The 576716-nt window shown below is 37.2% G+C and overlaps 1 protein-coding gene across 1 annotated transcript; it reads right to left on the reverse strand.

Moving 5' to 3' along the window:
• Positions 1–218603: 218603 nt before the first annotated feature.
• Positions 218604–481094, reverse strand: CNTNAP4 (contactin associated protein family member 4). Its single transcript, XM_070935657.1, has 24 exons — positions 481010–481094; positions 416741–416851; positions 392537–392730; positions 300415–300562; positions 293270–293473; positions 292958–293142; positions 291000–291143; positions 288747–289008; positions 285080–285229; positions 282600–282771; positions 277799–277905; positions 275074–275193; positions 270682–270879; positions 263290–263446; positions 257704–257831; positions 255228–255398; positions 248554–248772; positions 235663–235902; positions 234153–234377; positions 232513–232646; positions 230654–230741; positions 222702–222923; positions 222241–222312; positions 218604–218797 (listed from the first exon to the last, which is right to left on the reverse strand). The coding sequence occupies exons 1-24, from the start codon at positions 481092–481094 to the stop codon at positions 218604–218606; spliced, it is 3930 nt and encodes a 1309-aa protein (XP_070791758.1).
• Positions 481095–576716: the final 95622 nt, after the last annotated feature.

A 576716-nucleotide genomic window follows, 5' to 3' on the forward strand; every position in this document is an offset into this window, starting at 1 on the left:
GAAGAATGAGAAACTCAGAATAACTCTAATTTTGCTAAGTAGGTCTGGAGAACAGCCTTGTCAAGCATTCAAAAGTCTGTTATATTACCCTACTAGCAAAACAATTGTTCCCAGGTAGTTCTTTCTAGAGGTAGTCTGATTTAAAAGGCATGATTGAATCCTGTCCTGTATCACAGGTCAATCTCCCATTTCAAGTTGATCTCTCCTGCTATATGCCTCTAGACTTGTAGATTACTAAAGTATCATTTAAGGTTGCAATGAAATCTATTGAAGAATCCATAATTACATTTATTAGATTTTTATCCTACCTTTTTTATTTTCATAAATAACTGAAGGCGACGGACATAAATAGCAATAGTACTTAGACTTACATACTGCTTCACAGTGCTTTATAGCCCTCTCTAAGCAGTTTACAGAGTCAGCATATTGCTCCCAGGAATCTGGGTCCTCATTTTGCCAACCTCAGAAGGATGGGAGGCTAAGTCAATCTTGAGCAATCAGGAACAGTCCTGGCAGTGGGCAGAGTTAGTCTGCAATACTGCATTCTAACCACTGTGCCACCACACCTCTAATAATATGTCCTATTTTCTCCAGAAAAGCAATCCTGTGAAATAGATTGAACTGAAGAGAGAGTGACTAGCCCAAGATCACCAGCCAAATTCCATGCCTACGGCAGTACTATAACTTATATTCTCCTGGTTTTTGGCCTGGTGCTTTAATCACTAGACCAAACTGGTTCTATATTCTAACTGGCCCATCTTTACCCACCAATGAAAAGTAAATAAATACGTTTTTTTTAATTGAAAAGTTTTACAAAAAACAAAAAATTTCCTTTCTCCCCCATATTCCCCCCACCCTTTCCCTCCTCTCATCCCACCCTCCCCCCCAGACTTCCCAGAGCAAAATACAAGGTGTTTCATTTAACAATCATAAACTAGATTAACTTACTTATCCTACTAACTCCCCCCTGAAACCTTAACTCCACTATAAATAACAAAATACTTCTAATACTTAACATTCATTCATAAGCTATTTGATATTTTCTTGTTTGATACTTATTTTGAATATAGTCAATCCATCTTCTCCATTCCGATACATATCTTTCTTGTGTATAGTCCTTCAAGTACGCTGAGATTTTCGCCATTTCTGCCAAGTTCGTTACTTTCAATATCCACTCTTCAATAGTAGGCAAAGAATCCTTTTTCCAATAATGTGCTACCAACAGCCTAGCTGCTGATATTAGATTCAAAATCAATTTAGTCTCTGATACTGTACAGTCCAAGTTATACCCAATAGGAACAATTGAGGAGTAAATTTCAACCTTCTTTTTAAAATATTCTGCATCACCCACCAAATTTTTATCCAAAATGCCTTGATTTTCTTACAGGTCCACCATATATGATAATAGGTTGCATCATTACATTCACATCTCCAACATTTAGCTTGCAAATTAGAATACATACATGATCATTTTTTAGGATCTAAGTGCCATCTATAAAACATTTTATAAAAATTCTCTCTCAAATGTTGTGCTTACATAAATTTAACATTTCTGACCCAAATTTTTTCCCACGTTTCCATCATCACTGGTTCCTGAAAGTTTTGTGCCCATTTTATCATACAATCCTTAACCAATTCTGTTTCTGAATCTATTTCCAATAATGCATTATACAGCCTTTTAATATGCATCTGACTTTGATCTCTAATCTGTTTCACCAAATTTTCCTCATTCTGCATAACACCAAATTTTTGATCTTACCTCCATCTAGCTTGAAGCTGACCATACTGAAACCAATAAATACATTTTTAAGATACTGACATGAAAGAATTTTAATGTTCCTATGAAAAAAAGAATTATTTATGTTTTGGATTTTAAAAAATGCCAAAAATCTGATTGGACGTAAGAAGCATGTCTCTTAATTGGCTACCCTTGTGCTCTAGAATGTTCCACAAATGACAGGCCACAAATCAGTTAACTTTTAAAAGATACCCAGCTTTTTTTTCCATGTGTTTGGATCTAATTTAGTGGAGTCTCCTTTTGGTTACCGTTTAATTATCCATTTGGTCATCATTTTGGAATGTATGTATTGGGGTATTCTTTTTTTATGCTTATATTTCTTTTCCTTTTTATTGTTTAGTTTTGCTGTATCCCACCCAACATCACATTGTTTAAGTTCAATGACCCTATAAATTCATGAAATAAAGAAATAAATATTTGGTTTCTGAATGTTTTGTGACCAGGCTAGGTAACATCTTCAGCAGAGTTTAGGAGATGTCAGTGTCAATGTTCCTGTGTTTATAAGGTTTTCGTGTGGTCAGTCGAAGAACACTGACATCCCCTAAACTCCACTGAAGACATTACCTAGCCTGGTAATGAAATGTTTGGAAACCAATCCACAGGCTCAGAGAACAAACCTTCACATACACATACATACACAAGCACACACACACCTGTGTATGTATGGAGATAGATAGGTAGATAGATACACAGATTTTTTTTGAAAAAAAAATATAAACATCTGTGCTTCTATTTATGAGTCTTAAATTAAATTGAAATCTCAACACAAATTATGTATTGATGATTTGCTGAGTATAGATTAGAGAAACAGCTATAAAATGCAATTTCAGTTGATAAAACTTGATGATTAAAACTTCCATTAAAGCTTTAGAGCTAGATTAACACTATTAAACTTATTATTATATGAAGACTAAAGTATATTAGATCAGTTAACGATAATGTTTATGGCAGGTTAAACCCCTTTGAATATTTTTGGCCAAACGAAGGTTACCCTATGATGATGATCAGGGTTTTCTACCAGATTTTCAAGTATATAATTAGGTTTGGTTTTAACATCTGTATTCTTTTGGCTGAGACCTTTTATGAATATTCCCCCCTTTGGGCCTATTTGGAGAGTGAGTGTTTAACAACTCTGAAGTCTTGGCAGGTATATTAAACATGGGTCTTTGTTTCCAACATTGAAAGCTGCCAGGCAGATGAGTTCATTAATACATAAATTAAATAATACATAAATTATTTCATTTTGATCTTGAATCAAATGTTAAATTGACAGCATGGAATGAATTAAATTTGAAAAGAGCAGGAAAAAATATTTTATGGGAATACTTGAGTTAAACAAGGGATTCAGTTGATAAATCAGTTGGTTCCCAATGGTTGTTTTGGAGATTTTGAGAGGTTCTTTGTTGAACATATGATCTTGAACATTACTTGCCTCCATTACTTGCCAACATTCAACATTACTTGCCAACATTCACTTGGAAATATTACAGTTAAAATATGTGCTCATTAAATTGCATAGCCTGGATGCCCTAACAGACTGCAGGCACCTTCCTTAAGAGATGAAGTGCTATCATGGAAACCAGGAATTCAATTTTATTCAGAATTGTAAAAAAAATGAAATGAAAGTTAGCATTAATTACATTTCTGAATGGTGGAATAAATAATTGAAGATGCATATTTAGAAAAACAATGGTGTTAACAAAGGTGTTAAACGTAAGATATGTTTCTTATGATTTAAAAAGGAAATCAATTCAACAGAAAGTGCAATTTCAAAGAAAAAGGTAAGAAGAAGAAAAAAGAAAAATATAAATATTTATGTGTGGATTTGGCATTGTAATAAATTGAAAATTCTTTTTTTCCCCTGTTAATTCATGTGTTATTTTTCTTCTCTTTTTCCTTTGGTCAATTTATTTTTATTTTTCTTATCATCTATCCATCTATCATCTATCTATCTATCTATCTATCTATCTATCTATCTATCTATCTATCATCTATCTGTCTATCTATCTATCTATCTATCTATCTATCTATCTATCATCTATGTATCTATCTATCTATCTATCTATCTATCTATCTATCTATCTATTATCATCTATCTATCTATCTCAATTATAATTTCAAAGAAATAGAAAAAGAAATAATGCTAATACAAATAGATTTAAAAGAATATATAAAATAAAATTAAAAATAGAAACAATATAAGTAGCAAAATACATTGAACAACCAACAAACCAACATTCTAATGCACTATTAATTACTTAAAATATTATAGACATTTCATACCCAATTTGTAATCAAGACATATAATTCTAGAATCCAAATTTGGACTGCAGCACAATTCTACATATAAATTATAGTCCAGAAATGATTTTCAAATAAGATTAAATTGTACAACGACTAAGTTTTTTTATATGAAGTGATTCTGGACATCAAAATATATTCTCATCATTTAATTAATATTTTTCTATATGAGGGACCAGAGATCTTATCCAATAAAAAGCATATAAAATCCTTGTAGTTATTATTATATAAAATGCCAGTTCAGTGTATTTTGAAGAAATGTGTGGTGAAGCTTAATAAAAAATATCTCAGTTTGAAATGGAATTATGACTTTCAAAATGTGTTCCTTACTATGAATAATTAATTTCCAATATTGTTTAATTTTGCAACATTGCCATCACATGTAGCAGAAAGAGTCCATCTGTTCATTGCATTTCCAGCATTTCACGGAAAGGGAGTTACTAATTTTAGCAATCACAAGTGGAGTAATGTACCAGCAATAAAACATATCAGTTCTCTCTAAGTATGATGCCTGGGGTAAATTTAATATTCTTTTCAATTGAAATCCCCACTCTTCCATCTTTAAAACTGTATTTAGATTTTGCATCCATTTAAGAATGCAGTCTTTGACATGTTCAAGCTCTGAGTCATATTTTATTAATAGATTATAAATTGTGCCCAGTAAATATGCAATATTATGAGATCTTGAAATTCAACAAATTTCTCCATATTTTTTCTTGTTAGCATAATTTTCTTGTCAGTATACTACTTTAGAACCAAATGAGTGGGGAAGAATACTGTACAGCAAAGAGTTTAAAGATCTTGTTAATAATAAAAATATTATATTCTAAACAGATTCTTGTGTTTCCATTAAGCAAATTTCTTAGTGCTTTCTTAATTATAAAGGTAGACATGAATAGAATAGAATAGAATAGAATAGAACAGAATAGAATAGAATAGAATAGAATAGAATAGAATAGAATAGAATAGAATAGTTGGAAGGGACCTTGGAGGTCTTCTAGTCCAACCCCCTGCTTAGGCAGGAAACCCTACACCACTTCAGACAAATGGCTATCCAACATCTGCTTAAAAACTTCCAGTGTTGGAGCATTCACAACTTCTGGAGGCAAGTTGTTCCACTTATTAATTGTTCTAACTGTCAGGAAATTTCTCCTTAGTTCTAAGTTGCTTCTCTCCTTGATTAGTTTCCACCCATTTCTTCTTGTTCTACCCTCAGGTGCATTGGAGAATAGCTTGACTCCCTCTTCTTTGTGGCAACCCCTGAGATATTGGAACACTGCCATTATGTCACCCCTAGTCCTTCTTTTCATAAGACTAGACATATCCAGTTCCAACAACAGTTCTTTATATGTTTTATCCCCGAGTCCCCTAATCATCTTTGTTGCTCTTCTCTCCATTCTTTTTAGAGTCTCAACATCTTTTTTACATCATGGCGACCAAAATTGGATGCAGTATTCCAAGTGTGGCCTTACCAAGGCATTATGAAGTGGTATTAACACTTCACATTATCTTGATTCTATCCCTTTGTTTATGCAGCCAAGAACTGTGTTTGCTTTTTTGGCAGCTGTCACACACTGCAGGCTCATATTTAAATGATTGTCCACTAGGACTCCAAGATCCCTCTCATAGTCACCACTATTGAGCAAGGTACCACATATAATGTACCTGTGCATTTTGTTTTTCTTGCCTAAATATAGAGCCTTACTTTTTTCACCATTGAATTTCATTTTGTTAGATAGCACCCAATGTTCAAGTCTGTCAAGATCCTTCTTTATCTTAAGCCTATCTTCCGGAATGTTGGCTATTCCTGCTAGCTTGGTGTTGTCTGCAAATTTGATGAGTTCCCCATCTATCCCCTCGTCCAAATCATTGATGAATATGTTGAACACTACTGGGCCTAAAACAGAACCCTGGGGTACCCCACTGCATACCTCCATCCATGTAGATGCGTGTATATATATATGTACACAGAGCTGAGGTGGCGCAGTGGTTAGAGTGCAGTACTGCAGCTACTTCAGCTGACTGCTAGTTCAGCAGATCAGCAGATCAAATCTCACCAGCTCAAGGTTGACCCAGCCTTCCATCCTTCTGAGGTGGGTAAAATAAGGACCCAGATTGTTGGGGGCAATATGCTATCTAGTATACGGTCTTTGGTGTAAGCTGCCCAGAGCCCTCGGTGAGTGGGTGGCATAGAAATATGAATAAGAAAGAAAGAGAGAGAGAGAGAGAGAGAGAGAGAGAGAGAGAGAGGGAGGGAGGGAGGGAGGGAGGGAGGGAGGGAGAGAGAGAGAGAGAGAAAGAAAGAAAGGAAGAAAGGAAGTATATATATATACATATATGTATGTAGGTATATATGAGTGTGTGTGTGTGTGTGTGTGTGTGTGTGTGTGTGTGTACACATACATCCATACACACAGTGTGTATGTACGTATGTATGTATCAGGGTTCGGTTCTACTTACCTTTACTACCATGGGATTGCGCGTGTATGCTTGCTTCGCTTGGGCATGCGCCTTGCTTGTGCGCACGAGCCTTGCTTCTGCGCATGCACAGATTGCTTCTGGTGACATCAGGGTCAGTGGGCGGAGCCTCCCGCCAGTTTTACTACTGGTTCTATAGAATCTTCTATAGAAATCTTCTATAGTAATCTTCTAAAATACAGAATAAAATTTGGAACCTTAAATAATTTTAATTCAACTAATTGACTGCTGATGTCTGATACATACTTCTTTGGCAAGAGGCAAAATAGCCATTTTTCAAGGAAAATATTCCATCTTACAGTTTAAACTTGACATTTACACTTCATATTAATTCTGACTTCTTCGTTTGGATGAACTCCAAGAGGAAATGGCTGGGCAGAAAATTGGTTACATTCTTCTCACACTATCATTTATACATAAAATATTTCCACAGAGCAATATATGAGACAAGAATAGTCAGCAAATTCTGACATTGGGGTTTTTTAGATCATTAAAATAAACACCAACAAAGATCTGGCCATATGTTTCTCTTTGGAATATTTATGTTTTCTCTGTATGAGAACATTATCTCTACTTACAAGGTTGCAATGTCCAGCAATGAATGGAGAAGGAGACATTCCTAGAGGGGTCTTGCTAAGCCAATAGGACCTGAGTAGTTGCTACCCATATTATACCCAGACTGGTCTCTGAGGTGCTCTAGACTGTCTTCCTAAGAAGTTCTTTATCAGGAGAACAACTGAAACAATTGAAGGCTCTTCTAGGAAACTTCAACAGGAGCTGGAAGTCAGGTAGAGCCATAGCAGGAAACCATAATGTGATGCCATTAGGGAAGGGCAATCTTTGGGGGAACCTCTTTCCCTGAATTATTTACTTTCTAGATAGGTTAGTATTATAGATATTTAAAACAGAGATTTCACTATGAAAAATATTGCACTGAATCAATTGGTAATCAGCCATTGAATTTCAGTGATGCAGTATTTAGAGCCTCTTAAAAAAGAGTCAAAGTGGCATGCGGCCCATGGATTCTCTACCCTTCCATAAATTAACATGGCTATTATTATTTATTTATTTTTTTGGAACCTGTACATGTTCAGTTTTGTTGAAATCTTATTAGCTGGGCAGATAGTAACCAAATACCTTTTATATGTCCAAACTGTTTTTATAAACATTTTAGAAGGTTAAGAGATTTATAGGCCTAGGTATAATAATAGACACCCAAATGTAGCTTTTCAAATGTCAGTTTACATATTTAATAACTATTATAACTATAAATGGCAACAGACCATGTTAAGAGCAATAAACATGCCCTGAATGCCATAAACACAAATTGCACAAAATGTTAACAACTTCTTTGTCCATCAGGGTTAGTCAACTATGTAAGGAAACAACACAATAGAAGTGAACCATATTTCTTGTGGACACAGCAACTTTATGCATTATCACCTTACAAGGTCATTTTCATTCAAGTAATTCATGGATTATAGCCTTCTGTAAGAAATGCTGGCTATATTTGTCTCACTATCATTTTAAGCACATAATAAACTATGTTAATACTAGTCAAAACACATAAATAAAAATTCTGTTTTCATTGATCTAGTAGTGCTATAGCTTATTGGAGATTCATTAAATATTTTGCTTCTTATGCTTTAGAGACAGGCTATTAATATCACTCATGGAATACATTTCATTAATCCACTTTTATGGGGGGAAAGCCCCTGATGATTAACATATAATTCCTGGAAATCACATTCATACATGTTTACAATAGTCTTTGGCTAAAAGTACTCAATTATTTATCTTAAGATATTTTGATTTCCAACTTGAGCTTTCTAGAATTGTTGCCTAACTTGACAGAACTTTAATTAATTAAAAAGAGAAAATACATACAATAAGTATTAATAATATAAGGTGAATTTATTATTTTTTTTAATGTACATTGACACATACACGGATACTTTAAGTATAAGCATCTTGGTCTTTGATACATGAATTTTCTGCCCCATACTTCTTGTTGCCTCATATTATATATCTCATATTTTCTGCTAGTAAATTGAACTATTCTTTATTAATTTATCCATAAGCACACTAAAAATATCATACAGAAGCAAAAAAAAATTCCTTAATTTACTGTTTGTTCAGTGTTTTATAAGTATTTCTTTCATACGCATAGGTTCTTTACTCCATTATACTTATTGCATTCAGCAGTCAATCTTCAATTCCCTATTTGTGCAAAGCACCCATAATTTTAAGCCTACTTTTTCATGCATTTTCTAAAATACATCAAATTTACAATAAGATTTCTTTCATTGGTTCATACATTTCTCTTTTCTCTTTTACTGAAGAATAAAAATCTGTTGGAAAACATGTTGATCCCAGTCGTTGTCCTCTGGACATAAAACCCTTCTAAATTTTACTCATGGATACTCTTAATAACCCCATTTCACATATCTTTTCAGGCACTTTTAACAAATTAGTGTCTGCATTCGATTGTCAGATTCCAAGTAATGTACCTATCATAATCAGAACTCCAAGGCAATCAAAGAATAGGTTTATTCAGATACATCATCTTGGCACAAGTCAGTACTGGTGGAAAGCCAGTACTGAAGGTTCCCGTGCTTTCCACCACATTAAAAGTAAAATTTTCTTATTTTCTCAAAACAACAAATCATATTGTCCAATCGGGATACTGGCTGGTTGCTTGGTGACTTCTCTCCTCCTCCTCTGCCTATCAGCCATTGGAATGTCTTTGACTCATAAGAGAGCTATGTTGTTTTGGCTGCAAAATTCCATCTATCTCTACTCTCCCCTTTCAACTCCAAACTGTGTCAACCTGAAGCCATGTGAGAATAAACCCCGATAGAAACAAATGCCCCAACAAGATGGGACGAACCACAGCCAGGTCAGCTTCAGGCTTGACATGTTTATTTTCCTTTTTATAAAGGCACATTTCCCATATTTTAATTTTTGTTCCGTTATCTATATCTGAAGAGGTGGGGTGGAAAAGGGACAGTTTCTCCTTCTCCTCCTCTACTCTGGACTGGCATAAAGTGGGCTGAACTACTTTCAGAATCTAAATTGGCTTTCAAACCAATTAGATGATCCTTACATAGTCCTATTATTTAGTTGTTTTCATCAGTATTTCTGGATCTATAGGATGAGAATATTTCCCAATTCTCATCCATGTGTTGGTCCACAGGAACATTTATGCTAGTTTGAGATTGGCCTGAAATTATAATATCTGTCCATTAAGGAACAATATATTTTTTTTCCCACTACAGAAAAAATACCAAGAAATATAGCAATGAGACTTCTCTCCCCCCCCTCCTCAATTTCTCAGTGATTCAGATCCTGGAACAGTTCAGAGGAACAAGAAGGCTTAAAAGGATTATAATGAAACATTAATGAGGTTGTGTGACAAGAAGAATAATGTATTTTAATTTCTCTTCCATATAATTCTTTTGTTAAAAAAAAGCATTGTTCATAATGTTTCACTGTTTAAAATATGTAAACTACACTTTATTTATAGTTTCTTGTTGTTTTTTAATTTCCTCCAAAAAGATCTTCAAGGATTTTTAAAAATATAACAAAGTTCATAAGCCTTTTCCCCATTTTTCATCCTTTGATATAACAGAAGCTTAATGGTTTTTATGATAGAAAACTTTTAAAATCCATTTGTACCCGATCGTTTGCTAATCAATTAATTTCTCACGTACTTTATGAGAAAGACATGAGAAATGTGTTCCAATTATTGAATTTTCTTTTGTTAATAGTTGGTGGTTTTGCTAAGAATAAATTACTTTTTGAAAAGTAGATGTGATTTGGTGGAGGGGGAAATAACTTCCACAATATCAAAGTATGAAATGTAAACTCATTTAATAACATGCTTCAGCTGTTCTGTTTCCATTCTAGAGTGGAATTATTCTTGTAAAATTTGTTTTGCTCAAATTTTAATAATGTATATAATGTGATGCAATATGCCTATATTTTCCAAAAACTGATATCATGCATAGACTACAATGAACAGTGTTATTTGCACATATTTGATCCTTTTTTCTATAGAACCAAAGGAACTTTAAACATTTTTCCTAGATGACTAGACCCTTAGGGGCATGTAACTATGTACATTTGCATCTTGAAAGTTCTTGCTGATGAGGTTGTAGTTGTACCTCACCTTTGTACAAATGGAATTTAAGCAGGCATTTACTTGCTTTTTGGCACATACAGTAGATGAAATTAGAAACACCAGATGTTTTGTCTTAATCAGGGTGTGGTCAATTTTTAGATGCATCCTAATGCTAGGATATAGCTACTAAAATAATAAAGCACTTTCCAATTTCACATCTGCTTTGTTTAAGATACCAAACATTTCTGTATCAAACTCCAAAGTTGAGAAGGCATTTTCAAGAGGCTCTTTTTCTATAAAGTATGCAACTCAAAAACTTTGTTTAAAGAGTTGATTTAAAAGCAATTCTAAAAGGAAGGTAATATGATATTGATTGTTTTTTTAAAAATCAATTCATACACTGGGTAAGAAATGCTATGCCTACAAATTGTTTAAACTTTCTTGAAAGAGGAATATTGCCAACATTACTATGAAAACTGAATAATGTTTGAACTACAAAGTGTATGTGAAATAGCGTCTTGGCACTGTACGAAACTCTGATTTGTATACTGCCCAACTATTATTTGTTTAAACATGGTTTACTAAATAAATTACAGTTGCCTGCATTCATTAAACAAATTTAGCCACAGGTTAAATTATTTAATTATGGTAGCTGGGTTCATAAAATATGCTGAGTAAACCCAATAGTCATTGTTTTGTCCAGTTATGGGATGCATTTACTAAACACTTGGATTAACAATTATCATTTTACTTTCTCCCTCTTAACAATTAGCTTGTGCATACATTTCACTTCTACTTTCCTTTCTTTTATCCCTAATGAAATGCTGGCTTCTTCAAGATTGCTAAAAGAGACTGCCCCTATTCTTTGTGATCTTTCGAGAAAAATCAAACACAGTGATTTTAGCAAAGTGGGAATGTTTAATTTATTGGGATGAGCAGATTTCCATGTTGTACATCAGGGGTGTCAAACTCGATTTCATTGAGGGCCGCATCAGGGTTGTGTTTGACGTTGAAGGGCTGGGGGTGGGTGTGACTGGGTGGGTGTGGCCAGGGTGGGCATGGTCAGCTCGACATCACTCATTGTGGCTCTGTTTTCAGCCTGTTGCAGATGGCCTCCTGCAATCCTCTGCCAGTGAAAATGGAGCTCAGGGAGGCTATGTGTGTGTGGGTTTTTTTTCTGGCAGTGGGCTACAGGAGGCCATCACAGCTGAAAATAGAGCCTGGCAGGGTCGTGTGCGGCCCCCCTGGGTTCTGTTTTTGCTGGAGGAGACACCATGGGCTGGTCCTTCACTGTTTCCAGGGTGGCCCTGCAGGCCAGATCTAAGCACCCCACAGGCTGGATCCGGCCCACAGGCCTTGAGTTTGACACCCCTGTTTTACATCATGGATACAATTCTAACCTGTAGATACTTAATTCCCCATCATTTTTGTCCTACCTTTTCATTAAAAAAAATGAGGAAAAAAAATCAAACCACACATTAACATGGTCAAAGCTCCAAGACAGTTGAGAAGTTCCCAGGAAGAGCTGCATGCAGGCATGCATAGACCATCTGGATGATAAATTAATTGAAGATTTCACTGGGCTCATTTAGAGGCCCTCAAAGGGGCTCCCCCAGTAAGCAGACATTCAAAGCTTTTTGTTCTTCAATATGTTCTGGGATTCTGGATATGAATTCTCATCACTCTTCCCATGTAATTAAGAGCTTCACAGACCTTCTTCACCTTGCTGAATGTCTACTTTCACCTTCTACCTTTATGTTTTTCATGCAATTCTGGTCTCTTTTCCTGAGCAGAAATGTGCAACTATCTTACAAATCCTCTGAAACAACAATTTCTTCGTGAAATATTCCCTATTCACTAGTTTGGTTTTTGAACTAGATCTCAACACCTAATGCTCCCCTTTCTCCTTTTAAAGCTGTCCTTTTTCACTTTCATTCTAGACTTTTATAATAGCTATATTCAAAATTTATTATTATATTTCTTTATATTGCATACACATTATCAAGGTTTAGCAACCTTTTCAATTCATATATTTGAGAGGAATGGAAGTAAACCATAGATTTTCCATGGCAAAATGGTTTAGTCTATGTCATACATATAGGGTAGAATGGGATGTGATGATATTTCCCTCCCCCTCTTTCCCATTGGCTTTTCCTAGTGGTGCTGGAAAGGGGCGTTGGTCCTACCTGATACGTACCTTCTCGTTGGGTGGAGACAGCAGCCAGGAATGGGTGATTCTCGCCTGTTCAGTTTGAAGGACTGAGACTGTTGCAAAAGTTAAGCTCCTCCCTTGTTGCTAGGGATCTCCAGTTTTTACGAAGATGAACAACAGCCTCGACGTCTCGAGAGAAGAAAGAAAAGTTAGAAAGAAGACCAGACAGTCCAAGGGTGGGGCTAGCTGCTGTCTCCACCCAACGAGAAGGTGCTTATCAGGTAGGACCAATGTCCCTTCTCCATTGTGGGAGACAGCAGCCAGGAATGGGACATACCAAAGCTTCGTGTCCCAACTACAGGCGGGCCCCAGTCTGGTTCTATGTGTCTAGATCATAATGAACCTGCTGTAGAACCCTGCAGCCAAATGCCGCCTCCGCCGATGCAAACTGGTCCAGTTTATAGTGCCTCACAAAGGATGAAGAAGACGTCCAAGTCGCCGCCCTGCAGATTTCATTCAAGGATGCCTGCATGGCCCAGGTCGCAGAAGTAGCTGTACTGCACATGGAATGTGCCATCAGATGGGAAGGCCGTGGCAAGGAATGCAGTTTGTACTCCTTGGCGATCGCCTGTTGAATCCATCTGCCAATGGTGGAGGAAGAGACCTTGGCACCTAAAGACACTGGAATAAAAGAAACAAACAAGGACTCTGTCCTGTGGATGGCCGCAGTCCTCTTGAGATAAATTCAAAGGGCCCTCTGTATGTCCAACATATGCCAGCGTTGTTCTAAAGGGTATGCTGGATGCGGGCAAAATTTGGAAGGACCAGGTCCTGCATGCGATGGAAAGTCGTATTGACCTTTGGCAGAAAGGTGGGGTCCATACGAAGGACCACGTGGTCAGAATGAAAAATGCAAAGGTCACTACGTACAGAAAGGGCGGCAATTTCTGAAATCCTCCTGGCAGAGGTAATTGCCACCAAAAAGGCGACCTTTCATGACAGCAGCCGGAGGCTGGCAGTCTTTAAGGGCTCATAAAGGGCTCCCATAAGGGAGTTCAAAACAATGGTTAGATCCCAAGAGGAATATCTGTGCACTACGGGGAGACATAAGTTAGTGCCCCCCCGTAGGAACCTATGTATGAGAGGGTGCTGAGACAAGGAGGTAAGGGATCCACAAGTGAGGACCATAGAGATAGCCGTCACCTGTCTCCGTAGAGTATTGGGCGAAAATCCCCTCTCAAGCCCATCCTGGAGGAAAATCGGACATGAACAATTGAGGCCTGAAGGACAGAAACCCCCATATGGTCACACCAAGCACAAAAGGCCCTCCAACTGGCCGAATAAATGCGGTCCATGGATGGCCTCTGGGACACTTGGATAGTCCAGTTAACCCTGGAGGGAATGTTGTCCTTACTCAAAGTGCACCGCTCAAGTGCCAGGCGGTCAGTTGTAGCCACTGAAGGTCCGGGTGGAGCAATGCCCCTGGTTGAGCAAATTCACAGGCTGAGGGACCTTCTGGGGGGGGGAGGCGCAGACAACGCTTTGAGATTGGCAAACCAAGACCACCAGGGCCAGTGAGGTGCTCTGCACTCTCCTCCAGTATCTTCTGTACCACTCATGGAATGAGTGGCAATGGGGGAAAGGCATAAAGAAGCCCTTTCGGCCAATGACAGTGAAGAAAGTCCACTCAAAAAGTCCATCAAAGATCACAGATGTTGCTCCACCCATAGACCCAGTCTGGAAGCCTGGCCCTTGGATCTGGTGCCCTCCTGGTGGTTTATGTGGGCCTTTGCAGCCACATTGTCAGTGAGCACCAACACATGTTGGTCCGTCACCAGTTGGCTGAAGTGTCTGAGGGCCAAATAGACCACACACAGTTCTAGCCAATTGATGTTCCTGCATTGATTGTGGGCTGACCACAATCCCTGACCGACCTGCATCTGAAGATGGGCCTCCCAACTGGAAAGGCTGGTGTCCATCGTCAATACGAGACGGTGAAGCTCGTGGAAGAGCCGCCCTTTGGAAATGGCTGGAGACCTCCACCAGATTAGGGACTGTCTGAAGGGGGAACCCGGACCCTGGCTTGGGAATTGCCTTTGCCTGCCTTCTGAAAGGGCAAGAGAAACCATTGAAGGTCCCTCGCATGAAGGCGAGCCCATGGGGTAATGTGGATGGCCGAAACCATCTTACCCAGTAAGGTAGACAGTAAGGCCAGGGGAACCTTAAACTCCTTCTGAACTTTGACTACAAGTGCTTTAAGGCTAACCTGTCACTCCTGTGAAAGATAGACCTGACCCTCTAGGGAATCTATCACTGCCCCCAAATGCAGAATACATGTCGACAGGACCATTTGACTCCTTGCTATATTAATAGAAAAGCCGTGCTGTTGAAGACAATGTATAGTTACTTGGAGATCCTCTAAGGAACGCTGTTCAGAAGAGGACTGAATTAAAATGTCATCCAAGTAACATTGGACCCGGACAGGGATGGCTCGAAGATGAGCCACCAAGACAGCTAGTACCTTAGTAAAGGCACGGGGAGCAAAAGACAACCCAAATGATAAAGCACTGTACTGATAATGAGTACCGGCATAATAAAACCGCAAATATTTGCGATGTGGGGAAAAGATGGGGATATGTAAATAAGCCTCAGTGAAGTCAATTGAAGTGAGGAAGTTGCCCTTTCTGATGCCAGCCAAGATAGATTGAAGGGACTGCATTTTAAACCGTTTATAAACCACATAACGGTTTAGTCTTTTAAGGTCCAGAATAGGTCTCCACCCACCCGAGGATTTGGGGACCAGAAAGAGCAGGGAATAAAACCCTTGACCCAACTGATCCCCTGGCACCTTCTCGATGGCCTGAATATCCAGTAGGTGTTTCACGGCCAAATCCATGAAGGCCTTTTTGTGCCTGTCTTTAGAGACAGGGCAGCGAGTGAAGAAACTCGGAGGGGTACAGAAAAATTCCAGGGATAGACCAGATCTTACCGTATCCCTGACCCAAGAGTCTTGACATGAGAATATCCCATCGGTCAGTGAATAGAGCTAACCTGCCACCGATGGGCCGTCAGACATGCAGTTATCGTTGGCGGCGGAAAGGATGGCTTCCTCCCCCTCGAAAGGGCCGCTTGCCAGGGTGAGTTCTACCTCTGTACGGCCTGTCTTGGGTCCCCTGCTGTCTAGGTATGAAGGACCCCTGAGAAAGAGAAGTTCCAACACCCCAGTCGAATCCCCTCACAGGAGGCCTGCGGAAAAAGGGAGAGAATCAAGAATCAGATTGTCATAGTGAAGAAGGCAATATCTTGTGTTTGTCTTTCAACTCTATGAGGAATGGGTCCAAAGAAGGGCCAAACAAATTGCCCCCCGTAAAGGGGGAAGACGCCAGGCGCCACTTATGGCAGGCATCTGCCTGCCAACGTCAAAGCCAAACAAGTCGGCGAGCCACCACCGTTGAAGCCAGCGACTTTGAAGCGAAACAGGCAGAGTTCAGGGTGGCATCTGCAGAAAACTGGACTTCTGCAATGATTTTATTTAGATCTTGCTGCAGTCTGGAGTTCTCTGGGGGCAATTTGCCTTGAGGCTGACTCAACCTGAGCAATGTCGCTCTGTTGAAGAAGGAGGCTGTGGTGGCAGATTTAATTGCCCAAGCAGCTCCTAAATGAGCCCGTTGAAGAGTCTGATTGGAACAGCATTCCTCAGGGTGAAGACCCTCATCAGGTTCGCCCAAGATGGCAGTGTGAGGTAGTAATGCTGCAATAGGGGCATCAATCGTGGGAATCTGGAGCAAGGAAGCCATGTCGGGAGCTACATTAAAGAAACACTTGTCCAGGGAAGAAGGAGCCGGGGCAGATCCAGGTGATGTCCACTGACGCTGAATAACATCTAGGACAGTGGGTCTCAACCTTCCTAATGCCGTGACTCTTTAATACAGTTCCTCATGTTGTAGTGACCCCCAACCATAAAATTATTCCTAAAACCATTGAAAATATGTGTTTTCCAATGGTCTTAGGCGACCCCTGTGAAAGGGTTGTTCGACCCCCAAAGGGGTCCTGACCCACAGGTTGAGAACCACTGGTCTAGGAAGAGTGGAGGAGCTGGAATAGAATTGACAGGTTTAGTTGGCTCAGAGAAAAGAGGATTAAATGACTTTTGGGGTGTAGAAGTACCCACTCCAGTAGCTGGTGGGCTTAGTTGCACCGCTTGAGACGCTTTAAAGAGTAAGGACTTAAATACAGCCAGCGGGAAAAGGCCGGTAAAGGCCGGTTGTTCCGGCTCGAGACCCTCATCCTCAGATAGATCCGGTTCCGGGTGGTCAAACTCGTCAAGGTTAGCCAGGCGAGATTCGTGTGAGAGGGGTGACAACACCGATTCCATGCAGATAAGCTGATCATCCTGGATATCTTGTGCAGGGGATGTAGAATCCCTAGATCTCTCGTAAGGATCTTCACCCGGTTGTAGGTATCCAGCTTCAAACAACATCTGTAGAGCCCTGGAAAAAAATCTGTTGGAGATGATCAGGTAGCAAACCTTCCCTACACTGTAAGCTCAGGTTACATACCTTCCACAAATTTCAGGCTCCAGACTAGAAATTTGCACATTATTGCATTAATTGATTAACTGATTATTGTTTTTGTGACGTTCTAACTTAGGGAAAAGAGAGCCAGTTTGGTGTCATCAGGCTAGAAATCAGGAGACTGTGAACTATAGTCCTGCCTTAGGCACAAAGCTAGCCCCAGAAAGGAGAGAATGTTTTAAAAAACACAACAACCTGAAAAACCTTGCCAAGAAAACTGTACTAGTCAAAGGCACTAGTTCAGGCAGTTGCCATAAGTCAAAAATTTATTTGAAGACACAAATATGTAATATCTATCTAATATCACCCATTTAAAGATAGATTTAAAAAAAAATAAGACACTTGCAACCTGTTTGTTGAGGAAGGTAGTGCACAAATCACCATCAGCAAAGTTAAGAAGGCATAAAAATGCTTCAGTGCAACTAAAGAAAAATAATGTACTTCTGATAATTGGAAGATGGCCTACAGAATCTCTGATGGTCAAAGAAAAAATTGAAGTAAATTAGAATTTACTTCATTAGAAGTAAATTACTTTAAATTCCTTTGCCTTTCAGAAGGTGAAAAAGGAAAATCCAGAATTCACAAAGCTTGATCCATTGATTTACAGAGGCAGTGTGGTGTCTTCTCTATCATCAATGGGAATATCATCGGAATCTGCACTCTTATACTTTCCTTACAGCTTTCTTAACAGGAAAGAAAACTTCCTTAAAAGCCAGGAAAAATAGTTTTGCACATTTGCAGTCAATGTAGCTTGGTAGATAGAATGTGAAACATAAAAGAGGGAAAAAAAAAACATAATATGGTGACACAGTCCTGCTTAATCAGAGATGCCTTGAAGAGTGTCAACCAAGTGAGGGCACAATTTTCTATCTGTAACAATTTTCATTACTTTCATTGTCACAGCAGGTGGGAGGACATGCAGTTTTGTGTACATTCAGCAGCAGCTTATCAGTTGGGCATGGTTACACTTATAATGGAATTCATCTAGAGAACATCAGGGCTGCAATCTAGATCAGAAAGTCTAGAAACATCCCAGAAACATACAGTGGCAAGCCAGTTCCACCTCAGTACCAAGAAAATTATATGGACATGTCCAGTGGTGGGATTCAAGTAATTTAACAACTGGTTCTCTGACCTAATGATTTCTTCCAACAACCAGTTTGCCAAATAGCTCAGAAAGTTAACAACCGGTACTGCAAAACATTTTGTAAGTTATTATTTATCTAAAGAATGACCAGTATGTCTAAAGATGTTCTGCCTATAAGGAGTGCTATACAGCTGTCTATAATGGTAAATTGTGAGAAAATACTCTGCAGTCCAATTAAGCGGTTCAGCAAGTGAAGTTGCATTAGTGAACATAAAACGTTTAAATCAATAATTTGGCCAGGCGCTTAATGGGAAGCAATCTTTAAACATTGCCACAGTTTACTGATCTATGTTAATTATGTGTAGAATCAGATGCTGAACTGAAAATTTAAATACCACTTACTATTTTAAGGCTAAATAACTTTAGATTATTCTACAGTACATGTCTGAGATAGCTAGGGATGGCATGAGGCTCTTTTGTAATATCTCATAACTCATTTGATATTAGTTGCAAGCTTTTTTGAACTTTTGAAGGAAACTTAATCTGAGAATTTCCAGACATGCACTGGTAGCAACATATTCTTTACCTCCATATGTAAGTCTGTTTCACCTGGGCATCTCTTGTCAGTAAGCTCTTTGGAAAATAAATACCTCCCCATTGTTAGACACAGCTTTACACTTGGTGGTTGTTGTTAACTCAACTCTTGTTATTCCTACTTCTATTGAAATTACTAGCAACAGACACTACATGAAGATATCTCATGGCTATTTGCTTCTCAGTAATATTTAATAAGTAATATTTTGGATAAGATGGATTACCTCCTTTCCCTGTAAATCCTAGGAAGATCAGCCCTAGCTTGTTCTACTTTGGTTCTTACCTCTCCCTTCAATCTTAAATGTTTTTTACAGTTACATCCTTAGGGGAATTCTGCATCAGTAATGAAAACTTATCCAGGTTTTTCTGATTACATAGAGCTAGCAATATTGGAAAACTAAACTGCTGCAAAGTGAGCATTTCTTGTTCTACATTTTGAAACTTTGCTAGTCCACAGAGTTTGTAGTGAGTTTGTTTCCCCACTGAAGGAATCTTCTAACTCACTGTTACCTCCCTGCTCAAGGACTTCATCCATTCTGATAATCCTTTGTGGGGGGTGGAAGTGTATTGAGGGACTCACAAGTTAACCACTTCTTTTTTGTTTTTACTGAGACCATGCAAATGTACATAATGGAGATAGGAGAGTAATATTATCAATATTAGTAGCCTCTTCTGCAGAGTAGAGGAGGGATTTTCATTTTTTTTCCTTTCATTTTTTTCTTTTGCTGCCACTAGGGTTGGGAAAATCATTATTGGCTTTGTGCATCCATCTCTGCAAGATTCATATCTATAGAGATGATTGAAAATCAGGTTCAAACAAATGCTGAGGAAGTGTGAGAGGGCTGTCAAACTCATGGCCCTTGGGCTGGATGCGTCGTGCACTGGCCACGCCCATGCCTGATTTAGTGAACGGGGAAAAAGTTGTGATATGTCATGTGATGCTGCCATGACGATGCGAGTTTTGACACCCCTGCTTTAAAGGCATAATGTCAACCAGCAAAAAATTACCCTTTCATAGTTCTTCAGTATAATGCAGAAAGGTTGAGCCTATTTTACGTTTCTGCATCAGCTGTGAAAGTCTCAAGCAGCTTAATTACAATCTGAAATGTTAGTATCTAGAATTTTCTAAATTCTACATGTCCGCAACTTGTACTGATACATGAGGCCAATGCATTTAACTTTATATTTAAAAAATTAGGATTGGTGTTCGCATCTGTAAATTCTATATACCGCCCTGGATTCCAAAGATATGAAACAAAATAAGAAAGTATAAAGCAATCTAAACCATGAAAGGGATGGAGCTGAACAATTCATTCATAAATGTTTTCAAATTGTGTTGGTTTGAGAAAAAGTAATAGAAAGGAAGGTATGATTTGGATATTTTTCATACTTGAGCCCAGGTCTTGTATAACTGTTATTTATTAGCCCAAATGAGTCCATCTTGGAGAAGAATAGCTTTATATCCTATAATCAAAGTTAGTTTCTTTTGTTCTTTTCTGGCAGTACTTGCTACCCATAGTATTTACTGTACACAGGACCTTCTGTTAATTCACAAATACAAATTTCTAATTGCACCCGACTCCAAGGTCCATTTATCTGGTAGGGGCACATTCTAAACCCATTGGAATTAATGGAGAGGTTCCTATTCATTATAGAAGAGCTGGAATTTATATCAAACTTGTGCTGGGATTTTTTTTTTTATCTTGCACCATAAATAGTTGTTGAAGAAGTCTCACTATATTTACCTAATTGAATACAGGAGTGGGAATTGGGTTAGAATGTTTGAAACAGTGTACAATTTAATTTGTGTTTAAGAATGTGGTAAAGATAAGCTCACTCAAATTACAGCTTTGCCCATTGTGGAGGAGTTAGCACATTGAATATGGGAGATTTTAAGCACTTTGGAGATTTGCAATAGGGTGTCATTGTACTTGAGATGGAAGGTTATAAGCACTTGGGAGTTTTATAGCAAACAACTCAAATAGCAATCTCATTAGTGGTCACTGGATGGAGATTTCAGAAACTACTGATAGATGCAGTAGGTTCGGAATATGTTACGTATCAGTAGGCTGCAGGCAAAACCCAACAAAGATATTACAGAGTAAAGCAGAAAACATCCACAGGAATGTTCTTACTAGAGATTCAACAAAACCAAGAAGAAGCTGCTAACCACTGAATCATTAACTGTCCACCCATTTTCTAAGAACATGCTGCTTTTAACACAAATCTGGAATTATTTTTTTCCCCAGATGGTACAGTTTGGTCCCTGCCACCAAAATGTCTTTCACACTGTTGTTATTGGACTCGGAGGCACCTTAAACTGTATAGGAGATCTTACACTGGCCATTAAGCACTGAACCTATTGTAATGGATTAATAGCAGAGCTCAAAGTTTCCTGCAGTCTATCTCACTCCTACACACATGAACTGGATATACCATGTTGGACCACTTTCATGCTTAAGCATACATTTTACCATGAGCATTAGGCTGTTCCTGGTGTCAAGGACTTGGGTTCTGCAGTACAGAATTTTGATACTAATATTTGTCTGATTCTCTGTTTCCCCAAATATGAAAGGGAAAATCGAATGCTTTTGAATGGCATGTTCAATGTAAGATGCCCATATTCTCAGTTCAAACTGATTATCAAGTGTAAATTTGTCTTGGCTTCAATTTACCAAGATATTTTAAATGAAAGAATCCGTGGATTTTTCTATCTTTGCCTACATTGCTGTCTCTAATCTCTTTCCTTTCTTTCATATTTTTTTTTCTTTCAGAAGGAATAGAGTGCTGCAATTCAAATCAATATCTGCTCTTTGCCCTTTAGGGAAAAAAAAGAAAGCTCTTTAATGAAAATCCTCTTACATTAAGGATAGAGACTCTAAACAGTTCTGCAGATTTCTGTTTTTTAAATCAAAGAAAGAGGGGGGAAAATCTCAAAGATGTAATCTATATATAGACTTTGCAGAGCTACTGTTTTTCAAAACAACATAATAAAATTGTCTGCTATCTAACCCCCTTCCCCCAAAAACCTATATTTTTCATAATGCACCAAAAAAGAGGGGGGGGGATTAACAATATATTTGACATCAGCTGTCAGTAATTCAAAGTGATTCTCTGAGCTGAATATTCTTCCTTGGATGTTGCCAATTGAGAAACCAAAGCAAAGGAAAAGGACTTTGTGTTGAATTATTCATTGAAAAAATAAAAGCTCTTCCTTCAATATAATAATATGTGGAAAATATAGAACTACCCTGGGTCTCCATTTCACTGAATGCAACCTTCATTGGCTAAATAATGTAATCTAACAGTATAGTATTTTAGAACATGTTTAATGCTTCTTATAATACACATAGAGACATTCTATTCTAGGCAAAGTCTCAACAGCCTTGTAGTGTTTAATTTATGGCTTCTAATTATGCATGATGTCACATTGCACTTTGTATAGAAAGATAAAGGTCAAATCCCAAAGATGGCTAAAGTTGGACTCCCGGCCCTATCTTTTTTTTTTTTTTAATTTCCTTTGCTTCATATTTTATTGACCACCAATGCTGAAATGAGCAACATTAAAAACATTCCAGCGACAATAGAAAAAGTGAGAGAGTGGCGGCAAATGAAAATATGGGGAAGATGGGCTGGGAAGGAAGAGAAATGTTAGGAAAAGGAGAGGAGAAAGAGAAATGATAGAAAGATAAACAGCATGGAGAGAAAATGTGATAACTGGAAAAATGGTAACACATAATGTGGGGATTGTTGAGGAGGGGGATGGGAGAGAAGAGTTTGTGTGTGTGTGTGTGTGTGTGTGTGTGTGTGTGTGTGTGAAATAAGTATTTGGATAATAATATCACACCAATCTATTTGCAACCTGAAGACAGAATAGAATAATAGAGTTGGAAGGGATCTTGGAGGTCTTCTAGACCAACCCCCTGCTTAGGCAGGAAACCTACACCATTTCAGACAAATGGTTATCCAACTTCTTCTTAAAAACTTCCAGTGTTGGAGCATTCACAACTTCTGGAGGCAAGTTGTTCCACTGATTAATTGTTCTAACTGTCAGGAAATTTTTCCTTGGTTCTAGGTTGCTTCTCTTCTTGATTACTTTCCACTCATTGCTTCTTGTCCTGCCTTCAGGTGCTTTGGAGAATAGCTTGACTCCCTCTTCTTGGTGGCAACCCCTGAGATATTGGAACACTGCTATCACATCTCCCCTAGTCCTTCTTCTCATTAAACTAGATATACCCAGTTCCTTCAACCGTTCTTCATATGTTTTAGCTATTAATATCAAGACTATTGATATTGTGCTTCTTCTGTCCAGATGGAACAGGTATTCAACTAGACAATTCTCTATTGATGCAGGTAGACAGAAAAATAATGGAAGTTGGGGAACAGAATTAGTATGCTCATTGTGTTTCAACTGATCAAGGACAGACTAGATGGCTGTTTATAACAAAGATAGTGAAAAGGGTTAAATTATCCTTTTGAGTCTAAAATTCCTAACTACTAATATTTTTGTAAGAATTTCAAGGACACAAACAGGGTTTTAACTAATAGTAGGAAATCAGGAAAACAGACTGATATTTGAAATCTGGAAAGCACTGCTGATTTTATTCTCTGAGAAGCAGCTGGAGTTGGAGGTCCACATATATCTGTTCTTTTCACTTTTATTAATAAAAGTGGCCTTGCACCTGAAATTTGGCATCAAGCTGTACTTTCCCCTACTCATTAACTGAGATGTACATCTGAATCTTCTAATTATAGGTGAAGAGCCTGCTGTCTCTCATTGGAAAATTATAGACCTTACTTTTGATATTAAGTATATGTTTTCTTTTAGCACCTCTGGAGTAAAAATATTGTTTCTGCCAAAAAGCAGCTATTTATAGCAGTTGTAGATCTTAAATCAGCCTTTCACCTGAAGCTTAGATAGAAATGATACGGTAAATTAAGAATAAATGATTGTTTTATCCATTAAAAAAAATTGTACTCTGAAACATCCATGCAAATTTGAAGTCTTAACAAATTCTAACAAAAATCTAACAAATTCTCTTACATCATCTAGCAGAATTAGAGGTATTTTAGTTTTTCAATTTTTACTGTTTACCTCAGACATTTAAATCTCAGGATTCATCCATTGGAACCTGGAGCTAATGATATCCTCTTTTATGTTGAAAAACATTTATTTCATTTGTCGCATCAAAGTTCTTCTAATTGTGATGGGGATAAGATTTATCAATCTGTTGTAAATTGTTCAATGTATATTTGTAACCAAATATACCAAAGGTATCATCATAGGATATAAGCTGTTCCAAGTAAAGTTGCCTTTTGCAAATGGCTGATGGTAATTTTGTCAGTGCTGATGGTGTTCAAATGGTGCTGAAATTGCATCTCAGGCACCTATCACTGTTGGTACTATCTTTCTTTCTTTTGCCACAGTTGTTGTACTTCTATTTGTATTTTGTATGCAGGTCTTTGTATTTTGTGATTTTCTCCAGTTCTTTCTCTTCTATTCTGCTTCCTCCAGACAGTGCCACAATCCACAATCCAGATTATTATTATTTTTTTTTTGGCATTTCTTAGCAACAATTGTTGTTGTTAGAGCCATGATGGAGAAATGCTTAGAATGCAGTACTGCAGGCTAATTCTGCTTACTTCCAGCAGCCAATAGTTTGGCAGTTTGAGTCTCACCAGCTCAAGATTGACTCAGCCTTCCATCCTTCCAAGGTTTTTATTTATTTTTATTTATTTTATTTATTTATCAAATATGTATAAGATAACAGATATAAATATAAACATGATTATGAATACAGGAAATAGATACTAATAAATGGGCACAGTAGGACAGGGATTGTAGGCACCTTGGTGCGCTTATGCCCGCCCCTTACAGACCTCTTAGGAATGGGGTGAGGTCAACAGTAGACAGTCTAAGGTTAAAGTTATGGGGGTTTGGGAATGAAAACACAGAGTCAGGTAGTGCATTCCAGGCATTGACCACTCTGTTGCTGAAGTCGTATTTTCTGCAATCGAGTTTGGAGCTGTTTACCTTAAGTTTGTATCTATTGTGTGCTTGTGTATTGTTGCGGTTGATAAAATAAAGATTGGTAAAATAAGGACCAAGATTGTTGGGGGCCATATGCTGACTCTTTAAAACCACTTAGAGAGGACTGTAAAGCACTGTGAAGTGGTATATAAGTCTAAGTGCTATTGCTATTGTTGTTGTTAATTTGACAGAGCAGCAACTTTTATTTTTCCTTCTTGTTTTTTTTAAAACTTGTATTAGTCCTCTTTTGAATTGTAATGTTAAGTAAAATTGTAATAAATAGAGAGAGAGCAGACTTGGGATGAAACAAAAGTTTTCTTTAGTTTCTAGATTCTATAATGTGGGAAGGAGTTTTCTTTTTAATATTTTTTTTTTAAATTATCACATTTTCAATAGAGTAGACTGTTTAAAAACCAGAAGCTTTTCTCCTGGTTTTTAGGAGGAGGATTATGTGATCATATAACAATCATATGGTCAGTCTCAGAAGTGCTAGAGAAAAAGCCTCAACATTTAAAACAATTTACTGCTGCTGCATACAAAACTTTTTTTAAAAGACATTTTTTAAAAAAATATTTTTTGGATGACTTATGTTTCGATTCAATGCTGCAATTTTTAAAAAGTCAATGTATTCTTTCCTTAGCCCTTATTAAACCAGATTTTATAGATTTTAATCCAAGGTTTGAAAATAAATTAATTAAAAAAAAACAATTTGGTCCGCATCTTTGGAATTAAATGGAAACTTCTATTCAGAAGGAAAAAAACAGGGATTTGTGTCTTGCACTGAATCTTTGTCTTTGTTTAATGGTCCCCCTTGTAGTTATTCATTATATACATATTTCAATCAATGTGTATATTTATATAGAGAGATTAGGGTGTCTAGTTCAACAATGACCTAGTTTGATGAGGTAGATTGTTCTGTATTAATGAAGCATGGCACCAGGTGACACTATACTGTATAGCTTAACTGACCTCCTGACTTGACAGTCAGATCAGAATGACCTGGCTCTATCAGCCTAGTGCTCTGTAATAGAGTCTGACTAGACTTTCTGGGGGCACATCGATCAAAGCCTTGTCAAAGGAAAGTGCCCTTGAAGCTCTGCACATTTTTAATAGAGAGATCCTGATAAGTTATAAAAGGCATACCTTTGGCTAGGACAGTATTAAATCAGGACATCTGGCCACTGTCAAAGATAGATTTTTTTTAAAAGACCATTTCATAAGCAATTGAAATGACATGGATTGAATGGAACAGTGGTAACTCAGCTGACCCTTGTGAATTTTTTTGGCAAATGACGGTACTTTTTGGTTGATGAAATTGGCATTCACTTGCAGTGAACTCTTGCTTTGTTAAATTGCTAACCTCATTACAAAATTGAGTACCTCCCCCCTTGCATTTTGGTAGCAATATAATGTGCCACGCAGTGCGTACCCCATTAGAAGATCTGAAAGACCAAGTACCTTGAAGAAGGTACCTTTGATGAAGTACCTTTGATAAGATATCACACTAAGAATCAGCACCAACCTAATGGCACATAATCAATTATTAACATGGAAACTGTATGTCAACACCGTTTCTAAGATAAATGCCAGTTTTCAGAGAAACTCACTGGGTGAATGGATGCAGCTTTTTCAATGAGCACTGAATCAGTCTTCTTCCTTGCTGTTAGGCTGTGTCAATAAATATACCATACACATTACAGTTTCTGAGTGAAGGCCTGATTATTTTAGGACTTCTGACAATGGCAGACTGACAACAACTCTGAAAAGTGGATCCAATGACTGCAATGGAATGAAGGGCCTGTTATGGCTAGATCAGATTTGGAAGATGATGAGCATTATCAGCCTGGGGAGATTCAGGTTACCTAGCAATCAGAAGCCTTAGAAATTAAAAAAGGTGGAGCTAACACCTTCCCTAAATGTAAGAGATTACCACATGGAGAGGAAGGCTGAACAAAGGTATTCAGTAAGACTATTGGCCAGAAAGAACCCAACCCAATCAAAGGAACAAATCTGGGTCATGCTACCTGCACACTTCACGGATCAGTTGGTGATAGCTCTCTGTTAGTTTGCTATCAGGTTCCTCAACTTATTAACTGCTTGCTTGTTCACTCAAACCTTTGAATCAGGACAGAATGAAGCCATTGAGTAGACTGCTTCATTAATAATTTCTTTCCAGACAAGGAGGGAAATTGAGGCTGTGCACTAGTATTCTAGTTAGTCTCAGTAGGAGACTAGAGATAGCCGTCTTCTGGTGGACTTAAAACTCTGAGAGACAAAGAAATAACCATCTTGCTCAAACCATGGTTGATGCCTTTGAACACTAAGTTGACATACTTTGTTTTCTATTCATTTTTGGAAAGTGGTTGTTAACTGCTTTGCAGCTATCAGGAACCTTTGGACTGACGTGCTTTGGAGCACTGAATGAGTTTCCTTCAATTGTTACCAAAATTAAAAAAAAATCAGCTTTAAAGGAACAAATGCTTTAATATTTTCCAAAGAAAAAAAATATTCCATAACTCAGTGAACCCAAACATAGCCTCACATATTTAGAGAACTGGACTGATCACACCTGTTCATCATCTTTCTGCTTATTTTGATTAAGACAGAGATGCAAGCTTCTAAAATTAAATCACTAGATTTATTGTAAATGTCTATGGAGATTCTCAGTCATCCAGGTCATGGTTGTCCCAAAGATGGTTTTTCAAGAGGCAACTGGACTTTCTGGTTTTTCTTTGAGGCATTTTGCTTCTCACCCAAGAAGCTTCTTCAGCTCTGACTGGTTGGTGGGGAATGGTAGGATTTATTTATTTATTTTTATTTGTTTTAATTTATATACCGCCCATCTCCAACAGGACTCAGGGCAGTGAACAGCCAGAATAAAACAGAACATACAAAATTTAAAAACAGTTTAAAAAATAATTAAATATTTTTGGCCACAATTTAAAACAACCCAATTAAAATCAATTCAATTTAACCGAAACAGTGGGATCAAGCCAGCTCGGCTAGGTGAAATAAATAAGTTTTCAGGGCCCGATGAAAAGTCTGGAGGTCTGGTATTGTGCGTATCTCTGGGGGGAGGTTGTTCCAGAGGGTGGGCCCTGCCACAGAGAAGGCTCTCCCCCTGGGGGTCGCCAGCCGACATTGTCTGGTGGACGGCACCCTGAGGAGGCCCTCTTTGTGTGAGCGTACTGGCCGGTGGGAGGCTATTGTGGCAGAAGGTGGTCTCGTAGATACCCTGGCCCTAAGCCATGGAGCGCTTTAAAGGTGGTCACCAACACCTTGAAGCGCACCCGGAAGACCACTGGGAGCCAGTGCAGCTCGTGCAGGAGAGGTGTCACATGGGAGTGCCCCATCGCTCCCATAATCCCCCACGCGGCCGCATTCTGGACCAGCTGGAGCCTCCGGGTGCATATTATATTCCTTGCAGACAACTGATCATTTGCATTTTTTTTAGCAAGTCATTAAGGTCACCTGGAGGTTTATCTGTTTCATCAGAGTCACCTGAGTGGTGCAAATGGGTGTGGGAGCCTTTTTCATAAATGCATGGCACAACATAGGAGAACAAACCCATCAGGACTTAAGATTCAGCAGTCCATCTGCATTTAAAAGACAAAGGCCATTCTTTTGAAGACAGCAAAGTCCACATTTTGGACAGAGAGGATTTCTGGTTTGAAAGAGGGGTCAAAGAATCCATCTATGTCAAAATTGAACAGTCCTCTCTCAACAGAGGGGAGGGATATGACACCATCTATCTCCAGTCTACAACACAATCCTTTCAACAGTTCCAAAAAAGGCTCACACACCCATTTGCATCACTCAGGTGACTCTGATGAAATAGATAAACCTCTGGGTGACCTTACTGACTTGCTAAAACAATGCAAATGATCACCTGTCTACAAGGAGCATAAATCCTTTCATTCCATCACCATACAGTGAAGAAGATTCTTGAATGAGAAGCAAACATCTTCAAAGAAATACCAGAAAGTCCAGTTGCCTCTTGAAAAAGCACCTTTAGATTTATTATAAATGGTTGAATTTGGCTAGCTTTATATGAACACATTGTCACTGAAATAATCCTATTGATCACTTATGACCACAGATCTGTTAAAAGCTATGATTTCAAATCATAGTACTAGACTACAACAAATGTGGGGTTTTTTTTTAATGCAGGGATCAATAAAGGTAGAGTATGGTCCCATGTTGATGAAATGATTGATCAAAATGATTTTTTAAAACAAAAAAGCTAGGGAAAGTGTCCCATTGAGCCCATTATATTGCTTATCTCAAAATCAGAAAAAAACCCAATTGTACTTCTAATGCTTAGTGTAAAATATTACCATGTTATAATCTGATTATTACAAATTATGTCTGTAATAGTAGGTTTCATAGAATGCTTTTAACAGCATGGAGAACATGATGCTATAATTATCTAATCTTAAATTTTATACTAAAGTTGCACATAAGTATAGGGAGGAGAAATAACCTTACTGAAACATTCTTTTGAAAAACATTCATTTTTCCAGTGTTTGTATTTTGAGTGTCATTAGTTTTAGAAAGGTTTAACGCTCTGTGGAAATGGAGACCTAACCTTTGAGTGTTGACAAAGTGCAACAGAGCCAAGGAATCTGATTATGACCACACATCAGAAGAGGCCTCATATTTATTGCCATCTTCATTAATACACCATTGCTCCATGAGTCTCTAAAACAAATGGTATTTTGCTTTATTGCAAATAATGTCAGCTTTCAGTCTCAGTGCAGGAAGTGACATAAATCAAATTAAAGAATGTCAGCTAGACAGGCATCTCTGCCAAAGCCTGGTATGCCCTCCACTCCATGAAAATGACACAGGTCATAGGGGAGGAGGACAAAAAAAGATGCATGTCAGCTGATCCTTTAAAAGCAAAAGGTACTAATCTGACTTGTTGCACCTTGTTGAATTAGGTGTCAGTGAGAGCCAAGACATTTTGAAAGCTTCATTTTAGAAGTCACAGGGTGTTTCTTTTAGATGAGGCTGGCATTTACATTGTTTAACATAAGGCATTATCCTGGTTACAGGCAAAATTAGATTAATTGTAATGCAAGAGCAAACTGGATCAAATGCCAACTTGTCAGTTTCTCACAATTTGTAGCGAGTGTTTTAGCATGCGTGGGTGAGGGAGACTATACATATGCTTTGCAATGATTCTGGCTTGGTCCATGAAAAATAAAGCATTTCTTCTACTTTAGCACAAGCACTGCCTTTAAAAAAAGGTTGCTGTGAAGTAATAGTGGCTATCTGGTGCCTTGGCAGAGCAGAAATGATGGCGTCCTTAAGCCTCATGAACAGTGGGCTAATTGACGATGAACTTCTACAGCACCATATAAATAACTACCGGCCTCAGCAACTTTTTCTAACCTTTTCATAAGAGATAAAGTATTACTGATGTAAGACAGTATCTTAGGAGTGATTAAAATGCCCTTACCTGCAGTCTTATGGAATGGGACCAAATTAAAATCCTTTCTCAGACATTGCTACTGTGTTGGATAATTTAGAAGCAATTATTATCTCTTTCACACCAGCAACCTTTGTTGGATATTCTGAGAAATGAAATGGAGGAAATATCTATGTATATTATCTTATACATAGATAATATACATAGATAACATACTATTAACTAGAGTTACTCTAGTACTGAGATGGAAGACATACAAATTTATTTGTTCTGTTCCCCCAGCATTTGTTACTCTGGCAGGACAGGGTTAATTTCTTTCTGTTTAGTTAGTTTATATATAAGTTTGGCAATTCTGACCTTGTTGGCCAAAGTGGGTGCAGCATGTTCCCTTCATAAGGAAGCGTTCAGGGATTATTACTTACCTCCCCTTTTCTGTCTCATCACTTCTTGTTACAAGTATTGATGGGAAAGAGAAGGGAAGTGAGACAATTCCAGTCTCCATCTTCCATTTAGAGAAGCCATTCACAGTTTTTCAGCTGCAATCTTAACCGATCTGGAGGTATCGTAGGTGAGCAGTGTATCCCTATCCCTATACTTTAGGCCAGAGCTGTCAAACTCCCAGCTCGCGGGCTGGATGCATCATGTGCAGGCCATGCCCCCACCCTGTTCAGCAAAGGGGAAAAAGTCATGTGATACCACCGTGGCAACATGAATTTGACACCCCTGCTTTAGGCAGATTAGGCCCTGGGGGTTGAAGGGACAGTTATATTTTTGCCTAGTCAGAAAGTAGGCCATGTGATAGCTAGGAGTACATGGTCCCTTTTGTGGAGCATGGCTACTAGTTGTTATTTGTGTTGTAATCATATACTGTTGCTTACTTTTTACAGTTTTACCAGATCTTAAAGCGTTGAATAAAAGTTTACATGGTGAAATACTGTTTCCTTTATTGAATGGCAAGAAAAGTGAAGTCCCTGGATAACTTTCCATAGATCCACAGAGCAGGGGTAAAATGTTCCCGGTTTGGACTGGATCGTCCGATCCGGTAGCAATGGTGGCGGGTGGTTCGGAGAACTGGTAGCAAAAATCCCTGCAATCCCCCCATGCCCAGCTGAGCCGTGCGATCATCAGAGGCTTTTTTTTCTTTTTTTTACTTTTAAAAGCATTTTTTCTACAATCTCTTTGGCTGAAAAAATGCTTTCAAAAGTAAAAAAAAAAAAAGCCTCTGATGATCACGCAGCTCAGATGGGATTGTCAGAAGCTTTTAAAAGCATTTTTTTCCGCAACCTCTTCAGCTGTAGACGTGGTAGAAAAAAATGTTTTTAAAAGTTAAAAAAAAAGTTGGCCATGCCCACCCAGTCACATTACCGCCCCCCCCACCAAGCCACACCCACAGAACCAGTAGTAATAAATTTTACATTTCACCACTGCCACAAAGTTAAGGAGCTAGTCCAGGACATTAATAATAATAATTTAATAGTAATAGTAATAATACAGACAGATTCTCATTTGGAACATAACATGCCAGATATCACGGTTGTTGAGGGCGGAAGCATACAGTTTATTGATATTGCTGTACCAGGAGATGCCAGAGTCAAAGAAAAAGAACTGTGAAAAATCATGAAATATCACAACCTAGCCATCAAAACTACATGGCTATGGATGAAACATGTCACAGTGATTCCCATTGTCGTCGGGGCACTTGGTACCATGTCCAAGAATTTTATAAAACACATCAAGAAATTGCAGCTTCCTGCAATAATACCAGTGGAACTGCAAAAAACTGAGCTACTCAGAACATCATATATTTTAAGAAGATATTTGGTTAATACCTAGGATGCTGGCAGCAACCTGTATCAACCATTAGCATCAGTCACTTGTATTTGTGACACATTTTTACATGTTCAGTTGACTGAGTTTCATGTTTAATGAATAAAAGAGATTATAATATAGAAAATGGTGTTTCAATATCATACCTGTTTGTTTATGTATCCATGTATAATAATTCTAGGTCGTGCTCTTTATTTTTTCTTGAGTCCTGATTGATTTAGCAGTTTGTCTTTTAAGTATTTTGTTATTACTGAGATATTAAGCCAATATCCTCCAGCTCATATCACTCTACCCAGCTATTTTCAAGCTATTTAGAAATATGACAGCTGATGATTAACATCAGATTCATGGTGATCAAATATCCAACAATGGAAGTGCTCACTGGAAGAAAGTTATATCAAAAACAATTTCTTACTATGGTGAATATGGCATGAGATGGATGAGTAAGGAATAATGTGATAAATGCAAAGATGACCACATACCTGTAATATTGGTTCCAGGATTAATTTAGAGATGAAAACAATTTCTTCCATTTAGGAGTGAAAAGAAAATGATAGCTCAGTGCTTTAGCAGAATACAAATATAAGGTTAACTGTCCCTTTATTATAAGAAAAAGTAATAAAAATTTAGAAGTGGGTAGGAGAACAGAGTTATCTGCTGAATGTAAAAACAACAACAATGAAAACAGAGAGAAACATCATAGGAAAAACTAAAAAGAAGCACTAATTTCTATTATAACTAACTAAATCATCATTCTGTAAACAAGCACAAACTGGCTTTGTTGAGATGTTTATCTGTTTAAAAGGAAAGAACCAATATGCTAAAGCAGGGCGCCCCAACCAGTCCATGGCCCATTGGGAACTGGGCAGCACAAGCGGTAGATGAGTGTGCAAAGCTCCATTTGTGCAAGCAGCCAATACATACATGAAACCATCTCCCCCACCCCTGGATGCCACTGCTGCAACTGGCAGGCTGCAGAGATAAAAATTGGGGATCACTGTGCTAAAATATCCATTAATGCAATGTTACTGTGAAATGAACTTTAATAAAGTATAATCTACTGGACCTTGAAGTAAGTGAGTGTAGTCCTTCAAGGCAGAGCAGACCAGGAAACCAAAGTCATGCTAATACTACTTTTATTATAAGGTTACAATAACATAATTTTCTATAATCAGAAGAAATGTGCTTTTCTCGTCTCTCTCTTTATTTTTGTGAGAACTAGAGAGGGTCTTAACTCGATTTGGATTTCTTCCAGCTGCCTATTGTCTTATTGTACTTCTTCCTCATGTTCTTATAGTTATTCCTTTTGCCATTACATGAGAAACGGAATATCATAATCTCTTGTTACTATGGTGTCTATGAACAAAGCTGGGGAAAAAACCCTAATAAGTTGGCAGTGTCAGAACTTTAAATTTATGACTTTGAGATGGTGCCACATCCAAAATAAACCTAGAAGAGACTATGGCCTTTCATCAAATTATTCATCAAAGGAGTTAAAATAATTTATCTGATGAGGGAATCCTCACTCCAGTAACCACTGGCACACACAGAAGGATCACAGGAGAAACAGAACAATAAAAACTGCATTGTGCCATTGTGACACACGTCCCACTCCTTTTATATGTACATTGTGACTCCAGGCATGTCCAAAAGAATTGCAGCTTGCAGTAAAAGAAGTGCAATCAAACTTGTCATTTGAAAGGTTTCTGAAGAGATCACGCTGATGACAGTAATCTACTGATTCAAATTTAGAAAATATTCTATCTTTTGTCTCAAAAGGTATGGCCTTCCTTGTGTATGCCTATTTTCAGTTCCACCACCTAAAGATGACTTGTGCGGAATTTGAATCAATGTCCACCCACCCTCCTAATTACTGTAAGAACAGCTACTCAGGCACTGAAGTATATAATTACTAACTTTGACATTAAAATGGACTTAGTGCTCCTTTTCCCACTAAAACCACTTCATTCTTCCTTTAAGGGATTAAACAGAGATAGTGTATTTCTCAAGGCAAGTATTAACATTTAACAATTTATGTTCCTTCTTTCATCTTTAACCATTAACATTTTAAAAAGTGACCGAAGTATTCCACTGTGCTTATTATGAGCAGCACGAAGATGATTGTTACTTCTCATCTGCAGTCCTGAAATAGACTGTAGAGTGCTATCCACTAATCTGCAAAATAAATCTGTAAATACCGTATATCCTGCAAAGCAATTATTCTTCTTTTGTGCCTAGCAGAAGAAATAAGGTAGACTTTGTGGCTTGCAAAAAAAAAAAAAAATCTTCATGGTACGAATAAATCTATAATTTTAATAAATTCATGGGATTCCTCTCTTAACATTTCACTAAGTTTGTAATGCACGGGAATTGGAATGCAACAATATCTAATTTTGGAAGTGTGCACAAGGAAAACATGTATATAAAAACAATTTTAGTATATTAAGATCCTAATATTGTCCCTCCATATATATTGCTACATATATGTATTCCAAAGTTACTCAAACTGGAAAATTAATACGAATACTTGACAATAAGTAAGCATAATGATATAGTTCCAGATTCAAAAATTGAATCCTTCCTCATAGATTGGATATTGCATTTTCTGTAACGCAGAAAAATACATTAAAAAAATTACTCAGTGCTTTGATAAAATATAAGTTCAGAGCTGGCTAAATGGTTTCCAAACTCATGCTCCAGAATTAGAAATTCTTAATTTTAGAGAATCTGAACAGTGAACTAGCAACTGTTTGAGTAATGCAATTCAAAAATAAGTATATCTTTTAAAAATCTCTACTCAAATAACCTGTCCTCATCTTAGAACATTTTGATCTGTAATAACTCCCTGGACTGTCAAACTGTTTTCTTTAAAATTTGTTAGGTATGTAATGTTTCTGGGGCTATATTATAAATTGACATTGAATTTAAGGCTCAACATCTCCTGTTGCATAGTGCTGCCATAGCTGTTGCAATATTTTTTTAGGATCAGACTCAATAATATTAGTAAGAGTTAACAGTTTAAATAGAGTTCCTTTTATTTACAATAGGCATTCTATATTCACTGAATATTCACAGATAGAAGCAAAGAAAAGGGTGTAGGTAGCTCCTTATATATACAATGGGTGGAGCTATAAGTGGGAGTGGTGAATTATGAATACATTAAGTAGTGAAGAATAAGTTAACCCCTGATACCCCATTTATGTACTATTTACACATTAGAGAATAAGGCATTTACATCTGACAAATCCCCCTCTAAATGCCGATTCGTTATACAACACCAATTACACTCAGATTCAGGACAATACAAGACATACAATTTAGAAGTTAAATATTTGTGCTGCTTAGAAGGTAAGGGCTTTGTCAATATGTCAGCTAATTGTTCTGAAGTATCACAATGCACTGCTTTAATAAATCCATCCTGAGATAATTGTCTCACATGTTTAAATTTTATATCTATATGTCTGGACCTTTGTCCAATGGCATCAGATCTAGATATTTCAATGGCTGCTTTATTGTCTTCATGCATAACAAAAGGCAAAGTAGGTTTTTTCCAAACATCTGAAATTAAATCATTAAACCATACAAGGTTATTTCCAGCTTTGGATAAACAAACATATTCCGCTTCCGTCGTTGAAGTGGCCACTAGTTCTTGTTTACCAGTGTACCAGTAAACTGGACAGTTGTTTAAGAGAAAAATATAACCAGATGTACTTTTTCTGCATGAGGTGTCTCCAGCCCAGTCCGCATCTGCGTAACATACAAGCTTTGGTTCTTTATTATCATTAGGTTCTAATATTAAGCAAAAGTCTAGTGTACTTTTCAGATATCTTAAAATTCTTTTAACAGCTTCCCAGTGATACATTGTTGGTTTGCTGACATGTCTGGATAATAAATTGAGTGGTAAGGCGATATCTGGTCTAGTCCAATTAGATATATAAAGAAGTGAACCTATGATTGACCTATAAAATGTGTTGTCCTTGAATTCAGGGGAAGATTCATCAGTATTTCTAAGAAAATCAGTTTGCATAGGAGTATCACAAGGTTTGGCATTATTTAAATTGCATTTATTTAAAAGTTCTATGATCTTATCTCTCTGAGTGAGTTTGAATCCCCTTCTAGTTTTATTAATTTGGACACCAAGATATTTGTTCACTTTGCCTAGAGATTTCAACGAGAAATGTTCATTTAGCTTATTTACAAAAGTTTCTCTTCTCTCTTTATGCTTTCCTATATATAAAATGTCATCTACATAAATCAATACAAATTCAATGTAGTCATCACCCTTTTTGACAAAGAAACAGTTATCAGCAGTGGTAGCGTTGAAGTCCATGGTTTTAAGTACTTTTACTAAACAATCATACCATCGTTTACCAGATTGTTTTAACCCGTATAAACTCTTGTTCAACAGCCAAATTTCATTTTTGTTTGTGTATTGACTGTGAGGTGCTCTTACGTATATTTCCTTATCTAGTTTTGCGTGTAGATACGCAGTCTGTATGTCATATTGAAATACATCAAGATTGAGTGCTGATGCTACCACTAGAGCTGTTTTTACACTTTCTGTTCTTACTGTGGGGGAATACGTGTCAGTATAGTCCTCCGGATATTTCTGTGCATAACCTTGTGCAACTAGTCTAGCTTTGTATAGAGTATTGCCTCCTTCTAAGTTCTTAATTTTATATATCCACCTGGTACCAATAATTGTTTTATCTTTAGGTGCAATTGCAGGTGTAAATACATTTAATCCTTGTAAACTTTCCATCTCTTTCTTCATAGCTAATTCCCATTTTTCTTTTTCTTCACGAGGGAGTTTTAACACTTCCTCATATGTATTAGGTGTTATTGGCTCACCATCCATATGCATTATGTAATCCTTGTATTTATTTGGCATTTGATTTCTGTTGTTCCTAATGATTCTTTCAGGTTTACTATTGTTATCATGCAAATATCTTGCTTCCTTTTTTGTTAGTGTGTCTGTCTTTATTTTGTGTTGGCTATTTGTCCAAGTTTTGGTTTTGTTTTTATATTTGTTGATATTTTGTTTTTCTATGGTCCCTTTCTCATGAGATTCTGTATCTTTGTACTTATTTGGAAATATTTCATTAAGATGTAATTTAGACCAGTTGGCCTGTTCATGGAACACAGCTGTTCTGGAAACTATAAATTTGTTATTATTATCAATGAATCTGTACCCTTTAGTGCCAGTCTCATATCCCATAAATCTGAGTCTTCTGGATACGTTTTCCCCTTTTCTTCTCAACTGCTTAGGTATGTGTACGTCCGCAGTGACTCCAAATATGTGCATGTGTGCTAATTTTGGTTTCCTATTATACATTACTTCATATGGTGTCTTATTTACAATACTGGACCAGGTTCTATTTTGTGTGTAATTTGAATAATGTAAGGCTTCTGACCAGAATTGTTTGCTTAAGCCAGCATCTTCCAGTGTGCATCTAATCATGGTTTGTAATGTGGAATTCTTTCTCTCTGCAATCCTGTTCTGGAACGCAGAAAATGGACTAGATGTGTAATGTAGCATTCCTCTATCTTTTAACCATTGGGAGAATTCCTTAGACATGAATTCACATCCCCTATCTGTCATAATTTGTTTTATTCTGATATTGTGTTGTGTTTCTATGCGTTTGTAAAATTCCTTAAATTTTTGAAAGGTTTCATCTTTGTGTTTTAATGTATAAACAAACCCATAGCGGCTATAATCGTCTACTATTGTCAGGAAGTAACGTTTTCTATAAGTGATTGATGGAGTTAATGGGCCAACTAAGTCCATGTGTACTAAATCAAAAATTTTGTTAGTTGATCTAGTAGATTTTCTTGGCCTGGGACTAGTTTTTAGTTTTGTAGATTTACATACTGAGCATTCCAAATAGTTTTCACAATTTTTTATTTTGACACCTTCTGCGTGTTCAGTCATTTTTTGTACTACAGGAAAACTGGCATGTCCTAACTTCCTATGTAAGATGTGAGCACACTCATCATGAATTGGCTTACCTATTTTTGGTTTTTTTTCATTGTGTGCATCTACGTGATCATGAGATATTTTACATTCATCATTGTCACTGTTGCTAATATTTTCATCATCTACTTCAATACAATCTTCCATATTTGAATCAATGTTATGCAACCATTTTTCTTTTGTTATCAGATAAGGTAGGCCTCCTTTAATCATCACAGTGCCTATATTTATTTTATTCTTCTCCAAAGTCGCTTTTCTCTTTGAAAAAACTATATTAATGTCAAAATCTCTACTTAGTTTTATGGCACTTAGTATGTTATGAGGTATTTCAGGTATTAACAATACCCCCTCTATTTTTCCTAGACCAGGTAGGGTTACATTCCCTCTACCTAATACTTGAACCTTTTCTTGGTTAGCTACCTTTATTACAAATTTATCTTCTGTAAAAGAAGACAATATATTTTTGTTATTAGTGGTGTGATTAGTTGCTCCAGAATCAATAAGCCAATTATTGTTCTCATTTTGCAGTATTTTAGTGTTGTCTTGTTTATTTAATCCATTCAGTGAACCAGATTTTCTATCCTTAGAATTATCTCTGCCCCCTCTATTCTCTTTGTAATTTGGTGGGCTTCTATATCTATGTCTATCTATTGAAGACTGTCTATAATTGTATTTGTTTCTATATTCTGACCTATGTCTTTCCTTTGAAATTTTGGGACAATCTCTTCTATTGTGTTCCCTGGATCCACAATTGTGACATTTAAATGTTTCATTATATTTTTCTTGGAAAGCTACTTTCCTATATGGTTTGTGTTCTGTGTGATTGCTAGAACGATTCCTTCTTGAATTGTCTTCTGCTATCAATTTATTGGATAGACTTTCTATGGATAAATATCCTAGATTGATGGTGTCTAAATGTGACATAAAACTGTCCCATGATGGATCAAGTGAGTTGATAATAACACTTTTCATTGTTTGGTCTGAAATCACCTCCCCCCTCAAATGCAGCTCAGCTCTTATTTTGTTTAAGGATATTAAATGCTCACTTATGGAAACCCCTGGTTTTACCCTAGATGAAAAGAAATCCTTAGACATTCTTGTGGTGGTAGCTACACTGTCGCTGTGAAACAAATTAAACATGCATTGGATAATTTCTGAAACAGTCAGATTTGGCTTGATGCTATGATACATTGCAGGAGACACACTAGATATTATTAAGAAAAATGCTCTATGGTGTAAACAATCTATTTTTAAAGTCCAAGGTCTTTTTGGGGGACTAGTAATAAAAAACAGTAAGTTTTCCTTCATAAAGACAACCTGGAGCTGTTGATACCATTCTTGCAAATTAATGCCATCAACCCTTAGCTTTGGGAAGTCATTGGGTAAATTTCCGACATTATTTTGTCCATTACTTACAACCTGAGGTAGTCCGTGGTCTCGCAAGTGTAGAAAATTGCAAAATGGCATGGGGATGCTCGCAACGAGTCTGCATGGTCTTCTCGCCAGTTCATGTCTTCCCGGACCGTCTGCGTAGTTTTGCGCATGCGCGTTGTCCATTTCTTCTTTGGAGTCATCGTGGAAGGTTCTCTCCATTGCGGCTCGCTCGTTCTGTTCCTCTTCAGACGAGTCAGTCTCTGGTTCGATTTTGGGAGTCCTGATGACGGCGGCTGCTCTTCTTTTTCTTTTGGGGGCGTTGGCGCTTGTTTCGGTCTGTGGTGTAGGGCGGTATCGGCAAGGCTCTCTGGGTTCGGGCGTCAGCGCTCTCGAAGTCAGGATGGGAGCGGGCAGGTCTTGAGGCATCGGCTTGCTCGTTCGTTTCTTCGGTAGTTCTTTGGTAATTTTTAGTTTTGGTCCAAATGCAGCAAAAAGCATTTTCATTGCTGATTTTATTTGGGAGTTCGTTGAATCATCTTCACTTTCTGATTCTGATTCTTCTGAGAGGTTTGAATCTTCTTTTTCATTTTCGTTGTCTGGTAACGTTTTTCGCGCCAGAAATTTTGAATTGAGCATTTTGATTGGCTCTGCTTCGCTCACCTTGGAGGCCTGTTGAAACCAAGATGGCTGCCATTCAAAATTTCGCGCGGGATCACCGTTTTTCTTCTTCGTAATGACTTTCTCTGCAGTCATATCACTCACTATTTTTGGGTCTTTAGACTTCTCATTAGTGATGTTTTTCTCTCTCGCTGCTCCGCTGTTCTTCAGCATATCTTGGAGTTTCGCGATGAGGCTTTCATCATTCTTCTGGCTCTTTAATAGTTTTAATATCTCTGACCTGAGTTCGTTATTCTCTATTTCGATTTCCTCCTGGTCATCATTTTCATCTATTATTTCTTCGTCTTCAGTGGTGTATTCTTCTGATTCTCTCGAAATTGCGTTTGTGGATTCGTTGATTATTTCTTGTTCTGTTTCCATTTCTTTGCTGTAGGCCCTGGTGTTGGGCCTATCTTTCTTAGACATTTTTAAGTTTTTATTGAGTCAATTAACCATCCTCTGCTACCAGCTTGTTGCAATATTTTTTTAGGATCAGACTCAATAATATTAGTAAGAGTTAACAGTTTAAATAGAGTTCCTTTTATTTACAATAGGCATTCTATATTCACTGAATATTCACAGATAGAAGCAAAGAAAAGGGTGTAGGTAGCTCCTTATATATACAATGGGTGGAGCTATTAGTGGGAGTGGTGAATTATGAATACATTAAGTAGTGAAGAATAAGTTAACCCCTGATACCCCATTTATGTACTATTTACACATTAGAGAATAAGGCATTTACATCTGACAATAGCAATATTAAGAACAGCAGGAACTTTCATACACTAGGAGATATTCCCTTACTTATATCTGAAATCTGTCACAAAAGGCAACCTCCTTATAACACTTGTGAGTAAGCCTCAGGAGGAAAAGAAATATTATATGTGCTTGGGGAGGACTTTCTCCTTTGTTTTGCGTTCTCTTTCTGTTTTGAAGAACTTGGCAAGGTTAATAGGAACTAATTATGATTTGTGACTTTGAATTTGTTCTTTCAGTTTCTAGTCAATTTGGCACATTTAGTCCTCACCTCCCCACTGCTATATACTGCAAGGTGAGAAGGATGATCTTCCATTCAGTGAAAGAACCATTTTAACTGGCAACCCTGGAAAATGTACCTTCATTGTTCCTTTAGAATAGGCATTCAGTAGAACTATTGATTTTGTATAGTCTTGAGTGGTTGGAAAAACTAAATTAGGAGGTATTTTTACTACACAAAAGTTTCCTGTTGTGCGGCCTTCTCTATTGCCACTATACACAGCAGCCCCAGGTAAATCAGTGGCACAACCCTGAAGATTGATCTATTGGAATAATCATAAAGGACTTATTTTAACACCTCTAATAATATTAACTCTTCTTAGGGAAAGTTTCATTAGAACGATTGTGTAATAATATTTCAATAGCATGCCTTAGTGTACATAGTACTTACAATCAGTCAAAAGCAAAGGTTTCATGAACTAAATTCATGTATTTATTTATTATCTCAATTTATAAAATTCCCCATTTCACAAACTGTGGCTTGGGAGAGCAAACAGAGGAAGACAACAATACAAGGAAATAAGCATAAGGAATGTATCCTAATAGTAATATTAGGAACATTACTGCCACCACACCGGGCCCAAAAAACAATCTAACCCTAACCTTTTATGATAATACTGATCTGATATAATCTGACGGCTCATTCTTTTTCCCCAAAGTCTTATAAAGAAGGGGACTAATCTTAACATTCATACCACTAATTAATTACAGATTTCAAGAATGTTCCAGAGAAAAGTTGGCATCATATAGTGTTCATAAAAAGATTTGGCTAAAGATTTTCATAATTTGCACAGAGATATAAGAACATTAGACTTTCACTGTATTGATCAATAAATCAATTTTAAACACAATAACATTTTAATTTTTTTTCTGGATTTCCAACTAATTGGAAATTCCAGATCTGAATTAGAGAAGATGCTAAGCCTCAATCCACAGCTTCTCTGCAGTTCTGCCTCTATTTTTAAAAAGAACAGTCTTTTTTTCTGAGTTGATGTAATGTGGACTGAGGATGCTGTAAACTACACAAGGGGATATATGCATTCTGCTGCCAGGAAAATAATATTCACAGCCAGTAAGAAATCCATTAAAAACAAAATTGCTAGAATTGCTAATGCTGATCAAAGTGTTTAACTGACCTTGATCCTTAAAGACTTCCATCCCTTCTCTCTCCTCTTGATAGTCAAACCCAACTGTTAATAAGAATTTCTAGGGGGCCTATGAAGAGAGAAGGAATGTTGATTGTTTCTTCCAAGCCAATGATATTAAGTGACAGTGTGATAATGAGCGGGCTGATGAGGATTCGGTTTATGAATATTTTTTGTTTATATGTTTTAATATTATGTGGAGGAATTGAAATTTGTCTAATAACCATGGAAAGAAGAAGGAAGGAAGGGAGGAAGGAAGGAGGGAGGGAGGGAGGGAGGGAGGGAGGGAGGGAAGGAAGGAAGGAAGGAAGGAAGGAAGGAAGGAAGGAAGGAAGGAAGGAAGGAAGGAAGGAAGGAAGACAGAAAATCTATTACAAATTACAGAGACTCTGACAAATTAAATATAACAATTCCTATTTATAAGTCAAAATGACTTCTATTTAAACCTTTCAGCTTCAAAGCTACAACACAGATTCGAAAGAGAAAAATTCAACTTCTATTTCCTACATCACATACTGAATATTGTCTTAACTGTAACCAGTGGGGATGGTTAGTTTAATTGTACAAATATCTTTTCATCAGTCAGGATCCCATCTTATGCTTGGAACAGCTCCAATTGCTCAAGGCAATATCATATCACTGCAACTGATGCCAGGCTAATGCCAGGCTTCCAGCTGGTCAATGCTTATACATCCATTTGAAGAAAACAACAATTTGTCTGGACAAATATTACATGGCTGCAGTCTAGACTAGACCAATACTAACATTTTAAAATAAGCAGAACAGAGAAAGGTCTTAGAAAGTAGATTAGATTGATAGAGTCAGAAATTTATAATCTTAAAATACAGAAGACTATTCTATGTGCTTATCCAGGGACTTCTAATACTGTATAACAAGTTTTTCTATATTTCTGATTACTTATTCCACAGTGGTTAATTAATTTTTTTAAAAAAATTCTCTGCACTCTATTTGTTCCCATATGTAACTTTGCTGAGAAAAGTATGATATGAAAATGAAAGTGCAATCATATTACCTAATTTAATATCAGTGGAAAAAGGGCAGGAGTTGGCATTATTTTTATTATGAGACTATAATAAATGTGCCATCTAGAATATCATGATGTCCTTCCTTCCTTCCTTCATACCAGATAGAGTAAGATAGAGTAGATATACCTGCTTTTTAACTCTTCATTCTCTCTTTTTCTCTGTTTTTCTGCAGGCACCCACAACTTGCCACAATGATGGTAAAATTACAGATTATGCTGATAGCAGTGGTGAAATCCAAAAATTTTTTACTAACGGTTCTGTGGGCGTGGTGTGGCTTGGTGAGCATGCTTTGGTGGGCATGGCAGGAAAAGGATACTGCAAAATCTTCATTCCCATTCCACTCCAGGGGAAGGATACTGCAAAATCTCCATTCCCACCCCACTCTGGGGCCAGCCAGAGGTGGTATTTACCAGTTCTCCAAACTACTCAAAATTTCCGCTAACGGTTCTTCAGAACCTGTCAGACCCTGCTGGATTTCACCCCTGGTTCATAGGCTTTCTCTTACAGTTATGTTGCAATTTCTTATCCAAGTAAATAGAGGAATTTACAAGCACAGTGTTGTGATGCACATTTTGTTACTTGTTTCCCCATGGATATTTGCATACTTTAGTTTTAATTGTCTTAATGCTCCCTTGTGTCCTCAAGTACATTTTTTTATGTCACCATCATTGTCTCACAGCAAAAATGCAGAGAATATAAACAGCTGTCATGTTTGAGCAAGTGTAGGAAAGGAAAAGGCCAAATTAACATCATAGAAAGGGAAATACCTAGAAAGATAACACTGGATTGTAACACAAAGGAAATAGAAGTTATGAAATCAAACTTAAGTGATTGTCAACTGTAGTGGTTTCCATTTGTTTATTTATAACAAAGATAATAGTTATAGCTGTGTTGCATCTCTGGGAAGCTTCATTGAAAATTATACCTCAGTGGCACAAATGTTACCAACAATCAATAAAGAAAAGTTTCTCAATAACAGCATATAAATGTAATATATTATTATATACACAACAATATGAAACCATAACTGCCAATTCTATAACTGGTATTAATTTTTATATGCATCAAATATTCGGGGGTATAGTATATTTGCAGATGAAAGCAGTGTTATTCCAGACAATCACAAAATATAAAATAGCATGATGAGAAAGAAAGAAGAAAAAAAGGAAGGAAGGAAGGAAGGAAGGAAGGAAGGAAGGAAGGAAGGGAAAGAAAGAAAGAAAGAAAGAAAGAAAGAAAGAAAGAAAGAAAGAAAGAAAGAAAGAAAGAAAGAAAGAAAGAAAGAAAGAAAAAAGAAAGAAAGGATAATATCTATAGTAATAGGCTTCTCGGGTGCAATTACAAAACGTGGAGTACTACTTGAATACCACTTGACTTGATCATCAGTCAATTGAAAAACACAGCTTTACTTGGAACAGCTTACATTCTGTGACAAAACCTTTTAAATTATTAAACAACATCTGCCTTCTCACACCCTGGGAAGGACTCAATAGGTAGATAAAACTACCAAATCTAGTCTAAATATCTGGCTGACTGTGTAACCAACCATAATAGTAATAAGCATTAGTTTTTTCCCCAAGTCAAAGAGAGCATTGAGGTTGATAGCAAATAGAAGAGCTTCTCTTTCCAAGTTCTATCGGACGTATATATGTGCAATTATAAGTTGCCTTCTTACACAATGCCATTTTGCTGTATTTTCCATAGACTAGACAGTCAGTTAGCTAACATAGGCTTGCTGAAGTTGTTCAAATTGTTTCTTTCTTTTTTTTTTTTTTTACTTCAACAACAGAATTTACTTCGGTCTTTTTCGAGATACATCTCTGATGTATTTCACTTTACATTCAAATAGTTCTCAAAGCCAGATTGTTCAAATTGTTTCTTTATAATACACATGACAGTAAAACCTTTTTTCAGTTCTGTTTCGGTTCTTTCATTTGTGCACGTCTATGTGTGTAATTCTTTACTTACTTGGGGTTCCTTAAGGGGAAAAAAAAACAAACCTCTCCCTATTTTAAATATTTAAATTGTCAGAAATTAAAAACAATGGCCACCTTCATTTATCATCTTGAAACACATTATATTAACTGATTTTATTATCTCAAAATGCTGGAGGTGTATCATTCTGAATATATTTTCTCCCATTTTGGCACAATCAAGTGCTAGGTAAGCATTTGTTGGCAAGCAGCAAGCATTTCAAGGCTTTAAAATGGAAAGCAGAATGCAACATTTCCATCCTACAGAAAGGAATGCTTATAGGTCAAACATCTGCAACAGCTTTTGTTCTGATATTATATCACATTCAGAATGTACTGATGTGAGTTTTGTTCTGTTAGGCAACAGCAAAAAAAAAAAAGTGCTTATTTCTCCTCCTGCCTCAGCATATTTTTGTGACAGATTTTTTTCCTCCTCTCCTCAAACAGTCTTTATCTCTGAGTACAGTCCTCCTGATATGATGGCTCAGTAACATTTGTAACATCCCTGCTGAGCATTACATGTATCACAACTTCCAAGAATGAAATTAGAAAACACTTGAGCTCTGAACATCAGGTTGGAGAGAAACACAGGGTACCATTCTCCCCCATCCCCATCATATTCTATGGAGATAGACATGATATTGTAGCCAAATCAGCAACTGCCAGATGGCAGATTCTCATTTCAGTTAAACATGGATGACTTAATGAATATAAAAGGTATGATTTGAAGCCCAATTTTTAATTTAATCTCCCATATCAGAAGCTTTAAGGCCAAACAATGGAGTTTTGCAACAACACAAGAGAACATCATGCTGCAGCAATTTCTTTTCCTAGAACTTAACACTGTGCCTTGTGGCAACAATGTGAAGTTAGAGAAATAAACACAACAGAAGACTGGATTGAGACAACAAGTAGTCTTACTTTATATTACTTAGTATAATATTTTATCTTGCTTTGAAAAAATATTGCATATATGTTTATGTCTATCTACCTGTCTATCGGTCCATCCATCCATCCATCCATCCATATCCACCACCCCTCTCTCTTTCTTTCTCTCCCTCCCCATCTATTTGTCTGTCTGTCTGTCTGTCTGTCTGTCTGTCTGTCTGTCTGTCTGTCTGTCTAGCTAGCTAGCTAGCTAGCTAACTATCATCTAACTATCTATCAGCAAATGCTTTTAGATAGGTTTTGGTATATATTCCTTCTTCTCCAAGAAATTCTGCCTGCTGTAATTTGGTGCAGAATGTTGGAGTAGAATCCTTTGGGAATTACTCCAAAGGAGTTTCTGAGAAGAGTGGAGGATCAGAGAGAAGAAAGAGACAGAAGAGGCAGCTGTAACTGAATAACAAAAACCACTATGTCTTCCCAAAGACACTAAAGAATTGTAACCTAGCCTTCTGCTCTCAGAGAACATTTGTCAAATGCAGTAGAACTAGTGACTGACAAGGAGCAGGCAAGCAAAAGTAATTCTGATCACTAATAGAAATATTTATTCAATCACTTCTTTTCCTTCCTCCAGTTCTTTTCTTATTAATATATTTCTCCCATTCTGTTACACTATTCCTGATTTTAAAGAAAGAGTTTAGTAAACCACAGCCCCAAGCATTCATCTTTCTCTCAGCAATTTTTATGGAAGTGAAATGACTGGGTGTAAAAAAAGGCCAAAATGCTGTTATCTCAATTCCCATAGTTTTCTTCTTCTATAGTCAGAAGGATTGTGCAAGTTATGAGGAAACCATGGATAATAGCTGAATAAAGATGGTATTTCAAAAGTCCTTCTCAATTGGGGGTCTTTATAAATTCTAGTAAAGAAAAAGAACAAAACTTTTCCTCAGAAAACTTCCAATTGGCTATACCTCAAGTTCCACATTCTTTTCCCCAAAGTTATATCAATACTGGCAATAGTGGTAGTTATCATCAGCAGTGGTGACAGCTACTAATGTTGCTACAAAAAAGTTGTGTGGGTGCTAATACACCTACCCTTTCCTACTTGGAAACACAGATTTTTGCCAGATATTCAGAGGCCAAGCTCTCAGGGAAAATAGCTTTTCTTAAGATTTCAGGTATACGGAGTACGGCCATTCATTTCCTTCCATTTCTGCAATCAGCAAGTAAGTTCTTGTGTGGGAGTGAAGCTATTTTTCTTCAGTATCTTTGAATGGCCTACTCTACAATGTTTATATACTTTAGAGCAGAGAAAAATAGTGGCCCTGTGAAAGAATTCATTTTAATCCTGGGATGACGGCAGGTCAAAACAACCAAGATGGCTGTTACATACGTAAATAGCAAGTGAAGCCAGGGATGTAGTCTTCACTCAGGTCTGGGTTTAGCTGGACATTTGCATGCCCACCACTGATTGGTGGATTCAAACAGGGCCTGCCACTGACTGGTGGATTCAAATGGAGGGAAATGTAAAGCGTTGTCAGTGGCTGAATCGGTGGGACTGCTCACTTTAAAAGGGAGTGCTGCTGGCTCAGCCTTAGCAGAAGTCACTTACTTAAATAAAGAGCTGAAGTTACTGTCTGTCCTCCTGCCTCTTCATTGTCTCCCACGATCTAACACTGGCGACAAAGGTGGAATCGAAGAGGACGAAGGACTCAGGCTGAACAGAAGGAGCAACACGTGGCATCTACCATTATCCAGCAGCTGAAACACTGCATCAATTTCAGGATGACATCTTATGCTCCACCAGCTCCATTCAATCTGGCTAAGGAAACATGGAAGAAATACATGCTTCAATTCCATTGTTTCCTGGAAGCCAATGACCTGCTAGGACTCTCAGACAACTGAAAAAGGGCACTTTTCCTGAGCTACTGTGGACCCAAAGTCTTCGTCAGCTGTTTCATAACCAGATGACCTGCAGACCGTACCGTGGCCGACATTGCAAGAAGCACTCTAGGCTCACTACGCTCCTGTACCCTCTGCGATGGTTTACAAGCATGAGTTTTACCATCAGAACCAAGAAGACGGTGAGACCATCAATCAATATGTTGCAGCCCTAAGGAAGACTGTGATGCGCTGTGAATTCAGCAACATAGAGGTAGCCATGATGGATGGATAGATTAGTTTTTGGAATCAGAGACCTGCAATTGCAAAGGCGATTACTATCCAGGCCAAACCTCACATTCAAAATTGCTTTAGAAGAAGCGCGGGCAGCTGAAGCCACAGAGCAAATGGCAGCGGCAATCCAGAAGACGGGAAGTACCAATGGGCAGCCGAAAACTACCAGTGTGAACCAGGAGCACTGGGAAATTGATGACTCTACTTATGATGACAAGGTGGACAATTTTCTTAGCAGCTTACAATTACCAGTTAATGGACGTTGGTCTTACTTGATACGTCCGTTCTCCGTGAGGAAGAAACAGCAGTCAGATATGGGAGATGACTCTTCTGTGCTGCAAATGACCGAGTCTGCTCAAATTTACATATCTCCGCCCTCTGCTGGATAACCCCAGTGTTTCGTCAAGGACGCTGATGCAGACTGGCATGTCTTCCTGGAATGAGAAAAAAATAATACACCAACCCCCCCCCCCCCCACAAGGGGACAGGGCCTCCGAAAGAGTGGGGCTGACTGCGGCTTCTTCCTCATAGAGAACGGACGTATCAGGTAAGACCAACGTCCATTCTTCTCATTGGAAGAAATAACAGTCAGATATGGGACATACCAAAGCTTCATGTCCGTCGGGAGGGAATAAACGTGGTCCTGGACACCTAAGTCGTATGAATGGCCTGAAAAACTTGACGGCTGAATGCCGCATCTGCGGAGGCAAAGGCGTCGGCTCTGTAGTGCCGGATAAACAGGGAGAGGCGAGTCCAGGTGGCCGCTCGGCAGATTTCATCCAATGAAGCTTGTAGCCCATGCAGCAGAAGTTGCAGCGCTCCTCGTTGAATGGGCAGTAATGTTCCATGGCACCAGTAATGATTGGCGTTGATATGCAGTAGAAATAGTGGCCCAAATCCAATGCCCCAGCATAGGGCCCGTAGTCTTGACTCCGATGGATTCCAGCTGGTATGAGACAAACAAGGCTTCTGATTTGCGAAAGAGAGCTGTACGAGCGAGGTAGAACTTGAGCGCCCGTCGTACGTCTAGAGTGTGCCAGGCCCGTTGGAGACGGTGAGATGGAGAGGGGCAGAAGTTGGGAAGGACCAGCTACTGCGCCTGATGGAAGAGGGAGTTAACCTTCGGGACGAAGGCAGGATCCAAACGAAGTACGACCTTGTCCTTGTGAAAAACACACAGGTCTCGATGAGTGGATAAGGCAGCGAACTCCGAAATATGTCGAACCGACATGATAGCCACCAAAAACGCCGTTTTGAACGAAAGAAAACGAAGAGAAGTGAGGCGCAGCGGCTCGAACGGGGCAACCGTGAGAGCCAAGAGAACCTTGTTGAGGCCTACGTGGGATAACGATGTACAGTTGGGGGATGCAAATTGGAAGCGCCCCATAAAAAATGACGGATAACAGGGTGCCGAGAAAGAGAGGAATCCGAACCGCAGGTCAACACCGAAGAGATGGCGGTGACTTGACGTCGAAGGTATTGGGAGCCAATCCGGCCTCCAAGCCATCCTGAAGGAAACATAGTACATCCACAATGGAGGCCGACAGAGGGGAGATGTTCGAGCGACGGCACCAGGTGACAAAGGAGGCCCAAGTCGAATTGTAAATACGATTGGTGGAATCTCAACGAGCTGCTTGGATGGTGATGATAACCGAGGTGGGAACGTTGGCCCTCAGCAACAAGCCCCGCTCAACCGCCAAACGGTCCAGTCGTATCACATCGGGTCTGGATGTTGTAGGACCCCCTGGATGAGAACTAGACGATCGTCCGGGATGCTCCACAGGCGCGATACAGATAGGGACACCAAGTCCGTGAACCAGTGCCTCCACGGCCAACGATTACTTCCTCCCGTTCCTCCAGAACTTTCCGGAGGACCCTAGGTATCAACGGAAAAGGAGGGAAAGCATATAGAATCCCTGGAGGCCAGGCAGAACGGAGAGCATCTGTGGCTTCCACCCCAGGATCCCTATAACAAGAGAAATACCTCGGGACCTGGTGGTTGGTAGCCGAGGCGAAAAGGTCCATGGACGGAAGACCGAATCGATTCGTGATGTCGAGAAACAGGTGGTCCGGAATGTTCCACTCCAAGTGATGCAGCTGATGTCTGCTGAGCGCTTCCGCCTGGGAGTTGGCCACTCCCAAAATGTGATCTGTGCGGATGGAGTGTAAATGAGTCTCAGCTCAGAAACCGAGGAGGAAAGCCTCATCCATAAGAGCCCTTGAACGTGTGCCCCCCATCCAATTAACATGGGCCTTAGCTGTCACATTGTCCGTGCGGACTAGGACATCACAATTGGCGATTGAGTCCTGAAAACAGAGGAGAGCCAGGCGAATGGCCCGTAATTCAAGGATGTTGATACTAAGGTACTGTTCGGAGAAAGACCACTGACCTTTTGGCCAGGTGATGGGCCCGATGGGCCCCCCAGCCCGAAAGACTGGCATCGGTGGTGATAGTTAGTCTTACTGGCTCCTGGAAGGGGCTGGGCCTGGCTATCGCTGGGGAGATCCACCACTGGAGGGAGTTGACTAGAGCCATGGAAAAGCCATGGTGCTGGAGCACCTGAATGGTAGTGACCAAATCCTGATGGGCCACCTGGAGGGAAGACGACTGACGTATGAGGATGTCATCTAAATAAAATTGAATACAAATGGGCAAGGCCCAGATATGGGCAACTAGAGCAGCCATAATCTTAGTAAAGACCCGAGGGGCTGAAGAAAGCCTGAAGGGAAGAGCTGCGTATTGGTAGTGGCCCCCATGGTAGTCAAAACGAAGGTACTGACAGAAAGAGGGATGGATGGGGACATGGAGGTAAGCCTCTGTTAAATCAATCAATGAAAGGTAATCCCCAGGCCTAAGGGTCTCCAGAATAGATTGGAGGGTATGCATCTTGAACTGGCGATAAATTATATACTGGTTCAAGGCCTTGAGATCCAAAATAGGCCTCCCCCCCCCCGAGGCTTTGCGGACTAAGAAAAGGCGGGAATAAAACCCTTGGCCCCACTGTTCTGGGGGGACCCTCTGAACAGCCTTGATGGCTATGAGATGGTTAATAGCCTGAGAAACTAGGGTACGTTTGAGTTTATCCCTGGACATAGGGCATGAAAGGAAAACCAAAGGTGGGGAAGAACAAAACTCTAAGGAAAGACCATATTGGACAGTTTGGAGGACCCACAAATCCGAAATGGAGGCTCGCCAGTGATCGGCAAAAAGGGCGAGATGTCCCCCTATAGGAGCGGAGGAGGCCGACTCACTTGGTTCTACGGAAAGACTTACCCCTGCCACCTCGAAAGGAACGTTTCGTGGGAAACCTGTTGCCTTGCCTGACCTGGGTATCTTGCTGCTGGGTCCGGGACTGAAAGGACCGCTGATAGCGCGACGGATAGAAGTTGGCTTCCGAAAAATGAAAGGACTGCAGGCGACTGTAAGGGAAGAAACGAGAATCAGAGCACCTGGAAACAGAAGGTAAGATCTTGCGACGATCTCTAGTCTCCACCAACAGAGGTTCCAATGGTGGGCCAAATAAAGAATCAGCAGAATAGGGCGAAGCAGCCAACTGCCATTTGCTCCTGGCATCCGCCTGCCACTGGTGGAGCCAGAGAAGACGTCTGGAAGTGACAGTTGACCCGATAGTCTTGGCCACAAAACGAGCAGAGTTCAATGTGGCATCCGCCGAATATTCTAAAGAGGCTGAAATTTTAGTTCAAGTCTTGATGCGTGCGAGAGTCCGACGGGGGCAACCAATCTTGAAGCTGCTTGATCCAGAGAAGAGCCGCTCGGTTGAAGAAGGATGCCGACGTGGCCATGCGAATGGCCCAGGCAGCCAACAGGTGAGCTTTAATCAAAGTTTTTTCAGCTCGCTTGTCCTCCGGTCGGAGGTATTCCTCCGGGGAACCCGTCACATGAGAAGAAGAGGCCAAGGCAGCGACGGGCCCATCCACAGGAGGAACCTGCAAAATGTTAGAAAGAGCAGGAGCCAACTGGTAAAGGTACTTGTCTAGTCCATTAGGAGCTGGACCCGTTCCAGACAGAGCCCATTGCCGCTGCACAATGTCGGTGAAGAGTTTAGGAGCTGGAATCAGGTCTGGTTCCACCGCAGGTTCGATGAACAACAAGGAAGCCAGGTCAGAAGCACCCAATTGTACATCACCAGAAGCTGTTGAAGCGCCCAGGCGAGTCACTGCCAGGGCCTTGTGCAGCAAGGAGCAAAACAGCTGAGGGAGAAACAGCCCAATAAATGCTGGTTGATCTGGGCTTAAGCCCTCGTCATCAGAGAGCGCTAAATCCCTGGACTCCTCCTCTTCCTCCTCAGAGACCGATCCCTTGTCATACTGATCTGGAGCATAGTACTCATCCAACCTGCCCTCTGTAGACTGTAGTTGGGCCGGAGCATACTGTTGGGGTTGAAGAAAACCCTGTTGAAGGCCCTGAGCTAACCCTTGCTGGATAGCCCTTGCAATGATGGCTTCCAAGGAGGATGAAGGCTGAGGAGGCGAAGTTGACTGAAGACTTGTCTGGGAGGTTTGGGGCCAAGGTTCAGGGCCTTGAGAGTCTACACCAGACGAGTTGGAGTCAATAGTTTCTGGCAGGGTTTGAAACAGAGGTTCAGAACCCGGAGGAGGAGGGGGACCCTGGGGAGAATGATGATTGGGAGAGAGATCCCTTCCTTGCTGAGGATCCACCTCCATAGAAAGAGAGGAGGCTGAAGGAGTTGTCAAAATGGCCGCTGGATGTTGGGCCTTGAGGACCGCCTTCTCTAGTGCCTTATGCCTCTGAAGTTCCTCCCTGGAGGGCTTGGGGGGAACAGAGGGGGCTTTCTTAGATGGCCATTTAGAAGGTGGTGGCATAGTAGAGGGGCCCTCCCTAGGGTCACTGGTATGCCTGCGCCTCCCTCCTTTAGCAGTAAGGCCCCCATGGGAATGCCTCGTGGCATCTGCCATCTTGTAGTGGCCACTGACAGCGCGGAGAAGCAACGCAGTAAAATTTGAGACCTGAGGTAAGACTTAGCTTTAAGGTAGAGTGAAATCAGTCATTGAAGGGCGAATTTGCTCAGCGCCACTGGTAGGAAGCAATAGCCAAAGCAACCAGGGGTGGAAACGTCCTTTCATGAGCTGCTAGCCACAGGCAGTAAAATGCGGCAGAAAAGCGCCACAATCTTCTCCGCTTTCGGCGTGAACAACACTGCTTGGCAAAAACCTTTAAATCGCAGTGACAAGCACTCCCAAAACCAAGGGAGGCTGAGGGGCCGTAGTAGATGTAATAAGCCACCCCTTTAAGGAAGCTGCCAGCTGGCAGTCCTACACCACTCCGCAGCCTTCGACGAGCTCGGGTAAGAACCCTACACACCGGAATCCACAAAAAAATGTCATCAAAAACAGTCCAGAGATCAATTAAACCAGAAATCAGTCCAGAAAAAATTCACCAAAAAGGTTAAAAAGGCAAAGGAAAGAATCAGCCTAGGAAGACATGACTGTCGAGCAAAAACTGGGGTTATCCACTAGAGGGTGGAGATATGTAAATTTGAGCAGACTCAGTCATTTGCAGCACAGAAGAGTCATCTCCCATATCTGACTGCTGTTTCTTCCAATGAGGAGAATACATCGACTGGGCAAGGACATCGGACATGTAGACGCCCTCAGCCAGTGCCCCCTTCCAGACCTCGTTGAAGACCCAGCACCACTAGCACCCGTTCTACTCATCGAGGACTCCACAGACATCCCGCTGACAGCAACAGACATAGCGGGTTAGTCAACTAAAGACAGAATCCTGTCAAGGGTTTTGAATTAGGTGTTGAGAGGTTGGCCAGAGGAACCATGGGGAGAGGAATATAAATCATTTGTAAATAAGAAATGGGAATTGTCGGTACAGAAGGGGTGCCTATTGTGGGGAGACAGGGTGGTAATTCCACAAAAACTAAGGGAACAGGTGTAGCAGCACTGCATGTGGGTCACCCCAGGATAGTACGCATGAAGGCTCTGGCTAGGCGTTACGTGTGGTGGCCCAACATGGATAGGGATATTATGGAGTGGGTGGCAAAGTGCACCTCCTGTCAGGAATCTAAACCAGCGCCACCCCGGGCACCCGTAAGAGAGTGGGGCAAACCAATGGGACCCATGGTCAAGATTGCACATAGATCTAGCGGGACCAGTCCAAGGCCAACATTCTTGATCATTGTAGATGCATACTCGAAATGGTTAGAAGTCAATTTGATGCCCAGCATAATGGCTGAGGCAGTAATTAGGGTGTTGAGGAAGGTATTTTCCACTCACGGGTTACCCGATGTCTTGGTATCAGATAATGGGGCACAATCCACCGCCAGACAATTCAAAGTGTTTTTAGCTGAACAGGGCATACAGCATGCATTGGTCACACCATATTCACCGGCCAGTAATGGGCAGGTCGAACGAATGGTTAGAGTGACCAAAGAAACACTAGCAAGAATGGGCCCTGGGGATTGGCAAACCAAAATAGACAAATTCTTATTAATGCAACATATAACTCCTAGCACGACCGCGAATAGGAGTCCAGCTGAGCTACTCATGGGAAAAAAGCTAAGATCCCCATTAGACCGACTGCACCCCAATTAGAGCACAGACACCTCCATCGATTCTACCAGTAACGTCAGGAGTTTCCAGGTAGGGGATCTTGTATATGCTCACAATTATGCAGGGACCCCTGCCTGGTTAAAGGCAAAAATAATTAACATTACGGGTCCCAAGTCATACCAGGTAGAACTAGAGGATGGAAAAATTTGGAGAAGGCACATAGACCAACTCCAGGGACGAATAGGGAAATCAAGCCTAAGACAGTTCGAAAATAATCAGTCCCAAACCGAACGTGAAAAAACCATAGGAATAGACAGTGCCCTGCCCCAAGCAGGATACAAAACAAACATAGATTGTGGCCTACTTTACCCAGACACAGGAGACCTACTCTCAAGCCCAAGGGAAACCGCACACCCACCTGTAGGGCCAAGCAGCCAGCAACGAGACTCTGGGGAAGTAAGCCAGGCTGGGTCTGCCACACCCACTGAAATTCTCCAGGAAGTTCCATACCAGGGATTGGGAGCAGCAGCAGGCCTGACTACCCAGGCCACTGACGCTAATTTGAATGAACCGCACAGGTCAGGTAGGAACCATCAACGCCCCGCCTACTTAAGTGACTATGTGTTGTAGACCCCGATGATTGGGTAAGACTATTCCAGAGGGGAGGAGTGTTACATAGAAAAATAGCAAGTGAAGCCAGGGATGTAGTCTTCACTCAGGTCTGGGTTTAACTGGACATTTGCATGCCCACCACTGATTGGTGGATTCAAATGGAGGGAAATGTAAAGCATTGTCAGTGGCTGAATTGGTGGGACTGCTCCCTTTAAAAGGGAGTGCTGCCAGCTTAGCCTTAGCAGAAGTCACTTACTTAAATAAAGAGCTGAATCTTTTCCCTCTTTTTAATTACACAAATTTTAATTGGTTTTTTAAATGATTGGAGTTTTAATATGTTTGGGCCAAATTTGTTTAATTCGATTTTACTTTGTTTTTAAATTTTGTATCTATGTATTTTTACTGTTTGGCTGTTCACCACCCTGAGTCCTTCTGGAGTAGGGCAGTATATAAATTAAATAAATAATAATAATAAAAAGTTACTGTCTGTCCTCCTGCCTCTTCATTGCCTCCCACGATCTAACACTGGCAGCTACAATAGTGTGATCAAAGCTCCACTGTTTTTTTTAACGTGCATCACACATTAAAGGGTGGAGTTTTGCTTGCACTCTTGTAGCTGCTATCCTGATTTTTTTTAAAAAAAAAAAAAACCCCAAAGTCTGCAGGCATGTCTGATTTTTAGTAAAGAGATTTGCAACATGGAGGCAATTTTATTCTCTTTACTCAAATGAAAAAGAAAAGAGAAAATATTAGAAGTGGCCAAGTGATATTCTGGCATGGTTTACCAAAATTGGGCAAGCCACCCAGTCACCTTGCATGGGCGGCATAAAAGTTTAATAATAAATAAAAACTATTTCGAAGACAGTGCTGCAAACTTCCTTCAGATTGCTTTTAGAGTTTTTAACTTTTTAAGGTGTTTAGGGAGCAGTACAGAAAAGGCAAGCAGAACTCCTGAAGTTTGGCTAGTGCTGCTAGAGAAATGTTTTGCCAAGGGAAGCAGACCTTCACACTAGAAATGTAGTCTTGTTTCTTCAAGAAGCAGCTGTGAGGGCGTGTTTTGCTGCAAACATCTCAAAGTGAAACACCCCTTTCAAGATTTGCACAGCACTAAAAATTAATATTCCAAACGAGGAAACGATTATGAAGCCTAGCAATATAGCCAAACTTTCCCAAAGGGGATATATGATTTAGTAACAATTTTAAATAATGTAGGCTACATTTTAAGAATAGTTAACCACATGAAAACTAAGAAAATAAAACTTTCTTGTTTGAAACTTTCCGTTTCAGAAATTGCCCCTCAAACCACCTCTAACAGTCTAACTAGTTTCCAAATTCAATTTTCTGAAGTCAATAGAAGAGCAAACAGGACTACAGTTCACCACACATCTGTAGTGATTTGTGGCCTTTTTAATATACATCTGGCCTGATTATTCTGCATCTAACTCACATCATTATACCATCTGGCATGACTGATATGTACTTACAGAGCAAGATGAGTGGAATTAGGTACTAAAAATAATAGATTGTATATCCAATCCGTATTCTGCCACCATTTTTAGAATATTCATAGGAAATTTATGTCTATGGATGTGTGCAGATGGTAGCTTTTCTGTACAAAAATAGCATCCAACGAAATGGGTGCCATAAAATAAAAAATGGTACCACTATTAACTTTTGCTCCACAGCTGGGAGGCATATTCTTGCATAAGATAACAATGATTATTAGGAGAATGAAATTATATTGTTTTTGCTGATTATGTATATTGGGTATATTCTAATTTAAACATCTGTAATTTTTAAAAAGTCATTAAAGTTCCTTGTTTTTTTAAAAATAAATAAGACCCATATTCTGAAGGAAGGTATTTGGTTTTCATTGCTGCAAAGTAGTGGTTATTCAGACCTTTGCAGGCCATATATAGTAGTCCTGTATATACATGGAATAGGCCTTACATACTTGAGGGATACTTGCCTGTCTCCCACTCCCAATTCAGTCTGGTAGGGGGTGTTCACTCAAGATTCCTTCAGTTAAACAATGTCACCTATTAGGACTTCAGTAGTGCACTTTCTATGAAGCAGCACCTGCCCTCTGGAATACTTACTAAACAGCTCTGTTGGGCTAACAGCACCCTGACCTTCCGAGGAATATAGCTAGGGTCAAAGAGAGAACAGGTTTATTTTTCATACACAGGCAATTTGGTTTTGCTGCATACTTTTTCTTTTTTGCATAACAGTACAAACATGTCCCTGTGCTCATGTGCCTGTAGCTTTTATATTGAAATAAATAAATTAGCTTAAATGAATAAGTTATTTTTGATTGAAGACAGACTCTTACAAAAACTGATAAGAGAATTTTGGAAACTTTTTTTGTGCAATGTGAGTTTTATAACTTTTGGGTGGATAGCGATTTCCACAAACAGTTTCTTCTGCTTTTAAGTACAGAAACTAATGGCACTCCTTAGTTTTCCAAGATTTCCCCCCCCCCACCTGTCTCTCTCCTCTCTCTCTTTTTTTAACCTCAGAATTCAAAGTGAGGGGAAAGGGAGTTATCACTTTGTTATACTTCAAAGCCAACAGTCTGTTGCTTTCTTGTTTGCTCTCAAAATAACACACAACTAGCTGGTGCTCCATATCTATAGCAGTCAAATCCTGCACTGGTAAGCAGCTTTGAAATATTTCAGTCTCCAATAAACTACACACAATTCCTCCTTTATTTGATTTTTCTCTGCTGCTTCAGTACACATGCATTCCAACTGAGCTTGACATATATAGAAAAAGGAGCAGTGCTTTTTTTTTTTTTAATGTTCCTTCTCTTATGGCCAGTAGGTCATTCAACACCAATCTTGGTTCTGCCTCCTGTGATTTGGAAGTCAGGAATTAAATCACTTCCTAAGGACAGGAATGAAGATCCCTCTGTGACTCTTTAGCAGCCCAGGTGTGGAAACAAACAGAATGTTGTCTCTAAAGAGATTGTGTGACCTCATTCTTTTAAAATAGGAAAAGGTCAGAAAGGTTGGCAAGGAGATAACTAAAATTGCAATAGCAAACAATTCCAAGAGGGAACATGGAAGGAAGAAATCCATGTACAAAAACCATCCACAAAATGGATGGTTGAATGGATGAAATCCATCCACAAAAACCATAGCAATGATCTTTTTAAAGACTGCTATCAGGAATGGAAAAATAGGTAGGTCAACCAAGAAGAATTACAGAAAATTACAGAGAAGGTTTAAGCTTCTAATGTGGCTAATGTGCTAAGCAATGAAGGGTGATCAGAGGGTTTTTTTTTGGGGGGGGGGCAGCCTAAATGAAAAGATATTTCCAGGACACACAGAAGCCTGCACCTAGCACTTCTTTGCACTTCCTTAACATAAAAATATCTTTTCCTGAAATTGTTTTGCAGGTATGGAGGGCAACACAGATTCTTTAAGGAATTGCAGACTCTGAATTCCCATTTCCCTTTCAATTCCTTTGAATGCTAGACATGAACAGCTAAAAGAAACAAACAAAAAGATTTTTTAAATGTCAGATTAGAAAGAAAATGGCTGACAGAGCCAATCCCTAGAGATGAGATCTGCCTCCACCCTCCTTGCTTTCCAGAAGGGCCTTACAACCTGGTTCTGCTGATTGGCCTGGGGCCTGGCTTGGTGTGTGTCATTCTGGAGGTGGTTATTGGATTAAAGAGATGATCTCATTTTATCATCACTGTATACTCCAGCTATTTTAGCTATTTCTTTGTTAATTTTAGATTGTTATATTTATTATTTTATTCTTTTGATCTTTTACAGTATTTATTGGCTTGCAAACCACTTAGAGTCACATGACAGAAAAATGGGAAACATATAAATATAATAAATAAATAAAACGAATAGTTTGCCCACTTTTAATGACAATGTTGAAATACTGATGAATCCATGAAAAAGACACCACAGCTCAGGATCCTAGTCTGGTTTAGCCTATGTCACAGGTATCTGCAGATTGAGAAGGTTACACTTCATTTTACAGTTGACAGAGAGCTTGTCATAGAATATTTGTGTACCTTAAATGAGATCAGATATCCAGGAATACATGTCAAAAACTTTGGTCACATAATTTTTTTAGTAAATTATGGAAATCTGTCTTGATTGAGACAAAACTTTTGTCAAACATTACATGACAATTTGATTAGCAAGCTGGTTATTAACTGGTTGAATAACATGGCAGTTAAGTGGCTCTGCCTTTAAAACTACATACAAATTCTCAACAATGATTCTTCATTGAGCATCATCTGTATGGAAGTTCAAAAGTCAAAAAGGCAGATGAAAGCATACAAGCAAAATCCTCTTTTATATGTGCTGCACATATCAAACATATAAAAGGACTTGCACAATTGCTTAATCAAGTCTGCTATCTCAATTTTTTTTAGTTACTCACAGATGCCTCTGTTCCTCATCAAACTAGGAACTGGGAAAGAGGTTGGACTAGCTGATCTGCATCCTTTCAACCCTTCTATTTTATGAGTTCTCAAGTGCTAAAGATCTTGAAAGATGCTTCATAAATAGAAACCATAAAATGTATTAAAGGAATTCTGTCCTTCACAGGGAATAATTTACCATGAATGCCATTTCCTATTCCAACATGATCCTTAGAGGAGGCTACTCTACTCATTCTTCAATATAGATCTCAACTCATTGATAAAATCTGAGCCACTTCCACCTTCTTTAAATCCCACCAGAGATAGGAACATCACTGAATCCTGGTCTCCGCAAAGATATACCGTATCTTGATATTTTTCCGCAGTGAGTTTTCATGAAAACACAATGCCTTCCATGTGAGTGGGAACCACATTTATTTCTTTTTCAAATCCACATACAAAAGTACTATCTCAACAGGCCTACTGTAAAATGCTCTTTGTCATCTGATCAAAGGTTTTCTATAAACTCTATCAGCAGGGAATTGTGTTTTAATCAAGTACGTCTTGCATGCAGAGGAACTTGTCAAAGTCTGTGTCTTTGTGTGTGCACATACAAAACTATTTTAAAATTCCTTTTGTTCAATTCCATTTGTTCAGCTACTGCAGGTAATGATTGACAGCCCCAAAACTTCATGTGGACTGTTTATTGAGTCTGATAGTTATTCTGCAATTCAATTGCAGTAATCATGTCAATAATGTTTTCAACACAAAATACAATTTGTGGCAGCAAGTAAAGATACATTTGAATTGGAATAGTATAAAGATTTATTTAAAAAGTTTTTTGCTTGCCTCTTACTGCTCCTCAGATTGCTTTCTGAAATAGCTGTGTGCCGTGAGGTTCTCAGCTGAGTAAAATGATCTTCAATGTGTTTGTTTTATATAACAACAAGGTAAGGGAAATAGGTATCACTGCATTTACTCATACTTTAGCAATAAGACCAATGATGTTAAATTAAGGTGCAGATAATTCCAAAATTTGCTTCCTCAATGTAAAAAAAAAAAGAGTAAAGATAAAGGTTTCCCTGTCCAGTCATATCTGACACTAGGGGGCACTGCTGATCTTGGTTTCCTAACCAAGGGAGTGTGATCATGTGCCCAGCATAACTACCCAAGACACATGGAGCTGAGACACATAGAACACCATTACCTTCCCCTCAAAGTGGTACCTATTTATCTACTTGCATTTGCATGTTTAAAACTGCTAGATGGGCAGGAACTGAAGCAAGAATGGGAACTCACCAGGGGCGGGATTCAAAACCCATCGCTACCAGTTCAGTCATGGTGTGCACACTCGTGCGCACATACAACACTTCTGCACATGCATAGAAGCTTCTGCGTATGTTCAGAAGCATCTGGGTGGGTGGGTGGAGCCTCCTGCCACCACCATTACTGGTACCCCGGATCCGGGGCAAACCAGTAGCAATCCACCACTGGAACTCACCCCATCACATAGTACTTGTGTCTTGAACAGCCAATGTTCCAGTCAACAAGCTCAGTGTCTTAACTGCTAGGCCACCATGTCCCCCCCTCCCCCCAAAAGAAAAAAACCCAGTTATTTTAAGCTAAGCCCAACATCCTCTCTTAATTTGCTCTGCATTTCTTGCACCAATAATTTCCATCTGTGTTTACTTTTGTACACTCTTATAGACTTTCCAAGAAGAGTAAAACTTAAGCTGCTTAAACTGTCCCTAGAGATATGACCTCTGAGGAATCCTATAGGCATCAGCTATGTTAAGAAGTAGAGCTGTGAGATAAAACCCAATTGAAAATGGATATTAGGAGACTGGCAAGTACAACTGATCTGCGAAAGTTGACTCAAAGGAGTGGAGTAGAAGTCTTCTAAGCCTTCATTATTTTATTTCTTCCCTCTTTTCAAGAGGCCATCTAGAGCATCCATCTTCCGTTTCCCCTTTTTATGTAGTACAGTAGCTTTATGCTGGTTTAAGTGTAAAACTCAGAGAGCATTTTTAATATTTTCCCTGGCTTTTGATCCAAGTTATTTTATTTATTTAATCTATATACTGCCCAGACTCTCAGCAACTTTGGGCAGTTTACAATTGATTTAAACATGAAAAAACTGCAATAAAAATAGGAACAAAAAAGTATAGAGATGGCAGAATAACAAATTAGGCGGAAATGAAAGAGAACAACCTAGGTTAAAAGAAGACTTCTGAAAAATAATTTGACAGAGTCCCTATCAGGGTCCAATCAACTGGAAAGTATCAAGGAAGAAAAAAAAAACCCTGTACTGATTGCAGTAAACTCTCTTTAATGCTACTTTGTAAATTCAGAATCTTGGTAATAATAAAAGGAATTTTTCACCTTTATTTACAGTGAATTAAGTTAGAGGATGAACTGTTCCCATCAAAGAGAGTAACCTGAACTTTACAAGTAAAGATATGAATGTAGACACTAGCAAATGCTTAGATGGGACTTTGTCTCTCAGACATACTAAGAAACATTGCAAGTCTCAGCAGTATGGACTATTATTTGTATTATCATGTGTGTTGTGAGGAAAAATGCTCATTGAAAATAAAACCAAAGCATTTGGAGATAAAAACAATGAAGCATAGTGTCCTTTTTTGAAGATACTCACATTGAGTTAAAGACCATCCTACTACTATATTAAAAGCCATACCACATGATGCATTTCCATACATGCACAGTCCTCTGAGATCACCTAATGCTACCACATTAGGATCAGGTTATTTGTGGCACTGCTTTTCCCTTAATTACATCTATCCTAATTACATCTACCCACCCCATTAGTAGCATGTTCCAGGTCCCATCTGCTATGGAGCACCATCTGGCAAGGCCCAGAAAAAGATCTGTTTCTGTCATGGGACCTGTCCTTTTTAAAGATTATCTCCCCAGAGATTAGATTGGCTCTAACTCTACTGGCTTTTCACAATGCCTTAAAAAATTGGTTTTGCTACTAGACCTGAAGAACTGGATGTGTGATGGAGCCTGTATAGTGGCTATGTGGATTGTGGTTGGCAGTTCTTGTATACCTTGCCTATAATTGTGTTGTGTATGATATACAACATGTGTGTGTGAACAAAATATGCAAAAACCTTATAATCAGACATACAATATTTTTGTATTTTTATTTGCTTTTATATAGTTTCAATTGTTGTGAGTTGCCCAGAGTCATATATTTAAGATGGGCAGCAATATAAGTTTCAATAAATAAATATTCACCTCTCTATATAATGGAGATACATCCTCATTTTATAGAGTGGGTATAAAATGTCTGGCTATATCGACAGTGTGTATAAAATATTCCTGCTGCGCACTTAGTCCAGAATGGGACTGCAAAGCCACCTCCATGTCCACAAATGAATTACACAACAGTGTATCATCTTTGAAACTGAAGGACTACCATATAGCAAATTCATTCTCTATCTCTCCCCCACCTTTCTTTCTCCCTCCCCCCCATACTCTTAAGCTTGTATCAAAATATGCATCCTCAAAAGTAAAGAGTAAAGTAGCAATAGTGTTTAGCTATTTGCAGGGATCCTTTTAAACAAGTTAATAAAAAAGTTGTAATTCTTTTTGATTTCTTTTTTTTTTAATATTATAGCTATGCAATAATGAGTAAGTCTCCACAATGAAACTGAATATGAGAATCTACTAAAGATCCGCCTTTGTGTAATTGCTTTGGGAAGAAGAAAAAAGAAAATAAGTAATTAAAATCTTCGGGTGCTAGCCTCCCATCTGGTTACTTGGCATTCAGATTTTAATGGTTTTCTCTTTCTCAGTGTTGTGAGTAGCCCTGAACTTCTCATCAGGTGCTCATTCATTAATTAATAATGGGTATGATTCATTCTAACACCAACATGAACTTTCCTTGTTCATTCAGACTACCAAATCTACCATCTGTTGCTAGAAAGTAATGTTTCAGAATTTTTCAGATGCTAAGTGTATGCTTGGTAAAAACAACACCAACAAAGATGAAAATTTAGTGGAAACTGATATTGATGGACCAGGGAGAAATCCAAAAAATAGCAACGAGGCTACTATTGAAGCAAAATATGAGTTCTTAAATAACATTTTTAAAAGTAAGATTCTTTCCTAAAACAATTCAACTAGGTTGAACATGAGCATTTACTAGGAATATCCATGGAAAGGCAAAATGATATAACTGTTACACAGCTGGTCCTCGGTGACATGCATATACAGACCTTGGTTATTTGAAAATATGTTGATGTCAGAATTTTTCTTTTTTTTTTTTTATTGAAAAAGTTTTCAAATACAAGTTTTTCCCCCTTTCCCCCCCCCTTCCCTAACCCCCCCCTCACCACCCATCCCCCCCGTGACTTCTTCTTCACAACAATAAGCTAATTCATAATTAATTACATAATATTTTACCATGCCCTTACTCACTCCTCAAAGTACTGACCCTTAGCATAATATTCTTATAACTCCGCTTTTCTCCGCTTTTCGCAATAATCTACCCTTTTTCTCCTCCCCCAAACTTATAAAATATTATTATTATTACAACAACATAACCTTTAATCTTTTATATATATTAATATAACATTTCAAAGCAGCCTTCTCCAAATTTAACATTTATTCAGTTCTATCCAATTCTTCCACTCCCCAAAATATATGACTTAAAAATCCTTTTTCTTAAACTAATCAATCACTAAACTAGCCTATTTCAACCCAGTTTCCTGCACGATTACCATACACTACAATTCTAAATATAATCCACTGCCCACTCTGATAAAATATACATATGTCTATATATACATTCCATTTTATAAAAAGAGAAAAGACAATAACTTTAAATTTATAATTCATAAATTTATAAATCCATTTAGTATCTTCTTTGATGTCTTTCCACTAGATTGTTAAATCCATCATCCATAATAGGGTAACATAGCATCCTGGTGCAACAGTTTATTCAAAATCTTCAGTCATCTTCTGCCCCCATCAATAATGAATATCCTCATGTATATATAAAAGTAAAAACAACCACCCGAGTGACATTATAATTATATTCCATATAGTTGTAATTGTGGTTTTCATCAGGATTATAAATTCCCAACATCTTAGTGGGTAACAGCCAGATCTTCTGCATGCCCCAGCATAACTCTCTTGCCTTGTAACTCAAAATAGTTATAATATATTTATCGGTAAAAGAAATCCAAAATAGATAGTTCAAATCCAACAATGTAAGGCTCTTTCCACATCCCAAAATCACGGCATTACAGAGATCTGCCACTTTCCTCAAGATAGTATTAAACGATAATTCGCCTCCAATATCTTTTCACATATTCATTTATTTTTTAAAATCCCTGGCTTCACTGTTGCTTGGTTTAGAAACTACTATTTCTACGAGATCTGTTTCTTTTCTTTTTCTTTTGCGGGTTGCATTTCCATCCAGATTTCCTTCCTACAAGTTGTATATCAGCTGATCGGTTGTCATTCTGCTTTATAAATTGATCTTGTTGGTTTTGTTTTATTATCTCATATGTCTTTTCCATCACTTGTATATCAACTAGTTGATTTACGCACTTGTCTGTAACTTGATAATTCATCACATTAGAATCAGATGACACTGCTCTCAAATTTGTAGACAGTCCAGCTGGGGTATCCAAGAAGTCCGAAGACAGTTTATCTACCACAGCCTCTGTAATTTGATGTTTTCCCTTTATTTCCAGCTCCTTTTGCTTGTCCTGTGTTATGCCTAAAGATGTTAAATTTATTTTTAAAATTTTTTGATAAAATTCTTCCGCTTTTTCGACAGTATTCAGCTGGTATCTTACTCCTTGGTATCTCAATATTAAACCAACTGGGACGTCCCACCTAAATAAAATATTCCTTTTTTTTAACTCATTCACTAGGAAACCAAATTTCTTCCTCTCCATTAACATCTCGGGTGGGAGTTCCTTAAAAATCCAAATCTTTCTTCCACGAAGTTGCAAAGTAGAATTATAAGAATTCTGCACGATATTATTTCTAATTTCTTTGTCTGTAAAATAAATCACCACATCTCTAGGCAATTGCCTTTGTTTTGCCAACCAGGAGTTTATTCTATAAATTCTGTCAATCCTGCAAAACACTTCATCAGGTTGAACCTTTAAAATCCCAGCCAGAATTTCAGAAGATATCTTCCTTAAATCATCTCTGTCATTTTCCTGCAGACCTCTCAGTCTAATTGCATATTCTGTAAAATTGTGTTGGATCATTAAAACTTCTCTTTCAATCCTCTGTTGTACAATTTCTTCATTACCAGTCTTTTGATCAGCCTCCATTTTAAGTTTGTCTTCTGAACTATTATCCTGAATGTTTGCCAAATCCTTTTTAATTTTTTGGATCTTGTCATCCAAATTTTCCTCAGTTTCTTTCATTTTAGACTCTGATAATTTAGTATTTGCTTCCAACTGAATCACAAAGTCTGCTAAGCCATTAGCTGTTTTTAAAATCTTTCGATCCAAAAAGCCACACTTAGATTTCACCAATTCACCAATTTCTTTGATTTCCAACTTAAATTTTTCAAGTTGCTGATTCACAATCTCATCCCTTCTTACAATCTCATCAAGAAGAAATTCTATTATATTAAAGTCAGGTTTCTGAGACTGGAGAGTTAAAACTTGTTGATGTAATTTATTAATGGGGGAATCCCCCCCACTGCCTGTTTGTCTAGCTTTATAAGTCTCAGTGCCATTTTTCCACGCAGACAAAATTTACTGGAAAAGAGAAAAAAAAACTTTTTTCCAACCAAGATCAATATCAGATCCCCAAGGGAAAAAAAAAGGAAAAAAAAAAACAGAAGTGAGAGTGAGGTTTTGCCCTCAGTTACAGCCAAAAGTATTCATTCCGCTACTTTGTAATTGAAAACGGAAGGAGTTTCCCTTTCAGCCTCTCTTCAAGCCGCAGCAGCAATCGCCATTTTAAAAAACTTTTTTCCCTTCACTTCACTTCTTAGGCAAAATAAAATAAAAAGAATACTTGCGCTTCAGGATCAGAGGTCCAGCTCATATCTTCTTTAATTGATTTATTTGACAGATTTGCAGGCTTGCTTTTGCCCCCTAGCTCTGCGTGTAGCAGAGATTTCCCAGAGCCCGGAGCATCGGCTGGGGATACGGGGAGTCTCTTCCGCTCCCTCCCAAAAGTAAACAAAAAACTTTTGGGATTAGGCAGAGGACTCTACCCACCCCAGCCGGCTCTATCTCCGTTTCCTAATGGAAACGGAGTTTTTTCGAGCTGCCATTCCGCTGAAAAAGGCGGCTCTTACAGGCAGTGGGTTCGACGATCCCGAAGGAGCGTCCAGCGGGGACAAGCAGCAAACCGGAAGTCCGATGTCAGAATTTTTCAACTTAGAGAGACACTAATTCGGAACAACCATGTGTTTTTGTGGCAGTAATTGATGGGCCTTAATATATCATTATTCTCACAGTCTTATTTCTCTTTTCTTATATTAACCCTTTCTTTAAAACAGATCTATGTCTAGTAGAATGAAGACTTCTCTGACATCTCAATATTGTATCACATTAGGTTTATACAAACCTTCACAGTATGGCAAGTATTGAAGGACACACAGAGCTTCTGCCAGACAATGGAAACTTTCAAAGGAAACTTTCTCATATAAAAGAGAATACTTGTAGCTCAGGGTTGAACTGTGCTGCTCTCTAAACTTGGTTGTTTTTGCAGATGTTTTGTTACCAAACTAGGTAACATCATCAGTGAAATCAGCCATTGATATTGTTACCTAGTTAGGTAAAGAAATGTCTGCAAGAAAACAACGAAGCTCGGAGAGCAACAAGGACCCCACAAACCTTCTCCTCTTTTTCTCCACCACCATGTCCTTATGGGACCTTTTCCTCAAGTGTAATGCCAATGTTCATTTTTGGTCATGATGAAATAGAAATCAATCTTTCATTCTTGGTAGAGCAGCAAGCACATTGACATCCTGTTGATAGGTTGGTTGGATTATAAATGTCCTCATCGGTGATCACTAAGTGTAAGTGCTGATAGCACTTTTGTAAGTCTGAACTGAGAAGCCTTTTGTGTACTCATCTCTCAGTGGGGTGATGACTCAGCAGCCCTCAACCCACTCTGGAAAGATGCAGTAAACGGACGTTTTTAGCCAGCCAGAAAAAGAACATTTTCAAATCTCTTATCTCCAGTTAAAGTGACTCAAGGGACATCTACACATCCATTCTGTGCTTTTTTTTCTCTTTAGCCCTTACTGAAATGTCTTTAAAAAAAAAAAAAAAGCCTGCTCTGAAGTTTTCTCTTTCTGAAAAGTCTTTACTTATTCCAGGAAAGCATTTTGAGCCTTCTGAAGTTAGGTCTTTTTAACAGACTAGGCCCACCAGCAGAACCAGGAAATCAGCTGAAATTTAGGTATCTCCACTGAGCTGGACTTATATTACAGCCTTGTGGATTTATTGCCCATACTGCAACCTCTCCAATATGTTGAATCTTTAGATCATTTCAAGTCTAAAGTTCAGAAGTATTGTGAAATATATTAAGTGTGTGTGTGTGTGTGTGTGTGTGTGTGTGTGTGTGTGTGTGTGTATCAGTGTTCCCTCAAGTATGTGGTTAAGGAAATACCAGATGACCTACCAGTAGACATTTGGAAGCTGGAGGAACTTAATGGCAAAACAGCCAACTGGCTAACAAATTTCTTCAGTGCTATTGTCGCTACGTGCCTACCAACTGGGCCACAAGCATCACAGTGCCTCTTCAAGAATAAAGGTGATCCAGCAGATTGTTCAAACTATGAACAAATTTGCCTCCTATTGTACGCAATGAAAATGTATGAGCAGGGCATTGACTAACATCTACATGACACTGTAAAATTCAATACCAGTCAAGGCAACTTTGTCAAAGGCTCTAATACTACTGACACCATTTTTGCAGTTGACATGCATATGCAAAAACACTGAAAAAGGAGAAGCCGTTAACATTTAGCTTCCCTCGATCTTGAAAAAGCTTTTCACTGTGTTCTGCATCAGTTAATTTGATACGTGTTCCGTGACTAAGCAACTCATAACAAGGGTCCAAATGCTATACAAATACCAGCACTTGTGTGAGATGTGACAGCTTTCCTGTGAACGTTGGTGTTCATCAAGATTCAGCATTATCACCTTTGCTGTTCATTCTTGTCATGGATACTATTATTGTTCTGCCCCAGCTACGGACCCCAAAGAACACAGCACACACAAAGTTTGTACAAAACTTAATTTACTAAAATAACTCAGTCTTTTTCAAAACAAAGGCTGTTAATAAACTTCCTTAACAGCCTACAAGAAACCAAAGATAAAGTAATCACAATGTTACTAAGGTTGGCCGAAAGCCCAGAAGCAATTTGCAGAGAATCCAGACGCGAAGTAGATTGAACTAAAGTTGTTCCCTACAAATTGCTTCAGTCGGCGTTCTTCCTTAAATAGGCTAAGGGAGTGGCCAATTAGCCCCAAGCCTTACTCTCAAGGAGACGTCTTCCTGAGAAGCCACTCCTGCCTTTTGGCCGCTCTGCGCACCAGTGCATCGAGAAGAGGTTCCTCCTCTTCATCCTCTTCACTTAAAGGAGTTTCTAGAGTTTCTGCATTGGATGGAATTCATTTAATGTTTGATCTATGAAATGTGTAAACATTGCACCTCGGATCAAGATTGTGATTGTACATTGTCTTTTTAAAAAATTAGAAAATTCAATAAAGTATTTAAAAAAAAAAAAGAAATAAAATTATTATTATTATTATTATTATTATTATTATTATTATTATTATTAAAGTTTTCGGTTTTTTCTTCATCCTATTTGATTTGAATTGGTTTCACATATGGATGTAATCTTGTGGGGTTTTTTAAAAATATTGAATAGCAAACTGACTTTTGCACTTGATTCATCTTTATCAAGAGATTCTTTAAATGTTATTCATAACACCAGTGATATTGTCAGCAAATCTTAAATGGTTGATGTTTCTTCTACTTTCTATTTTTCTACTTTCTATTTTTAGTCCAGCATTTATTATGTCAAATTTTGCATATGATTTAAATAATTAAGGGTCAATATTTAACTATGGTGTAGTTAAAAAAAAAAGATGTCAGAACCACAGATTCTTGTTCTGCTTTGAAAATATTTTGCCAAAGGGTTTCTGTTGTTGTTGTTGTTGTTGTTGTTGTAAAATGTATGGTTCCCTGATCTATTTTATTTTCCCCTTGCCTTCTTTCTATTTTGCAAGAATCTAGCTAGATAGTAAGTAATTACAATAAATTGTATGACTTGGCACCAAAATACTTCCTCAATCTGAATTAAGGTACTCAATGTGATCATCCCAAGAGGAATTACTGATCAGAGGTGGTATTCAGCTGGTTTGCACCGATTTGTGCGAACCGGTAGCGGAAATTTGGTCTGGGTCACCGAACCAGTAGCAACCGCTGGCTGGCCACACCCCTGAACTGGTCGCTTGGTTGCCACTCACTGGCCCTCCCCACTTGCTGCCCGCTTGCCCCACCCGCCTACAGCTCTCTTGCGCTGCCCTCCCACCCTCCTGCTCAGTGCTCACTCGCCTTACCCATCTCAGCCCTATTTATATTGCCTTCGCTTCACTAGTCTACGCACCTTGCCAGTAGCCTTCATGCCTCGCCCATTCTGCTCAGATCACCAAAGGTAAGTAAGCATGCTGCCCGCTCGCTCTTCGCCTTGGGTCAGGGGCCGGGGTCCCAGGGATGCACCATTCCCTGAGGCCCTGGAGTTGCTGCCCACCTTGGCTGGGTCAGGGAATACACCACTCCCTGGCTCCAGCCTTGCCCCGGAGCCACCGCCTGCTCGCCATCTGCTCTCCCTTCACCAGTCGCATGCGTCACCCCATTTCCCTTCCTTCAATGGCCCTGGCCGTAGCCCTGCTTCTTCCCCCACCACTGCCTCTTTCTTCAGGCTGCTTACTTTCCTCCCATGGCAGCTGGTCTGGACTCCAGAAGACATGCTGACCTCCGGTAGTTTTCAGCGGCCTCCAGCCAGCTGCCGCTGTTGGGAAGTGACTGGCAAAGAGGCGGCAGCTGGGAGCTTCTTGCAGTTACATCAAAAAAGAGAGTTTGCTTTTTTGATGTAACTTCAAGAAGCCTCCAGGCTGCCACCTCTTTGCCAGCCACTTCCCGGCAGCGGCAGCTGGCTGGAGGCTGCCAAAAAGTACCGGAGGTCAGCTTGCCTTCCAGAGTCTGGACCAGCCGCCATTGGGAGAAGGTAAGCAGCCTGAAGAAAGATTAGGCCAGGCCTGGGCAGAAAATAGGTAGATAGGTAGAAATTCACATTTTTTTCCTACCTTTTTCTGTGAGCATGGCTTGGTGGGGGGGTCATGTGACTGAGGGGGTCATGAGGCATGAGTGATGTCAAGTTGGCCATGCCCACTTAGCACATGATACCTGCCCCACCTAGCCACATCCACAGAACTGGTAGGAAAAAAAATTGAATCCCACCACTGCTACTGATGATACCCATCATTTTTGAAAGAGCTATACCTAACAACTCTTCAGGTATGCCAGGTCAAGAAACCAAGGCATAACCGATTTTCCAGGAATATTTTTATTATTATAAAATAGAATAACAGAAAGCTGAAAGCCCTTCAGTCTCTGTTCAAGAAGGGGCTATTTTGAAAGGGGTCTCCACCCCCCCTTTATTGTTCACTCTTTCTCAGAATCATACAATCTCTACTGCAGGCCCCTTGCTTATTTCTTCAGTATCTCTAAGATCAACTCTGAATTTCTTTACAATACCATGAAAACACATACAATTTTTGTGCTTACTCTTTGGAATATTCTCTTCATACTCAAAATGTTGGTGTTCATGAAATGATTGACAATGGAGTTGTGCTTGAAAGCCTGTTGTGATTTATGATGTCCAAGAAGTTTGTAACTATAACTGTCTTTTAATGAGTTTGTGGGAGTTTTTAGGGTTTTTTTTAAAATGTGTGCCATGGGTGTTTTATTTTTCTTTCATTTTTGTGAAACGTTGACAGTTTTGATATTACAGTGAAGAAAAAATGGAATCTATTATTTACTTAGTTAAAGCAGGAAACAAATAGCTGACCACAAATACTTGCTAGGAGAATGTGCTTGTGCAAAAAGAGAAAATGAAGAAGTTAAGAATTATGCTTATATGGAATGTATAAAAAGAACTGTATGAAAAGAATGAGCGGTAATACACAGAAAAGGAGAAATAAGACTTCCATCTTTCCCCTTGATGGTGTCTGTTTTTTCATCTATCCTTTTTCTACTTTGCCTCCTGAACAGACCAGCCAAATAACTCCTGCTTTCCTTTAACAACATCAAACAAATTCTTCAATCTGCAGAGAGGAAGCACTGTCCACAATTCGTTGTCACAGTTATAAGCTTGTATCTAAGCAATAACATAAATATATATATATATCTTTTGGGGAATTTCCATATCTTTTCCATTATCCATCAGAAGTCAGCAATTCTAAGAGTCCCTCTGCCTTTTTTTAAAAAAATCAAGCTTCTACTGTACATCTAGCAGTTCTAGGTATATATACTGTCAAAATCTGAATTGGACTTAATCTTCAATCTTCTTTTCATTCAGGAAATTAAAAGTCCCAAGCTAGATAATATATTAAATTGAACAGTTTCCCAAGAGTTCATTCATCTTCTTTTCATATTGTGCCTAAAACAACAATTAGCTATTAGTTCTCTAATAATGATGAAGGAATAAAAATCCATTCTTAGTTCACTGTATTAGTAAGGCAATGTTCCAACTTGGAAGACTTTGTACAGATCTTCTTCAATCTGTTAAAAAAAAATCTCGTAACTGTTTATTTCACAATGTCTTCGAATATGCTAATCCTTTACACACATTTTCTCCTAATTAATATAGTTGCTAACATAAATTGCTAGAATCCTCCCTTTCTAATTGGCAGTTCTTGGCTTTTGTTCATTGCTATCTATATTTCCTCAGTACAAAGGGTTTTAAATCATACTTTTCTTCTGTATAAACTTAACTATCATTATAGTTAGATAATTTTGGATAATTCCTTTCATTTTCTTGCAGAATTTTATCATGTATATCTAAACTTAATGTTTTGATTCCTGTGTGCATGTGGTTTTAAAATCCAATGAAAATCCCACAGCTTTTCTTTGGCAAATTTTCTTGTAGTCTGAAGCATAAGGCTTATCTTAATCCATCTCTGAACACTCTTCATATCTAGGAGATGAGTTTTATAATGTGGACAATATTCGAGAATACATATTCATATATCTGAAACCTGATCAAGGCACTATTAATTAATCATGCAGCTTGCTCATGATTGAAAATAAAGACGTGGCCTGGCATGTGAGGTTTTTAAAGAGGTCAAAAAGTTTAGATATACATCATCCTCAATTGCAGCTAGACAATGTTTAAACACATGGAGAATTAACAAAGCTTTTTGTGCTCTGCCATGTTTGCTGAAACTAATAAAAGTTTATCCATAGCCACTTTTACCATAACCTGCTGCAATCTGTTATCAAAGTAACAAAGTGAGAATTGATAAATCAAGTTAGAAGCATTACTTTATTTGTACTTTATTTCTATGGTAAAGCATTACTTTTGCAATTTGCCACAAGGCACTTTTCTGATAATTAAAAGCTTGGTACATAAACTTCAGAGGCACAACAGATTTGCAGTGGGCTACAAAGGTATTTTTTCCTTGGTGCTTCAGAAGAAAAGACCACACGCCTATAAATTAACACACAGTTGGCAATCATTTGTCTCTATTTCTTTTTTCAAATGGTTTTTGAATGTGTCAAGTGTTAATTACTTGATTAAAAAGATCAACAGGAGATGGTAGCATTTATTTTGTAACAACAGTTACAAAATACCATCACTGTCTTTTATATGGGCTACAGCAACACATTTATTAGAAATTATGTTACTGCATTTATTTTGCATAAAAAGATAGTTTATTAGTCTATTTGAAACCTCAGGCAAGAATGTTAAAGCATTTTTATGTGGAATGTCCATCTCCTAAATAATATTGATATTTGGTCCCTCTTAAATATGATGCTAGCAACTAGAACACTACAAAAACATTTGTAGTAGATTTTATTATATTTTACCAGGCAACATTACTGGAAAAGGAGAGACAGGTTAAGTAACTTATTGGCTTTTAGATTTAAGCAATAATATTATGGCTTCTATTTGTGATATGTATGAGAAAGCATATATTGAATGAGATCAAACTACATCTTTTTAAATCTATATATCACTGCAATTCTTCTGTTTGTCTGTTTTTAACCTTCTGTGAAAAGGCCCCCCCTCCCCAGAATAAAATATTCTACAGAAGATTAAAAGAGGCAGAATAAAATATTTCCCCTAAAGGAGAAGAGGAGAAAAAAATCTCCTTAACAAAGGCAGAAAGCAGATCAGTCTTTCTCCCATAGTAAAACAACTTCAAGCCAAAGCATGAAGAGGCTAGGCTTTATGAATGGATATTTTATATCCATTCATAAAGCCAGGCCATTCTATTCATAAACAAAAGGCAGCCAGCATTTCCAAATAAGCAGCAGCTGAAACTGACAAGATTAGCTCAGACAAACAAAACACCTAGGATTTGCATTTCCCCCTTTGCTTGTAGAGTCAGTCATGACCCTTACATGACCCCATAGAAATCTGGCAACAGCCATTAAAATATTAAAGGACATGTTCTTGCACAGGAATAGGCATCTCAATCACAAAGACCCCAAAATTGTATAAAAGCCCATCTACTCAACCCCAATTTGTCAGCCACTCCAGAAACAAGCTGTTGTCACTGTTGTTTCTGACTACAAAATAAATGGAGACCTCCTTTCCAGCTGCAACTTGCCCTCTAATTCATGTCTCCTGCATTCTTCTCCCTTGGAATAAGGACCAGACCACATTTTACTTCCAACAAGTCAATTGGAGAAAATAGTGCATCATAAAGCAATAACTAGTGAATTATCATATCTTAAATGGGCTAACTTAAAGGATGTGACCTAAATCCAGGACTAATTTCTCTTGTGGAATTAAAATTTGGCAAAGTTGTAGCTACTTCAGTTCTGCCATGCTGCAGAATAGCCACAGTCAGCTGCAGAGAAGTGATCGTCCTTTTTCAATGCTCCCTGCCAGCTTCCCATGAAGAAAGTCAATGGGAAAGCTGGTAGGAAGTCAAAAGTCACTCCCATTCCCTCTCCCACTGCTTTTTAAAATCTGCTTGTGGTAATTCTGTTTCTCTGTTTAGGTAGGGAAATATCTTTGAAACAATGACCCCATGGATCATGTTTTTTTAATACATATAATGGTATTTCAAGTTATATTGGTTCTTATCTGTTATCTGCAGATAGTGAGACAGATGCTTTCAACCCAACTCAGCTATCACAAGATAAAATTAGTAATTTTTCTTCCTTTTAAAGAAATTATGACACTGATGCTTCTTCAAGCAGACTCCTTCCTTTTAATTCCTTACACATATATTTCAGACCTTCCTAAGTAAGATAAGAACTTTACTATCTGTCCCAATTGTTGACCTTTTTTTGACAAAGGTGAATGCTACAATTTTAATAGTTATTGTGAATGTAACATCAAGATTGATTGGTATTTTTAGTGGCCATCCTGTTTTTATTCCTTCTTTTTGTTTTAAGGGAATATATAAGATATTAAACAGCTCTCCCTCAAGATTTTCACTACAGAAACTACAGCGGACCATTGGGAAAGATTGAGTTTTACACATATTTAGGTTTATGATTATGTTTTATTTTAGCTGTAGTCATTGGCTAAAATAAGGAGTGCAGAATTCTGCTCTTTAACCTGAAAGCTATTATATCACACCATTACAATCCTAGCAATTATTGAGTGTGTTATTTGCTTGTAGATCAGTTTCAATATTTACCCTGAAAGCCACAAAGTGTGTATGTGATACATTGCAAATCTGTTATTTGACAATTAATCCATAAATTACTGTGACCTTAAGTCTGACCTTTTCTCTCACTAATATCATTGCAAAGTACTGTGTTTCCATTTTGCCAATTGTTAACCCTAAACAGGTACAGAAGAACATCTTAAAAAATACCAGGTCAATAAAAATAAAATAAAGTTAATTATTGTTGCCTGTCCTAATGTCACAAAACATATACCACGAGCTGTGTCATAAACTCATCTAAAGGTACCTAAAAATTACCTAAAAGTATATCAAATAACAAAACAAATCCAATAATGATAGCCAGTTAGTATTATATGAGAAGGAATCATAAGAATCCCAGAAGGGAACTTCAAAGAAACGATGAACAATTATTCATTGTCATTCATTGGATCATTTCTAAGAACAAATCAAAATATTCAAGACATGTTGACACCATCTTTCTATGGTATCTCCAGGTCAAGGTGTAGTCAACTGTAAAGTTATGGAAAGTTGCAACAAGTACTGAACATGTAGTTGTTTTTTGGTAGAGGTTTTATGAAAATTAAAGAAAATAATTGGGAATGGGATAAATGCTTATTTTAGAATCTATCACATCTGTCTTTCTGTCCATCCATTCTTCTCAAAACATAAACATTTATAACAGTACGTTCCCCCATAAGAATATGGATATCGTCCTATAAAAAAGTGACCTTAATTTTACTAGTTAAATCTAATCCAACAATTTTTTTGCTCCAATTTATTTTCCCCAGTTTAGAGCTATGAAAATATCCTGGAAAACTTTTTTTTTCTCCTTGGAAATGACTTCAGCCCTAGACTGGCAGCTGAAACAATTATAGCTTCTTCATATCTTACCATATTATTCAAGGTATCTCCACCTCACTGAGCCTTCTTTTTAATTTCAGAATCTGCTTTCTTTTTAACAAATTATCCATTTAACATTCCGATATGGTTTTGACAATTATTAATAAATCATTCATAGAAAATAAAGTGTTCTGTATATATTTTTTAAATTAATAAAAACCAGGTTTAATACTGAATATTGGACAGAGTTCCTTTAAGTATAGCAGGAAACTTCACCATTGAAATTGCACCTTTCTGTGACTGTGGTAGTATTACATAAATGAGTGTTTTATCTCAAATATTGACTGCCCACACATTTTAGGAACTAAGTGTTATTGCTAAGACTTATATACTGACCCATAGTGCTTGACAGAACTCTGAGCAGTTTACAATGTCACATATGGCCCCCAACAATCTGGGTTCTCATCTTACTGACTTCAGAAGGATGGTAAGGTGAGTCAACCTTGAACCCATCAGGAACTACATTTTAAAACAGGATTTCTGAAAAAAGAGGAAGATATCCAGGATAATAATACCTACTTTTGCATTAATAAATTGATGCTCCAAAGCAGACAGTGTTACATATTGTGAAACAGTGTCCTTTGAGACCATTTCAGGAAAACCCCAGAGACTTTCTGTATGCAACTCCGTCGTGTTGTCCCAAAGGTGCTTTTTTCAGGAAGCAACTGGACTTTCTTGTTTTTTCTTTGAAGACGTTTTGCTTCTCATCCAAGAAGCTTCTTCAGCTTCTTGAATGAGAAGCTCATAAAGACCTATGAAAAGAGAATAATATATATATTATTCTCTTTTTGTAGGTCTTTATGTGTATTTTTCTCTCAGCCAAGTTTTTCCTACGTAAATCAAGATCTTTATACAGCCATAGTTCAGTGAAATCTCATTCACTAGTTTCAAGGCTTTAACAGACATCAAACCAGCATTTTGCTGTCTGTTGTGAGACTTAAGGGAGACTAAGATAGATCTATTTCTGATTAGTTTGTCTTCTTCAGTTAGCCACACCCTCATCTCATGTCTCCTCCCTGTAAAGGTCAAATATTTATTTTATTCTCTTTTCATAGGTCTTTATGTGTATTTTTCTCTCAGCCAAGTTTTTCCTACGTAAATCAAGATCTTTATACAGCCATAGTTCAGTGAAATCTCATTCACTAGTTTCAAGGCTTTAACAGACATCAAACCAGCATTTTGCTGTCTGTTGTGAGACTTAAGGGAGACTAAGATAGATCTATTTCTGATTAGTTTGTCTTCTTCAGTTAGCCACACCCTCATCTCATGTCTCCTCCCTGTAAAGGTCAAATATTTATTTTATTCTCTTTTCGTAGGTCTTTATGTGTATTTTTCTCTCAGCCAAGTTTTTCCTACGTAAATCAAGATCTTTATACAGCCATAGTTCAGTGAAATCTCATTCACTAGTTTCAAGGCTTTAACAGACATCAAACCAGCATTTTGCTGTCTGTTGTGAGACTTAAGGGAGGCTAAGATAGATCTATTTCTGATTAGTTTGTCTTCTTCAGTTAGCCACACCCTCATCTCCTGTCTCCTCCCTGTAAAGGTCAAATATTTATTTTATTCTCTTTTCGTAAGTCTTTATGTGTATTTTTCTCTCAGCCAGGTTTTTCCTACATAAATCAAGATCTTTATACAGCCATTTATTTTAGGTTTGTTTTCAGGTAGGTAGATATGAGATTTAAGTGTTCCTGATTTTGATAGACAATAGTGATTGAAATATTTCCTAGGTTAGAATGTTGAGAACTAACTCCTAGATATGTGTCCTGAATAATAAATCCTGTTAATTTTTTTTTTTTTTTTTAGTTATGTGTTACATCGCATATGTAGTGTGCAGTTCATTTTAATTTTACTTTACTGAACAGGAATCAGGAGGTATAGATTGTACACCCCATGTGTAAGGGCACGAAATATTCTCTTTTTTCCCCCACTCTCCTTTATCATCTTTGGCCTCTGTGGTAATTATACCCAGGAAAATAATTGTTAATGTGGTTGTTGTGTAAAGGGAAAACTTGGGATAAGAAAAAAAAAACAAAAAAACAAAACAGTTCACCAGCATCTTGTAATTCTATATAGCATTTTATATTTCTTCTCTGGATTTGGCTCTTTTCTTACTTGAAGTATAATAAATATTCCCAGATATATCTGCAGAGTACAGCAGCTAATTTGTATGAATTCTAATTCCACGAAAAATTGAATATGCTTCATTGCTGGCTGCACATCTACCACTTTTGCTTATTATCATAAGTTCCAAATCAAAAAGCAATTTTGAATACTTATAATAATAACATGCCTTTTTTGCCTGGAGGCATTAATTAAAACAATCTAGACAGTGCCGACACAAAGGAAGATGGAGGAGAGGGAGGAAAAGGAAAAGAAACTCAGATTCCATTCTTTAAATGCCCAAATAACTTTTTCATGGCCCGAAAGGAGAACAAGAGAAGTGAAATAATATCTATTATGCAGCCAAAGTCAAGTAGCACTCAATTATGAAGATATTTTGGAAAACAATAATCAGTCAGAGAGAATGGTAGATGTTCTCTTTGCAGACATGATAAATCTGGACATAGAAAGGAATCTGTCATCAAAAGGAGTTATGATAATTACCCTAAGATCTCAATATAGAATACTGAAACATTCAGTGGGGATAAAGAAAGTGAGTAATACATCCTCTATAATAGCTTGACAATTTTTTTCTGCTGCATCGTACTTTTAAAAAAATGCAAGTATAAACATTTGCTGATATTTTCCCCCATTCTGTATTATGTTCATTATTGTCTCTTGTTTTTCAGGTACAGGTCCAACTTGTTGAACTTGTTGAAATTTTGATGACACAATAGATGTAAAGAGCCTTGGTGGCGCAGCGGACTAAAGTGCTGTTAAGTAGCACTTAGCTGCCAGCTGCCTGCAATTACTGCAAGTTCAAATCTCACCAAGCTCAAGGTTGACTCAGCCTTCCATCCTTCCGAGGTAGGTAAAATGAGGACCCGGATTGTGGGGGCAATAAGCTGACTTTGTATAAAAAGAACATCGCTTGGGGGGGGGCGGGCGAAAGCCCTACTAAGAGGGTATATACAAAAGTATGAAGGCTATTGCTTAATGCATTGTAAGCCGCCCTGAGTCTCCGGAGAAGAGCGGCATATAAATCGAACCAATAAATAAATATCATATCATATCATATCATATCATATCATATCATATCATATCATATCAGAAGGTATCAAACTTTCCTTTCCAGGTCTGGATATAACATGTCATCACAGATGATGCTTGGAGTGGATGTGGGGTATTTCATAGCTTTGTGATGAGATGAATGCTAGCAGAGATAAAGTTGAGCTTCTTTCTTTTCCAGAGAGATAGCAAGCAAGCCAGTCAGCAGAGGCCCTTGGCCCTTAGCTTGGTCTTTCAAGAGCTTTCTGGGATGACATTGGAACCCTTGCAGCAATTTGTTGTCCTATGTTCATTCCAGACTATGAACAAACATTGAGAATGTCTCATGCTGAATTTTCCCCATCCTTATACCTTCCCAGTTCTTCTTCCCTTTCATCTCATGCTGAATTGTCTCCATCTTTATACCTTCTCAATTGTGCTTCTCTTTCATCCTATTTTCCAAAGCACCAAAAGGCAAGACCAGAAACAACAGATGGAAATGGATCAAAGAGAAATTCAACCTAGAGCTAAGGAGCAATTTCCTGACAGTGAGAACAATCAACCCGTGAAAACTTTTGCCTTCAGAAGTTATGGGTGCTCCATCACTGGAGGCTTTTAAGAAGAGACTGGACAGGCACTTGTCTGAAATGGTAAAGGGTTTCCTGCTTGAGCAGTGGGTTGGACCACCAACATCCCTTCCAACTCTGTTATTCCGTTCTGTTAGCCTCCCTTTTACTAACTTCCTCATTCTCCATTGCTTTCTCTCCACAATTTCTTTCTTCTACCATCCTTAATCCTGATTTTTTTTTGTTCTTTCTTTTCTTTACTGCACCCCTTCCTTTTCCCTAGGTCCAATGATCCTACCCAGATCATTTTCTTTCCCAAAAAGCTCTTTATTGTTTTGATGAAAGTTCTGATTATTTTTTTTCAATAAAGAAAGTTCCCTTCTTCTTTCTGCCTTGCTGTTTCCCTTTTTCAAAAGCAAAGCAATGCTGTGGGTTTGTTTGCTTATTTTAAAGCTAATCTTAAATCATCAAGACCTACTATTGGTGTAAAAACTATGCATATGAGCACAAAGATCCTTTGATATTTACTCTCCTTGTGTCTCCTTGGTTTTTTTTTAAAGCATTTTTCTAGCTCTGTTGCCAAAATCTCTTACTTCATTTCATACTACCAAGAGTCTAATGTCAAAGCTCTATTTATTAAAAAAGCAAATTTGGGTAATTTAATGCCTTTTCCCTTCTCTATTTTTCTTAATTCATGCATTAAATGAGGGATAGAGCACCAAGCATTGTTAAGGTGAGACAAAGAGTCCCCTGAAATATGAAATATGATTAATACCTGCAGGGATTTTTTTTTTCTTTTGAGACAAATCCCTGGGGAAAAACCTAGAGATTTAGGATTGGAATCATAAAGAAAATAGATCCACTACTGTGCGCTTATATATTCCTTCCAAACTTATCCTCAGCAATTTTTACCAGACTTGATTAGTGCCTTTTAATTGCTTTTTAAAAGCGATTGCAAATTGTTTGCTATTATTTCCGCTTTGTAACAATGGGAATGCAAGGTAAAATATAATAAACAATTGCATTGCATCTTTTTTATTTGAATTTATTAGTCTATTCAGGAGAATTGTCTAGTAGGCCAATTTCTAACTCTCTATCCTCATCCTCTGTATTTTGTACTCACCTTGTAAATTCAATGGAGCTTCAGGGCCTGTTCTGTGTTATTTCAGATTTGTTCCATCATTTCAAGGGGAAAAAAAAGAATCTTGCAACAATGAAGTCATTTTGTTTCCAGTAGTTCCATTTTGCTCAGTATGTACTTAAAGACATACTTCATTATGGATGTGACTAATTAATTTCAGCATCCGCAGCAACATTCTGAAGATTATGCAGTTTTACAGCAATTGATTGCAGCTAAAGTATGCAGCTTGTCAAAACTTCATTTCACACTTCATCATATGCTGAGCTTTTCTACTCAGCCTATTCATTTTCAAAGAACAGAACACCACATTCTTCCACTAAAGGTATATTTTCAGCATGAATGGTGTTTCTTGCCCATATCACTTTTAGGATTATCCTTCTGAAAGGACCCAACTTAAAAACAACCTGGAGCTGAAGTTTGGAAAATCTTTTTTTCCTTAAGTGTCTGAGAAATGAAATAATGAATAAAATCATTTCCATGTTGTTTTCAGCAAGGCTCATGAGAAATATTTTGGGATAACTGAATTGTATCTTTAAAATATCTTGCTTAGGTACAAGAAACCTATTTATCTGCCTTTTTATTTCCACAACTTGATTACTCAGTGGAGATTCTGCATTTGCAACACAAGTATCACAATGAAGTGCAAAGAATCATCAGTGTCCATCTAACTTCAGTGAAGAGAGCACGCCAAAATGATACCATTTCTGGAATAATAAATTATGGGGTGGTGTCTCTGGAAGGTCGTAAAATAAATTCTATTTTAAAATTTTAAAGGTCATAAATCATGAAGAACTGAGGTGGATTTGCACCCAGTCAGTATTAAAATACATGGGTTATATTCTCTGATTTTTGGATGGAAATGGAAATATGTGTCTTTAAACAACCTATGCTAGTTGTGCAATTGCCTTTTTAGGATTGAAAGTTAAGGATACCTGGGTAGCTCTCATTATTTTGCTAAACTGGGATTATTTTGGACCAGCAAAATCTTATATGTTCCAACTTTTCAAATTCAGAATTATTTCTTCTTTGGCTAGTGTCATAAACCTAGACAGGTGCAAACTTAACAATTAATCAAGCAGGCATTAAACAACAAATTCCCTGTCCAAACTCATCAGCTCTGAGGACTTTGATATTTGAGAATTAATTATGTGGATGATCAGTTGCTGATCTTATGTTAGATAAATTGCCCAAAACAGATTATGAGTACTACTGGACAAAATTCTAAGGATATTGGGTTCATTTCAGCCAAGATAGCTCCTATCAGTATGGCAAGTATACATTTATCATGCCAAAAGTCTATGTCTATCTGATGTTATGAATTATATCAGAATACATTTGCTTTTCAGTCTGAATAATATTTATTTGAATATTTGTTTATTTGGGAAAGGACTGACAATTTAATTGGATGAGTATGTCCTTTTAATGAAAGTAACATTCAGCAGTCACCCAAATGAGCTAGTGTTACTTCTGATTATCTTCTTTATATCATAAATGAAAAGCTCCTGGTCCTTATCTTGATTATAAGACATCCCAAGTGGAAGAAAAATAAACAAGACTTGGTTCTAATAAGTAGTCTGGTAGGCAAGGAATGAGAAGAAGCTTAAATATAGGCAAAAACATATATATACTGTATATGGTTCTTCCCAGTGGTGAAATGTAAAATTTGTTACTACCGGTTCTGTGGGCGTGGCTTGGCGTGGCTTGGTGGTGGTGGGGTAATGTGACTGAGTGGGCATGGCCAACTTTTTTTTTTTTTTTACTTTTAAAAGCATTTTTTCTACAACCTCTTCGGCAAGAGGTTGTAGAAAAAATGCTTTTAAAAGCCTCTGACGATCCCAGCTGAGACCCGCGATCATCAGAGGCTTTTTTTTTTTTACTTTTAAAAGCATTTTTTCGGCCAAAGAGGTTGTAGAAAAAAATGCTTTTAAAAATTAAAAAAAAAAAACCTCTGATGATTGCACCGCTCAACTGGGCATGGGGGGCCCAGGGATTTTTGCTACCGGTTCTCTGAACCACCCGCCGCCATTGCTACTGGATCGGGCGATCTGATCTGAACCAGTTCTTCCATTTTCCTGGTTCTTCCATTTTCCTAATCTTTTTAAGCTTTTCACAGACAACCCAATAAACAATGCCACTTTGATTTATTTAGTAAATGTATGCGTATGCCCGTCTTATATGACTTTAAAACTTATACTTGCCCAGCATCTTAGTTTAATGGCAACTAATCCTCCATATACACGATCCCAATGCTACTATCATCACCCCAAATATAAATGCTTCTTCCCCTCAAAACAGAATTTCGTGCAGTTTTTCTTAAGGTCATTAAAAAGAAAATCACCATTATTGCTCTGCTATTAAGCTTTTTGTGTTGTCTGATGCCCATAGAAATTCATCAGAATTTTCAGTTAGCTATATATCTAGTTCTTTGACACACAGTTAGAAAATGTTTTGACAAGAAGGTGGTATACTGTTTGAACATCCAGCAATATATATATTTTTTTGATAGGATAGTTTGCACCATGCAGCTGGATACAGTCTCTTGGGTAATTTACTTTTCTCATCACTACATACTTCTCAAAAGTTTCTTTCATCAGCAAGCAATGAAGAAGAGTAATAGGTTCATTGCCACTGCAAACATGCTATTACAAAAGATTAGTGGCTGAATTCTGGAAGAGTTGAATTAGACATTTTACATTAAAGTACATAAACACAGACCAGTCATTTATCTTTAAATCATATCCATTATTATTTAGAATTCACAAAGATACCAATTAGAAAATTGATAGACATAAAGCACATTCTTCAAAGGAGCTTTCTGGAATCAGCAAAAAAGGGATGTTTAAAGTGTTTAATAGTTATTTGAATTATTCACAGTGATTAATGTGATACAATTGAACTGGAAATTGCAATAAAATGGCCCATGATCCAGAATTAAATGAAGCCCTAAATTTTGCTGATATCAGTAGCATAGATTGCATTACTGTTCTTCTGCATTAATTAGATTTAAAGTATGTTCATAAATAATAATTAACTTAAAAGGGAGACTTTTAGAATTAATGCAATTAAAACTCAAATTGTTAGCCAATCATAACATTATGCTTTTAAGAAAGTTGAAAGGTTATGAATATGTTGTAGCCTATAAATATCATGCAACAATTCTCATCCCAAAAGCAACTGACATAAGCAATTTCTGTACTATCTACATGAGAAAAAATTACCAGCCATTGCATTTTATTGCCATGAAAATTTCTTGCCTTTGTGTCATTCATATATTACCACATGTAACCAAATTAACTATTTGCTTTTGGAACAGTAATAATTTTTACCCTGCCTTTTCTTCTTGATGATATCTGATCTTGAAATTAACTCTCAAGGTTACTTGAGGGCAGTGGTGAAATCCAATTTTTTTTACTACCGGTTATGTGGGCGTGGCTTGGTGGCCATGGTGTGGCTTGGTGGGCATGTCAGTGGAAGGATACTGCAAAATCTCCATTCCCATCCCACTCCAGGGAAGGATATTGCAAAATCTCTATTCCCACCCCACTCTGGGGCCAGCCAGAGGTGGTATTTGCCAGGTCTCCAAACTACTCAAAATTTCCACTGCTGGTTCTCCGAACTGCTCAAAATTTCCGCTACTGGTTCTCCAGAACCTGTCAGAACTTGCTGGATTTCACCCCTGCTTGAGGGTGACATGAGTTCAATCTTTATTTTTCACAGCATACAACAAATTTGACATAAAAGCCTTTGTAGAACTAGGACACGGATATGAATTTAAAACATTTCAACTTATTTATCAATAAAGGGACATGATTGTCTATAGCCTTTAGCTGTAGTTTTGGGGGAAAAAACCAATCTGATTTGGAAATTCCAAATCATAGAAAATTAATTGATGATACATGTGCAAAATACATAGACATCTTTTTGCCATAATTTCCAGGTTTCCTTTTAGTACCCAGAACCTTCTAGAATTTTACCTATCAACCCAAGTTCATATCTCTCATATATATTTGGTAAAAGAGCTCTTTCAATACCTTTATTTTGGAATTTATTGTGCTCAGTTTAGTTCATAAATTTTGGAACAACTAAAATTTCCTTCCAAGTAGCCTACATCTTACCAAGTAATTACTGGTATTTGTAACCTTGAAAGCGACTTTACTGATTTTTGAGAACAGTACCAACTATATATTTTTTGTCATCCTATGTATATTTGATGTGCCATGGACATTTACAGTTTTATTTTCTTCATGCTATTTAGAGGCTGCCCAACTCTTGATGACTCTGGTAGCTTGAAATATAAAAAGTAAGAACAATAAAACAAATCCCATCCAACAGGGACTCAGCTATCAACCTATCCCAAAGCCTAGAAGAATAGTCAACTTTCTGAATGTCATCAAGATCCAAATCTCTTGGGGGAAACTCATTCAGGAGGGCAAAGACCACAGCAGAGGAGGAATGTTTCCTTAGATCCAATAGATGACTTTGTTTAATTGTCTACCCTGCCCCATCTCACTGGATACTGAAATAACATGAAGGGCTTTATAGATAATAGCCAGTATCTTGAATTGCACTTTGAAGAAAAAAGAAACAAGTAGTCCATGCAGTTATGGTGTGGTGGGATCATACAGGAATAATAAGGCATGCCAGTCATTGTCTGTCTCAGTGGTGGGTTGCCCCCGGTTCAAACCGGTTCTATAGAACTGATAGTAAAACTGATGGGAGGCTCTGCCCACTGACCCCGACATCATCAAAATGCTTCTGTGCATGTGCAGAAGAGCACACGTGTGCATGAGCAAAGCCAGCGTGCGCGCGCAGCCCCATTGCAAACTGGTAGTAAAGCTAAGTAGAACCCACCCCTGGTCTGGGTCCCTGCAGTCAGGCTCAGGTGATCTTCAATGATAACTGTGATATCTAAGGCATGATATTTTGTCTGAAGAGCCTCCTGCTCAAGAAAGAAGGCCTAACTAGCATACCAGATGTACCTGTGCAAAGATTTTATTGGCCACAATTATTACTTACCCTCTGCTATTTGAGTAGGACTTGTCAGTTCAAGATAACCCCCAGTTAACTGTCATTGGTGGTCGTTCATTTTGTAAAGCATATTCTGACTGTTGTCTGGCTATAAAATGCTGTAGGGTACTTTGAAAGCTTGGAAAAAGTTAAGATGGTAAGAAATATACGACAGTAAAACATGCCATTTTAATTTTCTTAAACTTCTAAGGATGCCTGATGAAGTGTTTCAAAAGTTATGAGAAAAACCTAGCAATAACTGAAATAACAGAAGTTATGAGTTACTGTTATGAGTTAAAGTCTAGGTAAAAGATGGGAAGTAAATACCGGTAGCTAGCTCACTGTGAGTAATGAATTACCAGATCTCTTAGACATCAGAATAAGGATCGGTGGTGTTTAGTGAACAAGTCAGAAAATATTGTAATGATTCTCATTTTGCTATATTGCTATATCTATATTGGCTACTGCATTTTCACCCTGACTCTTGTTTCTGGGTAGAGTTAATTGTTTGAGGAAAGAAAAGAAGAGAACAGAAAACATTAATTATTTGCCTTTTTCCGGGCAGCCCCTGTTTTTGGAACTTTCTTCTGTATCTCCCTTGCCTTCTCTAAAACACTTGAATACCCAGCACTGAGTTAGGGTGAACGAGATGAAAGAATTTAATGAGGATGTTGGAAGTTTAATTTTGATGTTTGGTTTTTAATGTTTGTAATTTTAATAGATTTATGTTATGTTGTTTTTACTGATGTTGTTTTAATTATTGATCGGGAGACTCCCAGGGTCTCTTCATGAAAGAGGGCAGCTATATAAATGTTTTAAATAAATAATTTTAAAATATTATTTATGGTGAGCTTTTTCACTGTAAAAGTTAAGAGAATCCTTCCCTTCTGAAAACAGCAAACTTTGTATTTGTAGTTGTTCCAAGTATCAATTTATGAGTCACATTCTTTTTTGCAAGCTGTCATAAAATCAGAATCATAGTTATCCATTAAATCCAATAAGGGTTTACTTAATAATAGACAGATATTAGGTTTCAATGGAAGCTTTTTCTCTTACAAAAATATGAAAGATATAGAGCCCATTCCTAGTAAAATAACTGGCCAAAACAGTAGTCTTAGTACATAGAGCTCTGTCATTAATATTATGGAGTTTTTGTAATACAATATCACATAGAATGCAATGTTTTTCATCCACTGCCTATATTTGCATTCCTAAAACATAGATTTACAATTTTTGTATCCATTACTTAGCATGTATGGTAGTCAAGAAGTTACAATGACTAAAAGACAAATGTGGTACTTTTCATGACCTATACATTCTAAAGTTTCCCTGTACAACTAACATTTCATTCCAATTCTAACTATGCACTTCTCCTGACATATACATACTTAATGGTGCTGCCTGAAACAATTTGCTTTGCCCTCTGCATGCGTGATTTTCTTGTAGCAATTATGCTCCTAGAACCTCACATTCTATTAGTTTAATTCAGTTGCTACCAAGTATATGCATGCCTGAACCAACATTTATATCCTGGCTTTACATGAGAATTAAGAATAACTGCCTTATACCAAATATGCAATCTATCAGTAGAAAACCATTCCTTTCTAGAATGAAATGGGAAAATAATGGCTTGCATTAATGTAGTCATTCAGAAAAAGAAAAGAATGGAAAGTGTCCCAAGGCACATTGCAGCCGTTCAAAAAAATAGCAGTTTACTGTGATACATATTAAAGTTGCTATCCTTCATTTCAATACATTTGTTTTTAATTCCTCCTTCATTTTGTTTAGCTGTTATAGATTATTGTCTTAAACGATGCCTGCAGCTTTTCACCACAACAACATGATAAAAGTACTATTTCATGTCACTAATGAAGATATTGACATCTTTCAATAAAGCAAGAAATGTAGTCACTTTGGCTTCATCCCAGAGAGTCTCATAAAATCTACTAAGTAATCCTGAATATCAGGTCCTACATATGCTTTTCTGACAAAAAATGGTGAATAGCATATATTTGGGAGAACTGGGTTGCATCCATCCATCCATCCATCCATCCATCAGCGTATGGCATACAGAGTCTGGGAAATCTACAAATTCTATTCACAATGCAGTCCTGACAGCCTAAATTGCTAGTTCATTTTGTTTGGTTCTTGCTTGCCTGTCCTTGGTGCACCGCAGCAGCAGAACTAGCTTACATCAGCTGATTCTGTCCAAAAACCTGGTGATCAAAGCCTCAATGAACCTCTATGGAGTCCTACAAACAAAATCTTCATCTAGCTAACATTCAGGGGCATCCAAAGGAGGAAATCAAAAAGTCAGGATGGTAGCCATAACCCTGTGATTGACATTCTGCTTCTTTTTATAGATGTTGTATATCATGGCTGTCAAATCTAATTGTGTCACGTGATGTCATGTGATGTATCATGACTTTTTTGCCTTTGCGGAGCTGGGGTGCATGCATCCGGATGATGCATCTGGTCCATGGACCACCAGTTTCACACCCCTGTTGTATATGCAAAATAAGAGAAAAGGAGTAGGCCTTTGTTCATAGAGATGCAGACACCATTTTGACTTGTTTTTTTAATCTCACTGAGGATGCCTTTTCTAAGACTAGTGCAAATACTGTCATGTTTTTCTTACTTTAAACAGCCTTTGCTAATTTAAATAGTGGCTGTATAAAGGTGTATTTCAACCTATAAAGACCAGAAACATCTGTCTGGAAGGGGTGAGCCATTTTACCTCTCTCACAGTTTTTAAAATTTACTTTTTTGGGATGTTTGTGTCTTCAAGTCAATGTTTACCTCTGGCAACCTCCTGCAGTTTTTAGAATATATTATTAATGCTGTTTAATGTAATTTAATTAGCGGCATGTTACATTAGTTTAAATGTGGGAACTCATTAAGCCTGCAAAAGATACTGGACTGCAATATATATTGTCCTATTTCACCTTCACAATATTTTTAATAGAAGTTCATAGTTCCATTAAAGTTGCTTTGCATAACAAAGTTGCATGAACAGATGAACAATAATCTGATTCAGTATAAAATAACACCCTGTGTTCTGCTTGTTTTGTAAAAAACGTATAATCTGCAATATATATTCAGTCTATAAACCCTTTGTTCAAGATCTGTGAAAACTGTTGTAATGATTGATTGACGATACAATGTTCTGCTGGCACTTAAAATCTGAATGATCCAGAATAAGGAAGATTTGATAAAGCACATGGGAATAGTAACTTCAAGTTCAGTATATTTGACTGGAGATACATGCAACTATCATCTTAGATGTGACATACTTCAGAAAACCAGCTCATAATGGGATTTAGCAAAGATTCATCAGTAAATAAATTTGTAAAGTACTTTCTAATTAACTACAAAGCACATCCATGAACACCAAGTAGCAGTTAAAAGCTATTCTGAATTGCACAAAACAAGGACAGAATTCATTTACAGTTTCAACTGAGAAACCTTGAGCAGCCTAGAACCAAGCCAAGTCCCAAAACACCAGAGAATTATTGAAAGTCTGTCACTCTGATAAACAGCTGTCGGTAGGCACATACAGATAAACAACATCTACATGCCATTCAAAAGAGACACTCAAAAAAGCCAAAATGGAAATAAAAAGACCAAAACACTTCCACCAAAACCCAGATAGGCAGATATTAACATCAAGATTGATACTACACCAACAATCAATAAGTAAGCAATAATCCAATCAAGAAACAAAGATAAACAATTAAACAGTAAACAACAGTCCAATCAAGAAACCACTGAGAACACTCCCATCAACACTGACAGAGCAAGCCACAAGTATATAAATACATCTACAATCAAACCTCACTCCCTTCTAGTTCTGATGATGTTACCTAGTTTGGTAATGAAATGTCTGCAAGAAAACAGCCAAGCTCAAAGAGCACCAAGGATTTTCGTATTGGCAAACTGATGTTTAGCACACAACTTTCTATACAAAGTTATATCATAAAGTTTGGAAAGGCAGGAAAACAAGCTCAGAAGGCACCAAGAACCCCACAATATGTTTTAATTGTTAAATTATGCTCTATATTATCTTTCTAGTAGAGCAGATAGAATACAATTAATATTGCAATTTGTGATGTGAGCATGAGTCACTAATCATATATTACAGCCTGTCAAGAATCAAATAGCTTCTTTTTCCCAATGTTGAGTTCCTATCAAATAACAAAAATATTTCATTTTTCATGAATTCCTATGAATTCCTATGTATGTACAGATTTATGGTTCACAGATATGCATGGGATTTTCCCCATACTATTCAAAATATTTTATATTAGCCTGCTTATTCTACATTATAATAAATATTACATTCCATTTGAAGTAATAAAGCAAAATATAATATCCCAAATATTTGAAAATATATGTTGAAATTGATTTGGTTACCTCATCAATTATCTAACCTGTTAATATTGAGATATTTCTTCAAAATGTAGTCCCATATTTTATTGTCCAATTCAGCTAACATCTAGCCATCTATTCTTGCTATAGTTTTATTGGAAGTTAAAACCCACTCCTCTCCTAGAAAAATGAAATATTTTAGGATATACTAAAAATGCAGAATATTTCCCCTAAAAGAGAAGTAGGAACTCAGAGAAGCAGAAACTCATTCCCGCCACCTTTGTGAATGGAAATTAAGGCTTCAACATCCCATCTGCAACACAAAGGACCCATATAGCAACAGAAACTCATCACATGGCACCTGGGAAAATTACACCAGCCAGCAAGGCTAGCTAAGACCCCCCACCCCCTGGGAGTTTGACAACCAATCAGGATACTCTTCCTGTGCCCCAGGAAGTTCAAAACCCAGAGACGGCATAAAACCCAGGAACTCTCAGCATCTTGCCCCTTTTCTGTTCAGGAACTCAAGCCATGTGATTCCTGTCTACCATTAAACCATCTTTCCAAGCAGTCTCCATGTTTCCAGTGTCTTTTTCCCCACTTGGAACTGAACCCAGATGGACATTTCTTCCAACAGTTTCTTTCTAGTACTGACTATTGCTAAAATTAGTAACAAAAACAATATCCCGAAAGCATTCTCTTCCTAATATTGAACTATGAAGAAGAGAAAAAAAAATAAACTTTTCTCTCTATTTTACAAACTCATAATATAAAAATATTGCTTTTCTAAATGAAACATTAATCAAGAACAATATGCTTTGCAAGCATACATGGCCTTGACCAAACATCATGCACTAAAAATCCTTATTAGGGAAAAATCTCATTACCTGAATGTTTAATTCATAAAATGTAAGAAGATGCACAATGTTGCTGTTCAGTTGGAATAAATCTTAGGTACAAGCCATAGAAAAATAATTTAGATCAGGTGAATTACCATTAAAACCTCATTATCTCCAAGATTCCAGTGAAATAGGTATTTTTACAATGGAAAGAAGTTAGTCAAAAGATCTTTTGTTTCTCCCTGCTTTAATATATAGAGATTTTGTCAATTAAACATACCTAGATCTGTACTATATACCAAAATTTTTAAGGCTATTGTAATTGCAAGATCAATAATTCCAAATATATAAGGCATTCAATATTTTTTTATTATGGTCACTGACCAGAATTGCATATAAAACCACTTTAAAATAAAAATAAAAACAAAACAAAATAAAATATTAAAATTTGTGGTGGATTCATCAGGGGATATTCAAAGTCTGCTTAAATGACTATGGAGATTTTCAGGTCATGTTTGTCTCAAAGGTGCTTTTTTTTTTTTTTTTTCCAAAAGGCAACTAGATTATATATTTTTCTTGAGGAAGATTTTTTTTTTCTTGAAGAAAATGTTTCACTTCCAAGAAGCTTCACTTGGCAGAGCTGCTAAGGTCAATTGGAGATTTGTCTCTGAAGAAAGTCTACATTCTGGATAGAGAGAACCATTAATTTGAAAGAGGGGTAAAAGAGTCCATCTACAGTATGTTAAAATTGAGCAAGGGGCGACATAAGACACAATCTATCCCCTGGCTACAATGCAGTCCTTTCAGCAGTTCCAAGAAGATACCACACCCATTTGCACTCTGATTTAGGTGACCCTGTGGGCACAGATAAACCCCCAAGTGGCCTCAATAGCTCTCAGAGAGAGTTCTAATGACTGCAAAAGAAATATGATCTTTCCATCCCTCTATCCTGTCAGAACTGATGAAAGAGCTTTCTCTTGAAAGAGAAGCAAAACTTCTTTTTTCCTTAAGAAAATAACACAGTCCAGTTGCCTTTTGAAAAAAGCACCTTTGAAACAAAGTCTGCCTAATTTTACAGCAAATAAAAAAAAAATGCACCTCAAAAACACATAATATCTTATACATGCTATCATATTACATAATGTCAATCACTATACTTTCCTTTTGTTCAAGATAGTATAAAATTTAGAAAACACCTGTATGCTATAATGGAGAGAAGAAGGATATATGCCATTATTCATATATACAAATTGGTGCAGGGGTTATTTATAACCAATGATTTTTTTTTTTATTTTGCACTATAGCAGGATGAAATTTATAGGAAAATTAAAATCAAATTAAAAGTAAAAAATCTGTTAAAATAAAAGGTGTCTATTTTCAAAAAAAAAAAATAACACTGAGGATTTTCTACTACATTCTCTTAAATTATGACATTAAAAAGTGTCTATGGTTCGGATAAAATGATTTTAAGACATTATGTACACAAATTTGTGGACAATCTGAATAGTAGACTGAGGAATATTCCTGCAACATTTAAGCAAATAGATGGATGTTTTTTTTTTTTTGTCAAAACAGAGGCATCTAACTGAATGTGATGTAGCTGACTGCCTGGATTTGAAAGTAAGTGAAGTTGTGTAAGAGATTGTGTAACTTACCTTTCACTTCAAACAAATGCAGTTCTTAAACCAGTCAAATAGATAAAACATAAAACGTCTTAATACTTCTGTGGATGAGATATGGGGAACAGTTAGAGGATCAAATGAGAAAAATCTCTATCAAGTTATCTCTTTGCTCTATCCTCCCCCCTCCCAACTGCTGAGATCTACAAAAGATGGTAACAGCATCAGTCTATCTTGAGGGTAGACTTGCCATACTTTGAATATAAAATTTCTCTGTCCCACCAAGATATGAAAAAAACATAAGGTCCTCTCCCATCTCCATTTTTTTGGAGGGAGGAACAGCAGCGTTCTTCAACTATATATATATATTGAATGTCAAATTTCAGGGAGCATTTTTGGTTATGGATAGGACCAAATAACTCCCTCCCCTCTGGCTAGGTAAAAAATTATCTTGAATTTACTTTATTTATTTATCATATTTAAAAAACAACCATCCCCTTTGCAGAGGAACTTTGGGAACTATATAATAAAGCATTAGCACTGATGGTGTTACCTAGTTAGGGTAATGAAATGTCTGCAAGAAAACAAGCAAGCTCAGAGAGCACCAAGGACTCCTCACTATATTATAAAAATTGTTTCCATTCTACCCAGTTCTGGATATGTGAGTCATGCCAAACTGGTATACAACCCTACTAAGTATTTGCAAACCGGATGTCATTTATTTGCCTAATGAAAAAATTACCTCATAAAGCAACTGTTAAAACAAAGTTGTTTGAAATTGGGAGGAGCTAAATTAGGCCTTCAGATCCATCCTCCATTCAATGTACAATCCAAACTGGATTCCTGTTCTGTAATTGTTCAAACTCTACTTGAAGATATCCAATAAGGGGATATTTTCTACTTCCCTAGATATTTGGCTCTATTATCAAAATGCTCCTAATGTTAGGAAGTCTCCTCCCCCCCTTAAACAATTACATTTTGCCCCTGAGAAGCTCATCAATCTGTCTCTTGCTGTGTTTTCAGGCATTAAGATCAATAGAACAATCCCAGACATGTGCACTTAAAATAAGTCTCATCAAATTCCATGAGGTTTACCTTCAAGATAAGTGCACACAACCTTAATTTGCTATTAAAAGTTGCTTTAGGGACAAAATGTTTGGTAATATGTGTGATAAAACCAATCAACCATGAAAACAAATCAAATATCCTTTAGTTATTTAACCACATAATTGTCTTAAATATGTTCCTCCTGTTTAAAGGTTTTTGACATGGACATGAAGTAAGCCTCAAGGTAAAGAACCATGCTATTAAATAAGATTTTTGTTTTTGTTATTCTTTGCTATCTTAGCTTAGTGTACAGGAAACAGTATCTGACTGGCTCTTTTTTTAAAAAAAAAAATTAGGATTATCGAAGACTAAGGATAAACCTTGCAATTTACTCATGGAAATGTTCTTGTCCTGTGCTCATGCTGATGTAATTCTAAATAGTTTTAAAAAGTCCTTTACAAACTGAGATACTTTGGCAACAGACTGAAGGCCACTGCGTTAAACACTTCATTAAACACTTCCCCTCCTTCTGTGTCCTTCTAATTTTTTGGTGCAAGAAAGAATGAACCAATGGCCAGTTACTTCCCTACCTGTGTATGCATTTTCTTGGATAGATACATTTTAATATGTATGCAGGACTACGGGGTTTTTTTTTCACATACCACTTACTGATACGTATAAATTCACTTATACATAATACACACACACACACACACACACACACACACACACACACACATTTGGTTCATAGAGACTCAGGTTAAATTCAATTTACATACACGTAGTCCTCACTTAATGACTACTTGTTCGGTGACTGTTCAAACTTGTGGTTTGAACAACTGGTTCTTATGATCACTCATCAAAGTTCCAGTTGTTGTAGCATCCCCACAGTTATGTGATTGTGATCCTGGTGCTTACTGCCTGGCTTGCGATTATGATGTCACAATATCCTTCAGTCAGATTTTTACCATTTCCAAATTTCCAAATTGTTAGCTTCTGACAAGCAAAGTCAATGGGGAAGCTGGCAGGACATTGCAACGGTGACCCTGTGACCTCTTTGCTTAACAACTGTTGGTGATTTGCTTAACAATGGCAACTAGGAATGCTGGAATTGCTGTTGCTAAATAGTGCAGTCACATGATATTACTCTATATGCCTATGTCACTTAGTAATGGCCATTCCATTCCCAAATTCAAAGCATCAACATAGGCATATAAGAGGCTTTCAAAACAAAGCTTGATTCCATTGTAGTATCTTCTAAAGTTACTTTTACCTGTAACAGCTCAATAGTGCTTTGTAAATAGAAATTGTCAGCTTAAAATCCAGCAGAAAGATATCTTTAATTAGATTTCCCCCACCTCCCTCTTCTTATTTTTTTTCTTTTCCAGTCATTTCCTATTTCTCCAGTTCAAGAGCTCGGGATGAAACATCTTTACCCCAAGTGACTGGAAAAATGAAGAAACCACACCTACCAATCACAAGAAAAAAGTAATAAGGTCCGGGAGTGGGGAGATAAATAATTAAATAAATAGTGTTTAGGCTTGGAACCAGCCACCTTCTATTCTCAATGCAAGAGCTATCCCCATGGTCCTATTACAGAATATAATAGCATGTTATATTCTAGTAAAAGGCAGCTTTAAGGGGATTTAGAAAGCAGGAGAAACACTCAGTTGAAGTGTTCTCCTTTCTCTGCAAAGAACTTAATTAACTGCTGGGGTTAGCTTGCAACAAACTGAAGTGCACAATCTGAAACAGACAGAAACACTCGAGACAACATTAGAGGGAAAAGGGTACTTTGGAAGTGGAAGTGAAAAGCAGTCCTTCCAGTTACTTTGAAAGTGAGGGAGGGATTAATAGAGGGTGAAGTTGTCCATCATTAATCTCTAGAAACAATTGCTTGTCTGTTCTGGACAACAGGACAATTCAGATGAGATACTGAATCAGAAGGAAGAATATGAACAATTATAATCTCCAGCTGCAGGGAATCCTTTTATTAAGAGGTATAACCAGGGGTGGACTTCAGATCCTTTAGCAACAGGTTTGCTGCCCTGTTGGTGGGTGAGTGTGGTCATGGTCGGCGTGGCCTAGTCGGCTGCCTGCACCATGGTGGTGGGGGCTTTTTCAGAGGCTTTCCTCAAGCCTCCAGAAGGGCGAAAATAGCTTCCCCCAGGGTTCGGGAGCCCTCCGGAGGCTGGAAACAGGCCCATTTTGGAACTTCCAGAACCTCAGGTAGGTCTGTTTTTGGCCGTCCCAGACCTCTGTACAGCCCCTGCACTTACCTGGATTGATGAATGGGCTGTGTGGAGACTCCTGGGAGGGGCAGGGTGGGGTGGGTGTGGCCAGCCACGGGTGACATTTGTGGGTTCACCAAACCCTGGAGATCCTTGGCTAGAGGATCGCTCAAACCCTGCTGAACCCCCAGGAGCCCACCCCTGGGTATAACTTCTCATCATTTTTTCTGTAATGGGTTAGGCAAAGGAATACTTTTTTTCAAGATGAAAACATTTAAATGTTTAATACATTTATGAAGTGAACAAGTTCTCCACCTTCTCTGCTGCAACAGATTTCCTTTCTGCACAATAACGATGTTAGTTGCTTACAGTAGGTTAATGATATCACACAATTCTTCAGGGACTTTTAAAACTCTTTAAGACCTTATACAGGCACCTTTCAGAACAACTTTCTCAGTTGTCACCAAAAAAAAAAAAAATGCACTATTGCACTTTTATAACCACAGCAAACAGAACTGGTAGGTTTTAGGCAGCAGGTCTACAATGTTTCAGACCTGTTATTTGAAATATTTAACATTAGTGATGTTTGGTATGAAATGTTTCTCATGGTATGAGATGCATTTTTCTCGGCTGCTGTGCATTTTAATTTTTGCATTGTTGTAATGGTTTTGTTTTGAATTTTGTTCACTGCCCAGAGTCACTTGTTGAATAGAAGGAAAGAAAAGAAAAGAAATAGTAGAAAAAGAACCTGTCAAGTGAAAAATATCCTGCAACTGAGATTTATAAATAAATTATAGAAAACCTGAATTTCATATATATTTTTTTAAAAAATAATCTCTTAAAGCTTTAAAGTGCAACTTTTGACAATGTCATACTGAATGGCCAAAGAGGCTGAGTCTTGAGAAAGTCTTGAACAGTTTTAAAACTGAGCCAACCTTTTTATGAGTGCTATCTTCCTTGCTAATGTTTTCATGCAGGTTTTTGTTTTTGTTTTAGCTCGCTTGAAAACTTTTGGCAAGCTACTGACAGAAACAAAATATTTATTATATTTATTTACATATATTTATATAATATTTATATAATATTTTGTAACTATATATATAGTTACATATATTTATATATAGTATATAAATATTTAATTTATTGAACATTAAGCATAACATTAGCTACTCTCTTTTTTCCCCCCTCTTTCATCCTGCTCAATTTTTGGTCTGGTTCATCTTCCTATTTTCAGCATGACTCCAAGACACCACCAAATAAACAGTCTTGTCTTCCCACCTCTTCCCTTGCTATGCACTTTATAAAAAAACAAAACAAAAAAAGATTTTCTTGTTTTCTTATTGTGAATGCTGCAGTTACTGAAAAATGACAAATCCAATAGTGTGATATAACAAATTGGGAAAATGATGACAGAATTCCTACTTTGTGGCTATGAAAATCTGGATGGCAACTAGCTCATAGATAAACTCTAGTATTTTGCTGTAATTTCTCCAGATTTTTTTTTTAGTCCAGCTATGGAAGTCCTAAAGATAAATGAATGCCTCTGTTATATTGCTGAATAAGAATAATGATAATAAAATATACTGCTGGCTTATCAAATGCAGAGCACAATGTATCCTCCCAACACCCCAGTCCCCCTTCCTTAATATAATAGTATTTTTGCATGCTCAGTAGGACTCAGGTTCTGGGTGCTTCTTTTCAGCAAATTTCAATGTTGAGCCATGATACATATCAGAATACAGACATAACAAGAAGAAATTATATTCACCTTCCCCACATAAAGCTGTAGGCCCAATTAGTTCATCACTGGGCCAAAGAAATAATTTGATAGCCCATAAAAACCTTATCATGCAATGTGGTCACATTAAAAATGTGAGCTGAATATATATCCCTTCCACCTTCCAAAAGAGATAAATATGTTAATACCATGATAGTGAACCTATGACACACATGCCACAGGTGGCACGCGGATCCATATCTGTGGGCACACAAGCTTGCCCTAGCTCAGCTCCAGAGCGCATGCATGTGCTGGCCAGCTGATTTTTGGGCCTTCCTGTCCCACCGGAAGTTGGGAAACGGGCTGTTTCCGGCCTCTGGAAGGGCTCTGGGGGGAGGGGAAGGCCATTTTCACCCTCCCTAGGCTCCAAGAAAGCCTCTGGAGCCTGGGGAGGGTGAAAAACGGGCCTTCCGTCCCACCAGAAGTCAGGAAACCATTTCCGGCCTCCAGAGGATCTCTGGGGGATGTGGAAGGCACAGGCCTATCAGGCCCACCATGCCATCATGTACCAAAAGCATGTGGAGCAAGGGGGGGTCATGCGCATGTGCACGGATGGTGTGGCACATTGAATTATGGGTGTGGGCACACACATGCATGACCCCCCTGCGCTCCCACTTTTGGCATGTGACGGCAAAAAGGTTATCTATCACTGTGTTAGTACCTGGGAGCAAGATGTTTTCTATTTGAGAAATTGTTGATTCTTGGTAATTTCCTGACCATTGCCTGTTTCCTAAGGCTGAGAGAGAGTGACTGGCTCGGTCAAACAGTGCAATAAAACATCTGTTAAAGTTTCGACTTCCCCTGCATCGAAGGATAAAAGAATATTAGGGTTTATTGAGAGTGAATGTGAATATTAAGGCAAGGTGATACTTCTCACTTCCTGAGAATTGTTAAAACAGTTAGATATCTGATCCAATGGAAAGTTGCAAAAATCCACCAGGTAAAATAATAATTTTTAGTTTAGGGAATCCAATTAGTAGCCACAATTAAATATTCTTTATCTAAAAGCTTGGCTTCTTCCAAAAGTGGAGATAATAAGCATTGGGGTAAAAATCTATATTAAGCGTGTTGGAAAGATAATTGTCTAAGAAAGTAAGAGATGATAATCCTACTGTGAAGAAATTTAGTTTAAACCACTACATGATCAATAGAAGTCAAAATCTTGCTTCAACCTTGATCAGTTCCGCTTTCACTTGCTATAATGCATTGGATACAAAGGGAAACATTACCTGCAGGAATTTTAATTGGATTATTTCCAATTTAATAAAACCATTGTAAGAATAGACCAGAGAAATGTACAGGAGTTGATCTATCTTTAACCTCAAAAACTGTGATGCCACTTGGATATGTTACCCTTATTCTGGAAAAATTGGGAATAGTTCATACATTTCTTTGTGCAATGTCCATAACACTAACGTTTTGGGTCCCACCAATATTTTGTTGCATGGAAAGTCATTCCTAAATTATTGTCATGCTCGAATTAAAACTATCTTACCTAGTTGCCATTTATAATTCAAAGTCCTTCAGGCTCTTTTCATTCCTACAAGTGTTTAGATGCACTGTGTCATAGCCATAGAGTAGGGCAAGGTTTTTAGTGATATCTTATGTTGGGTTAGTTCTTGCACAATTCTTACTGCATTTTTCTTGTCTCAAAATGGCAGACAATGGAACTTATTTCCAGCATTTGTGGTTAGAGGATATTTGAGATTTTTTTTTAAAAAAAAGCAGTTTTCAAAAGGGAGCAATTCAGTCATTTAAAAAATTAAAACCAAAGAATCTGGATAACATTATTACTAAGTAGTGACAGATACCTACAAAAAAGTATTGTCACAAAATATATGCCTTTGAGTCAATTTGACTCCTGGCAACTTCTTACAAGTCCTTGTAATTCTCTTGGCAAGATTTTTCAGAAGTCGCTTGCTATTCCCTGTTTCTTAGGGTTGAGTTGGAGTGACTGGCTCAAGGTCATCCAGCTGGCTTCATCATTAATGCAGGACTAGAATTCACAGTCTCCCAGTTTCTAGACTGGTATCTTAATCGCTACACCAAACTAGCTCTTTACAGAATGAAGCTGTGCATATTTTTAAATCCCTAATTATAACGGTTGCTGCTGACACAATCCATATATGCAGAAAGGATGGTGTTAGATATCTCTGTGGTACTTTCTTTTTGGTGTGAGCAGCAAAGTGTGATTAGACTGCTTCTGAATACAAATCTTCAAATGCTCACTGTAGTTTTTGAAAATAAGTGAGTTCAAAAGTCTCCTTGTATTTATTATCTTCTCCCTCAGTAGAATTGATTGCTTGTGGCTTAATGTTACTTATTTCATATGTTTCTTAACATTTACCTTGAATGTAAAACTACATTCTTAATGGTATCTTTTTCCTTTATGTTCCATTTGCATTACAAATTTCCCCTAGGAAATAAATGTTCTGTTACTAAACAGCTGCCCATAACTCAGTGTTTCTCAATGTAGGCAAATTTAAGAAAGGTATTTCAATTCCCAGAATTCCCCAGCCAGCATGAATTATGGCACTTGAAGTACACTTGAAGTACACACACCTTAAAGCTACCAAATTCTGTTTCAGGTCTTGATTTGAAGTTTTGATTCAATTATAATTCAGGGACGTGGTGGCCCCACGTCGAGCTTGTCGATCAAAAGGTCGGCAGTTCAGTGGTTCAAGTCCCTAGTGCCACGTAACAGGGTGAGCTCCCGTTACTTGTCCCAGCTTCTGCCAACCTAGCAGTTCAAAAGCACATAAAAAAATCCAAGTAGAAAAATAGGGACCACCTTTGGTGGGAAGGTAATAGCGTTCCATGCGCCTTTGGCATTTAGTCATGCCAGCCACATGACCACGGAGACGTCTTCGGACAGCACTGGCTCTTCGGCTTTGAAACGGAGATGAGCACCTCCCCCTAGAGTCAGGAACGACTAGCACATATGTGCGAGGGGAACCTTTACCTTTACATTCAGTGAAATCAGGAACAATTCACTGAAACCAATCCTTTAAATCCTTATGTAGGCTGTTATTATTACAATACGTTTTTTGCCCTTTTTAGGTCCAACCTGTTGTTCATGTCTCTTTTTCCCTACCTTATTCTATTTTGTCAGGCCCAAAACCAAGAAAGACAGATGGCAATTCTTCCAAGCTGAGTTCTATAGACAAAATATTTCCAGAAGGAGCACTCTATTACCTACAGCTACAAAATAGTCTTGATCTATTAGGGAGGGGCTGTCTTCACCCTCTTTCTCTGACACATAATATCTGTATTAGGTTGCCTTTTACTCCTTTGATATGCAACTTCTCCCTCGGGGGAATCCATCTCCTCACTAAACATCTATGGAAATTCTTAGTCATCCAGGTTGTCCCAAAGAGGCCACTGGACTTTCTGTTTTTTCTTTGAAGAAGTTTTGTTTCCTCACCATCCAGTCACTGGAACACTGGAAGTTTTTAAGAAGATGTTGGATAACCATTTGTCTGAAGTGGTGTAGGGTTTCCTGCCTAAGCGAGGGTTGGACTAGAAGACCTCCAAGGTCCCTTCCAACTCTGTTATTCTATTCAGAGAATAGAATAACAGAAGCTGACGAAGCTTCTTGGATGAAAAGCTAAATGTCTTAAAGAAAAACCAGAAAGTCCAGTTGCCTCTTGAAAAAACACCTTTGTGTGACACCTCCTCACTACATGCCATCTCAGTTTTGTCACTTTTGCCTGTTAATCATTTTTTAAAAATGTTTCCTATCATTTTTCTAGATAAACTGAATGGTATTTTTGTGTTTGTGGATATAGGGAATAATGGGAAATGAAGTCTTGGTAGTACAGTGGTCTAAGGCACCCTGTTATTAAGACCAGCTGCCTGCAATTACTGCCGGTTCAAATGTTGCCAAGGCTCAAGGTTGACTCAGCCTTCCATCCTTTCTAAGGTAGGTAAATTGAGGACCCAGTTGTGGGGGCAATAAGCTGACTTTGTATAAATATACAAAAGAATGAAGGCTATTGCTTAGCTCATTGTAAGCCGCTCTGAGTCTCCGGAGAAGGGTGGCATATAAATCAAATTAAAAAAAAAAAAAGTCCACACATCTTAATGCCACTAAGCTTGAGAAACTGCTCTAAATAATTCAAAGCCCGGGGGGCAGGGGTGGGTTCTACTTACCTTTACTACTGGTTCGCAACTGGATCACGTGTGTGCTTTGCTTCTGCACATGTGCAGAAGCTTCTGTGCATGCACAGATTGCCGATGATGACATCCGGGGTGGTGGGCGGGGCCTCCTGCCAGTTTTACTACTGGTTCTTGTGAACCGGTCCGAACCAAGGGCAACCCCACACTGCAGGGGGGTGTCTATGGAAATTGTCATTTATCCAGGTTATGATTGATCCAAAGGAGCTTTAATAACTGGAAAAGAAGTTCTGAATTTCTTCAATTCAGAATTGAAGAAGCTTCTTGGATGATAAGTGAAATATTTTCAAAGAAAAAACCCAAGAAAGTCCAATTGCTTCTTGGAAAAGCACCTTTGGGTCAGGATTTGGGACAAGCTATTTTTGTGCTACTTTGTCCCACAGTATTCCTTTAAGGCAGAATTTTGCAATATTATTGGGTTACAACCACCCATCAGTCCTAGCTAAGCATGTCCAATTATGAGCGATGAATTGAGTCATAATTCAGTGACAGCTGGTTCTTAAGGTAGCAGTGAAATCTAGAGAAGAGCAAATCTGAGAATTGGAAAATCACAGAATAGATAGAAACAGCTCAGATAAGATTGGACGGACCTGGAGAGGGGAGCAAATAGACTGTTACATAGATTAGGAAAGAAAATAAATTAATATTGTTTCTCTAGCAGATGCTAATTTTTTTTTCCTTATGGCTTCCTAAATTTCTTTAATAAATCTTGTAGACATATGTTCTTGGATATCTTTGCCTATGTTTTTCTACTTATGCCTGTTGGGTGAAACCTGACAGCAGCAACATATGGAAGGCCACTTATTTTCCATTCTTTGTCCAATATCTAATGGCCCAAGACAGAGCTGACATATTTGGGCTACAAAAGTCTAGATTACCACTAGATGGCTGAAAAGTCCAGGTATTTTCTGAATCTCTTGGCTGCTAGTCTCTGGTCATTGGTAGTTTTGCAATCCAGTTATGAGAGCTGTAGCTCAGCACTACAGAACAGAACTGTAAAATCACTTAGAAAATCATAATCAGGCAATTTGTGGAAAGCACTTGCCTTCGAGCCCTCTTACATCATCTCTCAGCCACAAATCAGTGCTTGGTTTGTTTCAATGCTCAACATTTTCCTTGCGGCATTCAACTAAAAATAAATATAGTTCTTAGAATCCATTTATTCATACTCATGTTCTTTAAGGAGACCATTAACTAGGTTACATTTTCAAAGCAAGCCTTCCGTGTATCTCAAAGGCAGATTCCACAAAGTTCCTATTGAACAATACCTTTGCTTTGTTGCAAGAGAGAACATTAACTGTTACATCTTGCATTCTCCTTAGGCAATAAGATTAAAAAAATCAGGGCTACATTATTGAAAAATGTATGGGCTCTGACTCTGAACGTCTTATCTTCTTGCAGATAAAATCTTCCATGAAAACTATATAGGGGTCATTTTTACCATGATGTCTTTTAAATTTAGGGAAAAAATGTACCTGCTAGATCTTTTAGCCATTGCCTAAATTATAGATTTAGGACTCCATTAATGTTATTTGCAGAATTTATTATACCGTTTCTGTAGTGATAGTTACACATTTGAGCTAGATCCAATTTTAGAAGACACTGTTCCAAGCTCTTTTATGATCTTAAGTTACAACACTAACTTTATATGGTAGGCACAATGGTTTTCCCACCCAATGACCCAGAAATTGTGAGTGTTTTATTGACAACAAAATGATCACCATTACAATGAAACCATAGCAGTCATATTTTATTCACCCTCCCCAATATGCACACAATGCCCCCTGGCTTTAAGACCAAATGCTTAGTGATCAATTAAATGCAGTGCTGGCACTTAACTTTCTGTTCAAACCAGAAAACTCTCTTTTTTTCCCACAGGTTATGAACAAACTATTTGGGTTTATATGATATTATGGTTATAAAAGCTATCATTTTCAAACAGTAAATAGCAGCTTTATATTTGGCTCCAAGTCACAGAATATACATAAACAAAATTTGGCTATCATTGCAGGAAGAAGCCATAAGCCTCAGTTCTAGATTTGCTTAGATCTCAGCTTATTCCAGGAACACATTCTGTGTGGCTACTCTCATTAAATTCTCTATTAATAAGGCTACATTCCAATTTGTGCTTAGTTGGCAACACGTACAGATTGCCTGAACTTAACATAGATTGGAGGAAAATGCAATGTAAGCAAAAAAATAAATAAAATCATACGAATGTAATAGCAATCAGACTACACATTAAAAATGACCAAGGCATTTTCATCCTTAAGAAGAAACAAAAGCCTCCAAGCATTTTTATTTCTTGTTTGCATAAAACCTTAGAACCAATAGAGGTGAAGGAAAATGCTGATGTCTGTTATTTTCAGGGCTAGATAGCTTATATGATGGACTGAACACCAAATTCTACCCAATTTAAGCACGGTATGGGGCACACCTGGTACTTTCCTTAGGATACACTACATCTCAGCAAAAGATGCTAAAAATAACCCATAGTTGACTGGTCCTTGAGAGTGACAGAAATAGCAGGCAGCCATTTGTAACGCATAATGTTAGGGAAATATATAATTTTCATGTATATAAGCTCCATTGCTTACAATGTAAGCTCCATTGCTTATAATCATTTATTAACTTGCATGGATCATTTGATTTCCAGTTTTGTTTTGTTTTTTGACACCTTAAGAGTAGCTCATTCTCCTCCCTGTTTCTGAACAATTCTACTTTCTGAGTTGTCTTTTGTCCTGTTGCATTATATGTGTTTGGGACAAAACTGGAAGGAGTGATAACTTGCCTTAAGCAACAGATTCATTTGGCCACATAGATCTCTTTCATTGTAGATACCTGGACATATTGTTTGCTTTTCATAAAATTCATAATGCTATAGAAGTGGAATGTATTCAACTTTTCAGAATGTATCATAACTTTGTAGTATTTTAGAAGAAAGGAGAGGGAGAGAAGGACCCATTTCATTTTAGAATGATTTATCAACCTGCTAATTTTTTTTTTTTTTTGGATTGAAACCATTTTAGTTGTTTTGCTTTTTAGATCTTTCAGTAAATTTCAGAAGCTTTGAGAATGGAATCCTGCATTTACCATCCAATTCTGGATTAGGAGACACTAATTTTAATGGAACCAGTCAAACTTGTCCATTCTGTTCCTCAAAGTCTTTAAAACAAACCCCCAATTGGGATTTTGCAATGCAGTGTCACTCCATATGTTGGATATTTAACTCTGTTCCCTCCATAACAATTAGAGGGAAGATCATTAGAATTAAAACTCTAGCCTGGACTTTATAATGAACTGGAAGTAGGCAAATCAATTGGGTGCATTCAGACAAACAGAAATGCTATAATTTAGCTGATCGAGATTCAGCTCCCAGAGAGCTCAAGATATTTTTGGAAAACGTATTATTTCTTCTAAAGAATCAGGTTTTCAGGATGGAGGAGCTAATGGATATGATTAAAATTGCTTCTGCAGATGGTTGTTTGGTCTTAGCCACCAGAGCATTGCCAACCTCTATCTAGACAGCTGCACATAGAATGCCCTGCAGTCATATTTGCAAAGCCTTAAAAATAGAGAATTAGAAATGGGAAACGCCAAAGACAATTTTTTTTTAAAAAAAATTGATTTCTAAACAAAGCAAAACTCAAGAGAGTATCATTCGATACATTTAATGGTTATTTAAGAAGTTTAGCTGACTTTTTTTTTAAGCAAAAAAAGCATTTTATAATTTGGATGCCTTTTGAGTAATATTAACCAGGCTGTAGATGGGTTTATTTCAGATCAGGTTTTCTTTTACTAGGGCAATGTGGTGGCTCAGGGATTAAGATGCTCAGTTTATCAATTGGAAAGCTGGCAGTCTAAATTCGAGAGCTGAGTGCCATGCAATGGGGTGAATTCCTGTCCTCGCCCCAGTTCCTGCCCACCTAACAGTTTGAAAGAATGCCAATATGAGTAGATAAATAGATACCACTTCAGTGAGAAGGTAACAGGGTTTTGTGATGTCATGCTGGCCAAAGAAATGTCTTCAGACAGCACTGGCTCAATGGCCATGAAACAGAGATGAGCACTAGAGTGGCAATGACTAGACGAATAAAATTCGTGGAGGACCTGGACTCCTTTACTGTTCTGACCCAGCTCCCAAACCCTCTGTAGTTAAATCAATTATTCATTTATTAGGAGCACCAGCAGCCCTGACAAAATGTTTCTCTCTCTTTCTCATAGCAGGCTAATAAGTCTGTCTGGCAGGGAGATGAATAGTTGTCTGCAACACCTATTCATCTCCTCCCCCTGCTTTTTATTCCTAGAGCTAGGATGGGGCTTTGCTAGCAGCAGTGGCTCTTCTGTCCCAAGGATTGGCCCATAGACTTCCACTGCTCTCCTCTCTTCTGCCCTCTGCACATCAGCGCATCAGGTACTGGACCCAGCTGTTCCTCCTCTTCCTCATCAGCCACCTCCAGTCCTGAGGTCTGTTGATTCTTCATCTGAAGAATGATGAATGACCCAGGCTCCGCCTCTGTCTCTATCTCTGACAGCTCCATTTCCTCTTCTCTCTCGGAGCTCTTAGGTTGCCTTGATGCTGGCCCTGACTCTCACACCACCTCCTCATCTGATTCAGCTGCTGGAGGGGCTGGCGGCCAAGAGGCCACAACATTTACCTTTTTATTAACTAATGAAAAATATCTGCATCTCTATGTGTCTGACAATCATTATTTTCTTCTGTTTATATTTATCACAATTGAGCCTATGTCTTAATTGATGCTGTTTTGCTTTTGTCCAAATATTGTCCAACTTTGGTGGAGGAACAAAAAAAAAAAGCCCTTCAAGTAAATAGCGTTAAAGTGAATAAATAGAAATGTTTATTCTATTAGAAGGTAAAAAGGAATAAACAATAAACTGCAGAAGTTATTTATTTCTGCAATACTTAGTTTACAACAAAATTTATATACAGGTAATCCTCAACTCACAACCTTTCATTTAGTAATTATTTGAAGTTACAACAGCACTGAAAAAAGTGGCTTATAATCATTTTTCACACTTATGATTGTTGCAACATCCCCACAGTCATGAGATCAAAATTCAGATGCTTGCAACTGATTCATATTTATGACAGTTGCAGTGTCCCGGGGTCATATGATTCCCTTTTGTGACCTTCTGACAAGCAAAGTCAATGGGGAAACAGGTTCATTTTACAACAGTGTTACTAACTTAATAACTATAGTAATTCACTTAGCAACTGTGGCAAGAAAGGTTGTAAAATGGGGCAAAACTCACTTAACTGTCTTGTTTAACAACAGAAATTTTGGGGTCAATTGTGGTCATAAGTCAAAGATTACCTGCATCGCTGATGACAACATAGGGTTAACTTAACTATACGTTACTATAGACACCTATACTGTCAATGGTTCACCTGAACTACCTTTACTTAAAGAAATAACAGATTTTCCATGTGTGTATTTGAAGCTCTCCTGGAATTCTAATGATTTCATTTATCACAGATTGCTGAAAATTGATAAGATCCTTCTTAATAATTTGGGATCCCTACAATATTGGGTGTCTCTCCTTGGTGGGAATATTTCTTGGCAATATTGAATTCATTCAAATTTAAAACATGTAATTTAAGATAGGATTTTGACAGGTAGATTTGATTATTTTTTTACTTGATTGAAAAGTGAACTGGATATATTTGTGTGGCTGTTTCTGTTTTATCATTTTTCTCTCTGGGGACATTCTTTATATTGGACTGCAGTTCCACCTACTCTAACTTTTGTGAAATAATGATGAGTATTTTTTGATCTGTGTGGATAAGATTCCAATACATCAAATTGCTATTCTTCTGTTTGCCTGTCAACCCTGTGATATACAACTTTAAGATTAACTTATGCCCAAACTGCATTAGGTGAAAAATGGTTTGCCTTATATGAATTTGGCTGCTCTCTTACATTGTTTTGAACACTATTCCATAAGCTTGACAGACTTGTTAGCAGTCCAAACCTATTTTTTTTTTAAAAAAAAAATTGCAGTGACTATACTTCTACAGTAATAAGTCACATTGTAACCCAATATGGTATTTTTCCCCCCCAAAAAAACACCCAGATCTGCTCCTTTTGATTAATGAATCATAGCTGAACCAGAATGGGAATGCATTTTGGGCTATACTCATCCATTTTTAACTGAGGGTTCTTATTAATCAACTAGCACATTAATACCTAGAGTTAATTATCTGCATCTTCCTAGTTGTTGGAAACCATTTCTTTCTTTTATTTTTTTTTTATTAATAACACAGTAAATGCCATTTAACAATTCATATGCAGAAGTTACAATTAGAACAATTTAAACTTGCTAAAAAAGATGGATGTCATTCTGTAAGGCTGCACTAGAATTAATAACAAAGATTGAGTTTTGAATACTTAACATATCTCTGCCATGTTTAAAATGAGGCAACATAGAGAGCTGACTGCATGGAATAGTGGCTATATATAAACAGCCTTTCTAAGATTCCTAAAAGCCCAGGGACAGAATATACATTTGATACACAGAATTACAGTTTTCTTCATTATCTCTTCCATCAAAATAGGTTAGGTCTTCCACTGTAACTTATCCATTGAAGTTATCAGTCCAACAACCCAAAACTCAGGGTCACAAATGTGAGATGTGTATAAACCAAATAAACGAATAAATAAGTAAATGAGCAAACAAAAATGAAATGAAAAATGATTTCCTAATTCTTTTATTGTTAGGCATGGCAGTTTCTTGGAGAGTGATGAGGCATTCTTCATTAAGGAATCTGTCAAAACACAGAAGAATAAGTAAGGAGGTAATTTGTTTTTAGGTAGCATTAAATTTTGTTTTGGTGTGTGAAAGGAAATTTGAAGAATTAATTACTGAACCCCCTCCTAACTCTGTATTTTCTGAGAATGAATGCTTTTGATACACATACAACATTGCAAGTAAAGATTAATTATCAAAACTCAGTAAGACTTAACGTCTCCAAAAATTCTGTTCCAAGTTTTGGTTCTTGATTTGAAGTTTTAGGTCAATTATAATTCAGTGAAATCAGGAATGATTCCTTGAAATCACCCATTTTAAATATTATGTAGATTGTTGCTCTTACAGTAATTTTTTGTGACCTTTTTAATATCCAGCCTGTTGTTCATGTCCCTTTTTCTCTAATTTTGTATTTTGTTTTATCTTGTTTCGCCTATTAATAGTCTTGGTGTTTTTAATTTTTTTTTTTTTTTTAGTGTCTGCTAGTTACAATTTTGCTAGCTGAGCTGAATGATGCGTGCATGTGTATAGATTTGCTCTGATGTGGATATAGGGATTTAACTGGGAGTATACCAGGTGAAAGTAAAAATGGAAATTAGCTATAATAATTTTCCTAAAGATGTCAAAAAGGGAAAAACACATTTGATGTTGAACAAAAAAAAGCTCAAGTGGAGGCTAGCTCCCCATCAACAAGATCGAGCTTGAGGACAATTTTGTCTGTCTGTCTGTCTGTCTGTCTGTCTGTCTGTCTGTCTGTCTGTCTGTCTTAGACTGTCCATCTTTAAGCAGTTTACAATCAATAAAAACAGCAAGATAAAAATATTACAACATTACAACAATAAATGTTAACACTAAAATTGAATTTAAAATGACAGGAAAAAAGAGAGAAGGATGTACAGGGGAGGAGATGGGGTCCACTAACCACGTCCAAAATGATACATCCCTAGGCCAATGTAATCCATACTGGGTCTCTTAAAATGATAGATGGATTCACATTATGTTGGGGCAAACAGGAAATGCACGTCAGTCTGAATCAAAGAAATAGAACAACAAAATAATAAAGTTGGAAAGGACTTTTGAGATCTTTTAGTCCAAACCCCTGCTCAAGCAGGAAACCCTACACCACTTCAGACAAATGGTTGTCCAATCTCTTCTTAAAAACTTCCAGTGCTGGAGCATTCACAACTTCTGGAGGCAAGTTGTTCCACTGATTAATTGTTCTAACTGTCAGGAAATTTTTAGTTCTAAGTTGCTTCTCTTCTTGATTAGTTTCCATCCATTGCTTCTTGTTCAGATACTTTGGAAAATAGGTTGACTCCCTCTTCTTTGTGGCAGCCCCTTAGATATTGGAACACTGCTATCATGTCATCCCTAGTCCTTCTTTTCATTAATCTAAACATACCCAATTCCTGCAACTGTTATTCATATGTTTTAGCTTCCAGTCCCCTTATCATCTTTGTTGCTTTTCTCTGCACTGTTTCTAGAGGTTTCAATATCTTTTTTTTTTAATATTCTGGACAAAATCAGGTGTTTACCAGAACATGGAAACCTATAGAACAAACAAGAGGTTCTGACTATTTATACAATCTTCAAACTATATACAATGACTATTAGGTTGAAACATTTATGTGAATGTTGGCATGTTTTGTTCAATTGTTTTTAAGATATTCAGCTATGAAAATCCTCAGTAAAATTTCTTATTTAAAGAATTGATATGAATAATGTTGGTAAAGTAATAGCAAAGATAACACTTTGAGAATACAACAGACTAAGTAATACTTCTTTAGGCTTAAAAATGGAAAGACTAATCCAAATTACCATCTTGATTAGTTGCTCTGCATACAGATTGTCAAGTATCAGGTGGACCAAAAAAAGCTTTGTCTTTAACAAAGATTTTCTCTTCTACAAAGTGTGCTTTTCCCCCCCTCTTGTCTATAACATTTTGCTGATGTTCTACAGAAAATATTATTTAAAAGCTCTTCTGTTATTTTAGATGTACTTATGCAAGGAAACTTTTGCCAGATCCTTACTATATTGGATTCGGTCTGCTTTTTCAAAAAAAAAAAAAAGTTTCACTAACAATGACAATGAAACATGTAGCTCTATTAAAATGCTTATATTTCACAGTTTTGATGAAGTTTGAATTATGCCTTTGAATCAGCCTTAACTCTGAAGAATGCTTGGACAAGTTCCTGAAGCTTTTTTGACAAGATGTTTGGAAATGGCTTGCCTTTGTCTTGTTCTTAACAGTAAGAGAGAATGACTGGTCCATAGTAGTCCAGTTGGTTTCATGGTTAAGCAAGGACTAAAGTTATACTCTCCTGGTTTCTAGCTTAATATTTTAGCCACTACACCAAACCAGCAAGCATATAATTTAGTTTTTGCTTGCTTGCTTGCTTACTTATTTACTTATTTAGCATGATAGCACCAGCTAGAAAAACAAGAAAAGTCAGTCATCCCTGGCTATCTCAATTTTTCTCCCAAAACATTAATAAATAACTACTGCTTATAAAAAGTCATAAAGAAATTATTTCTAAAGACCTTGGAAGGTATATTGAACTTCAAAGTTTCATCGAGGTTCAAAATTAAGTTTTACCAATGAAACCAGGAAATAAATTATTCATGAAATACCATAAACATGAATAATTCAAGAAGTGTCTTTAATTAGGTGCTTTAAAAAGTCAGCAACAGTGTATCAGGACTTTAATGATTGAAGATCAGATCTGATGTTGAAAACAAAGAACTTTTGCTGGCAATCAAATTACCTGGTAATTATTACCAAAGTTATTGCTATTGAACCACCATCAATACTGTTTATGCCTCAGACACATTTTGCATTATGATGAATTGTACATATGAAATACCACAGAAGTAGAATTGCAACAATGAGATTTTTAATGACAATACAGTGGCATTTGTAAACTATATTATTAGATTGGAGGGAGGAGGGAGAGAAAAGATCTATGAATATTTTCATTACAGTGAAAAGCCATGCTACATATCATTCCAGAATATCCATTCTTTGTTCCTACTGCTGCTTTCGTTCACAGTTTTTCTTTCTTAAAAAACTTCAGATAAGTTTTTTTTTCCTATCCTATTTTTAGCGCATATTTAGTTCTATTTTTCTTTATCAATTTATAAAGAATACTTCAAGATATATATTTATTAAGGCATCAGGCTAGAAAGCAAGAGACCATGAATTCAAGTCCCGCCTTAGCTATGAAAGCCAGCTGCTTGACTTCAGGCCAATCACTCTCTCTCAGCCCATCTCACCTCATAGAGTTGCTGCTGTGGGGAAAATAGGAAGAGGAAGTAATATTAAATATATTCATCACCTTGAATTATTTATAAAAGTGGTAAAGGTGGAATATAAACAAATAAAAACATTCATAAAGTGATAAAAACAACATATTCTTTACTTCAGTTTAAGAAAACTGAATTGCAAAATTTAATAAATCCCCACTCAGTCTTTCTTTACTGATCTTATATTCATGTGGGGTACCTTTCTCAGTAAGAAGTATGACATTGCAAATAAATCCCCTAAAATACCAGCCTATACCTGTATGCTTGCATGTCCTTCAGGGGTATCTGCACAAAGTTTTAAAAAATGCTCAGATGGTAGCCACAACTCTGCATTTAATGCCAACTCCCTTTTTACGTTAATTATGTGATATGTATATAAAGGGGATGAGGTTTCAATTGTGGCTGCCATTTGACTTTTTTTTTTTTTTACTTTTGCTCTGATTTCTTTCCAAAGATGGCAAGAGAATATAATATGCACCATAAAATATTTTCTATGCCCCTCTTTTTGCTTCCCAGCCACCTAGTTGGAACCTTAGAGCAAAGAGTTAAATGTGGTGTAGGGTTTCCTGCCTAAGCAGAGGGTTAGACTAGAAGACCTCCAAGCTCCTTTTCAAACCCTGTTATTCTGTTTTCAAATAATGCAATCATAGTACATTATGATTGAAAGGTTTTAATCCCTTCTCTTAAAGAGATTAAAACCACAGCCACTGCTGTTGAAGAATTACTCTATCCCAGCCAAACAACAAAAATGTATTCCACCAAAGAGTAGCCAGGCCATCCTTAAACTTTCCCTCTGAATAAGAATTGTGCTGAATGTAATCCAGGGCAAAAACTAGCTGCAAAAGAGGATTTGATCTGACAGATGCTACAGGCAGATTCATTTGTCAGGTGCAGTCAGAACAGTAGGCATAGTCAGCCTTGTTAATATGGTAAGTGCACTATGAACATTAATTGTTTTATAAATATTTTAAGTATAGCAGAGTCTGCTTACCCCACTATAACATAGTAATGTTATTTGACAACTCCTGAAGCTCTCAAGCTAATTGTTCGGTTTCTGGATTCTGACCATCTGTTAGCCTGGTAGATGTGCCATCTTTTTGCCATTGCTTAGTGTAAGAGCGGATCATCTGTGGAAGGCTTATGATAGAACTTAAGAACAGCCCATCTGGATCTGGAACAAGGCTCATCTTAGCTCAGCATTTTGTTTCTCCCATAGACAGCGATATGCCTCTGGAGTAATCACAAGCAAGAGATGGAGATATACCTCTCCCGGCATTGTTAATCTAAAACTGGAGGTGTACTGCCTCAAGCTGAAAGAAACAATGAAGCTTCAAGTTTAATTGCCCTTGATATATCTGACTTCCATGAAATTGTCCGATCCCCATTACCATATCTTGCATTAATGAATTTCATAGGTTAACCATCCATTGTGCAAAGAATTTGTTAGTTCTTTTGTTCCTTCTAGGTCCACAACTTTGACACAAAAAATTTCCCTGTTCTCGTGATATTAAAAGTTGGAGTTACACATTTAAATGGGTCAGCTGCGGATTCAGGAGAGACAAAAGGAAATATTTTTCTGCATAGTATGTAAGGAGTTCTTAAGAGCCCATCTCACGAAAAGAAGAACCAGACCCTGTGCTCCCAAGCTACAGAAAGCCATGGAGATGACCTTGAAGGGAATACAGAAAAAAGGACAGAAGCATTCCTTTCTTTATCATTGACTATTCTTTGTCAATGTATATATCACCATCACTATTATTTTGTGTGTTTCTCTCTTTATTTATTTATTTATTTTGTTATTAATTAAAAATATTATAAAGGAAGACATTTCCCTGACTCAATAGGAAGTAAGGGGGCTTGTTTTGCAAATAAGCATTCATTTTTCTCTAGCAATTTCCTGATCTGGTCTACATCAAGCAGCTGACACAGTCCAAAGCAAAGATGTTGAGTCACACATGGTTCCTGTGCTGTATCAGCAGACTCACCGAGTGCCCATACTGCACGCTCGTGCATGCTCAAACAGAAAGGTGCACTTGCGCGCAAACTTACACATGCATGGACATGCACAAACATCTGCATGCATAGGCAGGCACATGTGCATGCATAGGCATGTGCGCATGCGCAGCCAAGACCTGAAGACCAGGTGGGAGGCAAGGCATCCCAACACCCGCAGTGCGGCAAGAGATAAGATCTTTTTCTTTCATGCGCTTCTGTTTCATTGTTTGCAGGGAAACAGAAGCTCACAAAAGAAACGCCACAGAGATTTGACCTGGGGTGGCAGTGCAAGCGCATGCAGAGAGGGCTCTGTGTGCCACCTTTGGCACACGTACCATAGGTTCGCCATCACGGGACTAGAAGAACTTTTTCTAGTCTGTCACCTTTTGTGAATATCACTATCTGAGCTTCAAAAGATAGCGAAGCACAGACGTGTTTGGCAATGCAAAAGGATAGCAAGAGCAACTAAGGTTACTCAGGAGTAACTTACTGAAAAAAAAAGCTAAAGCTGGTTAGAGCCAGCTGCTGGTATTTAAAGTACAAATACTTTAGTGCTATTCTGTGGAGTCCTCTGTGACTTAGTGAAGTCCTTGTTGTAAAACATACAGGCCTTCCGCAGAATTTGATTTGATTTGGCTTTGGACTCTCATTGGTCTCTTCCTTTAGAAGTTGTCTTCTCGGTGCCTCTGTGTATGTTTGTGAAGCTTGGATTAAATTTACTATCTGAGATAAGCCTGACAAATTTACTATAACCTTAAACCAGATAAGCATAGTTGCTCCTGAGGCTAGAACATTATAAGGAGGATAAGTCTGTCATTGGGTATTGATCATTGTAGCTGTATTAAATCACAGCATTCACAGCCAGTATACCCCCAATTAAAAGAGTCTGCAAAGAGAGGATTTTTGCCTTCCTTCATCCGTTTATGGATTTTATGATTAGAATAAACTCAATATTTTTTTTTAACTAGGGTAGACAAATATTTTAAATAAAATAAACAGCATCTGTTGGAAGCAAGATCTTAGAATAAATATCAGTTTGCACCAGGGCAAAAGGGACTTCTTATTGTATAATGTTTGCTCAGGAATACCAATAGCACTTAGTACTTGGACTTATATATCGCGTCTAAGTAGTTTACAGAGTCAGCATATTGCCCCAACAGTCTGAGTTCTCATTTTACTGCCCTTGGAAGGTTTAGGTTTAGGTTTAGGTTTTAGGTTTTATTTGATTTATATACCGCCCTACTCCCGAAGGACTCAGGGCAGTGAAAAGCCACAAGATAAAACACATAAATACAAAATTTAAAAGCAAAATAAAACCGAATAAAACAATTTGGCCCAAGACAGATTTAAAACACCCCAATAATTAAGAACAGATTTAAAATTTACATTTTAAAAGGGAAAAAGGGAAAGTTAGGCCAGGCCAACCTGATGGAATAAAAAGGTCTTGAGAGTGCGGCAGAAGGTGCGCAGATCCGGAATCCTCTGTATCTCCGGGGGGAGCTCATTCCAGATAGTAGGTGCCCCCACAGAGAAGGCTCTCCCCCTGGGGGCCGCCAGTCGACATTGTTTGGCCGGCGGCACCCGGAGGAGCCCCTGTCTATGAGAGTGTACCGGCCGGTGGGAGGCTACTGGTGGCAGCAGGCGGTCCCGTAGATAACCAGGTCCTAAGCCATGGAGCGCTCTAAAGGTGGTAACCAAAACCTTGAAGCGCACACGGAAGACCACCGGGAGCCAGTGCAGCTCACGCAGGAGAGGTGTTGCATGGGAATGCCATGTCGCTCCCATAACCACCCATGCGGCCGCACTCTGCGCCAGTTGGAGCCTCCGGGTGCTCCTCAAGGGGAGCCCCATGTAGAGAGTGTTACAGTAGTCCAGGTGGTAAGTGATGAGGGCATGAGTGACCGTGCGTAAGGAGTCCTGATCCAGAAAGGGATAGCATGGCTCATGAATTAATTAGGGCATCTTTCGGAAACCTCACATGCAACTGGCGAATCAGATGAACCTGATGAAAAATCCTCCCGGTCACGGCCATCAAGTGCTCTTCTAAAGACAGCCCTGAATCCAGGAGGACGCCCAAGTTGCGTGCCCTCTCCATGGGGGCCAGCGATTGACCCCCAATAGTCAGTGATGGCACCAACTGACTATATCGGGACGTCGGAAACCATAGCCACTCTGTCGTGGATGGGTTGAGCCTGAGCCTGTTTCTCCCCATCCAGATCCGCACGGCCTCCAGGCACCAGGACATCACTTCAAGGGCATCGTTGGGGTGGTCTGGAAGGATGGAAACCTGAGTCAACTTTGAGTCGATGAGGATCAAATTCCTGACAGTGAGCTGACTTAGCCTGCAATACTGCATTCTAACCACTGCACCATCATGGCTCCCATCATTTTGAAATATGAATTTTATGGGTCCATATCATTTAGGCTTGATGAGATGAACATTTGTGTACATATCATCATTTAATGCATATTCCTGGGTGCAAAATATGAAGCAGGTAACCTTTCTGAATATCGGACAAGGTAAATGCCTATGAGACATGTTTTAAAATGCCTGCCAAAGGTTCTGAGAAAAGTATAGTTTGTCAAGTAAAATTTTATTGGAAGATTTTACTGCACAGCACACTTTCTGATACTGCCTTCAATTTATTATCTGTCATTGAACCAAAGACTGGCATTTAGTAACATGCAAGGCCTTATACATCCCTTCCTTTATGGAAAGAGCACTCTATTCAATGTCCTTTTTTTATTACTGAAGTGTTCCAATGAGTCTGTCAATGGATTATTAGATATGGGGGCTTTTTGTATTTTGAGTATAATTTAGAAGTGCTCTGGATCTTTTATGACCACAATACATCTTGGTTTCTTTTTAAAGAAATCCAGCCCAGTTCAGGTTTGGATCAACCTGAAAAAAGGTTGTTACTGCTGAAAGACTTCCATGCATTAAAGGTAAGATAACTCTTGTAACAACAGCATCCTTTGCTTCTGCTTTCATGGAACCTGGATAAAAGTCAGAGCCCATAAATATATAACAGTGACAGGTGAGGAACCTACCCCATTCAGAGTAATTGCCAATTGTTATGGGAAAAAAAAGGTTCCAATTGTTATTTCTTGTTTCTTAATTGTGACACATGATGGCTCAGCAATGAAAGATGCTAAGCTTGTCAGCTGACAGTCTGGGGTTCGAGATCCAAGATTCATGTAACGGGATAAGCTCCCATTCCTTACATTCCTTACAATTCGCAGCTTTCATCATATAAACCAGACTTATTCAATGTGGGACTATTTTGTGATAGATTCCAGATTTGTTTACCAGTACAATAGAGACAGAGAGAGAGAGAGGGGTGGGGGTAGAGGGAGGGAGGGAGGGAGGGAGGGAGGGAGGGAGGGAGGGAGAGAGAGAGAGTGGGGGAGAACAGATGTGAGTAAAAATCAAAGCACAAATTATCCCAACCATCCTTCTTCTGTCTAAGGAGTATTGCATTCTGAGCCTCTTTTTCTTGCTATTCAGTCCTTCCTCCCTTGCTTTTCTCATTCATTACTTTGTGGGAACCCAGCTGATCAGAACTCAATGTTTATTTGTCTGGTGCTGTTCGCTTTCTTTTAAGAAATTGATCTATATGACAAGAACAAGATGAGGTTTAGTAATACTGGTGTTCAGTTGGGCAGAACCTCTCAACTTATGGATGGTACCAAGCTATTTATAACTATGAAAGAAGAAGGCATTTCAGCTACCTGCACTGAATGGATTGTAGAAGAGGAAACTCTCCCTTCAAAATTATAGCAATGCATCAAAGACTTTTGAGTGAATAATGGACACTTTCTGAGTAAACAAACTTAGTAGCTATATTTTACCTGCCGACCTGCTGGCTTTCTGGTTTGCTACCTGCTGCTGTTATGTATTTAATGTAGGCCTGCACACTGACCCACTGAGCTAAAGGCAGCCCACACCTGTGACTTTATGAAATTTCTGGTTTTGCTGCTTGCTTCAGACTACAAAAGCAGAAGTGCTACCATTCAACTAGCACAGCACAATAAATCCTGATTGAAAAATGCTACATTGGGCAGGTTATATAGGTTATATTAGAGTGGAGAACCACCTAAATAACCAAAGTATAACTGATGAAACATTCAGTCCTTATCTAGATCCACAAGCTATCACAAACATAAATGCTTATTAACATTCATTGATATTTGATTAAGTACCCTAGGGCAGTGTTGGTGAACTTTTTCGGCACTGAGTGCTGAAACGGGAGTGTGTGTGCGAGGAGGAGCTCCAGAAACCGGAAGAGCAGATCCCTGACGCGCATGCATGCACTGGGAAGCTGAGCTTCTGGTTTCCGGCATGCACATGTGCACCGGTCACCTCGTCTTCCAGTTTCTGCATGCCACTTCTGGCACACATGCCATAGATTCACCATCACGGCCCTAGGGTTACAGATTGTGATTAACATATGCCAGTTATCTGTCAACTAGGGAGTACATAAATAAACTACCTTAATTCAATAAAATTTAAATCCCATCTATGTAAATAAGTTGAAGTTCAGTGTACAAAAACAAATCAAAAAGCTTTGCTGGGTAAATCAATGGCATATCTGGTCTGGAACTCTGTATCATAAAGGGATCAAATAGATATACTTCGGAAGTTCACACATAGGGACAGGAGAACATCTGGGTAAACATAAACAATTATAGAATAGAATTACATTTGACATTTGGATAACAATATGCACATCCAAAAATAGCTAAAACTCCAAAGCATGATTTAAAAAAACAAAAACTGTTGTAATATTTTACACTTAGTGGAGTTAGTCAGTTGAATGTTGCGGTGGCCTAGAGATGGAGCTCTCACCTCATAATCAGGAGGCTGTGAGTTTGATCCTAGGTAGAGGAAGATATTTCTTTCTCTGGGCACACTGAGGATATATCTGCTGAATAAAACTTCACATTGGTGACAGGAAGGGCATTTGACTAGTAAACACTCAGCTCCATTCAATTGTCCAGACTCCACCTTGCAAAGGATTATGGGGTCATTAAAAGAGGATGATGAATGGAGTTAATCAGTTTCCTACATGGACTTGATTCTATATAGAAATATTAAATAGACATATCTATATAAATATTAAATATAAATACTAAATATGGAGAATATTTAAATTACATTGGACAATAAAGATTTTGCTTCCTGAACATTCTTGGGTGTATATAATAGATTTTTGGCTATGAAAATAGCCTGTAATTTAATTTATCACATACCATTTTATAGAAATCTTCTATTTTTACACAATGGCAGTATATACCTTTCATCATTTGTATGAAAGAAGGATACATAAACATGGGACTGTTGTGAAGCATATCCAGTACACCAAATATAACTGGAATATCTGTTGAGATCTAAAAGTAGTGACTCCATTGCTTGGAATACTGTTTGGATATATCATTACCAAGTACTGATCTTACCTATGCAAATGGGAAAACTATGTAAGAGAACCACATTAAATTAAAAAGAAATGGACACTCTGAAAGAATTTGGTTCCAGGAAAGAAAAACGTGGCACATGAATCACTTGTTGACCCAATATATATTTTTGACTCCACTTTACATAAAACTCAGACTCATGAAAAAAATTGTTAAAAGTGATGACCAAGGAAGGTGAAGGTTTATATTATCTGAGACAGATGTTTCCAAGATTAAGGAAAGCATTTTTGTTCATAGATCAGATACATCATCAATGACAAGCGGTTGAAAGATCTGTTAGTGGGGCCAGAGAAAATCACTTGGAAAGCATTCAAGGATGTCATTGAATTTTTTCTTGGCAACTAAGGAGCACCAAATTACATTCAGCTGGTTGATAATTCTTAGAGAAAAAAGACCATGAAGTGAAACATGTCATTGAAGATTTATTTTCAACATTCACACTTGGACTTCTTTCCCAAAAATCTAAGGGCAATCATTGATGAAAATGGTGAACGGTTTCACCAAGACATTGCTACAATGTAAAAACAGTATCAGGACAACTGGAATCCATCAATGCTGGCTGAGTATCATTGGACATTGGAGCGAGATGTATTGGATACTAAGTACAAATGAAAATGAGCAGCAAAACACTTTTGGCAATGTCAAACTCACGCAGTGTGTCCGAAAACATTATGCAATAGTCATTAAAAGTTAATTTCATATTTCTCAGGATTCCTAAGTGATACAGTTCTTCTGAAATTATATTTGTGTTCAGTTTGAAAGGGTCTATCATAATCACCAAAAGTTTTTCAGGAAGCAAAACTTTTCCAGAAATTTGTTGTCCAATGTTACCACTTTAGATATACTTTAGATATAGTTATTAGGCAATGTATTAGGTTTAAAGGAAAATGTAAAACAAATTAGTATAATTTATTGTAATATTTTAGATGTTAATATTCCACAACAGATACTTATGTTTGGTCTTCTTTATCTTAATCATTGCAATATGTTGTTTAAGAGAAAAGATGAAATCAGTAAACTTATAACATTAATAGTGGCTGGGAGGAAATGCACATATTTCTTAAACCTGTAGTTAAGATATCACTGTGAAAGGTTTTTATTTTTGTTTTAACTGTTCTATATGTTTCTTACGATCTCTTACCTGGCTCATTGATAATTTACAAATATCTTTGCTTGCCTATTTAAAGTAAAAGTCAATACAGTATCTCACACCTCGGTAATCTTAAGTGCTAAATCTTTTCTACTTCTTGTAGCAATTATTATCCTGGAATTATCATTTTTCTTACATTAATATTTGAAAATTTGGAAATTATAGTCAATATATGACCTTTGTTTTGACAAACTAGTTTCTTGTGGTCGGTTAAGAGCTGGCCTAGAAATCAGAAGATGTATCAGTTCAAGTACAGCTTTAAGCATAAAAAAAAACCCTGATTTTGGTGGAGTCACTATCTCTCTTAGCCCAACCCACTTCATGGGGCTGTTATGGGAAGATAGAAGGAAGAAGGAGCATCAGGTATGCTCATCACCTTGACTTGATCACAAAGTAATAAGGGTGGGATAAAAATCTAATAAATAACCCATCTACATGTCTACAAACTGCAACATTTCACGTTGTTGTTGTTGTTAGTTGTGAAGTCGTGTCTGACCCATCGCAACCCCATGGACAATGTTCCTCCAGGCCTTTCTGTCCTCTACCATCCCCTGGAATCCATTTAAGATCACGCCTACTGCTTTAGTGACTCCATCCAGCCATCTCATTCTCTGTCGTTCCCTTCTTCTTTTGCCCTCAATCTTTCCAAGCATTAGGCTCTTCTCCAGTGACTCCTTCCTTCTCATTAGGTGGCCAAAATATTTGAGTTTCATCTTCAGGATCTGGCCTTCTAAAGAGCAGTCAGGGTTGATCTCCTCTAGGACTGACTTGTTTGTTCACCTTGCAACATTCTCACAGATACTGATAAACAGTTTATTTACACTTGTTCCCTTCAAAGTGGGATGCAGGGTCAAAACATTAGAGTAGAAATCAGTGTGACTGGCATTCATACTTTTCAAAAGCTAAGTGGCGTTGCAAAGTGTTCTTTGCAAAGTGTTCTCTTTCCAGACACAGGGATCCTTAAATCTATGGCTCCTTCTGTACTGCTTTATCAATAGCAAAGTAATTCTTTATCCAAGTTCAAATATACATCTTCAGTCTCCACACTCCTATATAGTCAACCTCTGGCAAAATTCTTTGCTTTTAACAACAGGAAACCAGTGACTCCCTAAAATTTGCTAGATTTAATAGAATGATCATTGGAACTGTTCCACCAGAGTCATATTGCAATTTACTATTAAGTTTGTTTTTGTTGATGTATTACCATATACTATAAATAAATAAATTCAATAATGCTTTGTTTTATTATTGCAATTATTATAGCAATAGCACTTAGACTTGTATACCGCTTCACAATGCTTTACAGTCCTGCCTAAATGATTTATATAGTCAGCATATTGCCTCCAATGATCTGCATCCTCATTTTACCGACCTCAGAAGGATGAAAGACTGAGTCAACTTTGAGCCGATGAGAATCGAACTCCTGGCAGTTGGCAGAATTAGCCTGCAATACTACATTCTAACTGGTGTGCCACCATGGCTCTTTTTATAGTTTTTAGAGATGTATTTGTACCTGGTGCTTTATTTCATCCTGAAAAATAATCCTGTTAAATGTCAATACAAACACTAACACAGTCAGTCGATGTGCTGATTTCTGAGAGAGGATTCATGTAACTAAAATTGCATAACTATATTCAGACATAATCTTGAAACTAGGTGTGCTGATTCTCTTTTTGAATTACATAGGAGAGCAAGCTAGTAAAATTATTAGACTCTATCTCAAAGCAAATTATTTTGATCTGTCTTCCTCATTGTACTTGTAATTAAGATTTCTAATAGGGGTTCTTTGTACAGATTAAATGTTACATTATTTCCTGCAGAAATCTCATCTTTAAATTAATGATGTTGTTTGTAGGCAACTGAAAGCAGTTATCTCCTGTTGAGCTAGAAATATTAAGATGCACATATCCTGCATTTCATTATGAATTATTAACACTTCTTAGACTCAAACACAGGTCAGCAGAAGTTTACACATTTTGTCTATTTTCTTACTGATTAAGTGCTGTATGTGCTGTGATTGAATTGTAAAAGAATGGAATATAATAAAACACATTGATTAAAAATATTCTATGCAAGATGTTTTTCCTGGCAATAAACTGCTTATTGAATTATGGAAATGGAAATTGAAAGCTCAAAAAACCAAATAACTGTTATAAAACTTATGGAGTAATAAAATGATACATATATAGATACTACTCAGGATCATTTGTCTTTTCTAGTAGGGTTGGACATGTTAGTATTCTAACATATCAGCAGAAAGCATGTCACAGATTTTATTATTTTTTTCGTTCTTTCTTTTTTCTTTCTTTCTTTTATTAGATTTATATACCGCCCTACTCCCGAAGGACTCATGAGGTGAACAGGCACAAAATAAAATACATAAATACAAAAGTTAAAAGATATAATTAAAACCAGATTAAATAATTTAGCCCAAGACAATTAAAAAATCCCAATAATTTAAAACAAATTAAAATTTTGATGTAAAAGAATTTTAAAACAGGGGAGAAAATTAGGCCAGGCCGGCTTGCTGGAATAGAAGAATCTTAAGAGCACAGCGGAAAGAGCGTAGATCCGGGATCCTCCGTATCTCTGGGGGGAGCTCGTTCCAGATAGTGGGTGCCCCCACAGAGAAGGCCCTCCCCCTGGGGGACACCAGTCGACATTGTTTAGCTGACGGCACCAGGAGGAGCCCCTCTCTATGAGAGCGTACCGGCCGGTGGGAGGCTGCTTGTGGTAGTAGGCGGTCCCGTAAATAACCAGGTCCTAAGCCATGGAGTGCTCTAAAGGTGGTACCCAGAACCTTGAAGCGCACCCGGAAGACCACCGAGAGCCAGTGCAGCTCGCGCAGGAGAGGTGTCACATGGGAGTGCCATGTTGCTCCCATAACCACCCGCGCGGCCGCACTCTGCACCAGTTGGAGCCTCCGGGTGCTCCTCAAGGGAGCCTCATGTAGAGAGCTTTGCAGTAGTCCAGGCTACTTTTAAATAATAGTGGCATATTTTGTGGCTATGTTGAGACTGAAATGAATTAAAAGGATAGTTTTAACCAAAAGGAATTTTCTTTTTAAAACTAAAAGTGCAGGATTATGATTTTATGAGATTATCAAAAAAGAGCAAAATCCCTCCGGGTTTTGTAGTTTTTATCCCACTACATCTGACATTTACTATAATTTTCTACATTTTCTATAATCATACATAGGCACTGACAGTGATTTTAACTTTAAATGTGGTTTAATCCTCAAAATTTAGTTCCTAAGGTCTACTTCCTTATTGTTTCTAAGGCTGGAACACTGGAAAAATTAAGCTTATAACAGCTTAATTATAAGCTTAAAAAAATTATCTTATAACAATATATAGGTGTATTAATATACATTAAAATATGCCATGACTTTTAGAAAGCTTTGAATCCAGGGGGGGGGCAGAAGAGGAAGAGAAAGAAGAAGAATTAAAAACTGATAAATTGGTGGAGTGATTCAATTGTTCACTTTTGATAAAGGCAACCGTTGTTTCCAATTTTCATATTAACTTTTACTAACTTTCACACAAACAGAGTTCTTCATATGTTTCCGAATCTTGTAATGCAGTTGTACAACTAAAATGCGCACGAATGTGTACATAAGATAGAAAGCAAATGTATGATGCATTGTGGAGGAAACCACTGGAAAAGAGATTATGCAGCTTCATTTAGCCCCTCAAGTCCTGTTCAGAATACCTGACCAATGTCTGCTAGTATCACAGACAAGCAAATGACCTACAGAAAGTAACATAAATTCTATCTGGGATATTAGAGAACCTTCCTCTTCTCTGAACGTGGTGACAACGAAAGCTTTACTGTGCTCTAAACTACAGCAATAGAAATTCAAGGTCACAAAAAGCACATTTGTGGCAAGGCAGTGAACTTCCTTTGTGCCTGTAAACCAAACATCCAATTTCACTGCAAACTTTGCACAAAAGAATATTTGGTTATACTCGAGGGTAGACCATTTGAAATAACAGATTAAAATATTAATGCAAAATAGCCACGATAATATAATTCAAACAACAAAAATCAGAACAGCGATACTGGATATGTTCCCCCCCCCAACTTTTGAAAAGCATTACAAGTACTGTAGTTCTCGAGTCACAACAGTTTGTTTAGGGATCTTTCAAAGTTACAACGGCACTGAAAAAAGTGATTTATGTCCATTTTTCATACTTATGACCATTGCAGCATCCTCATGGTCACGTTACATTAGGACGCTTGGCAACTGGTTCATATTTATGATGGTTGCAGATCATATGATCACCTTTTACAACCTCCTGACAAGCAAAGTCAATGGGGCAGCCAGATTCCCTTAACAACCATGTTACTAAAGATGCTTTTTTTTTTTCTCCAGGAGGCGACTGGACTTTCTTTCTTAGCTATACAATTTGGGATGAACACCCTTTGAATGGTGTGGGAGTAGGAATGGATTTCCAGAGAAAAAAATTGCAGACTACAAGGACCAGGAGCACTACTCAGGTCACCTTGAGGACACAGATAAACCTCCAAGTGGTCTCAATGACTCTCTAAAAAGAATGAAAATGACTAGCTGTCTGCAAGGAATAAAGATCCTTCCATTCCCCACTGTCCTGTCAGAGCTGAAGAAGCTTCTTGGATGAGAAGCGAAACGTCTTCAAAGAAAAAACAAGAAAGTCCAGTTGCCTCCTGAAAAACAAAAAAAGCACTTTTGGGACAACCATGACCTGGATGACTGAGAATCTCTACAGATTTGAATCATGTTATTAATTTAACAACTGTAGTGATTCACTTATCAAATGTAGCAAGAAAAGTCGAAAGATGGGGCAAAGTTCACTTAACAAATTTCTCACTTAGCAACATAAATTCTGGGCTCAATTATGGTCATAAATTGAGGATTACCTATAATTACTATGGACTGCGGAATCTTGTTTCTCCAATCTTCATGTTTCCTTACTACACTGCTACAAATTTTCATTTGTTGTAAATATATGACAATCTTTACAAATACAGTTACTAAATTACTCATACTAGATAATCAGCAGTTCTCAGAATACCTCTCTTGAAATCAACTGCTATTCATCGTTCAAGCTGAGTATATATTTTTAGCACTTTGTTCCCTTCCTTATATTTTCTTGTGGTTGGACTCTCTTGGCAAACTCTTGTTTGTTCTCCCAGCTCACTCGTTAATTTGGCTATCATTTTGTTGAATTTTGCTGTCATGAAATCTACATGGGAAATCCAGCCATCTTGCAGTCTTTCCATGGGGCTCATGATATTTATTATCCCATCAACTCACAACAACTCTCAAATGATTAGAGAGTTAGAATGAATGTAGAAAATGCCTTTGATCTATTATAATTTTAAGCACAGATTTATTTCATATTTAACTTCTTTGATTCACCATGTTTATTATATGGGAATAAGAATTTATTTTTTTATTTATTCTTTTATTGCTTTTAAAATTATGAAAAACAAAAAAGAACCACAAAGATAAATGTATGCATTGTCAAAGAAAAGGAAAAACACACATAGAAAATGTGAAAACTGAAAAAATACAACAAAAAAGTGTAATATATCATTTTAGCTGTAAATAGTTGCAATTCTATATAGTCATTTAATGCAATTATTCAAGTACATAAACATGCATTTATATGATTATCATATTTTAGATACTGTATTTTCTATAAGTGAGCCCCAAATTTCATTATTTTTGCCCATACAAAGTTTGCATGCAATCCACTCATAGATGGCAAGTGAAATCAGGTTTTTAATTCATTGAGTGACATGGGCCTTTTCAAAGCTGCAATATCGGGTTTTTGGCCATAATAAGAACCCATTGATGTTGTCTGGTTGTTAAATTACAAACTAAGTATGTAGTTAAAAAAGAAAGAAAGAAAGAAAGAAAGAAAGAAAGAAAGAAAGAAAGAAAGGGGAATTAATAAAATTTTATTAACATAAGGAATTTAAATCTCTCTCAACCACTTCCATTCAGTAGTATTTCTATGGCATTGAATACTTGCCCTTCAACAGAAGACCTATAAAAGTTGTGATCTTAACAACTAAATCCAATGCAAATGGTACAAATAGGTTTCATAAATCTTCCATTTTTGCTACTCGATTCTCCTTGTAGAAACTTGGTCAATCTCTTTGATGGTTGTAATAAATATCCAATTGACTGATTTGGCATAGTTGACCACAAGGTGTGGAAGCTTTCTCCAGAGATAGGAAGAATGGTCTGATTTATTACGCTGCTGTTATTAATAGCTGCATAGTCTAAGCGTTCCATTTTATCAAACCAACTTGCAATTGATTATATATTACCTTTCTATTCTGTACTTTCTGCAATGCATTCAAACATGCCATTTCTCCATAAGAAGATATGGAGATAGGTTGGATCAATGAATGAAACCAATCAATTTTGTAATCTATTTTTATTGGCCTTTACGTTAATTGTAGTAGAAAATATGAGTTCAGGAGTAAAACAATCCAAAGCAGGGAGACTCCATGTTTTATGAATGCATGTATATGCGTGTGTTGTGGCCAGCAAATTTTCAGCACACATCATCTGAAGAACCATCTCTTGCTGGTCACATCTACCCAACCCACCATCTCCTAGGGCTGTGATGGTGAACCTATGGCACCCGTGCCACAGGTGGCACACAGAGCCATGTCACCTGGCACGCCAGCCCAGCTCTGGCCAGCTGATTTTCGTGCCTTCTGGGCCCACCAGAAGTAGGGAAACAGGCTGTTTTCTGCCTCTGGAGGACATCCAAGAGGGTGGGGAAGGCTGTTTTCGCCCTCCCCAGATGCATAGAGAGGATCTGGAGCCAGGTGAGAAAGAAAAACGGGAGGAGGGTCACGCACGCATGCTCAGGCTGGGGCGTATAGAATTATGGGTGTGGGCACACGCAGGTGCGAACCCCCCACCCCACCCCCTTTCTGCACACAATGGCAAAAAGGTTAGCCATCACTGCCTTAGGGAGATCCATCTGGTTGGACCCAGAACAAGGGCCTTCTCCATGGTGGCTCCTTTTCATTCCCCCAGAGATTAGAATGGCACGTACTCTAGCACTCTTCAGGGAGGCGCTAAAAACTTGGTTCTGCCAGCAGGCCTGGGGAACGCAGAGAGGGATGGAGCCCATTAAATGGCTTGTGTGATGTGTTGTCGCCGGGGCAGGGGATGGGGGCTATTTTATTATATTATATTATATTATATTATATTATATTATATTATATTATATTATATTATATTATATTATATTATATTATATTATTAATTTATTATATGATTCTCTCTTTTATTAGTTTTATTGTTTTTATATGATGTTTTTATATTCTTGTAAGCCACCTTGAGTCGCCATGAGTGAATAGGCAGCAATATAAATCTCCTAAATAACATAAAATAAATAAATAAATCTCCACCTCATAGAAATACAAGAGTAGGGCCTGAAGAGCTGGGAGGGAGAAGAGCTATTACGAAACATCTACAGTTTTTTAAGCAGAAGTTACAATGTCCTTGGATGTCATCTAAGAAAGTCACACTCTCCTCTTTTGGCTATGAAAAAGAGAAGAACAATTATAAATTCCTTAAAGAATCCCAGATCAAAAAAATTGGGAAGAAATTTGACCCATTTATTTTAACATGCCAAATGGAACAGTTATCCTCTATAGCAGAGTTCCCAATCTTTCCCCATTGCCGGTCCGGAGTGGGGGAGAGGGGAAAGAGGGGATAATGTTGTGAGAAGGCAGGCGCATCTGCGGATTAATGCGTGCTCGAGTGCCCGCATCATTTGTGGCAACACTCGCATGAGAGGGGCTGCAAGTGCCTGAAACGAGGCTTGTCAGTCCCAATTGTGGTCAGTAAGTGAGGACTACCAGTACAAACTAACTACTCCATTATTCTTATGGTTTTAGCCAAATTGTAACTTCTTCTGCAGCACTTTAAAAACAGGAGGTAAGTTTTCGTAGCCTCAAAAAAGAGTAAGTCAAGGTCCTTGATATCTCTGTTAATTTCAGGCACTCTCATGCATGTGCACTTGCATACATTAAAGAAAGATATGAGAAGATAAACAAGAACAAAAATGCATCTCAATCAACAATTCTGCCCAGATGCCAGTATATGTTTCACTTTATTGGAAAGAATGTGCAGTAGCTTGATTTTACAGCTTATTTTCATTGCCTCCATTTGTTTCCTTAGGATAATACCAAAGTTGTTTTTTTTTTTAAAGTATGTCTCAAAGTTGCAGTGAAGAACCTTGAAAACCCTGTCATACTTTTGAAAGCAGGAAAAATCCAGAGGCCTTTTGTTTAATGAAGGGCATTGCATCTGAATTAACATTTCAAAGAGCAGCACAGAATCAAGTGTAGGCTGCATTTTTAAAGTATCATTTATCTTTAAGATCTTCTGTTTACTACTTTTTAGTAAAGCTTCTCTTTGGAGTTACTTTTTTCTTAGCCACAATAGTTTCCTCTTCCATTAATGTGAGATAATATGTCTTTTCATCTGCTGTTCGTAATCTGCTCTTTTTTCAAAAGGAAGCTCACAAATAATTCCAAGAGATGATTTAACCTAAAAGCATTTAATGGTTAGATATTTGTTTGCCAGTTTTAGTAAAGCATGTTATAAATCTTTTTTTTAAAAAAAAAAAATTGAAAATTATTAAAAAGTACAGAAAAAATAGCAATATGGATAGAATTGCAGAGAATAATATAATACATATAGAGTTTTAAAGCATCAATTTTCGCCTAGAAATAGTACAAACCTCCATTAAACCAAATCATCAAAAAAAGAAAAGATTATCCAGAAGAAAGGATTCTTAACTGCCATGAAATATTCCTATAAATATTTACCCACAAGTCACACTAAGATTATTAATTTACATTCTTCTTAAGATTTTTTTTTTTTTGCAGCCAAGCATACCACCGGTCCCAACTCATATATAGCCCCGATTATTGTCTATCTCGCAAAAGTCCTCTAAGATTGTCTGCCTCTGCACAGTCCATGATCTTTACAGTTAACGTAGCCTCCGATGGGGTATTTTTGGATTTTCATTCTTGCACAAACGAGATCCTGGCTGCAATGATAATGTGGAGAGTGAGATACCAATTAGATTTGTTTAAGTTCTCTGGTTTCATGCCTAGTAAAAACGTTTCCGGATTCAATTTTATCCTACATCCTATGATTTCTAAAATCCATTTTTGAATTCTGGTCCAATATTCTCTTGCTCGGGGACAGGTCCACCAGATATGAAAATAGGTTCCCATAGCAGAATATTATAAATCTTGATAAGTAAACTTTGCACTAAATGTTAAATTAACATGCTCCACAATTTTTTCTTATTTTATTTTATTTATTTTATTTTTATTTGATTTATATGCCGCCCTTCTCCGGAGACTCAGGTTGGCTTACAATGCGCTAAGCAATAGCCTTCATCCTTTTGTATATTTATACAAGTTCAGCTTATTGCCCCCACAACTGGGTCCTCAATTTACCTACCTTAGAAAGGATGGAAGGCTGAGTCAGCCTTGAGCCTGGTGAGATTGATTGAATGAATGAATCTGTTTAGTGTCATTATCTGGTCATGAATCAATTTTGCAGTAAAGCAATTTTTAAGCACCCTGTCACTAAATTATACAAGATTCTTTTCCCCATTTACTGATTTTGTTTTTTAAAAAAACAGCACTCAATGTCTATGGATCCATTCCATCATTTCTAAAATTTTGCTCTTATATTGAGGATAGTAGATTACTAAATTTTCTTTTGATTAGAACAATTACTGAATCTTTCAACATAAAATGCATGAGTAGAAGGGAGCCACTTTGGTACAGAGGTTAAGGCACCAGGCTAAAAAACTGAGTGACTGTGAATTTCAATCCCACCTTAGGCACGAAACCAACTGGATGACCTTGGGCTAGATTACAGATTAACAAAGTTGGAAGGGACCTTGTAGGTCATCTAGTCCAAACCCCTGCCCAAGCAAGATCCTACACCATTTTTGACCGCAATCCAGTTTCTTCTTGAAAGCTTCCAGTGATGAAGCTCCCACAACTTCTGAAGACAAATTGTTCCATTGGTTGATTGTTCTCACTGTCAAAAAATGTTTCCTTATTTCCAGGTTGAATCTCTCCTTGTTCAGTTTCCATCCATTATTCCTTGTCTGGCCTACAGGTGCTTTAGAAAATAGCTTGACCTCTTCCTCTCTGTGGCAGCCCCTCAAATATTGGAAGACTGCTATCAGGTGTCCCCTGGTCCTTCTTTTCACTAGACTCTCTTAGCTCTAGGCCAATCACTTCCAAAAACCTTGCCAAGAAAACAGCAAAGATTTGTCCAGGCTGTCACCAGAACATGTCAACACTGACATGAAGCCACAATATATGTACTGCACACGGACAGAAGATTCTAAAGCTTCTGTTTCACGTTTGTGGTAGTTCCATGGACCATATCACACCCAAGCTGTCAAGGAATATCCTGATTTATATCTTTGTGTGAATTCAATATTGCAGCTGCCTTCTCCATTTCACAGAAGTGACTGGCTAAATTGGACAAGCCATCGGCGTTGCTGGGCAACAATCCGCCACTGTAGAAAAATTACATTATTTCTATTAATGGAAAACTTCTCTCTCGTTAATTTTGCTTTATTGTAAAAACTTCACACAATGCTAATTAAAAGAATACCTCATAACAGTAGTTGACTCTTATCTACTCAGCCCAGGATATTACATGTACTTAGTGGTATTAGCTAAATAGAAAAGATAGCTGGGAATTGGGAATTATGACTTGTATCCTTTGTCCTATTGTAGGCTTCCAGTGCCAAAAATTATAGCCAAATGCAGCTGTGTTCCGATTTTACTACAGTTGCCAATACAGCATTTCACAATTTTAGACAATATAGTGTAGTTGTGGAGGCTCTACAGTAAAATTCGCTTAGTCCCAAGCTTTCAGCATATCAATTTGTGACAATGTCATTCACTTTCTATTTGCCTGTAAGGGAAAATAACAAACCTTTCCTTTAGTTTATGTATACAAATAAAGGAGGTAAATAGAATACAATAATATTCCTATTTTCCATCACTGAGATCTATCTTCCTCTTATTGGGAGCTTGGATTGAAAACTATTTTAGTTTAGCCTGAGGGCTTGTATTAAGCTAGAATGCCTTTTTTCTTACCTCTCTTAATAAGTGGTCTCACAAAATTATTTGCTCTACAAAGCAGACCTATTTTTTAAAAAGCAGACAAAGTCAACATATTACTTTATTTCAGCACATTGGAAAAGTTGAGTAGTTCCTAAGGCTCAGGCAGTTATTATTGAAATTATTAATAATTAATGGTACATCAAAATAAAATAAATTCTTACAAAATGAGTTGGAATATTTTGGTGACATGTGTCAGCTCCATTGTTATTTCTTTTACTTCAGGGGAAAGAGAGAAAAAGAGAGATGAATAAAAGTAAGAGATAAACAAAATAAAGATATTGTGCAGATCACACGAAGGGTGCATACTGAGAAGTGACTGGCAAGAGCGTATGAATACACCAGCATATCAGAAGGTCATAGCTGCTTTGAGGTTTCATGGAACATTTTGCAATATTGTGAGCCAATATGGTGGCTCACAATTCTGAACCATTAAATGACCATATAAAGCAATAAATACAAATAAAGGTTTTCCTTCACTCCAACAACGTACCACAATCTATGCTGCATAGCAATGGCAATAATGTTCCCCAAAGGCAAATTTTGCAGAAAACTTTTGGGATATGATCAGAAAGCTTACTTCAGAGATTGGTAATGTCTGGTAACCACTAATATTTTCTATTTGGATAAACTTCTACATGGAAGGAGAACTTTCAATAAGTTATTCACAATTTCCACCCATTATCTAACCATTTGTGCTATACTTCCAGTCTCCCAAAATCTGCTCCACTACTTCCCTTCATCTTATTTTTTTTAAAATAATCAAATTCCGTGGTCTGATCAGTGGCAACTAAAGTGGCATTTAGGAAAACATTTTCTATAAACTACCAAACTGCATTTTCAGGGACCCTGCTCAGTATGACACATCATCAGAGAAGAGAAAGCGAGACAGAGAAATAACTGGAATGTATTTTTAAATAATTACCTAAAATGTCCTTGTGACTGTATATCACCATATTGTTTCTCTATAGATACTTTTAAGATGTAATTTGGCATGAGATGGATTTATTGTATGATCTCATCTAACAGTTCAAATCCATCCTTCCTTCCTTCCTTCCTTCCTTCCTTCCTTCCTTCCTTCCTTCCTTCCTTCCTTCCTTCCTTCCTCTTGATTTGATCTGAGTTTGCCCAGCTGATTTGTGGCCAGAGTTCTATTGTGCTTATCTTATGTGTAATATAAAACTATGATTAGCTACTAAAAATTAGAAGAGAATTGGCAGGAAGAAGAAAGAAAGATGAGAAGAATTTAAACAAAGGATTTATTCTTGTAGTTCAAGCCGTGATTGACAACAGTCCTACTCTTATGTTCTGTATGTATGATGATGATAATTAATGAAATTGTTGCAAATTTTGATAATCCTAAATAGAATTTGGGCTATTGTTATTATAATGTCAGTGCTAATTAAACATTTCATTTAAGAGATCAGGACCCAGTTTTTCTGACTGGCAACAGATTCCTTTCCTAGCCACTAAAACTAATACAAGTAAATATTATATTTGGCACTGATATTTATAATGTTTATGATTTAATCAGGACTTCTATTTAAACAGATTTGAAACATCAGTGTAACACAGTTTTCAAACGTGGTTAATTAAACAACAGAACAAACTTAAATAGAATTTATATTAGTAACCCTTTAATGCCCACTTTGAATTAAGACAAGAAATACGAGTTGGCTCAGAAATGTGCAAATCTTGATTTCATTACTTGCTTCCCATCAGGATTCCAGTCTTTAATGCAGCATACTTCTATACCAATTTTGTATCATTATTAATTAAAAAGGAAGTGGTAAAACTGATCACTGAACTGAATAATTTTCATTATTTAATTTGTTTTGTGCTGATGCAGTCCTGATTTCCGGTGACTTCAAGGACAATTTTATTGGCAAAATTTTCAGAAATGGTTTGTCAGTGTTTTATTCTAGAAAGTTTTCAGACTCCTCAGTTTAGGACTGAATGACTAGCCACTGGCTTTCATGCCTGGCAACTTTTTTAAAAACTGTATACTCAGTTAGTTAGTTTACTTTATTGATTAGTCCATAGGCCATATCAAAGTGCAGAGTTCCAAACACAAATTATTACTAAAATCTGATAAAAACCATTTAAAATAGAATTGGAATAAAATACAAGTAAAATGAAATTGGAATAAAATACAATTTAAAATGAAATTGGAATAAAATACAATAATTTGGATAAATAAAATATGATAAAATTGTATTTCAGTGTCACCACTACAGTCTACCCCAATCAGTCCCACATATGCTGATCTCAACTGAATCATTTTGCTCAAGTACTATGTTGTATTAAATATTGTTTTCAAATTCTGGCTGCAAATATGGCTGCAAGTTATTTTCAGTGGTGGATTGCTCCTGGTTCAGTTCGGTTCAATAGAACCGGTAGTAAAACCGGCAGGAGATTCCAACCACCCAGCACAACATCATCATGGATGATCTGCACATGCGCAGAAGCTCCCATTGCAAACCAGTATAAAGATAAGTAGAATCCACCCCTAGTTGTTTTGATATGGATTCCGAATGGATCATTCGTTTAGTATATAGACCAAGGTACAGTGGTGGGTTCCTCCCGGTTTGGTCTGGTTCGGCTGAGCCGGTAGCGGTGACGATATGATGTCACCAAACCGGTTCTCCCCCACCCTCCCTCCCACCCATGTTATTCTTACCTTTTATTTGGTCCCACCCTCAATCTATTGCTGCCTCCTGAGTCCCAGATGATGACTAGAGGGAAAAAAACTGTTTAACTCTTGCCGCGGGGCTTCAAAGGGCCATCCTACAGCTGATCAGTGTTAAAAGCAAACAAATGTGTTGGGTCGTAAGTGCGAGGACTGGTCGTAAGTGTGAGGACCTTCCAGAAATGACTCTGACCAGCTAGCCACGCCCACCTAGTCACATGACCTCCAAGCCACACACACAAAATAAGCCACGCCCACAGAACCGGTAGTAAAAAAATGTAGAACCCACCCCTGCCAAGGTACCTGTCTCTCATCCTCTTATAAAGGCAACAATCAAATAGAATGTGAGCCAGGTGGTCTACCTCTGCTGTTCTGCAATGCAGAGATGTCCATTATAGGGTACATAATGGAATCTCCCATATCTGACCATTGTGTCAAGCTGTTCAAATCTTGCTTGTGTAAATATCTCCCTAAGATGTTTTGGCAGGTGTAACTTTAAATAGGTGTTCTATTTGAAAAGTATGTTTGTATTTGCTCAGCCATTTCAAATTACCAACCTTACTAAGGATAGCGATATCATTTTATGCTTCTGTATCAGAGGTGGGTTCCAGGAGGTTCTGACCAGTTCTGGAGAACCGGTAGCAGAAATTTTATTTCCTAGTTGATTGGGAGGAAATGGGGATTTTTGCAGTAACCTTCCCCTGGAGTGGGGAGGGAATAGAAATTTTACAGTATCCTTCCCCTGCCATGCCCACCAAGCCACATCTACAAAGCCATGCCATGTCCACAGAACTGGTAATAAAAATTTTTTGAAACCCACCACTGTTCTGTATCCTTGATTCTTTGGGTAGCTTTTTTTTTTTTTTTGCTTGTTCCCCTGTTGTGCAAGAGGTATACTCAGAGTAATTTCCTCACCTTGTGGTTGAAATATCTGACAGGTCTACACTCACTTATTGCCAAGCACTTTAACAACATACTGCAAGGAGATGCAGACCAAATGAAGAATAGAAAAGAGAAAAAGTATTAGATAGCCAGTGCATTTTAAAAAAACACCTAACAGGCATTGCAGATAACAGCAATGGCTAAGACCAGAAAAGTTGAAGAAAGAAACAGAGGAACTAAGTTTGGCTGCATAAGAACAGGCCGTAAGAAATAAGGTATACAAATCCAGAAATGAGAAGACAGCAGCAGACAGAAAATGCCATCCTGCAAAGAAATGGAGAAACAGTGGACCACTTCATTGTTGCTGCAAAAATATGGTCCCACAGACTACAGACAACAAGATGATAAAGTAGCAACAATTGTGCATTTGAAATCACATTTGCCTATAAGCAAGAACTGGGGGAAACACAAAATATACAAAGTAATAGAAAATGAAGAAGCGCTTTGGGACTTTAGAATTCAAACAACCAAGCACCAGTCACATAATATCCCAGACTTAACAATTGTTGGTAAGAAATACAAAAATAAAAAGTTTGGATAGTGTACTTTGCAGTATTCAGAGACAGCAAAATAGGAGAGAAAGTATTGCAGAAAATCACAACATTCAAAACTCTATAAATAGAATGACTGTAGCAAAAGACAGCAAAGATAGTGCCAATTGAATGCAATCCCAAAATAACTGGACACCATTTGAACACTGATGGCATTGACAGAATCACCACCAGTCGATTGCAAAAGGCAGCTTTACTTGGAACAGCTTACATCCTGAGATGATACCTTTAACAGCAACAAACAGTAACGTCTGCTTATCCCAGGTCTTTGGGAAGGACTTGACAGGTACATAAAAATGCCAAATCCAAGCTAAACATCTGACTGTACAACCAATCATAATTTGCCTATATCACTTGGAAACCTATAATTTATATTTTGCTTGTTTTATGATTGGAATTACTTTGATTGTGGTTGCTTGATAAATGAATTTCCTTGCCTAACATAATTTCAGACTCATAAAGAAATAACTAAAGAGTGGGAATGGCAGCTTTCTTATTCCAAGAATATTTTACTTCTGAAAATACTTTTCTCTATTTTATGAGTTTCATGAGTTATTGTTTTCGTCTTCAAAGATGTGTACATGGTGTTTATAATTATGGTAATATAAAGTAAAAAAAAAAACCATTGTGAATCTACAAAGTGTGTCATTTCAAACTAAATTTATTTTGAACTCTCAGAGCTATTATTTATGAAGCTCAAAGCTCATATTTAAACTTACAGTTTGGTGCTTTGTTTTTGAATTGTTGTATTTCTCTCTATACTCACTGAATATATTTTAAATATATTCTTTGAAGCTATGCTCAAGAGCCACAGGGGTCTAAGAATTCAGATTGTGCACATTTTGTATAAATCTGCTCCTCAATGGTAATCGCTGCTGCCATGTTTTTATTCCAGCCTTCATTGTTGTTTCACCTTTTTTTCTTTTTTAAAAAAGTAGGTTCTGAATCAACTGCACTGTTAATTCACAGATCTGCACTTGGAAATAAGTGCATTGTTCTCACTGAGATTTATCTCTCAAAAGGCATAGGATTAGGCATGGTTTCTGTTCATCTTTCAAAATGGTTAGGGAATTTGATATCTTCCTTGATAAATCTTGCATTCAGAATTTACATGTTACAGCATCCTGAAAGAAAGCTGCTAAAGTTATTTAGCTAATAATTCAAGTGTTATATGCAATTTCAGGTTTGCCATAACTTCAGTTTTTATTCAGTTAACATTCAACTAAAATATTGCTCTTCACTTTTTAATCTTTGGAGGGAAGAGCACGAATATATTATTTTCATTATTTGAGATGTAGATGAGACATTACATTGGAGCAGCTTCATTTAAAAAAAATACACGTGGCATTTTCCAAAACCATTACAATTTAAAGTTGTTGTCCCTCTTTGGCATTCATTCAGTGTAAAATGATAAGAAATGCACGTTCTTCTTAAACATATATTATTCCCTTTACCTGGGAATATGCAGTGAGCATTTGTGTCGGTATATTATTTATTTATTTATTTATTTATTTTATTTTATTTTATTTCTATACCGCCCTACTCCCGAAGGACTCAGGGCGGTGCACAGCCAAACAATAAAACACATCCATACAAAATTTAAAAGTAGAATAAAATCAAATTAAATAATTTTGGCTCCGACAAATTTAAAAACCCGAACTATTTAAAACCAATTTTAAAATTGAATGTATAAAATACTAAAAGATATTTAAAAATTAAAAATCTTTTATGAAAGAGGGAGAAAATTAGGCCAGGCCCGCCTGGTGAAATAATAAGGTCTTTAAAGCACGGCGGAAGGTGCGCAGATCCGGGATCCTCCGTATCTCTGGGGGGAGCTTGTTCCAGATAGTAGGTGCCCCCACAGAGAAGGCTCTCCCCCCATAGAGAGGGGCTCCTCCAGGTGCCATCGGCCAAACAATCGGCATTGTTTGGCCGATGGCACCTGGAGGAGCCCCTCTCTATGGGAGCGTACCGGCTGGTGGGAGGCTATTGGTGGTAGTAGGCAGTCCCGCAAGTACCCAGGTCCTAAGCCATGAAGCGCTCTAAAGGTGGTAACCAAAACCTTGAAGTGCACCCGGAAGACCACCGGGAGCCAGTGCAGCTCGCGCAGGAGAGGTGTTATATGGGAACGCCATGTCGCTCCCATTACCACCCGTGCGGCCACACTCTGCGCCAGTTGGAGCCTCTGGGTGCTCCTCAAGGGGAGCCCCATGTAGAGAGCGTTGCAATAGTCCAGGCGGGAGGTGACAAGGGCATGAGTGACCATGCGTAACGAGTCCTGATCCAGAAAGGGACGCAACTGGCGAATCAGGCGAACCTGATGAAAAATCCTCCCGGTCACGGCCATTAAGTGCTCTTCTAAAGACAGCCGTGAATCCAGGAGGACGCCCAAGTTGTGCACCCTCTCTGTGGAGGCCAATGATTCGCCCCCAATAGTCAGTGATGGCACCAACTGACTATATCGGGACATCGGAAACCACAGCCACTCGGTCTTGGATGGGTTGATCCTGAGCCTATTCCTCCCCATCCAGATCCGCACGGCCTCCAGGCATTGGGACATCACTTCAAGGGCATCGTTGGGGTGGTCTGGGGTGGAGATGTACAGCTGGGTGTCGTCAGTGTACTGGTGGTACTTCACCCCAAAACCACGGATGATCTCGCCCTGCGGCTTCACATAAATGTTGAACAGGAGGGGCGAAAGGACCAACCCTTGGGGCACCCCACATATGAGGGGCCTCGGGGTTGACCTCTGCCCCCTGTCAACACAGACTGCGACCGGTCAGAGAGAAAGGAGGAGAACCACCGCAACACAGTGTCTCCCACCCCTAACTCTTCCAACCGGTGCAGCATGATACCATGGTCGATGGTATCAAAAGCCACTGAGAGATCTAACAGGACCAGGACAGAGGAGCATCCCCTGTCCCGAGCCCTCCAGAGATCATCTACCAACGCAACCAATGCCGTTTCCGTGCTGTACCCGGGCCTGAAGCCCGACTGGAATGGATCTAGATACGTCATTTCATCCAGGTGCTGGAGGAGCTGTTGCGCGACCACACTCTCAACACCCTTCGCCACGAAGCGAAGGTTGGAGACCGGACAATAATTTTCCAACATTGCCAGGCCCGGGGAAGGCTTCTTGAGGAGAGGCCTCACCACTGCCTCTTTCAAGGCGGCGGGAAAGTCACCCTCACCCAGCGAAGCATTTATAATCCCCTGGAGCCAGCCTTGTGTCACTTCCTGGGAAGCCAGTACTAACCAGGAAGGACACAGGTCCAATAAACAAGTGGTCGCGTTCAGTCTACCCAGAATCCTGTCCACGTCCTCAGGGGTCACAGGATCAAACTCATCCCAGATAACATTCTCAAGACCTGCCCCTGTCTCTCCCCCTGAGACTACCCAGTCGGAGTCCAAATCTTCCCGAATCTGAGTATATCAGATCCTCCATGGATACAAACAATTTTCTCATTCCCTATTTCCCATTCTGTTGATAATTTATATCCAACATATAAAGTCCATTGTGGTCCCATCACAAGATTTAGTAAAGAACCAGAAGGATTTTTAATACTGAGGAATGTAGGGATAAGATGGGTTCTTTAAATACTGTAAATCATATAGAGGAAAAAGTCTACAATAAATGGAAAATTAAGCAAGATGCAAACAAGAATATTCATGAGCATGTTGATTGTTTTAAAACTGCTATAAATATTTCTAAATGGAACAATGGTACAATTGTGGATTGCATCTTTAGAAGGTAGTATAAGAAACCAAGAATTTAATATAATCAAACCATGTTATGAAAAATGGGTAGGTGAATGTGTGGGCTGAATCGATAGAAGATGGAATGTTTAATATACCCAAGTAAAAGGACACGAAGAAATGTGGTAGGTACAATTCTTTGTCATGCGTTTAACTTCTTAAAGTTTTTGAAGTGTGTTTTGAAGGACTTACTTTTACAAGTGGTTGGATTCCCTTAGCCTCGAAGTTTGACATTTCTGCAGGTGGGAGAGAGGCTACAGGTAAAAATCCTTGAACAAGAGTTAGAGACATGGTACCAAGTTTTAAGACAGAGATTGTATGTTATACAATAAACCTTTCAGCTGCCATTATTATAAAGATTTTGTGGAAATTATAAAAATATATAATTGCTATGCTTTGTCCATCCCTTCCGTTTCTGCTTGCCAACATCTTAGTAATTGCCAATTTAGTTAGATCTTTTCATAACTTAATACTATGGGCTCTCCTCATATCACCAAAGGCAGTGAACTTGTCTTTTATGTTATTTTATGACTCTTCTAGATTTCTAATTTTAGCCGGCATCACACAGTGTTTCATCATTAGAGTTTCTGTTGTGGATATTTTGAAATCATTTACAGATCAACATTTTCAGTTCCATTTAATTGATCCTGGTAAATAAGTGTCATATTAATGCTCACTTCCAAAACAGCAGTAATGGATCTTTGGAGCTCAATAGGATTTAAAAAGGGAAATATACAGCAAGTAATTATTGTAGATTAAAATGTAGCAGTTCTTTTGTTCAACATTTCTAGGGTTTTGTAAATGGGTTATATTGCCAATAGCCTCCCTTCTATTCTAGATGAAAGGTAAACTAAATTCAAACTAGGTTTATATTTGAGTGGCAGATCACCAAGGAATAACCAGGGCTATAGACTAAGCTATAGAAAATAAATAAATTAAAAAAAAAAAAAACATCCTGGAAATAGACAATGGGGAAAAAATTCTACATCATTGTCAAAATCTATATTGACATGTCTCTAAAATCACTAAGGTTTTATTTGGAATATCTTTGGTTTTGCAGACTTCAAGTTCTGTACAAAACTCACTATGCCTTTTTGCCCCATGGTAAACTGGAGTTCTAGGCATGCTTTTTTCTCATTTGTTACAAATTTTAGAAAACAGTTTGAGTTATCTTATATTTGAAGAGTCCTGATTGTTGGACCAAAATATATAATTTAAATGTGTTCTTTTGTGATCTTCACCCATCTCTCAATTAAGAAGATATCCTCTTACCATTCTCTCCCCCAGTGGTGAAATCCATTTTTTTTTAAACTACCGGTTCTGTGGGCGTGGTTTGATGGGTGTGGTGTGGCTTGGTGGGCGTTGCTTGGTGGGCATGGCAGGGGAAGGATATTGCAAAATCTCCATTTCCACCCCACTCCAGGGGAAGGATATTGCAAAATCTCCATTCCCTGCCCACTCTGGGGCCAGCCAGAGGTGGTATTTGCCAGTTCTCCAAGCTACTCAAAATTTCCGCTACCGGTTCTCTGAACTGCTCAAAATTTCTGCTACTGGTTCTCCAAAACCTGTCAGAATCTACTGGATTTCACCCCGCTCTCCCCCCCCTCGAAAAAAAGAAAGAAGGAAGGGAAAATATTAGCAGAATGTATAATAATGAAATTCATAAAATTTGGCATAAAATACACATAGCACTTCATTTATTTAATTTTGAGTACATGTATGTGTCAGGTTTCGGTGCTATCTTGAATAAACTTCATTCTCAAGTGCAAACTGTCTAATGAATCATTTTTATTTTAAGAATAGCAATATCCGACATTTCTGATTCAAATTGCAGCCAAACTGGCCCCTCCTTCCAACCCCCTCCTCTTCCGCTCTCCAACCCCAATGTCCCATTGGCCATCATGCAGATCCATCTCTACATCCCCGCACATTCTTTTCACAGGAATGTAGCCCCCATCCTCGTCTCCCAGGAAACACTATCTGTAACATACAAAAACTAGGTAAAAGTTCATCTCAGCAATAAATCAAGCTTCTGCTTCATCTTGTTATGTCAGCGCTGGAAGAGAGCCTAATTTGGAACGCTGACAGTATGTTTATGAAATTTAATTAATTTATTTTTGTCCCTAAAGAGGTGACACTTTCAGAGTTGTGACATCATACAAGCATACTTTGGGGAAGTATTGGGGAATATCAAATAGGAAGAAAGTTAGGTATTTTTTATTTCTGCAGCATGAAAATGGTGCAAATACAAATTTCTGATATATTTCACCAGTTTGGGACCAAGCTCATTTTCATTTGAAGTGCTGATAAAATCCATTTCTATTTGAACCACGGGGAAAAGGAAAAATATCTTTTAATTCTGTTTGGATTAATATTATGACTACAAATTATCCATAAAAATGTCACAGGTATATTTTAAAATTGGATCAAGGGAAAAATAAATCAATTAAATTAGGGAGCCTCTGGGAAATTATTACTTTTTCCCTCTCAGGGATCCATAAGTAAAAATGTCTTTCTGTTCCTTTTTATTTGATTAGTGTATTTTGTCCAGTTCAGCTTTAGTCAACAATTTTTCTCTAACATGACAATTGAATTTATTTCAGTAGGGAAAATATCTGCCCTTAATGGTTCCTCAGCCATTCTAAATACTGAGTTGGTATTACCTATGTTTCCCTGAAAATAAGACCAGGTCTTATATTAATTTTTGCTCCAAAAAATGCATTAGGACTTATTTTCTGGTTAGGACTTATTTACAGGGAAATATGGTACTAGATGCATCCGCCTGATTGACAATCTTAACTGGGGCTTATTTTTGGGGTAGGGTTTAAATTACAAGCATCCTGAAAATCATGCTAGGGCCTATTTTCCAGTTGGGTCTTATTTTGGGGAAAACAGGGTAGATGGTTTATCCTGAGTCCTATACACTCCAATATGTTCATTAATGACTTGAATGAAGATAGGTAGAGATACGAGATGAATAGAAGGTATGCATTTAAAAAACTGAAATTTCCTGCAAAGTGTTCCAATCTGTTATTGTAGGTCTAGCTTGAGAAATACAAATAATGATAGTTCGTGCGAGTCAATCCTATTGCCTATTCCACATTTTTCTTTTAAAAAGGAAACACCCTACCCCCAATTTTCAATCATCTATAATTAATTATATTCCATTTACATAGATCTGACATTACAGTAAAATCACACTCTATGATACTGTCTTTAAAAGGCAAACAGTAAGTCGAGTTACAAAAGGGTATGTTGTTTTCTATCTTTTTAAAATGTGTGAATATCATGCATGTATAAAAATAGCATGGTTTAGCGATACCATTAAAAGTTAAAGAAAGCATTTAAAAAAGTTTACTTGTTAAATATACAAGTGGAGTACTTAGTTTCAAATCAGAAGATTTATAAGTGTAGGTAAAAGTTTGCAGGTATTTTCTATTTACTGGAACAACTCAGGTTAAAAAAAGGATCATGATTTATCTTACATTATGGGGAAAGTAATGGGTAATGGGGAAAACTTTTTATTACTAGGGAAGCAAACTTGATTAAATTATACTGCTGCTTTTCCCTCTTTGACTACTATAATATTAGCTTAATTGCTAAACTAAAGTAACTTCTCCCATAAACTATTACTTTTGCTAAGGTATTTTATCACTACACTATACTTAATTTGTTTCAGTGATATTTATTAATGATCAGTTCTGATTATTTCTCCCACAACTAGAGGTTAAAGATAGGACTAGTTTACTCAAGTGGATCCACAGTGTGTTATTTAATCTCTCTGACAATTTGTATGCATCCATTCATGTGATTATTTGCTTTCTGGAAAACTGATTGACAGTCTTGGAAACCACAAGAAGGAGGAAACACTTAGGGACACAATTACAGAGGAGATAATTCATCATGTGGAGAAAACTGTGAAGGGAATATTGACTGCATTGCACCCTAATTGCTGTGCAGAATTAAGCTTCTATAAAAATTGCTTTTTCAACAAAGCCAAGAATAATGTATATATATATATATATACAATAAGTCATGAATGTTCCCAGGTTTATAATGAATAGAAGATGACCCAAGCATCCCTCATTTTTGCAGAAAGTTCATTCCTAAGAAATGAAAAGAAATATCCACCGAGTGGATATTTTGTTATTTTCAGGCAGGTTATTTTAAGTGTGGTTTTTTTTTTTTAATGTAATTTAGGAATGAATAACAGGTCCTTATGAACATTCAGTAGGTTAAAAATATTGCTTGGTTGGACTGGGCAGCACTGCAGCCATAAGCTTTGCATTTAATATTTTAATTTTTAACACTGTATATCTAACTTGTGTAAGAGAAGAAAGGCAGAGGTGGAGTTAAGTAACTTATTTTAAATTTTTAAATTTTAAATTCGTCTTTTTATAGGGGTATGGGTAAGGCATTTTAAATTGGGGAGCCATTTTAGATTTAATTCTGTTTTAAACGTATTTTAATTGTTTATATTGTATGTTTTTTAACTTTGGCTGTGCACCGCCCCGAGTCCTTCGGGAGAGGGGGCGGTATAAAAATCTAATAAATAAATAAATAAATAAATAAACCTAGAGTTGTTACATACCTACAAATGGTAGAACACCAGCCCCTCTTAATTCTGTTGCCCCTTTCTACCACCAATTTAGCATTGAACATTAGATGACTAGACTCTTATGGGCTTGAGCAATAAATCTTCTTGACTGTAACTTAATGTATAGTACTGATTCTTTGTACTGACAGGTTGATTATTTCTGGACTCTGGAACATAGCAAGGTATAAGATGGTTAATACTTAGACCAGAAGACTATAACCTAGACTAGGCTATAAACTGAACTAGGAAGTTGGGGGGAAAAGAGACCTGTACGAATTGAAAGTCAACTCAGTGGAAACGATACTTTGTAGGCATGCTACATATATTTCAGTGAACACATGTAATTCCTCTATGTACTCCTGCTGCATATACATTCATTTCACTTCAATTGACAATCTCAAAAAAAAAACCCCACCGCTATTTATAATAAAACTTAAGCATCATATATGGAATCATTCCAAACCCTCAAATCAGTGGCGGGTTTCAAAATTTTTTACTCCCAGTTCTGTGGGTGTAGCTTGGTGGGCATGGAATGGCTTGGTGGGCATGGCTTGGTAGGAGTGGCAGGGAAGGATACTGTAAAATCTCCATTCCCACCCCACTCCAGGGGAAGGATACTGTAAAATCCCTATTTCCTCCTGATCAGCTGTGACTTGGGAGGCAGAGAATAGATGGGGGCGGGACCAGTCAGAATTTTTACTACTGGTTCTTCAAACTACTCAAAATTTCTGCTACCGGTTCTCCAGAACTGGTCAGAACCTGCTGAAACCCACCTCTGCCTCAAATGTCTGATTGAATATATGATATATGCCATATATGTGTTCTCAAACACTGGCATGAAAGCTAGAACTGCAGTGATGTTTCCTAGGTGTTAGCTTCATATGATTATGATCTGAGAAAAAATATTGTTGCTTTTTGTGGCAACTAAAATGTGTTGCTTTTAAAAGGCACTCCTCTTAAGACATATGAATATTATAACTTTGAATCTATAAATTTTCTTAGTACACAGTCATAACTTTTCACCAAGCTTTGCTCAATTATGAGGTTTACATCATCACCATTGCTATCTATAAATTGGATTGTTTATTATATTGTACAATGTATATATGTTTTAATTTCAAGGCCCATTACATAGGACAAGAAAAATGTAATTAGACTGATAGAATCTCTTGGCTTTAGATGCGGGAGTTTTTAACAAAAGGATAAGAAATAAATCTTCTGAGAGCTGTGTAAATGATGTGAAATGGAACTTGTGAAAGGTCATTTAGACTGAAAACATCTACTATCAAACCTTCATAACAATGACCACTTAACCTTTTCATTTAGATTATTTACTTCGTTCATAAAAATCTGCTTTCTACAAAAAAATCCAAAGCTCTAATGACCCTAAAAAGCTACAGCATACCTAGAGAGCTTGGTATAGTGGGTTTGGCATTCATGCAGAGATTATAATATCTTGGTCTACTTTTATTTTATTCAACATTGAAGAATACACTTTATCATGTACATATGTTCTTGAATAGGGAAGTATATGAGAAGTCCTTGATCCTGCAATTCACTCTCAGTAAGAGAGAAACGCTTTGTAGGCAATGACCAGACTGAGACTGAGGGAGGAGTCAAATGCATTGTAAATCACAAATCCCTGTGCACATGCAAGAGATCTAAGTCCAGCCCACTTTGAATTACTTCCTTTCTTCCACTCATTTCCCTTGACTGTTAGTTGGTCAGATTCTTGTAGTAAACTGAAGCTTGCAATAAACCATTTGAACTGCCTGAATCTACTGATTTCCCTGGCACTTGAAATCCTCATGAAGAACATCATGGATTATTTTTATTTTCTACCAGACATCTAACTATTGTTATTTATAAGCATAATAGTATAATAGAATGCTGATAAATCAGTTTCCTATTGGTGTGAGAGAGAGAGAGTGCGTGCGTGTGTGTGTGTGTATGTGTGTGTGTGTGTGTGTATGTGTGTATACAACTTACAACTTAAAAGTTTGGGTCCCAATATTTAGCAGCCTCTTAGTAATTGATCAGGCCTTTAGGTTGCACAAAGGCTCCCATTTTTTTCATCCTGTATGTCAGTCCTCTCATCTTATTGAAGTTTAGATATGCACCTTCTCCTTAAGTTTGTTCTAAAAGTCATATCTCTGAATATCCCAGGTAAAGCCTCCAGTGCTTCTCGAAAACCAGTCTCTAGCCACAAACTGATTGTCTCACTTGAATGGTACCGATAATTACTTCAAGTTTGTAGATAGTCAGTTGGTGGCTCTGGTGGATATACTCAGCCACAGCAGCTGTAGCATTTGTGAAAAAAATAACACTCTATCTAAAATTATCAATGCCAGTCCTGTTGCCTGGATTGATTCCAGCATGTCATCACATGCCAACAATGTCCTCTGCCATTCAGATCCATCTAACACTCCAGTCCAAAGTTGTGCAAATCTTCCCAGCCCAATCAACTTCCACACATGTACTTCACTATTCTTCCACTTTATTTCATTCTCCAACAAGATAATATACTAAAGTTGCTGCTCTTTCACACTTACCATCCAATTCCATCAATTTACTTCCAACAAATTTTGCATATATTGGGGGATAATTGCCCATTTTTTTTCTTTAAAAATATTTATTTACTTTAATTATTAAAGATAAATGCAGTGGGTAAAGCATCAGACTTAAAACCGAGAGTGTGTGATTTCTATAACTGCCATGGGGACAAAGCCAGCTTGGTGATCCCAGGCCAGTCATTTTCTCTGAGCCCAAGAAAAGAGGTAATGGCAAACCACTTCTGAAAAATCCTCTCAAGAAAATTGCAGGGACTTGTCCAGGCAGCCTCCGAGAATCTGACATGATTGAATGGAAGAGGAAAAAAACATTCTAAATTATTTTCTATGGGGAGGCTTTTTGGAAAATAGGGAACCTTAAACATATATTTACTGGAAATAAAGAGTATACTCAAGTCTAGCTTTTTGAAGCATGCAGTTTCCTAGTTGCCTCTTGTTTTAGAGTCTTTTAATTAAAAACAAATTAAAAGTAAGCCAGGGAAACTGGTTGATGCCCAGGGTGGTATCTGTCAGCTTCTGATGCCCAGAGTCACATATGTTTCCTATTCTTGAGCTAAACTCATGAAAATGTTCTGTCTTTAATAAAGTCTTTTACTAGGTAATGAAAATGAAATTAACACTGATTGCCAGAAAGAAGCAAAAATGTTTAACATTTAAAGAGAAAGTAGTTTTTCACATAATGCAAACTGCCAAGAGTGGCAAAGGCAAAAAGCTGTCACCAATAATAAATTATGGTATTGGGGAGCAGAGAACAAGATTTGCATTTTTTTTCCCTATGAAATCAAGAATATTCCTGTTTTATATTGGTGTGTTGTCTTCATCAATTAGGTCCTTCATCCATCATCCTTCAGGTACTGTATAACTGTTGGTAATATGGTATGATTATAAAACAGATCCCTGTACGTCCCTGGAAGGGTTCCAAACAAAACTCTGGGGGACGTTTGTCATAGTAGGACGGTAGAGATGATGTAAGTATAAAATAAGTATTTAAGAAATTAGTGTACAGTCCTAATTTGCCACACTGCTGAACTCTGTAAAACATCAAAAGGGTAATCCAATTTGATTGAATTTCAATGAATAGCTTTTTAGACTGAATCTTCAAACTGAAAGTTCAGAATGATTAGAGGCATCATTTCCAATCAGGAATCTTTGAATTGCTTCTGAGAGTGTCCAATGAGATTCAAAGATTTAATATTTTTCTTTTTTATTCCCCCCCAAGACTCAAAACTTTGATTCATCTTTTCTTTTATGTATTGACAGTCCTGAGGATGGACTGTCCGATACTGACATAAGTAATTGAATATTTTTATCAGGTCTGCAAATTCTGCCTCATATTAGTGGCTGAAGGACATATTGTTGCTGTTTATGTCTCATTGTTCTTCTGGAATTTGATTAGATCGGTTCTTTTGGAGAGAGGGAGAGGGAGAGGGAGGGAGGAGAGGGAGAGGGGGAAGGAGGAGAGAGAAGGAGGGAAGGAGGAGAAAGGGAGGAGAGAGAGAGAGGGAGGGTGGAGAGAGAGAGAGGGAGGGAGGGAGGGAGGGAGGAGAAGAGAGCAAGAGAGCACACCATAGATTTTTGCAAGCAAAGATCTGGTTTTGTTTGAGATATGTGTTCTACCTACCTATAGGTATCAGGAACTAATTGGCTGGTTTGGTAAATTAGCTGTTTCACTTGAAAGCACGCAGGTACATTTTTTCCCTGTCATGATTGATACACGGGCTGCAAATGACCAAAGAAAATGATGCAAAACTGTACAAAAGCAAAATAATAAAATGATACATTGAAGAGATTAATTATTAGGTTATACAGAATATCAGCTTGCTTCCTGTCCTATATCTTCATTACTGCTTGGAACAGGAGTAATTCAATTGATACATTATGGTAAATTAAGAAAAGTTGTGAGCACTAAGGAGGTCCAGGATATAAATCAAGGAATTTTGGAAACTATTAAATGTGTGCTTAATTAAAACAACAACAAATATCCATATGAAAAGACTGTATGGCAGGGGTGAAATCCAGCAGGTTCTGACAGGTTCTGGAGAATGGTAGCAGAAATTTTAAGCAGTTCGGAGAACCAGCAAATACCACCTCTGGCTAGCCCCAGAGTGGGGTGGGAATGGAGATTTTGCAATATCCTTCCCCCAGGAATGGGGAGGGAATGGGGATTTTGCAGTATCCTTTCCCAGCCACGCCCACCAAGCCATGCCCACAGAACCGGTAATAAAAAAAATTGAATTTCACCACTGCTGTATGGGGAATACGGAAGCAATCTAAAACAACAAGTATAAGGAGCAACTACTGCAATGATCAGTCTAAGTAGGAGCCTGCCAGGCTAATGGTAGTTATACTTCAGGTGGTTGGAGAGTAGACCAACCATTTGGGAAAAAAATCATTTTGAGAAAGTTGGTATTGATTAGTAGCTCCTCTAAAATAAATGGAATTGATAGTGTTATAAATTAATGAATCAATAGCTTTATGATCTTTTTCAGATCATCTGAGAATTTTACTTGCTGATTGGATGGGAAACTGTTTTAGAGAAAAGGTTTTTTATTTTTTTTTTATTTTTTTATTTATTTCACCAAGCATATATTTAATAACAGATACAAGTGTAAATACATGAAATGGATTCAAATAAAAGGAAACATTAGGACAGGGACAGTAGGCACGCTGGTGCATTTAAGCACTTAAGATAAACTATTTTCAGTGTTGTAAAACTACTTTGAGTAATTTCTAGTTCAGTTTACATTCAGCACACTTCCACTCAGTCCCTTCAGGGGTGTCAAACTGGCGGCCCGCACGCCAATGCATCATGCACATGCCACGCCCACCCCAGCTCCACAAAGGGAAAAAACATCAAGATACATTACATGACAACAACATGATGCGGCGAGTTTGACACCCGTGCTTTATCTGGATCAATACTAACCATACACGCCACAGTTCACCACAGCCCCCCTTTCCAAAAGATGTTTATTTAGTAAATATTAGCAAACATCAAAGCCACTTATCTGGCAAAATGAGACAAAAAGAAGGCAAAAGCAGCTGTGCCCACATATAAACAACAGGCAACAATATCTATATATCTACCTATATTCAAAAGCACAGAATGTCCCAGAGCCACCATAAACGTTACTATGCATTAAAAAGGAGGTTGGCCTTTATTTATTTATGCCCGCTTGAACCCTTTTATCTACATTGAAATCACAGAGCGGTAATGAAAAATAGGCTCCCACATGAAAGACACAATTTGGTGAATGGATGTAGACAATACTAAAGGAAAATTAATAAGCCTGGGTAAAGCAAAATAGGTTTTCTTTGGCAAAGCAGGTTGGGTTGTATTGGAACTGCCTGACTCATTTCTGTGAGGCTGTCCAATTTGGCTTAGTAAGAGGATTTGAATAAACTCCAATTACTTTGAACCTGTATTGTGGGACAAAGTCTCTTTCAGTTTCTTATCAGTTTGGGCTGAAATACTTCCAGACTGGATAGCTTAGGATTTTTGCAGCATTTGCCAAAACCACCCCATCTAGAAGTTTCCCTCCACCTTCTTCTGCAATATTGTCAGAAAGTCAACTGTGGAAATGATAAGGATATTTTAGTAATGTCTTTATAACTTTATTTCACAAGCAAAATGGGTTTCCTTCGTAATTACTTTGTATTTCCTTACTTATATAATCAATAAAGTATAAATTCTGGTTGAACCACTGTGTGGGGTCCCTTCCCAGCCTTATGGGAAGACCCCTCTTTGTTTGATCGAATAAATGTGACACTCAGAGAAAATTGGAATTCTGCCTCTTTGTCCATGCCAGGTCTGACCTAAAAAGTATGCAAGACTGTCAGAATATTCATGAACTGGTAACAAGGTCAGCCAATGAATAGCATAGCAAATAAGTCAGCCAATGAGGACTGTCTGGAAACTGAAACTGGAAGGAACCTGGGTGTGGCTCTGTATTAAGCTCTGAGCTCTGAAGCTGCAAACTAATCTGCTGAAATGAAACAGAAAACTGTTCTCTCCTCTGCCTGGGTTTTTGGCTGTAACTCTCTACCACGTTGGAAGAATCTACTGTTGGTCTTGCATGTGTTATTATGTATATAAGGAGAAGTTAATGAATCCTGCTGAATCAGTTATCTGTGCGTGCTTTCTGGATGTGATTTCTGCAACAAACTCTGACAAGACGACTTATCAACAGTTATTAGTAGGAAGGTGGATATGTGTTCAAAAATTTTTCCACTCCCAGTGCCATAACAATTCTCCAAAGAGAGTCAATAACGTATACTGAGGGGTGAGAAATAGGGTAGCAGGTGGTGCCAAAGCAAATGCTATGGTTTTTGTCCTATTCTTGGCAATGCTGAAGAATTCCATAGTCTGATATTGCAAAACTTCTTCATTGCATTCTGTCTCTTGCAAAACTTCCTCATCAAACCGAGAAAGCTCAGTGGCTCGACCTATATGGCACAGGAGAGAGCTGAGTCACCATCCATGCTGTTGACACCCATCTATGTAGGATCTTGAGGCTTTGCACCTCTTTGAATGGGCTACAGTATTCTCTGAAATCTGTGATGGAGTCTGGAAGAGCCTTCAGGTCAGTGGTGGGTTGCTCCCAGTTTGGTCTGGTTCTTGCGAACCAATAGTAATGGTGGCGGGAGGCTCTGCCCAGCCACCCGGACGTCATCATGGATGACGTACACACTCCCGTTGCGAACAGGTAGCAAAGGTAAGTGGAACCCACCCTTGCCTCAGGTTATACAGAAAGAAAAGCTTTCTTTTGTGGATCATGTTCTGAGAAAGAAAGCTGAAGGAGCTCTAAAGGACAAATAAAAATAACTTGGTGATTTGACTTCATCTTAGAAGTGAGGGAGGCACTGTTGCTATGTATAGCATCTTCTCTTTCTAAGCGTTGAACAGCCCTACGACATATTCTTTAATTTGCAGCTTCGGTAGTATGATTCAACACCACATATTGTAACACATCTCACAAGAATATGTTCAGGCCGAAAGGGAAGGAAAGTTTTACTGCACGTATCAGCAGTGAGAAAGTTAATCTGCTTTATAGTGCTACTTTAAAGAGGGTGAGTAATTTCCCCTATAAACTAAAAGATCATAAAAGTGGACACTTCTTTCTTTTCCTCCATCTGTGCTTAGTTCAACTATTAGGTGAACGGTACTCTGCCCTAAACCATAATTCAACTTCACCTGTTTAATGAAATAATTATAGCTTCCTTTATCCGTTCTAGGATAGTTGTTGTCCTTTGGGACAACTATGACCTGGATGACTGAGAATCTCCATAGACAACCAAAATCATTGCAATTCATTGTGCCTATCTTTGGATGAATGTCCTCTTCGTTTGCAAGGCCTGACCTCATGAATTGTTAGTGCCAAGAGACCATGATCCTTTCATTTCGTTAATAAGGCTCTCACATGTTTTACTGCTTCTAACATCACTCTTTCCTCTTAAAAAATGCAAGGTGTTTAGCAAGTCTTGAAACTTTTTTTGTTTTTGTGAGGGACAGCCTTTTCTTCAATAGGCCATTAAATATGCTATCCATAGTTCACCTTTAGGCAAATGAACGTGACACTGGAACAGCTTTTGAAATGTTAAACAATCAAGATTACAAAAGTCCCTGGTTTCCTAGGAACAGGTGATTTATCTTCCAGTTGCATATCCAGGAAGCCACTACTACTTCATAAATTATGAACGGAGTTCTTAATTTGTGATGAATGTTTCTGTCCTTGAAAACTGCTTGTCTCAGACCACCAAACAAGTAATTTCAATCCTTATGAGAATTATCCAGCTAATAAATTCAAGAAGCAGGAGAACATATTCGGATTTTGAAATTATAAGCAAAGTCAGCACATTGTAAAGGCAATCTAGTATATCACTATTGAGATTGCCTGTTTCCTTCAAAGAACATATTTGGGAACAAATAACATCTTTGGGGTAAGATCTACTTTGAGAGAACATCCCAGAGCAAAAAAAGGTGAAGACCTCCTGCCCATTGGCATTAGTGGTTGTGGCAAGGCAAACATGTCACCTCTTCAGAGATGGGTTTCAGCAGGTTCTGACCAGTTCTGGAGAACCGGTAGCAGAAATTTTGAGTAGTTTGGAGAACCGGTAAATACCACCTCTGACTGGCCCCACCCCCATCTATTCTTGGCCTCCTGAGTCCCAGCTGATCAGGAGGAAATGGAGATTTTACAGTATCCTTCCCCTGCCATGCCCACCAAGCCACACCCACAGAACTGGTAGTAAAATTTTTTGAAACCCACCACTGCACCTCTTAAATAGATGACTTGAGAACTTGGGTCAGACATTGTATGGAGTAACTAAGTAATTATGGTATTTGTGTGATGATGCCATCCACATATGTATTGCTATTTTGACATAACTGCAGTTTATTACGGATATTCTTGTCTCCCCTTGCTCAGATGATCTGGATCAAACTCTCCTCTTTTTTTAAAATAAGAAAGACAGATTTACATCTGGTACTGAGTTCCATTTTAATAGTCACTGCATCTGAATTGCTGTAAATCATGGGAAGCCAAATCAAAAATGCTCTGTATTCCCATCATTTTTTAAAGCCCCTTTCCTGATCAGGAGTCTACAATCCCATTACAAATTAAAGAAAAAGGTCTGTTGTGTTTGTTTGCAAACTGTTTTGCTATTTAAGTGAGTAAAAACTCTTTGAACAAGGAACTGAAAAGTTATGAATAACACTTCTGCGAAATAAAAACATAGACTCAAGAGCAATTATTTTAAAAGCCCCACCCTTTTTTTTTCAAAATAGAAGCTGTAGATTTGGTGGTCCAGTTACAATTGTTACAATTATTTCTATTTTTTTAAATTAAGAATGGAACGTAATATAATTGATTATTCAAAGTAGCCATAAATGGTTCTTTGAAATCCTTCACTATTCTGCACAGATCTACTGTATGTCCAACATTCCATTTGTATCCCCACTTCCCTGTGATTTGCATAGCTTTTTACCCATTCTTGAAAAGTCTTCTCTGCTGTTACTCCTAAAAATATGTCGAAAAGCACTTTTTGTAGCGTTTTCTTTGGAATGGTAGGTATAGGGCAGTGATGGCAAACCTTTTCAGCACCAAGTGCCGAAAAGGGAGCATTTCGCATGTGCATGCTCATCAGGGCTGCAACCAGGAATAAGAGCTGCCCAGAGGGCATGCGCATGCCAGATAAAGTACTTCCAGTTTCCGGTGCGCGCATGCAGGCTGGCAAACAAGTCTTCCGGTTACTGCGGTGCATGCACATGCACCAATCAGCTTTCCGGTGCACATGCTCAAAGGCCAGCTGATTGTCACATGCACATGTGTGCCAGAAATCCAGAAGAGGAATGGGCAACGCCATGCATGCCAGGTGAAATGGCTCCGCGTGCCACTTTGGGTACGTGTGCCATAGGTTTGCCATCACGGGTATATGGTTTTCTATAGGGTTTTCTATTCTATTTAGAATGGGAGATATAGGGTAGTTGTAGGGTTTTCTATTGCAAGCAGACACAACAGATCTTTTTCTTTAATCTGTAATGGGATTGTGAATTCCTGATCAGGAAAGGATCTTTAAAAAAATGATGGGAATACAGAGCATTTTCGATTTGGCTTCCCATGATTTACAGCAATTCAGATGCAGTGACTATTAAAATGGAACTCAGTACCAGATGTAAATCTGTCCTTATTTTAAAAAAGAGGAGAGTTTGATCCAAATCATCTGAGCAAGTGGGGACAAGAACATCCGTAATAAACTGCAGTTGTGTCAAAATAGCAATATGTATGTGGATGGTATCATCACACAAATACTGCAATTACTTAGTTACTCCATACAATGTCTGACCCAGGTTCTCAAGTCATGTATTTAAGAGGTGACTAATCCTTCTTGCTGGATACTCAGCATTTTCCCTTCTTTCCCATAGCCAGATTAATGTTCCCAAGGGAACATTAATCCCAAGGGAACATGTTCACCCAAGAGCCAGCAATAGAAGAATATAGAATTATGCTCAAGACAAAATTCTTTGACATCAAGGTCATTAAAACTAGCCGAGGTGGCGCAGTGGTTAGAGTGCAGTACTGCAGCTACTTCAGCTGACTGCTAGTTCAGCAGATCAGCGGATCGAATCTCACCGGCTCAAGGTTGACTCAGACTTCCATCCTTCCGAAGTGGGTAAAATGAGGACCCAGATTGTTGGGAGCAATATGCTATTTAGTATACTGTCTTTGGTGTAAGCCGCCCAAGTCCTCGGAGAGTGGGTGGCATAGAAATATGACTAATAAATAAATAACTGATACTAAAAACAGAAACTTTATTTTAGGAAATTATCGGGAGGGGAAAAAATGACACATTTACTTGCTTGTAGGCTGCTGTGCATATCTAAAAGGAAGGCCTGAGCTAATAAAATGGTTTATTCCTCTTTGCTGCCAGACTCTCCCTTCTTGCTGTGCTCTCAGTTTTTCTCCAGAGCACAAGGAGACCCATTTTTGGAAAGTTAGAGAAATTCACAGAGATTTAATCTTCATCCAGATTTTGCAGCCTCAATAAGGTAACCTGGGAGGAGACATGCCTGCTTCAGATAAATGGGTTTAAATAATCTGAATAGGCTCATACACCTTATCCCAGAATTGAGATGGATATGGGTCCTTCAATATTAAGCCATAGTATTAAGCCATAAGTATTAAGTGCCAGATTTCTCTGAAAGTATACCATTCCTCAAAAAGAGTACAAAGATTGACCTCTTAATATTATTTACTGCCTGATGCATAAACTCCTACAGTTCTAAAAACAAAAACTGGTCCCTCATCTTTCCACAGACTATTCCTATTACCTTATAATAACACATATAGCTTCATTGTGGCTGTCCTCATTTATTTAAGAATAACATGTTATAAAGGCTGTAGATGCATGATTTAAACAGAGATGAATGAATCATTGTCTGCTAGGCTATCTTTGCCAAGGGTAAAAGCATAATGAAAACTGTTGTGAATCGAACCTTGCAAATGGATATTTTAGAATTATTGATTTGTCACTATGCAATAAACTCTTCGATGAAGGTGTTTTTTTTTTTTTAAAAAAAAAACAATTTGGTTTTCTGTAGCACATATGCTATTTGTAATTCCCATTTCATGTCTAAGTGCGTACAAAATCAAGATGTCCAGCTGAGTTATTCTAGGAACATCAGCTGAGAAAGGTCAATTTACAGAACTTCTCCTCAAGGTGAAATGAAACTGTGTTTTATATAGCTTTTAAAATACATAAATAAATAAGTGGGGAGCTGCAGATCAAGTGTCATTTAATCCTTTCTTTTGATATCATCTTGTCCAAAAACACTCAGATGGATAAGAGAAATTAGAAGGAAGAAGAGAGTGAGCCCAATCCCCAAGGGTCCTAAAGGGAGAATATGATAAATACAAATAAAGTGTTCACCAACCAGAAAGTTCAATTTTAATCCCATTTGGGTGATTTCATAAGCAAAACTACTTCAGTCCAGAGCACTTAAAAGATCAATTAATTCAGTGTGCTAACAGTATCTCATTTTGGAAAACTGAAATTCCATGTTGTTGTTGCTGCTGCTGCTGCTGCTGCTGCTGCTGCTGCTGTTGTTGTTGTTGTTGTTGTTGTTGTTGTTGTTGTTGTTGTTGTTATTATTATTATTATTATTTTTAAAAATCACATAAATTAGGATGGCAGTTCTTATCTGTCTTTATCAGGGCTCAAAATCTCAGGAGGTTCAGACCTGGCTAGTCCTTAGTTGGGACTCCACCAAGAAATATGAGGTGTATAGACTAGGGTATGAATGTTGCAACAAAAAGAAAAGCAAAAATGTCAAATTACTTTTACACTGTTGTCAATAAAATTGCAGCAATGTATCCATAGAAACCCAAATGATGTGGTTTGAGGTTTATATCACATCTAATTAGAAATAGATAGAATTTATTTAATGTGATATTGGATAAATGTGAGAGCCCGGTAGACTATATGAGGGAATAATTTCACAGAGGTAGGGAGGTTTGTGTAAACTGAGTCTATGTATTTTCTTTTAATGATACATATGGGAACATGGTTTCCCCTTCTGTTGAGAGGGAGTCAATCATATTTTAGATAGGGACATTTGGGGTTAATGTCTTTGAATAATATTGACTGGTTTTGTTCCTGGGTTGGGGTTGTTTGTTTTTAGTCTAGAAAAGAGGCTCAGTTATCCTTTTGTGTTTGTACAGAGACAACCTGTTAAGAAAAAAAAGGCAACTATCCTGGAATTAAATATCAGAAAAGAACCACACACAAACAAACACACAAATAGATTAATGCAGCTATTTTTGCATCTCGAAAGATTGGGCAAGACAAAAATGATGTGTTTTCTTTTCTTTTGTGTGTGTGTGTGCGTGTCTGTTTTTTTCTTGGCAATTGGTAAAATAAGATAGTAAAGATTCCCTTTAAGTAAGTACCTGTAAAATTTGAAAACTATAAATGCAGCAGTTAGAAAATGATAATGAAGGAAAACAGCTTTGGGAATTGGTTTTGTTTTCTGCTTGATTGATTGCAGTGGAGTTACAGCTCCAACAGTGTTGCCTAGTTCCTTACTGAAAGTGTGTCATAGTGGTTGCTTCAAATTGCTTGTTGGTACAAGTTAGATTGGCAACAAATTAGGAAATTAGATGGCACTGTCTTCTAAACAGACAGATTCAGGCAATGGATGAGAACATTGGCTGTCTAATGACCTTTGAGAAGATTCTGTTTTTCTAGCCAGAAACTTTATAAGGTCATAGGCTTTGTTTCGGATCCAAATAACTGTTGGCATTTTACATTAGCCAGGAGCAGTTCAGAATTGTTTTTGTTGCCTAGGAAATTATTCCCATTGGTCCCCATTAATATAAGTCAGATTTGTTCAGGGTGCTGTTCTGAACTATCAGAATAAACAAATATCAGTTAGTGAATTTACAGTACTCCATTAATAAAGAGGTGTAAAACTCGTGTCATGTGACGTATCATGACTTTTTCCCCCTTTGCTAAACCGGACATGGGCGTGGCCAGCGTGTGATGCATCCGGCTCACGGGCCGTGTGTTTGACAGCCCTGCATAAATAAGTTCACCTGCACCATTCACAGATAAACCCACATGTTTAGTGTATTTAATGCATCACAGTGGCCTTGTATTCATTACCCACATTTATCAATCTATTGTCATTTATACAGTTCAGAGCAGGGGTGTCCAGTTTTGGTAAATTTAAGACTTATGGACTTCAACTTCCATGGCTGATTGGGAAATTCTGGGAGTTGAAGTCCATAGGTCTTAAAGTTGCCAAGTCTGGATACCCTGGTTTAGCATAACTAGGGTAGGTTCTACTTACCTTTATTACCGGTTTGCAGCAGGGCCATGTGCACACTCTTCTGCGCATGCACAGAAGCATTTTGATGACATCAGGGTCGGTGGGCGGAGCCTCCCACTGGTTTTACTACCAGTTCTATAGAACCAGTGCGAACCGGGGGCAAACCACCACTGAGCATAACCATTTTCCTCTTTCCCCTTCCCTTTTTGAGAAGCTATAGATTTGGAGAGTATGACCTGTGAAGTAAGCAGTTTTATTTCATTGGAGTTAAACTAATAGGATCCTTTTTTTTCTGATAAAATATACATGAGATAAATATATGTCTTAAACTTGTTTTCAGTTTTATATTCCCACAGACATTGACTTCAATGAGGCATGCAGTTGGGAACAGAATGCGATCATATATTATTTAGTTGGGCAGTGTCATGCTAATGAATCAAGAAAATTGGGTTGGAAGTTCAGTCTTTAAACAAATTTGAAGAGTAAATAAATAAGTTGTGTATGGTTAGGAATTATTTTAAACTTGAGTCAAGCTTTCTGGTGATTCCTAAGTCAGTCAACACTCTTCAGCACTGTTTCTATTCAATGTCAAATGTGAACATTTCAAGAAAAGATCAAACAAAGCACATAGCAATTTTATCAACTATAGGGAAAATCAAGTGTAATACCCTTAAGTTTCTCATTTTTTAAAAAAAATGCAACAAAAACCTGCAAGGAAATTTATACATCTTTTCATGTGTGTTTCTCCTAAAGTGTACAATCTTCCATGTATTCTTTTCTTTTCTATTCATAAGAATAGAAATTCTTATCAGAAATTCCTGATTTTTTGCAGGAATTTTCCCTAGTGGATGTGACAGTCCTTTGGGTTCAAAAAAACCCCCCCACTTCAACTCTGGACACAAGGATGGATCTGCAGTATCTGTCTAGAAGTGCAGAGTCATACACAATGGAAGCACTGAAAATCCAATGTTATTGTAGGTGTTATTCTGTGACCCCACTCATTTTTTCCATCAGTTTTTGGTGGCGCTTGACTTCAATTAATAATAAATAAATAAATAATAAATAACTTTGTCATTGTACGTGTATACACAGTATACCCATAGAATGAAATTCACTTAACACCAGATCCAACACACATAACAATCCCCAAACACATTTCCACCCACCACAATTCCCCACCCCTAAACCACCCAAGCATCCACACCCAGTAAAGATTCATATCATGGATTTTTGTAGTCTCTTCATTCCTAAATTTGAAAGCAAAATTTACAAAATTCAGAAAAATTTAGAATGGTAAATGCATATTTATTTTTTAGATTTTTTTTAATCCCATAGTGACATACCTAATATTCCTTCCTAATAATTTTCCCACAACAACAACCTTTGGAGGTGGATTGGGATGAGAGAAAGTGACTGTCCCAAAGTCACTCATCTGTCTAAGGTAGTACTAGAACTCACCGTCTCTTGGTTTCTAGGCCAGGACCTTAACTATTAGACCAAACTGAATAAAAGATTTGGTAGGTTGGATTTGTCTCTGTTCCTCCATTGCTTCCTTCAGTATACTTAATTGGTATGGTTGACTCTGATAAGATTAAAATACCAATGAATGTTAAGATTATCTTGGGTTACTGGTATATTGCTGTGATTTCATTTCCTACTATGATACTAGTGTAAATATGCAATGCCTGTTGTTGTATGATGCTTGGTATGCATTTATTTTAATAATTTTAAGATAGATAGAACCCAGCTTATACCCAATCAATAATTTACTCATTTGTTTATTTATTTATTAAATTTATGTGCCACCCATCTCATAAGATATGACTCTGGCTGCCTTACAAACATTAAAACTAGTACACAATAAAACAATTGTTGTCTTAACAATTTAATAATATCCAAGGATGGGTTTCTACAGCCTTAGCCCCAACATCTCATCCTCCAAGTAACCATGTCTGTCATTAGAAAACAAATATTGGCAGGGGTTGAGGAATTTTGAAATAAATGGCATGCACCAGAGCTTCCCAGTGATGAACCACTATGCAAAATGGGGGTTCCAAGCCCTGTGGAAGGCTTCAAATTTCTTTATGGTTTTTACTCACAGATTTCATGTCGTGGATATAGATCACAGCAGGGGTGAAATGTAAAATTTGTTACTACCAGTTCTGTGGGCGTGGCTTGGTGGGGAGGTAATGTGACTGGATGGGCGTGGCCAACTTTTTTTAAAAAAAAACTTTACAAAGCATTTTTTCTACAACCTCTTCGGCCAAAGAGGTTGCAAAAAAATGCTTTGAAAAGCCTCTCTGCTGATCAGGCAACTCAGCTGGATCATCAGAGAGGCTTTTGAAAAAAATGCTTTGAAAACCTCTGACGATCCCAGCTGAACTGCACAATCATCAGAGGCTTTTTTTTTGTACTTTTAAAAGCATTTTTTCTGCGGAAGAGGTTGTAGAAAAAAATGCTTTTAAAAGTAAAAAAAAAAAGCCTCTGATGATCGTGCGGCTCAGCTGGGCATGGGAGGGGGGAACAGGGATTTTTGCTACCGGTTCTCCGAACCACCCGCCGACATCACTACCGGAGCGAGTGATCCGGTCTGAACCGGGAGCATTTCACTCCTGGATCACAGGAGTCATCCACACATCAGGTATATGGTGGAATAGTACATGATCAAAAGATTTTAATTATATTTTTTGACAATTGGGATATTGAAAAATGCAACATGAATTGTACTTGCTTTTCAGAAATGTTGTTAATATTAATGTGTTCATGGTTTCTAAACAAACTCATTAAGTAATCTTCATAGAGATTAAATGAAATCCTCTAATTGCTAGGAATTAAGATAGACTGCTTATCAGAAAAAAACATATGAAGAACAAATATGTTGGTAAACCTGCAGAATAAACCTCAAAGCATCTGGAGAAATCCAAAATAGTTGAATCTCTGGGTATGAATGAATGTACGAATGAAGCTATTTTTGAAAGGTCCTCTTTATGATGGCTGGTGATCTTCATCACTGCAGCTACTCAAGTCTTTATCAAGGTGTGCAAGAAGTCTCTATGGTGAACTTTGCTATATTCAGTAAGTGTGATGCATTTCCAGAAGTGAGTTATGTCTTCAAAATAGATCATTTCATTTATTTATCACGATTGCCTGTGAATCATAAACTAGCTTCCTTTCCAAGTTCTCTTTTCCCAGAGCAAATATTTTTCCTTGAACAATCATTTTATTTTACAACCATGTCTCCTGCCTTCTCATCTTTCAATTAAATTCCAGAGGTAGACCTTCAAGAACTCTTTACACTGAGCTTTAATAGTGTTGCTAGTCTCATTGCTAATGGAGAGGTGTGAGGGTTGCCTTTGAAAAATTCAGAAAAACAGTCCATGCAATTTTTCTGTTTATAAATACATTCTGACTATATAAAATTGGTTTCTGTGTCTATGGGTTCTGTTATATACATTTAGAATGCATACTATTAACTACAAACCTGCCCCATTCTCTCCTATTCATTTCCATTTTCCATTTTTGAGCTGGTCATTTTCCCCCCTAACCCAGAGCATATTTGGGGGAAAACCAAGGGCCACAGTAAGACCACACAATAAACTAGGAGGGGTTTTCCAAACAGGTTATGTGATAATAAATTTCTAAGTTCTTCTTAGCTGTCTTGCGAGATAGGATGAAGCAATGCTGTCCAGGGAAGGGCCAAATAAGAGTGGGCATAACCCACAGCTGGATAATGGGTGGAACAAGAAGGGACCCTACCTAGTTTTTCAAGCTGCAGAGGAAATGGCAGGAGAATTGTAAGTTTGAAGGCAGGAAAATTGTAAGTCTGAAATTGTAAATTTCAGACTTGTAAGTTTGATGCTAGCCTTCCTGGGTAGACCAGACAGAAAACCCATCCAGATAACCTTGTTCAACTTTATTATAAAGCTACATTAACAGAATCTTGTTCTGTGCAAGGGTTAATTACACACCAGCTTGTTCTAGGGGAATGCAACCCTGTCCAGACTAAAAAAATGGTAAGTCACCAGACCCTGGGGGGAGTGCAAAACCCCACACCATCTTGCCAGGATTAGGGATGAGCTGATGTTTCTCCCCATCCAGACCCTTACATCCTCCAAGTACTTGGACAGCATAACAGCACCACCTGTGTGGCCAAAGGTAAATATGTAAATCAACATAAAGATGATACAATATATCATGTTGTTGGGTGACCTTACCCAGAAGTTTCATGTAGATGTAAAAGAGGAGAGGGAAGATATTTCAGGGCCTAGGACTTGGTCATTCCTTGCCGAAAAACAGACTGTTTTAAAACAATGGTTACTCCTAGAACTTTGATATTGTCCCAAGTGTCTGAGAATTTGTCTGAAAACTTTAAGCAGGGGAGAGCAAGTAATTTGTAGGTAACCTTTTTTTTGTTAACAACAACCAGACTGTCTCAAAAAATTGAAAGCTTTGAGGGTCTACAGAATTCTTCATCAAACAACATATTAACCACAGAAGAAGGTGGGAAGATAAGGAAAACATCCCCAATTTTTCAGCCAACAGGACTATCTTGAGATGGAAGTTGTGAGTTGAATGAATAGTTCCTCTAGTTGTAGATGTTAGATTATATTTTACATTCAGATCCAATGGGTGGCCTCTATTTTTCCAATGTTCCTTCTTTTGTCATTTGCTAAATCACATTAAAGAAAACATGTTGACATGTTTCTAATAAATATCACATCTGGACTGCAAGTATATAGATCATCATTAGTTGCAGCAAACAGATTCAGGAAACCAACTGCCAGCCAAAGGTTATCCAAATTTTTGCTGTCCAAATCTCAGTGTTCATAGATTTCTGGAACAAAGCATGTCAAATTCCAGAGGCGTGTGAAAATAGAAAGTAATTAGCATAAATATTTCCACTTGAGCAGTTCCCTGAATTATATTATTCCCCAATGAGCTGTAAACAATAATTAGCTATCTAGGTATGTGGTTTTACAAAGTTTCTCGAAGTGTTACTATTAGACCTAAAATAAGTTACCTGTATCTGTTCATAGTGAAACAGTTTTGTTTTGCTTTTTAAATGGGAAACTGAGAGACAAAGAGAGAAGTAATGTATAGAATATGAAAATAGTTGATAAAATGTGGGTTTCTTAAATTTCTATTGTGGCAATGTAGTGATTGCATTGCAACTTAATAAGAGGTCGAAAATGAAGTAATCTACTTTCAGTAACTGTGCTGGGGGCTATTTTGTAATAAAAGTATCTGCACCTTGACACCATTTTCCATTGGGTTTATTTATTGAAGGCCTGTAATTAAGCTATGCTGACTACAGAGAGCAGTCTCTGGGTCAAGGTGGAGGTTAATAGAAAGATGTTAATATGATACCTATGTGCCCCAGTAGGTACTTGAATAAAAATAGGAATTAGTTTTCCATTTCTTTTGGCATTCTCAGTTTTCTAACAGTGAGGACCAAAATCCAAAGCACTGACATATTTGAAAGTCAATGATGCACAAAATCTTTACCTAAATTAAATACATTTAGCCTGCTTTTATTACGAGAAATATGGGAAGGGGACACTGTAGAATGTTTTGCAACAGGTGTATGGAAAAAACATGTTCCTCAATCACATTTTTTAAAATCTCTGCTAAAAGGAAGGTTGGAAATGGAGAGGCTGAATTTAGCTGATTGATTTTAATTAATCAGTGAGTATCTTAACTTGCATGTTCTGGTTCTATTTTGAATGTTAATATTATGGAAGCCATCTTGTTTTTTTAAAACAAGAAATGAGGCTTTGACATTGGTAAATATCAACTAATAATAGGAAGAAGTAGGAGGGAAAAAAGAGAAGGAAGAAGCACTTGACTCCCAATTCTTGACTCACAACTTCATCTCTGGCCAGTTCCTGTATGAATGGCTCCTAAGTGGCAAGTAATTCAGGTCCCTTACACTGCTATGCATCATTTTATTTCTTTTCATTATTTTGCTCTGGGAGAGATGCCCATAAATACCAATAACCTTGTTAACATCTCTCTTGGGATTCACCAAGCCTTTTGGCCTACCTGGATTTATTTTTTACCATTTTAATTAGAAGAAGAAGAATTGGATAATAATTAGATTCTTTAAATTAAAAGACCGATAGTAATTAAGCAGAAAATAAAAATGATGGATGCAGGCAATCCTCTGTTTTGTGTGGAAGTATTGCATTTTCCACCTACAAATAAGAAAAGAAAAAAAAAAGAAAGGAATTAAAACTAATCAGGATTGAAGAGAACTGTATATATAACTACAGATAGTGTTTTAGAGCAACTTTGCCAGTTGGGTAAGAAAATGTATTTTTTTTTTTTTTGGAATGGCCCCAAAAAAGATTTTAGCCGTACCATTTTCTGAGAATGTCTACAGCATATTTTCAGAATTCAGAAGGAGCTCACCAGCTCCCAAAATTTATAGACATACATTTACATAGTGTTGTGAAGATTGATATATTCAGCCACAAATTGATCATGTTGCAAGTATTATCATAACTCAGAGTGTATAATGACACACATCTATAATGAAGTGAGATTTTAACTTTAATATTCCATGGTGTTTTTTTTAAAAAAAAAATTTATAAAGAATGTTGATATTTCAGAAAGATAGAAAATATTACAGTCTTATGTTAGATAAGTGGGCCTTACTAATCTAGGGATAGAATTTCTTGATAGGTGTAATTTCAACCAAAGCATTCCCTGATCACAATTCAGTTGATTAACCACTATGTCACAGAGCTATAAATAAATTTACTGGGAAATTCTGTATTTATTGTGATCGCTCTTAAATGTAGTGATGTATGAACTCTATTTGGCTCAAATTTTAATTGAATCACAAATTGCTAATGTCATAGCTGAATGCTTTAAAACATCTCTGAGATTTGCTGATGACTTTGCAAGATTTCATGTGTTCATATCTTCAGAAACTTACCTAGCAGTTAATATAACATGAGAGTAGCAAAATTTTATATCAAGGTTTCAAGCTCCTGAAGAAGTCTAAGACAGGATCAGGATCTTCTACTTCAGACAAGCCAAGAAAGCAAACATGAAAGATATTTGAGTAGAGAAACATGATTCCCAGTAACAAAATATGAAAGTAAGCAAAGTGACTTCACAAGGAAAGAGTAAATTAGTAACTAATCATCAACCAAATCTACAACAAGGTTAGAGAAAAATCCAAGGAGATTAATCTGGCGGATACTTCAGAAAGAAGCAGTCGCCTCAATTTTTACATCTTAAGAGCTGGTTCTGTGCAAATGTAGAGTTATTTACTTTAGAAGAGATAACATGAATATGTAATGTAAATATCAGCTAGAAACCTGAAAGATTTGAGTAGGAATATTCCCAAACATATATTTGAAGTGCAAAATTGGGCTTGGATGCAGCTTTAGTAGTTCAGGGGAAAATGTTTTTCTTTAAAAGCTAAGTAACTCAGAATTTGGCTCTCTGATGCTTTTTTCCTCCCCGCTGATTTTTAATGAGAAATCAACAGTTACATTTTTCCCCCTTTTGATTGAAGTACATTAAATATTTAGGCCTTGTAGAATCTTCTTGGAAGTGTTAAACATGTCAGATGTCACACAAATAGATACATAATTACTTCACATGCAATCAGAAATGAAGTTACAAATCTTTTAAAAAAACCCAGTAACTTCAGAATTGGCTGAAATTTGCAGCCATTGTTACACATTCTAAGTAGTTTGTGATCTCCTTATACAAATCCATTCAGGTGAGTACATATGGGCATATGAGTGTGTATGCAAAGGCAGCTTTTAACATTAAAAATCTGAGAAAGGCTGTATTACTATCCTCTGTTATTTTGCTTTATTTCTGGAGCAGAGATGCAAAGTTGCTTCGGAATTGAATTTAGAATTTGTTTCAGAAAAGACACACTTAAAAATTAAGGAGGATAAAATCAAGGGTTTGATGCAGGGATTATGGAGTTTTCACCATAATTCCCTAATCCCTACACTAAATCCTTAAACTTAACCTCATGAAAATTTCTACCAACTGTTTCAGAGTTTGGATTTTATGTCTTACTTTACTAAAATCATTAAGGTCACTGAAATGTTAAGCATTTCAACCTTGAAGGGGCCAATGGATTCCAGGGACAAGATGCAAGAATCTGCAAATTTAAGGCTTGCACATTATAGATCTTTAAGGTATCATTTATATCTACGTACTCTGTTTTAAAGAATTAAAACATATAAGCTTTTGGTACTGGTAATTGTAGACATAACCAGTGGTGAAATTCAAATATTTTTTACTACTGCTTCTGTGGGCGTGGCTTGGTGGGTGTGGTGTAGCTTGTTGGGCATGGCTTGGTGGGCGTGGCAGCGGAAGGATACTGCAAAATCTCCATTCCCACCCCACTCCAGGGGAAGGATACTGCAAAATGTCCATTCCCTCCCCACTCCTGGTGGAAGGATATTGCAAAATCTCCATTCCCACCCAACCCTGGGGCCAGCCAGAAGTGGTATTTGCCAGTTCTCCAAACTACTCAAAATTTCCGCTACCGGTTCTCCAGAACCTGTCAGAACCTACTGAATTTCACCCCTGGGCATAACTATTGGTCCCACATTGCAAAAGATACATCTAAGAAATATATTCTCATATCCCAATAATAGTGATGTATTAATAATAATTTCTATAAGAAATATTAAAGTAATATGGAAGCTTGAATTGTACCAAATAAAACAAATAGATTGATATTATAAATGACCTGTTTTATTCTAATATAAGATTAAGAAAACCTTGTTTTTGCTATTAAGATATTTTCCAGTTGTCTTCCTTTCCTAAATCCTTCAAAATTAGTCAGTTTAATCATGCACACAGTATATAGACAAACATACCATTTCTTATATTCTATTAATCTACTCATCCATCAAGAGGAATTTAATTTGAGAAAAACTTTAAAGGTAATTTATAGCAGTGTTTGTTGTGGGATTGTATTACTAACTCAGTGGCTGCTCAGTGCAAGCATAAAGCTTTATGTGTCTTCAATTAGAGCAGAAGTCTTTCAGAAATAAAAAGCTTATCTTATTTCAACATGGAAAGAATCTGAGCTCCATACATGAGATTTAGATCCATAAAGATCCATGGTTTGAGGGCAAACCCACTATTTATTTGCTGAAAAATCAGATTATGCATTATTAGGATTAATAACTACAGTTTAATACAGATAGAACTTACTTTGGTGATCACACCTGCCCACTGTTTCTGGATCTCTGTCCATTAAATCATTGAAAGATCCAGTTTTGTAAAGACCTAGATCCATTCTGGAGTGATTTGGAGACCTTGTTCCATTATGCCTGACACAGTTCGCTACAGTTTGGAATTTTGGTTTTAATCAAATTCATTCAATATATCTCATCTGAGTGGCATACAATTGCAGGAGCTCATCAAGCTTGGGTCTGATCATTGCCTGGATAAGAGATACTGCCTTGAAAAAAAAATAGGGTTATAAATGTAGTCATCCACACATAAAATATTTCTAGATATTTTGATATAAATCATTGGAGTATGATATGAGGAAAAGAGTTTACAACAATGGCTATTGTAATTGAGATGATAGATAGATAGATAGATAGATAGATAGATAGATAGATAGATAGATAGATAGATAGATATGATAGGTAGGTAGGTAGGTAGGTAGGTAGGTAGGTAGGTAGGTAGGTAGATAAATGATAGATAGATAGATAGATAGATAGATAGATAGATAGATAGATATCAGAGAGAGGAGATTGATAGGCAGACGGACAGACAGACAGACAGATAGAGACAGCAGGCAGGCAGGCAGGCAGGCAGGCAGGCAGATAGACAGAGAACAGGTAGTAGAAACATTTGTATCCATATCAAACATAATCCAAGCTTTCCAGCTTGGATTATTTCTTCTCCAGCTTCTCCTGAGAATTGTTCACAGCCATTTTCAGGTACAATAAGTTCTGCTGGAGCAGCTGAATGGAACTCTGATAAAGCAAGAAGGTCATTTTGCTTCATGAGAGGGCAAAGGTTGCCTCACAAAGCAACTTCAAGGGAGTACTTTATCTGAAATTTCATCAAGGTATCTCTTCCCGATTCTGCACAACCAACCCTCTCTTCAATAACATGTGTACACATTTCAAGGAACATTTATTTTTCAACCTTCCAAATCTAGATATTCAAGCCTAATCATAATGATTTTCACAAGCCATGATAAGAGAGATAAAATCATAAAAGCAATATAACTTTTGCATCAGTTAATGAATATTATTATGTACATAATCCTGCAGAACTGGAGCCAGTCCTTTCTTGTAGCCAACAGGACATATATTTCTATGTTTTGGACCATTAAAATAAAGGCCATCATTACAAGAGCCATTTTCTGTAAGGACAGCATCCTACATCAAGCAAATTTACTTATTCATTTCATTTTCCCCTATTTCTGTTTTCCCCACCCAAAGGCTAAACTACATACTGATCTAGTAAATTGCAACATTATTTTATCCTCCAATGATTAGTTCTCAAATCATTAGCATCTATAATGAGCATCATTACCTTCTCCTTATGTGAAATCATAAAGAAATAAAAACAAAAACAACAGAACTATGGCCTGAAGACAAATTCACATTTGGTAAGTAATCATTTAGTCTGATTGTCCTCATGCACTCTAGCTTGTACTTTCTCTTTCTTGAATGTGGAATACTTTTTTTTTTCTCAGACACTTCTTTTCATAATCAATTCCTTGCCAATCAAGTTCTTTTTCCCCAGGTAAATCAAAATAAATTTACTGTCTAAGGGCACAACCATTTTCTTCCTTCCTTAAACTTAACAATTCTTCTATCATACACTTAAGTGTGGTGAGAACTCACAACCATAACTTAGTTTCAAGAAACTTTGGCTCTACTGGAAAATCTTGCTATATACACAGAAATGGGTTAAAAAAAACCCCTTAAATAACACAGCAAACGATTAATCTGTAGCATCAGTTATATCCATTTGTAGGACTACATTTGGATTGTGCTTATTAGCCTCCATAGAAAATCATACAAAAAACACCAGAGCCCTGGTGGTACAGCAGACTAAAGCACTGTTATTAACATCAGCTGCCTGCAATTACTGCAAGTTCAAATCTCACCAGGCTTAAGGCTGACTCAGCCTTCCATCCTTTCTAAGGTAAGTAAAATGAGGATCCAGACTGTGGGGGCAATAAACTGACTTTGTATAAATATACAAAAGTATGAAGGCTATTGCTTAATACATTGTAAGCCCCCTGAGTCTCCGGAGAAGGGTGGCATATAAATCAAACCAAAATAATAATAATAATAATAAGAAGAAAGATGAGACAGTCGACCACCTGATCAGTGGGTGCAGCAAAATTTCACAAACTGACTACCTACAACGCCATGACCGTGTTGCTAAGATCATTCACTGGAAATTGTGCCAGAAGTTTGGATTTGAGTACAGCAAAAACCACTGGGAACAACAGGTTGAGAAAGTTTTAGAGAATGAGAAACTCAAGATCTTGTGGGACTTTAGGATTCAGACTGACAGGCACTTGGTCCACAACACACCTGACATAACAATAGTTGAAAAGAAAAAAGTATGGTTCATTGACATTGCAATACCGGGTGATGCACGGATTGAAGATAAGCAGCAAGAAAAAATCACAAAGTACCGGGGTTTGCAAATTGAAGTTGAGCGACTGTGGAAAAAGAAAACGTGTGTTGTCCCGATTGTAATTGGAGCCCTTGGAGCAATACCCAAAGGGCTACCCCGCTATTTAGAAATTCTAAATTTGCCGGACTTGAACATTTTGACTCTACAAAAAACCACCTTACTCGGAACAGCTTACATCCTCCGACGATACCTTAACAGTTCCTAGGTCCTTGGTTAGGACTCGAGCTGCTGAGCTATTAACCAGCCTCAAAGGCTGTGAATCTCACTAAAGATTAAATAAATTAATAATAATAATAATAATAATAATAATAATAATAATAATAATAATAATAATATCTGGGTGAGACAGCAAGTTGGATATCACCTTCTCTTAATTCAGGGCCATCACCAGAAGAACCTAATTGAAGAATTCAATTAGCAGATAAGTTCATTTGGAGAGAAAAAAGTACCTTCAGTTATTCTGTCTGTTTGGAACAGGACTGAATCATTCAAAATATAAAATCCTATAGATGTGAAAAATTCAAGAAATGGACATGGATATTTGAACATAGATATATGCACAGCCGTTCCTTGTCCCTCCTTGCCCTATACTCCTACATAAAATCAAATTTTATTGACCAATTATGCTGCAACTATGGATACTAGCAAGTAGTGAGATCCGGAACATGATTAAGGTATTGATTAAGGTATTGAACCTGGTTCAAATCCATCCTTTGCCAAGGAATCTTGTGGATGAGTTGGAACCATTTACTCTCACCTAGAGCAACCTCCTATACAGGGTTGTTGGGGAAAATCTGGAGAAGCAGTGCTGTGTATATTGCCTTGAACTATATAAATAAATAAATGAGCTAGTAAATAAATAAATCTTTCATCTACAGCTGAAGTAATTGCATGAAGGAGGAAATATTAATTGCATGGCATTTAAACAGTGTAAAAAAAGATTTCAAGAGGTCATTTCAAGAGATGCCTTCCTTTTCCTAACAGCATTTCCAGAAAAAGAAAACAAATACTTGTTTCTCTAAGTTCTTTCGTAGGTAAATATACTTCAAGGAAGCTCATAAAAGGAATCTTTCAATGCTGTAAAAGATATTCTCTCAGCAGCTGAAAAGATCAAAGTTAATCCTCCAAAGAAAACAAGAACCATAGTTCTTTTCAGTTTTCCTCTGATAGAAAGTTGTTTGACAATTTCTTAACTTAATGAAATCATACTGCTTTGGTATGTAGAATATATCAAACCTTTGTGAATGCCTCTTGGGGACTGTAAATATATATTTTGCTTTCACTGAATATGCTTTCACTTATGGACAGAGAGAGAGAGGCTGACTTACAAAATGGCTAGATACTATCACCCATGGCATAAAAATGAGGCCCCAGAGAAGCAATCAGTTGTGGACAACCCTGGCAAAATGAAGTTTATCAGGTCGTAAAGAGTTGGAAGTCACTTAACATCAACAATAGATAAACTCTTCCAAATTTTGTACTTAACCACTCATAATCTATGTGGGACATGAAGTATTAGTCTGAAATAACAAGTAGTCTTCTCTTAATGACCAATTCAAGTTACAACATACTTCCAAAAGGGTAATTACAATCCAGTTCCAGAATTCCAAAGGCTGTAGTCATGAGGGACATGGTGGCTCAGTGGCTAAGATGCTGAGCTTGTCGATCAAAAGGTCAGCAGTTCAGCAGTTTGAATCCCTAGTGCCACATAATGGGGTGAGCTTCCTGTTACTTGTCCCAGCTTCTGCCAACCTAGCAGTTTGAAAGCACATAAAAAATGCAAGTAGAAAAATAGGGACCACCTTTGGTGGGAAAGTAACAGCGTTCCGTGCGCCTTTGGCGTTTAGTCATGCCGGCCACATGACCATGGAGATGTCTTTGGACAGCGCTGGCTCTTCGGCTTTGAAACGGAGATGAGCACTGCCCCTAGAGTTGGGAACGACTAGCACATATGCGTGAGGGGAACCTTTACCTTTACCTAGTCACCCTCACCACCTATTGTAACCTGATTACATTTTGGATGTTTAGTATCATGCAAGATTCCCATTCTTACAACCCAGGTTCAATTGCTGGCCAACACATCAAACTATCAGGGGAAAAACTTGAATCATGAACATAGCTGCACTTAGTAGAAATTGAACAGAGAGCACACCACAAAAGTCTCATTCATTTATCCACCACATTGTTTGCTTAGTGGTCATGGCGTTTGCTTAGCAACCATCGCAAAACAGGTTGTAAAATAGTGCATAGTCACATGGTGACTCAGTTAACAAGTGCCACAATTTATGACAGTAATTCCAGAGTCAATCACAGTCACAAGTCAAAGGCTATCTGTATAGTGTAATTTACTGCTATCTGCATCCATGTACAACCACATCTGTGTTAACATTTTAATATTAAGCTATGGTGTTGTGGCTAAGAACAGGCTTCTGTAAGAATCTCATGATCAGATAATTATTTTAAATTCCCTTTTTTACAAGTCAGAAAAATACATGAGTTGTGAAGGTTGATACAAATTGTTCTGTTCCCATCTAATATATGAATAAGAAAACAACTCAGCAGTTTCCACCCTTTTTGCATATTTGAATAGCGTTCCCTCAGCGCATAAAACTGAAAGTCTTTAAAAAGTAACAATTTCAATAATTTTTCTTCATATCTTGAAGAAAAATATGTTTTAACATGTGGCTTTAAAACCTTCCCAAAATGCAGTGACCTATCACATTAGCGAAATTGCTGCCTATGGTAGACACACTTTCAGATAATTTTGTTTGATATTTTGGCTTTGTAGTGAGGTTGTGCTTTATTTTGTTGTTAATCACGTGGAAGGCAAACCTGCACTTAGAAAGACATGCTAATATAAACAAATATGTTCATGAATATTTTCCTGCTGATTATTTTGAAATCGGATTCTTTGTCCAAAAGAATCCAATAAAAAAAAAACCAATTGGTAAATAACTAAATAAATGTAATTGTCCATATCACATATTTAAGAAAAAATGTTAAATGAATGTAAAGATAAAATATACAGTATAGGGGATTGTTGCTTTCCTGATGCTTTTATCGTTAATGGAATATATAACGGAGTAGGCCAGACCAACCAAGGGAGCATTAGTCCATCACTTTGATCTTTATACAGGTAACAACAATCTCTGTAATTTATAGCTTCTATAAGCTTCTTTAATTTAGGGCCATTATCACAACATCCTCTGCCTGTAAAAAGCCATTTAGCATTCCAATTAGTAACTAAAGTTTGTACAATGCATTTATTAAAGACATTTCACCATTTTTAAATTTCTTTGTACTCTTGAAATTATTCACTGCCTGAATTTTTCCCAGAGGAATAATGATGAACACTATAGTGTGAAACTGATTTTAAAAAGGTTAATGGAAATATCATCCATAAATGACATTTCAATACTAAAAAGCACTTTCAGTGGCCCACCTTTATCATATTTGTGTGTTGTTTTGTAGATATTTGTACATATTTAGCTTCGATTTTCATAGCTTTGGAAGCAATAAGAACTCAAGGATGTGAAATTAATTAATTCCAAGCTATTTTTATTAGGCTAAATTAGATTAAGTTGAATCTCAAACTTTGAGCGGTCGAGCACATACTTATAGCTATGATTCTGTAATTTCTTTCTTTCTTTCTTTATTAGTCATATTTCTATGCCGCCCACTCTCCGAGGACTCTGGGCAGTTTACACCAAAGACAGTATACTAAATAGCATATTGCCCCCTAACAATCTGGATCCTCATTTTACCCACCTCGGAAGGATGGAAGGCTGAGTCAACCTTGAGCCAGTGAGATTTTATCTGCTGATCTGCTGAACTAGCAGTCAGCTGAAGTAGCTGCAGTACTGCACTCTAACCACTGCGCCACCTCAGCTCAATTCTAATTCCACAAAGCTGCAGGCAGTCCTTGACTTGTAACCATTCACTCAGTGACGGTTCAAAATCATGACAGTGCTGAAAAAAATGGACTTAAGACCTGTGCCCAAAGTTCAGCTGTTGTAGCACGTATTTGGGGCTTGGCAGCCCATCCATACTTACAACCGCAGGGAAGCTACAACTCTCCTATCTCCCCCACACACATCCATCTATGCACTTTTGGTCACTCTGCATCCTTCCATGTGAGGTGGCAAACATTACCATTCATTCAGATTTCAGCATTTATTTTCTCTCTACAAGCAGCAGCATTCACTGCCCAGCTGCCTTCTCTCACAGAAAAGTTGTGCCAACTTTTCTCCAAGGGTTGGAAATTTAGATTCAAATCCTCAATCAGTTCTAAAGCATGAACCCAGTTTTTTTGGCCAATACATGATTCCTGTAGCCTTCCAAATCAGCACCATTGCCTTTTAAAAAAACATTTCTTCCCAAATGGGATGAAACCACGGAAGAAGACTTAGATTCAATACTGAATGAGTCCTAATGCACCAGAAGCAATGGATGGAAACTAATCAAGGAGAGAAGCAATTTAGAGCTAAGCAGGGATTTCCTGACAATGAGAACAATTAATCAGTGGAATGGGTTGCCTTCAGAAGCTGTGGGTGCTCCATCACTGGAGGTTTTTAAGAAGAGATTGGACAACCATTTCTCTGAAGGGTTTCTGAAGGGTTCCTGTTTGAGCAGGGGATTGGAATAGAAGACCTCCAAGGTCTCTTCTAACTTTGTTATTCTGTTAATCCATCTTCTTCTGCAATGCTGTTATTGGTGTTGCTATTCTGGATGATAGTAGAATTGAGGAAAACCAACTGGGGGAAAATGTGAAATACTGGGACTTGCACATCAAAGTTGACTGCTTATGGAAAAAGAAATCCACTGTTATATCAATTATAAACCCACAGACTGGAACCCACAGACTGATATATAAAGGACTTCCTTGATATCTGGAAATATTGACTTTATTGCCATAAATTTACAAAACAATCATCCTGCTTGCAACTGCCTATATTTGTAGTTACTACCTTAATAATTCTTAGGTGTCTGATTAGAACTTGAATTACCATCAGTCTTACACTATGAATTTAATTGTTGATTACCCAGACACAATAGATAAAAGAATACTACTGAGGAACAAAATGAAAACAGAACAAATAATTTGATAAGCAGGATAAAATAAAGATTGTGAACTAGTTTACAAATACTTTACAGAAATAAGACGTTCTCTCTGAATCTAGTTTCATGACTTTTCTTAAATAGGTCTTAGCTACCTCATTATCTCTAAGAAATAAACTCAGCCAAAAGTGAATTTAATACTTGAAACCATTCTCAGCTTTCCCATCACATGTCCTTAATAATTATTCCCAAAAAGTGGAGATTAAAATAAAAAACTGCTGTCAATCCTCTTTAACTTGACAAAGATTATGTTTCTAACTAATTGGTGGTATTGTTTGCTTGTTTGTTTATTAGCAGCAGTTCTGTAGAGGTTTCCTTGTTAGTTATCATGAAAATGAAACCTGCTGTTTCTGAGGGTGTTAAATAATTCTATACAGGATAGGCAAAATGATCATTCTTTTATATCCTTCCTATCTAAATAAGCTTTTACTGACAGCCTATGCCCCATATGATGCAATAATTACCAGAGGGAATAAACTGACTTTCAGCTTCCTGGAAGCAATTTATGAGCTATTGTCAGAAACAGAATACTTGAAAACTGATCTTTGGAAGGTCTACATACTGAATATGAACCAATGAATACAATGATAATAGTTTCATCATCTGAAAGGGTTCAATGGGCTAGTTCTAATGGGATAATGGGTGCCTCCTCCTCCTCCTCCTCCTCCTCCTCCTCCTCCTCCTCCTCCTCCTCCTCCTCCTCCTCCTCCTCCTCCTCCTCCTCCTCCTCCTCCTCCTCCTCCTCTTCTTCTTCTTCTTCTTCTTCTTCTTCTTCTTCTTCTTCTTCTTCTTCTTCTTCTTCTTCTTCTTCTTCTTCTTCTTCTTCCTCCTCCTCCTCCTCCTCCTTAAATTAGTCATAGGAAACCTGGACCAAATATAGGTTCAAGAGCAGAGAATTGATTTGCCACAGGCATCCTGGTATTACCACTCTAAAACCTCCAATTGATGTGCAAGAGAAAGGGGGAAAAAAAGTGATGATAAGGAAAATGGATAGAGATAAAGACAGAAAACCTAGTTCTTACCCAGCCCGTCTTGAAATGGTCAGGCAAAGCTATTCTAGTTGATAAGTGATGAAACGGTTATCACTGTGTCCAGTAATAAACAGTTCATCATGCTTAGTTGACAAACTTCTCTTTGTCTTCAGTTTATATTGGCTAGATATACTGTGTATCCTTGTGGTAATTAGTGATTGAGTTAGATTTTTTGTTAATATATTATTAAATTCATAAATATCAAATAGCAATTAACACAATAAGATGCTTAATAATTTATTCTGGTAATGTATTCATATTGGAATAAGATGAGATTCAGCCTTTTCTGAGAGGGGATCTGACAAATCTAGCAGTGGTTTCATACCTTTTAAAACTTTATGATATATGTTTATATTGGAGAAAGCTGTGTGCTAAAAATCAGCTTGCTAACAGAAAAATGTGGGGTCTTTGGTGCTCTCTGAGCTTGGTTGTTTTCTTGCAGACATTTTATTACCAAACTAGGTAACATTATCAGTGCTAGAATGGAGTGGGGTTTGCTCTCTATTTATATACCAGTGGCTCATCCTATCAGTGTTGGTAGGAGTGTTCTTGTTGGTTTCTTTATAAGAGTTTTGTTTACTGTTAGCTTGAGTTGAGTTTACTGTTTGTCTGAGTTGTTCCTTTACTGGAGCATTGTTTACTTGATTGTTGATCTATTGTTAATCATGATGTCAATCTTTGCTCATCTGATAGCTAGTGAGGAGTTGTTTTCATTTCCTTTTGGCTTTTTGATTGTCTTTTTTTAATGTATTTGAAAGAACTTGATAGGTGAATAAAGATGACAAACCCAATCTAAATATCTGGCTGACTGTGCAACCAACATAACAATGCATTATAGCCACCAATTTCCATGGACTGTGTGGTTAGTAGAATGCCGTGTTAAATGAAAATGAAATCCAAAGAAGAATTTACCTGTATTCTTCTTCCTAATAGTCCTTCCTTCTTTGAGATAACATTAACTTATTCTGGTTAAATGTGGTTAACCAGAATAAGGTTCTGGTTCACATTTACCAGGTTAAATGTGGAATTCATCTGCTTATTCTGTATGTTTATGATGAAAGTGGATTCTAACTGCAAAAATGATGAAAAGTTTACTGCCATGATAAGTCAAAATTATCATGGAGTGATCAATGAAACTTCAAAGTTCAGGTTTCTATAAGAGAAATCAGCTTTCATTACAGCTTTCATTGCTTATTAGTATGTCTTCCTCAGTTCTGAAGTCTGTTCCCAGCATCTTCTCTTTGAGCTATTTAAATTCTAGGAAAAAGTCTTTTCCTAGAATTTTGTTGATGAAGATTTACCAAAGGATGATACAAATTATTAGATGATCATGAAACAGATACAGAGACAGGTATGAAAATTATTAATATAGAGATGAAGATTCAGACCGATACATATACTTTATGTAAAGTTTACTTAAAAGTAACTCACAATTTTAGTTCAGTAGCTATCTTGACCCTGCATTATAAGAAGTTTGGTCACTTGCACCTATCCAGAAAGCAAGAAATTTAAAAACTTAATTCTTTTGAAACTGTGTTTCTTCTGGCATGAAATGTCCATAAAGGAAAAAGTCAGAGTCATATTTCTGTCCTACAGGGATATGCATGAACAGTCTAAAGTTTTTTGCATTTCCTGTATTCAGTCTTTCTCTATTATGTTTTATCTTGCAATTCTTTTCCTAGATCCATCTAAATTACAATTAAAACAATGAGAATTTTCCTTGTTTATGAATCATAGGAAATAACTGATATCTTGGGTGGGAATCCATCACCTGTGGCTTAAGAAACACCTGTTTCTACAACCCTCCTAGTATGCACCATCCAGAGGATGGATCCAGAACCTGAGTCAGTTCACACCAGTTTGGGCGAACTGGTAGGGGAAATCATGGGTGGGCCTGCACACCTGCCCCAGCTCTATGCCATCCTATCTAGGCATGCTTTTGAGGCCGGGCGCATGCACGGAAGCGCACACATGAGCAAAGTGCATGCATGGAAGGCACGCACAAACTGGTGGTAACAAAATGTGAAAGCCACTGCTGGCACCATCTATGTTCAGTAACAAATCATCAGTTTTTAACTGCATGACTTCTTGCCTACCTGTTTTTAAAAACAAGCATCAGAAGAGATGCTTTTAACCTCTGCTAGATGTTAACCACACACCCTGTTCTCAATGGAAAACAATGGATTTCAGATTTCAGCTCCACCTCTTCCAGCTATACTGGAAGCATTACAACATCTAACACACCAACAGTCCTATCTCCTGAAAATAATATATATATATATATATATATATATATATATATATATATATATATGTATGTATGTATGTATGTATGTATGTATGTATGTATGTATGTATACACCTGCTTCATATCTACACAAAAGTAGTCTACATTTGTTGACAATAATTTTCAAATATTCCAGATATCATTACTATTGATTCTTTTTCAATCCACAGACACGTCTACAAAACAAATATTTTATTATTGATATATCCTTATGCCCTGCTAAATGTTGCATTCCACTATCTTTAGCAGGACATTTTCACAAGAATGGTAGACTTTTTTGGGTACAGTATATGAGTCTTTTTCCCTTTGTACAGAATTCTAGATCTAAATTGAAAGTAGGTTATGTATCTTGTCAAAGTTTGATTCTGCAAATCTTTTAACTGAGGTAGGATAGGAGTTAATATTAAAAAGAGGAGTTACTGTTAAAAAAAGAAAACCAGATGTGGTGTCACTGTTCAATATTGTTCACCAAGTACCAATTATATTCAGATCTTCAGATCTTTCCTGATACCAACAGAGTGGCAGGCTAGTCGATGAGCTGTCTTAATGTTTTTAAGGACTGCAGAAGGAAACTATCTCTGATGTATTTAAATCAAGAGAAGATTAATCTATTTTCTAGTTATCACACGGGACAGTGTGTGAGGTCAATAAAAATGAAGAAAATTGCAAAATGATTGGATACAGAATCTATAAACCAAAAGTGCCCAAGGGCAAAATGAACATATTTAGAGAATTTAAAACCTAGTTTTCTTTGGTTAACAAAAAATTATGGAAGATTTGAAACAGAAGACAATTACACATTTACACTACTGTAATTGTCTTTCATGATCAAAATTTAGGAATCAGAATTAAAGACTCTTCACTTCCATTCTCATCCACTTCTAGTATACCATACAATCAGAAAATGGCACTTGACGTTCTACAGTCAAGTACTACTCATTGTTGCTAGTTATGTCTGAATAGGCTAAATGCACACTTCTGAAACTCCAGAAATCAGAACTGTTGCTATGGGCTGAGAATTCCCTTGGTTTATGACCCACTCTTAAATCAGTTTCTTTAAAGTCCTGTTTGTATTTGCAGAGAACTCTGATTCCCCTCAGGAAGGATGAATACATGCAAAAGTGCATTTTCTTCTTCTTTTCCTTTACAAGTTGGGAAAAGAGATTTCAGCTCACATAATTTTGCTCACTCCTGCAGCACTATGAAAATTATGAAATATAATACCTGAAGAAAACTGAGACTGGGTGGGAATGGATTCCATTATAAACAGATGTTCTTGATATCTAACAAGGAAAAAATGAAAATATGAAAGAAATAGATAATTAAAATAATGTCAGCGTTATTAGAGAATGTAGAGAAACTTTTAAAATTTTAAAAGGTACATCAAACCATAGAATCAGAAGTACCAATTAAAAAAAAAGTTTTATATGCTGTAGATCTATGATATATAATTTTAATTCTTTATTTTTTCCTCCACCTTTTCAACTCAGCAGATTCCTTGCTGACTTATGGCCTAGGGAAACACCTTTTCTATACTGATATTTCTTTGTTATTTTTATATGCAGCCCATCTCCCCCAGATACATCATTCTTTACAGCTTGAGAATTGCTAGATTCTACCTCATTAACTTTATTCCTTTTAAGTGATGGATATAGTCAGTCTTAGTAAGTAATGAACTTTGATTTTTTTGTTTGTTTATTTTGGTCTTCCTACAGGATGCCTCTGCCTGTCTGTTGACCTTCAGGAACTGTTAGTCCAGTAGATTAACCAGAACAGAAAATGAATTCCACAAGAAAAGCAGAACTATATAGACTTTATTGAAACCCAAAAGCCTGATTTTGCTTTAGCTCTTCTCCATTTATACTCCAGTGAAACAGGCAGGAATGTGTGAATTGCTTCCAACTACTATCTTGCTTTCTAGGGCTTAAAGAAAGTTTCAGCTCTCTTTGCTTATGTAGCAATTCAAGCATATTTCCATCACACTAATTTTCCTTATTTGCAACATAAATTTGCTATTCTATTCCATAGTCTTCTGTAGTCTCTTAAGAGTTTTTTGTTCTCATTTCTAACAGTGCAAAATATTGTCTACATATCTTGATTTTAGCTGTCACTTTTGTCTGCTTGACTTGTTAGTTTGATTCTCTTCTATTGTCAGGTCCAAGCAATAGATCAACACAGGAAGGGTTCAAGATGACTACTTTACTGCAATTCTACCTATAGTACACAAATTTCTCCAAACTGTTTGTCTTCCCTTGGGAACAGATAGATAAAGTTTCACAGAGCTTGGGGTGAGAAGATGAGTCCTGGCTTTCTTGCAATTGATTCAAGTCTAACTCCCTGCTTGATTCTTCCTCCCTGCCTGGCACTTCCCAACATCTATATTTACTTACACTGTCTGTTCATTTTGCAATTCCTTTTTTGACTCTGATAAATCTCTACCATTTCTTGAGAGCTGAAATATGCCCATGCATTACCTCAATGCTCTGATTTTTTTGTTTTTCAAAAACTTCAACAGACTTTGCAAACATATACCAGACCATTCTCAGGGACGAGTCGAAACAGAGTACAACTATTCCAGATCATGATTGCAGACACCTGTCCTTTCATCTCCACTTTTATTTCTTTTTTTTAAAAATGCTTGTTTTTCCCATATCACATATCTTTAACTTAAAGGGAAAATTTGTTTAGAATTCCCCTGTCTAACGGCTGTGGAAAACTCCTGTTATCTCCCTCCGTTCATCTGCTTAGTTAGCTTCTCCTTGGCTGTCTTATCTTCCTTCTGCAGTCTCTGCCTTCTCATCAGGAGCAGTCACTCAATTATCAAACAGGGCCAATCAGCAAGTCTAAGTATATACTCCTTGCAACCAACAGGTGTTCAATTACTGTTTCACCGCTTATTGAATACTTTCCTTTGAAACTGTTTATACAAAGATTAAATGATACATTTAAAAGCTTTTGATTAATTACAGCCCTTTTCTTGAATGTGTTAAATGCTTTATAAGCAAGCAATATTTTAAAAACCAAACAATATAAGAGAAAGACCTAAAAGGTATTAGGAAATAGTTTTTAAAAATGTTGTCCATTAAAAAAAATATTGAATTTATCTGATTTGCATCTCTTGACTTTGCTTGCATGCAAGAATGGCTCAACCAAGTAGCTGACATTGTGCACAAGAACATCTGCACAGAATATAGGCTTGACTTTCCCAAGTCCAGATGGGAGATCCCATAGAAAGTTGTGGAAAATAAGAAAAGTTAAATTTTGTGGGGCTTCCAGAGCCAGATAGACAGGCAGGTACTAGCCAATAAACCAGGCCGTGTGGTAGTAGACAAGGATCAGAAGACAGCAGGGGTGATAGACAAGCAATGTCAGATAGCACTTAGACTTATATGCTTTACAGTCCTCTCTAAGCAGTTTACAGAGTCAGCATATTGCCCCCAACAATCTGGATCCTCATTTTACTGACCTCAGAAGGATGGAAGGCTTCAACCTTGACCCTATGAGATTCGAACTGTCGAACTTCTGGCAGCTGGCAGTCAGCAGAAGTAGCCTGCAGGACTACATTTTAACCACTGCATCAACATGACTCTGGTGACAGTAACATTAGGATGACAGCAACATTAGGAGGCAGTAGTATGAAAAGCTGGAGAAATAATAGGGGCCTGAAAGAGAAACTGGAAAGGATGTGGAAAGTAAAAGCCAAAGTAGCCCCAGTAGTGATAGGAGAATATGGGGCTATGACTCCTAAATTGAAGAGTGACTTAACAGATTTCATGAACAACATCAGAGCTTTCTATCCAGAAGAGTGCAGTGCTAGGAATGGCTAAAATCCTATGTAGAATCCTCAAAGTCTCAGGTCTCTGATAGAAGACCCAAAATTGAGGAAGACACATATAATAAGTGTGAGAAGCATTTTTTTAAAAAAAATTGTAAATAAAAATGTACCTATTAGGAGTAAATATATACTGGAACTCATTATATCAGGAAAATATAATTTGTTTTATTTTATGAATTTCTATCCCATTGTTCTTCTGACAAATAGCACTCAAGATAATTGGTTAAGAAGAAAAATACAAACAATTTAATTAAACTCAATTAAAAGTTAATTAAGACTCCAACAATTAAAAGAAAAAATGCTCATCTCAGCAACCCAAACCCTCTTATGCTTCAAAGGCTTGTGTAAATTAAAAAAAAAATCTTTGCCAGAAGAAAGGTGCATAAGAGGAGTTAAAATAACATCCCTTGTCAATCAACAAAAAAATCAACAAGCAGTCACTAAGTGTGTCTTCTACCTTGTACCCAACCATGTCTACTTAAATATGAACTATACAGAAATGACATATTTTAGGAAAATACAGTGTTATTTTTTTTTTGGTGTATTTACCATTTGATATGAAAAGGAACAAAATACCAGAACACCCCCCCCTCCCAAGCTACTTAGTAAAGCTGAACTTTGCAAAAATCCACAAGTTTTTCTGATATGTGGGAGAAGGCCTTCTCTTGTACAGGTCCATGGAATGATCTTTCTAGAGAAATGCATTTGAGTATTTTGAAGACATGGGAAAACAGCTTTTTTAAAAATCATTAATTGATTTTTATTTTAATCTATGTACTTTTTAATTATTTACTTTCTTAAATGCTTATATAAGTAGAAAGATGGCTATGCATCAGATAGAGAGAGAGAGAGAGAGTCAGAAGAGATAGATGGAAGAGATATGATAGATGATAGATAGATAGATAGATAGATGATAGATATATAGAGACAGATTTCCTATCTTCTCTCTCTTGCGTAAGTCTCTTCCTTTAGAGAGTTACACAAGCCTTTTGCTTGTTAGATTCACTATGCAGTTGCTGTATATATGGAAGGAAAAAATTATCAATTTCAGCCTCTGTACCTTATTTCTCCCCTGTGAAATACCCAGTTCAGGACCCATATGTTAATGAGGCCACTCTTCCTGTATTCAGTTCTGCGCTAAGATATCATAGCATCCCCCCTCTGAAAGACTACCTTAAATTTATTTATTTATGTACACAATAATTCCTTGATTATTATTTTTATTAAGCTTTTCCACCCTCCCTCTCCTTCCCCATTCTGCTCTAACTCTTAGAACTTTTAACAGTCATGAGGGAGAATATTGGAGGTGTTCACTCATTTGGAGGATGCCCATATTGGAGAAGGCTAGTCTAATGTAGAGAATATTTTGATAGGGAGTAAACAACTTTCCAATGATCCTGCAAATAAAATCATTTTACTTCGATAAGAGACTTTGCCTCTTCTATTTAGATACTTATTGGCTTTTGACTCCTTGAAGTCCAATGCCCTGCTCCATTATTGCCATTACTGATTTATTTCCAAATAAAGCCACACCAGACAGTGAATGGGGATTTGTTATAACTACAGGTAGTTCTCAGTTTACAACCATTTGTGTAGTGACCATTCAAAGTTGCAATGGCACTGAAAAAAAGTGAGTTACAATTGGTCCTCAGCCTTAGAACCATTGCAGCATCCCTAAAGTCATGTGATCAAAACTGGGGCACTTGACAATCGACATGTTGTTTAAAATGGTTGCAACATTCTGGAGTAGGTGATTGTCATTTGTAGCCTTCCCAGTCAGCCTCCAACACGCAAAGTCAGTAGGACAGGGGTGGGCAACTGTGGCCCTTTTACAACCTGTGGACTTCAACTCCCAGAATTCCTGAGACAGCCAAGCTGGCTCAGGAATTCTGGGAGTTGAAGTCCATAGGTTGTAAAATGGCCACAGTTGCCCACCCCTGCAGTAGGAGAATTAAAAGAATCCTACAATGGATTCTTTTAATTACCAGGTGATTAACAACTGTAGTGATTCACTTAACAACCATGCCAATAAAAGGTAAACACTCTTAACAACAGCCTTGCTTAGCAACAGAAATTCTGATCTCAGTTGTGGTTGTAAGTCAAGGACTACCGGTATTTGTAAATTCACAAAGTAAAAATATTTCAATAAGTAAAACATGAAGACATTGTAAGCTACTTTTGAGTATTTTGTACAAATATAAATTCTTAGACATGAAACAGTAGATAATAGTAAATCTGCAGAACAGTTAAATACAATATCAACATAAAACAAAATTAAACTAGAAGGAAAAAAAATACGAATTTGCCAATGTCTCTTTTTCTTCTTTTATTGTAAAGCGGTAAGGATTAAGTTTTGCATTATAAAGTCAAAAATGATATACATATTCACAATTTATTCAGAGTAAAATGTAAATCTAACCCCAAATCAACAATATTCTGCTTCTGTTAAATTTATTAGATCTACCTAAACATAGTCTTTCTTAAGCCAAAACATTATTTTTTTCCCCCAGTTTGATCTTTATTCATGTCCTCTGACATCAATGAAAGGTTTAGGAATTGCCATTTTAAAGCAAATTAAGCATCTTGAGAAATGTTCAGAACCTACATTCAAAAGCATTAAATAGCTGAGCCATGCAACAAGGAAGTTTCAAATGCTCATATTGATTCCTTCAACTTCGTACAACGTTCGCTACTACATATTAATATATACAATGGCAGTAAATCACAATAATGTAGGAAGAAATGTGTTTTTCATAATAGAGGTCATTTGAATATGGTTGTCCTGTTATAAAAGCCTCTGGCTTTAAAAGCAGAATTAATAATATATTTTAAAATATACATAAAGTAGGCTTCTCCAGCATGGAGCTTCCTATATATATTTTGCCCAACCATTCCTATTAACTCCAGTCAGTATAGCTGAGGTGGGATGCAAGTTGATAGGAGTTGTAATCCAAAATCATAGAGGGTTTCAGGTTGGCAGAGGATGATGTAGAAGATTCTGCACCAACATGCATAGAATCGTGTCTCCTAGTTTTCCCATCATTGAAGCTTTCTTACATTCTTAATTTCCTTCTTCTTTTTATTCCTTGGGGACAAAGAAAGAATTTATCTAAGGCAGCAATGGGTATTACAATACAGTAGAAAGCTCTCTTTCTCCCTCTCTCCCTCCCTCCCTCCCTCTTTCCCTCCCCCTCTCTTTAGGAGCTCCACATAATTATGCACAACATTGTAGTCATGGAAGAATCTATTTTCTTTAGGCTGCTCATGTAATATTGTATATGATGATTCTGGTTTTATTCCTTACCCATTAGAGACTACAAATACCTAGGTTATTTTAATAATGAAAATATTAGCAACAAAACAATAGGCAAAAATATCCATAATCATGTTAGTTGAAGTCTGGGAAACCAGACAACTCACTTGTGAAGACTGGTTGGGAGAACTCTTTATGTTCAACATCAGTCCTGTCATCAGTAAATGGCAAGAGAGAGTTCTAGCAAAACTGGAAGATTTAGTACATATTTTAGTTTAAATGCCAAGTACTGGTACATCGAGTCATTAACAACTTCCATGACTTGATATAAGCAAACTCTGTTCCGATTTTAAATAGCTACTATAATATACCTTTATTTCTATTCCTTTATTCTTCAAGCAAGGCTAAGCGATTAAAGATGCTGAGCTTGTCAGTTAGAAAGCTGACAAACCATGTTCAAGACCCAAGCGTTGCACAATAGGGTGAGCGCCCATTACTTGACCCAGCTCCTGCCCACCTAGTGGTTCAAAACCATGCAAATGTGAGTAGATAAATAGGAGTCATGGTCATGCAGTGGTTAGAATGCAGTATTGTAGGCTAATTCTGCTGACTGCCAGCAATTTGATTCTCACCGGCTCAAGGTTGACTCAAGGCTGGCATCCTTCTGAGGTTAGTAAAATGAGGAGGTGGATTGTTGGGGGCAATATGCTGACTCTGTAAATCGCTTAGAAAGGGCTATAAAGCATTGTGAAGCAGTATATAAGTCTAAGTGCTATTGCTATTGCTATTGCTACTCCTTTGGTAGCAATAGCAGGGTTCTGTGCAACCCGGCACATAGTCATGCTGGCCACATAACTACAGAAATGTCTTTGGAGAATGGTGGCTCCCTTAGCTAAGAAATGAAAATGACCACCACCCCTTAGAATTGGACACAACTAGACAGGGAAACCTTTACATTTACTTTTATTCCCGAAACAATTGTAGGATCTACATTCATAGTCATTTGAGACAGCAAACAATACTGTATTTGTAAAAATTTATAAAAATATTAAGTATTAACAAGGAAGGACAAGAATGGGAGAACCATTGCACTGATCCTCTGCCACTTGTCTTGTATTGCAGCCTGTTTCTCTAGCTTTCGGGTTTAGAGTTGAAAAATATATATAAAACTCTAGGAAACAGCTTATATCTTTTTCTCCTCTTTGACATTTTGCAGATCAGTAATTTGAAACTAATTCCTTGTATTATTAATGGCCCAAGAGTGTCTAAAAGGGACATATCCAACTATTTCGACTTTATAATTAAGTAGAGAGAGTTATGCTAGTATACAAAAAAAAAAAAATGACTTCCAGACTTCCAGACTATCTCTGGACCCAGATCAAGTACAGTAATATTTAGATCCATTCAACAACACAAAATTCAATCTAGAATAGTTTGTGATTTATGCACTGCCTTCATAAAGACAAATGATGCATATTGACCATAGTGACAAAGCCATATGAGAATAATAATTAAGATATGGGCAGGAAAGCACTTTTCATTTATAACATAATTTTAGAAGCATCACTATATAAAATCAAACAAAAATCCAGGCATTCTGATACAATAAGCTTAGAACAAACAGCTGCCATAATTAAAGTTAGGACAAGATAGCAATTAATGCCAGCTATAAACATGTCTTAGGCCAAGGGTGTACAAACTTTTCCAAATCAAAGCTGTAATTAGATTTCTGGGATATACTAAGGGTTGCCAAAAAAAAAAAAGGTGGGGGGTTTGCCAATGGAATACCATTTCTTCCACCCTTAATTGGTTCTGTTCCTCCTGCCTTCTAGAAAGCTTTAAAAATCTGGCTTTTTCAAGCAGGACTTGGTTGATATATTGGGGATCGGAATTGTCTTATTAATATAGTTCCCCAGTGAGCTAGTATGTCTATAGTTATGCATTCCTTTGTTGCTTTAAACTTTTGAATCTTTTGATTAGTTACCCTTATAAAAATCATTGATGATAACTTCATTTAAAATCCTTAAACAAACAAAACCCAACAACTCCACACCCATACGGAACCTCAATTCATTTCTCCTTTGCTATTTGTGTGTGTGTGGTGTGTCTATTATAATGAATTCACTCCCAATTATAAAGTATTCCTTTCCTACTTCTTAAAAAAAAAAATCCCCTACCTTTGAAATCAATTCCACTGAAGTTATTGAAGCTAGCAAGAGCATTTGTACAGCACTCGTTTATTTGATGTATCAGTATGAAAAAAAAATACCACCAGCTGTTGTTGTCTGAGTGCCCACTGGAGTCTGGCTGGCTGGCTGAGTTATTTGCTCCTTAAAATGAGAACATCAGCTGTTGGATGCTCTGGCTTCAAGAATCAGAGGAGTGAAAGACCCAGAGGAGAGGAAGGAAGAAGTATGACTAAGAGTAGAAACTAAAGTCCATGATTGCCAGAGCTCATATGCTTAGCAAGTTCTACTTCTCTATCCTAGCACCCAGCTGGCAAACAAACAGAGCCAGGCAATTAATGGAAACAAACAAAGCTTTATCAGACAGAAAGTAACTTTTTTCTCAACTTTTCTACTTTCCTTAAGATAAAACTGAGATCATCCTGGCTATTTTGACTGTTTGTAGACATCTGAGATGCTACGATCATGGGTATACTTGTGAATTTATAGAATTCACAAAGAATCTGTAGCTAATTAGCACTTGCTCTTCTTGTACAATATCTACACAGAATAATTAGCCAATTAGTGCTTGCTTGCTAGCCAGTAAGAGTATCTAAATCTACTTCTCCAGTTTCAATGGATCCTTTCCGTCTTCTGGCATTTTCTTTTTGAATGTCTGCTGAGAACTGGATTCAAAGAATAAAATGTGATTCAGATTTTGCATAGGAACATAGGTGGTACCTGAAAGAAGCTTCAACTTTGTGGATTCATGGGGTTGTTCTCTTTAATTGATGTCAATTTATGAAAAAGAAATGTTTGGTTTAAATTGTCTTCACCTTCCCATTAATGCAACAGACATAAGAGTATGTTAAGATTTATCACAAAATCACTAGAAGTCACATCAAATGATGGGAGTGATTATCATGTCCTCTAATTGGAGTTCACCACCATCTAGAATTGCTGAGACATGGTCCTGTTATTAAACAGAAAATTACCCTAAAACATTAGTTAGTGATGTAATATTCTGAAATAGCAAAAAAGAAAGAAGAGCTAAAAAGTTGTGCTAGTTGCAGCCCTTTCTGGACCGGGACTCCTTGCGCACGGTCACTCATGCCCTTGTCACCTCCCGGTTGGACTATTGTAATGCTCTCTACATGGGGCTCCCCTTGAAGAGCACTCGGAGGCTCCAACTGGTCCAGAATGCGGCCGCGCGGGTGGTTATGGGCGCAACCCGTTGTGCCCATGTGACACCCCTCCTGCGCGAGCTGCACTGGCTCCCAGTGGTCTTCCGGGTGTGATTCAAGGTGTTGCTTACCACCTTTAAAGCGCTTCATGGCATAGGACCCGGGTACCTCTGAGACCGTCTTCTGCCACCAATAGCCTCCCACCGACCAGTCCGTTCCCACAGAGAGGGTCTCCTCAGGGTGCCATCAGCCAAGTTATGTCGGCTGGCGACGCCCAGGGGGAGGGCCTTCTCTGTGGGAGCCCCAGCCCTGTGGAACGAACTGCCCCCGGAAATTCGTAAGATCTCTGACCTCCGGGTGTTTTGCTGTGCATTGAAGACCCTGTTGTTCTGCCAGGCCAGACTATCAACACAATAGTTTTAAATTGGGGTATTTAAATTTATTGGGGTTTTAAATTTGAGCCACTTTATTTAATTATTTTTAAATTTTATATTGTTGTTTTGTCTGTGTTTTTAAATAGGCTGTACACCGCCCTGAGTCCTTCGGGAGAAGGGCGGTATAGAAATAAAATTATTATTATTATTATTATTATTATTAGTAAGCAAAGCATAGAAGTAGCAATGTGTGGGAAATACCTGAAGCCTACTGAACATGATTTCCACAAATCTCCCTTTAGAGTAGGAATTGTTGGTTTGAAAGGCAAACCAAGTAGAGTGAGGAGGCAACTTCAAGAAACAATTACAGTTCAATTCAGCCCAGTCTGAGGTAAATGCAGGGGTGAAATGCTCCCGGATCGGACCGGATCGCCTGATCCAGTAGCAATTTTTCCCTGTGGTTCAGCGATCCAATAGCGATCACCGCCTGGGTGTCATTACTTCCTGGTTTTAACCAGGAAGCTTTTTTTTAAAACCTTCTGCACATGTGCAGAAGGTTTTGCGCATGCGCAGAAGGCTTGCATGCACATATGACGCATGCGGCACGTACGCTTCCGACCGGTAAGGAAAGTAAGTAGATTTCACCCCTGGGTAAATGTCTGAAGATGTCAAGGCCTTCTAGATTGCAATTAAAGTGATATTTTCATTTGATGTGATGTGAGTATAGGTCCATTTCATACATCTCTCTTGATTAAAGGGTTTTCTAACTCCTGTGTTATCAGACTCAGTAAATAATGACTTTGATCATGTGATAATTATTATTATTTTTTTACTATAATCTTCTTTTAACAAGCTATTGGCATGGCAGTTAGACCCAAACAGTCAACAGCTAGCTTAATTCCAGCTGTGTCACTATCTGCTAAGCCATGAAAGATGGTGAAGGAGGATTCTTCTATTAATTTGTTAAAAGAGATCCTGGCTCAAGTACAAGTTTTGAAGCTGATCCAACAAGATCTGGCTGAGCTTAAGAGCGATTTTAAAAAGATGCAAGAAAAATTGGCTGAGTAGGAAGATAGATTATAAACTCATGAGAACATAACTCAGCCAGTCATAATATTTTGGATAAGTGAATTACTTTCTTAGAATAGCAACCGCAGAGAAAATATCTATTTGTGATTGGAATAGGAAATCTAACCAATCAAACAAACCTGGCTGCATTTATGGATGCAGGACTTTTTTAAAAAACAGCTTTGGGAACAGACATTCCAGTTGAGATTGAACATGTGTTTAAAATTAAAGTGATATTTTTTTCCCATATATTTTATAGGGGTTAGTAAAGACTCCATTGACGTGGGGTCTGAGCCAAAAAAGATTTCAAACCTGGTTTCACCAAAGAAGTCTCAGTAAAAAGACGATTGTTTACAAAAGCTTGAATTCTTCCTAGATCTGAACAACTACAATATTTTACGTGTTTCCCAGCTATATTCCACATCAGGAGTCTCCAAAATAGGCAACTTTAAGACTTGGGGACTTCAACTCCATTGCTATCTGGGGAATTCTGGGAGTTAAAGTCACAAGTCTTAAAGTTGCCAACTTTGGAGACTCCTGTTCTACGTTAACCATAAAGTTCAAATTCTTATTGTTCTTATCTTATTGTTGAAATCAGTTGATGGATAATCTTGATTCTGTTTCATTTCATAGCAATTGTTCAGGGAGAATTTTGAGTTTGCCCAAGGGTGGGAGAAAGCCTCAATGTAAAATTTTTTTTCCTGTCTCTGTATTGTTGATAATGAGTCTGAGTATATTGTCAAGCTAAATCCTTATCTTTTTCCTTACCATCTAAGTTTAAATAATGGTTCTGAAACTGTTTTGTGACTTACTTGTAATGAGCCAGATGAACTACAATGCTATCTCTCTGAAAAATTAATGTATTTCTTTCTGTTTCCTTTCCTTTCCTTTTTCTTTCTTTTCTTTTTAGATTTCAGTTTTTTATAAAAATGTTACTGGTTTTCTTATTTGTTTTCTGATACATAATCAACATTTCTTGTTATTCCTTTAAGTATAGATTCTCTCTCTCTCTCTCTCTCTCTCTCTCTCTCTCTTTGTCTGTCTGTCTGTCTGTCTCTCTGTCTCTCTCTGTCTGTCTCTCTGTCTCTCTGTCAATAACGCTATTTGAATATTAATTTGAGTTCCTATGGAAGTTTTGTCTGTAAGCAATATTAGAAAAATGATTTGGTATTGGGAAAATGTTGAAAGTAGTCCAGATCAATGGATGAAGTTACTACTAAAATAAGAGAGCTCTGAGAAGGGAGGGGGACACGGGGGGGGGGGGACAACACACCAAAATATAATGTTATCATATTTTAGATTATTAAGGACCATTATTGCTTATTTACAATAAGCAGTAAGACTCATTTAATGGAACAAGATAAATTGCTATTAAGGAAAGATTGGTTGGGACAAGTTTACTTCACAGATACAACTGTTAAAGGTGTGGCTACTTTGGTTCAGAAATGATTCCCAATTGATGTATAACACATTACTGATATAAATGGGTGTTTATGTGCTAAAATAGCAGCGACCATAATAGCAATGGATAATATTTATGGACTTAATTTAGATTCTCCTATTACATTTTATCAATGTTTTCACAAATTGAATGAATGCATTTATTATAAAATGGTAATAGGACAGTTTTTAATAAAATATTGGATCTTGAGCTGGATAGAAACACACCAGTAACAAAACAAAATTATTACCATACGAAACATTTAAGACCTATATAGAAGAAATGAACCCGATAGATCTTAATGTTCAATATAGCCAACTACAGAAGAATATGCATTCTATTCAAGTATGGATCAAAATATTTTAGCCTAGATTATTTTGTAATATCATTGACTACACATTATAAAATTCAAGAATGTAATTTTGATGTTCGTTATCTATCAGACCATAATGCAATTATTTTCAATTATGTGTTTCAGAAACTGCTCAAGGTATTCCTAGCACTACATCATTTTTAAAAAAATTCTATGTAGACCATATGGTAACCAGAGAATATATCATATGAGAATATAAAGGCATTTATAAATAATGTAAACTCACCACACTTATATGAACACAAAAACAAATTTTATTTGCCCCACTATTTGAGGCAGAGATCAAATCAATAATTTTGAAAATTGAAAGTAATAGAATAACAGGATTAGATAGATTCTCTATAGAATGGTATAATCTCTGGGTGCTAAAACTTTGTTGATTTTATAATGAGATACTTCATAAAGGAATATTATCAGAGGTATTTAATCAGGCTTATATTACAATAATACTAAAATCAGTTAAAGATCATACTTAATATGCTAATTAACATTCAATCTCATTGATTAATGTTGACTCAAAGATCTTAACAGGAGTACTAGCAAACAGATTACAGCACATGTTGCCATTCATTCTGAAGAATGATCAAGCAGGTTTTATAAAAGCTAGGCAAACAATAAGCAGCCATTATTTAGAGGACCTAGACAAGGATGTCCACTTTCACCTTTACTTTTTGATATTGGCTTCTGCTAATAGGCAATATGGGGAATTGATGGATTAGTACACAATTCATCTGAACATAAAATGGTTTTATTTGCAGATGACACTCTTCTGTTTGTAGCTAAACCTCACATTAGTATTCCTGTTGATGCAAATGATAGATGCCTTTAGTAAAATAGCTAGATATTCTATCAACTGGTCCAAATCAGAATTGATGCCAATACTGTAGGTGAAAATTTGGCTAGCTATCCATTTAAGGAATATCAATTCCATATCTGTACTGAATCCATTAAATATTTAGGCATGTATATATCAGAAGATATAACTTTGTTACAACATGTAATATGTTGTAAATATATTACAACATTATTTTATTTATTGTAAATAAATAAAATATATAAAGAGGTTTCTTTTGCTATGTAATGAATTTATTTTTATTTATTGATTTAAAATTTTTATATAGCCACCCATTTTTCAGTCAACTCAATTCATTTCTAATACACTCCTATAACTATCATGTTTTTTTAACCTATTGTATTTTGTATAAATGCCCCATCTCTCTCTCTCCCCCCTTATAAAATTAGATAATTATATAGTGTTCATTGTAACAACATATCATACTTTATATTTTTCTGTTATTTTTAAGCACTTGTTATCTATTTTTTTTTAATTTTGTATTTTGTATATTTTGTTCTTTTCTTTTCCATTATTATTTTACAAAGCTATAAACATTTATTTAAAAAGTGGGAAATTGACTATTTTAGTATTGCTATCAGGATGATTTACAAAGTAAAAATACTGCAGAAGAGAGGAAGCAAAATGAATCCATACTTAACTTGAAAGCCAGACGGACAAAATTCAGTGAGGCTTAATGGTTAATCAGCAAGCTTTAAGCCTGAAGTCATGGAACTATTCTAGTTTTGGAACACAACCATCATCAGATATGGTGGAAATATTTTTGGGAGAACATTTAATAACTACTAAAGGATTTTTAAAGAATTTGTATAGAATTTTTAAGAAGTACTATATTTCTGTAATCTTTTGTTCCAATCCTTTCACCTTCAGAATCAGTTATTTTCCTGATTCTCTCAGAAACAACCCAGTATAGATGAGAACAGACTGAGATAACAAGAAACTTTGTTTACCTGGATTATTCTGGATGCAAGAAGCTGTTTTATGTTATATCAAAAGGATAGTCATAGATTTAGCAGCCAAAGGTGTGTACTCATATTCAAGGTGTGTACTCATATTCAAGAGGAATTCACTCACAAAATATTACACAAAAGTAACTCTGTAGTGCTGAAACTCCCCAGCCTCCCAAAATAAAATTAAAGGTTGAATTTGAACCAAAGATAAATGCACAATTTGCCTGTAATAATGAAATGGTTATATCCATCTGTCTGTCTATCCATTATCCATCTTCTATCTATCTATCTATCTATCTATCTATCTATCTATCTATCTATTTATCTATCTATCTATCTATCATCTGTCTGTCCATTCACCCATCCAGCCATCATTCAATCCAGCCAGCCAGCCATCTTCTCTCTCTCTCTCTCTCTCTTTCCTCCTTCCCTCCCTCCTTCCCTCTATCAAATATTTATCTCTCCGTCTATCTTAGAGCTTTATCAATGAAACCTTTTCATTAGAAATAAGCAATCAAATGATCAATAAAGTAATACATAATCAGTATTTTGACTTTTTAAAAAAAATCACAAACCATATTTTCAATAGGAAAGATAAACCTGCTTAATTTTGTATAATTCCCAAAAGCAGGGTTTTGAAAAAGCTCTTTCACTTCTTTGTGCATATTTATTTTGGACTGATATTTTCATGGTTAGAACAATTATGGAAAATCCTGACTTGCCTGGGAAGAATTGGAATGAATTCTGACATAATCGGTCTTTGGCTGCAACTGCCATCAGTCTAGCCTATCAAAACAGGAGCTCCAAGATAGGCTTTCGTTTCCACTTGGATAAACCATCAGCCCTCTTGTCCAGATAGAGTTGAAGCAACATATGACAAGGTTCCAGCTTAGCCAATGCAAGCATGATGGATTCTGCATGCAAAGCAGGATTATTGTTAGGATTCAATCTGAGCTCACTGTTTTACTTTGTTTATACAAGGCAACACAAATTTAGTGTGGAAGCCATGTGCTGGGTGTTTACTGAATAAGCCTTGGCTGAATTCTCAAAATGTCCTTCCTCAAGGTGGCTCATTCCATACCTTCAATGGAGAATTACAAGAACTCCACTAGCGATGTTTTTTTTTTTTTCATTTTACCTTTCTTCAATACAACTAAAATTGTTTTCATAGTCTCTTTAAAATCTATGCCTTAATTGAACTTTATTTATAATTCCAGTAAATATCTATTGAGTTACTACTCTAAATTCATATATCAGGAAATGCTTTTGTCACATACAGAGTATTCATTATAGGGAATCTAAGAAGGATGTAGTTTGAAAAGAAGTTTCACAAGTTGTAAGGCAACAAATGGAAGGTAGCTTCAAGATTTAAGGCATTTTTATTGACCTTCTCCTCCCCAAATCTAGAAAGAGTGTAGAGAAGAGCAATGAAGATGATTAGGGGACTGGAGGTTAAAACATATGAAGAACAGTTGCAGGAACTGGGTATGTCTAGTTTAATGAAAAGAAGGACTAGGGGACACATGATAGCAGTGTTCCAATATCTCAGGGATTGCCACAAAGAAGGAGTCAAACTATTCTCCAAAGCACCTGAGGGTAGGACAAGAAGTAATGGGTGGAAATTAATCAAGGAGAGAAGCAACTTAGAAATAAGGAGAAATTTCCTGACAGTTAAAACAATTAATCAGTGAAACAACTTGCCTCCAGAAGTTGTGAATGCTCCAACACTGGAAATTTTTAAGAAGATGTTGGATAACCATTTGTCTGAAGCGAAGTAGGGTTTTCTGTCTGGGCAGGGGGTTGGACTAGAAGACCTCCAAGATCCCTTCCAACTCTGTTATTTTATTTCTATTTAAAAATGAAAAACAAAACATACTTTGTTCCCATTTGTTCAGAGGGCAGGGCTACAAAAAAAAAAAAAGATGCTGTGTGAATCCCTGGCTCTTGTTTTTTATGGAAACAAAAGCATCACCATTACAAGGCCTACTCAGTGGACAATTGCATTTTGTCTGCAGCATCCAAACTCTCTTCTCAGAACGAAGCATCCTTATGAACAGAATCAGCATTTCTACTAACAAGGAGGTCTCTGGGTGCCTTTTCAAAAAAAGAAAAGTGGCTAGTGGAGATTTCTCATCCTCCAGTTTTTATGTGGAGGGGCTTTAAGTCAGTCTTGACTTCTGGAAGCTGCCTGAACAAGTCGCTGCACTTTTCTTGGCAATTTTGTGGTTTGCCATTTCCTCCTTTGTAGGGGTAAGAGATAATGACTGATTCAAGATTATTCAACTGACATTGTGCTTAAATCAGGATTAGAACTGACATCTTAGTCTTAACCATGACACCAAACTGTTAATTTAAAATGCTGTATATCTATCTATCTATCTATCTATCTATCTATCTATCTATCTATCTATCTATCTACATTCCAGCTAGCTACCTAACTAGCTATCATCTCTAGCTAACTATCTACTTATCTATCTAGCTATCATCTTTAAAGTTGGGAAGTAATAATCACAGCAATTTATTAATCTATCCTTGCATCTGTAGAGAAACATATCATCCTAACCTAGCTGGCAAATATTTTTCTTAGTATCTCTCTCTTAGTATCTCATAAAATTTTCTTCTATGGGAAAAGAACCTCAAAATTGATACCACTCTAATTCAGGTATCATCTTCATTTCCATTATAAAACATACATACATGCATATATATAATAAAATTATGAATGAATGAATGAATGAATGAATGAATGAATGAAATAAAATAAAATAAAACTTCACAACTGCTTTGTGACCATATTTTCAAACTGAGTTGCCAACCAAAAGGAATTCTTGTTGCTCCCAGGCCAATCATGCTTACACCCCAGAGAAATTCTAATATATTCTTTTATCAAATAATGTATTTTTCCTTCTCATTCCTCTTGGCTTCTCTTTCCTCTTCCTCAAACTGTGGGAAGTTTCTTATAAGTTTCTTATGTTGAATTTGTCCATCCTTTCCTGTTGTCTTTTTACCTACTACTTTGTTAGCTTCAAATAGATTGAATCCCAGCCTATCCCAGTACAATTTTTGCTTGCCTGCTGTGGTGTGATGTTTCCGACTTGAGGCCAAATGGAGAACACAATGAGGTAGGATTGATTGTGGAGGACACACAAACTGCCAGCATTTATCAGCCTTCTCATCAAGGTATGGAGGAGAGGCAGCTGGGGTGATGAACCCTGACAGGATCTTGACAGTTTCACAGGGGGGGAAATAGGCATATGTCTCCAATGACCCAATTTTCATACCATAAATCACTGTCTGAACACTCACCGGCTCCCAGCAATACATTCTATGCTGCTCTTTTCTTAGCCTTGTGCTGAATTAGAAAATCCCAGAAGGCTGTTTTGTTTAAAGAGTGCTAAAAGACTGTACCTCAAAAATTATCTCAGGTGCTTGAAGCTCTCTGAGTTTGGTTGTTTTCTGTAGGCATTTCATTACCCAAACTAGATAACATCATCAGTGCTCTAATGATGTTACCAAGTTTGGGTAATGAAATGTCTGCAAAACAAACAAACAAACAAACAAACAAACAAACAAACAAACAAGCTCAAAAAACACCTAAGACCCTTCATTTCAACTCTGAGCTACAAATATTCTCTTTTAAAATTCTCTTCGTTTTACAAGGAATGAACTGCTGGATTGAAGACTTAATGCCACATAACAGCAAATGAATTGGATTTTCCACCTGATGGTCAATACATCTATCTATCTATCTATCTATCTATCTATCTATCTATCTATCTATCTACCTACCTACCTACCTACCTACCTACCTACCTACCTACCTACCTATCTATCTATCTATCTATTGGTTCGATTTATATGCTGCCCTTTTCCGGAGATTCAGGGCGGCTTACAATGTGTAAAGCAATAGCCTTCATATTTTTATATTTTTATATTTATTTATTTATTTATTTATTGGTTCGATTTATATGCCGCCCTTCTCCGGAGACTCAGGGTGGCTTACAATGCATTACGCAATAACCTTCATACTTTTGTATATACCTGCTTAGTAGGGCTTTCGCGCCCCCCCCCAGCAGTGTTCTTTTATATACAAAGTCAGTTTATTGCCCCCACAATCCGGGTCCTCATTTTATCTACCTCAAAAGGATGGAAGGCTGAGTCAACCTTGAGCCTGGTGAGATTTGAACTTGCAGTAATTGCAAGCAACTGGTGTTACTTAACAGTGCTTTAGTCTGCTGCGCCACCAAGGCTTCTAGTCAATATTATTGCCATTTCACCTATTTTGTCCATGTGGGAAACATCATGGCCAATTTTCAAAGAGGTGGACCTTGCAACGTGACAGCATAGTGCTGGTTTAAATATTTCCATAAACGTTTCAAATCTTGGATCTGAAAGAAAAGTGTTACATTGCATTTGGATTGAGGAAATTAAGGAAGGGAAATGTCAACAAGCAGCATTTTGGGAACCCTTCACAACCCTTCCAAAGTGACTGAAACACACACACATACACACACACACACACACACACACACACACACACGGGGTGGGGGGTGATGTAAATCCAATCAGGATACATATGCAAATGAGGATAAATTCTTGTAAATAAACCATTGTTGATTACCATATTTATATTCAAATTTAAGGAATAAATAAAACATCACAAATTAGTAGCAACTTCTTTTTATACTAATTGTTGCAGAAATAAGCCAAAGGTATGATTTCTGAAATTAAATAGCAAAATGTTCAATTATATACGCAATTATTTTGGAACATTCCCATAAAACTCAGTAAGACTTACATTTGAGTTAGTAAAATGCACCAAAAGAACACTTTTATTACACTCAGTTCTATCTTATGGGATTTCTCCTTGGTAAATCTTTTCTTCTTCTAATCCATCTATACATTTAATTCAGAAAGCAGTAGGGTTGCAAACCATTGCAAAGAAACTATGGAAAGTTGAGTTGGTTTTGCTTTGCGTGCATGGGACATCTAGGCACCTGCATAAATATGAGACTTTGTTCAGAGACAGAAAAAGTGGACCTTTGTCCAGCAAGACTTTATGTGTAGCAAGAAATGACATTCTATAATATAGTTTATTTATGGTGAACAAAATTGAGGATTATATGTCAATTTGGTCTGCCTGAAATGGCCAGTATGTACCAATGCTATATTTAATTGCATCCACATCAAGAAGATAATTTATTGAACTAATGAACAGAAATTAATAGTGGTGATAGCCTCCTTAAGAGTCCAAGGGTGTGCCCCAGGAGATTCCTTTTCTTACCCATGTTCTAAAGGCTTATGTGGAAGGTCCTGGGAGTGCCATTCATAAATAATGCATATGATTATAACTTTGTAAGAATATGACTGTCACTGTACTAAGGCCAAACAACCACTGCCAAATAGTTAAAACCATGTGGACTATTCCAAACTTTATGTACAGTGATGGTCCAGCACTTTTTCTCTAATTAATTTTTCAGGTTTTTCAGTAATGCAGAGGTCCCCAAGCAACCCTAGGTCCATGGCCCTGTACCAGCCCACTGTTCATTAGGAACCAGGCCATGCAAGTGAGCAAAGCTTCATCTGTGCATGCCGGGATCTAAGTAGCGCACTAAACTATGCTCCCCGCTCCCCAGTCCATGGAAAAATTGTTTCCCACAGAACCAGTCTCCTATGTCTAAAAAGGTTGGGGACAACTGCAGTAATGGATTTCATTAGAGAGCTGCCTGACAGTGCGATGGGTGGCACATATGTTTAATAAATAAATAAGCAATAAATAAATAAAAACACCTTTAATTATGCATATAAAACTTAGGGTAAAGGCAAATTTCTATAATTTGAAGAGAAACATTAATGCTGTATACATATATGTATGTGCATATATATAAATATTATACATACATACATACATACTGTATATATAGAATAGAATAGAATAGAATAGAATAGAATAGAATAGAATAGAATAGAATAGAATAGAATAGAATAGAATAGAATTTTTTATTAGCCAAGTGTGATTGGACACACAAGGAATTTGTCTTGGTGCATATGCTTTCATTGTACATAAAAGAAAAGATACGTGTGTGTGTGTGTGTGTGTGTGTGTTTGTGTGCAATATATATATATATATATATATATATATATATATATATATATATATATATATATATATATATATATATATATGCATGCATCCTCTTGGCACATGGAGTCAAAGTGGCACATAAGCGGACCAAACACTGAGAATGAGAGTGATGTGCCCAAAGGAAGCATTATCCAAGGAGGAGACATATTCAATAGTTTACCGCATCAACTGTAGTAATTGTGCAAGCAATTACGTAGGGGAAACGGCCAAGCAGTTACAGACCAGAATACACGAACACGAACTGGCTGTCTGAGCAAGGAACAGCACTCCCAGATCTGGATGCATATGAAGGAGCACAACCACACATTTGATTTTCAAGAAGCTGAGGTTATTACCCATGATAGGACTAAAGGAGGATGAAAAGAAGCCTGGTTCTCCAATAACAATTCTATCAACAGGTATATCGAACTGCCACTGGCCTACCAGGCTTTGAGACACCAGGAAAGACCCTACACGAGGAGCAGAGACGGCTTTCCATCAGTGAGGGAGACCAAAGGCAGCCACCCCCCACCTCTGGGCATGCAGACTCAGCCTGTGAAGGCACAGTTAGTCCTGATCAAACACAGAGCAACCCGGCAGGGCTGTCTCAAACTGTAACAGATAGGATTAATGAGAAACAAACCTGGCCAACCACGAGGTCACAGACTAGGCAGCAAATTGCAATGCCTGACAGGCTAACATCATCCCTCACTGATAAGCAAGCTAGGAGGGAGGAAACAGTAGGAATCAAGCCTCCATCATCCAGCATGATGACAGCAAAAACAACACAGCTGATTACAAGTGAGAGATGGCTGGAAGGGCCTATTACACGCACAAGGGCCAAATTGATTAATGGCATATAAAGGCAGATATCTCTGTAATGGTAGTTTAATACTCTGACGATGTCAGCAGATGGCTAACGAAAGCTTAGTAAAATAAAATTTTAATTCTTTTAAAATTTTAAAATTTTAAGGTCCAGAGTTCGCAGTATGTCTGCTTCTTTCTTTACTAATATACCTGGAACTCGTATTTTTAGAATAGTTTGTAATATACACACACACACACACACAGTATTAATGTTTCTCTTCAGATTATAGAAATTTGCTTTTACACTAAATATATGCATATAATTGCATATATATACAATTATATGTATATTGCAAATGAAAATAAGATGAATATTTTTTATTAGATTGATGTGTTTGAAACACTGCCTACTTTGTTTCAGTTCGTTTATCCATCATGTCTTTCAATTACGTTTCCTAGAATTCTTTTCTCGTTCATCCTGTTGTGACCCCGACTCCTGAGCCTGTCCTAACAGAGGAAGATGACTCAGAAGGTGATGGGGAGAAACTGACAAGGCCTCCCTCTCCAGGACCCTCCTCTCTGACAATGCCTCAGGTTTCATCCAAAGGCCAAGAGGAACAGCCTGGGATATGCCAGGAGGAAAGCATATCGGAACAGCAACATATAGGGAGCCAGGATGATGAATCCTGGCTTGATCCCAGGCAGCATCAGAGGGAGAAGCGTGCGCAACAACGAAAGAGGCATGGGAGGGCCAGAGATTGAGCTGAGTCACTGAGCCACACCCCACAAGGAATAAAAGTGGGTGTGATTGCTCTTCAAGCTTTGTGACGGTCAAAGTTAAAAACCTGAGAGTCACATCGCGTTACCTGGAATCTGGCTTGTACATATTGGGATTGGACCTTGGCTAACTCTTGCTTCATGGATTACTTTTTGCTACTGGAACGGACTGAGGATAAACTCTCTCTTGCTTACTGTGAGTGAAAACTGACTTGGCAGGCATTACGCAGTTTATTGCCAAAACTCTTATCTGCAAGGGTTTCTAGTCTGATTGCTTAATAAAAACTTGGCAGGCGTGCCTGGTTGTGTGTTTACCTGTGGGGGAAGGGGGACAGAACACATCCATAAAATGCAATCCTTGATCTTACAAATTATAAGGGTTAATCAAAGAACACACTTTTGTTTTAGTTATTCTTAAAATGTCAAAAGATTCAAAATGCTGTGATTTCTTTTACATATGACATCCGATTCAAGCTAATAGTCACCCAGAGTCATTTGCTATGAGATGGGCGCGGCAAATAAATCCAATAAGCAAACAAACACATAGGTAGACTTTCCTACCCAAACAAAAACTGGATTTGGAATGCCCATATTTTCTGAGCAAGATTATATCATTCCTTTATTGACACACAGCAAACATAATATAAGGTTTGTGGCTTGCTTTCCTGTGGACCACTTAACCAGGAGGACTTCCTTCCAGTATTTTAATTGAGATTTCCCCCCTCCCTTATTTACACGAATTTACACATAAAAAAGAAGCCAACGACTCAGTCAATTCAAATGAGATTGTTGTTTTCTTTAATATTTTAAATCGAGTGCAAACATACACAATAAGACAATTTTTAATCTTAAAGAAAAAAAAACAATTTTAAAAAAGGAAGAAAGGAGGAAAAATAAAAGAAAAATCTATCTTACATTTTATATTTATTAGTAGCTACTGGTTCACTACTATAATATAAACAATACAAAAGATTATTGTGAGATAGAACAAAAGAGAACAGAGTGTTAATCAACAAAAGACAGTACTGCATAAGCAATCCTCAAATCTGCAGTGTGATGTTATTGCTATTGTGCATCTCATTTCTCATTTTCAATGCATTGTTTAAGCCATGCAATGCTCAGTAAGGAGCATTTAAGTTCCCATGATGAAGTTCTAACACAAAGACATTTTGTTTGGCTTTGCTTTATGGCCATTAAAAGGAAACTCAAAATAGCTGACAAGTATTTAGGACTGTGCAAGGTAGCTAGCTGTATCTTGTCTGGAAAGAAAGTTCACGTTCCTAAGGAGTGTGACATCATTTCAAACGCAGCAATGACCCAGTTTGCTTCACTGAAAAAACCAGAGAGGGATGTTAGAGCTACATAAAGCAGTCTTTTTGCTCTATTCATTTCAGAAAGCAGTGTAGAAGAGAAGCTTCACTCAAAGCTTCACTGAATTGAAACATGCTTTGGAAATTTTGTATTGCCCTAGAATTCATAGCACAAAGAACATGGGTCAGAAAGCTAATGGACAATGCAGAGGTCATCCTATCTTCCATTGAAAGCCTAGAAACTGAATCTAGACCTCCATTTACAGTTCTTGGAGATTTGGGATGAAAAGATGAAAAGCAGTGCTAAGGAGGGGGAAAAAAAGATAGATATGGAGGCAGCTCATAATTTCTTTCATATAAGTGATCAAATGCATTTTTATTTATTTATAAAACATCTAAAGGCACTGCAATCTTTAAAAGACTGTAAGTGGCACCCCAACGACACTAACAACAAGCCAATGAAAAGAATAATATGTTTAAATAACAGGCTAGATGCCTGTCTAGCATTACATTGTATTACTGTATATTATATACATTACAAGTATAGTACAAGTATAATACTGTACAAATGCAGTAGGGGTCCTTGGCAAGAACCCACTAAGACTTCACTTGCCCACCTCAAATATAAGAATATGAAACTGGCATGAGTTAGGAGAATCATGCTGGCTCACATATCAGATTAACCATTTGCATCAGATGTTGGGGAACCAGGACAATCTGACAATAGGTCAGGGCTACTGGACCAAACTGTACATGGACAAGAGAACCTGGAACTGATGAATGCTACTACTACAACAATCGACCTAATGAAAGGAGACATTTGAGTGAACTATGGATAGGCAGAAGATTTTCATCTTTGATTGAGAAACAGCTGAGAAACCCAATGCTTCAACATAGTGCTAAGGAAGCTGCTCTCACAACTTGAGATAGACCAACTATTCATTACATCCTAGACTCAAGAAGATCCAGAAGAACAACTAGATGTGCAGCTAACTTCTGAAGCGGGAATGTCACTGGCATTCATTACAGCAGCTGATATGAAGTTTAAGATTATGTATAAACTACAGTCAAAACTCGAGATTAGTTACCAATGCTCAGTGGAGAAGTACCTTCAGATAGTACACTAAGAATTGTCAGTAGAGCCTTCCCACAATCCTTAGGACCATTATAATTTAAACCAATGAACTAGTATATGCTTATGGTCATTGTAATCCTGGAGATGTTTGGCTACATGATTAAAAAAGAACAGCAGTACATACCTCCCTGGAAAATGAATTTAGACGCTAAGATCAAAGTAACTTGGACAGAGGTTAGTCAGCTGGTGGAATTAAAGGTGTAAGGATTAAGAGTAATACTCACCTACTGAAAAATATACCATCTGAAGAATGAGAAACTGCTAAACACTCACAGCACTGGCTACCAGGCTAAGATGACACACTAGAGAAACAGAGGCCAAGAAAATAAATGCTCTGTTCTCCAAAGAACTATCCAAGATGAACTACCAATTGCAGTGCAAGAACATAATAACAGTAGAGCCATCAATGGCAGAAACTGGACCACTGTAAGAATATATGGGAGAAAGAGAAGACATGTAACACCTGTAACTACAGGATCTGAGATCAGACCACAACAATGTTGTGGAGGCAAGAACAGCATACACTGAATGGTACAACCATATTGTGTACCGAAACACCTGCACATAGGCTGCATATAGGCTAGAATAGATAATATAGGAGAATAACAGGGTTAAGATCTTGATGGATTCCAGATCCAGTTAGACAGGTACTAGCCAGCAATGGTGATAGATGTAGTGGCACCAAATGTCAGCCTTCATGAAGAAGGAGCATGGGAAGTTGGAGAAGTACCAGGGACCTAAAGAAGGAACTGAAGATAATGTGGAAAATAAAGGCCAAAGTAGTTCATTGGTAATAGGAGCACTTCGGGCTGTGACTCCTAAACTGGGACTGGGCTACAACAGATCTCAGGAATCACATCACAGTTCTCTATCCAGAAGAATGTATGATAAGAATAGCTAAGATCCTGTACAGAACCCTCAAACCACCTAGCCTCTGATAGAAGTGAGGACCTTCAACAGCCATTCCCTGTTCACTCAGGAACAGGTGATCTCATATAGGACTTAACAGATAGTAACCATTAAATCCCTTTCCAATCTTCTAACAATGTCTCATTACAGCAAGGAAGTTTCCTGGTAAACCATTAGGTTTAGCATGATTCTCAGCTTATACATATTCATAAGAATATAGTTTGAAATCAAAAGTCTGATTCTCTGTGCTATGGTAACTTGCTGCGTAGCTATATAGCCTTTTATCGTCAAAGAATTCTACAAACAATAATTCATTAAGCTTCATAAATCACAGCTATTATCCTTCATATCATTATAGGAGATCAGGCAGAGTACAGAGGAAAGGTTAATGGTTTTATCAAGACTGCAATAGAGATGACATCAGCAACATAAAATTATCAAGTACAAAGTGTGCTTCAGAAATGGTAAAAGTCACAGTAATTATTTAAAGTACTTGGAAAAATTATTTTGTCAAAGCTCAATGGTTGACTTGAAGTTCATATTCATAACTAACTTTTCTTGCCTCAGCATCAATATTCTGGATGCTTTCTGCTTTGATTACTCTCAACCCTGAGATAGCTGCTGGAATGAGCAGGATTAAGTACCAATACTTTCAGTTCTTACAATTAGGCATAACCTTATAATATCCTACAATCTACAAAAAAGATTGAAGTAGTTTTTCACTCAGATGATATAATTAGGTAAAAAAAAGGTATTTCTTGAATTTTATATGCCAGAACAAAGGTATGAGTGTATACTTTATTCTCATCTCCTAAGGAATATGCAAAAGATAGGAAAGTAAACTATCCCAGTTCTGCATTGCTTAATACTAGTGCTAGAATCTTTAATTTTTATCCTTTCTCTTACCCTTTTCTAAAATTTTTTCTTTATTTATTCAATTTCTAACTGCCCATCTCAGCCAAGTGACTCTGGGTGGCTAACAATTCTAAAATTATAAAACAGTTAAAAAATAATAAAACAATAAAAAAACTTTCAAAAATCAAATACATACAGTGGATGAGATAGTTAACCAACTAACAGTAAGGCCAAGAAATGGGACTCTTAACTGTTGGGGTCATGCTAATCTCTGAAATGAGAATATTCCACAATATGCCTCATGGAAGTCAAGCAGGGGTGAAATCCAGCAGGTTCTGACAGGTTCTGGAGAACCAGTAGTGGAAATCTTGAGTAGTTTGGAGAACTGGCAAATACCATTCTGGCTGGCCCCAGAGTGGGGTGGGAATGGAAATTTTGCAATATCTTTCCCCCAGGAGTAGGGAAGGAATGGGGATTTTGCAGTATCCTTTCCCTGCCACGCCCACCAAGCCATGCCCACCAAGTCACACCATGCCCACCAAGCCACGCCCACAGAACCAGAAGTAAAAAAAAATTGGATTTCACCACTGAAGTCAAGCTATAACTTCATCCAAGATCACCTTGCCTTCCATTTCATGCTATGGTGATGAAAGTTAATGGGAAAAAATGCAGGTGTGTACTGTTGTTATGCTAACTAGTCAAATAATAAATCTGGATGCTGGATAATCTGTAAATTCCCACACAACGAGGTTTAGGTATGTTTATTTATATATGTTTATTTGTTTTTTTAATTTATTTGCTGCCTATCTCACTGTGGGACTATTCTAGGTGGCTTACAACAATAAAAAGAAGAAATGAAAAAAGTAAAATCGTAAAATAATAGAATAATAAAATAAACAATAAAAAAGACCACAATGATAATACATCAATATGATAATCAAAAAGTTTCTTTCCAACAAGTAAAATCTCACTGTGTTTACCTAAGCTGCAGTCACAGCCTTAAGCTTTCTTGTACTCAACAAAATAATTTCATTTCTGATGTTAACACTTAAGATCAATTCTCTATATAAATATGAATTGGATGTATGAGTTTGTAGAGCTCACATGTACCTTAACTATTACAAATGGAGTATTTTTTTAATTATTTGTTCATATATGTTTATGTAAACCTTGCAATTAGAAACATAAAAGTATTTAAATTCTAACCATATTTCTATTTCTGTAGACTGGCAGTTACCTGATATGAAAAAATAAAAAGTGTAATTCCCATTAGTAAGCTGAAGTTGTACTGAATATACAATCTGTTGTGTTTAATTGTAGCCTGTACCTCTGCAACTGGAGGAACAAAATTAGTTTATTAGGAGAAAAATTGACCCAGCCAGATTAATACATTCACAATTGATTTCTCTGCTCTCTAGTTCCTGCTGCTTGATCTCTATCCCTATTGAATTTCTGTTGCTTATCTTCCAGCATCCAATGCAAAGGGTAAATTCTGAATAGACCCTCAGGAAAAATAGTTAGGTAGTACATTATTTAAAAAAGGAAACCTTAATCTGACATGCTTCTCACTGAAAAGTAGTTTGATTTAATACCCTCACTCATCTTTAGGAACATTTCACATCTTGTGCTTTGGGTCGTCCCACCCCCCTAAATTGTGCATGAAAATGGTATCCAATACTGAACAACTAAATGTCTTAGGAAAGAATGAGGGAATAGGTATTTGACTTATTTACACTATCTCCTTCCCTCCCTGTTATTAGTTTTGTTAAAACATATATCTAAAATAGCAGACAAAACGAGATAGAGACTTGTAGAGGTCTGCAGAGTCATCATACCATTTATCCTTTTAATACTAATTTCTGACATTTTCTCATTTTTCTCCCCTTTAACTTTATATCTGAACTCACCAAATCATCAGAAACACTGGGGATTCATTTGTGCTTTGTGCTGCAAAACTCTGGATTCTTTTTTAATAAAACAAAAATGGAATCATTCAATTAAATGGGAGTTTTTACACTCTAATATAGCACTCCAGAGAGGATGAGGTATGATTTTAATCAAATGGTATTTTCCCCAACACACACACACTGCAGCAAAAGTATTAATTTTACTTCAGTTTTTGACTAGGCTTTTGAAGGATTGTTTGGGGGATGGGGTTTCATAAGAAAACTATCTATATAATGCTATATAATCAATGGGGAAACAGATTTTAGGAAAGTTTCTATCATCATCAAGTTTGGAAATTTTGAAAAGTCAATATTTTCTTTTTTTTTTTTATTGAAAAAGTTTTTCAAATACAAGTTTTTCCCCCTTTTCCTCCCTTCTTCCCTAACCCCCCCTCACCACCCATCCCCCCCTGTGACTTCTTCTTCACAACAATAAGCTAATTCATAATTAATTACATAATATTTTACCATGCCCTTACTCACTCCTCAAAGTACTGACCCTTAGCAAAGTATTCTTATAACTCCGCTTTTCTCCGCTTTTCACAATCTACCCTTTTTCTCCTCCCCCAAACTTATAAAATATTATTATTATTACAACAACATAACCTTTACTTTTATATATATTAATTTAACATTTCAAAGCAGCCTTCTCCAAATTTAACATTTGTTCAGTTCTATCCGATTCTTCCACTCCCCAAAATATATAACTTAAAAATCCTTTTTCTTAAACTAATCAATCACTAAACTAGCCTATTTCAACCCAGTTTCCTGCAAGATTACCATGCACTACAATTCTAAATATAATCCACTGCCCACTCTGCTAAAATATACATATGTCTATATATACATTCCATTTTATAAAAAAAGACAATAACTTTAAATTTATAATTCATTTAGTATCTTCTTTGATGTCTTTCCACTAGATTGTTAAATCCATCATCCATAATAGGGTAACATAGCATCCTGGTGCAACAGTTTATTCAAAATCTTCAGTCATCTTCTGCCCCCATCAATAATGAATATCCTCATGTATATATAAAATATATATATACAAAATATATTTATTTTTATATATATAAAAATAAAAACAACCACCCAGTCAATATTTTCTGATCAGGGATAATAAAAGACCAAACCCTGGTGTTCTCATTGAACAATTGCTCCTATGGATCAAATGACATCTTATGAGTTCAATTTGGATTGTGCCTTTGAATAGGTTTTTGAGACCTGACAATTGCCTAGACTAGAACCTGAAATTATCTTGGAAGGTTTTGAAAGTGGTTTACCATTGCCTCCTTCCTAGAGCTGAAAGAAAGTGACTGGCTCAGAGAGGGACTAGAACTCACAGTCTCTGGTTTATAGCCTGATGCCTTAAACATGACACCACCTGGCTCTCCTACTTCACCTTTCTGCTACACTTTCAAAAGGGAATCATCTGAAGATTTTGACTTCAAACTCTTTCTATTATTTTGCTGTTGGTTTTATTAATGCTCCATATACTTTATTCTATGTCCTATATCAAGGGCTTTTTGTGAGGGAAGTTAATCTGGGACAATGGTGATAATGATGAGGTTGATGGAAAATATCCACTCTTCCAATGGATGTGGGCCAAAAAGTTGTTTTTTAAAAAAAAATATAAAGGAATAAATACATAGAAATGATTCAGAAAATAGTTATTCAGCGAGTAAGTAGCATTCAACTTTCTGATCATGGCCACCTTTTGAATGCATTTTTTGCTGATTGGCAGACTTCTTGAGTGTTACATATAAACACCACAAATACTTTTGCATTTGTGTACAAGTTCCTGTAGTTCAATAGATTGCATTTTGAGAAGTCTTATCATCAGGCACTTAACAAATTGCACTTTTTCCCCACAGCTTTCCTCAGGCACCTCTCAAGTTAATTAATATTTATATCTATATTAATTATGCACTGAATAAGAATATTACATTTCCGATTGTCTTAGTATATTTCCAAGACAAAGTTGTTGGCTTTAACTTTAAAGCCTTAATGACTTGAGACTAGGATGATCAGAAAGTTCTCTGCCTAGTTTGAGTTCCCAAGCTTTCAGAACTTTTTCAAAAGAGTTTCCCCAGCATCCTTACTAAGGACATAAGGGAATTCTGGGAAAAATAATTTCTTTGGTTATAATGAGGAAGACAAATTAATTAATTTCAGTATATATGTTTTTGTGGTTTATATATTCTGCCCTTAAATGAATGACTTGGCCTACAAAAAGAGCTCTAATTTGCTCAATTCTAATTTGCATTTTTTAAAAAAACTGGACATCTCTGTACATTATCACAAGGCCACATATTTGCTCACAAATTTTACATAATAGTTAATACTCAGCATTATGAAGTGGAAGATATGTTAGCCCAATCCGTGTGTGGTATTTACTGAACATGTGTGTGTATGCCACACTAATCATTTTCAAATAATTTATAAATAAAATCATTGGTCACATGCTTCTACTTAATTAAAAAGAGCCAGTTTGGTCTAGTGATTAAGGTACCAGGCTAGAAAGCAGGAGATAGTGAGTTCAAGTTCCGCCTAAGCCATGAAAGCCAGTTGGCTGACCTTGATCCAGTCACTCTCGCTCAGCCCAACCCACCTCACAAGGTTGCTCTTGTTATTATGGTGTTCTGCCCCAGCTCCGGATTTCCGAGGATATTGACACACACCAACGTCCTTATCAAATTTATTAAGTAGCAAGAATAAACAAGACCGGCAAAGGTTGGCAACCAGCCCAGAAAACAAAATACTCTGATAATAAATATAAGTTGTTTCTAGCAAGAAACTTAATAACAGTGTGTGACTTAAATAGGCTAAGGGAGTGGCCAATTATCCTCAAGCCTTACTCTTGAGGAGACCTCCTCCTCCTGAGTAGCCACTCCTGCCTTTTGGCAGCCCTGTATGCTCGAGCATTGAGAAGAGGCTCCTCCACTTTGCTCTCTCCACTTGAAGGAGCCTCTGGAGGTTCTGAAGGCCCTGGCTGAGTCTCTGCCTCTGGCACCACATCCTCTTCAGCTCCTTGCTGTCCGACATGAGGGCTGTCTGCACAAGCTGCTGGCGCGACACCACACCAGCCTCCTCGTCGTCAGGATCAGCCACGATCCACGCAGGCCACTGGCAGGCCACAACATATGGGGAAAATAGGAAGAGGAAGGAGTATTGTTGGTGTTCATCGCCTTCAATTATTTTTAAACATAATAAAGTAGGATATAAATAAATAATTGTCCAATGAGCCAATCTATGTCATTCATAGATTGTATTCTATGAGAGGAGGAGGAGGAGGAGCAGGAAGAGGAAAAGAAATAACAATTGTAATGGTGATATAAAAATCAGTCAATCTCTCGTATTTCACAGAAATTATGTATTGGATGATGTGACTCTGCATCAGTGGTGGGTTGCCCCTGGTTCGCACCGGTTCTATAGAACCAGTAGTAAAACCGGCAGGAGGCTCCGCCCACTGACCCTGACATCATAAAAACCTTCTGCGCATGCGTGCGGCCCTGTTGCGAACTGGTAGTAAAGGTAAGTAGAACAACCCCTGCTCTGCATGTAAAATTAAAAGCACCTTACCTTACTGATTTTCAGTTAAACATATATAAAAGACCACATTCACCAATATGTCAAGTTCAGTTCCATTTTTAAATCTTTTTTAAAAGAATCATATTGTCCTCAATGCTGTAATGCTTGAAAAAAAATCCTCACTTTATTATTTTTTTTAAAAAACGATTGTTTATTCACAGAGAGGCATTCAGTTACAAACTGGAGCAAAAATATTTCAAAAAGGTCAGCAGTAGTCTATGATGTATCAGTGCAATTTAATATCTTGTCATTTTATAGGCTTAGTTCACAGTGTGGCTTTTCAAAATGTCTTAGGTTGTAGGTTGCAGTGCACAAGGTGTACCCATTCTCTTTCTTTTTAATGGTTCTTTAAAAAAACTTTGTTCACACATACAAAAGCAGCTCTTTATGGATAAAACTAGATTAGAAACAATCTCTCTTTCAAGTTATGTTTTGAATTTTAGAGGTGATATGGAAAGGTGCCCTCCTGTCAACCCCTTCTTTCTTTTCTTCTTTTTAAACAATGAAAGGTCTTCACAGGTCTACCTGAGATTGACAGAAAGTCTTTTCTGGGATGAAATCTGCTATTTAAATATTCCACAGGTTTTATCAAAACATCATTTTAAAATCTTCTAGAAAAGCTAATCCATGATGGTCCACTGGGACCACAGTGACTGTTGTAGGATGATAGCTTTTCACAAATGTTGGTTCTAGAGCTGGAACTCTTAACTATGTATGTTTCAATATCAGTATAACATGATGGAACCTGAAGCTATCTCAAAGGTGTCTTTTCAAAAGGCAACTGGGCTGTTTTTGTCTTTGAGGAAGAAGAAAACATTTTGCTTCTCATCCAGGAAGCCCCATCAGTTCTGATGGGTGCTTCTTGGATGAGATGCTTCTTCGATGAGAAGTGAAACATTTTCTTCTTTTACCTCAAGGAAAAAATAGTCCAGTTGCCTTTTTGAAAAGGCGCCTTTGAGACAACTATGACCTGGATGACTGAGAATCTCAACAGACATTTAAACTGACGATATGTTTACAAAGACATTGAGAATTAAGCAAGAATTTGGTGCCTCTGGAATTTGTGGATCTGTAGATACCACTGAACTCCAATTCCTTTCAACCTCAACCAGTGTAACTGGGAATTATATTTTATTTATTTGGAAGGCCACACTGCTATTAAAGAAACTTCAAAGGTTGGCTATTGTAGCTTCTATGCTTCGGAATTTGTAGATATCTTTGAGACAAATGCTGAACCTTGAATCCATCTTTCAACACTGGACATTTATAGAAATGACTATAGCCTAAAAAATCGAGCAAACAAATCAAGGCAAGGGCAAATAAAGTAAGGAACACAATTATAATGATAGACTTGAGAGTTTGACAAAATATTTATAGGAGGGCCCTGTCCACATGTTGTGGGTTTCCTCAGGCCAATCTAGAATTACATTATTTACAGTCTTTGCATTAACATATGCTCAAAGAAAACAGCCACTTCTAGATTAGACTGGGCCCATTTAAATGTGTGTTCAGAATTATAATATATGCCTTACCTATGCATACATTTTGCTTGTGAATTCTGTCTTCCAAAATATTCATTGGCATTAGCTGCCTGTAAGAAATTCAACTATTTTACACTATACAGCTATAGACAAAAAAATCATTCAAACAATATTACTGTAAATTCCTTTTTTAAAAAAGAATTTTTACTCTCCGCAATTTGAAAATCCTTCCACATTTTTCCATTCTGTACTTATGTATACGGAATTGAAGGAATGTTTTTGTGAACATTTCCTTAATGAAATTTTAAACAAACTGTACTTACATAATCACTCCTTAACACTTAAAATGTTTTAAAATACTTAAAAGATAAAGCTCTCTACACATAAATAAACAGTGGAAAAATAACTGGTAATTCATAGATAATTACACAGCATTATAAACTCTCAGTTTGCCCTAATTCACACTTGCACATCTATATATTTATAAGTGTGTAATAAATGGTTTGAAAGTTGATAACAAAGCAATGACTGATTTAAGTGCCTGATCTTTAAATAAGTAACAAAATGTGATCCCCCCCTTTTTTGGGGGGGTAATATATCCCTATAATAGCAATAAAATTGGCATCGGATACTCCAAGCTCATTGTCTGAAATAAATGGGCTGGATCTGGCACTGCAGTTTCAGTGTGACTGCTTCTGACAGAATAACAAGAGAGTAGATTTAAGAATCAAAGACCTTTGAATGATGAAATGACCCTGTAAAATGGAACAAAGCTAAAAGAACATGAAAGTAATAATTACAATTTAGAAAGATTTAACTACTCCGCAGAGCACAAGGGATGGCTGTAGATATTGTTCTCCAAATAGCTTGCATTAAGAATTTTACATAAGGTTAGTTATGTGCATTGCAACATATACAAAAAAGTACTATGACCATTTTAAAGTAACAAATAGATGTGGCAGAAGTTCTTGTAAGGAAGCAGATTTTGGCCTACAAGTGTGTGTATATTACCTTTACTTTGCCACTTGTTTTAGCTTTTTAAATATATTATTTTGGGATAATATTTGGGAATAAGTAATATAATAGACATTATTTATTCCCAAATAAACATATAAAAACAATTCTTAAGAACAAGAAATATACAATAAAGTTAATAAAAGAGGGAAAAAAACACATTTTCATGGTATGTTCATATCATTTTTAATGATGTGAAAATGATATGAACGTATCATTACCTTCTCTCCTATTACTACAAAATAATTTATATTTTGTGGGTAAAGTTGAAATTCACAACAGCAGTTTCTAAGAAAGGAGGGCAAATTCTGTTTGAGCAAAAGAAAATCTTAAGTAGCTGCTCATAATAAGAAGGAGGTATAAGCTGAGTTAAATGCAAAAAGTGGAAAGATTGAAAATGGAGCAGAAAATTATGATGATTTGAAATGAGAGCAAATGGAGGAAACGACAAACAGTAGTTGTCTGAACAATATACAGATTTAAGGAGAATTCTAGGAGTTGAAGTCCACACGTTTAAAAGTGGCCAAGGTTGGACACTACTGAAATAAGGTCATCCCTGGTGATGGGGGAGGGGGAAGAATCAAAATGGCAGCTGCAACAGTCTGCTGAGGAATTACTCCTTGTTTATATAAATTGTCTGTGCAATGCACATTTTAAAAAGGGCAGGCCTTGAATTGAATGATTGTAGCTGCCCTCTTGACATTTTTGAGAGCCCCTAAAAATTCCCCTGGAAACAAAGAGGTGGTGAAAGTTTACTAGTTGACAAGACTTTAAAGCCTAGAGAAAGCTGGGGATGGAAGATCAATATCTCATATATTTATTCCAACTAATTGGACAAATCTTACACAAATATTGGCATACATTAATTCCAAAATTAGATAATGGTACATAGGTAAAAAGAAATACCATCTTTTAGTAATAGTATTAGTATTTTCTTAATACTAAGAAAAAGAAAAACATCTCTAAGGGTTTTTTCCCCCCAGCATTTCTGCATCCCAAAGTCTCATTTGATTAAAAATGGTATTATTTATATATTACCTAGATTAGGACAATGCACTTTAAATAATAATGATGACAAAACACCACATAATAGCTTGGACATCATTAAGCCTCATGTGAAACTAGTTATTGTGACTTAGGAGTTCTTATGTACTGTAAATGTATTGAAGCCAAAGATCCATCAACACAATCCCCTATAATCCTCAGATCTAACAGAGGGAGACAATTATATAGGCCCTTACTACCCAATGTCTGTTGACTATGACAGAAATCCCAAAGGCTGAATATAAGGAACTTGAAGTTAGGATTCTAGCAATTATATTCAGGCCAATATTTCAAATATACAGGTGCTGTATATTTCAACAACACCTGTCATAATGAACATATTACAATCTTATTTTTGTTGAGTTGCTGGGCTAACCATGCAACAGCTAGCGATAGACCATGTTTCATTCACACCAATAGAACCCTTGTTGGCTCTGAGAACCTAGAGCAGGGATGTCAAACTCGTGATGACACATCACCACGTGACATATTGCAACTTTTTCCTTCTTTGCTAAAATGGGGATGGGCATGGCCAGCATGTAACGCATCCGGCCCATGGGTTGTGAGTTTGACACCCGTGACCAAGAGTTGCTGATGAGCATCCTTAGTCTCAGCAACTTATACCTTGAATTGCAGCAGAAGTAATCCTTGATTTATGGCCATAATTGAGTCCATAATGTCAATTGCTAAAGAAGACAGTTAAGTGAGTTTGAATTTAGATCATGTGACCATGGGGATGCTGTCATGTGAAAAACAGTCAAAAGTCACTTTTTTCAGTGCCATTGTAACATCAAAAAGTCACTAAAATGATGGTTGCAAATTGAAGGCTACCTGTATACTCTATGATGATTTGCTCTGCTAGTTCCAGAACTAGATCTAACTCTATTTCCTGTCACTAGTATGAGCTAAGAATCTTTTTGAATTTTCAGTCTGTATTCTTGGAGTTAGCTTGCAGATATTTAGCTGTAAGATATTGGGTGTTATGTCATAACACTGATCAAGAGCTAGCATTTGTCCCCCTGCCTATATGAATTTGGTATTCAAGCATATAGTTCAGCGCATTGGGACACTGCCATTGATCTCTTTTCAAATGCTGAAACCAGAATATTGAAATATGGGGGGCTTCGATCTTCAAAGAGCCTAACGACAATATCAAAAATTATTCAGAAGTGGTCTTGATCATTTACAATCATAATTTCTTCTATAAATGAAGCTATATTTTCTTTTTAAGGCCACTTTATGTTTTACGGCTTAATGAACCAAATTAACTTCGTGGGTAGTTCAAGAATGGCAGCATAACAACAAGAACAACAACAAAAAAATACAATATGACTTTTAGGAATACAGATAGACTTCACTTAACAACCATAATTGAGCATGGAATTTTGATCCTAAATCATTGTGGTCATTAAGGTCATTTTTACAATAGTCAGTAAGCAGGTCACCATGGATGCTAAGCAAATCATATGATTTTTATCCATTTCTCCCGAATGGGTGTTTTTTGCTGGAAATCAATAAAAAACTGAAAACTGACAAAAGAAAAATCATAGTCACATGATTGTTGGATGCTGCAACTGCTAGTAAATTTGAGCTGGTTTCTAAGTGCCTGAAATGCAATCATGTGACCACAAGGTGTGTGCAGACATTATAACTGAGGATGAGATGTACATAATTTGTTTTATCTGTTGTAACTTCAAACAGTCATTAAACAACTGGCTGTTAAGTGAGGACTACCTGTAGTACAGATAAGCCATCCTGATGTAAGTCTAAAGCTCTTCTTCTGAATCATTTTCTATGCCCCCTTTCACATATATGAGTGCTTGGGAGTTTTTGTGTGTGTTTGTGAGTGTGTGTGTGTTTGTGTGTATGCACCTCCCATCTCAAGAGTAATCTGGTAATCTGCTATACATTCAGGCTGTAGTAACATGTCATGAAGACAGAAAGATATCCATCCATAATTTGTGGAGAGTTTAAGGTTTGAATTCCTTAGGTGACAACCCTGTTATTCGTTTTGACCACTGTGTATTACAACCAGATTTTCATTCACACTTCGTTTTTCATACAAACAAGCTTTTAAAGTAATACTGAGTTCTTTATCACCAGACTGTAATAGATTGGCTGGGTGAAGCAGGAGAGAAATTGTTGATGAAGATAATGATGTATGGTGTGTGTTGTTGTTGTTGTTGTTGTTGTTGTTGTTGTTGTTGTTGTTGTTGTTTTAAAAAAAAGAAGATAAGGAAAGAAGCACAAACACTTCAATTTGGAAGTCTGCACTCTTAAGCCACTTAATTCTTAAGCATGCATACCTCTGGTTTGGAAAACAGCCCAATGGTATCAAAGAAAATACTGTAGAATATTTAAACAAAATTGCTTTAAAAATAAATCTCTTGGAAGGATGGACTGAAAGGAAGAAAACAAATGACCTTTTTTCCCCATTCAAAACTCATGATACGTATCAAGTTTAACTTCCAGTTTAGAAAGTCACAGCAGAACGGCTGAAAACTACCAACAATGGGTTTGGTTACAATATCTAATTCACTCTTACATAAAATGCATCTATGTTATAATAGCTAAGGAATGCATGTCATTTAAAGAGGCTTGCCATAGCAAACACCAAGACTGAACATATGCCGTTTAATAGATTTCCAATCTATTTTGCATGTTCTTTTGAATGCAACAGTTTCTTTCTTCCAGTTGAGAACTTGATTAGCAAATAAGTCAGACTGTCTTTTATTCTTATTAAACTAGACCAGAAAAGCAAATCAGAAGAAATACTCCTTTTGATTTTCATTGATTGTATTTTGCACGTTGATCTCATTTTTCAGGACAGTCTCTGCACTATCCTCATTTTCTGATCCCTTCACCTCCTTCTTTTTATATACATTTTTCTTTTTATAAATCCGTACAGCAATGGCCACAATGCAAAGTGGAATGAATATCACTACAGCGATCACACCTGGGGAGAGAAAAGAAAATAACAAAGTATATTTTGTAACATATCAAAAAACCTGGCATAATTATAATGATCCTTATAGCCCTTTACACTAGAGAATGTGTTGCTATCTTCATGTAAGAATATCCTACAATACATTGCAAGACTAATGATGATGTTGGCACTGATGATGTTATCTAGTTTGGTAATGCAATGTTTGCAAGAAAAAAAAAAAACAGCTCAGAGAGCACCAAGGACTCCATAGTTCAAGCTTGAGCTACAAATATTATCTTCTATTCAGAAGAGCAAAAGTTTCCATAGCAAAACACAAACATTATTTTAAGGTCACATTTATGTATGTGTAATTTTTTAAAGCTTCTTTTAGGTAGTTATCTAAAAGAAATCTGTTATAGATTTCCTTTACTGTAAAACACATCAAAATGAAATCCATTGCCATCTACTTGACTCCACCAAAAAGAATTCATTAAAACTATGTATTTGGGAACATTGAGTAAATATCAGCATTAATCAGGGAAGTTTCCAAACAATATTTATTCCACATTTGGATTAAGTTATAATGCAACTACAAACCATTGGGCTAAGTTATGTTGGAACTGCAAACCATTTAAATAAGAGATTTATATGGGGGAAACTGTGCAGGAACTTATTATAATATGGATATTAGAAGAAAATATGTTTAACCATATGATAAGAATTGATCCAGATTTTCTGTAGATTTTATTTACTGTACTTACTAGAAAACCTCTTCCCCATTGGTTCATCATTTAACAGATATTTCCTTACATAAACAGAGAAGCAGAATGACATAGGGAGAACAGTGGGAGCAGGAGCTACCAGCTTCCCCCATTGAGTTTCATTTTGAGAAGCTGGCAGGGAGCACCAGAAATTGCCTTCCACCCTTTCTTCCCTCTTCCCTTCCCTTCCTTTCACTCCCCTCCCTTTCCAGTAGGTACATAAATGGTTGTTTCTGAGTGGGAGAGGGAGCAAAGGATTGCAAGATTGACTTGGAAATTGTCACAGAATGTTGAAAATAAAGACCTCATGACCATAAAAGCAGCACAGCAGCAACCAGTAGCACTGAAATAGCCACAACTTCCCCAATTTTCATTTCTTTGGAAGTCACAGGTCTTGGATTTTTCACACATTCAGCAGGTTAGCCCATTCAAAGTACTTAGTTTCAAAAATCATTTCCCTTTGATGCAGTGTTTCACCCAGTTAAAAGTCAGGATAATGAGAGTTCTGGTAAGATATAGATTTATTAAATTTATACAGGTACCAATCTCATTACTATGACATAATTAAAAATGTTATGAATTAACATTTTATAGTGCCCATTAGCAACTTATGCTTTTATATTACATAATATACTTACGGTCTAAAATTGATTATGTTTCTTTGTTCTTGCTGTTATTAAATTATAGATGGACAAACTTTCATTATTTCAGAACCTACTGATTTATGTATGTGTTTTGGAGGCAAATGCCATAATGAGAATGAACAAGTAATCAATTAATATTGAAATCATCAATAGTGGACATAGAAGTGAGTACAGCTGGAGTACAATTACTATTGTTTATTCTTTAATTGGACATGTGTATAGTTGTACCCCAGCTTACACTAGAAGGGAAAACAGGACAGGTGGCAGCTTTATGAACATTGGTGATAAAAGCTTTCTGGGCACGGTAGAATCTTCATTTAGCATAAACAGATATCACTAAGGCTTAATTACATCTTATTGTAACTACAGGAAAAAAATCTTTTCACTAGCACAATAATGTCATTGTAGAAATGTATTGTATGAATTATATAACCCACTAACCTTACCATAATAGCATCTGGCACTGAGATAATGTTACAAAGGAGTATCACCAACATAATCCAGTAATACTCCATGAGTTATTATCTTCACTCTAGAGAGTCTTCATGACCTACTTTTGTCTTTTTTCCACTAGTGCATATTTCCTGAAGTATGCCTACTAATAGGGTACTTATTCGACAAAAATGCTAGCAATAGATGATATGAATAACAAATACAGTCCATCTCTAGTCTACAGGTGACATTCTTCTAAAATTGAATCCTTTTGGAATGGAAAATTCCTGTGCATTATGAACTTACTGTCTTGTTCTTTTTGTAATTGGGAGTTGAAGGTTGCAATCTTGTATAAATAAAGCTTTTTGAAGTTATATTTTGAGTATTTGCCTTACTAAAAGCTTGCAGAGTTCGTTGTTAGTTGCAAAGTTGTGTCCGACCCATTGCGACCCCACGGACAATGTTCCTCCAGGCCTTCCTGTCCTCTACCATCCTCTGGAGTCCATTTAAGCTCATGCCTGCTTCATCCAGCCACCATCATGGAGGTGACTCCATCCAGCTACCACGTTCTCTGTCGTCCCTTTCTTCTTTTGCCCTCAATCGTTCCCAGCATTAGGCTCTTCTCTAGTGAGTCCTTCCTTCTCATTAGGTGGCCAAAGTATTTGAGTTTCAACTCAGGATCTGGCCTTCTAAAGAGCAGTCAGGGTTGATCTCCTCTAGCACTGACTTGTTTGTTTGCCTTGCAGACCAAGGGAATCACAGGAGTCTTCTCCAGCACCATAGTTCAAAGGCCTAAATTCTTTGGCGCTCAGCCTTCTTATAGTCTTGCAGAGTTAGGGATGTATTAAACTCCAAACAATTCAATCTTAGGTTGTACCTAAAGGGCAACTGAAGGGAAAGCTGCCAAAGTATACCATCTTAAGTGTTTTGCCAAATATAAAGAAACAAGAATAGGAATCTTGAAGTGTTGCTACATAATATATTCTAGTCTTCCGATACTGTATTGAAATGCCATCAGTATGGTTTTACATAGAAAATCAGTACATACAGTAAATAAGATGATACAATTTCAAACAATCTGAAAGATAGCAAAAGCACTATCTGACATTGCTGCTGCAAAAAATAAAAATTATATTGCAAAGTCCCAAGTCCCATAAAGGTCTTTGGAATTGTTTGGGTATGTATCTACTGTATATATACATTTAGTAGACAGATTTTGGGGGTTGATTGTAACTTACATATTCTCAGTGAGTCAGTGTTTCCAACAAGAACTCAAGCCACTATTGCAAATATAGGATTACTAGAAGGATGATTTTAAAAATAAACAAACATGTACTTAAACGTTTGAAGAAAATGAAGCACTTATAAAGCATTTGTTTTTAAATCAATACTGTGAACCATTGAGAGACTTTGAGGAAAAATTGGATCTATATTTCCACTGCAGCTTGAACACATGTCTGAAGACATATAACCATTTGTGACTATCCAATCTAATTCCATCAGCTTCTAAAACATGTATACAATGTTAAACAAGTTAACAATGTAGAAACTTATTCTGTTATTTGGGTGCTCAGCTTTAGCACTTAGATTTAAATATTTAAAATGGTACATACAATGCAATTACAGTTGCTCTTACCCCCAATAATTGCAGAATCACTCCTTATTACATTAGCTAATGGTTCTCCTTCATCCCTTGGTCCTGAGTGATCTGTGCCAGAAACAAAAAGAAAAATACAGAGACAGAGAACAGGAATCTCAATATATCTGCATTTAAATCCACATATCCAACAAAGGCTACTATATCTATTACTGTAGGTGTTAGCTATAACATAGAATTATAAAATAGGAACACACACATTAAAAGATTACTACAAAGCTATTAACAAGGAATGAATGATTGGCTTGAAAACTACATGGTATATTTGAAAAACATACATTCATATGCATACAAGATAAGAAATGACAAAAATTGAGGATTTGTAGAAAAGCTTACCATATATGCACTTTTGGCACATAAAAAAAATGACTGACTTTCTGAAACAAGTTCAAGTATTCTTTTTCAGAGAATAAAATTAATGAAAGCCTTATGCTTGGTACCTGCAAATGAATGGGTTGTTTCACTTGATGTTGTATCAGCTCCTGTTAATGTCCCACAGTTGGATTCCATGAAATGGCCTTTAACAATGACTGGAGCTGAACTGGGATAGTGGACAGCAGCCTTCAAAGGAGCAACATGATTGAACTGCACTGAAGAGAGGCATCCAATAAACCCCTGAGAGTTTGCCTTTAGAGTATCTAGGTCTACATCACTAGTCTCTGCTAATAAAAAGAAACAGAATACAATTAATCATTGTGAAACACACAGAACAAAGGGACAGACAAATAATTGAATAATTAACCTTTATCTCTCAACGTTTCTGCGTGCAGTGACAGCAGAGGCAAATTTACCTATTTTATTTTTGTCTGCTTTAACCAAAACACAAGAAATACATTCCACACTTTTTAAAAAACTGAGTTGGTTTGCTAGAAAAGATACATAGCAAGTTTCTAAGCATAAATAAGAAATTCTGTTCATGTGGTGAAATAAATTTTCCTCCCTCCCAAATACATTTGTAGGAATCAGTATCTACTACATATTTGTACACACAGCTGTGGAAAGCCTTTCAATATTCAAGTCAAAATACTTTTAAATTTTACAAATTGCAAATACTTTTTAAGTGTTGTGAACATTCTGTTTTCATTTTTTTTCCTTCAATAACATCTTCTGCATAAATAGAATAGTTCGACTAAAGGTTTACTTGCATGAGAATTATTTTCAAATTACCTTATTCTCAGTTTGAATAGTGAAAAAGTCATATGAATAAAGCTATTCTAATACATTCTGACTCGGATAACATTCACTGGAGAAAATATAATCCTGCTAAGCACACATTTTCTTGCATGCTAATGCCAAACATTGTTTCATAAAAAAATCAAATCCGTTGAATGTTCTGTAATCTATTACAAGTCAATTTTTTTGCAAATATTGTAGGTTTATTTTAAACAAAGCCTTTTGATGAGGGTAATCACTGCTATTGTTTTGGTATACACCTGTATGCTAATTTTTTTCTATCTATAGGCTAATGTATGCAGAGTTCCATTTTAACATGCCAAGTGAAGATTACATTAAGTTGTGGCAGCATGTCAGATAACGTCTTTATTAGAGCATTCTTTGCATGATTAAATCAAATCTTTGTATAATAATAGAAAGCTGAAGAAAAACATTCCAAATGGAATGAAGCAAGGAACTTTATACCAGGTAGCAGTTCTAAGAATTTAGTCCAACACATCTGGAGGACACCAGATTGTTGAACATCAATTTCAATACTATTTCAATATTCATGGAATAATAATTAGGTTTTGGGTTAGGATTGGGAAAAATCCAGATTTTTCAGCCATCGAACCTTAAATAGATGATGATTTGTTTGTTGTTCTCCATCAGTCCATGCCACCTGATAGAATTATTGTTGTGAGAATAAAATTGGCAGTGCAAGTGTAAGAGCCTTGGTAGTACAGTGGTCTAAGGCACCCTGTTATTAAGCTGGTTATTAAGACCAGCTGCCTGCAATTACTGCAGGTTTGAATCTCACCAAGGCTCAAGGTTGACTCAGCCTTCCATCCTTTCTAAGGTTGGTAAATTGAGGACCCAGTTGTGGGGGCAATAAGCTGACTTTGTATAAATATACAAAGGAATGAAGGCTATTGCTTAGTGCATTGTAAGCCACCCTGAGTCTTCGGAGAAGGGCGGCATATAAATCAAATTTAAAAAAACAAAAAACACTTAGCCAGTGAGATTCTGGACATTTTTATAATCAACTCTATTTTCATAGATACTTATCTACTTAGATATGTTCTTTCATGACTTAGCAGATATTGAGAATTGACCTTTTTAGCACTTTAGAAAACGTCGTATATACAGTTTGCGGTACAAAGTGAAGACAAACTAGCTTTCTCTGACCCAATACCATCCTCATATGTTGAAGGTGACTGACCATAGCAGGAAGCCTTCTGCAACTCTGGAGCCTGCCCATATATCTTGCAAAAGATTGTTCAATGTGCCTTTCTGTAGAACCTTGAGCATGAGTTTACCACCCTAGATATCTTTCTACAATGAAACTGATATATGAAATAAATGGCACACAGGATGGTATTGCCTTTGAAGATTGCAGTTCTAAGCATAACGGCTTCATTTTATGGGATGGATTATAGTTACTATATTTTACTAATTTGTAAGGAGCTTTATTCTTTTCATCCCAGCCTCATCCTTGAAATGAGAGAATTGATTGAAACAAATTATTGCATGTGCGTATGTGTGTACATGTGAAGACGTACACATACAAATCTATAAAATTAGACATGAAAATGAAAACTTTCTAGAAGGAAGTTCTAATTAAATGGAATCCATGTGAATCACTTTCAAATTTTTTTTTAGCTTTATCAATTCTCGATGCTATTTAAGCATGTTGATTTAAATATACATATGCATAAAAAAAACTAAAAGGGAAAATTATTTTTGTTTTTAATCCAAAAATTTAATAAATAACAGGATACACAATCTCTCTCTCTCTCTGTCTTTCTCTCTGTCTCTGTCTGTCTGTCTATCTGTCTGTCTGTCTGTCTGTCTGACTCTGTCTCTGTCTCTCTGTGTCTCTGTCTCTCTGTCTTTCTCTCTGTGTCTCTCTCTCTCTCTCTGTCTCTGTCTCTCTCTGTATAAATGTATGAAATGAAATGCGGAAAGAATAACAAATTAAGACTTCAATCTATAGGAATCCTATAACTTTGACTTGATCTTTATGATAGTTTATTTGTACTTAAGATATTTAGAAAATGAAGACATACTCATTCTACTTAGTGACCTTAACAGGGAACCAATAGTCATTTCTTTATCAGAGGTTAACATATTCATAACACATAACAGAATATTCAATAGAACAACTTATTATGAAAATTAGGTTAGATTGTTGGCTGGTAAATTCATAAATTTGATTTTAGATGTTTCTATAAAGTATGCATTTTATATTGACTCATTTTGTTTGCATGACCTTTTACCCAGCTGCTGAAATTGTTCATGACAAGAACATTTGTCATAGTTGATATCTATTCAGTAGTAGCAATCTATTCAATCTTGTTACCTGCAAGAATGTTACTTATCTGTAAATTAATGTACTTAACAAGATGCGGTGTACTTAATGTAATATTTTCTTTTGTTTTACCTTTGAGTTTTACATAACAAATTCTTAACTCAAATATTATATTTTTATTTTAAGTAGCATTGTTTTTTTTTTATGAACTATGCTACTAGGAATATAAAATATGCTGCTTCTATATAACTGAAATCAAGTTAAATTATGCCAAGCATTATCCATTTGGATTTAATAGAAGTAAATTGTACAAGTTCCCACAGCAGCTAACAAGTCAGTAAGATCTGCTAATTAGAACAGAAGGTTCTCTAAGAATGCTTAGAGCAGTGTTTCTCAACCTTGGAAGCTTGAAGATGGGTGGACTTCAACTCCCAGAATCCCCCAGCCAACAGCGCTGGCTGGGGGTTTCTGGGAGTTGAAGTCCACCCATCTTCAAGCTTCCAAGGTTGAGAAACACTGGCTTAGAGGGAAAGAGGCAAGACACTTGTTGCTGAATTAATTAGGACCACAGCTATTAATTTTCATGCTCAACAGTGACTGACTCAATCTGAATGTGAACTCTTTCTATAGTGGAATCAGCCATATGTTTTCCTAGCCCAATTAATTGAAGTCAATGCCCCATATCAGAAAGCAACATGCTAACTTTCCTGCCCTTTCTAGTCACATTCCTTCTGGTATTAAAAGAAGTCTGCTCTATCCATACGCCTTCCAATCATTAGATATATAAAGAAGAGGGAGGTCTATGTTTAGTTCTTCAATTACCAGAGATTTTCATGACCTAAAGAGAATCCCTTTGCATCATATTAATGCCTCCAGTAATTGATTCAAGCTCACAGTTAAGCACTTGGCTATTCCTCCTGTCCTCACCAGTTTTATTATAATGGATATCATAGCAACCTGAGTACCCTAAATGTACATATCTGCAAAGGGGAAGACATTATGAGTACAGTGGTACCTGGGTACTTGTCCTTAATTGATTCCAGGAGATGTGATGAGTTCTAAAAAGGATGAGTCCCAAACAAACCATGTGACTTACTACATGACCCTTTGTTTTGGCCAGGAAGGACTTCTTATCTCTCCCTTTTCCTATGCCAGCGACCTTCAGACCATGGCCAACTTCCTGTCTTCCCTCTGCAGCTTTCCCCCCACTTCCTTTTGTATCACGTCAAGTACCAGGATAATATTTTTGCATCAAAATGTGTTGAGTACCAAATGTGATGAGTTTTCAAGCAGTCGAATACTGAGGTACCACTGTATGTTATTTAATTCACTATTATAGATTTTGAGTAACATTGTCAAGAAATGCCTGATATGTTTGCACATTAAGTCCACATAAGGATACCTCAACAATGCTGAAACCTCTTCTGACTAATTGAACATGTCTTTCTTGCCCTGGAATTAATAGAACTCATTTCTTGAAAAGGAGATGAGTGAAGGGTGTCATCCTCAAAACCTGCTTCTATTCACAATGAATTAATCTCTACCCATAATGTGTTCTGACTTCTAAAGCAAAAGAGTGATGTGCTGTATTTCATTGAATGAAAATATTTCCTTTTCAATTGGTTACTGTGTGCTATAGTCTGGATAACCCCTTGATCATTCCATCCTGGATTGCTTGACCAATTCTACATGGGATGGACCTACAAAAGGACTAGATTTTTTTTGTTTGTTTGTTTTCATTACAGCATAAGGTCATGAAATGTTTGACCTTTCCTTTCCTTTCCTTCCCTTCCCTTCCCTTCCCTTCCCTTCCCTTCTCATTCCATTCCATTCCATTCCATTCCATTCCATTCCATTGATCACTATACTTTTAACAGTGCTATACTGTTTCTGTTCTGAGCTGACTATTGTGATTTGATTCCTTCTTCATTTAAAGGAGGGGTCCCCAACCCCCAGTCAATGGACCAGTGCTGATCTGCGGCCCATTGTGAACCAGGCCACACAAGTGGTGGGGGAGCACACAAAGCTCCATTTGTACAATTGGTGGGTGCATGTTCAAAACCATTCCCTCCTCCCAGTTGCCAACACTGCTGCCAGTCCGTAGAGCTGGGAAGATTGGGGACTGTACATTTAAAGGATCTTAATTTAATTTAATTTAATTTAATTTAATTTAATTTAATTTAATTTAATTTAATTTAATTTAATTTAATTTAATTTAATTTAATTTAATTTAATTTAATTATTTAATTTAATTTAATTTAATTTAATTTAATTTAATTTAATTTAATTTAATTTAATTTAATTTAATTTAATTTATATGCCACCCTCTCCGAAGACTCAGGGCGGCTGCTGGATTTTTCCAGAAGAATCCAGATTCCCATCAATCTATTTGTTAAAATCCCCCCTGGGTTCTTGACTGACTAATAAAAATGAACTTTGAATTATTGTATTATTGTATTATGTAGAACTTTAAATAATCTTCAGCATTAAACATGACACAGATGGAAAACACAGTAATGGCCATATCTATATTATTTTTATTAATTAATTACTTTTAATTAATTAATTAATTAATATTAATCTATATTACAATATTAGTGAAGATACAACCATATATAACAATTGAATAAAACACTAATATCAATATGGGTGCACACATTTTTTTACTGAAAAGCTGGTGAAAGAACCATTTTTAAAAGCTAAATAACAACAGGATCAACGTGGATTTTGGATGGGAGCACTATTCCAAAGGATAAAGTGGCTACCAAGAAATCACAACAAGCTTATATGATGTTTCTCAAACATGCTTCAGGTCAGAGGTGTCAAATCTTTGCAACTTTAAGCATGGCTGGCTGAGGAATTCTGTGGGCTGAATTCCACAAGTCTTAAAGTTGTCAAGGTTGGGTACCTCTGCATTAGGTACTTATAAGAAAGCATTTTGCTCCTAGTAGTAGAGGAATATTACTATCTTGGCTCAACCACCACTTTACTATGCACCACTTACACGCATACACATTCTTAGTTACACGCCCTCACTTTGCTATATTGATCATCAGCACTACTTGATCAAAAATTCTACTCACACTTCTTTAGTGATAAAGCAATACTATTTAAAACAATGGACGTATTGAAATAAAAATGAAAGTTTGAGACAATAAAAACTCTGAAAGCAAGTAAGCAGATGGGATCAGAAAGGTGCACAAATAATTAAGCTTACTGAATACAGATGCCTTTTTTTCCCATGAAACAATGACGGACAAGGCAAGTGTTTTGTTTGTTTGTTTGTTTTACATGTTCACTCTTTGAAAATTTCAAAAAAGTAAAAATAAAAAATCAGCCATATTGATCGTCTTTAAATGGGAAGGCAGCCTCCAGAAATTGCTTGCATTAATTTTTGTCATTACTCTTCTCTGCTTCAAGAAGAGGTTTTATTCAGAACTGCAGAAGCAGCTTTTCAGAGGAGTAAATAAAAAGAGAGGGATGGAGAAATCACTTCTTGCCTGCACGAACTGTACTAACCAACTGATCTTTAGATCAAAGCCAATATTTCACATACTTTTTGAAAAAAAGAAAAACAGGAGATTTGATATCAAGGAGAGAAGGAAAAGAAGTTTTAAAATCTGTCTTTTTATGTCTTCATTCCAAAACAACAAAACAAAAACAATAAAATTATCCAATCCTGAGTATTTCCATAACATTAATTTTATTGTCTGATTTTACAAGTCAGCTGAGATTTTATTTGTTGTTCATGTTTGATGTGTTTTACTGAAATACATTAAGCTTTAAAATGCAGATTAAGAAGTTAACAGGTATTATTATTATTATTAGATTTATTTTTATCCTGTCCTCATTTTTTAAAATATTTGATCAACTCAAAGCAGTGAACATAACTAATACTATTGTAGGTGTGGTTAGATATGTTTCATGCAGCAAGTAAATGTACAAGACTAGGTTTATTTTTTTCTTAATTGTTTGCATTCTTCTGCAGTCTCATATCGTCTTCCTGACATCAAACAAAGATGATTGATGGTTGGGCTGAATAGAATGCCACACACTTGGGTGCCATAACTGTGATTTCATCATGTGCCTTTCAGTATCACGTATTTCTCAGGGATGAAATCCAAAATTTTTCCCTACCAGTTCTGTGGGCGGGGATTGGTGGGCGTGGCAGGGGAAGGATATTGCAAAATCTCCATTCCCACTCCACTCCAGGGGAAGGATACTGCAAAATCTCCATTCCCTCCCTCCTGGGGGAAAGATATTGCAAAATTTCCATTCCCACCCCATTCTGGGGCCAGCCAGAGGTGGTATTTGCCAGTTCTCTGAACTACTCAAAATTTCCACTACTGGTTCTCCAGAACCTGTTAGAACCTGCTGGATTTCACCCCTGATATCTCTTGATCACTCTCTATGAGTTAATCCAGTTAGAAACAAAACTTTTCTGACTTTCTCCACTAGAGCATTGTTACTCAACCTTACTGACTGTGGAATTCTGGGAGTTGAAGTCCATACTCCTTAAGTTACCAAGGTTGAAAAAGACCGTACTAGAGCATATTGTTCAAAAAGAAAGAATTCTTGGAGTTGGAGCAACCCATTCATTGTCTTTCCCTATAATTTGAATGTGATTTAGCTTTCTTCTTTCCTAGATTGTACTAAAAATGCCATGTTTCATTATGTCTGATTGCAAAATGGAAAAGATAAGTATGAAATTATTTTTAATGGAATCCACTTGCTCATCTTGCTAGAAGCACTTACCAGTGATTATATATGCACTGTGACAAGAATGAAGCTTCCACCTTGATTGTCACTCTCTGCCTAATCAAATGTGAAAAAGAAATGTTTCTCAACAAGATTAAGGTTATTATTTTATATCTATATCTATCTCTATATACATATCAGATTACATTTTATCTTTTGCGCTATACTTACCAAGTATCTTTCCCAGAAAGAGAGACTTGATTGTATTGAACTGAATATCTGAAGACAGAAAGAATTTCATCCTTTCATGCTGGTTAACCTTCAGTATGGTCCCACATACAATTATGGGAAAGAAAAGAGAAAAAAGAAAGGAAAGCCTGTTACTGATGTCAGAACTTTTAAGGGAAGAAAGCCATAATATTGTGTCATTCATTAAAATGAAGGTGATAATTTCCTACACAATGTTGCATTCATCTTCCTAACACCTTTTTAAATTAATCCATTTTGGTAGCTGCTTTTTATCCATTGTTAAGTTCAGTATAATTGACACAGTTTCCCTTCCAAATATAAAGTTCTTACTTATCTGAGAATGTGTGTGTGTGTGTGTGTGTGTGTGTGTGTACCTCAAATTTATATTTGCTGATAAAGCCAGGGGAGAGATTAAGTGTTTTTCTGTCAAAGCACCTGGTCTACCCCAATATGGGAGGGAGCATACTGCTTCCCTGGCTCTCCCCTGGCTCAAGCTGATAAAGGGAGGAGAACTTGTGGCTCAGAGGTTAATACAACTGCCTAATATGCAGGCAGCCCAACTTCAAATCCGAGTAAGGGTATGGCTAGCTGATGAGAGCTAAATAGCTTGAAATAGATCTAAACTAGTCTCCCTTTATTTCTTTATCAGCAAATATAAATTTGGTATAAAATGGTTTGTTGTGAATGCGATTGCTTGAGGGCTCCTGGATTGGAGATGAAAGGTGAAAGGAAAACAGTATGCTCCCTCTCATATTGGGGTATAAAAATTTCTGACTACTAGTCCCTGCAATTTCATTGATAGGGTTTTTCAGAGATGGTTTGCTGTTGCCTCTTTTCTAGATTTAGAGAAAGTGTCTGGTTAAAGGCCATCTTAGGTACTGGCTTTGTACCTAAGGCTAGAAATTTCTAAAACTAGAAATTACCATCTCCTGGTTTCTAGCCTGATGCCTTAACCACTATACCACTAGGGCTATATCTATTAGTTTAGTTATTTTTATTTAAATGTTATATTGTTCTTCATAACAAATCACAAAATGATTTACATATGAAAATAGAATAAAACAAATATTAATAAAGAATTCAATTAAGCATTCAAATGAACAAATCAAACAAATGACAAGATAAAAATTGTACAATATATATCCTTTTTTTACCAGAACAGAAGATTAAACCATTTCTAAAAAAAATTTAAGGTCTTGATAAGGAAAGATGATTTAAGCAATTGTAGCTGAATTATAGAAGACATACAATCAGTGGTGAGATTCAGCCAGTTCGCACCACTTCGGGAGAACCAGTTGTTAACTTGCTGAGCAGTTTGGCAAACAGGTTGTTGGAAGAAATCATTAGGGGAGAGAACCGGTTGTTAAATTCCTTGAATCCCACCACTGCATACAATGATACAGCTGCAAAAGCTTTAAGTTCTGATTTCCAAGCATTGCTCCTAGGCAAATAAATACAGCCTCTAAAAATCTTAAAAGTCAAGCTGGCATTTGCCAAGGAGACAGGTATCAAAGGTACTTGCACCTCAAACCCTCAAGATTTAATCCAAGATACAGTTGCATTTTGACTAATGGGGGAAAATGGTAAGTGGAGATTAAAAGATTCCACATTTGCTTCCACCCATTAAATTACATATTTGCAAATGCTTTGTAAGAATTAACATAATGTATTCTTTGCAAATAAATAGAGCGTATACTGTAGGTAAATAGCAAAATTCTGCAGAATTCTACAATTCATGCAAGAGCACATGCTACATGAATTTATTAAATCAATACATTTAATTATTTTTTATGTTTTCCCTCTTTAGTAACATCCAGGTCCTTCATTCTTTCTGTCATTACCTCCACAAATAGTTTTTCTTCCTCTCTTTTAATCTTTACACGATGAAGCTGCCCATCAGCCATACTTTTGAAATTGATACTAAAGATATCAGGATCTTGATGGCTATCTAGCTTATATCTGATCTGTAAACTTCCTAAGGGAATAGAGAATACATTAGCTTCATGATGATACACAAACACACACACACACACACACGAAAAAAAAGGTTCCCCCCCGCCCCGAAAACAATATAGTTTGAATATCGGCTAGATAATAAAACTGAACTGCAAAAGTAGACGTGAAAAATATGTAATACATTAGGAGACAACATCATTTATTTCATCAAAGGAAATAAAGAGTGAGTGACAGATGAAAAATTATTATTGTATCAGGCAGCCAGTTTGGTTTAAAAGTGCTTAGCTGGAAAAATCTCTGTTAATTATATTCTGTTCATGTAATAATTTCAGAACTGATGCCAGTAGTCTAACATTCATATTGAACATGCAGTAATTTGCAGTACTGACAATTACATGTTTTAATATTATAATCTTATAACATTTCATACATTGCACATTAATTTTTCAATGTTTTTGATAAATGGCCACAGCAATTCTTCAAAGTACAGAAAATAAAAAGAGCAGTTACATGCAATAACAACATTTTGGTACTAATTATTTTATTATTTCTTGAAAAAAAAACCACAGCATTGTTCTTTCTAAACAAAATTAGTAGCTAATAGTGTTGACATTCTTAAAGGAACGGATGATTTCTATTAAAACTGACCTATCATTTATCATATATGATCTTACTATATATTAGGGTGATTTATATATTTCCTGCCACCAAACATAAAGCTTTAATAGGGTAACATTATAATCAGAGTAGTAAAGTTAAGTATCTCATGGAGAAGCTATCATGTAACTGTGAGAGGGATCTTGCAGTCCTAGTGGACAACCATTTAAATATGAGCCAGCAGTGTGCAACAGCTGCCAAAAAAGCCAACACAGTTCTGGGCTGCATAAACAGCGGGATAGAATCAAGATCACGTGAAGTGTTAATACCATTTTATAATGCCTTGGTAAGGCTACACTTAGAATACTCCATTCAGTTTTGGTCGCCATGATGTAAAAAATGATGTTGAGACTCTAGAAAGAGTGCAGAGAAAAGCAACAAAGATGATTAGGGGACTGGAGGCTAAAACATATGGAGAACAGTTGCAGGAACTGGGTATGTCTAGTTTAATGAAAAGAAGGACTAGGGGAGACATGATATTAGTGTTCCAATATCTCAGGGGTACCACAAAGAAGAGGGAGTCAAGCTATTCTCCAAAGCACCTGAGGGTAGAACAAGAAGCAATGAGTGGAAACTAATCAAGGAGAGAAGCAACCTAGAACTAAGGAGAAATTTCCTGACAGTTAGACCAATTATTCAGTGGAATAACTTGCATCCAGAAGTTGTAAATGCTCCAACACTGGACGTTTTTAAGAAGATGTTGGATACCCATTTGTCTGAAGTGGTGTAGGGTTTCCTGCCTAAACAGGGGGTTGGACTAGAAGACCTCCAAGGTCCCTTCCAACTCTGTTATTCTATTCTATGTTAAACACTTAATATCCAAAGTAAAACTAATGGTAGCTTTGCTATCCCTATTAAGAGTACATACCATTTTTGGCAAGAATAATTGAAAGATACTCCTTGTAGAATGAGTTTACGTAAAGAAGTAAGCTTGGAATCCGTGTTGTTCGAAAGTTCAGTGTGATCGCTTCTCTGGTTAGCGTCATATCAGGATGAAAAGAAGCAGCATGTGAACTGGAGTTCTTGGCAACATTGTAGGATTCTTGAAAGTTATATGTTACTGATGAACCAGCTCCAAAATATGCAGATATCTCTGAAACAACATGCATTTTTATTTTGTTTTTTAATATAAACTTGAAATAAAGTATGCTATTTATTGTAACAATGTTCCCAAAAGAATGTTTTCCAAAAGAAAGAAATAATAACATAATCATTATTATTTAAGCATTAAGAAATAAGAACATAAAACCCACACATTCTATTTAAGAACATTAACAATAATTGTCAGCATGCTTTTAGCAAGAATTTAAGGAAAGTAAGTTTCCAGTTATAAATAGATTAGTTACGCGAACTGTTTTCGTCTTTTACTTGTGTTTTTGTAGAACGCATAACTGAATGACAGCTATGTTTTCATTTTCTATCATTCCAAAGTAATTGCTTTGATTATTTCACTTTAATTTCTTTTATAATAGTGAGGTTCTTGGTGCTCTCTGAGCTTGGTTGTTTTGTTGCATATATTTCCTTACCAAACTAGGTAACACTATCAATGCCAATAGGGAGTGGGGGGTTTTGCTCATTTTCTATTCTAATGGCTTTCCCTGTCAGTATTGGTGAAAGTGACCTTGGTGGTTCCTTGGGCTATAGTTTACTGCTTGAGCAGGGAGTTAGACTCAATGACCTCCAAGATCCCTTCCAACTCTGTTATTCCATTCTGTTCTGTCTGAGTTGGTAGTTTTTTGATTGGGGTATTGTTTGCCTCTTGATTGCTGGTGTAATGTTAGGACAAAAGTCTGGAAGATAGTGTTTGTATTCTTTATCTACTTCCAGTACTCTTTATTAAATTATATATTATTTAACAAAAACAAAAAGACATAAACTACATATTAATTTGTCAGCATTTCAGAAAGCAGGACAGTTTTGGACCTACACATTGGTAAAAAGTCTATGGAGATTCTCAGTCATCCAGGTCATGGTTGTCCCAAACCATGCTTTTTTTTTTTCAAGAGGCAACTGGACTTTCGGGTTTTTCTTTGAAGATGTTTCATTTCTCATCCAAGAAGCTTCTTCAGCTCTGACTGGATGGTGGGGAGAGTCAGAGCTGAAGAAGCTTCTTACATAAGAAGTGAAATGTCTTCAAAGAAAAACCAGAAAGTCCAGCTGCCTCTTGAAAAAAGCACCTTTGGGACATTGGTAAAAACCACTACTCGAGCCTGTCACATAAGGAGAAAAAAATGTTATCAACATCTGGCTTTCCAAATATAATGTCAGAGAGACAGAACTGTATAATTCCAAGTAGACATCCTTAAAAAAATGTAACACATAAACAATGTGATTTCCTTTGATATTGTATATAAAATAAATTTACAATTTATGCTTGCCTTTCTTACAGAATGGCCCTGCGTATGCAGAAAAAGTGCAATCACAAGAGAATCCATTATATTTTTCTTTGCATTTTCCTCCATTGTGACATAAGTTACCATAGCTGCTACAATGTCCAGGACAACCTGGCTTTACACCAGGGGTTACTTTGGCTCTTTCTTCCAAATCAAGAGCTCTCCCATTTAACTGTAAAAAACGAATGCATCCCAAAAATCCTTTCTGTCTTGATGCTGTCCCACCTGCAATAAATATAAATGTATATAAATTTTAAGAACCACAATACCTTTGCATGTAAGAACACCTGGAAATTTTCACAAGTCGCAAAATAGGTACAAATGTTGACCCTTTTTGTCTTATAAATAATTACAGTATGTTATTTATGTCAGGCAAGATTCTTATAAAGCAGCAGGAAGGAATATAAAACATATATTTACATTATATCAGGATAAAGGAAAATATAGCAACAAAAACAAGAACATTTTATTTATGGTTGTTCTGTATTTTTGTCATTAGCCTTTATACATTAACATTTTGACAAAAACATAAATGATCACACACCTGAATTGAGCAAAGTATTATTATTATTATTATTATTGGTTAATCGTTAGTGAGATTCACAGCCTTTGAGGCTGGTTAATAGCTCAGCAGCTCGAGTCCTAACCAAGGACCTAGGAACTGTTAAGGTATCGTCGGAGGATGTAAGCTGTTCCGAGTAAGGTGGTTTTTTGTAGAGTCAAAATGTTCAAGTCCGGCAAATTTAGAATTTCTAAATAGCGGGGTAGCCCTTTGGGTATTGCTCCGAGGGCTCCAATTACAATCGGGACAACACACGATTTCTTTTTCCACAGTCACTCAACTTCAATTTGTAAGTCCCGGTACTTTGTGATTTTTTCTTGCTGCTTATCTTCAATTCGTGCATCACCAGGTATTGCAATGTCAATGAACCATACTTTTTTCTTTTCAACTATTGTTATGTCAGGTGTGTTGTGGACCAAGTGCCTGTCAGTCTGAATCCTAAAGTCCCACAAGATCTTGAGTTTCTCATTCTCTAAAACTTTCTCAACCTGATGTTTCCAGTGGTTTTTGCTGTACTCAAATCCAAACTTCTGGCACAATTTCCAGTGAATGATTTTAGCAACACGGTCATGGCGTTGTAGGTAGTCAGTTTGTGAAATTTTGCTGCACCCACTGATCAGGTGGTCAACTGTCTCTTTTTTTCATTGCAGAGGCGGCATTTTCTGTTGGTGGTAACATGTTGAATTTTTGCCTTCATACAGTTTGTGGCTAGGGCTTGTTCTTGAGCTGCCAAAATAAAGCTTTCTGTTTCTTTTTTCAGTACTCCTGATCTTAACCAGTTCCAAGTTAGTTTCTGGTCAGCTTTGCCTTCAATACTTTTCAAGTATTGGCCATGCAGAGCTTTGTGTTTCCAATTTTCAGCTCGCTGCTCAATTACTTCTTTCTTATATTCTGCTTTTGTTTTAGTTGTCTTTAAAAGGCCTCCTTTATTTACTTCCTTAATCATTGGTTCTTCACTTTTCTGGATGTAACCATTCAAGCTGCATTTTTCTTCTTGCACAGTCTGCTTTACTTGTAGGAGTCCTCGACCACCCTCTGCTCTTGGTAAATATAATCGGTCAACATCACTTTTAGGGTGCAAGGCATGATTCATTATTATTATTATTATTATTATTATTATTATTATTATTATTATTATTTAATCTTTAGTGAGATTCACAGCCTTTGAGGCTGGTTAATAGCTCAGCAGCTCGAGTCCTAACCAAGGACCCAGGAACTGTTAAGGTATCGTCAGAGGATGTAAGCTGTTCCGAGTAAGGTGGTTTTTTGTAGAGTCAAAATGTTCATGTCTGGCAAATTTAGAATTTCTAAATAGCGGGGTAGCCCTTTTTATTATTATTATTATTATTATTATTATTATTATTATTATTATTGTTGTTGTTGTTATTGTTGTTATTAATATATAAATATATATATTTATGTAATTTTTCACGGGTATGTATGTGTGTATATTTAATATTTCGGGTTTCTTCCCGTGTAATTGTGGATATATCCCTAAAAGGGTAGAAGCGACGTTTCGACAGAATCCCATCTGCCATCATCAGGCTTATGTCAGCAGTCTTTTGTAGTAACTGCCATTGCTATTTCAAATCTGGTGCTGGTATTCTGGGATGGCTCCACCTTTTCATTCTGATTGGTTGGGAGTCCCAGTATGTGTTTATTGGCTTGGCTTCGGGTGTATGGTCGGTTTTTCTCCACTAGGTGGCAGGGCTTCATCTTTGTGGCTGGTTTGAATATGATTTGGTTGGGACCTGTCCCTTGATCAATGTTTGGTCTATGCTTTATATTTGGTGTTAAGATTTGTCTATCTATGAGAGCAGGTTTCCAAATAGTAGGCAGACGTGAAGTGTCATCCCATTTATTCATGCAATATGGTCTTTTTTCTATTTCAATTGCTTCTCTGATTATTCTGCCATTGAGATGTTCTATTTTTGCAACTGTTTTTGTGTTATTAAAATTAATATTGTGTCCTGTTGTATTTATGTGTTGAACTAATGATGATATGTGTTCTTGTTTTTGTATTGAGTTTTTGTGTTCCTCGATGCGCACACTCATTCTTCTGTTGGTTTGTCCAATGTATGTTGATGGGCAGGAAGCACACGGGATTTCGTATATGCCTTGATCTTCTAATTCTATTTTGTCTTTAGGGTTTCTCAGAATGGATGATATCTTTCTATCTGTGCAAAATATGGTTTTGATGTTGTGTTTATGTAGTACTTTGCTAATTTTATCTGTTGTTCCCCTTATATAGGGCAAGATGGTTTTCCCATTGTTTTGTTCCTCTTGTTGTTTTTTATTCTGTCTTGGTGTTGCATGTTTGATCATATTGATGACTTTATTTCTGCAGAACCCATTTGATGTCAGTACATTAGTTAGTGTACATAATTCTGTTTGTAAGTGTGCTTCATCAGCCAGACGTTTAGTTCTTGTGGTCAATGTTTTAGCAACAGAGTTTATTTGTGCTGGATGGTGGTGTGATTTGGCGTTGAGATAGCGGTTCGTATGTGTCTTCTTTTGATAGATGGTATGTCCTAAGGTGCCATCAGATTTTTTATAAATTAATACATCGAGGAAAGGTAACTGGTTTTCTGATTCTATCTCCATGGTGAACTTTATTTTGGGATGGAGGCTTTCAAATATACTAAGAAGTTTTCCAATTTATCTCTTCCATGTGGCCAGATCACAAAAGTGTCATCAACATATCTGACCCATAATTTTGGTTTGTTAACAGTTTTTTCTAAGGCATTGGATTCGAATTCTTCCATGAAAAGATTAGCGATGACTGGTGATAATGGTGATCCCATTGGTGCACCTTCTACTTGTTTATATCTCTGTCCTCTGTGTATGAAATATGTGTTGGATAAACAATGTTCTGTTAAGTCTGTGATATGTTTTGGTAGTTGATATTTGTTTTTAATTGATGACAGGGCTTCTTTGACAGGTATTTGTGTGAATAGTGATACAACATCAAAGCTTACAAGAAGGTCATTTTCTTTTGTGTTGCTTTTTTATTATTTGTATGAAATGGTATGAGTTCTGTACATATGAAGCAGCAGATTCTGCGTAAGGTTGCAGATGTTTTGCTAAATATCTGGCTAGATTTTGTAAAGGTGAGCCTATGGAACTTACTATGGGTCTGAGAGGTATTCCATCTTTGTGTATTTTTGGGAGGCATTTTGGGCATTTTGATGATTTTTCTCTGGGAATAATTTTTTGTTGGATTTCTTTACTTATAGTACTTGATTTTATCTTTATCTTCGTGGTTTTTTCTAGATATGTTGTTGGGTCTGTGTTTATGGGTTTATATGTGGCATCTTGAAGTAAGTCAGACAGTTTCTTTTCGTAGTCCACTGTGTTCATTACTACTGTTGCATTGCCTTTATCTGCTGGTAATATCATTATGCTATTATTGTTTTTTAAAACTTGCAGTGCTTTTTGTTCTTCTTTTGATAAGTTGCTTTTAGGTGGTTTACTAGTACATAGAATGTTGGTGACGTCATGTCTGACTTTATCAGCATCGTCAGCACTGAGTTTCTTTAGGCTGGTTTCAACTTCGCATATGATGGTTTCTATTGGAATTTTATTGGGTGCCACTGCAAAATTAAAGCCCTTTGCTAAGACATTTGTTTCTGCTGTTGTTAGTTTTCTATCAGAAGCATTGTATACTACTTGTTTTAAATGATGTTGTGTTGTGGTTGGAGGTTTTTTATGTTCTAATTTCTTAAGTTTCTTTAAATGTCTGTAAGTTTTATGAGTGGTTTCTATTACAGATCTCCAGGTGGCAAGCTGTTTTATTTTGTCCCATAATATGGGGTGAATAATATTGCTTATCTTTAAGTATGAAGCTAATAGATCCTTGTTTACTTGATCTAATAGGAATCTTTTGCTATGGATTTCATTTCTAAGTAATGCCATTTCAGTTCTTTTCAGAATACGTTGGATAGATGTTGTGTGGGTATGGAATTTCAATTTAAAGCAAGATAGAATTAGAAGATCAAGGCATATACGAAATCCCGTGTGCTTCCTGCCCATCAACATACATTGGACAAACCAACAGAAGAATGAGCGTGCGCATCGAGGAGCACAAAAACTCAATACAAAAACAAGAACACACATCATCATTAGTTCAACACATAAATACAACAGGACACAATATTAATTTTAATAACACAAAAACAGTTGCAAAAATAGAACATCTCAATGGCAGAATAATCAGAGAAGCAATTGAAATAGAAAAAAGACCATATTGCATGAATAAACGGGATGACACTTCACGTCTGCCTACTATTTGGAAACCTGCTCTCATAGATAGATGAATCTTAACACCAAATATAAAGCATAGACCAAACATTGATCCAGGGACAGGTCCCAACCAAATCATATTCAAACCAGCCACAAAGATGAAGCCCTGCTACCTAGTGGAGAAAAATCGACCATACACCCGAAGCCAAGCCAATAAACACATACTGGGACTCCCAACCAATCAGAATGAAAAGGTGGAGCCATTCCAGAATACCAGCACCAGATTTGAAATAGCAACGGCAGTTACTACAAAAGACTGCTGACATAAGCCTGATGATGGCAGATGGGATTCTGTCGAAATGTCGCTTCTACCCTTTTAGGGATATATCCACAATTACATGGGAAGAAACCCGAAATATTAAATACACACACACACACACACACACACACACACACACACACACATTATTATTATTATTATTATTATTATTATTATTATTATTATTATTATTATTATTATTATTATTATTATTATTGATTTAATCTTCAATTCGATTCACAGTCTGTGGCTGGTAAAAACTTGATTCTTCATGTCCTAACCAAGGACCTAAGTAGCTGTTAAGGTAACATCTGAGTATAAAGGCAGTTCTGAGTTAGGTGGGGCTTTTTTTCAAACTCATGTCTAATAGTTCAAAATTTCCATGTATCTGGGCGTCCTTTGGGTATTGCTCCAATAGTAATTGCACATGGACTTATGTACCGCTTCACAGTGCTCTACATCTCTCTCTAAGTGGTTTTCAGATTCAGCATATTGCCTCCAACAATCTGGGTCCTCATTTTACCAACCTTGGAAGGATGGAAGGTTGACTCAACCTTGAACCAGTGAGGACCGAACCTCTGGCAATCAGCAGAATTAACCTGCAATACTGCATTTTAACCACCGTGCCACCACAGCTCTGGGCATTGCTCCAAGGGCCCCTATTACTATTGATACAATCATTGATTTCTTCCTCCACAATTGCCCAACTTCAATTTGCAAATCACAATATTTTGTTATTTTTCCTAGCTGTTTCTCTTTAATTTGTGCATCACCTGATATTGCAATATAAATTATTGTTGTTATTGTTATTGTTATAGTTATAATTGTATTGCATGGTTACAGTAACCAGGAGACCACAATGCTATTGCAGAATAGCAGTTTGGCTTGCCAAATTACCTTAGGATACACTTGTGTACTTCCTCCCACAGGACGGCGAGCTGACTTTTCATCAGAGAGAAAGATAAGTGGCTCTTCCTACACCCAAGGCCTCCTCCCTTCCTGGAGCTGCCCCACAAACAGGCAGGGCAACTGGGAAGGTTCAAAGCCGTCAGGAATCTGACTTATTTCAAAAAGCACCAGCTCATTTCCCTACCAAAGTGGTACCTATCTATCTACTTGCATAGATCATTCTTTCGAACTGTGAAGTGCACAGAAGCTGAGGCAAGTAACAGGAGCTCACCCTGCTGCACAGTACTTGGATTTGAACTGCTGGACCTGATTAAGCCACTGAGCCACCGTACCTCTTAACAAAGCATTAATAAAATGGCATAGAAAGAAACAAATAATATTTCTCAAAAGAAAAGAATACAGTGGACTTTATTTAATGGTATCTATGTTCATTCAATGGAAGCTTGAGTCTTACTACTATTTCCTGACCTTCCTATATTTTCCAGAAATCTGTTTCACAAAATTCCACCAGTCTCTCGGGACATCCTCAATAGATAAGTAATACAGATCAGTGACATATTCAGTATTTTATGGAAAGTATCAAAAAAGAAAACAAACATTTTTATTCCAATGTAAAAAAACATCACCACTAAAATAATTAAGCATGTATAAAAATAAAATGGAATGGAAAATGCTAATAAGCAATATTGTTACCTAAGAATTGGTAATACAAAATAGATTAGAAAGGAGTGAAAAAAAATGATGATACAACATTACTGATGATAGCAAAAAGGAATAATTATATTTCAAGTTTCGACCAAATTTTATCAGGACAATTACCTTGATATCACCCTCATTTTAAAGATTTTTATCTTGCCTTTATTCTTTTTATAAATAATTCAAGATGACAAACATGCTTAATACTCCTTCCTCCTCCAATTTTCCTCACAAAAACAATCCTATCAGTTGACTTGAGCTAAGAGAGAATGAGTAGCCCAAGGTCACCCAGACGGCTTTCCAATCTTACTTTTTATAAACATGCTAAGGAGTAAACTGTGCAGTGAGGGGGGGAAAAAAACACCCAAGGAAATATATTTTGACTATGCACAAGCATTTTAGACCCATCATCATGACACCTGGTTCACCCATGGGAAACATGATGGACTTTCTAATTCATTATATTGACACATTCACCTTAATGTTTATCATATCTCCTGCTTGCTTTTCATCACTTCTTTGAAACAATTGAGGCTCTCATGAGCTTCAAGAAAATAAATATTTATACTATTCTGGCTCTTCCAGGAAACAGCAGTTTCAAAATCCAGTTTCAGGAAGCTGGCTACAAGAGGTGAAAGGTAAGACAATAAATAAGTAAACAAAGAGATCCTTCTACCTAGTTGTCAAGATCAGAAAAAGTCTAATTATTAATTTAAGTTACTGGAAGCTAACTACTGAACCCTAAATAATCCTCTCGGATTGGGGAAAGTTTAGCAACAGGAAATCATTGATTTTTAAAAAGCTGTTTCAAATGTACATGAACAAGGTATGTACCTGGTAAATAATCATTAATCTTTGCTTCCATATAGTTACAAATAATTAATACATTCACAAATAATTGCAGTTGTAATCATTACATAACATTTCTAATTTTTCAATTACTTTTACATTATGCATTGATGTAAGCCTTATGCCCATGTAGAGACCGCACTGCATTCATTTTGTGTTACTACTTAATAAACTTATATTCCAGTGCAGTATTACTACCACTCTTCACTCATAGGCAAGAAACTTCAGTGGAATTTTTAAAAAATGAATTAAGGTTTGAAGAGTTACCAAAAATAGTAAAATTCAAGGAAAAAACATGAACGAAGCATTTTCTTGATAGCAGTTTGGTCTATGAAAGAAAACTAGACTTATTTCTCAATGCTGAACTTATTAAAAAAATCACATGAAAACACAAAGTTGAATGTCACCCAAAATAGTCCGTTTAATATCCAGATGTTCTTATTATCAAAATCATATTCCTATAGTAATAGTTATTTCTGTAATTAAGAGCACACAGAGATATATACCCAGCTGTTTTTAGAGGACACCATAAACACAAAAGCTCTTTTCCTTTTGATTTGATTATGATTAAACCATATTCCCAAATTACTCCATGTATGATGTTGCTAAATTAGGCTTTGCCTCAATGGTAATCAGTCAAGACATTAAAACTAATATTTCGGAATAAACCAGATTTGTCTATTTCATTATGGTAGCACTATACAAAATCATAAAAATGAGGACTTGACTAGATGCAAACAGAACTTCTTACAGCATTGGTTCAATACCGTGTTTCCTCAAAAATAAGACTGGGTCTTATATTAATTTTTGCTCCAAAAGACATATTATGGCTTATTTTCCAGTTAGGTCTTATTTTCAGGGAAGTACAGTACTAAATGCAACTGTCTGCCTGACAATCTTAACTGGGCCTTATTTTGGGGGTAGGGCTTATATTACAAGCATACATATTTTCCGGTTGAGTCTTATTTTCAGGGAAACACAGTAGTCTGCTAGGTACAAGTTTCTTGAACTTTTCCAAAGAATGATGTCCTCAGGGATCTTTGAAAGTTTCTACTACATTTCAGTGACTTAGTGGTTGAAACAGAAAAAAAAATTACAAAATATAGGAAACATTTCTAACTTACAGGACAAAAGTAGTTTTCCTCGTAAACTCATTGCCTGGTTTTCCTTCTACCGCTATTTATTTAGTTAGTTATTTTTCTGACTCTTTTATTGATCATCAAACACAGAGACAACATTCTCACTGAAGATCACAGTATAGCCAGCAAGAACACAACCTGCATTCCAAATCATGTACCCATCTTACTTGTGATTTATGTTTCCCTCTTGCCATTTATCTTTCTCCCAAGCACTTTCACTCAGAAAAATTACATGCATACCCAAACAGAAGAATATGTACTTGTAGAGTTTTGCTTCTGTCATGTCTGCTTATGATAAACAATGTGGGAGATCCACCTCTATGTATAGCTATCTTATATTATGCATACATATGTAGGAGAGGCTCATTCACTCTGCGAAAGCCATTCCCTAAATCAACAATAGACCTATTCCAGTCTCTTTATTCTTTGCATCATAAGTTGGAAGGGACATAAGAAATCATCAGATCCAACCCTGTTCTCTATATCATCCTTGATAGATGACTATCTTGTTTCAAAAACTTCAGTAAAGGGAAAGAAACCACTTCATGCAATAACCTATTCCACTGATTGACAGCTCTTACTGTCAAGAAGGTCTTCATAATGTTTTATCTGTATCTACATTTTTGAAGTTTCATCCCATTACTTCTAGTCTCACCCTCTGGAGTTAGTGAGAATAAATCTGAACTATCTACAATGTAACAGCCCTTCAGAGATTTGAAGACCACTCTCAGTCGTCCCCCCCCCCCGCAATTCAACCTTCTTTTCTGAAAACCAAAATACCTACAGTAGGTCTGTTAACTGTTCCTTGCAGGAGTTTTGCATCCTTTCAGCAACCTGCTTCAGTTTATCAATGCCCTTCTTAAACAGTGGTATGCATAACAGAACACAATACTCCAAGTGAGGCCTGACTGAAACAGGGAAGACCAGGGTGACTACTTCTGCCACCCTGTGTAAATGGTCTTAATTAAAATTCAGATTTTCAACTCAATATTTGCAGAAAGTGATACTATTTTCCTTGCCCATCTTGTCAATTCTTTTCCACTTTCTCATTTTGAATAGATGGGCAGCAACAGAGAAATATTTCCTCTTTGCCAAGTGGTCACACATCTCTCTCTCTCACACCATTTATTTTGTGTATGCTCCTTTCTTTCAATGGGTAAATGGGAAATCATGATCCTGTACCTGCCAGGATCATGATCACTAGGAAAGACATTGAGATCTCTGGAGTGGATTATGCTTCTGAATGGTTCTGTTTGCAACCCCAATTTGTGTATTGCAAAAAATGAGAAATCAGTTTGCTGAAAGTGATATTATATGATTTGCTCTTCCCTTCTAAACATACACCCAATTTGCTTCAAAGTTAGATCGATATTATGGTTAAGCAAACAGATCAATAGGTTGATTGAAGGGAATAATTCCCATTAAAAAATGGGAATTATTAAAAAATGAACTTCGTGTCCTCATATATTAAAAACAGCCTGGCTGGCATACCCAACTGAAAAAAAAAATATGCCTTCAATAATACTTTCCAGGATTCCCCTGTGTGCAGTAATACGGAATAAAAAATAAATAAAATAAAATATTTAAAAGAGTCAAGGTATCTTTTCAAACTAAGATTATGTTAACATTCCCTTCAACTCTTCCCATTAACATTCTGACAGCTGGGTTTTGGTAAAAGAAAAAAAGACAGGTATAGCAAAAGGGTATAAGGTAGAGGTCTTCAAACTTGGCAGCTTTAAGACTGGTGGACTTCAACTCACAAAATTCTCCAGCCAGCTATGCTGGAGAATTCTGTGAGTTGAAGTCCACCAGTCTTAAAGCTGCCAAGTTTGGGGACCCCTGGTATAAGGTACTGTATGTATTAGGTAATCTTGCCAGAAAGGGGTCTTGACATGCCCTTCAAATGACAGCAGACTCCTTGATGCGGGAGAAAAACCTGCTTGCCCTAGGTTTGGAACATTGACTTTCTTCTTTACTTATTTTTTCTGCTTCCATTTTTTTTTAATGTTTATTTTTTTTATTGTGACAAAACACTTCTTTTCTCAAAGCTTTCAGTTTGATCAAAGCTTCACACCATAATACCAACACCAATACAGTTTGCCATTTTCTACTTGGTACCACACTCAAAAACCCAGTGCACTTATTTAATACTAATTTCTGTGGGTTAACAAGTTCTTCTACATCATAGTCAGGGATGGGGGTTGGACTTTGGGAGATCAATACTGAATATTAATAGATTTTTCTATAGATTCTTAACGCTATATTGGAGTCAGGCTTCCTCAGCACAACAGTTCAAAAATGATGATTGGCTCGCAACATTTATAGTCTAGGATTTTAAGTTAGAGAGGATTGGAAATTTATTGAAAAGTATCACTTAATTGGTGGCTAGAAATGAAATTGCCTTTATTTTGATTTCTCTTGCTTGCTATGCATGGCCTGATTGGGTAGTAGATCATATCTACTTCTACTAATCTGATCTGTTGATGGCTCAGAATTTTGAATGTTTGATTTTCCTGCTGTTTGTGTGATCTATTATTTCTGTTCTCATATTGAAAGGTGGGATGTATATTGACGGACGGGTAGTTGTTAAGAACTTGCAAACTTGCTTCTTTATTGCACTTGTGTATCTCTCATTCTTTAAGAAATCCATAAATTATGCACCAAAGATCTCACCAACCCAAATTGACAGGCTAGGCTATTTTTGTAATTTTAGCAAGTATACAAAGAGAAAAATTAGAAGATTAATCCAAAGGCAAAGGTATTCTTTAAAATCAAAAGGGATTTCAGAAAATGGATGTTCAAATCTTTTGGATAATAACTTTACCTTTCATGGTTCAAGTTCACACCGTTGGTACATTTTTAAGTTTAGTTCTAAATGCAAGGGCATTTAGTGCATTGTCAATTTTCCTTATGCAAATAAAGCAAATGTACAATTCCTAAAGATTTGGGTTTGTTCTTGAAATATATTTATCAGTTTCATCTAAGCCAAAATGCTGCAGCAAAATATTAATTAAAGCTGATTATAGGTGAGTGCAATTTGTTACATTTTCATTGGTTAACAGTTCCCAGTTCAAGGTGTATTTTATGACCCACGAAGCCCTATCTGTATAAGCACAGAGCTTTTATAATTACAACAGAGGCTCTTCTTTTCTGCCTCACCATCATCAAGCTTCTCAAAGAATAATTGCATGGACATTTGAAGATATTTGAGGAACTGCCAACAGACTAATGTTTCAATTCTTTCCAAACAGTAGAGAATGTGACAAAGGAGCAGGACCTTCTCTTAAAAGCAAGAAGTGAAAAATACTACATATCAAAAAGCTGCCTTTATTGTCAGACTGAAGTAAAGATCTTGGACCAAATATTGCATTATATCATAAAGGGAATTTTGTCTGTTTGGTTGATAAATGTTTGTATTACTTTACATAGTTCATTTATTCCTTACAGAATTAACACCATTTGTTTGGGTAATACATTTTGCACACAATGGGTGTCCTCAGAAATATTTCAATAAAATCATTTTATGCTTATTTCCTTATACATTGGTTACAAAATAAAGTGTCATTTTCAGAGAAAAGGACTCTTGTGCCTTTCATTTGGGGTCATTTTTGTCTAAACAGGCAGTAGTACCTTGTCTACTTCCAAAATTCAGCTAGGTCAGATTTCTGTAATAAAGAAGAATATTAGTAGTTCAGGGTTGAAATGAGGAGTCCTTGGTACTCTCTGAGCTTGCTTGTTTTCTTACAGACATTTCATTACCCAAACTAGGTAACATCATCAGTTTGGGTAATGAAACATCTGCAAGAAAACAAGCAAGCTCAGAGGGCATCAAGGACCCTTCATGTCAACGCTGAGCTACAAGTATTCTCCTTTATTAAACCTCTACTGTTTTGGAATGGCGTATTTCCATATAGCTACTAAAATATGAATTAAATCCATGAAGTATAATTGACATTTCACCTGTTTATGGAACTACTTTCCATTCCATTCATTTCATCTTATAATAGAAACCACTTTCAATTATGACATATCTGCATGCTTTATGTAAGTTGTCTTATATGGCCTAAAAACACATTAATCTATTTTTTCCTTTAAAAAGTCAATAGCTATGGATTATATCCATGTGAACACCTAAAATTATTCTGTAAAGATAGACTTACCAACAAAGAGCTGGCTGTTGAGCTGCAAACGGATATGCCCATCCGATGGAGCTGAGTAAGTCCTTTGTGGAAGCTGGTCTACTTGCAGAGACGCCTCTTTGATGTTTCTTTCAGCCTTCACATAGTGCCACTGGTTGTCATTTAAGGAAATAGGTGACTGCACTGTGATTTCATTAGGCCCATTTCCCACATCAAATGAAAATGTCACTTCAAGGGGTGCTATGAAAGTTAAAAAATAACTAAGACACTTTAGAATGGCAAGCACATCCCCCCAAAAAATCACAAAAGTTTAAAAATAATACTGAAAATATCCCTCTTTTTTATTATAAATGAAAGGCAAGATCAATGTAGTTTGTTGGAAAGGTGACTTTAAACATCTATTTTTATGTTCTTATTGGATAGGTGCTAAAAATAATACTTCGTTAAAACTGAAGAAATCATTTAGGTGTAAAATTACAGAAGAAATAATGCACATGAATATTAATCAGCTAACTATAATTTGTTTTCTGAAGTACAAATATGTACAGTGATTTGACTTGCTGCAAATAGAATAGTATATTTAGCTGAAATATTATATTGGACTGGCATTAAACTTACTTTCTGTTTCATAGTTTTAATAACAATTTCAACCCATCTGTAATTATTTCAAGAGCATGGAGTATAATTTAAATATTAACTATAGATGCCAAATATTTTCATATTTGGTCATAAATGCTTCCAATTTAAAAATAACAATTGCCATAAATTATCTAGTTCAATATTGTTTTGGAAAAGGTTCTTATCTACCCGTAAAACCTGAACTTTTTCAATTCCCCAAATAGATCTGAACTAAACCAAAAATGAAATTTCACATCACTTAAAACAGACAATCCAACAACTTGTCACATCTACAAACTCACTGTAGATGTTGTCATACAAAATTTCTATAACTCAGCAAATATTTCATATTCAGTTACAACCATTTTTAAAATTAGATATGGCTGGGAAAATCACTACATCACTCCCATGTCTCTTGTAAGTCTTGTCAATACAATCCTATTTTTTAGAAGAAATACCTCTATTTACAAGAAGGGCAGGGACTTCTTATATATTTGGTGCACTGATGATGCTACCTAGTTTGGTGATGAAATGTCTGAAAGAACACCACCAAGTTTAGAGAGCACCAAGGAACCCAAGGTTCATCCCTGAGCTACAAATATTCTCTTATATCAGAAAGTGTGTGTGTGTGTGTGTGTGTGTGTGTGTGTGTGTGTGTGTGTGATGTTTGGATATGTTTTTCTCTCCCATACAAATGTCTTATACAGTGATGAAATAAAATTTGTTACTACCGGTTCTGTGGGCGTGGCTTGGTGGTGAGGGGTAATGTGACTGGGTGGGCGTGGCCAACATTTTTTCCCTTTACTTTTAAAAGCCTCTGATGATCAGGCAACTCAGCTGGGATTGCCAGAGACTTTTAAAAGCATTTTTTTTCCTACAACCTCTTCGGCCGCAAAAAAGGAATGCTTTTAAAAGCCTCTGATGATCCCAGCTGAGCTGCGCGATCATCAGAGGCTTTTTTTTTCTTTTAAAAGCATTTTTTTTGGCTGAAGAGGTTGTAGAAAATATGCTTTTAAAAATTAAAAAAACAGCCTCTGAAGATCGCGCGGCTCAGCTGCGCATGGGGGGGGGGGGGCAGGTGCGCAGGGATTTTTGCTACCGGTTCTCCAAAACACCCGCCACCATTGCTACCAGATCAGGCGATCCGGTCCGAACCGGGAGCATTTCACTCCTAGCCTTATAATAGGTTGTTTTGGAAATGTTTATCATCAGAGTCATAACTTTACTTGGATCTCAAAGAATCCATTTTGTATCTCTATGTGCTGGAATTTCTCCCTTTTCACCCTCTCACCACTAGTGGTGCCATCAGAAACGCTCTAACGAAGGTCATGGAATCAGTACCCATAGCAGGCAAAGTGATAAGTGAATTGTACCCCTGTTATGTAATATTATGTTCTGCCGTTGTAGTAGTTCAGTCGCCTAGGAACTGTGCGACCATTAAATTCAGCCTCTTTCATATTTTGTCCACATTAGGCAAAAATTTGAAAAAATGTCAGTTCTGATATGTTGAAGCTGAACCTCAATAATACAACCTAAAAAATGCAAGTTTATTGATTACAATTTTTTGGCTGGCAAACGTAAGTTTATGCTAAAAAAAAACAGTGATTTATCTCTCAGCTAAAAGAAATTGTGCAAATATTGTCTGAAACAGGAGTTAACTGAAAGTTAAATTCTAGTGTAAATTTATGTGAAAAATCATTTGTTTAATTAAACATACATTTGTAAATGGACTCTCTCCAGACCATTTATTGGCTATTATAGACATTAAAACTATGACAGTCTAACATTTGGATGCCAGCTACATATTTGAATCTGCTGTATTGCTTTTGAGGCAAAAGATGTTAGTTGCCTCAAGGGCTTCCAGTTAGGAAGACAGGACATGAGTTTAAATATAATCAGATTTAGTCACATAGTTGATCTTCTCAACACAAATATACTTTTCTACTCAAAGGAACCACTCATTGTGTAGAGTGTTAATTCATCTCATTTTTGAGTGGTATTATACTGAAAAGGATACTCCTAAGAGGTAATCAAAATACAGTTGTTTTTAGAGAATAGGTTTTGTGAAAATATACTTCTAAAATGAATGAATGAATGAATTATGTTAAGTAGAAGATTTTATATATTTCAAGTGCTGCACATATACCTGACGAATATAATTGAAATGAATAATTAGCACGGAGTAGTAAAGTCATTTATATTCAAAGTTTACTACATTGATGAGAACCAGTCAATTGAATTTTGTTCCTGTGTCACAATTAAGGGAACCTATTTTCCAATCATTTTGGAAGCAGAGCTCTTTCCTGAAATCAGTTATTGACTCTGCATAAAAATCAGTGGGGCTGTTTGGCGCTTCAAACAAAACAGCTTTGGGATAACAAAATAATCAAATTAAATACGTTGGGCCATCATTAACTGAAGACAGGACTCCCAATGAGCAAGGATCTATATGGGAGGTTTGATAAATTAGCAAGAGACTACAAGCATACAAACCTTCAGACAAGATTCTCATGGAAATAGTCAATTACATATCTAATATATATTCCTGGCTCAATGAAATAATCCATTTCTTAAATTAAAGAATGAAAAAACACAGATAATTAGCATTTTTTAAAACCTTTTCTAAAATTGAACGCTCTCTGAAAACATCCAGTAAACTAATGATTTTAAAATGCCTGGAAGATAAAATATATCAATATGTAAATATACCTGAACAATGTACAGTAAGGCTTGCAATTTCCTATAAGCTTTCTGGCACTTTTAGCAACTGTCTGAACCTACTGCTGATATCTATTGCTCCCTTCTGCTTCCTTTTCTTTTTTCTTGGCTCAGTATTTGGAGAAGATACTGTAACTATAACTTTGAACACTGCATAGGAATCGCCCCATTATTATTATTATTTTGTATGTATCCTTTATGAATACAACTGAAAATGGCAGTGTGGCTCAACGTATCAAAATAATGAAAGCCAATCAGAAAGGTTAAAAACAGGTCAAGCTCCTTTAGGTACTAATTGTGATTCAAATGAGGAGTTAATTGATAGATATTATGGGTAAAGAGAGTAGCAACATAAAATTCAACTACAAACCTGAAGAAATAGTTTTCTTCACTTTGACATTGGAAGTATACAATCCTCTACACCCTTCATATCTTAGCAGAGAGGAAATTCTACCATCAGGCTATTTACTTTAAGAAGATTCATAATCACTGGCAGGATATGTGTTAATTCAAAGACAAAATTCAAAGGCAAGCAGATTACCCCACAAAATATATCTTTGAATATAATCATGAAATTGAGTCAAAATCATATTGAATTTAACTCCTTGAATTATGCATTTGAACTGAAGCATAATTCAAATTAGATCTTGGCTGATTTATAGACCCTTAAGATCTATATGCCTTTGAATACCAAAACATTTTAACAGGCATTATTAGAAAAGGAATCTTCTTTTTTTTTAAAAAAAAAAAAATATAGCCGATTTTTTTGTCCGTTGCAACAAAACAGGAATCCTAACAAAAATACACTCAAAACTTCTGCAGATGCAGTCTGATTTGAGATGCCACCAGAACAGGAGAAGGAGCATTGTTACGTTTTGGTGTGTGCAGGAATATAAGTGAACTACTGTACTTGTTGGTTAAGTTAATAAAGCATCAGACAGGTCATGCATTGTGCACTGTGTGCATTCTAGCACTTGATGAAAGAAATACCACCATTTCTGTGCTATGTGGTCAACTTCAGTTTGGTCCACCAATGGTCCATACATAATTCTTAAGATTCCAGCTCGACTGTGTGAAACTCAATACACTGTTACTGTATATCCTGGTTTAATGATTCGCTGAGGCTACTGCATCACTGTATATCATAGCACTTTCCATCAGTGTAGTAGATGGAAAGGCAATTATATTGTTATTTAATATAACAAAACATCAGAAAAAGAGCAAATTTGTGTCCTCTATCCTACTACATTGTGAGGACACTTCGATCTAAAGTCCGTCAGCTATCATATTCCACAGTAAGTATCTGAATAATTGAATAGAAGCTCTTTTTGAAGTAAAATTATTATATTTTGTCAAATCTTCTCCATCTCCCCACTCCCCCGAAAACCAAAACTTCTACTGTAAAGTATAGAGAATACATTTGTTCCTTCATGGGTTCAATCTGGTTTCTCTCTAGATCATATATTCAGGAGTGGGTTCGCAGTGGTTCAGGAGAATCTCTAGTTAAGATTCTGTGCAGTTCGGAAAACCCCCAAATCCCACTCTTGGCTGGCCCCATCCTGCCCACCTCACCCTGCCCCAGGAGTCCCCACGTAGCTCATTTTGGATGCAGGTAAGCACAGGATACATGGGGAGGCTTGGGGAGGGCAAAAAACGGGCCTACAGGAAGTTCAGGAAATGAGCCATTTCCAGCCTCTGGAGGGCCCCTGGAGCTTGGGGAGGCTGTTTTTGCCCTCCTGGAGGCTCAAACATGGAGCCCCCCCTCCATGGTGCAGGAGGTCCCCCCTCCATGGTGCAGGAGGCCTAAACTAGGCCACGCCCACCATGGCCATGCCCACCCAGCAACTGGCCAGAGAACCCCTTACTAAAATTTTTGAAGCCCACTCCTGCATCTATTCCATCTCAAATTGGCATGCAACACACTCTTTTCAAAAGTATCTGTATAACAACATCTAAGGTTAGTGAATGTGCAATCATATTTGGATCACTCTGGTTCTAGTTAAACACTTTAACCATAAATTAGACTGATTCAGCTGCTCTGATCTATGCAAATTCTCCATCTTTGCTTTCTTTTACTGTTTGGAAGCTAAAAAAACACACCTTGAATCTGTGGCATTGGCAGACTGCTTTCCATTTTCAAAGCCTTGACAGTAAACTATGTGGAACAGATACCCAATGCTAGTCCCTGCCAGTCAGCAAATTTCAATAATGAAGTCTGTTGATGTGCTGTCTTTCTCTTCAACTTTTCAAATATTTCCCTGGTATGGTCTGAAACTACATCTTATCAGAAAAGCAGAATAAATGTTATATATGATTGTATTTCAAAACATGAAAAAGAAAGAAAACAGTGTGCACAATGTGAAGTGACTGTTAAGAGTTTGGCCTCTGAAGCCTATAATGTGAAGAAAGATCTCCAAAGCAGGGCCCACTTGGATGTTTCATATTATTCTGTTTTTTTTAAACAAAAAAAATAAATGTAGAAAATAAATTCTTTTCCAACTACTCTTAAAATAATAATATAGTTTTCATACAATGTAGGAATCTTTATACTTAAAAAAATGAAATTATTATGCATGGGGTTTTTTCCTCCCTAGTTAAGACACATGGTTGGCCACAGGCATCATTTGAACTGATTATATCAGTTCTAGGAAGAGATGACTTCATTTAACACAAAATGTTATTCATGCAAACTGCATAGTATTACAAATACGATATACTACAGGTAGTCCTTGACTTAACAACAGTTCATTTAGTGACAACTGGAAAAAATATGACTGTTTTTTGCACTTACGACCGTTGCAGTATCCCCATGGTCATGTGATCAAAACTCAGACACTTGACGACTGCCTCATATTTATGACAGTTGTAGTTGTCCTAGGGCGATGAGATCCCCTTTTGTGACCTTCTGACAAGCAAAGTCAATGGGGAAGCCAGATTCACTTAACAACCATGTTACAAACTTAACAGTTGCAGTGAGTCACTTAGCAACAGTGACAAGAAAGATCATAAAATGGAGCAAAATTCACTTAACAAATGTTTCATTTAGCAACAGAAATGTTGGGCTCAATTGTGGTTGTAAGTCAAGGACTACCTGTACTATCTGAATAACAGTCATTTGCTCTATGTTCCCATAAGAACCATGAGAACAAGCAGGATTTTATTGAAATCTTGAAATTAAAAGAGCAGGTATGTATAATAATATAATGCTTATAAGCACTAACCTATAATTCCATCTTTAGCTTTTAGTAAAGCCACCTCTCAAATTTTCAGACAGCTTTAGCAATCAAGGCATGGTCAAAATATGTAAGATAAATATCCAAAAGAAACGCATGGAAATAATCTATTTAAATATGACTCACAGTGCAGTTCTATCCTTATGAAGTCTCTGATTCCCAGATTCTCTAAAAACACACCAGAAGAAGCTGTAGTTTTGAAGAAAAAGGACATGTCTGCACTTAGTTCTGCATGAAAAGTGGGGAAATGGAGGTAGGAGGCCTCAGTGTTGAAGGAGGCTGCATTCCAAAACTCTCCTAAATATAGAACAAAGACGGTGGAAAAAATCTATTACATACACAGCTGTAGCTAATGAATTGGTAATTAATATATTAATTATCCCCAAAGATTTCACTAAATGCCTTTCTTTGAAACAAAAGCTCAATTCGTAAGTGCCACTTAATTCACTTATATGGAAAAGCCTGCATTTTTCCATATAATCTACAAAGGTTTAATTCCAAATCATATTATCTAAAAAATCAAATTGGTGATACCAAAGAACCTTCTCAGTTGCTTTCTCAATGATATGATATTTTGGCAACTAGGAAATGACTCATGCTGGGGCCTCTTAGATGGCCTTTGAGGCTGATGAAAGCAATCCCATCATCATGAATCTGAATGACACCTCCCTAATGTTTATTTCTGTTGCTACTTGTTTACTTATGAACTTTTCATTGTTCTTGTCTTGTTGTCTACTCTACCAACAGACTTCTTATTTTCATCTTTGGCTGTTAGCCACTTTGGGGTTCTGTTTCAAGATCAACCACTAGATTATCAATATTAGATGAAAGGAAGGAAGAAAAGTTAAAATGCACGTATTTGTATATACATGTTTTCTAGTTAATAGTTAAATCTTAGTTAATGAAAATTATACTACAGTTTCATTTGCATTGCTTCACCACCAATCCAAAGATTAGAACAAGTCTATTGTACTAATTCTAAGAGTTTTTAGCAGTCTTACATGAAATAACCAGTTACTATGCAGTCCATGAGCATGTAAGGGAACACTGATCTTTCTTTATCAATTTTCAAGGAAGTTACATTCTAAAGTTACTTTGTTTGCCACTATACCACATATTTAAATTTCTTCATGCCATTCTGCTATATCTTTGTCTATGTATTTATTTATTTCATAAGCTGTATACTACTTGGTGAATTAAATCAGGCAATATCAGCCCGTGAAAGCTAAATATATTTTCTCTGGTTAGTTTCATGATCTTTTTCTTTTTTACAAATGTCATTTCCAAAAAAATATGATAAATTATAAATGAGTTTTAAACCTCACGTTTCAGTTATACTCAATACATTCTCCCCCCTCCCCTTTACTTTATATTATATTAGTTTTTAAACTTCTTGCTTAAAAGTTTTAATTTTATAAACCACCTTGAGGGAATTTTCTGGTCAGAAAGGCAGGATATAAATATATAGCACTTTCTGTCTAATTTCACAGTGTTTTAGCATGTGTTGATTTATTAATGGCTGATCTGATCAGTTCTTTGATTAAGCAGAAAGAATACATTTGCTTGGTTCTAATGTTAAGAAAAATTATACAGGATATAACATTATACTTTCACTACTTTTTCAAATTCTGCAGTGTTATTTTATACACCCCCACAACCCCCCCCCCACACCACTCATTTATTCTCAAATACATTAGGACAAATATATGCCATACACTATACCCTGGGGAAATGTTTCTAAAATGTATATTGTTTGTACTTTTATCTTTGCTTTATGCATTTTTCTTTAAGGCAAAAAAAAAAAAATTCCGTAGGAGAAATATAAAAAAATTGTATGCCCAAAATGTTTCATAGTGATGCAGAAAATAGATAGAGCAGATGTGAGCTTCAAATGCTTCCAAAGTTATTGAAAGCAAACTTAATGTAAGAGCTTACTCAAAACCATTTTATTGCAGCCCTGAATGTTCTAATCTAAATTACATTTCATCAGCTTTTACAGATACAAGAGCTGCATTTGCTTTATTATCTTGCCGCTTTAAGTTTATAGTTCAAGTATTAGCATGATATTAAATCTGCACTTTTATTTTCAAATAAGTATCACTCAGTGTCTCCGCAAACGTGCATAGACTTAGATGCAAAAGTAGCCTTTGTCATTTTCAGAAGGTTAAGACTTACTCTAGATTTCTAAATCAAATGTACACTATAAACAGTTAGTCAATTTGAATTTTATATTCACAACATTGATAGAAAGAATGCAGCTCCTTCCCTGTCCAATGATCAGCTACTGTGCAGAAAAAAAATGGATTCAAATTTAACCTGAAAGACCTATGAACTGTATGCATGAAGAGAGAGAAAGGGAGGGAGGGAGAGAGGGAGAGAGAAGGAGGGAGAGGGAGAGAGGGGGAGAGAGAGGGGGGGAAGGAGAGAGGGGGAGACAGGGAGGGAGGGAGGGAGAGGGAATGAGGGAGTGGGGAGAGAGACAAAGAGAGACACACACACACACAGAGAGAGAGAGAGAGAGAGAGAGAGAGAGAGAGAGAGAGAGAGAGAGAGAGAGAGAGAGAGATTATTTTATATATAATCACACAACTTATTTACTTACTATCACCCTGGCAGAGTAAAGGTCCAAGTTTATAAGCTGCTTCAGAATTTGGACGGCCTGTATCTGTGATGACAAGTTCTGTTACTGGCAAATGGTCTTTGTAGGACAGAAGTCCTGTGTCATTTGTCCTGCCACAAATAAAGAAATACAGTTTCAGAACAAATGTTCATGACTATCCTCAGACCTATGGAAGAATACTACTACATTTATAAATGTTTGAACAAACAACAACTGCTTTTGAAGAAAATACATGGATAAGATAGTCATGACATCATGGAACATTACAGCGTTTTTAGCAGCAAAAACTGATATGCCATGTATGTAGAATGAAACCATTACAGCTACACAGAGCCTAACTTTATGCAGCCACAACTTTTCCTGCTCTATTAAGAAACTAATTGACCTCTTAAATAGGCAATCTATTCATAACATGTCCATGTTTTTAAGAAACAGAGCCCTATGTAGCTTAGCAAGAAAGAAAATAAAGATAAACAGCAGAAAATATTTCATCTTATTGAATGGTTTTAATTCCTTAGACTCAGCGCTGAACTTATTAAATACAGCATAAGTGCTGAAAAACACACATATTCTTGGACAGAGGGAATTTTGAACTAATTATGTTTTTTGGACTAATTTTTTATTGGTAGTCCTCATTTAATTAGGGTAATTAGGACTGGACTTTCCATTGCTAAACACCATGGTGGAAAACTGCTATATTTAAGTGAATCCCACACAGTCAGTAAGTATGACATCCTATGGTTGCTACTTGCAACATCATGCTTGCTTCCCCATTGCCTTTGCTTGTCAGAAGCTGGTAGTGAAGGTTACAAATATGACTGTGAGATATTGCAGTGTGATAATTGCAAGCCAATCATTAAAATAGCCGAATTGTGATCACATGACTTTAGGGATGCTGCAACCACTGTATGAGAACTGGTTGTAAGCATTATTAATTTGGTGCCCTAAATTTGAGTGGTCTGTGGAAAAAAATGGTTCTTAAACAAGGACCACCTGTACTGAGTCAGAATATTGGTCAGCTCAGCAATGTTATCACCTATTGGCAGACATTTTCTGACTCTGATTGGCGGACACCTCCAAGGCACTGAATATGGGAGGGTGCCCATACAAAGAAAATGTTCTGACAGGGAGCTACAAACCTGAACCATGATCTGTTTCTGTGGCAAATCAATGATTCGGGACCAAATGGTCATCATGGTTTTTGAAGTCTAATTGCTGCAGGGTAGCATGTAACTCTTACTTTGTTCATGTTTTCCAACAAAGAATATCCAATGTTTAGGTTTCTTTCACTACAGTAAGGATAGGAGAATCTTAACTTTTTCTGAGTGTTTGAGGACATATTTTTTTGAAGAAAATCTGTGGAATTTATAAAAAAAAAAGTAACAGGATTAATGTGTTTTTTTGTTTTTGTTTTTTGCTTTGCTAATCAAAATTTGCAAAGACTTGTTTTATTAGTCAATTACCTCCAAAGTTAGATATTTTATGTCCACAGAACAGACAACAATTCCTTGTAAATCTTAAAAAAGTATGTTGAAAATCAAGTTACTAGGATTGTGTAAACATTCCAATTAATTGAGAAAATGTAACAGTTTTCAAAGCGCATTAAAAGTAGATATGAGTTGGACTGATCTAAATCCAAATTGATTTAGATTTACACTATTAAAATTCATACATGCATATCTAGACAGTATCTGAATCCAATGAAATCAGTTAGGATGCATTAAGTTCATTTAAATGAATCCATCAAAATTGATCTGGACATATTTCCTGGATATGATAAACTAAACTATTGATTCAATTTATCAAATTGGTTCAAAGCAATTTATGAAAATGTTCCAAATCAATTTAGTATATTTAATATTTATTTTCAATATTTATTAAATATTCATAGGGTGTGATAACTAGAGGTTTTCAGAGAGATCCAGTTTCAAAGTCCCTGTGCTTCTTTTCACATATGGCAAACTTAATCTTGTGAGAATTGCCCACGGTGTTATAACTGTTTTTCCATTTTCTAAAAAAAGTTAAAATTTAACTTTCTTACAACAATCAATGGGATACCATTTTTTTTAAACTTAGGCCTTGAGTTAAATTACAGATAATTCTTGATTACTGTGATTCATTCAGCGACCATTCAAAGTCATGATTGTGCTGAATGAAAGGACTTAAGACTAGTCCCTGATGTTACAGCCACTTCAGCAGCCCCATGGGGACGTGATTACAATCTTAGTGCTTGGCAACTTACAACAGGTTGCCAAGAGCTCCGGGATCCTGTGCAGTGGTGGGTTGTTACCGGTTTGCCCCAGATCAGGCGAACCGGCAGCGGCAGTGATGGGAGGCTCCGCCCACCCACCCAGACACCTCTGTGCATGATCAGAAGCATCGCGTGCGTGAGCTCATGCAGTAGCAAACTAAATTGAAACCCACTACTGATCCTGTGATTGCCATTTGCAATCTTTCCTGCCACCTTTCCCAGAACATTAATGCCGCTTTGAAGCCACCGCTGCCTAACAAGAGAATTCCCACTCATCCCTGGGGGCTGACATAAGATTTGATCTGATGAAGTGAACTGAAGGTCACAAAAGTTTATGCCCTTTAATAATTTTTGTTAGTTAGAAAAGGTGTTTCAAGAGTCCTTCTGGATATTTCAGAAAATAAAAAAAGAGAAGCAGTGCATGGAGTGGAGGTTGTATAATATCAATGACGAGCCAAAAATAAGACTTTGTTCAGAGATTATCATTAGTAGCAAAGTAGATCAGTGAGATGATTTTTTTTTTAAAAAAAAAAAAACATATTCTACAATGCCTTGAATCTATGGGGTGAGACAGAAGGAAAATATCCAATGCAAAATGTCTAGAAGTCTTTCTTTTTCTGGGGAGGGAATAAAAAATCAGGGATACACCCTTTCTCAGCCACATTCTCGGGATTTCAAAGTAAAGTTTTCAAATTAAAGTTTTCCTATTTTTAAATATTGAAGTAATGATGCAATGCTTCATAGGTGTGTTTTAGAAATTTAACAAAGTTCAGCAATCCAGCACCAAATATGCTTGCTTTCCAAACTGTATATTTGCATATTTATATTTAACTTTAAAAATTTACTTTTAACAAGTAAAAATCAGATTTATTTCTGAGGAAAATGCAAATTGATTGGGTTTTTTAGCAGAACTTTGCAAAAATATTAGATGATTATGAAGGGATAAAGTTGTCACAATTACAGAAGAGCAAATGAAGAGATTTTTTTCCCAATTAAAGCAATTGGCATTTATCAGTATTGTGATAAAATTAGATGGCATATTACAGCCATAAAGATAAGATAAAGGTTCCCCTCGCACATATGTGCTAGTCGTTCCCTAACTCTGGGGGGCAGTGCTCATCTCTGTTTCAAAGCCAAAGACCCATGTCCGAAGACATCTCCGTGGTCATGTAACCGGTATGGCTAAATGCCAAAGGCGCACAGAACACTGTTACCTTCCCACTAAAGATGGTCCCTATTTTTCTACTTGCATTTTTTATGTGCTTTCAAACTGCTAGGTTGGCAGAAGCTGGGACAAGTAACAGGAGCTCACCCCATTATGCAGCACTAGGGATTCAAACCGCTAAACTGCCAATCTTCTGATCGACAAGTTCAGTGTCTTAGCCACTGAGCCACACACACACACAGCCATATTAGGCTTTAAAAATTAAAAGATGGTTAAAAATAATAACATTCCTTCCTTGCATTTTGACAGGCAGCATTGATGAAAACTTCATATGTAATATTAAACTACATTAATGTTTTAATCAAAGCATCATTATTTTAAGCAAGTATTTGGATTTGGATTTGATTCCTAAACTGAATGTTTATGACAAATGTTTTGACTTGGTAATGCTTTCTAAAATCTTTCATCTTTATTATATTCTTGCATGAATGTATGACAGCAGCCATTTAGCAATCTTTTCTTTAGTGTATCCCAGGCAAACTGTTCTCTGCATAATGAAAAGTGTTACCTTCTTTTCTGTTTCTTAAAAACAAACCTGTAAGGCTCCAATATTTCCTCTTCCTCTATTTCACACTATCCTACCATTTTACAGAGAAACTAATCTACTATACTAAATAGAATGAAGAACTATGACAGATTCTACGATAAACATTCCCTGCAATTTTGAAAGTAGATTTTGTTTTCATATCATTAACATCTTTCCCACCCCATATCCAGAGTATGTGATATTTTTTCCAACACACAAAAGATCATGTGTCATTTACAAAGGTTTTTCTATTCTTGAAGGAACTCTTTGTAAGGACCGTTCTTTTGTTTCTGGAGCTTTTACAATCCATTTTAAAACAGCCTTAAGATAAATAGAGATCTACTCAGAATGCTGTGGGCACAGCAGGTCTACTTGTTTGTGAATCTAGAACTCACAGGGAACTAGCAAGCAAAGTTTTCCCTTTTTTGTTGAATACCTGAGCACAGAAACCTGCCAGCCAATCAGTGATTATTTGCTCCCCAGAGAAGTAATCCTTTTGTGAGAATAAAAAAAGATAATTTGCTAACATTTATCCAAGTTTATGAGCTTTTTATGTTGACAATAATCTGTGGTCTTCCAAATTTATAATACTGGTTTGCTGATAGTTTTGCATCTAGATTCCTTTATTTTCTCATGCAAAATATATACATACAGCATATATACTGTAATACCTCTATGCTATTATATTAGTGGCCCAGAAGCTGTGTAGGCAAGAATATCTCATTCCATGAAACTATAGACCAATTGTTCAAGCACAAGGTTACATAAATTCCTGCTTTTTGAACATCTTTCACTGTCCTAAAATGATATTTCTTTGGCCATACATAGAATACTACTGACATAATGAAATATCAAAATATGATTATGACCAATATGAACCCATCATTTCCATTATCACAAAAATAAAAAATCTTGGTCAAAACCCTTTCATTTCTTATCCATATCTTCTTGGTCTGTCAGTTATAAAGGAATTAGGTTTGTATTGCTTCAGGTTTTCTCAAATTATCAACAGCATGCTGTTTGTTAATCTAGCAACTGATTACCAGAACAATATGCTTTTGCTTAGAAGAAAACTGGTATTTAATAAGCATGTACAAGTCCCTATGTTTGACTGTTGAATTACAACAAGGAAAGGGAAAGGGAAAGGGAAAGGGGAGAGGAGAGGAGAGGAGAGGAGAGGAGAGGAGAGGAAAGGAAAGGAAAGGAAAGGAAAGGAAAGGAAAGGAAAGGAAAGGAAAGGAAAGGAAAGGAAAGGAAAGGAAAGGAAAGGTTCAAACTTTCTTCAAAACTATGTTTTATCCAAACCTTTTGCCCGTTCTGTCTCATTTAGGAATGTCCTGAAAATGCCTGCTAAGGAACATTTGGATCAGACCTAAGAAAATAGTGGACAATTTTGGAGTTGAGCGAGCATGCAGGGATGAAGCATTTTAAGAAATTATAATGGAGGAACACTGAGGGCAGCTCTATTAGAGTCCTCTGATATCCCTCCCCCCCCCAGAAGAGAGTCAGAAACATACAAAAACATTCAGCCTTGACAACAAAAGAAATGAGAGGGAAAACAATTACCATTCATTTCTGTCAGCATCACAGTTACAGTCATGTTGGGAGTCAATGCAACTTCCTTCTATTCCACAAGCACATTTCTGCACATCAGGAGTGGAACCTCCCCAGTATGTCTGTGTCTCATTGATTTTTCCAATCCACCAGCTGAATGGAATGCCATCTATAAGGCAAATTAGAACAAGTTACTGTTTTTGGAGTGTGACAATGCTGTCAGTGATAGCTTCAGCTCAAGGAAACCAAATAACTTAAGCATTTTTTAAAAAAAGAAATAAAATTATCCCACTATGATAAAACACTAAAAGATTTTTCATTTTAATGTTTCATTACCATGAGTAACATACTGTGAAGGTTTCTGCTTACAACATGACTTGAAACAGGGAACCGGTAATCCCTGAATCGGTCAGGCATGATATTAGAAACATTTATCTTTAACAGGACACTTCAGAAATTTTCTTTATGAAAAGAAGGAAGTCCTCCTTCCCAAAACATTCAGGTAATTCATTTTGTGGAGATCAATAAAAGATCGATACACTACTGTGAGAAGATTAGAAGAGTAAACATTATCTAAAAAGCTTCAACTTGGTTAAAAAAAAGTTATTGTGATAAGAATTACAAAAGTACTAATCATGTACTAAACAGTTAGAATAGTTTTATGTAGGATCAACTGGGAATGTTAATGATCATACGACAAACTACTTAACTGTCATTGAAGATGTGTCAATGATTGTCATATATTACAAGTAACATTGTGCCAAAATCTATCTTCCAATTTCTCCAAAATCTTATTCTCCTGCAAAAACATACTTCTATTTTTCCATACCCAACAATGTTTTAGAATTTATTAAGATGATGTTTTTCGGTTGTTCCTGTTTTCTTTTCCTTCAGGAAAGTGCTATGGCTATTTTCTTTTCTTTTACAAATCTCCCCATCACCATCTGAATGTGTATACCTCCTAATCTGACAAAATCTGATGGGAAAAGCTTTGTTATGGGGTTTCAATGCTGTGTGGGAAGCTAGGGACATGGAATACTGCTGGAACAATTATAGAAGCATCCTGTTCTAAGCTTTAGCAGATCTAATAAAGATCAGTTAGAAACTGGATTATTGTAATAGCAACCTCGTCTTGTGTTACATACAGAAGTCCAAAGAGATAGCCTGATACTCAGTGAAAAAAAGCACAATGATTAAGTGAGTGGTTTTAGGCCTTGGCAGAAGAAGAATAGTTTTTTAAAAAACCCAAGGATTTAGGTCAGGAACTGAGCAAGCACAATAGAACAATAGAATAGCAGTGAAGATAAAGACATTATTGCAAAGCTAATTTTGTTGTAACTGAAGGCTTTGTGATGATTCCTGCAGAGCTGATACCCAGGTCCAGTTGCTGCTTACTAATGGAGGGTAGTCAGAAAAGACTTATTAATCCCCTGTACAGGGGTAAAATCCAGCAGGTTCTGACAGGTTCTGGAGAACTGGTAGCAGAAATTTTGAGCAGTTCGGAGAACTGGCAAATACCACCTCTGGCTGGCCCCAGAGTGGAGTGGGAGTGGAAATTTTGCAATATCCTTCCCCCAGGAGTGGGGAGGGAATGGGGATTTTGCAGTATCCTTCCCCTGGAGTGGGGTGGGAATGGAGTGTTTGCAGTATCCTTCCCCTGCTACATCCACCAAGCCACACCCACCAAGCCACACTATGTCCACCAAGCCATGCTCACAGAACCGGTAGTAAAAAAATTGGATTTCACCACTGCCCCCGTATCATTCTTTTTCTACCTTCTGGATCCTGAGCTGACTGCTCTTGGTTTGACAAGGCTTACATACTGATTCTGTTGTATCTGTACTGTGAGTCCCTGGTTCATGAGATGTTTGACCTCTGCTTTGAGTTAGGACCCTCCTTCCAGGATGACCATGATTCTATGGCCATGATAGAGACATATATTCTTGGGCATTTTATAATTCTGTTAATGTAGTTTTTCCCTTTTGTTAAGAAAAGAATTACCTTAAGAAATTTATTTTGAATCAAAGTTTTTTTTAAAAAAATAGAAATCTTTTATGTAATTTTACTAGTATAATCTGGTTTAATGTATCCAATACCACAAAAGAATTGTTCACATACAACTCTTTCCTCAGCACAATTTACAACAAGAATAAAAAAAAAATCTCCAGTTTTAATTCTCCAGTATGGTACGTTAAAGAAGAGTTGCTGCTGGCTAAATAGAGCAGTAAATGCACAAAATATACAGAAAAGGGTAATTACTAATGGATCTGAAGCATGAAAATAATCCATTGTAAAGAAGAAAGAAAGGTGAACTTTATGATGAATGCAAAAGACGGAAGAAAGCAGTGTGTAGTAATATTAAAATACATGATGCTGTGCATGTGGATCCTGATTTAAGAATAGTCAATTATCCATAAGAGCTCCGGCTGCATTTTGAAAATATGGAATTTTTTTTTTGTTTTGTTTTTTAAACTAACTAACTAGGGAATGCAGAAAACCGTGACTGCAGCTCATGGTTTTCAGGTTCTCTATGATCTCCTAGTCTCTAATTCATTTATTTGTTCCCATGCTGTGCAACAACCTGGCCTGCAAGGCTTTAAAAAAGGACTCATAGATCCAGAAAAGGAAAGATAACATGTAATTATATGAATGTTGTGTAAATTTGGCAGACTTTGCTATTCATTCTAGAAAGATAACCAGATTATGGAACACCTCATTTTGCTTGCCTATCTGTCTGTCCATCACAAACCAATATTTCTGATCTAACTTTTCTTGTTTGTGCTGGGAGAAAGTTTTGAAGAACTAGAAACAAGTGCTTAATATATTTACCGATCCTATAACTTTGGATTTCAAATCCCTTTAAAATCAACTCTGCACTAATGGCAAAGCAAGATTTATGACATGTTTTCATGCCTTCCATATATGGTAGGTGTGCTAAAGATAATGGAACATATAAGTATTCTGAAGCATTTTCTTTTTCTTTTCATACACCTGAACAGTCTGAGCAGAAAAAGAATATAAACCCAACTCCTCATACATTTGTTCCTTGCGTGTAATTTAAAAAAGCGATGGAGCTTTGCATTTTGTGACACATTTCATTCAGCAAAATGAAAATAAAAAGCAACAAGTGATGGTGCAAATAACAACAAACAAAGAAGGCTGTTAGAGAGTAAATTAGCCAAATCTCCAAAATACAACTCAGTTTGCATGTTCATAGGCTGCTTGGAATAAACAAGGCAAATATACTAAATCCCCTAACTTAAAACTGAGCTGCTCACATTGTGAAGTAATGCAAGTCTACTATGATTTTTTTTTAACCAGCTTTATTTTTTTGACTAGAGAATCCATGACCTATTGGGTCACTATTTCAGAGATATTTCCTTACCTAAACAGAGATGTCCACAGGCTGGCAAAAAAGCAGTAGATGCAGGAGCAACTTACAATTTATTGATGGCTTGCCTATTGACTTTGTCTATGGGAAGTGGGCAGGAACATTTGAAATGAGTTTGTTTGAAATTTTAATTCCATGGAAGTTATGGATCCTGGTCACATTTCTGCCAAATTTCAAACCCTAAGGTATACCATGCCATCATCACCTCAGAAGAGTTCATACTTCTTGTTGGTTTCCCCATTGACTTGTGGGAAGCTGGCATGGAATATTCTTTTTTTCCACATATAAACTGGTGCCATTTCCCCTCCTCAGGTGAACCCTAGTGAAGCCTCCTCCTCTTCCTTGGCTCATCCACAAAAGGGCTTGCCACTTTTTGGGAGGAGGGGGAACCAAGGAAGCTACACACTGAAGAAAATTGCACTGCCACTCTCCATTCCGGCATATTCCCAGGGGCCACCTCCTTTTAGGGAGAAAGAGGGCTCTTATCGTGGCAACCCTCAGCCAGTCCTACCTGTCCAGCAGGCATCTGAGTCACTCCCTCATCCTTCTTTCACTCTCTACCACCATTAAAAAGTTTCAAACTTCAGCCTCAGTTCCAAAGCAGCCAATTGCTGCTCACCCATCAAGCTTTGTTGACTGCCAACCGGCTGCAGAGACCAGAGATAGGCAGAAAAATGTCATAATCATGTGACCTCAGCCAGTCACAGCAATGTGACACAGAATCACTGAAGTGGCCACAAATTTCAATCCCACAGGAGTAATGGTTCCTTGAGTTTAGATGCTTTCTATTCCTTAGCTCATTTGCTCATTAGTTGTTTCTCTATCATGAACCATTTCACCAGATTTAAAGCTACAATCAAACAGAAACAGGAATAAAGTAGTATATTGTAGTGGATGCCCCAGAAGCTGACTCAGATCATAAGGAAGAGTCAGCTTCAGGAGCTTTGGAAGCGGGCATGGAGGAGCATCTTGAAGATGCGAAGGATCCTGAACCAGGCGGGGTTGGTCAAGAGGAGGAGGAGAATCCTCTCAGAAAGGGCTGAAGGACTGACTGGATAAGCATCTGGCTAATAGACATAAGGTAGAGATGTAGATGCAGCCAGGAGGCTCAGAAAACCATCCAGAAACAGTGGGCAGAGAAAGGGCATAGTTGCAGCCAGATGAGGAGGAACTGACTCCTTCGCTTATCCCAGGGCATGCAGGACCAAGCGGAGACAGGTGCAATGGAGGTCAGTGAGTCAAATCATGAAGAGGTAGCCTCACTGTTCCTAATGAGCTGCATTAGCCAGCAGCTATCTAGCCCAACATGTGGAGTAAAGCAATACTAGAAACAACTCATCCGTTTTCTTGCCATGCATCTGTTTTGTCATCTTGACTCTTGACTCTTTGACTCTGTGACTGGAATTTGGACTTTTCTTCTTGAACTTTGGACTGGATTTTAGTTTCATGATTTGTGGTCAGACCGTGGACATGTCTTGGAACTCTGAACCTGGTGGGTGACTTTATGGACTTGCAATGTGTTTTCGGACTTGAAGATTGGACTCATTGGGTTTTGTGCTGGTTCCTATGTGAGGTGAATCCCTGGGGAATACTATTCAGAGTTGGTGAATCTTCAATAAAGACTTCAAACCCTTGTGGTGTGTTTGTGTGTAGGTCTAATGTTTTCTTCTATATCAGGGTATCAAACTCAAGGTCCAGGGGCTGGGTGTGGCCCGTGGGATGCTTAGATCTGGCCCACAGGGCCGCCCTGGAAACAACAAAGGACTGGCCTGCAGTACTTCTGCCAGCAAAAATGGAGCTCAGGAGGGCCACATGTAGCCTTCCTGAGCTCTGTTTTTGCTGGCAGAGGGTTGCAGGAGGCCGTTGCAGCCGAAAATGGAGCTCGGGAGCCTGTTTTCGCTGGCAGAGTGCTCGGGTCACCACAGGCGTCCCTAATATGAGTGATATTGAGCCGTCCATGCCCACTGTGGCCACATGCACTCCAGCACTCCAGGTCAAAAACAACCCTGATGCAGCCCTCAATGAAATCGAGTTTGACACCCCTGTTCTATATTGTGGCTAACTGAAGTTTTGTAATCTGAGCCTTGTCTGGCATCCTGGATTTAACATCAAGTAAGTCTACATGACAGCCAGTTTGGTGTAGTTGTTAAGGCACTACTTTTTAGTGGGGGGAGGGGGACCTTTTCCAAGAAAACTGCAAGCACCTGTCCAGAATTCGACATGATTGAATTGAAGAAGAAAAAAAAAGTCTACACTCATCTAAGACAGACACCATAATATTGTAAGTTGTGGGATGCTAGTTTTAACTATCCTATAAACTCTATGTGTTCTTTGGTCTATAACCATATTAAATTAAATATAAAGCATTATTATTATTATTATTATTATTATTATTATTATTATTATTATTATTTCAATTTATATGTCGCCCTTCTCTGAAGACTCAGGGCGGCTTAAAATGCACTTATAGCAATAGCCTTCATTCTTTTGTATATACCTGCTTATTAGGGCTTTTGGCCCCCCATAAGCGGTGTTTCTACAAAGTCAGCTTATTGCCCCCACAATCCGGGTCCTCAATTTACCTACCTCAGAAGGACGGAAGGCTGAGTCAACCTTGAGCCTGGTGAGATTTGAACTCGCACTAATTGCAGGCAGCTGGAACTAAGTGCTACATAACAGCACTTAGTCCACTGCACCACCAAGGCTCCTTCACCTCCTCTTTATATGGATGTCAATTAAGAGACCTGTGGCAGGTGGTATACCATTTGTATATGGTAGTTCTGCACAAAGGATCTTGGCATAGTTTAGCTGAATTCATAAAGCTGTGTATTGATCGAGTTTGGTAATGCTATTAAAGGATTGTCGCTAAGCAACAATTAGTGAAGGGTGGTACTTTATCTATGAATGTTCCTAATCAGACGGATGCAAAACATGACCTTGTGAAGTCTGAATGCTTGTTTACATACTTTTCATATAGGAGTCGAGTGCAATGAATTCTTTTTTTCTGTAGAAACAGAATGAAGTTTAACGCTATAGACTTATAGTTATTACAGTAATTGAATATTGCATCTGTCAATACATTTAGTGAATGGTATGCACATTGGGGAGGTCAGGTTTGCAGAATAAATGCCTGTTATAGTAGAGAAAACTAGATAATTGCTTATTTACAAGAGTAACTGCTGAATACAAACAGTACCAGCACCTAAGGGTATGTGTGCGTGCCTACTTGCATATGTGGAAAAACAAACACAGATTTTCACAAAGCAAATCTCTCTGTGTGTTTTTTAACATAATTGATGGAGCACAAAACAAAAAAGCTTCAGCTGCAGAAGGACTAAATTCCCACATCATGCAATTGTATTTCCATAATGGCTATTTCTCTCTGGATATATTTTTCAAATTTCTTTAATTTTGTACATGTATGATTTTGTTTTCCTAAATTACTTTCTGTACTAGATTTTAAAAAAAATGTTACAGTATATGAAGTAGGTATGGTTTTAATCTGTCATGGAATCCTTTACCTCACTGCTTTTGCAACCTTGGCTGCTTTAAGATTTCAACTCCGATGATTCCTCAGCCAGCATAATGGCTGGAGGATTATTGGAAGTTGCAGTCCACCCAACTGAAAGCTTCCAATGTTGAGAAATACTGCTTTACTTGATTTAGTATTTAGATTTATTCTTTAGTTCTTGCTATTTATTGTATATCTTTCAGGTGTAGACCAAGAAGGACAGTTTGTGTAAGTTTTGCTAAACAGTAGGATTAGGCAAGAAATTGAGTTAGAAATTGGTTAATGTTTTTGAGCATAATTACACACTGACCTTGGTGCTATTGAAAAACTTTTTGGTTAGGGACCTTCTCAATAAATCTTCCAAAACATTTAAATAAATAAATGAAAGATATAATGGCAAGATGCCCTAACCTTGGCACTATTCAACATCTAGGATGGTGATTTTTTTTTTGTTAAGGACAATGCATTATGTAGCGTAATAAGATTTATCTCCATTACTTACTTTGCTTGTTAGAAAGACGTGACTTTTTGCAGTGGTAAGCAACCTCCTGTTCACATTGTTCTGCATGGTTAATTGTAGCCTGGAGCTGTTCTAGGCTGGCAGCATATTTGAAAAACACACTGTGAGGGTTCTCTCGATTAGCAGTTTTGACTCTGGTTAACTCCGTGTTGTTGTGCTGTATAATTGTCCAAGTGGTATCTTGAAAGACAAATGAAGAAGCACATTGTAAATCAGGCATACACTCAATGGAAGTGAGCCAATAGTTATGTAAAAATCCTTAATCCCACCTTGTAGAGGGGGGAGGGGAAGAAGCATTTTGTAAAAATTTATCAACCATCTTCTGTATTGTTTGAGATAGCTGCTTCCTGTTTTTTCTTTCTCTCTTATTCATAGGATTGCCATATCGAGCCTGTGAAAAGCCAGACAGCCACTTGTTGGCAGCAGGCTTACATTTTCTGTATCTCTTTGCTGCCATCTTAGTCAAGAATTGGTAGCCGAAGGTGATTTCAACATGTTACCTACACACAATGCAGCAGCACAATGCATTGTAGAAAATACAAAATGTCCTTTAGTTTTAGGATGTGTTGTATCCAATTTTTTTTTTTAGTTGATCCTTTTTTGTCCATTGTGGCTTCCAACTTGGTACTATCAACTAGATCAGCCCATTTATGTATAGGTGTTGTTTTTCTGAAGGAATTCAAATTGATATCCTACAATTAAGTCTTTTACTGTTTTTAAGAGGGACACCTTGGCTTCAGCTTTTTCGTTTATGAAAATTTAGGAATGTTTGGCAGCAAATAAACATTATTAAAGACATGTTAATCAGCAAGAATATATGATGAGGTGATTCATGTCAATAATAAACATCAGTGCTTTATTTGGTTATCTTGTAGTTTATACATTGGGTCAATATTCTAAAGCTGATTATATACATACAGCTTAAGTAACCCCTATAACCCCAAAGAAGCCTGATAATCATTTTGCACATTTAAGTTTATTCTAAAAGTCAGCTCAGCTGAAGATAGCTGGGAAAGTTATGTAAACATGTTTAAAATTACATTATTCTTTACATAAAGGTTCGGCTCTTTTAAAGAATGAGATCGAAAACGGAGAAGCTTTTATGATTCTATCCACAAGCAAACTGGGGCATAAGAACAATGCTTTCCATGCAAGGGTTGACATTGGATTGGAAGCTTTGGGCCTGAGGCTTATGATATTGAAAATGATTTCTCTGAATACCAGAGGATAATGAGACCTCCCCTTGCAACTGCCTGAGAAGAAAAGCTACATGAATATCTATGACAAGGGAGCAGCGTCAAAAAAATATGGACATCTGTCTGCATTGCCCCAATGGGAAAAGGGAAGGAGGGCTGTGAGGAAATAGGAAGAAAACAAAAACGGAAGATTCATCCTGTCAGATAGCATTTCTTGGTGGGGAACTGATCAATGGGATTTGTTTAACATATTGAATAAGGAGTGACTGAAGAGAACAGTGGCAGCTGTTCCTAGGTATAAACAGATGACTCAAATTGCACTTCACTTCAGCTGTTTGATCCTTGAAGTGTTTAAATTAAAACCTTTTCCGGTCTTTGATTTGACCAAAAAATTAATGAGCAGTTGGGCTTCTATTTCCCTATAAGAGGTATGCCAATAGTTCCACTCATTCATTACCATTGAATGAATGGCTTTCAATATTAGCATTGCATTAATATGCCTGGATTCTGAACATGGTGAGCTGCATTTTCCTTGCCAACAACATTACCTGGTCAAGTTCTTTCTAGATTTGTTGAAAGGTATTTTTCAGAATTCCTAAAATTGCATAGGCATCAACCTATCCTAGTTGGGAATGGTAACTTAAAACTTGCAGATGGCCATAACATAATAAAAAGTTTTCTATATAAATTGTATATGTAACCTGTTTTTAAAAATCCCCAGAAAAGCAATGCATGTTCCAATATTTTAATCTGAACTTTATGGTCACCACCAAGTTGCCACCCTTCCCTTTACTCCTAGTCACAGTGTGGGAAATATTTGCCAACTGTGCTTTTTATTATTGCTGCATTACTCCAAATAAGGAATCCTAAGAAATGGGAGCCAAGAAGCAACACAAGAATTTGTATTTCATAGGTTGACTGAAATTCTGCAAGAGAGCAAAGCAAATTGAAAAATTATGTAATTGTATATTGACAGTACTTGGTGATTTGAGATGTTGCATCCTATTCCAAACTCTATATAATGCCAGCATCAAATCAGCAAAATCAGAAAGCAATTTGTGTTCAATCCTTATTATCTACATCATGCTTTTTGTGTAAGTAGAGGAAGATGAGGTGCAGCTCTTGATGCCCTCCAACATTATGCTTCTTCCAATTCATATTCTCAACTACCACTTACAATCTCTGTTCTTGAAGTTTATCTAAACGCCATGTGGATATGACTGCACCAATTACTTCAATAGTAATGAAGGGAGGAGGGCTGACACTATCTGGAAAGAATTTACAATTATATTTGGAATGGAAAGAGGGCTGTTCAGGGACTCTTAGTGGCATCTAATTGGCCAACGTGGAGATATTGGGCATTCACCAAATATGGTGTCACCCTGAGCCTACATCAAGAGGGAAAAAAGCATGACATAATTTTGAAGGATTGTAGTATAGGCTATTCATTCTGACAACTTTACTGCTCAGTAAATGCATGCTGTAAAAAATGTGCATTGTTATTATGATATTGTCCTTGACTGCACTGCTATGGTCTACTTCTGCAGTACTCTAATGGAGTGAATTAAGGTGCTTAGGGAAGAATGAGAAGCAAAGCAAATAAGAGAGCTGTTGATCCTTTATCTGGTACTCAGCATTGGAGGATTGCTTCATAGCTTTCTGCCTGAATAAAGACCACAAGAAAAGAAAACCCTTGATTAATTCTTTATATGTGTTTTGGAAGATTTATTTTTTTCAATTCTGTACTAAGTTAACGAGATACTACAACTTGTTTGCCTATCATATTTAAATGAAGGAAATGATAAAGCAAAGCTTTTCAGAAATAAAACAAGTAAATGATACAGTTCTCTCTTTTATCCTTGGTACATGCACAATACGTATACCATAGCAATCTAAAAGTTTCTGCACTGTTCCTATATGCTATTTCACACCTTTACATTATAATCAAAACCCAGTTTTCTTATAATTAAGGAATGCAATAATATAATTTGGGCAAGAGAAAGAAAAATAAGAAACAGCCTCTGTTAAATCAGCGTTAAGGTCTCTGAGCAGGGGTGGAATGCTACTGGTTCACACTGGTTCGGGCGAACCGGTATCAGTGACGGTGGGTGGTTCGGAGAACTGGTAGTGGCGGCAGCACAAGACTCCACCCACCTGCCCGGATGTGCCTGTTTTTTACCCTCTGTGCATGCACAGAAGGCTTTGCGCATGCGCAGAGTCCAAAATTGCACGTGGCGCACACACACGGCATGCACACTTCCGAACTGGTAGGGAAAGTAAGTAGATTTCAGCCCTGTCTCTGAGTTACCATCCAGCAATATTAAACCTTTTGTCATATTTATTTATCTTAACAAGATGTATAGCAAAATGGAGGGGGGGGACAGAAAGAGAAGTACACAAAAAGCAATCAATTTAACAAAAAGTAAAATAATCTACTGCCCATACCCTGCAAAAAGAAGTGGCCAATATACATATTTTATTCTCCAAATGTTAAACCAGTTTCTAAATCAACCTTAAAAATGGTTTTCTAACATTACAAAATATAAAATCTAACTTCACAGATGGATCTAACAATGAGAAGACATTCATTTGGTTGACTTGTTATTATCAAGTGAACTACCCGAATTTCCTAATCTAATATATACACTACATTTTAATTGTCTTTCAGCTTTTTCACTTTTTTGAATTATATGTTGCTACTCCTACAATAAATAGAGTATATATAATGCATCATCAGAATGCATATTTTATGGAAAATTGCCTACACAAATGCATACATCAGTGAGAAAAATGTACAAAATAAGAGAAAATATGTATAAAAATGTATGTCAGCTCTGATGCACAAAAATGTCTAGGCAAGCATTCCCACACAGATTTACTTGGCATAAAAAAATAAAATAAAATGCAAATTGTTATAGAAATAGGTGGAATAAACTCATGCTTGAAAAAAAAAGTCAGTGTTACAAAAAGCAACCCAGGCAGGTTTCTGCATCCTTAGTCTGAACCTATTGTTATTGTAATTTCCTGTCTAATTCATTTCCAATATTCTGAACTGAGAAGTCACCTTCACTCTCTTTGCATTTTCAACTCACACGCTTTAAAATAGGAACACTTCATGTTTGTTAGATTTCAATATAATGAGTATATAACCGTGAGTAAAAAGAATGCATCACCTTACCTGTCATATTGCAGTATACAAGAAATGGCCCTAGGGGACCACTCCCATCTGAATCAATGTAGTAAAAGGCTGAAATGTTCCCTCTGTGCTTATAAGCTTCACATGATTGCTCATATATAGCTGCAAAAGAACATCTCCCATTACAAATGTAAGAGCATCATTTTGAACTTTACTTGAACGAATGAGCAATTGAGAAGACGGAACTGAAATCTTCAGCAGACCTTCAACGCTCGAGCAAATAAGGAGAAAATAATGCAATAAGAGTTCCCTCAACATTTGGCATCAGTAAACAACATTTATACCTATCAAAAGAAAAATAGCTGGGAAGGTGTTTCTCTTTACTTTCTAAGCAGTAGCATTCAGATGAGAAATGGTAGGAGTTAGTGGCTGACAACTCAGTCAGAGAAAGCCAAATCAAAGATGCAATTATGAAGAAAACACTGACATGGAGAGCTAACATTGTAAGTTACCTATATTGTAAAGACTTAAAGGTAAAGGTTCCCCTTGTGCTAGTCATGCCCGACTCCGGGGGGTGGTGCTCTTCTCCATTTCAAAGCCAAAGAGCCAGCGCTGTCTGAAGACGTCTCCGTGGTCATGTGGCCGGCATGACTCAATGCCAAAGGCGCACGGAACGCTATTACCTTCCCACCAAAGATGTTCCCTATTTTTCTATTTGCATTTTTTTTACATGCTTTTGAACTGCTAGGTTGGCAGAAGGGTAAAGACTTATCCATATATAAAATGTTAAATATTATTAATGATCTGACCTTTAATAAGGTAGGACAGACAGACAGAAATTACTGTATGTTCAAGCCATACCCGCAACTGGTTACTTCCTATGAATGAAAGAGCTTTTCAAAGAATGTTTGGTGAAGAGAGAAACAAAGAAACCAGGACTTTCTTGATAGCAGGGGCCATTGGGAAGGGAATAACCTAGAAGGCTCCAGAAATTCTAGAATAGAGTCCTTTAAATTATGTTTTCAATTCTATGCATTTATTCAATGACAGTTTTGTCAATTTCAGGGCTATGCATTGCCTAGATCAGTGCACACATCTTAAAGTTTCTATAGTTGAGAAACATTTGTATCAAAGTGTTGGGGATGGGCAGGAAGTGCTCCTAAAGCTGAGGTTCTCTCTTGCATCGAAATAGCAAGAACACCAAGCCCAGGGCCTGGGTGGTAGGAAGAAGTCCTCAGAATACCTCACTGAACAAATTGCAGGCAAACACACCACTGCTTATATCTCCTCATATATCCTCCTCAAAATGCTTTGGCTTGTTCAGATGAGAAGCTGCCTTTTATTTTCCAGGAAAAGCATGAGTTCCACACTTAAACACCTTAGATTGCCTTCTAAGGCCATGTCTACATGATCAAGACATGTCCACAGAAAAAGTAAATACAATTCAGGAAGCAGACTGTGTGGATGAGCTGCTTGCAGTATAATATTACAAGTAGTCCTTGGGTTATGACCATTTGTTCAAAGTTCTTACAGTGCTGAATGAGACACACTTATGATACCTTTGTGGAATTTTTGGTAGTATCCACAACATCATGTGATAGCAATATCTGATGTTCTCTGCCAGCTTCCCACAAAAAAAAAAAAAAAAAAAATCAGTGGGGAAGCTAGCAAGAAATCATGATTAAGTGAGGTTCTTGCAGCATCCTCATGTAATGATGGCAATTGATACTGCCAGAGTTGTCATTGCTAAGTGACATTGTGTTTTACAACTGTGTTGCATAGTGACTGTGATGACTCTCCTGGATGCTTCGTCAGATACCTCTCCAGATGTCAGCTTGGAGGAGAATGAACCAGTTCCAGGCATATCTGGAGGGGTTGGTCAATAGCTCCAAGCAGTCATCTGAGAGGGATTTGGTTGACGCAGAGCTCCAGCAGGACAGCCCTCTGAAATTTAAGATAGGGAAAGCATGCAGCTGCAGCCAGTCAGTGATGTGGAACAGGAATTGTCTTCTGCTCCTAATCCAAGAACACGGAGGACAGAGAAAAGGCAGGAGCACAGAAGGTCAGCCAGGTTACTCCTCACCCTTATTGATGGGCTGCATCAGAAGCTGGCTATTTAGCATAGCACACAGATAGAAGTGATGCTGGGAACAATGTGTTCATTATCTAGCTGTGTGATTGTGATTCTTGCCTTGCTTTGGATTGACACTATGCCTTGACTTGGATTATGCCTTGTGATCTCTGAATTTTTCTTGCCTCGTGAACTGTGTACAAGAACTCTTGTATTGTGGATTTAATTTTGCCTGGTGGGTTTACTTTGATTGAGAAACTTTCAAGTGCCTTGTGGACTCATTGGCCATTGCTTTGTGGACTAGCATTGGTCTGCTTGTGGCTGGACTTAATTGTGACAATTCTGGATTTTTGGTGAAGGAAATTGTGGGGGAATATTAATAAACCCACTAAACGTGTCTCTCTGTGTGTAAGCAGGACAGCACAGTGACAGAGTTCCCGTTCCCACTTGTAATGTGAGGACTCTTGTAAAAGCTTAATAGTTATAGGGTTGAATGCCGGCAATCTTGCAAGTATAATATTCAGCTTTGAAAGGAAAACCAGGAAAGTGCTACATCGATAATTCTGATGATTGCATAAAATAGAAGAGCACTATGCATTTTAAAAAAAAACAACTGAAAAAATTCATTCAATCAACAAATACTACTGTGGTCTGAAATTCAATGTTTAAATTATTATTAAGTAGATTAAGACTTACAATAATGACATGTAGCCCCCGAATAGCCTGTGTTTGCACAATTGCAATAAAAACTGTTCCAGGACTGTGAGCATTCACCACCATGTTCACAATAATTGGGCAGGCATCTACATAGTCAAAATAAATATAACAATATTTTAGAATAGCATTCAGGTACAGTATTGATTTTATTGCATCTATTTATTTGTAACATGAGTTGCGAGTAATCATTTCACAAATATATTAAAGAAATGAGAAAATAATTATATAAAAATAAGTGAAAAGGATTCAATATGAATTCAGGTGTTTGTGAACTGAGTGCAAACTCACATACTGGTGAGAGTCATCAGCTCTCTGGAATATTGTATTCTTATAATAATATATGACATTAATAATGTGGTTTTTTTTAGCAAATGTTATCTTAATTTATACCCTAATCAAAACAGCCATCATATTTTATCCTACCCAATAAAAAGATAGACATTTCTTCAAGTTGAGCTCAATTCCCGGAGATTTAATGAGCACCTATATGTAATTTTCTTAGCAGTAACATGGAAGGGGTTTCCTACTGCTACCTTCTGAGATTTTTATTTTAACTTGATAGTTTAGCCTACCAACATACATTTTTTGGTGTCTTAGATCTGATCCATTTTAGCTGTCTAAAATATGTCAAATACATGCTCCGGTTGCAAACTGACCAATTTTTATTGGAAGCATAAGAAATAAATAATTGAAATATTATCATTTTAAAAAGTCTGAAATTCTATTTTATAATCCTCTTATCTGCTAGGCACTTAGAATGAGTGAACATAAAATAAAGTAAATTATATAATGCATGGAAAACCATTAATTTTATCTGAATCAATTTTTCCAGAGATGCTGGTTAAAATGACCAGATAAACTCTCTTCTGGCATTCAAATGCTAGAATGTGTTAAGAGAATGGAGTATTAATGTATCCAATTTATGTCTGTCTTCATCTATCTGTCTATCTATCTATCTATCTATCTATCTATCTATCTATCTATCTATCTATCTATCATCTATTATCTGTCTGTCCATTCATCAGTCCATCTGTCTTTCGGTCTCTCTCTCTCTTTCTCTCTCTCCATCATCTATTATCTGTCTGTCCATTCATCAGTCCATCTGTCTGTTGGTCTGTCTATCTATCTATCTATCTATCTATCTATCTATCTATCCATCCATCTTTTAACAGTCTGTGTTTGGTTGTCTGAACTCACATTGGCCCATGGAACTGAATGCCCTGATTGCACAGATTTAAAATATCATAAATTAAAAATAAATATTTAGTAATATATGGCTCCGTTGGCTGTGCAAATGAAGAAAGAAGAACATGAGTAAGACAGTCAAGTTTCCCCCCCCCAAAAAGGAAGTAAAAGAAAAAAAAATCCTGAACTCTTAAATCAAAGGAAGAAATGTCTATTATCCTGCTACTGGATTACAGATACTGATTAGTTTCATAATATAGACCTTTCTGGAATGGCATGAAATGTACTTGGTTTAAAAGAGCAACATTGTCATGTCAATACCTTGTTGAGGCCAGCTATTCTGTTATAAGTTGATAACTGTTTAGTAAACCTTATAACAAATGAAGTGAAAACTATGGATAGATTTTTTTTCTGATATTAGTTTTATTCAGTTTCATAATATTTCAGTTTAGAGAGCCATTGGATGTAATCTTTAGTTTTATTTTAGAAAAAAGATCTAATGGATTAAAGGAAACCAGAAAGTTATACTTTTTTTCTTTTTTAAAAAACAATCCATCAATTACTGATTCCTCACTGAAAATTTATACAAATGAGTTTTGGACTAGAGATACATCTGGGAGTGCCTGGGGTGGCCAGAACCACAAAATGGCTGCCACAGGGGATCTGTCTCTTCCTAAAATAGCCACAATAATGGGCCTCACTGATCAGACAGCATCCATTTACTCGAGAAAACCTCTAGATGCTGCATATCATTTCCGCAAATGAATAGAATGCTGATTTTACAAGGATGAGATCCATGTATTTTCAACACTGGTCTTTTTTTCTCCAGCCAAAGAAAATTAATGCTCTGTTAGCTTCTGACTAGACAGATTTTTTTTTTCTATTACAAGACTTTAAACCACCTGCCATTAAAACAATATTTAAAGCCCTATAGTGGGTGGAAAAGGAAGGAAAATACAAAATTTATTCACTGGTCCCCAGTATGGTGCCTGTATTTGCAAATTCAGACTCACTCTGCAATCATGTTAAAAATATTAATATTAATACAAGCCAATGGAAGAATCTGCTTTGAGGAGTTGGGATGGAAGGAAAGGTTATTAGACAGGAAAGGACTATGCTATTTCAAATGCTTTTCTTTAAAAAATCATCTCCTGGTGAGATGAGATTAGGAAATAGTTGTTGATCCTTTATAAACTGTTGTAGATTAACAGCTAAATTAACCTGCTGAGTTGGGGAAAGAAATTTTCTGGAGGTTGTGTTTGTGAATGCTTTGTGGTTGTCTCCAGGCAAAAACATCATAGGTTACTTGAGACATGGGATAGCACTGGGGTGGTCTCTCCTGAATGTGCTAGCCTAGAAAAAATCACCCTCAGTTCAAAGCAGTCCCTCCGCCCTCTGCCATACAATCCAAATAGCAGTTGGCATTATATAGAGTAGGGGTCTCCAACCTTGGCAACTTTACGACTTGTGGACTTCAACTCCGAGAATTCTCGGAGTCATAAAGTCGTAAAGTTGCCAAGGTTGGAGACCCCTGATATAGAGCACTGGTTGCATTTACATCTGTGAAATAGATGCTTTGCAACATGAGGAAGTAGGACCAAAGATGGGAAAGAGATGCTCCATTGTGTAATTTTTCCACATTCATGTACATCTCAGCCATTCTGGGATATGGGCAGAGGCACACAGGCACAACTGACAAAACAGCTGTGCAAAGACATAGTTTTTGCAGCCTTTATATCCTTATCATATTCAAAGCAAAGGACATTTGAAGTCCTAAAGCATTCAGGAAATTGTTTACAAAAATCTTCTGATGTAGGATAAAGAAGGTTAATGGAAAGTAAGCCTTATCCCTAAATAAGCTGTAGTTATAGCCTATATAGGAAAAAAAGATCAAAGACTTTTTGTATTTTGTAAGAAGTAGGATCATTCTAATAATTCTTCAGAGGGCAGACATGCTCATGGTTACCATAGATCAGAAAGAAAAAATAGGCACTGAGAGTTTTGTAGACGTAATCAAAAACACCATGGAAAATATTTTAAAAATCTCTAGGTCTGGATGACATAAAAGAAAAGAAAAGTCAAGAATGTAATGAATAATATCTTGTTACAGCAGCAAAAAGGTACTGTATTTTTGTTTGGTTCCTTTTTTCTGATATTATTTTAAAAGCAATAAAAATAAATAAAATACAAATTTTTGATCAGTTATTAATGGCCACAAAGCAGTGTCTGCTGAGTCTCATTTGCATCTTTCAGAATCATGGCTGTAACTGGGCACTCTCTGAAATTTATTCTGAACAAGTCCTTTTGCACAACAGCCTTTCTACTATTCATTAAAACAGCTTCTGGATGAGTCTCGAGAGATGTTGTGGCTGCTGTTAAGAGTCACATTAACTTTAAAGAAGACACAACTTTTTTCAGGCTCACATGAAAGCATTGCATTCCCTCATGAATGTGAAAATGTTATTGACCCATTGTAGCCATAATGAGAAACAGCATTTTCTACACTACGTTATTTCAGTAGATCCTCACCCTCATCCTAACCATAACTCCATATTCCGAAATATTTTATTATTAATTCATATTGCCACATGAATACTTCTTAAGGGAGGCAAAACAACAAGCAATCTAGCTCTGGAGAATATGTTCTGTTACAAATATCTATCTTTCTATTTGCATAGAGTGCTTTTGATTATGCTGTTCTTTTTCAAGGGCTCAAAGACAGTGTGTAAAATTTTGTGTCATACAGTTTTCATGTACCAAGAAGCAGTTGGTAAAAAGAAACAACACAAATTGTTGGACACACAATTCTAGTCTATAGAAAAGTGTGGGTTACATGAAAAATTCTTTTGAAGGAAAAAAGATCCTTTAGATCCTAAAACTGCTACATTTATTATGGCCAATATTTTACTATTGTTGTTATATAAGAATATATATAGAATTATTTTGTTTATGATCTGCTTATTGGGTTTGGCAAATGTGTGCAACAATGCTGAATTTTAATATTCATTATAATCTTTTCATCTGACTGTCCCTGTGTCTTCCCTGAATAAATTGTGTGATCTGGTCTGATAAAACATTAAATAAATATAGTTAATCTATACACATCAAACCAAGCAAATTATATCATAAATTGTGTGATCTGGTCTGATAAAACATTAAATAAATATAGTTAATCTATACACATCAAACCAAGCAAATTATATCAAGTGCGTTTATTATCTATGACTCAGATACATTTTCACAAGGCATTTTATTGCCAATGTGGCCTTAAAATAATGTTGAGGATAGTTTGCTAAGTGCCACCAAGCCAGAGAAAACAGCCATAAATATAGATCGAGAAACTTTGAATTGCAGGGAAATTGAAATTCTAGGACACAAGTAATAACAGTATTGGTAAAAAAAGAAAAAAGAAAAGAAATTTGCCATCCCTTCTTCAAACAACTAAAAGGTTAGGGGGAAACAGTTGTCATTTTGTCTTTATATATCTCCAATTTACATAAGGACCAAAAAGAAAAGCATTGGTTAAAATAATTAAATGTTTTAATCTCAGCAGCAATCAAAAATCAATATTTTTCATTGAAATATAATCTCTTACCTATCTATGATGCCACACAAATCTATCTGAAGATCACTGAAATGTCCCATTGAATTTTGTTGAATTGAAATTAAATCTATAGGTTTGCCATCAATAGAAATTTGTTTCATACATCCAAGGAAGCTACTGTAGGGGTTCTTACATTCTGAGTTGTTGACATTAATCGGGCATCCTGGAAGTTAAAATATGAAAGTGATTAATTGGGGAAAATAATTAAAATTACAATGTAATGTCCTACTGATAGATGTACCATGTACTGGTAAGTATAATCCAAGATTCCAACTTAATTCATACATATTTCTATAATTCCAGAACACAATAAACAATGACTTGAAAAAATGCAGTTCTTTTATGTGATTTATGCAAAGTTCTAAGAAATACCTGATTAGCTTTCCCCATAGATGAAAGCTACAATGAATACATTTATTTTTAAAATAATTAAAATTATTATTAAAAAATAGGAAGGGTGCTCCTTATTTTTAAGATTAGCACACTGTCAATCTATCAACAAAAGTAAAAATGGAAATAAGCAGAGAGAAATGTAATGCTACCACGATGCTAGCCGAAAAGAAAATACATCAATGACATCATAAAGAGAAGGATATGCAAATTTGTAAGTTTTCATATTCTCAGTAATTCCCCTTCCAGTGACAAAAGTCCTTTGAATAGTTATCAGTTTAAAATTTGAATGCCAACAGGCTATGGAACATGACAAATGACACCATTTCCATTAGTGACTTGTTTTTCTAGTGTGACAGTGGTGCCTTACGATTAATGCACCCAAACCCTTCATTGATATTAATCCAAATGTATTACCTTCTAAGTCTTATTAGTCCTCCTTGGCTAATAATATTCAATTACTTTAACAGAGTTCATAATGAAGCCTGTTTATATCTTAAGAAAGAAAATTCTGATTTAAAGTTAAATTATGAGAAGCAATAGTAACAATTGTATTAAACCTCCTTTGCTTTATCCAGACAGTCTGCTATAACTCTGGGAGCTGAACGTTCAGACATTTTGTTGGAAGAAATTTTATATAAAAATTAGGAATAGGAAAATGTTCTTTTAAATTATATATGGAGTTGGCATTCATATCAGTGGTGGGATTCAAATTTTTTTACTACCGGTTCTGTGGGCGTGACTTGGTGAGCATGGCAGGGGAAGGATACTGTAAAATCTCCATCACCCCCCCCCCCCACTCCAGGGGAAGGTTACTGCAAAATCCCCATTTCCTCCCAATCAGCTGGCAGAGAATAGATGGGGGAGGGGCCAGTCAGAGATGGTATTTACCGGTTCTCCGAACTACTCAAAATTTCCGCTACCAGTTCTCCAGAACTGGTCAGAACCTGCTGAATACCATCTCTCATTCATATGACCTATGTATGCATATTTTCTACACAAAATGGCTTTGCCATTAGGTAAACATGTATAGGACTGAAACCATCAGTTTAATATGATATTATAGTGCTATAGTTCTGTGGTGCTATACTATATATAATTGCTCAGATGTTCAAAATTATCCAGTGAGGAAATTTAGGTTTCAGCTATGCCTGTAAAGATTATCAACAAAACATACACAGAACGTATGTTTACATTAGCTTGAGGACTAAGTCAAGTTAGGGCAAAAGGCACATGTAGAGATATGAAAGTAGTTTAAATTCTTTCTCTCTTAAATCTCTCTCTTAAATCACTCTTCATTCCCCCAATAAATACCCCAAAGGAGTAGCAGAAAAATAATAAAATAAAATAATTGAGAACAAATGAATCTTGAGAGCACGTGTTAACACACATACACACACACTGAATGAAATCTGCTTTTTTTTCATTTCTGAGCTGAATGTACTCCTCTGCCTTCAGGGAAAAAAAATGTGTGATGAGGCATCATTGTGTATATGTATCTTTTATCAACGAAAATGGGACTTAATTTCAGATATTCCCAAACATTTATAGTATAAGCAGGGAAAACTTCCTTGTTCAACTCTCCTGCAGTTTTAAATTCTGTTTTAGAATGTTGAAAGTCCTTTTAGAGATTACTATTGTTGTACATGTATATTTGTGGTATACAGTTTTGCCAATATTGTAATTTTTAGGGGAATAGTACACTAGTTTTATGTGTATTTAGCCTGATGGCTTTGATAATTTTACAATCATACTTTAGTTAAGATCATATTCAAGGAAAGATAGTGAGCAAGATTTAATATTAGTTTTTACAGCACTATATTAAGAAATTGCTTTATATGTTAAAATCAGATGAATCCTCTTCAAAAAAAACAACAACAACAAACAAGCATGAAGAATCTGTATATCTCATCAAAGTCAACTTTGAAAATAGAGTAATTTTCTTAGTTTGGTGCTAAGTCCGGAGATGTTCAACTGAAATCTACAATAAATATTGTACTCCCATATGAAACTAAGTTTCATTCATGGTTTTTCAAAACTCAGATTTCTATGCTTTAACAAGAAAATAAAATGTATCTCACCTCCAAAATAATAGGTGTCTCCTGAAAATATATGCATAGGTACTAACATATGAGATGTTGACATTGCTTCATTATCTACCATTAAGGTTACACGATTCTTTTTAGTTGACAAATATATAGAATGCCACTGCCCATTATGTAATCCAGCACCTAAAAGGGAAAAAATGTCAAGAAACATTGAGATCAAGAGAATTTATTCATATAATATCTGATAAGCACTTCATAATCTTTAGAACTTCTGAAAAAATGAAAATGACACTTTAATTCCAGCTTCTGTGAATTGCCATATATTTGCTTTCTTTCTCTCTTTACTGACTTCCTGCCCTTATAATACCAAGGGATAGACTATAGTATTTAAATGCAAGATTCCCAATTATCACAAGTAGATATTTCTAATTCTTTGGTGTAATTTGTAATGTCTTTTATCATGACCTCCAGTCAAATGCCTATTCAGGTTTGTGTGTGTGATAAAATTAGACTTGTATTGAGCCCAAAATTTATGTCGTTAAGCAAGACATTTGTTAAGTGAGTTTTGCCCCATTTTACAACCTCTCTTGCCAAAGTTGTTAAGTGAATCACTGCAGGTGTTAAATTAGTAACACAGTTGTTCAGTGAATCTGGCTTCCCCATTGACTTTGCTCATCAGAAGGTCGAAAAAAGTGATCATATGACACTCTAACCATCATAAATTGAGTCAGTTGACAAGCATCCAAATTTTGATGATGTGACTGGGAATGTTGCAATAGTCGTGTGAAAAACGGTCATAAGTCACCTTTTTCAGTGCTGTTGTAACTTTGAACAGTCACTGAACAAGGTTTGATGGAGTAATTTGATGGTGACTCAGTTGAATTATGGCTCGAAGCCAGCTCACAGAGTGATGCAATAGTCTGGATAATATCAACCCTAGCAGTAAAAATATCCTAATTTCTTATTTCAAAACTTCCATCTTCCTAAACAGATGCTGAACAACTAGCAAAAGAAATTGCATCGGGAGCATTATATAAAGACCATTCTGCAATAGGAAGTCTTGGTTTATTGTCAGTTAATCATTCATAAATTAATATGTGCCATTGTTCCCTGTTTTATGTGGGAAACAAAAAAAAAATCTTTATATATCTCTGGTAATGAAGTCTCAGAGCTGTGCTCAAAGTAATATGCTCCAATTTAATTATCACATATTGTCTGTGTGAAAGCCAGGTCATAAGTCTGCCTGTAGGGGAAGAAACCTGTCCAACCATTCATAATTTAATTACTCAATCTCTACTTGCAGACTTGATTTGCTCCAATGGCTACAATAAACACTTCAAACTTACTAGCAAGAGGGAAAAAAAAGTTCACAGTGTGCTGTTGTTAGATAACTTTCTGCTGAGAAAGCAAGGACCTTTTTTTAAAAAAAAAGACACATGGTATTTTATAGCTGCATAAGCAAACGAAAACTTTCATTTATAACTCCTCAGGAATTTTGTCTTAGTCGCATTGTACAGTGAGATAAATTCTATTCTAACATAGTTTTTGACTTTTCGTTGTGCAAAGTGTCAGGTTGTGGACAAATATTTTACAGAGAGTTTGATTTGTGCCTGCCGTTTAGTAGTCTGTCAGAAACGCATGTCAGGAAGTCAGTTAGACATTACAGGGCATGGCAGAAATCACTTAAAACAGGCAGTCAACTACAATTGTGTCATTAACATGCATGTAATTGGGTGATTTAAACTGCTTTAGGGGAAGCCAGCTATATCACAGTAAATGGCACATCAGTGACATTTTTGCTGTAGAATTAACATTTTCTGATGGTGAGCCCATCAGAAAGCCACAAATTGACACACTTTCTGCATTATTTAATCTGAGTTGGGGAGTGTTAGCAGACATTGCAATTGGTTGTGCTGCTACTAAACCCAATGTCAGAACTTCATTTCTAGGATGAATGCTTTGTATAAATCACCACCATGATACTGAATTGCTACTGGCAATCATTCAATTATCCCATGTTGTATTTCAGTTACCTTACCACTCACTCAAAGGGAGAGATGCAAATAAATGCTGCAAGGGGAAAACCTGTTAAACTCCTGTTTTATCAACGCTTCTATAAACCAGATATGTGATAAAGACCACAACATTCAATTTAAAAGCAATATTAGAATAATGCTTAGGGTATTTGCTTTAGGGTTTAAATATCTGGCTCTAAATATATGGCTTGTGAATAATAGAACTATCGGAAATGACCCAGTAAATCCAAGCAAATGCTAAAATAGTTGGAGGGTTTTTTTTAAATGTATCTGTTTCACTGTATTGGTCATCCAGATTTTTAAAGGCCAGATCTGGTAGCTCTCAGGCAATTAACCTTGCTGACATTTCATATACAAGACTGGACTTTTATATATGACATAAGGTATTTTTATTTTTCCCAGTACTTCTATTGTACCACTATTTGTCCACTATTGGGAACAAAACATTGGATTGTAAAGTTACATAAATGATTAAAGGCAGTGAGAGAACATCATTGAACTTAAGTCCTACTTGTAAGTTCCCCATAAATAATTGGCCATTGTGGACATAGAATGCTGGACTAGATGAGTGTGGCTGTTTCTATGTTATAGTCTAATGACCTCACAAATGGATATTCATTATGCAAGTTCAAGGAATATTTCTATCCAGTGCCATGTGTAAATTAATCTGTTTTTTTATTATTATTGGAATGACCTTCAATGGCCATGAAAGTTAACAGTGATGCAACTTGTACCATTTTATCTGGAAAGCAAACCATAACCCAACCCCAAATATAATCTTAAGGCACCTCTAAGAATTACTTAGAACTATGTCCAAATTACTGCTATCAATCTCTGCTATCATACAGATTCTGTAATTCATATATTTAGGCATAGAGGTTTAGATTTGCGATAAAAGAAGGGATGTCTATACAGTCTTTCCTTATGTAAGTTTTTTATCGGGTCCAGAATTCTATCTTCCAGAGAACCAGACAAGCACTTTGTAATAAATATTCTGTATTGGGAAGTAAACTCTCCATGTACTCAGTATCAGTGGTGGGTTTCAAAATTTTTTACTAACGGTTCTGTGGGTGTGGCTTGATGGGCATGGCATGGCTTGATGGGGGTGGCTTGGTGGGGGTGGCAGGGGAAGGATACTGTAAAAACTCCATTGCCTCCCCAATCCAGGGAAGGTTACTGCAAAATCCCCATTATCAGCTGGGACTTGGGAGGCAGAGAATAGATCGGGGTGGGGCCAGTCAGAATTTTTACTACCAGTTCTCCGAACTACTCAAAATTTCTGCTACCAGTTCTCCAGAACTGGTCAGAACCTGCTGCAACCCACCTCTGCTCAGTATATCATATATTCATTTATTCAAATTATTTCAGCTGAACAACATATGAAGTTGAGCTCTGTAGGAGGCCCTGTAACAAATATTTCCCATGTTAGGCAACTTTGGTGTTCTTCCAACATCAGATGTTTAAGGTCAGAGTGCCAGGATTCTCATCTACTGCCATGCCAACTGGGGAATTCTGGTATTTGTATCCCCATTTACATTGGAGAACACTGGTATGAATAAATCATATTTTTCTCACTTCAAAAATAAACACACAAAATGCTGTCATCAGAATTCTGATGCTTAAATCCAGGCATTTATTTTAGAAATTGCTTCTTTTTGCTTCACCTGCAGTGATGTCACTCTGTGCCTTTCCGGGTTTGTAGAAGCTCAGCTTAACTTTTCCGTCACTTAGATACATAAGGAGGCCACCTGAAGTCTGATATAGTTTATTTGATAGCAACAGTCCTTCATTGTTCCAGGTGCGGAAATGAAAACTGACTGAAATCTCATCTAGTCCTGCTGTTCCAGGCAATGCTAAATAGCTGTTGGGGTTCAAAAAGGTGACAGGAATAATTGGAGGCTCAGAACAGGAAAATGATATATTGCCCTGGAAACAAAGGAAACAAGATAAACATTAGGCCAATGCAGAAATGGAGAGGATTAGCCAAGATTAGTTTGTCTGTTACTATGGTCAGATATTACGGATAGCAGTTGTATATTGTTCAGCTGCTTCAGGAAAAGATGGTGATGAAAAGTAGCATTTTAAATAGATAATGTCATCTATTTGAGAGCTGTCAGTCTGTACCAGGAGTGAAATGCACTTACCTTCTCTACCGGATCGCAAATGTGAGTGCACACATGCGCAAGCATAGCAAGCACACACTGCCTCCACGCATGCACAGAGCCTCTGCATGTGCAGAGGGTCAAAAATGGGATGTGATGATGTCTGGGTGGATGGGCGGAGCCTCCTGCCACCAGGCCTACCGGATCGCGCAAGCTGGATAAATCTGCCTGAATTTAACCACTGGTCTGTACTGATAAAAATACAGAACTAGAAGCATCTACCCAAGGTTGCTAGTCAATACATGACTAGTTTAAATAATGTGGAGAGTCCCCTGTGTGTATATTAGGTATGTGAAGATGATGTTGATAACCTAGATGATGTTGATAACCTATATTCTTTACAAAAACAGAGGACTGAACTTTTGAACTACATATAGGTACAGAGATAATTGTAGCTATATGTTTAGGTATCATTTTCCCAATATACATCTCTAAGTTTGTCTTTTTCTCATTAAACATACTTCTCCCCCAAGCAATTTTATCACCCTTTCCATGTATATATGAATAGCTGTACTCCCTTTAATCTAATATGTACATTTTTGTATATATCGTATGCTGCAAATTGCATCACAGTCTCAGGAAAAGTGCTGGTTTTGGCATATAATTGTTCTAGTTTGCAGAAAAGTTCAGGAAAGTTTAATTGCATAAAGTCATGTTAAAATGAGAACTAGATATATTCTGTTTATCTCCCATTCCTAGAAATTAAAAAAAAAGTTTCAAATGATTCTTTATTTTTCAGTTTAAACTTTAAATATGCATAACTAGATTTTCCAATGGCATTTCTTTTCATTCTTTCTCTATTTGTTATTCTTTTTGGTAGTTTATTGACCATGCACATGAACATACCGTTTTACATACATGATGAAAATATATAACTGTGTAACATGGAAACAAGTATTTTTCAATATTTTGACACTTATTACCTATTCCATATTCCCCTCTAAAAATTTTGGGGCTATGCTTAGGCTCTTGGCCTTAATCTGGTCCTGTGTTCACACATTTAACAATTGGAACTGAAGTTTTTCAAATATATTAAGTGATATTGTCAATTTAAGCCAGTTACAATGAACTGAAATTAATCAAGCCAAAATGTTAAGGTATACAATGCATCCTATGGTAACTTCACTTTTACAAATTGATTGAAATGCATTGTTTTTGATAGAAGAGAATATTTATAGCTCAGTGTTGAAATTATGGGATTTTTGGTGCTTTGGGGTTTTGTTGGGGTTTTTTTTTTTTTTTTTGCATACGTTTTATTATCAAACTAGGTAACATCATCAGTGCTGTATTATTTCCTTTGCCACACAAGCCTCTATAATCTCAGAAAAAAATAAACCAAGAACTAAGGGGCCTTCTGAACAATATGAGATGAATAGAGGTAGCTGTTAGAAGGAGACATTAGGCTTGTACCATAGTGTCTTAATTTAATCACACTAAAGATATTCCTTTTCATTCCCCCATGGCACCGTATTCTGTTATTATGTTATGTCAACCAGAAAGATTTTTCATGGGCACAGTTAAATGGAAGGAAACAGGGAAGAGAAAACTATTTCCAATAGTGTACTTAAATTATCTTTTTAGAATTAAATACATTACAACCTTAGATTGCAATTTGAATATTACTATTAAGTAAGGCCCAAAGGGAAAAAGAATGTATATGTATGTGAAGAGAGGGGGGGAGGAGGAGAGAGAGGGGGGTGGGAGGGGGGGGGGAGAGAGAGAGAGAGAGAGAGAACACATATAAATATTTCTTACCATTATGTTGATCTGAGGTTTATATCTCTTGGCCAAATCAATAATATTCACACCATTGTAATAAATATTTTCAAAACATCCATGAAAGTTTTTCCATGGTAATATCCCTGATTTTCCAGGCATTGGAATCCCTCCAAAGCTGAGCTTAGAAAGAGAATAAAAATCAATAACAGTATTAAATTATTTTCTGACAATCTGCTTGCAACTATGATGACAAAAACACTAACAGTAGAATAAAAACACCACTTTCCATTTTAGACAAATTAAGCATCAATTTATTTTTTTATTTATTTGAAAGCTCTTTCCAAATTAGCAAATGCATTAACATAAATTGCAGGTTAAAATGCAGACCTTAAGTATAGTTCCATAGGTAATAAGACAATGTAAAATACTCTAAATAAACATGTTCTCATTCTTGAAATGGGGAAGAATTATTCAATAGTAATTTTAAGAGAATAAAATGTGTTTCTCATTTCTAACTGAACAATGCCTACTGATAAATATCAATTCAGAACAAACACAAACACACATATACACACACTATAAAGATATAGATACACTCAGCATACATGCAAATATACTATACATCTACATGTATATAGTGATGACCTAATTTTTATCAATGTTTTATACTGTGCAAAGATTCTGTTTTCACGTGGTCATTGTAACTGTCTATCTGAAATTGTATTGTGATGTTTCAGTCCAATGAAACTACCCATATGTGTGTTTTACAAATATGTGTATTGTTATTGTTATTTTTTTTTACTAAAGATATACATGGCATCCTGTTCTTCATGTTATAATTCATGCTCTGAACCAATGATGAAGAACTTGTGATCTTCCAGATGTTGCCATACTGTTGCTGTAGTACTCTTGGCCATGATACATAATGGCTGTTGGGAGTTATATTTCAGCAATATTTGAAGATTTATAGATTTGCAATTCCTGCACTGTGCTGTACACACAGATGTTATAGCCATGAACGTTCCTGAGCAATGAGTAGTTTTATTTTACATAGAAAGCTGCTCAGTCTTTTGAATAATTCACATGAACTCTGCATACTTATCACTACCTCATGCTCAAATACATTTGTTCTATTTCCCATATGATTCTATAAACCATTACACAGAGATGAGAGATGATAAGATAAAGGATAAATGTCTTAGAGCAATGACAAAGTGATCAGTTACCTTCTTCCACTGGTCTAGAGAAGGATTGGGCAACTTTTTCTATAGGATACTGGAGTAATATGTTTGTGGCTACTTAGTAGGCTCGATTGAAGCACATAGTAAGTGGTACTTTATTTTTTACTCTGATAATTGTCTTCTTCTCTTTTAGGCTATTGCGGCAGGAAACAGCCAATATTTTTCTTACTAGAGGCTTGAACTGATTTCTTGCAATACGGGTTTTGATATTAGGATGATTTTAATAAATAGAGACCTAGATTCAAAGTTTATTTCCCTTGTCACTGCAACTTCACCTAAAATAAGTTTTTTTAAAAAAAAAAAAACACAGCAAAATATTTCTTGACCATGCCTTCCTTAGCTTTTCTTATGCTTTCCATGCCTGCTTGAATGATTAACACTGCACATTTACTAGCAAATAATGAACGGATATAAGAGCTGGCTGGTGAAGTTGCGTTGCCACCAACTCCCCCATTTAAGGGGGTAAACTCCTTCAAATTTACTCAGCAGGGAAGAAATTAGCATCCCCAACTGAACACCAATATAAAACTGAATTCCCTGCTAATGTTGTACTTTCTCATTGTCCATGCTTTAAATCCTGCATAGCAATGATTTCTGAACCATGTTTCATAACAAAATCAAATTTGGTTAATTCTACAGAAAGCAGAGAAGCAGAGAAGTCTCAACTATGCATCTCACAGTATCCTTGAATTGCATAATCTCATTTACAGCACAACGATAATAATTCTAATAAATGAAAGATAATTTTCACACCTCATAATCAAGGTCCAAATAATTGAATTCTCCCTTTGCATGAAAATGGTGAGTGTGTTTATCAACTGTAAAGTTCACTTGATTATTGAAATGTTCAATGAGGACTGAATGCCAATGCTGATCATCCAAAAGGCTACCCAGAGTGATATTAATCTGGGCATCAGCAGAATACATTTTAGCATCACCTTCAAGAGGAGAAAAACAAATTGTTAAGTCTGCTATAATAAACAACAGAGATGGCAAAGATATGAGAGTTCAGATTTCTTTTGTTATGTTATTAAAAGAGGGACAATATGACTGTGTATTTGGTACCTATATTGATGAGTAAGGAAAGCTTCCCATTAGCTAAAACCAATGTGATGTGATCGCCATTCTGTCCTTCTCTGTGTAGCAGAATCCCATCCCTTTGGCTGGTTTTAAACTTCAGAGAAATTACATCTTTTAGGGCTGTTGTGGATTTGGGTTTAAATCTGTAAAGCACGAAACTCCTTCCATCAAAATCTGCTACATCAGATCCTGGAATTAAAAAAAACCAAACAAACAGTTTTCTTATAAAACAGTCATAAGAACATGATAATATATTGCTCACACGATACCTAAAACATGAATGTGAGAAATGTTGTTGTCATGAATAACATGGGGAAAAATGGAGATTTAAGGAGGATTCGTGTTGTTCTAAGTTACAAAAATATTACAAGAGCATTTGTCAAATCCTGAAATATAAGAGAGAAATAGAACAATTTTCCATTTTCTACCCTGTTTCCTCTAAAATAGGACATCCCCTGATAATAAGCCTAATCGGTCTTTTGAGCGCATGCTCTAAAATAAGCCACCACCACCCCTGAAAATAAGCCCTCCCCAAAAATATTTAAACGCATGCACAGCTGGTCCCCGCCATTTCCTCTGGTTAGGGTTAGGGAGACAGAGCTGGAAATCAGGTAAGACAGCAAGGGGAGCCCCATCTTGCACCACACACTTGAAAATAATAAGATCTCCCTGAAGATAAGGCCAAGAACTTATTTTGGGGTTCAAAAAAATATAAGACAGGGTCTTATTTTTGGGAAAACACAGCACAATTTTCATATATAATAGGCATTCTTTCCCCAAAGTTATACACATTTCGCCATTGATAACACACTTTTGTCTCATTATATGTTAGCAGAGGCATCTGTAGATAACTGTGATGATGCCAAAATAAATGAAACCTGAATTGCAACATCACAGGGAAATCTCTGCCCTTTGAAAATCTTGCTAATGGTATGAATATGTAAAGGGAGAAGCTTGTGTTGCGACACCACGAAACATGCTTTGCAATTTCGTCCCTTCTGCTTATGGCCGTGCATTTGAATTTGTCATTTTCATGGATGTGCACTTTCAATAGGATATTAGACATTAACATAACCCAGTATTTATCATAATCTGTAAGTAAGGGTGATTTAATAAGTCACAAACAACATTCACACAGCCTAAGTAAAGAAGACAAAAGAGGCAATAGTTCTTGAAAGCTACTTTTGTGAAGTAAATGAAGATATATCAGACTTCCCGTAGGTTATTTTTCAATTGACTGTCCTCTTCCAAATCAATGGAAAGCTCCTATTTCATATTATGTCACTTGACAAAACACTTGCTATATTAGGCTTTATTTTGGGCATAAGCTTTTGAAAATTCATCCTTGTGAGCCCCATTAAAGAATCCATTATCTCTGCTGAAGGGGTATCTGCAGTATTTTAAAAGATCCTGTTAATACCTTTGACTTCTTTTGAGTTCCCCCAATTGTTTTTTTTTTTTCAGTTTTCTATATCTTTCCTGTAAAATTAATAAATCTGCTTGCAACTCTATACAACCTCTCTGTAAATAAACTTCACTCAGATACTGCAACTATCTGAGACTGTCTTTCCCTTTTGTTTTATTTTTAATCACTGCCTTTCCACTGGGAAAAATAAGTCCATTAAAACAGGGAACCCAGTGAACAACATGCTAAATGTTCAGTCTTTTCAATATGTTGTAATCTATCAACTACAACTATCAGTTAACAAATCCATCAGATGTAATAGTTGGACATAATCCCTATGCTCTTTCTGGTTTTATTTTTTACTATCCTTTAACATTGAACCTTAATGATGCACTTTAATGGTGCATCGGTATTTCTGAACATGGGGTTTATTGATTTTTTTTCCTTTCTTTTCCAATCTCCAAAAAGTGGACAGATCAATAAATTGAAACATTCAGGCACATAATGTCCAATGACTCATGAAAAACATAGTATTTGCCATCCTAGTTTGCTTAAAGCAATCCCCATAAAGGGGAAAAAAATTTTCTACAAATGGAATTCAGAATTATGTAGATAAATTCCAACTTTACATGTTATTGATCTCAGTATGCAAAAAGTCAAGATTAAAAAAAGGATAATAAAGTGTTAACACCAGTGGTGGGTTTCAAATTTTTTTACTACCAGTTCTGTGGGTGTGGCTTGGTGGGCGTGGCATGGCTTGGTGGGTGTGGCAGGGAAACCTCCATTCCCACTCCACTCCAGGGGTAGGCTACTGTAAAATCTCCATTCCATCCCCAATCCAGGGCAAGGGTAGTGCAAAATTCCCATTTCCTCCCAATCAGCTGAGACTCGTGAGGCAGAGAATAGATGCGGGTGGGGCCAGTCAGAGGTGGTATTTACCGGTTCTATGAACTACTCAAAATTTCTGCTACTGGTTCTCCAGAACTGGTCAGAACCTGCTGAAACCCTCCTCTGATTAACATGCAATATTGATATCCCTACCCTAAAAGCCTTTATTATAGCAAAGCCTAATTAAGTGGTATTTCATTTGCAGTTTTGAAATATATTGCCATCCCCTTATGACGGCTGAAATGGGGGTGGGAGTGTGGTGGCGATGACGATGGAGTGTTGGAGTGTTGCTGCCCCCCCCGGAAGAACTAGCAGCGGCGGGGATGGCGTTGGGATGGTGTTGGGGCAGCGTTTCTTTTGCCTCAATGTCCCCCCGCAAGGGCTGGAGCGTCGCTGCCCCCCCCTTGGAAGAACTAGCAGCGGCGGGGACGGCATTGGGACGGCATTGAGCGGCGTTTCTTTCACCTCGATGTCTCCCCAGCAAGGGCCGGAACAGCGGGGGGGGTGTACGGAGATGATGGTGGAGCATCCCCCCCCGAAGGGAAGGCTACCAGCAGCGATGGTGACGTAGGGCTGAGGTGGTGACAAGTAAAATGCTGTCCGCTGGGGCGACGCCGAGGGAGGACTGCCAGACCCCGCCTGAATCTCTTCGAATCTAGACCTCTACAAACTAGGTCTATTGTCAGCTGTGAGGGAGAGAGTGCAAACCATCGATCTGGAGCTCTCTGGTTGGAGGCTTTATTGAAGATTTGGGAGTTAAAGGGGGGAAGAAGATCTGGTGGAGACTGAGGGAGCTGGGAAGAGCTGGAAGATGGTGTGGACTGTCCCGCCCCCGCTTGGTTTGTCTCCATCCCCCCCCCTTCCCTCTTTCCTTTTTCCGCTGCGGCCTGGTTTGTGGGCGCGGCCTGGACTACTATCTCCCCAACCAGATTTTTCTTGCACCCAGACTTAATAGCTCCTTGTATGCCCACAGCTGACCTCCGGTTTCTGGCAATTCCATCGGCCCTATTGACATTAACATCCATTTGCTGTGAGGAGAGATGTGAGCCTGGGCGGGGGCACTGAGGGTGTCATCTTGTTGCAGCTGCCACTGTATAAGACCTGCTGCCACTGGCCACTGTGAGAGGGTGACCGGGTCATTGCCTTCTGGGACAGCTGCCTGAGACTCCTCTCCACTGTCGTGGGAGGACAGTGGAGTCCGGTTTGACCCCCGGCCGAAATGGTGGACTCTCTCCCCTGGACCTTTCTTTAAACCATCATTAAGAATCCTTGGCCTCTTTCCATCTTCCCCAGACAGACTTTTGGAACCTTAAGATGTATTCATCCGCTGATCTCTTCGCACTGTGAGACTCCCTCCTCTCGCAGGCCTGGCCGTCCATGTTATCGAGGGCCTATCTTGATGACGGGTCTTGGAAACCCGAGAGATGGCATGCAGCGAAGAGGGGGTTGAGGGGTTTTCTACATAAATTTTTAATGAAATTTTTAAGGGGTGGGAATAATGATTTTTTAAGGGGAACAGGGAGGAAGACCAAGGGGTTTGGGGGAATGAACCCACTAGGGTCAGAGCCGAGCCCGGCACAGGAGGACGGTTTGGAGGGTGCAGGTCAAGGGATTGGGGAGGGGCTGGAGGACTATCCGGAGGAGGAATTTTCCATCAGCACGGTGAATGGGAGGGGCAGATATGGCGGGAACAGGGGACCATATCATGTGTCGGGGGCTCGGATTTGCTAACTGAGAGCAATTGCTTGCCCCGGTCCCCAAGGCTCCGCTCGGACACTAGGTGGCTTAGATACTCAGGATCTGGGCCTTCGGCTGATGCTGTGCAACACCAGGTCCATGGTAAATAAGGCCCCCCTCATTCATGATCTTATTCAAGAGGGAGGAGCGGACCTGGCGGGTATTACGGAGACCTGGTTGGGCCTGGAGGGTGGCGTCCCTCTGGTCGAAATGTGCCCACCAGGCTTCAAAGCATTCCATCAGCTGAGGGCCCAGGGGAGGGGCGGGGGGTGGCGGTTATTATTAACGAGGATCTGGGTCCGAGGGAGACCACTGTGCCTCAGATAGCCGGATGTGAGTCCCTCCTTGTGAGGTGGGGTCATGGGGTTCAGATGGGCTTGTTGCTTGCGTACCTGGCTCCCTGCCGCGTGGCAAAAGCCCTACCTGAGCTACTCGACGTGATAGCCACGGTGGCAGTAGATACACCCAGGCTTTTAGACATGGGTGATTTCAACTTGCCATCCGCTGGTGAAACATCTGAGGTGGCTCGGGAGTTCATGGCTTCCATGATGGCCATGGACTGACCCAGTTAGTTCATGGCCCTACTCACAGGGGAGGTCACACTCTGGATCTGATTTTTGTCTCTGGCCAGTGGTTGAGTGGTCTTGTTATTGGGGATATAGACATGGAACCCTTGTCATGGACAGACCACTCACTCCTTCGCCTGGATCTTCGAACCACTGCCCCCCGCCACAGGGAGGTGGATCCAATTAGATGGATGCCTGATGGATCCTGAGAGGTTCCAGATGGAGCTTGGGCCATTTCCTGAGGTTCTAGCACATGACTCGGCCGAGGACCTGGTAGCCGCCTGGGATCGGGCGGCTGGTGGGACCTTGGACCGAGTCATGCCTTTGCGGCCTCTGACCCGGTGCCGATCCCGGGTGGCTCCTTGGTTCACCGAGGAGCTGAGGGAAATGAAGCACCGGAAAAGATGCCTGGAGAGCAGTTGGAGGGCCAGTCTCGCTGAATCTGATCGAACACTGGTAAGGTCGTATATTAAGACCTACCTAGTGGCGATAAAGACAGCAAAGTTTAATTATTTTTTGCCTCTATTGCGTCATCAGGGAATCGTCCGGCCGCCCTGTTTAGGGTGACCCGCTCCCTGCTCCATCCGGGAGTGCGGGAGGATCTCTTGGAAGGCAGGACGGAGGATTTTGGACAATACCTGTATGACAAAATCGCTCAGATCCAGGGGGATTTGGACTCTGACTGGGTAGATCAGGGCAGAGTGACGAGGAATAGTCTTGAGAATGTTATCTGGGAGGAGTTTGACGCTGTGACTCCCGATGATGTGGACAGGATTTTGGGGAGACTTAGTGGGGCCACATGTTTACTGGACCCATGTCCCTCCTGGTTGGTACTGGCTTCCCGGGAGGTTACACGAGGCTGGCTCCAGGGTGTTATCAACGCTTCGCTGAGTGAGGGCCACTTCCCCGCTGCCTTGAAAGAGGCGGTGGTGAGGCCTCTCCTCAATAAGCCGTCCCTGGATCCGGCAATATTGGCCAACTACTGTCCTGTCTCCAACCTTGGCTTTATGGCGAAGGTTGTTGAGAGTGTGGTCGCGCGACAGTTCCCACAATTCCTGGAGGAAACATCTTATCTAGATCCGTTCCAGTCGGGTTTCAGGTCTGGGCACAGCACGGAAACGGCATTGGTCGCGTTGGTTGATGATCTCTGGAGGGCTCGGGACAGGGGTTGCTCCTCTGTTCTGGTCCTGTTAGATCTCTCAGCGGCTTTTGATACCATCGACCATGGTATCATGCTGCACCGGCTGGAAGAGTTGGGGGTGGGAGGCACCGTGTTGCGGTGGTTCTCCTCCTTTCTCTCCGACCGGTCGCAGTTTGTGTTGGCAGGGGGGCAGAGGTTGACCTTGAGGCCTCTCATCTGTGGAGTGCCGCAGGGATCGGTCCTCTCGCCCCTTCTGTTCAACATTTATGTAAAGCCGCTGGGCGAGATCATCCGTGGCTTCGGGGTGAGATACCACCAGTATGCTGATGAACCCAGCTGTACATCTCCACCCCAGGCCACCCCAATGATGCCCTTGAAGTGATGTCCCAGTGCCTGGAGGCTGTGCGGATCTGGATGGGGAGGAACAGGCTCAAGCTCAACCCTTCCAAGACTGAGTGGCTGTGGCTCCCGGCATCCCGATATAGTCAGTTGACTCCATCACTGACTATTGGGGGAGAGTCTTTGGCCCCCACAGAAAGGTTTCGCAATCTGGGAGTCCTCCTGGATAGGCAGCTGTCCTTGGAGGAACATCTGACAGCTGTAACCAGGGGGAACTTTTGTCGGGTTCGCCTGATTCGCCAGTTGCGGCCCTTTCTTGATCGGGATTCCCTGTGCACAGTCACTCATGCCCTCGTCACCTCTCGCCTTGACTACTGCAACGCTCTCTACATGAGGCTCCCCTTGAAGAGCACCCGGAGGCTCCAACTGGTCCAGAATGCAGCAGCACAGGTAGTGATGGGAGCAGCATGGCGCTCCCATGTAACACCGCTCCTGCGCGAGCTGCACTGTCTCCCAGTGGTCTTCCGGGTGCGCTTCAAGGTGCTGGTTATCACCTTTAAAGCGCTCCATGGCATCGGACCTAGCTATCTTCGAGACCGCCTGCTGCTACCAACGACCTCCCATCATCCCATGCACTCCCATAGAGAGGGCCTCCTCAGGGTGCCATCAGCCAATCAATGCAGGCTGGTGACCCCCAGGGGGAGGGCCTTCTCTGTGGGGGCACCTACCCTCTGGAATCAGTTGCCCCCAGAGATAAGGAGAATCCAAGACCTTAGTGCCTTCCGCCGTGCCCTTAAAACCCACTTTTTCCAGCAAGCCGGGCTGGCTTAAGAAGAAATTTTAAATGTTTTAATTGGTTTGTATTTTTAATTTTGGGCCAAATTTATATATATTTTAATTGTTTTTAATATTTGTATTTCATGTTTTTTAATTCTGGCTGTACACCGCCCTGAGTCCTCAGGGAGAAGGGCGGTATATAAATTTAAAATAAAATAAAATAAAAATAAATAAAATTTGTGTCATTCTTCTCATTAAAGGAAAAGACATAACTTACTATAAGCACATCCATAGACTTCGATCCGCATCCCAATCCTGCCATTCTGGTTCCAATCTAAAGGGACAAATCGTAGAAACCTTGCTTTGATGGAATTTTCAAGCTTGTAATATACCACACTGTCTGCATTGGTGTTTCCTGAAAAAGCCTGTGAATAACAACATGAAAATGAGCTTTTGATCTGCATTCTTGTAATATGTTTCACGGAGCACATATAATTTTAGATTTAAACTTAATTGGCATGAAGGTACAAATCAGTGTTGGATTTCAGCTCCTTTAATTCCTAATAAGCATGAGCATGCAATCATATACAGTTAGTATGCAATTAGAACCTCAGACTTCAGCAATTTTGCATTCTTTTCATATGAGTTGATGAGAAATAAAAATGTTAATGTTTTGTTCCCCGTGCCATCTCAACTTAGTCACTCATGCCTTGTCACCTCATGGTTAGATTATTGCAACGCGCTCTACATGGGGCTACCCTTGGTAAGTGTTCAGAGACTACAGTTGGTCCAGAATGCAGCCGCGCAAGCTGTCGTGGGTGCACCTAGGTCCACCCACATTACACCAATTCTCCATGAGCTGCACTGGCTCCCTATTGGTCTCCGGTCACAATTCAAGGTGTTGGTTATTACCTTTAAAGCCCTACATTGCTTAGGGCCAGGTTATCTTCGAGACCGCCTTCTGCCACATAGCTCCCAGCAACCGGTAAGATCCCACAGAGTTGATCTCCTCCGGGTCCCATCAGCTAAACAATGCTGGCTGGTGGGCTCGCGGGAGAAGGCCTTCTCTGTGGCTGCCCCAGCTCTCTGTAACCAGTTACCTCCTGAGGTCCGGACCATCCTCACCCTATTGACCTTCCGAAAAGTGGTGAAGACCTGGCTTTTCCCACAGGCCTGGGGCCGTTGATCTTGCTCTTGTGGTCTGGCGACATCCAGCCATGAACGGTGTGAATTTTAATGTTTTTAATTTTTAAATGTTTTTTATAATGATTTTTTAAAATGTATTGTGAGCCGCCCTGAGTCTTCGGAGAGGGGCGGCATATAAATTGAATTAATTAAATTAAATTAAATTAAATTAACTGTGGACTTATACCAGCCAGTGTTCAAGAAACTGGGACCAGAGAACACAATTTGCTTCTGGATTAAACTGATTTAAAGATTCCACTTTCTTATTTTAGATATAATGATAATTGCAATTTGTTCTTCTCAACGCAGAAGCCTATGAATGAAATAAAGTGCATATAAGCCTGGAAACCACATCACAGCTTACATAACTAAAACAGATTTTGACATAGTTTTATTCTGACTATGTTCACTGCATAATTTTTTTTTAAAAAATATTAATTTTAATGGATATCAAATTATTATCTTTCTAACTCTTAGTAAATTATTTATTTTTCTTTAAGAGTCATGAGCACATCATGTTACTTCTGAACATGAGTTCAGCCTAAGGCTGCAATGCTAAACTATATGAATGGGAAATCATGAAACGTTTGGATTCCATTTTATTATGTTGTAGATTTTAATACATTATATTGTTTTGATACAATATTTGCAGACTATTAGTTAAAATTATTGATATTTTTATGTTTTATATAATTTAAGAGTATTAAAAGCAAAATAATAAATATTTGATCAGTATTATTATTCATTGCCTCAGTATTGATTCTTGATTACTGCCTCCCTGTAGCTTTCTTTGCAAGATTTCATGGGCATGGTGAGTTCTACTTACCTTTACTACCAGTTCGCAGCAGAGCCACGGGCTCTTCTGCGCATGTGCAGAAGCATTTTGATGACGTTGGGGTTGGTGGGTGGAGCCTCCCGCTGGTTTTACTACCGGTTCTATAGAACTGGTGCAAACCGGGGGCAAGTCACCACTGGGGTGGTTTGCCATTGCCTCCTTCTGAGGTCTGAGAGAGAGTGGCTGGCTGAAGGTCATCTACTGGTTCTGTGCCAAATGAGGGACTAGAATTCACAGTATCCCAGTTTCTACAATTCCAAATTACAATTTGGAATATCAATATTGCAAACAGTTTGACGTTTTCCTATGAAATTGTCACATTAGAAAAAAAGGAACTGCTTCAAATTACATCATAGTATTTGTTGTACAATTAAGTTTTCAGTCTTGAGCTACTTATTTAGTACTGAAGTGGCTGTTGGATAATGAAAGGAAAAATATGTAAGATAATCAAAACCAGTTTAACAAAAATAAAATAATAAAGAAACAAGCTACTGGGTTTTTACTTTCCCCTTTTTATACACCTGCTAATTTGTCAAATTATAGACTTTAATGACATTGGCTCCCTTAGAAGCCAAACTGTAAGTGATTATCTTTGTCATGTTATATGATATATTGCTTACATGGGAACCATTCTTGCTTAAATATAAACATTTATGTACATATACTGTTACTTCTGCCAGTTTATAATAATAGTCATAATAATTAGGGCCTCAGATAATAGCAGTTGACGTGTTATTTACATGTTCATTGTAAAGTATCAGTTACAGGTAGAGATAACGTGGATGCCTATATGCTGCCTAAATGTCAGAGGTTAAAATAATGCACTGAAATGTATTTTCAGATTCTAGCTGAGCATCCTGTTATATGCATCAGGTCAAATAAGCGATGCACTATAAACCAGGCATGGAATATTGTAAATACTAAAACTCCCCTAGAAAATGGGGAAAAAAAAGTTAATTAGAATTAAATACTGAGAATGACACCAACTTCCCTCCATTTTTGTCTCTATGCCTATTTTTCCTTTAGCGTTAATTGCTCACAGAGGGTAAAGGAAAAGAGGAGCAGCTATGCATGGAGGGATCAGCTGAACAATAGATGCACAGAGAAAAAGCATTTAAGGGGATCATATTTCTCTGCTGACACATCAATTGATGTGAACACATAATTGCATTAAGGAAAGGGGCGGGGAGAAGAATGATTTAATTGCATCTATAGTGCAATTGTAAAACAGTGCAGATAAAAAGCATAACCGGGAGTGATAGCTCTAGTTTATTGTAAGATTTCTTGAAAAGAATCTTGCAAGACTGAAATTATTTTTCTTCCACTTTCCTTTTACTCTCTGGAAAACTAGGAAGGGTCTTTTGTGAAACATGAACCATGTCTCACACATACACCCATCTGTGATCTAAAACACCTTTACATACTGGTTGTCCAGTCTGTGGCTCCCCCTCCTGTCTCCCAAGGTCATTCCACATTCCATTACACTGAAACTGTTGAAGATATGGTTAACTGTGGCCATGTTGTAAATCACGGTAATGTTAAAAATATCGTTCTGTGAATTCCAGAGATAAAAACATTGCACATAAAATAAATAAAATGATTCGTGCAGCAGTTCTATTTCGGAGCATGTGTTGCAGATTCGCAAAAGTGTCTTCTATTAACTTCTGGTAGCTGATTGAAAGGGCACCTTTTGTCATCAAAATAAGTGATGTGACTACTTTGCTGGTAATAATGGGATGGAGTATGTTGCTTTGCAAAGCACTTTCAGGAGAGTGCTCCTTCAATATTTAATTAAAGTGTCACAATCCTTTGAAGATCTTCAGAATCCTACCTAGCATGGGAGCTTTGGAATGCACAGTCACCTCAATGGGATATGTTATTTTGGCTTTTCATAGGAATACCTATGGAATAAAACATTGTGTGCTGAAATTGTCTATATATCTTGGCCCAGATTTGGGGCATACAGTATTTAGTCTTTCTTTTTATTTTTTTTTCACTGGGATTTACATGTCATTCTAATTCTTCAGGATTCCAAGAGGCTTATATTCCCTTCTTATCATAAATTCAGAAAAAAGTAATGTCAAATAACCTATTACAAGGAGAAATATTTTTTTTAAAAAAATACTTTTGTAAAATATACATAAATTCAAAAGTCAGATCAGCTCTCAGCAACCCTGTATTAATTTAAAGCACAGTTTTTAAAACTGTATTTCCTCCCTTCTACTATATTTTAAAATTTAGACCCCTATTTAAAAGCGTAGAATGAAGGGGAGCTTCTCCATCTGGCACCAGAAATGTTACAGAGGTTGGTGCTAAATTCACTTCTTTTCGAAAGCCTGTTTCGTAATTGTGATGTCTCTATAAGTTGACTGTAAGTTTTGCTATATTGTTATTCTATCCTATCCCCACCATTAGGCATTCTACATTGAATTCGGCAACAGCTACCCAGATCCTTGCTATAGCATGGTCAAATAAGAAACTACTGCAACTTAATAAAACAACTCAAAGCACCTGCTTTTACTCTGTCGCTATGGAGGTATAGTTCTTTCATTGCAATTTAGATCAGGCACTTTTCCTTATCTTTTTCCTTTATTTTGTATATTTGAAGCTTAGTGCTTGAAGGCGGTTGCTTATTGACATAATTGACTTCCTTGCCCTGGGAAACTCTAGTTCCAAAGCATCCACACCTTTCCCATACAAACAATTTCTATTTTTCAATGTGTTCCTTTTCAGTATTAAAAAATAAATTGGGTCTCTCTGACATTAATACACTTTCAATAACCGTGGCAGCAAAATATTCCAATTTTGCCATCTATCCATCAAGATCATCATAACAAAGAAAGTTCAATATTCTGACATTACATTCCAGCTGCAGTTGCTTTACATATTTAGAATGCATCTTTTTTTCTGAAATAAATTGAAAAACATAATTGAAAGACAATATAGAGTACATGATTTTATAATGAAATCAAGGTCAAGTAGACAGCACACGATGGATTTGGTGTGCTTGGGGAAAGCAAAGATATATTTAGCTAATGACTAGAATGCTTGCATTTTCTTCTTCATTCAATCTTTATTATGCAGTGAACTGAATTACATTATGCTAACACGAACAGCTAAGCATCTATATAGAAAATGCTATAAAAGCCTGATAAGACCACATGCAATCCATACTTCTTTCAATGTATTGAAAATCACTAATTAACTTACAATCTGTCAATCACAATAATAAAGTTGCTAGGTCCCACAATTTTAGATTTTCAAAGGTAGAATGACATGTTAAATGCCAAGATTGATCATGTTATTGCTATAAGACAGACCAAAACACACACATATATAGCTTACTGCACACATATATGCTACTTATATCATCAACATTAGTTGACATTAATTTGTCAACTAAATCAGAAGATAGATATTCAGGTATTCAGGAGTAATAGCGGATATGTTGAAATGTTCTGTTAATGTTTTGATTCGTTTTCTTTTCTTGCAGTCATTTAGATTATATATCAATGCACAGATAGTTAAATGTTAAGTGGGAAATCATAATGAATATTCTCTCCTAACTAATTTTAAAATAATTTGTTCTATTTCAAGACATATCTCTAATGCTATTAATTTGTAAAGCCAACAATTTATTCAACATTTCCATTTAGAAATACCATATTTATAGATTTATTACAAGACCATTAAAAGTTAAATATATCACTTTGGCACAGTATATGACTCATTACTACAAGACACACTATATGATTCATTACTAGAATCATGACATCAATGTTTTTTTAAAACCTAGATGAGTTTGGAGAAATTTTGATTGTGTAAGGCTGCCTTTAAAAAAAAATAAATTGATTTATATGCTGCCCTTCTCCGAAGACTCAGGGCGGCTTACAATGTGTTAAGCAATAGCCTTAAATCTGAAGGACAAATAAAGTCCTTGATAGTCTGGAAAGTAAGTGAACATCATATAGGAAGACTAAAACAGGGTGGCTACAATCATCAAAGGATGTTCTAAAGAAATTTTACCCCCATCCATTTCATAATTTTTAACTATTTACCTTGAGTTTTTGAATCTCAAATTTGTTGGATCCTGTCAAAGTAGAACTCTAATTACATGAGTATGAATAATCTCTGTTGTCCCCACTACAATGTAAATTTTGATCATAATTTGTTTTGTTATATTAACAGCTATCTTTAGAATAAAAAATAGATAGTCACAGTATATTACTATGGTTGGTTACATAGTCTGTCTTATGCTTGACTGGATTTGGCATTTTTGTCCATTTATCAAGTCCTTTCTAAGGACCTGGGATAGGCAAATGTTATATACACAAAAATGTGAAAGCACAGTTGCCAGTTCATTAGCTCATGTTGGCCTTCATACACATCAGGTTTTTCACAAGAACCTAGGATATTGTGCTGTATTGGTGTAGTATACATATACTGTATGCAGACCTATGCATTGTGGGCTTTTGTAATTGACAGATGTTGTCAATGCATAGATTTTCTATGTGCCATCCAATATTTTTGGTATTGCACCAGTGTGCCAGTAACCACTAGGACAACCATGGTTGGCTAATGCTATAATCTTTCAAATTCAGTTTTCTGATTATTATTATTATTATGTTAGTTCATTTTCTCCTTAGATGGCACTCAAGATAATTCTACCATTCCTTTTCACTACCAAATCTGGAGGATTACCTGCTACTGAGAAAGATGTCTATTATAGTCATGTTTAGAGAATATGTAAAAATCGTTAAAGGCAATTTTAGTAGTTCCAGAATAGTACTGGCTGAGAATGGGATATCTCAGCTTGTACATTATGGGAAGTTACTGGAAACATCTATACCTGATCAACTAAAGATGGCTAATTGCGCACGGTCACTCATGCCCTTGTCACCTCCCAGCTGGACTATTGTAATGCTCTCTACATGGGGCTCCCCTTGAAGAGCACTCGGAGGCTCCAACTAGTCCAGAATGCGGCCGCGCGGGTGGTTATGGGCGCAACTCGTTGTGCCCGCGTGACACCCCTCCTGCGCGAGCTGCACTGGCTCCCAGTGGTCTTCCGGGTGCGATTCAAGGTGTTGGTTACCATCTTTAAAGCGCTCCATGGCATAGGACCCGGGTACCTTCGAGACCGTCTTCTGCCACCAATAGCCTCCCACTGACCAGTCTGCTCCCACAGAGAGGGTCTCCTCAGGGTGCCATCAGCCAAGTTATGTCGGCTGGCGACACCCAGGGGGAGGGCCTTCTCTGTGGGAGCCCCAGCCCTGTGGAATGAACTGCCCCCGGAAATACGCAAGATCTCCGACCTCCGGGTGTTTCGTTGCGCATTGAAGACCCTGTTGTTCCGCCAGGCCGGGCTATCAACTTAATAATTTTAAATTGGGGTATTTTAAATTTTTGTGGTTTTAAATCGGCCAAATCTATTTAATTATTTTAATTTTTAATTATTGTTGTGTCTTGTGTTTTTAAATTGGCTGTACACCGCCCTGAGTCCTTCGGGAGAAGGGCGGTATAGAAATAAAATTATTATTATTATTATTATTAACTTCTCTTTTTCATGTATCTTGATAGATTCTGGACATTTATTACCAATTGTGCTGTAAGGTCTGAAAGTTAAAATATCATATGTTCTTTGCGTGTGGGTGGCAAAGAAGAAGTATTTATCCCCGATTTTTCTCAGGAAATCCAACAGCACTAAAAAGAAGTTTAGTAGCACAAGAAATCCCATTTAACTTAAGATCCACTTCAAAAAGAAGTGAGAAGTCATATCAGTATTCAAGAAATTATAACTGCAACCTCTTATCTCTTTAGAGTTAGAGCAACAACAGAAGTTAATAATCTGACACTGACACAAGTTTAATGACCCTGAATAAATGCAGCTTGAATTGAGTGTATTGTAGTAGCTGCACTTCTGAAAAATATTTCAAAGACACTATAAAGAACTTGGAAAAGATTATGTTACCATCCTGGACATTACGACATACTGGTATATTGATTAGACAGTAAAAGAGAATATTGTCAGTTGAGCAACACTCATTTATTAATTTAATCAAGCAAATATATTTCTTATCAATGCTTTGATTTCTTAAGATGTTCACTACCGAGCTCATTTCTGTGTTCAGAAATTATTTTCATTGTCAACAAACTCATAATGTCATATGGACTTCTGCTTGTTCCACCAGATGGCTGACAATGTGGAGCGGTCAGTGGTTGCTGGTGACAAAGCCAGCTAGATCTGGTGAGTGGTGTTTTTTTAAATGTTTCTCTATTCTGTTCACTAAAAATTAAGTGAAAAACTTGTAGACAGAAGAGAAAAAAGGCAGACCTGATAGCTTTTTTTGGTTTATCTGTTTTGAATACTAGAGCTCTGTTTTACAGGTTTTAGGAATATTATCTAAATAAAGCACCAATTGCAATCCTGTTTTACCATGACTGCTTTGTGGACTTTTACGGCAATACCATCTGGCCCTAGGACTCTTCTTGATTTTGGCTGTTAAATTGCATGGAGAATCTCTTCTAGTTCAGTTTTGGATATCACTGAAAACTCATGTGAATGATGAAGTTTTTTGTGGCTATTTTGAGGCGAAAAGATCAATATGAAAACACTGACATGATTCTTAAACTTCCTATTAGTCAGATGTAGTGATGTTTTCATTCTTCTCGAAAAAGTTTTCAAAAAGCCCCATTTTCTGTTTAATTTCTTTCCAGCACTTTATACCTCTGTTGTTTTCAAGAGTTTAGTAAGTTTATCGTCAACTTTTGGCCGCCACTTTATGTTGCAGAGCAATGCTGTTGAACATAATTTCTGCTTTGAGCTCTTTACTAAGAGTTGTTTTTGCTAATGTGACAGCTTTGTTCAATTATTTTTTTTTCAAACTTTTGCTGTTGTGACTCCTTTTTTTACATTTTTTTATGAGCTGTTCAGATTGTTGAATGAATGATGTGTTTGTTACAAGCCCAACCTTGTTTCAAGATACAGGTAGTCCTTGGGTTACGAATGTAATGGAGCCTGCCAATTACATTTGTAACCTGAGGATTCATTGGAGTGAATCACGTAGAGTAGAATAGAATAGAATAGAATAGAATAGAATAGAATAGAATAGAATAGAATAGAATAGAATTCTTTATTGGCCAAGTGTGATTGGACACACAAGGAATTTGTCTTGGTTCATATGCTCTTGGAGTACATAAAAGAAAAGATGCATTCGTCAAGAATCATAAGGTACAACACTTAACGATAGTCATAGGGAAACAGTCAATATAAATCGTAAGGATACCAGCAACAAGGTTACAGTTATACATTCATAAATGGGAGGAGATGGGTAATAGGAATGATGGGAAGATTAATAGTAATGCAGACTTAGTAACTAGTTTGACAGCGTTAAGGTAATTATTTGTTTAGTGAATGCGAATGTGAAATGAATGTGAAAACTCCCTGCTTTCACCCACACCTTCACTAATTGCGATATCACTACATGAAAGTGTCCTGTTGGCTTGCAAATGTTTTGCGTCAAGAATGAAATGTTCTGGGTACTTTGATCTTGTGGCCTGAAGTCTCACGAGGTCACAATGCCCAGAACATTTCATCCTCGGCATGCAAAAAGCATCTGCAAGACGATAGGATTCTGGAAGTGAAATCGTCCCACTGTCAAAGAAACTGTGGCAGAGAGAAGACAGATCTTCACAAGGTAAGTGAGTCTGGCACAGCAAGATGGGAGGGGGGAAGCAATTGTGGGGAGGGGGGAAATAGGCAGGGTGAATTTTGCAGTGACTCTGCAGTCGTTCATAAGAGTGAATGACTGCCGTGGTGTTGCAACATTATAATTTCAGGACTATGTCGTAAATACCTGGGGGGAGTTATTACATAACTTCAAATGGTCACTAAGTAAACTGTCATAACTTGAGGATTACCTGTATATCTTTCAAGCAGAAATGTATTTATTGTTGTCATATTGTTTGAGACTTGTTAATGAGAGGGGGTTTGAAGTTTGTTTGGATTATCCTGTGGTCACTGCTAATGTTGACTCATGCAATACTTCAATATTTGTGATGAATTGCTCCTTACTACACAATGTGTGATTGATCTCAGTCTTGGTTTCCCAAGAGCAGAACTTCCTTGCTAGCTTTTCAAAGCAGGTGTTCATCACATACTCTTTTTTTTTGTAAATTGGCAAAATTTCCTAGTTATTTACCATTTTCATTTCGCTTATGTGAATTTTTTTTCATGTTCATTTGCCTTGTCTCGATATGAGCATTTAGGTCCCTTATGATGATTCCTTTGTAGGCAGGTTATATTTATTCCATCACATTGTTTTATACAATTTATAAATATGGATTACTTTTCTTTGGCAAGGAAATCCTGCTAGATTTCTATTGTGTGAAATCATAAAAGTTAGTCTAACCTTCCACGCTTTTAGATTTATCATTGAACATTTATCCTAGCTTGGTTATTAATAAGGAATATTAAAATTTAGCTCTGCTTTGTTCTAGCCTTTAAATTTATTATGTCATAGCATTGAAATCTTGTAAGCTGGAAGATAAATAGAGAAAACATTGGGTGGCAAATCTAACTTGAAAAGCTTTACATTAAGAAAAATCTCAATTTTTTTAAAATAGCAACATCTCTTTTGATTAACCTGAGCCTCTCAAATAATATTATTAGAGGTAGCCCTTAACTTATGACCACAACTCATATTATGACCACAACATAACCAGAATATATGTTGCTAAATGAGAAATTTGTTAAGTGGGTTTGCCCCATTTTACGACTTTTCTTGCTACATTTGTTAAGTGAATCACCGCAGTTGTTAAATTAGTAACACAGTTGTTAAGCAAATCTGCTTCCCCATTCACTTTGCTTGTCAGAAGGTCACAAAAGATGATCACATGACCCCAGGACACTACAATTGTCATAAATATGAATCAGTTGTCAAGCATCTGAATGTAAATCACATGACCATGGAGATGCTGTAGCAGTTGTAACTGTGACAAAATGTTTATAAATCATTTTCTTCAGTGCCGTTGTAACTTTGAATGGTCACTACTGTTGTAAGTCAAGGACTGCCTGTATTTTGAAACCACTCACTTCTGAGGAAATTTTTTTAAAATCTTTTGCAAAATATATCTTTTTTTTTTTTCTTAGACTGCTTCTTGGCAGTATGTTCAACAAATGCACTTTTGATCCAGCAGCATTTGATACTTCTAATGCTCCATAGTGAGTACAGGTTCTAGAGGAATTATCAGTGGTTCCTTCACCAGTAACTTTTCTTTAATAGGAGTTTGGTGAAATATAAATCAGTAATTTACATGATGTTTGGAAAAATAACTTTAAAGGTCCATTACGGGTAAAAAGGTAGGGATGCTTTTGCACAGGTTGTGGAAAAATATTTTTCAGATTTGTTTATCATCTACATTCTGACCAATTTGCTTTTGCTGGATACATCAGTACTGTTTGGCAGTGTGAAAAATTTTATATTAGAGTAGCTTGCTATAAGCCTATGATGAAAAAAGTAGTAATCATAATTCAGCACCATCATATAAGAGAGCAAAACCAGATTTTTAAGCACTTCAAGTCTTTCACCTAGATATTTTAATTTAATTTGCTTCAAATAATAATTTTAAAACTTTTTTCTATTTGGTTTGTGAATACATTTGTGTGTTTTAGTAGTTTCTTTTGCTCGTTGTAAATATTGTGTGATATTTGCAATCATCTTGCAAAATCATCTTGGTATGTTCTTCCGAAAATAAAAACAAGCTGAACAAAGCTCTTACTAATCTGTGGCTTTGAGAATTAGACAGAAAATGGAATCCTCTTTTACTTTTCATGTGGAATTTTCAAGATATTAACAGACATATTTCTGTAGAACACTAAACCTTTGGTTAGACCGGCAATATTTCTCAGGAGACATCTGCAAGTTCTGATTTTTATGACACACATCCATCAAAACATGTTGCAAAAGAGAAGAGGAAACTGGTAGGAATAATTTTTTACCTATAGAACTTTGCACTGTATGCCAAGATAATTCATTACTTCACAGTCAATAAGCTAAAGACATGCTTATCCTGAAAAAGTGATTAATTTTGATATCATACTATTCCCAGTCAGTTTGAGTATCCAATTTTAAACAGTAGAAAGATGAAAAATGTAGACAGACTCCATGTGACTGTATGGCTACTTTCATCTACCCTGTTTCCCCAAAATAAGACATTCCCTGATAATAAGCCCAATTGGGCTTTTGAGCACCTGTCAATAAGGCCAAGCACTTATTTCAAGGTTCAAAAAAAATATATAAGACAGGGTCTTATTTTCGGGAAAACACAGTATAAAGTTTATTCTTTGTGACTTCGTGCTTTATTATTATCTTATTGATATAATTTCTGATTCAAGTAATCATTTCGCTGAGATGAATTTAATTACATCTTAAGGACATTTATGAATTCTGACCTTTGCTTTATAGGAAATATTTATAAGGATGTCGACCTCACCCATTCCAAAGAAAAGGATATAAATCCTTTGTGCTAAAATTAGGCTAGAAAGTTCAGTTTTCTAGTTACTAGTCTGGCGTATTTAGCTACTAGACCAATGGCTGTCTCAAAATTTTCCAGCATTCACCAGAGGGTTTAGAGCTCTTGGAGATGACAGAAGAACCATCTTGCTGAAAACCCGGTAGGTATCTTTGAAAGGACATTAAGTTGCATATTTTCTTTCCTAATTATATTTAGAAATTATTTGTTAACTGCTTTTCAACTATCGGGAATCGTTAGATTGACAGGTTTTACAGTACCAAGAGGGTTTCTTTTAATTCTTAGTGAAAATCATTTTAAATATAAATTTCAAGACTTTCACAAAATAATGTGATAAAGCTAGATAAAGATAATTTCTTTATCTAGCTCTTTTTTTTTTTCTATATTCTTTTTTCCTTCTTTTGTATTTTTCCTCCTTTTTTCTTTTCTTCACTTTCTATTTTATCTTTTTATTCATTTTTCCTTTGCTTTAGTTTTTATTGAAGTATGTTCAATAAAACAGGTTTAATGTTTGATAATATCACCCCCAAAATGCATTTGGAAAACGAACTTGATAGAAGATCTTAACACTAAGGTAAATTAATGTAGGGAGAGATATTATTTGTCTTATTTGATTTATAAGTTATTCAGAGTGCTAACATTTAAATGCCAAATGTGAATTGGAAACTTCAAGAATTAGGAGTCAATGCAATTATTTCAAACTTCATCTAAAATGCACATATTTCTCCCTATATGTACATGGTTTGAAGCTTTCTCCTGCATGAATTGAAATGTGAAACTTGTGTTAGAAACACAATCCCAAATACGGTTGTGTTGTAATAATATAGTTAGGAGTTTTCCATAATGAGAATAATTGTTGACAGACTCTCTGGAAATGATTGAGGTTGCCAAAGTAGCTGAAGTTGGCAAATGTTTTCCATGACAGCAAGGCCATCTGGGCTTTTAGTGACAAGCCTGAATCTTCACAATATGTATGAAATTTGCCCGAAGCATTTGAGAAAATGCTTTGGTCCTGAGAAACAGCTACCTATTCTTTTTCCAGATTATCAGGATTCTGTTCAGTTGAATGGCTGGTCTTTCCAGACAATTACCATCTAGTTGACACATTCCCATCCTCATCTAATTCTGATTTCACAGAGAAAAGAGTTGATATAAATCGCAAATTAGTGAAATTTCATTTGTATCTATCCACTTATCCATTCAAACTTTTGAACTGCCCAATAGCCAAAGCTCTTTGGGTAAACTTATAGTAAAGCATACTAAACTGGGTAAAAATGTATATTGTAAAATCATATAAAATAAAAAAGACCATATAAGATAAGTAGCAGTATGCCAGTCATTCAAAACTAAGAATCGAAATACAATTAAACAGCATGGGAAAATAAAAGACGTTCACCTGGCACTAAAATGATGCCAACTGAGTGTCTCTGTAGAGAGAATTTTGTAAATAGGGTGGTATCAACTAATTATCTGAAGCCTTATACACAGGTTAAAAAATTAGCAGATAAAGTGATATCCTATTGAACTCCAAATTTGATGAGACTCAGTAGAAACCAATTCCAGTTCCAATTCTATTTCCAGAACTTGGAGTTTGGGAACTTAGAGCCCTCAGTTCCTACTCTTGAAGTCCTCAGTTCCTACACTCCTATAAGGACTGCATTTTTTAAAAAAGAAAGTATAAGAAATTACAGTACTTGAGTCAAATGATATGAACATTTATTGAAAATATTCATTCCGCACCCTTACCAAATCAAGAAAATAGGGTAAAATAAGATGATTTACAACTATTAGAGGTTATTCTGGTATTGATGCATGCTTTTTCTTCACAAATTATGATATTTTTCCCTCCATATACACCATTCCACATTGGATTTACCACTAGTCCAGTGATGGAAATTGTGAAGGTACTAGACTGGGGCAGATTATTTTAAGAAGGCTCACTTCCAAAGATGAGCTATATGAATTTGGGATATAACAATATTTTGGTTTCCAAGGCAAAAAGCATAAGATCTTCTGCTCTTTGAGGTGGGCCTCTTGAAGAAGAGAACAAACAAAACTTTTTAGTATTTTTATAAGGAGCATTTTTGAGAAAATATCATACAGATGTTAACCTTTTGCCAGAATGAACAAGAAATCAGAGGACTAAAGATGAAGAGCCCTCCTTATCTCCATTTAATTAATTGTTGTTTCTCAGTTAGATTTCCATCACACTTTCCCTCTCAATCTCAGGAAGGCTTAAATGAGAATTAAATATTTATTCCAACAACACCCTGTGCTGTAGGTTGAGCAGAGAGAGAGTGGCTAACCCAACATCACCCAGTGAGTTTCATGGCTAAGTATAGACTTGAGTTTGTATATCCCCATCCTAATTCAACACCTTAACCATTGCATAACCATGGATTTCACAGCCTTTCTTCTGAGATTACCCAGTTCTATTAATTAAAACATCCAACAGCCATTTTCTATTCAGAAGTAGTGGAAAGGAGTTTTGAAAATAAACATAAAGATTCTGTCTTGTTCTCTCCCCAGCTTGTTTTTCCCCTCTTAACATGATTGATATAAAGAATGGTTGCTGGAACTGGGTATGTCTAGTTTGATGAAAAGAAGGACTTGGAGTGACATGATAGCAGTGTTCCAATATCTCAGGGGCAGCCACAAAGAAGAGGGAGTCAAGCTATTCTCCAGTAACATCTGAAGGCAGGACAAGAAGCAATGGATGGAAACTAATCAAGGAGAGAAGCAACCTAGAACTAAGGAGAAATTTCCTGACAGTTAGAACAATTAATCAGTGGAACAACTTGCCTTCCAAAGTTGTAAATGCTGCAACACTGGAAGTTTTTAAAAAGAGATTGGATAGCCATTTATCTGAAATGGTTTCCTTGGGGTTTCCTGCCTAAGTAGGGAGTTGGACTAGAAGACCTCCAAGGTCCCTTCCAACTCTGTTATTCTATTCTATCACTGGAGGTTTTTAAGATAGATAGTCACTTGTCTGAAATGATATAGGATCTCCTGCTTGAGCAGGTGGCTGGACTAGAAGATCTCCAAGGTCCCTTCCGGCTTTATTCTGATTTTGATGGATCCCTTACTTCAAATCCATCCCAGATTACCCATAAAGCTAGTGAGGAGTGGCCAGTGGGATCAGGACAGGAGTGGGCTAGAGGAACCCTGGTTCTTTTACTTTTTCTGCATCTAAGTATTTCAGGTCTGTGTTGCAAAAAACAAACACTGACTCAAATACATCCCTGTAAGTAAATCAAGAGGACCACTTTAGTTTGAGGCTAGTGCATTAAACTGTACTTTCTGTGTTTTATTTTAAGTGAGAATATTTAAGGAGTTATAAATATTTAAATAATTCTCTAATTCAGTTAATGTAAACTGAACTGCAGTCTTCTATATTGTAGGATAAGATAAACAGCCTTTGTGTAAGACATACTAATACATTTGACATACTAATATTTAATGAAATTATTGTGATACCTTATATAAATGTAACAAACTTCATTATTCTGAGTTGAACTATTTCATCTAGCTTACAACTGCTCACATTATCAGTTTTTCCCAAGCTACAGCAGTGTGTTCGATATCCTCTCAACATTTCGTCCCCATTATGAATGGCTTTCAAACACTTTTTCCCAAGATAAGAATATTTTCTCTCTAGATATAAACTTTAAAATAACCATGTATACTAAGAGGAAGGAATAGTTGTGGTCCAATGGCAGAAATTTGGATGGATGGCAAGGGAAATATTTACAGGCAAATAAGTCCTACTGGAAACATATATCTTATATGCATGGCATTTCCTCTTTCAATAAATTATGATTCATGATCTGAAGAGAATTGTATTGTTTCTAGCTGTAGCGTATGAATTCCGTTTTCTTGATGTTTCTGAGAAACACTTTATTTCATGCTATTATAACCTTCCTTCTTGTTTTGTCTTTTTTTTAATGAGGACGGTGATTTTTTTATAATTCAGGAAATAACATATTTGATCTATTTGTGGTGTTTCTTCTTCTGTAGTATACTTCACGCACTGCAGACGAAAAGAACTAATGCATTCATTTAAGAAAGTTACAAATACCTTTTTTTTTTAATGATGTAAGGCTAACAAAATGCCTATCACATCAGCAAATAATGACTAAGATGTTTATTTCTTGATAAGAATATAAAGGAATCAGTGGAAATTACAGGAATACATTTGTTATGCAGTAAATTTCACTCTTCATTTGAAAATGGAATTAAATGACCAGAGAGAAAGAAACTCATTAACTGCAACACAAAAAATTGTGATGGAAATGGTTTGTAACTCTTACATCCAGAGGGTCACAGGCAATAAAATAGTGCAATAAAAAGGTTTCATATTCAATTTATAGCTCTAGCCTAGCATTCATAAATGTAAACCTTCACTTCCCTACAAACAGCAGCGTGTGAATCTTTTTGTAATTAATTCATTATGCTGAACCTGCAATGTTGTAGTACTCAGAATATTAATAGTAATCATAACTGTATTTTGCATTTGCAGTAGGTTTAAGAATTGGGCAAGGATGCATAGTGAATTAATTGGCTATAAAAAAAGATTTGTCTGTGTGCTTGAACCCTACAAGCAGTGGTCTCTCTAATGCAGAATCTTAAACTTTGGAGAGCAGTCTTTTTGAAAAATAGCCTTCACTTCCTTCTTCAAAAATTGATTTTGTTTCTCTATTGCATTTGCTTTGTATGTAAGTGTCATTATAGGCAGTATCAACCTCCTAAACTATGTTCTCAATCTGTACTACAACTATGTTTGGGTCAATATACTGATGTAGCAAAAATCGGATTCTAAACATACTTGCATAAAAGGCACACAATGCAAAAGTTAACTTGTCCCAGCTTTTTCTGTTTAACAATTCTCTTAGATAATTTGGAAGGAACTGGTATGTAGTCTATAAGAATTGCCTATTTAGTTTTCATAAACTGCAAAACTCATTTGACAAACAACAACAGATAAAATCATGGAGTTGGCTTGGAAATTGCAAGGCTGGTGATTTTTACAAAATTTAACATGTATGACAAGGTTATTTTAATATGAATTGCTCAACATTTTATAAATATCATGGCAATCAGGCTAATATTCATAATAGTATTGATTCAATGTGCCTGACAGATCAAATACCAAGTCTGGAATGCTTAAGCAGGAAAAGAGGAAAAAAATAGAGATTTAATATTAATTTCTTTGATATGTCCATATCACTAAAGCAAGTGCAGATGAAAGTAGCTCTCAATTGCACACTTAGGTTGCCATGACTTAATGTGGTCTTGATGCTCTAGTTACTCTTTGGAACATGGAGATGCCTCAGGTTGCAGACATAATTACTTCTAAGCCTCATCTTCTAGTGAATAAAAGCCAATTTATGCTTTGATTCCCTAGAAAGCTGGGCTAAATAAAGCAGTTGGAATGACAACGAAGAAAACATGAACTGAGTTTGGATAAACTGAGTTCACTTTAGGACTAATTCTATTATAATTATAAACTCATTTACATAGCAATTTATAGAAAATATTGCGAGAAAAAAGGTGCTACACATTTGAGTTTTTTTAAATGCTACAGTGCCTGCTTTGATCTTGGGACTTGTAAACCCCCACATTGTAATGGATCTGCTAATTAGTTTAATGATCAAATAGCCCAAGCACATCTTTAATTAGATACCATCTTGAATGAAGTTTAAATTTTAAATTTATCCAGCAGAATGTCCAGTCTCTTGAGTTGATGGGCTTATTCAGAAAGTTGAAAGCATTTTGAGGACATTCTTGAAGAATTGCTTGCCCTGTCATAAAATAGATGCCACAGATGACATGAAAAGACAAAGCAGTTATTTTCAAAAGTGCTCCCTGATTGTAATTGCTTCTTCTTCAGGAGCATCCCTACTGGTTCTGTTTAGCTTCATTTAAAAAAAAAAAAAGTAGCTGTACACAGTTCTAAACGGAACACCATTTTGCGATCACCATGCTTATGGAGCCAATGTTGGGCAGAGGTACATTCTTAGAATGAAAGAGGATTCTGATGGCTGCCAGTTTGCTTTCCAGAATGCTAAATTCTTTTATTTATTCATTATTCATTATTATCTCTTTTATTCATTAAACATGACACTCAGTCAACTGAACATTTAAAAATATGTCACAAATACTGGTGCTAATGGTTGATATGGGTTGCTGCCAGTGTCCTAGGTATCAACCAAGTATCTTCTTAAAATATATGATGTTCCGAGTAGCACAGTTTTTTGCAATTCCGCTGGTGTTATTGCAGGAAGCTGCAATTTCTTGATGTGTTTTGTAAAATTCTTGGACATGGTACCAAGTGGCCAAATGACAATGGGTATCACTGTGACATGTTTCATCCATAGCCATGTAGTTTTGATGGCCAGGTCACGATATTTTGTGATTTTTCCAGTTCTTTTTCTTCGACTCTGGCATCTCCTGGTACAGCGATATCAATAAACTGTATGCTTCGGCCCTCGACAACCATGATATCTGGCAAGTTGTGTTCCAAATGATGATCTGTATTTTGTTATTGTTATTGTGATATTATATTATTATTGTTGTTGTTGTTGTTGTTGTTGTTATTATTATTATTTCATTAAACATGAAACTCAGTAAACTGAACATTTAAAAATGTATCACAAATATCATTGACTGGCATTGATGGTTGATATGGGTTGCTGCCAGCATCCTAGGTATCAACCAAGTCTTTTCTTAAAATGTACGATGTTCCGAGTAGAGCAATTTTTTGCAGTTCCACTGATGTTATTGCAGGAAGCTGCAATTTCTTGATGTCTTTTGTAAAATTCTTGGACATGGTACCAAGTGCCCCAATGACAATGGGTATCACTGTTAAATGTTTCATCCATAATCGCATAGCGTGTTGTTGTTGTTGTTGTTGTTGTTGTTGTTGTTGTTGTTGTTAATCTGATAGGCATTTCCAGATATCACATTGGAGACTTTGATTTTAAGTACTCACCTCCACACTCCAATGATATGTCAAGGATATACATCCTTGTATAGTAATGTGGCCTGTGAAATATTGACTGTATGACTGTAACTTTTTGCTGTATGCTTACGATTTATATTAATTGTTTCCTAGTATGATTTGATTGCTTATTTGTACGCTATGATTATCGTTAAGTGTTGTACCTTATGATTCTTAACCAATGTATTTTTTTCTTTTTATGTACACTGAGAGCATATGCACCAAAGACAAATTCCTTGTGTGTCCAATCACACTTGACCAATAAAGAATTCTATTTCTTTTTGTTTCCTTGGTTATAAGAATTTGTACCAAATTTGATTCAGGGCATAAGCAAATATAGCTAAGCATTTAACTAAAAAGTTTGAATACTGCTAAGGAATGGAACAAACTATCTATGGAAATGGTGAGATGGAGATCTTTAAGTAGAGCCGGCTTAATTCTGTAGCAGCATTCTACACTTCAAATCTGGGCAAAGAGATATACCAGATAAACTCTAAGCAACCTCCAACTCTAATTGTGCTCCTAAAGTAGAAGTGTATTAAACAACTGAAACAGAGTGATTAATGAAATAAACACTCAGCTTGATTTTTTTTTTTTTTTTAAGATCAGAATTGTGGTGGTTTAACCTCCTGATAGCAGAGCCCTATTTGATTTACCTTATATCCTCGAATCACACAGCTGGATTAATCTTTTTTTCTTCCCCATTATACACAGAAAATATCACATTAGAAATGGAAAGAAGGAGGTAAAGACATTGCAAGTCATTCTAATAGGTAAGGAGAAGCTTTGTTTTCTCCCTTCTGCCCGGCACATGAGATTAAGTCCAATGGGGAAAAAAAATAATAATACCCCTTGGGTTCACTAAAATCCCTGCTATTTCTCTCCTGGAATTTTATTTTCTTGAGAACAGAAGAAACAAATGAAGTGGAATAATTGGAAAACCTTCACATGCGGCAATCCAGTTAACTTCAGAATGTCCCCAGATCATTAAAAATACATGTATACCTAGTATATATGTGCTGGGGGACAACACATATTAAAGTTGAAAGCGTGGTAGAGGAAGAAGCATACTTAACACTCTGCCCAGGGTCAGGGACACTAAGTCACTCAGCACATTATATTCAATAATGTCAAGGCACCACTGGCTGTATATCAAGAAGGATATGGCAACCTGCCATAATCTCTTCAGAAGATGCATAATTCACAAAGTAAAGGAAGAAAGAACACAGATTCTATGACATGATAATCAACCAGAAGAGAGAAAACTTCCCTCAATCAGCACTCTTCAGCTCTGTGTTATATGGCTCCAATCATCCCCAAACAGCATGGAATAAGGGAATTCTAACCAAATATACTATCACATAATATTTCATTCTTAGCTCCTCAGAAAACAGGCTTCCTTGAAAAAATGAAGAATTGCATATTATTTGTGGTGTGAAAGAAGGAAACTTCTGTAAAATTAATGGATCTACAAAAAGCAAATGGCTTCAAACTTGTGAAAAGTTAATTCTTCCTTTGAGGAACACTTTACATCTGAACATTGGCACTAACTATCCAAAATAAATTCGAAGCATGCTACTGAATTTTGCTCGAGGAAAAAGAAAGTGATCTGAAGAACATTTAAAGTAACTAGATAATAAGCAACATGGAACCACGTTTACTAGAAGGCTAACTAGGTATTTTTGGTGTTATTATTAAATGCTAAAAATATCAATTAACATTACTATTAACTTTATTAACAATATTCATATTAAAATGAATATAGTTATTAATATAACTATAGGTAGTTTTAATTCACAGTTGTAAAGACTGTATGCAAAGAGATATAAAAATATAGACCTTCTGGTTTCATTTATGTATACTGTATTATTATTATTAATAATATATAATTACATAATTAATAATTCAATATTATCACCGCATCATATATTTTTAAGATTCAGACTCATGGAATGTATAGAAAAGACATTCAATTACAATTAAGAGTCATTATGCTCTACAGCAGTCAATGAGTTTTATTCCCAAGTAAGAGTACAAATGATTGCAGTGTTTAAGTGCCACCAAAAGATAATGAGTTTTGATTAGAAATGGATTAGTTTTCCCAAGTCTGCTCCACTTCAGATGAGAAATTACATAAAATAAAAAAGCTCAAAAAGTTCATTGCTTTCATCCTTCTCAGTGTTATTTCTCATGCTTCAAAATTCAATGCTTCCCCCCCCCCAAGTCTGGAGTAAAATACACCAAGTAGTAACATAGCTACACATAGACATAGAAAGTTTTTAAAAAGATCCTTGTATCCATTTTCAATCACCTGCAGACATGCAAAGTTGCAGGAATTTCCTTGATAGGTTTATAAAAGTCAAGATGTCTGTCAAAGGTGTACATTGAGAACCCTGCCAAGATGCAAAAGCCTGAAAAACTAAAGCATGTAGGGTGGCCTATATCAAAATATCAAAAAGCAGAAAAGTGGAGAGACTGACGTTTATGGGGGGACCTGGTATTGCACCTCAATTTTAGCTTGTAATCTAAATCAAACGACTTTAGAGTTTCAAAGTTCATAGACACAAATAGGAACAAATTCCTGAGAAATAATTTCTGAATCTTAAGTGCACTTTAGTAGCATAATCCAGATGCTGCTAAGATGTGCATTTCTTAAACAACAAATTCACCAAGGAGATTTGATACTAATATAGTTGGTAACCCTGGTAAAGGAAAGATGCCCCCAAGCTGTTGGTTTCCTCTTTGAAGGCTTAATGATTAAGCTATGATTAAGAGGACCCCCTCCCCCAAGTGTAAAGCTATAGGAGGAATGGGGCTTGCTTTTCTAAATCTCTTCTGTATCACAGACTTATATTCATTTGCATAATGATAAGCTATAAATCCATTACAAAAATGATGAAGAGCTACTGATTATACAGTCCCACTAAGGTATGAAGAACTATGTCAGGTTATAAAATAAAGTGTCTCTGTCAGTGAAGGAGATCCTCAATATCAGAACATAATGATCAGAATAGTGGAAGATGTTGTTGTTTTTATTGACGTATCTTTGGAAGTGAATACAATGAAGCAGTGATGTCATTGCTTCATTGCAGGCAAATAGAGTTGTGACATAAATTCACCATTGCAACCAACATTCACACATTGCAAAACCATATTCCAAAGTGGTTTTGTCTAATTTTTGGAGAAAAACATAACCTTTTAAAGCAGGGCTGTCAAACTCACATCTTCATGGTGGTGTCACGTGATATATCATGAATTTTTCCCCTTCGCTAAACTGGGCATGGGCGTGCGTGTGGGCAGTGCGTAACACATCTTCCCTACGGGCTGCGAGTTTGACAGCCTTGATTTAAAAGAACATCAACAAAGTCATTCTTTATTATCTCTTTGAAAAAGTACCAAGATATTTAAAGATTCAACTGACATACAGTTTACACATTGACATCAATGTCATATGTGACAGGACATTCCTGCTCGCACCAGTTTTTTCACTTAACATTTAACAAGCAATGATTCCTGCTCTGTGGTGTTCTTTTCGAGAAAATCTGAATACTTCATGATGAAGCAATGTTAACAATGGGCAATGGGTCAAACTGCAATCAAAATTCTTCCTACACACCCCAAAAACAGGTGGAGCTTTGTTCACACTGCCACAGTTTCTATATTATACTGACATTTTTTAAACAACAGCTCATCATAATTTTTCTTTTGCTTTTTCCCTCCTCCTTATCTATCTATATTAGATCTTCTTCTCACTCTACCCTTTTTTCATTCTTAATTCCTGACCCCAGTGCTAAGGCACCTCTCCATTTTCCTGCTTCTTCAAAACTTACATATGTTGTATGCCCTCTGTGTTCTCCCCAATCCAATAAGGCAAAAAAGCTGTACAAAAACCTTTCTACATTGTATATTGTGTTCCAACATTAGGAATGGCTCCCTATTGTTCCCTTAACTCTGCTTATTGTTTTAAATGCCATTTCGCCAACAAATGCTACTTTCCCCTTCATTGCTATTTCTCACTGATGGTTACTTCCCTAAGTGAGAGCTTTGTGAATGCTTTCCATGTCTTCATTGCTATTCCCTCAAAACTGTTTATCCTTTTAAAGGCTTTTTCCTCCACCAAATGCTATTTCCCCAGAGATTGCTGCTCTCCTCTCAATGCCATTTCTTCTGCTTCTTTGTGTTCTCTCTCAGTAAAATTCAATTCCTGGCCTCTGAGGAATCTTTGGTCATCATTTTCAAAGTCCATTTTGACTCTGGCATGCATAGCTTTTAAATATGGTTACAACAATCTGCACCTTGTAGTTGTGGCTATATCATTGCCAGTGCTACGATTCCATGACGCTGAAAAATATAATTACTCTGAAATAATCAAACTCGCCTCAATCAAATGTAACCATTATTTTATAAAACCAATCAATGAACTGAGGGGAAGATAGTCTTGAAACACAAAAACATGAAGTTCTAAAAAGCTTCTCTTCACTTAAAATGAACTCCTCATAGACAAAGCCTTCTGAAAGTTGTTTGTAATAAAACTGCAAATTCTCACATGTTTATTTACTCAGCCTGGACTCTCTGTGGGGTAGGCTTTTATTACAGCAATAGTCTTTATGAAGGAAAATGAAAGCCACATAAATTGGCCATAACATAAATGTTTCTATCTTCTGTAGCTTTCACCATATCTTTTGTGTGACACATTTATCAACATAGCTTGCTGGATAATATATGACTCCATATTGATACATTCCTTTATTACCAAAATAAAAATTGGGATGCGATAACTCCTGGACATCCAGATTTTTTCAGTTAAATCATAATAGTTGAATATTTGAATAACTCAATATAGAATAACTGAAAAGTTATTCCTTAAAGCTCATAGTGAGTCTATAGTTTTAATTTGTTGTAAAAGGTAGCAACTGAGTGCATGAGACAGGAGATAATTTGTTTATATCAAGGATAAACAACTTTCTCAAGTAAAACTGTTCTTGAACAAAGCTAGTAGGTTGACTGGGAATGTAATTTTTATTAACTCTGTAATAGGTTAAAGCTTTTCTTGTGCTTTATCTCTGTTTGTATACTGTAACTTTTGCCTCTGTTTACTCTTAATGCTAAATCCAAAATATCACACACATTGTGCATGATCAATACAGAAGATTTTTTTAAAAAATATCTTTACCGTAGATGTTAGGTTTACTTATTTGATTTACAGCTTGCCTTTTTTTCCCTTTAATAGTCAAGATGGCTAATAATGATTTTAAAAAAAACAGTTAAAATATAAATTAAAATCAAATAAGGAAATTAATTCACTATCATATTCTTGAAATCTGGAAATAGGAGACCAAAGCATGTCCCATACCTTTGAATGCCCTTCCCAACATACCAGATGGTCAGAACTCATCAGAAAGGGGGATCTAAATAATTGGAAGAGAACCATAGGCAGTGAGCTGGTACAGCAGACTTCAAGATCAATAGCACCACTTTGAATTATACCTGCCATGCAACTGAAGCAAGTGAAAATCTGTCACTATACACATATAATTTCTGGGTCTTGCAGCAGTCACATACCTACCCTATTTTGCACCCATTTTGATCTCCTGATGTTTCCAAGAGTGGTTCTACATTACAGCATATTGTAATAATCACTAAAACCAAGGGATGGAGAATTGATGCTAGCTCTGGTTATTTTAAGTAGGGGTGCAATTAACGCATTATCTATAATTATGCAAATACCCTACAGATGCTACTTGTAAATCCTGTGACAGCTGGTGCTCAAGAGGTCCTTCCAAACTGCAAACAATTCTTTCTCCAAGTCCATCTTAAGCAAACTGAAATTCAACCCAGAGCCTAGCTTTTACTTTGCCCATTGCATCTCCATTTGGTCTGGATGGAATTCCATCTTGTTCTCGAGTATCCAACCCCATTATGAAGATTAAGAAAAAGGGTATATTAAGAATTTTCTTGGAATTTTATTCATATATTAAGAGTTATATGAATGCCATCTCACAACAGAGGCTCTGGGTACCTGGTAACAGATAAGGAACACCCTAAGACTAAACAAAAATCAGAAAACACCAACATATAAAACATATCACAACTGCAAATATAAAACAGATCTAATAAATAAAAACTGCCCCATAGGCTCTAGCTACCCAACCAAAAACCCTTGACCTGGGAGGACATCCAGTCTTCAGTGGATTTTTTTGAAAGTCCAGTAAGGTCAGGGAACACCTGTGATGTGCAAAAGGGCAGGCATTATAATAGAAAAAGGGCCACTTTCTGGATCTTGCAAAGTGACATTCTTTAATTAACAATACCTGAATCATGCCTCTCCTGCCTGTGATGCAGTGGTGGGTTGCCCCTGGTTCGGACTGGTTCTCAAGAACTGGTAGTAAAACTAGTGGGAGGCCCTGTCCACCACCCCGGATGTCATCATCGGTGATCTGCGCATGCGCAGAAGCTGTGTGATCCCGTTGCAAACCGGTAGTAAAGGTAAGTGGAACCCACCCCTGCTGTGATGGTATGTGAAAATGACCTTAGGAGACAGGAGGAAGATCCACAACTTAGGCAATGGTCTGATAAGTATTTCAGAAGAAGCACAAAGAAGGAACATCAGCACAAGCTTTATTGTAAGGTTATATTTAACATAATTGTGCAAGTTTGGAAATATTTTTCTTCCTTTACCTCCTCTCTTTTTAATCTCTGGAAAACCATCTGGAAAATCTCTGAGAATAGAGTGGTGCAAGATGGGGAAAGAAAAATACTTTCAGACATGCAAATAGTTTTAAATTTGCGAGATTAAAGAGAATTCCCCCAGCTCAAAAAGCACTGAAAAGGTAAGTGTGGCAATGAAAGACTTAAGGGAATGATAACTAGTGAAGGGAAGAATATTTTTCCCTTTGGATCCAGAAGCCAACCAAATTTTTCTACTCCCCTACTATGTTGTATGGGACAAAATATATCATACATTTGAAATGTTTTATGCCACCCATGTGATATCTTTATCTATGCTAGCAGAAGAAGAATGTTAAACCAACATTTTAGTGCTATTGTACGGAAAGGTGTAAAGTTCAGTAATAGATTCTTAAATTAACTTGTTTTTATTTTAAATGGCAATTGTAACAGGAATATAGCAATGACAATGTATCTGCCACAAACGGTGCCAGTTATATTAGACAGATTTTAATGGATGGATGGATGGATGGATGGATGGATGGAAGGAAGGAAGGAAGGAAGGAAGGAAGGAAGGAAGGACTAATGCTGATATGAGCAGACTAACAGAATAAGCAGGTTGGCGAAGAAAAGACTTCACAGTCACTTATGTGAGAAGAGTAAGGATATAAATTGATCAAATAAATAAATAAATACATTTTGGATGAAGAAAATGAATCCATATTGGGATATATCCCAGAAGTGGATATTTTGCAAAACATTTTTATATGATTTTACATGACATGAAGTGTATTCAAGTGTACATATTGCTGTGTACTTGCATTCTTAGACAGCCTTTGATAACAATAAAAATACAAATAATGTGGGAACTAATTACAGGGGAGTCTTCATGTGATTGATGAATATATAACTACATTAATACACTGGTTGGTAAACTATTGAACAAACCATTGATCCAGAAAAAACAAACAAACATGTGATTCAGATTTTTTTTAAAAAAAAAAATTAGGACTGATTGTTTAATATAAGATTTAAAAATGTAGGCTTAAGAAAGAAATATAGGGTTTACAATTTTCATATACTCTGTTACATAAATATTTTTTTCAATTACAATATTCATCATCATTTCCATGTTATATTCATAGGAATCTATCAGATGTGATAGCTAAAGCTCTAAGTTGAAGGAAAGTATCCAAACTCAGGGGGAAAATAATAACAACAGAAGGAAGAAAAGAGCATGCCATTCTCACTTGTTTTTCTGTTTATAGTTTAGAAATACCACTTCTAAAATTACATAGTCCTATTTCTGTGTTTTTCAGTTGCACAAATGTTAGGCTCACTGGAATTGAACTGTAGGGAAGTTTTATGATAAAGTTCAAAACTTCTTTGAATCAAGCTGAGCTCCTGGTAACTTCCTGGTAACACATCCAAGTCAATTGCTTGGCAACAATTATGGAGCCTGTAGAGAAGGATGGTCAAAAAAAGCCAAGATGGCAATAGTAAACAAACAATTAAAGCCCCAAATCTTTTTCTGTGGACCACATGACACTTATAAAAAGAGAAGGGGCGTTGGTCCTACCTGATACGCTCCTTCTTGTTGGGTGGAGACAGCAGCCAGTGTGGGTAATCCTCATCCAATCAGCCTGAAGGACTGAGTCTATCCAGAGATTAAATCCCGCCCTTGTTGCCGGGTAGACCAGCTTTTGGCGAGGACTAAGGAGAGACTCAGCGTGTGGTCAAGATAAGAGAAATTTAGAGAAAGAAACACAAGACCAGCCTGGCACAAAAAAAAACCAAACAAAAAAATGGGAGGGTCTGGCTGCTGTCTCCACCCAACGAGAAGGAGCGTATCAGGTAGGACCAACGGCCCTTCTCCATTGTGGGTGGAGACAGCAGCCAGTGTGGGACATACCCAAGTTCACTGTCCCGAGACCTGGGAGGCCCAGGCTGGTCCGAAACAGCCTCCCTATCAACAACCCTCTGCAACACCTGCCGACCAAATGCTGCCTCCGCAGAGGTGAATGAGTCAATTTTATAGTGCTTAATAAAAGGAGCAGGAGAGGTCCACATGGCCGCACAACAAATCTCCAACAGAGGAGCCTGAGTAGCCCAGGCCGCCGACGTAGCCGCGCTGCGTGTAGAGTGGGCAGTCACATGAGAAGGTCGCAGCAGGGAGCGAAAATCGTAGGCTGAGGCAATGGTCTGTCGGATCCAGCGACAGATAGTAGAAGAAGACACCTTGAGACCCAAAGAAACGGGGAAGAAAGAGACGAACAAAGCCTCCGATCGTCGGAATGATGCTGTGCGTTTAATATAGATGCGAAGAGCATGTCGAACATCCAAGGTGTGCCAACAACGTTTGCGAGGATGAGAAGGACGTAGGCAGAAGTTCGGGAGGATGAGCTCTTGGGAGCGATGAAACACAGAGTTGATTTTTGGCACGAAGGTGGGGTCCGGCGGAGGACGACACGATCAGCGTGGAACACACAAAGGTCCGCCCTGGAGGATAGAGCAGCCACTTCCAAGATGCGACGAGCCGAAGTGATAGCCACCAAGAACGCGACTTTACACGACAACAAGTGCAGAGACGCTGTTCGTAGGGGTTCGTAGGGAGGCCCCATGAGAGACTCCAAGACCAAAGGTAGATCCCAGGTGGGATAGTGGTGCAAAACGGGAGGGGACAAGTTAGTGGCCCCGCGGAGGAAGCGTCAAATGAGAGGATGCTGTGCCAATGACGAAAGGGATCCACAGGTAAGAACCAAAGAGATGGCTGCAACTTGGCGTCGTAGTGTGTTTGGCGAGAGGCCGTCAGCAAATCCTTGCTGTAGGAACACCAGGATGTCCACTATCAAAGGCTGTAGGACAGGCACATTATTCTTGTCACACCAGGAACAAAATGATCGCCAAGTGGCAGAATAAATTCTGTTAGTAGAAGGGCGACAGGAGGCCTGGATTATATGAATAACGTCGCTCGGAATGTTAGCCGTGCTCAGGGAGAGCCGCTCAACCGTCAAGCGGTCAGACTGAGCCACGGAAGGTCCGTGTGCATCAATGCCTCTTGAGTCAGAGTGTCTGATGTAATCGGGATGCGCCAGGAGGGAGCGACAGAAAGGGAAACCAAGTCTGCAAACCAAGCTCTGCGAGGCCAGTGTGGAGCCAGGAGGATCACCTCCTCCCGTTCGTCCAAGAGCTTGCGGATCACTCTGGGAAGTAGCGACGTTGGTGGGAACGCATATAGAAGGCCTTGTGGCCAAGGAACTCGGAGGGCGTCGACAGCCTCCGCCTGAGGCTCCGGGAACCGGGTAAAAAAGCGAGGCAACTGAGCATCTGCTGGGGTCACAAAGAGGTCCACGACTGGAGTCCCGAACTGAAGGGCCAGGCTCCTGAAGATTCAGGGGTGAAGTCGCGACTCCGTGTTGTCCACTTGTTGGCGGCTTAGCTAGTCCGCCTGAATGTTGTTGATGCCCGAAATGTGTTCCGCCAGAAGGGATCCGAGATGACGTTCTGCCCAGAGGCCGACTTTCAGAGCCACTGACAATAGAGGTTTCGACCGGGTGCCCCCCAGTTTGTTCAGGTGTGCCTTGACCGTTACATTGTCCATTAACACCAGGACATGGGTGCCGGACAGAAGGTGCCGGAACGTTCTGAGAGCCAGGAAAATGGCTTGCAACTCTAGCCAGTTCATCAGTCGGCAAGCATCCACCTTGTTCCACACGCCCTGGGCGAGCTGACCTTGACAATGCGTCCCCCAGCCGCGGAGGCTGGCATCCATTGTCAACACCACCCTCTGGGGCTTGAGGAAGAGAGAGCCCGCTGAGAGGGCCGGGGACCGCCACCACCGAAGGGATCTGTGAACTGTAGAAGGAAGCAGGATCTGGCTGGATGAAGTGCCTCTGCCCGCCTTCTGTAAAGGCAAAATAAACCATTGGAGCTCCCGGGAGTGGAGCTGCGCCCAAGGAACAATGGCTATGGCTGAAATCATCTTCCCCAAGAGTTGGGAAAGAACATATGGGGAGACCTTCTGAGAACCCTCAACTTTAACCACCAAGTCCCTCAAGCTATTCTGACGCTCTGGAGAGAGAAAAACTTTACCCTGTAGTGAGTCAATTAGGGCCCCTAAGTGAACCAGGGAAGTAGAAGGGACCAGATGGTTTTTTTCCAGGTTAATGGAAAAACCATGGGCAACTAATGTTCCCAGAGTAAATTGAACATCCCGGGCAGCTTGGCGAGTGGAAGATGACAAAATTAAAATGTCATCTAAATAACAAAGAAGTCGGATCGAGGAGAGCCTGAGGTAGGCGGCCAATGCCACCAACACCTTAGTAAAGGTGCGGGGGGCGGACGAAAGCCCGAAGGGCAAGGCCCGATATTGATAATGCACCCCCCCATAACAAAAACGCAAGAAGCGTCTATGAGAAGGTAGAATGGGGATGTGTAAGGCCTCAATAAAATCGATAGAAGAAAGGAGATCACCCCTCCTAACGCCGTCAAGAATGGATTTAAGAGTCTGCATCTTAAATTTCTGGTACACGACGTACCAATTCAATCGTTTTAGGTCCAGAATGGGTCTCCACCCCCCCGAGGATTTAGGTACCAGAAAAATCCGAGAATAGAATCCCGTCCCATTTTCGTCAGAAGGGACTAGTTGGATAGCCCTGATCGAAAGGAGATGCTGAACAGCAGAGTCCATAAGAGCCCTCCTTTCAGCGTTATGAGAAATCGGACAGCAGACAAAGGTGCTCGGGGGGGGGAAGAAATTCAATGGCCAACCCTGATCGTAAAGTAGCCAGGACCCATTTATCCAAAATAGACTTCTCCCATGTGGCAGCGAAGAGAGCCAATCTGCTGCCAATGGGAGGATCAGAGATGCGACTAATGACGGCGTCGGTAGGAACGACCTCCTCCCCCCCGAAAGGGCCATTTGGACATAAAGGGTTTACCCCGGGACAACCTATCTTGGGATCCCCGAGACCGTCCAAAATTATTGGCTGGCCGTGACGGAGGGAAAAAGGAGGAGGAAGAAGGACCCCCACCATCAGTAGCCCGAGATTGAGGATGAGCAGTGTAAGGCACATAACGAGATTCTCCCCTGCGGAAAACAGGAGCCAAAATTTTCTTTTTGTCTCGAGTCTCGGTCAAAAAGGGTTCCAAGGCATACCCAAACAACCCCCCCCCAAAAGGAATAGCGGCCAGACGCCACTTATGTCTAGCATCCACCTGCCAGTGATGAAGCCAGACCAGACAATGTGCAGTCACCGAAGACGCCAGCCATTTTGCCGCAAAACGGGCGGCGCTCAGGGTCGAATCTGCTGAAAATTGGACTGCTGCAATAATCTTATTGAGATCCTGCTTAATCCGCGCGTCATCCGGTGAAAGCTTCTCCTGAAGTTGACAGAGCCACAGCAGGGTGGTGCGATTGAAAAAGGAGGCCGTCGAGGAGGCCTTGATAGCCCATGCTGCTCCCTGATGAGCCCTCTGGAGAACCAGGTCAGAACGACGCTCTTCAGGCCGCAACCCCTCATCAGGGTCTCTGGGGACATTAGCATTCGGTAAAAGCGAAGCCATGGGAGCATCCACCGACGGTAGTTGAAGCAGCGAGTCTAGATCAGCCGCCACATTAAAGTTCTTTCTGTCAGTAGATGAGGGCAGAGGGGCAGAGCCCGGAGAAGCCCACTGTCACTTGACAGTATCCAGAAACAGAGGCGGGGCAGGAATAGATGTGACTTGCTGAGCCGGCTCCGCAAACATTGGGTCCAGAGCCCCAGGAGGAACAGGAACAGAGGGCTGTGCAACTGGAGACGATAGTTGGGCTGTGTTAATGGCCTTAAACAGTAAGGATTTAAACAAGGCCTGCGGAAAGAAGCCCGACACGACCGGTTGGTCCGGAGGAAGATCATCGTCATCAGATAAGCCAGACCCCTCAACATCATCAACATCAGACAAAACAGAAGACTGGGAAACCTGAGAGACAGATGGAGAAGAAGGCCGTCCGGAGACATTCTGCACTGTAGTCTGATGACGCACCAGAGAGGCCAATCTCACCGAACTGGCCCTGCTAGAAGGATGGGACCTAGCAGCCAAAGATTTCTGCACTGCAGCTTCGATGAGTTGTTGCAAATGGTCAGAAGTCAACAGGTCTGGGCAGGACGGAGGAGCAGGCCCAGCCTTGGGAGCGGAGTTTATGGCCGTTTCCTGTGTCATCGCTGAAGCTGGAACCACGGCTGGAGTAGAGGATTCAGGGTCCCACAGGTCAGAAGTGGAAATTGCAACCGGACAATCTCGAAGAGATAGCTGGTCAGGAGTCACAGGTCGGATATCCTGGGTGGCCCCCACATCTGTCGCCGCCACTGGTATCACACTTGCAGATGGGTTCTGCTCAGCACATGCCTTATCACAGAGCTTAGTGAGCACTTTATCTTGGCGCTTTTCCACTTTCGAGGAAGTACCGCCATGTTTGTTATGCCCTTTTTGATGCGAGTGCAGCCTTTGGGGTTGAGCTGGAACCTCACAAGAAGCCTGGGCAGGAATTGAAGGGGCTGCAGACGAGCCCTCTGATTGGCTAGCAGAAGAAGCTACGGCTTTGCCGCCGTGCTTTGTCTTAGCGGCTGCTTTGGGCATGATGACACTAAGCGAGGCAGACAGAAATGGCTATCAAGGAGCAATGGGGGAGCGCAGAAACTCCACAAAGGTCCTTACGTTTTTCAGCAGGCAACAGTATAGAACAGCAATTGGTGGGGGGGAGCGCGGAAACTCCACAAAATGGCCACCGAGGCAGTCAGTATATGCAACAAAATGGTGGCCGCCAGTAAAACTGAGTTAACCTGCAGTATGATGTAAACAGCCTGGCCAGTCACAAATGTTAGCGAGTTCAATCGAGGGCGAGCAGAGCAGAGCAAAGCGTTAGTCCATTTGAAAACTGGGTCCCAGGTGACAGGCAGCAAGATGAAGACACGCCGCGCAGCCACGCGATCATGCAGGCAAGGGGAGGCAGCAGTCAGGTCCCTCTGATAGCAGGCAGTCCCCTCTGCAGCAAGCAGGACGGCAAAATCCAAGCCGCAGATGAAAACGGAAGCAAACGGACAGAAAACGAAGCCGCGCTGCACCCCCGATGAAAACAAAATGGCCATTGCCACTCAAACGGTGTGAAAACGGCCGAAATGGAGGGACCAGGACGTTGGAATCATGCCGGGCAGTCACAGTACTGAAAAAGCCCCAACGATCTCCCGTCCAAGCCAGGAATCGCTAAAGGCAACAGTCCAGGGGGATTTTTATCTTTTTTTCTCCTTCCCAGGGGAAACGACGTTAGGCGAGGGGACAGCCCCAAGCAAATAGAAAAAACTTACAACACAGTCCAGAATCACCAAATCCGAAGGAAAATCCAGGAATCGAAGTCAAACAACAGTCCAGAGTAGAATCACACCAAATGAATCAAAAAGTAATCAGAATTTACAAAAGGAAGAGACAGCTAAAGACCACACGCCAATCCTGACTGAAGGACTGAGTCAAAAGCTGGTCTACCCAGCAACAAAGGCGGGATTTAATCTCTGGATAGACTCAGTCCTTCAGGCTGATTGGATGAGGATTATCCACACTGGCTGCTGTCTCCACCCACAATGGAGAAAGTTTTAATTACAACTGGTCCACATTTATCAATAGTCTCATTTAGTGACCATTTTTACAACAGTGGAAAAAACAGAGGTGGTATTTAGCAGGTTCTGACTGGTTCTGGAGAATCGGCAGCAGAAATTTTGAGTAGTTAAGAGAACCGGTAAATACCACTTCTGACTGGTTCCACCCACATCTATTCTCTGCCTCCTGAGTCCCAGCTGATCAGGAGGAAATGGGGATTTTGCAGTAACCTTCCCTTGGAGTGGGGAGGGAATGAAGATTTTACAGTATCCTTCCCCAGGAGTGGGGTGGGAATGGAGATTTTACAGTATCCTTCCCCTGCCACGCCCACCAAGCCACGCCCACAGAACCGGTAGTAAAAATATTTGAATCCCACCACTGGTAAAAAAAAAAAACCCAGTTCTGCAACCAGTCTTCATATTTACAACTATCACAGTGATGGTTGCTGCTAACTGAGGGCTACCTATTCATGAACACAGCCACCATCTTGAATTATTTTGAATCCGCTGACACCCGATTTTGGGGCATTTTTTCTATTCACCCTACCTACATCTGAAGATTTGTACAAATGAATGTGATTGTGCCATTATCTGTATTATTGTTATTACTTTAGTGAGTTTGTGTAACTTTATTGCATTTTATCTATTTTTTAATAAAATATTAATAATTGTAGGTTATGTATTTTTATTGTAATATCATTGTACTACAAAGGCCATAATAAAGGTTTTGATTTTTTTGATTCCCCTGACAACAATACAAATGATTCATGCCATTCTTTTCTTAATGGTCAGATATGCCAGCAGAGAGACTAATGTAGTTACCTCAGGTTGTGGTAAAGTGTGTAGCCATGAAGTATTTGAGAACTGTCCTGTGACTATTTTCTTTTTTTTTCTTTTTTTTTTAAATTAAATTTTATTAACATAAACAAACGTAAAACACAAATACATGTAAACACTTAACAAAGAGTCAATCGACTAACTTCTAGAAAACCTTCGCATCGGTGATTAATGTCCATTTAACCAATTTTCCTTAATCATACTATTTACAAATTTACTTGCTTATACCTTAATACATTCATTGAAGTTCAGCAGTATCTTTCTACAATCATATTAACCATTTATTTATACAATCCTACGACTCATCTCATGTATCTATTTCTACAATTCTTGAGTTATGTTCTCCTAATGTCCTATGTTGTTGGCCCTATCCTTCTTTCTAACCATGTGTACCATTTTTGCCAAACTAAATAAAAGTCAGTGTTCTCTTTATCTTGGAGCTCTTTTGTGAGCCTATCCATCTCTGCGCATTCATTTATTTTTGTTATTATTTTTTCTTCTGTTGGAATTATCTCGGATTTCCAATTCTGAGCGTACACTATACGTGCCGCTGTCAATATGTGGATGGTAAGATATTTTATCTCCTTGGTACACTGTGGTGTAGTCATTCCAAATAGAAAGAATTCTGGTTTCATTTCTACACTTTGCCTCGTTGTTTCTTCAATTATTCTCTTAATCTCTTGCCAGTAGCGTTGTGCCTTCCTGCAAGACCACCAGAGATGGTAATATGTCCCCATTTGTGTCTTGCACTTCCAACACATTGGTGATGTGTTTGGAAACATTTTAGCCAAACGTGCCGGAGGAAGGTGCCATCTATAAAATATCTTGTATAAATTTTCTTTGTATGGAATCGACAGTGTCATCTTATAATTTTCGTCCTGTGACTATTTTCTGCTCCACCATGCATCTCACAAATCTCCAATGACAAGGTGGAAAAAAGATACTTTATCCTTTGCTCAGGCAAAAAAAACTCCATTAGGCCATCCTTGAGAGAATCTGTCCTTTAATTCAAGACTCACCAGGTCAAATTGATTTCACTACTGTAGCATAATATTTAAATGCTAACTTAAGAACTAATTGAATTCAGGATTCTGTTAGGCAAATTATTCCAGAAAATGTTTATTTAATGACTGAATTACTGCCTATTTTAATTTCAATTTTTAAAAGAAAACGGATGTCCTGTCCATAGAAACACCAAAAGCGTAGAGAATATGGTAAAAAAAAAAAAAAAAGTATTAACGATCATATTCTGATGAAGCAATGTCAGAGAAAATGAAAGATAATTCTTAATTTTTTTTTAAAAAAAAAAGTGCAATCAAGTCCATTATCATGTTATAAATGGAATAAAGTTCACCTGTTCTTTTTTTTTTTTTTAACTCAATGAACTATAATCACTTAATGTAAGAACTGAACAGCATCAGAATCTGGATTTCCAGCATTGCTAGCTGTCTGGATAACGATGGCAGAAAATCAAATCTGAAGGAGGTGAGCTAAGAACTTTTTCCTCTAAGGCTTAAAAGTACATAATAGCAAGAGTCACCAAAGTGGCTGACCTACTTAATGTAGAATTCTGTATTGATGTTGCATAGAAAGCAGGAAGAGACAGTTTGATGTTTGAGCTGGACTTTTCTATTTTATTTATGTACTGCTTCTCTACTACTTGAAGAGTATTTAGAAAAAATGCTAATATTACTTTGTTTTTCATCTATGTTTCTTTTGACTTAAAAATTTTCAGGCTCCTCACTGGAACCCATATCTTTATTCAGAGGCTTTTTCAGATTCCGGTTTATACATAAGAAAGTAATGCAGAGCGAGTTTAAATATATTGATATTGCAAATTTATTTGTTCATAGTGATTTTATTAAAACTTACAATTAAAAAGACAAACGCTAATAAACTAAAGAAAAAGCAGAAAACAAAAATAGAAAGAAAAAAATAGAAAAAGTTATTATCTAAGGAATAAGAATATAGTAAAGGAAAATATAAGAAATATTTAAAAAATAACCTCCCCCTACATGGTAACAAACTTTAAGGGGTGATAAATTATTAAAATTGTACTTCATAATATTAATTTAATAATTTATCTTCTGTTAAAATATAACAAATGATTTCTTCTTCCCATATCCTATGTCTAATTTTAAACCCATTAAAGCCTCATTATTTTAAACCTGATCAGAAAAGTCCAGTAAAGAATATTAGAGATAGCATATCTGTTTTAAACCTGATCAAATAAAACAACTTTTTATTCCTTCCTTTTATTTTAATACTCTCAATCTTTAATTCCTTCAAATAATGTCCTAGGACTTTACTTGTTTTCATTTTTTTCCCCTTGTCCCTGTAGCCTATCATTTTTAAATCCACTTTCAGATCAGTTTCAATATTGTCAAGTAAAACTTGAACCTCCTTAATAACATCTTTTAAACACAGTTTAACTATAGAAGCTAACACTTTTAAAATTAACTGTTTGTTCAAAAATAATCCGCCATATGTGCAACGTTAAAATATCTTGCTACTTTTGTATTATTAAATCAAATTATCCTTTAATTGTAATCTTTAACTCCTTCTGGTTTCTTCAAACTCAGTATCATTCTTTAAAAAGGAATTCAAAACAAAAGCATTTGAAAAAGCACAAAGAAAAGCACAAGAAATATTCTTATGCTTAATTCCAAAATTTTATTTTAAATCCATCTGAATTGGAAACGTTCAAAAATTTTCAGGAAAAAAAAAATCTTATTTAAAGCTTTTTTTTGCTAAGGATTGAAAGAAATTCATGCAGTGCTGAAAAATTTGTCAAACCAAAAGGTTCCTAATAGTTAAAAAGCAGTTTTCAAAAGTGATTTAAAAAGGATATATGCAAATCAGTCTCCAATAACTTTAAATCTGCTGGGGTCCGCTGTCTTGCAGTTTCCTCATGAGGAGAAACTATATGGAATATTTGTGAGCAATTATAGGTCCTCTCCTAGTGCAAAGAGAAATTATAAAGATCCAGTGTACTTACTGGCTCTTCATTCCACAGCAGTAATCTTCAGCTCACTATTTCTTTCCCAGAAGCCTCGTTGATATTACAAATTTAAATAAATGTTTATTATTATTATTAAGATGGTCATGGCACACACAAATTCAAGCTTACAGATAAAAAAGTCCCTTTCCACAGACATAGACACTATGTTGACTTTTTCAATTCCCATTCCCACTATGGACATAGATATCGGATTCATTTACTTTCCCTACCGGTTCACAAATGTGAGCGTGCGTGTGGCACTGGTGGGTTTCAAATTTTTTTGCTACCGGTTCTGTGGGCATGGCTTGCTGGGCATGGCATGCCTTGGTGGGCGTGGCTTGGTGGGTGTGGCAGGGAAACGATACTGTAAAATCTCCATTTCCATCCTACTCCAGGGAAAGGATATGGTAAAATCCCCATTCCCTCCCCACTCCAGGGGAAGGTTACTGCAAAATCCCCATTTCCTCCTGATCAGCTGGGACTCAGGAGGCAGAGAATAGATGGGGATGGGGCCAGTCAGAGGTGGTATTTGCCAGTTCTCCGAAGTACTCAAAATTTCCCCTACCAGTTCTCCAGAACTGATCAGAACCTGCTGAATACCACCTCTGATGCGCGATCTACACATTCACATGGCCTTCTGTGCATGTGCAGTAGTCGCACATTATGTCCAGGTGGGTGGACGGAGCCTCCTACAGTCACCACTATCGGTTTACACGGTCTGGAGAGAACTGGCTGTATCCTACCACTGGACATTTCTGTTAAGATGGGCAATCAAAATCTTTAGTAAATGTCTAAATATGATGCATATTTGTAATGTCTAAATTTGATACATTTTCTTTATTTAAGTATGCAAATGATTTCAAAATTAAAATCACAACATTTTCTGTGGAAAGTCAAACACTTTCAAGGTTATTCTTTTGTAAAGATGATAATAAATGTGCCAGATTCCTTTCTTTAGCTAATGTGAAGTTTTTGTCTATGATTTTTTTTCTTTCAGTATTCACTGCCTTATTCTAACAGAACTCCTTACAAAAATATTGTGATTATTGAATGGAGGACTATAATAAAATCATCACCCAAACTAGAGCCACTGCTGTGACATCTTATAATATTCACATTCCACCTGTAGTGCAATTGCTGAAAATTAGTGAAGTAGTGCTCAGCAGTTGTACTGATTTCAAGAGAAACAATTAAGGGAATGAGAATCATAAAAAGAGTAAATAAAATCTAAAGTATAAAATAAGTAAAATCACAAGAGGTTCTTGGAAACAATCCAGAGATATAAGATAATTTTCATATGTATACTGTAGTTAATGGTCAGTTAAGTCTCACCAGTATATATTCACAGTCAGCCAAAGAGATCTACATTTAAATCTTTATTCACTTATCTCAGCCATGGAACTGCATCTTTGCAAGAGACAGATGAATAGGCAAGATGATTACCTAAATATGCTAATCCAACTTTCCCAAACTCCTTGATATACAACTTGTTCTCAGCTAGTAGAATGCCATCTTAGCTTGGAATATTGGTCAATGCAATCTCAACATACAGAAAGGAAGTATTATGTTGGGAGGAGCTTAGCTGAGCTGTATTTAGGTTTCACAATAATGTCATCAACTTCAAAGTGAAAATCAACTGTATGTTTATGAAATAAATTATAATCAGTGGTGAGTTGCCCCCGGTTCAGACCAGTTCGCAAGAACTGATAGTAAAACCGGTGGGAGGCCCCGCCCACTGCCCCGGATGTCATCATCAGCGATCTGCGCATGCGATCCCATTGCAAACCAGTAGTAAAGGTAAGTAGAACCCACCCCTGATTATAATGAATTGTAAATCATAAGAAGAATGGTAATTGGCCAAATTGGTTTATTACTCAAATTACTGTGGGCTATGACTTTAAATAACTACAACTGGCAATGCAAGGATAAAACAGCTTCAAGGTTTTGTTCTGTTTTTATTAAACAGAAGCAATAGCAAATTATCATAGATCTTATTCTGTCTTGCAAGGGTCTGAGGTGATGAGAAAAATAATGCATTTATACATTATAGGTGATAGCATTCCTATTTAATTCCAGCAATATAAACAGTCATATTTCTAAGCACAGAGAAAGTCAGCTAGACAATACCACATTAGGTCATACTGCATTAGGTTATACCGCCTTCAGTATGACCTAAGCGTAGCTCATAAAATTATCTGCTACAATGTCCTACCTGTCAATGACTACTTCAGCTTCAACCACAACAATACATGAGCAAATAATAGATACACACTCAAGGTAAACCACTCCAAACTCCACTGAAGAAAATACGACTTCAGCAACAAAGTGTTCAATGCCTGGAATGCAATACCTGGCTCTGTGGTTTCATCCCAAACCCCCCAAAATTTTAACCTACTGTTGACCTCACCCCATCCCTAAGAGGTCTGTAAGGGGCATGCATAAGAGCACCAGCGTGCCTACCGTCCCTGTTCTAATATTTCCTCTATTTGTATCTATTTTATATATCCAATCCATGTTTATACTTATTACCTAATATGTTCTTGATAAATAAATAAATAAATAATAAATCATATTATAATTACTCAATTTCTCCACAACTCTTTTAGATGGTTCACAGACAAAATGCTTAAGAACAGTAACTATTCCAGAATGCCTTTAATAAAATGTCTCGCAATAATTATGGGAGCCATCAAATCATTGGAAAGGGACAAAATATATATATTTAAAAATCCCAATAACAGTGGGAAACCCCTTTCATACTGAAACTAATCCTTTGCCTTCAACAACACACACAAAAACTGTGAAGATGGGCTGGATATATTCAAATTATCCTTGCAGCATACCTCAGTGCTGATGCACAGCTGAGCCTGGTTACAAGGGTTGACAGCTGCTACAGTGTAATCTCATTAACCTCATGTAAATCTTACAATAATAAACACAAGACAAGTATATTAAGTCATATCTAAATCCATGTAAGGGAGACCCCTATAGTTAAATAGCAGCATTTAGGTGATGAAGGAATTTCATCATAAATTTTGGTTATAATAATGACCAAACACTGGGTGATTCTGAAAGTTGGGTATTTGATGAATATTTTTATTAGTCTTATTTCCATGTTATTTTGTTTTCCTTTTTTAATCTTTAATCTGAAACTTTATGTCATCAGAGATAAAGGATAAGAGAGAAATAGCATGCTTGTAAACTTTTGCTTGTAAAATATGTAAATGTTTTGTATTGATCCATGATTGCCATCTTGATTTCTTAAAACCCCCCCATCCCAAAATATTTCTCCCTACCTCCCAATTTCACCCTTATTTATTCAGCGACCCCTCCTGTCTATCCCCAGTGTCACATTAGGTTTAAGGAAAGAAAATTGCACTCTGTTGAAATAGCAGAAAACTTTTCAGTTCCTTCATCTTTGTACAGGCAGTCTTTGACTTATAACAGTTCGTTTAGTGACCATTCAAAGTTACAACAGCACTAAAAAAAGGAACTTGTGATTATTTTTCACATTTACGAGCATTGCAGTATCCCCACGGTCACTTGATCAAAATTCGAATGTTCGGCAGTTGATTCATATTTATGACGGTTGCAGTGTCCCAGGGTAATTTGATACCCTTTTGCAACCTTCTGACAAGCAAAGTCAATGGGGAAGCCAGTTTCACTTAACAACCATGTTATTAACTTAACAATTGGGATGATTCACTTAACACAACTATCACCCTGGTTATCATTTCTTTACCTTCCTACCATTGGGAAGGAGATATAGAAGTATAGCCACACAAACAGCTGAAAAACAGTTTTTATCCGTGGGCTGTCAGACTCCTGAATGAGAAATAACATCATAACTACATAGTATGATGGACTGCAGGGCCGGCGCAATGTGTAACATGTTCACACTGGTGCAATAGGACTGGGTGTTTTGTTAATATGATTTATTGGGTTAGGGATTTTCTGTCTTCACTGTGAGTTGTATTGTGTTGGGGGGGTGCACTGAGGGAGCTCAACCAATCCCATTGTACATATGTTGTGCACTGACAATAAATATTTGAATTGAATTAACAACTGGGGCAAGAAGGACTATAAAATGGGACAAAAACTCACTAAATAAATGTCTCATAAATATGCAACATAAATTTTGTGATCAGTTGTGGTCGTAACTCGAGGGCTACCTGTACAATATGTAAGCCACATTATTTTGGTACTGGCTAAATGCTGGCACTCTCTAAGTTCTATATGAAGATGCACAATTTATGAACAGAAATGCGAGTTTCCCAGCCAGAGGCTACACCTGTGTCTCTAAAGCTAGGTGGGATTATTTTTAGCACAAAAAATAATGAAAATCCTAGATATGCAAAACTTTCTTATACGCTTTTCCTAAAATTTCTAAAACACATTGCATAAAATGCCTACTATTAAACATGAATATTTTATTTAGTGATGGGATTTTTTAAAAAAAAAATGTCATTAAATATGTCAGTGCACCAAAAGATGATGAAGTCCTGGATAGCAGCAGTAATATTGTCTTCCAATTGTTCTAGCGGTGTGACATCCGAATTCAGCTGTTCTAATTTGGGGGATTTTTGTAACAATGCACATTTTGTTTTTGCAAATTCTGGCATCTCCAAGTAAGGTATAAATGTATGGAACATCTTGTATAGCAGCTGCCACTCAGCACCAGCCAGACAGTATTACACTAGAAAAGACAAATGTCTGACTCAGCATAAGGTAACTTCTTATGTTTATATGCAGTTAGGAGAAGTGCGGAGGGCAGATGGAAAAATGGATCACAAAACCAAACATGAATACTCGCTCAGCATCTTGGGTCATATAAATAAATCATGTGCTGTTTCTTAGCAGAGACAGCCACTGGCAGAAACTGATCGGTGGATGCGATGCAGTAGTGTAATTCACCACTTGCAATACTTGCTCACATTCTTTATTTTGAAATATCTGCTGCTCTAGTTTTCTTTTTCTTTTTTTCCCCTCCATTGGTGAGTTTCAGAATTTAATAATATTGGACTTGGTTTATGTGAGGATGTAAGTGTAGAAATACAGCATTCTCTGGTCTGCTTGACTTGGGGCTGTAATAAAAGTAATAAATACAACTTAAAAGTTAATCTGATCAAAAAGAAATTTTAGTAGCTCATAATACTCCGGAGGAGTGAAAACTTGCTTATGGCAAAACTTCCATATGCTTTTCTTATTTCAGTGCCATTCACTTATAATGAATATCTTTTGAGGGTTGAAATGGTTTCACAGAACTGAGCTTTTGCAGATCATTTTCAATAGAATGCCATATGTATTAATACTGAAATTTCTCCCTTTTTTGTAACACAGCATAAATAATTTAATTTAATAATTTACAGTTTCCATTAAAGTGTCTATAATGTAAGGATCAGATGTCCGTGTTATAAGGTTTAAATCTGAAAAGAGTGAATAGCTCCCATCCTCAGGGCTTTTCAGAAGCTGGAGAACACTTCCTGGTCCATGCCTTCTTTAGAACTTGATTTTTCTGGAGGAACTAATGTCAGAAGTGGAATTATTGTTATATCATGATGTACTTAATCAGATTGATAACATATCATTGTTTTTTTAGTTTTAGCAGTACAGAAAGTAACTGCTTCTGCCTCCGATAACCTCCCACCGGCCAACACGCTCCCACAGAGAGGGTCTCCTCAGGGTGCCGTCTGTCAGGCAATGTCGGCTGGCGACCCCCCGGGGAAGAGCCTTCTCTGTGGGGGCACCCGCCCTCTGGAATGAGCTGCCCCCAGGGATACGACTAATCCCGGATCTCCGGACCTTCCGCCGGGCCCTGAAGACTTTTCTGTTTCAGCAAGCCGGGCTGGGTTAAAAATTTTTTAATTGGTGAATTTTATGGGTAACGGGGTTTTAAAATTGGAGAAGCCTAAGATAATTTAATTCTGTTTTAATGCATTTTAATATTTGTACTGTGTGTTTTTAATCTTGGCTGTTCACCGCCCCGAGTCCTTCGGGAGAGGGGGCGGTATAAAAATTTAATAAATAAATAAATAAATAAATAAATAAATAAACTATTTGAGGTGGAAATGGTTTATATTTATTTTAATTAATGCATATTACGACAGTGAACAATGCCAGTGGTAATAAATATTGGTAAGTGTGTCAGATGAAAAAATAAATTATTATTTATGCCATATTCTCTCTGCCATAAATTATAGTGTTGTTTCCGTTATGGTAGCTCACAGATTATCATATGCATTGAATTGAAGCAAACATTGTTCTTTCAGTAGGAAACAAAAGAAATTAATTTATTTCATGTATAAAGGACAGGGGGGAGTTCATATTTTTATGTTAAGGAAAGCACTCTTCAAAATAAATGTGGTGTTGATGGTATTGATTTAATATTTATTTTACATAATATAGTTTTTTTTTCATTATTTTGTATTTAAAAAAACATTGTAAATCTCTTGCTATATTTCTAAAGACAGGTCAGACATATATTTGTGTTAATTGATTTTTTTTTAAAGGCCATTCCATTGAATTGAATTATCTCTTTTGTCATATTCAAGATATGACAAAAATGGAGACAACTGTTTCAGTTCAGAACTATCATGCTCTTTGATACTGACATCTATCTATATTTTAACTGTAACAATTATGGCCTCTTTCTACCTCCAGACCAGGTCCTCAACATGTTGGCTGGCGAAGTCTAGGGACTGAAATCTAGACATCTTAAAATTTCCAAGGTTGATAAACAATATTCCAGACCAGTGGTCACCAACTGGTTGTCTGTGGACCACTGGTGGTCCACGAGAACATTTTGGTGGTCCATAGAAAAATTATTCTTATATATTGCACTAAATCAGGGGTCCTCAAACTACAGCCCCTGGACCGTATATGTGCAATGAACATTTGTGTGGCTGCAGAGAGTCTCCCCCTTTGGGTTCTTTTTGTGTGGGTCAGAGGGGGGCAGAAATTCTGACTTGGGGTCTGCTTCAGCCTCCTGGCTTTGGGCAAAGGCTGGAGGCTGGAGGCTGGAAGGAAGTGCCACTGGTGGCAAAGAACCAGAGGACCTTGTTCCACTGGGACTGCATCATGGCCTGGAACTGGCTAACCATCTCAGCCCACTGAGCCTTCAGGCGCCGGTACCTGGCCTTGCACTCCTAAGGGACTTCCCTCTGCTTGGAAAGCCTATGCTCGTAATCCTCAGTGAGCTGCTTCTGCTGAGCCTCCTTCTCGGCCAGATCCAATTTGAACTGAGCCAGCTGTTTTGCCAACTCTTTCTCATGGTGGCTGCTTAGCTCCAACAACTGCTTCCTGTTGGGGCCCTAAGGGGCAGGTGAGGAATGGCTGGGAGGGGAGGGGCAAGTAGAGGCCAGGGAGGCACCGCACAACACGAGTGACATTGAGTTGGCCATGCCCACCCAGTCACAAGCCCACCTAGCCAGTCATTAGGCAGATCATATTAGTGGTCCGGGGGATTTAAAATTATGAATTTAGGGGTCCCTGAGGTTCAAAAGGTTGGTGACCCCTGCTCCAGACTACCTATTTACAGTATATTGAACAACATCCCCAAATTGGCATTATGTTTAGATTCAGGGGCTTCAACTCTCAAAATTCTCAAAGATATGTTCCGGATAGGAATTCTGGAAATTCCAGGAAAGCTGACATATTATATTTTTTATTTTCCTGAGAAAATAAATTATCTTTTCTACACCACATATTTTATTTTAGTTTTTATAAATTGACTGGATAGTTTATAGATTTTAGAAGGACTCCACTATATTACCATTAGGCAGTAGATTAGGCTGCTCTATTAGTCTTAATTAGCTTCCTTTCTGTCTTAACTTTGTTAGAATTCATTCAAAATTATAACTTTTGGAAGAAATCCTAACAGCACCTCTGCCACCAGATAAACAGTTTAATCTTTTAGTCCAAAACAATCTCTGCCTAATGAGCCAGCCTATTCTGTCATTAGCCCGCCATAAAAGAAAGGGGGGAGGGAAGAGCTCCAATAGAATTGTGTTCTTTTTATTGTAAGAATTGCAATGGAACTGTGAAGAACAAAAATATGACTCACTTAAGAATTCTGTTGCATCCCGGTATTTGCATTAATCTGATAATGTTTTTAACAAATCTCAAAATGTATTGAAATATGCTCTTGAAAACGTCCATACATACAATGTGCGTTTTGCTTCTTACCCGGTTTTTAATGCATATTTGCAAAGAGATTATCTTTCTCAACAGGTCTTCCAGGTGTAAACACACCTTATAACCAGGAAAAAGATCTTTCTGATCAGGGGTGAAATCCAGCAGGTTCTGACAGGTTCTGGAAAACCGGTAGTAGAAATTTTGAGTAGTTCGGAGAAAGGGAAATACCACCTCTGGATGGCCCCAGAGTGGGGAGGGAATGGAGATTTTGCAGTATCCTTCCCCTGGAGTGGGGAGGGAATGGAGATTTTGCAGTATCCTTCCCCTTCCATGCCCACCAAGCCACATCACGCCCATCAAGCCATGCCCACAGAACCGCTAGTAAAAAAAAATTGAATTTCACCACTGTTTCTGATCTTACTAATACAAATGTTCCCTTTCTGTTTTTTTTTTTTTATTTAGAAATAAGCACAGGATTTAAAATTTAGTAGGGCCATGGTAGCTAGGATAGGAAAGCATTAAGTTTTTACTCCTCAATCATGTTTATCCCAGATAATCAGTATGGTGTAGAGGTCAAAGCACTGAACTAGAAACTGATAAGCTGGGAGTTCTAATTCCACCTTTGGCATGAAGCCATCTTGGTGACCTTGGGCCAATTTCTCTCCATCAGCCTAGGAAGAAGGAAACTATTCCCAACAAACCTTGCCAGGGAAACTGCATGGACTCATCCAAAAAATTACCAGGAGTCAACACTGACTGGAAGGTACACGTGGTATACATGGTACACATGAGTGCCACACACTCATTATCATTGTGTGATGGAAGGTGCACTTGGAGAATCCATGGAGAGGGGTTTTGACAACACAGATTTTTCCCAGGGGGGAGGCACTAAATCTCATCAGAGAGGCCCAGATTGTGGAGACTGAGCTAGATGGGGGAGGGAGGAAGAGGTTAAGGCTACCCACACCTTAGAATCTCTCAGAGAATACCTACTAGGTTATACCTAAAGTTTTAGCAAAATTCTGTCCATTAGGAATAAGGAACTAAAGGATTGGACTTGATTAGATTTCTCTATGTCCTTTTTTTTGGACTTTTTATTATTTTATTTATATCCCTCCTTTATTAGCTTTATAAATAAATGCAAGGCAATTAACATATCCAACCCACTTTTTTCCTTCAGTTTTTCCCACAACAACCCTGTGAGGTGGGTTGGACTGAGAGAGTGTGGCTGGCCCAAAGTTACCCATCTGGCTTTCATAGCTAAGGCGGATCTTAAACTCATGTTACCCTGCATTATAACCTGGTACCTTAACCAGTAGTTCACTAGTCCAAACTGGCTCTAATGTTAGTGGCTTAACACATTGCCAAGTTACTATGCATGGGCCAACTTTCATCAGCTTCCTTTTTTCCTGCAGATTCATATGTCTTATTAACATTTAATCTGGATTAGGGCAGGGTATAAAGGTTCAGGGGATTTGCTAAAAGTTGTCCTTATTTTTCTACCAGCATGATTCCCCTTTGATTAGCAAACCTTTTCATGAAGAAAGCAAACCTTTCTCCTTGCAAATGCAAAGGAGAATCTAATTCTAGGAGACAATAAAATTGTGTGCATTTCTGTGTGTCTGGGAGAAATAAACAGAAAAGGCAAAGAACAAGAGGAAAATCATATAACCCGAATATTTTTGAAAAAAGGCAAGGCAAAAAAAATAATAATAATTATGAAACCAATAACACTGCAGGAATCTAATGCCCTTGCTGGCAAACAGATGAACTGAAGCAACAACAAAACATTCTTTTTAAAGCCATAATAGTCATTACTTTGTAATTTAAAAGCTGAGAAACAAAACTATATCCATACTGGTACCCCTAAAACCACCCCAAAATCTGGAAGAACAGCCAGAATTTTAAACAATTCTGAAATACTAGCAAGATGGTGTTACATAAACCATATGATTAGTATGTCTCAGTCACACTTTTCTCCTGTGAAAATGTTAGTCAATTTCTTAGGTAGACTAGACTTTTCCCCCCAAATGCTTCTCTGGATCTAGGCATGAAATTAAATAGAACCACTAATTCCAACCACTATAGAACCACTACAGAAAACCCATCATTCCAAGACTTCAAGAAGTTTAGATTGGATTTAAACCAAATTGATTAGTCTGCATACTCCTGGACATTCCTTTTCTAGGTTACAAGTGAATTGTAAACATATTTTATTCAAGTCCTCCCATCCTTTAATCATTTCAAGATAAATGGTTTTGAAAACTTCCATGAATAATGGCAATGTTTTGAAATATTTTCAGGCATTAGCTAAGATAAATAGACCGGCTGACATATTTAAGACTTGCAAAATAGTAAATGCCCTCATGGCAATTATTGAATTATTGAATTTTATAAGGTGAAGGTAAAAGTTTCCTTGTCCAGTCATGTCCAACTCCAGGGCACAGTGCTCATCTCTATTCCTTGGCTGAGAGAGCCAGCATTGTTTGAAGACGTTTTCCATGGTCATGTGGTCAGCATTGCTATATTACCTTCCCACTGAAGTGGTACCTATTTATCTATTTGCATTTGCATGGTTTTGAACTGATAGGTGGGCAGGAGCTGGGGCAGGAACAGGAGCTCACTTGGTTGTGCAGTGCTCGAGTCTTAAACCTGGGTTTCCAGCTTTCCAGCTGAAAAGCTCAGTGTCTTTAATCACTGAGCCATCATACTACCTACTGAATTTAAACAAATTGCTAAATAAGAATTAATATTGCCATCAAAGTGAAAATGTCAAACTAGACAACAATGAGAAAATAAATTTCATCAATTGTTACTTAACTGAAAAGTTTTGGGAATGAGTTGAAGAAAGAATAAAGGAATTAGAGATTCCTCATGTATATTGGATAATTTCTGGTTGTCAGTTTATATACTGGGTTAATTCCTTATTACAGTTTCCTTCTTGTCCTAAAATTTTGTTTTGGAAGTTGGAAATGGAGAATATCAAGAATAGATGCAAAACTGGCTTAAATATGACTCACTGTTCCAGAATTTATAGACAATATTCATTGTAATGAGTTAATGAATGAAGATATGATAAGGTGATATACATAAGATATTGAAGTGGTGGATAGCTTCTGCCTTTAGCATCATGTAGTAAAAGAACCAGCAGTCAAGAAATGCACTTCAGACCAGCATCTGGTACTCCGTGATTCTCCATGGAAGTGAAAGTTGGACTTTGAAGACACAGGATATGAAGAGTATGATGAAGATATGATGCTTTTGAACTTTGGTGTTGGGAAGACTCATCAGAGTACCATGAGACACCAGTAAAACAAATGAATGGCTGATCAAACAAATGAACCCAGACAGTGGTGAAATTCAATTTTTTTTTTTACTACTGGTTCTGTGGGCCTGGCTTGGTGGGTGTGGTGTGGCTTGGTGGGCACAGCTTGGTGGGTGTGGCAGGGGAAAGATATTGCAAAAACTCCATTCCCACCCCACTCTGGTGCCAGCCAGAGGTGGTATTTGCCACTTTTCCAAACTACTCAAAATTTCCACTGCCAGTTCTCCAGAATCTGTCAGAACCTGCTGGATTTCACCCCTGAACCCAGAGTTCTAATTGAAGCCATAAATGACCAGGCTCAAATTATCCTATTTTGGACACATTATAAAGACATGGGTTTCTAGAGATGCCTCAATTACAGTAGTAATGAGCACACCACTGAAATATGAGGTTAAGGATAGTGTGTGTCATGGATAAAATATATCTATGTAGTCACTATATCAGATTTTCTTGGCAAGATTTTTTGGAAGTTCTTTGCCTTTGCCTTCTTTGCTGGGCTGAGAGAGCATTATTGCTTATGGTCATCCTTCTGCTTTTGTGTTTAAAGCAGGACCTAAACTCAAAATCTCTCCGTTTCTGGAGCCTTTCATTAGTACTATGTTACAATGCAATGACTATGTTACAGTACAATAGAAAGCAAATAGTGGCATTCACATTTTAAATATGCTTAAAATGTTACCAGCTATAAGTTCAGAATGTTGCTTTTTTTTTGTCTAAAAATGTGTGCTGCTCAATGATTACAGAGCTTTGAATGACATCTATATCATTAATTAATAATATAAAGAGAGATGAAAGCTCAGTATTAATAAGTCACATTATCATATAAATGGGAAACTTTCTTTTTCAAAATACTTGAAAAACATAGTTTTTACTGTGTAATTTTTCCCCAAAGAGAATTAAGGAACAATATAAAGTTAAACTCTACAAGTATCATGTAAAGTATTACAACTTTCCTTTCCATTACCAATTATTTCTGAAAGCTATTAACATCAAATGAAGTAAAGTCATTTGTCTTACTGCATTTGCAATCAATGAAATGTAACAACTTGAGAAGGTCAACATGAAAATTCTACTTTGCTTCCAGATTATACTCATCTAGATGAGTGGCAGACCTAGCCAACTTTTGTGGTTCTTGAAAGGCAAAGCAGTTATGCCTGATTAGTATTTAAATGGGAGACTACCAAATTTATGAGCTAGACTTGGGAACTAAGTCAAAAGCAATGGCCAATCATGTTTGTATTACTACCAGGACAATTGCAGGGATATGTCATAAAGTCATTAGGAATTGAGCTTGATTGAAAAGTTCCTTTATCGCTTAAGCTTACTGTCAAGTAGTTGTCAATGTGTATAAGTACTAACACATTTAAAATGAAGGAAAATAAGGATTACTTGGGACAATGGTAATCTGGGTTCATTATACATTTTTGTTCACCACCCAAAGTCTCTCTCTGAGAGTGGGTCAGGGTGATTCAAAAATGTAAAATATAAATAAAATGAATTGCATACATACTTTTAGTTGAGGTTTTCCAAGCTTAGAGTGATCGCTACTGAAGAACATAGTGTCATCAATCTATTACTCAGCTGAACTCTTGATTCAAGCCATACAGAACAAATTGACAGTGTGGACCAATCAGGATCAAAATTAACACCTTTCCCAACCACCAGGCAATTGATATTCTCTAGAAGCATTCAATTACCAGCCAACCTCACAAAAATAACATTCCACATAGACTATGAAAATAATCCCCACTTCTGAACCATTGTGCTAAGGAAGACATGTTGGAATGCAAGGTAAAACATCTGCAAAAAAACCATAATCCCTATTTCGATATAGTTCTCTTTAAGCTGGTAGAACTCTTAAGTAAAAGGCGATATTGAATTAAAAACAATACTTAGGCCATAAATAGAATAGGGTTTTTTCCCCAAATAATACATAAAAGAAAATTGTATAATTTAGCTCTTATGTTACATCACACAGGTTGGGTAAATAACATTTCTTACTGTAATGTTCTAGCAAATACATAAATCAATTAATCTGACATTCCACTTGAACATCAGCATTAATAAAATCAGTCAATTGCAAATGGCAGCTTTATTTGAAACAGTTTACATCCTGTAACCATATCTTTAACACCACCAGACAACAACATTTGCCTATCTCAGCTCCTTGAAAATGATGTGATAGGTGGATAAAAATGCCAAATGCAGTCTAAACATCTGGATGACTGTGTGACCAACCATGATAATAATAAGAGTGAGAAAATGGCTACATACAAATTGAACAATGGAAACGCTACCGAAGCCCTCAATACCTGAGGCATACCTTTGATATAATATATGCTGGAATTATTACCTGGACATAAGCTGAACTGAATCAAAAAAAACAAGAAAGCTCATGACTATTCACTATGCATTACATCCCTGTAGTGATAGTGACATATTATGGCTGCTCCACAGAAATGGAGGAAGAGTTTTACTTCAAGTCAAACAAACTGTCAAAGAAGAAAAGTATCATTAGGTTGATTAAGTAAAAGACTGCCAAGAAGGAGCATTGATGCAAGTTAAAAACTTACTAAATCTACCAGAAACAAAACATGTACATTGAAATAATGTATAAAAACAACAAAAGAATGCTGGCAAGGAAAAGCATTATGTAGTCAATTTCTACAAAAGATCAAGGGAAAGTAGATAAAAATAAAACCTGACAATGGCTTACAACTACAACATTTTAAAAAAGAAACTAAAGTCTTGATTTTGGCTGCTCAAGCATGAGTGATTTGGACTAATGCAATCAAGGCCAGAATTGGGAAAAAAATAATAATCAAATGATTCAAAGTGCATATTGCACAAAGAAGCAGAAGAAACAGCAGATATTATATAAATTGATGCAGAAAGATTGTACCAGTAATGAAGAACTGGTGGCAACATGTAATTGAAAATAATAGTTAAGAATGAACTGCTTAAAATATGTGAGATTTCAAAATTTAAACATATAAAATCTTGGTTTATGCATGGCAAGCCTGCCAAAATTAAACCTAGAGACAGGCATCAAGTAACCAGGCCTTAAGTCATGTAGGTATTTATAGATAGAGATCCTCATCTCGAATCACATCTAGAAGCAAACTGGTAGCCAGTGCAGTTTGTGAAGCAGAGGTGATACATGGGCATATTGAGACATGTCCATCACTACTTGCACTGCTGCATTCTGGACCAGCTGACACTTCTGGGTAGTCATCAAGGGCAGCCTGATAAAGAATACATTACAATACTCAAGCCATGATGACCAGAGCATGGCTAATTGTTTCGTTCCCTTTCATTCCTAATGAAATTTATCTTAGATCAAGTAACCATATTGAACCTAATGGAATAATAACCAAACCACAGATGGTTGCTTTATGGAGAACTTTCCACCTGGCAAGATATTTGCAGTTAGCAAATCCATTATTATGACTAATCTATTATTTTTCCAGCCTGTAGTGTTGAAGAAGTCAGGTGGATTTTATATTTTCATTTGCATTTTTTAGCACAAAAGGTTCTTGAGAATTTGGTTAGGGAAGCTATCTTTCAGATATTAATAATTAGGTATCACATTAAAGCAGTGGTGAAATCCATTTTTTTTACTACCAGTTCTGTGGGCATGGCTTGGTGGGCATGACTTGGTGGGCATGGCAGGGAAGGATACTGCAAAATCCCCATTGCCTCCCCACTCCTGGGGGAAGGATATTGCAAAATCTCCATTCCCACCCCACTCTGGGGCCAGCCAGAGGTGGTATTTGCCGGTTCTCCAAACTATTCAAAATTTCTGCTACCAGTTCTCCAGAACCAGTCAGAACCTGCTGGATTTCACCCTTGCATTAAAGTTAGAAAAGGGGCCTTGCTTTCTCCTTCTCACACATATTCCCAAGTAAAAATAACTTTCCATTTATTCATGGGATATTTTGAACTAAACCTTTCATTTCGAATCTGCAATTTGCTTTCCAATTTCTGCGTACCGATGGGAAAAAAAACTGTACGATTTGTTCTAAAGACAATATTTATCTAATGAGTTTTTAATATTGCTTCTGCAGAGAGACAGATAAGTAAATTTGTTCTTGTTCTTGGGTGCTCTTTTGAATAATCTTTCAGTTTTAGCATACTTATAAAACTGCTTGGAAGCACCATTTCTAATGTTACAATGGAGGTGGAAACTAGTAAAATAAATAGTGGGACTCTATCAACAACAACAATCCTAGTTCTACTGTGTAATAAAAGCAGCTACCTTTAAGTATACCTCTTTGTTCCTGTAGCATTGAATCAAAAACACATCCTAATCTCCAATTTTACATTTATTTATAGAAAGTTTAAGTGTAAGAACTTTTCTTCCAAAGAATTTCAATTCTTTTTTGTCTTCTGCAGAAAAGTGTACACTTGGACCAGTTTTAATCCTGACTCTGTACTTTACAAAAAGCATTTTTGGCATTTCTAGAAACACTGCAGTCATTATGGGGAACTGAATTTTAATATTGTGTTGGGTTTTTGGTTTTTTTGACAATGCTACATGGCAGTATCTGAAAGAGAAAAATGTATCTCATTTTTCAGATTTTCAGCTTTTTTCAACTCATTACAAGAATGAGTTATAAATTCGAATTTCATTGTTCAAATACAGGATACAGCAGACATTTTTACATTCTGCACTATGTAGTTGAAATTATACATTGGAAGATAGGATATCTTTTATTTCAGTGTTTTTCAAACTTGGCAACTTTATGATGTCTGAACTTAAACTCCTAAAATTCCCCAGGTTGCATGCATTTGAAAAACAACGCTCTACTGAAGGTAGGTTTGGTGAATATCAATCTTTCTTGTGTGAATTGTGTTAATTGAAGACTCACTTAGAATGAATAATGAATAATGCTTATTTCACTCAAAGATAACTATTATAATAAACCATATTTCATCATTGAAATAAGAGTTAATTGCATCACATTAAAAAATAACAATAAAAGCAAAAAAATATATAATTTTTGTGTGCATACATGTATAAGATGATATCCATATACACATACACTCCAAAGTACATCACACCCTCCAAGATGAGATCTGCATCCGTCTTTTTGGCCTTCAAAAAGGCCTTTGAGATGGCTGTGCCACCTACCCTGGTGCCCCAAATTGAGTGGGGTACTTTGGAGGTAGAAAACAGAGTAGATAATATCCCACCTCTTTCCTGTGTTCACTTTGCTTCTTCCATCTCTACCCTGGTTAGTTTTAACTGAGTGTCTGTAAACTGCCTACAGTTGTCTATGGTAAGATGGGTGGCATACAAACTTAAAAAATAAATAAATAAAAATCAAAACATGATAAAATATAGAACTAATAATGAACCAAAGTGATTTTTATTTGTAATTTAATCAATGTAGCTTTAAGAATAATTTATGCTGCTAATCCATAGTGTGTGGGGGGGGAGGGGGTTTCTCCTAATGGTTAATGTTGATTTAATATTGTATAAATTGCTAGATGTAATGTTGCCATGTTTTTCTTTTTCTTTTAGAAAGTCTACTTGAGTAGAATAACATATTTCCCAAAAGTTACTGTACTCAGTAGCTCAGTGTTGATTGTAGCAATAAATGAATTTTGTTTTTCTTCTTATTTTTAAGTTTCAATAATTTATCTTTCATAGTCATCTACAGCTGGATAAACAATTAAATATAAGACATAAAATGATCATCATGTCTCAAGATGTGAGTTTATTACAGTTATGCCTTATTTTTAGCAATTTCACTTCTGTTTTGCTATAATTGAGTAATGGATTTCAACAATGTAGATTTCAAGGTCAACTCAATGTTCAGATCATGTTGGAATAGGCAGAGATAGGCATTCTAGGACCCAAATGCAGTTCACAATTTTCTTCTTCTAAAATGACTTCTCATTTGAAGCTTACACTTGGGATTTCTTATATCACAATTAATTTGAAGCAGAACTTTTAGCAAAGAAACTGTTACGCTTTGTCTGAATCTCAAATACCTGAACTATATAATTCAGACATAATAATGTTAGATTGGAAGCTAGATATTATATATATTTTCTAGTTTTTGCTCATGAATTTTAATGCAAGCATAATTTATTCTCAGGATTATCTTCCAACCAGAAAGCAGAATTTTAAGTGCAATTTTATGTTCACTTGTCGTAGAATAAGTCCCATTCAACTTAATTAGACTTATGCCTGACTGAGAACATCTGATTCTCAGGAAAATACATTAATTTGGCATGATTCTTATTTTAATTTTACCTTAAAATTAGAAAATATTGCTAGCCACTTAAACAACATATCGCATATCATTACAAATAAATAACCAAGAGTTAAGAGTCATTTCCCTACCACCTATAAAATTGGTCCTCAGGTAGTATTAATCATGATAACTGCTCCTCTTCTTTCTTAATATCCTAATTTGTTTATTTAATCAGTGTGAATTATAAGCTTAATTCTAATGTATTTATTCAATCAGCATGAGCAACTGATTCTGTAAAGTAAAAATATTGTTACCAAATTCAATAGAATTAATCAAAGTGTCATGTACAGATTGACTGGATTTTCAAACTGGTTGTTTTAAAATTTAAAACCAGTTATAAAAGCTGGTTTACAGTTTAAAAACCAGTTATAAAAGCTGGTTTACAGAAGTAGCTTGCAATAACCCTAACCCTAGTTCAGGATAGGACAGATGTTTTGAACTACAATTTTCATAAATATAACAGGACGTGGAAAACAGCAACAGATTATGGAGGTTGTGCTCCAAACATCTGTATATATCAGGTTATCTAGTTGGGTTGTATTCTTTAATTTTGAGGGAAGAGGGATTAATTAATCTGGAGGCAGTTAATTTTATTCTCAAAATTGCTAACATGAAATTAAAATACAGCTCCCAGTTGTCACAGTGAATATCAAGTAAATGAATTGTTTCAAAAGTGGAAAATAGAGTAAATGGCTTTAACCCAGCTGCTTGCCAAACTTTTCTTTTAATTAAAAAGTGACTGCAGTTAATTTTAAACTGAATGGGAATCATGAGAAGGGAAGGATCATAGTTCAGAAGCATACAACAGCTCCCAGATTTAATATCTGGCATCTCAGCATTAAAATGTAGCTGAGCTGGAGGATCTGGCCTTGAGAGCCTGCACATCTTTTGCCAAAGTATACTGTTCCCTCTTAGGGATAGGAGATAAATTTTACATTTTTAACGCATTTAATGCATTTGCCCTTTTGTATAAAAATGTGAACTGAAGGCATTTCAAAACAAGTGATTATTCAAGTGGTAATTTTGTACCACTTGAATAATCTGAGACATTTGAACATAGAAGACCACAGAACGTAGAGTAAGAGAGTTGGAAAGACCTTGGAGGACTTCTAGTCCAACCCCCTACTTGAGCAGGAAACCTTACACCATTTCAGATAAGTGGATGTCCAACCTCTTCTTAAAAGCCTCCAATGTTGGGACTCCCACAATCTCTGAAGCAAGGCATTCCACTGGTTAATTGTTCTCACTGTTAGGAAATTTCCCCTTAGTTCTAGGTTGCTTTTCTCCTTGATTAGTTTTCATCCATTCTTTATTATCTTGCCTTCTGGTGATTTGAAAAATAATTTGACCCCCTCATCTTTGTGGCAGCCTCTCAAATATTGGAACACTGCTGTCACATCTCCCCTAATCCTTCTTTTCACTAGACTAGACATACCCAATTCCTGCAACTGTTTTTCATCAGTCTTAGCCTCCAGCCCCTACCTATTCTTGTTGCTCTTCTCTGCATTCTTTTCTGCACTTTGAAACAGGGTTACAGTCAGGGGAGGTATTCACTTACTTTCTCAAATGTGAGAGCGCCCCATCCACGCATGCACCCAGCCTTCCATGCATGAGCTTTGCTGCCATGCACACCTTCTATGAATGTGCCTTGCCTCAAATGGGCCTAAATAGCATGACTTGGAGCTGGGGGTGGGGGGTGGGGGGGTGGGGGGGGTGATTTCAGCTACAAGTTCAGGCGAACCGTTCTAAACCGGCTGAATACTACCTCTGGTTACAGTGGCCTGTTCTGATTGCAAAAATTATCAGGATGTATGGGCTACTCTGTGCTGTGAGGCTACATCGCTTGCAGAAAATCAGTAATCAATTGTAATGTGGCTTTTCTAGCCAATATGGAGGCATCATTTCTGTCCACCAAATGGCTTTCTTCATGGTGGAGACTACAGAAGGGATCACCTAGTGCCCTATTCTGTGGCTGTTATGTACATAAAAGGGTTAAAGCTAGAACAACCAATAACTACTGCCTACGGGACTGTCTTTGCTAATTATGCACAGTATTGTTTGCAGTGGCTTTCTCTGGGCACAATGAGAATATATCTGCTGAACAAAGCTATGCATCGGTGGCAGGAAGGGTATACGCCATTAAATACTCTGCTAGCTCCATTGCCTGGTCCAGTTGCCCAGACTCCACCCCACAAGGGATTATGGGGTCATTAAATGATGATGATGATTGTTTGCAGTGGCTCTGGAAAATTCTTTGTCTTTTGATATAGTGATAAATAGATATAGATCCATAGTTTTCAAATTTGGCAAGTTTAACATGGATTTCTTGGAGTAGACGTAGCCCAGATTTATTGAAAATATGTGGAAGTCACATTATCTGAGTTTTAGGAAGTATATTAATAAGGGTTTATGTAGACATTTTTATCCAGATCACAACGAGACTTCTACAGGGCAATAGCTGCTGGGTGTATCTGGATTGTGTTATGAGATTACATTTTTTTAAAAAAAGGAGAGAAAGACACTCCAAGAACCACTACAATATCACTCCCATATGTAAGAAAGAAATCTGTTCAAATACACGATCAGACTACTCCAATCGCTAGGCATTATAGTTGCTTGAAAACCTACAAAAACTCTATAAATAATTTTGGTAAACCAAAAGACTGCACACATTCCACGACAGAACTAACAGTGTCTACAAAACTAAAAGTTGGGACTGCAACTTGTATTATACAGTATAGGACAAACAGAACATCAATATCAAAGAACTGAGCCATATTTAATTTCAATAAAGGACACAGATTACAAATACTTGCCAACCATCTATACTCTCAATGCAAAGCTTGGATTTGATTAGGAGAACACAGAAACAAGAGATCACATAAATAGCAACAATGCCAAACTACTTTTAGTAGCCTATATTCAAATAAATGAGCCATCAACAGATCAATGGAACTGGATATGATCTACCACACAGCAGGCATACAAGAAAGATTGATCAAAATAGAGATGCTTTTGCAACCACCAATTAATTGATTCAGAAAATCTCCAGTTTTTACCCCACCTCAAGTTCACAGACTATAAATATTGTAAGACAATTCACACTTAGAATTATTAGAATACATGGGACAAAACATATACATAAAATCTCACTATTACTTTATTGAAATCTGGAGAGCCCAAATATGAAGTCCCAGAGGTGCTTGTTTTGCAAACAAAGTCCTATTGCCTTTTGAAAAAAGCACCTTTGAGAAAACCATGACCTGGAAGACTGAGAATCTCCATAGCCAATATATGAAATTCCTTACAACAATATGTTATAGTTGTTAAAAACAGATGGATCCAAGATCCCAACACTGCTCCTTTCCAAGAAAAACACTGATCACTTTGTTTGTCATGCCTCGCCAGGCCTTTTAAGAAGCCAAATAGTAGTAGCCAATAGTAGTAGTAATAACACTTAGACTTATATACCATTTCACAGTGCTTTACAACCCTCTCTAAGTGGTGTCAGCATATTGCCCCCAACAATCTGGGTCCTCATTTTACCGACTCAGAAGGATGGAAGGTTGAGTCAACTTTGAGCAGTGAGAATCGAACTGCCAAATTACTGTCAGCCAGCAATCAGCAGAGTCTGCAGTACTGCATTCTAACCATTGTGCCACAAGCACAAGGCATCTTTCCTATTACTTTTTAGGACCCCTATTACATTGGTCCTAGTATCACAATGGACCAGCCCATGAAAAGCCAAAACTTTGATAAATTTGAGCAATCTTATCAGCAAAATGTTATGCTAATTGGTCACAGCCTGTTTCCACCTCCCAAGGAAGAAAATGGTGCACTTTGTCACCCTGATTACCACACTTTAGGCTCAACTTTTAGCTCATGAATTATCTGATATTAATCAGATAATTCATCAACATCTGTCACTAGCATTCCAGCAATGATAAGTTGCTGTAAGAAGCAACTTTCTACAAGATGTCTCTCTTCCCCTTGAACGGGGGTTCCCAAGCAGGGATGCTCGCACCTCCCGGGGGTGTGAGACAATATTCCAGGGGGTACAAAAACTTGGATTTAGAAGGTTCAAAATTATAGTGTATATGCATAATTATATGCATATAATTATTTACTTTTGTAAGGGGTGTGAGAATATATCAGAAGCATTCCAAGGGTACATGGTATAGAAATTTTGGGGAACCCTGCCCTAGAAGATCAACTCAATACCCTCCCCCTATATCTCCCTGATGCTTCACAACCAGATATATTAACTTTCCCTGTGCTGATATGGCCAAAACCTGGCAGCATTGACTAAGGTGACCAGACGTCCCGCTTTTGGCGGGACAGTCCCACTTTTGAGCAATTTGTCCCGCGTCCCGCGGCGTTTTAAAAAAGTCCCGATTTTTCATTCTGCCTCCTGAGTCCCCGCTGATGGCTAGAGGGAAAAAAAACTGTTTAAACTCTTGCCGCGGGGCTTCAAAGGGCCGACCTACAGCTGATCAGTGTTAAAAAAAAAATGAGTAGACCCATGCCTGCAAAAATAGAAAAAGCAGCCCCTACAGCTTCCACTAGGTTAATTAGCTGCAAAAAGTTCCTGGAGCAGATTTTTTTCCCCCTAGCTATGCTGAAAACAAAGGCGAAAGCGAAAGTAAAGCTGCAACGTGACAAAATGAGTCAGAGAGAGATTTCTTTCTTTTTCTTTTTCTTTTTCCTCACCAAAAAAGGTAGGTGCAAAACTGCAAACAATGGGAAATTTAGGAGGAGAGTTCAAGATTTTAAAACACAAAAGAAAAAAAGCTCTATTTAACTAGGGAATTGTAATAATTGAGATACTATTAATAATTGTATATTGTGTTGAAAGCAGAAATGGTTAAGTTGTGGTTTGGAGGAATATATGGGGGAAATTATTTGGTTTATTATTATTGGTAAATATAATTAATTGATTTGTAAGAAATTGGATTGCATGGAAATAATTGGAATATTCATGTTCATATTGATTAATATACAAAAAAGATAGTTATATAACTAATTGATTTATATTAAAATGTTGAATTTGTATTAAACAACTGTATTACATAATTACATAATTAACCAATGTGAGGATGGATATAAAAATAGATGACAATGGGAAGGGGTATAATATAGAATAGAAGGGAAAAATTGAATTTGATTAAGATTAGAGATGAGGATGAAGGGTAATATTGGTTTTTTAAAAAATAGATGAGGAATAAATATGGCAAAAAGGAAATATAGAAATTGTAAATTTAATTGAAATGACTAAACGCTGTTTAAATTTGTGAACCAGCCAAATATTCTGTTCAAAGAAAATACATTGTATGTTTGTATGTGTGTTTCTAATTATTGCTATTTATTCATATTTGTTCTCTTTTATTCTTTAAAGTTTAACAATTCATTCTTTATCTTAATATCTTTATATTTGCTTGGGGTTGGCTTTCTTCCCTTTCATCTTTTTTATTGTACAGCAATCTTTCTCCTCAAACCTACCACCTCTCTCTTTTCTTTCCTTCTTACTTTCTCTTCCCCCACCCTCTTTTTCTCCTCCCTACTTCCTCTTCCTTTCTCCTTCTCCTCCTCTCTTCCTCCCTCTCTTACCCTCACTCCTACTCTAATTTCCATTCCTTCATCCCTCTCTATTGCTGTATCCTTTAATGCATATGGACTACTCAGAGGGCTGAAAAAGTTATTTTTGACTGGTCCTCACACTTTTGACCAGTCCTCGAACTTATGACTGTCCTCACATTTTACATTTTTGCCCTATCTTGTCATCATGGTGAAGAGAAGCAGTTGTGAAATGAGCGACATGGTTGTTAAGAATGCTGCATGGGCATAAATGTGAGGATGGTCATAAGTGTGAGGACCAGTCAAAAGTGCGAGGACCTGTCAGAAATGACTTTTTTCAGCCCTCTGGTTAGTCCTTTTGTGCATATGGACTACTCAGAGGGCTGAAAAAGTTATTTTTGACTGGTCCTCGCACTTTTTTTTTTTTATTGCAAAAGTTTTACAATTACATTTTCACCCCTTTTTTTCACCCCCCCACCTCCCTCCCCAAACTTCCCGTCCTCCCTAACCCTCCCTAATCCTCCCCCCCCAGACTTCCCTATTATGTACTCATAACTAATAACACTGATATATAAACCTGAACCCATCCCTCCCCCTATATAATTTTTCCTCTTTTTCTCTTTACATTAAGATATTTCTAATACATTATTTTCAAATAAAAGCTATTTGATACTTTCTAGTTTGGTATTTGTTCTGAACATATTCTATCCACCTTTTCCATTCCCATTCATAAGTCTCTTGTGAACAATCCTTTAAGTATGCTGAAATCTTCGCCATCTCTGCAAAACTAGCCATCTTCAAAGTCCATTCCTCGATAGTAGGCAAAGCTTCATTCTTCCAATATTTACCTATCAACAATCTTGCTGCAGTTATCATATACAATATTAGTTTTATTTCACCCCGTGTAAAACCCTTAACTATACCCAATAAAAACAATTGTGGAGAGAATTGAATTTTTTTCTTCAAAACATTCTGCATAACCCACCATATTTTTATCCAAAAAGCCTTAACTTTCCTACAGGTCCACCAAACATGATAATACGTAGCATCCAAACATTCGCATCTCCAACATTTTGGCTGAACATTAGGGTACATACATGACAACTTTTTAGGATCTAAATGCCATCTATAAAACATTTTATAAAAGTTTTCCCTCAGGTTCTGCGACTGTGTAAATTTAACATTCTGAACCCAAATTTTTTCCCATGTTTCCAACATCACTGGTTCTTCAAAATTTTGTGCCCACTTAATCATACAATCTTTAACTAATTCAGTTTCTGAATCCCTTTCTAGCAAAACATTATAAAGCCTTTTAATATGCATTGGACCTTTCTCTCTTATATGTCTAACCAATTCTTCCTCATGCAACATAATACCAGTTTTTTGGTCCTCTTTCCATCTCAATTGTAGTTGATTATATTGTAACCAAGTTAAATCAATTCCTTCATCCAACAGTGTCTGTAATGTCTTCAGCTGCCATCTGCCCGCATCTGTAAAAAGAACCTCTTTATATAAAAACCCCCCGAGTGACATTATATTTGTATTCCACATAGTATGACCAAGATCCAGCCATAACGGTATTTTGTAATCCCATTTGAGTCGGTGCTTCTTCCAAACTCTCATCAAAGATTCTCTAAGTATATGACTTTTAAATACTTTGTCTACTTTGTCGTCATAGAATAAATAAGCATGCCATCCAAATTCAAGATCAAAACTTTCTGCATTCAGTATTCCAGTCTTTTTACTTCCAAACCAATCACTTATTAAAGTTAAAGCTGCTGCATCATAATATAACTGTAGGTTTGGGAGTTTAAGGCCTCCTCTTTCTGGAACATCTTGCATAATTTTCAATTTCACTCTCGGCTTCTTCTCATTCCAGACAAACTTATTCACACCAGACTGCCAAACTTTCAGTTGTTTGTCACTTTTAAGCACCGGAATCATTTGAAACAAAAACAGAAATCTTGGCAAAATGTTCATCTTAACTGCTGCTATTCTTCCAAGTAAAGACAGTTGCAGCTTTTTCCAAGTCTCCATGTCTTTCTGGACCTCTCGCCACAACACCTCATAATTATTTTGGAACAATTTCATGTTTGATTCTGCAACCTGAACTCCAAGATATTTTACCTTAGGTACAATTTCAAAACCTGCCCTCCTTTCAAGCTCATGTTTACGATCTTGTGTCATATTTTTAACTATCATTTTAGTCTTTTTTGAATTCAGTCTGAAACCTGAAACTCTACCATAGTCTTGTATAATGTCGTTCATCAAGATTATTGATTCCATTGGTTGTGATAGGGTAACCACCAGATCATCTGCAAATGCCTTTATTCTATAATCCTCTTGCCTTATCATTATACCTTTCAAAATTTTAGAGTCCCGTATTGTATTTAGCAAGACTTCCAATGTTAAAATAAATAAAAGTGGGGACAACGGACATCCCTGTCTTGTTCCTTTTTCAATTTTAAACTCAGTCGTCAGACTTCCATTAATAATAATCTGTGCTTTTTGCTCTTGATAAATTGCTGAAATCGCCTGTATAAATTGGTCCCCAAAGCCCATCTTTTTTAAAGTCTTTAGTAGAAAATTCCAATCCACTCTATCAAAGGCCTTCTCTGCATCCAGAAAAACCAGCACTGCAGGGATCTGTTTATTCTTATCAAGATATTCCAATAAGTCTATTACTTGCCTTACATTGTCCTTCATATATCTGCCCTCAATAAATCCCGCTTGGTCCTCATGAATCACCTTTTGAATTACTGGCATCAACCTGTTGGCTAATACCTTCGCATAAATTTTATAGTCTGTGTTCAAAAGAGATATTGGTCTGTAATTCTCTGGTTTTTTAGGACCAACTTGTTCTTTTGGTATCAAAGATATATAAGCAGTTGTCCAAGATGGGGGTATTTTACCCCCTTGTTGAATATTGCAAAATAAATCTCTAAGTTGTCCCACCATTTCAGCTTGTAAAGTTTTATAATACACTGCAGTCAAACCATCCGTGCCAGGAGCTTTGGCTGTTTTTAACTGTTTAATTGCTGCTGTTATCTCCTCCTCTGTTATAGGATAATTCATTCTTTCCTTTTGTTGATCAGTAATTTTTGTAACTCTCTTATCATTTAAATATTTTTCTATAAGTCCATTCTGCACCTCTTCTTTGGCATATAGTTTAGTATAATAGTCCACAAAAGCTTCTTTAATTAAATTTTGTTGAAAAATTTCTTTCCCTCCAATATCAATACTATCAATAGTCCGTGTACTTTGTTTTTTCCTCAATGTATAAGCCAACCATCTGCCCGGTTTGTTAGCGTTGCAAAATGTATTATGCTTCGCGTATTGTAGGCTTGTTGCAACTTGTTCCGCCATAAGCATTTGAAATTGGTCTTTCAAAAGTTTTATAGCACTTCGTATTCTTTCATCTGTTGGATTTTTAATAAGTAACTGTTCTTTATTCTTTATTTCCATTTCCAACTCAGATCTTTTCTTTTGTCGGAACAGTCTATGTTTAGAATTCATGTAGATAAGTACCCCTCTCATATAAGCTTTACTTGCGTCCCAAACAATTTCAATTGGGGTACCTTTATTCAAATTTATTTCAAAAAATTCTTTCAAATGCTTTTTAAGTTCTATTGTATTTTTTTCATATCTAAACAAGTTCTCATTTAATCTCCAAGAACGTCTCTCAACCTTGTCCATCTCAATTTCTATCCATACAGGGCTATGGTCAGTCAAAGTTCTTGGAAAAATCTTTGTTCTTTTTGTTTTAACAAGTAGATCATTTGACAACAGGATAAAATCAATCCTAGAAAAGGATCTGTGTCTATCAGAAAAGAAAGTGTAATCCAATTCATTTGGATTATGTATTCTCCAAACATCTTTTAGTTCCATATCTTCTTTCATATCAAAAAAAGTCTGTGGTAGTCTAATTCTAGACTTTGCCAAGCTCTTTTTATCTAGTTTAGAATCAATTACTCCATTCCAGTCTCCCATAATTAAAATAGATCTATAGTCCCATTGCAATATTTTAGTATGTAACATCTTATAAAAATAATCCTGTTGTTGGTTGGGAGCATAAATTCCAATCAAAAGAATTTGACCATTTGCTGTGAGCAATTCAATTGCTACAAACCTACCATCTTGATCTACTTCTATAACTTTCGCTGTTAATTTTTTATTTACATAAATAACCACACCATTCTTTTTCTGCGAAGTTGAAGATATATAATGTGCTCCTAGTTTTGAGTTTATCAAATATTTTTGATCTTGAGTTGTAATATGCGTTTCTTGTAAACATATTATATCATTATTAAATTGTTTCAAATATGTAAATAATTTCTTCCTTTTCTGTGCTGAATTCAACCCATTGACATTCCAAGATAGACACTTAAAGGTCATCAGCCTCTTTCTGGAGCGCAGAGCAAAATATTTGAAGTTCATCCGAGAGCTTCGATCTCGCTCCTCCCATAGCGCCACTCTCTTGTATGATACTCTTAACTGCCTTCTTGTCTTGTCTTTCCTGTTGTTGTTGTTGCTTTTGTTTAAGTAGCTTGGATTGAGCTCTAGTTATACGTTGATCTTTAACTTCAGTCAACTGAATCAAATCCAGAATTGGAGAAGAATCCAACAAGGGCTCGCTCAGAAAACCTCCTTCTGCACCTTGCACTATTTCTAATTCCTGCTTAGACTGTTCTTTCAATTGCCTCTCTTCACTCTCCTTAATCTCCAAAACTGTAGATGTACGTGGAGATGGTGTTCTTTCCTTAAGAATAGTACTGTAAAAGTGTTGTGCCTTCTCCACGGTATTCAACCGATATCCTTCTCCCTTATATCTAAAAATTATCCCAGCTGGTGCGTCCCACCGGAAGGGTATCTGTAAATTTTTCAATTCCTTAACAAGAAAACCAAATTCTTTTCTAGCTTTCAGCATTTTAGGAGGTAATTCTTTAAAAATTTCAAGTCGTGAACCCCCCACTTGTACAGAAGTGTGAAAAGATTTTTGCAGGATATCATTTCTAATTTCTCTATCAGTAAAGTATATGACCACATCTCTGGGCAGTTGTCTTTGTCTGGCCACCCAAGAGTTCACTCTGTATATTTTATCTATTTTATGAAATACCAAATCAGGATTAGCTTGTAAAATCTTAGCCAAGGCTTCAGAGCAAACTTGTCTCAAATCCTGTCTCTCCTCCTCTCGAATTCCCCGAAGCCGTATGGCGAATTCCATCGCCCGGAATTGTATCATAACAATCTCATCTTCAATTCTCTGCATTTTATTGTCAACCTCATCAATTTTATAATCATTGTCTTTCATCTTAACATTAACTTCTGATTTAAATTCTTCAACTTTAAAATCAACTGTCCCAATAAATTCTGCCAGGCCAGACGCCACTTCTGAAATTTTTTTGGTCACCTTATTTTGATTCTGTTTCACCATGTCTTTAACTTCATTAATTTCCTGCATAAATTCCTGATGTGATTTTTGAAGTTTATCATCTATCTCCTGTTGAGATTTTTGAAATTTATCATCCAAAGTTTTAGAAATAAATTCTTTTAAATCTCCCACATCAAATTCTTTTTTCTGAGTTTGTAGCTGTTGAGCAGGGGGAAGTTGCGTTTCATGTTTATGTGTGGGGGATCCCCCCCCCTAATGCCTTCCCTTCCTGCTCCTTTGAAGCCATCCTGGCTCGTGATCTAGTTTTTCTAAAGAGGGAAGTTCCTTTTCCTTTCCCTCCTGCACAAAGACTTCTAAAAAAGTCCCCCAGATTTGATCAAATAAGGGTTAAAATAAAGCTAAGTCCAATATTGAAAAGGGAAAAATTTCCCAGTTGTTTCTCTTATAACAAGCAAGGCAACTTTGTAGCAACTTGGAAACTTTGTAACAAAGCAAAGTAACTTCACCAATCCACACTCGCTGGCTCGTTAACTCTGAGGCTAGGCGCCATGTTTTTTCAAAGCACTTTCACTCACTCGCATTTTCTCAGATTGAAAAGTCAACAAAGTGCTAATACTTGCGTTTCCAAATTTCAGGATTCAGTAGTTTCGCTGTTTATTAAAGCTGGTTCTTTCGCTTTAAGTTTCCTGCAGCCGGCTTGTTCTGCAAAAGCAGAATCGTCCCACGTCGCCCGGAGTTTCAGCAGGTTGGGAGGGAGCCACGCCTGTTCTCTCCCCAGAAACTTCCCTGGGGGGTTACAGGGGCTCAACCTGTGCCCTGCGATCTCTCCTTCTTCAATCCTGTGGATTTAGAAGTTTTCGAGCCGCTTCTTCGTCTCGAAGTGGCTCTACAGGCGGCGGGGCTGGCGGAGCTTCAAAGAGCGCCGCCGTTGCCGAAGACAAGGAAACCGGAAGCCCTGGTCCTCGCACTTTTGACCAGTCCTCAAACTTACGACTGTCTTCACATTTTACGTTTTTGCCTTATCTTGTCACCATGGTGAAGAGAAGCAGTTGTGAAATGAGTGACATGGTTATTAAGAATGCTGCACGGGCATAAATGTGAGGATGGTCATAAGTGTGAGGACCAGTCAAAAGTGTGAGGACCTGTCAGAAATGACTTTTCAGCCCTCTGAGTAGTCCCTATACACATAGCCATGGCCACCCGGTCACATGACCAGCTAGCCATGGCCACCCAGTCACATGGCCTCCAAGCCACGCCCACACAATAAGCCACGCCCACAATGGTGTCCTTCTTACCAATGTTAAAATCTGTTCACCTTACCCTATACACATAGCCATGGCCACCCAGTCACATGACCAGCTAGCCACGCCCACCCAGTCACATGACCAGCTAGCCATGCCCACAAAATAAGCCACGCCCACAATGTCCTCTTTACCAATGTTAAAATCTGGTCACCTTAGCATTGACTCAAATGTCAAATATAATTGACTTCCTAAATTACAGGATATAAAAGTCAAAAGCCCCAGGAGCCAGCAATATGGCAACTCTTCTGACACCTACTCAACACGCCAAACATCTAACAGGAGCATCTTGTAGCAGCATCTGACTGATGAGTCTTGTTGCTTTTTCATCCTTTCAAAGCACTTATTCATCCTAGTCTGTTATTAGACACACTAGAGCTGTGATGGTGAACCCATGGCACGTATGCACATGCTGGCCAGCTGATTTTGGGGACTTCTGGGCCCACCAGAAGTAGGGAAACAGGGTGTTTTCTACCACTGGAGGGCCTTGAGGGGGGGAGGCCTGTTTTTCTCTATCTCCAGGCTCCAGAGCTTTTGTAGGAAACTGGGGAGGGCAAAAACGGCCTTTCCCACCACCTGGATGCCCTCTGGAGGCCGGAAACAGCCCATTTGCTGACTTCTGGTGGGACCAGAAGGCCTGTTTTTTGCTCTCCCCAGGCTCCAGAGCCTTTCTAGGAGCTTGGGGAGGGTGAAAACAGCCTTCCCCCCCCGGAGGCCCTTCAAAGGTGTTTTCCTGTTTGCCAACTTCCGGTCCCACCATTTCTGGCCTGGTGGGGAAGGCTGTTTTCAACCTTCCCAGGCGCCTAGAAAGGCTCTGGTCCTGGGGAGAGCAAAAAACAAGCCCACTGTGCCATCACGTGCCAAAAGCGGGGGGGTGGGGTCACGCACGCATGTGCAGGAGCAAGGCACATAGAATTATGGGTGTAGGCACACATGGGTGTGATCCCCCCATGCTCCCCATGCTTTTGGCACACGATGGCAAAAAGGTAAGCCATTACTGCATTAGAGAGACACTTACTTTCTATTTATAGGAAGGCATGCTATTGTGGTCTCAGATAAGGAGCCTAATAATAAGGAAAAACCATGGTAAAGTCAAACCAGTTTTTAAACAATTTAAGTTATGATAAAAGAATACCATTACAAGTAGAGCAAAGCCAAGGCTTTTCAATACACCAGGAAATATGGATCAATATTGTTCCCTGTTGCCAAGGATTAATGATGTGTTTAAAAATTAGGCTGAAGGATTATGATTTAAGTAATACATATTTTTTGGTTTTCCCTTCTCTTTGTTTTTCCCTCCTTTTTACTTTTTTGCATATTAAAGCAATAAAATGAAAGTGTAAAAATGCTCAAGAAAATTGCCTACTCAAAAGGATCTGTCAGAGTTCATTTTGATTTGTGGAATGAGGCAATACTTTGAATCAAGCAATAGTGGATGGTATAGATTAAGGGCTAATCCATATTGTCTGCTTCACTCAGCATGGAAAGAGGTTATGTAACACTTCAGTTGAGCAGGAATGGATAATGTCCTCATTCCAATTACAGACTTCTGGAAAAGCATTTCTTATCCTAGTTTTTTGGGTTTTCCATCAAAAATGAATCCCCACACTTACTGGAAAAAAGGGAATCAGCCTGAACTATCTGCTACATTTTATTTTGCACATACACAAGGCATGTGTGCTCTGGTGGGGTTTCACCCTCAGTTAACAGTCTCTGTCTTCAGCAGCCATTTTGTACTAGGCTTCTGGACAGTTAACAATGAGAGGCCAAAACACTGGCCATTTTTATTTTTTATTTTTATTATTTTTTTCATCTAAGAGAATTGTCTAGAGTTCTGCCAGTTTTCCCTTTCAGTCCCAAGGACAGAAACACTTGTAAAATTGTCTTTTCCCCAATACCAGTCCTCAAGACATTTGCTTTGCTGCTGTCACCTGGGCGTCTCTGCGATCAAAGTCATGGAGGGAGTTAAAATATGGAAATAGAACTTTTAAGCTGATTTACACATAGGAGACACAGAGCTGGAGACTGTGGTGTAGAACAGCCAACATCACTTCACTATGCTTCTGAGTAAACATAAAATAGGTTTGGATGTGCGCTTACTTATTCTATACTCTCTTTTTGTATTGTTTATATATTATTATTATTATTATTATTATTATTATTATTATTATTATTATTATTATTATTATTATTTTATAGTATACTAGACAATCCTTTGGCCTGCTGAGTCATCCTCTGAGAGAAAGGTAGTGCAGTCTGATGTGACCAGAATGAATACTAAATTTTAGGCTGATCACATTTTTTTTTTATTTCAGTGCTAGACAGTCCTGTGATCATTTAAAAAGAATTATAAATTATATATTATAATATGTAAATATCTGTTTTTGTTTGTTTTTTAATTAAAAATTAAATTAAATTTAAAAAATATTTAAAAATATTTTTTTTAAAAAAATTATATATTATAAATAGAAAAATAACTATCATGGCAAATGAACTTCAATAATAAGCCATTATTCACTTACCTAAACATCCACTGAAAGACCAAGGACAGGCAAAAAAAGCAGTGGATGTAGGAGTGATTTAGAACTGCCTGCTGGCTTCCCCAATGATTTTTTTGGTGAGAAGCTGGCAGGAAGCATCTCGAACAGGGGTGGGATTCTACCGGTTCAGACCAGTTCGGGTGAACCGGTAGCTCCGACGATCAGCTGAGAGCAAACCGATTTGCTCTGATGATCAGCTGGGGCCTGTCCACCCGCCCGCCCCTGCACTTTACTCACCTTTATCTTCGCAGCTGATTAGCGCGGCAGAGCGGATTGCTGTGCCTCAGCTGTTTTAATTCCGATGTTTATGTTTAATTCCAATGTTTAATTCTAAACATTGTGGAAATCTGAATTTCACAGAAATAATGGGTCCTGGAATTTAGTTTTAGAATTAAAACACATTTAGTTTTAGTGGTTCATAGATTAAATATTAACACTATATTAAATATATATTAAATATTTTATAAATTGGTAGAGATACATTTCTAATCCATAAACATTGTGACCAATAGGAATTAGACATATAATTTAGGAATTTATTTTATCTCATTTTAAAGCAATTTTAGATTAGAAGTTCAGGACAAATAGTTTAGGTTCGTCTTAAAAGTAGTACAAATCTCTTCCATTTCATGTATCACTGAAGCAGAACTGCATTTTCCCCATGGTATAAGAAACATGAGCTCCAGATGTGCAGATGACTTGCACATGTCTCCATGGGGAGACACTTGTGTTCCACTTCAGACATCCAGCATCAGGGATGGAAATACAGCAAACACACTTAAAAAGTCCATGTCTTTTTAATGCCAATTTATATTTAATACAAAGGAAAAATGCATTGCCATCAAACACTTCAAAATGAGATTGGGGAGCAGTGGATCCTGAATCACATCCCAAGTCACTTTGACTCTCACTTGCAGAAGACATTTACCACGATTAGAGTTGTTTGAAGATTTTTTTCCCCCCATTGTGACATACTGCCATCTGCCATAAGACAAGGGGCTAATCAGTCTGTCTTTTGGAAGAATCCACTTCACCATTTTGCCTGAATGAAGATCTACTACTGAAGGAAGAAATACTTGGTGATAACTTCCTATTTGATGAACCATTTATAGATTGAAAGGCCTAATGTGTTGGATGCAATTCGCCCTTCATACACTTAACAATGAAGCCCCTTCACAATTTGCATAGACTTCATGTCCTGGTTTGTTCATTCTCGGCTCAGGCCTCTATCCACATAGCTGTCAACCAAAGGTAATTATTCTGACCCTGGCTACATCCCAGTGGTGGATTGCTGCCGGTTCACCCTGGATCATGTGAACTGGTAGCAGTGGCAGTGGGAGCAGAGGTAGATTTCAGCAGGTTCTGACCAGTTCTGGAGAATTAGTAGCGGAAATTTTGAGTAGTTCAGAGAACCAGTAGTAAAAATTCTGACTGGCCATGCCCCCATCTATTCTTTGCCTCCCAAGTACCAGCTGATCGGGAGGAAATGGGGATTTTGCAGTAACCTTCCCCTGGATTGGGGAGGGAATAGAGATTTTACAGTATCCTTTCCCTGCCACACCCACCAAGCCAAGCCCACCAAGCCACACCCACAGAACCTGTAGTAAAAAATTTTGAAACCAATCACTGGGCAGGGAGGCTCCGCCCACCTGCCCAGACGCTTCTATGCATGCACAGAAGCATTGACCACAAGTGCACACACAAGTGCCCATGCACCCATGAGCAAACCAGTAGTGATGGGTTTTGAAACCCGCCCCTGCTACATCCTGAGAAGAGGATAAGAAATGCAGAAGGTTTCAAATAAGCTGATTATTTTACTCTGCTCAGTAACAAAAAGTTGAGTGCAAAATTTTAGTTTATTTTAATTACAGTTTGATTTGTTAATGATTAAATGAGTCTCAGTCCATCTTTCATTTGCACTCCTGAAAATATATCTGTGCCAACTTAGATTTCTTGGAAGTAATTGGAAATAAGAGGTAGGGGGATATCTGAAATGGTAGGGTTTCCTGCCTTAGCAGGGAGTTGTACTAGAAGACCTCCAAGGTCCTTTCCAATTCTGTTATTCTATTCTAAATAATAGATGGTATATATGTGAATAGATGTTCAACTGAAATATTAACGGTTGCTGCAATATAGAACATTTCCACTTTCCAAGTGGTTTTGAAGAAAAGCTTCATATAGTATGCATTTCAAAAACTCACACATGAAGTGAGCAAAAAGCATGGGTGACAATCCAAAGGGCTTCCGGGTAGGGCTGTAACTGGTAGACAATGACATTATACCTGCAATGTAGGCCATGGGGGAAAATGAGTCTCTTATTATATATATACTTGTGAATCAGTGGTGGGATTCAATTTTTTTAACAACCGGTTCTGTGGGTGTGGCTTAGTTGGGGGTGTGGCTTGGTGGTCATGTGACTGGGTGGGCGTGGCTAGCTGGTCATGTGACTGGGTGGGTGTGGCTATGTGAATAGGGACTACTCAGAGGGCTGAAAAAAGTCATTTCTGATTGGTCCTTGCACTTATGACCATCTTCACATTTATGCCCGTTGCGGCATTCTTAACAACCGTGTCAGTCATTTCACTACTACTTCTCTTCACCACAGTATCAAAATAGGGCGCAAAACGTAAAATGTGAGGACAGTCGTAAGTTCAAGAACTGGTCAAAAGTGCGAGGACTGGTCAAAAATAACTTTTTCAGCCTTCTGACTAGTCCATATGCACATAGGGACTATTCAGAGGGCTGAAAAAAGTCATTTCTGACTGGTCCTCACATTTTTGACCGGTCCTCGCACTTATGACCTTCCTCACATTTATGCCCGTTGCGGCGTTCTTAACAACTGTGTCAGTCATTTCACCACTACTTGTCTTCACCACAGTGACAAGATAGGGTGCAAAACGTAACATGTGAGGACAGTCGTAAGTTCGAGGAATGGTCAAAAGTGTGAGGACCAGTCAAAAATAACTTTTTCAGCCCTCTGAGTAATCCATATGCCCAAAAGGATACAGCAATAGAAAGGGATGAAGGAAGGACAAGAGAGAGGGAAGAAAGAAGGAGAGAGAGGGAAGGAAGAGAAGGGAGGAAGGAAGGGAAGGGAAATTAGAGTAGGAGTGAGGGTTAGAGAGGGAGGAAGAGAGGAGGAGAAGCAGAAAGGAAGAGGAAGTAGGGAGGAGAAGAAGCGGGGGGGAAGAAAGTAAGAAGGAAAGAAAAGAGAGAGGTGGTAGGTTTGAGGAGAAAGATTGCTGTACAGTAAAAAAGATGAAATGGAAGAAAGGCAACCCCAAACAAATATAAAGATATTAAGATAAAGAATGAATTGTTAAACTTTAAAGAATAAAAGAGAACAAATATGAATAAATAGCAATAATTAGAAACACACATACAAATATACAATGTATTTTCTTTGAACAGAGTGTTTGGCTGGTTCACAAATTTAAACAGTGTTTAGTCATTTCAATTAAATTTACAATTTCTATATTTCCTTTTTGCCATATTTATTCCTTATCTATTTTTTTAAAAAACCAATATTACCCTTCATCCTCATCTCTAATCTTAATCAAATTCAATTTTTCCCTTCTATTCTATATTATACCCCTTCCCATTGTCATCTATTTTTATATCCATCCTCACATTGGTTAATTATGTAATATTATAGTTGTTTAATATAAATTCAACATTTTAATATAAATCAATTGGTTATATAACTATCTTTTTTGTATATTAATCAATATGAACATGAATATTCTAATTATTTCCATGCAATTCAATTTCTTACAAATCAATTAATTATATTTACCAATAATAATAAACCAAATAATTTCCCCCATATATTCCTCCAAACCACAACTTAACCATTTCTGCTTTCAACACAATATACAATTAATAGTATCTCAATTATTATAATTCCCTAGTTAAAGAGAGCTTTTTTTCTTTTGTGTTTTAAAATCTTGAACTCTCCTCTTTTTCCCTAAATTTCCCATTGTTTGCACCTACCTTTTTTGGTGAGGAAAAAGAAAAGAAATCTGCCTGCCTAATTTTCCAATGTTGCAGCAAACAGCAAAGCCAACAGCCTGCTTTACTTTCAGTTTCATTTTTCAGCATAGCTAGGGGAAAAAAAATCTGCTCCAGTAATCTTTGCAAGCAAGCAGCAGAGCCCTGAGCAAAACAGCTGAGAGCAAATCAGCTGAGAGTCGGGAGGCCGATCTAATCAACGGGCTAATTAGCCTATGCTGAAGCTCCGCGGGCCAATAAAATTACAAAAATACACCAAACCGTTTGTTAAATTGCTGGCTTGCCCACCCCTCACCCACCACTATTTATTGGCAATAAATAGTGGTGCGGAGGGGCGAGGCAAGGGGCGGGGCGAGCCAGCAATTTAACAAATGGTTTGGCCGAACCGCCTAGAACCGGCAGAATCCCACCACTGTTGTGAATGTGTTAAAATGCACCCAAAATGGGTTCAGCCTGTCTACAAATGGATGCATCCATGAGTAGATATGGTAGTCCTTTTTAAAAGTCCCATATATCCCATATATACATGCATATAAACCCATCCAGAGATAAGCTGACTCTTGCATTTTTAACAAAAATGCTGTGAAAAATGGATAAGCCATGGATGAGCCCAACTATGAAAATTAAAACACAAAACATTTTTGAGGATTGGCTTATCTGTGGGTGGCATATTTTTCTTGGTTAAAGATTTGCATGTCAGCTTATCCACAGTTAAACTTACATGCAAGCATTTATTGTAAGCTTCAAAAACATCTGGGAGTTCTATTTGATTATTAAGAAGTAATGAGTATATACTTTAGTGAGAAGGTGTAAACTGAGTTTCAGATATTAACATTTAGTGTTATTAGGAAAAATAAATGCGGGATATGTTCCAGAAAACAGTCATTTTTTCAGTTGAACCAACAGGCTATAATAACATTTATTCATAACTATCCATTGGTTTCCATTCTATTCTTTTTTTAATAAACATTTTAAAAATGGGGGGAAAATCAAATGACAAAAAGATTTCCCTGAGCATAGGAACTGCCAATTACTTTATATAGACACAAGCTAAGGAAAACGGAAAGTATTGGATCTCAAAAATCACTTGAAATAACTATGACATATAAAAAATAGAAACATGCTTCAGTGCAAATCAAATCTATAGCAAGTCAGAACTCAACGAATATTTGCATTTTTCTATGGTTATTTTTTTGTGTGTGCACAGTATTCATTCATCTGTTTGTTCATTTGTTTGTTCATTCTTTCACTTGCTCATTCTTAAGTTCTCCTGAGTTTTGCTATTAAATTCTGCTTGCTCAGCAACATTTATGCCCTCCAAAAATCATTTGTAGAATCTCATATTAACAGAGAAAGAACAAGAGAAAAAGGGACCAGTTTTAAATCTGTTTTCTATTGGATTACAGGAAACTGTTTTCTGATATCACTTGATGAATACCAAGAAGAGAAAAATCATTAATATGCTAGTTCTCTCTCTTTCTCAGTCATCTTTAAACTAGATTTATATAGTACATGGATTATAATAATATACATGTATTCCCTGACATAAATACTATTTGTGTTCAATATAACTAATGCCAAGGCATGTGTGATTATAATTGCAAGTTTAGGCCATAATCCTGTATTTTCTTACACTATGCTTTCTTACTAGAAATAAATCTCATTGATCTAAATGAAAGGTAATTGAACACCCTGAGCCTATTTACAAAAGAAAACTATTTTCTAAAAGAGGTAAATCTTGGGATTTGGGTTTGCTGATTTGAAACTCAAAAATATGCACAGTAAGTAAAGTGCATAAAAGGTATATATTTGACAAAAACAAAATCCCTAAAAAGTATTACATTGAAGAAACACCGCTTACAGAATTGCTCATGATATGAAAAATACAGGTAGTTCTTGATTTATGACCAGAATTGAACCCAAAATTTCTATGGCTAAGTGAAACAGTTGTTAAGGGGGTTTTGTCCCATTTTATGACCTTTCTTCAAGGGGTGAAATTCAGCAGGTTCTGACAGGTTCTGGAGAACCGGTAGTGGAAATTTTGAGTAGTTTGGAGAACCAGCAAATACCACCTCTGGCTGGTCCCAGGAGTGGGGAGGGAATGAGGATTTTGCAGTATCCTTCCCCCAGGAGTTGGGAGGGAATGAAGATTTTGCAGTATCCATCCCCTGGAGTGGGGAGGAAATGGAGATTTTGCAGTATCCTTTCCCTGCCACGCCCACCAAGCCACACCATGCCCACCAAGCCACACCCACAGAACCAGTAGTATAAAAAATTGAATTCCACCACTGCTTTCTTTCCACAGTTGTTAAGTGAATATTACTGTTGTTAAATTAGTAACACTGTTATTAAGTGAATCTGGCTTCCCCATTGACTTTGCTTGTCAGAAGGTCACAAAAGGTGATTGATCATATGACCTCAGGACATTGCAACTATTATAAATATGAACCAGATGCCAAGCATCCAAATTTTGATCACATGATCATGGGGATGCTGCAATAGTGGTAAGTGTGAAAAATGGTCTAAACCACTTTTTTCAGTGCCATTGTAACTTCAAACGGTACTAAATGAATGGTTGTAAGTCAAGGACTGCCTCTATGTATTGTAAACATAAGTACTGTGTTTCCCCAAAAATAAGACCCTGTCTTATATTTTTTTGAAGCCCAAAATAAGCGCTTCGCCTTATTGTTGGGAAAGTCTTATTATTTTGGGGTGTGTGGAGCAAGATGGGTCTTCTCTCGCCATCTTATCTGATTTCCAGCTATGCATTTAAATATTTTGGGGGATGGCTTATTTTCGGTGGGGGGAGGCTTATATTAGTGCATGCGTTCAAAAGCCCAATTGACCTTATTATTAGGGGATGTCTTATTTTCGTGGAAACAGGGTATATGTTATGAACCTGTGTCCACATTTCCTAGTCTACTCCTTCCTCTTGTAAAGAGAACTTTCTCAGTGACCTCAGCACCTCATGACCTATTCATCATAAGGTGCAAAAAAAGTATACAAAGAGAACTAGAGATTTCTTCTCTATACCTTACTGAACTCTTATTCTGCCTGCTCTTTGTTTATACAATTGCTGATTTCACAACCTTCCTTTCTAGCCCCCAGCAGTGGGTTTCACATATTCTTACCACCGGTTTGCCCCACGCGCACACGCTCACTTCATGTGCACGTGTGCCTTCCCCGCATGCACCAGGTCTTGAAAACATGGCTAAATAGGATGTTTTTATGCCTGGGCGAGTGGCCGGGCCCACTCGCGATCTCTGCTACTGGTTCTCCCGAAACTAGCTGAATACCACCACTGCTAGTCCCCCTTGGAACCCCTTCCTGATTGGATGTAGCTAGCTAGATACCAAGTTTTTCTGGTTATACAATTCCTGTAAGCTTTTTTTTGCTAAAGGTACTAATTCTCAGGATGCATCTGAAATTGTGTTAGTGCTGTCCTGGACTATATTTGTTGATTGTGAAGTTCTGCAATGTGCTGCTGCTGTTTTTCTGTTGAACATCTTTCCATCATTTTGAAGTATCCTTCAATGCTTACAACAACAACAACAACAAGGGAAGAGTTCCTTTCTGGTATATTTCTCTAATTATAAGATGAGAAGCCAGAAAGTCTGCAGCCCACTGGATACCAAGTTTTTCTGGTTATACAATTCCTATAAGCTTTTTTGCTAAAGGTACTAAATCGCATTTGAAATTGTGTTAGTGCTGTCCTGGACTATATTTGTTGGTTGTGAAGTTCTGCAATGTGCTGCTGCTGTTTTTCTGTTGAACATCTTTCCATCATTTTGAAGTATCCTTCAATGCTTACAACAACAACAACAACAAGGGAAGAGTTCCTTTCTGGTATATTTCTCTAATTATAAGATGAGAAGCCAGAAAGCCTGCAGCCCACTGGAGAGGTGATTATCTATTTTCTCACATCTATTTTGTCATTTTGTATCTAGGGTAAGGAAATGATCCCTATGCTCTATTCTTGAGAATTTCACTTTTTTTCTCTTCTTACTGAATGATAATCATAGGTAATAAAATCAGCCATTTTTTTTTAAAAAAAAAGCACCTCTGAATCCTTATTTATTAAGGACAGTTTTACAATTTTAATTATATTAAAATTGCATAGTTCTGATACATTAGAATTATACATTTGAAAATAGCACTAACTACAATAAACCTCAAGTTCTACCCCTTCAATTAAGCTAGAATGCTGGACTTGGTCTGAATGTCAATTCATTTCTCTGTACAGATAGAAGTACTAAATTAGCTTTTGCACTTCCATTGAACCTTTAAGAGGACAAAACCACAAAAAATTATAGGGCTAAAAAATTATAGGTGTAACTAATTATGCTGCATGCTGAATGTTTCATGGGGATTCACAGACTTTAAAAGAATGACTGTCAATTAAACCAGTCGTCAACGTTAGTTGAATCTGATCTAGAGTGCTGAAGTTGCAAGTATCTTATTTCCCCCAAAACTATAAATCAAATGAAGTGCAGCACACAGGGTCTAGTTTTAGGATGGATTGTAAACAGATCAATACCACCTGAAAATATTATTGATGGATATTAAACCTGTGTATTGAAGCATGATGCCAATCCTGGATTATCTGCAGGATATCAAATGGAAGATACAGAAGATCCATTCTGCACAAGCAGAGAGACAATCAGTTTAGGATTTTCAGAAATTGGAGACGGCAATTGAAGAACGATGAAAATAAAAGCCACAGAGAAGCAACACGACTTGACTGCTCCATTCCAGGCTACTGTAGTAAATACAGAGCCATCACTTGTGAGCATTAGAACTGCAAGGAAAATATCATTCTTGTTGCATATTTTGTAGAAGATAATGAGAATTGCTCTATATGCAATATGCATAATCTCAAGGTCACAGGCTTTAAGGCAAACTATGGTAAATGTTGAAAGGAAATAAAATTACTTTATTCCATTAATTAAAACGCTGCTAATTACCATGCAAAAGTTGAAATATAGCAGAACTAAGCCATGTCTAAAAGATATTTGGTCAAGCTGTACTATTAACTTCAAACAACATATACTTAAAAGATGTAAGATCATTTTGGGATTCCCATAGTCTGAGTTACAAATTGAATATTTAAGGAAAACGTGAACCCAGAATATATTATATAACATTATACAAATCATAGTACTTCTAATATATTTTACATGGTACAGCATTGTTTCTTAGAGGGAAACATGTCTTTATTTATTTATTAAATTCATATGCTAAACCATCTCACTATTGAAGTGATTTTGAGTGGCTTACAAAATGATAAAAAAGTGAAATATGAAAACAATTAAAATTAACATGGATTAAATAGAAACCAAAAGCCAAGAGGTCATGCAGCACAGGAATGGGATCTTTTGTCTTATCCCATCAACTAGGGCTCCCCTATCAGGGCTCCAGGCCAACTGGCAGAGCCAGATTTTGAGGCTCTCCCATAAGGGCAAAAGAGTGGGAGCCTCCCTATTCATTGTTAGGTATCATATTTTTCAGAGTATAAGATGCTCCAGACTATAAGACACACCTACCTTTTTTGGGGAGGAAAACAAGAAAAAAAAATCTGCCTCTGCCTCCCAGCAATTTGCCTCATTGCAGCAAACAGCAAACAGCCTGCTTTAGATTAATTTTCATTTTCAGCACATCCTGATTAACACAAGAAAAAAAATCTGCCTCCCAGCAATTTGCCTCCTTGCAGTAAACAGTGTAGGCCCTTGTGGCAATAGGCAATGGCAATCCCTGCAGCATGAAACAGCTGAGGGTCAGGAGGCTGATCCAAATGACAATCAGCTGCTTGTACTAATCAGGCTGTGCTGAAGCTGAAATGGGCTGTTTGCTGTTTGCTGCAAGGAGGTAAATTGCTGGGAGGCAGAGGCCAAAGGGTGGGGAGCAGTGGTTGAGCGGGGCTACATTCGGTGTATAAGACATACCCAAATTTTCACCCTCTTTTAGGGGGGGAAGTTTGTTTTATACTCCAAAAAATATGGTAATCTTTCCAAACTTGTGGGAGCACTCAGAGTCTGCTGTGTGTTACACATTCTAATGATGATCTCCCACACCTACGGTTAATAATACTCATGTCCTAAAGTAATACATTTCAAAGTACTGTTTCCCTAGCATACCCACAAAATAACCCATGCACCAGCAGATACTAGAAATCCAAAAAGTTTTAATTCAATTTGCTAGAGAACAGCAATAATCAATTTATGAAGGTTGAAATCCTATTCATCTTGCTGAGTAGAAGTGAGTTGGTATTTTCAACAGTGTATTAATGGCAACATGTTTGCCATATTCGTTTTTTTAAAAATATATAACTAGAAATGAGAACTCAGACTTTTTCTGTGTCAAAATATGGTCAATTAAATGTTGGATTCAGTGATACTTATATCATGTAAGTATTATCCATAGTTCTATCTATCCCCAAGATGTATACATCAAAATTATTTCTTCATTTGCCTCTATTATCCCCTGTAGATCCATTTTGTAACAATTTAATAAAGATTACTCAGTATACTTCTTTGGTTCCAACATCTCAATATTTAAAAACTCCAACTTAATAAAATTCAATCAATCCCATAGTTATGCTTCCAAATCTCCTAAATTTATAATCTTAAAAATTCTTTAGTGGTTTACAGCCTCGTGATTTTCCAATTACATATTTCCCCAATTGTCCAAATTTTAAAGTCTTATTTAATTTTTCTTCTTTTCTCTTTTCTTCTATCACCTTTCTTCTTTTGCCTCATAGAATGTTCTGTCAAATAGCCTTAATAATCCAAATCCAAATCCAAATTAATCCACTAGGTTTCTCCAATCTTTCAAATCCATAATCCAATAGTTAGTTTCAATAAAGTTCAGTTATTGCAATTTAGTTCATCTTAGAAATCTTCAAGAGGAAAAAGAAACTTATTAGGTATTTTCAAAACATCCAAACTGTCTTCTAGAATAGAGTCAAGGTCAGGCTGACTTCCAGGTGTTATTTACTTTCTTCTATTTTGTGTATTAGAATTTATGTGTATTGGACCTCACTTTCACTAAGAGTATTGACATTGTAGTGCTGTAGTGCTCCTCTTCTTCCAGTAGATGGCTCTCCTGCTCCCAAGTCCAACATTAAACAGTGTGTCAAAAACAGCTGATTATCCAATAAGTCCTCAGGGTTTGAAAATACAAATAAGCAAGACAGTTTCTCCCAAAAATCAGCTTTCAAATTGTTTAAGCTTTTTTCCAGGCTTTCTGTATTTTAAAGCTTCCCTTGGGCTATTCTTTTGCCTCTTAATGTTCAGTCTTTAATCTTCTCCGTGTTTCTAATTGCTGCTTCCTTAACACTTGGAGATTATCCTTTAAAATTCTTGTACTTAAATTAAATCTTTGGAGTAAGAGTTGGAAGTTATCTCACTCAGTTTCAATGCTCTGTCCATGGACCGTTCCAGCACAAATCTTATGGTCCCAGTTGTCCCAACTTGTGACTACCAAAAATGGCCATTGTCCCTGCTGCCATTCAGGAAAGCTTGCTTCGAACCTAATGAGAAAATTGTGAGCCACAAAGTGCCTCTCCTTTCTTCACCACCCCTACAAAGTGGCTTTGACCCCGTAAGGCCTCCCAACAGCAGTTACCAGCTGAATTTCATAGGGCTTGGCAGAGCCCGCTATTTTCCAAGCCGTTCTCACCACAACATCAATTATGATTATTGATGAATATATTCTTTCTTTTTTTCTTTTTTCTCCTTTTATGTACACTGATAGCGTATGCGCCAAAGACAAATTCCTTGTGTGTCCAATCACACTTGGCCAATAAAGAATTCTATTCTATTCTATTCTATTCTATTCTATTCTATTCTATTCTATTCTATTCTATTCTATTCTATTCTATTCTATTCTATTCTACCCACTTCCTGGTTTATGCCTGAAAATAATTATTATGGCAATACTTGATAATGATGGTAAAGGATAATGATCTAAGATCAATAAGAAATTTATACTTGTGAGGATTAAGATTTAAATTTTTCCTTTGCCCAGCAGTGAGAAATTCATGCCACCTCAGATATTGTTCAAAAATACCTCTCAACATGCTGGCTATGTTATACTGCAAGATCTGGAAGGCTACAATTTCTCCAGCCTTGAACTTCAGAATGTTCTGAAGTCATCAACTTCTTTTGATCAGTTTATCAGTGACAGTCATAGATTCTTTTAATGTGTGCTTATAAATGCAATTATGAAGAATGGCCAGTCTTCTAAACTACCAGCAGCAACTTCTAAGAGGAGAAAGCATAGCAATTGACAAGCTAAGATTCTGAGCTGTCAGATTAGAAATTTTTAACTACTTTGTTGCTAATTGATGACAGAGGAAGATTCTCAGGCAGAAGTCCTCACAGCTCAAGGTTCTGCTTTTTAGAGATAAACAGCCAGCTTAGTATATAGTATAAGAAAGAAGGAATTCTCACATCAATGAATACAACTGGGAAAAACAGATATGGATTCAACTCTCTTTATACTGCTGTTTGGGGTACTGAGACAATTTATGTGAAATGCCAATATCAATATATCTATTGATATTCTTTTACTACTACTCAAAGATAAATGGTTTCACCTATAGGGAAATATAGATATAAATTACTTTCTAAAGGAGATCTCCTCAGGCACTTAGTTCAATATGTGGACAGCTTTAAACTGGATGAAAACCAGATACACATATGCCTTGCTGGCTGCTGCTTGATCCGCGATCTCCATGCATTTAGCCAGCGGTTTTAAGTAAAGTAGTATTTCTGTTAACTTGAGGGAAGTTCTCTAAATATTTTAAGATGTTCAACTACATGGGTGACTGTTTTCAGGTGCTAGGCACCATGAAGTTTTTATGGTAACATATCTGCCAAAAATAAACAGAGCAATAACTGGGAGATGGGTAAAATCTCACAAGATAAATACAGTTTATGAGATTACAACGTTGGCCAGTTCTTCTGTGCCCAGTTTGAAACTCCCTGTGCATCAATGAGTGGCTGACTCACCTCTGCCCACTAATCTGTTTAGTTCAGTACTCTGGCTTGCAATGATTCTCAAGGCCTTCATAGAGGAATCTGTCTCAGATTAAAAATGCTAGACCCCCTAATTTGCTGTAATATACTTACAGAAAGGTTATTGTTAGTGGGTTTCAGATGTTTCAGAACACGAAAAGAATATTAGCAAATATTTTGCTAATATTACGGAGTATTACGGAGACCTGGTTGGGCCCGGAGGGTGGCGTCCCTCTGGTTGAAATGTGCCCACCAGGCTTCAGAGCATTCCATCAGCCGAGGGCTCAGGAGAGGGGCGGGGGGGGTGGCGGTTATTATTAACGAGGATCTGGGTCCGAGGGAGACCACTGTGCCTCAGATAGCCGGATGTGAGTCCCTCCTTGTGAGGTGGGGCCGTGGGGTTCAGATGGGCTTGTTGCTTACGTACCTGGCTCCCTGCCGCGTGGCAACAGCCCTACCTGAGCTACTCGACGTGATAGCCACGGTGGCAGTAGATACACCCAGGCTTTTAGTCATGGGTGATTTCAACTTGCCATCCGTCGGTGAAACGTCTGAGGTGGCTCGGGAGTTCATGGCTTCCATGACGGCCATGGACCTGACCCAGTTAGTTCATGGCCCTACTCACAGGGGAGGTCACACTCTGGATCTGATTTTTGTCTCTGGCCAGTGGTTGAGTGGTCTTGTTATAGGGGATATAGACATGGAACCCTTGTCATGGTCTGACCACTCACTCCTTCGCCTAGATCTTCGAACCGCGACCCCTCGCCGCAGGGAGGCGGATCCAATTAGATGGATCCGCCCCAGGCGCCTGATGGATCCTGATAGGTTCCAGATGGAGCTTGGGCCATTTCCTGAGGATCTAGCACATGACTCGGCCGAGGACCTGGTAGCCGCCTGGGATCGGGCGGCTGGTGGGGCCTTGGACCGAGTTGTGCCTTTGCGGCCTCTGACCCGATGCCGATCCCGTGCGGCTCCTTGGTTTACTGAGGAGCTGAGGGAAATGAAGCGCCAGAAAAGACGCCTGGAGAGCGGTTGGAGGGCCAGTCTCACTGAATCTGATCGAACACTGGTAAGGTCGCATATTAAGGCCTACCTAGTGGCGATAGAGACGGCAAAGTCTAACTACTTTTCCGCCTCTATTGCGTCATCAGGGAATCGTCCGGCCGCCCTGTTTAGGGTGACCCGCGCCCTGCTCCATCCAGGAGTGCGGGAGGATCCCTTAGAAGGCAGGGCGGAGGATTTCGGACAATACCTGTATGACAAAATCGCCCAGATCCGGGGGGATTTGGACTCTGACTGGGTAGATCAGGGCAGGGTGACGAGGAATAGTCTTGAGAATGTTATCTGGGAGGAGTTTGATGCTGTGACTCCTGATGATGTGGACAGGATTTTGGGGAGACTTAGTGCGGCCACATGTTTACTGGACCCGTGTCCCTCCTGGTTGGTACTGGCTTCCCGGGAGGTTACACGAGGCTGGCTTCAGGGTGTTATCAACGCTTCGTTGAGTGAGGGTTACTTCCCCACCGCCTTGAAAGAGGCGGTGGTGAGGCCTCTCCTCAAGAAGCCGTCCCTGGATCCGGCAATATTGGCCAACTATCATCCTGTCTCCAACCTTCGCTTTATGGCGAAGGTTGTTGAGAGTGTGGTCGCACAACAGTTTCCGCAATTCCTGGAGGAAACATCTTATCTAGATCCGTTCCAGTCGGGTTTCAGGTCTGGGCACAGCACAGAAACGGCATTGGTCGCGTTGGTTGATGATCTCTGGAGGGCTCGGGACAGGGGTTGTTCCTCTGTTCTGGTCCTGTTAGACCTCTCAGCGGCTTTTGATACCATCGACCATGGTATCATGCTGCACCGGCTGGAAGAGTTGGGGGTGGGAGGCACCGTATTGCGGTGGTTCTCCTCCTTTCTCTCCGACCGGTCGCAGTTTGTGTTGGCAGGGGGGCAGAGGTCGACCTCGAGGCCTCTCATTTGTGGAGTGCCGCAGGGATCGGTCCTCTCGCCTCTCCTGTTCAACATTTATGTGAAGCCGCTGGGCGAGATCATCCGTGGCTTTGGGGTGAGATACCACCAGTATGCTGATGACACCCAGCTGTACATCTCCACCCCAGGCCACCCCAACGATGCCCTTGAAGTGATGTCCCAGTGCCTGGAGGCTGTACGGATCTGGATGGGGAGGAACAGGCTCAAGCTCAACCCTTCCAAGACTGAGTGGCTGTGGCTCCCGGCATCCCGATATAGTCAGTTGACTCCATCACTGACTATTGGGGGCAAGTCATTGGCCCCCACAGAGAGGGCTCGCAATCTGGGAGTCCTCCTGGATATGCAGCTGTCCTTGGAGGAACATCTGACGGCTGTAACCAGGGGGACCTTTTGTCAGGTTCGCCTGATTCGCCAGTTGCGGCCCTTTCTTGATCGGGATTCCCTGTGCACAGTCACTCACGCCCTCGTCACCTCTCGCCTTGACTATTGCAACGCTCTCTACATGGGGCTCCCCTTGAGGAGCACCCAGAGGCTCCAGCTGGTCCAGAACGCAGCAGCGCGGGTAGTGACGGGAGCAGCATGGCGCTCCCATGTAACACCACTCCTGCGCGAGCTGCATTGGCTCCCAGTTGTCTTCCGGGTGCGCTTCAAGGTGTTGGTTATCACCTTTAAAGCGCTCCATGGCATAGGGCCTAGCTATCTTCGAGACCGCCTGCTGCTACCAACGACCTCCCATCGACCCGTGCGCTCCCACAGAGAGGGCCTCCTCGGGGTGCCATCAGCCAGACAATGTAGGCTGGTGACCCCCAGGGGGAGAGCCTTCTCTGTGGGGGCACCTACCCTCTGGAATCAGCTCCCCCCAGAGATACGGAGAATCCAAGACCTCAGTGCCTTCCGTCGCGCCCTTAAAACCCATTTATTTAAACAAGCCGGGCTGGCTTAAGATGAAATTTTTAACTGTTTTTTAAATGTTTTAAACGTTTTTAATTGGTAATGAGTTTTAATTGGGCCAAATTTATATATCTTTTAATTGTTTTTAATATTTGTTCTGCATGTTTTTTAATCTGGCTGTACACCGCCCTGAGTCCTCAGGGAGAAGGGCGGTATAGAAATCCAATATAAAATAAATAAAAATAAAATAAATTTTAATTTTTAATCATTGTTGTATCCTGTGTTTTTAAATTGGCTGTACACCACCCTGAGTCCTTCGGGAGAAGGGCAGTATAGAAATAAAATTATTATTATTATTATTATTATTATTATTATTATTATTATTATTATTATTATTATTATTATTATTATTATTATTATTATTATTATTTGGGTGGTAGGACCATAAGCAATACTCTTGCATGTCTGTGGAGATTCTCAGTCATCCAGATCATGGTTGTCCCAAAGGTACTTTTTTAAAGAGTCAATTGGGCTTTCTTTGTTTTTCCTTGAAGGCATTTTGCTTCTCATCCAAGTTTTGAAGAAGCTTCTTGGATAAGAAGTGAAACATCTTCAAGGGTAAACAAAGGAAGTCCAGTTGCCTCTTGAAAAAAAAAAAAAACACCTCTGGAACATACTTGCATATTACAATTATTCCTATGGATAATGGTAAATTACCAGCAAAATCGTGATTTAATGAGCAGGAAAATAGATCCTTGTAGAGTCATCTCCCATATAGCTTTGGATCACAACCTTTAAGCTTATTTCCAAAATAGACAATATTGTCAACTATATCACTGATCTTCCCATTCATCAAGAAGTGGATTTCATTCCCAATACTCTTTATCAGCTTGACAGTTATGCAATTGTGTCCAGGAAAGAAATTACTGATATATTTAATCTGTGAACTTTTAATTCCTGTAAAGCATGTGGCTCCATAAACTCTGGAACAAGATAGATTTAAATTCATATTATAATCTTTGTTGTTAAAATTGTAATTCCATAATTATAAATGATAACAATCTATATTCTGTTATAAAATGAATGGAGAAGACATTGTTTCAAAAATGATCCATATCAACTTTTTTGCAGCTACTAAAATTACTAGATTTTTCTAAAAATACACGATTAGTCATACAGCATTGTTCAGACTGATTTACTACTGCATTTTTTTAAAAAAGAAAAATAATTATAAAACAAAGGAACTGGTTGCAGAAGTACTATCTGAGATCATTGTACTCAATTACATTTCTTATAATGAAAACGTAAACTTTTCCCTCAAGTTTTGGTCTTTCTCTTTAAGCTACTTTTGTAAGAATAGCAGCTTTTACAGGTACTAATAAAACATTCCTATTGAAGTGGGGTGATTCCATTTCAGTGATAGATGGTTTATTCCTCACTCATATTTATTATCAATTATACTTTTCTCCTCTCTACTCCACATAAGATTAGTTGACTCAAATGGGAAAAGAAATTCTATTAAAACCTGAGTGGAAAGAAGATGCTTTGACAAAATAGAATCAAATATTTCCCTGACTGATTCTTAACAACTTTTTGTCCTTACTATAGTAGACATTTCAATTGCTACAAAAAAGTGAACTTTTTCAGTTAACTTACTTCTGGAAGTAGATGTTTCTCTGAAAGAAGAAAGTCTATACTCATTTGTAACCCTTAATAGCTCTACTTGAAGATCTAAATTCCATTGAATAATTTGTAAGCAAAGTAATGGATATCATATAACGAATAAAATAATATTTTTTTAAAAAATGTGTTAAGTGCGCTCTCTCTCTCTCTCTCTCTCTCTCTCTCTCTCTCACACACACACACACACACAAACATACACACACACACAAGCACATAAACATACTAGATTAGAGAAACACTGTCATATGAATGAACAGACTCTCAATATGAGATACATAAACAAGGGGAAATGAAGGCCAAATTCATTTGGAGGAATAAAGGAAGTTCTCCTCTTTATAATAATGATACTTTTATTAAAAGTATTTCAAGCAGAAATACCATCTAATAGCTGCCAGAGAAGAGCAAACCAGTTCAATTTGCCTACTAATCAGCAATTACACTCCTCTGTGATAAGGTAGAAAAGCAGGCAGTTGTGCAGATTTTCAAAAAGCCAGCCTATCACATCCTCCTAGTAGAGTAAAGAGAGTGATGGAAGGATCATGATTCCATCAGGCATCACACTTTCTATTGTGAGAGTTATTTCTTACACTGCTAAAAGGGGTATTATTATCAAGTGTCATCAAAAGTGACAATATGTAAAGTGGTTTTCCATCCCCAAAGAGGGAGTGCTCATATGTTGCATAGAACTAGCCAAGAGTTTTGCCTTCCTAAAACTTCATAGGTGTCTCATTTGAAAGATGACACTTAGTAGAATATTAGTGTGACAACTTTGTCTGTCCTTCTAATAAATATCATCAATCTGAGCTATGTATACTTAACAATATTCTCTATAAATACTTATACTTAACATATACTTAACAATACTCTCCTGAGTTTGTATTCCATGTATGAACTATTTCTAATTAATTGTAAAGAATCTGACATCTGTCAGTAGGGTCCCTGCTTGTTTTGAGGGGAGCAAGAGACTCCATGGTTAATGCTGCTTCCCTCCTCAATTTTGGGGATGCTTTATACAAAGTTTCAGAATAGGGCATGCTACCAAGAAGTATGAGTATAGCTACTCATATATTAGTGCTCAACCCAAGGAACAGTAGAGGAGATCAAGAAATGTTTCTCTCATTCTGAAACTCTCAAGATGCCACCAGACCATAAGTGCTAATATCACAGAGCCTTGAATTCCAAGGGATATTAATCTCAATTTTTAAGCCAATGCCACTTGAAAGAAATTAAGTGAGAGAATATATGCAATTAATTTGAACTGAATTTAATCAAATATAAAAGCAATTATCTTTAGAAAGGCCAAGATGTTTCCTCGAAAAATGTATTTTATCAGTAATCACAGCTGCTTCATCAGAAAACTGTAGCATAGTCAAAAGTGTTCTAAAAATAAAAAGTTACAGAGAACAGTCCCAATAATTTTACACCGGCAAATTATTTCCCATTTTTGTTAATAATACTTCAAGGGACGTTTATTGCTCCAGACAGTTTAGATGATAGTGAATCCAGTCTAGGAGGATTAACAAAATAAAACTAAGAATAAAACTGTTTTAAATGTCCTCATTGAAGTTAGTGAAACATAGTAAAGAAAAAAATATATATTGACATTGGGATTTATATTAATAAAAACAATCAAGTATGCACTTAGAATTGTTTATTTTTTGCCTCTGAGTATCTCAGAAAATTGATTAACAAAAGGTAGTGAAGCCTAGAATTTATTAGAAGATTCAATCCAATATTGGGTACAAATATTTCCTTTTTTAATAAAGTCTACACGAAGAATAATAATTTCATGTTAATAATGCCCAGATGAATATAAATTACCTTCATGCAGTGTCCATACAGAATATGACAAAGTATTCCTGTTAGTTACTTGTGTAATCTGATTCACATAACTATTTTAAGCTCCTTTTCCTACATGATAGTAACCAATAAAAAATGAGTTTACACAACCATGCCTTCACCTTGTTCACACATCAATAACATGTAGAAATGATCCTGCCCCAAATTACAAAATTCTCTGTGTCACAATCTAAGAACATCTAAAGGAAATCACACACAAAAGGGAGTAATTCTGTGCTTGTGTTGAAACAAGGGGCAAGACAGCTTGAAATTAGAAGGAGAATATTAAAATGATGCCACCTTCTTACTAAGGATTTTAAAATGGACTCTGGATATGATAGTTTAATAGATTCCTGCATTAAGGAAAGGGATTGGTTGAAATAATCTCAGATCCCGTTTAACAAACAGCTACAAGTTCTCTGCAAAGTGTTGGTATTTGTTATTAATGCATAATTATTAATTAATGTGTGTTATTAATGTATTAATGCTGGTTTGGGTCATCTGTTAACAAAGTGTTTGAGTTTGTGACAAGCCTCATCTTCAGAGAAAACTCCTGTTGAAGGAAGCTCAGGATGACATTTGCTCCCTCTCCCACCCCCTTTATTCTTCCTGTTTTGGGGAGCTGCAGAAAGAAGAAGGGATTAATGAAAAATGACTACATATATAGCTTTTAGAACAAAGATCAGAAGCAGCTTCATTGCTTTCATTATCCCCAATGTTTCACTAGGGAGAAACTATACATACAGGAGAAAACAGTCAACAGTTGTAGATGTATCTTCCCAATAAAAAACACAATGTCTCTCTTATCTACAGGTATCCTGTTTTGGCCATGAAAAGAGATTAAAATAATTGATTTGCTAATCCTTTTCTAACCATTCATATTCTTCTATTTCTGCAATACCATTTAGTTGCATTTAAGTTTTCATTGTAATAACTTTAATTTGCTGTTTTATACAGTAATTCTTTTAACATATTGGATCCATTATCCAAATAAGAAAAGGTTACTCTGAAGCTTCTTCTAAAAATTGGTTGTAATTTCCATACTTAAATTATGTAATAATAACTTATTCAATTATAAATTGTTCTATTCAGTGAGTGAATGTATACATCTTTAAGGCATTTATACATTACATTATCAGCTATTAATTACGCACAAGAGCTTATAGAAGAAATAGTTAGCTTATTCTAGGCCTTGGGGCTGATGTATTTTGTTCAGAATTCCAAATGAAACTAATTGAAAAATATCACAGTAGTAAATTGTTAAGCTAAATTATTCAATCATTGAACTTTACAGTTTTTTAAAAAAATGAAATTATATACTAATACATTCCAGTGAATTCAGATGTAGTCATTTGAAACTAATGGGGCAAGGTAGTTGTGACAAATCCAGTTGTGCCTGGATTCGACCCAGACTTTTAAAAGTTCCCTACTTTCACATAGACAATTAAAACTGTTACAACAAAGTCAATGGATGAACTATAACTGAAAATCTTCCAATAAGATGAAACTAATCAGATGGTTCCTAAAAAGAGCAAGCAGGAAAACAAATACACACAATATCTCTCAAATGATATGGTAGACTTTCTACTGCCGCAAGGCATTTTAAAATATATGGTGAACAAACATAGATTAAAAACTACTAAGATGAGTAGTACTGCATATACAGCAACCTTCGAGACTGACTTCTGCCACCAATAGCCTCCCACCGGCCAGTCCGCTCCCACAGAGAAGGTCTCCTCAGAGTGCCATCAGCCAAGTTATGTTGGCTGGCGATGCCCAGGGGGAGGGCCTTCTCTGTGGGAGCCCCTGCCCTGTGGAATGAACTGCCCCCGGAAATGCATAAGATCTCCAACCTCCATGTATTTCGCTGTGCCCTCAAGACCCTGCTTTTCCGCCAGGCTGGGCTATCAATGTAATGATTTTAAATTAGGTATTTTAAATTTGGGGGGTTTTAAATTTGAGCCGAAACTATTTAAATAATTTTAATTATTTTTAACTGATGTTTGTCTTTGTGCTTTTAATAGGCTGTACACCGCCCTGAGTCCTCCTGGAGAAGGGCGGTATAGAAATAAAATAATAATAATAATAATAATAATAATAATAATAATAATAATAATAATAATAATAATAATAACAACAACAACAATAATGATAATAATAATAATAATAATAATAATAATAATAATAATAATAATAATAATAATAATAATAATAATAATATAACAGAGAAAAATATCTAGGTATGTTAAGGATCCTAATATTTAGAATTAGAGTGATATTGTAAATATTTGGATAATTCGGATTCACAGAAAAAATAATACTTTTCCTCTTTATTTTTATAAAATGTCTATATTATTATGTTTTAGGTCTCTATTTCACTAGTTTCACATGGGTTTCACACTGTTTCACATAAGTGTCAAACTCGATCACGTCATGTGACGTATCGTGATGTATCACAATGTTTTTTGCCTTTGCGGAGCTTGGATGGGAGTGGTCTACATGTGACGCATCCAGCCAGCGAGCCACCAGTTTGACTCTCCTGCACTAGTACCATCATGATTTCCATCAGCACTAAATGTTACATGCATCAAGTTTTATATAATGTTGCCTTGTGTTTAAAAATATCCATATTGGTATCTAATTTGTGTCTAAACTTAAAACTGACCCCACTGGATCATTTTCTTTCTTGATCAAATATATTACAGAAATGCATCCAATTGTAATTTTGGTTGACTGAAAAAATGACCATTAAATAAACATACCCAAATGCTTTCCTCCTGACGATACTGCTTCCAGTTCCTTCCACTATCACTAAACATTAGGAGGTAACTGGTTACCCAGTTTGAGCTCCCATATCCACCTTGTGTAGCAACAGCAGTAATTTCAGTCCTTTCACCAAGATCAATCTGGAGCCATTGGTACTTATTTGATGCAAGTGGAGTCCAACCACCAGCGCCTTTAGTGGTAAAAATAAGAAGAGAAAACAAAAAGAAGAATCAGTTTGCAGCAAAAGCATGGAGATGTGAGCAACAATATTAAATTGACAGTGTAGCTGAACCATGCATAAATTCCTGGAAAATGCATATCACTCACTTCTACAGAAATCTGAAAATGTTAACTGAGAAGGAAATAGATTAGACAATAGATTAGTAGTGAACAGAAAATTTGTGTCTCCATTAGGCCAGTAAGAATCATTGAAACTATCTGTTTCTTTGTTTTTAGTCTAACTTTTCTCTGAAGCTCAAAGTGTATGAGGAAGTTCTTTCTAGGTTCAAACTTCATTACAATCATGAACCAGAATCAAATAAAAATACAGACAAAGCATGACGTATTATTTTCTTATGTATACCTCAAAAACAATCAAATGTACAGTTTAATTACCTTGTCCTATAATAGTAATATTTTTAAGGATGTGTCCTTGTGGCAAAGTAACAAAATTTGGCAATTAAATAGGTGTCACTGACATCCATAGCTGCTAATTTACATAAAATTCTCTCCTCTATTGCACACATTTGCGAAATGAGAAATGAGAAAACATTTGTGTCAGACTGAAAAAAAATGTTCCCTTGAAAATCAGTTTCACCTGGCTTATGTATGCTTAACTTCTGTGACAATGGAATGCTGTTAAACCTGCCTTCCAGAATTGCTAGGGAGAAAGCATTAAAACAAGCTCTAGAGAAGGTCTGTCAAAAGATATATTATGCAGGAGAAAAGAGTTATTTTGCCAGAATGAATTTTTGGGTTCTTGAAATGGTTGATTCACTATGGTTTAGCTCAGTTCATTTTGAAGCAGAATATCACCAATGAATTGTTTCCTTGGCCTGATTTAGCCCTGATATTAAGCAATCTTACTTAATTTTATCCATATAACAAATTTCCTATGTGATACTTTGTCTAAGGACAAAAACCAGTTTAAAAGAGAGATGGCTACTTAAAAATGAAGAAACATGACAAATTGATTCAAAATAATTATTCTTTAAACTGAAGGTAACTGATGATACTCTATCTCCAAGAATATTATGTTTTTGAAACTCTTAGCACTAAACTTTTAGAATTATATGTTGGAATCACTTACATCACGGGTGTCAAACTCAAGGCCCACAGGCCCGATCTGGTGCATAGGGTGCTTAGATCTGGCCCATGGGGCTGCCCTGGAAACAGCAAACAACCAGCCCACAGTGCCTCTACTAGCGAAAATGGGTCCCATTTTCGCTGGCAGAGGGCTGCAGAAGGCCATCGTGGCTGAAAACAGGGCCTGGTGGGACCACACATGCCCCCCCCCGCTCCGTTTTCACTGGCAGAGCGCTATCAAAACAAACTAAAAACAAAACAAAAGGAGAAATGTTTCCCCTTTTCCATTTGAGCATCCAAGAAGGGACAGGAAAGGAGAAAGGGAAAGAGGAAGACAAAGACAAAGACAAAGAAAAAGAAAAAGAAAAAGAAAAAGAAAAAGAAAAAGAAAAAGAAAAAGAAAAAGAAAAAGAAAAAGAAAAAGAAAAAGAAAAAGAAGGAAAGATGGGAAGAGAGCATGGAAGGAAAAATAAGGAAAGGGGAAGGAAGAAGAAAGGAGAAGAGGGAAGGAAAAAGAAAAAAGGAAGGAAGGAAGGAAGGAAGGAAGGAAGGAAGGAAGGAAGGAAGGAAGGAAGGAAGGAAGGAAGGACAAAGAGATTATAATGAGAGTGAGGGAGGGTCTGGGGGAAGTCTGCCTTATCACTTGGCCACCACAAGTGCCCCTGACATGAGTGATGTCGAGCTGGACACGTCCTCCCCAGCCCCCCCACACCCGAGGTCAAACACAACCTTGATGTGGCCCTCAATAAAATTGAGTTTGACACCCCTGACTTACATGATAGAATGAGAACACAGAGGAACCAAATAAGCATTAAAAAGGATATTTGAATAGGATGCATACAAATAAAAAGCATTCCTAATTCAAGTTGCAGATTGGTCACTCAGAAGGCAGTATACATCTCTGGGAATTTGATTGTGATCTATTACAAGATGCGAAGGATTTCTGTCTTAAACACATATATAAAAACATTTAGGATTCTCCTGTAGTGCCTTATTTCTGTTCGACATAATGCATAGAACCACACAATTTCTGGGATTTACACAAAATTGTCAGACTGCTGCAGTAAAATCAGCAAAAAGATTGTGGCTCCTTGAAATCTCTCTCCCTTCCTCCCTCCCTCCCTCTCTCTGTCTCTCTCTCTCTCCCTCCATCTCCCTCCCCCTCTCCCTCTCACCTCCCTCTCCCTTCCTCTCCTTCTTCCCCAGTCTGCCTCTCCCCCTCTCCCTTTCCCTGTGTGAGGGGAGTGGGGGTAGGGGGATACCTGGAAAGTTTCTTATGTTCACAAATACTTATATATTTGTATGTATCATTTGCACTGCTGTGTACATTGTACATTTATCAGAAGTAAATATATTATACATTTGGCAGTCTACAAATTGACACATGACCTGAAATTATAGAATTAAATGAATGGAAGAGTGTAATGGAAATTCTGGTTGAATGTTTGGAGGAAAAAAAAACACTGACTCTAGTTTCACAGCAGAATCAGTTACTCAGAGGTGAGATCACCTTTGCTGAAAATATTGGACCAGAAAATACCCATTTACAGTATTGTGTATATTTTAATTTGGATTCTTGCATGAATAAAGGCATTGGAAACATGGCATAAACAGTGTCTTTCGAGTGTCAGATTTTATGGAAATAACTCAAAAACTCCTAAGCAGACAGGCTGAAATAATACCAGATGTTCATTCACCATTCATAGCAGGCAATCACATTTCAGACAACAGTGGCAGAATCAGTGATTCAGCTCTACAAAAATTAATAAAAGATGTGTGGATACTTAAATAATTGTTTAGTCAATAAACAGAGTCTAAACAATGAATAGCCTTCATATAACAATCAATATACCTCCAAGCCAGATGTTTATAAATGACATGCCCATAATTTACTTCTTAAAGTTATTTAGCTTCAATAAGCAACTTGGAAAAATGAAATCACACTATGCAATGTAAATATTCGCAATATCTTTATCTTATTCTTCCTTCCCCAGGTTTGTTTATTTATTTATTTATTTATTTATTTATTTATTTATTTATTTATTTATTTATTTATTTATTTATTTATTTATTGTTTATATTTATATACTGCCCTTCTCCTGAAGGACTCGGGGTGGTGAACAGCCAACAAATAAAACACAGGAAATACAAAATTTAAAAGCAGTATTAAAATCCAATTAAATTAATTAAAAACACCCCTGTATTAAAACCCATAATTAAACAATTTGAAAATTAAAACAATTTAAAAGTGTTAGGCCAGCCTGGCTTGCTGGAATAAAAACTTCTTTAGGGAACGGTGAAAGGTGCGAAGATCCGGGATCTGCCAGTTGACATTGTTTGACCGACGGCACTCTGAGGAGCCCCTCTCTATGGGAGCATACTGGTAGGTGGGAGGCTATCGGTGGCAGAAGGTGGTCTCGTAAATACCCAGGTCCTAAGCCATGCAGCGCTCTAAAGGTGGTGACCAATACCTTGAAGCGCACCCAGAAGACCACCGGGAGCCACTGGGAGGTTAAGTTCAAGAATCACAGATTCATTCTCTCCACCACCCACCCCTCCAAACAACCTATGTTTTAGTTTGAAAATGAAAGACTGATACAAAGACTGAAAATGAAAGACTGATACAAAGTTATCATGGCTGAGCTTTTTAGACAAGATTAGGCAGTAAAAAAACAAACAAACCAATTTCTACATAGGAAAATATTTGTTCATAAAAACATATGTTTTTATGAACAAGAAAAACACTACAGAAGGGGGGGGGGAGAGAATGTAGAAGAAAAGATACAGTGGGGAATCTGGCTTGTCATGTTATATTCATTAGAGAAAGAAGAGAGAATATAATAAAAAAATAAAGAAGTAACTTTTAACCTTGATTAGAACAAGCGTAAACAAATTTAATAACTCCTAACCCTTATAAGATAAAAGAGATATTCATCCCATATCCTATCCTTTATCTGTAAGAAAATCCATAAAACATCAACTTTTCAATCCTTTTCAGATTGAAGAAGTCTGTAAAAGTTTGCCAGAATGCTGCAACAAATTGTCTTATTTTAACCATGATTAAATAAACTAAATTTATATTCCTTCCTTTTACTTCTTAATATGTGATGGTGATAATGTTATCTATTCAGTCCTGTCTGACTTTAGCAATTCTATGGGCCAGGTCTTTCCACATAGTCCAATCTTGCACAATGCTCTGGCTGTTGCCAGCTTTGATGGGGTTTTAATACATATTGAAATCCAATATTTTAATAGAACTTTATTTCTCTTCAATTCTTTTTAGCCATCACACAGATTTCTTCAAAACTTTAATAAGCCTTTCCCCCTCCCCCCAAGTCATTCACCTGGTTTGTCATTTGTATTTCTTCTTTAATTTTTAAAACTTCATCCAGTTTCTTTTGTAAATGGATCCATTTCTAAATCATTTTCTCAGCCTTTCATTTATAGTTCAGTTCGCCATACCTCAACCAAGCTTCCCATCCAAATATATATTTTAATAAAAATGTCAGAAAATTAAAACAGATTTATTTTTTGCACTTCATCACCACTGAAATGTATCCATGGATTACAGGAAAGATTAAAAGTAGTCTTGCAAAGTCAGATGACAGCAAAATCAATAATTATTTCAGTTTTTTTATATTTCACTATAAATGGCAATCTTTAAATTTAGAACAACTCACAATAAAATGATTTCATTCCAATCCAGACAATATAAATACTTCAGAGGTTTGGCTGAAACTCCCCCCTGCTAGTTTAATTTATACTTTCATCATAATTTGGATCAGATACTAAAAACAAAATAAAAAAAATACACCCTTAGGGATAGCATACAGTTTTGTGTTCATCCAATGTTTGAAATATTATGTGAATCAGCTATTAAAAATCTTGGAGTTGTTTATTTGTTTTCCCCCGAAGACTAAAATTTTTGCCAGTGTGCAAATAGATTAAAATCAATATGCAGGTGCTTAAATAAAAGATGCAGAATACATAAGGGAACTTTCTTTCCCATTGTAAAATGTACTAAATCTTCCCCTACTGCATTATACATATTGTATATCTCTGTACTTCGTTTTTCTAAATCCAAAGTATTCCACAAATTTTATCAAAAACAAAATCAATCAATGGCAAACTAGATAGTGAGAATGGTCAAAAGACATTGTCCCAATCTTTTTTGCTGGCAGGTCACTGGATATCTATATAAGACTTGCTAACTTCATTGCAATGGCCATCGTTGGATTTTTTTTTTAACTGTTTCAATATCATTGATATATTTTTATGCAAATCTTTTCTAAAATATTTGATTATCTATATTGGTTTTCCAGATTTTTTTTTGTTTGTTTTTCACAACTATAAAATCAATTTTAGGGAAGAGCCTGGTGGCACAGCAGACTAATAGCCTATTATTATCATCCAGCTGCCTGCAATTACTGCTAGTTCGAATTTCCCCAGGCTCAAGATTGACTCAGCCTTCCATCCTTTCTAAGATAGGTAAATTGAGGACCCAGTTTGTAGGGGCAATAAGCTGACTTGTATAAATATACAAAAGTATGAAGGCTATTGCTTAATGCATTGTAAGCTGCCCTGAGTCTCCGGAGAAGGGCGGCATATAAATCAAATTAAAAAAAAAATTAAATTAACTATAAAATCAAATAATCTTGCAACTAAGACAAGAAACTGATAAATAATATGGGTAAATAAAAGAAAATATAAATAGGTATTATAAAGGAGTTAAATCTTACCCAATACGCAATAATATTACATTATCACAATTATGTATCAGATCCTCAACAGCCACTTTGTTTACTATACCTAAACCGATTACTATTTAAGTACAATATTATGTCTCATACATCATGTGAAAGAGAAAAAGTCCTACCATTGATTGTATCAGACAGATACCCTGTTTCCCCTAAAATAAGAAATCCCCTGATAATAAACCCAATCGGGTTTTTGAGCAAATGCACTAAAATACCCCCCCCCCCCCGAAAATAAGCCTTCCTGAAAATATTTAAATGCATGCATAGCCGGTCCCAGCCATTTCCTCTGGTTTCCTCCACACACCACTAAATAATAAAATCTCCCCAAAAATAAGGCCAAGCGCTTATTTCAGGGCTCAAAAAAATATAAGACAGTTAAAAAGGAACATTGTAACTTGCTTTTTGTTTTGGAGAATTGTGAATTCTACAGATAATAGCTGTGGGACTTTGTGGAAGAGGTTTTTTTTTTTTCTTGTCTGCAGACAGCCTGACTTTGGTGAAAAGAAAGGGAAACTATAACGGAACTCTTATAATTGGTATAATAATAACTTAAAAACTGGCGCAGGAACAAGAGAAGGGAACTTGATGCATTTTATTTGGAATAGAAATAAGAAAAAGATTTAAAATGATACATGGAGGACAGAATTTGAAGATACTGAAAATGAAATGAAATATATGTCAGCAGGCGAGACTATGAAGAAATAAGGTATACACGGCTGGAAAAAGAAAAATAAGATTAAAACAACGTGATTAAAAATGAAAAAACATTGTATAAATGGATAGTAATAATAAAAAGGAGGTTTTTATAGATAAATATGGATGAATAGCAATATGAGAAGAGTAATATAAATATATGAGAATAATAATAATATATGAGAAGAAGATATATAAAACTGAAATACTGATGGAAATTAGAATATAAGAGAAATAAATTATGTTAAAAGGAATTTATAAATGTAAATAAAGATGGGTTTGAAATAAGAACTATGTCTCAATGTTAAATTGTCATAAAAAAGATAATGATAATATGATTAAATGTGAATAAATAAAGTATAGATGGATGGTAACAACAGAAAGATGATTATGCTGGGATTAACAGCAAAATTAAGATGATTATGCTGGGAGTATCAGCAAAAGAAATGATTATGCTGGGTTTAACAGTAAAAACAAAGATGATTATGCTGGGATCAACAGTAAAAATAAAATGATTATGCTGGTATTAACAGTAAAATTAAGATGATTATGCTGGGATTAACAGCAAAAAAACTGATTATGCTGGGTATGACAGCAAAAACAAGGAGGATTATGCTGGGATTAACAGTAAAAGATGATGATTAAAATGAAGATGATGTGCTGGGATAAATAGTTAAAGATGTTTGTGCTGGGATTAGCGGTTAAAATAAGATCAGCAATGAAGATTATTATATTGGGAACAATAGCTAAAATATTGTTTAAATGCTTATAATAATTGTAATGATTTCTATTTTCAAAATATATTCATCTAAGCCTTTATTTTTCTTTTAAGCCTTATGGGACGGGCCAATCATCTCCTGGCCTTACTCCCGAGTCATCCCTTTTGCTTTAGCTGCTCTTGTCTTCTGGCAGTTCTGTGCATGCATGCACTAGGAACAGGCTCCTCCTGTTCCTCTGCCTCTCTGCTGTCTGACTCTGTGGGTTCCAGAGTCAGCGCATCACTCCCAGATGGCCCTGGCCCCATTTCTGCCTCCGACGCAGAGCCCTCATCTGGGCCTTCCCCAGACTCCAGGACTGGCCCATGTCAGCCGCCTCACTGTCCCCAGCCTCCTCACTGTCCGACTCCTCTGCCAGTTCCTCAGGCTGCTGGCGGACCACAACACTTACTTGATTTAAAATTCTGGTAAATTTGACATTCTGCATGCTTTTCTATTGCTTGCACTGGTCATATTCCCTAGATAGTTCCATAGACTAACATGACTATGATTATTTTTCATTTCCTCTGTCTACCAGAATCTCACTCTGATCTTAATCACAGGACTTTCCCAACTGGGATATCTTGTTCTTTAACTAGCCATTTGATCGGCTAAAATCAAAACATTTACACAAAATAACTACTTGATCACTGACTATTGTGACTAATGCTGAGAATATTAGTTGCAATAGTTAGCATTGTTCATACAAGTATTTCTAGTTGTAATTGACTTGAGTTGGTTGCACAAATCTAAACAGAATGCAAGAGCTGAAAAGGAGCTAGTTGATCAGGAAAAGTAACAACCATGGATTACATGTTGAATCTGTGTGTGCTTTCAATATTGCCATCCTGAATGAATAGTAGTAGTCAAAGTTCCACTGATTATGTGATTATTTGATAGTACTAAGCTGAGTGGGTTGCTGACGTGTTGAAAATTTTTTGTATGTCTACTTTGTTAGAAGAGTAATATTACAAGGATTTTAAAAATATTGGTTAAATTATTTCTTATTACACTACAGGTAGTCCTCAGCTTACTAGTCCTCATCTAGTGATTGTTCGAAGTTACAACATCACTGAAGAAAGTGACTTATAACCATTTTTCACACTTATGACCATTGCAGCATCCCTATGGTGATGTGATTGAAATTCAGACAGTTGGCAACTGATTCATATTGACAGTTGCAGTGACAGTTACAGTGTCCTGGCATCATGTGATCACCTTTTGTGACCTTCTAACAAACAAAGTCAATGGGGAAGCTAGATTCACTTAACAACTTCAATGATTCACTTAACAACTGTGGCAATAAAGGTCATAAAATGGGGACAAAATTCACTTAACAAATGTCTCATTTAGTAACATCAATTTGGGGCTCAATTGTGGTCGTAAATTGAGGACTACCTGTATTGGTTATTGAAGTTTGCCCAAAGTTTGGAGAACCGTAGCTTCATGTTATTTCAAGATTTTTGGGTGGGTTTTTTTTTTTTTTTGCATAAAGATTCCAATTGTCCTTACGAGTATATTTAATATATCAAACAGTGCAATCTTGTTATATCCAGATTTGGTGTCATAATTTGCAGACAATATATCACAAAGTCAGATCTAACCTTCTTTAAATATCATATTTCCATATCTAGAAGAGCATTATTGAATAACCTTCATTCAATTGAAAAACACCACACTATTTGCTTCATCTTAATAGTCAAAGTAATAAAAATGTAACCTATACATGCCTGATCCAGTACGCGAACACTTGCCTACTTGTGTGCGCAGAATAATTGAGACAGTAATAAACCATCTTTTTTTTTCTTTTTCTTTTTCTTTTTACTCCTAAAGACTTTCCCACTCAACAAGAATTGTGTAACTATATTGTAATCGGATCTATATGAAACAATGGCTGACAGAGTACATAAAAAGAGCAGAACTCCGGAAACATTACAAAGAGCAATAAAAACTATTGTGAATTGGGCAGGTTTTCTATCAGAAGAGCACAATAAAGTAGAATGAATTAGGAGCTAAGCGTTCTGATTTAGAAAGAGCTGAATGAACCCTATTCATATTTCACTCCACTACTGAAATTGTCTTCTGCTGCAGAATGGATGGCTTAAACATGGCTTTGGCAGCAACATGTACCATCTGGTGAGAAGACTGTAATCCTTTTTCATTAAGAAAAGGATCTGACTACCATAATCTATTATCTCAAGGTTGGAACACTGACATGAGTTCTATGTAGAATTTCTCTGGCCAAATGTTTGAATCTAAACTTCATAGCATAGTGATGCAATACTATTTTCCTTCTAGCATATTTGAAGTTTGGAGATAACACCTCAATTCATCAAATCCAGAATTGTTTGTTTGTTTGTTTATTATTTCCCACCTTTATTTCTTTTACAAACAACTCAGGCAGCAAACATATCCAATATACCTTTCTCCTACTATTTTCTCCACAACAGCAATCCTATGAGACTGAGAGAGAGTAACTGGCCCAAGGTTTTACACAGCTGATTTTCATGGCTAAACTGGGAGTAGAACTCACAGTCTCCCACTGTCTAGCTTGACGTCTAGATAAACTGGCTACATACTATACCTCAAAGATCTTGGAAATAACCTTTTTTGAAAAACAAAACAAAACTGAATGCAAATATCTTTACATGCTATCCAGAGGTGGTATTCAGCCGGTTCAGGTGAAGAGTAAATGTAAAAAAATCAAAACTGCAAGAGAGAGAGAGAGAGAGAGAGAGAGAGAGAGAGAGAGAGAGAGAGAGAGAGAATAAAAATAAGGATAAGGAAAAGGAAAACGAAAAGGAAAAGAAAAAAGAAAAAGAAAAAAGAAAAAGAAAAAGAAAAAGAAAAAGAAAAAGAAAAAGAAAAAGAAAAAGAAAAAGAAAAAGAAAAAGAAAAAGAAAAAGAAAAAAAAGATTCAAAGAAGTAGCTTCCAAACTTCTTTATAACAGTCATCAATGAATTTGCCATTTATCTTCTCTTTCTAAGATTACACCCTGGCTCCGTTCTTTCAATTTATTACTTTCTAATAACCAATCCCATAAATCCAAGTTCAACTTTTTCCCTGTTTTCAGCAAAAGTCCATAAAGGGTTTCCAATCACTAACAAATGTAGTTATTACATTTTTCAAAAGAATTTTTACATGGATTAAAATTTACGAGAGAATATTTTTTTTTTAATAAACCAAACCACATCTCCTTTCAAAGTATATACTGAATTAAATTAACTGCAGCAAGGATTTTATTGCTTCTTACTAGACAGGCTGTTTTGCTCTTTCTTTGGTAGAGTTGATTAACCAGGTTGTAGGAATATCGTTTTTAATATCTAAACTTTTCATCTCAAAAGCAAATCTGGTGTAGAATTCAATTCCAGCTAGAAACAATGTCTTCATTATAATTTAATATGGATTTATATATCATCCAAACTTTGAATTTTTTCTGACTGCAGTCTATTTTAACTTCTGGGATATTCTACCAAGAATAGATTCAAAGTATTGATTCAATTTATTATACATTATAAATTTTGACAGTGATTAATACAATGTTAACCATGATTGCTAATATATACTTTTTGTCTAGACCTCAATAGCAATTCCCAGTTTTTCTTTTAAAAAAAGCAATACAATATAATTCATAAGTAATTAATGTTTTATAAAACTGTAATCCCCATTATATTTTAGACCCCATATTTACTGTACTCTTGATGTTATTTTTATCTGCCCTTTTTTTAAACCTGTCTTTTATTTTTCCTTCTTTATAACCTTTTCAGGATGGTGAGTATGAAATATATATCCTATACTATATTACACATTTCATCCCAAATCTAGAAAAAGATTAAAAAGAGAATAATAATCTTTCCAAATTCTGGGTATTATTCTGGTAGAATCCAGTCATTTTTGCCTACTATTTTGGTGTTTGGCTGTCTGTATCAAAGCTCTGTGGATGCCAATTTCACAGATGGAATTGACTAATATTTCCAGATGATAACATTACCATGAAACAGCTATTATTGTAATGGAGTGTTACATGGAACATAATGGCAGCTCCTATTTGTTTAAACATAAACGCTATGAAATGCTACCATTCCCAATGCTTTACATTCTGACAATATGTATGTTTGCCTTGTTCAATATTGAGTTGGGTGGGAGTTAGGAACCACACCAAAGCCACTATATTCTGCTATTTTATTATTTTTATTGCAAACTGAACATTTCCCATTTGAAGGGTAATTTCAAAACAGAAACTTGATTGGAATTTAATAGCTGAAAATATGTATTTATTTGCTCAAACGAATAACAATAGCAAAAAAGGGTCAAATATAAGATTCTTTTGGCTACTATGAGCTCATAACACAGCTAGATCTAAATCACCTAAAACACATTGATAAATCTGACAACTACATGATAATTATAGGTAGTCCTTATCTTATGACCACAAATGAACCTGTGCTTCTGTTGCTAAGTGAGACAGTTGTTAAATGAATTTTGCCCCATTTTATGACCTTTCGTGCCACACTCATTAAGTGAATCTGGTTTTCCCATTGATTTTCTTAGCAGAAGGTCAGAAAAGGTGATCACATGATCCTGAGACATTGCAATGGCCATAAATATGAGTCAGTTGCCAAGTGTCTGAATTTTGATCATGTGACCATGATGGGGGCGTGCTACAATGGTCATAAGTGTGTAAAATCAGGGGTGAAATACTGCCAGCTCTATCCGGCTCACAGGAGCCTTTAGTGCCGGTGGCGGGTAGTTCAGCCGGTAGCACTGCCGGAGGAAGGCTCCGTCCCCCCCTCAAACTGGGACGTCATCACATCCCAGTTTTCACCATCTGAGCATGTGTAGAAGGTTATGACCTGTGCAAAATGGTCATAAATCCAGTGCCTTTGTATGTTGTACAATAACTAAATGAACTGTTGTAATACCTGGACACAACTCCCCTTGTTCTGTCAGGAAAATCAAATATATCAACTCATAATAAGGAACTACTTGTGTTTAATTCCACTGATCTGTCATCTTGCCTCTAAAATCATCAAACTATTTAGACTTTATTTCATTTTAGGCTATATTCCTATACGATCATTTGGAATCATCTTATAAATGTGAAAAGCTTCCAGTTAAATGAAGGTATCTCTGACTTTACATTGTATATTTTGGGCATGAGCAATGACATATTTCAAAATTCCCATTAGTGCCACCAAGTTTTAACATAGATCATAAATTTCCCTTCAAACCCAGAGGAACTACTGCAACCTTGTTGGATGCCCCATGGATCAGAAGTCATGGATTCTAGTTGATATAGCACATTACAATGGTATTAATAAAGGAACCTCCTGGCTAAGGAAAGGCATTAAAGCAAGAAGCCCAAGAGATGAGAAATGGGATAAATAGAATGTACTTCTGGGCAACCAATTTTAGATGGCCACTGGCAATAATGTGAATTTTGTTGAAGTCACTGTATTGATGGATCATATTAAAAGTATAACAGAAAATGCAATTGTGCCAAACTTATGTAAGATTGGTGCTTGTAAGCACGGTCATAATTATCTTGATTTTCCCAGTCAGGAAGGTTTCTATTTTTAGGAGTTACATTTTTCATATATGTACATACTGGGGAAAAAAAGAGAAATATTTTTTCTTAATTCCCCACTATTTCACTGAACTTTCCACAAGTAGTAAAAAAAAAACCAAAAAACCACCAGAAAATAAAATGGCATTGCTTCTTCCATAGTAAACCACCTTTCCCATCTCCTAGCCCCAATAAATTGCTTTCTCATATTGCAGGTTATTTGTACAACCTCCTATTTAAAAATTTCCCAACGTATCATGTATATAAAGTTAAATCCGACAACTTAAATCCAAATGATTTTTTTTTTTTGGAACTATATCTGTGTTATGTATCATTAGTTTTAATGCTAACAATCAAACTATGTTTCACTGTTTTACATTTGAAAACCATATAAGCTTATGTACTGTATATGTAAGTAATTTTTCACAGATCATTATAGCCCCTTAGTTTAAGGAGATTCTTTTAATGGACAGCATTTAGCATGACTGAAATTGCAAAACATACTGTTAAAAAATCATTTACTGCAAATTCATATTTCTGCAGATCTTATTTACCAAAAAGCAAAAAATAAAAATAAAAATGGAATGCTATCAATTCCTGATGTTATGTAAAAATGAAAAATTGTAAAAATTAATGTTACTATCCAAAGGCATATCATGCAGTTCTGATCTGATACTATCAGCCCTTCAAGACAATCCAGAAAAGAAGCATCAACCGTGAGTACTAATGCTACCTTTATTGTAAGTATACAGTGACAGAATCTTACAAATCTGAAAGTATCTTCTGGCCCCTTAATTTTACTCACTCAAAATTAGGGATTCTTCTGAGATATTTTCATCACCTTCATCACCATCCCTCCTTTGGATCTAGATTTTATTTGTCAGATATTGTCTAGGCCTGGATCTTCTTCCTATCTCCAAGGTCATTCCCACCTACCATTTCAAACGTAGAGAGTCATCATGGTCAAGTTTTTAAAAATGAAGTTTTAGGAAAAAGACTTCTACAAAAAAAAATCATAAAAAGATTCAGTGTCCTGCTCTTTATTATTGAATCTCTTTGTTTTAACTTGAATCTATGTTACAGCTTGACAACATCAAAAAGTCATCTGATGGACGAGACTGGGTCATGAGGTGTGTAATATGTTCAAAATATGTTCAATCTCAGTTGCAATAGTACTACTATACACTTGCATAGTTTTTGAGAGAATAATTAAAATCAGTGCCTGGGAAGTACAGAGTAATGGTTGAAATCATGTGGTAGACAACTGAACTGAAAAACTCAAGGTCAACCATATTATTTCCTAAAGGAAGTGGCAATTATGTAGTTCAAAAACAAATAAACACGAACATTTATTTTGTCAGCCCTTCCTAATCTAGGAGCATTCATGGTTCCAACTATTCCTTCCATGATTCTCTGTCAAGTTGCTTGAGGGAATCTGTCTAGCACACAGATACTGTCCTCCTAGAAACAAAACTGTCCTTTATGTAAGCAAGTCAATCATTTTAAGAAGAATAGTAAACAGGGCCATGAAAAGAAGGAATCCCTGTACCATTTATTTTCTCAGATCTTCTTAAATTTCTTTTACACATTTATTTTCACAAGGCTGCCTCTTTTTTCAAGGTCAAATTTAGAGAGCAGTGTTGAAGTGTTCCTAAGGCTTCTGACCATTTCATCACAGAAGTACAACGTGCACTTCAAGTTTATGAAATTGCCACCACCTAATATTTCCTTAAGGCTTAATATCAAAGCAATAGGAGCAGCTGCTATCTCTTAATGAGACAGTATAATAAATCATCCCAGAGTTGATCAGTCAACTGGCATAGGGCTTATATTATTAAAGGTTCAGTGTTCGTGTCCCTCAGTACCTTAGAAAGGGCAAACTTTATTATTATTAATAATAAAAATTCTGAGTCTAACTAAGAGAAATAGCTTCTGTGAATTATCACAACAATTTTATCTATAACAAGAAGAAATTGCTTAACTCATTGTAAGCCGCCCTGAGTCTCCGGAGAAAGGCGGCATATAAACCAAATTATATATATACTGTACATATATTGACAGCTTGGTCATGATGATATTTTGTAGTGATCTTTGTTTATTATCCAATATATCTTTGTTCTTAAAATAATACATACACTAAAGAAAAAGGATCCAAACAGCACTAAATTTATTTATTAATTTTCTATGCTGCCCATTGCCCTACAAGGTGACTCTGGCAGCCTACAAATTATAGAAAAGTGAAAAATAATTCAAAGATTAAAATGAGCCCACATTAAAATATTATTAAAAACTGTGCTAAAACCATGCCTTCAAGAGCCAAGAGTGGATGGGATGCAGATGAGATCTTCTTCCCACCTCCAGTGGTGAGTGCCTCCCTTAAGGCCCCAGGCCACCTGGAAAGCCAGGTCTGATAACTTTCAGAAAGCCAAATGGAGGGGACAGTTCTCACCTCGGATGGAAGGATGTTCCACAGGGATGGGGCCACAGCAGAAAAGGCTCTTCTCCTTGATCCTGCCTCCTTCAATATTTTAGCAGATTTTATTTTTTATTTTATTTTATTTTATTTAGACTTCTATACTGCTTCATAGTGCTTTACAGCCCTCTCTAAGTGGTTTACAAAGTTAGCATATAGCATATTGCATATTAGCATATTGCATTAGCATTAGCATATTGCCTCCCAACAATCTGGGTCCTCATTTTACCCACCTTGGAAGGATGGAAGGCTGAGTCAATCTTGAGCCGGTGAGATTTGATCGGCTGATCTGCTGAACTAACAGTCAGCTGAAGTAGCTGCAGTACTGCACTCTAACCACTGCACCACCTTGGCTCATACAAATGGGATCTGTAGCAGGCCTCTGCCACTGGAACAAGTGAGATGGGCTTGTCCCATTGGGGAGAGGCACTTCCTCAGATACCCTGTACTTAAAATTCATAATATGTTCTTCTTTACCTTGTTTCAAATGAAATAAATTGGTCTTTGTTTTGGGAAGGAACAAACTATGCAGTGCCTAGATAATAGGTAAATGTTTTCCTGATTTCCATTTTCACCAAACAGAAGCCACTCACAAAATTAACATAAACTGACCAATCTGAAACCTTACCAGAAAATATGGTCAAATTCTGAAATGTTCTCATTCCACAGAAGTTCAACAGGTTACAAACTGCCTGTATGTCTCTGAAAATCCTTTTTTCCCATAATTTTTTACCTAATTTTAATGTGAGATTTGTTTACTACAAAAACATTCAAAACAACTATTCATTCCACAGAGACAATTAAATTAAAGAACATTGCATGCAACTCAGTCTCTACATTACTCACACATAAATATGTAAAACTCCATTCTTATGTATAGGAGGAGGAAAAACTCTGTATAAATATGATTAATCTCCTTATACTATATTTTTATAGAAATAAGCTTTTTGAACTCTTTTCCATTGCAATATGCTTAAATTCTCTATCGAGCTATGTAAATGGGGTAGTCCTTGATTAGCTCTATGTGTGGTTTTTGAAAAATTAGAACCTGTGGCAAATTAAAGTCACAGAAATATCTCACTGACATTCTAAACTCTTCCAGTTGCCCATGTTTGAAACTCCATATCTTGAAGGAAAATACACTTACATGGGATTGTAAAGATTTCAGTATGACTAAGCCCCAAATAGGTTGCTGAATCCACCCTTTTCCTAATTCTGAATCGCTAGTTTCTTGACAGCTATTAACAGTTGAAAAATGAAAAACATAACCATAAGACCTAGCCATGGATCTCTTCATAACATTTCAGGGGAACTTTTTATATCAGTGATATTTTTACCAGCTGAATTAGCTAAGAACACAAATGTAGAACCTCTGCATAAAGATATTAGATAAGAGCCTTGGTGGTGCAGCGGACTAAAGTGCTGTTAAAGTAGCACTTAGCTGCCAGCTGCCTGCAATTACTGTGAGTTCAAATCTCACCAGGCTCAAGGTTGACTCAGCCTTCCATCCTTCTGAGGTAGGTAAAATGAGGATCCAGATTGTGGGGGCAATAAGCTGACTTTGTATAAAAAAGAACACCGCTTAGGAGGGGCCAAAAGCCCTACTAAGCAGGTATATACAAAAGTATGAAGGCTATTGCTTAACGCATTGTAAGCCACCCTTAGTCTCCGGAGAAGGGCGGCATATAAATCAAACCAATAAATAAATAAATAAACAAATAAATAAATATTATAATGCTATGCAAGGCTGTGGCAGGTGGTTCCTTTGGTTTTCTCCATTCTTTTCTCTACTACAATTTGGGAATCAAATACTTTTTGCTTGCTTTAAGAAGCAAAGACCCTAATGGAAAAATAAGTTTTCAATGCAGAAGAGATCTCAGAGGCTTTATGTTAAAATCATAACTACAAGCAAAGTACTGCATTTTTAACAATTCTTTCAGATGTTCCAGCTTCTTTTTTCTCTATGATCCTTCTGTTTCTTTAACATATAATCTTTCATTATTAAACTAAATGATTGCTGGAAAAGAATTTTAGAATTAGAAGGGCATGATCTGAGGCTTGGGTGGCATGGTCTTCTATTAAATTAATATAGATTTTAAGAATCATTATATTAAAAGTGAGATATTGAGACTATGGAATAGATATAAACCCAAACTGTGCTCAAAATGCTTTTATGGATCTCATCACAAGAAATATTTTACAAGAAAGAAACTGTAAGGAAAAATGGTTAAATTACTGTGAGTTGATACAACAGGAACATGGGGAATGTAAGATGAAATCAAGAGAGCAACCGGCTGCAAAGAGATTTAGTTTTCAAAGGTTTTCATATGCACAATTAAGAGAAAGATTTAATGTGGATAATAGAACATTTAGAATTGGAATTGAATGATAGAAGACATAACTTCAAAGTTAAAGTATGTAGAAATGATGAACCTATCTTGCAATACAATTTCACTGACTTGAAATGGAAGAACAATTGAAAGACTGATAAAATGAGCTAAGAACTTTGGACATAATTCATTGATGGAACAATGGAAAAATATATGGTTAAAAGGATTGAAATTTATATTACCTTATAACTTAAAAGATATTTTTTATAAAACAATGAACTGTTGGTATATGATTCCAGAAAAGAGACATGGAAGATTACTATTAACAGACTATTACAGTATTTCTTAACCTTGGCAACTTGAAGATGTCCAGACTTCAACTTTCAGAATTCCCCAGCCAACCAGCTAATCTTCAAGTTGCCAAGGTTGAAAAACATTGGACTATTATATGACTAAAGAAATGGAAAGACTCTGAAATACCCACAGTGGAGGATTGGTTGGTAATGATGATAGGAGTAGCAGAGATGGAAGAATTAAATTGTTTGATTAGAGAAAGGTCGACAATTACAGTTTTTAGTGACTGGAAACCCCTTATGGACTTTTTGCTGAGAAAAAGAGAAACATGAATTTGTGATTTATAGGTTTGAAGGTTAGAAAGGGTAGCTGATAGAAAAAAGAAATCCTGATATAACTTTAAAGAGAAAAATGAAAATATAAATATGCACATTAAACAAAGTAAAAAATAGAGGAGACCCAAATTCATTGGTAACCTCACATTGCTATGAACAAGGACACACATTTAATTTCACAGCAATTAAGATCATTGGCCATGCAGGCACAAAGATAGCCAGGTAAGTGATTGAAATCTGGGAAATGGGTTATCAGTTATCAGGAGCGCTGAATTACCATCAGCCTATCAAATACTTAAGAGCCGAGGGCTTGGAAGCACAAGGAAACAACTGCCAATTGCTAGCCATCAACGCACCAAACAGCCAATGGGAAGCTACCACATAAACACAACTCACAGAACAGCCCATATATGCCAGTAGAGAAGTTTGCTTAAGATGGGCTCCAACATAAGTCTGAAAGGTTGGAAGAGTAAATCTCTAGTCCCAGTGACTGATCCAAATTCAATTTTGCATTAACTATTTCTGTTTAAAATTACATTTGAATGTCAGACAGAATTTTGTGATTTTGGCAGTCTAGACATTTTTAACTGAGATATTGCACATTGCTTTCTCTGTATACCTATGTACTAAATTGATGTTTGAACTGATTTACAACAGGGACTGCACAGTTCCGAGGTTTCTGTTAAGTCTGTAATTTTATGTCATTAAACTTTGGGTTTATTTATTTACTTCCTTGATTTAAATTTATTGGCCACCTTGTATTATTTCACTTGTACTTTGAAGTCTTTCAATGAAAACAATTCAATTTCCTGTTGTATGATAAATATAACTCTAGGACTTGTGAAACTTGTCTGAAAGTTTGATTGAGACAAACTTTTGGGATAAGTTTATGGTCCAGCAAACTTTATCCAATAAATTAATTGCATCTTGCAGAACTCTCTTTCTGGGACTTCTCAGTCTTATTTTTTAATATTACTTTTTCCTGAACAAAGTTAAACTGACAGTTCTTGACTTGGGTATAGAGAAAATAGATCCAATTTTCACTTAACAGCACATATCTTTTTTCTTTATGGCCCCTTCACTTTGCTTTATGTTTAAAGCTTAAGTTTGCACTTCTCACCTGCTTGAAAAGTTGGTCAGAAATGAAAGTTGTTTGTTTCCTACTTGAAACTGTGAAGAAGTGAAAGAATCAATAAGTTACAGTAAATACAGGGTAGTTTTTGTAGGTAGTACTTAAAGGCTCAGTAGCAATTTTCTTACATCCAAGAAGACCTACTTTAAATGACTGAGTCTAGATCCAGTCTATGATTTTCTACTTTGTAGTTTTTACTTTTTTTCATGGGAATGCTTAAATTGCTTGAATGTTTTCTCAGATATTTTCTTCCAAAATTGAGGATGAAACTGTTTTGTGAGAATTGACCACAGAGTACAGCATGAAAAGTAATATGATGAATTAACAAAGAAAACAAACTTTATTGGGGGGAGCCTTAGCAGATGTAATATTGTTATAGAAAAAGGAACTACCAATTTTCATATTTCTCATCTTAATGTACTATCTAGAATAATTACAAAGTTGCTTTCATATATTTTATGATCACTTCCATAAAGATTGCTATGAAAATTAAAGAACTGCTTTATTGTGATTTTTGTCATTCATTTAAAATGTACAAAATTAAAACCAAATATTTCAATTGTTAAACTACAACTAATAATAAAGAAAAAATCTGGAATTTGATCATGGTTTTAGATCTTATGTTAAGTTTCCTTAACATGACAAATTGCTTTGTCCTAAGCAACTCACCTAAATCAATTTGTATACAAGATACTATGTTCCATCTTTCTATCATCCTTTCATTTATTTTATTTTATGTTACCACAATAGATTGTCTGGATAGCCAGTAACATTTGCAATAAAATGTATAGATTTGTCTAGACTTAAATTAACTGGCATACCAGCACTTGTTTTTTGATCTATTGACATAAGCTTCTATTCTTCCCTGAGTCAAGTTTTAACAACTACTATATCTTAAATGAAACCATCTTTATGGAATAATATCACAAGCATCTTGATTATGAATGCTTGATAAAATATTCTTTTCTCCTCTTCACATCAATCCTATTTTGTTGATCTATGGGTTCAGTATGGTCCCTTTGTAAAATCACCCTCCAAAACCTGTTCTTCACAATTGATAGGAATATTAGCATGTCATCTGGAATAGTAAGAAAAACAATTTCATGATTAATACCAACACCTTGATATGTCCAACAATATTCAGTTCTGGGTGGAGATTCTGGGTTTGTGTCCTGATACACTAGTGAAATACTCTAGTTTTGAGAGAACATGTAAAATTTGGGCAAACTAAGCCATGGCTTTACCCATTAGTAGTTTCTGCCACTGATTACAAATATTACTGTAGCTCCAAGCAGAATTGGAATTATTCTTTATATCTTGATTTTGAGTATAGGAGTAGACCCTAATTTAAAAGAACCAGACTTTCCTACTGCCCAACCAGAATAACTACCAAATCTTTTGAATCTGCCTGAACCCAAAGTTATTCTTTCTCCAATCATGACTTCCTAAGCAGAGTTCTCTTTAGCAATCTCTTAATTAAGACTAAATAGGTATGATATAAAAAATTCTAACAAGAAAATTGTTTTCCCTTTAAACCCAATACATCTCAATATAGCTAAGGACAGATATCTCCTGAGTTTTATTATGCACTGAACAGGAGACAGGTCTTTTAACTGATGACAGGGAGGTCTGTGTATGGTTCAGCTCTCGTGAGTCTTGCATCTGTCTGAGAACTAGCTCTTACATTGGAAGACATTGTTCAGGAACCAGAAGATTGGGGGGGCAGAATCAGACCATTATAAAGTGGACCGTCTCCTGATATAACTACTGTCAGAATGGTCAGTGGAAAATGTCAGATTGCATACATGATAAAACAGTTGCAGCTTGATGACTGATGAGGGTGTTAATGCGACAACTACGAAGGACAAGTTTAATTGCCTGTACAGGATTAGAACAAGATAAAGATAATGGCATTGGGATATGGCAGGAAAAGGTGGGTACCAGGGTATATTTGTACTATGATTCAATGCAAGTTGGAAGGATCCTCAGACAATTATGCTATTTACCTGCTCAGTACACATAGAACAGGATGTGAATAAATAGGAATAATTAGAACTGTCAGAAACTATCCAGTCACAAATACACAATTCTAGTAAAATTTAATCAATATAAAACATAAACTTAAATATACAATATGCAAATATATTTATAAATATTAATAATCAATAAGCATTGTGCACAAGAATGACTGATTATCCATGTCAGGAGAGAGAGTCATGTCAGGATATTAAAAAAAACAAACAAAAAAACAGTCCCTAATAAAGATTTGTGTTGAACTGTATGGTTTTTCCCTTGGTGAATGGGCTTATCTTGGAAACAAACTATAATTCTTGTTTATGTAAAAGAATTGAATCATCATCATATGACCGGAAGGAGCCCTTGGATCCAAACCACTGCTCAGGAATCCAAATTCAAAGATCCTTAAGAGAAAAGTGCCCCAGTCTTCACATCCAACCCTGAAAGGGAAATCAGCACTTTCCTTGGTAACTGGTTCTGCTTTAAGGAAGTTCACCGCCTTCACCCACAAACATTCAATGAGAACCTTCCTTTCTGAGATGTATGGCCATTTTTAATGTGTTCTGTACTCAGGGATAATAGACACAGATCTTGATTTTCTTCTGTGTGACATCTTTCCAGAAATATGAACAATTCTCCCACAATTGGCTTAGTCATCTTTTCTGAAAACAAAACCTATCCAACAATTGTAACCTCTCTTCCTAGCCCTCATTTCTATTCCCAGATCACCTACATTGACTTATTCCAGTTCCCAAACTGGAACTCCCTAAACATAGAACTCAAAGTGGGGCCTGATTAATTTAGAATAATGTAGAACAATTGCTTTCCATAATTTGGAAACGATACTTTGATTTTTGTATAAAATTGGACACTTTTCTTATGAGTTAGAAATTAGGATGAGTTGCTTTCATTTTATGGTCCCCCAGTTCTCAGTCTTTTTTTGAAATCCTTTCTCTCTCTTTTGAGAGGCTTTGAAATTCAGTACCTGCAGTCACAGTGCCATATTTTGTCATCAGTCTGCCTCTGCTTTACCTTATCAGCTTCCCCCCCCCACACTAGTCTAACTAGCCAGATACATTATAAATCTTCTTAGCATTTCTCAGTTCTCAAAAGTATGTGATACCTGTCATAGTACATGAGAGAATTTGCAAAGGTCTTTGATTTGTTAAAAAAAAAAGCATCAATTTTTGCTTGTTCAAGATTTTTTCATATCTCACAGATTAATTTAAAAGCCTATTAAATCTAAGCCTGTTGTTGACCAGCCATCTGAATAGCAAAACTCCTGTTTTAAATGAAATCAATCTTTTTTTGCTGAGAGAGACACTTACATAAAATATCAGCAAAGCTCTTATCGGCTCAAGTCTTCTCTGAGAAGAGGATAGGTATTCCACCAACAGTTGTCAAGAGCAGAATTAAGGAGCCAAATTGAAACCTGAGAAAAATTTCTCAGACTAACCTCATTTTCTTTCCTTTTTTTTTTTTTGACTGAATAATTTTCTGAATAGATTATGGGAACTTAACTTTGGCAAAGCATTTCGCAAAGTACTCCATGTTATTCTAATGAATGTGGCAAATAGGCTGGAAGGCATATCTGCTAGGTGGCTCCACAGCCAACATGCCTCCTCAGCACGCTGTTATCCTGCTATAACAACTCTCATCCATCAGCAAGCAGGTGCTGCATTTTGAACCACTGGTAGCTTCCAACTCAGCTTCAAGGGCAGCTGTCAGGTGTGCCTCCGTTCAAAACCCAAGAAAGAAAACCCCCGACTCCATGTTTGTAGAGAAGAGGTACTTTTACTGAGTTTGAAATGATAGCAATGAAAGAAAAGCAAGATCTGAAGCAAAAGGTGCAAAATTTACATATTGTAAATATCGCCAAAGCCCCCCCCCCCCCCGAAGGAGGGATGACTGCTGACTGCATGATTTTTCCATTCTGATTGGCTAGAGAACTACGAGGGATAGTCAGCTACTGATATTTACCAGACTTCATTGCAATTTAATTTGTGTGCATAACAAATTACATGTATTAACAAACATCTTAAAAGGTTGAGTGGTCAGGAAATCCTCGTACTTGATAGAAAAGAAGATGCCTTGCAGGGATACCTCCTTGAAATAATCTGAGAGAGACTCAAACAGCCTGCCTTTTCTCACTCCCAGATCTGTGTCCTTCATAACCCTTGGTTTCCCTTTTCTGGTGCTCACTTGTCAGAGCGAAAACATTTTGCCTTTTACCACTGCTTCTCATTGCACACAGCTCAGTGAACCAGATTAGATAACATTGACTGGAAACTGAGACTCTAAATCTGTGATAATGAAGTATTTCCAGTAAAATTTGAAATAGAGAATGCAGATTATCCCCCATCTGAGTTTAGGTGAGATGGTTATGGCTTCTCAGGGCTTTTAAATTCCACCTAATATGTCACAGTATTGATAAAGGCTTGCTTCTATTTTGGCATTTTAATTTAACATGCAATTCACTTGATTTCATAAATCTCTTTTGTAAACTTTCTGAAATTAAGAAGAATAACCAAGGGAACACTTACCATCTCTTCGATTAAGCCTTGCAAATCCTGGACTGTGACTACTGGACAGTTCTGATGAGCTGCTGAATGATGACTGAGACAAGGCTGACACTAGCTGATCATCACAATTATCTGTTGGGAAAAAACATCACGCTTCAGGCATCTACATTTAAAAGAAGGACTTCTAAAAACAATAACTAAAACAGAACATTGCAGACACCAGAATTGAATTTATCTTTCTCTGATCACGTCTCACATTGTTTGTTTTGAGTCTATTACAGTTGCCATTACTGAGCTGGATTTTTTGATTTGTCAGTTACATTAGATTACCATGGTGCAATTTATTGGATTTTCTGACTTTTCCTATGCTCCTTTTTCTAAACTAACTTTGAAGAAAGATTTCATAAATGTCTGAGAGGTTACTAGCTACTGTTTATGGCAAGAACAACAGTTATCTGCCCATAAAGTTTTAACTTTAACCAACAACATGCACACACATACACACAGAATCATCCAAGAAAACAAATATTCATGAATGAAGGCAAATATACGTGCCCCACAATAAAGTTGCAGGATCCAATCTTGGTTGTCACTCAGATCAGAGCAGGAGTGAGTTCTACTTACCTTTATTACCAGTTCACATTGTGCCCACTTCAAGCATGTGCAGATCACCTATAATGATGTCCAGGTCAGTGGACGGAGCCGCCCACTGGTTTTACTACTGGTTCTTGCGAACTGGTCCAAACCAGGGGCAACCCACCACTGGAACAGAGGTTTAGTCTCTTGAGCTCTCAGACTCAGGCTGGAGCCCATCCTCATAGAAATTGTCTCTCACCAGAACACGTTCTGGAGAGAAGAAGTTCCCTGAGAATGGGCTCCATCCTGAGTCCAAAAGCTTGAAAGACTAAACCTTGGATTTCGGTGACCAAAAGAGATTGGATCCTGCAAAACAGATACTGTAAAATCGTTGAACAAATCAACCATGAGCTGTCACTTGAGCTACAAATGATCAGGGTCAAATTACTCTACTTTAGACATATTATGTGAAGACTTAGTTCTCTTTGGAGGCTTTACTCCTGAGAAAGATAAAAGGAAAAAAAACAAGATGACCAGCAACAAGGCAGATGGACTCAGTTACAGTAGCAATGGGTGTGCTGTTAAAAGATCTGTTAAGTCAGGCTAGGAACAGTTTGACATGAAGAAAATCTATCTATATGGCTGCTAAGAGTCAACACTACCTTCAATCACTGCACGTACATTATATGCATGTGAGTGCATTTGGTGTTGTTCTAGGTAATTGTTTTGATAAAAAGATGCCCACATTAAGAACAGACACAATAATTCTTTAAGTGGGGCTTTTTTGCTTGCTTGAAATATAAAACAGACATGAAATCATTACTGAATAATTACTAATAGGTAAATTCCAGATTTGTTTAAATACAAAGAAGCCATGGTATTTCACAAAAGTGGATTTTGCAATACTTCACAATCAAAGAAACATTTGTAAACAGATTTCAATCAATACGTGATATTAAATCCTTCTCCAACTTCCTTCTGTATATATATTTACAACAACAACAAAAAAAAAACTCTGGCAAATCAATACCTACTGCAGTTTGGGGTAAAAAAAAAAGATTGAATGAAATAACAAATTAACAAAAAGGGGAGGAAATGAAAATATTGCACATATTTTTGTTTTGTTTAATAAAGACAGATATGTGAAAACATTATCATTTATAAAAATTACCAGTAGATTCAAGAGCAGTAGACAGTCCAACAATGATGAACGGAAGAATATATTTCCTTTTACACAGTTAAATTACAAGAAGCTAGAAGTAATTGCAATATTACACCTATTTTTAAATGAATTAATCATTGGGTCACCGTACCATTTATAGAAATCATAATTATAGTATAACCAGAAGCATTAATGTCAATACCTGTATGAAGTTTAAAATATTACCTGTTCTCTAAGAAGGTTATGTTCATAGAAACTGACTAATATCCAAATTTTACTTTAGGATTATTTTGCCAAGGATACAGAGACTATCAACATATTCTTTTATGTACAAGAAGCATGAATATAAGAATTGGTGATTAATAGCCATAGACCCTGGAATAGCCTCCACTATTAGACAATAATTTTCAGATTAGAATGAGCAGTATTGATAAGTAATATGTATGACTCAGTGGTGAAATCCAATTTTTTTTACTACCGGTTCTGTGGGTGTGGCTTGGTGGACGGGGTGTGGCTTGGTGGGCATGGCTTGGTGGGCATGGCAGGGGAAGGATACTGCAAAATCTCCATTCCCTCCCCACTCCAGGGAAGGATACTGCAAAATCCCCATTCCGTCCCCACTCCTGAGGGAAGGATATTGCAAAATCTCCATTCCCACTCCACTCTGGGGCCAGCCAGAGGTGGTATTTGCCGGTTCTCTGAATTGCTCAAAATTTCCGCTACCGGTTCTCCAGAACCTGTCAGAACCTGCTGGATTTCACCCATGCTATGACTTCTAGAATAGTTGTAGTTGTAAAGGCAGTACTATAAGTAACACAGAAAGCCTAGATACTAGATGACAGTTAAAACAATTAATCAGTGGAACAACTTGACTCCAGAAGTTGTGGGTGCTCCAACACTGGAAATTTTTAAGAAGAGATTGAACAACCATTTGTCTAAAATGGTATAGGGTTTCCTGCCTGAGCAGGGGCTTGGACTAGAAGACCTCTAAAGTCCCTTTCAACTTTATTATTCTAATTCTGTTCTAATTCTAACCAGCAATAAGCTTTTAGTAAACAAGCAAGAGATGTTTGGATATAAATGAAGGAATGTTGTACCACTTTAGAATGCATAATATCTAGAGATGAATGATGAAGTAACTCATATGTCTGAAGAGATGCAGCTTAACCATTTCAGGTTTATTCTGCTGAAAATAAGCCATTTTTAACAAATGAAAGAGATATTTGGATACAAACATCCCAATTTAGAATGCATAATACAGTATCTAGAGATAGAGATTGATCTCTAAAATTCACATTCTAATGTGACATTATCTAAACCAATATCAATGGTTGTCCTTTGTAATGTGCAAATTTTACTATGCAGTTTTTCTGTTAGGAAGATCGACTTTTATGCTTTGCTATTCACCTCCCTACAAATTCTGTGCAATATTCTCCCCATATGATTATATTCCATGGATTTGAGGAGGTGGGCTATGATCCACAAAAGCTTCTATAGTAGTGAATTTGTTACTCTTATAATTACTACCAGCCTTTTTTTAAATTGTTTGTTAATATTATCCTTTCTGTTAGAAATTAAATCCAGTTTCCTGAAAATAACATTAAAAAGTATGATATAAAGCGAGATTGATTGCCTATATAAAAATTAAGCAAAATGCATATAACCATTTGTATAATTTGCAAAATGCATCTCTGGATATTTTTGAAATGGAAACACCGGTTTTAAGATAAAAAAAGGAGAAAATAATAAGTTGCATTATGCTTAGTATTTCAGCAAGGGATCCATTCCCACTCCACTCTGGAGCCAGCCATAGGTGGTATTTGCCGGTTCCCCGAACTACTCAAAATTTCCGCTACCGGTTCTCCAGAACCTGTCAGAACCTGCTGAATATCACCCCACACTTGGAGCAGTTCAGAAGTTACACTGTGTTCATAGATTCATGCGTACGTAGACAAATGTTATAATTCTCAACTGCAATTTTATTACTTCAAAGCTCATTATTGCAATCACCTGTTGCTTTTTCAGGCCATTGAGTATTCAGGCAAGGCAGGAGGTGAAAAGGTAGGTTAAGAGGACAGTTGCTTATTGGTGAGGGCAGGATAGGTAAGCAAGATTGACCAATAATTGATCAGTACCAACCAGTTGAATTCCTTGTTGCACTTCAGTTTTCTTTGTCAGTTACTTCTAAAGATAGCACTAGCATTGTCAGCAAGCACATAACCCCACTCAATAAGATTCAGAGAAAGGGCCTATATGTATTTCACAAAATTACTAGGACGTTAATCTGCAAGAGCTAGTGGGAAAAGTAAAGCAGATTTTCCGATTTTAGACTGCAGGCCGAAAGTCTGAACAGGTTGGAGGGTTAAGTCAAGCAGTCTTCAGGGAGAAGGAGAAAAAAAGAAGGAAGGAAGGAAAAATGCAGGCGTGCGCAAGAGAGAGGCATTTACTAGTGGTACCAGTGGAGCCAGAGGCTGATGTATATTGACGTTACTTATAATAGTAGCAGCTTAAAAACCATATGTCTGAAAATGAGCAGAGTAAGCCAAAATAGAAAAATGGAGAGAGAACATTGTCTAGCAGGGGATGAGAAGCAGGGGAGGCAGAAATGCAATTAAAATGAAAGGTCAGGGAGAGATAAAATACAAAACGCAGGAAGGAGTGGATCAACCTATCCATAAATATTGGCCCATCATCACATTTGAGCCCTACAGAATTTACCTAAAGCCATATTCTACCATATCTTGTAGTGCCGATTTAAAAAGAGAAAGAATATATTTTTCCAGCAGCATGGTAGCAAAGGATGCATATGAGAAAATGAAAGAGGTTTAGTTCTTTTCCCCTTTTGGAATACAAAAGGATGATGATTCTTGAGAGATTTGACATCTGTAGCTTTCAGATAAAATGAAGTCTATTTACACCCAGAATTCCATTCTTTTCCAAATGGTGGATTCTGAACCATGCTATAAAGCCTCAATCATAAGCACATTCTTAGCACTTCATGTACTCCAGAATAATCCCATTCATCTCTGCAGAGCAAGCCATTCAGCCAGCAATCCTATGCACGCTTAACTTGGAAGAATTTTACTTTTAACATCTGAAGTCCTTCTCAAATGCAAATTACTGCATTCAGGAAGCAGTGAATACAGCAGAATCATAAAGTTTATAATGGCAAAGCTCATAGTATCCTTCTCTTTTTCTTAAAAAAAAAAAAAGCACAGCAAAGGAATGTTAACAATTAATAATTAATTAGTTAATTAATTTTTCCTCCCTCTTGTTATGGATTTGGATGCTCACAGAAAAAGGACAAGATTGTTGTTGCTGTTTTTTAGATGGAAGTTTTGTGATATGCTGTCAATGAACAAAGAATATAGTATGACAAATTAAACTTCTGATTGTTGATTAGCGCAAAGCAATTCTCATCAGATATTGATTATCGCACTAAATCAGTGGTTCTCAATCTTGGCAACTTTAAGATAAGTGAACTTCAAGTCCCAGAATTCTTCAGTCAGCCTGCTGGCTGGAAAATTCTGGTAACTGAAGTCCACACATCTTAAAAGTTGTTAAGATTGAGAAGCACTGCATTAAAACATGCAGGGGAGGTCCCACCAACTAATTTAGATAAAGTATGAATAACATTTATTCTTTGGGATAAGATAAAGGTAAAGGGTCCCCTCGCACATATGTGCTAGTCATTCCCAACTCTAGGGGGCGGTGCTCACTCTGTTTCAAAGCCGAAGAGCCAGTGCTTCCGAAGACATCTCCGTGGTTATGTGGCCTGCATGACTAAATGCTAAAGGTGCACGGAATGCTGTTACCTTCCCACCAAAGGTGGCTCCTATTTTTCTACTTGCATTTTTTACATGCTTTCAAACTGCTAGGTTAGCAGAAGCTGGGACAAGTAACAGGAGCTCACCCCGTTATGCTGCACTAGGGATTCAAACCGCTGAACTGCCAATCTTTCGATCAACAAGCTCAGCGTTTTAGCCACCGCATCCCTAAAAAAATTTTTTATTTTTTTTAGTCTTAAATGAAAATATGAAGTCAATTCACATGCAAGTAATAGGAATACCTACAGCAGGGTTGTAAAACTCTTGGCCCATGGATCGGACGCATCACACCTGGCCACCCCCGCCCCCAGTTTAGCGAAGGGGGGGAAAGTCATAAGTCACATGACAACAACATGTCATTGCAAGTTCGACACCCATGATCTACAGAGTGCAGGTTCTTTTGCTAAAAGCTAATGACAAAATGTCATTGGTTTTAAAGGAAGTCAATAGCCTCCAGAATGAGTATTACAATGTGAGAAGAATTTGAAACAATTGCTCTTGGATTTCAAGATGGCCTAATCAAATGATTTGATTATCTATCAAATGGTTTATTGGATCAGATGTGATGCCATGGCTCAAGCAGTGTCATTTCCCAGAAAAGAGCTGATTTATGATTTTAAAGCTGTACATAAATGGCAAATCAACAATGGAAATATCTTGCCTTATTGTTTGGCAGCCTCTATATTTATAGTTTCACCCTGATCTGGATTGCACAGACATGGATTGCTTAATCATGGTCTATTGATTAAGCCATGATTTACTACTTTCACATATCATATTTAAGTCATACATCACAGTTTATAACCATAATGGCTGGGTGCAAACTATTAGAGATTACTCCTCTTCCTTCCCCTGAGCCTGCTAATAAGATACTCCCTCTCCATTTTAAAAGGAAGAAGAGAAATATGAACAGATGGAGAGGTAATAAAACATTCAAAGTGTTTCATCTGAGACACTTTTATGTGATGCTACTGCAAAGCAGTTTCTCTAAAAAAAGGTCAAGCATATGAACTGAATTATAGAAATCCAGGTTTATTTACAAACTCTTTTTTACATTGGATCAAATACGCATTTCAGGAATGTAAAATGAATAACTTAGAGAACAACATAGACTACAGAAATCATTGTTAATCTAAGTTAATAAGCAACACTACCTCAAAATTCATGAAGAAAATAATTTGATGTTACCTTTTTCTGATCCTCATGAGAATATTCAATCTTTTCCCCCCATAGCCAAAAGGTCTCTGTCATTTTATTTTATTTTTTTATTGCCACCATTTAAATTGTTTTAGCCAACTAATCCTGCTTTATTCAAAAAGAACACCCGAAGTCTCTGGCTTAATCAGTGATTCATAAGAGAAAATGCACCGCTGAGCAAAAGGTTACAATGCAATATTTATTTGTAGATAAGTAAAAATTTGTTGCAAGGCCAACTTTATAGCCTGATATCTATTGGCAAAGTGTCAGAAGGGTTTATCTTCCCACACATTCCAAAAGGAAACAATTTTCTCAGCGTTCAGTTCCCTGTAATGCTGAGCAAAAATGGCAAGTTAAGACCTGTTTAAGCAGTTATTTAAAGACACAATGTTAAACTGCAGTTTAATCGCAATGGTAAATGCTGCCTAAGAATAGTTTGTTAATCACTTTACTAAACAAATAATTCCCTCAACACTGTCAAGCTAGTTACTAAGTCTGCGTTACTTTTAATCTTCTCATCATTCCTATCACCCATCTCCTCCCACTTATGACTGTATGACTGTAACCTTGTTGGTATCCTTAAGATTTACATTGACTGTTTCCCTATGACTATCATTAAGTGTTGTACCTTATGATTCTTGACGAATGTATTTTTTCTTTTATGTATACCGAGAATGTATGCACCAAGACAAATTCCTTGTGTATCCAATCACACTTGGCCAATAAAGAATTCTATTCTATTCTATTCTATTCTATTCTATTCTAATTCCTGGCTATTAAAATTTCCTTCTAATTTTTGTAGGTTTGGGAATCACTCAAAGCATCTATACCAAATCTTCTGGAGAAAGTGACTGCTTCAAAGTACTTTGCTTCAGGGGTGGTATTCACTTACCTTCGCTACCAGTTCGTGAATGTGAGCGTGCGCACCTCCTCCACACATGCATGGAGCCTTCTGCACATACACAGAGGGTCAAAAATGATGATATCCGGGCGGATGGGCAGAGCCTCCCACAGCTGGCACTACTGGATCATGCAATCTGGATAGAGCCAGCTGCATTTCACCACTGGTTTTCTTGCACCAAATTGCTTTATGTGTGGATAAACTACAGTTAGATTCATAGTTGAAGTCTGGAAACTTAATAATTCAAGTTGTAACAAAGGACCTAAGAATGATTAAAGTAGCATCTAAAAACATAGGAAATTCCAAGCAGGGTGCCTTTTGGTTAAAATTACAGTGTTCAAGTCTGATAAATTCAATTATAGCTCATTGCACAGTCAGCCAGATATTTAGACTGGATTTGCCAATTTTATCCACCTATCAAGTTTTTCCCAAGTACCTCTAGAACAGGGGTGTCAAGCTCATGTCATCATGTTGTCGTCATGTGACGTATTGTGACTTTTTTTCCCTTCGCTAAACTGGGCATGGGCATGGCCAGCGCGTGACACATCCGGCCCACAGGCCACAAGCATGACACCCATGTTCTAGAGTAGGCAGCTGTTGTTGTTTCATAGAGTTAAAGGTGTCACTGCAGAATATAAAGCTGCTTTTTGCAATCGAGTGATGGTGATTTTGTCAATGCTTGATAGTGTTCAAGTGGTCAAGTGGTGCTCCATTTGTACTGGGATTGCACTATTATTATTGGTACTGTTGAGCCAGGCTAAGATTCGATATTGGGATAAAACTCAAATATTAGAAATCCAAATCTTTGGTCAAGACAGAAGTGCCTCTTCCGTGCCAAGGTGCTGAGATGACAAACGGTATTTGACGTAGGTACAAAAGGGCAAACTGACCCTAAACAGATACATTCTGTTGTTTAATGTTTATTGCATCCCAAATGTCATGCATATCCCTGGATAAGGGGTGCTGCTTCCTTATTGCCCTTGAGGCGTCTTCTAGCCTCTTATCTCCTTTTGTTATGTCTTGAGCTCCGGAGCTGAAAACCTGAGCCTGTGGGAACAGGGCTGTTATGTCTTTCCTAGAGATAGATTAAAGGGTAGCTTCTATGTGTGAAATGCATCACTCTCTGTAATAATTTTGCCTTTAAACTGTATAAATACATGGCCAGAAGAAGCCATCGGCGTTCAGACCCTTTTCTTGTCTTTGGATTGTTTGAACCTTGCGCAATAAATTCTTTCCTGCATTGAAGAGCTTGCCCAGTCCGTTATTTTGTCTACAACAGCTGGCGACGCCGCCGGGACTAGGTGCAAGGCGATATTTCGCTGAGGACTGTTTCGACCCCTCGGGACCATTGGGAGGTCGCTCCTGAACATTCTCCAGGCGCCGCGGAGATACGTCTCCAGGAGACAGCAGCGATACCCCCATGGCCCCGACGGTGCTCTGATCGAGTCCAAGAACCCTGCGGTGCAGGAAAGGTGGTCTGAACAAATTCCTGGCCAGGAATCTACGGAGTGGGAGTGTTTTAAGTGAGTATATTGTAAAAGAATTGTACCTGTCTCATTTGAAGACAGACGGAGGGATTTGATCACTCCCTCGGACTCGGGGTGGCTACCCTAATGAAGTCCATGTCAGGTTGTGTGGGTGGTTAAGCCGTCGCATTTCTCGTTAGTGGCCGTGAGTTTCCGGGGCTATGAGTCGACGGCAGTGTGATAGAATGTGTGGGGTTCAGAGCGTGCCAAATACTCCGTTGGCATGCATGTTAAAAGGTTTTGACAAGTATTTTAGCAACCCTTCCTATTCAAAAGGATCAAAGGATCAATTACAATTCTTATGTAAACATGTGTGGCCACAATGGGAGATGGGCTGGCCCCCCCCTCAGGGATGGTTAAGGGAAGAAAGTGGATAAGTTGTGGGGAATGATTGTAGTGAATCAGGATAAATATCCTGATCAATTTCAATATATTGATCAATGGGTGAGAGCCCTGTTGAAAAAAGCTGAGGATTTATTGCAATGTAGGGCTGAAACAGTCGGGTTATGTGTATCTGAGCAGGCAGGAAAAGTAAGGGGGCTGCTGGAGGGAGCGGAGGAGGAAATCAGAGGCGTATGAGTGATCCTGGAGTGAAGTCAAAAGTCAAGGGGAGTCATTCGCCTAGAGGTAGCAGTCAGAGTGAGGGAGAGGGGGATGATGATGATGATTTGGAGGCTGTGGGGGCTGTAGGTGGAGAAGAAAGAGCAGGAGGCACGGATGAATAAAAAGGCTGGTTTGTTGCCAGGGGCACTGCGAAGTGGGATGCAAGGGGGTTTTTCTCCCCCCCTTCCTTTGGAGGGGAGAAAGAGGAAAAGAGATGCTTTTAAAACTTTTTTTCTCCTTTCTGGTGCTTGTCTTGTTTTTTAAACAAAATAGGCTGTACACCGCCCTGAGTCCTTCGGGAGAAGGGTGGTATAGAAATAAAATTATTTGGGAAAAGGAATTACTTGGGAAAAGGAATGCCCAAGACAGATGGTGAGAAGTAGAGGGATGAGAAGAGTGGATTTTGGGTCAAGGATGCGTAGGCAGCTCTCTGGGAGAAGGGGAGAACTAGGACAGAGGAGAGGTATGTGGAAAGTTTAATTTGACTAACTGCTGCATAGACGTTGATGAAAGCGGAAAGGTTATTAAGGAAATAACAGACAAAATGGTTGAAATAGCTCATGTGTCAGTCCAGACTTGGAAAGGTCTTAATTTACAGGACATGTTTTCAGGATGGTGGCCAAAGTTACCTGGCCTGCAGGCCATTTTTTGGCCTGGTGGGATTGGTAGCTGCAGGGTGTATTTTTCTCCCATATATTTTACCTCTGTTTGTTAAAACTATCTCTAAAAGTCTATCCTTGCTGGTGGAATGTAGGACAACTGCTCAGGTGATGGCTATGTGGGATTACAAACGGCTCCAGCAGGAAGAGGACCTATGGTGTGACTCGTCTGGATAAACAGATGAGTCACAAAGGGGGGTATGAGCCAGGCTAAGATTCGATATTGGGATAAAACTCAAATATTAGAAATCCAAATCTTTGGTCAAGACAGAAGTGCCTCTTCCGTGCCAAGGTGCTGAGATGACAAACGGTATTTGACATAGGTACAAAAGGGCAAACTGACCCTAAACAGATAAATTCTGTTGTTTAATGTTTATTGCATCCCAAATGTCATGCATATCCCTGGATAAGGGGTGCTGCTTCCTTATTGCCCTTGAGGCGTCTTCTAGCCTCTTATCTCCTTTTGTTATGTCTTGAGCTCTGGAGCTGAAAACCTGAGCCTGTGGGAACAGGGCTGTTATGTCTTTCCTAGAGATAGATTAAAGGGTAGCTTCTACGTGTGAAATGCATCACTCTCTGTAATAATTTTGCCTTTAAACTGTATAAATACATGGCCAGAAGAAGCCATCGGCGTTCAGACCCTTTTCTTGTCTTTGGACTGTTTGAACCTTGCGCAATAAACTCTTTCCTGCATTGAAGAGCTTGCCCAGTCCGTTATTTTGTCTACAACACTGTAGGAAGCCATCCCCCACCCAGAGAATGAAATATTTTGGGGAATATTAAAAGAGGTAGAATATTATATTTTCCCAAAGGAGAAATGGAGGAAAAATCTTAACAAAGGCAGAAAGCACACCCAACAGCCTCCAGCAAATACTTGAAGTCTTTAGAGATGGATATTTTGTGCCTATTAAGAAAGATTGGGCCAATCTATTCCCAAACAAAACACCTTCAACTCCAGTTGATGGGCTTAAGAAGGACAGGACAGGATAGGACTTTTAGGACATAATAGGATTAACCCACCACCATTAGAATAGCAAAAGCTCATTGCATTGCACAACCCCCTGGAGCATTTCAAACACAAAACCCCAAAGAATGCATAAAAGCCCACCTATCCCAACCCCATTTTGTCAGCTGTCCCAGAACTACATGCTGTTGTTGGTTATGCCCATCAATAAACAGAGTCTTTCTTTCCAATCTTTCTTTCCATTTTATTTCTAGCACCTTTCTCCCAGATCCTAAAATTCTGAATTCTAAAATCCCGTAGCACTTTGGCTTCTTCATTTTCTATTATTTTCTCTATTTGGTGGTCCCATCAGTTCTTGCTCATGGGCAAATGGTATTTCTTGCAGCTATTCCAATGCACCATTGTTGCTACTTTGTGCTATATATTATATACCATTATTTGTAGTCATTATGTGCAATCTTCTTGCAGCAGCTAAGTAGGTGGTCCACTATTTCTTCAGCTTCTCTGCAGAGAGGGCAGTTGCTGTCTATTCCTATTTTAATTCTGGCATTCTTTGGTCCTATGAAGCTTGAATGAGCTGCTCTGTCTCTTTTTTAAATTTTCCAGCTCTTAGCCATTTTATTATTATTATTTCCATCTGGTAAACAGAGCAGGCTAAATGATTAAACTGTTCCTGAAATTTGAATCAGCCCTTTCATCTGAAATTTCAAATCATTGTAAAGACATAATTATAGATGCTCAAAATGGGATTTTATCCACTGCCTATTTTACTATCAGTGCTATCAATCACTTACAAACAAAGTGAATAGATGAAAAGGCTTCTCTGGACCCATTTCAGCTGAGATTTAGATTGAGGTTGGCACACAAAATCACTTTCATTCTTTTGAAATGAGAAATTCAATCCATTAGGTCTGTTTTTTTAAAATATACAACCCAAAGATATGAATATCAGGGTTTGCAAACATAGCAACATGCTAGCGGTAACAGAAGGCCATACTTCCCAGAATTTTATGAAGTGGTTTATAAACTAAAAAAAGTTACATAAATAAACGACTCTTAAAGAAGTGACAAACAAAATATGGACCAATATTTGTGGAGAATTTGGCTAAACCTAGGCCAGGATTCAGTGGTTCATTGGCATTTGAAAGATAAGGGTCTCTCTTTTGAAGACTGCAAAGTTCATATTTTGGATAGAGAAGGCCATTGGTTCGAAAGAGGGGTAAAAGAGGCCATATACGTTAGCTGTTCCAAGAAGATTTTACACCTTTGATTCAGATGACCCTGAGGCATAAGATTTGTTTACTTGTAAAAACGCTATAAAAATATTAATTAAAAAAATAATAATAACAGAAAGCAATTGTCATAGGCATCTTGGGTGCAATCACAGAACAAAGGGAGCACCACTTGAACACTATTGACAAGTTCATCATCAGTCAATTGCAAAAGGTAGCTTTATTTGGAATAGCTTACATCCTGCACAATACCTCTAACACCATCAAACATCCATATCTGCCTATCCCAGGTCTTTGGAAAGGATTCAATAGGCAGACAGATAATGCCAAATTCAGTCTGAAGATTTGGCTAAACATGCATAGAACTACAATACTTCAAGGCAGAAGGACCACCGTAAAATGTTAAGAAGAAAAGAATGTATCTCATTGCTCTCTTGTGGCTTTCAAGGTCGCTCCTTCTACTGTACTGCATGCAAATTCACCTCATCAAAACAAAACTGAACAAACTTTCTGCTACCTTCTTTGAATTACTTATATTTACTACAGGCTAGAAACAGCTAATAAATCGTCCATTTTCAACATTTTAATTTATTCTTTTTCTAAATTTTTATCTCAGTCATGGTATTGCCACATTCATTGTCTTTTTTTCATTCTCGGATTTGTAATATTTTCTAATGTTTCTAATATTTTCTAACGTATTCTAATGACAAGAGTCTGTAAAAAAAAATCTGCTCCCTTGTTCTCTTCCTACAGTTAGAATGATTTTCCTCTCCCGTTTCAGAAGCAGAAAAGTGAAGTCATCCTGTGTTTGTGGGTATCTGCTGAGCTACCTCCACTCCCCACCTCCGTTTCACGTTTCAGCTTGATGGGGGGGGGGGGAATGGATCAGTGTGTTGTTTACAAGATTTGCTGGCTAAAACAGCTCACAAAGCTTGCTAAAGTGGTCCCTTGGTGAAGTTCTGGCAGGGGAGTAAATAGTGATTTGCAGCGAGCAGTTTCAATGCTCAGCTATTAGCTAACTTTGACAGTGGAAAGAGTCTGGAAATGCTCTTTATACGCTCAATGTCATATTGAACTGCTGATGGTGGAGACACAGAATGTATTTCATGGGCTTTCAAGCTTCTTCCCATTCCAATGAATCATCAGTGACAGAATTCTGTACAGCTTGTAGCATTCTATTCATCCATCCATCTATCCATCCATCCATCCACACACAAGATCATATTTTATTCATCCATCATCTGTGTAAATTCAATCATATACATTTCCCATCAATTGTTTTCTACAACTGTCCAGAATTCAAGCAAACTCTATTTGTACCATTCGCCAAATAAAACAAATACATTATTGATAGCAAATCTTTACCCTCCTGTCTCTCTCTGTGCTTTAGACTTAGTGGGATGTATGAACGAAGGTCATTTGCTCATCAAGGCTTAGAGGTAGCACTATATTTTGCTAAAGCATTTTTCCTTTCTCCATACTTCTTCCTCCTCCACTTCTGGTAGCTGATGAGGTGGAAGAGTCTTGAAACAACCCAAAACAAGGTAGCATGACTTCTACTTAGATATGGGGAGATTATGTTGCTCTGATCAAAACCTCTCCTAATCTCAAATTATTTTAGGATGAAGGTTTTTTGGCATGTAAAGAATTATTCAGCATAAACATCTCTTCTACAGGGCAGGTCAAAAATGTGGAAATGCTGACCATGATTGCACAAATCAAATCTGTGCTCCTTTTTTTTTACATACCCTGTTTCCCCCAAAATAAGACATCCCCTGATAATAAACCTAATCAGACTTTTGAGCACATGGCAATAAGGCCAAGCACTTATTTCAGGGTTCAAAAAAATATAGGATAGGGTCTTATTTTCAGGGAAACACGGTACATATAAAAAAATAAAAATAAAAAGGGGATAAAGTGGCTGAAGCTGTCATTCGGGGGGCAGGGATGGGGACTTGGCTGTCCATGGACATCTGTATAGCCTCAGCACATGCTCCATGCATTCTGGAGAAAAAAGGCAGAGGTTTCTAAAGCTTTTTGCAACATATCACATATAAGAATCTGCATGGGGAAATCTTACTGGCTGCTAAAGAAATGCTGGCCACACCAGCAGTAAGATTATTAGGACACAGTGTTCTATATCTAGTTTAGAATGTTTCATTTATTTATTTGGTTAAATAATAATATTGACCTACCTTGCAGGACTGTTCTGTTTGAATTATTCTGAATATATACTGTAGATTGTAGCACATAAACATAAGTTGTGCAACAGTGAAGGATAGAATGAACTTGTCCCTTATTCTTTCCACTTATGAATATTACTTGTTTTATGTCTCCTACTATATATAGCAAAGCTAAAGAACATCACAGGTTCTCTCTCTTTCTAGTCTGTTATTAAAATTAAATATGAAATATCTGTATTTGTACTGAGATACATATATATTGGAAAATTTTACAGCAATGACATTATGGTACTAATTATAGAAATAGCAATAGGACTTAGACTTATATACCACTTCACAATGCATTAGAGCCCCCTCTAAGTGGTTTTCAGCATCAGCATATTGTCCCCAACAATCTGGGTCCTCATTTTACAGACCTCAGAAGAATTGAAGTCTGAGTCAACCTTGAGCCAGTGAGAATCAAACTTCTGACAGTGGGTAGAATTACTCGGCAATACTGTATTCTAACCATTGTGCCACCACACGGTATGGTACATTATGGCCCTGAAATTTGTGGAAAGCGACATAAAATTATGGCATTTCATGGTACCAATTTGCATTTAAAGGAAAAGTAAATAAATAGATAAGCTCAAGAAGAAAGCTCCATAGGTATTTGTGATGAAGGTCATTTTGATCACATCATACGAATGGGCAATGTTCTTGACTTCAATCATGACCTTCGTGAACATCCCTGCCTAGGATGAATATACTTTCAGCCAGAACTATTTCCATCCTCCAATGCCTATCCTGTAAATGTCCATGGAAAAAAACTAGTGGTCAATAATGATGATGGTAATATCGGGCAAGGAATTAACTATAAGAAAATCATTCGCTTCTCCAAGAACTCTGTGACTTTATATCTAATTTCTGATTAGTGACTCCACATTCTCAGATTCTATGACAAACAGTAATATGTTTTTTGCAGCTATTCATTTTCTAGTTTTGAAATTAACTCATCCTTTATAATTACAGCAAGAAGTCTTATTTTACAAATGGTTAATGATGATTGCCCCTGTTTCCCAGGAATCGCTACTGAATGGAATAGGGCTCATTCAAAAATACTAGATAGATTCATTGATAAATTCATTGAAATTATCCTTATATAGAAAACCTTCCTAGTGGTTTGAGGCTCTTCTTGTCTTTAGGGAAAGAATTTGCTGTAATAATTATGCAGTTGAAGAGGGTCTGTGACTCTATGTGGTGTCTCCCTATATGTGTATGTGTATGTGTGTTTAAGCAAGCTCTGGCTCTTACATTTTCTAGTCTTCAACTGTGTATTGAAAATACATTTGAAAATTAGATATACATGAAATGCTGAGAAAAAGATTTTTCCCCTATAAAGAAAACTGGAAGATTAAAAAAAAAGTCTATTGAACGTGCCTCTTTTAGAAATGAAAAGTTTAAGTGGGCCAACAAAAGTTATTTTCCTTTTCCTAGAAAAACCCATATCAAGAAAATAATTTTTAAAAAATCTGCCAATGTAAGGAATAATTTAAGATTCCAATATTTTGTTTAAAACAACAATTGGTTTCAATCATTCTGCTGTAAATATGGGTAACTTTAAATTCAGAATAACAGAATAATAGAGTTGGAAGGGACATTGGAGGTCTTCCAGTCCAACCCCCTGCTCAGGCAGGAAACGCTATACCATTTCAAACAAATGATTGTCCAATCTCTTCTTTAAAAACCTCCATGTTGGAGCATCCACAACTTTTGGAGGCAGGGTGTTCACTGATTAATGTCAGGAAATATTTCTTTAGTTTTAGATCACTTTTCTCCTTGATTAGTTTCCATTCATTGCTTCTTTTCCTGCCTTCTGGTACTTTGGAAAATAGGAAAATTGGTTGACTCCGCTCTTCTCTGCGGCAATCCCACAAATATTGGGACACTGCTATCATGTCACCCCTAGTCCTTCTTTCCATCAAACTAGACATACCAGTTCCTGCAACCGTTCTTCATACTGTATGTTTTAGCCTCCAATCCCCTAATCATCTTTCTTGCTCTTCTCTGTACTTTTTCTAGAGTGTATGGGGACACTTTAAATTGATTGTTGGGGAGGCAAGATGGCTGCCGTGTGACAGCTTTTTTAGTGACCTGCTTATCCTCCTATTTATAGATTGTTTTTCATTATTTGTAACCTTCCTTTTTTATTAAAATGCTAGAAAAGACCTAGTACATTTTTACCTTTCATCTTCCAGACATAAAGATGAGATATCATCTTCCAGGTAAGATAAAAACAAAATACTACATATTTCCCACAAATAATGCAGGTAGTTATTATAGTACATACAGCCACAATTGAGCCCAACATTTCTGTTGTTAAGTGAGAATTTGTTCAGTGAGTTTTGCCCCCTTTTACAACATTTCTTGCCACAGTTGTTAAGTGAATCACTGTAGTTGATAAGTTAGAATCACTGGTTGTTAAGTGAATCTGGCTTCCCCATTGACTTTGCTTGTCAGAAGGTTGCAAAAGGGATCACATGACCCCGGGATACTGCAACGGTCATAAGTATGAACCAGTTGCCAAGCATCTGAATTTTGATCACATGATCATGGAGATGGTACAAAAGTTGCAATTGTGAAAAAATGTCACTTTTTTCAGTGCCATTGTAACTTTGAACCATCACTAAATGAACGGTTGTAAGTTGAGGACTACCTGTATGCATATCTATGTCCCATGCTTGTTTTTGTCAGGATTCCAAGATGTTACTTAGTTACTTTTTTTATTCATGACTGCATGTAGACTCCTCTCTGGAACTCATACACCTGAAAAACTGCAACTCTCTGTATTGGTACTCCTGATGTTGAACCTACTTCCTACAACTAGCTGTGTCCCAGTCAGCATGCTATCAATGGCTTCCTCCCTTTTCTGCTCTTTTGCTGATTTCCACCATCTGTCATTTATCCTGGCTTGCCACTGAAACTGCATTCTAAATGATGGAAGATAGCGAGTTAATTGCCTGAACTGTGAGATGGGCAGCAAATAACATTGATAAATAAATAAATTTTGAATGTATCTAACTCTTCGTTTTGTTCTTAGCATCCCGCACTAACCTCATGTTATTGATGGTCCTTTTACAGTACCATTTCCTGTCTAGCTGTCTGATCAATTCTTTGGTGACTTGGCTCTCTTTCCAGCTCATGTATATTCATTTTCTTTATTTGTCTTTTTCAAATATTCACTGAGATTTCTCGTGCAGATACATTGTTTTTTTTCGGCTGCTAAATACTTTTTTCCTCATTAGAATTGTTTGCAACTGTGCTTTTAATTCCAGTCCATCTTGAGCTTTTTGCTCATTAGCTTCTCCTGCTACTAAGTTCTTTTATTATTCATTTGAATGATTAAGATAGTATTTCTTAAAATCAAAGGCCCATATTTGATTTAGCTTAGGTTTAATTTTCCTTAAAATCAAATATTCCAGTGTTATTTCATAGATTCCATATTCCCCCACTTCCACTATTTCCTTAACTATGTCTTTCCTATTGGTTAATAACAAATCCAAATTGGCTGCTTTATTTTTATTTATTTATTTATTTATTAAATTTATATTCTACCCATCTCACTGATAGGTTGACTCTGGGTAACTTACAATAATAAATCATTTTTTTTTCTGCTTCTGTATAGGCAAGGAAGTCTGGAATTTCCTGGAAGAGCCAAGCCTGGTAGAATTTTCCAAAAATAATTGGATATACAGGTAATCCTAGACTTATGACCACAATTAAGCCCAAAACCTATTTTGCTAAGTGAAACCTTTGTTAAGTGAGTTTTGCCCCACTTTACGATATTTCTTGTCACAGTTGTTAAGTGAATCACTGCAGTTGTTAAGTTAATAACATGTTGTTAAATGAATCTGGCTTCTTCATTGACTTTGTCAGAAGGTCACAAAAGGTGATCACATGACTCCAGAATACTGCAACCATCCTAAATATGAACCAGTTGCCAAGCATCCGAATTTTGATCACATCTCCATGAGGATGCTGCAACCGTCATAAGTCTGAAAAACTGTCATAAGTCACTTTTTTCAATGCCATTGTAACTTTGAACTTTCACTAAACTGTTGTAACTTGCGGATTACCTGTGTAAACTTTTTCAGTTCCTTCATGCATCTTTGCTGCTAAAGATGTTTTTAAACAATATAATTTTATTAAAATCTGAAAGATAAAGCTAATATAAAACTAACATACAGGAAGGAAGAAAAAAATTGAAATGAAAAAATGAGAGCGAGAGAGAGAGAAGTGTAAGAAAGAGAAAGAACCACCAAAAGCATTTGATTCAATCCTTGAGAGGTGCAGCCCATCTTATTCTAGCATTTTGATGACTCAACCAATGTTCGCAGACACCAAACAGCTTCCTTGATGTAAAGGCAATTAGTCATTTGCGGCATTTTTCTTTGCATCTATGACATAGACAAGAACAATAGATGGGAACATTCACTCAATCCTGAAATTCTTGCTTAGTTCATGGTGACATTATTGTAGCTGCTTTTAGCATCACAATCCATGTAAATGAATAGGAAGGAATAACTGCTAGTAGTCTTGAGAGACCTGTCAGCTTCATTTGTAATGCTTCAGTTATTTGATCGGATAAACCTTCACTTCTTCTTATAAGCTGAAATATGGCTACTCTCTTCTCCAGAACATAGTTAGGAAGTGACAGTGCATGAGATGCAATGTGAATGGCACTGAGAACATAAGATGATGGGAAGTTAAATCATGATGCATGAGCTTTTAAGAGTCATTTTTCTTCCTTTTTCTGGTGGAAAATATATTTTCAAGTTAACATTTCAAACACGCTATCATGTAAAGATGTGTATACAATAGTATCTGGGCTTGGACATGTTCAGAATAACAATTTAATTTTTTTTTTGAAGAAGTTGCAACATCCTTATGAAAATTATTTTAATCTTTTGCTTATGCTTCCAAAGCAAATCTGAAACCATTTCAATATTTTTTTTCTCTTAGTATCCCTAGGCAACCAGATTAGAACCAATATTGAAAATTTATTTCTTGTTATGAATATGCTCCAGCAATTTTGTCAAATTATATTTCACTTCTGCTAATATAATGTAATGTAAAGCATACTTTAACTTTTTCATAGATTGGTACTTGAGGCACATTACAGATTAAAATTTTAAATGTTTCTTCAAGGTAATAAGGACAATCATACTTCAGCATATAAACCTGGCAAGCACCATTAGATTTTACTTTCACTTGGGAAAAAAAATTGTCTATTTAAATGAAACTTGAGCTACATGAACAGAATTGAATTTAATATGTTTTGGAGGCTGTGAGAGAATGGCATAGATTTCATTGGCTATCGTAATTTTTCATTGCTGTTTTTCATTTTAAGAAAACTATACAGTTCAATAATATGTTTCTAAAATTTATGAGCATTTCATATTAAATTTATCAATATTATATCCCCTGCAGAGAAGCCCTCTAAAGTTAAGAAAAACTCCAAATAACTATAGCCTTGAGATGGAAAAACAGTGTTTTGGCTCATTATAATATGCTTAAATGAATTGTGGGGAATCCACAACCGTTTATGATTTATATATTATACATTTTGCCACTGGGTTAGATGCTGTTAAAAAAAAACCCTGCACAATGCAACTGAAAAGTAATTACAGAATATCTAACAGAAAAACGAAAGATAATGGAACTGCGAAGCTTTTTTTTTAATACATCTATTCTTTTCATAAATTATGAATCTCTTCTAAGGATAGGTAGGCATTGGCTATGCTTCTTGGAAAAGTTAGAAACATTTGGAATGAATTCACCTGCATAATCCTAATCTGTCCTTAAGCAAAGAATATAAAGAGACTTATGAAAATGCACTCAAAAAGCCATCCTGCAGGATACAACTAGATTAGAAAAATTGGGCAAAATGTTAGTCTAAATTAAATAATAAATGAAAATATACCAATTTATTTTATATAAAATTTTGATGTGTTTGTGATGGAAATCCTAAATTTTTATAACTAATTCATAAACTAATTGCAGAGGTACTGCTAATTATACCGGTAGCAATCATAAGGATTTTGTAAGTGAACTGCCCAAAGTCTTGGATAGGAATGTGCATAATAATAGAGTTAGGATGAATTGATGTAGCTCTAACTTGTATAGATATATTTATTGTAAACTCTGTTCAGAATAATGGATTTCCCCCCCACTTTCAATCAAGTAGGAATAGCCATTTGAATGCTTTCAAAATTCCTGCTTGTCTCTTTGCACAGGGACATTCTCCATTTCAAGTTAATGACAGTTTCTTCTCTCACTTGCAGTGTTTATACATTTCTGCAATAAACAGATGTCGTGATTGAGGGTAAAATCATTCACTGTAAGCAAATGAATTAATTAAGTCTGCAAAATGGAACAATTCATTTGTTAGATTAATGAAACAAAAACATTATCAGATATCAAAAAGACAGTTGAGAGCAGTGTTTCCACACTTTAACAACTTTAAGATAAGTGGATTTTAACTCCCAGAATTACCCAGTCAGAATGCTGGCTGCAGAATTCTGAGAGTTGAAGTCCACACATTTTAAAGATGCTGAGATTGGGAAACGCTGCTCAAGGGTAATAAAGCAAGATGATTTTTATATAATATAACATTAAAAATTCCAGTGCCCAGCATTATCTTGGAAGGGGTGTCTACTCTTATACTAAACCCTCCATCTTCTAAAGGGATCCTGCTGTGAAATGCATAGTACTATTGTTCTTTACAATCATTTTCCTTACTTCAAAGGAAGATATATGCAATTAATTTAAAAACCGATTAGCCAATAAAATAAACGATTCACATTTATTCATGCTCTATATGATGCTAAATGTTCTGCTGTTTTATTGATTTATTTACTTATTGTAACTGTAAGGAGAAATTCCCTCACAGTTAGAACAATTAATCAGTGAAACAACTTGCTTCCAGAAGTTGTGAGTGCTCCGACGCTGGAAGTGTTTAAGAGATTGGACAACCAGTTGTTTGAAATGGTATTAGCAGGGGGATTGGACTAGACGACCTTCAAGGCAGGGGTGAAATCCAGCAGGTTCTGGAGAACTGGTAGTGGAAATTTTGAGTAGCTTGGAGAACTGGCAAATACCACCTCTGGCTGACCCCAGAGTGGAGTGGGAATGGAGATTTTGCAGTATCCTACCCCTGCCATGCCCACCAAGCCACACCCACCAAGCCACGCCCACAAAACCGGTAGTAAAATAATTGGATTTCACCATTGCTTCAAGGTCCCTTTCAACTCTGTTATTCTCTTATTCCATGTTATTCACTCCTAGCCACTGCATGTATTTATTACTTGATAATAATTACAATAGATGTAATAATTACATCTCAGAAACATAATTCTGGATTTTAAAACAACCGCATTCTGCCACCGATTGCCTCCCACCGACCAATACGCTCCCACAGAGAGGGCCTCCTTAGGGTGCCGTCAGCCAAACAGTATAGGCTGGCGACCCCCAGGGGGAGAGCCTTCTCTGTGGGGGCCCCAGCCCTATGGAATGAACTGCCCCCGGACATACGAAGAATCCCTGACCTCCGTGCATTCCGTCGTGCTCTGAAGACCCTATTATTCCAGCAAGCTGGTTTGACAGGATAAAGGTTTTTTAAATTGGGTTTTGATAGGGGTTTTAAAATGATTTTAGTTGGATGTTTTAAATTTGGCCGAATGATTGAATTATTTTAATAAGCTTTTAATTTTTGTTGTATATTGTTTTTACTATGGCTGTTCACCGCCCTGAGTCCCTTGGGAGAAGGGCGGTATATAAATATAATGAACTAAATAACTAACTAACTAACTAACAATGGATTAAAAAACTAACACAAATAAAGATAAACAAGGTACTATGGTAACCAAGGATACCTGTAATCTTCTATCAAAATTCAATTAACTTTATGACTTCTGACCATGGTTATCTTTGTAGCATTTTTGGAAGTGGTTTTCCATTGCCTTCTTCCTAGGGCAGAGCTCAGCACTTCTTAGTCACCTGATGGCTTTATGTCTAAGGCAGGACTACACCAGCATCAGAAAAACTAATACTCTGCTTAATTGATATAGGCTATTATCTTGAAAACCTAGCAGTATTTCCTTTTCACTTCCACCTAAGGAGGTTGGATTTAAAAAAATGAATGTGGCTTTAAAATTGCAGGAAGAAAAGCCAGTAACCTGTCCTATGCTGATAACACAAGCCTGATATATGAAATGCAAATGATCTGCAAGTTGTAGTAATGAAAGTCAAGCAGCAAGGTGACAAAATAGGACTATGATTAAATATAAAGGAAACTAAACTAATGACAATAGGTACAGCAGCCAGCGTTAGAACTGACAATGAAGACACGGAAATGATGGATAGCTTCTGACTTTTAAGACCAACGACTAGCAGCAGTCTAGAAATATGCCATAGACTAAATTTTGCTAGAGTAGCAATGAAGGCTTTGGAAAAGATATTAGGATGCCAGGATTTACCTGTATGCCAAAAGTTACATTAAAACAATATTTATATAATCCAATATTAATTGGAATTGTGCAGCCATTTTTTCCCCCCAATGAAACTCTATGAAAGTGAAAGTTGAACTTTGGAGAAGCAGTATAGAAATATACTGCTGTATACTTACAAAATGTTGGCATTTTGAATTTTGGTATACAAGAAGGGTCTTGCAAATACCACTGTTAGCCAAGACGACAAGCAAATATGTCATAGAACATATTAGTCAAGAAATATCATTCAAGATACAAATAAAGGCAAAGGTTTCCCCTGTCCAGTTGTGTCTGGCCCTAGGAGGCAGTGTTATCTCCATTTCCTAGCTGAAGGAAGTCAGCATTGTTTGAAGACACCTCCATAGTCATATGGCCAAAGTGCATGGAATGCTGTTACTTTCTCACTGAAGTGTACCTATTTATCTATTGACATTTGCATGCTTTTGAACTGCTAGGTTGGCAGGAGCTGGGGCAGGAACAGAAGATCATTCCATCATGTGGTACTTGGGTCTCAAACTGTCAACCTTCTAATCATAGTTTGGTCACATTGTACAAAGATTTAATTCCCTTGGGAAGTCCTTGGGAAAGGTGAAAGATAAGAGGGTGACCAGCAGCATATATGGATATATTTCATTAGAATAGCAATAGGTGCACTGTTGGGAAAACTGATGGGCCAAGTAGGGTCAGATCCAGTAGCGGGTTCCACTTACCTTCGCTACCAGTTTGGAACTGTGAGCGCACATTCGCTTGCACACAGCACTTCTGCACTTGCACAGAGCATCCATGATGATGTCTAGGCAGGTAGGTGGAGCCTCCCACAGCCGCCACTACCAGTTTACCCGAACCAGGGAGAACCAGTAGAAACCCACCACTGGTCAGATCACCTGCAGATGCCTATTTTTGTATTTACTAAGAGTCAACAGCAATTTGATGGCACATAATAAATCAGTCAATATTAACCTTCGTTTTTAAAAAAAACTCTCTGATCAACAGAAAGGTTTAATGAGTTGGCTAACTCCTTGACCAGCTGTTCATAAGAGTATTAGTCCTACACACCAATCTGTATATATGGAAATGGCATTACAACATGGTTTGTTTTCTAACAATTCCTATAGCAAGGGCAAAACCACTGAATCTGCCAAGCACTTACAAAGACTACGAAATATTTCAAAGTTGATCTGATTTTTTTTGGAAGAAGAAGCTCCTTACTTCAGTTTGCACAATCCACTTCCAATGGGTCATTAGATTGAAACTTCAACAAATCAAGTCATTCTTTCACAGTTCTATTCAAAATCTAAAGAATCTTCTCAAAGTTTTTAAAACTTTCAAGAAAAACTGCTATATTCACTCAAACAGCTTTCTATATTACTAATGAGATGGTTTTCCTATTCAGTAAATTAGATATTCTCAAAGTAGTATTAATATCACCTAAGGAATTACTTAATTTGACTTATCGAAAACTAGGCTGATACTTTATTCATTCCTTTAGCTAAATATATTCAGGCATTGTAGGATTGCCATCTATAATTAAATCTCTAATTCTATAAAACTATTTTCTCATTCTTTCTATTGATTTTCCTCATGTTTAAAAAATGAATGACGGAGGCCTGGGAGAAAAGACAAAAGATCAGAATTGTTTTCACCTTTTCCAAAGTTTTTAAGGGAACTACAAATATAATTTTGAGATAGTTCTAAATTTCTTACCATCGGGAAGTAATGGTATTGTTCAAGAACAGGTTTTGACTTTTAATAATATAAATCAAATAGTTCAGTAGAAAAACAATAAAACAAGGTCTCTATCCCTCAAACTGGGATCTCAGTTTGTTTACTGAGAAGACATATCAGACATTTTGCTTTTAGTTTCTCTTGTTACAAAAAATAATAAATATATCTTCACATTGAAATATATACATTGGACAACCTGTAGATTTTCAGGTATTTCTGACTTTAACTCCCAACACCACTTGTATTTTCTATCTTACCTAAGTCTGCAGTGAGGTCATTTAAACCCTGTGGAAAAGAGTGGTAGAAGTAATGTGTAAAAAAAAACACCCAACCCCAGACTATCTGGTTTTTTTTTTTTTGTCTTCTTAAGACATTTTCAGTTGTCTGAATTTCTTGCATAATGTAATGTGGATGACATTGGCAAGTTATGAAAAACATGGAAAGAAATCAAAACTTCTTTGTGAACTGATGAAGGGGGGGGGTGGATGCTAACAAAAGATCAAAAGTTCAGGGTTTGTCGATGGCTACCTAAATTTTAACTCTTATAACTACTGCATTGAATTTGTTGAATATTTGTACATTATTAAATTTGGGGAGTTGGCATGTTTATTTGCCACCCCCGTCTCCCAGCAAGTGCCTTCTAATAAAAAAAAAATCTTTCTTGTTAAGACACATAAACAAAGCATGGGTTTGATTTTTTTTTTCCTACAAGCTACAGCAGAGGTCTTCAAACTTGGCAGCTTTAAGACTTGTGGACTTCAACTCCCAGAATTCTTCAGCCAGCTATGCTATGCTGGCTGGAGAATTATGGGAGTTGAAGTCCACAAGCCTTAAAGCTGCCAAGTTTGAAGACCTCTGAGCTACAGGGACATCTATAAGAATGCAAAATCCATTCAAAACCACTGTTTCATTCAAGCTATCTCCTGAAAGCAGAATGACAAAGAGAGTGACCTCTTCCTTTAGCCTTTACCTTTACCTATTCCTTTATCATGAGTTTGTTGATCAGGCTGATAGGTTTCCCTAGATTCTTTGCAGACCAGAACAAATGCAAAGGGTGACACAGAGACAGTGGTCATCCAGTGGTGTCCATTGGGGCTGTCAGGTGAACAAATAACAACCACGCCATCACACTGCCACAACACAAATTTTACCCTTTTTCTGCAGACAGTATGGCATTACACACAAACATAATAGTGGTGGAGTTCATTGAGGTAACACAATGGATTGCTGCTTTTGTCATTTTGATGAACGTCTGTGCAGACAATCCTGAGCATGTCTACTTCATACATATACACCTTCATTATAAAATTGACTGTTGATTTCTTTCTGTATTTGATTTCCTTTTCCCCACCTTGAATATTTTGAATTAAATACAGATCAATAATGTTGATTATTGTCTACAGTACTGATTGTCTATAATACTGATTCATGTCTACAATACCCAAAACACAATAAAAATACAGTTTAAATGCATCATCCCTCTTGATTGATGTTAGTTTTCCTGTACAGATAAGTTGCCGTTCTTATTTGCCCACATCTGGATCACATACAACCAGCTAATCCATATTGCCTTATGGAAAAAAATTCTAGCAGAACATTTCGCAAAGCAGTGGAGTGCCAGATGTGCTCCAGAGCATGAGGTAAAGAGGAAATTCTGTTTATTGTTTTGGGATTATTTTCCTGCATGCAATGTAAAGTCTTGAAGTTTAATTTTTATTGATTCTGATGCATTGTGAGACACTCAGTTGCAACTGCAAGATGGTCAGCCATATAAATCGATTTCATAAATAAATAAATAAATTTAAGAAACAAAATATGAGGGCATATAAAAAAAACCTCTACACCCAGTGGACTCTGTGTGTATACGTTTCTAAAATATTATTGACTTTTGCAAGTGGTTTAAAAGTTATTACGGAAGAATCTTTGACAATTTTTTTTTACTAGAGATACTGGGAACTGGCACGATTTCTTCCCATGTCCATCCTTGTTTGTTTTTCTTGAAAAGGACTTTAAAAAAAACCCCATATATTTATATTTACACATCTTCGCTACAAGAATTCAATTTTCTGTCTGTCATTCCTACTGTCTAGAGTTTTACAATCCAGAATTTATAGACTTATGTACAGTAACCAACTACAAAAAAATGCAGAGCAGAAGTGTTCAATTTATAAAAAGAGCTGTGTAAGAATTCAGACCTTCTGTCCATTTTTTTTAAAGGAATTTAGATTTTGGCATGAGGAAAGAATAAGCACACCATTAAGAAGGGATATTCATGGAAAAATATTATACAGTTCTGAGAAAGTGGAAAGCATGACAAAGCAGCTTAAAGTAACTCTGCCTTGATTTTGTTGAGTAGAAGATGAGGCATAGAGAAACCTTGATAGGCTTTCAAGGTCTAATTTGCAAAAATAAAAAGCATTCCTCTAACTCTACCATGCATGTCTCTTGACCTTGTCTACCTCAAAGGACTGATGTCTATGCATAAGTTGTGTCATCTTTCTATAAATCTTTTTATTTTTGTATTCAATGCATGGAATGGGATGGGGTGGTTGTTGCCAATCTGCATTTCAAAATAATAGAGGGGATAAAAGTCATTTTTGTCATCTGGTACAGTTTTGTGTTGTTGCTTATCAATTTTGCTACATAACTTTGTGAGTCCTGATTTGCTAGTCCTCTTATTCCCCATTGTCCATACCTTTTGCATAATCACACCGACTGTTTTTTTTATATAGTATGCAGCACTATCAAATTCAAAGGCAGAAAGCCACTCTAGATGTACGTAGGCCTGTCCCGTATGATTGTCTGATAGCAATAGCACTTAGACTTATATACTGTACTTTACAGCCCTCTGTAAACACTTTACAGAGTCAGCATATTGCCCCCAACAATCTGGATCCTCATTTTACAACTTCAGAAGGATGGAAAACTGAGTCAACCATGAACTGGTGAGAATTGAACTGCCAAACTGTTGACAGTCAGCAGTGAGCAAATTACTCTGCAATACTGCACTCTAACCACTGTGCCACCACGTCTTACCACTTAGACTTATATACTGTGTCACAGTGTTTTAAAGCGAGTCAGCATATTGACCCTAACAATCTGGGTCCTCATTTTACCGATATTGGAAAGATGGCAGGTTGAATAAACTTTGAGCTGGTCATTATCAAACTTCTGACAGTCTGCAGAATTATCCTGCAATACTGCATTCTAGCCAGTGTGCCTCCACGGCTAAAGATTGTAATAATTGTCTAAAACTTCTTAAACATCATATGGTTATCCTCTGCAGGCACAATATGATCCCAAGACCCATTTGGGCATGGAGACACAAACTTCATGCTGTAGGCATGTTCTCATGTCCTCTGAAGCATTTTTATGACTTTGAATTGGCTTCCCCATTTTATACATTTATTTGCCAAATTTCTCAGACACTCATTTCCACAGCAACTCCAGGCTGCTTCACAGCATTGAAAAAACAAGAACAATATGTAAAACATGAACAGCTTATATTATGTAAAACAGTGGTGGTTTGCTCCCCGGTTCGCACCGGTTCTATAGAACTGGTAGCAAAACCGGCGGGAGGCTCCACCCACTGACCCCAATGTCACCAAAATGCTTCTGCGCAGGTGCAGAAGAGCGCACGTGTGCGCAAGCGAAGCAAGCGCGCACGTGCGGCCCCATTGCGAACCGGTAGTCAAGGTAAGTAGAACCCACCCCTGATGTAAAATCATTGCAGTCATCTGACCCAAAGCAAACTGGCGCTGGTGAAGTGAACAGGTTAGACAGGCTGTATAAGCAACAGGTGATTGCAAAAATATGAGTTTATAGGTGATGATTAACAGTTTTATATGGGCATAGTGAGGCTTGCCCGCTACTATTCATACTTCTATTCATACTGTAGATCAGCTACAGCTTCCAGGTTGTCGTCACAGAGTCTACTCTATACAATACATTGCAATAATCCACCAGTGAATGATCGTGAGGAGGATCTCTTAATCCAGGAGTGAGGACAGTGGGTGCATAAGATGAACCTGTAACAAAAGCCTTCCTGGGCATAAACTGCTACCTGCTCCTCAAGCAGGAATTGATGGTCTAGGACAGGGGGGTCAAACTCAAGGCCCATGAGCCAGATCGGGATGATAATAGCAACTGTGCTTAAATCTGGCCCATGGGGCCAACCTGGAAATAGCAAAGGACCAGCCTGTGATGCCTCTGGCAGCCAAAATGGGACATAGAGGGCTGTGCGTGGTCCCTGCAGCTCATTTTGGCTGGCAGAGTGCTGCAGGAGCCATCCGTTCCTTCTCTCCCAACTCCCGCCCACAGAGGAGAACAACAGTGCTGATCTGGCCCTCAAAGAAATTCAGTTTGACACCCCTGGTCTAGGAAGACCCTCAGATTGTGCACAAGGTCTGAACAGGACTATGTATACTGGGCCATACTATGTATACAGGGCCATACAGGGTAGAAAGTCTCCAGAATTGGAAGGACCGAAATGCCATGGTCACTTGGTCTTACTAGAGTTAATCCTCTATGTGTTGATTAGTGGGGCAAGATGTCACATAGTACACATTAGTGTAGTATGACATCTTGCCCCAAACTGACATACGACCTTCCACAATTGCCGCAAGCCCTACTCACTCTTTGATCACTCAGCAAGCCTGAGACACTCTTTAAATAACGGGTAGTGGGCATGACCTCTTCCACTACATCAACACTGACTGGAATTGGCCACAAAGAAAGAAGAAGAACCCTTGTCAGACTACAGTTATATGCCCAGCTCTCCTAGAATGGGATTCACACTGTAATGGCAATGCCAAGAATTCTTTTGCCACAAATACATGCGCAGTATGAAACAGAACTGAGTACTGAGGTTCCTCTTATTATTCCTCCAGCTGCCTACAATTTTTCCTAATGCTAGAAGGAAGGAAGGAAGGAAGGAAGGAAGGAAGGAAGGAAGGAAGGAAGGAAGGAATGAATAAATAAATAAATAAATAAATAAATAAATAAATAAATAAATAAATAAATAAATAAAACAAGAGTCCACTTGGTAAATGCGAAATGATTTGCCCCTTAGATAGTCTCCAGCATTTTCCCAACCCTCTTTTCTGCTGATACTGAACCTGAAAAGAATAAATGTGGTGGTGTTCTTGTCAGCATTTTATACTATCTGGCAGGCTGCTGTAGGAGGGGAAAAAATGTGGGGGGAAAGGTCTTCCCAATTTATTCACAATAGCATACTGCTTTCAACTAAAAACCAGATAAGCTTTTATTTTTAAAAAAAAATCAAACATCTATATGAACCAAGTGTAAAGGAACAAATGCAAATCATTTTTTTCCATGTCCCCTGGATACTGCAATTTTCCAATATAATTAATTGGCCAAACAGCCAAAGTTATAAATAAATCATTGGGCTGGAATCATGTGTTTTAAATAGCCACGAAACCAGGAAAGCAGAAATACTCTAAATATGTGTATGTGTGTGCATGTTGCATACATGTGCATACAAGCATTTTAATACATACCAATATTATATATAGTGCTTAGAGGAAGCGAAAACAGTTCAATTTCAATAACTCCTAATGAAGAAATGTCAATCAAAATTATATAGATTTGATCCATGTCTTTTACAAAAATTTACAGAAGTGTGTAACTATGGCAAATGGTGTCAGTTGGAAACTGAACCCAACACGGAAGAATACATAGCCATCCAGGTTTTTTTTAAAGCAATGCATATCTACATATCTACTATAATTTCACACATTAAGAAATTTTATTAGATTTCTGTAAATTCATTTTGATGCAATAATGGGCCTCTACAAAAGAGCCAGTCCATAAACTCATCACTCCCATGAAATCAGTTTCAAGCTTCTATGAGACGACGATTTGGCTGGTACACTGTGAAAATGCTGAGCACATGTCTTCTTTTGCATATTTAAAACCTATTTCCAGCAAGATGTTCATTGTGATTTTCCTCTCTCCAGTTTTTAACCAAGTTCACAAGGGAGCTCCAGGGCTGAAAAATTATTTGATCCTGGATTCCCACAGTCTTATCTTGTCACTCTGTTACTCACACTGCTTCTCAATTACAAATTAGAAGAATTATAATTCAGAAAAAGGCAGGGGGCATTATAATTATGCAAACTGCAGAGTTGCACTTGTGTAGTTACCATCGACAGCTACTTGTTAATACAGATTGTACCTCTGTGTGATAAGAATTGAGTTGTTCTTGGGGACCAAAATAGAGATACCCCTTCTTGACTCATTCACCTAAAGCTCTGTTATGTCACTATAATTGTTGTTACTATTTCATTTGTGAAATGGTGCCATGGACACCATTTTACACGATAAATGATTTACAAAGCCATGGACTGAATTCAAGGGGAGAGAAACCCACAAGACATTAAATTCAGAAACGGATGGCACAGGGGATCTTACCAGTACACGTAGAATAATTTATTTTCCAGTGCTTGCTGCATTAAAATATTTCCTCAGGAGAAACTCTGTGTTGCTTTTTGAAAAAGGAAAGATGAACTATCTTTCACACCATATCAAAATAAAATTAACTGGAAGACGAGGAGGAAAAGAAGATTCTGTTCTTTCAAAGAAAAGCCTAAACAATCAGCCACAAGGGGGAAAAAATCAGCTGCAATGTGCAGAGCAATAACTTTTCTGTGCCTTTGAAAGGCCCTTGCCTTTTATTCCGGCTTTCACATAAGTGCCATCATGTAGAAGAGTTTTTCATCAACATGCACAAAAGGGCCATAAACTTTGAACTAGTTCTCAATTTTAGAAAGATTATGCAATGCTGAAGAGGCCTCCTGCTGATTGAGTTCTATCCCTATGAAGCCACTGTCAGAATTGAGGTGTTTGCAGCCCTGCAGCTTTTGATGAATTTTAATATTCTCTTGATATCCTTCACAATTGGCCATGCAGATTGTGGTTGCTATGAGCTGTGGTGTAACAGCATCTAAAGGCCAGAGACTAGCCACCAAGTGTTTCTTTTTTGTCCAGGAGTGATTCTTCCAACCACCTAGCACGGCCTTCTTTCATCTTTTATACACAGTCAGGTTTTCTTTGAGCTAAAGGAGCCTGCCCTTCACATCACTTGCTTCCCAATGTCAACATTTTGAGCATGGATGTCTAAAAAAGGATAGCCCATTTGCATAAAGCAACAGATCAAAGGCTTATTGAGACATTCCCCTTACATATTCATATATAATTATGGCAGTCAGGGAGATGTTTGCTCAACCCCCCCACACACACCCCCGTTGTACATCCCTAGTGCAACTTTTGATGGGTTAAATGTAACACATTTAACCACCTCCCCAAAAAATTAAAAGCTGTCAACAGAATCTAACTTCATTTCCAAAGCAGTCATAATGTGATAACAAGAGAATAACCTTCTTTTGGGATGTTAGAGGGGTGTGAGAACAAAAGTAAAGTTTTTTTTTTCTTTGACCACTTTGGATTACTGATTTTGCAAAGTCCAGAAAGTCTCCTTATATTACAGAATGGCTTACAGCTCATCCTTGTTTTCTGTTTACCCCAACCTGAAGGTACCTCAAAAGTTTATTCTAACTCCCTGCTGATGGACCCTAGCATTATCTTTAGTTGTGCACCCTTCTCCTGACATCAAGACTGACATTCAAACAATATAGGACACTCTAGGAAGATTGCTGGTGATGCGTCAGAAAAGGCAGTGATCTTTCCAGTTTCCACTGACTCATTTAAGTGTACCGAGGACAGGCCTTCTTTTGTATCAAGTCACCAGGCATTGCTCTCTGCATTCATTCAGGCTTGAGCTGCAAATGAGCTCCTCTTACTTACACAAAGAAGACTTGTCAGCCACAATCTGTTTGTTTTTGCCACAGCGCTAATTATCTCATGGAAGACTTATAATTCTATGTCACCTCTCCAACTAAGAAGTCTTTTGTTTTTGATACAATGTTTCTTCTATAAGGGAAGGAAGGAAGGAAGGAAGGAAGGAAGGAAGGAAGGAAGGAAGGAAGGAAGGAAGGAAGGAAGGAAGGGGTTGATAGATTTATTATGTCAAAATCCTCTTAATGTTATCGCTTAATATTCAGCCTAAATATACTTTACAGTAATTTGAGATGATTTGATCTTGTATTGTCTTCTTATGAAGTGAAAAACATTTTTTCTGCCACCCTTTGTGTGACAGTGCTTCTGGTTTGAAACATCCTATCATATATAATGCACTGCATATACGTCAGAGGTGGGTTTCAGCAGGTTCTGACCAGTTCTGGAGAACCGGTAGCAGAAATTTTGAGTAGTTCGGAGAACTGGTAAATACCACCTCTGACTGGCCCCGCCCCCATCTATTCTCTGCCTCCTGAGTCCCAGCTGATTGGGAGGAAATGGGGATTTTGCACCCCTGGAGTGGGGTGGGAATGAATATTTTACAGTATCCTTCCCCTGCCACATCCACCAAGCCACACCCACAAAACCGGTAGTAAAAATTTTTGAAACCCACCCCTGATATATGTGTCTTGTTTTAATTGCCAAACCAGGACAAATAGGGGAGCTGAGTTACTGCTAAGGATAGGCTGTGGTCTAACATCATTCCATAAACCCATCCATTTAGCCCATGACCAAATTCTGAACTACCCACTACAGCAATGCATAGGAAATGCTTATCCTGGAGCTTACAGCAGCCACAATGGTGTTCATTTGGTTCCTATCCATCCTCAGCTAACAGTACCTGACTACAGTGCAATCAATGAGAGAATAATATATCTAGACTTTGTGGTCAGCAATTTTGAATGATGATCATTCAAGCTATGTTTCAACTACCAATGACAAAAAGGATGTTGTGAGTTTTATGAACAAGTTCTATTTGAAATCAGCAGAACGTACAAACAAGATGTATTGCTCAATATCGGAGACTGGAATGCCAACATTGAAACATGAAAGAGGGGGATGTAGTTGGATTATACGGTTTATAAATTGAAATTAAGCAGGAGACCAATTTACCATTTTTTTGCCATTCCAATGATTTCTTTATAGCTAGCATTGTTTTCAAACTACCAAAATAACTCCTCTATACATGGAAATAACCAAATGGAGTATATAGAAATCAAATTGACTATATTGCTGCTAAAAAGAGGCCAAGGAGCTCAATTATAACATCAAAGAAATAACCAGCTGCTAACTGTAGCATAGATCACAACCTACTCAAGTACAAGCTCCAAATTAAGCTAAAAAAGAAGAAAGCCCAGTCCATGATAGCATCTTAAACATATAGCTAACCGTTTCAAGGAGGACATCAGGAATAGATTTGAAATCCTGAACCTCACTGATAAAAGGACCAAGGGATTAGGGAATGAATTTAAAAATGAATATGAAAAGAGAAAAGACATTGTTGATGCATGCTAAATTGAAAAAAGCCAAAGAATACCAAAAAGAAGTTAGTTTATGCTTTTTAAAAGGTTTTCTTTTTATCCTGCCTTTATTATTTTTATAAATCACTCAAGGTGTCAAACACACCTAATATTTCCTTCTTTTCCCCCAACAACCCTGGTAGGTGAGTTAGTCTGAAATAGAGTGACTAAAGTCATCCAGCTGGCTTTCATGCCTAAGGCAGAATTGTATCCTGGTTTCTAACTTAACCTACTGCTGCACATAGATTAAACAATATACTATCAGTCATCCTAGCTTGTCGCTATAGAACAGGGGTGTCAAACTCGTGTCATCACGGTATCATCACGTGAAGTATTGAGTTTTTTTTTCCCCTTCGCTAAACTGGGCATGGGCGGGGCCAGTGCATGACACATCTGACCCATAGGCCGCAAGCTTGACACCCCTGGTATTGATCATCTCATATAAAGACATAGGTATCACTTGAGCAATATTTTATTTGAAACATGTATTTGTAACCATAGGTTTTAGGAACCATTGGAAAAATAGGTATGGGTGCATTGTCATACAAAAGGTCATAAATGATCAAAGTCAATCATCTCACAATCTTGGTATCTAGGTTGCTGTAGAACTTAGAACAGTGGTGAAATCCAATTTTTTTTACTACCGATTCTGTGCCCGTGGCTTGGTGAGCATGGCTTGATGGGCGTGGCAGGGGAAGGATACTGCAGAATCTCTATTCCCACTCTAGGGAAAGATACCGCAAAATCCCCATTCCCTCCCCACTCCTGGGGGAAGGATATTGCAAAATCTCCATTCCCACCCCACTCTGGGGCCAGCCAGAGGTGGTATTTGCTGGTTCTCCAAACTACTCAAAATTTCCACTACTGGTTGTCCAGAGCTGTCAGAACCTGCTGGATTTCACCTCTGACTTTGAACCTGGGAGATCATATCTTCAGCAAAGCTACATTCAAGTTGAATAACACTTGTCAGTCCACCTATCTTGCATAGAAATGATTTATTCCAAGTCTGGCATTTGTCATTAGCTATGTGAGACTTAGTTCTCCAGCAACTCCAGAGTCCTGAGCAGAAAATGGAACAGAAATGGGAGTCTGCACCAAATTCCCCTTCTCCTACATAGCCTGCACAGCTCCTTGTTATCATATCTTCTTCTGCTTCCAGTTTCTACTGCCTTCTTTGTAATAGTGTAAAACTACCCAAATAGACATACATTTCCCTCATATATCCCTTGATTTGTTGCTGTAGACAAGAAATGTTGCTCTTTTTCTTCAGGTTATCTGTCTTTATTTAACTTAAGAATGGCTCTTATATCATAATGATGGTGTATATTGATGACAGATCAATATATTGATCAATATGCATTCTAAATTAGGATAACATCATCTTATGAGACCAAGAATGAGATAATTCCAAGTTTTTTTAAAAAGAAATTCACTGGCAATGAGTTCTACTTTAATTCAATAAAATTCTTTTTGCAGTATTTATGTTGTTTAATATAATTGTTCGCTAAAAGTTATTTAATTTAAATGATAAAGTGCCTTAAAAGATGGATGTGAGCCAAAATAATTTCCATAAAACAATCATTCCATTTAACTGCTCATGTTTATTCAAAATTAGAGGCCATTACTGTTACAATGCTGGAAAATTTAATCATTTAAAGAAGGTTTATATATAACAAGGGAAATGCAAAATTAGATTGCATCCAAGTAAAACAAGGTTTTCACAGGTCTCTCAGTAAATAAATGACTATAAACTAGCTAAATAATTCCAGCTGGTTACTTTTTTCAGTGCTGATGACATGTCAACATTCAGAATTTAAAAGTTGATGAGATTTTATATGAAAAATTACCTGAAGGAACTCAAAGTGGAATTAGCTGAACTCAACGCCCATATACTATGCCGCATAACAAAAAAAGCAATCAAATCCTAAATCAGTTCTACTCAGCACAAGGACAAGTGGGACTTCCGTTTCCTTCTCACTATTTCATCCAAAGAAAATATATATTGTATTTATGCATTGGAGAATGTAGTTAATCTAGTAATAATTTTCAGCAAAACATTCACCGCTGTCGACTTTGCAAAACTGGAATTACAATATATTTTTATTTTGACTTCATTAAAATTCCTGCTGCAATAAATAGAATTGGTTTCATTCATAGCCAATATGCCATATCCAAACTGATTTTAGAATACTTGCATCTATATTCAAACTTTGGTGGAGGTTAATATTTACCTCTGTAGTTTTAGCATCTCTACTTTGTCTTTAGCTAACATAGGGTCAAAAACACATTGCTTTCTTGCTCCAACTGTCAAAATAGTTTAGTAATGCAACATTACAAATCTGAAAACAAACAAACAAACAAACAATACACACACACATATACATACCAGGGGTGGGTTCTACTTACCTTTACTACTGGTTCGCAATGGGATCTGCGCGTGCCCATGACAACAACTGGGGTAGTGAGCGGGGTCTCCCTCTGGTTTTACTACCAGTTCTTGTGAACCGGTCTAAACCGGGGGCAACCCACCACTGATACATACATATATACAGTGTAAAAACTAATTATTTTCTTTTTTAAAAAAAAATCAATTCCATGTACCTATTGCAGATACAATAAATCTTGGCTCATTATTTAACTTTTCAGCTTTACAGATTAGTAATGTGTTTGAAACATTTGATTCTTCATTTTTCAGTTTGTATGCCCACCCATGTCATCCAAGGTACTCTGGGTAGCTCACAACAGGTAAAAGAAATCCAATAAAAACTAGTTAAATACAAACTACAAATTTATAAAACCCACCCATAACCAATTTAAAACAGAAAATCATGATTAGCAGTATTCCAGTGTCCCTTGCATTCATATCAGACTAATTTGACTTTGTGATACACTGTGATGTATCAAATATTTTAATATATTTTGCCAATTTTGCAAAAAAAGAGTTGCTCATCTCTTTCTATTTCTTTTTTTCCTGTCCTATCAAGAAACAGGAAAATAATTATGGAAATGAAAGAGCTTCCTACTTTGTCTTTTCAACCATGTCTTGATCATCTTTTCCACCTTTTCATCTGAGTTTAATATACAGTTTTCCCCCGAAAATAAGACCCTGTCTTATATATTTTGAACCCTGAAATAAACACTTGGCCTTATTGCCATGCACTCAAAAGCTCGATTGGGCTTATTATCAGGAGATGTCTTATTTTGGGGAAAACAGGGTATGCTTTCCCTCAATTTTGTAGAAAGGTGGAAGACACATTTATTTATTTATTTTATTTTTAGTTATTTATTTGTCAAGCGTATATAAGATAACAGGTAAAAGTATAAACATAGTTTGAATACATGAAAAGAGTAAGGGTAAAAAGGAATATTAGGATGGGGACGGTAAGCATGCTGGTGCACTTATACACGCCCTGTACAGACCTCTTAGGAATGGGGTGAGGTCAACAGCAGACAATTTAAGGTTAAAGTTTTGGGGGTTTGGGGAAGAAACCACAGAGTCAGATAGTGCATTCCAGGCATTGACCACTCTATTACTGAAGTCATATTTTCTGCAATCGGGTTTGGAGCGGTTTACCTTGAGTTTGTATCTATTATTTGCTTGTGTATTGTTGTGGTTGAAGCTGAAGTAGTCATTGACAGGAAGGACATTGTGGCGGATAATTTTATGTATTACACTTAGGTCGGACCAAAGTCGGCATAATTCTAAGTTGTCTAAGCCCAAAATTTGAAGTCTGGTGGCATAAGGTATTTTATTGTGGGTAGAGGAATGGAGGACTCTTCTCGTAAAATATCTCTGGACTCTCTCAATTGTTTTTATGTCCGATATGCAGTGCGGGTTCCAGACAGATGAGCTGTATTCAAGAATTGGTCTAGGAAATGTTTTGTATGCTCTAGTTAGTAGTACAATATTACCAGACAAGAAGCTATGCAAGATTAGGTTAACAATTCTTAATGCCTTTTTGGCAATGTTATTACAGTGGGCTTTGAAACTTAGACCTTTAGAAATGAATACTCCAAAGTCCATGTTGCCAAGTCTATCTGTACTGTCTGTTGGATGGGGTAAGATGGTGAAATCTAGTTTCATGTGTTCTTCTTGGGTGCATTTTCAGTTGCAGAAAAAAAATATTGTTTGTGTTTCCAAACTCAGCTTCATTGTTGTTTCAAAATATTGAGGGTTGCACTGAAGTGGTCTAAGTTGAAAGCAGTACTGGGTTCAAGGAAATTCATATGAGTAATGACACCTGACCCTCCTAAAATTGTAACCATGAGTTTTCATACTAAGTCTGCCTCTTAAACAGGGAATCTTTATGCATAGAGTGATATTATCACTCTGGATAGTGAGATCAGTGGCATATAAATTTAATTAATTAAATAAGCAAATATTATGTTTAAATCATGTTTCCCATGATATTGTCAAGAAATTCGTCCAATATTCTCATAGCATGTCAACTGCTGCTGGCAAACTTCAACTTTTGAAGCATTCACCTCTTCTGTCAGCATGCAAGGAAGTAATCTTGCTCAGAATTTCACATATTGATGATATCAATAGTGTGATCATCACCTTTCTATGAAATATGAAACATGGCAACTATTTCTTTTAGAAGATCTGTCAATTGTCTTTAATCAGTTCATCGACCTTTCTCATGTAAAACTTGGTTGTGTCACTGGCACTCAATTTTGTGCTTGATCACACAACCAATTCTTCCTAATTCATCATCTTTATACACACACACACACACATATCAGGGGTGGGTTCTACTTACCTTTACTACCGGTTCACAATGGGATCACATGAGCAGATCGCTGATGACAACATCCGGGGCATTGGGCGGGGCCTCACACTGGTCTGAACCGGGGGCAACCCACCACTGACACACACACACACAGCCCAGAAAAACATGTTTTTTTTGTTTTTTTTTGTTTTTTTTAATTTGATTTATATGCCGCCCTTCTCCGAAGACTCAGGGCAGCTTACAATGTGCTCAGCAATAGCCTTCATCCTTTTGTATATTTATACAAAGTCAGCTTATTGCCCCCACAAACTGGGTCCTCATTTCACCTACCTTAGAAAGGATGGAAGGCTGAGTCAACCTTGAGCCTTGGCGAGATTCGAACCCTGCAGTAATTGCAGGCAGCTGGTCTTAATAACCAGCTTAATAACAGGGTGCCTTAAACCCCTGTACTACCAAGGCTCTCTTGTGTCAACACAATCCCCATAAACAACTTCTATTTGACAGTGTCTTTCCTTTGGGGGCGGGATTTCTTCAGGAGTCGAAATACAATCAGAGTACACTGCCAAAGGCACACTGGCAAATACTACAGACTTCCATTTCACAAACAATAGCAACAGAACTTTTTTGCAGCAGCAGCTTTTTGCCAACTGAAATGACATATCAAACTTTTTTTGTGTGTATTAATGCATTCTGTTGATCTTATATAACATTGGAAATATTATTTTTTATTCAATGGTTATAGGTAAATATATGTAATGTATGGAGAGAGAAAGAGAGAGAGAGGGAGGGAGGGAGGGAGGGAGGGAGACAGAGGGAATGAATGTCATCAAAGAGTCCAAGGACCAGTTAAGATTTAAAAAGATAGAGAAAAAGGAAAGTGATTTTAATAAAAACAAACATTGTTTTGGAAATGGGTGAAAAAGAAGTTTACAGTAGAACGGGTGGCAATTACCCAAGAGCCACATGAGAAATTGGTACTATTGTGAAAGGACACTGCCATAGCGCCCCCCCCCCCCCCGGCAGTAGTTGCATTTGAAGGTGAAAATATAATGAACTGTTGCATTCATTTATACATGTATAAATAAAGGGCAAAAAACTGGAACAAGATCATGAATCTGTACACATTGCTACAAAGCTTAGTAAAGTAAGGGAATAAAGGATAGAGGAAGCTACAGAAAGGCTGGTGAAATGTAATGGATAACATGTGATTTCTTGCAAAGAATGAACATTTGTTGAAAGAAGCAAAAGCGGTTACTTATAAAAGTATGCTTCTTTGTCCTTTATTGTATAATATGAGAGCTAGATAGTCAGGAAAAACATAAAAGTTTTATACAGCTGAAATAGGTTATATAAAAAGAATATGTAATAAATCTAGAAGAGATGGGGGGGGGAATGAGTAGGTGCTGAATGAATACATCTTGAATATAAAAATATTATATAGGGGGTGCATCTCATTTGCATGTAATTATTTGTTTTATTACTATGCTTGTCCTTATTATCTACGTTTGAAATAGGTACTGAAGGTGATGTCCATAGCACTGCCTTCTGCTATGTTTTTTTCACAGCAATCAACTTTGTGAGATAGGTTAGTAGAGAAGGACTGACTGACTCAAAGTCAAACAATGAGCCGTGGTGACTGAATGTGGAATACAGCCAAGATCTCCCCAGTCCTAATCCAACATCTTCACCGCTAGACAACACAGGTGGTTCTTTTGAGACTGCCGCTTTGAAGGCACCAAGCATTGATAATTTAGTTTAATTGAGGATAATTAGAACTGCAGAAAAAAAACAATTGCTACCAACCTGCTTTCCATTGAGGAGCTATATACTGCACAAGTCAAAAAGAGGGCTGTAAAAATATTTACAGACCCCTCGCATTCTGGACATAAATTGTTTCAACTCCTACCCTCAAAACGATGCTATAGAGCACTGCTCACCAGAACAACTAGACACAAGAACAGTTTTTTCCCGAATGCCATCACTCTGCTAAACAAATAATTCCCTCAACACTGTCAAACTATTTACTAAGTCTGCATTATTATTAATCTTCTCATCGTTCCCAATCACCCATCTCCTTCCACTTATGACTGTATGACTGTAACTTTGTTGCTTGTATCCTTAAGATTTATATTGATATTGTTAACTGATTGCTTATTTGTACCCTATCACTAAGTGTTGTACCTTATGATTCTTGATGAACGTATCTTTTCCTTTATGTACACTGAGAGCATATGCACTAAGACTAATTCCTTGTGTCCAATCACACTTGCCCAATAAAAAATTCTATTCTATTCTATTCTAGTTAACATAATATAGCATTTTCCATCTGAGTCACATTACAAATTAGCCATAATATTTTTTTTTCCACACATTCATCCATATTTCCATTGCAGCTTCATGTGAAAAGCTGTGATCTTTTCTTTTTTTAAAAAAATCCTGAAATCCTTCATTCTTTTATAGAGCCTCAAATGGTTCCCTTGCCTGGGGTCTCAGGTTCTAGTGGAATCACTGCGCTAGTCAAAAATGAAAGTATGTTCACTTGGTCTTTTGCTTGGCAGGGGGCCTAGAAAATCAAACAGCCCATCAAACAGATCCGAACTGCTGAAGTTAGTAAAATTTGACAGTTGTGTGTCATTAAATAATTTAGCTTCAGCCTAAAGTAGCTTCCTTTCCCTAGGAATTATTTATTTGTAAAACTCTAACAGAGAAGGGTAAAGTCAACTACAAATATTAAAGTAAATCAAGACAGCTTCCCCCTTATGAAATTGGACAACTTTCATGTTAGAAGAAATAAAAAAAGTTTGCCATATTATATAGTCTATATCAAAATATTTTTCTGACAAAAGGAATGCCACTGAAATGTTTATAACCTTCATATACCAATATTTTTAAAGAGTAGCCAGAGTAGAAGATACTCTTGATTATAGAATCCTTCCATGAATAGGTCAACAATCAACTTATTTATTGTAGCTTTGATTACAGATGATAATGTGCCATTTTTTTCATGTCTCACCTTTTCTTCTAAAACTATTTGAAGCCTCTTAACATGGAACAGATCAAAACAACTTTGATTGCCAATGATATTTTACTGCACAAAAATAAAGAGAAATAAAATTAGCCTTCTGTTTTCTAAGCTATAGAAAGATGTTCCTTTTGAATTATGATCAGCAATCACTGATGCTTTTAGGAAAGGAGTCAAGGCTTGTCTGTCTAGCTAAGCCCTTTCAGTTTTATTGGATCTTAATGTTTTTGTTTTGCTTCATACCATAAGCCACTTTATGGCTGGCTGAGCATAAAGACAGATGCAAACTGATTAAACATGAAAAAATATTGTTGTTTATTCTTGGTATTATACAATAATGGGGGCCAATGTTCAAAATACAAATTTAACTGTCCATAATAAACCCATCCAAAGTTTACTTTAGGTCTAAAATTTTGAAATCATCAGAATGGAATAAATGATGAGGGGAGGGAGGGAGGGAGGGAGGGAGGGAGAGAGAGAGAGAGAGAGAGAGAGAGAGAGAGAGAGAGAGAGAGAGAATGAGAATGAATTATTTGGTCTCCTATAATTACCAGATAAATTTGGAATAGAATAACATAGTTGGAAGGTACCTTAGAAGTCTTCTAGTCCAACCCCCTGCTCAGGCAGGAAACCCTATATAATTTCAGACAAATGGTTATCCAACCTCTTCTTAAAAACCTCCAGTTTTGGAGAATTCACAACTTTTGTAGGCAAGTTGTTCCACTGGTTAATTATTCTAACTGTCAGGAAATTTCTCCTTAGTTCTTGGTTGCTTCTCTCCTTGATTAGTTTCCATCCATTTAAGTATCATTTAACAATACAACCAATTCTGAGTGACCACTTCACAACTGTAAAATAAACATTAACTTTCACCAAGTTTGAGCCTGGTTCCTTATGATTTCATGGGCATCTCTGTATTATTTTGTGGGCAATCGAATTGAAGTGGTTTGCCATTGGTTTTTTTCTAGGGTATTCTTGAAATTTCATCATACTTCATCCATACTTTTATCTCTAGATTTTCCATTCTTGATTATGAAACTTATCACACACACAAAACTGTTAACTTTTGTCACTTTTCAGGTAGTTAGAAGAAAAATCATCCTATATTTTCTGTTACTAGGACTTGTTCAGTTTAATTGAAGAGTATTTGCTTTAAATATTCTTCCACAGGAGATGAAAATTTCAGATGGACTGTGATATTCTTAGATTACTAAATTACAGGGTACAAAATGCCTCACTTAAAAAACTACTGTACAATTACAATTATCTGTCTGGTGAATTGCAGCCTCTCCAACTTCCCTGATGCTATGGCAAAGGACTCTATATTGTGAGCCTCTGCTCATTAGGTTTTCTCAATAAAATTGCAACTGTGATCACGCATGGAGAAGTCATGCTTAAGAACGGCTTGTGAATTTTCCTTTCTGTTGAAAACTTTTGCAGAAATCACTCACCTGATTCCTTTGCCGGCAAATTTGGTGAGGAATTTTGAAGAACAATTTATGTGCAGTTCTAGAATATTTTGTATCACTTAGCAACAAACTGGAATATTCTAAAATTTAATAAATAGAGAGATCCCTTGCTATTATTCTGGATAGTCACAATGTATGACATAGCCTCAAAATGCTATGACAGTCTATAAGCAGGGCCGGATTTAGATGAAAAGAGGCCCTAGGCTATTCCACTTATGAGGCCCTTTCACCTATAGTGAAAGTGTAATTTTAATTTTGCTAAAAATTTGAATGTAGGCCCAGTGGTGGGATTCAATTTAACAACAGGTTCTGTGGGCGTGGTTTAGTTGGGGGTGTGGCTTGGCAATCATGTGACTGGGTGGGCGTGGCTAGCTGGTCATGTGACTGTGTAGGCGTGGGTAGCTCGTCATGTGACCGGGTGGGCGTGGCTATGTGCATAGACTTTTTTCAGAGGGCTGAAAAAAGTCATTTCTGACTGGGCCTCGCACTTTTGACCGGTCCTCACACTTATGACCATCCTCACATTTATGCCCATGCAGCTTTCTTAACAACCATGTCACTCATTTCACAACTGCTTCTCTTCACCATGGTGACAAGATAGGGCAAAAATGTAAAATGTGAGGACAGTCATAAGTTCGAGGACTGGTCAAAAGTGCGAGGACCAGTCAGAAATAACTTTTTCAGCCCTCTGAGTAGTCCATATGCATAAAAGGATACAGCAATAGAGAGGGATGAAGGAAGGGAAGGGAAATTAGAGTAGGAGGGAGGGTAAGAGAGGGAGGAAGAGAGGAGGAGAAGGAGAAAGGAAGAGGAAGTAGGGAGGAGAAGAAGAGGGGGACGAAGAGAAAGTAAAAAGGAAAGAAAAGAGAGAGGTGGTAGGTTTGAGGAGAAAGATTGCTGTACAATAAAAAAGATGAAAGGGAAGAAAGCCAACCCCAAACAAATATAAAGATATTAAGATAAAGAATGAATTGTTAAACTTTAAAGAATAAAAGACAACAAATATGAATAAATAACAATAATTAGAAACACACATACAAACATACAATGTATTTTCTTTGAACGGAGTATTTGGCCCGTTCACAAATTTAAACAGTGTTTAGTCATTTCAATTAAATTTACAATTTCTATATTTCCTTTTTGCCATATTTATTCCTCATCTATTTTTGTAAAAAACCAATATTACCCTTCATCCTCATCTCTAATCTTAATCAAATTCAATTTTTCCCTTCTATTCTATATTATACCCCTTCCCATTGTCATCTATTTTTATATCCATCCTCACATTGGTTAATTATGTAATATTAGTTGTTTAATATAAATTCAACATTTTAATATAAATCAATTAGTTATATAACTACCTTTTTTGTATATTAATCAATATGAACATGAATATTCCAATTATTTCCATGCAATCCAATTTCTTACAAATCAATTAATTATATTTACCAAGAATAATAAACCAAATAATTTCCCCCATATATTCCTCCAAACCACAACTTAACCATTTCTGCTTTCAGAAATATACAATTAATAGTATCTCAATTATTACAAGTCCCTAGTTAAATAGAGCTTTTTTTCTTTTGTGTTTTAAAATCCTGAACTCTCCTCTTTTCCCCTAAATTTCCCATTGTTTGCACCTACCTTTTTTGGTGAGGAAAAAGAAAAGAATTCTGCCTGCCTAATTTTCCAACCTTGCAGCAACAGCAAAGCAGTTTCAGTTTCATTTCTCAGCATAGCTAGGGGAAAAAAAATCAGCACTCTTTGCAAGGAAGCAGAAGAGCCCTGAGCAAAACAGCTGAGACAAATCAGCTGAGAGCCGGGAGACCAATTAGCCTATGCTGAAGCTCCGTGGGCCAATAAAATTACAAAAAATACACCGAACCCTTTGTTAAATTGCTGGCTCCCCCGCCCCTCACCCACCACTATTTATTGGCAATAAATAGTGGTGCGGAGGGGCGGGGCAAGCCAGCAATTTAACAAAGGGTTCGGCTGCACCACTGGCTCTAGGGCGGCCCTTTGAAGCCCCGTGGCAAGAATTTGAAGTTTTTTTTTCCTCTAGCCATCGGAGGCAGCAATAGATTGGGAGTGGGCGGGGTAAGCGAACGGCCGGCGATCCAACAGAGCAGAGAGTGAGGGTGAGTGAAGGTGTGGAAGCTGCTTTCTCCATCCTGCTCTCTTGCGTCCGGAGCCGGTGGGGAACCACGTGGCAGCCCACGTGGATCCCAGGCAGCGGAACTCAGGCTAGGGAAGGGGTGGGCAATTGTGGCTTTTTTACAACCTGTGGCCTTCAACTCCCAGAATTCCTGAGACAGGAGCTGTCTCAGGAATTCTGGAAGTTGAAGTCCACAGGTTGTAAAAGAGCCACAATTGCCTACCTCTGGCTACGGTAGGCTGGCGCCGCACGGGTGGGAGGCGAGGGGCGGGCGAGCCAGCAATTTAACAAACGGTTCGGGGGCCAATAAATTACAAAAAAACACCGAACCGTTTGTTAAATTGCTGGCTTGCCCGCCCCATTTATTGGAAATAAATAATAGTGCGGAGGGGCGGGGCAAGGGGTGGGGCGAGCCAGCAATTTAACAAAGGGTTCGGCTGAACCCCTTAGAACCCCCAGCATCCCACCACTGTGTAGGCCCCTCTTGATCTTGAGGCCCTAGGCTGAAGCCTAGTTAGCCTATAGGAAAATCCGGCCCTGTCTATAAGGCTGTAAATAAGATAGTAAAATCCAAGTAGAGCATAACTCCTCTATTTAATTGCAAGAGTTGTAATGTCCCATGAAGAATAGATAAATTGTGATAATATAGCTGTGTTTGGAATTTTGCCTTTTTTGCTACCTTCAAGTATCTTAATTAATGTGTTCATTTATCAGGTTGATGCTTTTCTTTCAGAACTGATGCATTAACACAGATAATAGCTAAGGACACAAGGAGATTAGTGCACTCACTTGAACCAGATCTCACATTTAATACTGCACCTTGCTGTCACACCTGCATTTTATAGGCATTAAATATAACAAGTGAAGGCAATTTAGCCTTAATTTCATTCCATTTAAATAACATTACCATTTTTTTCCTTTCATATATTTGGATCCATTAGCTATTAATCAAATCAGTATTATTTGATGTAATTACCAAGCATGTTCAGTAAACAGTCATAGTATTACTATAGGTCTGAATAATGTGAAAACTTTCCCATTACAATATGGTAATTCTTTGCTAAATTTTATGGCAGCGTCCCTGTCTCAGAGCTGGATTTGGGTAGAAGAGAATGAATCTAGCTTCCATATATAGCTTCTTTCTCCATCCATCCATCCATCCATCCATCAATCTATCCATCCATCCATCCATCCATCCTCTCCACCCATCCACCATATTCATCTATCCTATTCCATCCTGTCCTATCCCAATGCATCACATCACAAAACCCCTTCTCTCCCCTCTCCCCTCCCCTGCCCTCCCATCCTTCAATTTATCCATCCATCCTCGGTGTCTTGTGGTCCATAATGTTGGAACTGTCCATCAGAAGGTTCTTATGCTTCTGATGCAAGATAATCATCAAATATAAAAGAATTTCAGTTCTGAAATAGCTGAAAGATAAAACCAATTATACAGTTTGCAAAGCTGTTAGGCATCATTTATTTTTTTAAAAAACTATGTAATTGCTTTTATTAATGCATTGAGCATAAACATATCTTTGAAAAATGTTTTTCAGATTGCTAGATTGCATGGTAGTATTATATCAGCCCTGTTTCATTGGTATTCTCTCATGGAGATAGGATATTCAGCCTATTTCAGGTTATGTAAATTTTCATATTTTAATAAGATGTTTCCATCTTAGTTTTGTATGCTCATGAATTTTGAGAGAGGGTTAAAAGAAATGCAGTCATTCTCTACATAACTATAATTCAGCCTAGATTCAGATTTAAAATTTAGAGGTGGAAATATTCAGTTAGAAACCTGCAATAAATTCATTTTGGACCAGAACAGGATGAAAATAAGAAGAATTGCTTACTAAATATTAAGGAAACCTAAAGAAAATAAGAAATTAGTGGAAATACTATACAAATAATAGTATATAAGTATACATATTACATTTGCATGCCAACTTTATCTAGTGAAAAATCAAACAACCAGACCAAAAATGAACAAAATGATATTTAAACTTTTATGATATTTTATGATATTTAAATAAAGCATCACCTCAAAAGATGAAGAAATAGTAGAAACTAAATTTAAGATTGAAAAAATAATGGAAAACTTGCACTTGCACTGGACAAATTTATTCACTTCGTTTTTCAAAGCTATTTCTCACAATATGTACATTCGTAATTGCACATTTCAAAATATACATTTCTAGATGTGCAGTTACAAATTCATGTTTTTATATATCTCAAGGGCTAAGAATGGATTGGATATACTGGAATTGAAAGGTGAAGGATAACACAATTTTGTTCATTTAAAAATTGAACAAGGCAATGTAATTGCTCAGCAGTTAAGGTGCTAACTCTGGTCAGCTGGAAAGCCAGCAGCCCAGGCTCAAGACTCAAGTGCTACTTGATGGGGTGACCTCCCGTCCTTGCCCCAGCTCCTGTCAATCTAGCAGTTCGAAAGCATGCAAATGTGAGTAGATAAATAGGTACCACTTTGGTGGGAAGTTAACAGTGCTCTGTGACATTATGCTGGGTACTTGATCATGGAAATGTCTTTGGAAAGTGCTAGCTCAATGGCAGGGATGGGTTCTACTTACCTTTACTACCAGTTCACAACAGGAGTGCGTGCATGCGCAGATCATCCATTATGACATCCGGGTGGGTGGGTGGAGCCTCCCGCTGCTTTTACTACCGGTTTGCAAGACAGGACAGAACCGGGAACAACCCACCACTGCTCAATGGCCTTAAAATGGAGATCAGCACCACTCTCTATAATTGGCAATGATTAGCAGAGTAAAATCCACAGGGATTCCTTTACCTTTTACCTTTATTGAACAAGAATTACAGCTATCTCAATTCCCAGTAATGATTGTTGTGTAACAACTACAACTCAAGAGAAGCATAGATAAGGCAAATAAGCATTTTGATCAATATTTGTGTTATGAACATGTTTAAACAAGAGCTGCTTTAAATTCCATGTTTGATATGTGTGTCATGGAAAGCATGGATTCCTTCCTTCCTCCTTCATTACATGGTTAGGATAAACATCAAGCAACACTAACATTATTATAGCCTATATAACAATACCTGATCAGGCAGAAATAGAAATTATAAGTTAACAGTTCAGCATTAGATCCAACCCTCCTTACAGCTATTGCTATTGAGCAAATTTCCTAGTTATTTGAGAAGAAAAAAGCACTGGCAAGAAGCATTTTCTTCATTTAACTGATCCAGACCAGCCCACCAAGAATGATACATGTGACAAGGCATATACTTGATTGAATTTTCTAGATGAGAATAGAGATTAATATTGCTATTCCCATGCTCCAACATGATTTTTGTAAATCAGAGTCAAAGGCAAAATCTGAATAAACAAACATGTTGTTTTGGAGGCTTGTACAAAAGTTTTTTTTTTTTTTTTTGATAGGTCACAAGTCACATCCCCAGAAGGATGGTGATGTCACAAGAAGGTTTTGTTTGAGTTTTGGTACAGATTTTGTTTTTTTGTAAAGGTAGGTATGAAAGTGAGCAGTTTGTACTACCCTTAAAAACTCAACATTAGTCCACAACTACCATAATTAAATATTAAAATGTAATAAGAAAATGGCTGACGTTCAGTGCAGTTTGTGACCCATAAGGTGGCCTGCACCAGTTTAGCTGTTAAGTATAAATAATTTTAAAATTTAAAAAAATGAACTAGCATATTCAACTGTAAAACGTGGCATATGGAGTCATTTTAATATCTTTAAAAATCAAAACAATAATTATAAACTTGACATCAAATTTTGAGTTCACTGTTTGGACCCCCAAATGATTAAAGCTGCAGTTATCTTTACTGTATTTTACTTTACCATATTTTTCTATGGGTGAACTCTAATGAAAACAATGCTATTTTTTTCTGAATAGACAATTTAAAAGTTTTTACTGTGAAGTTTGAAATCATCAATTGCTCCACATGCAAGGAGTATGAAATAAGTTTCTGGAAAGACTAAAATAATAGTCATAGTTTAATATTAATATAATTTTACAAATTACATATTTTAAAATTTGAATTCTTTTGCAGGAATGGCCTGATAATTATCAGTAGCTATGTTCAAAATATTTTGGAATAATTTTATTCTACAGCTGCTGGTATAATACATTTACATTTTCTAGGTTTCTAAATTTATTTAATTTCTATAGTCTCTAAACACAATTCAATTGACTTGCTTCTTTTAGTCTTATCCATGTTTTGGTGACCATATGAACACTAATTATCGCACAAAATTAATTGGACACATCATACTATTAAATGGCATGTCACCCACAGTTGCTTTTCCTGTAAATATTCTAAGATCAAATCTTTGAAGTTAAATTGTCTACTCTGGGGAGCACTGGGAATGCCAACGTTTAAGCTGATCATAAGCAAACATTTACAATCTATTATAAAACATTTTGCTGTAGGTCTATAAATCAATATATATAAATACACCAAAACAGATGCTTCATAAAGTATACATCTTTGGGAGGGGCTTTCTGTGTGATTCAGGAAATAATAATAGAACCAAGAGAGGAGGCTTTCAAGGAGACTCACTGTCACCATTACTGTTTATCATTGCACTGATTCCTGTGACATTACTGAACAAGTGAGCTCATGACTATCAAACATCAGAAACATCTGCCAGGCTAACTCACCACCTTTACACAAATGAACTGATGAAGCTATGTGGAAAAACACTATCTGAAATAGATATCCAGCATCTGGATGATGACGATCATTACAAATACCTGGACATCCTTCAAACTGACAACATCAAGTACACTGAAGTCAAAAAGAAGGATGAATACATCATGAGAGTGAAGATCTTAAAGTCCAAACTCAGTGGAGACAGCCATCAAGACAATGAACATCTGGAATACTGGACTGGTCTCAAGCAAAACTAAAAACCTTGAATAGGGAGACCAGAAAAATAATGACAATGAATCCTGTCCTTCATCCATGCAGCAACATTGACAAATTCTAATTACTAAGGAAAATAGGTGGGATTTGGAATATTACATGTATGCCAGACAGCTGAAGAGTTAAAAAAAAAAAGGGGGGGGGGCATTGGAAGAATATTTGAAGGATAGTGAAGAAGATAAAGATGAAGAAGACGGAAGCTAGTATACCATGAAATATACCATGAAGTATTAAATGGCCAGTAAGTATACTTTAAAAAAAAAAAAAACTAGCAAACCAAACAGATAAAAAGATGTGGCAATGATTGAGATCAAGAAAATTGAAGAAAGAGAAGGTTAATTCTAGCTGCACAACAGCAACTTTTAAGAACAAAGCCAGAAATGAAAAGACAGCAAGTGGGCCACATAGTTAGCACCTGCAACAAGATTGTATGGACTGACCACAAACAACGGAATGACAAAGTAGCAACAATAGTGCATTGGAAGATTTTCAGGAAATACCATTTGCCTGCAAGCAAGAGCTGAGGGTACTACAAAATAGTCAAAGTGATAAAAAAAAATGAAGATGCTAAAATGCTCTGGGAATTCAAACAGATAAGCACTTGCTACATCCCAGATTCAACAACTGTCTATAAGAGAGACAAAAAAAAAAATCTGGATAGTGAACACTTGAACACCATCAGCATTGACAAAATCACCATCAGCCAATTGTAAAGGGCAGCTTTACTTGGAACAGCTCACATCCTACAAACAATACCTTTAACACAGTGGTGAAATCTAAAATTTGTTACTACTGCTTCTTGTGAGTGTGGCTTGGTGGGGGAGGTAATGTGAGTGGGTGGGCGTGGCCAATTTTTTTTTTACTTTTAAAACCATTTTTTACATGTAAAACCATGTAAAAAAATGCTTTCAAAAGGCTCTGACGATCCCAGCTGAGTTGCCTGATCGTCAGAGGGTTTTTAAAAAACCCTCTGCCAATCAGGCAACTCAGCTGGGATCGTCAGAACTTGGATCGTCAGAGCTTGGCTTGGCAGACGCATTTAAAAGAAAAAAAGCCTCTGATGATCGTGCAGCTCAGGTGGGCATGGGGGCGGGAACAGGGATTTTTGCTACTGGTTCTCTGAACTGCCCGCCACCATTGCTACCTACTCGCCCGAGCTGGTCCAAACCGGGAGCATTTCAACCCTGCTTTAACATCATCAAACATCTGCCTATCCCAGGTCCTTGGGGGGGGGGGACTCGATAGGAGAATAAAAATGTGAACTCCACTCTAAACATCTGGCCGACTGTGTGACCAATCATAATAATATAAATAAGCTTATATGAACTTTCCTAATTAAATATGCAGTGGACTTTTATAAATAGATATTTTTAAAAAGTTTTCTTTAACTTTCACAGAATTTGCAACCCTAATTCTAGGCAGAATCTTGGAATTATAAATAGAATTGCTTTGGAAGAATAAATGGTTTGGGGCAGTATTAAAATATCCCACAGATGCTATAATCCGGACATGTTTGATTACTGTTTTAAAAGCTTTTTCATTGTCATATATATCTCTAGGCTATAGTTTCTAAATCACAGATCTTCCACTGCCATAATGCTTGATAACACAGCAAATTGATTTTACTAAAAAAAACCTCTGCAGACTTGTCAGGAACAATATACATTCGGACATCTACTGGCTATTGCACATGAAGTACACAAAATTAAATATCTGCTTGCTAACAAAATTACTTAATATTCTCACTAGACTTTTGATTTTCCTTCACTGAGCTTAACACAAATACAATACATAATAACAACTGAAAAATTCAACTCAGCAGTGACCATATCTTCTAAATAATGTTCCAAATATGGAAAAAGAAAAAAAAGACATGCTTTTTCTTTTATTTTTTTGTTGCAGTATTTACTACATAAGAATGAATAAATTAGCCAAGAGACATCTAAACTAGCAAGCACACTATTGAATCCAATTTCTCTGAGCTTTCATTGACATAAGCAGCACTCCTACATATCTATTGCAAACAAAAGAGATAGTCTTTATAGAAAGAGAAGTGGCTGCTGATTTCATGGTATTACATCTTGAGAATCTGCTACAAAATCTATGCAACAGACATATAGTAACTATCATGTATTAGCACTCTTAGTCTGTTCTCACAAGACGGTTTAAGCCTTGTATGCTGGTAAAGTCCACATTAATGCCAAGAGTTTTATTAATGTAAATAGTGATGGATGGTGGGTGCTAATCTAATTTCAACTGTTGATTGAATCTTAATTCAATTTGGTTCAGAGATCAGTTTGATTTTGAATCATTGAATCAAATTAATTCAATTCAAGTTGCTGAACTGATTCAAGAAAGAGAGAAAAAAAAACAGCTTTTGCATATGCTGAAAAGCCTTTCTAAATAATTGATTAGGCTTGGAAAATCAATTTGATTCAGAGATTCAATCAAATCACCTTGTAATTGTATCTCCAATTCAAATCTTTGCACAAACCCAGCATATAACACATAAACCTGTGGTACTAATGAGGCCTTTTCAAAAAAAATAAAGGAGGAGCACCACAAGACAATGTTATCAGCTGTGTTATAAAAGGAAAATGAATTTAGTCATTCTTCCCTACAGCTGCTAAGTCTTTAAAATAGCATGCTTACTTTATGCAATTAACATCTCATCTAGCATCAGCAGGAGAAAGCAAAAATAACTTTTCTTTCTTTTATTTTTTTAACAGGGAACATTTATAAGGTGTAGCAGAGTGACTACCACCTTCCTATAGTCAGAAAATGGCTTTCAAAAATGTGGCTGATTAATTCCTTCTGCAGAATTTACCCACACATAGGAATTCTTCCCAAAATGCCATTTTAAAAACATAAGATGACAAAGGTATCATCCACACTTTATTTATGTAGTTAATAAATAATGCACTTCTACATTTTTGCATATATAATTCATCTTCTGCTCCAGCATCCGTACTCTAAATAAACAGCATAATTTTGATGACACTTAATTCTGACTTTGAGATTTTTCACAAAATTCAAACTGAATATTTCAAACTATTGAAAGTATTGAAAATATCCCCCCCCCTTTTTTTTATCCTTTAGTGAGGATAAAATTTTATCCTTTAGTGAGGATAAAATTCACACTACCTTAAAGAATGTGAAGTGGCTAAGGGATCAGGCAGTTATTCCATTTCTGGAAGAACTGATTTGGTGTGTCCAATCAAACCCTAATATACCATGCTCTACTCTCTTAACCATAGTCAAAATCTAGATTTTAGGAGTTTAGGAGATAAGATAATTGATCTATATAACTTAGCCCAGCATAGGTATGGGTCCCTGGACATTTCTTAAGGTCAGGAATGCACAATCTTTTGCCTGTATTCCCAATTTGTCTGTTGTTGTGTAGTAAATGGTGTTTTTAGTGAAATGATGGACCTACCTTTATTTTATTTTTTTCAATTTATCTGGCTGGGGTGGGGATGGCCTGGTCATTGCAGACAACTGGGTGGGCGTGGCTGGCGTGGGCTGGGGTGGCATGGACAGATCCCTTGCTGTCTCTGGGATGGCTCTGTGGGACAACTCTGGGTCTATCATGGGATGGATCCAACCCATGGCTGCATGTTTGACACATCTGGGATAGGGTTTCCTGCCTGAGCAGGGGGTTGGACTAGAAGACCTCCAAGATCCCTTCCAAATTTGCTATTCTGTTATTTTGTATAACAAAATTATAATGTTCCCATACAAACATTTCCTGTCTTATTCTCTGAAAAAGTTTTTTAAAGTCATTTATTATATTCACAATGTAAGTTAAAGGAATGCTTGACCTAATTGGCTGTTTTCAAGAAAAAGAGTGTACCAACTAATAAGAACAAACTCTTTAAAAAAACTTCCTATGACGATTTATTAGATTTTATCATGCCATAACCAGTTGAGTACAATCTACTTTTCTTCATTTTCTTTGACAACACAAAATGTCCATAATCTATTCTCTGAAGCAATAGTGATTACATGATTCTCCTCAAAAATATGGACACAATATTTAGAATGAGCAAATTGAAACATCTCAGTCTTCTTCAGATTGGCCATCATCTTTATCTGTTAGAATACTGAAATGTGATCACTTCTGACATGGTTGTGGTGGAATGTGAGTTTTATGAAGAAGGTAACTATCATACAATTTCTATAAAGCACAAGAGGATCATAAAAGAGAAGGCAGCTGTTCTTTAAAATCTTTCCTCTTTAAAATTAGATAGAAATCCCTCCATAGATAACTGAAGAAAGCTCTAGTGATTGTAACAATTTGCTAGCTGGAAAAATGTCAGGATTTCAACCCATATGACACATTTGCTATTACACTGCCATTAAGCACTCAATATAGAGAAGGCTTAGGGAGGAAAAAAAAACCTAATTGCATCAAGATAATCTCTGCCTTATCAGACATTCAGAATAGAATGCTTCAATTCACAGATGGCCATTTTCATCCTGTCCTTCTTAAACATTTGATTCCAAATGTTTGGAATCTGGAGGGAAAAAAGAAAGTATTGATTAATGCTGCCATGTGACTCAGCCTAAAAGCATAAGTATAACATATGAAACAGAGAAAAAAAAGAAAGAATTACAAGTTTACAATAGGTTAAGTAACGTGTTTTCCCAAAAATAAAAACCTGTCTTATATTTTTTTGAACCCTGAAATAAGTGCTTGGCCTTATTGCCATGTGCTCAAAAGCCCAATTGGGCTTATTATCAGGGAATGTCTTATTTTGGGGAAAACAGGGTATTAATGTCAGATATGGAAAATCTAACCCCCCCCCCTACCAATTTGTTCATTCAATCTGATGGAAGAACTTTTGGTCTAAACATTCTTTCAAAAGGGATGATTCAAAATATTGTGGATGGAATGCGGTTTTGCAGGTTTGAACCAATACGAATCTAAGAGATATGTCTTGTCTTTATTCTGTCTTTATTGCATGATCTCCTCTCAGCATTCTGCAGTCTTCCTAGATCCCAAAATAACACCTACCCCTACAATTAAGGTACTATGGTACACCTACTGCTACAATTAAGATACTGGTAACCCCAGTACCTCTAAGTATCATTGGAGGGTGGGGCTTGATGGCAAGATTTTAAATTATTCATAAACTTATAAGAAGTCTTGCCACTTCAGACCAAATGAACCCCCAGCATTTTAAAGTTGCTGTTAAACAATTTTGCATTGATTAAGCTCTTAAACAAAAACTGAATTTATATAATGCACACTAAATAGTAAAGAAGGGTTAGACTTATGTATAAACAAGTGATTGCAATTATTTTAATTTTCTAAGAGAGAGTAAAAGGGACATTAAAAGGCTGTTGAGATGATGATAGGATAATTAGGAAAGTTCAAATAGGCTCTTTGCTTTGCTAAAATGGTGGTGCTGCCTTCCTTTGAGGGCTCAGAAAAAATTCAACTGTTGTCATCAGTAGAATGGAAGTAGTGGAAGGAAGTACTCAGTTCTTACTTTCTTACACCTATACTGTTCTCAGTCTTATTTATTATACTCACTGAAAGAGACTAGCTGGAGCTATAAGCATGGCTGGTAGGCTAACTACAGAGCAGGGAAGTCTGTGGGGATGGCCACTGACTTCAAAACAATGATCAATCCAAAGTCCAATGTAAATGACAATATGAATGACAGCTTGAACTGATGTTTAATTTTAAAGAAACTATTACTATTTTTCAAATGTTTTTGAAAACAATTATTTTTACCTTGCCAGAATGAGATCTGTTCAATCTGTTCAGATCTGTGCATTTAATTTGCTAATCTTCTTCTTGCTAGTTTTGTATAACATGAGATGTGGTTTGGAAGAAGATGGGTCTGTTTTTCAAAAATACTGTGTTGTAGAATGATTGAAGAGATCAGCCTGAGCAATAACTTAGGACTCTTAGAAAGTTATGATGTTTACAATAGTTGCAAGCAGCAGTCTTTTGGTGCAGTTTTAGCAAATTTTTCAAGGCAATTACAAGCCAACTAAAATCTAAAACAATTATAATAATTAAAGGCTTATAAAAAATTATCATTCTCTTAATTCTGTGTCTATTGTCATGTCCAAAAGTAAAGGATATACTGTACTCAGAACAAATACTAATTACTAAATCTAACCTTTCGTATCTGTTCACCTATCATATCTATTGTAATTATTTCTCAAAACCACATATGTTAATGTTTTAATTACAAAAATATTCGTTGAATATGTTTATATGTTAACAAGCTGTTAAGCAGTTAGAAATGCACCATATCTTATTCCTGAACTATACAAAGTAATAAGATATGATTAATTTAAAAAAGTAATTATTAGATCCACTTACCAGATGGATAAACTACTACTTCTTTTTAATCTCTTATGATTTAAACCTTTCAGGACCATCATTTAAACCATGATGGACTGTTATAGATATGCCATTTAATTCATAATTCTGTAGTTATTAATTTAACATTACTTAAAATGTCATATTATATAAGTTTCAGTCACCTTTCGAATTATTGCACTGAAGGTATTCATTAACTGGAATATCAACAATATCATTTTTACACTTTAGTCTATGTTTCTTTTTTATTAGTGAAGAGAAAGAAAATTCACTAGCAGCAATATATAATCCTTTGAATTTCCTCCTGCTTCTATGTAAATCAGACTCCAGTGGAGTCTATAGAATTATTATTTATAGAACACATTTTCTTGGTAATTTGCAAATTCACTCTCCTTCTTTCTTTGTTAGATATATCAATTTTCCGATACGGAATGTGGTTTTTTTTAATTCACTCACATATGTTCATTCATAATTGTAATCCACCCCATTCTAACAATAATTTGTGATTTTGAATATGTATATTAAAACCCATTTTCCTCTCAAAACACATTTCAAAAAAGACTTTTTCAGAAACACATTTCTCATTTTTTAATACTACAGAATATTTAAAAAGTTTGGAAATGGGTAGTATAAGTTATCATAAAAAATTTTCTACTTGTCTATTTTGGCTACAGTGTAATAAAGAATTCTGGACCAGGAGTGTTCGGCCTTGGCAACTTCAAAGCCTGAGGACTGCTGGCTGGGGAATTCTGGGAGTTGAAGTCTACAGGTCTTAAAGTTGCTAAATTGGATATTCCTGTTCTAGACTCTGTGGGTCCTTGGCCTTATAGCTGGGTTTTTCTTATGTTCTTATACATATGAGTATTAATTTGGTCAGCACAAATAGTGACTCCAAGATAGCCACATATGCAAGATCAGAAACAGGCTGTTAAAATCTATGACAAATACTATATTACCCAAATTAAAAATATTGGCTACAATGTGTGGGACGCTTGCAAACAGAAGTTAATGCACTCATACCCATAACATATAAAGCATATAAATACATTAGTAGATAGAAACAAGGTACAGGAGACCCAAAAATATTCTTCTTAATTTGTTTATTTATTCAGAGATTTCTTTTCTTTCAGAATTGCTTGCTGCTATACTCTGAAGCATCGATAATATTGTGTAATTATATAGTAGCTAATTTATTAGTGATTGAGTAATTGATGCATTAATGACAACAACAGCAGTAACAGAAACAATTTCTTCTTATTATTGTAGATATCTGAAGGAGATGAGTGGTTTAGAAATAGGAAATATAAATAAGTAAAAATATTTTGTGTTTTTAAAATCCCAGATTATTCTAAAAATGTAAATTTATGAAGAAATTATGATAATTCCAAAGAAGAGTGAGACAGGGGAGGGGGAGAGAGAGATATATGATATAGATAGAAGATAGATAGATAGATAGATAGATAGATAGATAGATAGATAGATAGATAGATAGATAGATCATGGCTAATAATATGTTTTCACATTTTTAGCATGCTTAGATGCACACACACAAACACACACACAGAGAAATGATATGGACATGACAATTAGGATCATGAGATTCCTTTAAAAGTTTCACCTCTAATATCATAACTTCTGCCTCTTGAGTATAATGCATGAAGTGAGAATATTAATAATAGTAATTAAAAGTGGAATAAAGTTCTAGATTGCAAGTATTATAACCATAAAGGCAAATTCTAAATAAATAATTCTATAGTCAGGATCATTAGTTGTAAATTCCTTCCTTGATTTATAGGTTAGACAAGAACAGTCAATCCATTTTATATTACACTAAGCAGAGGTGGATTTCAGCAGGTTCTGATCAGTTCTGGAAAACCGGTAGCAGAAATTTTGTGTAGTTCGAAGAACCGATAAATACCTCTGACAGGCCCCACCCCTTCTATTCTCTGCCTCCCCAGTCCCAGTTGATTGGGAGGAAATGGGGATTTTGCAGTATCCTCCCCCTGCCATGCCCACCAAGTCATGCCCACCAAGCCATGCCCATCAAGCCACACCCACAGAACTGGTAGAGAAAAAATTTGAAACTCACCACTGAAACTAAGCCTTTATTCCTTCTTTTTAATTCTATGATTGCTAACCTTTAATAACACCATTTTTTCCATGTTACCATGTTTCCCCCAAAATAAGACCCTGTCTTATATTTTTTGAACCCTGAAATAAGCGTTTGGCCTTATTTTCGGGGAGGTCTTATTATTTTGGGGTGCATGGAGCAAGATGGGGCTCCTCTTGCTGTCTTATCTGATTTCCAGCTCTGTGTTTAAATATTTTCAGAGAGGGCTTATTTTCAAGTGGAGGATTAATTTAGTTTATGCACTCAAAAGCCTGATTGGGCTTATTAGCAGAGGATATCTTATTTTCAGGGAAACAGGGTATTTTCTTGCCCTATGTTTGATTAGTGATAGAAACACTTGTCTATGGGTATTCTCAGTCATCCAGGTCATGGTTGTCCCAAGGTATTTTTTCAAAAGGCAACTGGACTTTTTGTGTTTTTTCTCTTGAAGATGTTTCATTTCTCATCCAAGAAGCATCTTCTGAACTGAAGATGCTTTTTGGATGAGAAGCAAAATATCTTCAAGAGAAAAAAACAGAGAAAGCCAAGTTGCCTTTTGAAAAAGCATCTTTGGGACAATAGTAATGATATTATTTTTTTCATTTCTTTCTGTGAAGCATTTTCTAAATTCCCTTCTGCAATCTGACATACTCCACTAATATGGTGCAACTGAAATCACTAGCAGTGAATACTGAGTACTGTAGTTCCAATACATCATAAGAACGACAATGATTTGTTACCTCTTTCTTCAAACAAATTTAAAGTTCATATTAATTTAGGTTAATTCCTTACCTTCTCCATTCTTTTCCTGTATTGGTTACCTCTCCCTTCTTCCATAGAATGTCTCTTAGACTTGCGAATTTAGATTGGAGTGTTTTTTTTTTAATTTCTGCTTTTTTGTTTGATTCTAATTATGATATGTTCTGAAGCATACACATCATCTATTAATAATAAAGCTGTCATAATAATTGCTTAATCAGTAATAAATTGAGTTGATTTTATTTTCACAAATAGAATTATTTCAGGTCAGATGAAGTGAGAGTAGTGAAAGTAGTTTGTAAACTGATAATTCTATTTTTAAAATACCAGCTGTCAAGGTATAGAAAATATTATATGACCTTTCCCTTCCAACAGAAGCTAACTTCCTGGAAAGATTATGATTAGTCGTCATATATTTTAATACTAGTCTTTGTCAGATCTTGGAATGATACACATGTAATTTCATTGCTGCAGCTCTGTAGATATTTATAGGATTAAAGGCAATTGAACATACAAAACTTTTCAGCATACAATCTAAACTCTTAGTGACCTTAATAGGATTTGCTCCTATGATGTAACTGGAACTCTATACTCAGTTTCTCGACAGTCATTAAACTTTCTTCTAGGTAGATGAATATAAAACTGTGCTAACATATCTGTTATCATCTTCTAAAATGTTTTAAGACCTTTTATGTTGTACTGAAACAACAAAAAGTCCAGGAGTAAGCTTAAATCCATTTGAATCAGTCCCATTGAATTTAAGAGGGATTACGTCTGAGCACCTATATACAGGATTACATTACATTTTACCTCTATTAAATTAATTTTCTTCTTCAAAATCTCCATGCCACAATTAACAGCAAGCCCAAATACCTATCCTACGAAATGGTACTAGTGATGGCTGATTAGCTATCTTCAATTAGATTTGTTGATGTGAAGATTTAAAGTTTGAAAATGTGCTTAACTCTAAGTTTTCTTTTGCTGAAACGAACAAACAAAATGTTTTGAGAACTAATTTGCAGGACTTTATCCTACACCTTGATTAATTATTGTTACTACTTTAAAGCAGTGAAATGTATACGAAGTTTAATTATGATTTCTGCAGCATCTCTTTCCCACAAAGTTTGAAAGGTAGTGTCGTATAGACAACATTATCAAATCTCCATTCCTGACAGTTGACTAGGAAAACATTACTAGTCATGGAACTATCTTCAAAATAGTCAAGAAGTTTAAACCACAAAACCTACATTTAAAACGTATCTGTATACTTTTAAAGATTTCAGTTGTCCTTTAAGGCTTTGGGATGATGTTTCATTGTTTTATATCTATGGCTGCATAGATCTTCCAATTGCTTCAGAAGTTTTAATTCTTTAGGAAGAGTCAGCTTTGAATTGTCTGTACTGTTCAGAATGAAAATTTTCCAAGGGAAACCAATTGCATCTATGGAAAACATGTAGCAATACTCATTTAGAACGAACAGTAATAATGTATGAATTCTGCTAAATTGTTCACCTGATAAGGCTTGCTTGTTTCAAATAACTTGAATAAGAACTTTAGAATTTCTTATCTCTGGCTCATGTAGTCAACTCTGTAAATAAGTTGCTCAGAGTAAGTAGCAAAACATAGATGGAGTAATGTATAAGTCAACTCTTGAGAGAGCTCTAATTTCTCACACATATTGTCCCAAGCAAGGATTGAGATCATGGAAAAGGTTAAATAGGACTTGAAGATCTAGCATTAGAATCCCCAATGAAAAAAAAAAAATTAGAAGAACTAAGGAAATAGATTGAACTTGAGAGCTTTAGGATTTAGTTGTCACCATTTACATACTTTCACATATGCATTTATGTGAAAAGATAAGTAAGAATTGTAAGAACCGGTAAGAAGAACTATATCCTAATTTTATGAGATCCTATGCCTATTGACTCTGTAGGAAACATTACTGTGTATAGTGAAGATTATATTTGCATAAAATGATTGAAATAGGAGTATAAAAATATGAAAACATTTGGAATGATACTGTTAGTGTCTACTGATGTCACTGTATAGGCAGTAGATGAACATATACAGACACTCAAGGCAAAATGATAAAAATAGTGATACACTAATAAAAAACAAAATTTAACAAATTTAATCAATGGGATGAACCCACTTTTAATCATATGATATGACATTAAATATGTAAGATGAATGCATAATTGAAATTTTAGGAAAAAATGTTTAAAATTTGGATGGATCCAGTTTAATTTAAATAGGCATCAGTCTCACCAAAGTCAATTGGACAAGTTAGCAACTGGTATCTTAAGTCCCATCAATATCAGTGGGTAAGAGTGACTAAATCTGAATAAAAAACTAATGCCATTAAAAATAAGACAGAAATCAAAGTAATGCTATGCTATGCTACGTTGGAGAGAGATGGAAGCATACATAAATTGGTTTATATCAATATTGAAAACTATTTTAAATTCTGCAAGATCTTTGGATTTTATATTCATCATCTGTAACATCTCAAAATGGCTACAGAATTCTTTAGATTGCCAAGGTATTTTAATTATTGGTTCTCACCAAATTAACTACGGAACCAAAAAAAGAATGCCTTTATATCCCCTAAGAGATGTATAATTCAAAAATGTGTCATACAGTAAAGGCAAGAATCACTGCAGTGATATTTGATGTTTTTATTCATCATAATTCTGTGGAGAACAAAAAGATGTTTGCTATAATTTACTCCCAGCCTTGCTTCCTAAATTGTAAGAGTGACCTCTAGTGCTTTGCTGCTCTGATATAGTTCCTGAAGTCCTATTTTGCTATAGATTGAAGAGGCATCTACTAAATAGTGCAATTCAGTTTCAATATTCTTCTGACAAAGGGATGAAATCATGAAATGAAAAAAATGGAACAATGATGAATTTAGAAACTGCATCTAAATACATTGCAGCAGGGAGTTGACAGAGAAAACTTATTCCGTGCACTTGAATGTCAAATGAAGTAACATGAATGAATGACACACAGACACACAGACACACACACACACACACACACACACACACACACACAGAGAGAGAGAGAGAGAGAGAGAGAGAGAGAGAGAGGGAGAGAAACACACACACAGGCAGTTCTCCACTGCAGAGAATGGGCTTCTTAATGATTGTATTTCATTCTTTAAAGCATGGGATCCAGGGAAATTATTCCACTTTCCTGATCTATATCTTCACTGTTCTTGGCAGCTTTCTTTTCAATGGTGTGACTGTGTTATTTATGGATCTTTTCTACTCCCAGTTCCTCTAACTCAAGTCCCTATTCCTTGCTTCCTTCCTTCCCCCCATCTCCTCATCATATAAACTTCCATCAATGAACTGAAAATCTGAATACATGGACAGGAACCCCAGTTAAGATGTTTAATGCAAACTTAAGCTTTTTATTAACCGAGGCATTTAATAAGATCAGTCATCATGAATAGAAAAATAAGTTGCTCTCATATATTTGCCTATAATATACTTTGTACATAAAATTTGGTCTGAGTCAGCTTTGGGACTTATTTATCCCATATCTACAAGAAATACCGATTACTAAGTTAGTGACTCTCTTAAGTTCGAGAGTTACACGGAGCTTTCCTTTACAAATTATTGTCTTTTCAAAAATGAAAAGAGGAACACCATTTTCACACTGCCACTAACCTTCTACTGCCTGGTCACACATGAACATTACTCTCCTCCTAATCAATGAACATACCCTAAAATCTTGTCCTTTGCGTTGGCTGTGCTGTGTTACGATAGAGAGAGCTACGCTGCCTTCACTCAAGCAAAGCATCCTTGTCCATAAAACTGCACATTGCTAAATGCAAAGCTGATGCAGCAGAGAGTATCAGCATGCCAGCAGTCTCCCAGGAAAGACTTAACTCCTTGCTAAATATTGTGCTGCTCTATAGTAAACATTTAAAAGGGCATGCGGGGAGGGGGAGAGAATAAAAGATAGGTCGGGGGGGGAGGCGAGGAGGGAAAGTAATATAGCAGAGCATGCAGTTAATAGCGAAATGTGAATTCCCCAGAGGCTATTGTACCCTAAACTGCTCTGATCAGAGTCTGGTCAAATCAGTAAATGAAAAACACAAGGACGTGACACACTTTCAGCATCTGAAATCTTTTCATCCCATCTATTTGCAGTTCCGATTGCAGCTGCCTTGATTTATTCGGAAAACTCCCTTTCTAAAGTCCAGATTTCATTACAATAAGTCCTAAGTTTTGCAGAACAATCTGGTCTAAGTTTAATATCCATTGGTGATACTCACAGATCTCTCCAGCTGCTAATATATTCCAAGGATGAAGAGGGACCAGAAACAACAGCCTGAAGAAGATTTCCATAGAAGAATCCATGGTCTCCTTGAATGAGGCACCCCAAAGTGTCAAGAGTATCAGGAGACAAACACAGCTGCTCTGCACTTCAGTTGTGCTCCGGCTTCTTCTGTTTTCCTTTCTTCCTTCTCTCTCTCTGTGTTTTAGGGCTTCCCAGTAGCCAAATGGTTCAGTCAGATGCACTCTGCGTCTTTTCTCTCTTTCATACACAGGCAGCCACACACGCAGCTCACAAGATCTGCTTTTTTTCTCCTAACAGCAGCAATCCCCAGAGAGGATTCTGCTGCACGGATCTCTAATTTCACAGAATCACTCAGAGCTAAACTGCCAGGCTGCCCTGTACAGTTTGGTTACTGAAGCTTCCCGTTCATGATGTGTCCCGGATACCCCTTGTGGTGACAGGTAGGAAATGTGAGTCTATGATGAAAGCCAGACAATAAAGAGAACAGCCTGCACATGTGTGCCAAGAGCAGTCTTCCTGTTGGATGGTGACTGTACCCAATTCTTTATGGGCAATGCCATACAAAGGGAAACCGGAGTGAGAAAAAGGGCAGAAGGCAGAACAAAGCTGTATATTTGTTGCTATCGGAAGCTTCCTCTCCCTCATTCTGCATTTAAAGGTAACTTTCAGCAGCTACATAATTTGCAAGAAGAGAAGAGAACATTCCAATTTTATACCAGGAATGGTTGCCATGAAATCCAATATTTACTCCATACATGCATTAAATTTTTCATTCGGTGCAAGACCTTTGATTTTGAATAGATACTTCAGGAGGTTCCCTTGAGACAGTATCTTTAATGAGACACAGAATGGCTAAAGTCCTAAGAAACTGAAATCCCACAAACATGTAATGTGCTACTTTAGACATTCAAAGAACCTCATGGTTGACATTTATTTCTCACATTCAGAAAATAATCCCAAGTATAAAAGAGGAAACTGGAATCCCTTAAACTGGAATAATGAATGATAAAATGCCAACGTTCTGAAAAGAAATGGCATAGGTTTTCTGGTCTTCATTTTGAAAGAAAGTTTTCCCAAATAAAACTTAACCATAACTATTTGATAAATACAACAACATATAAACACAAAGTTGGTTATTAAACCCATTAATCGGGAACCATAACATCTTGCAATCAATCATCAAAATATTCTGTTGGATAAGGTAGATCAGGTTGCATCTCTTACTTCAATATGTAAAACAGCTTTACGTTTAAAAAGATAATAAAGTAGAATAATAAAGAAATAAACATTGCAGAGTTTAAATGCCCACCTTTAAATTGTGATTTGTATTCAACAATGTTTGGCAAATTTCAATGAAGTCTGTTCCAGATATAATATGCCTTCTGAATCCATAGAGCAGTTTCTAACTTGGACATTTAATAGGATAATTTCAAAGTAAATCATTTTATGCCAGTGGTTTATGAAGTTTATATTATTATTATTATTATTATTATTATTATTATTATTATTATTATTATTATTATTATTATTATTATCAACAAATTAAACATCCTAGAAAGAAGAATATTAAGTAAATTTCATCCATAAGTCTTCAAAGACTGAAAAAGTTTTTATGTGTACAGTTGCTGTTATTCAAGAACTGTTGCCAGATGAAAATATGGTATCTAACTTTTTACAAATATAATTTGTAGAATATTCTCAAGATTTAATTGATTCTAAGGAAGAAAACTTTACAAGGCCAAATGTCAAGTAAGCCAAGTGAGTGCCTGCTAGATATGAGTCCATTTCATGTAATATCTGTGTAAATGTGTATGCATATGAATTATGCCACAAAATGGATTTATGTATGTGCATGCATAATGTTCATGATTCTTTAGCCTTAAAAAACTGTAATACTATGGGAATGAGTATGTGTGTAACTGGCCAGTCTCATAAAATGCACTATTTAAAGAAAGCACACACTGGGAATCTGGGATCCATCCTGCTTCACTAACTAAAGTTAAACTTGATTTATATGGATAAACTTAAGAGAATATGATGACCCTGCATCAACTGGAATGTTCTTTTAACTGTTTTCCTTATAAAACAGTAGACAACAATAACTGAGTGTCTCCCATATGTCCCCAAAATTTATAGTTGCTATTCAAAGGCCATAAATCTGCTTGTTGTTATTTTAGATTCAAAGATTCTAACAATGGCAAATATATTATGTTCAGGGCTTATTCAAAGAATCAGTGCCCCATTAAGTCAGCTATACAGGTATTCACTGAGTAACTGACCTTGAAGCAATCATTCTCTCAGCTGAACCTATACCCAAATTTGAGGGGAGATTAAAGGTAGAATTGTCTGTATTCATTTTATTTTTATTTATTTTATTAAATTTCTATACCGCCCTTCTCCCGAAGGACTCAGGGCAGTGTACAGCCAGAAATAAAACCGTGACAGTATAAAAATTAAAAACAATTTAAAACAATTAAATCAATTGGCCGAAAATTCTAATAAAACAATCCATTAAAATAGTAAAATTATTATTATTATTTAGGCCAGCCCTGCTTGTTGGAATAGTAATGTTTTTAGGGCACGACGAAAGGTACGCAGGTCTGGAATCCTACGAATCTCTGGGGGAAGCTCATTCCAGAGGGTGGGGGCCCCCACAGACAATGCTTTCTCCCTGGGGGTCATCAGCCGACATTGTCTAGCTGATGGCACCTGGAGGAGGCCCTCTCTGTGGGAGCGTACCGGTTGATGGGAGGCTATCGGTGGCAGAAGGTGGTCTTGTAGATACCCAGGGCCCATACCATGGAGCGCTTTAAAGGTGGCACCTTGAATCGCACCCGGAAGACCACCATTCAGTGCTTGTTAGAGAGATTGGGTCATCAGCAAAAGAAGCAAAAATCCATCACCAGATGGAAGCAGATTAATGTGCATAGAAGTATCACTGTTTTAAATCCTAAATAGGATAGACTTCAAATTCGGTTGACTTCAACAGTCATCCCCAACCGATAAATAGGCTTGTTAAAAGTCATCACGCTGCACAATTTCTTTAACTGGAAAAGGGCCTGCATTTTCCCATTATCTTATGCCAAACATCGTTGCCACGCATTATTGTTCCTTCATAACAAAGTTCCCTGGTCAACATTCTTAACAAATACGGAACTTTAACTGATGTTCCAAAATCCAATGTTAAGTCTTGGAAACAATGTTTACCCAAGAATCAGCTGTTCTGAATCAGCCACCAGAAAGCAATGATTTCCAATTTTTTACAAGTTACGGCAGTCGTTATCCTCACTTTCCCAAGAATATCCAGGGTACATTAGTCATCTCAAATTGAAAAATAGGTAAAGTTGAAAATCCATGGCAAGCATTCACTAGGGAATTATATTTTTTAATATTTCATCTAAGGAACTGGATGGATTCCAATATTATATGCATTATTATTCCATGGAAATAGTGATTGTGAGTGACACTGTAAGCAAATATTTTTCTTGTAAAATGACAGAGATCAATCCAAACAAATGTTCGAAAGAAAGAAATCCCAGATTTCCCTCTGGATGAACAACCAATCAATACAGTCATCTGTCTTTCTTTTATGGCTGCCAGAAATCATTTCTTTTTAGTACAATGGGAAACAGAACTATTTTATCCACAGAGTCTCAGCCATAGATATGAAAACACAGGTATATCTGGCACTCTGTGGTGCACCATTATAATTCTCTTTCACATACGCTGTGGCCCATAAAATGAAGGCTAGCTGATAATGGCAAATAATATTTGACCCACCTTGACCATCGTAAACTTCCATTTGCAAGCTACAGACAGAACAAGAGAGAAATAAAAACACTTAAAACATGCCCCCGTGGTCATTGCTCAAAAACTATTTATCTTTCCCTTTCAAAGATCTTTTTTAAATTAAATGTGTTCTCACGAAGGTCTCATCATTCTCCTCTACAGCTCTGCAAAAATCCTGTTTCTTTTCTTCCCTTATTAAAAGTTCTTCCTACAGTTTTTTTTTTTTCCTGAATCATGGACATTGATAATTATGTCATTTCATTTCATTTCATTACTATGGCCTTTCCCCTCACGAGATTCTTCTATAGTGAGAGAAAGAAAGCAGGGGAGGAAAGGCAAGGAAACAATCTTCCTTCAAAGAATTTTGCAGTGTTTTTTTTTTCCCTTTCCGGTGGTATTATCAAAAATAAATAAATAAATAAACAAAAACAAGAGGTATTCGCAACCATCCTAATGGCACTCAAGAAAAATAATATCGAGACCTTTCTTAACTTGTGTGATAATAACATTTGGTATTACTTAAACAAGTTCCCAAAAACTTTAAAGGATTTGCAGACAGTACATCTGTAGTAATAGTTGACCACAAGTTGTGGTCATTTGATATCATGTTTAATGACCCAGAGGGGTTCACTTCACAAGCGCTTATGGGACTGCCTGAACTGCCATCATAAGTCAGTGTGGTCATGTGATGATTTGCTTCATGACTATTTCACTTAGCAATGGATTTACTGATCCCAATTAGGGTTGTGAAGAGAGAAGCACGAATATTTGTTTAATTTAAATGGCTGCCTACCTCAAATACATAACTCTTGGCTCATGTTAGTAATACTTAATAACAAGATAAAAACAAGACAACCAAATCCTAAATAATATACAGCAGCCAAGGCTAAAGAAATCCCAAACAACAATTAATACAGCCTTGATACAGGCTTACCCACACACCCCAAGCCCCAGGCTCAACAACAAAACTAGCTTTTTAAGGCCTTACAACAGGTCAGCAGGGTACAATAAGTCCAATCTCTGTGGAAATGAAGTTCCAGAGGGCAGGAACCATGACAGAAAAGGCTGCCTCCTGAATCAATTGCCTTTCCATGTCAATGTGTATTTCCTGGTAACATTTCTATTTGGAAGGACTATAATCGGGTCTTGTTGACACATTACCAGAGTAACATGAATGGAAACTACAGAGAAATAAATCCTGCTGGGTTGCTGATAGTCACATGTACCATTTTGGTGATGTCGTCATCATTGTTATTGTAGGTACTGCTACCACAGAAATCTACTTACAGTATGTGTTTCTTTGCAATTGTGGTATATAATACTGTTTTCTCACCATATATCAAAGAAATGTCATGGCTTATGACAAAGCAATCAAGAAGACATCATTTATGGCTCATGTCCTGTAGAAATGCTTAGTCACACAATGCTTCATATTATAAGGGTTGGCTGACCTTGCTGATTCATCCTATTCTACAGGAAATTCCAAGCATGGAACTTGTGTTGACCTATTTTACAGGAAAAAGCAAATAGTCCCTTTCTTCAACATCACTTTCAGCTTCTAAATTTCCAATGTTAATCAAGGACTTCCAGGGACAATGTAAACATCAGAAGTTCTTTATGTAGCCTCTCTCTATAAACTTCTCTATCTATATGTGTCTGTGTGTCTCTCTTTAACAAAGGCAAAAATTTCTTCGGTATCCTGCAGACAAAATAATGGGAAAATCCAATTCTGAGTCCGCAGATGTGATTATTATTAATTTATGGCATTGTTACAGTAGTTAGACCACAATGCTAGTGCAGCATGATAGTTTGGTTTGCCAAGGTACCAATAGGACATGCTTGCACACTTCCCTAGGTATACCACAGGAGGATAGTCTGGCTTTGCACCAGTGGTGGGTTTCAAAATTTTTTACTACTGGTTCTGTGGATGTGACTTGGTGGGTGTGGCATGACTTGGTGAATATGGCTTGGTGGGCGTGGCAGGGAAGGATACTGTAAAATCTCCATTCCCACCCCACTCCAAGGGAAGGATACTATAAAATCTCCATTCCCACCCCACTTAGGAGAAGGATACTGTAAAATCTCCATTCCTACCCCACTCCAGGGGGAAGGATACTGCAAAATCTCCATTTCCCCCAATCAGCTGACAGAGAATAGATAGGGCCAGTCAGAATTTTTACTACCGGTTCTCCAAACTACTCAAAATTTCCGCTACCGGAACCTGCTTTGCACCAAAGAGATAGATGAGCGGCTCTTCCTGCAGCATCACTCAATGCCCCTTTCTGGAGCTGCTTCACAAGTGGTTGCCGCAATTGGGAAGTTTCAGAGCCATCAGGAATCTGACTGCCTGCACAGAGCACGGTTCATCTCCTCACCAAAGTGGTATCTATCTACTTGCATAGAACATGCTTTCCATGTTAGGTGGACAGAAGCAGAGGTGAATGATAGGAGCTCACTCTGCCACACTGTCCCTGGGGTCGAATTGCCAGAGTTGAAACCATTTCCAGCTTCATTAACAGCTTCCAGCTTCCACTAAGCCACCACTTCACACCTCTTCACAGACACGCTGAACAGCCATTGCTCATGAGGTGATCCATGCATCCCTGATAGAGAAGAACCTATTTATTAAGAATACATTGACTTAATGTGGAATCAGGGGAAACTGTGATAAGAATTGGATTGTACACAGAGCCCTTTTTCTAAACTCCATGCATGCAATCAGAAGGTCTGAAGAGAAGTTGTATTTAAGTGATTCTGATTGTTCATCTAATCCAGAGTTCCAGATCACTACAGCTATGCTCATATTGAAGCTTGAAGGCTTAGAAGCTGGAGAGAGGCATGGAAAGGTGGAATAATTTACCTGTTTGGGATAAAGCTAGGATAGCATGAATAAACAGCTCTGAACCTATGTCTTGTTTGACCCTTTTATTTGTTATTTGTTATTTTTCGCATATATAGTACGTTTTCATATCTTTCCTTTATTCTTTTATCTTTTATACATTGATTACCGGTACATTGACATTTGCCTCTTTCTCTGTCTCGTTTGAGCACTTCATACCATCAGGTGAGTACTCAGGTATTATAATTTCTTTCTCCTGTATTCTTTCTTTGGAATCAAAGGAAACAGAACATGACAATGGATGCACAGTCATTTATAAAATAGAATCACACTTTCTGCTAAATGTCCACCTCCATCATTATCTAAATTCAGATTAATGACTAGCAATTATTGAAAAAAGGCTGCATTCTCACTTGTAAAATAGAAAGTGTACAATTCCGAAAATATTTTCAAGCAGTTCAGAATGTAGTTTTAGAGACTGAGGGTAGGACAACAATAGCAGAACAGCAGGGATTAAACAAAACACACACACACACACACACACACACACACAGCACACACACACATACACACACAATATGACAGGGGTCATTTATTCCTCTTTCAAAAATGTCCTTTGACCATAAATTCCTTCCAAGCCATTGGAATAGCATAACAAATGAATTGCCACTACTTCAATTGAATGGGTTTTGTTCGCTTCCTGAACAGATATACAATCCTTAACATGACATACGTAGTGACAGCTATTAGCCAAAGAAGAAATCCTTTTAATGCAACTAGAATTAAAGCAATATATATATTTTAAATGAAGATACTCTAAATATAGGCATCATTATTCACTTCCATTCCTTGTAGTCAAGAATGGGAAGTGCTATAATGTGCAGACCAGTTTTGCTACTTTGCTCCTAGTATTTCCTTTTCCATGTACCACAGAGAATGGCAATGTATTCATTTGCTTCTCTTAATATGCCACATTTTAATTAGTACAAATCCCAGCACATCATTCCACTGATCCTCTCTTGCTAAATAAGCTTGACCCATTGGCATATCTCAGTGCTACATCATTTTCTTTGTAAGCTTCTAAATAAGGTTAATGTAAAAATCAGGAGTCTGGTAGCAAGTTTTCTAACTAACATATGTTATTAAATGGCATAAGACTTGGTGCCTTTTGATAACATGTGTTACCCCCTTCCCCCCACCCCAAAAAAAGTCCTACCAGACTCCTGGTTTTTTGCCACCATGGGATAGAGCAGTTTTCCTCCTACAAGAAAGTTAATGCACAAATTAAACTGTTTTAACATAAAGTCTCTGCCAACATTTTAGAGAAGCGCATCAAAAAAATGTGGCATTTGAAACAGACTTCAGTAAATTCATACAGCTGTGTGGTGAAAGGAGATCTTCATCTTTGCAAAGTGTTATTGGATTTAAAAATACTTAACAGGAAAAACAAGCACAAAATAGAGAATTGATCACAAGACATCAGGATGGGGAAGACATTTTATTCTAGTAATTAGAGAAATACTGTCCAAAGGATCAGTGAACACATGTTGAAAGCTCTGTGGCTGTAAATCTGTGACCAAGATGCTCTTACTATCTACTTTGAAGTGAACTGAAATAGCTTTGTATCTTCTAAATCAATCTCCCTTCCTGAGAGGTATCTTATTTAAACCTTCAATAAATTGAAACTTATTACTAAGTTAATAGGTAGGAAAAGCAAATGTAAAGAGGTAGGTTTTGGGAAAAAAACAACAAAGCGCATAAACTGTAAAACTTTGTATACCAGAGAGAGGTTCTTCTACAGGAATGCCAATGCAGGAAGCACATGAAAACAGTAGCACTCATAAAATAGTATAGGCTTAGCTAGTTTTAAAAAGCAGAGCTTTCCCCAAAGTTACAAGGCATCACTGCCATTCACACTGCAACATTCATAATCTCCTTTTCCATATTCACTAGCTAGCAAGAAGAGTGGGTTTTGTTTGTTTCTTCGTTCGTTTTGCCTTTGAATCGGTTTTTGACTCCTGGCCCTACAATTTTCTTGGCAAACTTTCAGAAGCAGCTTACCATAGCTTCCTTCCTAGGGCTCAGAGAGAGTGACCCAAGCCCAGTCACTCATGGTCATCAGGTTTCTAGCTCTGTGCATTAACCACGACATCAAACTGGCTCCCTAGCAGAAGATTGCCTAGCCCTGGGATTGGCAAATTTAAACACTCAAAGAGCCACAAAGGCCCTAACCAGAAGCCCCCCATTCAATTCTGTAGCCAACTGGAAGTCCGGTTCCCCCACCATAGAGTTTCCTCCTAACACAGTGTCCTTTTTCATCTACTTATCCTAACCAAAAGCCCTATCAATTGTGGAGCTGACTAGCGACAGGGAGCCGCAGTAGAGGGATGAAAGAGCCACATGCAGCTCCAGAGCCACAGGTTGCTGACCCCTGGCCTAGCCGATAGGTACTTCATCTTTGTTCCTACTCTTCACTTCAAATACCATGTTACATTTTGGGTTTCGTGTGGCACGAATATCCCCAATTACAGCTTTCTCCCTACTTGAGTATACAGGGATCCAGTAAAGAGGCACCACATGCCCAATCCTGTAATCTTCCAGCAATTAACTTGAGAGATAGATATATCCCCTCTCCTTTTTTTTTTTTTTTCATAGAATGAAATTTTATGTTGCTATCATATTATTGTCTGGTTTTTCTTTCTCTGCAAGGTGTTGTTGTTTTTCAGCTGCTGATGCTTATCACCACTTTTGTTCTCTTACAGATTCTTCTTTAAAGCATATTAGTCTGAAAGTGCATGCTGAATTCATTTATATGTTTCCCTGAAAATGGATTTGTTTCAGTTCTGAAATACCAGGAAATCACTGTCACTGAAAGTAGAAAGAAACCTGGATTTTCTTTTGTAAAAGCCACTTTAAAGCAGTGCTTAGTTGTAGGAAGTAATAAGACATTCTATTGACCAAAGAATTGCCACAGAATTGCCCTAGGCAAAATAAAATTATGGCTCTGGTCTGGTAGGTTCACAAGGCTTATTCTGCAGACATACAACAGACTGTAAAACTTACAAAATGTAGGATGCCGACCACTTTGTTTAAAAACAGTAATAAAAGTAACATGATAGAGTTTTGGCCAGCAGGGGCAGAGTTGTTCAGTTGTTCATCTGCTAGCATAATTAATGCTTCACATCAGAGATGAGAAAGCACATACTTGCTGTTAGAAAGTATTAGGAATCTATTTTCATGTTATTAATATCATTCTAATCATAAAATTTAATTAATATCAAATTTTATTCTTGTCTGTTGCAAGCAGGTTTTCTGTAATTAGAGTCTCCTGAAGCTGAATGTGTCACACTCTTCCCATATTATTTATTCAGTTTAAAACGTGTGTCTTATTTCAGAAGATCTGTCCTTATTTCAAGATATGGAGAATCATTATTATGAGCCACAGTTGGGCAGTGGTTAAAGTGCAGTACTACAAGCTACTTCTGCTGCCTGCCGGCTGCCTGCAATTTGGTACTGCAAATCGCACCAGGCTCAAGATTGACTCAGCCTTCCATCCTTCCGAGATGGATAAAATGAGGGCCAGAATTGTTGGGGGCAATATGCTGACTCTGTAAACCACTTAGAGAGGGCTGTAAAACACTGTAAACGAGATAAAATTCGACCGGATCGGACCGGCTCAGGCAAACCAGTAGGGACAATTTGAATCAATTCGCCAAACCGATAAAAAACACCCCTGGTTGGCCCCGCCCATGCCCACCCAGTTGCCCGGTCACCCGGTTGCTGCTCACTTCTTCTGGCTGCTCACTCAGCCTTTCCAGCTGCTCGATATTCCACAGAATTCAATGTTAAATGCAGCAGAGAGAATCTGAACTTTTCTTCCTCCATTCACAGCAGAGCTGCTGCAGCCTGTCCCTTTATGGTAGTCCTCAGGAGAGAGGGGGCCAGGGAGGGACCATAAATGGAGCAGCAGCTCTGCTGTGAATGGAGGGAGAAAAGTTCAGCCATAGCGTTCACTATGAGCCCTTCTCATGCTCATACACACATTTTTTCCTACTGGGTTCTGTGGGCGTGTTTTGGTAAGGGGTCATGTGGTTGAGTGGGCATGGCCATGAGTGACATCGAATTGGCCATGTCTACTCTGTCACAGGACACCCCCACACATGAAGCCATACCCACAGAATTGGTAGGGAAAAAATTTGAATGGCACCACTGGCTGTAAAGCGGTATTTAAGTCTAAGTGCTATTGCTATTCTTATTATTCAGTTCTTGATCTATTTCACAAAGATCAATCAGAATGTTTGCCCAATCGCTTCAGATGGTACAATTATGCTGCCATTAACAGATTATCAATGTGTGCTCTTGACTTCTTAGAAGCCAAGAAGGAAAGCACAATCAAGCTTATCAAAGAGCTGGACTTCATCTGCAAGAAAATGTTAAATGTGATAGCTTGTTTAGAAGCCAAGCAGGGAACATGAGTTCTAAAAAGAGAGTGAGAGAGTGAGAGAGAGAGAGAGAGAGAGAGAGAGAGAGAGAGAGAGAGAGAGAGAGAGAGAGAGAGAGAGAGAGAGAGAGAGAAATATGATTGAGCACAGCTTCATTTGCAATTTAGATGCAGAAATGAACACCCTGTCAGTTAAATAACTTTTCAACTCCTGATTACCTTTCCCATAGAGAGACTATTCTCCAATGTCACATTTCTGGCAAATTTTATTCTCCAAGGTGGCTGTGTTATTGGTGGCGCCAGCCTTTTGGATGAAATTGATTAACAATATATGCAGGCAGAAAACAGGCAAAAGTTAATTTACACTTTTGTGTATGTGTATTTTGACAAAATACACATTGATATTATTCTCACTGGTAAGAAGTGTGGCCAATAATGGCTTTCAAAAGAATTAAATATCTCAAAAATCTCAGTGGAAAGTAACAATACATATACAGATTTATCCAAAGATAGAATCCATTCAGGCTTTTTGTAGGAACTTGGGTTGTGATGTTGCTGGAGAAATTTGACATTGTGCCAGGGGTTGGTTTCTACCGGTTCATCCATGTTCGGGTGAACCGATAGCGGCAGCAGCGGTGGGAGGCTCTGCCCACCTGCCCGGACGTCATCACGGATGCTCTGTGCATGCACAGAAGTTTTTGCGCATGTGCAGAAGCACCATGCCCAAGCACGCACTCACAGTTCTGAACCAGTAGTAAAGGTAAGTGAAACCCACTACTGCGTTGTGAACCCATCTTTCCCCCCAAGTATGTCCTAGACTGAAAAGTCCTGATCTCAGAAAGCCCTAAATGGATTCACGATGTAGGTTAGGGGGAAAGAGTGTGAGAGCTGATCATTCACATGAATGTTCATTAAGCTAAACAACTAAACTAAACAAAATAGTCATTTAGGTGAGATTGCCGTTATAGAAATGCAATGAAAGAATAAATAAATAACTCAAATGTGGTTTCTTCCTATTTCCTATCTTCCATTCTAAAGTGGCAGAACTGCAAGAAACTTTGGTCTCTGCCAACAACAGCCCTACATTGTCTTGCCAATGGCTATTGATCGTAAGAGTAATATCCTGCCTGTATGTTCAGAAGAAATACATCACTGAATGCAATTTACAGAGGGGGAAAGTATTTTCCTTATTAGAAACAAAACAATATACCAAGCACATTTTTTTAACCCAGGTTATATATTTGTGGATAGGGAGATATTTTAGAAAATATTATTTATTTAAAAAATGGATTTGTCCATGTAAATTTTCTGTGGTTTCAGCATATATCTCATTCTGCAGGAACATATCTTCAGACCACACAATTGAAAATTTATTGCTTCTCAGAACACTTATCCTGGTCTCAAAGCTTGGAACAAAACACAGATTGACTTTCTAAAGATCTGCAAATCCTTGAAGGATAGTATCTAGCAGTGAATCAGCTGGCTTATTGCAAGCAACACAATTCATATTTAACATAAAAATATTACAGGGCAAGACAAGATTGTTTCAATTCCATTATTTTTGCCATCTCCCTAGAAGAGCTTACGTGATATTGAAATAATTCATTTAACTTCCAACCCTCATCTTTCCCAGTCACAATGCAAAGTAAATCAGTATGCCGATAAAAAAAGAAGTAGCAGTTATTGTATGAAAGAATATTTAAATTGGCAAATGTTGTAATATATGCTACATTTGTTCTAGGATTACTACATAGGTTATATTATCCAGAAAAAGCATCTCTTACAGCCTTTAAAGTCCTTAAAGGAAAAAAAAATGATTAAAGTTGGAAGTCTTCAGTACAGAATAAAATAATTTTCAAGAAAAATAACTTACATTAAAAAAAATGGAAAGCCTTAACCAGGGAGCACAAATGCTCCAGTTTACACACCAAAGGAATTAATGAGATTCCAGAAATGATTTGTGGGAATTCAGAAAGGAGGCTAAGAAGAAGTAAAGAAACTGTAAAAGATCAGATTACTGAAAACCATAAAGATTTAGTAACATTTAGTCATCTAAATGTTGTTGATCTGCAGCATGAATCATTTCTTGCAATTAACTGTACTAGCTAGGGCTAAACAGCTTAATATAACAAAGAACTAGCTGTGTCTAGTCTAACAAAGGGAAGTACCATATTTTTCAGAGTATAAGACATACTTTTTTTCCCCTAAAGAGGCCGAAAATTTGGGTGTGTCTTATACTCCGAATGTAGCTTTTCCAAAGCTTTTTTTCAGCCCTAATGAGGCGCTAGTGAGTGAAGCAATCTTCCCAGCTTTGCCTGCTCCCTCGACTCTCTGCTGTGCTTTAACGAGGTGCTAGCGGGTGAAGTGATTTCCATGCTTTGCTCTGACTCTCAGCTGTTCTTTAGAAGCTTTTTTCCAGACCTAACTAGGCGCTAGCCGAGTGAAGCAATCTCCCCCACCCCCATGCTTTGCCTGCTTTTCTCATTGCTGCTTCCTCTCAGCTGTGCCTTAGAAGCTGTTTTTTATCTCCAAGCAGGGGATAAAAAACCAGCAAACTAATGCACTGAAGCTGACCAAACTAAGGACGCTAGCCAGATGAATACCTGGTAGTCAGATTTTTTTTTCCTATTTTCCTCCATAAGACACTAAGCAGTGTCTTATACTCCGATGCATCTTATACTCCAAAAAATACGGTACTGGGGTGATATAATAGCAGTCCATTAGTACTTGAGGGGCTGCACAGAGAAAGCTGAGGGCAGATAATCTAGAGCCAATGAGAAATTACTGACAGTAAGAACAGTTAATCAGTGGAATGTCTTATCTGCAGAAGTTGTGGGTGCTTCATCTCTGGAGGTTTTCAAGAGGAGACTGGCAGCCATTTGTCTGAAATACTATGGGGGTCTCCTTGCTTAAACAAGGGGTTGGACTAGAAGGCTTCCAACATCCCTTTGAACCCTATTGTCCTATGTTCTACATCTAAAAATCACATTTTACTACCTATCCCCACAATGAAAATGCTAAGAAGCTTTAATCATGCAGAGGTCAATGATTCTGAAGTCAAGGAGAAAGACATAGAAACAGAAATTATAGCAGAAGGTACATCTCTCTGATCAGTTTTGATCAGCTTCTCTGTCTCTCAATTGGGAACCAAAATAACCAAGCCCCACAGGATTGTCTACATCCAGTTATTGTCAAGGTCAATAACTAATCATTTTGGATAATTAAAAGTGATGGATGAATTACTTATAAATAAATAATAGCCATATCAGATAATTTAGCTGAGTATATCAACCACTAATGTTGAGCATACTGGTCTGCAGTTGAAACATCAGTTTCATTAAGTGCTTGACCAGGCTCAGAGTGAGATGAGGGATCACATTAAAAAATGGATGAGCTGCATTTTCTGTTATCATTTACTTCTAATTGCTTAGCAAACAGTTAAACCAAGTGTTTTGTCTCAGAATGTTTCAGTTCTGTATCTTCAGATGGAGATTTAAAAAAAAAAAGTAAATTAAAAAGCAGAACATGACATGAATAGGAAAATCATAAAATCCACTTCCAAGTAAAATTCTGTATTCTGCTTTTATTTCAGTATAAATGCTTTACTGTGTTTACATAGAATTGACCTACGTCTAATAGCATATATCGTAGAAGGTAATCAAGATTTGTGTCTGTTCTTGTCTTTTTTGTTTTTAAATAACAGGTCTAAAAAAAATGGATGAGTTATTAGATTGATATATGGTGACCCTCTTCTAGAAGTAGAAATCAGAACACACACACACACACACACACACACACACACACACACAATGTGGCCCACAGTGCAAACAGGAGGGGTTCTGTATGTTGGGAAAATCCATCATCTAATGCAAACATTATCTGGTTGTAGAGCCTATTAAATCTTTCTGTAAACTGGTGAAAGATAAAGTACTGACCCAAAAAAGAAGGTATTTGTTGTTTGGAAGTTCTAGCAGAGGTAACTAGTGTCTAATGCTGAAGATCTGTACATTCCTTCCATCTGTTTTGATAGTTCTCTTCCATTGGGGATGCAGCTTCAGGAGAACACACACAGAAGCTGTGAAGAAAGAAAAGAAATCAACCACATCATCCAGATCAGCAGAATACATCCTGCCAATTAATGAAGTGACAGATCTGGCAGTCAGATTGCTCTCACCTCCATAGTTGAATATTCAAATGAAAGATGAATAACGTATGGAAATCCAACTGTATTATAATAGTAGCATATTATAAGTATAGTTACAGCTTGCCTTTTGAAGATGGTGACCACCAGAAGCGTAGAAGGAAAGAGGTAATTTATGTGTGTTCAGGGCGTAGGAAAAGCCAAGTATGAATAGAAAAAGCATACCATGTCACTATCTGCAATTTGAAGGGTAAATGTCCACGACCAGCATTCTATATACGGGGATATATGAAAAGGCAACCAGCTTTCCATTGATTTTACATTAATTTTGCCAGGTAAATCTGTTCCCTCAGTCTACAAAGTAAATACAGTGGAAAATGTTTCTTACTCTGTCAGGTTAAAATAAATATTACTCTAGACACGATTGTTTCTTGCCTTTTTTCTTGAAAACATACTTTTGGTGGACCTAAAGGGAGCGTGCCATTTCATAACCTTATTTATCCTGCAGGACACTTTTGCTTCCAGACAACATTTGTACATTCAGTTCCTGTTAAAATGCTGTCCTCTGGGCAACAGACTAGTGCAGTATTGAATTTCATCATTCGACTTCTATCGATTATATTATTGATGTAACATTTTGTTCAGAATTATGTAGCAGGTCTACCGGTGTATTTAGAAATTATGGCCATAGCCTGAGGAAATGCACTAGGGATTATTCATTTTCATGGTGGTTATTCTATCCTTTCATAGTGCTTAATCGGAAAATTTAGGCTGCTGGCAATATCAGCATGAGTGCATCTCAAATGAACTAACCAAGGTCACAGACTGGGATCAGCAATCAGGGGAAGGTCAAGTCGCAGAGTCCTTCTTGCTATCATTGCTGTAAAGGTATATTAACATGCCTGCATTATTGGGCTCTTTCTTAGTTCTGAGCTAGGGATTCAGCAGTAAGTGATGGTAGGCAAGACTTAGAATGACAACAAATTAGATAGATGATGATGATAGATAGATAGATAGATAGATAGATAGATAGATAGATAGATAGATAGATAGATAGGAGAGACAGAGACAGAGAGACAAAGACAGACAGACAAATCACAGACTAGCTACAGAGCCTAATCGAACATCAATGTAAACAAAGATAAGGGAAGGGTTTAGAGATATATGCTGATTGAAAGACAGCCAGGGATCAGTATCTATGGGCATCATTCAAGGAAAGAAGCCAAAGAATATGCAAAGTGTTGCTTACATGTCTGAGTTATATAATCACAGGAGATCCTGAGGTGGTTTGCTTGATTTGACCTGTTTGCAGTAGGTGGGCAAGGCTTGAATGGCTTGTGCTTAGTTTTTTTTTCTCCTGAAGTTTAATATGCATGGCCTCCTGAGACTCTATAATGGTAGAAATGGGTTATGGGGGTGGGTGGGTTTAAGATTATTTCTTCACACACACACATATACTATGGCTCTGCATCTGTAAAGGTTTCCACATATCTTAGAGATGATCAAAATAAGAGAGTAGATCATCAATGTGTACCAGTGTGTAAACTACACATGGATGGTTGTATCTATCCTGAACCTAATAGGAGACACAGTAGAAGCCCTGCCCCAGTATTTGAAGACTATTAGGTTTGGATGGGAAAGAATAGGCTCAGATTCAATACAAAAAAGGCAGAGTGGCTATTCCTTTTGAACTCCATTGATTCTGAGATTCTACCATTTTTGACTCTTAGAGATGGCACTCCTTCATGGATGGTGCTTCCCCATGGAGACCTCCCAATGGCCAGGAATCTGGCACTCTTTTGGCATATGCTAAAACTGCGGATGGAAGCATGACAAAGAGGGCCTTTGCCCAGCTTTAGTATTGAGCCAGTTGTGGGTGACTTTGTTTAAAAACAGTGATTCTGAAGATGGCCAGTTCCACCCTTGCAACATCTGTGCAGATGACTAATTTATTTTATATGGGGACGTCCTTCAAAAGAACCAGAAATTTCACTAAGTACAAAATTTGACAGATTGTTTGCTAATTGCATTGTCTTATTATTACCTGTAACTCCACTGTTGTGTGAACTGTACTGACTACCAGTATGGTTGGGAGTGCAAATCATGCTAATGATTATCATCTGTACATATTTATATAGTTTATGGAATCGGTAACTCTGAGACCATTTACCCATATATTATGCCTAACTAATCCAACAACACAGGGAATGGTTTCTGAAGGTCCCTACCTACTGAGAGATGCAACAGGAGTTGGCATTCCTGGGCTGCTTGTTTCTCAGAGCAAGAGCCTATTTCATGGCTATCTAGAAGAAATTGATAATAACTGAAATGTTCTGTTACCAGGAATATCATATTAATCCTATTTTTATTTTTTAAATATTGTTTTATACTGTATTTTATTATATATTATTACACTTTATTGCTAGAATTACACACACCATATGTATTGTATCTGTACAGTTTTTAGAGTCACCTTAATTCAAGTGGTTTATAAATTCATAAATAGAATAGAATTCTTTATTGGCAAAGTGTGATTGGACACACAAGGAATTTGTCTTTGGTGCAAATGCTCTCAGTGTACATAAAAAGACAAGATACACTCATCAAGAATCACAAGGCACAACACCCAGCTAAATGAGCAAATAAGCACTCTCTATTTTAGAACATACAATATCCTACATTTTGTTATATATTTTTCTAACAAAATAAAACAAAACAAATATTTGCCAATAATATTGTATTACATCATAACTTTTGTGACAATTAATTCAAGGACCTATTGCCCAATGCATTCAACAATTTTGCCTTAACTTTTGTATTTTTATATGCATCTTTAGCCTTAATAATTGGGAGGTCATTTCAAAACATTTTGCATCATGTTGAAATGCACTTTCATCATATAACACATAAATAAAAATAATTACAGTGTATTTTATTTCTTATTTAATCTACAAGAAGAATAGGGATTAAAATTAAAATTTTAATTAAAATATGTGACTTTGTTCAAAAATGTGGTTGTAAACCCACACTGTTTTTAATTCCATGTAGATAAATGAAAATATTTGCTCTTAGTGAATGCACACAAAAATTACACTGGATGTTTATGGCAGAGCCAATCAGCATTGGAGCTCAAAATCTCATTTGGGTGCCAACTAATTTCTGAATTTGTATTCACTTCAGACTTTTTAAGTATCATGTGTTCTTTATAAACTAAATGTTCTTTTTCCTTTTCTGCAGCAAACACTGAAATTCTGTAAATGTGCATTTAAAAAGTACAGCATTATCTTACGAAGTGAAGATGTAAATGTAGCATTATGTCTACTATTTCAGGGATGATATCACAAAACTGCAGTCAGTTGCTGCAGTCAGAGAGTTATTCTGTCTAACAACAAGAACCTTCACTTATAACAGGGATGCCAAACTCGCATCATCACGGTGGCATCATGTGACATATCGGGACTTTTCCCCCTTTGGCTAAACCGGGCAGGGGTGGAGCCAGCACATGACACATCTGGCCTGCAGGCCACAAGTTTGACACCCCTGACTTATAACAACACAAACTTCTATCACCTAGCTTCCAGAATGTGGCAGATTCTGAAGTCTAAATTGAGAGATTAGATGAGATGAGATATTGTTTTGCTAAATGTTTCTTGGACTGATTATCAACAACCATTGTAGGGTTTCTGGTTGTACTGATACTGTTTGCTCTCTTTTTTTAATGTGTTACTAGACACTGAGAGTCATATCTGCAAGATGGGTGGACATATAAATCAATCAATTCAATATCTCCTATATTAATTATTTGCCTAACTTTTTTGTATTCATGTGTTGTTTCCATTTCACTATGGTCTTTGGCCATAGTAAAGTTTTTTATTTGACTTGACTAATCTAATACATTCAGATGATCATTTCAATAATAACTGGGTGAAATTAGCAACTTTGTTTTTATGGTGGATTTTCCTCTTGTTCAATCATTTTGCCTTCTTTGGTGTTTCTTGTGAGATACACATGAGGCTGTAAAGGAAATGGTGATCATTGTGCTGATAGAAGGAATTTCATCCATATAAAATATGGCTTCATCCTCTAATGTTCACTCAGCTTTCTATAAAAATGCCTACACTGATTCAGAATGAAAACAAGATCATTTGAATCAGATCGTAGAATTCAGATCATAACGTTACTTTATAAAAACCCAATTTTGTTGCTACTATTATTGCAGTTATTCTCTGCAATAAACACGTTCAAAGGGACAGTTTGACCAGGAGATGTATCTCTGTAAAAGAAATTGTCCTAAATGTGGTTTTTCAAAAGGCAACTGTACTTTGTTTTTCCTTGAAAACATTTCGCTTCTCACCGAAGGAACTTTTTCAGTTCTGACTAAATGTTTGGAAGATGGAAGGATTTATATTTCTTTCAGTCATCCTTTCAGTCATTATCCTTTCATCCTCCACCATTCAGTAGAACTGAAGAAGTTCCTTGGATGAGAAGCAAAACATCTTCAAGGAAAAACAAAGTCCACTTGCCTTTTGACAAAGACCTTTGGGACAACCATGATCTGGATGATCAAGAATCTCCATAGACATCTGTAAAAGAGAATTCACACAAAATTTAAGCCAACTTTCCATCATAGTAAAAACAATTCCAGTTCTAACTGTGGCTTCAGAAAGAATGACTGATGCTTGAATTAATTAACTGATCTTTAAAACTTGCCAGCAATGGCACTCAGATTAAAAGGCATTCCAAATGTGGATCCAGGTTAGAAAACTTCCTTCAGAAGAAGGCAAGGGAGGAAGACTTCTGATCCAGATCATTCCGAGTCAAACATGTTGATATGGGTAAAGCTTAAATTTCAAGGCTCTAGAAATAATAGGCAGCATTTCAAACTGGAATATATAATGTGACTTTCATCATAGCTGTGAAATTTCATTCATTATGAAATATGTTTAATAGGATCACCATTAGGGATGGAAATTTGGTTAATTCAGAAGTGTATCAAATTACACTTCTTAAAACTAATACAAAAGAATGACGCCAGTAGTGTTTTTGATCAGATTTTGCAATTGTTCATTTTTTTAAAAAGCAATAAACATACATTTGATAAAAGCACACACACAAAAATAATATCTTCATAAAATACTGTGCAAAACTATGTAATATCAGAGAAAACAAGTTTGCAATGTGTATGTTAGATAAAACGGACATGAATATTAGCATATGTTTCCCTGGACCTTAAAAATGCTAATTTGAAACATATTTAAATATGTTTTGAAAGAAGCTTGACATTGATTGAAGATGAAAATGTGAACATTCAGAAATGTGTGACTCCATAACTGCAGCCTTAATTTAGCTGTTTTAGTATTTAACTATCCATTCTAAGGGTTTCTTAGTATCATCTAGATTTGTGGTATAGGTTTTTTTTAGGGATTTTTACCTAAATTGTTTGTTTGTTTGTTTGCAACATTTTAATAACACATTTCAGCTTGGCAGTATCTGTAATCTTTTGTGGAATTTGTATTCTGCTAAGTTTCTCAGTGATTGGAGGTTTCTAGGGAGGTATAAGGTGATTAAAACAAAGCTGATTACATTTTCAACCACCAGTCAACTAACCAAACAGAATTAGAGAGCTTTTTAAAATAGTGTTTTAAATAGAAAAAAAACAGGAAGAAAACACTTTTTTTTTTCCTTTGGTGCAACTCTTAGGAATACCCAGATGAACAAAAGTAGACATTATAAAACAAAACAGTTAACATTGAAAAATCATTCTGCTCATTCTTTTGAGACTTTGTTATGCATGGAAATCTTTCGCTTCCTCCATTGTCCAGCTAAGTACTTAGTATTTTACAAATGGATTTACAAATACATTTAAACTATTTTAGACAAACAAAATACCATATTTATAAATCAGACTTATTCGCAATGGAAAGTCTATGTGCCTTGTTTCAGGATAAGTTTTACTGAGTGTAATTGTTTAGAATGTATCAAAAATTAGTGAATCAAATTATATGAAATTAACATCAAATAAGTCAGTGATATAGCTGTGACATGCCACATTACCTGAGTTTCTTGAAAAGTAATAACCTTAATATGTTTATAAAGTCCATAGAGATGGGTGAGTTTTTGGTTTTATTCAGATTTTCATCATTTAGAACATTTAGCAGTGAATACTATTTTTTCTTTTTTATATGCCTTTGTTGACCCATTTTTATTAATATTCAACTTTTAGTATGTTCTTTTTCTATACTGCACTTTCTGTATACAGTAAGGCATTTTGTGAAGACTTTTGAATTTCAAGATCCCTTGAAAAATTGTGAAAAGCATGAGTTTTGTTACATTTGGTTTCTGAACAATTTAGAAGATGAAATGTATTTTTTAAAAAAACCCTACCTGAGAACATATTTTTCCATCCCGTAATTCATATGTTCAGAACATCATATTCATGCCAGTGGATGTTCCCAGAAGCTTCCAGGTGTAATCCTTACCTGATAAGGATTATCAGTATAATCAGAGACCTTAGTAAAGCAGGATTGCTGGTTGTCTGGATGTTTCATGAATTCACACAAATATGAGAGAATGGTTTCTTTAGTCCCCTCTTTCAACAAATCTGGAATTTACAGGCAGGATCGGCTCACCTCAGAACATGGATATGGAAAACTATCTGTGCTTCCTATAAAGATTACTGTACTCTTGTTTGATATAAGATCTGAATAGAACTTTCTGTATAGACCTCTCTATATGTAAGAAATGCAAATGATTCAGTCATGTTTTGTTGGCTTATTAAATAATTTGACAACTTGCTACAAGTAGGAATGGGTTTGATAGAGTCAAAATGTGCTGCTTTGGGAAGTTTTAACCTCTCCTTCCTTCTCCCTCCCCACCTATACATATTCACACATTCATCTCAGTGCTGACACTTTGCTTCTTTCCTAAGGAATACCATTTATGCTCACTTTTACTGTACCTTTGTGGCGCTAAGTCCAACAGCAGCAGATGTGTTGGGAGCAGCAGCGCTTTAAGTACTAGACTGTGAGATTAATGTTCCCAAACCAACAAAACTAGAAGGTGCCAGGCAATGAGCCTTTTGTTTTCTGCTCCCTCTTCTCTTTTCTAAGCTAGCAGTCAAGGGAGTCCATGCTGAAGACAAGGGATAAAAACTGAGCAAAGTGTGGTTTTCATGATGGCTGTGAGTTGTGCTCTGTTAGAGCACAGCTAAGTGAATTTGCGTTTTGCTGAAATCCTAAAGATGTGTACCAGGAAGAAAGCAACTCTCACCCTAAATGCAGTTATCTGCTATAGTTACTGTAAGGATGATCATGCACAAGAAACTTTTTCATGAATAACACCCAAAAGAGTTCCAACAAAATTCAACTGTTCCATTTTTCCCAGTACGAGGATGGGAGAGAAAGATTGGAAAATACAACTCCTGACAACAACAACAACATTAGTGTCTTCAGAACATGTTATGTGCCATTAATAAAATTTTACTCATCTTTATCATATATAACCAATCCAGATTGCAACATTGGCAAGAGATGATTCTTTGGTGAAGCCCTTTAAAATCCTGCAATGTGCTCTAACACTTCACCTCCCATTTATTATTTCGATTTTATTTATTTAACATTTATATAGTCACCCATGTTGTACAAAACTCTAGGAAGCTACCAATCAAGAATTAGTAATTCAATATCAATATCAGTAAGGACACATTCTGTAAATCCTGGACTGGACTTCCAATTATTGGATGTTGAATGTGTCTTTCTTTTAGAGCTTCATTGCTTACCTAGGATTGTCTCCTGAAAAAGTGCACAATAGGCCAAAAAAAAAGCTACACCAAGGAAACATCTGTCCTCTTGAATGTAATAGAAGAATGTGGACTCAGAACACGTCCAAGGTGAGCATGGAGAAGTTGAAGATACAATTTATTTCAATATTATATAATCTTATTACAGTCTCTAATTAATATCTCATAAGACTGTCCACCTCTACCCAATTCTACATGGTTAAATGTATGATCTTCCTTAAGAAACAAAGATGTCAAGTAAAAGAAGAAAAGTTCCCAAAAGTTACATAGGATACAGGCCATCTCTGAAAATGAAATCACTAGAGCTTTCCCAAATCATAAAGCCTTTTAGCCAGTGGTGAAATGTAAAATTTGTTACTACTGGTTCTGTGGGAATGGCTTGGTGAGGGGCTAATGAGACGGGGTTGGTATGGCCAAGTTTTTTTTTTTTACTTTTAAAAGCATTTTTTTACAACTTCTTTCGCTGAAGAGGTTGTAAAAAAATTCTTTTAAAAGCCTCTGATGATCCCAGCTGAGTTGCCTGATCGGCAGAGGCTTTTTTTCTTTTAAAAGCCTCTAAAGATCCCAGCTGAGTTGTCTGATCACCAGAGGCTTTTTTTCTTTTAAAAGCCTCTGATGATCCCAACTGAGGCTTTTTTTTCCTTTTAAAAACATTTTTTCTACAACCTCTTCAGCCAAAGAGGTTGTAGAAAAAATGCTTTTAAAAGCCTCTGACCATCCCAGCTGAGCTGGCTATCATCAGAGGCTTTTTTTTTTTAACTTTTAAAAGCATTGTTTTGGCCGAAGAGGTTGTAGAAAAAATGCTTTTAAAAATAAAAAAAAAGCCTCTGATGATTGCGCAGCTCAGCTGGGCAAGGGGGTGGGGCAGGGATTTTTGCTACCGGTTCTCCGAACCACCCGCCTCCATCGCTACCGGTCGGGTGATCCGGTCCGAACTGGAAGCATTTCACCCTTGCTTTTAGCCATATAATTTTAAAGGAGCAAGTTATCAACAACTGGATAAAACATTCCATATATCCTTCAGTAGAATGATCACCCAATGTGTTGTACCACAGACAATTTTCTTTACCTCCTTTAGATTTTTTTTCAACATCTATTACAATCCCAATAGTTTTACATGAGACATACTTATTTAAATCAGGCAATGAAGAATCCCTTACAAATGAGTTCTATTTCGTTCTTAAAGTTTTAAGTCCCATTAATTTCAATATATATACTTCAAAAAGCAGATGAATTGAATGAAATTCATGAAAAGGATGTTTTGATTTATCTCCTTCAACAGATACAAAACTATCAAAGACAGGTTTACAGACTAGGGAGGTAAGAAAAGTCCCTTTTCCTGATGGATTGATCTTTGTCCAGTTTTGAATTATTGGACAAAGAATCACATTCCATTTCACATTGTTCCAGAAATTCTCTCAATAATCAGGATAACCTTGAGGTAAATGTAGAGTATCTTCCATGTATAAAAAGAAATATTTTCTGTGATGGAGAATCAATTAAGGTATGGAGTCCACTGGGGTTAGACAGCCAATACATTTAAATAAATACATAAATGATGAGGATAAAAAGTTGATAGCTCATTTTAAATTGAGATTTTCAGTTATGATAGATTGTTGTTTTATGAATGTCAGTCTGATACAAAACAGAATTTTATAGAAGGCAATACAGATTGTAGTTTATTATTTTATTCTTTTCATCAGGCTGGGCAGACAGATAATATAAGACTGATAACAAATCAAGTCATGAAGTGCTGAGAAGTCATCTTTCTCCATTAAGGTAAAGGTAAAGGCTCCACTCGCACATATGTGCTAGTCGTTTCCGACTCTAGGGGGTGGTGCTCATCTCTGTTTCAAAGCCGAAGAGCCAGCACTGTCCGAAGACATCTCCGTGGTCATGTGGCCGGCATGACTAAACATCAAAGCCACACAGAACACTGTTATCTTCCCACCAAAGGTGGTCCATATTTTTTCTACTTTCATTTTTTATGTGCTTTCGAACTGCTAGGTTGCCAGAAGCTGGGACAAGTAACAGGAGCTCACCCCGTTACGTGGCACTAGGGATTCAAACCGCTGAACTGCCGACCTTTCGATCGACAAGCTCAGTGTCGTAGCCACTGAGCCAGAGCGTCCCTATATTTCTCCATTAGCTCTCATCTAATAGAAGCAATACCATCAACCATTCGGAGGAAATGCTGGGGACCAATGCTACTTTAATACTTCTTTCTAAAAGGTCTGAATTATTTGTTTCAACTTGCCTTGGGTACTTGATAGCTTAGAATGAGTTGTCTGGGTTTCCTTGGTTCCTCCTCTCTCAAATCACTTTCCTTTTCTGTCACAACATGTAAATGGTAAATCTGGACTGAATAATCATTACTCAATATTGTAAGCCACTCTGGGATCTTTTCTGACTGAAAATTAGTATTAAGAAAGGAATTAAACATATTAATGTACCTACATACCCTTCTGTTTTTATCTTGGATGGGAAAATAAAAAGGAAGTTAGCAAAGGTCAATTACTGAGAGGTCCAGGAATGAAATCTTATCTCCAGACATTAGTCTTTAACAATAGGTGAATGGATTATTGATCTGCTCGGATGTAATTTGTGATTAGATGGAGTGTTGGCTGAAGGAAATAAAAGGTCAGGCACAGCCTAGTTAGAGGATATGAAGTAATATCCATCACAAAACTGAAAAGAAAGCTTAGAATAAGTCTGAGACCAGAAAACAGGAAGAAGGTTTCATACTGGAAAAGTGGACAGGCCAAAAGGCACAAAATGGTAGCAAATGGTGCCTAAAAGTGGAAAAGTACTTGAAGGAAAAGAAGGTCATATAGATTTGATCTCTGCAATAAGCCACTATTACTATTTTTCTCAACAGGTAAAAGTGCTAACCGCATGGCCACTTATGATATGTACTGAACAAACGACATTACATTGCTTTTGATTCCTGGGCTTTGCATATCAAGACTACAGAATCCTTTTTCCCATTCATATTCATACATAAATTAATATTCCAGGTGGTAACTAAATTAGTCTCTTGCAGGAGAAACAATGTTATAATCTAACAACCTCGTTATGATAGCATAAAGTTTTAACTAAGCTACAGGCTACTGTAAGCACAGTATGTTGTATCACCCTGGGTGTAACTCCACATGGAAGAGAGCTTGGGACAAAGAAGTGTAGTTCTTCTTACTGCACTGTAGTTCTTCTTAAAGCTACTACTGGTAGCTTTAAAAACATTGTAGTTGTGATTGTCTTCCATGATTCAGCTTCCAGTTTTGGTGCCTGAAGAATGGGCTTAAGTACTAATACAAAAGGTGAACAAATGGAGAGCTTGTCAAAAAGTCTTAAGAAAAGAAATATGTGCCAGTTGTACTTCTGTCTTACCATAGTAACCTCACAAACGTCAACCTGCTTAAATAGTTTGTCTACAATTAAGCTGTGTATTTCTCTCTCTTTTTCTCTCTCTTCCTCCCTCCCTTTCTCTCTCTCTTTTCTTTCTCTCAGGAGAGAAAAATCCTCTCTAGGTTTCTCTGTCAAGTTCTGCTTGATTCTTCAGTTATGTGAATTTCAGAACATTTCCACACAAAAAAAAGCATGTGTATAGATTAGGTTGGTGCAAAAGTGGAGGCGACACGTATTAGTGTGCATCCTCAGATTACCAGCTCGTTGCAAAAGCCAGAAGGGTGCATACATATTGATGTATAGAGAGTGGCTTTCCTAGAAACCTCAGAGACATATTAGCATAAAAATCCTTTTTTAATACAAAGAAAATTGCAGAATAGGGCAAGTCCTATGATATTAAATTCTAGCAAGCACATTTATACATCTTTCCTACTCATTATGGTAAGCTTAGAATTTAATTATCTCTCTTTCTCTATCTACATACATGCACACATACCCATTACACATATATAAGTAGAAATTGATGTGATTAATTGTTTGCCATAAAGTCAGTGTTAGCTTTTAGAGACCGGCTACCATTTCCCCCCGGAAATAAGACCCTGTTTTATATTTTTTTTGAACCCTGAAATTGTTGTGGCCCCGCCCTCTGAGCCTATCTCATTGGAGGAAGAAAGCTCCGAACATGAGGAAGAGGAGTCAGCCAGGCCTCCCTCTCCAGGCCCCTCCCCTCTGGTACTGTCTCAGGTGCCGGCCGAGGGAGAGGAGATTAGCCAGGAGCCAGGTGTCTCAGATGAGAGTGAAGGAGAGCCGTCATTCCTGGATGCATGCCAACAAAGGCATGATAAACAGTTGCAGCAGTTAAGGAGGCTAGGGATTAGAACTGAGTCACTGGACCACACCCCAGAGACTATATAAGAGAGGGGGTTGGCTGGTAAAACCCTGTGATGAACAAAAACGAACTTTGGCTAGTCACTTGAACAACGTCTGAAGCTGCCGAAAGAGATATTGTTTTTGCTGGACTATTTGCAATGCGTATGTAATTTTCTGTTATCTGTTGCAGTAAAAGCTCTTGGCAGACGGTGATTATATTGCTGCCAAGTTTGAGATAATGACCTGTGTGCATGCCAAGTACTTTCTTAACCCTCGGCTGGCTGTGTTTGTGTGTGTGTGTGGACGGGGACAGATCAGAAATAAGCGCTTGACCTTATTGCAATTGTTGTGACTCCGACCCCCGAGCCCGTTTTATCGGAGGGAGAAGACTCCGAAAGTGAAGGAGAGGAGTTGGCAAGGCCTCCCTCACCAGGACCCTCCTCTCTGGCAATGCCTCAGGTGTCTTCCGAAGGAGAATAGATAGGCCAGGAGCCAGGCAGTTCCGAGCAGCTGCAGTTAGACAGTGACAGAGATAAGTCTTGGCTGGATCCCCGACAGCATCAGAAAGACAAGCGCGCACAGCAGAGAAGGAGGCATGCCAGAGATTAAGCTGAGTCACTGGACCACACCCCACAGGGGATAAAAGGGGGTGTGGTGGCCATTCAGGCTTTGTGATGGACAAAACTGAAAGCTAGTAAGTCATTCTGCATTTTTGGAACTTTGTTATATGCTCTGCTTGGATTGATTCTTGGACTGGACTTGACTATTCTTTGGCTTTTGTGGACTTACTTTGATGTTTTTGGAGGAGATAACCCTCCCTTTGTAAGTAAAAACTTTTGGCAAGCAGCCACTGGGTTGCTGCCAATTCTGTTATCAAAGGAAATTCTTGTCTGCTGGTTTATTTTAACTCTTGGTCGACTGCTGGTGTGCGTGTGTGAGACGGGGACAGAACAGCAATGTGGTCAAAAGCCTGATTGGGCTTATTATCAGGGGATGTCTTATTTTGGGGAAAACAGGGTAGATAGATTTTTTCCTTGACAATCTGTTCCTAACTGGCCTTTCTGGTCTTCTAATGGGGCACCCATCGCTACTGTAGTGAATGACTAACCAATGAATCAATGGATTATCTCCCTTTCCTGAAAACTCTTTTTTTCTTTAAAGTCACTGACTAAAATGTTATTTTAGACAAAGGGAACTTTTCTACCTGAGTTATTTAATGTGCATTGGCAAGGCAAAAATTGTTAATGGTTATATCCGATTGCATGCCTGTAACTCCAATTAACATTAATTAGAGTTAAATAGACATATCTAAAGAAAACAAAGCTGCAGAGTCATGATAAAAAAAGTTTAATTGTAGTGATCATATTTGAGTTAAGTCAAATTAGGGTTTCTTTTGTTTAAGAAAGGGAACAATAATACTGGTTGCTTTAAGAAAATGAGGAAGAGGTTAATTAAATTATATAGAATTATCTGTTCCACATTTTAGCACGATACAGTTAAATGTTAAAATTGTTCACGATTTGCTAGAACATCTATTGTTCATTTTAAGAAGGAATGTTTAAATGATTTTTAAATTAGATGTGTCAGGAATAACATTTTCGTTTAGATTCTGGTGATATGGAAGAGATGTACAATTTAGATAAAATCTCTTAAGGACATTGCACAAAGACTTTACACATTAAACTCACAGGCACACTAAAACCGTGTCATTTAGGATCATAATGTTTCTCTAGACTAATCTTGTTGATTCATAGAATGATTCTTCAGCAGTCTACAATCTCTTTTCCATCACTTGAGAGAAAATTTGTTGATTTGGATTAGAATAGGCAGCCTACCATAGTTAGTAGAATGAAAGAAAAACAATGAAAATTTAGCAGTACCTTTCCTATATTAAAAGCCAAGGGACATTTATCCAGCTAACTATGGACAATGTACAGCAAGATAAGTTACACTGACAGGGAAGTTACCTATGGCAACTTTACAGCATAGCAGTTAACAAGATTGTGCATGCTTCAAAAATTATTTGAAAGAGGTGATCCACAATGCATGGGAGTCCAAGGGCAACATCTCTTTATAGCAGTTAGATATTTTTCAAAATTTCACATAAGCCTGAAAAAAGACCGGGCTGTCTTAATGAGTCTTATTAAGTCAACTCATAAATACAATAGCAGTTTTTTTCAAATAGGAAAGCATTAAAAATAACAGACTACATTAAAGAGACATTATAGTAATGTTTATGTGTGTTCTGAATCACTTTTTTTGTCATACAAAATGACTCAAGAGACACCTGTTCAAGTCCCCATTCAATAATGGAACTCAGAGGTTGGGTATGGCTAGTCATTAATTCATACCTATATCAGTCGTTGAGGGAATAAAATTAAGCAATATGCCCCATATCAGAGGTGATATTCAGCAGGTTTTGACCAGTTCTGGAGAATTGGTAGTGGAAATTTTGAGTAGTTTGGAAAACCGGCAAATACCACCTCTGACTGGCTCCACCCCCATCTATGCACTGTCTCCCGGGTCCCATCTGATCTGCTGGGTCTTCTTTTGTTGCCCTGCACAGGAGAGCAGAGCTGGAAAGCAGGTTAGTGGGGTTGGGAGGGAATGGAGATTTTGCAGTAACCTTCCCCCAGGAGTGGGGTGGGAATTGAGACTTTACAGTATACTTCCCCTGGAATGGGGTGGGAATGGAGACTTTACAATATCCTTCCCCTGCTACACCCACCAAGTCACACCCACCAAGCCATGCCACACTCACAAAGCCATGCCTACAGAGCTGGTAATAAAAAAAAAATGAATCCCACCACTGCCCCATATATATTGTCTTGAATTCCTAGTGCAAAAGAGGATAGAGAAATGAACAAGAGAATGCATGGATGGATGGATGGATGGATGGATGGATGGATGGATGGATGGATAGATGGATGGATGGTTGGATCTATGAGATCTATGCCAGATATATGAGAAGGGTGGCTTCTTTTTGCCAGTGTCCCTGACCTCCCTAACATTTCCCGTCTCTGTGCAAAATATTTTATTCTACAATCTCCCAAGTAATCTACAGTATTTAGGAAAAATGAAATATTCAATATCTTGTCAGTATTGAAATAAGACTCCTGTTCACTTTGTTTCTTTACATGGAATGGAGGGGTTAGACCAAGTAAGGACATCATCTCCACAGAAAGACTAAACTTATTTTTTATTGAGATTGGCTATAATAACAAAATCTTGCAAGTCTGATTAACTGTATATAGTATCTCTTCCTTCTTCTTAGATTTCAATGATTTAGGGAGAGGTCTGCCAGAACCACTCTAATCTGATTGTTGTGGAGTTAAGATATATTTTAGCCTTTGCTTATTGGCAATGGAGTTTCCTATCTCCATCAAAGTTAACTTCCTTACTTTCTACAGGTGAAGTCTACCGGTTGCTATGCCTCAAAGAGCAACTATTTTTCAGTCAGACTTTTTCCATCATGGTACAGGGGACAGTAATTTACTTTTCATCTCAACTCTTAAAATTAACAGGTAAAGACAAGCAGATGGAACTCATATCAGTTGGGTTTTTGTAGAGAGTATTTTCTAGACTCTCATATGAAGTTCAACCGCCTAAAGTGGGAGGAGAGAAACATTAGCTTATTAGTAAAATGTGTAGAATTATTGTAAATCTTGTCAGATAATTCCCCATTCATTTATATTTAATTGTTCCTACATAAAAAGGAAACAATAAGCCTATAAGAAAAGAACCAATAAATTAAGCCACATAAATTGAACTTTCTTGAATTCAATGGTAATAAACCAGTTGATTCAGATGAGCTCTGTTACTGGTAAGCATATCATGATGCCATAATCACAGGCATTGAAAACTTGCTTCTTTGAATAATATTTCCAAAACTGTAAGATAACAGTAATTCCAGATCAATTAAAATAGTTTTTTTTATTTTTTAAAAAATGAAATGCTAAAAAAGAGAATAATTTTGATATTCATAAGAGATGAATATATGTTCTAATTTAGTTGTGAAACCAGAGCCTAGAATCAACTTATAAAACAGTCCAATGAGCATGAGATAATACAAAAACATCTGGAGTAGTGGCTACATAATTGCCAATTTAATGTATTCATATTTCTCCCCTACCCTTTTACAAGTGAATTGCAGCATTTTTCATGGTAATTAAACTTGAGGATATACATATATATATGGAGGGAGGGGGAGAGAAGGGGAGAGAGAGAGGGAGAGAGAGAGAGGGAGTTGGGGATATAAATCTTTCTTTTCCGACTTTGCAATGGGTGGAGGGTAAGGAGAGATACAGAAAGAGATCATTTCAAAAACATGTTTTTTTAAAAAGAAAAGAAAAGAAAAGCAAGACAATATTCTGTAATGCATATGCCTGTGTAAACTTTTAAATAGCAAACTCCCCTGAGGGAAGGGAAAATTAGAAACAAATTGTACTCCTTCATATTATAGAGATAAATAACTGAAGACTCTGAATTTCTAAATTACAAACAAATAAAAAATTGGGTGCCATTTTTTCCTAAATGCTCAGAAAGTACTCTCTAGTATTCTGAGCCAAGCAAATGGGTGAAATAATACAAGTAGTTCTCCACTTACAACAGTTCATTAAGTGACCATTCAAAGTTACAACAGCACTGAAAAAAGTGACCTATGACCAGTTTTCATAATTATGACCTTGGTAGCATCCCCAGGAACATGTGATCAAAATTCAGATGCTTGGCAACTGGTTCACATTTAGGATCATTGCTACATCTCAAGGTCACCTGATCACTTTTTGTCACCTTTTGACAAGCAAAGTCAATGCAGAATGCATTTAATAACCAAGTTACTAACTTATAAACTGCAGTGATTCACTTAACAACTATGGCAAGATCTAAAATGGGGCAGAACTCACTTAACAAATGTCTCAACAACAGAAATTTTGGGTTCAATTGTGGTCAAGGACTACCTCTACTTTAAGATCAGCAAAAGGCTGATGATAGTTCTTTATGAAGATTTCAAAGAACTTCACTTCAAGAAAATCACCACAGAAAAGAGAATTGTTTGTTGAAATGAAAAGTCACCCTTCTTTCTGCACCTTGTATTTCATGTAATCTTTATTAATCCAAAAAGATTTCTAAGTGTTTGTCTATGGAAGGCATAGTTTTTGGTTAGATATCATTGTCTCTATTTTTGACATCTGATTGTCATGCAGCCAGGTGCGGGAACATCTGATCTGAAAACTGTTGTCCCAAATAAGCCACACAGAGTCCACAGGGTTTTTCTTCTGCTTGCTGTTGATCCTCACCTATTTATGGGCCCCTGTTCTAAAATCACCTGTAAAATGTTTAAAATACAGTAAAAGTTTAATTTGTCAGTCTTCAGTGAAAGAACGTCATATGAAAACCCTGTTGTATATGTATCGTTTTACATCATTTGTGTCCATTTTGTTATTTGTATAATAGCTACACCATTTGCATCTAACGTTACGGTGGATGGATCCTCACTGATTTAACAAGCAAATGGGAATCACAAATATCTCTTCCTCCCACTGGTTCATTAAATTAAAAATTGTCCATATACCTTAACAGTGAAATAAATAATAATCTAACATTTATAAACTAGTGGAGGATAATCTCCATAGATTTTCTGAACACTGAGAGGAAAGAAGTCAGATACAACTGTTCATGGTTGCATAATAACATTTTGGGCACTTGGCAACTGGCTGGCATTTATGGCTGTATATTGAAGTTTCCTGTGATTACATGATCACAGTTTTTAGTATTTACTTCCAATTTCTAGCAAAAAAAACCCATTAGGGAAAACAGACTCATTTAACGACTGCAGTATTTGCTTCACAACTGTGGCATTCGCTTAACTACTGGGGGGGGGGGGTCACTCAATCCCTACTGTAGACAGGTTTCAAAATTGAGCATGGTCATGTGGTGACTCCTTAATGACTTTCAACTGTAATTTTGGGCTCAATTATGGTTGTAAGTGGAGGACTACCTGTGGTTAAGAAGGAAAAGCATATTTTTGTTGCCATAGTCTGCCTATGTATGAGTGCCTTATTGAAAAGTAGAATACTTGCTGAAACTCTTTTCTTGTAACCTTAATTTTTTCGCATAAATACTCAATAAACCGAGCTCTTACATTATTGTTCCTAGGATGAAATGTTAACAATTGGAAACAAGTGCTGATGTTTCATTTGACCCCTTACCCTTGAACTGGGTAGCAACCTAACAATCATGTTTTGTACCAATCATATATTTCAGGAATCAGCAACAATCACAACTACAGCTACTACTACAACTTAAGGTAGCAACATGTAGAATGTATTGCAATATTTAAGGTGGAATGTGATCACGTCCTCAAATCCAACCAGTTTTGGAAGAGATATAGCTAGATCAAATACGGGTAATTATGTACTTAATCTTTTCATCAGAGTTGGTGCCTGCAAATCTAGTGACAGATGAGGCTCAGGGAGTATTTCCAAGTGCCAAACCTACATTTTCAGTTGAATTGTTAAATTGCGAAGTTAAATTGCTAGTTGCAAATTGCAAAATCAAAAGACCATGATTTGCAGCCAAGTCATGGTCTACGGAGCCTTACAGGAGCTTAGATTTTAAGTAACGTATTTTGAAGATGACCCATGGAATGGTGCTCCCAAGATCCAATCCCACCAATGGTACTGAAAGCCATAAGGATGTCCAGGTGAAGTAACAAGAGCATCACCCTATGCACTTTCCAAATATCAGTTGTTTTCCAATAGCACCAAAACTTTCAGGAAAATAGCTTTGCTGAACGCCTCATTTGAATGAAGATAAAAATAATAATTTATTCCAAATGTGTTTGGAGCTACAAAGCCACACCTTCTTGATTACTTTTTCCTCAAATGGAACATTTCAGATTGGACTATAATTGTACAGATCCCCCAGGTCAAGAAAAGTAGAGGTCTTATTGCACAATCTTGCTTATTAATAGAGTCATTAATATGTGATGTATTTATAACATAGGAGAGGACATTTTAGATGGTCACACATGGCCAAATTATGTCACACTATGGTCTTTTCAACACTAAGCAAAGGCCATTGTATTTTCCTCAGCCATTTCAGTCCTTCAGTTTTTAATAATCCTCTTAGTTTTAAAACTTTTTTTTAATCTTTACATTTCTTTTAATGTTTTTTAAAATATTATTTTATAACTTATGACTCTAAATTTTATTTTAGAGTTGATAGTTGATAGCTATTGGGAAGGGCATATATTAGAAATAAGGTTTGCATAAATATGTTGGTTTTTTTACTTCTTAACAGATAGAATTGATATATCATTTGGCACCAGTGTGCCAATTTCTCTATTGGGAAGCTCCCATCACCTTAAATATGAAAGTCAATCATTTTTGGATGTCTATTAGTGTGTTTGAGGAAAGGGGGAGCTAAACAGAAGCCAGTGGATCTTAGGTGTTTCCCATGATTAATTTGAAGTGCTAGTCACTTGATCATGATTTTATTTTATTTTTTATTTTTTGGTCCCAATTGCTACTTTAACTGCTTATATTCTAATTTACTTACCCTTGAATTGTATTTGTAAATTGCTACTTTCATACCGGTATAGCCAAGGGTAATTTAATTCAGTCAGCCTCTCCTTCTTTTTCTTATCTCTTTCTCTTTCTCATCTTTTGGGTTGGATATGAGATGATGTGAGCACAGAAGACAAAAAAAAAAAAATGCTTCCAGAGTTTGTTTTTATCATGGTTAAATGCAGGAGAGAAGCAACCTAAAACTAAGGAGAAATTTCCTAATGGTGAGAGCAATCAATCAATGGAATAGCTTGCCTTCAGAGGTTTTGGGTGCTCCATAACTTGAGGCTTTCAAAAAGATACTGGACAACCATTTGTGTGAAATGATATAAGGTCTCCTGCTTGAGCAGGGGGTTGCACTAGAAGACCTCCAAGATCCAGCTTCCAGCTCTATTATTCTCTATTCCAGCTCTATTATTCTATTTTCTATTCTATGTTCTAAGAAGGGAAAACATTTTATCTTGAGCTATAGCTCCCAGTTAATTGGTCACGTCAGGCTGAGAATGATGGGACCTCATCAGCATGAGCCATTGACTCAAGCTCTTAAAGACTTATATATTCTCGTATGTGTTTTACATACACACACACACTTTCACAGTATACCACAAAATATGTTCCCATGGTTACTTTAATCACATTTAATTCAATTCACCCAACGGCATGTTAATGCACATATATGTATACACAGAGAGACATCTCTCTCTCTCTCTCTCTCTCTCTCTCTCTCCCTCTCTCTCTGGGTACAGACAAATATATCAAAGGCTGAAATTTCTAAAGTTTGAAAAGACAAGAGAGAAAATTAGAAGTGAAGTAAGGGAAGGTGGAATTTAGTCAAAATGATGGTGCTTCAGCTGTAAACAAAACACCTAAAGGGTGCAGGGAATGAAACCTTTTATGTGTTATGTATAAATCTCATCCCAAGGCCATTCTTTTCTGAATGGTCATTCTTCTCTGAATGGCCAATCTTTTCTTAATTATATGCAGTGTTCCAGGAGGCAGAGAATGCTGTGCTTCATTGCACAAAGCAAAATGGAACTGTTATGAGTTTTCTCTGACAAGAAACTTGGCAAGAAAATAACTGAATTCTAACATCCCTAAAGCATTAATGATATGGATACTTTTTACTCAAGATATGCCACCTTAGAATTAGGAACTAGATGCATAAAATTATCTACCAATTTAGCAAAGTTTTAAAGAAATTGGGGAAATCACTACTTTTAAGGAAACCTTATACAATATGAGAATTAAAATAAGAAAATCTTTCAGAAATAATTAAGCCTTTGGCAGCTGCGTAATAAGCAAATCAAATTTCATTACCAATTCCTGGTTAATTCACAATTGGATCACAATCTGCTGGAATACATAGTGTTTAATTAAACAGAACAATTAGACAAATGGTGTTTTAATTTCAAGAATTATGAAATGATAATTTGTGTAAATTTCTCAGAACATTAAAAAATATGAGCATCCTCAACTATTCAATATTCAGAGAAGGGGTGGTGTTTCCTGGCAATTTAAACTATGTTTTAAAGCACATTAATAAAATTACATGCTATTCTAAGGAAGACTGTGATATCAAAATCTTGTCCTAACAGTCTACCATTTATTCATTTTTCAGAAATAGGAATCTGCTTTTCTTAATGATGCTTTGGGGACTGTTTGCCAAAATTTGACTTTGGAATTTGCCAAGCATGGTAAGCTGCACAAATTCATCTTAGAGCAGTGGTGCCCCTATTAACGAGAATGGTCTTGGCTGCAGAAAACATGTGTCTAAACAGGGAGACATGGAGAAGAATGAATCTTCAGAAGCTGTTCCTATATGCAGAAGGATTTATAATGAGATCTAGAACAGAAGTGGGTTTCAACAGGTTCTCACCAGTTCTGGAGAACTGGTAGCAGAAATTTTCAGTAGTTCGGAGAACCAGTAAATATCACCTCTGACTGGCCCTCCCCCATCTATTCTCTGCCTCCCGAGTTCCAGCTGATCAGGAGGAAATGGAGATTTTGCAGTAACCTTCCCTGGAGTTGGGTGGGAATGGAGATTTTACAGTATCCTTCCCCTGCCATACCCACCAAGCCACGCCCACCAAGCCATGCCACACCCACCAAGCCACACCCACAGAACCGGTAGTAAAAAATTTTGAAACCCACCACTGATCTAGAAGTAGAGTCATCTGAAATGTCCTGAATTAAGAGCCAAAGCTGTGGGAGACTACAGGTAGGTCTCGGTTTATGGCCACAACTGAGGCCAAAATTTCTGTTTATAAGCAAGATAAACAAGTCATAAGTGAGTTTTGCCCCATTTTACAACCTTTCTTGCCACATAGCTTCATCATTCACCCCTGCAGTCTCCATTTCCCCTTAACTTTCTCATGTCATTGGCCTCCTCTTCTTCCTTCTCTATTCACTGTGCCCCTCTGCGTATAAGCGCAATCACTCTCCTTCACTCCCTAAAGATTCCCATGTTGGCTAAAGTTGTGAATGGAAATGGATGCCACCAAAGTTATTTGCTGATTTTTTTCTTTAAAAACAAAGCAAAAACATTACAGGTCAGACATTTGCCTTACTATGATAGTCAGTAAAACGGAATGGATCCTGTTTTTGGGGATGTTCTTATATACAGGGGAAAGTAAAAATAATTATGACTTTGAATTTTCCTAACTTTGAAGGTAGAAAGCTTAAAAGTCAGTTCATGAATAAAGGCTATGTGGAATCAGTTTTTGCCGTGTGAAGAGTCCTGTAAGCTCTGAGCATCAGCAAAGCTTATTAGGAGTACAGATTTCTCTCAGGGCAAAGATTTAGGAGATATTGCCTGTCTTTCTCTAAGGATGACAAATTTTAAACAAAGGATATAAACTATGTTTATCTAAGAGTTTGATGGTATTTTTTTATCAACCCAAATGAAAGATTTTATCCTTTGTTTTTATCACAGCGATCAGGGAAAGTGTACAGCATATGAAACTAAACTGGGTTATCAGTTTAGTTATCGGAGAACATAATAGATTTCCTGCAAGTAACAATGATAGAAAATGCTATTGTTGAAGCTAGTACTCAGTGAGCATGGTGACATTGCAGCACAGAGCAAACTGAATAATGAGATTATTTGATGATTTTTATCAAAAAAAACTGTTGGACACTTAGATATTTATATGTAATATGGCTAGAAAAGCTCACTCATTTTGAGAAGTGCATTCTTCATCAGGTTATGCAACCAATTTTAATTAAATATACAATACCTGAGGCTCCCCAAAGACCTTCTGCATGTTGTATCTAGTATTTAAAAATGTCTTTATATATGTGATATGTCAACAATGCACTAATTGGTCTGAAGAATCATAAATCCTATATTTGATAGACAATAAGAGCTAGAAAGTTGATGGAGATATTGTCCTAATCCCAAAGGTGCTTTTTCAAGAGGCAACTGGACTTTCTAGTATTTCTTTGAAGATGTTTCGCTTCTCATCCAAGAGGCTTCTTCAGCACTGGAGAAGCTTCTTGGATGAGAAGCAAAACGTCTTCAAAGAAAAACTGAAAAGTCCAGTTTCCTCTTGAAAAAGTACCTTTGGAACAACCATGACCTGGATGACTGAGAATCTCCACAGATATTGGCCCAATGTTACTAAGGGATTCAACAATGCGGAACATTTCCTATCCTGAAAAACATTCACAGCTGTAATTTTTCTATCATCAACAGTCATCAGAATTGAGGAGGATTCTGGGAGGGGACAGAAGCAGCTTTGCTTCCATTGCTTTGCTTTGTTAATGTTTTGGGTGAGTGGGACTTCTGGGTCCTTCAAAGCATCACCTGTGCATACCAATAATTATAGGAGCTGTGGTGGCACAGTGGTTAGAAAGCAGTGTTTCAGGCTAATTCAGCTCACGGTCAGGAATTTGAATCTGACCGGCTCAAGGCTGACTCAGTCTTTCATTCTTCTGAGATCAGTAAAATGAGGACTCAGATTGCTGACTCTGTAAACTGGGAGGGCTGGGAGGGCTGTAGAGAACTATGAAGCAGTATATAAGTGCTATTGCTATTGCTACTGCTATTAGTATGAAAGAAGGAGAAAGAGACACCATTAAAAATTTAATTTAATTTAATTTAATTTCCAATTTATATACCGCCCTTCTCCCTGAGGACTCAGGGCGGTGTACAGCCAAGATAAAAAACATAGAATACAAATATTAAAACATTTAAAAATATATATAAATTTGGCCTGAAGTTAAGAATCACAAACTCATTAAAAGAATTTAAAAATTTGTTCTAAGCCAGCCCGGCTTGCTGAAAAAGATAGGTTTTCAGGGAACGACGGAAGGCATTGAGGTCATGGATTCTTCTTATCTCCGGGGGCAACTGATTCCAGAGGGTGGGAGCCCCCACAGAGAAGGCCCTCCCCCTGGCGGCCACCAGCCTATATTGTTTAGCTGATGGCACCCTGAGGAGGCCCTCTCTGTGGGAGCGCACGGGTCGATGGGAGGTCGTCGGTAGCAGCAGGCGGTCTCGGAGATAGCTAGGCCCTATGCCATGGAGCGCTTTAAAGGTGATAACCAACACCTTGAAGCGCACCGGAAGACCACCGGGAGCCAGTGCAGCTCGCGCAGGAGCAGTGTTACATGGGAGCGCCATGTTGCTCCCATCACTACCCGTGCTGCTGCATTCTGGACTAGCTGGAGCCTCTGGGTGCTCTTCAAGGGGAGCCCCATGTAGAGAGCGTTGCAGTAGTCAAGGCGAGAGGTGACGAGGGCATGAGTGACTGTGCACAAGGAATCCCGATCAAGAAAGGGCCGCAACTGGCGAATCAGGCGAACCTGATAAAAGGTCCCCCTGGTAATAGCCGTTAGATGTTCCTCCAAAGACAGCTGCCTATCCAGGAGGACTCCCAGATTGCGAGCCCTTTCAGTGGGGGCCAAAGACTCGCCCCCAATAGTCAGCGATGGAGTCAACTGACTATATCGGGAGCCACAGCCACTCAGTCTTGGAAGGGTTGAGCCTGAGCCTGTTCCTCCCCATCCAGATCCGCACAGCCTCCAGGCACTGGGACATCACTTCAAGGGCATCGTTGGGGTGGCCTGGGGTGGAGATGTACAGCTGGGTGTCATCAGCGTATTGGTGGTATCTCACCCCAAAGCCACGGATGATCTCGCCCAGTGGCTTCACATAAATGTTGAACAGAAGGGGCGAGAGGACCGATCCCTGTGGCACTCCACAGATGAGAGGCTTCGAGGTCGACCTCTGCCCCCCTGCCAACACAAACTGCGACCGGTCGGAGAGAAAGGAGGAGAACCACCGCAACACAGTGCCTCCCACCCCCAACTCTTCCAGCCGGTGCAGCATGATACCATGGTCGATGGTATCAAAAGCTGCTGAGAGATCTAATAGGACCAGAACAGAGGAATAACCCCTGTCCCGAGCCCTCCAGAGATCATCCACCAACGCGACCAATGCCGTTTCCGTGCTGTGCCCAGACCTGAAACCCGACTGGAACGGATCTAGATAGGATGTTTCCTCCAGGAATTGCGGAAACTGTTGCGCGACCACACTCTCAACAACCTTCGCAATGAAGCGAAGGTTGGAAACAGGACGATAGTTGGCCAATATTGCTGGATCCAGGGACGGCTTCTTGAGGAGAGGCCTCACCACCGCCTCTTTCAGGGCAGCGGGGAAGTGACCCTCACTCAATGAAGCATTAATGACGCCCTGGAGCCAGCCTCGTGTAACCTCCCGGGAAGCCAGTACCAACCAGGAGGGACACGGGTCCAGTAAACATGTGGCCGCACTAAGTCTCCCCAAAATCCTGTCCACATCATCGGGAGTCACAGCATCAAACTCTTCCCAGATAACATTCTCAAGACTGTTCCTCGTCACCCTGCCCTGATCTACCCAGTCAGAGTCCAGATCCCCCCGGATCTGAGCGATTTTGTCATACAGGTATTGTCCGAAATCCTCCGCCCTGCCTTCTAAGGGATCCTCCCGCACTCCCTGATGGAGCAGGGCGCGGGTCACCCTAAACATGGTTATCACAAGTGATATGGCTGATAACCATGTTTTAACCATTAAAAACATGGTTATCACAAGTTATATGGCTCATAGATAGAAATAAGAAAATGTTTATTTTTCTGAAGTAGACAGGGTGGGTAGGACCCTTATCCAAGACATTATGTAGGGGATACCAAGATCCAAAAAAATAGACACTGAAATAGTGTGCTGTTGTTCCAATATTCATTACACAGATTTGAACTGACAAGATTCCAAGATAACTTAGACAAGATACTTATTTTAAAAAATGTTCGTTCAAAAAAAAAAACAACAGCAAGAGGCTCAGAAAAGCTGGCATTTCACAGAAGAGGAAGAACAGGTGTGTTTTCACAGACATCATCTTGTGTATCTGAGTTGATGACAGTATTGTTCCTCTTCAGGTCATAGAAAAAGGTTGCCTGTTACTGCCTCCGGTGACTATCTTTTGGGACATGAAAAGCTGGGGCATGTAATTTTGATAGTTCACATCAGATACAAACCATGTAAGGTTGGACAATCATCTAAGGGCTTTTTAATATTGCAGTAGCCCCTTTTTTAGCATTTCTTGATTTAACTGATAGGGATAATATAGATCTTGATTTTAATATATTCCTTTGAACTACCAGGGAGTCATAAAAGGAAAGCAAATACTTTTTATTAGTCTGTCATTTTGAAGACTGAAATAACAAGTAAAAAGCACTTCTCTTATCTGTACCGTTTTTTCTCATTCTCTGGGAACATTGTACTAATCGCTTTTGTCTTGCTCAGTGTATATGAACACAACAGTTTTCCTTTGTTCAGGAAAGCAACTCCCTAATGTTTACTTGGTTTGGAAACATTAGACTGAATAAAACCTATTCATTCTGTTCAGAAGCCTTTGCCAAACCAATAAAGGTAGGTAAGCAATCACCGTGTTCTGAAAATCAATTATGCCCTTCTTGCACTATTGTTGAATATTCCAAATCCATTGAGAAGTGTTCAGTGTAAACTTTTAAGGGGTATAGTGACTAAATCTGCCTTGCCCATCCTAAGGGAAAAAAATGAAAAACAAAAACAAAAAAAAAAATCCTCCAAGGGATTGAGATAGCAGGTGGCAAAAGGCCCAAGCATCTTTACATGTTAGGTTGATTTTGATGTTTAGTATGATGTTAACATCTGCTTGCGTAATTTACTGATGTTTATTCACTTAGTTTATTATGATTTTTAATTGCTGTGTGCGAGCCGCCTTCATCATCTCTCCATGAGAAGGTAGAATATACAGTATATTGCAACTCAATCATTCAGATGGGAGGGTTCCTGCAGACCTGCTTTTCCATGGGAGATATCACTGGGAGACTCTTTTCCAAATGGGAACAAATGCAGGTCGATGTAAAATTCAGAAGCCATGGATAGTAACAATGTTGGGAACATGTTTTCTTGATGGAATCATAGGTCATTACATTCTTCATAATTTACATTGAAAAGGTTATCACATGGGGGGGGGAAGCCCGTAGTTACCAGAAGGTTGGTTGTAATTTAATTTGGGTGGGCTCTCCTTCCATCAGATCTTTTCAACTTAACTTTGTACAAAAATGTTTGCACAACATCTATCTAAATGATCAGGCTATTCAAACTATTATTAGGCACAGACAATATTCATAAAAGCAATTTCAAATTTAGGTATCATTAGATGCTCAGAATCTTGGAACATCAATCTACAAATATTGAATTATATTTTTCTTCTGTACCCATTTCCACAAACATAGAATTAAACCAGCAATAAACTATAACTGGTGGAGAGTTATATGGGGATAAGTCTCTCTTTTTCACTGCACTGATTATTAAAGACAAGATGGAAGCACCTTGGAGAAAGTAATGGAGACAGCACTTAATTTGATAGAGACAGAATGAAGAGAGTGTTGGTTCCCCTTCCCAAAAAAAATTTCTACTGTGGAACAAGCTCAGCATACTCCCCCATTGCAGTTGGCAGACTACAGTATGTATCCTGATGATGCCCACCAGAGATAATGCTTATCTTCTGAGCTTCCTGGACTTCTACCCTGCTGGGTGAGTTTATTGGTTAATCTGGCATCAACTGTAATATAACAAAGTATATAAGAGCTACAATGAATTTTATACCTTATACTCAGTGATGGGTTGCTACCGGTTCAACCCAGTTCGGGCGAACTGGTAGCAGCAGCGGCGGGAGGCTCTGCTCACCCACCCAGATGTCATCAAAAACATCTGCCCATGCACAGAACCTTCTGTGCATGTGCAGAAGCGCCGCACACTCCCGATAGCAAACTGGTAGCATCGGGATTTGAAACCCACTACTGCCCATACTACAAAACCCTGCATTTTAGATTGCATTGTTGGATGTTCAATGATTGTTCTACAATCATCTGAATAATTTGTGACATTGATATGCCACTTTTCCTCCAGCAGTTCAAAGAAGAATATACAGTATTTCCTCCCCTCAGCCGACTTCTGGTTCTTCTTAACAATTCTGTGAAAATCCCCTGAACAGGACTTTGAATTTTGATTCAGCAATAGAACTCAGATTCTGATGAGGAGAGGCAATCAGCATGTGTGGTCAATCAGTGACAATACCGTACATACAGTCTTACTCTGATTTTTGGTATGGGTTCTTCTGTGAATTGCAACGGCCTTCATCAAGATATATGGTACCGTTTTCCCCCACTATGTAAGACAATATTACATTGGGCAAGGATCAAATTATGAACAGGTCTTCATGGGAAAAAAATGTATCTACAGGTAGTCCTCATTTACGACCACAATTGAGCCTAGAATTTATGTTACTAAGTGAGACATTTGTTAAGTGAGTTATGCCCCATTTTACAACTTTTCTTGCTACATTTGTTAAGTGGATCACCACAATTGTTAAATTAGTAACATGGTTGTTAAGTGACTCTGGATTCTCCATTGACTTTGTTTGTCTGCCATAACCCCAGGACACCTCAACTGTCCTAAATATCAACCAGTTGTCAAGCATCTGAATGTAAATCACCTGACTGTGGGGATGCTGAAAGTCATAAGTGTGAAAAATGGTCATAAGTCACTTTTTTCGGTATCGTTCCAATTTTAGTATATGTGCTGCTGAAGCGAGTACATAAGTCACTTTTTTCAGTGCCGTTGTAATTTTGAACAGTCACTAAACCAACTGTTGTAAATCGAGGACTACCTGTATATGTTCATTATGTTGAAGTGATTTAATGGTAATTGTCTTATTGTGGGTGGCTTCACTGAATTTAATTACTAATTTGTATTGGTTTAATGATAATTGGTATTGTTTGTTAGGCTATATATATTTCTATCTACCGTATATGGAGTTCATAAAACTTCATAAAAGCTTGACTGTTCAAAAGGCTTTTTTATTTGATCGTAGCCAGAATCTTGTTAATTCCACACTAAAGTTTCCCTACCATCATTTTATTAGTCACTGGACTGAGGAATTTTGGATCTGTTTCTGGATGTTGAGGTAGACAAGAAGGAGATTCCTATATTTTATTTGGCAAAGTTTTGTTCATTTGGGGAGTTGTAAAAGTGAAGATACAATCAATCAATCAATCAATCAATAATATTTATTTAGTCAATTACCAGAAAATTTTAAATGAACAAAACAAGCAAACAAGCTTGATTGAAACGTGAAGATTAAACATGTTCTCTAGCTCTGAGTTAGCTTGTCATTCATCCCATCTTTTCTCTCTCTCTCTCTCTCTCTCTCTCTCTCTCTCTCTCTCTCTCTCTCTCTGTGTGTGTGTGTGTGTGTGTGTGTGTCTGTCTGTGTGTGTGTGTTTCTATGATTTCTTTGGACTAAATCCCATTCATTCTTATTTTCCCTTTACATGGTCATATAGATAAATGGAGTACCTTCTTCACCATAAATCCTATGAAAGTTATTTTATTCAATTAAAAATATTTCACTGTCTTATTTCTCTTTAGCCCACACATTTCTTCTGTGCAAAGCTAGTTTTCCACACACTGCCAAAACAACAGAATCATCAGCAACAACAAAATCCCAAATTGAGTATGACATGTTGTTTAAGGGGCATCACTTCATGTGCTTTCATGTGTAGTATATATATTTATATTTCAGTGGACCATTCAGAAACTAATCAGTAATTTCTCCCCCCCAAAAGTGGGTGAATTTCTTTTGAATCAAATGGGTAAAGTATTGACATGGTGAAAACAAGCATGTCAGTTCCAATAATATATAAAAGAATCGTATGTGTGTGAAGTTTTCTCAACTTGCATTCAGTTGTGTGTGGGCTGTAAATGTGTCCTAGGCAGCAATTTCTAGGCAGTGTGATTGGGACAAATGTAGCAAAATAAGAGATAGAGAAGAGAAAAGCTCTTCCTTATTTCCCAGAGGAATTGGAAACTGACAAGGGGCTTCTCCTCTTTCTGGCTTAGACTTTTAAGTTGGGGAGGGGGAAGAGAACTTTGGCCAGTGTTGAGAAGGACAAGCTTTTATAGCTTCCTTTGAACCTTATCTTAAAAATGACTTTTTATGATTGCTTGCGGGCTTGGGAAGAATCGAATAATTCACAACTTTGCTATCCTGGAATGATGGCTGGCATTGATACACAGTTGTATTATACTTTCTGTGAAGTAGCAAAGACAAGCATTTTAAAAATTACGTTCAAACTTTGATTTCTCTCATTTGTTATCATTGGTAGCTACTGACATTTAGTTTGCTCTACGTTAATAGAAATTTCAGCTTGATGAAGAGATGAAATATTATGCTAATGAACTGACTGCATAGGAAAGATGACAAATAACATTATTTTGTTGAAAGTCTAGAAGGAAATGGAAAACAATAGTTAAACACATTCTTAGATACAGGTGGTCCGTGTTCAGAAAATTCAGATGGCATTATAAGATATTGTGTCACTTCCTTTTCATAGCTATCCTTTAAAAAATGGTTATGATCAAACTTGTATAAGAATTTCAATTGTGGTATAGCAATTTCAAACATCAAATAATGCCAAATTGTGGGAATTTCAGTTTCGGCTACTGCTAATGAGAAGAAAAATGAAATTGATGACCTTAAGGAGAGAAAACTTTGGATGTGGGACACATAAACCAATGTTGTATTGTCCTTACCTAAGTGTCAAGAAAGTATAGATTGGTCTTGTCTCCATGTTAATAACCAGGCTGCCTTCCCAATAAAGTACATATTTCATTCCTCACAGCAGTGAAAGGATTAGGGATGCTCCCCTGGACATTTAAGTTTCTGCTCCTCACATTACATTTGGGAGAACACTTTCACTGACATGAGGAGAGAAATATTATTTTATTGGGGAGACAGCATGGTTAACATGGAGACATGAGCAACCTATACTTTTTGACACATCACAGCCAACTTGCCATGGCCAATTCACCACAGACCAATTCGCCATAACCAAATTCACCTCAGAACAACTCATCACGGGACAATTTGCCGCGGGACAAGAGTTACATTAATATTGAAGAAATAGTGGAAAAAATGTCAAAGGAATAAAATAAAATGTGAATGACAAAAATTTAAATCACTTTTTAGCCATTTTAAGACTTCCAAGACGGGAATGGCAAACTAGTATATTTCCAAACGAATAAAGATTATGATTGCAGCAAACCCAAGAAACCAGTGAGTAAATCAGTCCTGCGAATTTTTCTGGATAAGGAAAAGATGGGAGATCATCCATATGGGCTCTTTGTGAGCAACTTATGCCAAAATTTCCAAGGCAGGAATGGCAAATGACACATTTCCAAATTGATGGAGATTATGACTATAGCAAAGACGAAGGGATTGGCAAATAGATCAGTCCTATCTTCACCCATATATGTTCCAAATGGTTGTTCCTTGAGAGAAGACTGCAAGACACTTGTTTTGTGCTGTTTGAACACCAAGAGAAAAATTTAAGACATCATGCTCTCAACTATAATGGAGTTGAGTTTGTTAACCTCTCTTTATAAGCATTTTCAGAAATTATCTATTTAACTATCTTAAGACTAATAGAGATCTTGAAATGACATGATTGAAAAACCACCTTAATAAAGTTTATTAAACTTCATTCTTGAATTAAAGAAAAAAATCTGTAACCTTAATAATTTAAAGAATTGGAAATAAATGGCAAAAAACTCAATAAGACTTTGGTCCAAGAAAGTTACATAGGAATTAAGAGACCAGTTTAGAATATTAGGATTTTTACTATAAGGTTTTGAAATACACACACAAACACAGACACACACACAGACACAGACACACAGACACACACACACACACACACACACACAGAGAGAGAGAGAGAGAGAGAGAGAGAGAGAGAGAGAGAGAGAGAGCTTTTCATGTATACAAAATTGTTTTGTCTACCATAAATCATAACAGAATTTTGAGCCTTTGTGATGTTAGAATTTGGACAGTAGAGAGGACTAAAGATTTTAGGTAGAAAAGGAAAAAGGGAAAACTTGCATTTTGGTTTTGCTTGGTATGAGAATTTACAAAATAACAAAAAATATTATGATATACATTGGAAATATTTCAGTAGATTTATGAAGAATGGATCATAAATCAGCAAACACAATGTCAGAATCTGGTAGAAAAAAATATAAAGTTGGCTTCTTTGATCAAGGTTAAAATAAGACGTTTCTGTAATGCTCTGGTAATCCTTTAGGGACTTTTTACTAACACCGGGATTAAATGATAATTTATGGATTTCCATGTGTATAAGGGATGGGTTATGAAACAAAGAGATATTTATTTGTAACCTTATAAGGGGCAAAGAGTTATTAAGTTTGCTTATACTTGTGTTGAGGATCAAAAATTACTTCTTTAACTATCTTTTTCATTTCTTTTTTTGCTCTTTGGTTATTCCTTCCTTTCACACCTTTTATTCTTTCTTTCTATCACTTTTTCTTCCAGTTTAGCTTGTATTTGATTTTACTATTACAACTAAAACTTCAATATAATAAACTTATTTTAAAAAAGTAATTGCAGCTTACACCATGAGTTTCCTTAAAAAAATCCATTAGACAATTCCATTATGCAAAATTGAAATGTCCATTTTTAATGCAACAAACATGCTTCCTAATCTGATTGTTGTTTGCTGTGATGGAATAATGTGATTTTTTTAAAGAAGAAAATGAAAAAGGTACAGTTATTATCCATATATAGAATTCATTTCACAATAAGCTACGGAAAACATCTGAGCACATTCAGGGTTCCTTTTATATAATAATCCATAATTTAAGATATTAATGAATTTCTAATATAGTTGCTATATGAATTCATTGTCTATAATGCCATGCTTAATTTCCATGGTCTACTCCTGCAATTTTAAAATAAGTCTCTCTCTAAACAGTAATTCAAGCAAAACCTATGTTCCGATACTTCCATTAAGTTTCTAAATTGCCATGACCACATAGCTTGAATACATTACATGAGCCAAAAACAAATATACTTTTTGAATCATAAAGTACAATATATACTTTACATTTTACATTTTATATACTAGCACAGATTTAGTTAACTTTAATTTGCAGAGGGTTTGCTTCTCTATTTTCACAAAAAGAAAACCATGAAGCATAAAATATAGATGCTGTATCTAAAATTATCATTATTTAATGATTGGATACTAATCATTATATGATGATAAATGTATCTCATGATAAATGTAAAAGAGAAGACTCATCTAAATCTCCTTTTCCCATCTAAATCGTATCTTATTGCACTGAACTCACTTTTAAAGTATGTTTGGGTGGTTTAGTGATACATATTGAAATTATAGAAATTTCCATTTTTATTATTTTAGTGATATCTGCTTAACATGTATTGCAGAGAAAAACGTGACAGCCAATATATTCAAGGTACAAATCATTTTAGCATCAAGTTACAAATGGAGGTTTCTCGGTTTTCATCTCTTATTTCTACCAGATTTCAAAAATCAAGATTTAGCTGGACTTGAGCAATCTGCATGACCAAAAAAAGTATATTCTCTGAAATGTGGCAATGTTTATGGATATTTTGATAGAACTTCAAAGTAGACAAGAATGTGTAAGGAACTTTCCTATGAAGGAAAAATACAAAAATAGAAAGTTGGAGCTGGAAGGGAAAAGAAATGGATGAGGAAATGAATTATATCGGCTACCTATATTTTTCCCTAGGGGAAAATCATACAAATTTTATATGGCAAGTTGAGTTGATATACATTTGAGCTGCTAGTATTATTAGTCCCATCCAATAATATAATAATACAAGCCTGTTTCTATTGCTGCAACCATTTTTTTTCACTTCCTCCCATTTAAAACTATTTTTGAGTCTGATTGGGGAGAATGGTAAATTGGATTCTGTATGAGGGACAAGAGAATTTGGTATGCCATTCTGTTGGCAAAAAAATCCAGTTGAATGCAACCAAATGATTTATGAAACCACGTGGCCTACTTCAGCAAACATCTGCTCTATGTATGGCCTATCCCTTAAACAGGCTACAGAAATATGGCTATTACAGAGAAGTTCCCTTAGTAATAGAAGTCAGCAAATCAAGTCAATACAATCAAGTCAGATTTTATTATTATTTGACATCTAAATGTTTGAAAAAAAAGTTATTTAATTAAGTTAACCTAGCAGATGTTAATGTGCAAGGCAGTGCCAGACATTTAAAAATATTTAAAAGTGCCAAACTTAAATGTCTATATTCTTGCTACTTCTTACTTTTGTAGACTTATGTCTTGCATTTGAGATTCAGTTGGCGTGTCTGATGTAAAGGTGAGAAATGTATGAGAAATATATGCTTTATTTTGGAAAGTTTCCCTGTCTCCCATAAATGAGCTTCCAAGTTAGCTCTTAATAGGATGCTTAACTGAAGTACTAAAACATTTCAACAATTCTTACAATATTTAGTTAGAAATCAGAGCTGCATGTCTTCCATGCTGTCCCCAGCCCCCCTTTAAGCCATCTTCAGAGATTCAGTCTGGATTCAGTGGGTCGAAAATAGGGCTGGACTGATGCTGAGTCCAGAATAGAACCACTGAGATATTATTGGTTTTCCTCTGCTTCTTGCTCTTTCCAGCCATGTAGAGAAGGCTAATCTCACAAACTGGCTCTGGTGTGGGCTGTCAATCAATACCTACTTTTCTTTTTTCCTCACCAGTTCCTGTGCCTTGCTTTGCCTTTGCTTTCACAAATGTTTGACTACATGGATGCCTCCATTCCCTCTTCCACACTGTTCCCTTTGACACAGACGGTTGGGTACAGTATGGTTCCTACCTTGCTTTGTTGCTCTACTAATCAAAGCAATCGGAAACAGGTTATGCTGTTGTTCCCAAATACTTCAGTAGTTCCATTAGAAATGTTGCAGTAAGGAAGAACAGATAGTCCAGCTTCATAAAAACAAAGTAGCAACTTTTATATAGTCAAAGTTAAAGATGATTTTTTTAAAAAAAGAAAAGTAAAAGAAGGAGAGGAGAGAGGAAGTTTTGCAGCTCTGGGCAGAAAGTGGAAAGCAAGGGCAGCATCTTTCTTCCAGCATGAACAAAAATTAAAAGAGGGTCCACTGGGAAATGGAAAGGTTGAATGGTATCTGATCTTCTGGGGTTAAGGGTAATCTATTAACTTAATAGCCACAATAGGTTCAACCAGAAACAGCTGGCCTTCACAGTATAAAACAGCCTAGCAGTCCAGACGTCCAGAACAATGTTGTTGCCTAAGGCAGCAACCAGCCACAGGATGGGAAAGGTTATACCAGGCACTGCAGTCTTTTGGTGCTGGGCTTGCTATTAGAATGAAACAAAGCTCAGCAAGAAATCTTTTCCGAGATGGCCCAAGCCACCTCCTTTCTTAAGATGGTTTGGGTCTGAAAACAGTCCCAAGTTGAAACTGAAAAGCATAGTCAGCCTCTTCCATTTCTGTACTGGGGAAGCAGAGGATGTTGGGCCAAGCAGCAAGTGTGAATCCATCTCATTTCTAAAGAGGCCAATGAAATTTGATCTCTGATAGGTGAATATCATCTTGCAGCCCCAATCCATAAGTAGGTTGGTTGGCAAATGTGCGTGGATGTCCAAGATGTGTGGTAAAATTCTCGAGCAGCAAATAGAAAGACTGGATGGAGAGCTTTCTCTTTATAAACATGTTTTCATAAAAATAATTTATGCAATGCTGACACCTATGGGAGAGTCAGATGAGAAAATCTTTCCAAAACAGAGAGTGAAAAAAAAATCAATCCACAGTTATATATGCAGTTAATTGACAGTTCCCAGGTTGATAGGTTTTAAGCTGTTTTTACATAAAGAAGCATATATCTACCAGTATTTGCATAGATAGTCTTTATCCAGAAAGAATAGTAATAAATCTCTAACAGGAACTAATGTGTAATTCTAAAGAAGGACAGAAGAATAATATTTAAAGAATTAGTACAGTTAATCTAGCCAAGGCAACATGTTATAACCAGGATCTACTCTGCATTGTTTCCATATAATGTTTTGAAGTGTTGTGAAACAGAACCTGTGATCTTTCCTTTGCCTGTCATGAAATACCTTTTGGGAAACTATATTAATTTTATAGGAACTAACAACCGGTTCAGTGGTGACTTTCAAATTTTTTTACTACCGGTTCTGTGGCACGGTGGGCATGGCAGGGGAAGGATACAGCAAAATCTCTATTTGCCCCCGATTAGCTGGGACTTGGGAGGCAGAGAATAGATGGGGGCGGGGCCAGTTAGAATTTTTACTACCAGTTCTCCGAACTACTCAAAATTTCTGCTACTGGATCTCCAGAACTGTTCAGAACCTGCTGAAACCCACCTCTGAACTGGTTCTAGCAAATGTAAGGCCTCTTAGATCCCAGTCTACAGCTTTCTTTAAAAGAAAATGGCAGTTTTAATTTTTTATTAATGTTTCCTTATTGAGGTAACTGGAAGTGTTTCACATACTGAAGGTACTTCACATTGTTATTTGTTACCTTACATTTCCATAAACTCACAGATTCACCATACATTTTATAAGAAACTTTAATTGAGTAAGATTAAGATCTGGATTCCCCACCCCCTCATTATCCTTACCATTCCTGCACTTTGCATTTTTTTCCTTATCTCTAATGATACATATTTAATTCTTTGCACTCAGTGATCTTGCTTTCTCTGTCTCCCTTTTCCCTCTTTCTCTTTCTCTCAATAAATTGACTCATCAGCTCTGAGATAAATTTGTACTGCCTACCTTAATTGTAAGAATTTTCATATTGGACCTTTCTTGCCTGTGTCTAAACCAGGCAGGTTGTGGACCATTTTCAAGGCAATAGGAGAAGCAGATATGAATAGTGATCTCCTTACCTGTATGTATTGATTATGCACACATCTATAAAGGGGTGCCTGATTGGAGCTTCAGTCTGTTTAGGAGAACTGGACAGAACTGAAGGCTCAGCAGATGATTAAAAGATCAATTGCTTTTCTTTGGTGAAGATGCAAGGAAATATTCCACTGAAGAACCTCTATGAAATATTGCACAACCTTAATGGAAGGGTAGCTATAGCAGTTTGGTTCGCATTCTGCACAATGTCAACTTTGCAGGGTAGTCAGATAGGAAGCACATCCGGGTGAACTAATTATATTTTATCATAAGGTTGATAATATAATATTGCAAGACTGAGAGTGTATTTCTCTCCTGTCATCTTTACAGCCCAAGAAATTAGGGAGGGTCCATGTCCACATTCCTTCTGTTGGGTAAGCTGCCTCTTATCCAAGCATTGCCCTGGCTGCAACTCTTCCTTTTCCCTCCCAAAGTCATTCCCACTTGCCATTACATACAAATGGCTTTTGTTCAGGCCTAGATGGTCTTTCTCATGGTGAAGGAGCTGATTAAATCAGATCAGGCTCATTTCTGTGCCTTCTGGAAGTAGAGCAAATAGTTACATTGAGACATATTGCCTCATCAAGTGCAAATCTGGCAGGCTTAGCACAAGGGACCTTTTGACATTTTCTATTAAACCGAGAAATCAGGTGGGCTCTCCCTAGCTGTGATAATAATACCAGTGCAGTGAAATCCCCCATGTTTTCTTTTCAGATGGAATTCAAGTTGGGGACAGCAGGGAATCTGCAGATTCTCTCTAGATGATAATTTACACAAAAGCTTTTGGTGCCTGGTAATTAAATAAGAGCAAGAATATCACCCATGTGAATTTCTCCAAAACCTCTCTTATTTAAAAGAATTTCTAAAGAAATATAGGACACAGCTCATTTATTATTTGAAAGCCAACTGTATAAGAAAGAGACAGATCAATATCTTGGATCACACATTAGATGAATGGCCTGTGGGATCCATACATTAAAAGAACATATTTCATGTGTGGTCAGAACCCAAATGATATACTTAGCTCCTTATCTGAAGAAAGTGTACAACTGAGAACTGCATATGTAAATCTGATTGAGTATATATCGGGGTTATACAGAAATATGATTGGTATTCCCTTTTACTTCTGTCTTTTACTCATTTTTGTTACACAATTGTCCTGTGCTTTGTATTCTGATGTGGCCATATGGCTAATTAATAAACTATTATTAAAAGACATTTTACAGCAAACTTTATTTCAGTACATGAAAAGAAGACTAGTAGGAACAATGTATGTTTAGTTACAATGCTAGCTTTCTTGGAAGTACAATACTCAGATAGAACCAATGCAGGGAAATCCTAAAGGTGTGTCAATCTCTTTTTAATTATTGTATGTTTTTCCCCTTTATTCCCTATGCTACTGTTGACCAATTGCTCTTTTCGAAATACAACTGTGAGAGCTAATATCCCAATCCAATATACCAGTTTATTGCCTATGTCCATCATCTATCACTGATGGTACTCAGGACTCCATCTGAAGAAGTATCCCAGGTTGTAGTGAGAAAAGGTTGTCATGGCATTTGATTTCAATTTCCTCCCCAATTATGTTTGTATACTTTCTTGGATATAGGACATACAGTAAGAGTTTGCTGATGGATAATAAGACACATTTTCCCAGGGAAGTGAGATAACAGCATATTTGTCCATCCCCAGGTGGACAGGTATATCCAAGGATGAAGACAGCCACTTTCATTGAGTTCTCATTATACTAGACAAAGTAAGTCAGCTTTGCAATCAGCTGGTGTACAAGATCAGCTGTATTTGTAAGAAAATAATATATTCTGTAGCAGACACTTGGAATTGGCTACTGTTTATAAATGCATAATTGAACACCTGGCATTGCAAAGCTCCACAGCATGATAATTTTCTCAGTTTCTTAGAATATTTTCCCTTCAAGGCTTCATTTTTTTCCCATCACAAACACCTTAGAAGAAGTAAAGGCCATTGCAATTAAGCAGTTGTTATAATTTACTCACATAATTGTTCACATGATACCCTTTATGCACATAGATGCACGTATAGAATTAATTAATTGATATGGGCAGCTCTGCTCTTTTTAACTATTTCTATTGAATTGTAGTAAGGTCTGGCATTTATTTTCCTAATGATTTCATTTTAAAAAGTTTCATACAGATTATTTGCTGAGCAGTTCAAGACAAAAGGTACACTTTCTTCATAAATATCAGGAAGATGCCATTTTTTTCTATCTTTTTCTAAAGGAAGGTGGGGGAGGGAGATCCAGTGTAGCTCTTTAAAGAGAAAAGGCTTTGACTTGGTACTTCCCATAAGAATTATTTGTTCATACAAAATTATGAATTAAGACACAATCAATTCTTGGATGTGCAAGGAGAGAAGGTTGTACTCTTCAAAAGGCCTAATATTCAAAGAAACAAAAACCTCACAAATTTGCAAAAGAATGGCTTTTTTGCTCCTTCTAGGAAAAACCATCTTCCCATCTATAGCATACATCTTGCTATAGATTTACCAGAGATCATCCATGGATCTTTCATAGACTTGCTATAGAAAACTCTCTTATATGGTCCTAGCGGTATCTATAGTGAAATGGATTCCTCTCTTATAAATAAAATGCATATTTAAACCCATCCTCATGTAAATCATGGGGTGTGACAGCTCAGTGGTTAAAGACACTGTGCTTTCAGCTGGAGAGCTGACAGCCTGGGTTCGAGATCTGAGCTCTGTGCAATGGGCTGAACTCCCATTTATTTGCCCCGGCTCCTGCCCACCTAGCAGTTTGAAAGCATGCAAATGCAAATAGATTAATGCACAGGTACAGTATATATAGTACCTTGCTCAATAGTAGTAACTGTGAGAGGGATCTTGGAGTCCTAGTGGACAACCATTTAGATATGAGCCAGCAGTGTGCAGCAGCTGCCAAAAAAGCCAACACAGTCCTAGGCTGCATAAACAGAGGAATAGAAACAAGATCACGTGAAGTGTTAATAACACTTTATAATACCTTCTAAGGCTACACTTGGAATACTGCATCCAGTTTTGGTTGCCATGATGTAAAAAAAGATATTGAGACTCTAGAAAGAGTGCAGAGAAGAGCAACAAAGAAGATTAGGGGCCTGGAGACTAAAACATATGAAGAACGGTTGCAGGAACTGAGTATGTTTAGTTTAATGAAAAGAAGGACTAGAGGAGACATGATAGCAGTGTTCCAATATCTCAGGGGCTGCCACAAAGAAGAGGGAGTCAAACTATTCTCCAAAGCACCTGAGGGCAGGACAAGAAGCAATGGGTGGAAACTAATCAAGCAAAGAAGCAATTTAGAACTAAGGAGAAATTTCTTGACAGGTAGAACAATTAATCAGTGAAACAACTTGCTTCCAGAAGTTGTGAATGCTCCAACACTTAAAATTTTTAAGAAGATATTGGATAGCCATTTATCTGAAGTGGTGTAGGGTTTCCTGCCTGGGCAGGGGAGTGGACTAGAAGACCTCCAAGGTCCCTTCCAACTCTGTTATTCTCTTCTCTTCTAATCGGTACCATTTTGGTGGGAAAGTAATAGCATTCTGAGAACCTTTGGAATATAGCCACGCTGGCCACATGACTGTAGAAAGTGTCTTCGGACAATGCTGTCTTCCTCCACCAAGAAACAGAGATGAGCACCGTGTCCCATAATCAGACATGACTGACAGGGAAACCTTTACCTTTTCATGTAAATCATGAGACAACATAATGCCTGGTACCATGGATTCACAAATCTCATCTCTATTTTAGAAGCTCTGAGAAAACTTTAGTGGTTGTTTAAGCACCAGTTGGGTGATTTGGACCTGGCTGGTTCAGGAGAGCTTGTTCAGAACTCAGAAGTACACTGTGCCAAATATTGTCCCGAGCATCTTTCAAAAAAGCTTTGAAAGAGACGGAGGAGGAAGGCCTTCCAAAATGGCAGATATTCCCAAGCAAGATAACATCTATGACTCAATCTTCACCTTCACATTTTGTACCAATTTAGCTAAAGGTTACATTTAAAAAAATAATAATAATAATTTCAGGGATGTTTTATGAGGTCTGTTCTCTTTGTAAGTGCTACAAGAAGAACAGCAAAGCCTGCTTGAAAAAAAAAATAAGAGGTTTCCTTCAATTTCAGAAACTGTGCTTATTTTTGTAGGCAACATAAACATCTATAACTGAAATGTCTTCAAGCTCTCTCCATTGTCTTCCATGTGCTATGCTTTTCAACTGATCTCTGATATTGTGGCTATAATGGAAGAACCTGTCTTGACTATTGGCACAAGGGAATCTGTCAAATTTCATTTATATGAGTTTTTCATTTTCCCAGCCTTAGATTTACCCCACTCTGTTTTTGCAGCAGAAAGCATTTATTTTAAGATTCCATTTTTTGTGTACGTAAGTATTTCTTTATATGCTGTTTGATATGCACTCTGATTCCATCAAGCATCTGAATATATTTTTTTCTCCATGGGCTTCAGGAAAAGATGCACATATTTACATATGCAACTATATCTGCCTTGTAATACCTGGGAAAATGGTAAATTCTGTTTCAATTGTTATAACTAATAGGGATATGTAAAGTAGACACATTTTGCTTTGATGGTATTTTTTGTGGGAGGTAAACAATGGCCCTGTACTGTAAAATACTGCATTCAGCAGTCCTGTCTTGAGAATGTGGCTTTTATTCTCAGAAAACTAAAACATTTAGAAATTGCAAAACTACTTTCCCTTACAATCTTGTTAGGTAAAGGGGCTGTTTACCTTCATATCTATCTATCTATCTATCTATCTATCTATCTATCTATCTATCTATCTATCTAATCTAATCTAATCTAATCTAATCTAATCTATCTATCAATATAAATATAGATGACAGAGATATAGGTAGAGATGATAGAGACAGAGAGAGAGACAGAGAGATAGAGGTATTCAAGACATATATTCCAGATAGAAAAAAAAAAGACATAATATATAATTTGCATATGTTAGGAACATAGATACATGAAAATATGTGTACATAAATCATGTGTTCATAAATCATGTAGAGAAAACTATACGGATTCTTGGTAGAAGAAACTTGCATAGGCTACCTAAAATTTGAAACAGTCAATATGAAATGTCTTTTTTGGATTCTATTTCAAGTTATTGAATGTATGTATTTTTGTATGAACTTGATTTTAGTTGTTGGCTACATCAACATGCAAATAACATGCAGTATATGGCATAACTATGTTCGTGTTCACAAATAAATTCAGAAAAGAGCAGCTGGATACTAATCTCAAAGTGCAAATATGTTTAATGCCCTTTTGAGTAGTAGGAATGCCTAGCTTCTAGACAAAAGTAGTATACTGGATACACAACCCACAAAGATAATTTGTGGATCTCCTTGCTATTTCACAAGCTCCCTATAGCTCTTGTTCCAATTATAATATTACAATATATAATTATAATATTTGCAACAGTGTAGGTATATCACAACAAAAGCAAAAGGGACTGCTTTGGGAAACCTTTCGACATTCTCCAATACAACAGTGTAACACAAAAAATTAGGATAGTTTATAAAGAATGATAGTTAAGAAGTGTTTATATTGTTTTCTAGACTCGCAAAACATCTGGCAAGTAATAAAAAGAAAGAAAATAATATGCACAGTGAATCTAATTTCTTTTTTTAAAAAAATAGGCTCACTATTGCATTGTAGAAATGTGTAATACTGCAGAATATAAAAAGTATTTATTTAATCTGTTCAATCTATACTGTACCTCAAGATAAGGGTTTAGCTTACTTCTCTTTCATAATACATGCCTTAAAACTCTCCACTTGGGAAAGGCAAAAGGATATAAGTACTTTCAGAACCAGCTATTAGCCAGGATCTCACCCAATGGAATATTAATTTTGCTTACATATACCACAGTAAGCGTCCTTACAGATGGCATAACTGGTCTATTGGTACCTTTACTTGGCAAATAACTGCTTATAGAATTGAGAAAACTTCAAAAGGAAGATTTAGCGAGGAATGTTCATGCATCCACGAGAAGGGAATTTGGCAATGGTTCTTGATGTATCTTGAAAGGCTGTTATCCCCACATGCATCTCCTGATGGTTCCTTTTTCTTTTCTTTTCTTTTTCTTTTTTTAATGGAATGGATATGGTTAAGAGAGGCAGCAGTATTTGCCTTACTTCCTATGCCCATAGATTTTTTTTTTTAAAAAAAGGACATGTAATTCCTCTCTGATTATAATTCCCCCGTCCAATCTATACCATCTGGATTGCATGATAAAATCCTCAGAATAAAATTGCAGCCCAGCAGCGGAGAATTTTTTTTATTATTATTTTACTGAAAATAGTCAATCAAATATAATTAAAATTCATTGAAGCAAAGCACACAGGGGGAGAGGGAAGGAGGAAGGAGAGAGAGAGAGAGAGAGAGAGAGAGAGAGAGAGAGAGAGAGAGAGAGATTTGACCATGCTGTCTGGATATGATTAGCAGTTTAGCCCTTCATGATTGCACATCAGCTAAAGCAGATTCACAGCGAAAGCCTATAGAGAAGTAGAGATGGAAACTGATTTGTGTGCTATTGCTGTTCTGAGTCCTCTTTTCTGTTCACAAAATAATTCATTCTGTGCCTCTTTCATACAGTGTAGAAAGATTCTTGAAATAAATTCTTACAGCTGGTGAGTTGCATTTACTTTATTAAATGTACAAGGCAGCGGAGGGATCTGCCATAGCTCTGCGTTTACCTCTTAAAATGTCACATAACTTCTCCTTTAAAAAAAAAATAACAGGAAATGTAAAGTAGTTAATACAATCATTTTACAATAGTTTAACACAAAGTTAAAGCAAGCAAAAACACCAAGGATATTTCTATGTAATAAAAAATTCAGTAACTTGAGGATTCTGCTACAATCTAATTGTGTCCTTTCTGAAATTACTGGGCATCTCTAATTCGTAAATCAGTCCATTAAATAGAGAAAAGGGTTAAGAATGTGGAGAGTGACATGTGGCTGATGTCCTTGGAGGAATTAGATCAACATCAAAAAGCATTGCAAAGACAATCAAGTAGGAAGGAAGGGTTGAAAGATGGGGACCATAGTCTGTCTGAGCTTCTAGGGAGTTGTGCAAGAGATTAGAATCATTTTTTTTCACAGGTATGCATAGTTATTAAAGAAGAAACCAGGATAAGTCTTTCTGAAGATGACAAGCCTGCATCTGCATTTTCCTGTATAAAAATAAAATAAAAATAATAACTTTATTGTCATTGTATTTGTATACACAGCATATGCATACAATTCGAAATTCAATTAACACCCAAAGACCAGGTCAAACACATATAACACCCCTACCTACTACAAATTCCCCACTCCTAAACCACCCAAACTTCCACACAACAGACCAAGTAATGCTGTCCAACAGCTCACTGATGGTGGCCCTTTAGTTCATTGTTGAGTGCAATTATAGCTCTGGGATAAAAACTATTCAGAAGATGTGTGGTCTGAGTTTTAATTGTTCTGTATCTTCTGCCAGAAGGCAACAGTCCAAAAAGATTGTAAGCAGGATGGGAAGAGTCTCTGAGAATGTTATGCAACTTCCTCAAACAGCAAGATTTGAAGATGTCGTCCAGGACTGGTAGCTGGAGCTCGATGATATTCTGGGCAGTTTTAATGATTCTCTGTAGAGCTTTTTTGTCCACTACAGAGCTGCTCCTATACCATGCAAGAATGTCATATATCAGGACACTCTCAATGGTGCTGCGATAGTAGGACAGAAGTATATGCTGAGATTTATCTTCCTGAGGAGGGATGGATTATTTGATGTCCAGGGGCATAGTTAGCTTCTTTTTGCCATAGGCAATAACGTAAAAGTGGTAGGCTGACATTGGATGAATCAGTCAGAATTGGTTCATTCATATTATTATTATTATTTGTGGACTTTAAAGAGAAAAATCAACAACGACTTAGTTTCGTATACCAGTGTTTCTCAATCTAGGCAACATGGAGATGTGTGAACTTCAACTCCCAGAATTCCTTAACCAGCATGGCTGGCTGGGGAATTCGGGGAGTTGAATTCCACACATCTTCTAGTTCCCGGATTAAGAAACACTGTTGTATTCTATTTTAAGCCCATTTGCAGGCTCATCCTGCTGTTTTCCTATGTTTCCTGGTTTAAAAGGGCTTAGAGACCCAGAAGGTGGTTTTCAGCCACACAATGTTCAGTGCGGGCTCTGCGCACTATGGGAAAAAGATTTTGGGTGAACAAGTTGCCTGTCCTCATGGGGGCTTTTTTCCAAGCCCTCCTGTGAAACAGAGCTCAGATCACAGAAGTGCTCTTAGGTTGTACATTCAGAGAAAAGGAATGTTGCTGTTGCTCAGATGGGATTGGTCCTATTATTTTTATCTGTTAAGGTGAATTATTTTTCCAAACGAAGTGAAATCATTGAGAAGCCATAGTTATTAGGACCTGCAACAGTTCTTGGTAGTTAAAATCCACACTAAATAGGAAAAAAAAAAAGAATGTGTACATGAGAGAAAAGCAATGCTGTCAGGAAAGATATGTGTTAAGCAATAAAACAAACAAACAAACTCCTTTTCGAGCTAGTCAAAGAAACAGATTTATTTGGGAGCAGCAAACGCTTTTGCCTTTTGCCCAAGGAATAGCAAGTTTTAGACAGAGATGAAATAAGATGCCTGCGAGCAACAGGAAAATACAAACAAACTGGCAATTGCCAGGAGAGAGGAAGCTGCGACTGATAGGAGAGCACAAAAAACACAGAATGCTTTGTGGGGCGGAGATGAAAGAAAATTTCTGAAACTGCTGCCGTTTTCTAAAATAGAACTGGGACTGGTTCAAATCAGAAGTCGGTTGACAACTTTGCAAAAATATAATGGAGATGACTTGGTATGTCGGGAGGATGTCAATTAAGGAATCGGTAATGGTGGGTTTCAAAAAGTTTTACTACCGGTTCTGTGGGTGTGGCTTGGTGGGCGTGCCATGGCTTGGTGGGCATGTCTTGGTGGGCATGGCAGGGGAAGGATACTGTAAAATCTCCATTCCCACCCCACTCCAGGGGAAGGATACTGCAAAATCCCCATTTCCTCCCGATCAGCTGGGACTTGGGAGACAGAGAATAGATGGGGGCGGGGCCAGTCAGAATTTGTACTACCGGTTCTCCAGAACTGGTCAGAACCTTGTGAAACCCACCTCTGGGAATCGGTAGAAGGAGCTCTATTAATGGCCAGAAGATTAGCTGAAACAGAAGGACCAGGAGCCTACTGGAGATGCTGAACTACTGAGAGCCATCTTAATAACTCAGAAGTGCCTAATAGCATGCTTTGAAAACAAAAGCTGTAAATTTTCTGCATCCTGGAAATAGGGCTCAGAATAGCACCCTTTCTCTGAGATGAGTTCTCCTGGTGTTTCTTTATCTGAAGACCATGCTTTGATAACATGTGAAAATTATGCTGACAGGAAGGACACTGATAAGCAGTGATAAGCTGCTTATGCCCCTTAAAAAGAAAGCAAGGAAGGTCAATTTTTGTAAATATTTTCATCTGGTACTGTATATTATGGATGTACCTTTTGTAACAAGAAATAGCCTCTGATTTATTTTCATTTTTTTATCAAAGATGCAGGAAAGACTGTATCCCTGTATCTCAGATGTTCTGCTGTCTGAGAAACAAGTTCAAGGCTTCTGCAGTCCTACCTTATAAAACCTTCTTTTTCAAACAAAACTAAAATTAAATGACTTTTCAGACAAAATATGTTTTCCAACGAATTATTGGCTTCTGAAATTAGGGTTTATGTTGCACAATAAACTTGCAACTGAGACTTCACATTGGCTCTCCTCCAGTGGTGGAATTCAATTTTTTTTTACTACCGGTTCTGTGGGTGTGGCTTGGTGGGCGTGGCTTGGTGGGCATGGCAGGGGAAGGATACTGCAAAATCTCCATTCCCTCCCCACTCCTGGGGGAAGGATGTTGCAAAATCTCCATTCCCACCCTACTCTGGGGCCAGCCAGAGATTCAGAGGTGGGTTTCCGCAGGTTTTGACCAGTTCTGGAGAACCGGTAGCTGAAATTTTGAGTAGTTCGGACAATTGGCAAATACCACCTCTGGTTGGCCCCAGAGTGTTGCGTTTCAGGGCGGTTTTTTTACTACCGGTTCTGTGGGTGTGGCTTGGTGGGGGTGGTGTGGCTTGGTGGGCGTGGCTTGGTGGGCATGGCAGGGGAAGGATACTGCAAAATCTCCATTCCCTCCCCACTCCTGGGGGAAGGATGTTGCAAAATCTCCATTCCCACCCTACTCTGGTAGTCCCAGAGTTGGAGTTGCAGGGCGTTCCCCTCCAATGCCCACCAAGCCACTCCCACCAAGCCATGCCATGCCCACCAAGCCACACCCACAGAACCGGTAGTAAAAAATTTTGAAACCTACCACTGAAGAGGTTGTATTTGCCAGTTCTCCAAACTACTCAAAATTTCCGCTACCGGTTTTCCAGAATCTGTCAGAACCTGCTGAATTTCACCCCTGCTCTCCTTCCATCACAAGCATTGGGCTAAGATGAGGGTTGAGCTGGGAGGATCTTTGGTTTGGTATCTGGGGAAGGGTTCTTTTTTTAAGCCATGGTTTGTTAGATTGTTGTGAGTTGCCTAGAGTCATTGTGCAAGATAGATGGTCATTCAAGTCTTGTAAATAAATAAATTATAAAAAATAATAATGCTATGCTGTCTCCAAATGACCAGGTGACTTTTCTCTGCTTCTAGAAAGTCTTTTTTTTTCTTAATTTCTCTTTGAACAGCTCTGAGATTTAGTTTTTCCTGAGTTTGACAAGTTATTCTTGCCTCAGCTCCAATTTAGCAATTATATATTGCCTTTCTACCAAGGGAACTAGCTACATACACTAAATACAAACAAATGCTATGAAAAGAAAATAATGTTTTTTCTCAGATTGACTGAAAAATTCCTTAGCCTTAGTTCTGGAGTTTTTCATAATTCACATTCGCTCAGAACACATGTGCGATACTTCTGACCAGTGGTGAGATTCAGCCAGTTCGCACCACTTCGGGAGAACCGGTTGTTAACTTTCTGAGCAATTTTGCAAACTGGTTGTTAGAAGAAATCATTAGGACAGAGAACCGGTTGTTAAATTACTTGAATCCCACCACTGCTTCTGACACCTCTTTTTTCCAGTGCTACGTCAAATGGCATTGCAATTCAGGTAAACACTAGCCACTTTTGGCAGCTGTAATTGTGGTCATCTTCTGAATTTTACATGTGTAGTTTTATTTACAGGCATGCTGTGTGAATAGGTGGTCAAAACATTTTAACTATGTATCTTGAATATAGTTCTTTGAATCAAGCTCAACTTTTAGTACCACCATGGATTAAATATGATACATAATATTTTCAATTATGAATTATCATGGCAACTTTGTGGAAATTGTTTACTTTCTTTTCAGATTTTTTTTTCTACTTCCCAATCTAGTCCACAACCTCAGACTACTAGACTGAGCTTTCCAAATATTATAACTACATTTAATACTGTTTTATTTTTTAAATTAAATTATCTCAGTGCACATGCTATCAATTTTAATTTAATTTAATTTTAAACCACATTTTTCCATATTATCAAATTGTTATCCTTCACTTTACATCTTGGCACCCTGTTCAGGTTTTGGGAGAAAATATAGAAGAAAGGAATTCAATAGAAATTGCAGATAATTCAAAATCACCAGCTCTGTAGCACTTTTTGTCTTATTTCTAAAAAAAGATGACAGCAATGAAATATGGTTCAACAAATTTTCTGAGCATGCCATGTGGATGTTCCATAAACCTGAGAAAACAAATATGACTTTTCCAAAATAATTGTTACCCTATGACATTTGTTTTTGAACTAATTTTCACAGTAATCTTCAGTATGGACGTCAGTATGGACTGATGTGAACTTTAGTTTTAAAAAAGTAAGATTTGGGGAATCTTCACAAGTATTTACAAGTAACAGAACTCTGTGATGTCATGCTGGCCACACGACTGGGGAAATGTCTTCATACAGCACTGGGTCAATGGACTTTAACACAGTAGGATAGCAGAATCGGAAGGGACTGGGAGGTCTTCAAATCCAACCACCTGCTTAGGCTGGAAACCTTGTACCACTTCAGACAAATGGTTGTCCAATCTCTTCTTAAAAACTTCCAATGTTGGAGCATTCACAACTTCTGTAGGCAAATTGTTCCACTGATTAATTGTTCTGTCAGGAATTTTTTCCTTAGTTCTAGGTTGCTTCTCTCCTTGATTAGTTTCCATTCATTACTTCTTGTCCTGCCCTCAAGTGCTTTGGAAAATAGCTTGACTCCCTCTTCTTTGTGGAAACCCCTTAGATATCGGAACACTGCTAACATATCACTCCTAGCCCTTCTTTTCATTAAACTAGACAATTCCAGCAACTGTTCTTTATATGTTTTAGCCTCAAGTCCCCTAATCATCTTTGTTGCTCTTCTCTGCACTCTTTCTAGAGTCTCAACATCTTTTTTACATTGTGGCAACCAAAACTCGATGCCGTATTCCAAGTATGGCCTTACCAAGGCATTATAAAGTGGTATTAACATTTCACGTGATCTTGGTTCTATCCCTCTTCTAGGTTTATGCAACCTAGAACTGTATTGCCTTTTTTGGCAGCTGCAGCACACTGCTGACTTGAAACAGAGATGAGCCCACATACACCTTATAGTTGGCAACAACATGTTGTCAAAAACTGAAACTCCTATTTCAATTTATATAGATTAAAAGTTTAAACTAAGAAAGTTAAAATGTCACTATCATTTAGAATTAAAGCTATTTTTATATTGTTGGACCCTCTTCCTTTTCACACTACATAGGAGGACTGTGTTTTTGTTTGTTTGTTTGTTTTAATTTGATTTATATGCCGCCCTTCTCCGGAGACTCAGGGCGGCTTACAATGCGTTAAGCAATAGCCTTCATACTTTTGTATATTTATACAAAGTCAGCTTATTGCCCCCACAAACTGGGTCCTCATTTCACCTACCTTAAAAAGGATGGAAGGCTGAGTCAAACTTGAGCTTTGGAGAGATTCAAACCAGCAGTAAATTGCAGGCAGCTGTGTTAATAACAGGGTGCGTAGACCACTGTACCATCAAGGCTCTGCCATTTCAGATACCAACCAGGCTTGGAAGTACAGTGGGATTGTGCTTTTATTTCTGGATTACTGACACAATTCACAGATAGATATTCATGTACCCAATATCAAGATTTATAAAATATAAAATGCAAATCTAAATCAAATCCAGCCAGAATAATCACTCAGGCCATAGAATTATTTTTTTTTTCTAGAATATTCATTGTGGTCGTCTTGATCTGGCTGGAGGGAATATTCATTGGCTTCTTATTCTATCATATTGTACTCATACACATGCCTTGATATTATATGGCATAGAAATATCTTTTAATATCAAGATTTGCAGTCATACATACAAATTACAAAAACTCCACTAATGAAAGCAGATTAAATGTACTGACTGTGGATTCAATTTTAATTGGAATGGCCTTTTGTTGAAATGACTTTGTTGTCTATTATATTGCTTTAAATGGCCCACATAGGAATTCAGATAATTATTACAATGGACTTTTCAGCACTGTACATCAGTGCTTGTAACTGGAGCTTCTGCTCTGCTGATTAAGGAAGAAAATAATTGAGCCAAAAATGTCAATAAGAATCGTAGGTGCACATGTTTCTTTAGATTAGGTCTTGGGCACTAATGTAAGACCTTGCTCAGTGACCCAGTATTAGCTGGCATTTCATCAGACTGAAGAAAACTCATTGGAGTAACAATTTCCTCAGGAAAGCGCATTGTGAAAATGCTATAAATGAACAAATGACTCAAAACTCTGATGCAAATTTGACATCATGGATCAAACTGAACCAATTTAAATCACTAGTTGGACTTAGTAAAACAAGACAGATTGACTCAAGTAATGTGATTAAATTGTCAAATCAGTCTGCATCAGCAAAAAAAGGTGAACTTGCCATATGGAAATGTATATCAGATTATTGAACTAGTTAAATTTATATCACCTGTGTTAACTGGTTAAATTACCTGTGGAAATTTATATCAGTTACAAAACTGAATCAAAAAATTTCATTTCAGATAGACAATTTGAATCAATTTGGCAATTTAATGGATTTATTTTATCAAAACTTCAAATAAATCATTTACACAGTTGTACTAAATACTACAGGATCTCTTAAAAAAAAGATCTTTTATTTAATTTCAACTAAATAATTATTCACAAGACAGTTGCTTTATTGTCATAACAGATTAACTTCAAGAATACAGTTTAAAATCCCAAATATGTTTTTCTTAATTTATTCCATATCATTATCACATATAGTATTCATAATTGGAAGAGTTGTTATATTATTAACCACTATAGTATAGAAATTTCTGGTATGTTAATATGCATAAATGTAAATATTAGTTTAAAACTTGGCTGAACATTTGTTTGTTTATTTGATCTTTATGCTGCCTTTTCTTCAAAAAGAAACCAGATAACTTGCTCTTAAAACATAGAAAATACAAAAATATAAACATAGAAATACAAATTAAAGCATCAATCCTAAAATACTTGAAACTATGACTAAATAAAAAATTCAGAATTAAATGAAATAACTAATATACTATACTTTTCAAAATGAGAAATTCTTTTTTATGTGAAGTTCATTAAGGTCCATTATATGTGAAATAACAGCTTCAGCTATGTTTTGTAAAAACAGTTCTACACCACAGAGAGAGAAATATAAAGTTTTGGTTAGTTCAAAGTAGATTCCACTAAACCTTCCTTCAAAACAAATTTTTGAACAAAATCTAACTTGGTTCATAGAACTATATTGGGTGCCTTCAATGACTTTTTCCATGTACATACTAATTTCTATCAAGTTAAACTGAATCTTTGAAACAAATTGAATTGATTATAATTGACAATTATAATGGAAATGACTCAGATCTCAGAACTGTAATACAACTTTTTCATGAAATTAGAAATTCAGATTGGATTGTGATGGCATGTAGTTTCCTATCCTCCCTATATCAATGATATAGGTGGCATAGAAATTTAATAAATAAAATCTGAGTGAAATTTGAAGCAGCTATAAAAAAAATTGTCAAAAGAATTATTTAATGAGAACAAAAAGACAACACAGTTATGGAAGATATGGTATGTCCTGTCCCAGGCTGTGCATCCACAAAGAGAGATGTAGTTATAAACTTGGAAGGTTGAAAAACAAAAAAGCAAGTGCAAACACACATGCACACACAATAGATTAACAAAGTCCATCAAAGGTCCCCAGGCTTGCCCTAAAAGAGAGTCAAGCAAAATTCAAAGGTTCAAATATTATAGCAGGGTCATCAGCCAATCTAGGTGAAGAATCAGATTTTCAACATTTTAAGTCAGTAATCAAGGCTTTTGGAGTCTGGATAAATTAACCGAGAGGCTTCAGCTCACTGATCTTCTTAAACAGAAGCAAACCTGATGTTGCTCATTTGAAGCAGGAGGTTCCTTTCTTGTGAGGAGCCTTATAGAGCAAGGGTCTCCAACCTTGGCAACTTTAAGACTTGTGGACTTCAACTCCCAGAGTTGGGAGTTGAAGTCCACAAGTCTTCGCTGGCTGAGGAACTCTAGGAGTGGAAGTCCACAAGTCTTAAAGTTGCCAAAGTTGGAGACCCCTGTTGTAGAACACCTTTGCTTTGCTCTCCTCTCCCAGCCCTTGCACTCCGAAGGGGTGGCAACTCACATCCTCATCCTCCAATACCAGCCACAACTGATATCCTGATTATTGGCAACACAGACTTCTCTGCCTGAAGCTCAACAGGTAGCAGTTCACCTGGCAACTCTGGAACTGTCCCTTGCTTGATTTTGGTTTCTTTGTCAGAGTCCAAGCTGACCATGACAATATGTATCACGGACTTGAAAGAGGAGAATAACAAAGACCAAAAATGGGTGGTATAAAAATGGTGCCAGGATTGATGCTTGATAAGATTTCTGGTGTTAGATTCAGGCAATATAAGAAATCAGTGTGGCTATGACTGTGACATTTGGAACAAATTAGAAAATTATAGAAGTATCAGATGGTGTGGATGAGTTAGAAAGGCATTCGGTAGTTTGGAACAAGAGGTGGGGGGGGGACCCTGAAGCTTATGAGTTATCGGCACAGATGATCATCCAGAAAACTAATCTAGGGGCAAACTGTGAACTCTGATGCCCTGTCAGAAGAACTGTCAAAAACTTAAAGAAAAAAAAATCAGGTGCAAAATATTAGAAACCTAGAAACCCCCCCTTCCTAACAGGAGGAGGGGGGAGTTAACAAGGAATGAAAATGTCTGCTAATAGCCAGAAAAGCTATAGCTGAATTTTACAGACATGCTTTTTGCCTCAACTAAAAGGAAAGGATCTTCAAAAGAATGCACACAAGAGGTTTTTATAAACCTCCATCACATCATTTTTGAAAGTACAATAAAAAAGCAATGCTTCTGTAATAATCCTGCAGGTGAAACAGTTCGGCACGCAGACATTTTCTACTACATCTGACATCTTGCTATATGAGTTTGGCTTTTAAGGGCAGCACATCATGACTAATGTATTGGAAGGTCTAAAGTAATTCTCACCGATTTTCAAAAAGAATCTGAAGCCATAACTTAGAGGCACCATTAATAGCGTCTTCTATCATATACTTGATATCAAAGCAAAGAAGTAGAAATTATACCTACCTATCTGATGAATAGGATTGATCAATTGCCTTCCCACCGTGGAATGAAAAGTGCACTCACAGCATCTTCTATATCCAAGGGAGGGAGAATATGGAGAGGAGAAAGTCCATACACACAGCTTTCCATTCATGGCAGCATTCCTTATTTAGGATCAAATCAAGAGAGTGGATGCACTGTGAATGTCAACATCCATCTTAAGAATCCAAAGAAAAGTCCAGGATCATTCCGTTTCCAAAATCCTTAGTATTTATTGAATACACATCATAGTAATGTCAAAGCAAAACTAACTCTGAGGTACCCAAACCACAGTCCATAGAATAAAACAATACTTTTCCAAGCCAAACCCTCAACCTCTCATGAAGTCCATGTAAACAAGTTATCATAGTTATGGGAATTGTCTGCTTCAAATCCACACCTGTTGTGATGTCCTTGAACAGATTCCAGGCTCCCACGGCCTTCAGTAGAATTGTAGAAGTTGCATTTCTCCATCTAACCTATTTAGAAGTTTCCTTTCCCCATTTAACACATTGAAAAGCAACACTTCCCCCCTGTCTTAGTCTAATGGCAAGTTGAAATGAAGAGGCATGTAGCTGTCAAAGTTTCATCCTTGACAGTGTTAAGAGTGTTCAAATCTGCAACTATTATATTTCTCAAATTCTCCATAAACTTTTGGTAATTTAGAGATAATCATATTTAGATAAAATGCAAAGACAAGTAGCATGCCTGTGACAAATAAATAAATGTTCTTCCAATAGTGATAAGCATCTTGAGTGCAATCCTAAAACATTTGGAGTACCACTTGAACATCATCGCCATTGACAAAATTCCCATAACTCAATCGAGTGGCTGTGGTTTCCGGCGTCCCACCATAGTCAAGTTGGTTCCATCACTGACTATAGCGGGTGAGACCCCTCAGAGGGGGTTCGCAACTTGAGTGTCCTCCTGGATTCACAGCTGTCTTTAGAAGACCACTGACGGCTGTGGCCAGGGGGGCTTTTTATCAGGTTTACCTGATCCACCAGTTGCATCCCTTTCTGGACCGGGACTCCTTGCGCACGGACACTCATGCCCTCATCACTTCCCGTCTGGACTACTGTAATGGTCTCTACATGGGGCTCCCCTAGAAGAGCACCTGGAGGCTCCAGCTGGTCCAGAATGCGGCCACGTGGGTGATTATGGGGGCGACTCGGTGCTCCCATGTAACACCGTTCCTGCGCGAGCTGCACTGGCTCCCAGTGGTCTTCCGGGTGCGATTCAAGGTGTTGGTTGCCACCTTTAAAGCGCTCCATGGCATGGGACCTGGATATTTACGAGATCGCCTTCTGTGTCCGATAGCCTTCCACTGACCAGTACGCTCCCACAGAGAGGGTCTCTTCAGGGTGCCGTCAGTTAGACAGTGTTGATTGGCGACCCCCAGGGGGAGAGCCTTCTCTGTGGAGGCACCTGCCCTCTGGAACGAACTGCCCCCGGAGATTCGTCAGATTTCCAACCTCCTTACCTTCCGCCACGCCCTTAAAACACTATTATTCCATCAAGCAGGGCTGGCCTAAAATATTATTTTAATGGGTTACTGTATTTTAGATGATTGGCCAAACTATTTAATAATTTTAAATTGTTTTTAACTTTTGTATTGTTGGTTTTATCTTGGCTGTACACCACCCTGAGTCCCCTTGGGAAAAGGGCGGTATAAAAATTTAATAAAACTAAACTAAACTAACTAAAATGCAGTTTTATTTGGAACAGCTTACATCTTGCAACAACACCATCGAACAACTGCCTATCCTGGCTTTTCTGGAAGGACTGGACACAAATGTCAAATCCGGTCTAAACATCTGACTAAGCAGCCAATCATAATGTAGATAGCTATAACAAAATGCTGGATGGCTTCAGATTAAGGCTACTTGAATATATTGAATTATACATAAACGTGTGTTTGACCCTCCATATGTCAGGCTATTGGTGGTGTTCTGTTTGCCATATTACATATGTTTTTAATAGGTCAATTGCTCTAATACATCTCCTGGTGGTTTTTTTGGAATTGACCTGTTTCACCAGCTGTCTCTACTGCTGCTATTAGAGGCTTCGTTTCTATTTGTCATTGCCAATTTTCCCTTTCCTCATGATTGTTTTGCATGTTAGGGAAACCAGATGGTGCACCATCTTGAAGAAACCACCCTGCGTGTCAGCAAACGAAAGGGGAAGGGTGGTGATGGTGGAAAGAGCTCAATTGCCACAGAAGCAGCTGGCAGTTTCACAAGGCTCTTCCTGCTAAAGACACAGTCATAAATCATTATTCAGAGTGACATTAATGAATTGGTCTATGCCCAGGATTTACTGAGTTGCAGAGAAATTATCAAGGTATATTATTCTAGGCAGGCATTTGTATGTTACAGCCATTTTTTTCCAGGTTTTGTGGCCTTCATTTTCAAATCATACATGCAGTGGGATTTAATAGATTTCCAACTCAAGTGAACAAAAGGGTTCTGTCCCTTGTCCCTTCTTCTTCATAGTTTTAAATATTTGGTGTGGCTGCCTCTTCCAGAGTTAAATCGATCCTTTAGCCAAGTGCTTGTGTGATGCCTTTAAAAGTATATGCCAGAAGAGGCGCACTTGAAGAGCTACCAGCTGAACTCCTCTGTAGTATCTGAAAACAAAACAAAACAAAAACAAAACAAAACAAAACACAAAACAAAACAACAAAACAGAACAGAACAGAACAAAACAACACAAAACAAAACAAAACAAAACAAAACAAAACAAAACAAACCAAACCAAACCAAAACAAAACAAACCAAAACAAACCAAAACAAAACACATAGCCTACGAGATGTCTTTGCATGCAGTTATAAGATTTTTCCCAGGTGCTCTCAAGCCCTTTTCTTTTTCCCTTTACCACAGTATTCCAGGATTCATTGATGAATCACAATTCTTTCAGAATTGAGCTTTCCTCTGGAACTAAGGCCTAATAGCATTCGTGTTTTCAGATCTGCATGGGGACAATCTGTCTACAACTCCATTCTGTTTAAAATTTCATTCCAGAGAGTGACTTTGAACTGCTGGCCCCATGGCTAAAATACCAGAACTTTCTTGCTTCTTTCTCACCTTTGCTTTTAAAGCCACTGCTCCCTAAATACTTCTAGATCAGGAGTGGGCAAATGTGGCCCTTTAACAACCTGTGGACTTCAACTCCCAGAATTCCTGAGACAGCTTGGCTGTCTCAGGAATTCTGGGAGTTGAAGTCCACAAGTTGTAAAAGGGCCACATTTGCCCACCCCTGTTCTAGATGATTTGAAAGCTTTCAGATGTTCAGTTGCTATTTTGTAGTCACTGGATTGGCTCCAATCAGATCAAATCACTGATTGTTTATTTGACTAATGCAACTAATTCAAACATGACTATTTGGAAAGCCAATTCAGTTTGAAGCTTTGATTTCAGCTGTGGTTTGGGCTGATGCAATTCCATTTTCTAAATCTGGAGGAAAAAGCTTTTGCACATAAGCAAGGACCTTCGTAATAACTGCTTCAATTCACAACATTGATTCAGTGCAGAAAATCAATCAAACTGCCTCCAAAACAAGCCTTTAAAATGGGACTGGTCAAACTGGGACTTGAATAGTTACATCACCAGCACTGGAAGTATTAAATCAAGGAGACCACTGTATCAGTGGTGGGTTCCTCCCGGTTCCTCCCGGTTCCGCCGAGCTGGTAGCGGTGACGATATGATCGGTACAGCTCTGCAAGCAGTTAAAAGCCTGGTAGACCAGTATCTCTGCTAAATCCTAAAGAATTGTCACATGACCATCAAGCCATGCCCACAAAATAAGCCACGCCCACAGAACCAGTAGTAAAAAAATTTAGAACCCACCCCTGCACTGTACATATGTTAACATGTAACACTCAGAGACAACAAAGCCAAACTCCTTGCCTGCCTTCCAACTCCAACAAATATTCTAATTAGGCAAGATAAATCACAGTCACCTCTCCTCTCCATTTCATGTTCCACATTGCAGACATTACTTGTGCATCTGCATATCCCCAGGAAGTCTACCCAATCATCAAGATAGCTTCCTATGCACACCTTTTTTAGGAGTGAGCTACAATGAGCTGTGCAGGAATTGATAAAGAAACTTAGAATGCAATGCTCAGCTCTAGTGCAGGTATGTCTCCAATTCCTTGAAATGGGACTTTCTCTGGAATAAGCATTTATAACAATTACATTCGCAAGAATAGGCAGGAGGAAGATGGATGTTAAGTGGCTTCACTCAGGCATTCATAATGGAAAAAAATCCAGCCATCAACATCCCTTTCAGAAATATATCGTTCTGTGTATGCATATTTTTTATTTATTTTTTATTAGGCTTCATAAATATTTATGTAATGTGAACATTTTTTTCTACACATGGATCACTGGCTACAAATTTGCAGACTGTACAGTAAAAGGTGAAAAAAAAATTCAAACAAATTCAAGCACTACTGGATTGCTTCTTTTTTAACGGTGCAAGCTTTGAGCAACCAAAATTAAATTTGTTTGATTTCACATTGCAAACGTTTCCTCATCTAGAACTTATGAATTTCCAGATAGAGCTTTCAAACAAATATCGACATTTCCAGTTGATCATTGGAATACCTTGTTTGCAATAACATACCTTTGAAAGAAAACCTCTTTATGTGCAGCAACAAATAGCATGTAGAAATAGACTAGATATAGTGAAGACCTCTGCTTAGAATTAAAGTCAGTTGTTCTAAATACTGAACTTTATCCAAGAATAAGCAATCAAATTTCAGTCATTGAACACTGGCTTGTGAAATTATTTTTTATGTTGATTTTTTTTTTCATTTACAATAAACAGGTTTTTTTTATTTTACTAATTTTCTATCACTAGTGATTTACCTTTTGATCAGAGGTTCTGGAATAATAATAATAATAATAATAATAATAATAATAATAATAATAATAATAACAACAACAACAACAACAACAACAACAACAACAACAACAACAACAACATGAAATCACACTTGCCAGTAATTTAGCTGGCATTTGCCTTCATTCACATTAAGTTCTCTCCAATAACTAAGATGCCATAATCTATTGACTTAATATATATGTGGATCCAAGTACTGTGGCCTAAGGGACAGATGGACATGTTATCAATGCACAGATTCTTTAAGTCCTATCCAAGGTTTCTAGGTATGGCACCCAGTGTGCCATTAACCACTGGGACTGCCGCGACTGGTTTATACCATAATCTTTCAACTTCAATTTTCAAGCCTTGATACTTTATGATCCTCCAATTCTTTGTTATTCTACTATGCCCTGGCATTGCGACATCAATTATCCACATTTTCTTCTTTTAAACCATGGTTAAATCTTGAGTGTTAAACTATCACAATATTTTAACCTGCTCAGTCTTAACTACATTCCAACTCTATGTTTCACAGATATTCTAGTGAATCATTGTTCACTGTGACTACGTTATGTCCATGTTTATAATCAGATCTGAGTATATGACCTCCTTTTTTTTTACTTTGCATAATCTGTACTTAGATTTATTACTTGGAATGAACTTTCAATCATTATTGTGTTGTTATTTTTAATGAAACGGTTCAGAGTACTGCCTCTACATCCTGGTATGCTGCCACATCATGGGTGGTGAGTTTGCTGGAACAAATGAGCAAAGAATGCTGGGACTTTACAACAAGAGTATATATTCCCAGCAGGGCCACCCAAGATGTGAAGTCATCCCAGCTGCCTAGCTAAAGCAAACAGATACCTATTGTACATTGGGTAGCAGCAACCTAGCTAGAGGCAGATGATCACTTTAGTGACAGCAACTGTTTCATACTGCATGGGGGAAAGCAATGCCGTTCTGATATTTAACAATAAAACCACACGAATAGACAATATTAAATGATTGACAATACAGTGCAGCATGATGGACCTTAAAGGACAGATGGCTTTGGGTTACTATTTATTCTCTTTAAAGTCTTATACTGGAAAAATAGTTCTACTCCTTCATTCTGCTTAGTATAAAGACCTCCACTATGGTAGCTTTCTGCAAAAGAACTTTAATGAACAGGATTTTATTTTACAATCTTCTTGATTCCTACTTTTAAAAGAAAGATCTTCAGCAATTTTTAAAATTCAGGTAATTGTTTTTCCAAATTGGCCTATAAAAGTAAAAGGAACAAAGAGACTATAGCCAAGTATGAATAATTTAGTGGTGTTCTCTCTCTCTCTCTCTCTAAAATGATAGCAGTGTTCCAATAACTCAGGGGCTGCCACAAAGAAGAGGGAGTCAAACTATTTTCCAAAGCACCTGAGGGCAGGACAAGAAGCAATGGGTGGAAACTAATCAAGCAAAGAAGCAACTTAGAACTAAGGAGAAATTTCCTGACAGTTAGAACAATTAATCAATGGAACAACTTGCCTCCAGAAGTTGTGAATGCTCCAACACTGGAAATTTTTAAGAGGATGTTGGGATAACCATTTGTCTCAAGTGGTGTAGGGTTTCCTGCCTGGGCAGGGGGTTGGACTAGAAGACCTCCAAGGTCCCTTCCAACTTTTTTATTCTGTTCTCTCTCTCTCTCTCTCTCTCTCTCTCTCTCTCTCTCTCTCTCTCTCTCCATTCGCACAACCATCACCATCACCTTCATAGATCTGAACTACAAGATCTGTATTGTAGTTCAGCATACATTTATGCTTTATTTTTATGAAATGGTTGCAAATAACGAAAAAGAGAAATGAAAGACACTGATCATTTTTTAAATATTTTTTTTAAAAAATACAGTAATTTTACTGTTTACATTTCTAAATAGGAAACGTATAAAATGAAACAAATAAGAAGGGTACATGTTTCAGCAAGTCATATGCATTAAATGTATGAGGCTTATTAAAATAATGACTTACTGGCAATGTATATATTTTCATATGCTTATAGGTGGGGACTTGCATTCTTCCATATTTTTATTAATGCCATAGAGGAAGAGATAATGGAAGAAAATGTTTATCAGAATTGCATTTGACACAAAATCAGATAAAATTGCCATTAATATCAATGCAGTTAAAATAAATTTTAAAACGATCTTACTTGTTAAAAAAAACTAGAAAGAAAAAAAATTGAGAGATGAGCATAAAGAGGTTTTTTTTTTCATACAGGGAAAAGAAATCAAATGCCTGTTGAGTGTTCAATCATAAGTTACATATGAGCCAACAGTGAGAAATAAAGACAAGGGCAATTAGAAATTGCATCAGCAGAGCTGTAGTTTTCAAATTATGGGAGAAAATAGTTCTCCCTCTAATACTTATCCAATAGTCATCATCATACCTTAAGAACAATTAAGATAAACAGGAAATGATCCACAAAAGAGCATACTATAAACTAAATCCTCCTGGCCTTTTGCAAAGCATTGAAGATTTGATGTTCCATCAGCAGTTGGCTGATGGATTACTTGGTTCTATATGGATTGAAACATAATATTTTGGACAGGAGCATATGTTTTGTTTATGGTGCTACTAGGATGATGAGGGGAATGAGGGGGTGACTTTAGATTCCTTTTATATTACTGTTCATTGTTTTTCATCATATATATGCCACCTAGAATCATGGCATTGAGATGGATGGATGGATGGATGGATGGATGGATGGATGGATGGATGGATAAATAGTAGAAGTTATATGGTCTAGATTGGTTTAAATTTGTTTTTGCACTGAGTGCATCGTTAAATGCAACAGTCTAAGTAGCTACATATAACTCTGTAATTTTATCATCACTGAATTCAAAATATTATGAGCCCAGCTAATTTACAATAGGAAGAGAAGGGAAAATAGAAAGAAAACAGAAAACAGGAATGTGCCCAGAATTTAGTTACTTTACTTATGAGAGCCCAGAGGAACTCAATAGAAAGATATCCCAGGAATTTTGCAGATTGATTCAATTTAATGAGTTTAAAAAAGGGGGGGGAATCTATCTGCAGATTGGTTCAAGCTCAAATGGCAATGATAACTTGAAATGTGACTGTACATAGAACTAAGGAAATAGTTGTAGCAGCACAAAAAAAAAAGTATGCGGACTCTTAGAATGCATTAATCTACATGCTGAATTCCAAATTAAACACTAGGACAAGTCCACATGGATTTGCTATCTCACACCTTACAGTACTGTTCATGTCTACTGCAAGGAAACTTAGTCCTAAATGAAGGGATAAATGATTTAAGTTTTGCTACCAAGTATATAGCAAAGCAACGATCTTCCCTATAGAACACACAAATATATTGTCTGTCTCTGCAAAACACCTATTTCAGGCAGGAAATTATTGGTGGTGAGTAGCAGGAATACAGATTCCTCGTACTAAGAATAATTAATAATAAGGATCTATTAGAGCTGGAGTGGATAGAAGTTGTCACTAAATGAATATTGTTGGAATGAAAAACTAAATAAAAATGCAACATGAACCACAGGATTCATGGAATGGGGTGGGGGGGGGGTAGGAGAGCGGCTAAGGGTGAGAAGATTGATAATATCAGAGGGCAAGTATTAGATACACCTTCCTGACATTGGTCTTTAAACAGAGACTCCTGCTAGAATTTAAAACATCTATTCTATTGACAAAATTGCAGCAGGAAAACAATCCATACAGACAGGTATGTCCTCTCCTGAGGCCATCCAATCTCATTCCTTTCAGCCAGTAATCAATAATTATTATGCCAGGTTCACCTTCAAGGTGAATCAAGCCCCTCTCCATGAAAAACTTGATAATGCTGAACATTTGCTTCACATGACGTGCATATTGTTATAAAGTCAGTGGCAGTGGAGAAATCCCAATTTTTTTACTACTGGTTCTGTTGGTGTGGCTTGGTGGGCATGGTGAGTGTGGCAGGGGAAGGATATTGCAAAATCCCCATTCCCACCCCACTCTGGGACCAGCCAGAGGTGGTATTTGCCGGTTCTCTGAACTACTCAAAATTTCCACTCCAGAACCTGTCAGAACCTGCTGGATTTCACCCCTGGTCAGTGGGGATATGGCAAGGATCAGGGGTGTCCAACCTTTGCAACTTTAAGATTTGTGGACTTGTGGCTGGCTGGGGAATTCTGGGAGTTGAAGTCCACAAGTCTTAAGTTGTGAAGGCTGGACACCTCTGACTTAGACTCACTGAAGATAGTGTGATAAAAGCCTGGCTAATCCCTGAATTTAATACTTTCATCTACATCATAAAAACAATGCAACAAAAATAGATCTTAATTAAATGATGCTCTGTTACATTGCTTGAAATATTGTCTTTTTCCAACTCTCTGGAAGAGATTTGGTATGAATCTGAAACTGATTCATACCACATAAGAGAAATGTGATTTTAAAGCTCATTTCATGGATTCAAAAAGTATTTCATAACCATTTTTAATTTAAATTAATTTAATTTATTAAATTAATTAATAATTTAATTTAATTTAAATCTTGACAAATATTTTCAGTTTTTTCATTTCTTGGTCCTAAGGAGTTTTTTTTTTCCCTTTTCATCAAAATACAATTCACTTAGCAAGGTAATTTATATTTTCAGAATACAAATATAAGTTATAGTTCCAATTTTTCATTATTACTTTAAAAGTACCATCAAAACAAGTTTAACTTATGGATTGTCTTAAAAACATTTGTAAATTTAGATTGTAAGAGATATAACAGAAAATTTTAGAAGTCCAGATTTAATTAAATAATACTGTGCAACTTAAACCACATAATTTTGTGACAAATAATCTATTTATTCAACCCCTAGATCAATAGTGCCTGGGGAAGTAAAATTAATTCATTCATTTATGGATTGATGTTCAGGAAAGGTTGAAATATTGAAGGATAATTTGTTGGAAATGTGTCTTCAGAGGCACAGATTCTTCATGACCTTAAATCAGTGGTGAAATGCTCCACAGGTTGCCACTGGTTTGCTGTCCACACATCCACAGTGCACATCAAATGCACACTGCAAGCACATCTGCAGTGCGTGCCAAATGCACACTGTGTGTGCATGCGCAGTGCATGCCAAATGCACGCTTTGCGCAGAAAAAGGAGCCGTTTGAAGGTAAGTAGAACAGCGAGGGTGGGGAACAGCTGTGCTGCGTGATTTAGATTAGCTAGAAAGCAGGATTTCCTGCGAATGTAAATCATGCGAATGTAAATCGTGCAGCACAGCTGATCGTCGGAAATATCAGTTCGGACGAAACGGTAGCTTTTTTTTTTTTTTACTACAGTTCACCCGAACCGGTAGGTTATTACTACCAGTTTGCCCGAATTGGTGCAAACCAGTAGCATTTCACCCCTGCCTTACACCCTAGTGACCAGAAGAAGCATAGAGTACAAAGCACTGTCTCTCAACTTCAGCAATGTTAAGATGTATGGCCTTCAATCCCTCAGAACTCTCCAGGCAGCATGACTCTAATGTTTATATTATTAAATATGCATGTACTAAACAAGAAAGGTATTTTTTTAAATGTGTTTTTATTCAAAATTAAAATAACTAAAAAATATGAAAAGATACAGTATAAACAGCTACAGCAATACTGGTCTTCTGAAGTTATTAACAGACATCCATAAGGCTATTCATAATTGACTTCAATACTTTATATTTTGAGTAGCTTGACAATCATGGATCACAACAGAAAATGAATGATAAAATGTAATGCTTCAGTACCATTTGAAATATTGCCAGGAGTAGAAGAAATTATCGTTGCTCAATAACCTGTCAGGTTTTATCCAGCTGTTATAGAAAATGTAACATGTAGCTCCATGCACCAGTTCCAATGAACTTTAGCTACAAAATTTGCAATTAGAAGCAAATGCAGGCACGCCTGTTTCTATCTTGGTATTTGGTGACATTGCAATTAAGTATGTTGTTGGGCATTTTTTCATTTCTCAGGTTATATAATATGGCAAGCAAGATTTTATTTAATAATTAAAAAAAATAATACTCTGAATAAGAAGAGGAGAGAGATTTTAATTAGTAGAAGGAAGGGCTTGGATGTTGATAAATGAGGTTGCTTTAGGAATGTCTTTGCAGATAAGTATAGAAAATAATCCCCTAAAACATACATAATCAAGTTTCTAATGGAAAAATAGGAATATTTGTTTTCAACTTTGCTTTTGATTTATTGATATGCAATGCATCTAAAGCAGGGGTATAATCCAGGAGGTTCTGACAAGTTCTGGAGAACCAATAGTGGAAATTTTCAGCAGTTTGGAGAACCAGTAGTGGAAATTTTGTGTAGTTCGGAGAACTGGCAAATACCACCTCTGGCTGACCCCAGAGTGGGGTGGGAATGAAGATTTTGCAATATTTTTCCCCCAGGAGTGGGGAGGGAATGGGGATTTTGCAGTATCCTACACCTGCCATGCCCACCAAGCCGTGCCCACAGAACCAGTAGTAAAAAAATTGGATTTTGCTACTGATCTAAAGATGAGGGAAAATGAATGTAAGAAGATGAGGATGAGGATGAGGAAGAGGAAGAGGTAGAAGAAGAGGAAGAAGAAGAGGAACAAGAAGAGGAGGAGGAGGAGGAATTATTTCATAACAAGAAGGATTTTGGCCACTATAACAATTGGGCATCCATTCATTCCTTCATAGAGATTGTACATCATGTATATTTTTCCAAACTATGCATGTATATTGATCAGATCAGATAATTATACAGACAAATGTTATTTAGGTCCTGTCTGCTGAGGAACCAGACATTAGAAAGATAAAAGAACAAAATATTAATTGTAAAAACTAGAGATTGGATAAAGATTGGATGAACAATTTAACTAAAAGTTGAATTAACTGCAATCTGGACCTGAAAATAACAACAACAAACAATGAACAACACAGCATTCTTAATGCATAACTTAAACAATGCCAAGCCTTTTAAAAGACATTCTGGTTGAGAATTAGAAAAACATTCCAATTATCTCTGTCCTTTGAGATGTTTGCCTTCCTTGCTATAATTAGCTTTGATGTCACAATTGACTACTATGAAGACAAACTTGTCAAGATTCAGCCAAATGCAATCACAAAACAAATAATGACCATTATTTCCAATTGTCTCTTAAAGAGGACACTGGTATGTGAGCAGCATTATGGACAGCCCACAAGGAAAGTCTTCATGGAGAAACAAATTTAAAATGGTCCAGGCAGAACACATTGTTTCCCAATCTTTGCAGACAAGGACTAAAGGAATGCCACATCTCCTACATTCTTGCCCTGAATAAAAATAAAATAAAGTAAAATAAGGAAATTATACTTACACACATGTACACACAGCTTTGAAAAAAAAATGTAGTCAATTAAAATGTGAAGCTCTTCTCCACATGCATTGACCCAGGAAGTGATCAAATGAGCTAAATCCACAAAGAAAGGAGTTTCAAATAGTATTAAGCAAAGATCTTAGCAGAATAAAAATCCTGAGCAGACATTACAGTAGTATCTTGACTTTCAGGAAGGGCGATACTGTTATGCTGCCTCTTTCTTCAAGTTACCTGATAAAGAAGTGACTTAGTCATTTTAGGAAATTCTAATCAGTGAGGGATACATTTTAAAAAATCTCAAGAAATTGCATCTCAAAGTGAAAAATTAATCATTGTAGTAATTGGACAAATTGATTCTTTCTCATTTATTTTAAATTGCCAGGAAGGATGTGCTTTGAAGATTCTAGCCTTTTATCAGATTTCTTTGGACCTCAAATGAATGTTTAAAGAGGATTCTGTGCAACTTGAGGAGACAATGCCATTTTTAGCTTATATGTATGTGTATGTTCTAAACACACTCTTTTTAAACTATAATGAATTGAACTGTCCATTTAATATGGCCAGAGTTCCCAAGAACAATATAATAACAATGAAAGAAAACAGCAAACATATTTATTTGTTTCTAGTTTTTATGAACTCATTCATAAAAAATATAATATCTATTTACTACTAAAACTCTTGTTGTCATTACCATTAACTGGGCAAAAGAGGGCAACCATTTTTGAATTAAGAACTAAAAGCTGATTCACAGAATGTGTCCAAAATCCAGGACCCATGATGCCCAAGGGAATAAAATTTGGGAAAGTTGTGTTGTTTCAGGCTGCTGCTGTGGTTGAACTGCTGCCACCATCACATGGTGCTTTTGAATAGCATCTGACAGTTTCCTAGCCAGTCTCACAATCCCTTGCTCCCTCACCCACCCAGTGCAAAGAATTGCCTCACCGTGTGACTTTTAAAGCAGGAACAAACTGTAAGGTGGATGAAGGTATGCCTGAATACTTTTATTGCTTTGCATGCCCCTTTTCTGGCACATGAAATATCTTTGTTCAGGAACTTAAGGCACATACATGATGCTCCATCCTCCTATATGTCTTCTTAATAACCTTGCGAGGTAGATTGGACTGAAAGTCACCAAGTGGGCTGCTGCAGTTGCAGATGAGGTAGAAACTGGATCTCTGTAGCATTAAAGAGCATCAAATGCAGTAGCCATGATTCCTTAGTCTTTGCCTATCCTGTTCCATTTTTCAATTTTCAACTGCTTCCTATTCTAAAAGTGAGTATAAACAAGCTCCTCCTTCAGCTACTAGAGAGCAAGTAGACCAGTCTTGTCCTAACCCTCACAAGGACTGTGATCCTATTTTTAAACTATCACTGACAGCTTCCTACAATTCAGTGCAGAAGCTAACAGGGATTCGAAACTGTTCTGAGGTGAAAATGGCAATATACAACATTGTAAAAAAAAATAATTAAATTAAATTAATAGTGTCTAGCTACATTGAATTTAATTGATATGCCATTTAAAAGCTGAGGGAATCACATCTCTCAGACCCCACTGCATATGTTTTGTGCCTTTCAAACAAATGTGATCCTGTCACATGATCTTGTAAAGTAAAGTAAAGCTTAAAATAAAAGTTTCATTACAATTGTTTTTCATGTTGCAGTCAATCATCCTGTATAAAGTTTATAATCGTGAAAGAACTGAGATGGCCCTGTATAAGGGCCATCTCAATTCTTTCACGATTATCTTGAGAAATCAATCTGGCTCTATGTAAATAATTTCTTTCTATCAAAGAATGGACCTGACAGTCAGGACATTGTTTCTTGTTTAATAGCATAAAGGAAAAGAGAAATAAATGGAATGTGGCCTTTATGTCTACACAAATTTACCCAACTCTTCAGAGCATATCAATAGTGCCTAGATATATTTTGTGGACTGACAGATGTGAATTACGGTGTACATATGCAATAGTGGCAAATATGTACGGTGTACAAAGTTACAAATGGGTGCTGCTTTCATTTATTTTTTGAAGTAGGCTTTTGTTTGTCACTAACTTGTAGATATTTATACCATGCCATCTATGGAACAAAGCTTTTCTTAAAATGGACAGGAGAAGATTGCAGCAAACGTAGATGTTCTTTTCATGTATAACAGAACAATGAGATTTTTAAATGTAAAAAAAAAAAAAAACCTCTAAATCAAGAGCAATGACCTCAATTTACTTTTTTCTTTAAATCTATTGAGTTACTGGGGGGAAAATGATTCTTTGATTGATTGAGTTAAGCACCAGCAGCAGAATTCTGTTCCCACTTGTACTTTGTTTAGAATTGCAGTTGCTTGAATAAATCGAGTTCGAAGAAATGAAGATTATAAATGTGGCCACCTCTGCTCAAATTAAAGTGAGAAGAATTGAGTCACAAAGATATCAGTCAAATGAATCTTCATGCTTCTATTCTTACATGCTAAAAATAATAATAATTAGGCTTCTCATTGCTTGCTTATTCTGTTGTGGAAACCGGTTTGCACCAACAATGCTTTCGTATTTTGATATGAGCAGGCAGGCGTGTGGAGGTAACTAGTTGTATACAGGAAAAGGCATCTGTCATTTCTGTTTTTTCTCTGTATTTTTTTTCCACATGAGCTGCAATTCCAGAAACGGCTGCTGGCTCTCCATATGCATATGACATCAATGAAATATGACTGCATCAGACATTATTCCACATTGGCTTTTGTTTGATTGTTGTTTGGCAGAGAAGGAAAGAACATATTTGTTAGGATAACAAAAGATATTCTCATCTTCTTTAACTGAGATCTCAATCTAGACCTTTTTTTAAAAAAACTTCTTCAGTGAGTAATGCCAATCCCTCAGGAACACTTCAGAGGAACTTAGTGCCCAATTAGAAAAAATAGTAACCACAGGGCATCTGATTTTCCCCCAATATTAGTCAATGTAAACCCTGAATAATGTGCTACCATGCTGATATCTCTATTTACTTGCATGTCTAAAGAGTAGTGCTGTTCCATAGTAATTCCAATCTATAAACAGGTGATAGATGTATGAGTTTGCCTTCCTATCAGTGTGATAAACATCATGAGCAAGCTATACTTATACAGTATCATAAATTTAGTAACTAGCTGATCCAAGAGAAACACTTAAAAGGTAAAGGTAAAGGTTCCCCTCACACATATGTGCTAGTCATTCCCTACTCTAGGGTGCGGTGCTCATCTCCATTTCAAAGCCAATGAACCAGCACTGTCTGAAGATATCTCCATGGTCATGTGGCCAGCATGACTAAATGCCAAAGGCGCATGGAACACTGTTACCTTCCCATCAAAGGTGGTCCCTATTTTTCTACTTGCATTTTTTACGTGCTTTCAAATTACTAAGTTAGCAGAAGCTGGGACAAGTAACGGGAGCTCACCCCATTTCACATCACTAGGGGATTTGAACTACTGAACTGTTGACCTTTCGATGGACAAGCTCAGCGTCTTAGCCACTTAGCCACCGCATCCCTAATGAGAAAGATTTAGGCATACGATAAATTGGTTTCAACCAGGTCCTTCAGCTGTTAACAGGAGTCTTGCACCCAATCACTTGATAGACAAAAAAACTCTTTTGCTTCTGTCAGGGATCACTCTATGCTGCCTTCTTTGATCTAAAGGTTGATTTTGACGGAAGGCTATGAAGGAAGTTCACCTCATATAATGATCACCTGTTCCTCCCACTGAAAATAAGGCTATAGGAAAACAGCTTTATGTGCATCAATTTCTCACAGAAATGGCAACCTGATAGACACAGTATGAATTATGCTTCTCCTTTGAAGTTATTGGTCCAGCAGCATTGGTTTACTATTGTCTTCTTTTGTGGAGTATCATTGATGGCTTTACCATATCAGTAATGGATCAACCTCCAGGATCTTCCTATATCATTAAGAATGTGCTTGGTTTATCTGGACATCTATGATAACCTTCAGATCTTGGGTGAGTCTGCTGGGCATATATACTCACTCCCAAAAGTTTTTGCTCATCCCTTTGTGGAACCCATTTTTGGAACTCAGACATAAAGAGGGTTTTAATGAAGGTTTAAGATGACTATGACAATTTTAAAATGCCGGTTTAAAGAAAATGATATATGAACTGTTCCTGGATGACTGACAACTGGCTGGTTTTTTAATAAAGAAAGTTAAATGTTACACTTTAACGTTCAAACAAAATAAGGCATTGTGCTTAATCTCCAGCAATAGAATGTGATTGTGTCACAATTTTTTCTTCAAGAGTAGGTAGGTCAGCACCCATGCATGATTTTGGTATTTGAAACAAGCATCTAGTTGCAAGCATGCTTAGCTAAACATCTATTTTAAATGCATAATTACAGAGGAAATAATTATAGAGTCCTTGAAAGAAAACTCTAGCTGAGTTAACTGTCAAAATAGGAAATAGATAGTTCCATTACATGCAGTAGCAATGTTTAGAAGAAAACAAAAAGAAGAGAGAAAAATCTAAATTGTGAGCATAACATATACATACCGTATAATCTTGCATGCCAACTGTGATGTTAAAACTAAAATAAAATATTAATTGTGACTTTGCTGTAAGAATATTGTTCAGATGACATAAATGAGGTATCTATTTATCATATATACTGAAAATTAAATCAATAAAATTTTGGTGCAAATATTAACAACTATACAATTTTAATTATAGTGTTAGCAAGCAAGGATGCCAAGTTTCATTTTGCTAAAAAAAATCACTTGTAATGTTTACCTAAAAAATGAGATAAATAACACTGCAACACCAAAAATTTTCTGCAAATTTAGTATAAGCCAGAAAAGATGACAAGATCCTCTGTAACTTTTTTCCTAACACATTAGGGTTCAATTACAGTTAGACTAAACAGTTTCAAAATGTTGGTGAACATAATTTTTGAAGTCTCTACTTAACTACTAAGAAATTAACAAAATAATTATTATGTATAGGTAAATGTATTTGAATAGCCCAGTTGATTTATGTTTGCAGGTCCTATTATCTTCTAAATGGAATGTGGTACTGCTTTCTAGATTGATTTAAAAATGTAATTCTAAATTAGATGAATGCATGAGCACATCAACTACTGGGAATGTAAATTGGCATGTTTTATAACCCAATGGAAATGATTATATTTATTTTAAACAGTTTCTATTCAGTTATATATAAGTGACAACTTTAAAGAAACAGAAACTCTTGTTGCTTACAAAGGGTTGGGATTAGAGTGGGATTGTACTGTCATTTTGTCTGTCCAGTTCTCAGAACTCTAACATATCTCCCATGATATGCATGCTACTGTTAAGATAAACACACACAGAGAGAGAATAGGAACACTATCCCACTATATGAAGTTATTGATTATCTTTGAATGATTGGGTCTTGCACCAGCTGAAACATCAAAGCCATAAAGGAAGGGCCATGACTGTGTATGGTATACTTGGTTTGACACAGAGTTCTTCCCTGTAGTGGTAAGATCAATTTGAGAAATATTTGGAGTTACTGTTGCTAAGTGGGAAAGAGAAAGTTGAAATGAGCTAAGGAGTGGGTAGGAAGAGAGATGCTGGAATTAGGAGAAGATAAAAGAGAACAGAAGTTGATTATTCAAGGTTATACCCCATGATATTTAACATCTAGATGAAACATCTAGAGAAGACCACCCATGAGTTTAGGATGAGGTGTCATCAATAACCTGATGACATCCAGCAGTATACTGTTACCTCAACCCAAGTACGAGAAAGAATGGAAGTTCTGAATTGGTGCTTGGAGGGCTGTGGAGAATAGGATGGGGCAAACAAGTTGATGTCTCAACAAATATGAGACAAAATATAGGAAACCATATAGAGCTTGATCAGACACACAATGTCTGTGCCTAAGCAGAAAGCAGTCATTCTGAACACATTAAATGATTGTTTGCTACAACAGTAATAATCAGCTTAATGGAAAAGTCATGCCAGAATGATCTCTTCATATGCAGACTTGACTAATGATCAGCTTGATGAAATACGTTATGTTCGGATGAACAGGAAAACATTCTGTCGCAGCCCAGTGACATTGCTTCAAAGGTGTGCATAAACTGTTTAGGATGACATGTGATTAAAAAAGCCAAATGCTCATTCTCATGGAGGATGATCTTCTGGAATATTGTTACCAGAAGTAGCACTCCAGAGAGCAGAAAAAGCCAATTTGTCCCAACCTCTCCCTTCTGAAAAGGCTGTAAAATTATAATAACATTTAGATTCAGAGACATGTAAAAGGTCAGGGCTAACACATTGTTCATCCAGGTAGCATAAAAGAAATGAATAAAAAGGACTGGTGATTCAGTCCTATTCTATCTGTTATTTTATCCCTTTTGTTTTTCCCTTCTCCTCAGCTAATCTGAGAATACAAATAAATCTGGGACTAAGGCATGACAAGACCTCTTTCTAATACTTCTTATATAGCTAATAGACAGGAAGCTCTCTATTTACCATTATGATAATATGTGGGAAAAACCTTGAAAGATGGGATAAAGAGATGCTATCTAAGAAATGGTCAGATAAGAAACAACATAGCCTACAATTGCACAGTGGGCTAAGAAAGAAGGGATCCTGCCTAGGTTCTTGGGTTGTAAAGGTGATAGTGAGGGAATTTTTCAAAATATGAACTTGCAAAAGTCTGTTAAATGTTTTGTATTATTATTATTGTAAAGCAAGTAAAGTTAGGTTACCTGATCAAGTTTCCTGTCCAGTCTACTTGACAATGCCAACAATTGTAGAGAGAAAGCAATGTTGATTAGCTGTGTATATTTCAAAATAGTATTTGTCAGAACTGAGAGGTGAATTAAAGAAGCCATGTTACTGTGATTTGGAAATAATAGATGTGTATGCATTTGTTGAATTGCATCAAGCAGGTTTCTGTGGTTAGTGTGTTTTTAAAAAGTTCCTAAACTAGCCTAAAAGTAGTCAACTCATCTGCAGGCAAATATATACAGGATACTGAGGCATTATCCTGTGCTCCATGTTCAGATTACCAATTGATCAGTAAGATATAAAGAATGTGTGAAATTGATAAATTTGAAGTGGGATTTCAGCTTTCTATTTAATTACAAAGTCTAGACATATTGTTTCTTTACTGTACATGAGTGACCAAGTAGTCATTCCCAAATATATTTGTTAATATATTATATCATTTATCTATCTATCTATCTATCTATCTATCTATCTATCTATCTATCTATCTAGTATCATCTATCCATCCATCCATTCATCATCTATTTGATATCAAGTGAATTAGAGTGTCCTTTTGAAGACAGATGTCCTGTGTGATAAATTTACCACAATGCATTTTCTCATTCTTTTCTTTAAAATAAAGTATCATCTTGTAAAGCCATTAAAAATCGCTGCAAAGTCTTTTTTCTATCTTTTTTTTAAAAAGAGTCAGAATACAAGTAAACCAATGGCAACATTCATAAGGTAGAATATGACAATAATAATTTTTAGATCAAATAAGTGTTGATCCATTGGCTGCAATGGGAATTGGCTGACTGGCTTGTCTCCTGAACCTGATGTCATGGGCCAAGAGAGAGAGACTGACCCAAAATCATCCAACCAGCTTTCATGCCTCAAGTGAGACTAGACCTCACAGTCATCTGGTTTCTAGCCTGGTTCTTTAACCACTAGACCAGTGATGGTTAGCCTTTTTGGCACTGAGTGTCAAAACTGGAGCATGTGTGCACCCCGGAGCATCAAAACCCAGAACAAAGCATCTGGCTAGTATGCATGCATGTGGTGGCCAGCTGTACTTCCAGGTTCCACTGCGCATATGCACGGTGGTTAGCTAGCTGGTCTTTGTGCATGCATGCGACAGAACCTTGGAGAGGTAGCTGGTGGGGGCACACGTGCCATAGGTTTGCCATCATGGCACTAGACTGAACCAGCTCTCTAAAGCTCTCACAAAAGTTTAGCTATAAACTTAGATAATATCTGAAGACAAATCTGACTTCTATTTTAATACATATTTGACCCATAAACAGCCAGTGACATTATATTTTTCTTGTTTTCTCTTTTGAATGTCTCAGATGACCTATGGAAAAATGTCTTTTATAATATAGAGAAGGAATTCAGAAAAGATCCTCCTTGTTTGAAGAAAGAACATTAAATCTCAAATAACCCGATAGCCAAACAGAGAAATATTCTAGCAGAAAGCATCATATTTATATATCAGCAGTTCTAGTATATTTATTACTAATACTTTATGATCCAAGTCATGTGCACAATACATCTTGAATAAAAAGCAAAACCATTTAATAAATCAATAACGATTCAAAACTTAAACAATAGTATGATTACAATCTTTATAAAGCTGTAGTTAAAAAAAAAAGGTCTTAACTTTTCTGAAGCAAAAATAGTGAGTGCCAATTACCTCTCTGGAGGCAATACATGCCATAATTTAAGTGTAATTTAGGAAAAATAAAATAAAATCTTAAATGCCAACAAGGTGACTATTTGAGTCGTTATAGTCTCAAAAGTTTCCCTTCTGTATGTCACAATAATCTGACAGGTAATAATGAGATAACTAGATCCTTAAAAAGTCTGGACAGGTTTTGGTTTTCGGTGTTAATTAAGTCTAGAGAACAAATGGCAGTTAATACAGACTTTTTGATATAATTGTTGGGATACTTTTCTGATATAATACAATAGTTAGTAGCGTAATTTCTGCATTTTGTACCAACTGAAGTTTCCAAGCATTCCAAATGATGAATGTCTTCCTTCTATTTATTATATTCTGGTATCAATACTTGGTTAAGATACTGGGTATGTCAGCTGGAAAGGTTTGAGACCCAAACTACACGCAACAGGGTGAGGTTCTGTCATCGCCCCAGCACCTGCCAACCTAGCAGTTTGAAAGCATGCAAATGCAAGTAAATAAATAGGTACCACTACAGTGGGAAGGCAACAGTGACTGCATGCTGGCCACGTGACTACAGAAATGTCTTTGGACAACATTGGATCAATGGCCTTGAAACAGAGATGAATACCATTCCCTATAGATGGCAATGACTAGTGGAGTAAAATCTGCAGGGACTCCTTTACCTTTACCAACACTTGGGTACTTTTATTAATTATATTTAAAAAAAAAACTCTTTTCTTTATTATTGTAGTTGTAATTATTGCTGTCTTCTGGTATTATTTTAAAAGATCAGCATAATTTAGTACCCCATCATGATATCTACAAATACATAGTTATAATTGTACTGTATTGTACTGTATGATTCTCATACCATATGATATATTGTACTGTATGACTGTTGCTGTATGTTGTGCCTTGTGATTCTTGTCTTTTTATGTACACTGAGAGCATATGCACCAAAGACAAATTCCTTGTGTGTCCAATCACACTTGGCCAATAAAGAATTCTATTCTGTTCTGTTCTGTTCTGTTCTGTTCTGTTCTGTTCTGTTCTGTTCTATTCTATTCCATTCCACTCCACTCCACTCCACTCCATTCCATTCCATTCCATTCCATTCCATTCCATTCCATTCCATTCCATTCTATTCTATTCTATTCTATTCTATTCTATTCTATTCTATTCTAAACAATCTTATAAATAAAGAAATACATCTTAGCTAACTCAACCATTAAGGTTCACCAAACTATGAAACACCCATTGCTAAATCATACTGGTTAACAAAAAGTGGCACATTAAAGCAAGTGGTACAAATAGAGTTCTTACCAAGGTTTCCACATGAGAAATCAGAGATTTTGAAAGATTATGACACACTGGCAAATAATTGTCCTTTTTAGAAAAAAATAAAACTAGTCCCAGAACTGTTAATACTTCTTACATATAACACTTCCATTTTGTTTGGATGTGATCCCAGTTTTTTTCAAAAAACTTAAAGCTCATTTGTCAACTCAACACTGCTCAAGGCTGCTTCCTTAGAATTACATATAGGACAATCCAATTTGTCTATTGGACTTTGATCTGAAAATTGGCAAATTATATATTACAAACAATTCTCCCATTAGGCACATACTGTGAAAATGTCAAAGGCTATTGGCATATTGTAGAGCTGTAGTTTTCAGCTGTGGAAACTGATCCTGTGGACTGTGGATCCCTGGGGCTGTGATGAGTCTATGAAGGCTTGAAGAAATGTTATGGTCCATGGCCCTGATCCAAATATCCAAGAAATTTAAAGGGGGTCCATGATGAGAAAAAGATTGAGAAGCACTGCAATAAAATATAGGGACATGTAGGAGCTGGTTGACCAGCAATGCAATGCTCATTCCCATTGGGAGTTTTCCAACACTGATGTTTCCAGTCTTAGAAAATATCAGCCTTGGAAGTAAGTACATAAAGCAATGAAACTAACAAAACAATGTGGCACAGAGCTAAACTGTTGAGTCCTTGGTCTTCTTTGGACTTGGTTGTTTATTTTCAAATATTTCATTACTTAGTTAGGAAACATAATCAGAGTTAGTGAGCATGGAATTTCTTCCCTGCTTATATACAGTAGTTTGCCCAATCAGTTTTGGTGGGGGTGTGATTTTTCTCCTGGGTAGGTCCTTGATTAGGTTATTATTTTCTGCTTGATTGTTTGTCTAGTATTAATCCTTGCTTATCTGAGTATTTTCTGATAGAGAGGATGTTTTCTGGTCTTTTCCCTTCTTAATTTTCATATTATTGCTTTTGAATGGTATATAAATCTTACCCAAGTTAAAGTCACTGGAGAAAAGTTGGCTCTCCAGAAACATGCATTCTGGAGCAGACAGATCTACCAAATGTTTTGATTGTGACCAAGTCACAGGCAATATATTATGTGATGCCCAAGCTAAAATAGTTGTGATTGTTAATTGTCTCCTATTTGTTCATATCAGTAAAGAACAAATAAATATTTGGCAAACAAATACTAAAGTCAGTAATCAGGGTTGAGTCAATGGTTCAGCAAGTAGATTAATTTCCCCTGAGATGGTTTTACAGAGTTTCTGAGGCCACAAATGTATATGCCAATCACATGCCAATTTGCTCTATCTGTTTCAGTGACAGAGCTAACTACTACACTAACACCATAGAGAAAGCGGGTTGCCTTGTCCCAGAGGATACCGCTATGCTGTTAATTTATAACATAATGGTTTAATCCAAGCTTGTGAGATTAAAAGTTATTGGAGACAATTGACATCAGCTGAGTAAAACACTTTGAGTAAAGTTTTCCCCAACCCAAATCTTGCTTAATACATCAGGAAAAGGAATTATTTCTGTTTTCTTTTTGTTTTGAGCGAGGAGACAGATACTTCATTTTGTATGGAATGATGCCTGCCAATTAACAAAATTACTCCCAATGTTAATTCAATAATTATGTGATATATTATACCAGTAATTTAATGAGTTCAGCTTAATGAATTCACATGGTAAATGTGTGGCTAATTTATGTGGAAAAGCAACTGCCACTGTGGCAAATTAAATTCAGCTATAACTTTGAAAATATTGAAATATTGGGGCTGGTTCTCAGTGATGCTGAGTATCGGGAACATTAGTTCAACAAGAAAGCTTTGTCTGTTTATTTTGCATATATATGTCTGCTAAACTAAAGAAGGTAGTTATTAAAGGAAATACAAATTTGTAAAATTGAAGATTACTACAGGATTTAGTTTATCTTTGAGGATTAAGGAGTTAATTGCTCAAAGCAGAGTGCACACAGTCTCTTAAGAATTGGGGAAATCCTGGCCAGTCTTTTTAATTTTGGACCTTTGAGAGCTTATATTATTAAAGACATTGGGCTTGGAAGGCTGTAATCAAATTCCTTGTTTTCTACAAGATCTGATTTTGTAAAGACTAGAGTCCAAAATAAGATTTTGCAGTAGATTCTGAACAGAAAATACATAAACAAAATAATAGGGAAGTTAGTGGCTTTGACTGTTACTTCAGAAATATATATTTATGAACAGTTAAAATCTAACTTGACTGTTTGGCATGAGAAACAGGTAGAATTTAAAACTACTCGATTTTTGAACTAAAAATTATGTGAAAAGAAATGTTTATAAGAAACCCAAATCCTAATTCAGAGTTATGAATGTAGCATAGCTGGTTAACAATAGCAAACTAGCTATAGTGTCCCAACAAGGTCATTAAAATAACCGCTTCCAGATTTGTATCTAGATGCTTTTGTATCAAGCTTTTGTATGAAAGTATCTGATAGAAGAGAATACTTGTAACTCAGGATGGAACTATATAAATTTGGATTTCACCACTGTAGTATACTATACTAAGAACCTTACAATGTATGTGTGTGTCCCCCTGGCCAGCCAGGAGCCAATTGGTTCTTTAGGATTCAATAAAACTATTTATTGAATAAATATTAAGAGAGTTATAGAAAAAGAAAGCTATACCAATAACCTTTTCAACTTGCTAGAAAGCCTAAATAACGATGGAGATAATGGTATGCAGGAATGGCTTTGGGAGAAAGAGCAAAGATACACAACCAAGGGAACAATCAGATAAAAGACAGCCTTTTCTGCAGCAGGAATGTGGGCGGGTCAAGGGACTCAAAAAGTCCTTCCCTAAGCTGTAGAACTGTAAAGGGGATGGGGATTGGGACGGAAGGAGATTTGTACTTTTAGACTTGCAAGATTGTCTTGATTCTAACCTTACAATAAAGCAGAATTATCTCACCTGATCATGTTCCTGTTCAGTCTATTTTCTAGGGCTAACCACAGCAGATGCATTACTGCACCCAGCAGCTGTGTATCTTCTTCCAAGGAATGTGTCTATACTGAAATTCAAAATACCTAAAGGCTTTTGCCACCTATTTTAATTTTCCTAAGACACAAGGACTGCAACCAGTATCCGTTGATGACTTCATAGCATATGAGGCCACTGCCAGGGATAGATATTTTTAAGAAAGACACATGGCACTTGGGAATAGTCTGATGACATATCTTGTCAAATGTTTAGGAACCCATATAATAGGCCCTCTGCCAATGATACTTTAAATAAAGAATTGTCAATAACATGGGAAGGAGTTCACCATTTGCTAAGAATATTTTACTGGAAAAATTCTTTCTGGTTTGCAGTCACTGCTGCCACTCTTTAGATTAGGAAGATCATGCTAGCCTCTTTATCTTAATTGTTACAAGTAGGAATACAGATAAAAGCTCAAAGGAGAGAGGGATTTATAGCACAATGATGTAATCTGCAAAGCTTGTCAAATAACTTAAGTATGAGTGTGGAAGAATTTACAATGCAAAGCTTGCTAAATTATACACATATCCCACTGCGGACTAAGTAATCCTATATTTTAAAAAATCATATATAAACAAACAGGAAGTCCACATCACTATCTCCTCACAGTCTTCCATGGTGCTATCTCTCTCTGTTGTACTATCTGGGGAGAGATTGCTGGCCACTTTTCTTCTCCACAATCAACTCTCCTAGCCTTTCATTGTATTGACCTGCTGGTTAAACTTGCAATCTTTTTCAAAGAATTATACCATTTTCTTTGGTCTCTATTAAAATACAAGTCAGAAGAAAGCAATTGTTGTTTATCCTTATATCCAAAAACACAAATCCATAACAAGCTGTAGAAAGCTCTTGCCTGCAGTTTATCAGCACTGGGAATTCATCATGTTCATAACATAGAGAATATGAAATTACTTAGTTCTTTAATTCCTCTTTAAGGCCTCAAACTGGCATCTGTCAGCAATTATTTTCAATTAAGTTCCACAATTCAGCTGTGTGCTATGTGCAAAACATTTCTCTGTCCAAAATCTTCCATCATTTAACCTCATTACCGTGTTTTCCCAAAAATAAGACCCTGTCTTTTACTTTTTTGAACCCTAAAATAAGCTCTTGGCCCTATTGCCACGCACTCAAGAGCCCGATTGGGCTTATTATCAGGGGATGTTGTCTTTTGGGGGAAACAGGGTAGATGGCCCCTGAATAAGTTCTCTCTACCAATTTTATTCACGCTCTGCTTATGTTCATGTATCTATATCAAATCCCACTTATTATTTCTCCTAAATTATATACTCCCAACTCCTAGAAACTGCCCTGATAGAGAGAACCTTTATTAGATTTTCAAATTACACAGAAACGACTTTCAAAATGAACTTCATAGGGGTGAAAGATTGTAATAAAGCAGGAGACAAGGCATTTTATTGTTTATTTGAGAAGAGGCCACCTTGTCCAGTAGAAGAGAAGTGTAAAGAAAGTATTTTAAAGAAACTTTGTCTTGGTTAACTCATTTTAACCACACTGGGAATTTATCACTTTCAGGATTCTGTATATGTGTCAAATTTGCACTGAAGATACTTTTCTGAAATTTGTATCATTCTTCTTTTTCTTTCTTTTTTCTTTTTTTTAATTTATATGCCGCCCTTCTCCGGAGACTCAGGGCGGCTTACAATGCGTTAAGCAATAGCCTTCATACTTTTGTATATATTTATA

The sequence above is a fragment of the Pituophis catenifer genome, unplaced genomic scaffold (assembly GCF_029215685.1).
Source record: "Pituophis catenifer annectens isolate HBS135680 unplaced genomic scaffold, rPitCat1.0.hap2 SCAF_2, whole genome shotgun sequence".
NCBI lineage: Eukaryota > Metazoa > Chordata > Lepidosauria > Squamata > Colubridae > Pituophis > Pituophis catenifer.

Bases quoted from the DNA above. Each gene is read 5' to 3' on its own strand.
- CNTNAP4 (XM_070935657.1), bottom strand. From the start codon at position 481,094: ATGGATTCTTCTATGGAAATCTTCTTCAGGCTGTTGTTTCTGGTCCCT. The intron at 263,447-270,681 runs GTAAGTAATGGA...TTTGCCTTATAG, and splicing joins ACGTCTTTCTAACAAGCAAA to ATGGCATTCCATTCAGCTGG. The intron at 234,378-235,662 runs GCAAGCATAAAT...ATGTTGTTTCAG, and splicing joins AGGGCCATTCTGTAAGAAAG to AGATATCTGCATATTTTGGA.